Source organism: Drosophila serrata, unplaced genomic scaffold (genome assembly GCF_035046125.1).
Source record: "Drosophila serrata isolate PLE 108 unplaced genomic scaffold, ASM3504612v1 contig_26, whole genome shotgun sequence".
NCBI lineage: Eukaryota > Metazoa > Arthropoda > Insecta > Diptera > Drosophilidae > Drosophila > Drosophila serrata.
The window spans coordinates 3,107-558,264 of NW_028256924.1; the positions used below are offsets into that span (position 1 = coordinate 3,107).

The following is a 555,158-nucleotide window of genomic DNA, read 5'->3' on the forward strand; positions in this document are numbered from 1 at the left end:
TACAGTAATTAACAGGCTCATATTTAAGGTGTTTATCGGATGGATGGACAGCTCCATAATTACACAGAGGCCTCGTATGCACAATGAGGTGGTCAACGCCCCTTGATGATGGTGAGCTCTTCACACCGCCTGCCATTTGGTTTCGGGCCACAAACGAATTGATTTCCATTTGGTTAAGAGGCGGCATTTTAATTAAAACGAGCGCCATTTCATTACCTTCCCACAATGTAATGGTTAGTGCAATTGCATATCTCACTTGGGGAGTGTTTTGATTGAACCATTAAGTCTAGCACGGTGACACCTCCCATTCTCCGAAGAAGATATTAACTTTATAATTGATAATTGAAAGTAGTTCTTGAAGGCAACATAAAAGACCTCAGCCCAACCCTCTGGTTATGTCAGCCAACAGGCTGGCCAGTAGCAATTTATGCCGCTCCTGCTCCTGTTTACCATCCATCGTTCGGTTCCTCTTCGAGATGATTGTGCCCCGAGGGCATTCGATACTGTAACTTGCCGTGGATCTCAGGAACCTGCACTTGCAAATGAGCTGCATTTTGAGACATTAAAGGGCACTTAGCATAATGATTTACAACTTTGATTCACGCAATTAAATTGGAATTTCAGACCAACGGTGGGGCAATATGATAATGAAAGGTTGAATTGCATATACTATTTTGTAGTTTAATATAATAATATTAAGCATGAGCATAAATAAAACTGTACAAATTCTGAAAAGTAAAAGATTGAAATGGTCTGCAGACATGGCATAGTTCTAAAACGTTCTGAAGACTTTTAATACCATATCAAGCCTTGTATTTAAAGGTTTACTTATATACAGATAACCTCTCATAAAACCAAAACATGTCCTTAGTTTAATTCCCAGCATCTGTAGTCCACTGTGGCAGGGCCTGAGCCCTGTTCCTCTACCTGCAGCCTCCACCTTTACCTTCTGCCAGTTCAATGGAGCTGAAAACGCATTCACATCATCAACCAGAACAACGACAACAATCGTGCCCGGAGGCACTCGCTCGGACAATGTTATTGACACCCCAGCGACAAGGTTTCGATTTCAGGCCATCCATCCTTCCACCCATCCATCGGTGTTGCGTCCTCCGAGGTCCGTTCACACCCAGGATTACCGGCAGACGAGCGCATCCTTTGTTGACGCGTCGTCCTGCGCTTGATTGGCACTTTTGCTGAGTGCGTCTGATTGCTGGAGCGGACCGAGAGTCGTCGTCATCGTTGGGGCCAATCAAGTGGAATGTCCGATGTGGGTGCACAGGTGTCATAACTCGCCATGGATGACCCTATCCACGGTATATGGTGGGTGCACACACGCACACACGGAATACTTAATCTAAAGAGCCATTTCATTAGCGAAGCCAAACCCCCGTCGAAGTCCATAAATCAGACCAAGATCAAGTGGCCATCACATTATCGAATCTAAACCGATCGGGGCAACCTGCGGGTCTGCCAACTTCTCACTTCTCGGAGCGATCCAATCCAATCCAATCCAATCCGATTCGATCCGATCCGGTCTCTGGCTGCTGCGGCGGAAATTGATCAATTACAGAGAGCACTTCGTTCGCTTCGCCTTGCGTTTTGCCGTTTTATTCGTGGACCAGTTTTTCCCGCTTCGGCTGGGGGATAATTTGCATAAATGCGTAGCAAAGTTCAGACGCCAGCTCTGAAAATGCCCCAAAAAAAATAAAACAAAATGTGACTCCATCTCCATCGCCATCACCATCTAAGTTTGGCCACCGAGGCTGGTGGATGCCATATCCGAGGCCTTAATCTCGCCGTCGTCGTCGTTGTCCGTCGGTTTGAAAAATGGGCGAAACGCCTTTAGTGTCAATTTTATGTTATCGTTTGATTTATAATAATGCTGATAGACGTCGATATTTTAATTGATTGCGCCCGGTCCGTGGTTTCCATCTATATATATTTTTGGGGAATCCATTCCCGGAGTTCGAACTGGATTTCTACAAATGCATTTCTGAAGCCTCACTGGATTGCATCACTTTCTAAATAAAATAAAAGAAAGCTTGGGGGGAAATCACTTAAAGAAAATTAAAAATTATATTAAGAAAATAATCGAATAATAAATCAAATATTTAGTAATGTTTAGATAATAATCGAACCTGAAAGGTTTGATAAAACATAAGTTCCCTATAACCCCTTCTTCCCAGAACTCCTTAACCATTTGTCATCTTATTATGAGGCTTCCTGAAATTCCAGAAATCCCAGAAATCCCAGAAATTCCTCTTCCCCCCAAGGATTGCCCCCCGGAGATCTTCCTAGACCCTGGACGCTACCTTCTTTCCTATAAAGTGATTCATGGTCAGTGCGCAGTAATGCGAAATAAAAACTCAACACGAGAAGGAGAAGAACCCCCTCCCAGGTATCCCATAGCAAATTGCCGTCTCAATTTCGAGTAGATGGAGGCTCCATTAAGGTAGCACATAAATAAGTCGGCCAGAGTGTCGTCCTCTGTGGCCGACGAATCCATTTAATTTCAGACTAATAATGACAACCATATAAAGTTATTGGTGGCAGCGGCAGGGCCACATTGTTTGTCGCGTGATAACTTCATTTTCATAGTAGTCCGCCTTGCAAATACGCGGAATACTCGCCCAGCGGGAGACCCACTACCTGGATGCCAGGATTCCTGGATGCCTTGATACCTTGATACCTTGATACCTCGATCTGTTCCCCATACCGATCCCGGGCGAGAGTGGCGGCCTACACCAGAGAGTGACTCTGTCAGCGTATATCAGCATAAGCCTGATTAACTATCCGATCGCAGAGAGCGTATGTGTGCCAAAACACTTGGTTCTGGAGAGTATCCCCGATCTTATTCTATCCCCCAAAATGGAATTCCTTAGAAACCTGTAGCTCCGGGGCTCACGCCGAATGTGGAACTGGGGCTGGCTCTCCGAGATGCCCCGAATGCGATAGCGAAAATTTATGACTTCATTAAGGTAACAAGCCAATATGTTTCTCCTTTTTTTTACTCTTCAACTTCGAACTGGGCTGGGCTATTGGAAACGTTTAAGGAGTTTTATGCGCTCGCCCGTAGTCGTTGACCCATTTCAAATGGATTACCCAACATGCATAAATAGCTTAAACGCCTCACATCCTCATCCTCATCCTCATCGGGGATTCGTGGCTGGTTCTGTGGCAAAAAGATTTATGGACTTGTCGTTCAGCTACCTCTGCCTCACCTCCCTCCCTCATCCTGTAGGAGACAAAAAAATTAACTGAGACGAAAGCAAATGAGCTGGAATGACCATATGCAGGCTTTAACCCTTTTTTATGATTGTCTCAGCCGTTAAATGAACTTGTAGCCGCATTTTGAACGTTTACTAAGGGGTTTTCTGGAGTGGGAAAAACGTTAACTTGTTGCAGAGACTCGGAACGTGGCTGAGAAAAATATATGTTAAAATTATGATACAGAAATTAAATATTTCAGTTTATGAACACCTTTTTCTCAAAATAATTGGGATTTCTTAATCCAAATTCATGTTTACTTAATCCAAAACATAATTAACCTACCATTTTTTTGCTTTTATTAAACAAGTCCTGTTTGTGCTTATACTTTTCAAATGAATTCCAAAACTCAATTAAAATATAGCGCATTTTTTTGGGGGAACACACGTAAATCATGCGGGTTGAGCCTGCGGCACAACAGGAGTCTTCCGCTGGCTTCGTTGGTGTGGTTGCCCTCGCTAAAGCCACTTAAAACTGTCAACTTAGCATTGATTAACGAGCTTATGGCATGTTTATTTTGCGATCTTTGTATTTCGGGCTGTTTCCTTCGCGCGCTCGCAATCTTTCGGGCCAAGTGCGCTGACACAAGTCTTTTACGATTCTCGGGCCTTAACGTCTAGGCCACATTGAGAGACCAGAGACCGGAGACCGCTACTAACAAAGTCCATTTAAGGCCGCTTTAAGCCTTCGACGAACACGTTTATTAATAGTCCACGAGCACTTATCGACTTAATGTTATTTTGGTGTAAATTTTAAGCTACTAACACAAAAGTAATTCCGCATTTGGTAACTGCTTGAGAGAATTTATTTGAATTCGTTTGGTAAGAACGCGCCAAGAGCGTGTCGCCCCCTAGCGGGTCTTAGCGCAACTTCTGATAACAACTAAATAAGTTTGCAGCTCTTTTGCTATCGTCACATTCATTTTACACATTCATTTCACATTAAATATGCGTTAATTCAGAAGTACGGTAAACAATTAGAAGGCAATTAAGGTGGAGCCCATATGGAAGGTATCAGGACATTCCACAGCAAGCTGACTTTTATTGGTACCTGCCACTAAATTTCATTTGTTATTATGGTAAGAGCACACGCCCTCTAGAGGGTTTTTATTGCAACTAGAGATAAAAGCTCAATAAGGTGGCAACTCTATTACGATGGTGGAAATATCGGAATCGCTATCGTTATCGTCATCAGCTGACAACGAGAACCAAAACAAAACAAACCTTGTTTTTAGTTAATTTAATTAAGAAATAACCGAAAATATGGCTGTGCTACCACCAGATCCCGTATTCAGCCTGCGTTCCCCAGATATGGGAGCCGTAAACTCGCTGTGTTTTCAAGACAACGATCGTTTGTTGGCAGGAACCCTGAAAGGCAGTGTGTTCCTTTGGGATCTACAGGTAAATATTCCAGAAATTAACTATAGTTCATGATTAAAGACATTCTGGATCAATACATTTAAATTAATTGATAAAACTCCTGTCCTTACCAGACCAATCGCTCTGCTCTGCACTTTGAGGTGGGCTCCGATCCCATAACCAGCCTGCATCACACATCTGATCGCCTGGTGACGCAGGAGAAGGGCGGCACCATCACAATGTTCTCCATTGGCGGCAGCAGCTACGTAAAAGACCGGAGTATACCAGGCAACCACCTGGGCTACTGCCGCTCAGCCCTGCACACGAGCACCAGCAACACCAGCGAGCAGTTGCTCTTCTATCCCTGCGAGGATTCGTCCATCGGAGTGTTGCATGTAACGGATGCATCGGCTCCCACACAGATGCTAGTACCGGAGGATGCTCAGCTGCCCAAACTAGGTAGTGTCACCTGCTTCAAGCCGTTCGAGTGCGCCTCGCAGCTGTTCCTGCTGGCGGGCTACGAATCGGGTCACTTTCTGACCTGGGACCTCACCTCTGGTGTTATTTTGGATGTTTTGGAACTGGCTACCGATGCCATGACTGTCGACTATGACCCGGTGACCAATCGAGGCATTGTGGGAGGAGCCTGTGAGTATATATTAAATTATATATTTTATTTCTTAACTAACTTAATCCTCTTCCCTTTCAGCTGACAAACTTATTACCTTTAGCTACCAGCGACCCGCCATGCAGCTGCAGCGCGGCTCAGAGCTGTGCATCAAGAATCCGGGCGTCAATCGTGTCCGCATCCGTAACGATCAGAAGGTCTTTGCCAGCGGCGGCTGGGATGGACGCATAAGAATCTTCTCGTGGAAGAGCCTCCGACCGCTGGCCGTGCTCACGCAACACAAGCAGGGCGGCGTAATGGATCTGGCCTATTCCAGCAAGGCGGTGGCCATGTGGCAGGCACCCATCATGGCGGCAGCGGGCATGGACAGCCAGATATCGCTGTGGGACCTCTACAACTGAGCAAAGACTGCAACGGTTTGGAAATCCTTTATATAGCTTTACCTTTAAGTAGAACTTCCCCTATGAGAAGCCCCGGACTGCAGTTTCTGTTTCAGAAAAGCGTTACTGAATTTTGATTGGATTTTTATGGCTGAATTTTCCTTGAATAAGGATTATTTTTGAATTAAATGTGAAGTGTTTATTATGGAAAATACGAAGGGTATTTGTATCTTTGCAAAATAAATGATTTGAAAATGAAACCCTTTGCCCTCTCATAAGTTATATACTTTAGTTTATTTCGATTCAATCCAGAGATTTACCTCCGTGCACTTTGTGCCTACTCTTTCTCTTTCTCCTTATTTTCTCTCTGTTTTCCTCTTTCTCACATAAATAGATTCTACAACTAAATAAGGATATATCCTAGGGGTCTAAGTCTACTTTTTAGCTTTAGCATTGCCATTGTTAGTCATATTGCACTCGGCATCCGCCTCTGTCTCCTTGCTGCTGTTCGCCTCACTGTCCTCCAGGTCCTTGGCAGCCATCTTCTGAAAGTCACAGTCAATGATCCTCTTGCGCTTGCGCAGCGGTCGACTGCACTCGGCGGCCGCCTCTTTGGTTTGGATTAGGGTTCGCTTTGTCTGCAGCCGCGTGATCTTCAGCTTGGGCAGTTTCTGGCCGTCCACCTCGGGATCGGAGTGTGGGGAGTCACGCACGATGCAGTGCGTCTCCAGCGAGGAGGACGACGACTCTGGCGAGACGGAAGACGGCGATGCGGGCGTGGTGTCTATATCTGGATTTGTCTTTGGTATGGATTCCTTCTGCTCCTCGTTCTGTTCCTTGTCAGATGACTTGTCTTCTTGGGGCTCCGGTGGGGCCTCCTCTTCCTGCCTGCCCAGCTCCAGCTCCTGTTCGCTCTTTGCCCTGCTACTGCAGTCCAGCGGCTGTGGTTGCTCTGATTCACCCTGGTTTGCCTCCTCTTCTCTCCTGGATGACGCCGCCTGCTCCTCATCGAAACACTTACTTTGCTCGGGTGTCAGGTGGGCCTTGTAGAAGTCAATGATGGGTAGAGGCACGGGTATGGGTATGGGCAAAGGTATGATAATGGGATACGGCACCATCACTGTCACAGGAGGCACACCTCCAAGCAAGGCGCCCAGTTCCGGCATCTGCGGAGGAAGTGGTGGCCCAAAGTGCGGAGCAAATCCCCTGGGCATCATGCCATGCGGCGGTGGAGGCAGGAAATGATGCGGCGGCGGTGGCGGACGACCTACAAAGTGATGGCCACCCATGGGCACGCCGTTCGAGGGCGTGGCAAAGTAGCTGGCCGGGATGGCGGTTGGTCCTCGGGGCAGAGCTTGGGGAGGCGGCACCGCAGGAGGTGCCTGCTGTTGCTGTTGTTGCTGTGGCGATTCCTGCATATTTGGCATGGGCGAGATGGGAGGCAAGGGAACACTGGAGCCGGCAAAGTCAGCGGTTAGGGTTGGAGGTGCCTGTTGTTGTGCCTGCTGCTGCTGCTGCTGTTGTTGCTGGTGCTGCTGCTGTTTCTGCAGCAAACTGGCCACTGTTTCCGAGCCCGACGACGAGGAGAGACCTCGATGCTGACGCTTTCGGCGTCCCAACTTGGAGCCCAACTGTCGCTGGAGCGGTGGTGGCGGCGGCGGGGGAGCCACGGCCGGCACAGGACTTTTCTGGGCCAGCAGTTTGGAGACTGGCGCCACTGAGATCAGGGGTTTGCTGGGATGATGACTAGGCGGCGCAGACGGCGGCGGCGATGAGTCCGGACACCGACTGGAAGAAGCTGCCGGTGGCGGACCCGGCGACACCGACAACGTGGAGGCGGGCGAGGCCGATCGACTCCGGCAGTTGCGCAGCCACAGATCCGGCGTTATCAGACCAGCTTCACTGCCCGGATCCAGGACCTGATCCCGCAGGTGCGGATGCAGGTCTAGGTGTGTCTGGGTTTCGTGACAGAAGATCTGCATCTTGTACTGGTTGAGACACTTCTCCGAGCAGAACTGCAGCTGAGAGGCGCCATCCTGGAAGTCCACATAGCTTACAGCATGACGGACGTGCTTGCACCAGTCGCAGGTCTTGGCCTTCTTGAAGGATGCCCGCCGGCTCTGGGCGAAGCAGGACTCGGAGCAGTAGCGGGGTCCATCGCTGCTGGTCAGGTAATCCGGTGCATTCTCGGCAATGGGACGATGGCACCAGCAGCAGTTGCTGAAGTCTGTGAAGGAGAGGGGAAATAAGAAAAAAGGATGTCTTTAGTACACATGAAAATAGGATAAAAACCAAAACTAGCACAGAAAAGCTATCCGAATTGAAATTCAGGCATTCCAATAGCCATCTCAGTCCAATTTCTTTAATTATTAATAATACTAACAATAATAAATACTTTAAATTGTATTCCCCGCATTAACAAAGGATCCTAAAATGAAAATTGACTCCCTGCCGAAGAGCCATAACATTTTTCCCAGCTGCCGTTCAAATTGAGCTTTGGGATATCCAATCCCTAATATGGCCCCAGCCATTCCTCCTCCTTCACAGCCATTGCCAACACATTTTGCCTGCCAGAATTTTGTAAACCATATTTTGGGTCTTAATGAATCCTGATATTCGATAATGCAGGAGGCATCGGCAAACTCCGGCCGGAGTTTGATGGAAAGTTAGCAAAGTTTCCAACCTGTCTGTACGGCTACAAATGCACGTAATGATTGCCGTGGCTGGAGAGGATGACGTTACGGGGACGCTGTGGGGGAGGGGCTATGCCGGAGCAGAAAAGTCGGGCTTATCGAGTTGCCTTTCACCAAAGGCAAAACACTCGAAAACAAGCGGATGCTTTCATGGGATGAGAGGGATCAAGGGGTTGACTAGTGATTCCTTCATTTGTTTCGTTAGTTCGAGATTTTCGATTTTGACTTTTGCTGTCCATTTTTGCTTGGACTTGAGGTTTAATTACTAATAAATGAAACCCTGTAAATGCAGAGTTGCTGATCAAGAATATATATGATTTAAAGGGTCGGAAAAACTCCTCCACAGCTTCTGAATGAAATTTTAATACCCTGCAAGGGTATAAATTTAGCCTAAAATCCCTTTTTATATTCCTATGTCTAGTTTAGTGCCTCTGTAGCGGTATACGCACCTATTTTCTCCTCCGTATGCGGCAGACCCGCTGTTTTCCCTATGGAGAGGGGACTCTTAGAGTCCTCCTCCCTTGAACTCCGCGTATCATGATCCGAGGGCGTCGTTGTGGTGCTGCTGCAATTTTGCAGGCCTGCCTTCCTGCCATTACCAGATACTCCTCCTCCCACTCCCGCTCCCGCTCCTGGTCCTGCTCCTGCTCCACTGGCTGCTCCTCCTGCTCCATTATTCTTGTTGCTGCTGCTATTGCTGTTGTTATTGTTGAGATAGGCCGCCGCCAGAGCACTCCGGCTGCTGCGAAAGAGACTGCTCCGCTTCCTCTCCAGATGCTGCTGCTGCTCCTGCTGGAGCTGTTGCTGGTGATGATGTTGCTGCTGTTGGTTGGCCACCGCTGCTGCGGCAGCACTCTGCAGCAGGCGGGACGTCTTGGCGGTCAGATCCAGTCTGTCCACATCCACACCCTCGAATCCATACCATCCGAGCAGCTCGTTCATGGTGTTGTGAGCGAATTCCTGGAACCCAAGGGGAAAAGGCGAAAAAACAGAAAGATGAGTACTGGAGAATATATATGTATATATGTGTATAGGAATTGCTGACACAGTTTGATGAGTTCGCATTACGGCAATTGCCCGCCCAAGGGTCATTCAATATTCCCGGAGATCGAATCAGTAGCTTCACACAGTCTAAAAAGTTAATCTAGGATTCTATTACTAACATTCTAAATATATAATACAAAACTTTACGTATGTTTCTTTAATAAAAGTTGAGTTATTTAATTTATTTTAAACAGTAAATATGTATGACCAGTAAATAACTATGACCAGTAAGTATGTATGATCAGTTGCTAACTTTGAACACTAATAAACAATGACTTGCAACTTTTGTAACACAACACATTTCTGAGACTTGGCCGGCAGAAGTCACTTCGTTCCGGGGATGTTAGAACCCGTTGGGAATCATATGCACAGAAGTGCGAGATTAGTTTTAGAACAAAAAAAAAGCTATTTGAATGAAACTATGAAGTTATTCTTCTATATAATTTTACTAGTATATAAGTAGGATCATAGCGGATCGGTGGACTATATATATACATATATATAAGTGATATAGGAACGATCGGACGATATTTAAAACTATAATCATGAATTAACCCTGTTCAGTTATTATCTATGACCAGTAAGTAAGTAACTCTGAACACTAAGTATCTATAAGAAGTAAGTATCTATGACCACTATGATCAGTAAATATCTATGACCAGTAAGTAACTCTGAACAGTAAGTAACTCTGAACACTAAGTATCTATAAGAAGTAAGTATCTATGACCAATAAGTAACTATGATCAGTAAATATCTATGACCAGTAAGTAACTCTGAAGAGTAATTATCTATGGCCAGTAAGTAAATATGATGAGTTAGTAACTATGATCACCAATTAGCTATGACCAGTAAGAAACTATGATCAGTAAATATCCACGAACAATAAGTAACTATGATCAGTAAGTAACTATGACCAGTAAGTATCTAAATTATCTCAAAATATCAGAAAGTTTCTGAGTATGTAAAGGGGACCAAAGCAGTAAGAGAGTAAGGAATTAAATTGGAATATATAGTCTAGATCTAGGTCTGATACCACCAATAGCTTCTTACCGCAGTAAAGGACACGTCATTGTTTACTTCCTTTCAGTGTAGTGACCAAGATAGGGTGACTTCATCCAAATTAGGCTTCTTCCTAGTCACCCAGATGTGTTTTATTGGCCACGTCATATTTTTAAAGTCGAAGGTAGATCACTTGCACTATCACTATTGATGTTAACACTAGGTACCCCTAGGACAGACTGAGGCGCGCGCGACCTCAGCGCCTCTATTTATAGTCCCCGAGCAGAGCAGAGAAGAGCAGAGAAAGTGAGTGTGAGTGCGTGGGAGAGAAGCAGTTGCCTCTAGAGATTAACATAGAGCGATTAACATAGAGTGAGAGGGGGAGAGGCAGAGAGGAGCAGCGAGCTGATATTTAATTTAACTATAAACAATAAGTAACTATGAGCCGGAAGTAACTCTGATCAGTAAGTATCAATGAACATTAAGTAACTCTGACCAGTAAGTATCAATAAAAATGAAATAACTCTGAACAGTAAGTGCCTATGACCAGTAAGTATGTATGATCAGTTACTAACTTTGAACACTAATTAACAATGACTTGCAACTTTTAAAACACAACACATTTCTGAGACTTGGCCGGCAGAAGTCACTTCGTTCCGGGGATGTTAGAACCCGTTGGGAATCATATGCACAGAAGTGCGAGATTAGTTTTGGAACAAAAAAAAAAGCAATTTGAATGAAACTATGAAGTTATTCTTCTATATAATTTTACTAGTATATAAGTAGGATCATAGCGGATCGGTGGACTATATATATACATATATATAAGTGATATAGGAATGATCGGACGATATTTAAAACTATAATCATGAATTAACCCTGTTCAGTTATTATCTATGACCAGTAAGTAAGTAACTCTGAACACTAAGTATCTATAAGAAGTAAGTATCTATGACCACTATGATCAGTAAATATCTATGACCAGTAAGTAACTCTGAACAGTAAGTAACTCTGAACACTAAGTATCTATAAGAAGTAAGTATCTATGACCAATAAGTAACTATGATCAGTAAATATCTATGACCAGTAAGTAACTCTGAAGAGTAATTATCTATGGCCAGTAAGTAAATATGATGAGTTAGTAACTATGATCACCAATTAGCTATGACCAGTAAGAAACTATGATCAGTAAATATCCACGAACAATAAGTAACTATGATCAGTAAGTAACTATGACCAGTAAGTATCTAAATTATCTCAAAATATCAGAAAGTTTCTGAGTATGTAAAGGGGACCAAAGCAGTAAGAGAGTAAGGAATTAAATTGGAATATATAGTCTAGATCTAGGTCTGATACCACCAATAGCTTCTTACCGCAGTAAAGGACACGTCATTGTTTACTTCCTTTCAGTGTAGTGACCAAGATTGGGTGACTTCATCCAAATTAGGATTCTTCCTAGTCATCCAGATGTGTTTTATTGGCCACGTCATATTTTTAAAGTCGAAGGTAGATCACTTGCACTATCACTATTGATGTTAACACTAGGTACCCCTAGGACAGACTGAGGCGCGCGCGACCTCAGCGCCTCTATTTATAGTCCCCGAGCAGAGCAGAGAAGAGCAGAGAAAGTGAGTGTGAGTGCGTGGGAGAGAAGCAGTTGCCTCTAGAGATTAACATAGAGCGATTAACATAGAGTGAGAGGGGGAGAGGCAGAGAGGAGCAGCGAGCTGATATTTAATTTAACTATAAACAATAAGTAACTATGAGCAGTAAGTAACTCTGATCAGTAAGTATCAATGAACATTAAGTAACTCTGAACAGTAAGTGCCTATGACCAGTAAGTATGTATGTTCAGTTACTAACTTTGAACCCTAATAAACAATGACTTGCAACTTTTAAAACACAACACATTTCTGAGACTTGGCCGGCAGAAGCCACTTCGTTCCGGGGATGTTAGAACCAGTTGGGAATCATATGCACAGAAGTGCCAGATTAGTTTTGGAACAAAAAAAAAGCTATTTGAATGAAACTATGAAGTTATTCTTCTATATAATTTTACTAGTATATAAATCGGAGCATGGCGAATCGGTGGACTATATATACATATATATATATAGCTGCCATAGGAACAATGGGAAAATTTTAAAGAATAAAATATAACTTTTCCAGTTTTGAACAGATTTTCATTAAATTTAACATATAACCATTGTAACACTGTAACATTGAAAAATAAAAATCGGACTACCATATCATATATCTGCTTTACAAACGATCGTAAATATAGAGGAAAATGCAAAACTTCGGCGTGCCGACGCTAGCTTATTTTCTTGTTCAACTTTTCTTTTCCAGTGTATTCCCCTCAAGTGGCAGCTGAAACCTGCTGAAATTCACAGCCAGGACAGGACATCACAGGACAGGTGACTTCATTAGGCCATAAAATTGTGGCCAACTACTGGTTTGTGGCTAACTACTGGTTTTTAGCCATCAGAAATGCAGGAATGAGACCTTCTTACGGATACATTAACTGCAACTTTCACTAATTATCCGCTGACCCCTGACCCAAGTTGACCAATTATGCGAGTTCTTATCTAACCATATCAAAAGTCGCCTGCTCACGAAGGGCAGCCCCTGTGTAATCAATAGCTCTGCGATGGGTAAAAGCCAAAGCATTGCAACCAAACAACACACAACACCTCACACACGCACATCCACCCACACCTGGCTTTTTTGACAGACATATCACTGTTCACACACAGGTGGCATTCGAAGGAGGAGGTGCAGGAGCCGGAGCAGGAGCAGTACCATGAGAGCTTCATTTCGGCCAAGTGGGCCGGACAAGTTGGCTCAGAGTCGGAGCTGGTGGGGGTGGCATTTGCATATTTCCTTTGGCCAGAGCTGCAAGTGTCTTTCCCACTAAATCAACACTGGATGATACCCAATACTCCTTCGAGTTTTGTGCCTTCTTTTGCCTTTTAAATTTAAGTCGAAGTCCAAGATGCAACAAAGAGTTTTGCGGCTTTTGAAGTTTTGGCATTCCTATTTTCATTCCCTTTCCGAGGGAGATATATATATCTTTATACAGATATATGTACATATGTATCTTTCTGGACCTGCCAGGCGTTGCACACAAAAATTTCACACAAGACATTGGAGGGGCTGGCACAAAACTGGGTATCAGGTTACATTGAAATACTTGAATTCTTCTCTGTTTTTGCTGCTGCAAGTCTTGGGAAACAGTGGCGGAGGTAAAAGGGTTTGAATTCGAAAAAGTTTACACATATTTTTTGGGTTTCTATAAAATGCTTAAGTACCTATTTAAATAATAGAATATTCCTTTCGATTCCCCCTAATAACCATTTAAATATTCTCTCAGAGCTGCCTTCTGCGGAATGCCCCATTACTCATACGCCATGTGGCCGCGACTTGCTTGACAAATTCGGTGGCTGGCGGCGGTGTCCAATTCAAAGATTCTGGGGAAGCAGTAGTGGCCACAAATCGGATCGCTCCACAATTACCCAACCAACAACGGTGGCCAGATGAATCATCGCCAGTCAGTCAGTCATATTGCATCTATCACGGAGGCACTAGACAAACTGGATATTCCCGGCGATACCCGATACTGTTGGCAAATTAAGCGGTGCTGCCAACTTGCTGACAAATGCAAACCGTCTAATCACTCGCTGTCTCTCTCATAGCCTCGGTCAGTCCCTCTCTTTCTAATATATCTTTTAGAGGCACTTTTTTACACTTGAAGTAATGCCTTGAAAACTATTAAATCAAATAGGAATTCTAGCTAAAACAAATATTTCGAAAAACATAACTTCCATAAGACTAAGAATGGTTTTTGGTTATAGTTTTTTATACCCCTAAATAATTAATATTTATAATTTATTCAGAAGCTTTGAACTATGCTCTTGATCAGCATCAACTGGCGAGTCGATATTTTTTATAAATTAGTAAATACTTTTGTTTTTAGAAGTGCTTTTTTATTAAAAAATCTCTATTATCTTCATCAGTAAAATATTTCAGCCTGAATTTAAAGCCTTCTTTTATGTTGTATTTTCTGTCTACAGTTTTCTATTATTTTTTATATTTTATTATCCCATGTTTTGTATATATATATTTTTTAAGTGCACAAGCACCGCTCACACGCTCGCTTGGTTCATTTTCTCAAGTCGCATATCGGTGACAATCGCATTCAGGTTTGCCGTTGTCTGTCGCTGCGAAAAGAGTATTAAAAATTCGCGCGATAAAATCTACGGACCTCAGCTGCCTCAGCGTATCAATTACACGCCTCAGGTGCGACCTCGTCCAGGTAAGCTGAGGTGAGGTGAGGTGAGCCAAAAGGGGCGGGAGGGGGAGACAGGAGGAGGCCAAGAGGCAGTACGGCGACGCACGCTCGTCTCAAGTTCAGTATTTTGCAGTAACCGGAGAAACGCCTCGAACGCGCTCGTTACCGCTCTCGTTCCGTCTCCCTCATTATCCCATGCGCCGTCTCTTTCGGCAGCTCGGTTTCTTTTCTTTTTTTTTAGTATCATTTGTCTGTTAATTTATGTTCGGTTTTTAATTTCTGATTTGTGCGTTCGTTCAGTTTTTCAGTTTTCTGCTGCCTGACACTGGCTCAACGGGTTGGTTGGCCCGGGGGGATGGCAAGGGGGATGCCGAAAAGGGGGGACGGTGAAGTGGGGACACTGAGACAAAAATATATCATTTACTTAGTAATTAAATATGTAGGCTTTTAGTCTAAGCTTGTGAATATTTTTAAAGATTTTTACTATGATTTCTTTACTTTACGTTAAACTTTAACATAATATATCTCTAAGTTGGTTTTAATAATATGATAAATAACAATTATTAAAATTTAGAAATGGCACTATTAATAAAAAGACTAAGAGAGTTGCATATTCTTCACTTCAAAGGTACTTACAAGGAAATTTCTGATTTAAGTAAGTGGTGGCATAATTTAAAATATACAAAATATAGAAGTAATCTTTAACAATATTGTCACCAAGTATTGTAGTTTTACCTATTATATTATCTGAGATATAATAATTTATATTTATAATAATTTCAATTCATAATGATATAATAATAATATTGTATAGTTGTTGTATTTAAAAACTATATAAATTCAATGCCAAATTGCTATAGTTTTTCCCCCAGTGTATGCTGCGACATTCAAACTCGCGCCCATGCCTGAAATTCAACACCGAAATGCGAATAAAAATCAATTAATTAAAAACTGAAATTGTATGCCGTCTGTTGTTGTTGTGTTGTTGTTGCTGCTGATGGAGTTGGGATCTGAGATCTGATTCTCTCTCTTCGCATTTATATATATATATTTATATTTATATGTACAAAAGTGTGTGTGTTAAGAAATATACAAACACACGAGGATAAGTTTACATTTCCAATTCGAATTTCCTTTTCCCCGCCGCCACCATCGTCGTCGTCGATCTGTATGGATACTTGGTTAGCTTTTCATTTCGCTTTTTCCGTAATTATTGCCCAAGAATCCAACGGATACATATGTATGCCATATACTCGTTCTGTTTCTGACTGTTCAGGTTTATTTTTTATATATATTTTCATTTTGCGAATTCTCATTTTACAAAAACATATCAGATTTTCGTTTTTATTCTGAATCGTAATGAAGTGACTTGACGGGTAAGAGAAGCGGGAACTGAGAACTTGAGGAAGTAGGTTCTTTCTTTGTCTGGCTTTGTGGGAACACTGAGAGAAAATGGGGTTTCAAAAGCAGAAAAGTTGCTTAGAATAAAAGAAATTACTTCTCTTTGGGGAAAAAAAACCAGAAAGAAAACTAACTTCGGGAAGAAGAATCTTATATATCCTTAAAGTTTGAAATGAAGTTATAGGATCGAAATGAAAATCAATCATAACGAAGCTTAAAATATTCGCATTCTTTGAATCGATTTTAATATAATTATTTTGCTATAAATCAAAGTTTAAAAAACTCATAACTAAGCCAAAAATTCATTAATTTTAATTCGGAAATCTTTCCTATATTAGTTTTTATAAGGTTAACAAATCTGCATACTCAGTTTAAAACCTAAAATTTTTGGCAATTTTTGAAAATTTTAATGATGTAACCCCTTATCATTTTCCAAAAAATCGAAAATAATTTAAAAATTTGGTTTTATTTAAAAAATAGCTAGATCGATTCTCCTTTTAATGCTGATCAAGAATATATATGATTTATGGGATCGGAAATGACTCCTTCACTGATTTTTAAGCTTCCGATTAGAAATATAATCCCTGCAAAGGTATAAAAAGTGTTTGAAATGTCCTAAAAAGTGATCCGAAAAAGTATGCTTTAAAATTGTTTTGTAAGCTAAGTAATATCCTTGAATAAAACAAATCGACTAATTTCGAATATTACCAACTATCTTATCGAATTGGATTCGTTTTCCTGACCTACTTTTGGAGTCAATCCAAGGAAGCTTATCCCGCGATGCAGTGGAGCCAGAACCTCCTCCTTCTCCTCGATGTTTGGCAAGTGGGGCGGGCATTAATACGCGTCTATGGTTACCGGCAAGGAAACCTAATAGAATAATGTAAAGTACACGACGATGGCAGTGCCAGAACAACCGAGATGCGGATACCCAGGCCCAGTCCCACTCCCAGTTCCAGTTCCAGTCCCAGACCCAGGCCCAGACTGGGACGGGGTGGGCAGGCAACGGACACCCAATACGCTTATAATAACTCACCCTGAACCCAGTAAACCGAGCTGAGACTAAGGCGAACTAAAGCCGAGCTGCAACGGAGCACCCAGTGCTGGTGTCCGGACCGAACCCAATCCCTGGTTCCACTTCCAAGTCCCCAGCAGCACCGCCACCGCCAGCGCCACCCCAAAAAAGGAAATACTATATACTTTATATACACACATATACATATATAGCGAGTGTTGTCGTCCAATGGCAACAAATTCTAGAATTACGCTAGTTTTCTCAGACATACATATGGGGGTTTGAGTTTGAGTGTGCGAGTGTCGAGAGCACAAAGTCAGTCGGTTTTTAGTTTGCTGTAATCGAATATCGATAGCTCAGGATTGAATGACGCGCGTCCTTCTTTTGAATTCTTACATGACATACTTGGCCTTTGGCGCTCTATCTCTCTCTCTCTCTCTATCTTGCTCACAAAATATTCTATTTCATTCTAATGTACATCGGATATGGCTGGTACATTGTTCAGTCAGAAATATTCTATGTATAAAAGAAAGTAAATAAAGCTTTTAAGGGGTTAAATAACTAAGAGTTAGTTGGGCTTCAAATACTACCAAAGTGTAGCTCTACATTTTAAGCTATATTTATTATAAAGCGTTTTATTCAAGCCTTAATTTATATAAATCGAAAGATAACTAAACAAATTTAAATACCCCGCAAATAAGATCCACAAAATCTATATGATATGATCTATATTTCGCCCATTTGAATATCCTTCACTTTGCCTGCTGGGAGTGTCAACAGAGGACCTTCATCCCCTTGGTCACCCAACCATCCATCCATTCAACCTCCTCCACATAGCCTTTTGGCCACTCTCGGATTCGCTTTCGTAATGCTGGGCCATCAGCAGTGGCTCGAATTAATTTAACGCTATTTTAATTTGAGCTCCTGTGGGGCGGCGGATTGGTAGCACGTTGCATGCTGTTTGGACCTCCGTTGTGGGGGTGGGAGGATGCCATGCCACCTGCCGGTGGCAGGTAGGTAGAGCTCACAGGGTGCCTCATGTTACCTGGGCTCCTTGTTGTGCATTACACAGGCCCTGTCCCTGTCACACCTTTGAGCTCTCCCTCTCTCTCTCCATCTCTCTTGGGGGTTCTCTGGTGTTTTGTGTAGAATTTATCATATTCTATTTTGTTTGTAACCCAATCGTTGGCGCTGTTATTAAAGTTCTGCTGCTGCGGCGACATTTGAGCTAAGCTCTTGCACCCCTATACCAACTTTCAGAACCCCTTCACACCCAGACCCCCTCTGTGGCCCTGAGTGGCTGCCTGGCAGGCCAAAACGCTGTCATTGTGTCATATGGCCCCTCGCAGTCTCCCCCGATCCATGTTTATATATTATATGTATTTATGTATATATTGCCAACCGAGTGTGTGAGTGTAATCTAATCCGGAATGCTCGGAACCCTGGCCATGTTCGTTAGAGTCTGCCATCACTTAAGACCGTTGGCGCGTTGAATATTAGGTGACTCTGCATCAATGGCCAAGGGGTTGGCCCAGAAGGTGTAATAAGTGTAGGGTATAGATGCATTTAATCGGAAATTAGTTAAGGTGATAACTTATAGAATAAATAAAGCTTGAATTTGATTAGATTTAATATTTCAATTACTAATTTCGAAGTGTAAAAGTCAAGATACTGATTAAAAACTTCGTTAAATCAGCACTTAAAAAACAATATATCAAATGCATTAAAAAATGTATAAATATGCCTTATTTAATTTGCATTATTATTTATTTTTTCAGAAATATGTAAATAAGAAATATTTGTATTAAGGGCACACAGGGTATAAAAAGTATTTTAATTTCAGCAAATTTGCAACACAAAAAGAGAAGGAGTCATTTCCGACCCCATAAATCATATATTACATATTCTTTCTTTCTTTGGTTTATAATATAAATATTGATTCAAACAATGCGAACATGATAAGCTTAGTTATGATTAATTTTCGACATGATCCTTTAACTTAATTTCAAACTGCAATTGCAACTTGGGTTAACCAATGTTATTTTACCTTCTTCTTTGCTTTTAAATTAAACACCTATTTTATAATAATTCCTATTCAATTTCATACCAAAAACACCTCAAGAACCTACTACACATTGTTTACACATGTTGTTCTTCACACACACACAGAGTTATTGATTTCAGTTATTGATGATATGGGCTTCCGCACAGTGGTTCACCTCATCCAGCTCTTCAGCCAGATCCTTTCCCGCTCCCGTCTTGGTCCCCTTTCTATCAATTTTCCCAGGATAATGCCCACAATGTAGTGTGTGCCTCAAAGGCAGACATACTTCGCGTATATATGTTTCAGGCACTGGGCCCAGCCTCAGCTTTTGGCTTGACATCGGTCGTTGCAAAGCGGAAAACCTTGAAGGATATCGCCTTACCACAGTCCTATCATATTGCACCCATGGAGAAGAGCTCCTGTTCCCGTTCCCCTTCCTTTTCTCTTATTTTTGTTGTTGTTTAATTACGCTGTGTGTTTTTCGGCTTGCCTTTCGGGGCCATTAAATATAAAAATTTGTCCTGCCTTTTGGGTGTCTGCTCCTGTCTCTGCCTTTGCCTCTTCCTCTGCAGTAAATGCAGCTTGTAATTATGGATAAAAATTATATATATATATACTTTTATATAAACTGAAAAATGAGCCCGAAACTGGGTGAGGTAAGCGTAAGCGAAAAAAACGAAGGTATGAATTACAATGTTTTTAATTGATATTTTTAGTCGGCAAAAGTGTTGCATACTCAAAGGAGGTTGGGCGTTATGGATAGCCTTAATGAAAGAGGTGCTAGGCAAGAGAAGAAAGTAGGTTCGCAAAAGGGATGGTCAGGAATTCATTAAATAAAAAATAAATATTGCATTGAATAGAAATTCATTTACTAAAAGTGAAACAAAATTAACATGGCAAAGGGCATATGAAAATGTAGCTAAGCAAATGTTGCCAGGAACATGTTGAGTGGAATGTTGCCACAAGATACCAAGCCTTAACTCCTTAATAACTCCCTGGTTTTTTTATTTGATTTACCTCTTTTGTTTATTTATTTAACATTATATGCATAACCTTTTTTAAAAAATATTTGTACTAGTTAACCGCTGCCCTCGCATTACAAACTTGCAATCACATTACAAATAGCTCACGACAGACATAAATAACCGTGTACAGATATTCATATATAATCCCACGTTTAGCTAGAAAACCAGTCGACAACCTCAGCGGATACTCGGTTCCCAAGACCCCTTGTCCCACCCAACAAGCTCTCTCATTCATTATTATAATTTTTGGTTTTTGCAGTCGCCTTTGTTTTTGTTTCCACCACCACCGACAATAAGTATCATTGCGCTCAACTGCAAGTCAACGGCTATAATTTCAATTCCCCGATCGGGTTACACGTGCTGCAAAAATGTTGCTGTGGACAATTTATCTGCATGCCGACATCCCTCCGCCTCTTTGGTGGCATTAAATTAATTTCTGCTCATTTGGCGGATCAGGAAAGGAGAGCGAATCGGATTCGCTCACTCGTTAAAATGATTATAAAAATGTATCAATATAAAATTACCGCCAACTTGCCAAGTTGCTTGCTCCACTTACAAACCGAATCCGAATCGGAATTGGAATCGGAATCGGAATTGGCAGCGGAATATCCTCGGCAGCGGATTCCGGATCCGTGGAAACAAAGTTGCCCGGAATTTTTGTTTCGTCCAGCACTTTGCGGGGGAGGTATGTATGTAGGAGCTGTTGCATAAACATTTTCCAAACTAAACTGCAAAAGGGCAAAGCTGCAGAACTGCAAGTTGAAACCTCTTTCGGTTCAGAAGCAGCAGCAAGCAGACATTTCGAATCCGATTCTCTGATTTCAATGCTTAGTTGGAAATGCGCGGTTTTGGCTTGTAAATGGAAACTAATTATGTGCAACATGCGATTCCTGAAATATTTATGTACATATTTCCAAGGGGGTTCGTTAAAGACGAAATCGAATAATACAATTTTAGTTTGCATTACCATTTCGGTCAGCAGGATGCAGGTTCAACGTGAAAGTGATATTTTGCTGGGCATATTAACTACTGCTACTTAACTTGATAAATTCTTGATTGGATATCATTATATTTTACCGCTGACTAGAAATATAATATATTTTTCAAGTGGGTGTTATTCACCTTTTCCTCCTCATATTCTAAACAAGCAAAACAAATAATAATAACTCAACGTATACTTATAAGCAATTTCGCAGCAGCAAAAGTATTTTTGCAAAGAGCGAATATTTTGCTTATTTATAATGCTTAATACTTTGTCTACATCCTTGTAATTGAATACTCGGCGAAATAATATGCAGACAGGGGGTAATTAATTATAAAGACTCAAGAGTGTGAGTGTGTTTTCATTCAAAAGAATCTCGCACTCACCTTTATCTCATCGCTGGGCAGTTCCTTTTTGATCTGAACGGAGGCGGGCACCACACTGGAAGCTCCCATGTTGGCATCTCGCGAGCTTGAAGGTGACGTCTTGGCGGACATTTTGGCTGGTTTTTTGGAGAGGGTTTATTTTCCTCTTTTTTGTGCGTGTGGAAAAATCTGTAACACAAATTGGTAAAATAGAATTACAAGGGTAAAATGGTGTCCTGTCAGGGACATTAGAATTCCAGTCAGAAGCTTCGAAAGCAGGAAGGACTCATTTTCGACCTCATAAATCATATATATTCTTGATCAGCATTAACAGTCGAGTCGATCTAGGTATATTTTAAAGAAAAACAAAATGATCGATTTTTTCAAAAAACCATAAGTTGTTACATCGTTAAAATTTTCAAAATTTGACAAAATGTAGAATTTTTTTAAATTTTAAATTGAGTATGCAGATTTGTTAACCTAATAAAAACTAGCAAAGAACAGTTTACCGATTGGAAATGAATGCATTTTTGCCTTAGTTATATAAAACAAAAGGTATAGAAATTTCGGGTTACCGAAATTAGCTTCCTTTCTTGTTTTAAGCAATTTTGTTTAAAGTTTTATAAATCAATGAGCTTGTTTTTGGAGGAACAAAGATCTAAATATAAATTTAAATCATTTTATTTATTGTTGCGTAAATATTTATTATATATTTATCTAATAAAATATACTGGATATATGAAAAGTTAAATAAGCCAAAACATAGACCTTATTCAGAAGATTCTTTTAAGTAATTTCAGTTTAAAGAACATTGAGCTTTTCATATAAATAGAGAAGGTACAAATATATTTCAACAAGTATATAGTTCATATACTTTATATCTTAAGGTTTCCAATAAAACCATTAAAGAAAACTGATTTAAAAGCCTTATAAACTTGGTATAATTGTTTTTAGGCCACTTCCTAGCTCCCCTTATCTTTAGTTTCTCATTGTATCCAAGAGATACTTTTCTAAGTAGCTCGCTGCTTGTTTTTTTTCGACTCTATATATAGATAACCAAGTCATTGATCTTGCAACTGTAAACAAACTAAACTTTGGCTATATCAATCACTGTATTTTCGGTGGCTTCCACCGAATAATTAATTACAACAGATTACGATTTTCGATACTTTATACGATTATTTTTCTGGTTCTCTGTCTTTAGATTCTTCTCTTCTTTGCTGGCTGTTTCGCATCCATTGGATATGCGGATACGCATGCGAGGAGGAGGAGGATGAGGAGGAGGAGCAGCACGGCGGAGGCGATATATTTATACACCTCGGACCTCGCCTGAGTATCTGTGCTCGCTGCGAGCGTGTTCAGTTTGCTTGGCGCGCACTTTGGTGTCTTGTAATTCAATAGCCCCGCCGCCCCGAGAGCTACCACTAGCACCTAACATATCGCATAACACCAGAGTACAAATTCGAATTCAGATAGCTATATACACAAAATAAAATGTTTTATAAAGAAAACGGAAAGGAACAACCAGTTTTTAAGTGTTCTCTTGTTGAAAAGAGAAGTTATCAAGGTTCTCAAAAGGTATTTCCGCAAAAACGATATTAAAACTATATTATTTTCGAAATCTAGAACCACTCAATCATCACAAAAACCATTCAAGATCATTTTAAGTAGCGCCATTGTTCACATTTAATGCGTTCATTCCTCGTTCCATATCATTCGGGCCATATATCTACGGCCCGATCTTCATCATCATCTCTGATTGCCCATTAAAAACATTTCACTTGGCTTGTTCTTTTGCCTTGATTCCGTTTCGTTTTTCTTTTATACACTTTCTCATTTCATTATGCCTTTGTTTTGTTTGCTGTTTCTCTTTTTTTTTTAAATACAAAATTTCGAAAAACATTTCAATTTCCATTTCGAAAACGAACTGCAACTCAAAAGCAATATATGAAATTTTAGCATTATCATTTCTCGAGGCTTTTCTCGTATGAGGTACAAAATTTTCCAATGCAACGTGTGGGAAAACAAATATATATTATCCAAAAATAGCCAGATATTTTCAACATTATAAGTATATTTTTTACGAGTGTGTGTGTGTTGTGTGTGTGTGTGTTCTCTCACTCACAATATTGGCCTTTCTGCTTTTGCACGCTCTTTCAGCCTCGATTTCTTGCTGCCGCTGTGTATTTTCTTTGGATGGATTTTCAGGGAAACTCATGCACCGTGCTCATTTTCATTCTTTATTGCATTTCGTTTTCACTTTCACACATGCACAGATGCACCGCACACAGCACAGGTTCGAAATAATCCCGATTCGGATTCGGATTCACATATATTTTTCAAAACACTCGCCGGCGCTGAGCGAAGCAACGGAAAACGACGTCCACACGCGTCCGCGTTTCATGAACATTTGAGGCCCAAGTCCGCTGGCATGTGGATTTTACTCGCTTTTCAGCTTGCTTGCTTCGGTGCTCTGCTGCTGCTGTTGCTGCTGCTGTTGCTGTTGCTGTTGCTGCTGCTGCTGTGTTGCCTTCGGTCGTCGTCATCGTTGTGGCGCAGCTGTGGGTCTGATGTCGATGACGTAGTGCCACCACCCCCTCCATACCAACCCAGACATTGCCCACTTGAAGAAAAATTGAGTTTAAATTGTAGATGGAACCGTATAATGTTGTAAATGGAATATTATTTTAGGTTTCACCCTTTTTAAAGTTGGTTGAAATTTTAAAAGAACCCTATAGATTATAAATCTCTATGAAATATGTCAAAAAGTGTTCTAAAAATATTTGTATAAAGCGATTTGGAAAATTTTGAATTTAAAGTGTTACAAAATCCAAAAAAAATTTCAATGCGGATATATACAAAAATTGATTTTAGTATAATTAAATTTAATATTTTTCCAGCTCTTAGGAAATACTTGTTTTCAGACACTTATGAAGTCATTAATGATCATTTAAAATAACAGGGGAAAAAAAATTTCTTTAAAATATAGCTAGATCGATTCGACTTTTAATGCTGATTAAGAATATATATGATTTATGGGGTCGGAAAAGACTCCTCACAGTATTACAAGCTTCTGACTGAAATTAGAATACCCTGCAAGGGTACTGGGCTTTGGTTTCGTTTCAGTAAATTGTGAAACAAATTATGAACAACTAAACACTACAAGAGTTTAATGATTAAGAAAACCTTTGGAACAGCTCCAAGTAATGTAAAAAATATATTAAAAATATAATAAAAGACTTGTAATATTTCTCCCAGTGCAATGACTCAAGAGAGTGGCGCAGACGCTGGCATCTTCTCTGGCGAATGAAAACGAAATCGAAATTGCATTCGACTGCAACGCGCGCGCGATTCTTTTGCATAATTTAAGAAAATATAAAATAAAAAGTACGAGCATTGGCCAGTTAAAAATAAATAAAACCGCTTCACCTGCCTTCGTTTTGGGTTGCTCCCTCTGCCGCCTCGATATCAATGTTATGTCCAATTTTTGTTTTAATTTGCACAAAATACTGTGCCGGCGGAGACAAACGCACTTGGGCCGAGATCAGAGAGACTGCTCGGCGTAATTAATGGGGGGCAACTTAAGTAATGCGAGGAGAAAATGCATTCTGACAGCCAGAAAGGTCGCTTTCAGTGTATATACATTGCAAATAGGGGGAAAATATATTTTCCACATTGATTATCGTATCCTATTAAATGGATTCTGTCGGCGACATTTTAATATCTTGTTTCGAAAAGCATGACCAATAATATTAAGAGTATGAAGGTAAGAAAACTCTTTGTGAGGAATATATGAGATTTGTCTTAGCTTATTGTTTTATATTGAAGGTTTATTAAATTATTGTAAGTGAGCTTTTATAATCCACTTGAATGTAGATTAATATATAATTATTATTTTATATTATAGAATGTTGTTAAGTAGGGTTTATTCCTACAACAATGTAACAGATTTGACAAATTGATTGAATTTATACAATTTTAATTGATTTCGAACAGATGTATTATTTATAAATTGATTTATTCTATGATATTTTTTTAATTCCCTAATTTTTTCTAAAGATATTACTACAGATATGTCTTCCCTGAGAACTTCCTCTTCTTCACCTCAACTGCATTAATGTCTTAACCAATTGAATCACACTTTTTAGGGCCCAACTGTTGGCCAACACAATTATGGGCTACTGGATGAGACCAAAACACTGGCACTGCCATTGGCACCCTCTACCACTCGGAAAAAACAGTTGGCAATCGACGGAGACTTAAAGATATAGACGTTTATCAAATAATACCCGGTACTTGGGGGAGAACTTACCACTAGTTGACGCCGAGTACCAGCAGGAGCTATCAGTAGTTAGTGCCAGTCCCTTCTGCACGTAAATCTAACCTGGGAAATCGCGAAATGGCCGAGAAACAATTGAGTCGCCTAAGTGGAACCTCATAATGACCAGGGGCGATGGCGAGGAGAAGCAGCTGGCGTGTCAATCAAAGCCAAGAGAGGAGGGGGCTGCGGATAAACAAACAATGTACTCATATAGATAAATGTAGCATTTAATGCCCACGAATTTTAATTTAAATTGAACCAGAGCCAGATAAAGATTTAGTGTTGGATGTCAGTCCGTTCGTTCCTTCGTTCCCGCGCGTCTGCATCGGGCGTAGAGAGACCCAGAGAAACATGAGTTTGGTTAAGACATTCGGTACAATTCATTTATTTTATTTGTGAAACTGACTCATTAGTGACAGTTGATGAAAAATGCAATTTAAACATTAATTGCCGTTGACTTTCGGCATCCACTTCCCCGATCAAAATGCTGTATTCTAAGATCATTTATCTATTATCTCTCGCAAGATCAGAAAAAACTATTTACAATATTCTAATCATTGTGGTTTCATCAAGAAAGTTAATGAGCTTTTTAAAAATATTCTAGGTCGTTAAAAATAGATTTTTTAAACGAAGACAATGTAGTAAGGTGACGTCGGGGACATTTATTATTTCAAATACTGTAATGAAATTTTATATAATTTACTATTTTTAAATCTCGCAAGTGTCTCTTTATAATGCAGAATAAATAATACAAGTTTATCTTTTTGTTTAGGAACTATAAAATGTCTACAAATTCCTATTTGTAAATCATAACAATTGCTTCTATATTTTGCACCCGTTTTAGAACTCTGTTATTTAAAATTGATCAACAACTTAAAAAGGATTTATAAATCTATATTTAACTCATTTAAAATATATTTAGAAAAGTATCGTTTTTAAAAAGTAACCGATTTCCTTATCAATCTGTCGCTACCATGAATATCGTCACTAGAAAAATGTGCTCCTCACTAAAAGCTCAACCGCTGGCGAACAGCTGTTCTTGTTTTGGTTTTATTGATTACAAGTCAATTGGAAATGTAAAGAAAACTTTAATAAACAGTGTATTTAATTAATATTATTATAATTTAATAAGCCTAATTTATTTATGGAAAGCTAAGATGTCAAAATTACCAAAGGCAGCTCTTAGCTTAAAGCAGGTAAGTGGGCATAAGGAGTTTCTCTTTATAAATTTTAAGTCTGCTAAAAAATTATAAAAATTATTGTATTTGTGTACATACTCAGTTCATGCTGCGCCAGGAAGTCCTGAAGCTCTACCGGGAGATATTCCGCACGATTCGTCAGGTGCCCGACAAGAACAGCCAGGCTGAGCTCCGTTCCTGGGCTCGCCATGATTTCCAAACGAATCGCAACCAAAGCGACGAGGTGGCCATCAAGATGCTCATCCAGCATGGAAGACGCAGCCTCACCGAGCTCCGAACCAGCCTCCAGCTAAGCGGGGTGAGCGAGGAAAAGTAGAGAGAGATCAACTCCACGTTTAGCTTAATTTTTGATATTATTTTTGAGCTCGACAACCGGTACGAAAAAATAAATACATACGAGTTAAGACTAACGGCTAATCTTTGACTTTGAGGTGCTACAATTCGCTGTGTGTTTTTGTGTTTCTTTTTTGGAGGTGAAATAGCAGTCTAGCATCTTAGCAGGGAGTTGGACTCCCATCCTTCCATCCATCAATCAATCTAAAGCAGCGGTCGCAGAAAGCTAAGCCAGGCCACCTTGAGCAGCGCCAGTCCAAAGAGCAGCGTGCCCACGCTGGTGATGATCACTGAGATGAGGTCCCTTTTCGCATGCTGATCCACACGTCCCACCAGAAAGCTGTGTATCACGTTGCTGGTAATGTGGGCGCCATCGAAGCCAAAGCAGGGAATGGCATTGATCAGGGCCAGACCGATGCTGAAGACCACATTGTACTTGAGCAGCAGAAGCCAGGCATCCGGCCATGCGGCCTTTAGGAAGGAGTGGCGCGGCACAAAGGCCGAGATGCCCACCGTACGGGTCACATCCCAGGGATGGCCCACATAGATCACAGGTGGCAGCTTCTCGCCGTTAAAGTTCTGACGCTTGAACGTCATTATGGCAGTTATATTCCGCATCAGCGGACGCAGGCAAAAACCCTCAGTGCAGACACCCGAAGAGCAGTGTTCCGTGACCTCTTCTAGGGTACGACGAACATTTAGGCAGACGTGTTGGGGCAGCTCCACGGGCACATCGCCATTGGCATCCTCCACAACCTCGAAGCAGCTGACATTCGGATTAAGCTCGTCGCAGCATTGCAGCTGACCGTCGATACTGTGATGCGAAATGGCGCTGCTCTCATCGTTGAGCTGCACAAAGTCTGCACTGACACAGTAGCCTGGTTTGAGCTTCAATGTATTCTGGAGGCAGGCAACCCAGCTTTCCTCGCTCTTTACTGTACAGCCATTTACCTGGGTTATCTGGTCATCCACCTGCAGTCCACGTTCGCCTCGCAATGGCGACTTCCTCGTCAGCTCCGTGACCACGACATGCTCGTTGTAGGCGTACAAAGGTGACATGGTGATGCCCACCGTTGAGATGAGTAGGTAGCACACGCCGGCGAAGACAAAGTTGTGCCAGATGCCAGCGCAGAGGACGCGAAGCTTGCGGAACCAGCGCAGGCCATTTAAGTGGTCATTGGAGAGCTCCGTATAGGCCAAGGGCAGGCAAAAGAAGAACTGGAAGAGACAAGTAGAGGTCATTAAAGATTATAGTTCCCACCCCTTTATTCTTTACCTTAATGCCAAACCCTGTAACGGGCACATCCTCCAATACGGCGGCCAGGGCATGGCCCATCTCGTGAACCACCAAGCACAGTACAAGCGTGGTTATGTAGTATCCAATCTCCTCCAGGGGCAGATTAACGCCTGGCAGCAGAATCTCCAGTTGCACAGGAACACCGCCACCCGAGGGCGAGGACACGCCTGTGCCATCCGCCTCGCCACTGCTGAAGATGGTCACGATGAGCAGGATGAGGCCGATGGGCAGCAGCGAGAAGGTCACCAGCACACCCACATTGAAGCTGGTGAGCATGACGCGGCGGGTGCAGCTATTCCCTGCCGATCCCCACCGGAGCAAGGTCCGGTTAAAGGCGCTGGTGTGCCAGTGAAGACTCATGAAGTTGACGCTCAGCCCGGTGTTCTTGAGGAAGGCATCGTACGGGTAGTGCATGCAGCTCTGCAAGATCAAACCGAATATTATTTTGCGTATACATATGTGTATGTAAATAAAGTATTGCACCCACCTTGAAGAAGCGATCGAAAAAGTACAGAATGCCATAGAACGACGACAACACGACGAAGAACACAACGGGATCCATGCTGGGGTTATGCGATGTTTGGTCTTTACGAGTTCATTGGAGGTACATAGGTTAATCCGGCGTTTTGCTCAGATCCTGATGCTAAATTCCGGCTGCTGAATATTTGGCCGAATTCCGTATTTACTTTTTTGGACGCCTTCCAGCAGCCTAAAGCTTTGGCTTTGACGTTTGCCAGCACTGTTAGCACCGTTTACCAACTTTGCCATCGGCTTATCGATAAGTTGCCGCTCAAGCAATCGATATTCAAAATATAAACTAAAGACAGCTTGCCAAGGTAAAATTGTTATACATATTACACATATATATGTATATAGAAAAGACGGAAAAGTTAATGCTTATTAATGAAACTCCCACATGGCGGATGCCCAGGAATTCAGATACAAGCGCCTGCTGCCCTCGTGCAATGTGGTGGTCACCATTATGGCATGCCTTTCCTTTATGTCGGGACTCTTTGCCGCCTACCTTTTCATGACCATCAAAAAGAAAGTTTCGGAAACAGTGATGATCGTTTGGGCCACCTTAGCGGGGATCTATTCTCTAGTTTCTCTGTTGCTTATTATCGGCGTGTGGAAGGTAGAATCATGTGCTTCTCCTCACGAGGCCTAACACTCCTCCTCCATGCTCCTCCTTGCAGCTCGTCAAGGCCCTGGTGTACCTGTACATGTGCATGCTTATCGTTTCCATTGCCGTTTATACGGAAATCCTTACGTGGCTGTGGAAAAGTCTGGCGGCAGCCGTCTTCGCCGCGGTAGTCATTAGCTTCATATTCCTGGGCCTGGCGCTGAACATATCCAAGAGTATTTCAGAAAAACGGAGGCTGATGGCCCGGGATCGTGGAGATGATTAGATAAGCATATTATCAGAAATTTTCAGTGTATAAACTCATATATAAATGTAACAATAAACCGATATATTATGGAAGATTTTCTCATAACTACTTTGATTTAGAAACCATAATAAAGCCACATGATTTTCTTAATTCTCACCACCGAAAAAAGGTTCATTCATCAGCTGTTTCACCGGGAGAATGGGGAGAAGGTGCTCTTTGTGAAGGCAACAAGCGGCCAAAAATGCTTAGCAAAACAAAACGAATGAAAGCATTCAAAATAGCAGGGAAAAGCGAACCTCTTTCGCTGGCCTTTCCTGACCCCCAGTTCCGAGGGAAAAACTCACCTCTACCACGGCTCGGGTCGTCGTGTTGGTATTTCCCCCTCAACAAACGAAAGGATATAAAAATCGGCAGTTCAGTCGAGAGCCTGAGCAGCAGCTGAACAGACGCCACCGCCAAAAGAAAATCAGGAAAAATATAGTGAAAATTCCTTACGGAAAAAAGGCTTTTGCAGAAAGGGTTTTCCCCCACAACACAAAGACGCCGCTAAGCCAGACATACGCCATAATATCAGCAAGTCCTTAAAGCTTATCAAAGGATCCATAGGCCACGTGGTGTTCGCAATTCCAGATACAAGAGACTTCAGCCAGGATCTCGCCAGTATCGATTTGTTCCAAAAACTGCATATTTCCACACACACTCACACACACACACTCGCGGGCTGACAGTGCGCTTGTGCTGCGAACGGAAAGGGAAACAAGGGACGAGACAAGCGGAAGCGGAAGCGGAAACAGCTGCTGCCTAAACAAAGGGGAACAAAAGACAACAAGGAAGCCAAAAAGCTGAACTATTATCAATGGGCACCATGACGCCACAACAGCAACAGCAGCCAGGATCTCACCCTTGAGCAAAAGCCCCACAAGTTCACAGCAGCTCCAGCAGCATCCTCATCCCTTCTCGCGAGTGCAAAATAAGGAGCTGCGAATTTAAACAAAGACAAACCCCACTTTTTGAAGGGTTTCTAGTGCCAAGTGGAGAAGCGGCTGAGCCGCAGAATTGCTAGGAAAACTGGGCCAACCGGTGAGGGCCCGCGTTCGTCAGCTCTTCAGGATTTCCAGGAGCCAAACCAGAGGCAACCCAATGCATTTGGGTGCTCAACAACAACGCCCCAAGCAACAACAACAACAGCGCGAGCAACAAGAGAAACATCAGAGGCGTTTCACGTTCAGTAAAGGACGCCAATGTCGTCCCTACAGCGTGACTGGCATTTACAGGTGAGTAGAGCCTGGGAGCGCGTAGAGCATCCTCCATTAGGCATCCTTCGGGAAGGTCAAGAAACGCTCTCATACCCCACACTTCTGAGCAGATGATGCTCGCACTTTTTGGGGGGCGGAGTGGGCCAATGGCAAACTTATTGAGGCAGTTTGAGAGGTCCTCTGCCTTCCGTTTTTGGTGAGCATGCGCAGTGATTGCTTTAATCAGAGTTACGAGTAGGTAAACATCGTGAAAGCCATACAAGAATGGGTCAACGTCACACACTGCACATATGGCTGCAACGGCATCATCCATCACAGTCCTTATCAGAAGGCGGACAGGGAAAAGTAAACAAAGACGAAGGCTAACCCTGAATTAATACAGTTTATGTTTATTTAAAAAGAGGGTGGAAATAGAAGAAAAGGTCACTGCCTTGTCAAGAGAAGGAAATTAAATGATTTTTAAACTTGTTTAAGTTATTTTGTATTGTTTTAGCCTTTAAAGAAGTCTGTCTTTTTAATTACCATTTATTTTATCTTCTTAATTTGAAGTTTCCCTAATGAATTAGTGAAAAGTATAGTAAAGAATGCGTGTTCGAGAGGACAAATAAAATCTAGGGATATAATATGTGATATGATATATCATGCAAATTATATTTTATAACTCTTCCCTCAAATACCGATATAACAATATATATATACATATATACAATTTATATTAATTTTTAAATGCTTTCTTTATATTTTAAATAAAGTAACAATCTCTTCCCTTGTCCTGCAACATCCTTAGACATTATTCAATGTCCTGTTGATTACATAAAATTCCACGGCCTACTTTCTGGCGCTGCACACTCGCACACACACACACACAATCGCAATGCATGGGCTCTCTCGCCTGCAATTACTATCGAGTATATATGTACATATATCCTTTTGCTCAACAAGTTGCGAGCCTTGCCACCTCTCACCTTGACCGCTTATCGTTCAGGCTCAGAGCCATGCGACTCCACGAGGCACTAACTCGGCTCCATTTGGCACAGGGACGAAGCGACGGACTTGGGGGACAGGTTTTCCGTTTCATTAAGCTGCCACGAAGGCCTTGAAATGCTTGGGGGGGAAATTGAAAACAAACAGCGATTGAAAAGCTACCCTGCGCTTGCTGACAATTTAAGCCGGATCCCGGCTGACAGCAGGATGCCAGGATATGGCGCAATTACAATGCCTGGCGGCTTGGGACTCTCTTTGGGGCTCTTTGACATTCGACAAGGTCACAAAGGCTTTAGTTTTTTCCTCGTGGGAGGCTGATGCTCTGACTCACGGTCCCGGGTGGGAGTGGAGGAGGTATTAGGAGTATATATGATGCCAAATGCCAAGAGTTTTGGCCAAATTCTCATTAGCTCTGTCAGAGATTTCACTCCCCGCTGATGACGAGGGTGATGATGATGCAGTTGCCTTCGAATGTTTGTTGCATGCCTATTATTTGTCATTCTTCACGGTTATATTCCGCCATCAATATGGGCTGGGAGTCCATTAGCGGCACGTTCACAGAATTCGATACACGCCATAATACACGACACTGAGAGAAATATTATAAAAATCAAAGATTCTTTTATATTTATCCATAGAATAATTAAGGCTGATTTTCATTTAAATAAATATTTTTCGCTTTCACTTCGAGCATGTATAATTATTGGATTTTTTTGAAACTCACTATTATTTTTTTCCCAGTGTACTTCTTATTGGGAGAAAGGGGAAGTTCGAGGGCTAAAAAAAGGGGGCTTGGATTAAGGCACGTCACCTGTGCACGTATAAAAAGTGTATTTGAACTCGGGACTCCCCTTTCCATTTCACATATTGGCTCACGCGTCGTATACTTGATGTGTGCTGTTTAGCGGTATATCATATTACGTATACGACGGGGTGGGCAAATACTAAGAAAAAAGGTGGTGTTAGATAAGAAAACAAAGTTAGAAAATGGAAAGCCATTAGGAAATGAGTTAGGGTTAATTTTTATTTATGTAGGTGGGGTCAGTTTACCGTGGAAATTACTTAGTAATACTTAGTAAGATGCAATTTAGGAAGGTGGCTTTAAAATGAAGATAATATCTGGTAATCATCATCAAAGTTTATACAAAGAAAGCTCTCTTTTGTATCTTATGTAAACCTACTAAATTCACTCCCCTTAAGTCCTTCCCAATTTTGGACATTTTTCAAGGGCTTAGCCAAGTTTACGGGCTTCGCAAAAACGAGAAAACCTTATCACTCGAAATGCTTCCTGCCATCAGCCCTGAGCTCGAACATTGCATTAGCCTTGAGGGCGTCAGCAAATACCCTTCCTTATCGCCAACCAAATCGAATCCCTCCCTTGTCAATATCCGGAAACAAAAAAACAGAGAGTCACCGCAGGGCCCGAACAACACCCACCTTGCACTTGACCCTGAACTGGAAGGAAGTGGAGCGGATCCCGCAGACAAATGGAAATGAAAATGAAAATGAAAATGAAAATGGAAAATTCCCAGACGTCATGCCAACCCCGAAAAGCACAGCATGCACCTGCAGCTCGGCATCGATTTAACAAAATACACATTATAATGGCGGAGGAAATCCGCTGGGTCCGCAGGGAGGTGGATTATGTACTGGATGTTGTTAACTCAATTAAACAAAACGTATAAACGTAATGCATATATTAAGAGCTTAAGCACTGCAACGACATCGTCCTTATTGCGAATCAAAATCGCGTGCGCTCCTCGCATTCGCTTAGCAAGGCAAATTAGGCTAAATTGTTGCTTCCTTGACCCGCCTCCAGTCGATTTGTCAACAGCAGGCAGGCACGGGGCCCGGATTTATGGAAAGTTAACCCATTTTTTAATGGCTCCTCCACTGAGGGAGTTTTCTTTTTTTTTGTGCCAAAGCACGGCAGTAACTTATAATAATTGCCGGTTGACAAATTCTTTGGCAATTAAAGTTTTTTGCCAGGCGGATGGGAATTATTATTTGGGGTTCCATAACAAATCAAGTGGTAAGGAAGGGAATATTTGTATAATATAAGTAGAATAACAATGTTTTAAAGGTTTTAAAAGTTATATAACTTGGCAAGGCTTTTGTTAGGTAGATAAGACTTTTAAGCGGACTTTATCATTTTCTGAGTAATGTTAAGATCTTGAATACTTAAAGACTATAAATATTTCCTAAACAAGAAAAGAAACTAACTTCGGAAAGACAAAGTTTATGAACCCTTTCAGTTTGACTTAAATCGGTAATCAATCATTCGCATTCTTTGAATCAATATTTAATGATATTTGTATATGACTAATTTTTTGCTATAAATCAAAGTTTAAAAAAAACTCATAACTCAGCCAAAAAAGCACTAATTTTTAATCGGAAAGCTGTCCCATGTTAGTTTTTAGCAGGTTAACAAATCTGCATATTCAATAAAAAATGTACGAAAATTCAAATTTTTTGAAATTTTGTTCACGATTTTAACGATGAAAAAATTGAAAAAAAAAATTTAAAAATTTTGTTTTCTTAATAAAATAGCTAGATCGATTCGCCTTTTAATGATGATCAAGAATCTATATGATTTATGGGGTCGGAAATGACTCCTTCACTGCATTTCAAGCTTCTGACTGAAATTGGAATACCATTATTTGAGCAGATATATTTATCAATATATTTTTTATGACAATTTATTTCTACAAATCAAATTTTAAAAATCACATAACTAACTAACTAAATAACCAAAAATGCATTAATTTTAATTCGGTAAGCTTTCCTATGTTAGTTTTTAACAAATCTGCATACTCAGTTTAAAACCTTTAATGTTTTGAAATTTTTGAGATATTCAACGATGTATCGTAAAAAAAAAATCAACAAAAAATTTGTTTCTTTAAAATTTAGCTAGATTGGCTCGCCTTTCAATGCTGATCAAGAATCTATATGATTTATGGGGTCGGAAATGACTTCTTCACTGCATTTCAAGCTTCTTTCTGAAACTATAATACCCTGCAAATAATATACATAATAAGTATTATTATTACAGGGTTCCCGGGGATCGGTTTACTGCGCGAGTGAACCGGACCCAGCTGGTGGAGTCCAGTACGAGTCGGGAGGGTTCCTTCTCGACACAAAGCCAACAGCGCCCGGCGCCGGCGGTGGGGGTGGCGTGGGCGTGGGCGTGGGCGGTGGCAATGGCGGCGGCCTCGAATGCGGCTCCCTGTTCTCAGTGGTCTCCGCTCCGCCGGCTCCACTGCCCGACATCGTTGAGCCGCAGCCGCTGTCCGAGCTGGATGTCAAGCAAATGGAAGCGCTGTGCCTGCCCTCTCCATCCCGATCCCGCTGCTGCTCGCCCTCGCCCTCGCCGATCCGCCGACCCGCCACCCTCAGCCTGGACGCGCCCTGCTGCCCGAGGACGCTGCACGCCAGCCTGCTGGAGCACCAGATCTCGGAGCTGGAGGAGGACGACAATGAGAACCTGCTGACCGTGTCCAGCATCACGGCGCGTCCGCTGATCGCCAAATCGCACGAGCTGCGTAGCAGCCGGAAGTCAAGTTCCGGTACCGGTTTGAATACGGCCCGGAGCAGGTGCGTCCGCCGGGCCAAGGAGCGTGAACGAGAGCGGGATCGTGTGCCTTCCGCCAGTGCGAAGCGTAGCAAGCAGCTGCCCAAGGATCGTGACTCCTCGACGACCACAACGGAAAGCGGCGGCGGCAATGTGGAGCCACCGGACGGTGGCTACGGTTGGTTCATTGTCTTTGGAGCATTTTCCGTGCAGTTTTGGGTGGCGGGATTGGTCAAATCCTATGGCGTGCTGTACGTGGAGATAATGGAAACATTTCCAAGCTCAACCGCCACGGTGGCATCTTGGATACCCGCAATTCTCTCGGCCCTGTGCCTGGTCCTGGCCCCTCTGTCGAGTGCTCTATGTCAGCGATTCTCCTGCCGGGCGGTGGTCTTTGTGGGCGGAATCTTTTGTGCCATGGGCATGATACTCAGCTACTTTGCCACCAGTCTGTTGCACTTGCTCTTCACCTTTGGCATACTCACAGGTGAGTTTGAATTGTAAAGTGATTAAACTGAGACTGATATATTATTTGTGATTTAAAGGAATCGGCGGCGGTCTCTCCACCACACCGGGCATCGTCATTGTCTCCCAATACTTTGATAAGCATCGTGCTCTGGCCAATGGAATCTGTGTTTCCGGCACCGCTGCCGGGAGCTTCATTCTCCCGGTGCTGATAAAGCATCTGGTGGAGAGCTGGGGCTTCCATGGCACCATCCTCATCCTGGGCGGTTGCATGCTGCACGTTTGCGTCTCCGCCACTTTATATCGTCCCATTAGTGCTTATATGGATCAAGATCAGGATCAGGAGCAGGGACAGGAGGAGGAGACAGCGAAACCCCTGAATGAGGATATTAATCCCAGCACCACGGGCATCCTGACCACCTCCACTTACTTGGACACCTGCGAGCTGGGCAGAGGCAATGAGCTAAGCGACAAGTTCATCGAGCATCTGTTCCTGGAAGAGTCCAAGAATCATCTCAATTACTATTCCAGCAAGCCAGGTGAGTTGAGCTCATGGGAAGGTGTTTCTTGAGGAAGTCCACTTGATTATTCTCTATAGCTCAGGACAAATCAGCTCAGGAGAGCGATGATGAGGTGAAGGACATTATCGGGGAGACAACATTCATCAAGCCGATGAAGAAGGTGCGCAGCTCCGGCCTGTTGCACTCTGTCGAGGATCTGAGCACGGATTCCACCTGGGTGTACCGCAAGCACTCTGGCACCGACTCCAATCGAGGTAGTCGCCGGCGTCGCAATGTCTTTGCCAATGACGAGGTAATCTCCAAGATCCAGGCCCACCTGGAGAAGCCCCTTTCGCCGCCGAGTGTGGTCAGTCGTGGTCTGAGCAAAAGCATGGAGATTCCCACGCCGGTCAGCAATCTCAGTGAACTGAAGCAACAGCCGCTGGAGCAGGCGGAGCACAGTGTCCTCACCGATTCCCAGTTGGTGGAGTCTTTGGATGGTGATTGTCGCCGAGGAACTGCTGCCGATGAGGACGATGACGACGATGATGACGAGGAGCAGGGACCACGAACCTGCTGTGAGCGGATCGAGATGTATCTGGACATCAGTCTGCTACAGGAGCCAAGCTTTATCCTGATGTGCCTATCGGTCACCCTGATGTCCGTTGGATGTCCCTACATGCTGTACTACCTGCCCGCCCATGTCATCTCCATAGGTGAGGGGGAGTTGTCCTGTAAATATCAATTATATCAATGATATTTAATATATTCTTACTCCCGCTAGGCTATAATAAAAGCGAGGCGGGCTACCTGGTGGCCATCAGCGCTGTCCTGGACTTGTGTGGCCGCCTGGGTCTCGGCTGGCTATCCGATCTCCAACTATTCGACCGGAAAAAGACATACACACTGTGGTGGGTACTTCTCCTCCTCCTTATATATTGGCTTATAACTTGAGAGATTCTATATTTCTTTGACAGCATTTTGGGAGCCGGCCTGGCCGTGCTCACGATTCCCTTTGCCAAGACCCTCATCCTGGTGGGACTCTCTGCGGCCGTCTATGGCCTGTGCCTGGGTAGCTGGTATGTCCTGATGCCCGTGCTGCTGGCGGATGTCTTTGGAACGGATAGGATCAGCTCTAGCTATGGCCTGGTGCGCATGTTCCAGAGTATTGGGGCCATCTCGGTGCCACCACTGGCGGGTCTGATGAGGGATCTGTCTGGAGACTACGAGATCTGTTTCTACTGCATGGGATCCTGCATGGTCCTGGGCTGTACGCCGCTGATTGTGTGGTCCATCCTGGAGGCACGTAACCATCGGCTATTCGTCCAGCGCGAGGACGAGGACGAGGAGGAGGACTGCGAGGTGGCCTAGGAATTGGATATATAGTTGGTTGCCCCCCATAAAGTTTAATCGTGTTTTAGTAGCAATCAATTACTAGTTGAGTTCCTGAGTTCCTGAGTTTGCAGAGTTCGAATGCCTCACCGATATTGCTGATTCTACCAAATACTATCTATCTACGAATACTATCTGTACGTTCTCATTGGGCCCTCACTCATCACTCGCACCCACCACACACACACACTCGCTGTCTAACTATCCTGTATCCTGTAGCTTGTTATCCTTGCGTTCTACCGAGCATATATGAGGATTTGTGAGAAGAGGAAACCAAACAACAAACCAACAACTGAGCACCACAAGTTGCGCAAAAAGAACTGAGTTTAAAAAGACATGAACTACAAAAAAATACCCGTATATAACTTTATAATATAATAGTTACGATCGTGCTACATAGTATTTCCATGCCCGACTAGCGATGGACATATGCATATATGCAGACTATATAGTTGTAGGTTCGCATGCCCATATCAAAATCCAAAAGAATCGGAATCGGAGGCTTGTCTTCAGAACATTGCATTACATTAATCTAGACGTAAATTAGTTGTTGTGAGACATTTACCCAAAAAGCGAATTACGAAATAAACACCAAATCAAATAAAGGGGAGAGTTTTTCAATAAATAAAATGGGAAAAGTTAAGCTCTTCATTTTGCTATATGCTTGAATATCACTACATTTTCAGCTCGTATGTTAACTCTATGAATGTTTATATTTTGAAAAGTAAAATTTGGATTTCAAATAAGTTTATTTGAAAATTTTGTATTCTTTACAACACTGATTATTGGCGACTGTCAAAGAGTTATCGATAGTTTGCACTCGTTGCTTTTGACAGTGTCATTGCTATTAGAAAAATTTATTTTCTTTCGAGTCCTTGAAGTGGTCAGAACTTTTAGATCTTTCCAAATAAAATGGGTGATTTTTCCATGCAATCGATGAGCCTTAAACGCCGCCTCAACGTGGAGCCTGAAGATGCCGGAGTTGACACTAAACGTGAGAAATTGGCAAGCATCCAGAAACCAGGTGAGAGCTGTATTCAGGATGGGTTCCAAGTACCTAATCTCTTGCTCCCACAGATGAAGATTCGATCGAGGAGACTCCAGACGGCGATTACAAACTGGTCTTGCATTTGGATAGGTAGGGATATTGGGATCTTTGGGATATTGCTAAAATCCCATTTTAACCATTATCCTGGCAGGACTTTCTTCGGCGGACTAGTGGGACCTAGGGGACGCACAAAGCGTTACATGGAAACGTTAACCGATACGGAAATATGCATTCCCCAAAAGAAACAGAAATCCAATGAGGTGGTTATCATGGCCAAGAAACAGGTCCAGGTGTGCCTTGCCCTAGGAGAGGTACGCAAGCGAATTGCCATTATGCGCAGGAAGCTGAGTCCCACACATTTTCTAGCCGTGGCCCTTAATACGGGCGAAGTTTTGGAACGCTTTTTAGAACTAAAGGTAAGCGGCACTAGTTGTGACAGTTTTCAATCAACTTAATCTTTTTGCAGAAAAACATTTTGGAGGCTAAGTTGCCCGGCATTGATAAGGAGCTCTTCGTTCAGGAGAGCACCATACACCTTACGCTGGGTATCTATGTGCTCATCAACGAGAAGGAGCGCCAGATGGCTCTCAAAGAGCTGGAGGTCTGTCGCTCCTTTTTGACGAACTTAAAAACTCCATTTGATATTAAAGTCAAGGGTCTGGCGATCATGAACGACAATCCTAAATTCACACGCATTCTCTTCGCCAAAATCGAATCTCCGGAGCTGCAAAAGTTCGCTGATCAGTGCCTGGCCCACTTTCAGACCACCGGACTGTGCGCCAGGGACAATAACGACATTAAGTCTATAAAGTTACATATGACAGTCATGAACATTCGCTATCACACGGAATTTATGATGAAGCACTCAAAAAGCTTCGATGCCCGGGAAATCCTGAAGCGCTTTGGCGACTTTGACTTCGGATCAGCCCAATGCCAGGTCGTGCACTTGTGCGCCATGCAGTATGAGAATGGTTTCTACAGAATCGACGGCAGTCTAAAGTTCGAGAATGAAGAATCGAAGACTTTAGAAACATCAATGACTTTGCAAGATTCAAAGACTTCAGAAGAATCAAAAACTTCAGAAGAATTGAAGACTTCAAAACAATCAAAGGCTTCAGAAGAATCAAAGGTTTCAAAGGAATCAAAGAATTCAAAAGAATCAAAGGCTTCAAAAGGATCGAAGACAAAAGAATCAAAGACTTCAGAGGAATCAAAGAATTCACAAAAATCAAAGACTTCAAAAGGATCGAAGACAGAAGAATCAAAGGCTTCAAAGAAATCAAAGAATTGACAAGATTCAAAGGATTCAGAGGAATCAAAGACTTAAATGCGTTGTACAATCAAAACATTGTTAAATACCTTACTTTTTAAAATGCAAACTAGTTTTGTAAAACAATAAAACAAAAAAATACCATATAATAAACAATTTTATCAGGAAGTGTTATTAATTATGAAAAAATAAGAACATTTTAATTATGATGTGTAAATAAATGTTACTATTTTTATACCTCTGCACGGTATTATAATTTTAGCAAGAAGCTTGTAATTCAGTAAAGGAATCATTTCCGACCCCATAAACCATATATATTCTTGATCAGCAACGATAGCCAAGTTGATCCAGCTATATCTTAAAGAATTTTTTTTTTCGATTTTTTTCATTTCAAAAAACGTCATCGTTAGAATTTTCAAAATTTGAATTTTTTAACATTTTAAATTGAGTATTGTTAACCTGCTAAGAACTGACATGGAACAGCTTTCCGATTTAAAATTAATGATTTTTTTGGCAGAGTCATGAGTTTTTTAATCTTTGGTTTATAGCAAAAAATTGTCATATAAATATAAAGATAAGTATTGATTCAAAGAATCTGAATATTTTAATCTTAGATATGATCGTTTCCAATTCGATCCCATAATTCAATTACAATCTTCTACAATTTTCTTGTTTAATTTATCTTGAATAAACTAATTATTATTTAAATTTAAAATAAGCCTTTGGAGCATTTTAAATATTTGACAACACTGTTTCATGGAATGGTCACCATATCATCGATGAAAATTTTCGATAGTGGCAAACATCGATGTGCCATCGCTTAAAAGAAACGCGAAATCTGTTTGTAAGCTCACTATATTCTGGGATTTCCCCTTGAATTGACCAGAGCCATCAGATTTTTCCTCTTAAGATGAGCCGCAAAGTACTAGATCCTCCCATACAAACGATGAGCAACAATCGCCGCTACCGCGTTAACGTGGTGCACGAGGATTTCGGAGGCGCAAAGTGGAATGGCCAAAATAAAGGCGGAAAGCCGGCAAACAATGCCTACGAGGAACCAGGTGAGTGCTTCGCTTAGGATGTGACCTGGAGTAGCTTCAATCATTCTCCCCCAAGATCTCTATGGCGAAGACGATGAGGAAGACGATCCGGCCGCCGGTAACATTGAGCAGACTCCAAATGGAGACTTCAAGCTGGCTCTGCACGTGCCCAAGTGAGTAAGATCCGGGAAAATGATTTAAATCACACCTAATCACTGTACACGCAGGTCCTTCTATGGCGGATTGATTGGATTCAAGGGTGCAACGAAGCGCCGCATTGAGGAGGAGACTAAAACGGAGATCTATATTCCGCGCCAGAACGAGAATTCCAGCTTCGTACTGATTAAGGGCAAGCAACGTGACCGGGTTTGCGCTGCTCTGCGACAAATCCGTCACCTCATTGGTTCCCTGCGCAAGAAGATGAAGCCCACGCACTTTCTAGCCGTGGCTCTGAACTCGGGACAGGTCCAGGAACGCTTCGTAGAGCTAAAGGTAAGTAGACATAGACATGAAGGACAATGAGGATGGTAATTCTCTAATTTCTTTATCAGAAATGCATTTTAGAGGCCCAGCTGCCCGGCATCGATGAGGAGCTGTTCATCTCAGAACGTTCCATTCACCTCACGCTGGGCGTCTACGTGCTCCTCGACGACGATGAGCGTCAAAAGGCTCTCAACGAGCTGAAGGCATGTCGTTCCCTGCTGGCAGGCCTAAAGACACCATTTGACTTGACAGTCAAGGGGCTGGAGATAATGAACGATGATCCCAGCTCCACGCGCATTCTCTACGCCCACATCGAGTCATTGGAGCTGCAGAAGTTCGCCGATCAGTGCCTGGCCCACTTCCAGACCACCGGATTGTGCGCCAGGGACAATAACGAGCGTGAGTCCATCAAGCTCCACATGACTGTGATGAACAACCGGTATCGCAAGGAGGTAATGAAGTGCTCCGATAGCTTCGATGCCCGGGAAATCCTGAAGCGCTTTGGTGACTTTGACTTTGGCTTAGCCCAGTGCCAGGCCGTGCACTTGTGCGTCCTGAATTCCCGCGGGGAGGATGACTTCTACAAGATCACCGGCAGTCTGAACTTTGAGAATGGAGAATCGAAGACTGTACAGAAATAACTATTTTGTATTCCCTAATTTACTACAAGATTGGAGAGCCTTCTCTCTCTCTCTTTGTAAATAAATTGAGAGAAAACTAAAGGTACACATATATATATACGATTTATTTGTCGAATATCAATGCCCAAATCGGTTTTTGTATATATCATTTGGATGCAATTGGACTGCATAACACCAAAGTGTGTCTTGTTGTGCCTGTCGCGGCGAAACAAATGTGCGCTGGCTGAAATATCGCATTTGCGATTACAGTGGTTCTGTTCTGCTTTTGTTCTCATATTACAATAAATATAAAAATATATATATATGTATATAGTTCCATATTGGATGAGGATTTGTGGCAAAATCGTTTATTATAGGTTCTAACAAAGAGGAGGGGAGGTTATATAAAGTGAGTGCTTAAGATCTACGGAGTAGGAGGAAGCCACAAGTGGAGGACACCGACATTTACAAAAGAACAAAGAAAACAAAAAAAATTAAAAATAAAAAATGGGGAAGGGTATGCACACATGTAGAGTATATAGTGGAAGCAAGCTGGACAGACACTCTCTCTGTTCCATACAAAATTGGAAATAAATTGAATATCAAAAAACAACACTCGACGGCTTACTAACTAACTTGAACTACACACGATTTGCTTTGCTTTTTGCTTATTACTTTTTTGTCAATAGCTTCAGTCTAACGTTAAGATTTGGTTGACTTTTTATATTTCTTTGTTTTGTTTTCCGCGTTTTTAGCTTGAAGAGGATTTCATTGGTTCTACTTGTCATCGTTCCGTTTTGGGCGGGATTTCAACTACAATAGATAGTAAAGATGCTGGAAAATTGAGTTTAGTTCGCACATAGACTATATGATAAACATTTTAACATATATTCATATATACACATACATATATGCGTGGATGAGTTCTCAATTAAAAGGCGCGAGGAAAACAGAACGTTCCAAAGCTTTATCGGCCAAGTTCTTGGTCTGTTACTGGAGATATATGTATATAAGTTGTATAAAATCATTCACTTCATTTTAGGGATGTACAATCATATATAGCTCTCGAGAAAGTTGTATAGTTTAATACATATATCGAAATGTAAAAGTAAGGTAAGATATTATCCAAAAGAAATATCGAAAATGTATTATTTTGTATATCTACCTGATATATATCAAACAACGTTATAAAAAACATTTTTGACAAGCTCTTTTTATGTGTATCCTCAAAAAAAAAAAAAAGTAGTTGGAATTAAGTTTACACTTTTCTTTGGCAGAGATTTGATAAATCAAATAACGATTTATCTCACATATACTATAGATTTTGGACATATATGTATAGTTTCTGTTTGCCATCCCTAATCTCTCAGTGTTAAAACAGGATATGTATGCCAGATAGCTTTGGAACGCTCTATTCAGGCCTCAAGCCGCGGGGTTTTAACAAACAAACATCTACAAAACGTACATATACATACATATAGTTGATTTCTTTTCTTTTTTTGTTTTTGGGTAACAACAATTAGAGTTTCGGTGCACATTTAGTTAAATTTGAACATAGGTTGGTATTGGCTGCTGACTGTTGTGTGTCGATTACTTATTTATTATTTGGCTAATTCATGTTATTAGACAATTACCTCAGTTACAGTGTACTTCAGGACTAACTACTAGAACCACTTCTCAATTAAAAAAATTTCGTCTGCATCCTAGAGTGTGTGTCTGCGTGTGCTTTCTATTGTGCTTTATAAATCTCTCTCAGTTCAAACTGTTAATCAATCGATCAGGTGTGCCCCCATTCCCTGCCGTGGCATCTGCATCATTATCATCGTTGTTGTTGTTGTTGTTGTTGTTCTTGTTGGTATTAATATTTCTGTTGCTTATCAGTTGCCCCACACTTGCTGCTAATCGCTTCTACTATTTGGCATGACCATTGCTTAGCACCGCCGGCAGAACATTGGCCTGCTGCACCACCGCATTGATAACATCGATCTCCTTCTTCAAAAATGGAGCGGCGCCGTTCTCCTCGAGCTCGGCGGTGGCGGATGAAGCATTCCCGGTTGCATCTGTGCCATTGTCATGGCCAGAGGATATGATGATGTTGCGTTTGCGTAGACCTCCTCCCGATACGGCAGAGTCCAGGGTAGCTCCGATGCCGCCAGCGTTGCTGCCGGGCAACTTCAGCTTTGGGAACTCAATATCGCGCATTAGATCGTTCTTAAACTCCACAATGCCGCTAACGGTCTCGGTTACAGTCTTGTCAATAAATTCCTCAATGTTTTTGGTCTCCGCCTCGAACTTCTCCTTCAGTTTGCTGGACAATTGATCCATCTCGCACTGGTCATGTGGCACGCTGACGGCGTCGCGGGCACTCGTTGGCTTTGACTTCAGCATCGGCATCTTCTCCTGATGTGACTGCTGCTGCTGTGGGTGGCGTTGTCGAAGATTTACATTGTTCGATTGCTCGGTTGGCTGTTGTTGTAGTTGTTGTTCATTTGTTTTTGTGATGTTGTGTGATGAAGCAGCAGCAGCCGCAGCAGCAGCAGCAGCTGGCTGCTGATGTGTTGGCGTGTTGACTTTACATTGATGAGCATGCTTGTCCTCCTCCTCCAACTCCTCATCCTTGTTGAGATCATTGCCAGCGGTCAAGGTTGTAGCTGATGCAATTGAGGCCGTTACGCAACTGGAACTTTCACTTGCCGCCAGGTGTACGGTGGCACCTCCGTTGGCCGCTCCAGCACGAGACCGGCGTTCGCCGCGAATAAACTTGGGTAAAATAAATATGGTCACTAGTGAAATGATGTGAAGGCACAAATAAAATCTCAGGTACAATTTGATGCTGCCCTGTAAAGCGAAAAAGAAAATGAAATCGGTTAAACATTGTTGATCTTTGTGGTGGAAAGTAAAGTAAGATATATCCTGCACTCTCACCATAAATTCAAGCAGAACGAATGGGAATGTGGCGTAGCCCAGGACGACGCGTGTGATCAGGCAGGTGAGAATGTCGTAGAACATCCTGGTGACCTGCGTGCTCTGGAAGCGATGACGGAAGAGTCGCCGTCCGGTGCGCGCTGCTGTCACAACGACGGCCCCAGTGGCGAAGGTTAGGTAGTAGCCCGGATAAAAGCCGTGCCAGACGGCGCTAAGGGCAAAGGTGAGAAGTGTGCCATACTTAAGGGGCACTCGCTCATAGACGAGCGTACGCAGCCAGCGATTGGTGCCGCAGTTCCAGTTGTTAATGGCATCGCGCATGTTTGTTGAAAACTGTAACAAAGAGCCAAACCCTTAGTATCACAAAGTTTATAATAATTATCATTAGATACCTCAAACGACAACACATTAATGTTGGATATCAGGTCCCATTTGGGGTTGCCATCCTTATCGTAACCGGTGAAACCTAAACCTGAGTTGTTGCATATGGCATCCGCTAGGAGCCAGGCATGATAATACTTAAAGCGTATACAGGTGGTAGCCATCATGGCGTACCAGTACTTGTAGACCATGCTGGTATTGTTCAGGAAGTCATCCTCTTTCATGTCTTTCACGGGATATAGTTTGACGAACTTCATGAATATGAAGGCGCACACCAGACTGCCGACAACTTTACGTATCACCGCTTTCGTAGGTGAAGGTTCCAGGACCACTTCCTTCTTGCTATTATCCAGATTGCCCTGGGAAAAAAAGAGATTTTTCAAGTCAGTAATCAAAGAGGAAGAAACGAAATTAAGGCATTTATAGACGAGCTCTTATATTAAAACAAATTACTTTACAACTTTATTTATGGGACTTTAAAACGGGTTTTAAGAATCCTTAATAAACAATGTACCCATAAGAACTTTGAACGTTGAACTTTGCATTAACCTTTCCTTTTACAATCCTACTTTAATTACTTTGTGAAATTATTATTTACAAGTGTCATAACCCAAATATGGTAATGGGCGAACTGCAGTGCACCTTGGCTAATGAAATTACTGCAGTGACCATAAACTTACGTTGCCTGGTGGACTGCTCAACAAATTGTAGCCCTCCACAAAGTCAATGTAGTCCTTGTAAAACACAAGAGGACCGGCCAGGATGCTAGGGAAGTGCCACACATAGGAGAAATATTCCAGGGCAGTGGGCATTTTACGAATGGCATGGTACTGCTGCGCCTTGGTGAGGTCCTGTAAAAAAGAAATGTTAGAACTGGAATATGAAAAAGTGAATCAATGAAATACTCACCTCATCCCGTCGCACAAAGCCATCGTGAATGCTAAAGGCCAAGCTGGTCACCTTCTGTGTAATGATCATTAGAGGCCCGGTGATGTCCAGGGCATAGGATCCATAGTCATAAAGCTGACGCATCAGATGCACGCACAGCAGATAGCTCATGGCCACCAGCAAAACGGCTCTGCGGCAAAAGGTCAGGACAATTAGCGAGTACTCCTTACATAGTCTAGCGTAATTACCTTTGAACGATGCGTGGATCCTGAGTGCGAATGACAATGTAACATATCGCCGGCAATCCGGCGATGTGAATGGCCTGCTGGCCAAAGCAAAAGTAGCCAAAGGCCAGGCCAATCGATAGGGCAAAGATGTGCCTCAAATTGCTGGACACCTTCGAGGGATGCAGCACGGACCGGAAGAGCGAGGCCAGGAAGAGAGCCGATATTTGGCAGAGTAAAAAGTTTACCTAAAAGATGAGAATAGGTATAACAATATATATTAAGTTGCTTTAGTTATAGTTGATTGTGAATGAAACAAAGGAACAATAGAAAATAAGTATGCATTTAAAACGTGTTATTGATTAAAGTCATTGACTCTAGCTGCACACATGTACACTTGTTGGCAATCAAATCGTTAATTAATGAACATGATTACGTATAGCAGATTAAGTGGCCGATTTGATTTTTCTCTGTGCGCTGTGCCAAGTGCTTTATTTTAATAATAGAACAATTTGGTTCAGCAAACAGCTCGTAATTGTGTCGAGTCGCCCTGATAGTCGATGATAAGAGTGACTCGAACCCACAAGCCTTGGCATCCGCTTGGCTTTCAAAGTGTTTGGGTGTCCGCTGGGCAGTGCCAAGTATAGGTGTGGTCCGACTTCTTATCGGCCCCTTATCGGAGACAGTGCTAAATGCGTTTTAAAGAAAGCGTCAAAGCAATTGATATCAATTAACTGCCTGATATCATGCCCTCTAATTTGGGGCCCCATCATGGTATATTCATTGGCAAGGCGCACTCGTTCGTTCGCTCGTGCGAAAAAGGCAAATGAGTGTGGCATAAATTAGCCATTTCACCAATTACCATTCCCATTGCTCTAGTTCTAGCTTCAATGGCAAACAGTGACAGCCGGCAAAGGGCAGGCATGCATGCATATATAATATATTATATATATCGACCGATATTCGCCAAGATCTTCGACTATAACCCGGCATCGCAATAGAAGCCAAGGCCATGCGGGGGTCAGCGTGGCGCACATTGATCACAACGCGTGATCGTGATCACCGATTGCCCATGATCAAGTGCATTGCTCGACAAGCACTTGTGGCCCCGTTTCTCTGAGGGGGATGCTGCTGCTGTTCCCTCAAATTACAATTGCAAATCTAGAGTGACACGTGCCGGCTGCATGTGCTTCGGTTTGGGTCCAAAGATCTAATTGCGAGGTGCTTACACTTACGCAAGATTTAGATATATTCCATAAACAGAAACAGAATGAAATTTAAAATGACTTTTTCTTGTAAATAATATATAGTTGGTAAGAGGAAATAAATTTCTTAATCGAGAATATATGTAACACGCAAAAGGAGGCATCTCTGACCCCATAAATTATATATATTCTAAATCATCACCAGTCGAGTCGATATAGCAATTTTCTTTTGTTCCTCCATGCTTCTCAACATGTTCCTAGCAATATTTGTGTTTATTTGGATGAGGGGCAACATGCTCCTAGCAATATTTGTGTTTATATGGGTGTGGCGCAACATGTTCCTGTCAACAATTGTCTTTGATTTTCAACATTTTCAACTGCCATCTGCCTTGTTTAATTAAAGGTTTTTATTAATTTAAGTATGTTCCTTTGAATTTTACCGAGAATGTATCTCCCAATGGGTCTCACTATATTTAATTACTATATTTAATGACTATTTCTTTAATTATTATTAATATTATTAACTTTGATAGCATATGCTCTAATTATTTACATATTTCTTCTTCTGCAGCTATCTTTGTATATTGTATTTGACATCTTACAAGTTCCTGCGGCTGTCGAATTTAATAATGGGGAATAATGGGAACACTTCACCAGTAGGTCGATAACACGTACTCGTTTTATAGATATACCCGCGTACATTATCTGCCTTTGTGTATCGGGAAATAGCACCCACAAGCGCTCTCACACAAAGGGGCCACGTATCACGCCATAGGTCAGAAATAAAGGCGGCCCTGGAACGATGTGTGATAACCAGAGATAAGTCGAGCCAAAACAATGAGGTCCCGGCGATATACAAGGCTCTCACTCTCCACCAATTTTAAGATTAAAGACTTGGAGGGTGGGGAAATCAAGCTGATTACAAGGTGAATCACTTATTGATGGCCAAAAGAATAGCCATCGAAAGAGCAGTTTTCCCATTCGGACGCATGTTGTAATCATCATTGGAATACTGAAGACCGACCGAATACCTCATGCGCAATAAGTTGCTGCTGTTGGAAACCGGTTATAGCTTGCCTTAGCCAACATCTATATATGGCTAAAATCCAAGCAAAGAGCACAGAGCCAAACGAAAGGAAAATCTTGCTCAAGAATTATGCTTTCAAGTATGGAACAGAGGGGAACTTAACACAAGAAGGGCAACAAGTGGACGAACATGAGCAACTTGTTGGCAATTGGAGTTAAAGAAAAACCTCACTTGCTGAAAAAGTTTATTACAAAAAAGTTAATAGGTCTTGAGATATTACCCATAACTTTTCTAAATACTAATTATTTACGGTCTTAAACAACGCTTTGATAGCATAAACTATATAAAGTACCTATTATTATGTTTAAATGCTTTGTTCTCAAACTTTTCATTCTAAATTATACTCTTTTAGCTTTAATACAAATATTTATTCCAGTGCAGGACATCTTGAGTAAACTACATGATGCGAGTCGAGTATGCGGAAGAAGGGGAAGTCATCTTCCAAGCTTGAGGGCATGGCTGAGGCCTTTGTCCCAAGTCTGAGGCGTGGCAAGGGGTAGGGGCGAATCACATAATAAGTACACAGACATCATACCGAGGGCCTCCGGTGGGGCCTCGAACACACGGCTCATGTGTCCGCGCCCCAAGGTGAAATAATTAAATCGAGCATGAATTCAGGTGCACGACCAATCGAATTTCAGGGCACGCAAACTGACTTAAAGCCACAATGTGAATTCCAATTATGAAATGCTTCCTTGCCCACATCCTGCAGGGCAACACATACATAACACTACTTGTAGTTCCAAGAAACTACTGCAAACATTGTCTATTGGCAGAGCAAACAGTTTAAAGTCAAATGTGGGGATTCCCCAGCCTTGCACTCTCCTCCTGGTGCATTGTGTACGGAAGCTATGTAAGTTATTATGAAGAGATAGCACTGGATGCCAAAGATAAGATGTTGCCATGGTTCCGTTTCCAGCCAGGCAACAATGCAATATGACTTGCATGTGCCGTGCCAGCAATTTGCGTGGGCTCATCTGCCATTGTTCACAGGGATTCCATTCCTTAGCCACCGAGCTGGTCTTGAGTTGTGCGTCTTAGTCCCTATTCGCATGCCAACTTTGTGGTTATTTACCACAAAATGAACTTGTGGAACAATTAAATATAGCATTTCATTATTTGTATAACATGAGATGACGTTCGTGTTATCAATACTAGCTACAAGGTATTGTTATACCTTTAACCTTGATAGGGTATTATAATTTCACTCAAAAGCTTAAAAAGCAATGATGGAATTATTTCCGACCCTATAAATCATACATCAGTAACTATGAGCAGTAAGTAACTCTGAAGAGTAATTATCTATGAGCAGTAAGTAACTATGAGCAGTAAGGAACTCTGAACATTAAGTATCTATGAGCAGTAATTAACTCTGAACAGTAAGTATTTATGACCAATAAGAAACTATGGTCAATAAGTATCAATGAACATTAAGTAACTAAGATCACTAAGTATCTATGACCAGTAAGTATGTATGATCAGTTACTAACTTTGAACACTAATAAACAATGACTTGCAAATTTTGTAACAACACATTCCTGAGACTTGGCCGGCAGAAGTCACTTTGCTCCGGGGATGTTAGAACCAGTTGGGAATCATATGTACAGAGAAAGATTTGTTTTGGAACAAATTTTAGAGCAAGCTATTTGAATGAACCTATGGAGTTATTCTTTATATAATTTACTAGTATATAAGTCGGATCGTAGCGGATCGGTGGACTATATATATACATATATATAACTGCCATAGGAACGATCGGACGATATTTAAAACTATAATCATGAATTAACCATGTTCAGTTATTATCTATGACCAATAAGTAACTCTGAACAGTAAGTAACTCTGAACACTAAGTATGTATAAAAAGTAAGTATCTATGACCAATAAATAACTATGATCAGTAAATATCTATGACCAGTAAGTAATTCTGAAGAGTAATTATCTATGGCCAGTAAGTAAATATGATGAGCTAGTAACTATGATCACCAATTAGCTATGACCAGTAAGAAACTATGATCAGTAAATATCAACGAACAATAAGAAACTATGATCAGTAAGTAACTATGACCAGTAAGTATCTAAAGTATCTAAAAATATCAGAAAGTTTCTGAGTATGTAAAGGGGACCAAAGCAGTAAGAGAGTAAGGAGGATATAGTCTAGACCTAGGTCTGATACCACCAATAGCTTCTTACCGCAGAAAAGGACACGTCATTGTTTACTTCCTTTCAGTGTAGTGACCAAGATTGGGTGACTTCATCCAAAGTAGGCTTCTTCCTAGTCATCCAGATGTGTTTCATTGGCCACGTCATATTTTTAAAGTCGAAGGTTGATCACTTGCACTATCACTATTGATGTTAACCCTAGGTACCCCTAGGACAGACTGAGGCGCGCGCGACCTCAGCGCCTCTATTTATAGTCCCCGAGCAGAGCAGAGAAGAGCAGAGCAGAGAAGAGCAGAGAAAGTGAGTGTGAGTGCGTGGGAGAGAAGCAGTTGCCTCTAGAGATTAACATAGAGCGATTAACATAGAGTGAGAGGGGGAGAGGCAGAGAGGAGCAGCGAGCTGATATTTAAATTAACTATAAACAATAAGTAACTATGAGCAGTAAGTAACTCTGATCAGTAAGTATCAATAAACATTAAGTAACTAAGATCACTAAGTATCTATGACCAGTAAGTATGTATGATCAGTTACTAACTTTGAACACTAATAAACAATAACTTGCAACTTTTGTAACACAACACATTCCTGAGACTTGGCCGGCAGAAGTCACTTCTTTCCGGGGATGTTTAAACCAGTTGAGAATCATATTCACAGGGAGAGATTTGTTTCAGACCAAATTTAAGACTAGGCTATTTGAATGAACCTATGGAGTTATTCTTCTATATAATTTACAAGTACATAAGTCGGATCATAGCATCATAGCATCATCATCGGTGGACTATATATATACATATATATAGCTGCTATAGGAACGATCCGACAATTTTAATAAAAATTATAACTTTTCCAGTGTTTAATAGATTTTCATCAAATTTAATATATATCCATTATATATTAATTTAGAATTTTGCGTACAATTTTAAGAAAATCGGACTACTATAACATATAGCTGCCATACAAAGAATTGTTGAAAATAGAGGAAAATGCAGAACGGAGAATGTAAAACTGTAAAAATAAAATAAATAGGTGAATGAAATGAAAGCAGTCATTACATTATTGTTTTTTAACAAAAAAAATATAAAATTAATATACAAATTATTTATAAAAGATATTTGCAAAGAAATATCAAAGTAAAATATGAAGTTTTGAATTCCTTATTAATTTAAATACCTTAAATATGCATATATAGAAAATATTTAAATTAAAATTAGAATACTATAACTAATATTATTTTGTATATATTTTTCTAGTTGAGTGAATATATAGGACTAATCGCATTTTAATAATACTTAAAGCAAGTGATGCATGAAATGACATTAGCTTATCATTAAATTGTTGCATTTCCTCTAAATATAGTACCTACGGATAGATATCCGATATGTCAAGACCCATCAATCAACTAGGATGTAGGAAATGCAAACAAACATGCGACAATCACAAACATACACATACTGTAATATATATTGGCAATGGAATCAAACCATAAATCATTTGATTAAAGCGCAGCACCCTCCCTCTATTGCCAAATATTGTGCGAAAAAATAAAATAAATAAATATACAAAGAGAGGGGAGAGGCGAAATGGGGGCGGCAATGCGCGTACCAAAAGGTGGCGTGATCACTAAAAATAAAACAGTAAAAGAGCCGGCAAGAGAAATACCCAGCAAAAGGCGAACGAACATACGATAAAAAGCAAAAGTTATAACTGAAAACAAAAAAACAAGAACATGGCAGACAAAGGAGCATTGCGAAATGAGTTAAGAATGCAGAGATATGGAAAATGTTTTCAGAAACAGCCAAGCAAAACAAACCAACCGAAACGAGACGAAAACTAAAAAAACGAAAGTAATTAAACTCGTTTTGTCTCGCTGATGATTAATCCAACAATAAATCATAGCAAATATAAAACTAAAATGCTGCAAAAACATAAAACAGAAGCGAAGGGTATGAAAACAACCGTTAGATGGGCGCCAAACAGCTGTTAAAAGCAGATGAGAAAAAAAAAAACATAAAGCCGAATGGCAAAGCAGACGACATAAACAACAAAAAAAAAAGCAACGGGTTCAAGCAACTGCGACACCCCAAAGCTCAAGGTCACAGAAGCAATGATATCGTTATAATAATCTATGCACATCTATTATATTGCACACCGAGCGTGAGAAAGGGAGAGCGCAACAACTGGAATTTGTTATTGCTGTTTTTCTCTCTCTCTATCTCTTTGTCTATAATTCTCAACTGATATTTAATCCCGATCGTATTGCTTCGATCCGGTTAAAAGACTTCTACGAACATTGAGAAATACGTAGAAATATTATTAAATGTATACACAAGTACAACAGGCACAACAGCGATGAGTTGTTTATTGATGTTTATTAATAAAATACCCGGAGAAAAAAGCACAAGTGTGGTGGAAATACTAGGAGCGAGGTTACTTCGAATTGTATTTAAACAATAAACAAATGGATCTTTACACCCACTTCATGATATTTAATCTGAAAAATATCTGGTTCTAAAAGATATCTTGGAAAGTGAAATATTATATCAATCTATATTATTAAAGATATAATATTTAGTATTAATAATTTAACATTTTGAAAGGCTTTTGATGTAGTTAAAGAAAAAGTAAGATAGTTATTTACTTTTTTTCAGCCATACGAAGCCCGCAAGAAGTCATTTAAACCCCACTTTTAACCCTTTAAAAACATGCTACTATAGTAAACTATATATTTTCCACCCAAGTGTTATTAATTTTTTGACCCCCATTATGTCAAGAAAGTAAAGGAGAAGCTCTGCGTGGGATGAATAGTTCAGATAGCAAAATGAACTAATGAGAATGAACCGCAACCGTCTGACCATTAACGCCACTCGAAAGGCTGCTGCACTCTCTCCCAGATCCCCTGCACAGAGTTCACTATGATAAATACAATATAGATTCAAGTACTATATAGTAGATGCCTTGAACATGAGGCAATTCCACGGAACAATCACCCAATTCACCGGCATTTTGCGCAGTTGCGTGCTACGGCCTTCGTAGCGAATTACCGTAAAAAAAAATAAAAATAAAAAAGCGAATAAAATATCGGGCTCTGCGGTTTTTACAAATAAAGAAAACAGTGTCGTCGCCCACCCAAACAAATAAAACACCTTTTGGAATAAGAGCCACAAAGAGTGTATACTCTTTACATAAATATTTTAAAATCGGAATTAAAACAGGCTCAATTTGCTTTGGATTTTAAATAGGGAAACAGATAATTCAAAGATTATAGACTGAAGGAATAGAACTGCTATCAGGATACCTTATCAGTATTATATAGATCAAAATAATAAAATAGATGATAAAACTGCATGGTATTTTGATTGAAATTAAGCTTTGTTTACCCCTTTAAGTATTGTTTAAGCAAAGTCTTTAACAACTCCCTTTCCCACTTTTGTCCCCCATATCGAGGAAGACCTGTTTTTGGCAACTGACTCATTGGACAACCATCAGCTGAGCGAAAAACAACAAAAAAACAGTGCTCACACTCGCACAGTAGAGCTGTTGCTGCTGATATTTGTTTGCAAACAAAAGAAGCGCTAAAAATTCAATTATCTTTCAGGGAGGGAGCCAGGCAACAGATATTTAGATGAAGAAAAGTCAAATTGGATTTCGAGCAGCTTTTTTGATAAAGACAATTGCCCGATAGCAGCTGGAATTAAGGTGAGTTTTCTTGCGGTGTCTCTCTGGCGCTGAGTGTGTGGGTTTTGCGGCTGCCTTACATTGGATGTTGGTATTAGGTCATCGGAATTGAAAAATATGACTAGTGTGCGCCGCGGTGATTACGTGTGTGTGTGGTGTGTGTGTTTGTCACTTGATTTGGGCCAGAAAATGCCTCCTCTCCGAGTGAATCACAATTCTATCCGGCACCGTCAGCTGCAGTTATGCAAATCACATTGCGGCAAGCTAATGGCTGCATGAGAGGGTCTTTAATATACATATGGCCAAAAGGAGGGGTTATGCGATGTGGCTAAAAGCCAGCTAAGTAACTATATCTGTGTCCTTCTATTAAATGATGCAAAACATTTTTAATTCAACGAAATCAACGATGCGTCAGACCGTCATTTCAAAATTTAACGCTAGAAAAAGCATGCGGCATGGAAAATTCCACTATTTATTCGCATTTGTTCTTGCCAAACTGATAAGCTCTCTTCACATAATTCAAGTTGTCTAAATTTAATTACTATGATGAAACCGCAACTACAACAACGTAAGGGGGGGACAAAGAAAGGCGAGTGCCAAATTCGATTAGCTGCCAAATGTGGCGAAAAAATAACATAAAACACACACAAACAAATTATTACAAATTTCACGGATAAATGTGTTTACTCTATTAAAATAAACAAATAATAAACACCAAGGTTAAATCCAGAGTTTCAGATTATTTTAAACAAACCCGTGATATTCATGTTTTCTTAATAATTTTACTATAAGTTTTAAATATTTGAGTACCGTAATTTTGAGAAAATCAACAATGCAATTATTCAGCCAAAACCTTGCCAGGTATAACTAGTTTTGCATTCAACAATTGGGACAAGAATCCTTTGTTTTCATTTTACCTGGAGGAAACCCCGATTCCCTTCTTTTCAGAGTAAAATCCAGATTTCTACAGCAACACACACACATACACAAGTATATACACAGCACGCACACGTGCACACGCCCGTTCCGGTGCAAAGGAGTCGGGCGGAGTTTGGGGAGGTAAAAGAACAAGGGAGTCTTTGAAATAGTATTGCTTACCAAATCTACGGAGAGCCCCACCATGTCCGCCAGCCAGGTGAAGGTCCGGCTGCCGCCGTACATATCATTCTCGATGAATTTCGGCGGCTCTAGCATTTTGCCTTCTGTTTTCTTTTTCCGTTCTTTTCCGTTGATACTGCGTTGCTGTTGTTGTTGTTGTAGCTGCTGCTGCTGTTGCTCCTTTTATTTAGCGCTTCATTTGAGAAACTTCACGGCTCACGGTCACTACTATATCTGGATCGCCACCGATCGAGGTCCCGCTCTGGAAGCGGAGAGGGGCGCGCGCGGGCGTTCACTAATAATTTTTTAATTTTGCAATAATTTCGGAAGTTTTGTCGCCTGTCTCGCTCGCGTGCTTGTCATATAACTAGTGATGGGGCCGTGCTGTTCGAACTTAATCGATAGCAATACATCGATATCATCCAGAGCTGCAAGTGGTTCTCGTGCCTTTATCGGACCATAATAGTAATCGATCTATCGATACTATCGCAAGGGCTGAAGTAATTTCATCAACTACCATCTCTATTCTGCGCACCTCAGCGAACTTCTGCTTTTCTGGAATTATTTATCAAATAAATCAAATTGCAAAATGTTGGGCCGCAGCAGTGTGATTGTACGCAACTTCTCCCAGTCGATGGTCCGCTTCAGCGGTCATGGCGGTGTTCCCGGCGAGGTGAGTGTGCAGATATCGTAATTTTCCACGGGTTACATAATTCCCGTGACCACATAATCCTGGCGGAAAATCAATCAACTCATTGGAAATCCTTGTTTTTCGTGCAGAACCTGCCCTTTGGTCTCACCAACAAGTACAGGATCACCGCCCTGTTCACCGCCGGCTGTGTTTTGGGCTTCGGAGCCCCCTTCCTGATCGTGAGGCACCAGCTGCTGAAGAAGTAAGCCGATAATAACAACAACAACAACAAATGTAAGGTTAGTTATTTAGAATATCCTCTATGAGCTATTAATTACACTAATTGTTCTTGTTTACAGATGTAGCCTTGCTTGCGGAGGCCATGGCAGTGTGTTACAGCTTAAATTTAAGTGGAAAGTGGAAACGAAATAAAGTTACCCCATAACCGTAGAACCCGAAAAGATGGGATATGTTTTTTTGGACGGGCATAAGGAAGAGCTGTTAGTCAGGAAGAGCAGATGTTTAAAGAGTTCTAAAGGAGCCTTATCTAAGGGGTATAATCACATACTTCTTACATATTTTTAAAGAATACTAAAAGAACAAGCCGTACACATAGCGCGAAGGTTCTTAAAAACAAAAAGGAACGCTGTTTAGCTTTTCTCTCTTATTACAAGAATCATTTCTTTAAACTATGGTTTAGCTTTAATATAAACAGTAGGCTATACATAAATCTCAATAGATTGTCAAAAAGTGAAATACAATTTTCAATGACTTCCCATTTTGTCAGCAAGCAAGTAACAACTCCTGTCTCAAGCTTATATTACAAATTCAATTATGTGGCCTGCACTGCGCAATCCGATTCGTAAGGTTTCCGGACCATTAACTCGCCAGGGACATGGCTACTCAGGCGGTTGTCCTGGAAATGTAAGTACTATTAGCATATAGAGTATTATTTAATCTGTTGACTCACAGAATTTGCCTTTTGGCTTGGACACTCCAATGCGCTTTACATTGTTCTACACTATTGCGGGAATAGTGGGCTTTGGGGCTCCCTTTTTAGTGGTTCGCCACCAAATGCTGCGCAATGTGACTGATGACGAGCCGTGAGTAATAAGAAGAGTGCTTAATCTAGTCTAGTTTAAATACTTTTCTATTACAGCAAGCAAGAATGATTATTGTAATGATTAAAATTAACGCGGCAATAAAATCTTAAATGGAGGGCATTGCACATCAAATTTATTGTCGTATCTAATTGTTAACAATCGGCTTTTGTGGGGTTTTTCTGTTCTTTTAGTAACTTTAGCTAAACATTACTCAGTACGACGATCAGCACTGGCGGTGGCGATCAAGGAAATTCGTTAATTAGACTAGGCTAAGCCTCTGGGCTTCGCTACAGCTCATCCTTTTCATCGAAGTTGTACTCCTCCTGGATGGGCGACTCGTTGCAGTATTTTGCCTGCTCTGAGCAGATCTTAATGTCCAGATCGTTGCCCAGCTCCTCGGCCTGGAAAGCCTTAATGAAGGCTTCGTCATTGTCCTCCAGCACCTCATTGCAGAAGTGGCCCAGGCTCTTATTGAGGTCGCCGTCTTGGACAAAGTCCACCAACGAAGAGTCTGGATTCATCTGTCCATTGACGATCATCTTGAGCAGCGTGAATTTGCCATTGCTCTTGTAGGTTGCCTTCAGGTAATCGTCCATTTTTTCGCCTAAAAAGAAGGGAAGATTTAGTATCAATAGGAAATTCAAGCAAATCTTATCTTACTTCAAAGGTGATAACGAATTGAAGTAAATCATAAATAATATCAAGAATAACAACAAGCTATGCTACTCACATATCTTCTCCATCAGTTCCGTGAGGAACATCTCCGACTTGATGAGGCGCACACGCTTGCTAATCGAATTCCCCTGGGAATCCAGTCGGAAGCCACTCACATCGGCCATCTTATGGGGATCCTCCTTGGCTATCGCCTCCTCCATTTCCCCTACCGTGGCCTTGCATACTGCAAAAGAAGATAGCCTTTAGCTAACAGAGCCAACAAGTGGAACAGCCGCCTGTTGCTGGCAGTAAATTGATTCACTTACCGTGACACTTTACCTCCCGCGAGGTGAAGCTGTAACCCTGGGCCAAGGCCAGTAGACCCAACAGGATTAGAGTCTTGGCCAGCATCGTTTCTATTGATTAATTAACAAATCTAAACTGAACACTAATTAACAATTGCAACCACGTCAGCAACACAGCGCGTTCGGTTTGAAAATGCGGCGTTGATAATGTCGTGAGTTTGTATTTACGGCGACTTAAGAGCGACGTGGTTTTTGTTGCCCATTCCAGAGCGATAAGTATTATTCTAGTTAATTTATTCCGTCGACGGGGTGGCGGCGGGAGAACGGTGGGTCGGGGTCACTTGTCTTCGCAGAAATCCCCAACAAATTTTAGTAAATAAATTCTACGGAACCGTAGCTAGTTATTATCGGTCTATCGATAGCTGTCACCTTTGTGGCAGAAATATTTTTGAAGTGACCATCTTTCAGTATTTAAATTTTGATTTTAAATTTGATGGATTTTTAATACTTTCAGGAACAAGAAACAAATATTGATATTTAAATTATACTAGTCCTTAAAAGCTATCCTTTAAATTTAAATATATTTTACTAAATATTTTAGTATCACCCATCTATTCGATTCACCAAAAAATCGATACTTATCGGCGCGCCAAGTTTAAAATTCGTTAGAGCAGAAGAAAGTAAAACTAGAAGAGTTTTCTGTGTGTGTGTGTGTGTGTAATTCGCACTATATTCTCTGCAGCCTTTCTCTGTGTGCTCTTTCTCATTTTTTATTTAGAGATTATGCTATATAGCTTGCTGATAAGCGAAGACTCAGTGCAAGCGGAGAATTGCTTGCGAGCGGTCTGTTCTTCGCTCGCAATGTGAATGCAATCGAATCGTGTAATTAACCGGCAAAACGCTCGTAAATTGACACAAGCCCACAACTCGGTCGCGTTCGGCGATAATTTCCACATACTCTTATTAACCATTGTAATTGGCGTTAATTAAGTGTCTCGTGTATATATCACTCACTCTCTGACTGTGTATTTCCTCCTTCTAGACGTCTGCGTTTGCTCAGTTAATTGATAAGACTTTGCATTTTTTGTATAGCAAAAAGCTATAGAAATCGGAAATGCAGCGGAAATAGTTGTTATAGGTATAGTTATTTAGTGTCCCCTTTGTTGACCCCGACAAACTTAGAGATTAGAGATAAGAAATCATTCATTGAGCAGAGTCTGAATGAGATTTTATGTAAATTAACGGATTCTGGGATAGATTCTAAGCAAGTTTTGTTTTAAGAAATGCTTAAAATATACAAGACCACCATTTATTTAATTATAATCGATATGGATGTAGTTTGAATCTTAACAATTTTTAAAGATATATGCAAATTTTCAATAGCATTTGCATCGCCCTTTACGGCAAACAGCATCCTTTCCCCTTGTGCCACAATTAGCAGAGCACCGATCGATTGAACAATTGGCACGCTTCCGGCGTCCTAGCTCCTGGAAGGCATGCCCAGTATCCGGTTCCTGTTTCAGGACATGCTCCTGTGCATCCACTTCGTGAAGTGACTCCGCCTGAGTCAGATAGACCGCAGCCAGAGCTAGAGCCAGGATAAGTGTGATCTTCATGTTGGCAAATCAAAGTAAACACTATTCTATTTGTTTGCGGTGACAGTCGTCTTTTATAGTTAATCGATCGGATACCGGTTTATGATAATCTATCTATATACGATATAAGAGTTGAAGATATTCCTGTTTTGATAAATTGTTTTATTTTTAAAGAATTACGGGAAATAAACTATGCAATTGTGGTTTCCGCAAAGTGCATAAATAGACACTACTGACAGGTTGTTATGTGACTTTGTGGGAGAAAGATTTAAAGTTCTAGTTTGTGGTTGGTTTTTAAATGTTATGGAAATGTGCTTTAGAATCTTTACTTTTTAAAGATTTTTCTTTGTCTTAAAGTTAGCTCGTTTTGACTGTTTAAATGTTAATTTAAAGTATAAAAAGCAACAAATAAATATCTTGCTTTGCCAAATAAGATTGTTAAAGGTTTTTGTTTATTTTTAACATATAATTTCCCATCAAAATCATATAGTTTATATCCTCATCTGATCCAAATCAATTTCGGCACACGCAGACGGCTTTGTCATTGCAATATCCACCCTTGTTTCCCCTGGCCACGCAGTGGGCAGCGCAGGCTGTATGGTTCCAGTTCCACTTGGACAGGAGATCACAGGTGGCACGCTTCTGGCGACTGTGCTCTGCCGCCGCCTGGTCAGCAGGCTCCTCCGCCTCGACCAGGAGATGTTCGGGAAGCGCCTCCTCCTTAACGGGCTGAGCCTGAACCAAGCAAGCCACCAAGGCGAGGGTAAGAGCCAGGAACACGATGAACTTCATAATGGAATCTCAGTGGAAATACTGTTGTGACTTGTGGTAGCCTCGCTGGGCTTATATAGCGATCTCGTTGGCAGATCGATTCGCCAAGGGACTCCCCAATTTGTGGATGACTTATTGTCACTATTGTCTTTAATATTCAGGAGCACACACACGTCTCGGGGATTTTATTTTAACCGCACCCCAGACAATGGGAAGAAATCCCCTGTCTAGGGTACTATTTCATTTTGTATTGCGATAAGAGGGAAAATTTATTTTAAAGATCGATATTTGCTCAACTCTGTCTTAATTTACAGACTGAGAACAGATCTTTAAATATAAAGATGGATGGGCAATAAGAAAACTACGTTTTAGTATTTTGTTTTATATATATTTATATATAATCGAACCTCCAAACATTTTGGCAGATTTTTAAATGGATTTCAAATCTATCATGATTTCTCTTTGGCTATGGAGTACGCATTTTTCAAACTTCAGCTTTAATTATCTTTGTAATTGCTACTTATTGTTTTTAGCTTCATTTTTAAGGTTTTCCGGGAAATAAACTATGAATACTGGATTATAAGAAGATGTATTCAAACTAACTATGTATATTTTAGGTTTTAAAGCTTTGATAACACCTCCTTTTATCTGAAGAAATAGCTAAAGCTTAAATTAAAATCCCCAACAGTACTAGGAAAAGAAACCTAGACAAAAATTCATATAAACAAATAAGAATATTTTATAGCCGAATATTTTTTATTGACTCCTCCGTTATAATTGAATTTGCTGATCTGATCAGATCCGGTAATCGTTTCGATTTCTAGCTAACTATTTAATTGTGCCAACAGTTGAAGGGCTGCACACACACTTCGGTTTCTCAGTTACCCAAAGTTACTCAAAGATACTCGGATACAGATACAGATACAGGCAGATACATAAACATCTACACAGGCGACAATAAATAATTTCCACCGAAAAGTCTCTTCATAAAGCCGGACAAATAAACAAACAAGAATCACACAATGATTAGTTGGGCATCGGAGGCGGGTGTACTTGGTGTATGCCCCCCGTATCTGTGCTGTATCTGCGTCAGCCGGCGTATGTGTATCTATATCTATATATCTGTATCTGCATCTGGCCGCGGGCCCAGTTGAGCGCTGCAATCCCGATCGGATAGGATCCCACGACCGTGGCTTTTCAGTTGCTCCTTCGCTGGTTACCCCGTTGCACGTTGCCCGTTGCCTGTTTACCTTTGTTATCGACCAGGTCTTGTCTTGTCTTGCATTTTGGCGTCATACTGTCTGCCAGTCCACTCCACTTGAGTCCAGAACCCCGCCTCCTGGCACCTCAAGAGCTCAAGAGTGTTCCTCGGACAACCATTTATACAGGGAGAAAAACTAGACTATATTTTTTAATGAAGCTGAAGTTTGTTTAACCTTCCAGTTAGCCAAAGCATAGTGGTAATCATTGGCTTTTTTGGCCTTCCTATACTTATAAGAAAACCTTAAATATGTGTATTCTAGATATATTAAATCGATATTTTTATACCCTTGCAGGGTATTATAATTTCAGTCAGAAGTTTGCAACGCAGTGAAGGAGGCACCTCCGACTATATAAAGTATATATATTCTTGATCAGGACCAACAGCCGAGTCGATCTAGCCATGTCCGTCTGTCCGTCTGTCCGTCTGTCCGTCTGTCCGTCTGTCCGTCTGTCCGTCTGTCCGTCTGTCCGTCTGTCCGTTTCTACGCAAACTAGTCTCTCAGTTTTGAAGCTATCTGAATGAAACTTTGCAGTTAGTCTTCTATATACTCTCACTCGTATATATGTCGGAACGGGCCGGATCGGACGACTATATCATATAGCTGCCATAGGAATGATCGGAAAATTTTTACAAAAAAAATTATAACATTTTTAGTTTTCAACAGAATTTGATCAAATTTGAGATATAGCCATTTCATATTATTCTACAATTTTGTGTAAAATTTTATGAAAATCGGACGACTATATCATATAGCTCCCATAGGAACGATCGAGAAATTTGAGAGGAATGAGAATGGCGGTGGCTGTTGTCGGAAGACTGACAATAGCGGTGGCGATAACATTTTTAGTTTTCAACAGAATTTAATCAAATTTGAGATATAGCCATTTCATATTATTCAACAATTTTGTGTAAAATTTTACGAAAATTGGACGACTATATCATATAGCTCCCATAGGAACGATCGAGAAATTAATTCAATTAAAAAGTATAACATTTTCAGTTTTCAACAGATTTTCATCAAATTTGAGATATAGCCGTTTTATATTATTCTACAATTTTGTGTAAAATTTTATGAAAATCGGACGACTATATCATATAGCTCCCATAGGAACGATCGAGAAATTTGAGAGGAATGAGAATGGCGGTGGCTGTTGTCGGAAGACTGACAATAGCGGTGGCGATAACATTTTTAGTTTTCAACAGAATTTAATCAAATTTGAGATATAGCCATTTCATATTATTCAACAATTTTGTGTAAAATTTTATGAAAATCGGACGACTATATCATATAGCTCCCATAGGAACGATCGAGAAATTTGAGAGGAATGAGAATGGCGGTGGCTGTTGTCGGAAGACTGACAATAGCGGTGGCGATAACATTTTTAGTTTTCAACAGAATTTAATCAAATTTGAGATATAGCCATTTCATATTATTCAACAATTTTGTGTAAAATTTTACGAAAATTGGACGACTATATCATATAGCTCCTATAGGAACGATCGAGAAATTAATTCAATTAAAAAGTATAACATTTTCAGTTTTCAACAGATTTTTATCAAATTTGATACATAGCCATTTTATAAGAAATAAAAGAAGTTAATAAAATTAAAGATTATAACTTCTTCAGTTTTCACCAGATTTTCATAAAATATCATTTTATTTTAATCAAAATTTTGTGTAAAGTTATAAAAAAAACCGGACTACTATATAACGAACGATCAAAAAATGAATACAATTAAAAATTATAACGTTTGCAGTTTTCAGCAGATTTTCATTAAATTTGAAATATAGCGTTTTATATCAGTCTTGAATTTTGTTGCAAATTTTATGAAAATCGACTATATCACATAGGTGCCATACAAACGATCGTTAGATGTGGAGCAAAAATGCAAATCTGTGAATGTAAAACTGAAAATATAATATGTATAGGTGAATGAAATGAGAGCAGGTATTACTTTATTGTTTTTTTTAACATTAATATAAATATTTTATATTGTATGGAAGGAATCCAGGAAGTCATCGAAGTTCTATCTGCAAGGGTATATAAACTTCGGCGTGCCGAAGTTTGCTTCCTTTCTTGTTATATGATAATTTTTGGGGAAAATCAAGGTCTTTCAAACATCATAGCTCAGCCAAAAATGCTTTAATTTCAATACGGGAAGCTTTCCTGTGCTAGTTTTGATAAGGTTAACAAATCTGCATATTGAGTTTTCATATATAAAAAATATAATTTTTTGACAAATTTTTCACATTTTAATAATGTAAGAAATTGAATAAAATTTTGAAAAAATTTATTTTCCTCCAAAGATGGCTAGATCGATTTGCCTTTTAATGCTGATCAAGAATATATATGATTTATGGGGTCGGAAATGATTCCTTCACTTAGTTTTAATCATCTGACTGAAATTATAATACTATTTTTAGATACGATATTTATCTATATTTTAATGACAATTTTCTCTCAAAATCAAAGTTTAAATTACTCATAACTAAGTCAAAAATGAATTAATTTTAATTCGGAAAGTTGTTCTGTGTTAGTTTTTATCAGGCTAATAAATCTGCATACTGAATTTGACATTTTAAAAAATTCAAATTTTTGCCAATTTTTTTTGTTTTAATTTTAACGATTTAACCCCTTAAAAAAACTGAAAAAATTACAACATATTTTTTTTCTTCCTAAGACGGCTAGATCGATTTGCCTTTTAATGCTGATCAAGAATATATATGATTTATGGGGTCGGAAATGATTCCTTCACTTAGTTTTAATCATCTGACTGAAATTATAATACTATTTTTAGATACGATATTTATCTATATTTTAATGACAATTTTCTCTCAAAATCAAAGTTTAAATTACTCATAACTAAGTCAAAAATGAATTAATTTTAATTCGGAAAGTTGTTCTGTGTTAGTTTTTATCAGGCTAATAAATCTGCATACTGAATTTGACATTTTAAAAAATTCAAATTTTTGCCAATTTTTTTTGTTTTAATTTTAACGATTTAACCCCTTAAAAAAACTGAAAAAATTACAACATATTTTTTTTCTTCCTAAGACGGCTAGATCGATTTGCCTTTTAATGCTGATCAAGAATATATATGATTTGTAGGGTCGGAAATGATTCCTTCACTTAGTTTTAATCATCTGACTGAAATTATAATACTATTTTTAGATACGATATTTATCTATATTTTAATGACAATTTTCTCTCAAAATCAAAGTTTAAATTACTCATAACTAAGTCAAAAATGAATTAATTTTAATTCGGAAAGTTGTTCTGTGTTAGTTTTTATCAGGCTAATAAATCTGCATACTTAATTTCACATTTTAAAAAATTCAAATTTTCGGCAATGTTTTTTGTTTTAATTTTAACGATTTAACCCCTTAAAAAAATTTGAAAAAAAATAAAAAAAATTTCCTTCTTCCTGAGGTGGCTAGATAGATTCGCCTGATGATGCTGATCAAGAATATATATGATTTATAGGGTCGGAAATGATTCCTTCACTGCGTTTTAAGCTTCCAACTGTTATCACAATACCCTGCAAGGGTATAAATATATTTATAATATATTATATATTGTATTGTATATTATATATATAAAAATCTCTTTAAAAACTAAAAAAAAAATCCAATTTTCCCCAGTGCACATCCAATCGTTGAAGAACACCACAAAACAGAGTGTGGCACAGCCGAAAACAAAAGCAGAACCAGGGGCGGTTGGTTCAAGAGGTTGGGAAGGGGGTGGGGGGGATCTTGCTATAAGGTACCAGGGGTGATCAGGAGCGGTAGGGAGGGGGTGAGGGGTCAGTGGCAGTTATCGCTGCCGTCAGACTGTCTGGCAGGTTTCACACCGAAAACATCGGAGGCAACCGGCAAGGCAACCTCCTACCTCCCTCTCCCTCTCTATCTCTCTCTCTCTTTCTCTCTCTCTCTCGCTCTCTCTTCTACCGCCACCAGGTGAACCTGGGACGCGGGACTCCTTGGTGAGTTGCGGCGGGTCTATAAATCACAGGAGCGAGCGGGGTCTGGGCCCTCGACGGCTCACGTTTTCCCCTGGTTTCCCCTGGTTTTGCCTGCTTCCTCGATTCCCGCTGGCTGGGCCAGCAGCAGCTGGTGCAACTGTTGGCCGCTTTGTTTTAGATGATTTTTTGTTGCTTTTGTTGTTGGTGAGGCAACCTCTTGAGATGCACAAAGGAAGATAAATTTCACACGCACACACAAGTGCTCTCCACACACCGTCTGCGATCTTTTTATGCTGACTACAGTGGGTAGTCGCTAAGGAGGAACGTTAACTTTGTTATTGTACCAGAGAGTTTACTGAAAAGTACTTGGTTTTCTGTATAATATCTTAGGGAGTAAAGTGAATACTTAAGTAGTTATCATAACTTCAGGCTTAGATTAACCTTAACTTCTGTTTGTTACTATTACCAGTTGGGAATTATAAATTCTTTTCTAATTTTATAAGTGGGGATTAGTTATCCCATTTATGTCTTATTTTTGACATGGAATACCGAAGAGCCCCCATCTAGGGTTTATCACAAATAATTGTTTTGAAGAATTCTCTTTAAATTAAATCAATTATAATATCTGGATACTTTTGATATAATATTTCTGTGATAAACTTTAAAATGATCTTCAAATTAAATTAATAATAATACCCTGATACTCTTAATATATCATTTCTGTGATAAACTTTAAAATTATCTTCAAATTAAATTAATTATGATGCCCTGATACTTTTCATATAATATTTCCGTGATAAATTTTAAAATGAACTAAGAAAAAAATGAGATTTTAATAAATTTTTAGTTTTTTTGCCTAACCACCTTAGCTAGTCTCCACTGTAGTGGCTGTCCGGTCTCTCGGAGTCGGAGTCGCAAAGATAAGATATTGGAAGCGACACGCCAGACACTCTGGCGACAGCGGGATCCCGCTTTCTCCGTCGCCGCCGCCACTGCCCTCCGATCTTCGAAGAGAAAAAGAGTGAGAGATAGAGAGAGAGGGAGGGAGAGAGAGAGAGAGAGAGAAGCCCGATTCTCTCTAACCCGCTTCGATCGTGATCTCTCACGGCACGGTGGCACTCGGTTTGGGCCACTGCCACTCCACTCCACACCATATCCAGATCCCAGGCAAGGCGCGGCAACCGCTGGGCGGCCCAGTCGTGTGTGGAACTCGGCGTCGATCGGTTGGACATTTTGCAGTTGGCTCCGGAGCTACATATGTACATACACCCAGAGTGATCCTCGCTTGCTCTTTTTCGAAACGAATCGAAAGAAACCGAAACGAAACTGCGGCAAAATCGCACACATAAAGACACACCGCACCACACACAACACACATATTATATAAACAGAAGATCTACCCAGAACACACCTTACCTTAATGCACACACAAACACCGCCTCACTATAAATAGCCCGCGGAAATCGGTAAATAAATAAAAATCGGAAAATCGGAAAGCGGCAAAGTAAAAGTTCTACGGGGGAAATCTAATTGCGACTTTGCGAAAAAGTTTCATAGTTGCTGCACAAAAATCGGATTATAATGGGAGAGTCACAACGTAATTAACACACACAAACAAACACACACACCTACTACTACGGTATCCACCTGAAAGAACAGTTAATTAACGAAATCAAACTGCAAAGTGAAATGCTGTCGAGATGTGTCTTCTTCGTCACCTGGCTGGCGGCGGTCTTGATAGCGACTGGAAGGAGTGAAGACGATCAGTCGGTAAGTTTAACTTTGAAATATACAAAAATTAATATTATTAAAGTGAAATAACATGAAAATGGAAAGTGGAAGATATTTGGGGGAGTTATTTAACATTGAGGGAGTTGTTTTTGACTTTTACGAATAAAGATCTTATAAGAGAGGCTTTAAAATAAGGTGTAACTACGAAATTTGTCAAAGAAAGAAAAAGATTAGGATATATTGTTAAGGATTTTGACGTTTACAATGTCTTATTTTAACTTTCGAGACCCTTATCGCTTCTAAAGGGGTTTATTCTTATCTTATACCAGGGTTACATTTTCTAATTCCTGTAATTTGATATTTATTTAATATCAAATCCGGTTACGAAAATAAAATCCTACTAAATTTGTTTATATTCCAAACTTTTTAAGAAATATTAAATTCAATAGATCGCAAATCAGATAATTTGTTATAAAGAGATCCAAAGTTAAGCTCTGATAAATTTATAAACCCCAAATATAATGATATCACATATAGAGATCTAAAATAAATCTCTCATAAGAGTATAATCCCCACAAAATAATGATTATACCCTGCAAAACCGCACACACTCAAACACTGATCACTTTGTAAATCCCGGGAAAACACTTGAATATTCCAGGTATCAAAAGGTACCCAAAAAGTCAGACAAAGAGAGTGAAATGAAGAAGAAGAAGCAGAGTAAGAAGAGGCAAGCAAAGAAGCTGCGATTGTGCTGTTCCTCTCCTTCTCTCCCTCCTTCGTTTTCTCCTGAGCTCAGCTTGTGCGCCGCCGCGCAGTCTGCCAAAACTCTAAGAAGAGAGTCTGCCGGCTCTGCCCTTCCCCGCCTCCCACTCTACCACCCCTCTATCCCTCACCTTGATTTTTGTTTTTGTTTCATCTGACCGACGAGGGACGAACGTGTTTTGTGTTCCTGCAGAAAACAGGGAGAAGGAGAAGATGAAAAGTAGGAGGAGAGGTGCAAAAAGGAGAACACAAAATGGTCACAAGTCAAAAGCGATTGCTTTTGCCAGCCGCCTCTTGGTCTTTTCTTTCTTTCTTTTTTTAAGCCTCTTCTTAGGCTGCTTTTTAAGTTTTTATTTTCTTATTTTTTTGCCAATGCCACTAAGCTGGCTGATGATGACAAAGTGTGAAGAAGTATTTAAAGTGTGGAGCTTCCAGCTCCTCCCCATCCCACCCCATCCACCTTCCACCTCTTCGTTGCCTATCACAGCCTCCGCTTTCCCACCTCGTTCGGCGAGCGTGAGAACTGTCAGTCAATAATTTTGTCGTTATCTTGGTAACAATCCTTGAGCTGTCTCCTTTTATAATTTGTAGCTTCTCTCCTGGAGAATCACAAGGAGAAAAAAAAGAGAGGCAGCAACAGGGTGCTCCAGGTGTGAAGGAGATTCTCACTCCAGGCACGTTTTCGGGATAACGCCCTATTTAAAGCTTGGATAATCGCTAGCGAATATGTCATTTGCATTCCCAATTAGAAGAGACATTCCCCGTACAGGGAGGGCTTAAGCTACACATAACAAAATTATTGCCCAACAAATAAAATCTATAACCTATTAAGATTAATATTTCACTTTTGAAATATTTCTTTTTACTGATTAACTGAATTTCTTTAAGAGTATTATACTACTCCCATATTCTTGACTCTTCCCAAGTCTCCAAATAATTATTTCGCCACCCATGATAGTCTCCAATTTCCAAATTTCCAATTGGCCAATGCCAGGGAATCGAGTTCGAGTGCTTAACCAGATGCCCTACGCCCCACTTCTTAGAACAGCCATCCGATCTGCCGATTGCAGCATTATATATAAATAATATACCTATATCTTTATGTGTTTATATATGTACCCCATTGGGGGGAGTCGAAAATCACCTGCGCACTCCGATTTCCAGGCAGCGCGTGCTCGATGCTCACAGAAAATGAAAATGAACTCAAATTGTTTACAGACATTCTACATTATTTGGGTGTATGTACACCCCTTGTGTGTGTGTATATTGTGGCAACATTAAGACAACACTGGGACAGGTATAATTGCTGCTACTCATAATTGTATAACATTTCTTATAGAAGGGGCAGAGAGCTCCCGGTATTTAAAAAGTCAGCAAAAGGGAGCCCACTTTTATTGACTTTCCTGGGGTTTTGTTTACTTTAAGGCCTGAAATTACATCATTTTGATATATATATATAGAGGAATACAAGAATTTATAACTGGTGATATGGTTAAATATTTAGTTTAAAAACGCTCTCACTGACAAGGGAAATAGGAACCAAAAAACATTGTTTGTTCTTAATAATTTCAATAAATCATACAGAAATATAAACTGTTCCCTTGTTCGCTACTGAACAAAACTGATAAGCTATTGTTATTGCTTTGCTTGTACATTGCAGGCAACAGGCAACACTTCGAAGCTAGACAAGTTCAACTTTAGCCAAAAAAAAAAAACGTACTCTCGATTACTTATATATGTTTCTTCATATATAGCATTATAGCAAAGCAAGAGCAGCACCTCAATTAGTATCCTCATATCTTATCCGAAACATGTTTCGGTTATGGGACATTTAGATGGCTTGACGCATTTCACTTTTCAATAAACAGCAAAATCTAATTAATGTCCGAGAGACACGATACATAAATATCCCGTGGGCCGTGGGCTTTGCCCGCAGCAAATTGGCGACAAAAGGCGCTGCTGGCGGCTGCACTGGGCCACCACCTCCTCCTTCTCCTCCTCCTCCTTGTATAAACATACAAATATATATAGATATAGATACAGATATATATCTCCGATTTACATACACGCGCTTATGTGATTTTTTGTGGGCTAAACAAGAATTTGAGCACTCAGCCGGCAGCCAGTTGGTCGCGAAGCTTGCTTAGCTATTTTTTTTGTTTTGTTTGGTTTTGTTTGGTGCGGATTTTGGGGCTGTGTATGGGCCTGACAACTTTGATTTTCGCATTAGCTTGGAAGCCACCCTCCTCCTCCTCCAACACTGTCCCCGTCTGTGTCAATATTCCGAATTCGTATTCCAGTCAGAGCCGAAAGCCCAGACGCTTGGCGGCGACTGGCAGCAGACCTGGCCATAAGTGCAGTAAATCATTTTACGCGTGTTCGCCATACCCGCACCTCACCACAGTCACCTCCATTTGCTCCTCCTTTCTACCACCAGATGAAGCTACCCGCCTGTGCCGCCAAGCAGGGCGAATGCGATGATAACGAGGGTCCCGTCTGCGGCACCGATGGCCAGACCTATCCCACCAGGTGTCACCTGCTGCGGGCGCAGTGCGGTGGCCACCAGGTGAGCCTCAAGTACCACGAGTCCTGCAATGGTAAGAGAAGATTAGCAACAAGAATCTGGGTTAGAACCTTAAAACCTAAATACAAATCTTTCCTTTACAGCCTGTTTGGAGGCGGTGAAATATGCTCGTAGGCAGCAGGCTCGGGATCCAGATTACTTTGTTCCCCGCTGCCGGAAGGATGGTAACTATGCGGCCATGCAATGTTATGGCAAGACAGGACCCTGCTGGTGCAGTGACAGTCAGGGCAGGCCCATTGAGGATACCTCGACGCCAACGCGACGGGGTAAGCCCCGTTGCCGAGCCTATAGGCGCAATCGTCGTCGCCTGGCCTCGCATCAGATGCGCTATAGTCCGGATACCTCTGCTGCCTCCAAGGGCAGCTCAGAGTCGGGAGCTGCTGGTCATCGACCTTGCAGCAAGACGGATCGGTCCATGTTCAATGCCAATCTGATGCGTATGTTCCGCAACGAGGCCCAGAGCTTCCTGCGACAGCCATCGCTTTCGGATGCCGCCATCCTGGAGTGGAAGTTTGCCAAACTGGACACGAATGGGAATCAGTTGCTGGATCGACAGGAGGTGAGGGAGCTCAAGAAGGTCCTGAAGAGGGTGAGTACATAAACTGGTGGTTAGGTGACAATCAACTAAATCATGATCATGATTTTGTTTAGAATATAAAGCCGCGTCGCTGTGGCAGGACCTTTGGCAAATACTGTGATGTCACCAAGGACGAGAACCTCAATGGACTGGAGTGGAGTATATGCTTTACCAATAAGCTGAACAATCGTGAGTAAATAAATAAAGAAAAGAAATGGATAGGGGATTATATATTATAAGTAAACAAAGTAACTAAATATTAGAGATTAAGTCTGAAATACTAACACAATTTGGGATTAACCAACTCTAAAGAACTTCAAGTAAAATGAACTTTTAACTCATAGTGTTCTTCTTATTTAACCCCTAACCCATGACCCATTTTCTCAAGCATTTAATCCATCTCTTACACGTGTGTATGTCTCACCTGTGTATCCAGGTAGTGCCGTTGTTACCCTCCTGGCCAGCAGCAGTGCAGCCACCGCTCCGCCGCAATCCACCCATTACCATGTCCACAGCACCTCCACCAAAGCCAATGGCAATCATCGCGATCATACCAACACCAATATCATTGGGAGTGCCAGCGGTCATCATCCGCACACTTACACCGAGGATGTGAATGGCAGTGAGGATAACGAGGATAACTACGAGGACGCTGGAGCGGGCTATGGCGGCGAGGAGGATGAATCGGATGGAGGGGATCTGCCCAACTCACGTAGCCACATCCCATCATTATATAGTACGTAGATTTTGTGTGTACAAACTAACCAAGATCAAGTTTTGTATATGAAATAAGATCAGATCCTCATTTCATATCATTTCTTTTCGTTGGTTCATGTTCATTTGTCATGCTTCCAAAGGGCAGAATAGAATGTATGTTAACGCGCATATCTTGACAGTGCTGAACTCCAAGCCGGAAACGACGAGCCAGGATACTGAGAGTGAGTCCAACTGCTGGATGGATCAATCTGTGGCTCTGGAAGAGCAAGGGGTAAGTGTTGGCATCTCCATTTTCAATTATATTCCTCTGTAATTATATTTCCCTATATCGCCCCAGCATGGTGGCAAGTTATTTGTACCTCAGTGCCTCCCCGATGGTCGCTATCAGCGTGTCCAGTGTTATACCTCCACATCCTACTGCTGGTGCGTCAACGAGGATACGGGCAAGAGCATTCCAGGGACATCGGTGAAGAATAAGCGACCGCAGTGCGAAGAGGATGTGGTGGTGCGTCCCATGAAGGGTTGCACCGAGCCGCGAAAGACACAGTTCCTCCGTGAGCTAAAGGCCTTTCTCAACACATCACTCCTGCCCAGCAGCACCACAGCGTAGGTTTATACTTTAAATATAAGAAATGAATTATATTTTAAATTGTAATTTATATTCCAGCGCAAATTCCACCTTGTGGAAATCGGAGGATGAAAGGATTGCCACCTTGAGCTTTGTCTATCTGGACAAGAATAAGAACAAGTCCTGGGAGCGACGAGAGTGGAAAGTCTTTCGCGATCTGGTCACAAGTGCCAGGTAAGAGCTTCCCCTTGAGAGATTATATAGAAGACTATTCTTTAAGTTTGTACCTTCCATCCTTTAGCAATCTACGCAGATGTGGCAAGAAGATGCCCAGATACTGTGACATCAATGGCGACAAGAAGATCTCGCTGGCCGAGTGGCTCAACTGCCTCCAGGCGTCACCGCGGGAGAGTGCCACCACTGTCAAGCCGGCGGCACAGTCAAGTGAGAGATTCATCCTTCCTTTCCTAGAGATTTCCATGCTAATCCTGATCTCTCAACTTCCAGATGAGACGGCCAGTCCGAAACGCCAGGGATTTAATCCGCTGGAGCGATATCTGAAAGATTAATTAACCGGGAAATCTGCTGTTTACTCACTTACTCATTAGATGTCGTTGTGCCATGACACACACACCACACACACGCAAACACAACAAAAACTAAGGGTGAATCGATATGCTTTGGACTAGTAAGGATATCAAGGTCCTGGGGCAAGAATTCCTATTCAACTCAAAATTTGTATTTTGTTTGTTTTTTTCAAAAGATCCTCATTAAATTAAATTGTATAATTAGGAACTTGGTAACTTGGTTTCAAAATATAAAAAGAATATCAAATACGGCCAAGTTTAATACAGGTTTCTGTGAAAAGTGCCCTTAGTTTTTCACCAAGCAATCGATTCATCCAACACCCTCACCCAAAAACACAGACACATTCCTAGCATATAGATTCTATGATTTACATGTGTATGTTACTAATTCTTAATTAGTGTTGTAAATATTATCGGACATAAATGTTTAAGCATAGCTTTGGTCAAAAACTCTTACTTCGGCTTGGCGTTAAGTGCCTCCCAGTGGATAAGGCGCAGTGGCAGGGTTAGAATACTCTCCCTCGAATGGGGTTGCAGCAGCAACTTGGCCACCTGGGCAAGGATCAGAATTACCAGTGTGGTCACCTCCATGATGACAAAATGCGATATGGACGAGCCAATGTCCAGCCAAGAGCCCTGATTGCGCACCAAAAACAGGAAGTTCAGGCCCATCACATCACAGATTAGCAGCAAACAGATGTAGATCTGCTCCTCATGCTGACGCACAAACTCACTGTGCGTGTACACCACCGCCATGATGAGGATAACGGGCAGGAGGAGCTTCAGCAGCACCAGACCCATAATCACGAACGGTGCAAAGTGACTGAGGTAGCACCGGGCGATGTTGGGATCAAAGGAACTAATCGAGGCTATGTTCCCTGAACCAAAAAGCGAGTAGAAGGTGTACAGGAGCAGGGTGAAGGCTAGCCTCAACACAGACTTCTCCGCCTGACCACTCTGGGCGCGCAGCGAAAGACTCAGTTCCATGGTCAGCAGCTGAACGAACACCGCCTCGTAGGAGGTGCACAAGGTGGCATACAGGCATCCGAAATTAAAGCCAATCTGTCCCAGGCGCAGCTCCAGCTTTGTCTCCTGGTTCACCACAATGGCAGCGAAGGCATAGGCCAGGTACAACCAGCTGGCCATTTTCATAGGCAGCAGAATATTCGTGCCGCTGTCGTGGAGATAAGCACACACTATGGTATTGAGCAGGATCAGGGCATTGCAGTACTTCATGTGATTCTCAAAACTCAATCTTGCCTTGGCACTCCACAGGCAGTTCACGGGGATTACAATAACACCAGCCAGCAGCATAAACCAGTTCTGATAGCCCACCGAAGGCGGCAGCAAGGGAAAGCCCGCCAGGATCAGGACCAATGCAAACCAGCGGTAGAGTTCCCTGGACTTGGGCTGGAAGTTACTCCAACTATTGTAGCACGCAAAGGCCACAAAGCACAGCGAGATCAAGCGGCGATCGAAGAAGGTGAAGACCATCAGCTCCGCGCAAACGATTATCATCAGGTATTGCCACATTGTAGTCTTCAAGGCCGGAGCACTGTACGCCTTTTCGGGCTGAGCGGCGGATGTAAAACTGCTCCAGGGCTGAGCAGCCTTTAGCCAGACAAAGAGGGGCAGCATCAGATAGAATTGAATGTCCAGCGGTGTTCGTTGTAGCAACAGGAACAACATCAACATAACCACAGAGACAGTTAGACTCGTCCTTAGCAGATTTGCATTCGCTGCAAGCGCCAGCTCCACTTGGCTTCCCCTGTTCTTAGCAAGCAAGCGATACAGATAGAATATCCAGCCCAGGAAAGTGGCAGTGGTGCTCATCAAGAGGGCACTCCGATAATATCCGTGATAGTATTCGATGCCCTGGAGAGCGTGTTGCATCATAACTTGGCTCTTGACCTGGTAGAGCATATGTTCCTCTTGCTTGCGCAGCTTCTTGATATTCTTCTTGTACGTTGTAATGGCCAGCGGAGACAGGGTTTCGAACGCAGGCAAAAGCCCTGCGAATAATCCCCTATTGTGCTGTCCTTGAAGGGTTTCATATTGCTCCAGGAGTTGCAGAGCATTCAAATATGTAGCTATGGCTTCGTACTCCACGCTGACATTCATGTAGCCGATGGGCAGCGTTCCAAAGTTGTTCATTGGCGGCGGCAGGCCAATCAAAGCTGACATAAGCGGCGTTAGCTGGGCCTGCTCCAGTGTGAGCAGCGGCATCTTTGGACCTTGATCGTTGGGCATGAATTTTCTGAGGCCAGGATTAGGCACCTCGCGAGCAACGCCTGCTCCCCATAACATAAAGGGTGTGTTTGTTTCGTGTGCAGTGCCAGCACCATGGGAACCTGAAAATATAAGAGCACGTGTATCAGATAGATTTCTGTGAAGAGCAAGTATAACAAGCACATTACCCGAGTCCGTCATTCCATGATCAGAGGTCAGCAAGTAGGCAGTTCTTTTATCGGGAAACACACGCTCAAATTCCTTGTAAATCTCATGGATGCCACGCTCCGTCTTGTCCAAATTCTTGCGGAATTGTGGCGAACCCGGCTTGTGGACATGCCCCACTGTGTCCAGTCCCAGGAGATGCAGGAAGAAGACCACAGAGCTCGAGTTTTGCAGCTTGTCCCCCTTGCGTTGCAGCAACCACTGGGCCCGCTTGAACACCCACTCATCCTGTTCGTAGCTCTCGTAGCCCGGCGAGAAGTCCAGATCATTGGTGTAGGATTGGAAATGCAATGTGTTCGAATTAACGAGATGCTCAAAGATGCCGATTATGTCGCTTGCACCCCAGGCATAGATGTGGGAGCTCCGATTAAATAACGTATCAAAGTCGACGGGATTCTTCTTCCAGCCGCGCAGCACCGCCGACGGATCCTCGTAGAGGCCAGCGAGCAGAGCGATGTGCCCGGGACGCGTTTCGGTGGGCATACGGGTGCGCGAAACACCGACGAGGCCCTCCCGCATGAAGATCTCTCGCAGATGCGGCACATATCGGCATTTATCCTCGAAAAACGATTCGGCGCGCAAGCCATCGGTCACAAAGAGCACCAAGCGCTTTGCTGGTGGCTCCAAATTGTAGTCCTGCAGCTGTTTCTGCGGTGTCAGGCCCTTGATCACCGGCGAGCGGAAATATATGACGAAGATTGAGCCCAGGAGCAGTACGTGGACCACTAGGGCGAACACCCACATCGCAGCGAGAACTTTGTTTTTGAAAATCAGCTGAGAGTGAGTAAGCCTGCCAGTGTGACCGTATCACGGCATTTTCAAAACGCCAACTTGATTGAAACCCATTGATAGCTAGAATTTCTTGGAAAAAAAGCTAAAAATAAAAAATTAATAATTTTAAATACGTGAAATAGATTTAAAAAAATAACTGAAGCATTTCAAGAGGACGGAAATGATAAGGAAAGCATTTTAAAATATGTGATTTAAATACCTTTTAATATTACCTTCGATAAATTCACAACTGTTCTGTTATCGGTTTGTGCGGCGTAACAAAAAAAAAAAAAAGAAATGTCCGCGGCACGTTTGTACACAGGTTTTCGGTTATTTTCCTCGAATCCCGTTGGCGGCCAGCGCCTGGTCGAGGCCGTAGCGGTGACCAAGAACGGCCGCACCATTGTGGCCTGGCATCCGGAGCAGTCCTTCCCCTACGAGAACACCCAGCCGCTGCCCAAGATTGTCGAGGCACAGAGCTCATCGGTGGTCAAGGAGACGGCGCTGAACTCGGCAATGCGGGCATTCAAGAGCAAACATCCGGAGGTGGCGCGCCAGGAGCTCATGAAGCTGACGCACACCACCAAGCATCGATGGTTTCCGCGTGCCCGCGACAACAAGGCGAAGAAGACGCCGATGGACCGGCCGTACCTGTAAACACCAACCATTTACCGCAGCTTCACCATGTGCATTGCATAACGTCCAAAATAAATTCGTTTACGTTTAATCCAAGCGTTGTCGCTTAATGAATACATTCAGCAGATCGGAGATGGGAATGTCGGCGGGTGGCTGAGCGGGCGGAGCACTGACAGCGGTATTATTGCGGTGCTGCGGGAAAGTGGGCATCATGCGGGGATCACAAGCTGTAATGGGAGCAGGAGAATCTATAGAGGTATTATCTAGGAATCAAGAAAGAGAGCTTACCCTTCGGCGTATCCACAAAGTAATTGCTGTTTAGGCACTCCTCGGCAGTGGCTCTGGTTAGGGGATTGTATATGAACAGGATGTTCAGGAGATTCCTGCCCGACTGTCTGATCGAGTGAAACTTGGTCTTGAGATTATTGTACGGCTGCTGGCTCAGGGTGAAGTTCTGCAGGGCGGGCATGTCGGAGAAACCGGGCCAAATAGACTCGGACGGTGCTCCAAGCAAATCGATAATCATGTTAAGCTGTCCAATCTCCGAGTTCCCGGGGAGCAGAGGTTTCCCCAGCAACAGTTCGCCCAGAATGCAGCCAAATGCCCACATATCCACGGCCGTGGTGTGTGTGCGACAGCCAAGGAGCAGCTCCGGAGCCCGATACCACAAAGTAACCATCTGCGGCGTCATGGGCTTCGGCGGATTGCTAAACATGCGCGCCAGTCCAAAGTCAGCTGGGGATTGGATCGTTATTAGCTAAATTAGATCTTTAAGAGCTCGCTAGACTTGCCAACTTTGATGCAGCCCTTGTCGGTCATCAGGAGATTGGACACCTTCAGATCCCGATGGATTACATAGCGATCGTGGAGGTACTTAAGGGCGTTAAGCACCTGCAGCGTTATACACTTGACCTCGGATTCGGTAAAGGGTTGTGACATGTTGTCTAGTACGGAGGCCAGGTCCTGTTCGCAGAAATCCATTACCAGAAAGATGCTGTCCAGGCTCTTGCCCACGACTACTTCGCGGAGACGGACAATGTTCTCATGCTTGCACTGCTTCAGGATCATTATCTCGCGGAGTCCACTCACAGGCAGGCCATCCTTCTCCTGATCCATTCGCACCTTCTTCAGGGCCACTATCTCATTATTGCGGGTGTCGCGTGCTCGATCTGGAGAATATTTCTGTATGAAATTAGAGGTTTTTAGTGCATTTGGAGCTTAACTTACACACAATCCCATAGCTGCCTTCACCCACGCGATTGAGTTTCTCGAATTCCGAGACGGGGCGGCAGCGTCCATACTGAAATTTAGGCAATTAATCAAAAATTCAGCACGAGACTGGGCATAACTCCAAAGCACTTACCACATTCTGCTCGGGAATGGGCATGGGGGTGCCGCTGTTTAGCGACATGAGGAAACCCTTGCGGGTGATGGGCGCCTGGGGATCCGGCGCCGGATTGCTGTCCAAGTCATTTGATTTTAAGCTAGACATGGTTAAAAAACCGGCATTAACAAAATCAAAGAAATATGTTTACAATTGCCCAATTAGGGATGGCACTGAGCTGATAACCGCCAGTTATACTTATCATCAATCGATAACTCGCTAGAACTTTGAGGTAAGGTCATATCTTGGCGCATTTTACATAACTATTCAAATTTTTGGTTCTCGGAAAGTAATTATTTTTTTGCCACCTGACAATTACCTAAAAGGAAAATAGGCCCAGGTTTCGTAATAGCCACTAATTTAATAAACAAAAGTGGCTAGAAACGCGAGCACGACTTATGAAAGTGAAATTGCACCAGTTTAAAGAAGAAATTTCAAATGCATGTCTTAGGCATTAAACTCCCATCTACGGCCTCTACGCATGTGTGAAAATCTGCGCGCAAAGCCACAACCACCAAACATTCAATCAATTATCACCCCTGAACTTGGAGCAGATCTCTCGAGATGGTATAAAAGCTGGAGACCCGGCTTGGAGCTGCATCATTCAGTTCTGCAGTGACCAACCAAAGGGATACCACCAGCTTTCAGTTTTAAATTATTAACCATCCACAACCATGCACAAGAACACCATTTGGTATGGAGCCGTGCTCTTGGTCCTATACTACACTCTGGTCTTCTGCGAGGAGACGGAGAATGCCGGAGCTCAGCCTGCTGAAGTGGATAACCAAGCGGAGGATACCTGGGAGAATCTTGGACGGGAGCTAATGGAGTTCGAGGGACGCACTCGCCGGCATCGTCATCACATGTTCTGGTGTAAGTAGATCAGTGAAAAGTAAAGAAAACTTTCAAGCTGAGTCCTGTGATAGTGAAAAAGAGATATACAATCGTTTAGATTTAATATAAGTTACTAAGCTTCGGAAAAGGAAATACTTTCCTAGACATTATGCTTCATTCTTTCGAATTTTCTTAAATCTGTTCAATTTTCCTCATCTGTTAATTGGTACTAAAAGTCTTTCCTTTAATTAAATGTCTTAAGGGGTAAACAAAATAGAATTCAACCTGGAAAATGAATAATTTATCCCTCTTTTCAACACTTCAAAGTTATCTAATATCTCCATAATAACATTACTTACACCTTATACCCCGAGATAAGATTAACCAATCCTCAGTTTTTTTTATCAAAACAGCATAATTTACATAACAATTAGCAGGTTGACGGGTTATTGCTATTATTCTGATCACTTTGGGATTACCTACCAAAGCTTGGTCGTGCTCAGCGCCACTTTCTTTGGAAAGTTTTTCCATATGGTTCAAGTTACCAAATTGGCTGATCACGAATCCACTCGCTCAATTAACACTTTTCACTTTCAATCTTTGGGCATAGATATTGTTTAATAAATTGTCGTGGACTTCTGTTTATGAAAATTGTAGAATTTCTAGAGCAGTGAAAGTGTCTGCCCCCTCTGATGCAATGGAAAATTATTTAATCTTTTATCTTCTCTTTACAGATCGCCATCTGTGGCCCATTGCGATTGCCTACTGGATCAAGGTGAAAGTGGTAATTGTCTCCTTCTTTGTGGGCAGCGCCATATACTTGGGTCTGCGCTACTTCTGGCCACATGCCAGATGCAATCAGGAGATTATCCTGGATCATCCGTGAGTTAAATTGGAGTAGGATTTACTTAAATGTTTGCTAATATTTGATATCCTTTAGTCCCTCATCTTACTCCCATCACGATCACATTCCTTATTCCCTGGATCATGATCACTCGGACCATTATGTGTCCGCACCCACTTCCTTTGACTCCAGCTCCAGCTTCGAGCCTTACTCGGGTTATAGCAGCTATGCCGGCTCGGACATTGTCTCCGACATACACAGCGATTACCATGGCGAGTCTCCCTCGGGTCCAGCTGGTCCTAGTGGTCCCTCCGACACGCGTCGTCGTGGCAGGCGTAGCATTGAACAAGATCAGGATCAAGAGGAGGAGGAGCAGCAGCAGGAGGAAGATGAGGGTGAAGCTGAAAATGAGCAAGTAGAGATTGTGGATGAGGAGATAACCGAAAGTGTGGCCCGCCAAATGCCCGCTGAAGAGCAGTGAGTAACCCATATAAACTTACTCCTTTAAATCAATTACAGTTCCTTAATTCTCCTGCAGGATTGCCGACTTTATGTTTGCCTTTTTGGGCCTGGATTCCATTGCCTGTCGCCGTCGCTTTGTCTGCGAAATGGAGTTCCGTTCCAAGCTAAATCCCATGACCAGCATGGCCTTCCGGATTGTGGGTCGTGGCTTCTTTGAGAAGTATACCAATGCCAGGAATCCTCAGTCCAGGGCCACCAACTTTGGTGAGTGTGCGGACGTGAATCCCGAGTGCATATTTGTGGAGAATGGTGAGGGGGAGACGCAACAGGAGGAACAGCAGGCCGAGGAGCAGGCTCAGCAGGCGGAACAGCAGGCTGCAGCCACCGAGGAGGACTCCCAGAACGAGATCAATCTGCAAGCGGAAAGGCGACATGCCAAGCACAAGACTCGCAGGCTCAGCTCCATCGCCGAGCACATCCTGATGCAGTAGAGCTGCCTTAACTTGTATTTATTTATGTTTTATTTATTTATTTTAACTATAAGAGTGGAGAACGAACCTAGAAACACAAAAAATAAACTTGCCTCAATCTATTAATTTATGGAAAATGAAAAAAATATTGGTCTTTCTAAATGCAAATTTTGTAAGTTAAAAAAGGGAATAACAAATTCTCACAATGAAAACAATTCTTAAGGACTGAAATACCTTCCGCAAAATACCTAGAAAATGTGACTAAAATTGTATTAAAGGCGAGACTAAATCAGGTCTATATCTTCTTGGTCTTTTTCTTTTTGATGGCATTTATCTGATCGGCCATCTGCTCGATCTCCCGCTGATTAATGGGTTCGTTCTTGCGCACCTGCTGCGCCTTGCTGCTCTTCTGTCGCTGCGCCAGATCGGCGGCCAGGTCGTTCAGCTTGCCCCACACAAAGCTGAGGAAACTGGTGGCCAGATCCTGCTTGAAGAAGGCAATGGCCACCAGAGCTATGAGCACTAGCGCCGAAATGGAGTTCTGATTGAGATCCGCCTCCGCGGCACGGACTTCTGGCTTGAAATCCAGCTGTAAGAAGACAGATCCCCGATCCGCCACAAACGTGGCCGATGGGAGCTTGTAGGTGTAGGTTTTATCCGACAGCGTGGACTGCAGTTCAACCACATAGCTCTTGCCGTCCAGGGGAATGCGCGGGAAGAAGACCGTAATGCCCGGATTGAGCTTGGCCTTCGGATTCACCGGAGTGCCCACGCGTTGCGAGAAAACAGGAGAGTCGGAGTTGCCCTTGCGGTACATCACAATACGCAGGGACTTGTAGTGTTCGTTCAGCGTGGCTGTCACTCGAGCGGTGATATCCACAATCTTCAGAGGGCTAATGGCCACCAGATTGATGTCACGCACATCCTCATTGGCCACCTTCACCGTGTGCTGGGCGGGAATGGATCGCTCCACGTTGTCCTTATCGGGTACAACGAGAACGGAGTAGGTGCAGCCGGGCTGGAGGCCACGAATGCGATACTGTCCATTGGCCTCGCTGGTGGCCTCCTCCTGCTGCTGCGGACAGCCGTCGAGAGCAACGGCTTGGACATTCACACCAGCAAAGGGATCGCCGTTGAGGGAGGTCACTGAGCCAAAGATGGAGTAAGCAAAGCGCTTGCCACTAGGGAAATGGAAAATGGGAAATTAAAGACAAGATGCTTGACTCTATAGAAGTTATACTTACGTCAAAGTTACAGGCACTGTTTCGCCATCCTTAATCTCAATCATCTTGGAATTTGGCTCAAACTTGTACTCCTTCATCATGGGACGCAGGTAGTATTGCGATGGTGACAGCGAATGGAAGTTAATGGCCCCATTGTCGCCGGTAACAAGGTTCTTGCGATAACTTTCGCCGCCGCTCAATGACAGGAGAACACCGCTGAGCGCTTGACCGGCTTCATCCTTGACCACCACTGTAATTTCGCACAATTTGTGGGCACTAAACGAGGCCGACTGCCGGTTATAGTCGCTGAAAACATACGATTCCTTCTCAGCCTTCAGGTCAAAGTTTAAAGTCTCATCAATGGGTCCGAATTTGAACTCTCCAGTGACAGAGGTGAGCGCTTCCAGGCTCTGCAACTCCGGTTGATCCGGGAAGGAGAGGGTTATCTTGGCATCCTTAATTGCTGGCACCACCTTGCCGCGCAATATCAATCCACGGGTGGCCACAAAATTAAACGCAATATCCACACAATCGCTGCTGCCAATGATTTCCTGTTGTTGCGGCGCAAAGAGCAGGACATCGCTCACTGGCGTCACACGCAGCACTTGCTCCGGTTTCAAATATGTGTCATAGCGATAGGCAAACTTTCCATCCACCTTGTGGGACTCAGCCACGGGCGTGATGACCTCCTGGCCAGAGGATTCCGATTCGAGGATCAGTCTTATGGACTCAGCCGTTGGCTCGGTGGACAGGACACGAATGCCGGTCTTGTGGGCCACTGCGTTGATAATCAGTGTTTGCAATTGGTCAGGTTCTGGGGTGATGAATTTGCTAGGCAGCGAGCTATCATAGGTATGGCATCCCTCAAGCTTAAAGTCATAGCTGCCGTACTTGTTGACGCAGAAGGTGTTCACTCCGGACTGTATCTTCAGGGTTTCCGTAGAGGCCTTGGGCTCCGAAGGTCCCGTCACGTGGGTGTATCTCATCTGTAGGGAGAAAGAGTTAAGAATTTAGCTTACTTTTTCTTCTTAACTCAGCTAGAAACCCACCAAAGCGCGATGACTGGAGATGATGGACACCTCGTAACCTTTGTGCACGAATGGTGGGGCATCCTCCTCAGCAGAAGCCACGTTAAGGAATACTCGCGTCGATTCGTAGCAGAGATTGCCCTGTGGTATGGTCAGTTCATAGGGTCCTGGCAGCATGTCCTTGAAGACATACTTGCCACCTGGGCAAAAGAAGAGAGATAAAGACAAGTGATAAAGAAAATCAAGCTATAAACTAATAAGTAAACAAAGAACCTTAGAGGCCACGTATCTATAACATAAATTTACGATTCTTATCTCAGAAATCCAAGTGGAAAACGTGGTAAATTATAGGAAATCTCCTAGGGATTAGATTTTTTCGGGGATTCTTTTGATTTCCTTTCAATGCTCGTAAATTATTTAAACTTAGACTTCCTTATTTTAATTTTAATGAATCTCAAACCACTTACGATGTGCCCTGGCCTTCCATTTGCTCTCCGTGGGCTGACCGGTGGCATCCAAGGCCTGCAGCGTGACTTCAGCAGATGTGCAAGTTCCTGTAGCATCCGGCAGGCACTGCAATTCTCCACGAATCTTGGCGCGCAGCTGGGAGAAGGTAATACCATTAACGGGAGCATCTCGCACTTCCGCCTGCTGCTGCACGGGGAAGAACTGCACACCGGCGGCCTTGTCAACATCGGTAGTCAGCACCTCGATGGTGTACTTGCCCACCGGGAGGAAGGCACACCAGTTACCAGTCTCTGCCTTGGTCACAGCCGTCGTATGGAAGGTGGAACCGCTCTTGGTCAGACCCACATTATGGGATTTGGGGGACACCACCTTGCCGCACACTTCATAGGCAGATGGCACAATTGTGGGCAAAGATGCAGTGTTGATCTGGGCCTTGACTTGCAGGGGACTGAATTGAAGCTGCGGGGACTCCACTTCGATATTGACGCTTCCAGCCTTGAGGTTTTCCAGTGTGTAACCACCTTGGGCATCAGTTTCGGCCACCTTCTTGCCATTCACCTTGATAACGGCTGACTTCAAGGGAGCTCCACCCGCTGCGGCTAAAACCTGGCCGGAAACCGTGAAGCCGGTGATCTGGAATTCTTCCTTCAACTGGAGAGTATCCTTGCCCACTTCCAGCTCTAAAAAGTCGGGGCTCAAATGCAGCTTAAGCTTTGCATCTATATTGATGGCTTGTAATAGGTATTTTCCAGAGGGAACATTCCTGAAATTGTATTCTCCCGATTTGCTGTCCAGCTTAGAGAAGCAGGCGGCAGATGATTCGTACTCGCTCTTGCCACTATTTGCAGGGACTGAGGCGGATGATTTGTCGCACTTTGGCACTAGAGATTGCTGGGAAAAAGAAAATCATTAGATAAAGAATCCTAGAAAAATCTATATAAATCTCTCAACTTACTCCTTTCTTTTTGTACAGAGCCACGCCCAGATTGCCGGGCAGCTGGGTGCTGGTATCAAAGCGACCAATTACATCGAAACCAGAGACCACAAGGGAGTTGGCCGGCAGCTCCGTATTCCCACTGACCACAACGACTGTGTGCTGCGACTTGGAAAAATGCCAACGGGCATGCGAGGCTGTGACCACATACTGACCGGGAATGATGGGCGTAAAGGAGAAGACACCACTGCCATCGGTCTTGGTACGACGGACTTCACCCTGCTCCGAACGCAGCTCAACGTCCACGTCACGAGCACCGCCACCGGTGGCCAAAGCCACCTGGCCGGTGATGCCGAAGCCCTTGAACACAAAGTTAACGTCGCGACCCTGGCTGCACACATCGGTCTTGCCGTCAAAGTTCAGCTCCACCTGCTGGGGCTCGAAGCTCCAGCCGGGCGGCGGCGAAATGCTGAGCAGATAGTCGCCTTTGTCGTAAATGGGCAGAAAGTAGTAGCCGTTGGACGGCGAACAGTCTGTCTTATCCTTCAGCGAGCCCTGCTTCGTCAGCCTATTGGGAAATTAGGTTAAACATATACGATACGGGTTAATTTATTATTCAATTAGCGGCACGATTAACGTGCGACTGTCTTATCAGGTCATCCAATTTTACAACTACTTACAGTTTGATCTCCACCCGCGAAAAGTCGATCTCGGCGTGACTCTTGATGAAACCGCCACAGCCCACCACTTCCACTTCACCGGCGGAGACATTTTGCAGAAGTTTAATTAATAAAATTAGAAAAACGCCGGAAAAAAACCTCATTTTGACAAAGAAAACGACCGCAGTGTGACCAAGGGGCCGCAAAACACAACCGGTATCGATAGTACGAATGATGGAGAACTCGATTAACCGAAAATAAAACGACCGCTTTACACGACCGGTATCGATAGTACGAATGGTGTACAAATCGATTAATCGATTTCTTTTTATATCGAGGTGTTTAAATTCAAATTACTTAAATGCAATAAAATGAATGTAAATTAATAAACTAACTAGAAAAGATTTAAAAAATAGATAAAGAAATATTTCAATTATCACAGACTATAATTAATCGGTGAAGTTTGATTAGCGTTGACTCAAACCTATTTTAATATTAAATTTAGCAGGGTTTCCTTTGCGTTTGAGTTGTGATTTCGTAACGGTCATTATGGTTTAAAATTTGAGTTTTATTAGAATATTTTTACAAGTTATAATATTTATACAAAATGTAGCTTTTAATTAGTATATATTTGCTATAGATCCCATTTTCAATCCCTACCCGAACCAAAATATTTTCATATTTTCAACAAAAACACAAACATGTTGAACTTTATCTTATAAATATAAACATTGTACGACTTTTTGGTTTTATTCTTGCAATTGAAGCAATGTGATCAACTGATAATGTGGATAACACTATCTGCAGGCAATTGCCATTAGCCGTTCCCTAAAAACACACTGAAAACACTTTATTGAAACAGATAATAGCTTGTCGTATATTAATTATCGGAACGAATTTCCATTACCCCCAAACGAGATAAAGACGAGTATGAGTGTTCGAATCGATTCCGATTGTGAGTAAACCGATCCGAGGCCGAAGATATATATGTACAGAGAAATTCATTTCAAGCATCGTTGCTGCTATTGCGGCGCTTGTCTAATAAATTTCTTCGATCATCGCGCGATAAACTGGCTGGAAAATAAAGAATTCACAATATGGAAGACATACTGAGCTCGCATTTCAGAACCTCGTCTGCGATCCCCAAACAAAGCCCCACAGCTGTGCAGCTCCAACGCAAAAAATATGAGGGAAAATTATTATATATGTATATTGTGTCTGAACAACGTCAATTGCCCCCCTTCTTGGCATTGACTTTGAAAAGTGCGCCTTGAGACGGCCCCAGCTCTTGGGGTGCTCGCTTAAAAAGTTCCAAGCCGAGTCTCATGGCCAAGGGACATACATATATCTTAAAGGGTTCCTTACTAAACATAATACATATATTGTCCTTCAAAAAAAAGTGATTAATTTAAATTGTTTTCCACAATTTTTTAATATCTTTCTGATCTGGAATGTACACTGTATAACGCATGAAGGACTTTCGCTGGGAATCATACAGGAAATCATCCTGGTACAGAACAGAATTATATAGCAATCTCTATGATGAGTTTTAAGTGGAGTGTTCAGGATAGAAGCAGCTCTGATCACTACCTAATAATAATTAATTAGGATTTTAGTTTCAATTAATAGTATCATTATATAGCATGATACTATCCAAAGAAAATTGTTATTCATTAGATAGACTGATTGAAAAATCAAATAAAAACAAGAAAGGAAGCTAACTTCGGCACGCCGAAGTTTATATACCCTTGCAGATAGAAATTCTATGACTAGGAATCCATACCATATAAATTATATATATTTGTGTTAAAAAACAATGAAGTAATACCTGCTTTCATTTCATTCACCTATACATATTATATTTGCAGCTTTTCATTCACAGATTTCCATTTTTCTTCTACATCAAACGATAGTTTGTATGGCACCTATATGATATAGTCGTCCGATTTTCATGAAATTTGACACAAAATTTAAGACTAATATAAAATGGCTACACCTCAAATTTGATGAAAATCTGTTGAAAACTGAAAAAGTTATAATTTTTAATTTTATTAATTTCTCGATCGTTCCTATGGGAGCTATATGATATAGTAGTCCGATTTTCATAAAATTTTATACAAAATTGTAGAGTATAGTAAAATGGCTATATCTCAAATTTGATCCAATTCTATTGAAAACTGAAAATGTTATCGCCACCGCGATTGTCAGTCTTCCGACAACAGCCACCGCCATTCTCATTCCTCTCAAATTTCTCGATCGTTCCTATGGGAGCTATATGATATATTAGTCCGATTTTCATAAAATTTTACACAAAATTGTAGAATAATATGAAATGGCTATATCTCAAATTTGATCAAATTCTGTTGAAAACTAAAAATTTTATAATTTTTTTTGTAAAACTTTTCCGATCATTCCTATGACAGCTATATGATATAGTCGTCCGATCCGGCCCGTTCCGACATATATACGAGTGAGAGTATATAGAAGACTAACTGCAAAGTTTCATTCAGATAGCTTCAAAACCGAGAGACTAGTTTGCGTAGAAACGGACAGACGGACAGACGGACAGACGGACATGGCTAGATCGACTCGGCTGTTGATCCTGATCAAGAATATATATACTTTATATGGTCGGAGGTGCCTCCTTCACTGCGTTGCAAACTTCTGACTGAAATTATAATACCCTGCAAGGGTATAATAATATTGACAGGAATAAAAAATAATACGATACATTTACGAATATATTTATTAATAAACAAATCAGATTCTATTAATTAGTTTAAGTGCCACACTGGAAGCGTGCCACTCTTCGCTCTCCCGCTGATCTTGATCAGTGGTCTACCTGCTGCGGCTACCTGTAGTCACCGTCGATTCAAAACAAATTAGCCGACCAGCGCCGGCATTTGCATCTTGTACAGATTTACAAATAAATATATTGTATGTATAGGTACGGTAATGGTTATGGGTTAGGGGTTTCTCGGACACACAGACAGAGTGTCGCGACGGTAGCAGTAGAGGGTCGGATCGGATCGGATCAGCATTAGGTTTATGGCTTCCCTGCCGTAATTAGAACCCGTACGTAGACAGTGCGCCGATAAGCCGACGACGAAGAGCACACACTAAGTAATAATAAATACGATTTTAATGAAATGCTAAGAGTTCATTCGGCTTATCTTGCGCTTATGTCAGCGATTCCCAGTCTTCTTTGAAATTCAATTAGTTGCGGTGATCGGGGATCGAATTTGGTGGAACGGAAAGCAGGAGTCGAAAAAAAACGCACCCCTAAGACCGGGTGCAGATTTCAAAAAGCAATCAAGCCAACCCCTATTAATAATACCCCATAGGGGGGAGGTTTTAAGCAAGCCAAACAACTGACGGACAAAAGAAATAAAAGAAAACTGCGGACAAACACTGCGCAAAAAGTCAAACACGCTTTCCTACTTACGATCGCCATATGGACATGAGCAATGGCAGTACAGTAGGCATTGCCTAAGGGGAACTTGCACATTGTGATTTTATATATATTTTATTATTATTTATATGTACATTTTAAATTATTTTTTAATAAATTTCTTTTACAGAGAACCCACAAAAAATGCTTTAATTTTGAAATATAGTGATAATATCCATAAAAGTTTGCTACAAAAGGTTGAAACCAAGAAACAATACACATTTTTAATTAAAGTATTTTTTTCATTGCTAAAAATATTTTTGAATCAACTGTAATTTATCAATATCAATATTTATTTGATTTAACAAATTGTTATCCATAAATCAATTTATTAAATATTCGAAATATCCTGTCATTTAACTTAGTGTTAGTTACAAATAATAATTAATAAATAATTAAAAATAGCAGAATATCACCAGCTTTAAAAAAATAGCCCAAGAAACATAAAATTTCCTTTTAGTTTCATTTCAAATTTTCTTTGAAGTATAAATCAATGAAGCCAAAAATATTACGTATACGTAATTCGAAACCTAACATTGTATGTCATGGCGACCCCTTTAGTGTATAAATTATAATTTCTTGTAAATAAATGACCTCTGTAGAAGGTATCACTGTACGGTAGCTACACCACCACCCCCTGCGGGCGACAGCCTGGCCAAAAACAAAAAAAAAACAATTACACAAAGTAAATGGCGCAGGCGCCCTTAAGTATGCCCCGCATCCTCGCCATGCGCCAAAGGGAGACGGGCTGATGCTGAGAGCAAACTCTCCCGCTCTCGCTCTCACTCATTAGGCCGTTGGCAGGAGAGAGAGCAAGTGCCGTTGGTTGTATGCTCTTCGGCTCGATTTATTTCAAATCGGATCGCCGACGTGAACGGACGTGAAAAGCGAAAAGTGGAAAAGCTAAGAAACCGAAAACAGAGAACAAGCGCGTGCGTGCATGCCAAGCGAAAAGTTAACCGTTGTCGCTTTTAACTACCAAGATCGTATTTCGCCATCGGGCAAAATTACTACAAATAAGTGCAAGTTGGCCTGTGTCTGTTTTTTTTTGTTATATTTTTTATCGAAGACAAGAACTACTGATAAAACGAGATAATTGTATCTCGCCAAACTTGTTCTCGCCGGAGCCCGAGCAGGCAGCATCAGCCGCAGATAGCAAGTGCTCTTGTGCAAATTGTCGATTGTGGAAGGGAAAAACACACAAAGAAAATCGGTCCGCTCTGTCGTCTATAAAGAATATCATCATCTCAAAGGGCAGCAGCCGCGGCGAGTGGTTTACCTAGATGTTGTCGCGTCTTATCTCGAACAGTCGGTGAGGGTGTTTTCCAGTGAATCTAAAGTACATAACGGAGTACATAGCATATAGTGTGTCTGTGCCAAAGCTCGTTGTCGAGTCAGCGAACAGCTGTCGAGTGCCCTTGAGTGGGCGGCTGCGTGATCATCTGCTGGGTATAGCAAGTCGGATATAGCTGCTCCGATCCACCGCGAACAGTGTGTCATTACAGCAATTATGACGGCCGAGACCCTCAAGCCGTTCATAACCCCGACAAGTGCCGGCGATGGCTTTCCGGCCATGTCCACGAGTGCGGCAACTGCCCAGCGACGCACACGCCAGCTGATACCCATTGTCTTGGCGGTCATCGGTCTGGTGTTGGTTACCGGCATTCTCAGTTTAACGGTAAGTTATTTACCAGGTTGCAAGATCTACAGAGATCAGCATATCCATTACCAAAACAAATATAAAGTTATATATACAGTTATCTTCAGCAAACAAGCAGAGATTAGACTTGGCAAATAGGTTGCAGATAAAGAGAGGTTTTTTTAATGAAATTATTATAGATTATAATAATAACATACATAGAGATTAATCTGTAACTTATTCTTTTACTTTCTTACTACCTTATATGGCGGAAAAAATCTACTTATTAATTAGTCATTCCGACTGCCTATCAAGAATTCAAACAAAACCAATTACTCAATGAGGTATTTTATCTATGATATGTCTTATATACCAAACCAAAGATAAGAAAAATAGTGAAAATAGAAGATTTACAATTGTCGTATCAATAAATTATGATATTAAAATACTCTTTAAATTTATAATCGTAGTTAACAGTTAATTAATAATGATTTTTGACGTGTATCAGTGATCTATGGGGATTCGTTGAAATTCCCCAGTTATATCAGTTATTACTGTGTGTTTTCCCCGAATCGCGATATGAATGAATCGCGTTATTGGCCAATGTTGTTAAAGAAATGAAATTTTGTATGATAGCTTTATATGATAGCTTTTAGCTAGTTCCAGTAACCATTTCATTAGGAATTCTGAGTATTTCAAGTATGGTGCTCATAAAACTTAATGATATCTTAGTTCCGATTTCCAGAAAGTCTTGACAATCTTTGTGTTTTATTTAAAGATACACACCTCTAACACCCAACGAATATTTAATCTTTTATAACGAAACGAAACCCTCGATAGAGATTCCATTTAAAGATTTAGCCCTGAACCGACTCTATGGACTTTGCAGAGACTCAAATCACAGCCACAACGAATCTTTGGAAATGTTTATTTCAGTAGCAAGAATAAATGGCGAATAAATATAAATGCAAATTGGACTTTAACATACAGATAGAGATAGAGACACCCCCGAAATCGCAATCTAAAAATGAATATTTAACCTCTGGGCACGCTTGTCACCGGAGGATGCCAAGTCTTCTTTTTTTTTGCGGATGAGCCAAATTAAAAACGAAATATGTATACCCGAGATGCATAAATTGAAATGAAAACAGATTTTATGATCCGTGACCCCCGACAGAGCTAGAGATACGTTTAACTATAATTTTTGGCATCAAACTATATTTAGATCGTGGGACGTCGCCGTCTTTTGGTTATGGTTTCTGTCTGATCAAGCGATGTCATCACCGACACGTCTTTAGGCCAAATCGGTTTCTAATGATCCCAGCTAATCCATAAAGAGCGGATGCAGATACACATTCTTTATATATACAAAAGATACTTTCCGTTTTGTTTTGTTATTGTTGAAAACAATTTAGTTGCCTCTCTCTCTCGATAAATCTTTGGCGACGACTTCTACTTGGTTTGATATCTTTGGGAATTGCTCTAGAAACTCGTCGGGGGATTTGCATTGCTAAAGATATAGGCTCCTAGAGCTACCGAGTCTTGTCTTAAGTGAACGGAAATCGTACAATTGTCAATTGACTTGTAAATTTTTGGTGGTGCTTTTCTTTTTTTTTTTTGCTCCCCGTAATAAATCTCTGTTGAGTTTCTTTATTTAATTTTCCCTATCCTGACGTGCCATCAAGAGTGACCTCCTCGCCTGAACTGGAGAGTGGTGACCCTCATCATGAGGGGCCTCTCTCCGTGAAAGTGACAAACTGCAGGCGCTGCGATCGATCTACAGATTGGCCGATAAGCCCTAATGGAAAGTGGTTTACTTGAATCAGAAACAAGTTTCTTGGGTGCCACACAGTGTACTGTCCATAATTTATACAAGAATTCAGTACAAGTTTTTATTTATATTTCTTTTTCTCTTTCGCGTCTGTGTGGCTTAAGCCCATTCTTTGGGTGTTTCTTATTTTTCGGGTGGCAGTCGAAATATGAGAAGTGCGTATAGTATATAAGGCGCGTTTGCTGGTTGCTCGCCCCGAATGTTAATGATCCATTAAGCAGATTATGTGCCTGAGTGGCACAGCGGCGATGTCTGTACCTCGGTGTATTTCTTCATCAAGAATCTCTGTCTCTCCACGCCTCTTTCCCTATCTGCTATTTTTTGTTTAAACTTTTTACGGGTGTCAAAAGTTCGCGCCTATCGGTAGTTTTTTTTACTTTTATGAAGTGATTATTTTGCACCAACTAAATACGTTTAATTGAGTCTTATTAGATTAATTGCCCCAGTGCTAATGATTAGCCAAGTCTCTCAATTAAATTGTATGTGTGTTTTTATTATTTCTAGATCTGGCAGACAATGCGGGTCTCGCATTTGAACAGGGATCTAAAGAGCCTCAGGCGAGTCGTGGACAGTCTCCAGCAGCGTTTGGGCATCAACTATCTGGAGGAGTTCGATGAGTTCCAGAAAGAGGTGAGTAATCCATACATAAATCGAAAAATAGCATCAATATTTGTACTGTCTGTAACATTTGTCTGTGGCAAATATAAGCATCTCACAAATTGTTTACCAAGTCGGAAATAATATTGCTTTCTTTTTTTGTTTCTTTATGAGGCGAGTGTTTATTTTTACTATAGGTGTGTATTTTGGGGTGGTTCTTAAAAAGCAATTCTTTTTGAAATTAGCTTTAAAATGGGTTTAATTTAAATGAATTCATTAGGAGGAATTTATTTGTATTTGAATCTATAAAATGCAAGAGCATTTTTACTTTCCTTTTTTTGAGAGGAATATATTTTTCGAAAAACTCAACTTTGTATACAAGTTTTGATCAGAAAAATCATCATAACTAAGTCAAAAATGCATTAATTTCAAAGCGGTAAGTTTTTCTATGCTAGTTTTTACAAGGCTAAAAAATCTGCATACTGAGTTTTTCAATTTAAAAAATTTAATTTTTTGTAAAATTTTTTTGTGACAATTTTAATGTATAAAATTTAGAAAAAATTAAAAAAAATTTTTTTTTGTCCGCACATGCCTAGATTAACTCAGCTTTTAATGCTGATCAAGAATATATATGATTTATAGGGTCGGAAATGATTCCTTCACTGCGTTTCAAGCTTTTAACTGAAATTATAATACCCTGACAAGGTATAAAAACAAAGTAACTAAATATATTTTCACTACATTTTTTAAAAACATAAACTCTCATAAGAAAGATCTTAAAAATGCTTCTTCAAAAATATTATTTAAACTTCGAAGAGAAACAACTTAGTTGCAAAATCATTTATGATCCGTTTTAAAAAAGCACATTCCTAAGAAATTACAAAAAAAGGCCTAGATATTTGTAGACATTGTGTGTGGGACACACACATATTTATAGAAATATGTTGCTAAAATAAAAATATACAAATAAATGCAAAGAATTTTCAACAGTATTTCCTAGTTTTCTGTTTTTTGACTGGGGAATAGTGATAGATTATTTTAATTATGATATCTATGGCCCCTAGAGAAACACTCAATTAAACTATATATGATATATAATGTATGGATGTGGCGGCGCCAGCCGTTCAAGTAATTTATGAGATACAAATCCCCAAGTGACACAAGGCAAAAGCCACAATAATTTCTAGTATCTCGGAATGGCATATAGGAGAGACGGAAATGTACAAGAGTTTATCGGCCGATATATATCCGTTCAAGGCAAGGCGAACGCCGCTATAACCCAAAAGTGACGATTGATCTGATCTCATCAAAACGGCCTAATGGCCAGAGATCATTTTAAGATTTATTTATATTTTTAATGCCGGGCATCTGTGCACGCAATTCTCCCAAGAGTTTTTCCTACGCCTTGCTTTCATTTATACAAAATAAATTTTTATATATATGTGGTATATATAGATGGATATGGGGGATAGTATGTGGTGTTATGTTTTGTTTTTTCTCCCGAGGCGCCATCAATTAGTGGCAATGACGAAACAGCTTTTTGCGGCGTCCAAAAATATGAGTCTGAAATAAAAAGACGCGGGAGGATTGCACCAGCATTGCTGCAGTCACGTACTTGGCCAAGTGTTCGTTCTGACCCAAAATACTAACTCTCCATAATCATCATCGTCATCATCATGCTCATCATCTCTGTTGCAGTACGAGAATGCCTTCATCGACTATCCTAAAAAGCAGGAAGCCCTCACGGATGCCGACATGAACGAAGACGACGATGATGACGATGTCTTGAGTCCCATTGAAGATGAGGATGAAAATGAGGATGGCACCGTCGACGAGGACGACGATGACGAAAACTATTCCTTTATGGAGGAAGATGGCACAGATTACGAGGACTATACCGACATGCTAAACAAGCTAAACTCCAAGCTGACCACCGAGGAGGAGGAGGCTGCCACCACGCCCACTTCGGATCCCACCGAGGAAACAGCGGCAGATGGAGGAGACTCCAGTAGTGCCTCCAATGATGACAATGTCTTTGATGACTTTACCTCCTATAATGATCGCAAAAAGAAGCAGGAGAGGTAATACTCATAAATTATATAATAAATATATAATAAATAATAATATTGTTATTATTATTTCAGGAAATCTCGCTCTATTGCCGAAGTACGCAATGAGCAGCAGACTGTCCAGGGAAATAACACCACACACACTGGAGAGAAGAAATCCGATGAGGCCGTAACCAAGGAGAGGTGAGAATTTCAGTTTAAACATTAACAGAATGTAAATAAAAACAAATAAAACATATGGTCAAAGACCTGGCGGGAATAAACTATAAATAAGCCTTAAATATTTCATTACTTATTAAAATGTATTGTTTTGTTTAATTTCCAGCTCCACCCTTCATCATCGCCGCAAAATGCTTTCCCGTTCGGGTCGCCATCGCATCCTGCCCCGCAAAGGTGTGTAGCCTCAACCACAATTGGCAATAAATGAAGAAAAATCGAAACCAAAAAACACCTCTCCATTTGCACCTCTGTTAATTTGCAGGTGAATCTCTTATTTCAGCCAGATCCGGTGACTTGTTCGCCGCCGTTGCCTCCAAGCCGGCGGCCCACTTCCATCTGAGTAGCAGGAAGCCGCACCATTGGCCTCCAAGTGAGTACATCATATATAACATATATATTTATACATCAGATCAATGGTATTAATAACTCAATAATTCCCAGGCTACAATGGTGACATATACATTGGCAATGCGCCCGAGGAGAGCAAGCGCTCCTGGCAGGGACACTTCAAGGTGGAGGATGGTGTACTTCAAGTGCTCGAACCGGGCCTATATTACGTATACGCCCAGATCTGCTACCATAATTCGCACGATCAGAACGGCTTTATAGTCTTCCAGGGGCACAAGGCCTTCCTGCAGTGCCTGAACACGGTGCCCACGAATATGTCCCAGAAGGTGCACACCTGCCACACCAGTGGCCTGATAAACCTCGATAAGGATGAGACAATTCATTTGAAGGATATCCACACCGATCGCAATGCCATTTTGCGGGAATCGAATAACCGAAGCTACTTTGGCATCTTCAAGGTGTAGAATCTAGAGACAGATGTGAATGCGTTGCCAGTTTAAGCTTTAGTGAATGCGATTCATCGCCAGCGTGTGGATCCATTAGTTTGTAGTACCCTAGTCTTAGTCACACTCATAATCTAATCTCAATCTAAATCTTAATCAGGCTCACTGCTATCATATTTATTTTGTATATATATTTCTACGAAAAAAAAGAATCAATAAAAATCTAGTATAACTTAAAGGATTTTATTAGAATGAGAAAGTGGGTTAGGGTTCAAAAGGTGAAAGTTAAATGTGATGTATGTATTTTAAATAAAAAGTACCAAAGCAGTTAAAAAAAATGTTATCAAAAATCGAATTCTAGGAAATTTTTTAATAACTCAAGACCTCTATTCAGTTCCCCAAAACATATATTATATGGGGAATATATATTCTCAGAAACCTACTCCCTATTTATACAGAAGAAAGCAATTCCCTAGAAATATGTTTATTAAATTCCAAAGTGCCTCGTTTTTATTGCTATGACCTGCTTTTTTGCAGGTTTCTATTAAAAAGCCTGCTTATGGCTCTCATTATTTATGTTTTTTAATAATAAATAATATAAATAGTATACAGAAAATGCATCATAAATTTATTTCAGGTGCAATGCCTTCTCTTTTTTACTGCTGTGCCAGATACCAAACATGTAGTCATGACAACCGCAGGAGCAGGAGATGCCAACGATTCCAGGATGTTCCCATTCTCTTGAGATAGCCCAATCACCTGGCAACCCATAGACCTGAATTTGGGACATTCAGAGGGAGTTGGGGAAAGAGATTGACGCAAATCGATGGCTGCAGCCGCCAGAAATGGAAATAGACAATGGCCGAAAGTACAGTCGTCAGTACATAAATAAATCAAACATTTGGATGCACATTTTGACCCTATTTGTGTTTTTTGAGATTAAGGTGGTTTCTTACAGAGTGTTTTTATCATTTTTTGAAAATGAATACAAAATAATATTGCATTTTATATGCTTGTTGAAAATCTAAAGTGATATTACTCATACGCAGTGTGGCGTTTAATTAACAAGCTATTTATACGCCGTTTTATTTTATAGTAAATAATATAAATAAACATAAAATTGCATTCGAGCTTGTTTTATTTAATATATTTAGCAAACTTCGATTAAAAAATATGTGTTTACATGGCGTATGCGTAATATGTGGTTAGAGTTTATCAATTGAAACTGTTTTTGTGAAAAGTATATGGAATTTTATTGGCTAAACAACATTTTTATCAGTTTATGGATTTAGTTTTAATATAAAATTAAAACCAAATTTGAAAATAATAATTAAACTTTCAAAGTAAAGATTAGGTCCATTCACTTTCTGTTAGTTAATACAGAAATATGGTTTAGTTTTTATTATTGGGATACAGAAATATCTTAAGTATTCGGAAATATAACCAACTTTAGCTTAAAAATAAAGCTCAATCAAGTAAATTATACAAATTAAATGCCATAAATCTCTATCATTCAAGGTAATGCATTCTAATAAAGGTTTATAAAAGGTTTAAGTGGAAATAATTTAGGTTTACAAATTATTTATAAAGGAGTAAATATAAGCTGTTTTACTACCAATTAAAAGGCAATAATCAATTCCTTTCAAGGCAACATCTCATCGGAAACAGATTTTTAATTACGTCCACCCCAGGCAACAACAGTTGGCCAATATGAGGGCGCAAGTAATTGGCGGAATGGCAATTGCAGGCCATATTTGTCGAACCGGGCAGAGAGTAACAGGTGGGCACTAGCACCAGGCTGAGGCTCAGCAGGCTCCGGCTCAGATCCGGATGGGAGAGGAGCAACAGTTCGTTCCCGGAATCAGTATATGTATAAACGCCAGAACATGTGTACATAATGCCTACCAGCTCCATCAGCCTGGCCATGCGCAGTGTAGCCGGGGGAAGTCGGAAATCAAAGTCGAAGTCGAAGTCGCAGGGGAAATACCAGAGACACAGTAAGCTTTTGCCTATTTACTTGTATAACCTGCTATATTTATCTGCTCTCTGAATGCAACCCACGCCTCGAAGTGCATTTATTTTCATGCGCCAGAGCCAAGCTCAATTGCAGTGCGTTTCGGGCAGTGATGCAGTGAGGTTTGCCTTTGTGAAGCTGCAGGGATTACAGCTTAAAGTGCCTGGAAATGGTGAGTCCTTGAAGGCAGAGTACAGTCTGACAGGTAGTTAAACAAAAAAAAAGCCAACAGGTGGCAATCTATAGGATTGTATACCCAAGGAGGTTCTTTATAAATAGAACTTTATCTAGAAGAAACCATAGTAAACCCTAAAAGCTGATATTTATCCCCTATAAAACACAACCTCCACTTCATAAGTTTAATATTTACATATATATCGATATAGAGTTAAATAAAAATACAAAATTAATAATTTGATTGACTAAATATTCAAGATATTAATCCAAGTAAAATAAATAAGTATATACATGAGAAAAAGCCAATGAGAGCCACTACTTTCTCTGGCCCTCTACCCTACCCTCTCTTCTCGCCCAGCTTGGCTGCGATCTCGTCCAGAGTCTTGCCCTTGGTCTCCGGTAATAGGATCAGGACTAAGATAAAGGCTAAAGCAGCAATGACGGAGAGGATGCCAAAGCACACAGTGGGTCCAATGTAATCGTTTAGCAGCGGAAAAACCATAGTCACAACGAAGGCGAATAACCAATTGGTGGTACCTGATACCGAACCGGCCAGGGCTTTGACATCCTCGGCAAAGAGCTCACCTATCATTAGCCAGGGTATGGGTCCAAATCCCACCGAGAATCCAATGATGAAACAGCAAACATCTATTAAAGCCAGCCAGCCAATGTTAAACGTGTGAAGGTATCCAAAACCCAGGGACATAAGCAGGAGACTGGTGCCCATCAGAAATGCGGAGAACAGGAGCAGGATCTTACGGCCCAAGCGTTCTACCAGAAGGATCGAGGGCACAATGGCCAGCAGCTGCACCACGCCAATCACAATTGTGGAGAACTTCGGTTCTATATGGGTTTTGGCCATGGCAAACATGGATGTAGAATAGAAGATGACCGCATTTATGCCGGTGAATTGCTGAAAGAACATTAGCATGATCGAAAGCAGCAGTCCCTTGATGGTGCTCTTTCGAGAGAGCATCTTCCCAACACTCTCCTTCTCCGTCTGCTGGACACCGGAAATGTCCTTTATCTCATCGCTCCAAGCCGCATTCTCGCCGCGCAGGAACTGAAGGGACTTTTTGGCTCTTTCGATTTTACCCTTTTGCGCCAAAAAGACCGGAGACTCTGGCATCCAAATGAAAAACAGGAAAAATATCACAGGACAGATGGCGCAGGCAATGTTAAAGTAGAAACTGGACACAAAGGCGCCCATTATAAAGGCATACAGTATCCCAAGGACGACCTGCAGTTGGAAGAAGCAACCCATGATGCCGCGTGCAGAGAGCTCTGCAATTTCCGTATTGTACATTGGAGCCGACACGCAATAGGATGCCCCGGAGAAGCCCAACAAGAAGCGTCCCATCACCAGCATGCCCACATGCTGGGCAAAGATGATGAGCAGCCAGCCGATCGTCAACGGTAGCACCATCGACAGCATCGTCACCTTCCGTCCCATCCTGTCTATCAGGATGCCCGTGGGTACACAGGAGCAGGCACCGCCCAGCGTCATTAGGGATCCGATCAGTCCCCATTCCACTATATTTGGCTTAAATTTATAGGCACTGCCATCCTTGATCGATGCCTCCATAGGACCCGACCATCCGATCACAGTGCCCAAACAAAATGCACCCTGAGTGGCCAGAAGGCCTGCAATGTAAGGAATTATTCGGCCCATCCTTAAAGGGTCTCGATACTATATAGTAACTATTATATAAAAATTTAAAAACACAACTTAAACGTGATAAATAACATTTTAAAACTACTGATTTGATGGTGACAGAAAAGCAACTTGATTGCTTGGATGAAACTTTTAAACTTCGGTTAAAATTAACCAGCAGTTAAATTGTTAGGAAGTACAAGTTAGTGTTCTTTTTAAGAGGGAAAAAATGTGTGCCAGAGTTTCTTTCATCAAATGTAGGGATGTACATATATCGAGAGAATAAATAGCATATAACATATATCTAGAAAAAAATTAATATATATACTGAACATTCAGAAAATAGATAATATACTTAACAAATAAGAAAACTTCGGGAAGCCGAAGTTGATATACCCGTGCAGTTTTTATCTAAAAGAAAATTGGTACTTATAAGAAAGAAAGAAAACTTGAGTGTCAAAAGTTGCTAAGAATATGTTGAGCAACATGTTGCTTATGCTAAATCTGGGGGAAGAGTAAATAAATTCAGGTAATATATATAACAAATAATATAAATAAAGGAAATATAAATATATAAGCAAGGTAAAAAACATTGATATAAATCCGGGGAATATATAAAAATAATGGAAATATGAATTTTTATATAATAACAAGAAAAAAAAATATATAAATCTGGAAAAAATATATAAAATTAATATAAATTTAAATATAAAAACAAGGTAAATAAGACTGGGGGGAGATATATATATATATATATATATATATATATATATATATATATAATATAAATCATGTAAATATAAATATAAATATAAAAACAAGGTAAATAAGATTGGGACGAGATGTGCATTCAAATAATATTTCAGAATAAATAAAATTGGGGGCAAATATAAATATAAAATATAAATCATGTAAATATAAATATAAATATAAAATCAAGGTTAATAAGATTGGGACGAGATGTGCATTTAAATAATATTTAAAAATAAATTAATAAAGGGGTTTCATTAATTTTCATATTCCAATTACGGGATCTACTTTCCGTGAGAAATTTTTCGTTTGTTTACATTTCATTTTCAAGGGCAAATATCAGAGACACAAACCCTAAAGAAGAATCGCAACAAATATAAAGGAGGTGGGGATAAGAAAGGTCAAGAAAATGATCTCCACGCAATATTAATAAATAAAATCAATAGAATATATAGAGAAATGAAAGAGATCGTCACTTACCCCCTTATTTCTTGATGAAAGCTTAAAATTCCAATAGTGCTTTTCTTCTGCTTTGCTGAATTTCTCAATTTCCAAAATTTATTTATTTATTTAAATATCGGTTCAATTTCCAAAATATTTCACACAAACATTCACAGAAAAAAATTTAAAAAAATCACAAATAAATACACAGCAAAAAAAATCACCAAAAAAGGAAATTATGTGTATACATCCATATACACATATTCATTTACGTGTTGAATCACCGAAAAAAAAATAAAAAAATTACTTTTCCTTCACTTTTCACTCACTCTTTTAATCGCTTTCCTTTTCTTCCTTCTTGCTTTCCTTGTGTAGGCACACGCCGCATGCAACGGCTTTACCGATCGGTGGAAGGAGAAGCTTTTAAAAGCGACTCGAAAAATAGCGGGACTTAAAGCACTGGCACTATTGGAAATTTTCCATTCCACTTGCACAAAAAAAAACAATAAAAAAATAACGGCAGTACACATCCCGCGCGTAGATATTTAAGGCTTGCACTTTTTCCGAGTTTCACGGCGAATATCACTTTCCACGTTTTCCGCACATTTTAGTTCTTTCATTTGCCTGTCCTTCATTCTCCCGCGCACGTCACGCGACCGAAAAACTGTAAGTTGGAGTCACTCAGACTTTCTGGCTCAGTTCTCGCTCTTCTTCTTCGCTCGCTGCAACCGTTTGATGGCGATCGCTGGCTTTGTTTATGTTTTTAAGGTTATTACCATTAAGTTTTTAGCACTAATTAATCACTTGTGCTACAATAAAGGCCCGCGGAGCTTCTCATTTTGTTTAATTGTTACTGCACTGCATTTATGTACGAATTGTGTACCTCATTTATGTAGCTGCGACCGGCCAATTCCTTTGATCCTAATTGCACAATTAATTTTCGTAGATACACATGGTTTTTGATATCCAATTGGGACATTGGGTTGTTCTTGTTGTTGCACACACTTTTATTTCACAATTGGATCAGTTTTTCACCGGCAAATTGGATTTTTCTTTCCGCAAATTTTCCGTGGCCATTATCAGGTGTTGCCATTCTTTTTCTAATAACATGCTGTTACTTAACATAACGTCTACATAACATTCTCGTTACATACATACATGTTAACAGATACATGGGGTCAAATTCTCTCATTTTGGGGTAGATCTCATGTAGGAAGTAGAACTCCCATGTAGGAAGTCAAATTCCTTGACAGATCTGCTCTCTTCCAGAGAGGAGAGCGTAACTTAACAGCGAGTGAGCGTTACTTAACAGATTTCACTGGCTGTCAGGTGCAAGGCTGTAAAAACTCGATAGTATCGATGCAGCGATGTATCGCTGTTGCTGTTTATCGATATATCGTGCCGTATGTGCAATATTATACAATTATCGAATTTAATGAATATTTCTTAAAGGAATTTATAAATATAATTAAATTATGGAAAAATACCCCACAAAAATTAAATAAAGCCTATTTCTTCTATTAATTTAATTTCACCAATACAACATTTAGAAATAAATAAATAAACAACAAGAAAATATATATAAATTAGAATTATTTAACTATTAAGTATTTTTGTACTATTTTTTATGTTCAGTGTTTAGGGTTTATTTATTTGTACCTATTAAATTAATAACTACTTATGATTTTATTTTGCTTGTGTTAAGACCCCTCTTTTTTTGCGGTGTTGTAACTTCTCCTCGATGGACTTTGTCCAAAGCGAGCTTGACTGCAGCTGAAAGCTCCTCCGGCCGCTGTCCCTCTCTCCTCCCGCTGCCACCGCCCACACGCGAGGCTCTCTCTTACCGAGTCTCCTTCGTGTGCCTCGCGAGTCCTTTCGTCTGCTGTCGGTTCCTGTCGGGCCTCGCGGGTGCTGTATAAAACGCGGAAGCTCGAGAGACTAAGCGTCACTCTGGGCTCCGCTTTGGCTTCGAACTGCAAAAACAGAGAGAGGTGGGTACACAGTGGGTCCTGGCCAACCAAGCGACGAGCGACGGTGGTCCTTTGTGGCGTAGGCGTGACGCCATGTTGTGAAAAGTGTCTGGCAAAAATAAAATCCAACCGAGCAAAAAACAAATAATACAAGTGAAAATTCGCGAACACAAAAACTGCACTCGAACGGCGCGCACTGAAAGTTTGTCCAAAAGCCAAGTGAGTGTTGGGGGAAAATTACGCAAATGCTGCGCCAGGATTTTCTACATTTCCATTGATTTCGCCTCCTGATGTGAGTGTGTTTGTGTGTGTAGGCGTGTGTACGCATACACACATACTATATACATATGTATATTCAAAGAAGTGTGTCCTGGAAGGGGAAAAAATAATTGCGTATAATTTATTTGCAACTCTCTGTTGTCACTAATTGGACAATGGATGTGATGAATTGTTTGCTGGCCTGTTGACAAATACCTCGGGCACACACACATTTCCCTGTAAAAAGGATACACACACAAGCAGGACACAAACTCCACAGAAACGCTAACTTGGCTAACAAGTTAGCTACAAGTTACTTCTTGCCCCAAGGACTCCAGGCTCTTTGCTTGCCTTTAAATATTTTAAGCCAAAAAGCTCCCCTCTAATTAGCTCCAGTTTTTTACCAAGCCAAACAAAGTGCATTCACTTAGTCGGCCGGCACAAAATGCCGGATTCAATTTGGCCCAATTTGGTTGGCCAAAAACAGAGAAGAGGAGTCCTCTTTTTATGGCACACTGGGCAATAAAGCTATATATATATATATATATATATATCGAGGTAGGATCGTGTGCCTGGGTGTATCCTTGGTATCTGCGACAAATTCAATTAGGACGCTAATTTAAATGTCCCGCTGGCTCTGGCAGTCTGATTTTGTGGGGCAAACTAGGACCTGCTCTACGGAAATTCAATAAATTATTAGCACCAAGAGAGTCGAAGAGTCCTTTTAATGTGGGGTAAAAACAGTACGGCAAAGGCACAGGCTATAAATATTAATCATACGCCCTGTAGGACACTTAAAATAGGATAAAGAAGTTACAAACTAATTTAGTTTGTACTCAAGTATTTGAAATATTACTTAAAATAAAATAAAAATCTTATAAATAAAAAATATATAAAGAAGAAAACAATACATTGACCACCTGTTAGCTTTTGTTTTTACCTATAAACTATGTTTATTTCAATAATATAATGTGTAAATGACAAGAGAAAATCTGAATAAGAGTAGAAGTTATATTAAATCTGTTAAAAAATATTAACCTATATTATATCAATTCACAAGATTGGTTATACCTTCAAAACTTACCTATAAAACCCTAGAATTTCCTTACTTTTCACACAATACCCAATTAAAACTATTAGCCCTTTTGAATTTCAACCTGAAAAACTGCATTACTCCAAGCAACAGGCAGACAAACCCTTTTCAAACATTATATATATATATATATAAATGATGCAATTGAAGGAAAATGAAATCTGCTTTGTGCAGCTGCTTTTAATCCAGATTAGAGTCACCAGAAAAAGAGAACGACGAAGACGAGGACAACTGGGGGACTCCACAGACTGCTTTTCCTTAGACAAAAGTCAGCCAAGCAGCAATAATACAATGAAAGGAGCAAAAACAAACCAACAGCTGCAGGCGAGACGCAAATAGGGTCCTTTTACAGGGGCGGCTACAAAAAAAAATATTAAAAACAAGAAAGGAAACTAACTTTTAGAAGCCGTAGTGAATATACCCTTGCCCTAACCCATGGGATCATAAGTTCAAATATAAAATGAATTAGAAATAAGCCAAAGATGCAATAAAGTTAATTTAGAAAGCATTTCTGTCTAGCACACTGTGTTTTTAGACTTTGTTTACCAACAAGAAAGCCTAAAATATGTGTTTTTTAACTATATTAAATTGATATTTTTATATGCTTATTTTTGGGGTAAATCAAAGTTTTTCAAATATCATTACTAAGCCAAAAATGCACCAATTTCAATTTAAATAACTGTTCTGTGCTAGTTTTTATTAGGTTAATAAATCTGCATACTGAGTTTTAGAATTAAAAAATTAAAATTTTTCTTCAAATTTTTACCATTTAATTTATAAAAATTTACCCTAAAAAAATTGGAAAATTTTTGGAAATTTTATTTTTCCACCGGACATGGCTAGATCGACTCGGCTTTCAATGCTGATCAAGAATATATATGGTTTATAGGGTCGGAAATGATTTCTTCACTGTCTTTAATGCTTCTAACTGGAATCATAATACTCTCAAAGGGTAGGTCTGATTCCTCCTATAGCCTCTATATATACAATATAATTGTCATGGTTAAGACTTACCGCAGTAGATAACACTCGATTATTCTTACTTAATTCCTTCCAGTGTTATATTCAGGGTGACTTCCATTAGCCTTGTCATGTTATCATCCAAGTAAGCTTCTTCTTGGTCATCCAGTTGCATTCCAATGGCCAGGTGATCATTTTGATCATTTCGAAGGGTTATCACTATCACTTCCACTATCACTGAAGATGTGAACAGGGAGACGGCCACGTACACACTAAGGGCGGCCGGCCGGCAATGCCTGGTATTTATAGTCTCCGAGCAAAGAGAATAACAGAGAGTAAGAGTGGAGAGCGCCGCGGAGAAAGTGAGAGTTCGGGAGAGTAAGAGCTATCTCTATAGATAAGCAGATACGGATCTCTTGAGAGAGGCACACAGAGAGTTGTACATGCATTCAATGATCGTTTCGATGACAGCTATATGATATAGTCGTCCGATCTTGATCAAATTAAAACCGAAATTATAAAATAATACAAGTATACGTTATATCAAATTAAGTACAAATATTTTGAAAATTGGATAACTTATTATATGATTTCTAAACATTTTTCGATTGTTTATATGTCTATATATGATATAGTCGTTTGATCCTGACTTATATACCAATGAGAATATATAGAAAACTAAGTTAATTCAGATATTCAGTTGTTTGGATAGATGCTAATCAAGAATAAATATAATTTATATAGCTTGAAAAGATTTCTTCACTGCTTTTGCAAACTTCTAACTAAAACTATAATACCCTGCCAGAGTATAAAAACAAAATCTAGAAAAAGCGCAGAGGAACGGCAAAGAAAAGCCAAAGAAAAGCGACGGTTGCCTTGACATTTAATAGCACGGGAGAGAGAGCAGAAAAAATATAAAAATGAAAAGCAAACGTTGCCACAGGTACAAGCTAACATAACTGAAAAAAAACTATAGGTGAAAAAGGATGAGAAAAAGAGACAGACAGAGCTACGTCTCCTATGATTACCATATATTCCTTTTTCCGAGCCATATATTTCCTCAACCAAGAAATTCGTAGCATACTTAAGAGCGTCGCCATAAAACGAAAAGGAAGTACGAGTGGGAGTCAGGACTTGGTTGAGCATTTCAATGGTGAAAGTAGGAGAAAGAGCAGGAGAAGGAGCAGGAGCAGGAGCAGGACCAGTTGGCATCCAAGGCAGCAATTCAACATTCTCATAATTGTCAGCTCTCGGCTTTTGTCAGCGACCAAGAATGCTAAAAGTTTCCTCCCTCCACTAATTTTGTGAAAGATGCTGGGAATTTGCACGCACATTGGAATTTTATTGATTTATATATATACGGGAGAAGGCTCCTTTATATAGCCAGAATTCCCTTCATTAGTTAGTCGGATGCGATGGCCGGATTATTCAAATACCAAATACCTTTTGTTGGCCCCTGAAATTTTTGGGTTACCTGCTTGCCGGCTGCTGCTCGTTTGCATAATTAATATAGAATTTCACACGCCATCAACTGGCCGCGAAAAGATGACACCTACACACACATACTAGCCCCACCTGTACACCTACACACTCACTCACCGGAAGTTACACACAAACATATATAAGACCTTACTTTAGAGTGCAAATGTAATTAAAAGTTTTTTTACGCACCTGCTCGGAAAACGTGTCGGGCATTAAAATCAGGTTTAATGCCTTAACTCGACCGTTCTCTAAGCCAGTTTCTTACCTTTTTTTGCTTAAAAAATGATTTAGAAATGGTTGCAGGCTTCAAAATATATATTAAACAACTTGAAATATGAATAAATCATATAAAGTTGGGTTAGTTATTATGATGAGTGAATTATTTTATACTAAATTTTATTATAAGAGATTATATTAACTTATTTAGCTTTAACATAGAGAGAGTTTTCAGTACGATTTTATTATATATAGTATCTTTAATCTAACCCTATATTTATTCTCTTTTTCAGTTTCAATTTTGAACCCAATTTTTAGTGAGCAGAAGTGGGAGACAGCTGCTAGCTTACAAAAAAAAAATGGCCAGCAGTTATTTGGGATCACAGATCCCCTCCTGGACGATGATGCTGCTCCTTGGAGTGATTATCCAGTGCATCCAGGCGACACCACAACGCACCGCTGCCTATTCCCTTCAGGCGGCTGTGGACGAACTGCATCGACGGGAGGCGGCCAAGTATCCATTGAATGCACCTCCACCGCCGTCCCTCGACGACTGGGACGAAGGTGAGTGATTCGTTTTAATGGGAAAATGGCATCCCTTTGGGGTTAAATTGGAATAGGTGAAGCCTTAACCTTGCCAGGATAACCTAATCAAACAATATTCCACGGCCCCCTTGAGAAATATGAACTTTGATTAACCTTTTAAGTGAAAGCGATAGGCGAGTCCTTAGTCCTTGTATTTGCTTTGTAGTTTGTCAATATTTTGAGCAGCGTATACTTTTATTTATTTGTTTATTAATTACTATTGCTTTTGTTTAGGGAAATTGAAGTTTTGTAGAAGAGAATTTACTGCAGGAGAAATATTTTATTATATAATAATTGAAATTTACATTTTGCAAACAGTTGAGTAAGTTAAAAGGATTTAAGTGAATTAACTTGAATTAGTAAACCTTTAAACAAAATTGTAGTTAAACTTTGAAAAGGAAATTTCCGGAAAATAGCTCTAAATTAACTATTTAAAGTTTATTTAGCTGAAATCAACAGGTGTCTTTATAAATAAAGTAAAGAATAAATAATAATGTCTGTAATAAGAAAACCTGATAAAACTTTAACGTTTTATTTTATTTATATTAAATGCCTGAATTCTTTCAATTTATTTTGAAGAAAATAATTACAATTGTTTAATTAACTATTGTTTGAAGTTTAACCTAAAGTAAACATTATTTTAATCTGAAATAGTTATAGTTAATATAATCCACCCACAAATAGCTAAACGCCCTAGTTAAAACCACAAAGAAATCCCTCATTTTAGACGGGATAACACCTTGTTATCCTTTCAAAATAATAGCGTTTGTGAAATATATCAATTTAGAAATATATGCTCAATATTATTATTAGATTCATGTGGCTGAGATGTAGATGATGTGGCTGTCAACTGCATGCATAGATTTATATAAAGACCCCTCCGTGTCCGAGTTCGAGCCGGAATCTGTAACTGAAACGGATATCCTTCACGGGCAGAGGCATACAAATAATAATAATAGCAACAAAAAAAAAAGAGCAAGCGGATAAGCAAAAGTTGACCCGCATGTAGAGTGCACGTGCCTTTGGAAAACCGAATCCCTCTAAGCACACAGATTTTTCCGGATTTTCACCCCCTCTCCCTCACAAGTCACATTTCTCCGTTTGCTTTTCTCTCTTTTGGACACACCAAACACCCCACACACACCCCACACACACTCCACACACACAGATGGCGATTTATTTGGCAAGAATAGGAATCGGAATCGCCATCGAGTTAACAAGGCACTCGGCAAGTACTTAGAACGCGAGGACGAGGACAACTACGGTCCGGATCACAACCTGGGCCTGGGCATGGGTCTGGGCCTGGGTCTGTCCATGGGACGGGGACTGGGACAGGGCCATGGTGCGGATAGTGCGAATAATAATCTGCTTTTCGCCGATGAGAAGAGAAAGCGCTTCTCTTCTTTTCGGGAACGTGACGAGCAGTTTGGTAAGTAAAGAATCACAAAGCCACCACAGAGAAGCACCTCCAAGCACTAAGAGCACCCAAAAGCACTGAAACCACGCACCAAGAAATTGAGACCCATAGTGGAGGTCAACTCATTAGCACTGCACAAAATAAAATATTCAAAAATATAATAATTAAGGAAGAAAGTTTCATTAGAAAAGTATTATTAAAGCAAATACTTATACACATATAAGGCTAGAAAAATATTTAATATCAATAAAATAATTAGAATATTACATAAAGCCTTTCCAACATTCCCTTGACCTTTAATTACAATTTATTAGCATAGTTCTAGACAACTTTTTAGATGATTAATGTAGCATTATCAATATTCTGACCTATAAGTTTTCCTTTTTTAACAGATTTAAATAGATTAATTTATTTAGTTTTGATATTTCGAAAGGATTTTAAATAGAAATACCTGTAGAAGCTGTATGAATTATATTTTACATGAAAATAGTTACAATAATTATGTAGTTTTAGACCTAAATATAACATAAAACATCTTTTGGCTATGAAGGATACCACAGAAATTGTAGATTTAAAATCTTCTCAAAACTTGTATCCTTTTGAGTTTCCGCTTTAAATTCACACTTTTATGCACATAATTAATTTATTTAAATGTCATTTCTGTGGCATCCTTCCATACAATTTATTTCTAACACAAAAGGAAACTTTCTCAGGGAAGCCGAAGTTGATATACTCTTGTAGCTTGCAAATGAATTATAGGACGGAATCAGAAATTGATCATTAATAAGCTTAACATATTTGGATTCTTTGGATTTTTATTTATTTATCTATATTTTTATATGACAATTTTTTGCGACACTTCAAAGTTTTAAAGAGTCATAACTAAGCCTTAAATGCAATAATTTCGATTCGGAAAACTGTTCTGTGCTAGTTTTTAATAGGTTAACAAATCCTGATACTTTATTTAAAATTTTTAGAATTTACATTTTTTGGTCAAATTTTCGGACAATTTTGACAACAAAATTTGGGAAAAAAAATGTCTAAAAATTTGTTGCTCTCTGACATGGCTAGAAAGATTCGCCTGTTGATTCTGATCAAGAATATATATGATTTATGGGGTCGGAAATGACTCCTTTACATTATTTTAAGCTTCTGAATGAAATTACAGAACCCTGAAAGGGTATAAAAAGGAGTAGAGGTCAAAGAAAAGCTTGATTTAGGATCAAACTAATGGATTTCCCTCCTTTACACCCACCTAAAAAGTGTTGTCCTGTTGAATGCTCATCGTCTAGAATAATTTATGGAGATGCCCCCCCAATAAAAATTCCCAAGTGCTATTATCCTGGCCCAAACTGTGCGTTTTGTGAGCCTCAAAAGCATGTGTCCACTTGAGGCGACCGAATAGTGAGAGAATTGAGTGGATAAGGCCAACACAATGGCCTGGCTAAAACCACTTAGCTCCGATTAACTTGTGAGTGGGCGAGTAGGGATGCCAGGATGCCCAATGCCCGATGCCCGGGATGATGAATGCAATCAGCTGGAATCGGGCCCTATCCAAGTCGACAGATCCTGTCCGCTGGCCGCCTGTCTTCCTGTCATTTGATTTAATGGCCGGGCCAACAACTTGATGCATGTCCCTCCTCACACACACACACACACTTGGAGGGGATTTATAGCCTTCTCTTGGCTGCTCCTCAAGGTCAAAGTTAAGTCATCGGGCAGTCCATCAATGAGGGGAAATGTTCTGCCAATAATAATTGAGTTTTAATTAATTTATTATAATGTAGGGGGGAGAGAGTAAGATCTATTAGTCAAGGATATTGATTTCTTAGAGGAGGAGATGAAAAAGTTATTGATTTGAAAACCTTTAAGAGGAAGTTAAGTTATAGAATACTTTCTAAAAACAATTTTAAATACATTTTAAGATGATAATTATATTTATTGTAAAACCCACTTAAACATTTTCCTATTAACCCCACAAATTATCTTAATTCCATTAACTTAATTACCCTTTTCGAGCTCCAAAACCTAATCCTTTCGCCCCAAATCTCTTCCAGATGGACCCGTGCCATCGGTTTTCCGTGAGCGTGAGAATCAGCCCTTGAATGCCGAACCCGCACACAATGAGCTGACAGAGCAGTTCCTTCGCGAAATCGAGGAGGCCAGGGAACGGGATGCAGTGCGTCAGTGGTGGCGTCATCTGGACCAGGCCAAGAACCGCGAACAGGACCTGGAGCCAGAGTCCTTGCCACAGGATCCGGAGCTCTTCGAGCAAAAGAAGCGGATGCGAGTGCCACCCTACTACCTCTTGATGCAAAAGAAACGCTCCTATCCGGTTCTCCCCTGGCTGCCCTACAACGGTGACAAGCGGAAGCGCTTCCCGGTGGCCAAGCGAAGCACCTCCAGCTCCAATCCAGAGTCTCCGCTGGGCAGAACCGATGAGCGAGTGGCCCAGGAGCTGAGCGAACTATTCGGCAAACCCAGCGAATCGCAGTCACATCCCGAGGAGAAGCGCAAGCGTTCGGCAGATGAGCATGTGTCCAAGGCCACCACCACACATACCCCAGAATCCCCGCCAGCCACGGCCACTGCTCTGGGTGATATGCGTCTGGAGATTAACTTTCAGCGTGTGAATGTGACCAGTGTTACGCCCACATCAGCTCCTTCCACCGGTGCCGGTGAGATGGTCCAGCATGGCGGTCATGGCGGACACCATGGCGGTCATGTGCCTGGCATGTTGCCGGAATATCACCACCGGAAACGCAGTGAGCACAATCATGGCGATAATGCCGAGGAACCGGAAACCGATGAGCATGACGAGGAGGGTGAGGAGAGCTCCGATGAGGATGATCACGATGAGTTCGATGAGGAGGAAGGCGATGGTGACCTCGAGGCCGAGGAAGCTGAGGAGCGGCGGCGAAAGAAGAAACGTGCTGCAGCAGGAATCGGGGAGCACTCCAAGCACTTGCATGCCCCCACTGTGGGCCATTTGATGCTCCGGGCCAAGAAATCCATCGATTGGTCACAATACTTTGGGCTGGATCGCAAGAAGAAGTCCCAGGCTCAGGGAAATGAGTGAGTTTTTCAAAGATTTCTCCTGGTTTGGAATAATATATTCCTCTAATCTTTCCTTATTCCTTCAGACAACTAAAGAAACGCAGCGAGGCGGACACCAGCCACGACGAGGATGAGGACGATGATGATGATACCGAGGATATACCCGAGTCGGAGAAGAAAAAACGCAATAATCTTGATGCCGAGAAGCTGGAGAGCATGGACAAGAAGCTGCAGTCCATCGAAGACTTCATCATTGACGAGACCATCAAGTATACAGGAGCCCATGAGGGTCTCAACAGCCGGGATGATATTCGTCGTATCAAGGATCATGTCCTCTCCCGCCTGGCCACCGCTTACAGTCTGGAAAAGATGCGTCGTGCTTTGGACAAGCTCCGGCGATCGGTGGACACTGATAATCATCTATTGCGGAATGCCATCGAACCGGAATCGGAGGAGAACTCACTGACCTCCAATTATTGGCAGGCCAAGAAGTCGGTGAAGAAGGACCAGGCTGATGAGGAGGACACAGATCGGGAGGAGGCAGTAAGGCATCCCAAGGATATGGAGAAGAAGAAGCGCAGTGGCGGCTATCTACGATATCCGGAGCAGCCAAATACCATGGAGGAGACCCTCAGTCTGGGCAGTGCTCCCTATGAGACCCTCAACGATGCCTATTTGGGCAACAAGAACTACATCATTGGCTCCAATCAGTGTCCCATCATCGAGTCCATGGCGGAGCGCTGCCGAGGAGTTGATCTAATCTCCGGGGACATTAACCAAGAGCTATTGCCCCTTTGTGGTGTCCATCAAATTTGTTATCTTTGTGTAAGTGATAGGTTTTAATAGTTTTTAAATTATTTAAATATTTTAAACGATCACTCTTTCAGGGAGCCTCGCAAGTGGCCTGCGATTACCAGTATCTGGCGGAGGCGGATGGCATCTGTGGCGACAGCAACGAGTGCCAGTCGGCGGCCAGATCCATCCTGATGATCCTGCGGGGATCCCCCGGCCGGCAGCTGGGTCCCAGGGAGTGCTTGAAGAATCCCTGCCTGTACAGGGCGATGCGTGAGATTGGGCTTTAAGCGGCTTTTCCATGCAGACTGCCGCCCAGCGTTTTCCTAACGTCTTTTTGTGTGCGTTTAAAAAGAAAAACCAAAATCGAAACTTTAAAGAGAACAAAACGAAACTAATGCCAGAGAGAGAAGATATAAAAATGAGCCCAAAACAAAAATGATATATACATATATATAAAAAAAAAGGATGAAACCGAAAAGCTGAACTTAGCAAAGATCAAATATTTGATTCAAAACTAAAATATTTTGATGGATTTTCCTGTCTGCCTGTCACCTTTCCGGCGAGGGGCAGCAGCAGCCAACTAGAGTTTACCAGATACCTAAAGAGATCATATATATATATATATATATTATTATATATATGTATACAATTACAATAACGATTCAGTTCAACGCAGTGGATGCCGTTCAGAGCGGCCCGATAATTAGTCTTTATTTTCAAATATTCCATGTGAAACAGAATTTTTCGAAACATATTTGCAAGTTATATATGCATGTTTAAATGTACAAAACGTGATCATAACCGAAACATATAAATGTATATGTATGTGCGTGTAATTAATCCACAAGAAACCGCTTCTTAAGTAACAGTCTTAATTCGCTTGACATTCTGGAAGGAAATGTAAAGCCCAGCTCACATTGGCAGCTAGTCCCCAGAGATCAAACTTGCGAGCAGCTTCGTTTTGGTTTGACTTGGATGTGCAGAGAACATACATACCACATAATATACTATATATATATATATCGATTTTAGCATACAATACACTGGGGAATGATGAATAATAAGCTAGAGCTAAAAGGGGAATCCTATCCAACTCGAACTATCAGGAATCTCTCTCTTTTTTCTTTGCCCCGTGAATGTGTTTCAAAGTGCATACAATAAACAAATGGCATGACTAAGACAAATATTTAATGCTCTTAAAACAAATCTATAGATGTGATTATATAATATATACACGCGACGGGAGTTTAATAAATGTGTAAATCTTTTAGTAATGGCAAACAAAAACAACAACCAGTCTCAGCAACATCCGAGACCTTTCGGTTGCTAAATCAAAATATTATTAATGTGTATTTACATATAAACGAATAAATATATATATATATTTGAACTTGATGTATATGCTACAGTTTGCGAAAACAAAAATGAAAACCAAAACCAAAAGAACATTTGAAAATATTTATTACTATACAGTTATCATAAATGTCGAATATAAATGTGGGATTGGTCCCTAAACAGTGATTGTTTTTTAACTTTGGGAGTTTTCGGGGGAAATTTCCAGAAAGTTGAAATATTAAATTTATTTATTTATTTGATATTAAACAATTCCGTATTGGATCATTATAATCAGTTAATAGCTTCACCACCAACGTCACCGAGTCGGGAAATTCAAAAAGTCGTTAAGCACATTCTGAAAAGTGTATTTAGCCTCTAAAACAGATCAGTTACCCAATTTTACGCCGCCATAAGGTCCTTGCCAATTGTCGACTTAAATTTGAGTTTAACGGAAAATTCCACCAAACTGTAGGTGAGTCGTTATGCCCGACAGCGGTTAGAGTCCTTACTAACAGGTTTCTGTCACCACTAGAAGGAAAATAAACAAATTGCCTAAAAAAAGCCACTTAATAGCCATAATGCGTTTTCAGCTCATACTCTCTGGTCACACTCGCGCAGCAACAAAACACAAATCTGGCGTAATTAATCTTTTTTATAAATAAACCCACAAACTTGGCATAAAAACCCTCAAGTGTATAATTAAACAAGAGCAATAAGAGAGAAGTTAAGTCGCAGTTATTGCATAAACAAGTGCCGCCGACTTCCGTCACATTTTACGGATCACGTACCGAATAACACCACCCTTCCTCTGCTTCTGGTAAGTATATATATGTACGTGTGTATGTATATATTTATATATGGCGAGATAATTCGCATGACTCATCGGACGTGAAACGAGTTTATCAGAGTGTGTTGTTTGCCTTTCCTCTCTTTTTTTCGCTGTAAATCACAGACTGACGTCATTACTTGGGCGCAAAAGCATGAAAACCCCCGTATCCGCTGCTGCTGCTGCTGCTAGCAGTTCGGTTCCAAACACCGTCCAGATCATACCTAAAACGGAACCCGTCGGTGAAGAAGGTGTTGTCGCCGCCCCAATGTCACTGGATTTCCCAACGCCCGGACTAGCCACCTCCACGCCCAACAAACGTCCCGGCTTCCTTGACCTGAATGCAAAGGGTGCCAAGAATAAACGGATTATAGCTCCGCTGGTCATCAACTCACCGGATCTGCAGGCCAAGACCCTGAATACGCCCGATCTGGAGATCATACTGGCCAACAACCTGATTCAGACCCCGCAACCGGGCAAGGTCTTCCCCACCAAAGTGGGTCCCGTCACCGTCGAGCAGGAGGCCTTCGGCAAGGGCTTCGAGGAGGCGCTGCAAAATTTGCACACCAACTCGCAGGCCTTTCCAGCCGGAAGCCAAGCTGCCGCTGCGGCTGCTGCTGCCGCCGCCGCCGTTGCTGCCGTGGGGTCCACAGCCACTGCCGTGAACAACGGCATTAGCGGCGGAACCTTCACCTACGCCAACGAGGCCAACGGTTCGTTCATCATCAAGGACGAGCCACAGAATCCGGTTGGTTCACCCACCGTTAGCCCCATCGACATGGAGACGCAGGAGAAGATCAAGCTGGAGCGGAAGAGGCAGCGGAATCGTGTGGCCGCCTCCAAGTGCCGCAAGCGCAAGCTGGAGCGCATCTCGAAGCTGGAAGACCGCGTCAAGATCCTCAAAGGCGAGAACATTGATCTGGCGGGGATTGTGAAGAACCTCAAGGATCATGTGGCTCAGCTGAAGCAGCAGGTGATGGAGCACATTGCCGCCGGATGCACAGTGCCCTCGAATCCCACGGGCGCTCTGCTTACAGACAAATAACATTTGGACATAGCCGCCGCGGAGCCGTTGGAGTTGTCAGCTGAAGAGGAACTAGACGACGATGACGACGGCGGCGAAGAGGAGGAGGAGGAGGAGCTGCAGCAGGAAGATGTGGCGGCGGCACTGGACAATGAAACTTCATCGAATTGTCAACTATTAGAGCAGTCCATGCCGCTGGAGCTCTTCCTCAGTGCCGCCACAACAAGTGCCTTGGAGCTGGAGGCTTCCGGCGACTCGCCAGAACTCTCCCTTAACGGCAGTGATTTGCTGGAGGAAGAGGATAACGAAAACGATCAGCCACTGGTGCTCTACATCCTCTCTGACGACGGAACCTGATAGGAATGTGCCTTCTTCCTTGACTTCGTACAACGGCTTCTGGTTTTTGGCCTTTAGTTGCAATATATCCGGAATGCTTCTCAAGTGTTTTGCTTACTTAGTTACCTAGATTAAGCTATGATTAATCGAGTATTATCTGTGTTGAACGTAAGATAATATATATATATAGTTTATATATGATAAAAAATATACGTTGTATATATATATTTGCATTACTTTATATATACATACAAAATTAATTCTAAACCTAAAACTAATTTACTCATCATCCTCCTCTTCATCATCGTCATCATCCATAGCTTCAGTGGCTTCTTCTTCCATGGCGCTATCGGCCTGCTCCTCATCATTTACATCATCCTCGACGTGGAGGTGGAATCCTTCGCTCTTGCTCCACGAACACTTCATTGTAAGCCTGAACTTGGCCATAGGCTTGCCCAGCAGCTTCAGGATTCTCGCCTGTTCCGGTGTCAGCACTTTGCCCTCCTCGCAGACGGTGTAATCACTGTAGATGGTCACAATGCCCTTCTCCAGCTTGGTGGGCAGACCCAATGAGCGCAGATGCGGTTCCATGGAATGGGCAAACTCCTCAAGAGGTCCAGCTGGCAGGGTAACAGTCTCCGTGGCCACAAACCCACTGCGTGCGTACTCCACAGCCCAATAGTTTTCGGCCCACTCCAGAACTTCCTTCTTGGACTTGTCGGTGAAGAGCAGACCCACCTGGCCCGTGAGGCGCTTGGAGAGCTGGAAAAATAAGCAAGTATGAGAGATGCCTTTAAACAATTGACGGAGCACCTTACCTTGTGCAAATCCGGCTCAACTTCCTCGCTCTTGGTGCGTCCCAAACCGATTTGCATTACGCGATTCTTGCCAAATATAAACCTGGAATTCTGTTTCCACTCCTGTCGCAGATCCTTTAGCAAGCTGTTTCTCATATTCTGAACCTGGAACACGAATATATTTGGGTATTTTTCCACACAAAAGCGAATGTCGTCCACAATTCGCTGTTTCCATGCCAGACCCTTGCGGTCGGTTTTGGTCAGGGAAACTAACGGAAAATAAATAAATTACTTTTGATAGCTGAAAAGAGTTGAGGAATACTAAAGCTCTTACTTTTCTTATCACGTTTGGAGCGCGGCATGTCTATTTATGTTTTTTTCGACGATTTTTAAAGTTATAAACCAAGAAAATAATTCCCACACAACAATTCAACACGTGCGGTTTGCTAGAGATGATAAAGATTTATCGATTACTACCATCGTGATTTTTGTAACGTTTTTAAATTACAAAAATATTAATTAGTTAACTAAACTTTTATTTCAAAACAGTTTGCGTGGAATAAATACGAATATTAAAAATATTAAAGACAACAGAAAACCCCTTAAATTATATGTTAAAACTAACAAATAATTTCAAATTTCACAATTATTACGTTCTGATTAAGTAAAGTTCCCCACCTAAAGAATACGTTATCGTAAATTCTGCCTTGGACTGGTATGACCAGCTGCCGCGGCGGGAAAATACCACTCAGAAGAGAACAATTTCGGAAGCTTGGATTTTACTTTAGTTGTCGAGGGTCACACTGTCCGTAAGAAGGTGAATTAACTAATTATTAAGTTTGTTGCTCCGTTTTTGTAAACTAATTAAAATAAGAGTGTTAAGTGTTGCAGGAGCATATCGGTCTTCGTATTCCGCCCTTAGAGTTCCAGGCGCAGTGAGTAATTTCACCTTGCGCCGCCATATTGTCGGCGAAACCCGAAATTTTCCCACAAATAACTGCGCCCACACACACATTTATTGATTCCGAGCGGCCGCTAATTGGATGGCCGCCGCCCTGAGGCGTTCAATATGTGTTGCGTGCGGTATTCGCATTGCGAAAATATAACTGCAAACGGAAAAGCCGTTTTTCATTACCACTGGCAAATAGGACGCCGATGACGTAATTTTTCTCCGTCTTGAGCAGTAGTAAAAAGTAGAGATGTGCGCGTGCGAAAAGCTTCACGCACGCCGCAAGCACGAGTCACGAAAGTAAATTCTTTTACTTCAGGCATACGAGATATGAAATTTTAATTTGGAAACAATAACACAAAAATTTCAAATAATATGAAAGAAAGATTTTAAATCTTGTACAATTTAATTAAATTGGCCTAAAAAGGCCAAAATATCACCATTTTATGTCTTTGTTAAAATATAGTAATTAAAAAACTATAAATACTTAAATATAAATACTTTAAAACATTAATATACAAGTTGTGACTAAAAACAATTCCTGTAAATATTGCATTACTTAAATTGTTGCATTCTCACGACACACGCTCATCTCTGGTAGAAAGCATAAGTGGCGCTGATATCTCGCTTTTTATATGTGTGCGCGCCCGAATTCAATGAAATCCAAATTAGAATTAAGGCAATTTACCGCCGCCCCCCTTATCAATGGCATACATCTCCCGATTAGTTTCCTCCTTGCGGAGTAAAGTCAAGATAAACGCGTAATCTGGGTGCTGAGATAAGCGCCCGTTAGTTTCAACAGGTTGGAAAAACTAACTTTGGCAACTTAACGAATATTACTTAACTACAATTTGAAGGGTAAATGCGCAGAAAGAAGAAACAATGAAAGCTTTAGCGTTTGCATACGGTCAATCCAGAGAGTTGCTAATGAGTTTGTTTTGTGGTGGTGGCTCGCTCGTAAATAAAAGTTTAGGTTTTTAAATTTTACCTGCACACGCAGCACACCTGGCAACTTTACTGCCGCCGGCAGGTTGGCAACCCTGAAAAAGTCGCGTTCGCTCTCTCGCGCTCTCCTTGCGGCGGCGCATGTTTGAGCGTGTGTGTGAGTGCGCGAGGCAAAGATACAGATACTTTCCGTCCGTCATTCTCATTCGTTCGTTGGTAGTGTTCGTTCGTTGTCGTTTCAGTTTCAGTTAATCGAGAATGTAAGTAACAGAATTTTGCTGCTGGCCAGATTGTATCTATGCATCTGTGTGTGTGTGTGTGTGTGTGGTACGTGCGTTTGTCAGTGTTGGAATTATAAAACGGAAAATTGCTAAAAATCAAAGGAAAAAACACGTGTGAAGCCGCCCCAATGAGTAATCCCCATTACATGCATCTATACTCGGTTCACAGGGGAAAATCGATCCCAAAACCCCGAAAAAAAGTTCTACGCAAAAAGTCAAAAGTGTGAATTTGTGCAAAAAAAAAAAGGAGAATAGAATGGACAGAAAGAAAGAATAAAAGAACGTTCCCGATTTGACCGAGTATTGGTGCATGTAGTATGTAGGTGATGCGGTGAGATTCGCTTGTAGCTTCGTATTTCCCGTCATCTTCATCAGCTCATCATCGGTTAAGTTGTAGGCGGCAGCCGACTTCTATATATACGTATATATAGCCAGCTCTATATGTGTCTGAATATCTACACACAGTACGCAGTATATTCGTATATACATATATACTTATATATATATATATATAGTTGGACACGCGGTTAGGTGTGTTTCTCACCAGAAACTCACCACACTTGGCGGCCGCCTGTGGTAGATACATTTCCTCTCTCAGCCAGCGGCGTTCTTATGCGAATGTATTTGTGGGAGAGCGGCGCGGCTTTCCCCCTTGCTCTCTTTCTCCTCTTTGCTCCACGATTATTTTTATAATTCTGTAGCGCCGCACTTGGAAACACGATTTGCTGCTGCTGCTGCTGCTGTTGCCCCACCATCACCACCCAGAACGCAATACGCACCCATACTCACGCACACACATACACACACACACTCTCTCGACTAATAAAAGTTAGTAACTTTTTGTCGCCCCGTGTAGAGAAGGCGGTGTACACATGTAGAGGAATTTCTACATCATCGGCTTTTTTTCAGCTACTGCGCATGCTGTGGCCAATTCACCGTTGGTTGGCCGGCACACACACACACTGCCACACACACACACTTGCGCAGCGATAAAGTTTAAAGTTCCGTCATCGTAAAAATTTTGCCCATGGATTTCATAGAGATTACACTACTTACTAGCAGCCGCAGCAGCTCTCTCTAAAATGTATCACAACCTGTGCCCACCTGTGTTGTTGTTGTTGCCCTTTTTCCATTTATTTATCCACTCAAGCAGATGAGCAATGTTGTTTGGGCTTTCTGCGTGGTCGGAACAAGTTTTTTTTTTTTGTGGCAAATTAGAAAAAACTACAAACATTTTTTGCCCATTTTGGGGTGTGTTTTGTTAATTCACGTTACGCCTGGCTTGATGTTTTGGCATTTCCCATAATAACAAAAAAACATGTCAATTGACCTACAAACGCGTTGGCAGTATGCCGCGCCCACCTACCTTGCTCCCCGCCTCCTGCGATCCACCCCTTTGCCAAGCCCCGCCCCCTGCCGCCTTTATTTAAACAAAGGGTCAATGCCTTTTCTATTTTCGGTCGATCGGTTTACAAATATAAGAAATAATAGGTTCTTTTATCACAAGGCATTCCCAAAAACTGGCTTTTAAAGTAAAAACCCCTTTTTTTATTTGGGAATTGGTAGTCTAATTTATTTATATTTCTCTGAGAACTTTCCTTAACCTAAACTTGAAACAATATCATTTTTTAGGTTGCTTTTAAGGTCTTAATTAGTTTCTATTTCATGTGTAAAACTTTAACTTAATATTTCCAGCTTAAATAAGATTGAATTCGTATTTAAAAGTCTCTTTCCTTAAATAAAATTAAGAAATCAGTTTTAACCGATATATAATTCTTACTTTCTTAATATCTGATTATGCTTGATCTCTCTCATTAACTTTAGACTTGACAGAAATAACTAATTACCTCATTAAAACATAATTAAGTGGTTTAAAATAGTAGTCTTCAATTTACTGACTTTTTAAATCCATAACTTGTATTTTTCAATTGTAAATATCAAAGTCTTGTTCTATACATTTTAATATGTTTTAAAAACTCCTTTTTCAATGTAAAAAATATTGCAATTATAACAATATCTTCAAAAATACTTAATTTTAAAATTGATTTATAAAGAGTTATGTGAAAAAATATTAAATTGTATGGGTTATGGTCTTTTCAAGTTATAGTTGCTCGCAGGAGCTTTAGGAATGCCAGAAATTATACTCCTCCAGTTAGAAAAATATGTTTTTCTTGCTCTTTGAATGACACAATTCTTGTGGCATTTAGCCAAGCTACACTGTAAATCCAATTGAACGCGGTATTTGTGGCTGTGGGTTTTTGGGTGGATGTGGATGTGGATGGTACGCGGTGGTGGCTTGTTTCATGACGCGTTGTGTGGCGACGGCGGCAACAGATTTGTTTTTTTCCATTTCAATCATCGCTCGGTGCACTGGCATTTCGAGGTTTCAGCGGGTCGGTTCGGTGGGCTGGCAAACAAAATGTTTCTTGTCCAGCGGAGACCGCCGCAAGTAGTCTAAAAATACCAACAGCACCAGCGCCCACATGCATTTCCACATACACACACACACACACACACATACACTCACGCCTGCCGCTTTTCCCCATTTCCATTCTTTCCTCCCCTCCCCTGCAAAAAATTTCCCTTTCAAGCTCGTTCCAGGTCGGGCGGAAATTAATCGATTTTCCTTCACTTTCCTCTAAAAACAAACAAGAAGAAGAAGAAGAAGAGGAAAAAAGGAAACAGGAAATTGATCCTACATTTGGAAGTTTGGATAGATCCTATCAACCAAAGAGACTCTAATTGGATTACGTGGGAGGTGTAATTTAGGAGGTGGGAGGGATAACTTAACGACTGTCGCTGGTAATAATTACTGCAAGTTTAATCGATAGAGAAGTTCACCGAGTGGGCAAAATAATTTAGTGCGTCACTGTACGGGGGGGACGTACATAAATATATTTATCTATCTTTAACACACACACACACACACACTCTCCTCAGACATCTGACTTTTGCTCCATTTCTCCCTCTCTCGGTCTCTATCTCTCTATTTTCTTCTCACTCTCTTATTCATGATTTATTTTTAACACAGTTTGTCGAACAACATGTATTTATCGAATCTATCTGCTAGATACTCTCAACGTTCGTTTCGTCGGCATCCGATAAGCCATAAACTTGGCTTTAAATGTTGCATAGTTTATTTAGTTAGTTTGACTTTCGCACGTGCGGCCATGTCCACTGTGCCTGGGTTATTTTTTGCATTTTAAATTTAAATTCCGTCAGCGATTAGTCAATAAAGACTTGCTGCTGCGGAGTAGTGACTCATCGGAGCTTTAAATTCAACACTTTCGTCCAGCGGCGGAAGCATGACAACAAACTAAATTTGTACGACAAGTCATACCCAGGAATATTTAAAGCAAGTGCACAGAGGGGTATATTGGTATTGACGGGAGTTTTGGTTTTGAGTAAAAGTTATTTGCAAATGCATCAATTGAAAGTACTGCTCTGTAACCTTTACATATGTTTTAAAGGTACATTTTTGTTCACAAAAGTATTTAAAAACTAGTAAATATAGAAAGACATACTATTTTTATAGCCCAAAGTTGATAAGTTTTAAATTTCACATCAATTTATAGTAAATTTAATATTTTAAATAATGTAAATGAGATTATTATCACCTGGAAACACTTTGTGAATAGAATAAACTTGGATACTCTTTTATTTTACCTTAAGGTTTACTTATCCCAAATTTCAGATCAATTTGTAGTAATTTAATCGTTTTTAAAACTCTTAAATGAGGCTTATGTCCCTTGGAAAAGTATTATCAATAGTATTAGCTAAGGTGTGAAGTTATTATATCTCAAAGATTCCCTCTACCAATTTTAACTTTATTTTATAAGTATATAACTTTGTAAAACCTACAAGTGCTTATATACCCCAAGAACTCTGATATTCCTCACTCCTTTAGCAAATTGAGTAACAAAAATAAACGCAGTGCCTTAACATTGCCTGCAACTGTGTTGTGCAATTTCCGCTTTTGTGGTGGAATTTAAGCTGAATAACACTAGGTAATCCGTCACAGAAGTCTGTTTAGACTGTTGTTGTTAAGTCAGGTGTTCCCATAAGCAGATAGATAACGGCTTAGGGGTTTAGGCCTCATAAACTAACGCCTTGTTTTACTTTCTAATTTATTTGCAGAAAAGAGCCATTTGAAAGCAACTTTTGAGCGGCATTATCGAACTGTGTGTGGCGTATTTTATTAGTTTTGTGAAGTAACCGAAAAAAACAAAAAAACAAACAAAATGTCGACAGTCGATAAGGAAGAACTGGTCCAGAAGGCTAAACTGGCCGAGCAATCAGAGCGGTAAGTTGATAAATTAATAAATAAGATCACTAGGAGATGGTCTTAAGTAGATTTTGTCTCTTTTAATTACAACTTTATAGCAGTGTTCCTGCTTTATAAACAAAGATATCAAGCCAACGTTTTTATTTTTATCTTGAAATGCATTTTTCTCCTCTTAAGATATAACCTTATCTTTATATAGTCTATGATTTATGTATATATTAATGACTAATGGAATTTGTTTTATGACATTGCAGCTACGATGACATGGCCCAGGCCATGAAATCCGTCACAGAGACCGGCGTTGAGCTTTCAAATGAGGAAAGAAATCTGCTCTCCGTTGCCTACAAAAATGTGGTCGGTGCCCGCAGGTGAGTCCTCCCATCTAATTAGACTAAGCGCCATATTTCATACCCTTCCTTCCCCCTTCCCCCCTCCCCCTCTCCACCTGCTCTTCTTTTTGTGTCCGTAAAAAACCAGGTCATCGTGGCGTGTCATCTCCTCCATTGAGCAGAAAACCGAAGCATCCGCTAGAAAACAGCAGCTCGCCCGTGAGTACAGAGAGCGTGTGGAGAAGGAGCTGCGGGAAATCTGCTACGAAGTTTTGGTAAGTGTCTGCGCAAGTCTCTTCTCCATCAGACTCGGAGTCTGATGGATTTATGGGGTTGTAATTGGTCCATCTAATTATTTTTTGATACACACACACAGTGGCTGCCTTTGCCTGGGTTAAGCCTGTCCTGGGAACCTGTCCGTCAGTCAGTCGGTCTTCTAAAAATATATGTTTATGTATATAATATATGAAAGCAACCCCCAGCTCAGATGGGGTTCTGATGGGTTGGGTTTTGGGTGTGAAAAAAAAACCTTGTTTTCTCGCCCACTTTTCCTGAGAAATATAAAATTTGTTACAATCAATAAATCTATTTTTAAAATGAATACGAGAAGAGCATTTCCCATATATTTTCCCCTCCTATACGGAGACAGTATATGGAATTTATTGCCATCAGAGAAAATAGACCACTTCCCAGGGTTGAACTTGGCGACTGAAAGGATATATATTCCTCCCCCTGATCCGCCCTCTGAATGGTGTTCTTATATTAGATTAAACTCAGCTTTTGAGCCTTTGATGGGTTTTTGAAAACGGCGGGGGAAATGTGTGCAGGTGGGCTTACTTGGTTAATTCTTGTGCATAATTGAATGGAAATTAATTGAGATACTTGTTTGGTTTTGGTTACAGGGACTTCTGGACAAATACCTTATTCCAAAAGCCAGCAATCCCGAGAGCAAGGTGTTCTACCTGAAGATGAAGGGTGATTATTACAGGTATTTAGCCGAGGTTGCCACAGGAGATGCACGCAACAGTAAGTATCAGAAGTCACTCAGCAAAACAAAACACATATAAACAAACACCAGCCGATATATGATAACCAATCTTATATATGTATATATAAATCAATCTTGCAACCACAACAGCCGTTGTCGATGACTCGCAAACCGCTTACCAGGATGCATTTGACATTAGCAAGGGTAAAATGCAGCCAACACATCCCATCCGTTTGGGTCTGGCCCTTAATTTCTCTGTTTTCTACTATGAGATTTTGAACTCGCCAGACAAAGCTTGCCAATTGGCTAAACAGGTTAATACCACCACAACGAATCGAAACGAAATGTTTATATATTATGGCAAAGCGGCGAAGGCAGACACCTTCACATTCTCCATTTACCAGATCTATTATTATTACTATAAAGTGTTGATTTGTTTAATTAGTTTCTTTCTAACCTTAATTTTTTGGTATTTGTTTCTTTACTTTCAAAACAAAAAACGTGTGAAAAACGTGTGTGTGTAAAGCCGTCGTTGAGGACTCGAAAAAAGCCTATCAGGAGGCGTTCGATATTGCTAAAACCAAAATGCAGCCAACACATCCAATCAGATTAGGTCTAGCACTCAACTTTTCCGTCTTCTATTACGAAATAATCAATTCACCAGCGAGGGCTTGTCACTTAGCTAAACAGGTTCAGTTCAAACTTATACATATGCCACTCTTTTGCGATGTATACTTAATACACTTAACCCGCTCTCTTAATTCCCTACTAATTCAATTCAAATGTTGTTTTGTGACTAAACCGAGTAAGATTTCCAGAGCGTTTACTAAAAACCAAGTTTGAAAAGTTTTTAAAAGCCTTATTCCTACCTGCTATCACATTTCTCTGTTGATTAATGGTTATTAAAACAATATGAGTTTCCTTGGAAACTTAAGAACTTGAGAACTTTCAGCAAATTCTGAAACTTTCTGAAACGCCTTTACTTAACCTTGCCACCCCGCATGATAAATTAAAACAAATAAAGTTTGCCTGTGAAACAAACTTACCTTTGCGGCCTTTGCTGGTGAAACACTTTATCCATCTTTTTTTTCTTATTTTATTTAGTAGTTATGGTTAAAAAAAAAGAAACCGGAGAGTCACTGAAATTGGCAAGAATATAAAATCATTAAAAAAGGCCAAACAAAAATGCTTTAAAATTGGTTAACTGAATTTAAACAGCCTTCTTAAATGATTTTAAATCGCTTGCTTTATATCGGTGACACTTCTTCTATATTTTATATACACAACACACTGTTTTTCTGCTTTAAAGTTTATAAATTTGTTTTTTTAGTGAAGCCGATACATAAATAATTAATGTACGAATGATGAAACCTAATGCCAAGTTTGAAAATGCTTTTGTTTGCATATTCCGCCTTGCCAAAAAAAAAAAAACATTTCCTTTTGATTTTACCAACCCAAAACCTTATAAGAATATCATTTAATAATGCTTTTATTTATACAATCCGATATGTAGGCATTCGATGATGCGATAGCCGAGCTGGACACACTCAACGAGGACTCCTACAAGGACTCGACACTCATCATGCAACTGTTGAGGGACAACCTGACCCTCTGGACCTCCGATACCCAGGGCGACGGCGATGAGCCACAGGAGGGCGGTGACAACTAACCAAACAACTAAGCAAAAAATGTTTCCTTTTTGACTATGCAAATATTATTCAGTAATACAAAAACAAACAAAACCAGAAACAACAAAGAGAAACAAATATTATAAAAAACAAAAACAAACAACAACAACAAGAAAAAACAAAAGAAACAAACGCAAAACCAGCAAAAGCAAGCAAAAACAATTTGAATTGAAACGATAATCCAGGCGAGCGAAGTGAGCAGAGGTGCAGGCAGATTTGAGATACATTTAGATCGACGAATTCGCGAGGATGATGAGCGGCAGGACTCTGTGCTTCTGTTCATTTGAGGCCGTTCGGCTGGCCACTCTCTCCTCCTCCCGATTCCCCGGATTCGGATGTTCCGGATAGTTTTTTTTTGCTCGCAGCCGAAGGAACTGCTGCTTCCGCTCTTCTCCTCTTTGGAGGAGAGATGTGTCGGCTGATCCGATCCGATTCTGAAAATGTAGCCGCAAAGCTGCAGCAAAACTGCTTGAGATGAAATACAGAGAGAGAAAAACAAAATACAGCATCGCATGAATGTGATGGAACGAGCGCCGATACGGAGTGTCTTGGAGTTTTTTGGCGATGGGATTTTTTTCCGGTTTTTTGAATCAAATTAATCTAGCAGATAATTCGTCGTAATTGTATGTGTGTTTTTCTATCCCCCCAAAAAAAACTCTGGAGAGGCTTCGTCTTGCGCTCGCCCATCGTCTGCCCGATGCCTCGTTGTGGATTTCATCCTTACAGAAACAAAACAAAACAAAATTAAATAATATTCCTAACTGTATACACAAGAAGAAATGAAATGAGATAATTCGGTTTATTATTATATGTTTTTTGCAAAGAGTCCAAATTGATTAATTTAATTGAATTTTTCGTATGGCAAGAACAGAAAGAATAGCAAACAACAACAACAACCAAGCGAACCAAATGAGAAAAAAACAAACAAAAATAAAAACAAAAACTTATGTATTATTTGTAATTCTTTTTCTAAACAAATAAAACCAAAAAAAAACCTAATTTCCAATTCTTTATTATTTTTGAATTCGAATTTATTTCCCCCCCCAGCCCCCACCCACTCACACCACACACACACACACATAGTGACACAGGATTGCATTTGCGGAAATTGATTTAAAAAAAGAAAATCCAAAGAAGCATAAATCACAGCAGCAGGAATCATATATCTGTTACGAGGATCGATCGCGGAGAGAACGGATGATTACAGATACAACAGAAAAATAAATATAATAATTGTTCATTGCTATTTTTTATACATGTCTTACATAAAACAAAAAAGGGTTAAAATCTAACAATTGCAAATTTCTTTGTTGTTTTCTCTTGGTATAAACAATTGTGAAAAGCATAACTCATTATAATACATACATATATACACGCATATTTATATATCCGAAACAAAACTGTGTCTGTCAAAATGAGATTTTTTGTAAATCGAAGAAAGAGTCCGACCGGAAGTCACTGGATTTTTTAATTATTTCCGGATCTGTGCAACATGGCTAATGGCACGAGTTTTATTGTGCGCAAAATGTCTGCACAATTTTTAAAATTATTTTAAAATACATATGTAATTCCCACTTTATCGCCACACTTGTTCCTAAACGTCTGGCATTAGTTTTCTCACATTTAAGCATTTTTTTTAATGACTTTCCCGGCTTGAAATGGATTTTTCTTCGAAGTAATTACGACACTTTGCAACCTGCAGCAAAAATCAGCAATGAAAATACTAACAAAAGGAAAAAAAAACACAAGATTGAATCAAAATACATAAATATTGTGAACTAAAAACTATTCAAATTTTTAATTTATACATACAAGACAACAACTTTGCATGTGTATTTGAAAAACACAAAACAAAATATATACATATATTATTGTCCAACAGAAAACGGTAATCATAACATACAGAGCATATGTATGTATGATAAAAGTAAATGTATATTTTCGCAATTGAATTTATCGCTATATTATGAATGTGAGGAATATAAAACCAAAATAACAAAAAACCAAACAAAAAAATATATATATTTAAATAAATGAAACACTTTTTTGCCGCAACGCTAATAAAGTCGAAATCCCAGAAATATATAAAACTAATAATAATAATAAAATATTGTGAAACTGCAATACACATTCATACAAAAAAAATTAAAAAATAAATTAAAAAACTGAGTAAATGACAAAAAACAGATGAAAAATGAAATCCGGGTGTAGGCGTAAATTGTATGCATATATAACAGAGGCAAAGATTGATGTATGAGTGGAATATTTAAGTTTATTGAAATTACAGTTTCTTAATTACCAACAAAAAAACAAAACAAAAATTAAATAAATAATAAAAAAAAAAACAAGCAAATGTTTCTTTTTGAGGGGGTTTCCCTTGATTTAAAAGTCAATAAAAATCAAAAATTCGAATGTAAGAAATATAGGAATATTGGCACAAAACCAAGCAAAAATGTGCGATATTTAGGATCAAAATTCATATTTGGCATGCATTTAATTAAATTTCAGGTATTCACTAAATTTAAAACCATGTAAGTGGCTTTGATTTCATATAAAGTTTAGTTTTCTGAAAGATTTCTATAGCCGCCTTTTAGAATTAAATGGGCGGTTGGTAATAAAATCGCACAAACTTCATGGAACATTGCCATACCATAAATACTTAACTGGAAACACAAGCCACGGTGTCCTTTTAAAGCCAAAGGTATATATTATATAAATATATAAAATATATATAGTATATATATTTTATTTGCTAGTTTACCCTTATTAGAACTGATCACTCATGGATACGAACTTACACAGGACATAGCACTTTCTTGACCTATGGAATATTCAATCTGTAATTTTTACCCGCTTTATGGAATTTATCTAAATTGATTTCATCTTCAGAAAACAAACTCAATTTCTGATAAACACCAAAAACCAGGAAATATATCAGTTAAGAAGGTGCCACAGTGAAAACTGCAAAAATAACTCTGATAATGACAAACCCATGGCCAATTGTGTTAAGAATCTTAGCCTATATAATATGGCATATATCCATCCAGACATTATTAAGGATCTTAAGAAATGTAGAGGAGTTAACAAGAGAAAATGCGGTGAAACACCTGAAGAGTTGAGAAAATGTTTGAAAACCATGCAGGATATTGTTGATTTTGTGCATCCCATAATTCCTTATGTAAGCTAAGATATTTTTTAATTATTTTATATTTTAATTTAAGCACTTGTCATCTAGCTTTTGTATCTCGATGTTGGATTAAGAACTTTTTTAAATTTAATTTTAAAACCGAATTGTGTTTTTGTTAAAATTAACTTTGATAATTAAGAACTTAAACCTATCTTTGAAATTTTACTAACTTTTGTTTATAAAAAAAGCGCCTTTTATATTTTAAAGATTTTAATTCTGTTTTATACAATATTTATTATTCTTTAAAGAAGAAAATAACTTTTATCTAAACTTTTACTTTTTGTGGAAAAGAGAATAATATTCAAAAACCTTTATTAAATTCAAAGGTCTTAATTTGTAATGTATATTCTTAAATTTCCAATTGTATTTTTTTTATCCAATATTATTTCCGGATTCTGATCTAGCTAATTAATTAAAGAACTAGTAAAGAGCATAATTTCGCTATTTATAATTTACTATTTTCTATTTATTATTAGTTTATATTTATTTTCATTTAAAGAATTTATAAAGTGATTAAAAAATAAAGAAACGGTCAATTTATCGATAACGCACACTCACAATTTCCTCGCCCAACGGTGAAAGCTTTCGAGCTTTTACTCGCCCACCGAGGACCAGCTGATCAACAGCTGATTTCGCTGACACACATACTCGTGAGTGGGTCGAACGTAAACAAACCGAGAGCCAATTGCTTAAACGCCTTTTTCCGCTCGTTCTGACTCGCGCAAAGTGTTTTATAACTGATAATACCTGCCCGCATAATACCCACCTTAAATTACAATAAAAATCGTTGAAGTTTTGTGGCTCTAAGGATTTAAACCACGCAACGGTGGCATTGCATCAGTAACGCACTCTTACATAGCCATAGCGCCCGCGCGTCCCTGTGTGTGCGTGTGTCTGTGTTGTGTATGCGTCTGGCCAAAAGGTCGTTTCAAGGTTACGTCAAAAGCAAAAGCGAAACTTGTGAATACTCGTGAATATATATCGCTAGTAACTGAAAAGCCACGGAACAGAGCGGAAAGGAACATTAGTATTTATAGCCACTTTGGATATAACATTGCCCAGCTCCAGCTGTAGTTCTCGGCTCATTCGGGGAAAATAGTTTGGAAAAACAGGGAAAGCCTGTGTGTGTGCTGAGTGTGTTTGCGCGCGTGTGTGTGCGTTACGTTATATACCGTTAATAACCGAGATACAGATAGCGTAAAAGAAAAGAAAGATACGAGTGCCTAGAAAAGTTAAAAAAAAAAAACCATGAATTCGGAAATTAATCAACGCTTCCTGGCCCGCGGCTCCCAGAAGGACAAGGGCCTGGCCGTCTTCACCAGCGGCGGGGATTCCCAGGGCATGAATGCAGCAGTTCGCGCCTGTGTCCGTATGGCCATTTACCTGGGATGTAAGGTAAGTGAGTGAGTGAGTGAGTGATGACCTCTGTCAAGTACTTTCCACCCAAACAGGCCAAGCCAGCATCTCCCCATTTAACCCCTTTCCATATTAAGTAGCCGGAATTTACTTACTATACGATGTATGTGTATAGTAACTGCCTTATCAGCCGGTCGAACGCAAAAAATAAAAGGTGTTAAGCTAGTTAGATAATCTGCCTCTCTAATCGTTGCCGAAAGAAATGAAAAGAAATAGAAATTTCCCTGCTACGACGAATCAAGAAAATATATGTGTATATGCGCACATTGACATTGGGTTTATTTCGGGCCACCTCCACATGCGATTTCTTCTCAGACTTTTTGGCTAATTTGTTTCGTTTCAAGTTGTTGTCGCTCTTAATTTCTATTTGTATTTTATTTTATATACATCCTTTTGTGAGGGTATTATTTGTTTGATAACAAGGAAAAGGTTTATCTTAAATATTAGAATATTATTTAAAAATATTTTAAAGAAATTGTGTTTGGTTTGAGTCAGTTCTAGTCAGTTTCTTGATTCATTAAGGCTTAACAAAGTTCAAAGACCACACCAGGCGAGTAGATTTAGTCGGGTCCTTTAATTACAGATGAAAGAATATTTTCTTATCGATTTAAATTTCCAATTATGTAAACAAAAGCATAATTGTATTTGTTAATAGTTAATTTCCATTTGTTATACCCTTTAGTCAGTCGGAAGCTTAAAAAACAGTGAAGGAATCATTTGCGACCCCATAAATCATATATATTTTTGATCAGCACAAAATGCCGAATCGATCTAGACATGTTTGGAAGAAAAAAATTTTTCGAAATTTTTTCAACATTTTTTAAGGTTTAAAAATTGTCAAAAAAAAAAATGATGAAAAATTGAATTTTTAAAATTCTAAAACTTAGTATGCAGATTTGTTAGCCTTGGAAAAACTAGCACAGAAAAGTTTTCCGAATTGAATTTAATGCATTTTTGGCTTAATTATGAGATTTTAAAAATTTTGATTTACTTAAAATATGGGCATATAATAAAAATATTGATTTAATTTCTCTAGAAGCTTTTCAAATTGAAATTCATGCATTTTTGATTAGTAATGATCTATTTTAAATGTAAAACCATTATCCTATGGCTAATGGCAAGGGTAAACACACTTCGGCTTTCAAAAGTAACCTTTTCTTTCTTGTATTTTTCATTACATCTCTATTAAGTTCAACTTTTAGGATCCTTTTTTTTGCCCTCAAATATGCAAATATTTAAGCAAGTGTTGTTGATTGAAATTGATTAAAATCTATTTCTTTGAATTCAATTGAGGGTCAATGAAAGTGAAAAATTATGACACGCGACAAAGGCAATTTGTGATAGCCAAACCAAATATATATATACATATATAAACATATATATGCATATAAATATTTTATGTGTTTTAGCAAGACAAATTTCCGATTAAAATTCTGCTGAAACGCTAAGTTATTCAGATCTGCTAACTGCTTGTAGAAATGTTAAAATATTTTATTGATTATTCATTGTTTGGAATTATTTTTAAGTACTACCTTGTAAAATTTTATTAAATAAACTTTGCTAATTTTTAGAAATTGTCCCGCAAATTTTCTAATTTCATTGCCTTTCTTTTCACCATGTGTAATTTTTAAACTTATTTGTTAAATTTTTCACTCTGTTAATTGAATGCCAGAGGTTTATGAGTATGGAAATTAATTAAAATTAGTTTTAACCAGATAAAGCTTGGCCGTAAAATGTGATGATGTCATTTAAATATTTAGACTCTTTAAGTCTTACACAATATTTGAGAAAATTGCAAAACCTTTGTATACTCATAAATATAATATATTGTTTGGATTTGTTGTGTAAGATGTTACTTTATGCTCAGATCTTTGCTTCTTTAATTTAAATTTAATTGTAAATACTAAAATTAAGAAATAAATTAAACATTTATGGTTTTCCATAATGTTTTATAGAATTTTTAACAAATCTTCTAACAGTTTCTTAACTGTCTGTAATTTAAGAAGGGTAAGCCTTCTTAAGGGTTTTAAATATATTTTTCCTTAGCCTTCTTAAAGAGTTTTAGTATAATTTCCTGTAGTTAATGAGTTTTATTATATTTTTATAATTTTATTTACTTATTTTAAGAATTTTTATAGACTTCTAAATGAATTTAAAACACTTGAAAGATCCCTAGCTCATTTATTTATTGATTTAAATAAAATCTTTAATTAATTCCTCTTTAAATATCCTCCTCCCCTCAGGTGTACTTCATCCGCGAGGGCTACCAGGGCATGGTGGATGGCGGCGACTGCATCCAGGAGGCCAACTGGGCCTCTGTGTCGTCCATCATCCATCGCGGTGGCACCATCATTGGCTCTGCTCGCTGCCAGGACTTCCGTGAGCGTCAGGGACGTCTCAAGGCCGCCAATAATCTGATCCAGAGGGGCATCACCAATCTGGTGGTGATCGGAGGCGATGGCTCCCTGACCGGCGCCAATCTGTTCCGTCAGGAGTGGTCCAGTCTGCTGGAGGAGCTGGTGAAGAACAAGACCATTACCACCGAGCAGCAGGAGAAGTTTAATGTCCTGCACATTGTGGGATTGGTAAGAGGGATTTCTTTCCCCTTTGAACTGAATAATTGATATAATTATTTATTAGGTGGGTTCCATTGACAACGATTTCTGTGGCACGGACATGACCATCGGCACGGACACGGCCCTGCATCGCATCATTGAGGCAATTGATGCCATTTCCAGTACGGCGTACTCACATCAGCGCACCTTCATCATGGAGGTCATGGGTCGTCATTGCGGGTAAGTTGGGAGTCTTGCAGGTTAGCCTAAGGACACCTTAAGTGATTAAATGGGGATCTCAGCTAATAAACCTGCACCTGAATATATATAAATATATAAATGCACCCCTAGCTATCTGCCGGTGGTGGCTGGCATTATCTCCGAGGCAGACTACGTCTTTCTGCCCGAGTATCCGCCGCCTCAAGATTGGCCCGATCGACTTGTCCTCAAGTTGGAACAGGCAAGATCCCGAAAGAAAATGGATATATCTGTTGAATGTTCATCGATCTTTAGTGTCCCTAGAATACCCTTTCCCCTCGTCTCCCTTGTCTCCCTCCCTTTTTGACTAATATAAATTGTAATGTGATTTTTTGCAGCTATTTAGCTCTTGTGGGCGGACTGGCGTGCGAGGCGGATTTCATATTCATTCCCGAAATGCCGCCCAAGGTCGACTGGCCAGACAGGCTCTGCTCCCAGCTGGCCCAGGCAAGATGCTGATCTTATAAACAATTTCATGATGCACTGAGATGCAAAGTTTTGAAGTTTTAAAGTAGAGGGATAATATTTTTGAAATTTTAAGGATTTGTTTCTGATTTAAAATGAGGATTAAAAAGATCTAAGCTCTGATTTTTAATAAAAGAATAATTTATTTATCAGTTATTAATTCAAAATAAAGTCATTTAGATTTAAAATCAATTAAAAATGTGTCTAAAAGATGCTAAGAATTAGGAATAACCTGTTTTTCAAGGAGTTTTACCTTTTATAGCATACTTATGAGCGCAATTTCAAAAGATATTAAAAGCAAAGCTATATCTGAGCCTTTTTAAGCACTTTCTGTTCAACTTCTAAATAAATAAAAAATGAATAAGCAAATAAAAGCTATTTTTATAGTTCTTAGCACTAAAAAACTTTAAAATTCCCTTGAAAATATTATCCCCCAGTATAAATAAGACTTCAAAACCCAACTCAGTTTAGCTATTGTGGCTTATATATTTCTAGATAAAAGCATATGTAGTGCATTTTTGGTACTTTTCAGTACTCTTTCTTATGAAAAAGAACACACACACACGTCATACAGAAAAGCTTTTTCCTATTTTCCGCTTTTATCTGCACACACGAATGTATCTCAATCTCTCTTCGAATATGAATACCAATCGAGATTTGGAATGAGAATTGCACTGTTAATGTCCATTTGTCCCAGCATCCCCTTATCATATTGTAACTAATATTAAGTTTACTCCCTATATCCCCCCCCCCCCCCCGATCGAAACATTTGTGAAACATTCATTTATTATTTCTGTTTTGTATTTAATCTTTTGTGTTTTTTTAGTTACTTAGCCATATCGGCTGCCATAGCCACAGAGGCTGATTTTATGTTCATTCCGGAGGAGCCGGTTTCGGTCACATGGCAGGACGAGATTTGTCTCAAGCTGCAGCAGGTCAGGCTTAGAGCGAACTTGGTTACAAAACCAATATACTCTTTCTCACACCCTCTCTTTCTATACTTAATCCTGGTCGAAAAGTTGAAATTTCCTCAATTTTCTATTGCTTTATTTTTCGACTGAAAGTTTTCATGGCGATAAAAACAGCTTCAACAGCTATTTGATTTAATATTTGTTTCTGGGTCTTTGGGTCTATTTTTGTTATCCTTTGTGCTCCTCATGATGTCATCGAGCTCCTTTATTAACTTTCCCAACTCCACTAAACCACTCATCCTCGTTTAATCGACTTGTATATCTCCATCTTCATTTAATTATTTATTTTTCATTGGATTGTGCGAGTGTTTTAGTTATGTGAAGTTTCTTTATTCACAAACCAGTGCGTTTCATAGCTTGAAAATGTTTGGATAAATAAATATATTGGAAGTATTTTACTCTTTTGGGATAGAAATCGATATAAGGTATATATCAATCAAAAGTCAGATATTTTTGAGCAAATACTATAAGCTTTTCTATACCAACATTTTAAATATCGAAAAATATCAAATTTAATTGTAAAATATTTGTAATAACCCCTGAAGTTGGTATTTAAATTCATGTAAAAATTAATATTCATAAGGAATGATAAGAAATATTCATATATTTAGCTTGAAATTCTATATTAAAATCGATATTATACTCATTTTCATATTTCTCATAAAAATATGAATGCCAGCATATGTAAATATACATTACCAATCATAAACCTCTTCATAAATTAATTAAATGTATCTGCAACTAGTTATGAAACGCACTGTACTCATTAGCTTTCTGCCTTAGAGTTTGTCCAACATTATTTAGATATCAACTGACACATTCTATAAAAAAACACATCCTAAAAAAGATGATATCTTCATCTTCATTAGTTATATGTGCTATTGTTGTAGTTCTTGTATCATCCTCACTCTGGATTGTATACTAAAACCATAATTAATTATTAAATTTATTTTAAAAAAATCCCAAAAACAGGAACGCTCGGCTGGCCAGCGTCTAAACATTGTGATTGTGGCCGAGGGAGCCATGGATCGTGAAGGACATCCCATTACCGCCGAGGATGTGAAGAAGGTGATTGATGAGCGTCTCAAGCATGATGCCCGTATCACGGTCTTGGGTCATGTGCAACGTGGTGGAAATCCCAGTGCTTTTGATCGTATTTTGGTGAGTGAACCCCGCATAATCTGATTATATATAAAGCTAAATCCTATAATTCCTTCCAGGCCTGTCGCATGGGCGCCGAGGCCACTCTGGCCCTGATGGAAGCCACCCCGGAGTCCGTGCCGGTGGTCATCTCTTTGGATGGCAACCAGGCAGTGCGTGTGCCTCTAATGGAGTGCGTGGAGCGCACTCAGGCGGTGGCCAAGGCCATGAAGGAGAAACGCTGGGCGGATGCTGTCAAGTTGCGTGGCCGCTCCTTTGAGCGTAATCTGGAGACATACAAGATGCTGACGCGATTGAAGCCACCCAAGGAGTGCTTCGATGCCGATGGCAAGGGCATCGAGGGCTATCGTCTAGCTGTGATGCATATTGGTGCACCAGCCTGTGGCATGAATGCTGCCGTGCGCAGCTTTGTGCGTAATGCCATCTACAGGGGCGATGTGGTCTATGGCATTAACGATGGCGTGGAAGGTCTCATTGCCGGCAATGTGCGAGAGCTGGGATGGTGAGTCTCTAAGACGTGATATAATAAGGAATCTATATTAATCTGGTAATGATTATTTCCAGGTCGGATGTCTCTGGCTGGGTGGGTCAGGGCGGTGCCTACTTGGGCACTAAACGCACCCTGCCCGAGGGCAAGTTCAAGGAGATTGCTGCTCGCCTCAAGGAGTTCAAGATCCAGGGTCTCTTGATCATTGGTGGCTTTGAGAGTTATCATGCCGCAGGACAGATTGCCGATCAGCGGGATAACTATCCCCAGTTCTGCATTCCCATTGTGGTCATCCCATCGACGATTTCGAACAATGTCCCGGGCACTGAGTTCTCGCTGGGCTGTGACACCGGTTTGAATGAGATCACCGAGATTTGTGATCGTATCCGTCAGTCGGCGCAGGGCACCAAGCGTCGTGTGTTTGTCATCGAGACAATGGGCGGTTATTGCGGTTACTTGGCCACCTTGGCCGGGTTGGCCGGTGGCGCCGATGCTGCCTATATCTATGAGGAGAAGTTCTCCATTAAGGATCTCCAGCAGGATGTCTATCACATGGCCTCCAAGATGGCCGAGGGCGTCTCCCGCGGTCTGATTCTGCGCAACGAGAAGGCCAGCGAGAACTACAGCACGGATTTCATTTACCGCCTGTACTCGGAGGAGGGCAAGGGTCTCTTCACCTGCCGCATGAACATCCTGGGACATATGCAACAGGGCGGTTCGCCCACACCCTTCGATCGCAACATGGGCACCAAGATGGCAGCCAAGTGTGTGGACTGGCTGGCCACACAGATCAAGGCCAATGTGGATGCCAATGGTGTGGTTAACTGCAAGGCACCGGACACTGCCACGCTGCTGGGCATTGTTTCCCGGCAATATCGCTTCTCGCCGCTGGTGGATCTCATTGCGGAGACCAACTTTGAGTGAGTAGAGATGGGAGATTCTATAAGAAAATATATATATTAATGGTTATCCCTTCAGTCAGCGCATCCCCAAGAAGCAGTGGTGGCTGCGCCTGCGTCCCCTGCTGCGAATCCTGGCCAAGCATGACTCGGCCTACGAGGAGGAGGGTATGTACATCACCGTCGAGGAGGAGTGTGATACCGATGCCGTCGCCTAAACAGGGGGGAGGGGGGAAGTCCCTCCTTCCGCTTCCTGCTCCACGCTCCACGCTCTCCCCATCGCTGCATCCTCAGGCCCAACGAGTCATCTTTCTCTCTCTGTTTTTGTTCTCCTACTTTTTCGCACCCTCGAATCTTGTCTCAATGTTTGCTTTTTGAGTTGTTTTCTTTGGCACCGCATCTGCGCTATATATCTTTATATATATACACTTGTGTATCCGTATTCCGTATCCTTATTATGGTTTCACGTTTACGAAACAACGAGGAGGTGTTCCATGACAGCAGCAGCAGCAGCACACATACGAAAGTATTTCATCATGATGCATACACACACACACGCACAAAAAATACATAATTTATTTATATATTTGCCGCCAGTCGATTTTCTTATGATTTTCTCGAATTTCTCGAACTCGAACTTTTGAAAAGCCGTTAAAAGCCCGTTAATAGTTGATTCTACATTGCAGGTATGTTATCTCTCGTACAACAACAAAATACAACAAATTAAATGTTAAAAGTATTTAAAAAAAAAAAAACGACAAAAACCGAAAATACGGTTCAATAATTCTCTTATCTGCAAGTGTTTTTCGAGTATTGTTATCGAACGAACTATATTTATATATCGTGACGTGCTAAAAAATACATAATCAAAGGACCTGTAGGCACCAATTTAAGAGACACTTTCGTTTTTCTAGCAAAGGTTCAAGGGAGGGGTTAATTTTCAAATTTCATCTGAAAGATATTTATTTTTGAAAAATTCCTTAAATTAATTTTTGCCCGCCACTCTTGGTGAAAAACTTGGATAAGATGTACCTATATTAAGCAGTTGATTCTCGTCCGCGTGGTTCTTATTGGGACCTAACACAAGCAGTGTCAATCTGGTACCACAAAGACCGATACAATTATATATTTTTAATGTTTCCATAATCAGCCGGTTTAGCTCCTTAGCGCCAAACAAAGTTCTACACGTTCACAGAACAACAGTGTAGAATGTCATAAGGGAATGTTAAGGCATGTTTAAATGGGATAGAATTTTCATGTAGAATAAGATATTTTTAATGTTTCCACAAACTGCCGTGTTTGGCGCCTAAGCACAAAACAAAGTTCTACACGTTTACAGAACAACAGTGTAGAGTGTCCCAGGGGAATGTTAAGGCATGTGTAAGTGGGATAGAATTTCCATGTAGAATGTACGTAAAATGTTTACAGACACTCCAGCGACGGGCTGCATCTGGTAACACTGCAGAGATGGATTTATAATTTTCCCACTTGCAGCCACACTACCGAAAACAAAAACAAACACAAAAAAATTTCGACGCGTTCGGTTGCGGAGCGCGGTTTCTTTGTTTGTTTTCGGCCGCCAACCGCTCGAAATATTCGAAAACTCGTAAAAATCAACTAAACTAAAGTGTGCTAAACTGTGCAAACAACCAGAATGCAAAAATGTGTGCATAAAAGTGACAAATAACGAAATGAAAAACCAAGTTCGCGAGCGGCGTTCCTTGTTTCCGTGTGTTTTGGTTTTTAACTCCCGCAAGCTGCTTAACCAAACGTAGCGGTGTTTCAAAGTAACCCAGTAACAGTGTTTGAAAGCAACCTTATTATAAAGTATGTCTTATTTATTATTATTTTTAGGCATGAAAATGCCACCCTCAACCGCGTCCTTTGCCATTGTGTGCGTGTAACGTGCACTCGCACGCGAGTGTTTGTGTTCGTGTGTGTGTGTGTGTGAGCCTTTGTGCAAACAAAATAGCCGCCAGCTACAACAAATTGTTTATATTGTATTTGCAACGAGAAAATTTCTGCACTAGCTTTACCGTTTACCGTTAGAGCAAGGGTAAGAGCAAGAGAGTGAGAGAGTAAACACATTCAACATGTTGCAGTCACTAAAACTAAAACAAAAGCAAAGCAGCAAAAACAGCAACAACAACAACAACAAGAAGAACACAGTGGATCAGCTCTGCCGCTCACTCACTCGCTCTCACTGCCGCCGCTCTCTCTCTCTCGAGTGTTTTTGTCGTGTTTTGTTTTGATTTTCACAAAAACACACTCTAACTGAGAGAGAGAGAGAGCAGCAGCGGTGGGAAAGAGGCACAGAGAGAGAGGGAGAGCACTGATTTGTTTGTTGTATTTGCAATCTAATAAAATTCTGCTCTGTTTCTTGTTGTTGTTGCAGTTTTTATTCGGATTAAAAGTCAAGCAATTATCAGTGCTAAATAAAAATAAACAACAAAAAATATCGGAATAAAATTGGATTATCGCCGAGGGGAAAGGAACTAAAAGTAAGTAATTTTTACAAAACTTATCGCCCTAATTATGTGGTTTTATTATATATTTATATGCTCAGCGTGGGTGGCTGTTTGCATTTCGAAACCAGTTTTTGTGGTTTCATATATATTTCTGTTATATTTGATAAGACCTTGAGGCTGCGCTGCCTGTAGAACTTCGTTTGATTGATGTCTTTATGCTTGGGGCCTCGTTGGTTTTGTTCTTGTTGTTGTTTCAGCTTGTTTAAGCTCGATTCAAAGCTTGGCTTTGGCTTTAGACTTTAAAAATAGATCAAGACCAGTTTTTGCGCGTCGGCGCTTTGGAGTTGCCAAATAATTTCCTAAGCCGCTGCAGTTTTTGTATTTTGTGTTCTCTTTTATTTTTTACTTTTTGCCTGCATTGCCTAGAAAATGATGGATGTACATTGTACAATGCTGCGATCTCTATGCTCTCTCTCTCCCTCCTTTTCTCCCTCGTTCGCACTCATTATTGGAGTGCCTGCGGCTATCTCGCTTCCTCGCCGAAGTTGTCGGTTGAGTTTTTACGGCCGTGTGTCTCTCCTTTATGTGTGTGTGTGTGCGTGTGTTTTCATTTATTTGCCTTTGTCTTTGGTCTGTTGACTTTGTTTTGGGATTCTTGCTGCTGCTGCTGCTCCTCTTTTGCTTCCACCTTCGATCCTTTGCCTTTGATTTTGATCCTTGTAGGTAGCGAGGGAGAAGGAAAGGACACAGAGAGAGAGAGAGAGAGAGAGAGAGAGAGAGAGCGAGAGAGTGAGTTAGTTGAGGGAGAGTTACCGTTGATTCATTCACTTCCAAATGTATCTCAAAGATACTCGAATCTTCTGCCTCTTCAAAACCAAATTCAATAAGTATTTTCGAGATGAGATTATGTTTAAGGGCAAAGAATTGTACTTTTGACTAATTATGCTGATGCAATTCATTATTCTTTGACTTTTAAGCTATTATTAAATAGAGATAAAAGACATTGTTGGTAAATTTCAAAAGGAATTAAATTAAACAATTTGAAATTTGCCTTTTTATATATGTTTCTACACTTAGAAGTTACATTTTTTAATATTTTTTACAGATTGAGTATTAAAAAATTTCCAAAAATGTCAATTCATAAAAATAGACAATTAGTTAAACGTTTTTTATTTTACAAATAATAGTAAATATATAATTTTTATACTTTTATAGTTTCTAATAAAAAACAAATGATTAAGGTAAAACGAATCTATCTTTGTATCTTTAACAAGCTATTATTCCCAGTATGTTCTGTTCTAAAACCAAATCCTTAATGAGTTCTGTTACAGGGATTATAATTTATTTAATCTTGAAATCAATTGTATTATAAATTTAGCTGTATATCTTAGGAATATTCTTGATATACTTATAATTTCATTAACAAATTTAAACCCAGAAATGCATTCTTCTCACAATGTTAAATGCATTTTCAAAGATACATTCCAATGGAAGGCCACTGATGAAAAGTCTGCTTGTTAGGCAAATGCTATACCCAAGACATTTAAAGTACACTTTTTCTCTTCACTTGATAAACAGTTTTATTTGTCCGGCTTGTCAAATGTCTTTGTTTTTTTTTTTCTTTTTTATTTATTTTTTGTATTTTAATGTTTTTTGCCCTCACCCTCCGTTCTCCGGGCATTTGTTTTGCCCACTATTTCGTCTCTGTCTCCGCTTTTCGCCTCATTCTTCGAGTGGTCTAACATGTAATGTATGCTTTGGTCTTTAGTTTCTTTAGTTCGTCTTCAAGACACCGGAAGTTGTTGCTAGGCTGAAGAAAAAAGTTGTGTTTTTTCCACTATATGCGTGTGTGTGTGTGTGTTGTATGTGTTTTTTGTCAGCGTTCGCAGTCGCCATCGCCATCTCTCTTGGCAGCGCTGTATCGCCGGCAAGTGGCGCGTGTGAATGACCCAATTAAGCCGGAGATAACCCGGCCTAAGCTTCGGCTTCGTAGGTGGCTTTAAACTACTCGAATGGATGGACCGAATGGGTTGGGATGTGGCCAAGGAGAAGAAGGCACCAGAAGCACCAGAACCCGCCAGACGAACACGACACGACACGACAAAATATACAAAAAGAAAAGAAAAAAAGAGTTCACATCGAATATCGAATGTGAAGTTTGAACTGTAAACAGGTTTACTTGGGGCTCTCCTCGCTACGTCTGCTGCAGTTGCACGGTACAGGTGTACTAGCCTAATGCGAATTGAGTGGAAAGAGCAAGAGTTATAGATAAACTTACAGTATTAATTCCTTCCAAGTTGATATAATTTGCAGTAACTTAAATTTGATAAAAGACGAATTTGATATCGATGCTAGTTTTCATATATTATGTATCATTTTATTTATTTCTGTTAATATACCCCTGTTACACAAATATTATAGTATATAGGTTAATATTTTGTTTTGTATCAAATTTATATATTGTGTGCATTTTTTAAATATTTAATTAAAGAATATAATAATAATATTAGAAAGAAAACATACTCCTAATATGTACAGTATGTCAAGAAACTGTTTACACACTGAAGATTTAAAATATTTTTTGACGGTGCATGCAAATATAACGCTTTTAGTAAGATTTTTAATATTTTTTTCAATGGATATCTATTTATTGGATAATTCTTAATGATAATATTCAAAAACATAAACAAAACAATTTAAGATTTAACAAAAAATTAATAAAAAATAACTTTTCACATTTTTGACACTGTCAAGAAACTCTTTACACAATATACAAAACGTACAGCTAAAAGGATATATTTAACAACTTAAACAATAATTTATTAATTTTAGTACTTTGTGTGCTCCCCCTTAGCATTTACTACATGCTGGATGCGTTTTTTCATGGAATTGATTAGCTTTTCGAAGAGAATTCCAATGGAATTCTCTGCCACTCTTCCAGCACTGCAGTTTTGAGGTCTGCTCGATTCCTCGGTTGCCTTTTAGCCACTTTTTTCTTTAAATGAACCCACAAATTTTCAATGGGGTTCATGTCAGGGCTCTGAGGAGGTGTATCTATAACCTTTTGGCAGTTATACAGGAGCCATGGCCGCAAAGTTTGCTCCTTATGTTTGGGGTTATTATCTTGGTAAAATTTGAATTTCGACTTTTCTTCGTCCATTAAGCCAAATTTTTTAGCACTCTGCCTCAAATTTGATTGGAGTATGGAGAGATACTGCTCAGCATTCATAGTGCTTTCTATGAATGCGAGCTCCCTGACTCCCTTGCTGCTTATACACCCCCAAACCATAACCGATAATTTGCCAAATTTTACGGTAGGCACAATGTTGCGCTGGTTTAATGTGATTAACGGCTTACGCCAAACTCTGGAAGGACAATCGTTGTAATACAGCATAATTTAAGTTTCGTTGCAAAAGATGACGTTATCCCAGTAATTTTCCGGCTTGCTGATCATCTCCATAGCGAAAAAATACCGCTTCTGAATGTTTACTACGGATATCAGCGGTTTCTTTTGCGCAACTCTTGATGAGTATTTGTTCCGTAGAATCAATTGGCGCACGGTTTCGTGCGAAACGACTACGCCACATTCTTCCTCCAACTCCTTGGCAAGGGTTCTGATCCAGATTTGGGGGTTATGACGCACCTTACGCGTGATAAGGAGTTCTGCCCGTTTGTCTATCTTCAACTTCCTACCTCCTCCAGACTTTTCTTCCAGCTTTCCTTCAATTTTAGCCCGATTTAAAACATTGTAAATAGTTTTCCGGGATACCCGAAACATGTCGGCCAACTCAGCTGCAGATTTTCCAAGTTGGTGGTTAAGATAAGCCAACTGGACCACGTCAAAGGTCAATCTAGCTCCAGGCATTTTTAAAAATTGATATTGTCGCTTTTTGATGTGTGCTTTGCAAATTTCACAATAAAAAATGAAAAGAATGCATCCATGTCGATGCGAGCAAAAGCATAGGTAACAATAAAGTACCGTTTTTTTCTCAAGAAGGATCAAAACAGAATGGAAAACTAAAGTGTGTAAAGAGTTTCTTGACAGTGCCAAAAATGTGTAAACTCATTTGTTGTTGCTTTGAAGCTGTTCCTTTGGTTGTTTTGTTTTTGTTTTTGTACATACTCATTAAAAATACCCTATTTATTAGTTGTGCATTCAAAAAAAATCAAAAACATTTAAAAAAAGGCGTAATTTTTCCATGCAAAGTCAAAAAATATTTTAAATTGTCAGTGTGTAAACAGTTTCTTGACATACTGTATAATTTAAAGCTTATTTTATTTTTTGTCTTAATGTTTACACTCATTTGCTAATTATTTAATAAAAAAGCAATATATGGCTATATTTAAATGTTAAACATTTATGGAAACTTATTTATTATATTATTATATTACATTTTATTTTATTTTTTTTAACCCAGAGTTACTTTTTTTTGGAAGAATTACCATTACCTTGGGTAGGAATTTTAAAACTTCAGCCAAATTAAAACCTTAAAACTTTAAAATCATTACTTATATTTATATCTACTCAAAACAATTTAATTCGCTGGCACTTAAATTTACACTCAAAACTTAATTGCTTAACCATCATTAGTTTTTTAAGCAATTATTAAGAACATAATTTATGATTTATTGATATATATTTAGGCATTTATATTATTATCCATATTATAGAAGTTCTATATATAGATATACTTATATTATAGATTCTATAACAAACCTTGTGAATATCTCATTTCTCAGAGTATCTTCATTAGTAATTCCTTGTAAACATTTCCTTAGCTTCCATTTAAATTCATAAAACAATTAGATACTTGTTACCTCACAAAGTCAAAGGTGAAACTATTAAAAAAACCACAAAAATATATATTTGAGAACCTGTTTAAATTCCCTATAATTACTCAATTGTAACTTAAATACAGCAAATGTTTATTTATATTGTATGAAATTCATTAGAAAGTCTTATAAATCACTTATAACCCCCAATCTAACCTTATTGTTGGTCTTAGTGAATCCTCACTGTCTCTTGTCTGCTGTGTGTGTGTTGCTTTATTTTGTAAGGCCAAACTCCTTTTCAACATTTTTGTATTAAATATTTCGCACCATGTTCTGCATTTATTCGGATACGAGAGATCTCCCGAGGCTTCAGCTCCACCTCCAGCTCCATCTCCATCTCCATCTCCATCTCCAGCTCCAGCTCCAGCTCCACTCTCGTGTCTCCATCGCCAGCCTTTGGCATATTTTGTCGTTGAGTCAGTTGGGGTCAATGCTGCTGCTGCTCAAGTTAACTCTTTGCTCACTCACTCAAATTCACTTGGCTTGGTGGCCGAAAAAAACAGGTTTCCGCTTTTGCTGAGCTTTTGTTTGCTGGCTTTTTTTTCGGGTTCGGGTTCGGGTTCGAGTTTGAGCCTCACCCACAGTTTTTGTATATTGTATATATATTTTTTTTTTATATTTCGATTTTTGTTGTTGGAATCCCGATCCCAACCCTTGAGAGAAACATCCCTTCCGCCATGAACCGCCCTCGAAAGCGGGCAAAAGGCAACCTGAGACACTGGGAATTGCTGCGAGTGCAGATGGAACTGGGAATCGGTCTGTTATATATATATATATATCTATATATACCCCTCTCCAACTGTCAATGGGAACGGGATGAAGCTCTGGAGTTGGAGCTGGAGCTGGTGCTATCCCGAAGGTGGATGCCCCATTCCAGGTGTTCGTCCGCTGCATTGTAGCAGGCGCTCAGGCACAATCGCCGCGTGACTGCAATTTATGGCCGTGTTGCAAGTTGCTGCTGCTGCACCGCCTGCAACATTCGCGAAAGGTGGAGACGTTGCCATTTCTGCACCGGTTTTCCAGCCATTTTCCCCTTCTCCCCATCCGGATTTTCTCCATTACATTTCGCATTGTTTGTCCATTCGCCTTCGCTTTCTTTCTTATCGCCTGTTTCGCTGCTGCCACAACTTGCTGCTGTTGCCGCTGTAGATGTTGCTGCTGTTGCTGCTGTTGTTGCTGCTGTTGTGTATGTTGCAGCGAATGTTGCATGCACCTTTGCGGTGGCAACAGCAGCTGCACATGTTGTCTGCCCCCAAAAAGATGCGGATATCGAAATTAAGTTAAACATTTCTGACTTCTGGTAAGGCAAGTTGTGATGGGAGAGTGATTTATTAAATTGTAATCACTTTAAACCTATTATTTATAAATACTTTGTTGCTTAATTGAAGCAAAAACATTAAGGTTATGTATGTGTCCTAATAAATGATTGCCTTAGTCAGCATTATATTATTTATTATACACTTTATATAGCTGACTATACTTCTGGGAAAAGCTTTAATTCAAGTACTGATAAGGCATAGATTTTTACATTAAATACTTGAACAGTTCAGACTTAGATTTCCCTCGAAAAAGCTTACTTTCTAAGACTTTGGTTTCTATAAGAACCCTGGAATATTTATAGCATTTTCTGGCAAAGCATAAAATGATTTTAAAAACCTATTTTCTTAGCAATCGAAGCACTTAAGAAACCCGAGAGACTTTTGCCTTAATCAGCAGAAATTTGTATGCGAAATATATGAAACGAAACAAGATCGTTTCAGATCGGCACAGATGTGCCCAAAGTATATATAGAGCCCTGGAACCTTATATAGAGCTATATAGAGCTCCATTTGGAGGCAGTTCGATGTGCGACGAAATGTGTGTGTACATTGCCCAGTGTGTACAGTTTAGGGAGGGGCGGCGGGGCGATACAAAATATAAACAAATAATTAACTGACATATCCGTATGCTTATCGCGCAGCAAACCGCAACAGCAGCAGCTACAGCAGCGGCGGCAGACGCACAGATACAGATACGGATACGGATACAGAGGCACAGATACATACATGCACACATTCGGGGCGACTGAGAGCGACTCTGAAACTGAAATTTGTATCTGACAAAATGCCATAATGAACGTGCTGAGTGGCGTTGCCTCTGCCTCTGCCTCGGCTGTCGCGCGGAACCAGATACTCAGATACTTAGATACAAAAAAAAAAAGAAGCCGATGAGATACTCTCGTACTTGCTGCGAGTGTATCTACAACATCAAATGTGCGTTTTGCCAGGCAGCAAGCGAGATACAATTTTGTTTTCAGATTCTTCTTGCTCGGCCTTTTATTTTCGGGTTAATATAAATCAGTTTTGTTTTGTTTTTTTTTTCTTCGGTTTGTCTGCGATCCCAGAGGTTTCCATTTGCTGCTGCTGCCGGCACGCGCACGCATCTGCCAGATACTTGCGCTCCGCACCACATGAGATACACTTTCTGGCCCGTTGCTTAGGCAATCGTCCGCATCTGGGAAAGCAGCCAGCAGCACCCATTAATTCTAATGTTAATTTGCTAAACTGCCATTCGCTGTCGTTGTCGCAGTTTTAGTTTGTCCATTTTGAGTGCATTTCTAATTAGAGCCCAATACACCAAGTTTAAAACGAAATCGAAAACGTTAGGAAACCAGCAACAGCAGCAGCAGCAGCAGCAGCAGCAGTTGAGCTGTTGCCTTAACCTGTTAACTTGGCTTGTTGCTGTTTCTATTCCCGCTGCTGGGTTGCGGCTAGTGAGACGCGTGGGAATTTTTTTTAGTACACATCTTTAAGATACACTGCAACTAGAGGGGGATTTGTGGTTTTGAAATAGATAATAAAATGAAGGAAAATTAAAAAGAGTAATTATAAGTTAATAGAAAGAGTTAAAAAATTCGTTCTACTTGCTATTAGAAATTTAAATGAGCTGTAAACATCATTAAACTTCTCTAATTATAATATTTTTTAAGGATGTATTTGTTATAAAAATAGATCATATATGTATATCATTTATTACCTTTTAAATAGTTTATTTTAATTGTTTTAAAAACCTTTTTAAGCACAAATTTAACCTACTTTAGTTACTCAATTTCCTTTAACAAATTCCCTTTAAAAAGAGCACTCAATAGTCGCTTATCCCTTCCCTATTGTTTTATATAAAATCAGAGGTCATTTATTAAATTTTAAATTGTTAATTTTAGTTGTCTTAAAGACCTTTTTAAGCACAAATTCAACCTGCTTTAGTTACTCAATTTCCTTTAACTAATTCCCTCTAAAAAAGAGCACTCATTAGTCGCTTATCCCTTCCCTATTGTTTTATATAAAATCAGAGATCTGCGATTATCGGATTCGAATTTCTATATAAAATTTATTTAAATTTTTTATATATTCTCTTTGCCTCAACATTTCCGAATTTCCTGCAAATATGAAGCATATAAATTTATAGATAACATTATGTGCGTACAAAATGTCTACATAGTTATAATATATAAACATTTTTATAGATTTCGAATTGGCTTTGGCAAATAAACTGGTTTAAAACATCTGGTAACAATTGTAGATGCCAAGATACTTTCGATTGTGACGGTGGTTAAGGTGAGAGAGATAGAGAGAGACAGACTTGAGGATTCCTTATATTCATTCATTAACTTTAAACCAAAGCACATGCATAATTATTATCTTTTTTTTGGTCTGGTCTCCCTGTCGCTGAATTAGACTTTCACTTTTATTTTGCTTTTGTTTCAAAAGTAACAATTTGTGTGTGCTTGCTGTGTGTGTTACTGTTGTGTTTTTGTGTGTTGTTTTTGGCCCGATGCCGACGTCGTTGCTGCCGCTTCTCTGATATCGAAATTACGTAAAGATGAATGGCCGCCCATTGTCTGGCCCACGTTGGAATTTTTTTTGGAGCGGGGGTGGCGGGAGAGTTCGTTGATCGGCCAGATATATATATATAAGGGTATATATTATGGCGGGAATCTGTTGCAATATCCCGCTCAACTGGTAATCATCTTCAAGACGAGGCCTCAAAGTCTTGCAATGAGATCCGTGTTTGGGTGGCAATGGTATCTATATAAGTATACAGTATATAACTGTATATATATTCTATATATAACAGAAGTTATTATATAGAATATATTAATTCTGTTTGTTTTATGATTTACTAATTAAAATTAAACTTTTGAGACATAAAACAGTATATTTCCCGAACAAATTTGTATAATAAAGCAATAGATAATCCTATTTTTAGTAACTATTATTACTAATATATAGAATGTATTAATTCTAATATGTTTTTTTAAGGGTTTTCTAATTAAAATCAATCTTTGAAACATTCTAAAAAGGGGAAACTTATATGATTAATCAGCAGTTAAACTTATTTTTAGTAACTATTACCAACCAAGGTCTTCAAAAAGTTGTACTTTATTATGCATAACACATTTATGCAAAAAAATTATTTACCACTTACTAACTAGAAGTGATAATCAATTCATAATTTTTGCAATCAAATAATCTAATATTTATCACTCCACCCACGACTTGTGAATGTTTCCTTTTGTCATGCAAAGTAATGTATATATAAAATGCCAGCATATGGAAAGTAAATCAAACTAGAACTAGAATCTTGAAGCACAGTTTCTGTATTGCCTGCCGAATGTCACATTCGATTAATGTTTGATGATTGCCTTCCGATAGCGTTTCAATTGATGTCAGTTGTCAACATAATTAATTGCGTGTACACCTTTGCAAACACACGAACGAACTCACGCATCTAGGGGATACAAAGAGGGAAAAGATACACGATTGACAGTGGCAAACTGCAAAGGAAATATGTACACTTGGAGAAAAATACCTCAGAGAAAAGCAAGAAAGGAAAAGATAAAGTTTGTTTATTCAAACATAAAATCGGATGGAAAAGCGATCATAACTTGGCTAAAAATTAATTAATTTCAATTCGGAAAGCTTTCCTATTTTAGTTTTCATCAGGTTTATTAATCTGCATACTCAATTTAAAATGCAAACAAAATTAATTTTTTTTTTTTACTTTTTTTATATTTTTAACCCCTTTAAAAATGTTAAAAAAAATTCATACAATTTTTTCTCTAAAATATAGCTAGTTCGATTCCCCTGTTGATGCTGATCAAGAATATATATGATTTATGGGGTCGGAAATGATTCCTTCACTGCGTTTTAAGCTTCTGACTGAAATTATAATACCAATAATTATTTTTATTTTTATATGACAATTTTTTCTGCAAATTAAATTTAAAAAAAACTCATAACTAAGCCAAAAATTCATTAATTTTAATTCGGAAAGCTTTCCTATGTTAGTTTTTAATAGGTTAACAAATCTGCATACTCAATTTAATATTAAAAAAAAAATTATTTTTTTTACAATTTTTTTTGTGATAATTTTACGATTATAACCCCTAAAAAATTTGAAAAAAATTTACACAATTTTTTTTCTTCCTGAGATGGCTAGATAGATTCGCCTGTTGATGCTGATCAAGAATATGTATGATTTATAGGGTCGGAAATGATTCCTTCACTGTGTTGCCACCTTCTAACTAAAATTAAAGTACTCTAAAATGGTAAAATAACAAATAAAAAATATAAATTAATTTTTTAATAATATTTACCACTACTGTTTTTCGCTCTGTGCATCTGCACACACTTTTACCCCCTTAACTTCTCTCTCTCTCGGGCTAACTAAACTCGGTTTCGAATCAATCAAGGCTAAAACCTGGCCACACACACGCACACACATCACCATCCACACAAACACACACACACATCGTTTCAGATTTCATAGGAAAATGTTTTTGGGTGGGAAAAGCAACAACAACAACATCATAAAGATGGAAGAAGGGGATAAGAAAAGACCATAACGAAAATGGAAGTCAATTTATTAACTAAAAAAAACACAAAATAATGAAAAACTGGCCAACAAAAAGAGCCGCTTGTGTGTGTGTGTGTGTTTATGTTAGGGGTGTATGCGTGTGTCGGTAGTTTTTTTTATTCTTGTTGCTGGTTGTCAACGTTAATTAATCAATCATTGTACAAAATCTTGACTCGAGCATTAATCATTTAAAATCAAAAAGTGTTTTTTTTGAATACTTTAAACTGGGATGGATAATGGAAATGCAGGAGGTTTGAGAGGAAACACTCAGCTTTTGCGAAAAACAAATTGCCTGGAAAAGGGGGGCAAGAAAAAGAAGAAGGGGAGAGAGGAAGAAGAAAGAGGAAAAGGCCCAGCAAAGGAATATAAAATTACTAGACAGTGATGGCCTTAACTCTGTTCGACTTTGGTTTATTGTTTAGTATTCTTAACTTGTATTAATTTGGCAATACATGGGGTATATTGTAGTTATTAAATTCCAGCAAAGAAGGGGTGCCCATTTCAAGTACTTTTTGTACAGCTAACAATAAAAAAATGTATCTCAGAGATACATTCCTGTCTTCACTATAAACTTAATTACGTATAAAGTTCTAGATCACTTTTAAACTATATAAAATCAGCAGATACTATAGAAAATAAAGATTCTTCTAATACTTTAGTTAAATAAATGTTTTTATAAATTGAATTTTATACAGTTAAATAATCAAATTATAAGGACCAATCCTCCGAAACCCCTTTTGGTATGCTATGAATAATAACTTAAATTCTAACCGGGTATCCCACAGTCGTGTCTCATCACCTTTAGTGCTTTTTTTCTTGTTTTTTATTTTACTTTTGCCACTCAACACGTTTTCTGGTTCTTTTGGTGTGTGTTAGTGTGTGTTAGTGTGTGTGCTTGAGCATGCGGCCGCACTTGTGCCACGTACAACAAATACAACAACAAGTACAAGTCGCAAGAACAGCGAGGAAAGTTCATTTGAATGCTTTTCTTTTATGCTTTCCACAGAGATACACAAAATAATCATACAAAAAATCATGTTTTTTAGCTCACAACATAAAACAAAAACAAAAAAAAAAATCAACGAATTAATCTGGAATATAACTCCTTGATCTTTTACCGAGATTTCCACTCGGTTTTAATTGGGCCTGTGCTTTTTTTATGGCCTCTTAGGGTGTGGGTGGTAAGAGCCAGTGCAGGCAGCCAAGCCACTTGACTCATTACATATTTATGGCCAGATTCCCTTTAGCCTTTCGTATTTACATTTTTCAAATGAATTCAGCTAAAAGATTGTTGTAGGAAATTTTCATTTGCAAGATTGTCATATTTTCTTTTTTTTTTTTTGTTTTTTTTTGGGTGAGAGGTTATGGCACTTCTTAAGCCGAAAGGGTTGCATGCTTTAATGATACCAAATGTCAATATGCTTTACTTGTTTATTATGTGAATGGAATGGAAAGTTTTACTTATCTTCTTGGGTCATAAAATATGATAATAAAACGGTGTGAAAATCTGGGAATTTAGGATTTATGATGATTATGTTGCGGCTTAATTAATTAATTAAATTAATTAAAGTATGCTCTGGTTTTAGGGATCTGTGGATGGGTATTCTGTGGTCGATACTATTTATTTTTCTCTTTCGTTTTAAAGATTTAAATCTGATTTATCTTAAAATTTCTTGCTTTTCTTGTTTCTACAAAAATATATATTTTTATGGTAAATAATTATTTTTAATTATTTATTTTTATTTTTATTAAAATTAACCTTTTTAAAAGGGTTTTCATTTTTAATTTAAAACATGTATGCATAGTTTAAACCTATTCAAATTTAAGGACATTTTCAAGTCGATTATTAACTTAAGTTCTGAAACAAATACAAATGTATAAAATTATACTATATTATCCTAATATATTAAGTTCTTTTTAAACTCAATTGATCCTTTTTCTCATTTAATACTTATTAATTAATTAATTGTTATTATTAAAAACTAAATATGAAGACCATCTGAAACAAGAGAGAGAGAGACAGAGCATTTCCTTTATCGAAGCATGCAAATAACTGCATAGATCCGCACTCTCTCCCTCTCTCTCCCTCTCTCTCTCTCTCCTTCTCCTACTCACACACACATTGACATTTGCATCTCACATGGATGTGCTTGGCTGGACAGGGGCTGGAAGGGCTGTTTGATAAGTTGGGTGGAATGAGGGGGCGGGGGTTTGGTTTGATGCTGTTGTTATTGCTATTGTTGTTCCTATTATTGCTCTTATTGCTGTTGTTGTTGTTGTTGTTGTTGTCCGAGCGGCCTGCATGTGTCACACTGTACATCGTACATCGCTCTCGTCGTCATGTCTGCATTTGTATGTACATATATGTATGTATGTGTGTGTAGTGCAACGACCTGTGACAAAAAGGCAGCAACAACAACAACACCAGAGCGGCAGCAGCAGCAGCAGAGGAACAACAAAAACAAGACGAGAACAAAAACGTGTGACGCAGGGATGTTGTTACGTGCAGAGAGAGAGAGAGAACTGTAAGTGAGAGAGAGGGTCAACTGCAAACGCAGAGAGGGAGAAAGAGCATTTTGCCAGAGCCTAAGTGAGTGAGAGAGCGCGTATTTTGGGGGTACAGCTGTTAACGAAACTCCCACGCCGCTGTCTCTGCTGCAGCGCTGCAACTGAGCTGTTAGCGTCTCTGCTATGTTGAAAATTTTTATGCGGCTTCTTCTCAAATTGTTGTTGTTGTTGTTTTTATGTGTGGTTGTTATTGTTGTTGGAGCTACAGTGGTACCTCTATGAGCACCCAAAACTGTATAATTTTTTGTACAATCCTCCCCCTCTTTTATTTATTACTTATTTTCGGTAAAGTTAAATACTTTTTGGCTTTCAAATTGTAATTGTAGAATTTACAACACAAAATTCCTATCGATGTCCAGCTTTTAGCGCTATAATTCCCAATATGTTTTATGGCGTCAGTGACCAAACAGAAGAAAGATTAAATTATGATAAAATTTATATTTCACTTCCTGTTTGGCTTACAGAAATAACGAATTCTTCTGTAATTAAAAGGTAGATAGAAATTGTTAAGCCTTCACCTTATTTGAACCGTTTTTTCAGCTTTTTAAAGTTATAATTCCCATTAGGTTTTAGCGTTTCGAAAACTCCTTATAGAAACCAAAGAAAAAACCAATTTTAACTTTGTACAACCTTTAAAGACAAGGCAATCTTACTGTAACTATAAATTACAATTTGATTTTATTTATTGTAAGTAACTTAACTCTCAAAGTCACAAAAGTTCATGTTGCAGAAGCTTGACTGTGCCGCATCATCTTCTGACGCTTAATTTCTTTATTTTTTAGTTTTTGCTGCTCACAAGCCTTAAGCGTTTTTGGTTGCATCTACTACTAAATAACACAGAAAAAAAGTACAGAGAAAAAGGAAAGAAAAATGGGAGAAAAATGTTTTTCCCTGAAATTGCTTTTGTTGTGTGCACGCAAAACCAAAGGGAAAACAGGTTGCTGGAGGGGGGGAAAAAGCAAGGGACAGAGGTTGCAACTAGAAGGAGATAGGGCTATATATGTACCTCAGTAAAATTGATATTTGTGCAAAACTTGATTTTGATATAACGGTTATTCGGATAACTTTATTAATGTTTCGGGTATACAGATTTTTTCTCGTATGCTTTGAGATGTGTTTCTATGCATTTATTTCTTATCTGGTCTTGATCTATGGTCCCGTTAGGATTTTAAAGAAAACAAAGTCATGCGTTTAATAGAAAGTTGATATTTGTGCAAAGTTATGCATTTAGATTTTGAGCTCGACACGTCAACACACCTCCAGCAAAAAGTGATTTATTTTAAGAAATTGTTTATTTCTTAATTAAATAAGCTTTTATTGTTGCAATTTTTGTCCTTTTTCGTGAGATTTCTAACAATATTGTTTAAAAATGCCGCGTGCACTCGAGTTAAGTGAAAAGGATAAGACTCAAATTAAAACAATGGCTGAGTGTGGCGTTAAAGTGGGCGAAATTGCCAAAGAATTAATAGGCATCGCAATACAATTGGAAATTATTTAAAAAACCCTGAGAAATATGCGCAAGCGAACCGCAAAGGAGCCGTTTCGAAAATAGACGCGCGCACTAAACGGCACATTCGAGCCTTGGCAACAGCTAAGACAATGAGTTGTTCACAAATAAAATCGGAATTGCAGTTGCCAATAAGCAGACAAAGAGTGCAACAGATTTGCAAAAGAGATTTGCACCTGCAGTATGATGCAAAGGTGCACAAACCAAAGCTCTTACCAAGACATAAGAAGGCCAGGCTTGCCTTTTATGAAAAGTACAAGTTTTGGGAAAATGAATTTGACAAAGTGATTTTTAGCGATGAGAAAAAGTTTAATTTGGACGGCCCAGACGGTAACCAAAAGTATTGGCGGGATCCTAGGCATCCAAGACAGACTTGCCATAAACGAAACCATGGTGGTGGCTCTCTTATGGTTTGGGCCGCTTTTAGTGCTAAAGGAAAGTCCCCTATATGCTTTGTACCAGGGCGGATAAATGCGCAAGTGTATACGGATCTCCTAGAAAGTGTCCTTATACCATTTGCAGAAGAGTTGCATGGCGAGGACTGGATATTTCAACAGGATAACGCTCCTATACACATCGCGAGGTATACGAAGTCGTTCCTTGATTCAAAAGATATACCCCTACTGCAGTGGCCAGCAATAAGTCCGGACTTGAACCCAATTGAGAACCTTTGGGGCATCCTGTCAGCAAAAGTTTACAAGGGTGGAAGACAGTTTGAGTCCTTGAAGGGCTTAAAGGAAGCCATTGTTAAAGAATGGGATGCCATCGACACAAACACGCTCCAAAACTTGGTGAACTCAATGCCCCGACGTCTGGAATTGGTCGTACAAGTGAACGGAGATACTATACCATATTAAAATAATAATTTTAAGTCATTTTGTTGTAAATAAATTACTTACATTCTTAACATTTTGAGTTTTTTTAACTTTGCACAAATATCAACTTTCGCTGAAGAATTTTCTCAATTAAATTTTCTATGTATTAAACATTTCATAATTTAATAAAAATCATGTTTATCAAATTTCAATACCAACTACCTATTTAAAAAAAATATTGATAAAAAGTCCGCCAAGTAAAAGTTAAAAAATAAACCAAGAAAATATGATGCACAAATATCAATTTTACTGAGGTAGCTGCATGATGGACTCAACTTCATTAATTAGCCTCATGAAATGCGCCTGCTAAACACGCCTTAATTAGTGGGTCAAACATTGTATCTGTGGGAAGTATCTGTATCTGTGTGTGTTTGCATCTTGTATCTGTGTGTGTGTGTGCATTTCCGGGCAGTCGAACATCTCGTTTAGTTCCAATTTGTTCAAATATAAACGCCACTCACAGCATGAATTAATTAACGTTAATCAACTTTCGCGCCCATAAAAACAATCTAAATTGAGAACTAGAATTGTGAATAGTTTCTATGGGCACGAGTCTCTGTCGAAAGTATTTAACACTTGCCAAGTTAAAGTTATAGAAAGTTTAATTATGCAAATAATTTATAACAAAATAACTTGATTATAATTTGTTTGGTATTCTTAGGCATTTTAATTATTAAGAAGAAAGGTGTATTTTGGAAAACCGTAGATTTATACACTTGCAATTTGATCATAAAAATTTAGCATAACTTTGCCAAAAATGGATTAAATTAAAATCGGTAAACTTTGCATTGCTTATTTTTATTAGATTAATAAATTTGCATACTCAATTAAAAATATGAAAATATTAAAAATTTTATAATTTTTTTTTGACAATTTTAGCCTTATAAAATTTTGATAAAAAATTATCAAATTTTTGTTTCTCTAAAATATAGCTAGATCGACTCGGCTTTTCATGCTGATCAAGAATATATAAGATTTATGGAGTCGGAAATGACTCCTTCACTTTGTTTTAAGCTTCTGACTGAACTTATAATACTATAATTTAAGTCGTTATTTATCTTTATTTTTATATGACAATTTTATCTACAAACCAAAGTTTAAAAAACTCATAACAAAGCCAAAAAAGCCTTAATTTTAATTCGGAAAGCTGTTCTTTGTTAGTTTTTATTAGATTTATAAATCTGCATACTCCATTTAAAATTTTAAAAATTTCATAATTTTTTCAATATTTTGCTAAATTTTTTTCAACAAAAAAAGTTCAAAAAAATTATCAAAAAAAAAATTACTCTAAAATATAGCTAGATCGACTCGGCTGTTAATGCTGATCAAGAATATATATGATTTATAGGGTCGGAAATGATTCCTTCACTGTCTGACAAAGTTTTGACTGAAATTATAATACCCTAAGACCTACGGTATAAAAATGTATTCAAATTCCTTAAATTAATTTAATAGTAGAAGAATAATTGGACTACTAGTTGTTTTTATTATTTATTTTAATTTGTTGAATATAGTTACAGACATATGAAATGTAATTAATATAATTTATACCTTTTAAATATTTCTGCTTTGATATTGGACTTCATTTTGTAATCAATTGTTATATCGTTTTACCTATTGATAAGCCACAATTTCATGGCTTTCAGCGCTCGTCACGTGTAGCTCATAAATATTTAAGCGTTATATGAGGGGATATATAAGTGTGTACGGATATATAGGGTGTGGTGGAGGGGTTTTTAGACCGGACCTCGTTTTACTTTTTGTTTTTATAGTTTTCTGCGCGCTGTTTGTTAATTTAGCAAAAAGCATTGCGAAATGGCAGACAATTTAAGACTTCATTAGCGGAGGGGTCAATGGTGGTCGGTGTGGAACCAGAACTGGTAAACGGAAGTAGAGCCTTCTCTTTTTTTTAAATTTATTTTTGAAGGATACGTAAAGTGCCTCTCCCTCTCTTTCTTTCATTTTCTTTTCTCAGCATTCTTAAGGATTACCAGCACCTGCCTCAGGTACATTTACATTTAAGTACATACAGATAAACGTGTGTATTTAGTCCAAAAAGTCCTGAAAGAGGCCTCAAAATATGGCATATCCTTGCTGCGAAAAAAAACGGGATTCTTCATCAAAACAGTGGTCAGAATCTGTACAAATTTGAAATTAAAATTTCAGTATGTAAACTCTATAAATACCTCTCGTTACCACTTCCAAAAAAACACTTAATTTCAAACTATAAACTTGTATTTACACTCACTAACCCCTAAAAACGCTTTGAATAATTTTGAGTGTTTCGAATAATGAAAGAAGTGATACCACGACTCTGGTACTCGTCAATTGGCAATCGGCAGGCATGAAAACAGAAATAGAAAATTAATTAAAGTTGGCAGGCAGTCGACCATTTATTCATTGTCCTATCCCTTTTATGGGTTTTCCTTCCCTTTGCGCCCATGAAAAGTCACCCCTGCGAGGGCTGAAAAGTAGTGGAAAGCAGAAGACTCTTTGCCGGAGTGGTTGGCCCGTTAAAATGTTGTACAACATGGATTAAATATGGGCGCAGCTGTGCGAACACGGGCGAGCACAGTGAGGACTCAATAAGTGACTTTAGAAATTAAAGTAGACAAAAATTAAACCAACCTTTGATGGGTAAGAGTCTATAGATATTACTAAATATTACTTACTAAATGTTTCAATCCAATATTTCACATAAATTCATCTATATTCCGGGAATATTTATTCCCTTTAAAATATGTATAAATTAAATTAATTTTGTATGGAATTCATTTTTAAACTAAATATAAGGCTTTAATATATTGATAACCTTTTTCTTTGGAAGGTTAAGAGATAGTTTGTTATTGATAACAATTTTCGTTTGAATCTCTGTCACAGCTTGCTTTCAATTTTGATAAGCTCTTGCAAAATCGTTCCTCGAAACACTTTATTCCAAAAAATACCAAGAATATATATTTCTAAATATATAATCTTGACTGCGATATTTGCTAGAACTGTGTTTCATTTTAAACTTTATTATAAATGAGGGATTAGCTTTGTTTAGGATTAGTTTATGACGAATTACCAAAATATATAATAATATAACAATGTTTTGCGGATGGAATTTTGTATATTTATTGCTTCTGTGGATATTAATCTTCCTGAATTTATTAATTTGATATTGTTAATAAATATAGCTTTATTTACCTTCTCTCCATATAATCTTTGTAAATAATCTTATTTAAAAAGCTTGTAACAGATTTTGATTAAATAACTGATAAGTAGCAGCAGGTCATTGTGATTAGCTGGCAGATAACCTTTGGTAAATAATATTTTAAATTATTTTACTAAACTTGGTTAGAAGTTTTAAAAGCATTCAACTGATTCGTACTTTTAACTCAAATGTAATGTGAAAAATATATTATACTTTATTACATATAAATATAATATATTTACATTTAATTGCATACAAAATATTTAAGTTTCCAAGGTCTCCCTGTTGTTTTCTTAGACTTGAAACAATATTATAAGGATTAAATCCTAACAATTTTGTAAAATAAACTGAAAGCCTACAAAGTTGTGGTCTTGGGCGATGGGAGCCCAGGAGGAGGAGCCATCCATCCATCCATCCATCCATCCATTTACCAAGTTGACCATCCCTTGGGTCCTCCTCTTTTTCCTCGCCTACTTTCTGTGCTAGTTTTTGATGTTGGAACGGCGAACAACCGGTTCCATTGCCTTGTGTGTGGCTTGTGTTTAGTGTTGTTGTTGCTGTTTTTGCCTTATTGCGAATTTTCCTTGTACACCAAGAGATGTGTGCTTGTGTGTGTGTGTGTTTATCCCGCTTGCCACCTTAGCATTTTACCACTGTACCGGCGAGCTGGAGTTTGCTGAGCGCCGCATCGCTGGTGGCATGGAACAACAACAGTGGCGCCCTCTGCAACTTGCTTATGTTGCAGCAGCATCGTTGTCGCCAATGTTGCATGTTGCAGCTGTTGCAAGATCCAAGTTGCAAGGTCCTCCCCACAACCCCTGCTCCTGGAGTAAAGCAACTAAAACAAAACAAAAATCGCTCAACATCTGTTGGCAGACCTGTTGTTGCTGCTGCTGCTGCTGCTGCTTGATGTTGCTCGTTGCAGAGTTGCTGCTGCTGCTGTTGTTGCTGCTGTTGTTGCTGCTGCTGCTGTGTTGCTGCAGCTGGCCAACAATTTGCATCTACTTGTGGGCTTTCCTTGGAGTTTTATTTATATCTCATTCGTGTTGCGGTTTTTAGCTTTGCGTGTGAACCAAAAATCAGGCAATAAAGTCCTGGGAATATATTTTATTCTTTGGCTTTTTGAATTTAAAATTATTATCAAAATAATATTTTTAAATTTATATTATATAATTAAATTTTTAATATTTATTACATTTTTGGGTGTACAGACTCGTTTTTAGTTGCTTAAAACTAAATAAAGGTTCTAGAATAAAGCTTTTTTGGTTTTAAAAGTTTTAATTATACTTGTAAACTAGGGAAGAAGGATAATACCTCATATATTGGTTATAAAACATAAATAAATAAAATAAAATTTATTTAAATATACAAATTCATTTTACAAATTCTTTTGAAAAATTACAAAGCATGCAAAAACATTTAAAAGCTTCTTTCAATTTCATATAATATATATTAAATTTTAACTTATTTTTTAACTGAGAAGTTAAATACTTTATGTTTTAAACAAACCACTTATATACTCTTAATAATAATAAACCAAACCAAAGTTATTTAAAATGCCATAAATCACTTCACCCCCCAAGGCTATATACATACATCTTTTAAACATATCTTCTATTAGTTATTTAAATATTTATGTTTTTAAGGTTATTCCATTTGTTATAATGAAATTGCAATTGAATATTTTAATGGAATTTCTCAATTTTCTAAGAAAGAACAACAGGAAAACTGAAAACGATTCCAATTCACTTGAAGTTTTCCCCAAGGGCGCATGTGCAGGGACAATCAAGCTAATTGCCAGGAGATGTTGGTGGCCACCCACCTCCCACCCCCGGGGGCAGCCACCTCCTCCTCCTTTTCCTGACCATCTTCTCCAGCATATTCTATGTGGTTTCTGCCTCGAATTTTCCTCGCTTTTCTTTGGCTCTCTCTCTTTCTCTCTCTCCTCCTCTGTCAGTCTGCCGCTTGCCTTTGGCCTGGCCGGTTGGCCTGGCTTTTGGCCGCGGACTTAACCAAAAAAAGGGGAGGCTTCTAGCCGAAAAATGGAGGCGTGGCATTGAGACCAATAACGAGGCGATTTTGTGCGAGCTGCTTGGCTTTTAGTTTCGTAGGTTTTTGGCTCGAAAAGCGGATCTTTCTCGCAATTTGGATTAGGCGCCCAGCTTGGCCAGGCCAAGGAAAGGCGAGCTTTTCCAGGCCACACACACACACACTCACTGGGAGAGTGGAAAGTCAGCTTTTGTTGGCTTTCTTGCTTTCTTGCTGCCTGTTAGTTTCCGATAAAATTGACTTTTTGTCGCCTCGTCGTCGTCGTTTTGTTTGTTTGTCGTCCGTCGTCTGTCGTCTGTCGTTTGGCGGCTTTCGTTGGTAAGTTAGTTAGTTTGTCGCCTTCGTCACTTGACGGCGGCACCATTTTGTTTGGCGACGTCTTTTCCTGGGCCAACAGACGTTACAGCCAGCCGATTTTCCCGGCCATCTACTCGCTTTTCCTCTTGCCACAAATGTTGAGAAGCAACAACAACAACAACAAAAAAAGAGAGTACGAGTATCTCGTTTTTAAAGTGCGCGAAAAATTAATTCAAATTCGCTCGCTCGGTTTTATGACCGATTTATGTTGCATAAAATAAAGTAATACTGCCCTTTGGCTTTAAAATTATATAAGCTGATTTGAGGTGCGCTCAAGCCAATTTAATAATAAGATGCAAATGCCATAAAACCTAAAAGCGATTTCCACTTTTGTAGCTACACAGGAAATATAAAGAAAATCTGAAAATTCTTGATGTTATTTGATATTTATTATAATTTTTATATAATAGGTCTTACAAATTGTTTGTAAAATGTAATATATATTTGTTTATTTGAAAATTAGGCGCCATAAAAAATATGTAAACAATTTAAATATTTTTTTTCTGTAAAGAAATGCCAGAAAAGGTTTCATTTTCTTTAATGAATTTTATAATAATTCATTTTTCCTTTCCGTATGATATAAAATGTATTAAAAAATATATTTCAATAAACCAAAATCATTTAATTTTCTTCAGTGTACTCTCTCACCATAAATACACACAGATACTCACATACACTAACACTCTGACTACAATACAATTGTTCGCTCTCTTCGTATCTGTTCTCTCACTCTCAATTACAAACATTCGCTTGTTGTCTCTCTTGCACTCTCGCTGTCTCTATATGCGGCAGTACCGTTTTCAGCTTTAACAGCAGCAACTGAAAACGCTCGTGAAACGCGCTGCTACTTTTGCTGGTCGCCTGTTCGTTTTCGCGATAGACGCGCGACGTAAGTCGCCGCCGTTTCGTTTCGTTCGCTCCTGATTGGATGCGATTCCCCAATTGGAGCGCCGTGCGCTGCCTTTTCGGGGGCTGCTATGCCAGAAAACGCCGCAATCCACAATCACCGGAATCGCTCCGACGCGTTGGACGCGGTATGGCGCGTTTCTGTCGTCGCCGGCGGTTTTTCAATTCCCGCCGATTTTGCAATGTTTTTTCGTGACGACGACGACGCCGTCGCCGCTGCCGCCGGGCGCTCTCTGTGCGAGTGCGTGGATGAAGTGCGCTCTCTGGCCCGCTTGGGACAAAAATTGAGATCGTAGGGGAAAATATTCCAAAAGGTTAAATTTAAAAAATACCTGGAAAAGCTTTTAAAAATGTATTTTTTATTTTCTTTAATAAATTTTAGTTTTTTATAGATTTTTAATGTCTACCTTTAACATACTGTACTTGTTTTATCGACAGAAGGGTGTTCCCACTGTACCTTGAAGTTTACATTAAGACTCATTAGTTTTTGTTTCCTTTTTAACTGCCTTCTATCTCACTCTGGCGCTGTCTCCTATTTTACTCACTCAGAAAAGTGAGTGAAAAAGCACAATGAAGATGCAAAGGAGACAAGTTTCCTAATCATGAGGTTTCTCTCAATGTTATTGCAAATTCTCTGCCTCTGTCTCCGTCTCTGCCGCATTTGACGTTGCTGCGCTGCCTGTCATGAAGTAACACTTCTTATGCTCGTTTTTACAGTTACTGTTAAAGTAAAATACACTTTTTTTTTAAATTTTATTTTTCTCTTTTTCCCGCCGTCACTGAAGGATTTATATTGCCAGAACTTTTATGGCTCTTATCGATTTGCTTTGAATGAAAAACCGTCCCTCTGTTCGGCGTGCCATTCTCTCGAGAGCTATGGCCCAAAATTAATGATGCCCCCTGAGTGAGCAATTTAATTAAAAATGCCAAGTCCCTCGAAATGATGTGGTGATGTTAGAAGTTAGGAGTTGTCCTTATCAATGGTTTCCTCAGTTATGCTAGCACTTGACGTCACAATTGTGATTGCGGGTGATTAATAAATAATTTTTATCTATGTGATTAATTATTGAAAAGTTTATGCAGTTCAATAGACTTTAAATGCGGGTATTAATGGATTTTAAGTAATAATCGAGATATATTGAGAAACTATAGAAGTTCTTATCTTAAAATATATATTCTTCCAGTTAATTATTCATTTGTTTTATCGATAAATTATAAAATTTTTAAAATACACATTTACAAAATTTTATTACATATTTCAAATATAATTTGCGAATTAAAACTTAACATTAAATGGCCTAATATGTAAATACTTAGCAAAATTGTAGAAAAATATTTGAAAATCTAAGAAGTTGTATGAAATAACAAAAATGTAAACAAAAAACTATTAAAACTACTAAATAAAAACTCAAATTATAATAATAATATTAATACAATTAATACAATATAATAGTTTCTTGAAATCTCTGAAGAACATGTCACACAATATTGTTTTTATCTAGCTCTCGTGAAAAATGATGAATTTTTCATTTCCGCAAACATCTCAGTTCGTGATTACGTGGGGTTTTCAGCGTTTGCAGAGATGTATTTCCGTTCCATTTGACACCGCCTACCTCAATGGGTTAACTAAGTTCTGTTTTCTAATTAAATGCGGCGATAACAATAACAATATTAGCGAAGAACAGCAAACAAATCGCTCGCCTCTAATTTGACCTTTTTTTCAGTTGCTCTCTCTCTCTCACTCTGCTCTCTCCTTTGCTCTCTGACACTCTAGTCACTCACAGTTCAGTTACTAATCACTCAGAGTGCTTAACAGAACGAACTTGCGCTCTCATTCTCACCACTTCCCTCACCCACCTGTGGTGGTGGTGTTGGTGTTGCGCCCGCCGCTGTCTCGCTCATTCGCACTCGCCGCTCACTCACTCGCTCGCTCAGCTCTCCCACCCACTGTTGCTCCCGCTCGCACCTGCTGGCATCGCTGGGCGCCTGTTACTTGGTTCGGCCAAACCGCCGTTCGTTTGTATGCGAACTATGCTTCCTTTTCACTCGAACGACGCGAGTAAAGTCGCGCTGGCGTTTCGTTTCCGAATTGCTCGATTTTCGACTTTGGACAAGCGAGGAAATGACAGAGGCAGCAGATCAAACCTGTTTTCAGTTTCCATTGCAGCTGAGAAGGAGTTTGAGTTTGAGTATGAGTATGAGTATGAATCTGAGTCTGAGTCCGGGTCCCGTCTTGGCTTAGCCATCTCATCTTGTCCGTTGTTTACAGCTTAATTTGCCTGCAAACCGTCCGGTGCGTTCCGCCTTTCCCGAGAGTCCACGTGCCATGTACAGTGGGGCATCCCTAGGGAAAGTCATAAAATAATTACATATTTTGAATAAATTTTAATTGAAATTTAAGTAATTAAAATAAAGGAAATGCCGAGATATTGAGTATTATAGAATCATATTTATTTATTAGTTCATGTTATTTATGTGCTAGATTTATGAAATTAATTTAGTTAAGATCCCTAGTCAAAGGTTTCCCTACTCATTTGTGTCTCTGCAACATCTAAAGTTCGTTGTCGCTTGTCGTCATTCGTTATTCGGATTTTTGAGTACTGAGCGCACTGAGCAGCGATTGCTCCAGCACCTCTCGAACTCAAACTCAAACTCAAACTCCGGTGCGAACGGGCTCCGTCTATCCATCAGTCATTCATTCAACCGCCAGACGCGGCGCAGGCCAGTTGAGTTTGTCAGTCTCTCTCTCTTTCTCTCTGTCTTTGTATTCATACTCCCCCTTTTTTGCCGCCTCCTTCGTTTTATTTTACTGCCTTTGTTTTGTTCTCCGTTCGTCCGTTGCTCCGTTTTGCCATTTCTCGCCTTTCAAAGGCACGCGAATGCGAATATGTGTATAAGAAAACGCGCAACGGCCGCTCGCGTTTTGCCAGCGATTAATGGTTTTAATCAGCTTCGCTTCATACACTGAGCGAAAAAGCGGAAACGGGATTTGCAGGGAATTGTTTTGTAATTCAAAATAATTTTTTAAGATTTTGTAATATATATATCACATTTTGCTAATTTCATTTATATTGGAGCTTCAAAAATAAAAGTAGTATAAAAAAAGATCTAATAAATAAACATTTCAATTAAATATGTTTATAAAATATTCATTGGATTTTATAAACTTTTTAAGATTTATTTCTTGAAGTGTTTCTCATAATATATTGTTTGATTATGTACTTCTTGAAACAAAAATTTATTAAAATTGTTTCTTTTTTTTAAGTGTACGTGCTTATTTTTCTTATCACTGAGATATTTCTTTGAACTCTAAAAATCGCAACATATTTTAAAGCACAAATTTATTGTATGTGTGGATCTTGGAAATGTAATTTGTATTTAATACACAATATAAGATCGATTTTCAGTGTTGTATATTATTAAAAATTACTCTCTTATTAACAGTAAACTATTTGTGATCTAAATCTAATTAAAGCTATTTTCTGAGTAAACAGTTTATTTTGCTCAGTGTTAATACTGTCTAAAAAAAGTATTTCTTGGGGATTTTTTTTTGTATTTCGTCCGGTTGCATTGTTTTTATCAGTTCTTAGAAGAATTATTCGTCGACATATTTTGATTATAATTTGTTGTGGTTTCTTCTACACTCGAAACGTAGTTAAATCTTATTGTATTTGTATGGACATTACTCATACGCTTTCTTTTACAGTGTGTTCTTATCAGTTGTTTCGTATTTAGTTTTGCGTTCAGCAAAAAATCCATAAATCGCCGAATTGCAAATGAGAATTAGAAAGTAGAAATAGAACTAACTGTATGACCTTGAGACAGATAGGAAAGTTAATTTTTCGATTAAGAAGGTGCTGGGGAATTATAAAGTATTAAAACGTAATTAAAAAGTAAAGGTTCTTTTATGAGAATTCTCTTAATCTTACGTCTCAGTTAACTCCATTAATGGAACCTTCTGTTTAGTATAAAATATATCTTGTCTTTGTATTAATTTAACTAATATATCTTTTCCAACCTTCTTAATTTCCAGGACTTGCCACAAGATGTTAACTTGGCCTTTTTGTGGCTACTTCCACCTGCCTGAGCAGCAGCGATATTGCTTCACGTAGACTTAGGAACTTCCGGTTACTTCCAAAAAGAAAACCATCAGCACAAGCAACACTGCCAGATATCAGATATATATCAGATATAGATAAGAGATCGATATATATATAAGCATATATATATATATTCGCCGCCGACGTCGACGCCTTGTTCTTCGCGATTTCGTCGCCGTCAGCGTTCGCCGCCGACTGAGACGAAAGCTGCGAAGCAACGAGCGCCAGCGAAAGCCTCACCACGGACGCATTTATGGATGCGGGCGGCCTGCCAGTCTTCCAGAGCGCCAGCCAAGCAGCCGTCGCCCAGCAGCAGCAGCAGCAGCAACAGCAGCAACACCTGAATCTCCAGTTGCACCAGCAGCACCTGGGACTACACCTGCAACAGCAACAGCAGCTGCAATTGCAACAACAGCAGCAGCAGCAGCAGCAACAGCACAATGTCCAGGCACAGCAGCAGCAGCAAATCCAAGTGCAGCAGCAACAGCAACAGCAGCAGCAGCAGCAGCAGCAACAACACTCGCCCTACAATGCCAATCTGGGAGGAGGAAACGGCATTGCTGGAATCCCTGGCGGCAACGGAACTGGCGGCCCTACAAATCCTGGAGCGTTACCCTCGGCCACCGGCGAGTCCGGTGGAATGCCAGCCAAGAGGCAACCCATCGTTGACAGGCTGCGACGCCGCATGGAAAACTACCGGCGGCGTCAGACGGACTGTGTGCCGCGTTATGAGCAGGCATTTAGCACCGTTTGTGAGCAACAGAATCAGGAGACAACCGCCCTGCAGAAGCGATTCCTTGAGAGCAAGAACAAGCGGGCGGCCAAGAAGACAGACAAGAAGTTGCCGGATCCAAACCAGCAGCAGCAGCAGCAGCAGCAACATCAGCAACACCAGCAGCAGCAGCAGCAACATCAGCAGCAGCAACACCAGCAGCATTTACAGCAGCACCAGACCATGTTAGCCGGACAGCTGCAGAGCAGTGTTCATGTGGTGAGTTCAGATATATTACTCTTATCTACAACAATATTATTTAATTTTTATAAATTAAAATTTAGAGAAAGAGTTAGAAAACTTATATTCTTGCATTGCCATGGCTTCTGTGGCGTCTTAAGCTTGTGAAATCCATTCAAAGACTCACAAAATTGAGTAAGAGTTTTGGAATTATCTCGTCGAATGCAAATCGCATCCAAAAGATACGCGATTGCTGCTGAGGGTAACATGTATCTCATCAATGCACGGGGTTGCCTCACATTAGAGCTGTTGCAGCTTTTTGTGGGCCTCAAAAAGAGCAGGGAAATAAATACAAAGCCAGCAATCCAAGCGGAGAATGCACGTACATACAAAACATATGTACAAACTATACAGATACAGATATATATACACAAAATAATAATGAGGTCAGCGATTTTTTTTCCGTGTGCGCTGTGCTGTATTTATTTTTTGTTAGTGTGTCTTTGGTTTTGAGTTCAGTTTCACGAACTGCGCCGCCGACTTGTATCTACAAGATACAAGATACATTCGCTGTAGCTACAAGCAATTGCTGTACTTAGCTGACTGTTTTTTCTTTGACGTTCCTTTGGCTGCATTTGAAAATACCTAAATACCCACCTTGAACAAAAGCCAAACCGCAAAATATCTATATGTATATAAAGCTATGTATTTTTTTCGCAAATCAAAAGATTTCTTTGCTTTTTTTTTCTGAGTGATGCAAGCCTCGGCGCGAATCTCAACAAAACGGCCTCCGTTCTCTATAGCTTATATAATTGTTGGCTTCGTCAAGCGACTTTTGTAATTACCAGACGCAGAACTCTCGAACTCGAAACTTGGATACTGAAGCTGCACCTGAATCCGGACTAAGAGTTTTCTATTTCTTTTATCTCGGGGAACATATATACACATATATACACAGAGCACTCTTAGAACGTGAGTTATTCCGAGATCGGTTTTGAGTGGAAAAGTTTTTCCGCATCCGCCTAGCATTTGTCGCTTTCCTCCTTTCCCTTCCCCCCATCAGCACGTAATTATTCATTGCCGACTGACTGCCATAGTTGACGATGATTTGTTCCCTTCATTTGAATTCTTTTTGAATGCAAAAAGTTGTCTCAATCCAACCGAGTAGCTAAGGATGAGGATGAGGATGAGGAGTCATAGCTAAGGTCTATTCGATGGTTACAAATAACTTTTTTAAGGAAGTATTCATACAGAATTGTAGTTGCATTTAGTTCAAGGATATAAAGATAATAGGTTTGTTCTATTACAAGTATTTTCTGCTTATTAGAATTATAATCGAAGGTTTCCCAAAGCTAAAAAGTTAATATTACAATGTGTTAATAAATATTTTAGGGGTATTTTAACATAAATCCTTAAACATAGATCCCTTAAATTTCTGCTGATTTAAATCATTTCAAGCATGCAAAGATAAATTGTATAGTCTTTTTTATTTTTTTTTTTTTGGTTTTTTTCTTTCTGAAAATCAATCTATAAATACCATTATAAAGATCTGAAATATTTTATTTTTGATATATTAAAAAAAAGGAGAAGTTGGCAAAGAAATCCTTCAATAATTGATCTTGGTACAATTTTTACAGTAGAAATAGAAATATAAAACATCTTATTTATCAAAGATTATGTCTTTGAAAGTGTCAATTTTATAATTATGATTTAAAATTCTTAAGAAATCTTTATTTACATAAAATCTTACAGTTGATATACCAAATATATGACTTCCTTAAGCTAACTAAAAGTGGGAATTCTAAATCTAATCTTTAGTATTCTTCAAAAAATCTCAAGGTATTTACAATCCTATTTAAGCTTGACTGAATTCGCTATGATATATACCTCAAATTAAACCCAAATCAATTTCCAATTTAACTGCTTTATAAATCTCTGAAAAATAGATATCGAAACTCTTGAAATTACTTTCGAATTTTGCCAATACTGAAGCATCTTTTGATTGTATTTAATAATCAATGCATTGCAATGTGGAGAGGGAGCGGTTAATCTAAGTTCGCTTTTCACTTTTCATTTCTTTTATTTTACTGCTTTTACTGTTTTGGAAAACTTTTACTGATTGTTGTTGTGGTGTGTATGCGTGTGTGTGTGTGTGTGGTGTGCGGTGAAAATCGCTGGAAATTGCGGCCAGCAGCAGTGCAACAACAATTGCCATCCTCGTAGCCGGTGCAACATGCAAAACAAGAAAGCAACATTGCCGGCAACAAACATATTGTTTATAATGCGTTGTTACTTTTTTACTTTTTAGTTTATTTGGGAAAGTCGCGTGTTGCAATTTCTTCTTCTGGCTGCACTTTTTCCCCCAGTTTTATTGGCTTCGTCTTGGTCTTTTTTTTTTTAATAGTTTTTTGTTGTATTTCATTCATTGTTGCCAATTTTCACTTCACTTTGGGTCGTGTGGCATTTTCTGACAGCCGTCAGTCAGTCAGTCAAAGTCTCGAAGCGCAGTCAACAAAACAGAAAGAAAAATAAAAAAATTGCATGAGCGATCTACTCTCCCGCCCTCCCGCTCTCCCTCTCAGGACCCCTGATTTTCCCTGGCTTTCCCAACCACCTCTCACCTCCTCTCCAAGTAGATTGTTGTTTGTTTCAAGTGCTCCTGTTGCTATACCCTGACAGAAGAAGGGTATTAACATTTTAGGTATCAGAGATTTATTAGGGAAGTTTATCTAGATTCCTTGATTTTTTGTGGGATATTTGATCATTGGTATCAGTTTTGGAAAATATATATTAAAAGATTTCAAATAAAATATAATAAATATTACTGATTTGTACCTTTTAATTATGTTATTTTTACTAAAAGTGCTGTAATGCACTGTAACTTGTCTTTGATACATACAATTTATACTGTTATTGCCACTAGAAGTGCTGTTATGTTAATTATAGAGCTGTTATATATACATAAAATGCTGTTAATAACCCTAAAAGTGCTGTTAAGCGCACTAAGTTAAATGTTATCTAGAAGTTAAAAGATTATAGATACTCTTTATGCTGTTATTCGTACTAAAAGTGCTGTAATGATCATTAAAAGAACTCTTATAAGAACAGTTGATGCTGTTAGGCCCTCTAACAGTGCTGTTATGCGCACTAAATGCTATGTTATCCAGAAATTAACTTATTTTTAATGTATGTTAAAGATACAAACCTGTAATAGCAGTTATGCTCCCAAAAGAGCTGTTGTGGGCGCTATTAAGTACCTTGAAAAGTAAATTAATTATCGTTCTTAACTCTAGAAATACTTAAAAATAAGAGAATAAGAGTATTAACCTATCGACTTGTCGGTGTCACCATCTTTTCCTCTTGTTGATGTTTTCGTTGCTGTTGCATCTTGATTGACAAGTGACAACATATTATTGGCGTATCGTTGCAGGCTTAGAGATTGGTTGTTGTTTTCGTTTTCGTTGTCGTTTCGGTTGTTGTGGTTGCACTTTGGCATTGTTTATTGTTTATTGCTTCTGCAGAAGTCGCCTCCCATGTGGGCGTGTCCCAAAAAGTTGACTAAATTACACCTGGAGATGGGGTAATTTATAAATACATATGTATTGGGGTTGTTAAGGTGAAATTTGTTTAACAAACATGTGAAAAGAGAGATCAATTTACGGAGGAGATAATAAAATCCAATATATTAATAGAAAATTTAATTTTGATATCTGAAAAATTAGTAAAATTACTTGAATTTAATGGTGTTAGATACTTTAAAGTATTCATAGGATTTTATTTGCATTTAAAAGATACATGGCAAAGCAAATATTTCTTCTGAGATACATTTTTAAAAAGAATTTAACAAAAATTTTAATGAAAAAAAACAATATAATCTTTTACTCTATATATTCAATATTCTCTGACTTATTTAAACATATTTTTTAATGCTTTTTAACATACATACATACTTTTTTACATACTTCTTTTAAGATCTAATTGGTAATATTTTAATTTGACATCTAATTTAAACTAGTTCTCTTTATCTCTAATCAAAAAATTTAAACAAAAACCTTTAGTTTTCAATACTTTATCCAGTAATTTAAGCTTTAAATTTCTAAACTAATATCCCACCATAAAATCCCATCTTAAAAATATATTTTTATTGCCTTGACTTGGCTCAATGTTTAATTTACCGCGCATTATTTCCAAGACCTCCTTCTCTACCTCCTTTTCCTCCTTACTTCTTTCTCCGGTTCAAACTTGTCGACAATTTATGTATTTTAAACATTTTACACATTTTTGTTAAATGCATCATTTATCTTCCAAGTTTGCCAGAGCGAGAAGCTACGGCAGAGACTGAAAATTGTAACCTACCCGAGGAAAAAAAAAAGGGGGATTCACCTTAACGGCGCCTGTCGCTGCACCCCCCTTTGCGTGGCCTCTGTCTTTTGGGGTTTGAGTGGGCCTGGAAAAAAGCAAAAAGAAAAGGGGGAAAAACAGAGGCGTAGGAAGGGGAGAATGCCGCCCGTCGTTGGCTTCAACAAAATCGATTCCATTTCGACAAATGGGAGAGAAGAAGGCAAAAAACAGCCGAAAAAAGCAAAACAAAGCAAACTGCAGACGGGGAGAACCGAATGCGGCCTGCACTTGACTACAGATGAGCGGGAAGATATATACTATATATCAGAGGATTGATATATGCAGTAAATATATATATACATGTATAGCAAATGATGTGCTGCGGGGCTATATAGCGAATGGAATAAATTATTGCTACGGATTTCTTCAATAATATTGTGGCAAACGAATTGCATGGCATTTCCTCTTACCTTATTTTTGTTAAAATTAAGCCAGATTTTTACTGAAGATATTAGGAAATTTGATAGAGGAATATTTTTAATGAGGTTTCTTAAAAATTTACAAAGTATTTGCCTTGTTTTCTTATTATTGAATTTATTTCTATGTCATCAACAACAGCCGAGTTGATCCAGCTGTATCCTTTTGTCTGTTTGTCCTTTAATATTCTCTTTAAGCTGTTGAGCTATCTAAATTAATCTTAATTAAGAGTTTTCTTATAACTTCCAATTTAAGAAAATTAAGAGTTACCACTTGATATATTTATAAATTATTTTTTGTAAACAGACAATTCAATGTCTACTCTTTTGTATACCCTTGCAGGTTATTATAATTTTAGTCAGAAGCTTAAAAAACACAGATGGAGTCATTTCCGATCCTATAAATCATATATATTCTTGATCAGCATCAACAGAGAAATCTTTCTAGCCAACTCAGGAATAAAATTTTTTTATTTTAATTTTTTCAACATTTTACCATCATAAAAATTGTAAAAAAAATGAACAAAAATTTAAAATTTTTTGAAATTTTAATTGAGTATGCAGATTTATTACCCTCATAAAAACTAACAGAGGACCGCTTTCCGAATTAAAATTAATGCTCTTTTGGCCAAGTTATGATATTTTTTTAGCTTTGATTTTCCCAAAAAATGATCATATAAAAATATAGATTTAAATTCTCTATAACTCACATATTTTAGATCTTTCAAAAGCATATATTTTTGGATTTGTAACATGAAAAATATTGGAAAGAATTAATAGTAAGCAAAAATGGGCTAAATTTTTAACTAATTTTAACAATGTTGATGTTTATTTTTGAAAATTTTAAATTTTGCTATTCTGCTTTAAAAACCTAACTAATTAAATAATTCCCTTATGATCAATTTCTTATTTAATTCTTGTTATTTTTTCTGTCTACAATTTTTGTTACATCTTAAGAATATTTAAGCAGAGTTTTAATATTTTTCATTAATAAATTGTTAAATATTTTTATATATCATTTAGAATGTTTATTCCACTCTTATTACCACTGTACCCCCTGCACAGTGGGCCGCCTAGCTTTGTACGCTACGCATTGCTCATTTTGGGGGTAAATTAAAGAGTTGAATGGAGATACATTTTTCCCATGCTACCCCACACTCTTTACACTTCAAAGGCTTCTTCGTTTTTTTGGTTTATTTTTTTTTGTGCGTGATATCCTTGTGCCTTGCACGGACCGTTGGAGGTAAGACGGAAAAGGTACTACTTGCTGGTACCTGGACAAAATAAAGCGGGTAGAAAGCAAGCACACACACACACCCACCCGTACAGAGTTTTGCATCTTTTATTTATTATGTTTGGCAAATTTCATTGCATATTAAAAATGCAATTTTCCAGAAGAAGAAGAGAGCTTTGGCATCGCCTTCCTGCTATCCTGCTATCCTGCCATCCGGCCATTTATCCTTTTGCCATCCTCGGCACCACAAGCTTTAAGTTTTTTAGGTTCTCCGGCTGGCTTTTGTCAATTGTCTTAAACATTTTAATTGCTTTACGTTTGTCGTTGTTGTCAGGGCAAAAAATAATAAACAAGAGAAAGGCGTAACACACACAGAAAATCCTGTACTGGCAAGTATGAGGTTCCGTGTGCCGAGTGTCCTGTGTGTCCTGTTTGTGTCCTGTTTGTGTGTGGGTGCGGTTTGTCGAGTGGCTGGCAGCCGTAGATTTTAACCCTTAAATAATAATCGTTTGGTAATCGCATTTTTTTTTTTTTGCTGTGTTCTTTTATTTAGGGATTTTCATTCATTTTATTTTGCGAAAAGGAGAAGTGGCATTTTTCAAGCCATCGCCACATCGCACACACATCCTGTGAGTGAGGCGCAGGAGCGAGAGGTCCCTTTTGCTGCTGTTGCTCTTTCGCTTTGCCTTTTTAAAATCGATAAACTCATTTTGAAGTTGTGCAAACACAGATACACATGTTTCCTTTTGGCCACACTACATGTTGCTTACTTTTATTTTCTATGCGTCTACTAAGCGACCCTCGAGTGTTTTCTTTGAAATCCTGAAGGATGCCGAAACTGTGAAGTTTGTAGATATAGCTTGAAGTTTTGGTAATTTCAAGTAATTAAATTTGTTGGAATCCAAGATTCCAAGATGTGTTTTATATATTAATATTTATGAAAAAGTAAAGGGAATTTTTCAAAAAGGAGATTTGAAACTAATTAAATGTATTACCCAAAAGTATGCTACGAAAACATACACTTTGCCTTTTGTAACCAAAATCAAATCAAAGCATACTTCTTTCTGTTTCTAAAAGTGATTTTAAATCCACATTTGCCATCATAAATATTTGGTAAATCTCTCAAGACCCCTTAAAGTTCTTGCCATAAATAAATGCTGTTCGTTGTGAAGGGATTCTGGGTAATTAATTGGATTAAACAAGGGATTGCAGGGACAGAGAGATGCATGGTTTGGTCCAGCATTTATGAAATCTGCACAACTCGAAACTATTTTCACTTAACCACCACAAACTGGCTCGTGTTGATGGGAATAGTTAACCCTTGAATGACGCCAGCCAGGCGCCATTCGGGGCTTCCTTTATGCACTCCACATCGACATCGTTCGTCCACATCCCAAAGGATGTCGAGGTCCCCGGGCATGCATTCAATTTGTGTGTCGATTACATGAAATGAGCTCTTTGGCTGTCCGCTTTCCCGGGAAATGGGAAAATGCTGATGGAAGAGCCGGGTTTTATATGCAAAATTAAACCAAACACTCGGCTCGTGTGTCAAAGGCAAATATGCCATTGATTTGGCCAGGAATAAAAAGGAGTCAAGGGAATGAAAATAGAGATAGTTAATGACTCTCTTTAGTTTTTGGAAAAATAATTATTGTTTGTGGATGATCAGTAAATTGATTTTTAAAACAAATTAAACAATTTATACTTTTTTTTTTGCATATACCTTGCTATAAAAGTTCAAATTTACTTGTACAAGATAATATCCTGTGAGGCATTTATTATTGTTTTTGTTCTTAAAAACCTTAAAAAGGTTTCTATAGAATAAAATACAATTATGTTGCTTTATTTTTAACAGCCTTATTAAGGCTTTTCAAAAACCCAATTGATTTCTAAAACCCACCCCATATAATTTTAAAAATCTCCCCCTAATTGTCACAGAAACCCGAAATTGATTGATTAATTTTTGTAGATCTTTAAATATGGATTTCCATTAAACCATCATAAAGGATAAATGGAATAAACTTGCTTTGCTATTGATACTTGTAGATATACTCTTGATATATGTATATAAACTCTGTGGTACTTATTCCTTCCCCTCTGAAAATCCCTGACATTTATCGCCAGCAATCTTATCGCCCTAATAAAGTCCTGTTCATCCCCAGAAATCTGTATATTACTCTCGGTTTGATTTTATTTCTTTCGTTTTTTTTTTCATCACTGAATCGCAAACTTTCATCATGTTGTGCAAAGCCATCATCATCCCTTTTGGAGGCACAACCAACCCCCGCCACCCGCTGGCTGTCTGGCTGTCTGACTCTCCATACAGTCCTTCCCCATAACCATAACGATTATGTCCGTGCAACATGTGACATCAACAACATAATAACCAAAGCGGCCTTCGTCCATCTTTCCTTTTGAGTTGGAGGCAAAGGCAGTGCAGTACAGTTTTCCTCGCTTTTCCCACCTGCAGTTTTCATCTTTCCTCTGCTCCCCCTCAATTTGCATACGAAAGAGGAGCTGGGAATGGGTTTCTCTAATGCTCTAATGAGCTTTCCACTGAAAACTCCATTCTTTGGTCCACACGGCGTATACTTAATGATGATGATGATATGTGAGAGAGTGTGTGTGCGTGTGTGTGTGGGACAAATGCCTCTCGAAGTGATTAGCGCTTTCGGAATCCTGAAACAATGGAATCCTTGACCAATGCCAACAAGGAGAGAGAGCTTGATGGGATTTATGGAGGATTCCATGGCGGTTTGGGGCGGCACTTTGCTGGGATTTGTACAGCGTGGAGAGGAAGAGAGAGAGAGAGAGAGAGACAGAGAAAGAATAATAAGAGGGAGAGGCAGAGGGATAAAGAGAGGACACAAAAAAAAACATTTTCATTACTTTACTGGAGCGGAAATGGCAAATTAACTGCACAAATACACTGACGGACACACTGACGGTGTGTTTGTATGCTCATTTATTCATTACATTGCCATGCATTGCGCCCTCCCCCCACCGTATGCCACTCAACCACCCAACCACCCATTTTTCCTCCCAATCCAACCCCCTACGACCTTACAGCCTCACCTCCCCTCTTTCATCTATTTGGGGAGCAACCAACTCATTGACTTAAAATGCTTAAAGTTGATTTTTTGAAGCTGGACAAGAAAAGTTTAAAACAGAAATGAACATAAGTATCTAAATAGTTTAAATAATATTATAATATTTGTTAAAATTTATATTTTTGATAGATTTTTCATTGAGAAAATACAAATATTTATTAAATTCATTTTAAATATCACAAAGTATAGAAAGCTTTTTAAATCAAAATAATACAATACAACTTAACTTAATCATTTTCAAAACAAAGAAAGGTGAACAGTCGTCATTAGTTAATGCCTCGGAATATAAGCTTTTTTTTTATTATTTCCAAAGGTCGCACTCATCTCTCAGATAAATTGTAGCTTTCAACATAAACGGAATAACGCATTTAATATTCCCCTCGTCATCAGAGAGACAAAAACTTATCGCTCTCGTTGCGTCATTGAGGCTGCTTTTGTTTGCACTTTTGACGGCAAGTACACTCTGTGTTTTTGTTGTTTTTGTTGTAATTTTTTAAATGTTAAATATAAACGGACAATTTGCAGTGAGTTTTTCAACTGAAGGCTGTAGTTGAAAAGGAGACAACGTCGTCGTCGTCGTCATCAATGTCAGCGGCGATGACGAAATGTTTGCAAATAAACAAAACCTCGCCTTCTCCAACAAATAGAAATGTTAAATGAATCGTGGATGTGAGACAATGAGTCCATCCGACATGTGCAAAAATAAAAAACAGACAAAAAAACACAAAAAACGTTTACGTCTGAGTGGGTTTTTTTTTTGTTGTATCTTTTACCCTTTCCCAAAAGGGTTTTATAGTTTTATAGTTTAATAGCAGTAAAATATAAGAAAACAGTGGCATATACGTAAAAATATATATATTTGGGATCAGTATGAAATGGTAAACTTATAGCTACTCTTTATTCTACTGCATTTTAGAAATATTTTAGGTGATATTTAAATTATTTTATTTTAAATGGCCATTTTATCCTAATATTTTTGTTTTGTTTCGTAAACCTTCGAAAGTCAATCAAAAAACAATACAAATTTATTGTTTTGTAGTGTAAAAATTTATTATTGTGTACTAATATTTTCTTCTGTTACGGAAGACTAAAAATTATGACATTATTATAGGTTTCTAAATTATAAAAAGACACAAATCCAATATAAATAAATAATAATAATGTTATAAATTGTAGAACAGGCAACACTTTAATTGATTTAAAAGTATTCTGATACTTTCCTATTAGTAAAAGTTTTTTAAAATTTCCATATTTTTAAAAATGTACTCGTTTTAGCAGATATAAATTTAACTTAATCGTGCATTTAACAAAGAATGATGTACTTTTAATATTATTATTTTATTATTATAAGTATTATTTCTACTTTACCATTATAAAGTAGACAAAGGGTATAAAAGCTTCGATACGATTATCGTACTTTCTGGGACTGGGTGAAGCCTATACATATATAGTACATACACTGAGAAAAGTGATGTCGCCGCTGCCGGAAGTTCAAAAGGTGACAATGAGACAAAGAGGAAGGCGGCGGCATTGCCCAACATGTGGGTGCACATGGGTGGGGAAAAGGGGGATGCAAAACGGGGAAGAACTGGACAATTGGCGGCAGAATTCACTTGAAGCAATTAAATTTATGAGATTGTTGATTTTGTGCTTTTGCAAACTCTGCTCTGGGCTGTCGGTGCCGATGAAAGGCCAGCCGATGAATGAATGAACTTTTAGCTGAGACAAAAGGCAAAAAGGGTTAAGCGCGCCCTTCCTGTTGTTTTTCACTGTATTTCGTTTTATTCAATTTGGTTTTTCGCTTTTCCGACCAACGGAAAATACATATAAGCACGCCCAGATATACGAGTGGCTATAAAATATCTTTGGTTCACATTTAAATCCGTAATTTCAATTCAACTTGTCGTGTTTACACACACAATGCATAATTTATAGAAATTTGTCTGCAAAGCGCAGCGGCAGCGGCAGCGTTGACGTTGACTGCGACAGAGCGACAGCGGCAGAGGCAAAAGCAGAGCAGCCAACGAAAGAGAGATGGCCATGTGAAATGGAAAGAGATGGAGAGAGAGAGAAAGGGGAGGCCTCATGTAACCTGAAGTCGAGGAACGCGCGGTGGGAGCACAGTGCGGTGTAAAAGTTTACAGACAGGGGAAATTGGGAAAACAAGGGGTTTAAGAGACGAAAATAGAATTAAAGAGACTTCTTTTCATTGTTAAATCAATGATCCTTAAATATAACTCATGATTATTATTAGGTATATTATTATTGTCATAGGAATTCTTATAAATTATAACTAAAGTTTTATAATTAATATAAATAATATTCCCAAGCAAAAGAAATTTAAATTAATTATATTAATATTCTAAACCTGCAAAAGATATCAATATAGCATAATTAAACTATTTAATTTTAAGATTTTCTAATATAAAATAAAATTCATGAAGTTCTGTGTTAACATTCATGTTTTCCTATTGTTTATATGTTAAGTCTTGAAATAATACCACTTGTGCATTTTTTTTTGTATTACATGTCTTTAAATATTTTCTCATCAATTTGCCTTAATTTATTATTTAAACCAATTTAGTTATTTTTAATTGCTTTACTTCTATCACTCACTGTTTGTCCATGGCACGCAGTCTCTTTCAGTCAGTCAGTCAGCAATCAGCCCTCTCTCCTCAGCTCCTTCTCCTCTCCTGCTCCTGCTCCCTTTCCTGCTTTCTCCACACACCCCCTCCCTCACCGTTCTCCATTCTCAAGTGTCGCATATGGCAGCCAACGTGTGCCGCCGCTCTTTCTCTCTCTCGTTCTCCTTGCTCCTCTTTTCTCCTGCCGTTGCTGTTGTTGTTGTTGGTTTGGTTTTGAAGCTCCTGTAATGGGGCGCCTCTGCGGTCCAAGAGAGGTAGTTGGTTCAGGCAGGACAGGAAGAGGGGGGAGGAGGAGGTTAGGGCCCCCATATCACAGTGTGTGCCAGTGTGTGTTTGTGTTAAACTCAACGAAGCTTAAAAGCTTTGTTTGCACCATGAACGACTTCAATATTTGTAGTCTGTATTCTCCACTTGATTTCCCAGCCGATGGTATGTAAACCAGAAAACACTGGCTTTTCTTATTAGCCAATTGGTTGTAAATCGATTTTCAGAAAAGTGTTTAATTGTTAATAAAAGAATTTATAAGAATTCAAGCAGGAAGTCCCTGTTTTATGAGATATCTCTTATCATATATTGGAAAGAAACATACTCACAGTATTTATTTTTTGTAATCTGTGATTATTTACTCATGAAAGTTTGCGTTTAATCTGAATGTAAATATATGATAAAAGACTTTTAATATTTACACCCATGTAGGGTATTATAATTCCAGTCAGAAACTTATTAGACAGTGAAGGAATCATTTCCGACCCTATAAACCATATATATTCTTGATCAGCATCAACAGGCGAATCTATCTAGCCATCTCAGGCAGAAAATAATTTTTCAAAATTTTTTCAATATTTTTTATCGGGTTAAAATGATAACAAAAATTGCAAAAATTTGAATTTTCTCAAATTTTATGCAGTATGTATGCAGTTTTATTAATATAATAAAAACTAACATTGGAAAGCTTTCCGAATTAAAATTAGGGCATTTTTGAATTGTTGGAAAAATTGTCATTTAAAAATATTATTAAATATTGATTCAAGAAAGCTTAGTTATAATCTATTTTTGATTCAATTCTATAATTCGTTTGCAAACAGAAAGGGTATATAAATTTCGGCTTCCCAAAGTAAGTTTCTTTTCTTGTTTTAGACTAAGGGGTTTTAAATAAAATAATATCGTAAAAAGAAAATCTTTAGGAAAACGATTATTCTTAAAAAAAATTCTTTTTCATATTGAGATATTCTTTAAAAGTTATTTTAAAGCCCTATAAATTTGATAACTTGATAAACCACAAATTCGCAATATATTCTAGTGCTCCAAATATTTAATTACATATTTTTAAATTAATTTTAAATAACCCCACTTCAACATTTAATTGCAATAACTTCACTTTTCTCATTAAACTGGCTGAATTTTGAATAGATTTTATTTATGCATTTTGTGAATGCAGCGCAAGGAGGCCTCTCGTTTGGGTCCCCTATCAATGCTAGTGGTTTGTTCCTAGGGGTGTACCCAAACCCCCCTCTTGACTTTCCCTCCCCTGCCCCTTGGAAAACTGTGCCATTCTATTGAGTGGCGCCCCGTCCTCCCCCTTTTCACGCACGCTGCTCCTCCTCCCTGCCGCTTGGCCGAGAAGTGCAAGGAAAGCGAAAACGAGCGAAAATGTGGGGTGAAAACAAAAAATAAAAAAATAGAGAGGAGCAAAAAAAAAAAGATTGTTGAGGCAGCCACATAATCCACTTTTGCCCCCCTTCCCAAAGCCCCTACCCCCCTCCCCGGGGGAAACCCCGACCATGGAGTGTGCCTTTTGTTGCTGCGGAGAAATATAAAAAATAATTGGAAGTCGCTTGCAACGATGTTGTCGCTCTCGTCAGCCTCTCCGTTGACGTTTTGCTTGTTAGCTGCACTGTACTCGCTCCCTGTCTCTTTCCCTCTCTCCTGCCACCTCTCCCCAACCATTTTCCATTTTCCTATGCCGCCCCCCCTGTATGCTTTCCTGTGGTTTCACTCTTTTTCTTTCCATTTCGTTTTCCCCCACTGCAGTCGCCTTTGATTTGACTTTTGTTTGCTGGTGATTAGGAGCCCAAGAAGTGGAAGCTGTTTCCCAGGATTTGTTTAAACAATTTGGGAATGGTTCATTGGAAGGTAGATTGGAGGAAATTTAATAGGTCTAAAAGTTAAAGGATGGTAAAGGGGGTTTAATTTTAAAGGATTTTAAATATTTTCGGGTTTAAAAAATAGGTATTTTTATACATCTCATAGCAAAGTTTAAATCCTTAATCAACTAGGTTAAAACTAAAGTATCTACATAGATTTATAGTAATCAAAGTTAATAATAGGTCTAGAACTTCTGCAAGTCGTTGTTTATATTTTTCTTGCAGTTTCCAATTGAATTATAGGATTGTAGCGGAAATCGATTAAAACTATTAAAATGTTTGATATTTATCGATATTTTTATATGACTTTTTTGTTGACAAATCGAAGTTTAAAAACTCATAACTTAACCAAAAATGCATTAATTTTCATTCATAAAGCTGTCCTTTGTTATTTTTTAATAGCTTAATAAATCTGCATACTCAATTTAAAATGTAAAAAAATTCAAATTTTTTGCAATTTTTCTTACAATTTTAACGATATAAAATATTGAAAAAATTAAAAAACAAAATTTTTTTCCTGAGATGGCTAGAAAGATTCGGCTGTTGATGCTGATCAAGAATATATATGATTTATAGGGTCGGAAATGACTCCTTCACATCATTACAAACTTCTGACTAAAATATAATACCCTGTAATTGTATAATTAAGGATAAAAGTGTACTTCCAGTGTACTTCTAGGTACTGATAAAGATCCTGGGCTTATAAAGAAAATAGATATCCCAAAAATACTTCAAAACCCCAATTATAAACTCAAATTTCATAAGGAAAATATTTAAACAATTCTTAAACCCCTAACACTTTAAAAATCAATTTTAAATTATCAAAAATTCGAAAACTTATAAAATAAGAAGACCTGGACCTATTTGCATCTTTTCCTAATTTGGCTTATGGTTATTCCCAACGTATCAAGAAGGCAATCTCTGAAATCCTTTGACACTTTCGCTTGACCCCCAAAAGAAACCCGTTTGGTGTCCTGTCATCATCAGCAACTTTTCTGAATGTCCTGCAAAATTAATAATTTTGATTGAGCTCCCCTTTGGATCTTAACTTTGCACTCCCCCAACCCCCCTAATCGTTGTGTTATCCGCCGTGTTTTATCAACACTTTTGCATCATCTTGGGGCCATCGTTGTCGTCAGTGTCGTCGTCATCATCATCATAATCATAATCATAACTATTATTATTAACGGCAGAGAAACGAGCCTATTTAGCGTCAACAAGCACAAAATCGCCTGCTACCCCTTAGATATACACACACACCCCACTTCCCTATCCTATCTAACCTATCTTTATATATATATGTATATATATTTCTCCAACTCCTGAAACCTCTAGAGAAACCCTCCCCCAAGGGTTTTCGGCAAGCAAAAGGAAAAAAATGAAGCAAATTTCCCACAAAACTTTAGCAGGCGATAAAAATTTGTCTACATTAGCTGAGAGAAAGAGGCAAATAGGGTTCCCGCCGCACGTTGCACAGTTTTGTGGCATATGCCGCACCATTGTACACGGCAAAAAAAATGGGTGACTTCCTAATTAGAACCTATTAATAATTTATCTATGAAACCAATCTATGAAACAATTTGGTTAAAAAGAGCTTTGAAATTGTGTATAATACTCTATTTTACTCCATTTCTATTAGTTTTCCTTAGATTTATGCTATTTAAAAATCTTCTAATATATGTCTAAATAAATATCATAATGATTAATGATCCATTCATAAATTCTTTATTTTCAAGCTGTCTAAAAAATATTTATGAACTTCTTACAGAAAAGATACATTTCATTGCCTTTATAATGAGTTGAATCTTCACTCTCTTTAAACAAATATTTATAAATTTATTTACTAGCGTAATTAAATTTCTTTTCTCCCTTAATTTCATTTAATTTCAACCTTTTCCAAGTGCACCCCTCTACTTATTAAATCCATCCCTTCCCCTTAGCCTCATCGAAAACTATCGTTTATCTGAAGTTTTGCCATGTTTTTTGGTAACAATCTTAACGTTATTCGTTGGTATTTGGCATTCGAGGCAAATCCTCTTTGGCCACCTTTTGGGCTGCGTGTGTGGGTGCCATTTACAAGAGACAACCGTTGGTCTGCTGTCATCCCCTCCAACCCCCCGCCTTGTTACACCCCTTCGACGGTGCCCCTCTTAAAACCAGGGAACCCGGGGAAACCCCCTTCGAATTCTGTGCAATTTGTGGCCTGGCTTTAAGTTTCTGGCTTAAGTGCGCATGTCCTGGCCATTGGAGATTGCTGTCTGCCCGCTTTCCTTGCTTTCCTTGCTTTCCTTGCTTTCCTTGCTCAATTATTGACGAAATATTTTTGAAATTTCCTTCAAATTCCCTGAAATTCTGTTAATTGCCCTCGGAAAGCAAAACCCTTTCGCATTAAATGATTTTGCAGCCAGTGCGTTTGTCATAAACAAAACAAAAGTTCACACACTAACTGTGGAAGCAGAAAGTAAATAAGTACAAGAGTCATGACGGAAAATTGCATTTCATTTCAGTTCGTTGCTTAATTGAATATCAACGCGTTCAAGCAATAGTAGAGATCTTCGTCGTCTAGCAAATCCCACTTGACGACAGCAAATGCGAGCAGCTAAGACAATCGCAAAAGGCGTGACACCAAACCTATACCTTTCTATATATATATATATATATATATATGTATATATGTATATATATATATGTGAATATATATATATATATATATGGAATAGGGGGCCTTCTCCGTCCGAATCATCATCTCCTGAGCTCTCTTGGCCTGTGCTTTCATTGCATCAAAACAAAATTCAATTAAGTTGATTGCAAATCGTTGCCGTCAAAATGAAGGCGAAATGCGAAACAAAAGGAAATGAAATCGGGGCACAAGTTGCATGGATGGAATAAGCGTTTCAAGACGGAATTGCAAATCAAAAAGATTGGAAAAAAAAATCTATAAAAGAAGCTGGTATTTTTGTATGCAAATTTTGGATGAAGTCTTCCCTAAAAAATAGAATGTTTCTTTAAGGCATAATAGTTTTAATTGTGATATATTATTACATTGTTGCTATAGCAATAAGAATGGTATTAAATAGGCTTAAAAAAATACTGGAGAAATACAATTTTTTCCTAGTATTTTTCTTGGTATTTTGGCTAGGTTTGATATCAAACCATATTTTCTTTGCAAATTTGCAAATTTTTTTAATTTGTAGGTATTAAATGTAATATTTTAATGGGTCAGCATTCTAATCACATTTAATACCGAATATATATAAATATATGTATAACATTACGTATACGTAATATATACACATATATTTATTACATTACGTATACGTAATATTTGCTTTAGATATTGTTATTTGAAACAAGTTTAAAGTCCTCAGTTAGAGCCTATTTTTTTAAAGCATTTTTTTAGGTATTTTTGTTCGGTTTGATATCATACCACATTTGCTATATACATGGCGTATACGTAATACTAGTTTTTTTTAATTTGTAGGTATTTAATGTAAAACTTTAATGGGTTAATGTAACTAAACCATTTTATACTGAATATACACAAATATATGTATTACATTACGTATACGTAATACACATGTATTAAATACATTACGTATACGTAATATTCGCTGTACACATTGTTTATTGAAACAATTTTAAAGTCCTGTCAGCGAGAGCCTATTTTTTATGCCAATCATTTGCTATAGGTATTATTGCATATATTTAAATCATTCCTGGATTTCATGCTTTTTATAAGCTAGTTCTTTTTTTTTTTTTGTTTAATTTCCCATTTGTCCATCCAATTTTATTAACAGTTTTGCACTGTTAATTAAAGCCATCATTTCACTCTTTCGCCCCTAGTTTACTCGTTAACCCTTTACTGCCGCTTCTGTTTTTTTTTTTTTTGTATTTTTTCCTGTAGTTTGTCTGTGGCCTGTTCGTGTCATCTATTGGCCAACTGCTCTCGGCCAAGAGAGAGAGGCTAATTGGTATTGTCAGCACACTGCCAGTGTCATTTAGCCAATATAATATTTCCACCAAAGTTGCATGCATATTTAAGCTCGAAAAAATATGTCAAACTTTATAATTTATTTTTAACGCAAAAAAATGTTGCGTGTATCTTGTTTCTGTTCCTTTTTTTTTTGTCGCTGTCAATGATTTATTTAACTATAGTAGTTGCACTTACGGGTGTAAAATTTAAATATATATATATTAATTAATTTATAAAACATATGCGAGGCTTTTAATATTTGACAGCAAAGAGTAATTTTTGGTGTAGATGCAACACGGCGTATACGTAATTATTTTAATACGCACGATTTACTCGGAACTTGAACAGTTTTTTAAATAATCAAAGATTATCAAGCAGAAAACTTTAGTAAATTTTTACAGACAAATGTTTTTAAATCTAATTGTTTGAAACGTCTGTTTTTTGTGCCCACAAATTGGATAAACTTTTGGGCAATTGTACTTCTCTAATTGCTTTATTACACAGCTTTTAATTGCTCGTTCTAAAACCGCTCGCTGTTAATTTACAGCTGTTATTTAACAGCCCTATCTGTTGGGGGGGGGGGGGGAGAGAGAGGGAGGGAGGAGAGAAATGGGGGGCAACAGCGAGTCACTTAGTCAGTGCGATTGCTTGAGTCGCTTTTGTTTTTGTGATGTTTCCTTTGTTTTGTTTTGATTCGGTCCGTCAGCCCAGCGTCTGTGTGTGTGTGTGTTTGCCTATGTTTTCTTTTCGCTCTCTTCTCTAGCTCCATTCCCGTTTGGTTCACCGTCTCCTCCTCCTCCTGCTGCTTAGTTTCTCCTCTCAGTTGCCGAAACATGGAGAGAAAAGACCCTTTGTAAATTTTAATGGCAAATCTGCTGCCATTTGCGGCACATTTCGCGTACAATTTTCATTTTTGTTATGCCCACATATTTATTTTCATGGCTTGCCCTAGGTGGTTGGGCGGTGCTGTGCAAGGGGTGGTGCGGTGGCGAATGGTAGGCCTGCACACGCTTTTCTAACACACTGAGAAAAAAATAGAGAGAAAAACAATAAAATTCTATACACTTAACTAGCCAAGCGAAAGAACCCCTCAAAAGTAGGCAATAGTTTTTTAGCTAGGTATTTGTAAAGTTTATTTATGTTTAATTTCACACAGCTACCTGTATTTTTTTGCAGTGCTTACAACATTGCTAAAGGGGCGCACTTTACATTTGTTTTGTTTATTTTGGCGTGAGCGTTGCCAGCGTGAGAGTGAGAGAGAGAACATTGGAAGACATGGCCATCGCGAGTGCTGCTATGTCTGCTTACGGTTGCTAGTGTGAGTGGGGAGCCCCATTTTGGGAGCCGGCAAGAGAAGAGAGAGAGAAAGAGCGGGAGAGCGAGAGAGTGATGTGAGAGAATGTCGATGGCTCCACTCTCTGCTTATTGTTGCTGCTTTTGCTGTTGTTGGCATGCCATTTCCCGTTATCAGTGGCAGACTTTCTGCCAACCTGCTGTCGCACGCTGTTGACGTCGGCGTCGCTGTCTCTGCCGCCGCTCAACGGTGACGCCACGAAAGCCTAACAGCACAGTGGGTGTGAGGGGTACCAATTTTTGTACACTATTTGATTATTATTAATATTAAATTTTTTAAGATAAAGCTACCAGAAACTGGTATCATCTAAGCCTTCAATGCTTTTACATTTGTTTTTATTGATAATCGATTTTAAAGCGATTTTGTTCAGCCCCACTGTGCCTCTAAACTCTGTCCCTCATTTTGGATTTCTGTGCGCACGCCATGCCAGCTAATTTTGGATTTTCTAAGCGAGCGGAGTGAAATATTTTTAGCTTTTCGATTGAGACTGCGACGCTGACTGCTAAGCCGACAGCGACAGCGACCCGACGGAGCCCAGCCACATGCAGATTTTTTTGCAATTGTTTGCCTTATTTGGCCGCTGACGTGATTTTGTTGTTGTTTTTATTTGTCGCTGTATTTTTAGCCAGTTGATTTATCATTCTCACTGCGTTTACGCTGCATTTGTGGCTAATCAGTATTTTATCCCTCTCTCTTTTCCTCTCGTTGCAGGTGAGTGTCATCCTCTCTTATACCCTTCCTTATGTGCGAATATGCACACAAAAAGTGCAGATAAAACCGTAAGTTAAGCCAAGCTAAGTTAGTTTAAGTGTCCAAGAAATATCGGAATTATTATGGAATGTCTACTGTTTGCATCATTATTGTTGAGTTATTTCTTGATAAGAGATCCGAATGTTGATGCTGAAGTCAAGATCACGGGTTACGTATACGCAGTGTAGGACAAGCTTTGAGCTCAGAGCGGCAATGTGTGAGTGTAAAAGTGTGTATAACAGTTGATAGCATATTCTTTCTTGTGAAATATATTGTTATATATGCTAAGAAAAAAACTTTGAATCAAAAAACATGTTTTCACTATAATTCTCAAGTAGCTTCTTAGCTTGTCTTGCTCTATAATTCTCAATTAGTTTTGCTGCAGGCTTTTATCTGGAAAAGTTTTGATTTCCTTAGGATTTTCTCATACTTTTTCTATATTTACAATTTCCTTTCCATTAAAGATCTAATATTTTTTTCCCAGTGCTTGGATTTATAATAATTGTGCCATTTGGATTAAACAACAAATCAATTTGTGTGGCGCGTGGTAAGAAGATATTTAAAATGAACTCGCTTCCATTTTCCAATTCCATGCCATTCCAAGTCTCCCCCCTTTTGAAAACTCCATAGATTTTCCCCACTTCCCACTGGCCTCTCTCATTACGCCCTGTGGTTGGTATTTTCTCAGCTTTTCCACCGCTTTTCCGAACGCGCCGCGTCGCCTGGCTTTGAAGTGTTTACATTTTGCGTTTGAATTATCGCTGCTTTATATGCTTCGCTTTGATTTTCTATTCACTTGTTGTTATTATTGCTCCACAGCCAGCGTCTGCTTTTACTTATTTTAAGCTAATTTTAGTATTTAGCTTTCGTTTGCATTTCAATTCAATTTGGAAAATGAAGGAAAAAATGCTGCGGGAATATGCTGCCTTGGTTTGGACTGTACTTTTTATTTTTAATTTCCAATTCAATTTAATTGTTGTTCTTTTTCTTGTACTCCTCCCTCTCTGTTGTTATTTTTGTTTCGCTTTCTGATTTGATTTGTGTATTTGGCTTGGCGCCGTTAGGCCTGCACATAAAAAAGATTGTTTTCAAAGATATCATTTCTGAGGAACATGGAAATTATAATGGCAACATGAGTGTTGAATTTGGAAAATGTCTAAAGCAACGGGAGAATGAATAAGGGGTTATGCTTTCGATATAATTTTTCAGAATTTTCAGAAATTGATTTATTTAACTGTTTTACTTATGAAAAAATTGTTCATTTTAAGGCCTCACATTTTTTTTGAGAATTTGTTTTTTATTTTAAAGGATTCCCCGTTTTTCACCTTTCCTTTCGAGTATTATTTTTGTGGCATTTCTCTGTGGAGACTTTATCGCTTTACTGTGAGAAAGATCCCCTCTTTAACTCTATCTCACTCTTCGAATGTCCCTCTCCTCTCTCTCTCTCTCTCTCTCTCTCTCTCTCTCTCTCTCTCTCTCTCTCTCTTTCTTTCTTTCTCTCACTCTCAGTTCACGCAGTTTGCCTTCAGAGAAGCCGAGTTTTGTTTACTTGTGTTACCTTATTGTTGTTGTTTTTTTAGCTGTCGCAATTGAAGCGCAGTTTCAGCTGTACAATATACAGTTGAGGGAAAAATAATAAACAAATAAGACAATTAAAAAATTAGTTAGTTTATTTTTAAATAGCTTGTCTATACAATTAGTTTTTTAACGAAGAAATACCAACCGTGGATCTAAAATTTTAATATCTCCGCAACTAAACTACTAATACTTTAAAATTTAAATAATGAAATGAAAATATATATTTAAAAAAAATATAATTTACGTACAAAATATTATTAAAATCTAAAATACTTATACCATATCCCATAAATAAATGATCTAAAGATTCTTCAAGATCCAAAAGTCTTTCCAATATCCCCCTTCGTCTGATTTATCTTGAGAGCTATTATCTTGACTGCAACTGTACCCATATTCCTATATCTCTATACCTGTACCCATTGCTATATAGCCGCAATACTGAGCTATGCGAAATCCCTTGAAGCGTTTCAACGTATTACCTTTTGTTGTTGTTGTTCTTATTGTTGTTTTGCTGCGCTTCGGTTTGTTTGATTTGGCTTGCTCACCTTCGGCTCAACAGCCAGTGTGGCCAGCAACAACAACAATATCGAATTCACTGAGACGTCGACTGAGACGCCGACTGAGGCAGCAACGGTGGCTGGTGGAGGGGGGGGGGTTTGGTTCAAACTGAAACTCAAAACGAATCCGAATCCGAATCCGAGGCTCGTGCTGTTTCATTTGAATGAGCACACGACGGAGTTTGAGGCGCATTGAAGACACAGTGAAGCCTTTTCAACAATTTCCTACAGCTTAAGGAGTATTTCCTCATTTTTTCCTCTTAAACAAACCTGTTTGCTATTTGTTATTTTTATACCCTTGCAGGGTATTATAATTTCAGTCAGAAGTTTGCAACGCAGTGAAGGAGACACCTCCGATTATATAAAGTATATATATTCTTGATCAGGATCAACAGCCGAGTCGATCTAGCCATGTCCGTCTGTCCGTCTGTCCGTCTGTCCTTCTGTCCGTCTGTCCGTCTGTCCGTCTGTCCGTCTGTCCGTCTGTCCGTTTCTACGCAAACTAGTCTCTCAGTTTTGAAGCTATCTGAATGAAACTTTGTAGTTAGCCTTCTATATACTCTCACTCATATATATGTCGGAACGGGCCGGATCGGACGACTATATCATATAGCTGCCATAGGAATGATCGGAAAATTTTTACAAAAAAATGTTTAACTTTTTCAGTTTTCAATAGAATTGGATCAAATTTGAGATATAGCCATTTTACTACACTCTACAATTTTGCATAAAATTTTATGAAAATCGGACTACTATATCATATAGCTCCCATAGGAACGATCGAGAAATTAATACAAATAAATTTATAACCTTTTCAGTTTTCAACTGATTTTCATCAAATTTTAGGTATAGGCATTTTATATCAGTCTTAAATTTTGTGTCAAATTTCATGAAAATCGGACTATTATATCATATAGGTGCCATACAAACGATCGTTTGATGTAGAGGAAAAATGCAAGTCTTTGAATGTAAAACTGCAAATATAATATGTATAGGTGAATGAAATGAAAGCAGGTATTACTTCACTGTTTTTTAACACAAATATATATTATTTCTATTGTATGGTTTTTTATTGATAGAAGTTCTATCTGCAAGGGTATATAAACTTCGGCGTGCCGAAGTTAGCTTCCTTTCTTGTTTGGCTTCTATTGGTGTACGAAGCAGGCAATACTTACTAGGGACTTTTGTGAAATATTTTCATATCAATTAAAGCTATTATCTATAACTTTTAGTTTTCCCAAACAAAACTGTTAACTTTTGTTTTTTTGCCTTTTATTGGTGTATTGGAATTGTTGAAATAGCTGTATTGTTGAGCATGTAATACTTCCTAGGGTTCTTGGAAATATTTTCAAACAAGTAAAAGCTACTATCTATACTGAAAGATTTATTTCTCGTTATTTCTTAGCAAACAAGTTAACGTTTGTTATTGCTGAAATGTTGAAATTGGTGTATTGGTGAAACCTAACCAGCGAAACCTATTATATTTGCATAATTTTAGCTATAGCCCATGGAAGCATGGAAATAAACCCTTTTCTTCGCTTACAGACTTACTGCAATTATGATTTCATGTTGTTTTTCGACACAGTTACAGTATTTGCTGTGAGTTTTGCTAGCAAATTTGTTAAACCAACAGCATTAGGGATATTTCCACATATTTTTAGTCACTTAAAATGTAGCTAATACCATGATTGGCAGAAGAGGCTCCATATTCAGTTTACAAAAAATTACACTGTTGTAAAAGCCTTAAATTTCCCTTCGAATACTTTCTATAAATTTCTTTAAATGTTCTTTAAGTTTTTTGAACTTCCTAAATAAGCTTCTATAATAATCTCCATACTTTGGAAAATGAATTGCACATTTTGTTTATATTTCCCCCTCATCGTGTATAAGGTGCCAATGGGGCGGATACTTGTTACCTGTTTAGTCATTTATCACAGGCTTCTTAAGCAAATACATAAAATTCCTATCCAAATTCCCTCCCTATATACACTCTTATATATCCCATAAATATCGTATTTAATATTTGCCATTGAATTTGCCATCAATGTTGGTATTTCGCGTTTACATTAACGCCAAATGTTGTCTGTTTATCTCCGCTAGTTATTGTTCGCTGCCCATAGGTGGTGCGTTGGTGGTGTTGTGTATTGCGCGAGGAGGAGAGGAGGGGGGGATGGTGATGAAGGGGGCGGGTTTTGCGCCTCTGTTTGGTGGTTGCAAACTTTTGTGGCATTGCCAGTTGATTGGATTGCCATGAGATGAACTTGGCGTGAGTGTGTGCGAGTGTGTGTGCGAGTGTGGCAAGTGATTTATGAGTCCCCAGTGCTGATATGGGATATGTGATATGCGATAGATATACAATAGATACAATGTCATTAGCGTCCTTCTCGATACAACCAGGGTTTGTTTGTGAAGATGAAAATGCAATTTCTGTATTTTTTTATATATTTATTTCCTTAATTTTAATTCAATCATGATTAAAAAGTAGCTAGAAACGTCTGGGTATCTTATTTCATAGAAATTGTTTCCTACCCAATCGATATGGAATAAATTAAGGGGGGAACTTGTATTTTACTCAAGAATATCAGGTGGTTACTTTGTTTAAATTACAAACTGAAATTAGAGCATGTGTTTGCCTTTGATAATTTTTATTTAAAAGAGATTTTTGAAGGAGGTTAGCTTCGCTTTCTTCAATATCCTTTATATTAGTTTCTGCAGCATTTTGCACTCAAAAAGCAGGCTTTGCCACAAAGGCAGGAATTTCCCTTAATCCATATGACAAAGTTTAAAGAAATTTGACGAAATTTATAGTAGTGTATCTCTTCTTCCATTCGATTCACACTCCACCACTCGCAGTTCAAAGAGAAGTTAGATGGATTCTCGGACTTGGATGATGATGATGGACCCGATCTTCTCGTGTGGCTTCGAGGTCTTCGGGCGAGTGCAGGGTGTAAAGTTGCGAAAGCAAACCCAGGATTTGGCCACTCTGAACGAGGTCCGAGGCTGGGTGATGAACACCGATGAGGGCTCCGTCAAGGGCGTTCTAGAGGGTACTCTGTCCAAGGTCAACGAGCTCAAATTCTGGCTGCTGAACTTTGGCAGTCCCGGTGCCGTTATCGAGCGGGCCGAGTTCACGCCCACCAAGGAGATCAACTCCCACACCTTTCGACGGTTCTCCATACGCTATCATTCTGGTTCTACCAACAAGAACGTGGTTATTTAGCCAAATTCCTGAGGATCCATCCGGGGTGTGGAATCTATTGTCTGTATTTTGTGTATGTGTTTTGTCCAGTGCCAAAATTCTTACAGTGTTTATTGTAACGTCTTTGCTTCACGGAATGTCCATTTATAAAAACCTCAAATGTGAAAAACAGGAAGGCAGCCACTAATTAAGCTTCACAAAGAAATGCTCAACGCAATTACATGGCACTATATGTGTGTGTGTGTGTGTAAATACACTGGAAATAAAAGTTAGCTGGCCTTAGTATATTTACTATGCATCTTGTTATTATAGTTATATATACTATCTAGGCATTTTGGTGTTCAAATCAAATTTTTAAAAATGCATAACTAAGCCAAAAAAGCATTAATTTTAATTCGGAAAGCTGTCCTATGTTAGTTTTTATTAGGGTAATAAATCTGCATAGTCAATTTAAAATGTAAAAAAATTAAATTTTTTTTATCAAATTTTTGGCATTTTTAACAATGTAAAATTAGAAAAAAAAATTTCAAAATTTTTTTTTTCTTTCTGGCATAGCTAGATAGATTCGCCTGTTGATGCTGATCAAGAATATATATGATATATGGGGTCGGAAATGATTCCTTCACTGATTTTTGAGCTTCTGACTGAAATTATAATTATTAATATTTAATTCTGAGAAACAGTTCTAGTCAAAGATACTATATTTTTTCCTTCTTGTAAAAAGGAAAGCTCTTTATTATAATATTTTTGCTTATATAAATATGTATAAGTATGTTTATATTATATAGTTTATAAATATATATGTATTTATAGGCAAGAGATGTCTCGCTTAGAAAAACACCTGCAGCCTAAGCTCTGTGTTTGTCTCTGTTTCTAGCTCTGACTTTGCCTGTAGCTTCAGTTTCACAGTTTCAGCCTCGTCTTGGCCACATTTCCAGTTGAGCGACGCCCCAAACTGGCAATGAGTTTTTATGAGCCAACAGCCAACGGCTAACAGCCGTGAGGCAAAGCAACAGACTATATGGAATATAGACTACAGGCGGAATAAAATATATATATATTGTATAAATTGTATATATATATTTTTTATGTATATATATTGTATATAGAAAAAGTGGTAACAGAGATTAATTAATTTGGCTAGATATTAGTTCAGTTTAAGAGAAAAGCACTTAAAATATGCTGGTAATTTGTTTCTTTCTTAAATAATAAAACTTATGATCATTTTATTTATAGTAAGAAAACAATCTTTCCTTGCAATTTTCCTTTTCTCCTGGTATAATTATTAGCAATCATTTTAATGATTTTGTGATATAATTTAATAAACGAAACCTAGATTTTATTTACATTGAAAAGATCCAATTTTGTCAAAGCTTTTCGGCCTTTTCTGGCTCTTAATTCTCAAATTCTTTAATTTAATAATTCTTCTCAACTTTTCTGATGCAATTTTCCAATCATTTTCGAACCCAAAATCGAGGTGCCAACAGGCATTCCTTATCACTTTTTGTGAATTGTCCAAAAGTATCTCAACTTTGGACGTTTTCAGTGGAATTGTTGTTGTTGCTGCTGCTCCCAAATGCCCTCCATGGGTCGCTGACTACAGTGACGCCTCTGCTTCTGCTGCCGTTGACTGCTCTGTCAGCGTCAAAGCACTGCGCATAATCACAACAAAATCAAACAAATGAACGGCACTGACACAGCAGCAATTTGAGATGTTTTGACAGTTATTTTCTAGCCAGATTGTTTTGTAATACTGAGGAATGAAGGCTTTTTTTAATGTTTTATTTAATTAATTCATTGAATTTAAATTTTCCTTTAAATAACTGCTTTCTTCTTAAATTAAATTTAATTATGCTAAGCTAAAATGAATTTATTTTTCCCCTCAAATCTTTAAGAAAGCTTTAATTTATTCTTTGTCACAAATTTTAGCTATTATTTGTAAACTTACAGCATTCTCACAAGCAGCAACAGCAACATGACCGCAGCAACAGCTTCGCAGCAGCAGACACACGCTCTGCTGCGAGTGTGCGTGAATTGTGCTGTGTGAGGTTGTGTTGGCAACTTCGTTGCGTGTGTAACAGGCGCCCAGATTTTGGCGAGAGAGAGCTTCAAAGGCATAAGAACATATTTCTCTCTCTCTCTCTGTGTTCTGTGGAGTGGAGTGGATCTGGTGTGTGTGTGTGTGTGTGTGCGCTTGTGCGTGTGTGTTCCCATTTGTGTTGATGTTGCTGTTGTTGTGGTTGCGGAATTTTTATAGGTTAAGCTGCCAGGGAAGGAGCCGGGCGGGGGGTGGTCGCATCGAGGGGGAGGCTGTGGCCAGCAAAGAGGGTTGTTTGCCTGCTGGTGTGGCCTTAACTAGTTTCAGCCGGCCGGTGTCGTTGCCTTTGTAACATAACAGCGAGCGAAAAAGAAAGAAAGAAAAAGAACCAACGAGAAAAAGAGAGTGAGTGCGATGGTCTCACTCAGAAACCTTTTTTTTTTTGAGTGACTCCTGGGATCCCCCTCTTTGAGTGAAAATTCCTTAGCCTCCTCCTGCTTCCGGTTGTCACTTCCTTATTTAGTTGTTTCATGTTATTTGCCGTTTGCCGGGGGTAGCTTTGCCTGCCCCAAGTGTCCTTGTAGGCTCAACCCAATTTAAGAGCCATGAAAAGCCTGGCGGCAGCAACGAATTCAATTTCCCTGAAAGCTTGCGGAGAAACTTGCCCCGCCGCCGACGATCATTAGCCGGATTATTATTAGTCTATTAGTGGTAATAAAATTTATGGCACAAATATACAAATTGAGGGGAAAACTTTGCTGACGCCGAAAAATGGGAAAAATGGAAATTGAAAACGATGGACTTGTGGCAGGTTGTCGCTGCGGCATACATAAATGCAAACACTTTGTGCAAATATTTGTGTCATTAAACAAATGACAAACGAATTGGTTTCAGCACGAAAGAGCGAGAGAGTGAGAGACTGACATGCAACATGCTAACAGCAGCAGGCTTATCAACATGGCCATGTTAGTGCGCTGTTAAGAGCACCCCCGCATTAACATTTACTCGCTCTCTGCTCCCCACCTCTGCCTCACTCGCAAGATACACTCACTCGCAGCAGCAGCAGCAGCAGCAGCGCTGCAACAATGCAAAACGCAAACTTTCTCGCTGCCGGCGTCGACGTCGCTCGTCGGTCGAAGGCGGCTCGTTTGGTTTCGCTGACAGCGGCTCGTGCCAGTACTCAACCGACTACAGCAGCAGCAGCAGCTAAAGCAGCAGCACTAGCAGCAGCAGCAGCAGCAATACCACTAGCAGTAGCAACACAGCAGTAATTGCCGCACGGCAGCAGGCAGCAGCAACAAAAAAAAAAACACAAGCTAAAGAAAAGCTGTGCGTTGGTTTTTTTGTGTTTTTTTAATTTTCGTTTCGTATGCGGTTCGGGCGTAAAAAAAATTGAAACAAAACACAACAGCAACATCAAAACAATGACAGCAACAGCAACAACAACGAACAGCAGCAGCAACATTAAGTGACATTAGCAACACAGTCATAAACAAAAATTACATTTTAAAAGGCCCTTAAACTTAATTAACAAATAAAAAAAGAAGTGAAGTGCTCAAAAATATATTACAAAATGCGAATATACTTAAAAATCAAAATGGAAAAGTGAAAAGTGAGAAGAAAAACAAACAAATAAAAGAAAAAAGGGGGAACCTATAGTTATCAGTGATGTTATACAAATCATTACAACACTTTTATGAATATTTAATGATCAATCAGTATAACAAGATTATAAAACTGTATAACAAAAATATAATAAATAAATATATGCGACTCTTATCACTGCAAATTCCCTTGAAACATGATTAATTAAGTTAAAGAAATGCCCATAAAACCTTGGTGAATTTTTAAGCAACTTCTTTTCGGTTTTCTCTCAATCCTGTTTTTAAGAATTTTGTCTGAGAAATTTCCTCAAGCACATCTTTATTTCCATATTTTTTTATTTTGCTTATTTATTTGACATTTTATTCGGTGAGAAATTATGCATGGCAAATGCAGATTTATTAGGTGCGGCGCAGACTTTTGGTAAGATTCACATAAGATTCACGACGTAAAATGGCCAAAAATTAAAAATCATAAATCAAAAGTGCTAAATAAATCAGAAAAGGAAATTGTATATGTGTTTGTGTCTGTGATTTTCCCACTCTTTCGCTCAATTGAAACCATTAATTACATTGCAGTAATTTTTCCTCTGTTGATTTTTTGTTTTTCATAAATTTGTGCAGCATAAATTATGATTTTAATGATTTTTCTTCTCTGCTAAAATATCAAAGTGAACATTATTTTTGTTTTCTGTTTTTTTTTTTGGCTAAATCCAAAGTGATTTTCTGTTTGATTTCTCTTGGTACTTGTGTGTGTTACGCATTTTGCTTAGACAAGTGGCCAAGAAGTGAGCTGGCAAAAGGGGGAGGGAGAGGGAGAGGGAGGAGGAGGAGCCATTGGTCGTTTGTTATGCCCTCACCGAAAAGTGGGGCATGCTCACAGTGCCATGAAGTAGAACGCGTTTGGAACTGTGCATCTGTGCACTTACATATTCATATTCACACTCATATCCATATCCATATCCATATCCATGGCAGTAGCTATAGCAGATGTGCATATTGCCGCAATGGCGAAACAATTGGGCCGATTAACGGCTTTGAATTATGCTAATTTTTTTTTCGGGGAGGGGGGGGGGGTTAATTAGCGTTAGATATATGCATTTGGTTAATTAGTTTGTTTGCCCCGATTTAAAGTTCTATTATTATTGTGGATTTTATAATGGCAAAGTATGGAGATGTTAAACCACATTTGGCTAGGATTATTTGCATGGTAAAAGTTTTAGAAAATTTATGGATAATAATGATAATAATAATATGGTTTATCATGAGTCTTATAGAAATATGTCTAAAAGCCTTTGGAGAGCCAGTTGTACTATAGATTTTAATCGATAAACTACTGTACAGTGAAATTAAATCTTCATTCGATAGGAAACTTATTTTGTCTTTCAATTAAATATCGAAAATGTGCAAACTTATCTTATATATAAATTTATCGATAATACTCGCTCTATTTTTGAGAGAATAGAATCAATAAAAAATCAATAAAAAAAACCGAATATATACCATCTCGAGAAATACAAGTTATAAAGTCTATTTACTTTCTTTTTACTATACTATTTTCTACTATGAATATGATTTTTTAAACTTGCTGCAAACGCAATAATAAATCACTAACAATTCTACAAAATGTTAATCTCCAAATGAAAATATTCATTTTAATTGATTTACCTTACGATCGATAAATTACATTATGTTATATTTCGATAAATTGAAACCTTTAAATTACATGAGTTTCGACTTATTTACTTAGTCATTATATTTGCCTTTTATTTATAAACAATAGAATCTTTGCTTTATCAATTATATAGAATATACTATTATATAGATTATAAAGAAATTTCGATAATTTCACGCCTCTAATTAGAGACATTCTTGAAAATACGAGATCGATAAATCACTACAAATAGATTCCGATAAACAGAAGCCTTTGAATTACAATGAATTTGATTCTAGAAAAGATATATCTTCCAACAAATATTACAATACAATATATAATATTGAACCTGTTTAACCTCTCACCCAGAGCATTCCCAGAGTTTTCCACCTTCTTTGGCCATTTTCCTCAGGCTTTTGTCTTCTCCCTCTCTCTCTCTCGTATATAATTAAATAGTGAGAGACAACAGCAGGTTGGAATCTTGGAATTCTCTGGCGAGACACACAAGCACTGCCCCGTGGCAGTGGGCAATAGTGTGTAATAGCAACAATTGCCTTGCGAGACGAGCGAGCAACAAGCCAAAACTGAAAACCAAACCGAGAAATCTGGCTTAGCTGTTTGGTGTTGCGGAAATTGATGCTGCTGCCTCTGCCTCTGCTGACGTCGCTGCCACTGCCTCTGCTTCAGCTGGCGTCGCTGTCAGTGGGACTACATTAATCTTACTTTTATTGCTTTTCCTCGGTTGTTACTGTTGTTTAATTAATTTTTGGCAAACATAATTTCCCATTGGGCTCGCCCCAGCTCAGTTAAATGAGTTGAATAATGATTTATAATTCACTTCATATATATATATTTTTTTAACGCGATTTACCACCAGCACCACCCACTTTTTAATAATGTGCAAAAAATTAATAGTATGGAAAATGTAATGCGAGTAAGCGAGCGGCGCTAAACAAGGCCAAAAACATTACGCATACGCCATGTGTTGTCCTTGTCGAGGGGGGAGTGAAATATATTTATATATATATATATATATTATGGGGATAAGGAATGGTTAAAATAGCCAGGAATTAATTGGTGGCACTACGGAGGTACCTGCCACCCCCCACTGACACTTGAGCGGACGTTTTAAGTTACACTTTTAATTAATTGTTGTGCATAAATGATGGGAAGAGTAGAGAAAAAAAGAGCTGAAGCTGGGGAAAAAAATGTGAAAATAAAATTAATTAATTAGAACAAGTCTCTAGATTTTACTGTTGAGAAAAAGAGCTCTATAGAGCGAGTATAAGCTACCATTCAATACCCTGTAATCTTGTTGATTGCTCCTCTTTTACGCACTGGCCTTGTTCCGCATCCCATTTTCATGGAAACTCCTCCTCCTTCTCCTTCTTCTCCTTCTGCTCCTCCATTACCATAATCTTTCAGTTCTCTCCTGTCCCTCAGCTCAACTATATAGTTTATATAGTAGCAACTGGCCAAGCAAACCGAACTAATCAAACAAAACACGAAAGCCAAACCGAAGGCTTTCCACGAAACATTTGATGTGTTTTTCTCTATGTTGCAGTTGTTGTTGTTGTTGGGTATGAGACGATTTCCGTTTTGGGTCGAGCTGCTATATAGCTATGTTTTTTTTGTTGTTTTTGTTGTATTTTCCTGGTGCTGAGCGGCCAAGAGTGTCGGTTTGAATTCGCCGCTAATTCGCATTAATCATACGACGCGTTGGACGCGCGCTACTTTGCTGCTCTCTTTTTGTTTCATGCATTGGAATCATGAAAACGGAATGAAATGAAATTCATACAAAAACACATGAGCGTCGTCAACGTGGAAAGAAAAAAAAAAAAAGAAAGAAACATTTTCCACAATTTTTATTTTTACACGCAGAAAATATTTACTAGCAAAAGTGGAGGTAGAGAGAGAGACAGAGACAGGAGAGCGAGTGCGAGGGAGATGGTGAGGTGGCAATGTCTTCTTACTCACGCTTTTTGTTGCTTATTTTTAATGTGTCAAGGTTCGCGGCATAATTTCAGTTGCTTTATTTCATTTGCGCGTAAAGCAAACAGAAGAAAATGTATCAAAAGAGGGAAGGAAGGAACAGGGGCTTGACGAAGATAGATAGAAAATGAGTCCATAGGCTGTGAAATGTTTGACTTTCTTTTGATTTTTGTTTTTTACAGCATGAAATACATATATAGAACATTAAAATATGGTCACAGAAACGATAAAAGCTTGGAACAAATTATTATTATTAGAAGAGAAATGAAATGGGAAGCTGATAGTAGAAAATAACTTTTTATCGAAAAAGGATCAAGTTTTTTAATTTTTATTTATTAAATTACAAATTACCTTGCAGCACATGTTATTTTGTAATTTTTAATAGAAAGAGAAAAAATCTAACAAGGCTATAATATATTTTATATCAAAATGCAGTGAAGCCAAATTTGTAGCCTACTTTTCAGCAGCATTTTCATGTTTTTGAATCTCTTAGAAATGTCCAACTAATTTATACAACAAATAACAAGTTTTTATTATGATTTTACAATTTTAAAATGTTTTCGACAACCTAAGATTCATAATTCATAGATACATACCAGAAATTAACACTTTTATAATAGTTTTTGGGAATTTATAGAACTTTCTTTGTAGATTGACTCTCCATCTTTGATTCCTTATACTCCTTCCCCACTGTATGACCAGTACTTCATCTTGGTAACCTTCGATTTCGACCAATACCCCTCGCAGACATCAGACCCTTAAGGGGCCAAACCCACCCCCATACCCCCCCCCCAGCTCAACAAAGTTATTAAGCCCCAGTGCCAGGACATCAGGACGTAAAAGCCAAGAAGACGGAGGCCAAGGCAATGGCGAAGATGAGGATGGTTGGCAAAGGCGAAGACGCATCGATAAATGTAAATGCAGTAAATGTGGGAAAATGGCGGGGAATTAGGGGGCGAAAATAGGGGGTAAAGAGGGCCAGAAAAGGGGTTGTTTGGAAGGAGACAGGGTCAGAGGGTACACGGGACTATGCTATAGTTATAGTTATAGGTGAGGGTGGCGGCAAAATACGTAGAGGGAAAAACATTTTTATTACCGCAGTGGAGTCGTAAAAAACTAAATTACTTTTAAGTTTGTAAATTGTGCGAGCTTGCTCTCTCTCCCTGTCTCTGTCTCCGTGTCTATCTCTATCTCTCTCTCCGGCAGGGGTTACATATTTGGGCTTCTCTTTCCCAGCGCTTCTGGTCAACGCAAGTTTGCATTCTTTGTGTCACGTTTCCATCGAAAGATAGCAAAAACACAGATACAGATACAGATACAGATACAGATACAGATACAACTACAGGCAGCGAAAGAGACAGCAGATGCAGATACGCGGGGGGCAAGCGAAAGAGACGACATGATCGATGGTGTGTGTGGTAGCGCAGCGTAGAGGAAGAAAAACAAATTTATGAAACGTCATTTATTCATAATGAGCCAGGGAAAAGTGGGAAAAGTGTTGGCGCGTGTATCGAAACGAACCGAGAAATACAGTGCAAAGAGTAACCTAGAGAAAGAGAGAGATAGAAATGGGGGAACAGAAAGAGATGGCATTGCATTTCGAGTGTTGTAAAGTGCCATAAACTTATTAAACGAATGTGAATGAGAGTGACTGGTATTCACTCTGTTATTCATTAGTTTTTTTTTGGGAGGAATAGTATCTTGGCTATTCGTAATTGTTTAACCCTCCATTGAGTGGCTTAACCCTCTTTTGAGTGGCTATCGATGACTATGAGAGAGTGAACATTGAAGAGGATAATCCTCTGGGAATGATTGGGCTTAGCTTTACGGGCGTGGCCCTTGATTCTGGGGGTATAATATTTATTTATTTAACTTTATTTGTTATGCAAGTTGATACCTTGTAAGTCTTAAGGGTACTTAGGATATTTTTATATAAAAAAGTGGAGCATGTTTGCTAAAATTATGGTATTTTATATAGTCTTTGACTTTCTGAACTTTAATAATTCTTTAGCTATCTATATTTTGAATGTTTTTCTTAAAAAGAAAACATTTGTCTTAGATTTTAGGCATCTCTGAAGCCTATACCCTTTGTTTCTTGTATCTTTTCCAACATAATTTCTACTATAGCAAAGTGAAGCTACCTGAAAAATCTGAGAAAATTGTGGTAAATATTTTTTGCTGGCCAGAAAAGCGTTACTTTGCGGTTGTTCCCAAAAATCACTTCGCAACATTATTTTGCACACTTGCAACCGCATAGAGTCCTCTGCTTCAGCTTTTGCAAAGTGAAGTTTTATATATTCACACACAGATACTCACAACAACTCGCAACTCACTCACGGATTCAGATACACACTCGCACACCTCGCGACCCCACTCACACATGTGTCATTGTGTTGTGTTGGTGGCTGCGCCTATTCGCGGCTATTTTGTATACATTTTGCATTAATTAAAAACAAAATAAACAGCTAAAGTCGCGCGCGCGCTACGCCTGCAAGAAAATAAAAAGAAAAACTGGCGGAGAAAAAAAGAAAAGCAAACACATTCTGATTTAAATGTGATTGTTTTCTTTTTTTATTTTTCTGTTCGCCTTCGTCTTCTTTTCTCTCTCTCTGCTATTCACTTTACAAGCGTGAAGTTAGGGGGAATGCTTTTTCGAGTGGAGTTTTTACGACACCTTAAATAAGTTGAAATCTAGTAATTAGTCTTTAATGGGGGGTAAGATATTGCTGTGGATGAGAAATTATCAAGAAAATATTAAGAAAACTCTGGAAAATGTTCTAAGATATACAAATAAATAGCTAGGGATGCCTAAGATAGGTATATATATAGTTTGACAATAACTAATATCTAGAATTATTACAAAATCTGACTTCATTTTCTAGATCTTAATATAGATCCAAGTATATTCAAATTCAGGGAAAGTTTTCTGAAACTTCGCTTTAATAAATTTAATAAAATGTGATGGTAAATGTTGTTTATCAAAATTTTGTGTTTATCCCAAAAATTATAGTATATAATTCAATAGACTTCTATTGAATAACAGATACTACGTATTGGGATTGAATTCTCCTTTAAATTCTGTTTAATCAGATGTTTAAATAATATTATCTTTAAGATACTTTTCTTGCTAGTCAAGAGTAGATATACCCTCACCTAACTAAAAAAGTAATGGGTATCCCATAAGCGCTGAAGTAAAGCAGAACAGTAAGAAAAACAAAAACAAAAGGCAGAGCCGACGCCAACATAACGCACACTGACTCGAAATAAAAATCGCTCACACAGATACATTCGCTGGTGTTCTGGTTCTCTTTTTCCCAGTCGCAGTCGCAGTCGCTGTCGACGTCGCTGCCACTGATTAGAAGTGTCTTTTGCCTTTTATGTTATTGTTTCTGCTTCTTGCCACCTCTCTGTTGTATATTTTCTGATTTTTTTTATATTTTTATTTTTACTTTTTGTAATATACATTTTTTTATGCCTTTGTGTGCACTTGCCATTTTTTTCATGAAATTTCGCTAAGGCTTTTCAATAATTTGTGCACGTCTTGCAAAGAGTGAATTTCTTTCGATTACTCTTGCCAAGTCAGCGATATTTGCTATTGTTGCTATTGCCATTGTTTTGTTGTCGAGTGTTAATCGAATCGTGCGACTCTTCCATATACACATTATATATTTGTGTACATGTATACATACATCTATAATTTATGTGTAATTTCGTACGAGCAGCTGAACAAATCAAATTACAATCAAAAAAACAGAACAAAAGATCTGCAAAGAACTGTGAAGAAAATCAAAATAAGAAAAGAACAAACTAAAAAAGAAAATAATAAACCAAAACAAAAGCCAAATGCGCCCGCGAAGTAAACGCAACAAAATGCAAAACTGTCGACGCTGCTCAACACTGTCGACGTCGCCTTCCAACACTGGACGGATAAGCTCCCCCTATCGATTCGCAGCCTAAAGTCTCCCCACAATTCTCCGATATCGAAATCGAGTTGCAACTATATAAACTCTGTGTGTTTGTGTCTATATATATCGAAGTGTTTTCCCCAATCTCGTCTCCTTGACTCTTGATGTCTTCTAAACAACTCAAGTAACTCGAAACATAACTTTGCCTAAGCCAGTAAAAGTCATAAAATAATTATCTATGAATATTTGGGTAAGAAAATATGGATAATACGCTATTATTTAAATAATGAATTATCTTAGTATATAGTGATATTTTAAATTATATTAAGTATTTCTATAAAACTTTTTATAATTTTCTTAATACATATATCTTTATCTAATCAAGTTTATATACCCTTGCTGTTTGAAAATCAATCATAAATTAGTTAAAATTTTCGGATTTGAATCAATACATATCAATACTTTTGTAAGACAATATTTTCGACAAATCTAAGTTTACAAAACTCATAACTAAGCCAAAAAAGCATTAAATTTAATTCGGAAAGCTGTCCTATGTTAGTTTTTAAAAGGTTAACAAAACTGCATACCCAGTTTAAAACCTAAAATTTTTGGTCAATTTTTGCAAATTTTAATGATGTAACCCCTTATAATTTTTTCTAAAAATCGACAAAAATTAAAAAATTTTGTTTTCTTTAAAAAATAGCTAGATCGATTCGCCTTTTAATGCTGATCAAGGATATATATTATTTATAGGGTCGGAAATAACTCCTTCACTGCATTACAAGCTTCTGACTGAAATTAGAATACCATTATTATAGCACATGTATTTATCAATATATTTTTTTATGACAAATTATTTCTACAAATTAAAGTTTAAAAATCTCATTACTAATCATCTTACTTCTTTGTTAAAATAAAATAAGCATTAAGAATTTATAGTAGTTCAGTAAATAAAAATAGTTTATATTATATCTATTAAATATAAACTGAAATTTAATTAACATTCCCAAATACAAATATTTCTGTAAATATATATTATTTTTATTACATTTTACTAAATGTTTTCCATTTATTTCTTCCCTTTCCCCCCTCTTATTTTTAGCAACAAAAATTCCTGAAACGACCTGCGGAGGATGTTGACAATGGCGCTGACAACTTTGAGCCGCCGCACAAATTGCCCAATAATAACAACACCAATAATAACAACAATAGCAGCAATAGCAACCAAAATAACAACAATGGCAATCCCAATGCCAACAACAACAACAATGGCAACAACAATACCGGCGGCAACAACAACGCGAACAATGCGAATAGCAACAACAACAACAATGGCAATGGCAATGGCAATACTAACACCAACAACAACAACAACAACAACGGCTCGGAAAATCTAAGCAAATTCTCAGTGGAAATTGTGCAACATTTGGAGTTCACCACATCAGCGGCAAATTCACAGCCGCAACAGATCAGCACGAATGTCACAGTGAAGGCGCTGACCAACACCTCGGTGAAGAGCGAACCAGGAGTTGGAGTTGGAGTTGGAGTTGGAGGAGGCGGAGGTGGTGGTGGCAACGGGAACGGTAACAACGGAGGAGGCGGCGGCGGAGGAGGAGGCGGCGGCGGCGGAGGAGGAGGAGCCAATAATAACGGTGGGGGTGGTGGCAACGGCAACAACGGAGGCAACGGAGGTGATCATCACCAGCAGCAGCAGCAGCAAGGCGGCGGACTGGGAGGCCTCGGCAATAATGGAAGGGGCGGCGGACCCGGTGGCATGGCCACGGGTCCCGGCGTTGGTGGCAATGTTGGCAACCTGGGAGTCGGCGGTAACCTAGGCAACCTGGGTCTGCCACCCAATATGATGTCCGCCCAGCAAAAGTCCGCCCTCGGCAATCTGGCCAATTTGGTGGAATGCAAACGAGAACCGGATCATGATTTCCCGGATCTCGGTTCCCTGGACAAGGATGGCGGCGGTGGGCAGTTCCCTGGCTTTCCGGATCTCCTCGGTGACGACAATTCGGAGAACAACGACACCTTTAAGGATCTCATCAATAACCTGCAGGACTTCAATCCCAGTTTCCTCGATGGCTTCGATGAAAAGCCGCTGCTGGACATCAAGACCGAGGACGGCATCAAGGTGGAGCCACCGAATGCCCAGGATCTGATCAATAGCCTGAATGTGAAGTCGGAGGGTGGATTGGGACATGGCTTCGGTGGCTTTGGCCTGAATCTCGGCGATAATACAGGAATGAAGATGCGTGGCGGCGGCAACCAAGGCGGCGGCGGTGGTGGCTTTCCCAATGGTCCAAACAACGGCGGCGGTGGCGGAGGCAATGTGGCTTCCAATGTTGCCCCCAACTCTGCCGGCAACTCTGGTAATCTCATGTCCGAGCATCCGCTGGCCGCTCAGACACTCAAGCAAATGGCGGAACAGCATCAGCACAAGAATGCCATGGGCGGAATGGGTGGATTCCCGCGTCCACCTCATGGCATGAATCCCCAGCAACAGCAGCAGCAGGCGCAACAGCAGGCGCAGCAGCAGCAGCAGCATGGCCAGATGATGGGGCAAGGTCAGCCGAATCGTTACAATGACTACGGCGGCGGCTTTCCCAATGATTTTGGTCTGGGCCCCAACAACCCCCAGCAGCAGCAGCAGCAGCAACAGCAGCCGCAGCAGCAACATTTGCCGCCTCAGTTCCATCAGAAGGGTCCGGGTCCCGGAGCTGGAATGAATGTGCAGCAAAGTTTCCTGGACATTAAGCAGGAGCTATTTTATTCCTCTCAAAACGACTTCGATCTCAAGCGTCTGCAGCAGCAGCAGGCCATGCAGCAGCAGCAGCAGCAGCAACATCACCAGCAGCAGCAGCAGCAGCCCAAAATGGGAGGTGTGCCCCAGTTCAACAAGCAGCAGCAGCAGCAGCAGCAACAGGTGCCCCAGCAGCAGCAACTGCAACAGCAATACTCGCCCTTCAGCAACCAAAACGCCAATGCAGCGGCCAACTTCCTTCGCGGCCCGAATGGCAATCAGCAGCAGCAGCAGCCAGGCAACCTGCCGCAGCAGCAACAACCCGGCGGCGGACCACAGCAGCAGCAACAGCAACAGCAGCAGCAGCAACGCAATGGCAATGGGCAGCAAAACAATCCGAACAACGGCCCTGGTGGCAATGCCGGCAACACGCCGCAGCAGCAACAGCAGCAGCAGCAACAACAGGCAACAACCACCACGTTGCAGATGAAGCAAACGCAGCAGCTACACATTAGCCAGCAGGGAGGAGGAGCCCATGGCATTCAGGTGAGTTTCAGAAAGAACAATATAAATATCATATTAGTGTTATAAGTGAAGAGAAAGTCTAGGGAAAGTTTGAAAGAAATCTTAATTATGTATACAAGTCCTTAAACTTATATTCAGAGATACCATGGTCGGAATTTTGTATACAAAAATCTATTCTTTCTATAAAGATAATTTCCATATATTAGGCAGAGGTTTTGTATTCGTATCTATAAGGTCATTCCCTAACTTTCTTCATATAATATACATATACAGTTTATGGGAAAACCTTAATTAAATATACCCCTCCATGTAAGAAATACCCCCCAGATAGCTCTATTTAAGGGATATAAAACCCCTTTTGCCGAAAAGGAAAACCTATAAAGCAGAACAGGACTGTTGCCTAGAATGGAGCTTATCCAATAACATAACGCTACTTAATGCCATTGACACGTATGTAAATTTCCATGCATATTTAAGTTATCAGCGTAACGAAGTCAACAGCTTTTCACGAAAATCCTGACAGCAGCAGCAGCAGCAGCAGCAGCAACGACGGAAAAGCTCCTAGGGGGTGGCTTTTCCACACGCATTGAGTGGAACTCAGTTTTGGATTTGCCACTCGAGCATTTCACTCGTTGATACGAATTGCTTGTTTTTCTTTTATTTATCTTTTCTTTTCTCTTTTTTTTTTGGCTTTTTGTGGGGTAAAGGATCATAAATCATGTTGGGCAAACAAGCCCGCTTTTCCCGCTCTCCCTCTCTCGCTCTCTCTTTGTCTTGGGGAGTTTTCCGCGCTCACTCTCTGTTGCGCTCTCTCTCTCTCTCTCTCTCTGTCTTGCTTTGCGTTTAACCCTCGATTTTCCATTTCCCACTCGCCGGCCGAGTTTATCTCTGTCCATTAATTTTACCACACATCTGTTCATAAAATTGCTCGGCGACCTGGCGCTCGGCTTCAGTGAATCCTCGGCAGTCAGCGAGGGTCCTACTGTCCTTCGGCTTCTGCCGCTGCTGCCTCCCCCGCTTTCCACCCACTCAACCCCTCCCCCCTTTGGATTTTCCCCGAGTTCCATGTGCGCCATTTTCATTACGTGAGCGACAACTGAACGGAGCGGAAAAGCGGGGCCAAAGACGTCCACGACCAGCAAAAAGAAGATTGAACATGGATTGCTATTGCTGTATTTTCCCGTCAGGTTTTCTTTTTTATGCCCACAAATGTTCCTGTTAAAGGACACTTTTTTTAGACTTTAACTTAAAGAAGAATGGTTTTTGCAGACAAGGAAAAATTAGAAAAAAGTCAGAAGCCATAAAAATCGTTTTAAATAGCCCAAAAAAAAAAGTAAACGAAACTGGCAAATAAAATTCATGAAGATTGAGTGGCTTTTTATGAGACAGCTTACAATGAATACAAATGGGAATATATTTTACTAATAAAAAATCAAGTTTATATAATTTTCTAATATATGATGGTGTATTCGATCAATAGGAAGCCTTTGCTCAGAGTTTTCTTATCAAAAAACTATTTTTTAATGGAAAACTTTGAAAATACATCTTTGTACAGGCTTAATTCCTTTCAAATTATTTAGAAACGATCACAGTTTTCATTATTTTTCCTTACCAACACCCTTTACTGACCCTTTTTGTTACCAAAAAAGCATATTTCCTTCATTCCTTTGAGCCTTATTTATTGTGCATTCTCGTTTTTTTTCGGCAACCAACCCCCAAGTGCATGGCCCCATGAACATTTCACTGGCTTCTCCGTAATCACTCATTCATATAGTAAATGCATTCATCACTTCATTGCTCCCAAAACCCCTCGATTTTTTTTTGCACCCCCCTGCCTGTCTTTTGGCCTTTTTAGAGGCGGCTTTTCCGGGAATCACTCCCACTCCCTCTCTCTCTGCCTCACAAAAGCAATATTCCCTGGCCACATCCATCCATCCAAACATATATCCCTCAATCCTTTGGCTATATACGAAAAATGCACTAAACCTAACCCATATTCATTATCCGCTCCAAATTGTTTTCCTGTTATTTCGCTGCAACAACATCAAGGGGAGAAGGCAACAACAGCATTTCATTTACAAAATGAAAGTGCAAAACTTTTTAAGTTAAGTTTCATGTCGCTGAGTAGTTTTCATCAGAGAACAGCCAAAAAAGCATAAAGGAGAAGTAGAAAGAGAGAGAGAGGAAGAGGGAGAGGGAGAAAGGAGAAATGGGAGAATCTCCGGTGCTGAGTGGGGAATAGAGAGATAGAAAGAGCGAGTAGACTTTTGGGTTTTTGGGCCTGGTCCGAAAAAAAGGGACACGGCAATGGCATTTTGTTCGCTTTTAGCCAGTTACACAGAGGGAAATTTTGATGTAATATAAAAAAGAAATTAAGTCAAGAAAAAACTTTCTCCAAATTGTAAAATTTCACAAAACAAAAGTAATGTTTAAACAATAATTGCTTAGATAAACTTTCTTTTTCTGTTTAATTAAATAATAATAATAATATTTAATTTATTTAATATTTACTGATCATTAAGATTAAACCTTAGTTTCTTGTATCCTTGACTAGAACCACTTGGGAATTATAGAGCCAATCTTGATATTTCCTATGTATCTTGTGAACTTAATGACCAAATAAGGTATAGATTTCAAAGTACAGTGATTGTTATATCATTATAAAGCATTTTAATATTTAAACTTTATTTTTTGCATAAAAATCTATAATCAATTAAAAATTAGTAGACAAAACTTGATTATTTATCTTATTTAACTAGTACTAACTAGTTATTTCCTTTACGATTTCTCTAGGTGTCCTGGTTCTGGGCACATTCAGTTCAAGTTTTGCCATGAATTTCGTTCATGCATTAACCCTCGACTGCCTGAGACTTTTCCCCCACCCCCCCACCATTCAAGTCGGGAAACCCATTTCCCTCCCACCCTTGTGCATAGGAAAATAGTTGAAGCAGGCGAGGAGAAAAGCCAGGGAAAGCAAGTAAGGAGGGAGAGAAAACAGTTTTTGGAGGAGGTGAAACTTGTTGACGATTGAGATTGAAATTTTTGGGGGTTTATTATAATTTTTTATTCCGACTGCCCACTAGCCACTCAGCTTTTCCGCCACCACCCACCCGAGGGCCTTGGCGTCTAGTTTTCCCACCGCTCCTCTTTCATGGCAGGTTTTCCTCAACGGAAATGTGGATGCTGCTGGTGGCTGTCATAATCAAAGGCGGGCGGCCCCGTCACAATCCTTTGGCTCGCTTATCGGGCCAAGACACAACACGTATACACACTTAAGTCTAACGATATATTTGCATAGGACTCATTAAAAATGCCCCCTTTGAGCTGAGGAGGGTTGGTTGCGAAAAGCCAAAACAACATCGGATTCAACGAGTTTTTCCCCAGCTCAATAATATATTTGAAGGGGAGCAATGGGAAGAAAGTGTGTGTGTGTGTGTGGAAACCCCTTAAGTGCAAGAAATGAGTGGGCAAAGTGTAAAATGTACAATAAATATGACAAAAGAAAGGTCGGTCGACACAAAAAAGGAAGCGAGTGCTGGAATATGTACAATAAATTAAGCGGCCAGCAAAGAAATTGAAAATAATGCAGAGCTAAAGTGGAGGAATGTAAAGAAGCGAATGAAATTACAAAATATATATGACTAATGAGGTTTTCTTTTACTCAAAAGAAAATACAAGGAATAGGAACAGGATTTCTTGGCAATTAACAAGAAAAGGAATTTCGGAAAATTAACAGAAAATAAATTAGTCTGAAATCTGAGAAGTTTTAAAAAACTTGTTAGTTAAATTTTAATGTGATAAAAGCTTGAGAGCATTCTCAAAATTAATTTTTAATGAAAAGAGTGATATTTTTAAACTACTCTCATCAGCATTTTAGAAGAGAGATACTTTCAAAGTTTATCCTTAAGAACATAAAAACCCCAACACTTTCTCAACAAGAATAAAGTAGCTTTTAATACAAATTGAATGACTTTCATCATCAGATACTTATGAAAATAATATTAAACATAATCCAACCTATAACCAAAGCAACCGAGAACAACAAAAACCAGGACTCAAAGTTCAATGAATTCCAATTCCAAAAATGCTGGCCATTTTGCATGTCCTGCTCCCTGCATTAACTCGTTAAAATGCCAGCAATCGCAGGGCCACAATGTGTAGTTCTAGCAACCAGCTAAATTTGTACAAAATACAATAAAAAATGGGGGAGTAGGAGGAGTCCTTGGTGGGTCGAGGAGAACGTCATCAAAATGCCGGGGCGCGCACAACAGTATGCAACGGAAATGTGCAAAACGTGAAAATGTGCGGAAATTATACTCGCCCGCTCGTTCGTTCGCCAGTCCTTCTTGCAGGATAGAGAGAGCGATATATATAGAGACAGCGAGTGATAGAAAGAGAGGCAGAGAGACAGAGGGTCATATCAGATTTTATGACTTGGCCCGGGCGACTTAATGAAGTAACCCGGGAGCAAAGCCCAGCGCCACATGCGACCCAGCCAGGAAGTTCCAGGAACCAAACAAAGCCCTCTCTCTTAACCCTGAACCCTCTTTGATTTTTCCCAGCGAAAGAAAGAAAAACTCCAAAGTCATTTTGTATCAAAAAACAATAAATAATTTATAACCCCGCGGCTGAGATCTCTAGGCAGCATCCAAAGTACATATAATGAAATGGCAAAAGGCAACTGCGCAGGCGTCAAGGTCATAAAAAGTAAATCCAGCGAAAATTCGGGGGTTTTCCTGGACAGTGTTGGTAATTGGTTGTATATTCTTAAAGAGACATATGTATTTTTATTTAATTTGAAAGGAGAAAGAATTTCTGTACCTTAAAGATTGGGGTTTTACATATCAGGTATTTCAAAAAATTGTATTTAATACTTTTAGAGATATTTTTAGGAATAATTTCCGTGGTGTTTTCCTTTTTTTAAGCAACAACTGTCACCGATTTCCATATAGCTCTGATAACTCCTCTCCTAACTCGATTTTACGTGGATTATATATATATATCCTAAGAGTTATGAGACAGATTGTACATCTTTATAACAGGTTTAACCCCTATAAATTCAACTTCCTCACTCTCTCGAAGAAAAGACAAGGCTCTAAGTGAGGGGAGCAACAAACCTATTTATGAGTAAAGAAACTTTTCCGAAAAAGGCCAAAAAGAAGCAACAAAGAAAGCTAAGGAAATTGTTGTTGTTTGCCGGTTGTTTCATAATTCAACGAATTTTCCGCCTGTTGTTGTTTTTTGTTCGTTTCTTTTTTTTTTGGAGGGGCATCCCAATTTTTCGGTTACTAGTGATTTCAGTTTTGTTTTTATGTATGCTTTTCTTTTTGGACCATTATGTAACGCATTTGATGCTCTCAAAGGTCACATTATTTACCTTTTATATTCCCATTCGTGTCAGTTTCAGACGAGGAAAATCGTCCTGCGAGAAGGAGCAATGAAGATGCTTCTCCCTCTCTCTCTGTCTCTTGGGAAAGTTTGGTAATATTTTCATTTGGTTTTCCGGCATCGTCGCCTTCGCGTTTCAATCAATTTTTCGAAGGTGTCGACGGCGGCGTTGAAAGTTGATGAACTTTGGCGTCTGTTTAGGGTTTAAGTGTTTTTCCTAGTCGAGTTTTTGAAGATGTGTGAAAATGACTAAAGAGTTTCCCCGAATTTCACCTGCTTTTCAATTATAGTTCTCAGAGAGAGACTTTGAGGGATTATCTGTTTGGAGCTTATGGCAGCAATATCAATCAGTTTATTCAGACATCCATCCAGCATTTAGCTGGGCTTTTGGCTTATTTTCTATCAGTTTTTCCGCCTTCTCCCCCCCTCGACAAGTGCTGATTGCTACCTTACCGTATGCCCAGCATTTCCCTGCGGCGTTTTTCCCTGTAGCTTTTCCCCTTGCTGCTGGCATAAAATTTAATATTTGCGCGTGTTCTTAGCCCCTTTGCTATCTATATAAATATATATATAGAAGTATATATGTATATATGGGGTTGTCGTGATTATTATGCCATGTAATCCGCTTCATATAACACCGACACCGATACAAGGAAAGACATGGCAGCCAGGAATGCGTAAGCAAGTGGCAAGTGGCAAGTGGCAAGTGCTTTTAATACTTTCACCTCCTTGGGGCATCACAAGGAGATACAGAGAGAAAGGGAGGAAGGGGAGGGATAATATGTATGTATAAATATTTCAGTTTTTAATCTATTTTAATGGAAATTATTATTCGCGAAGAGCGAAAAGTTTGTGCCAGCTACTGGTTTTGCATTTTATTTGCTATAATTTGCTTGTCTCCACTTGCTATTCAGTTTTTCCGCTCTCTCTCTCTCTCCCCTTCTAAGTTTAATTTTTCTAATCTCGAGAAACAAATCCTGCTTGGCGAACCCTGGAAAGTATGCTATGCTCCTTCCTTGCTGTGTATGTGTGTGCTTTAAGCAAACAGCTCACGTCGCATATTTATAGGCTGCCAGGGCATAAAAAGCGTTACCAACTGAAGCCAGGGCTTGCCAAAAAAAAAGAGATTTACAAAATGTTTTTCCGCTTATACATATATATTTGTTGTATATTTTTGTTGCTTCCGTTTTCGTGAAAAACTTTCGTTTTAGGTATCAGTCTAGTCCAAAGTTTGGTTGTTATCAACAAATGCAGTCCTTTTCTCTGTATTCAAATTAGTTTTAAGCCAAGGCAAGGTTGACATATCAGAAAAACAAAGTATTTGCACAATTTGTTTAAATTTTACACACACACTCTCTTGGAGATGTAAAATAATGCAAAATGTTAAAACCAACGAGGAGAAAACGAGGCAAAAGCCGAGCCAAAAACGAGTCCTGGTCAAGTGTAAATTGTAGTTAGAATAGGGGGGATATAGGGATAAGGGGATATATATGGGGATCAGGGACATAAGGCTTAAGGGGGAAACACTGCACATTTGAAATTCCATTAAATTTTGTTGCTCTGGTCACACGCAAAATAATTTTCAGTGACATTTGCCAGTCCGAGAGGGTTTTCCCCCATTCCCTTGCATTTCCTTCCTTTCCTCCTGTTGACAACCAAACTCATTTCATTAACTGCCCAAACAGAACGCACAATCTGTTGCCACTACACACATAGATATATATGTTTATATATATATATATATACCGAAAGGACATATATATTCCCGGTCATAAATATGTCTGCCCTGGTAACAACACCTTGGGCATACCCACATCCTTCATTCTCCTGCCCCAATTCTTTCCCCTTCGAAAAACACCCATTGCAGAAACGTTTTGCCCGGCCACTTTATCAAATTAATTACTTTGCCAACAACAAACCGGGATGAAGGACTCGTTGGTTGGGGGGGTGAGCAGGATGAGATGCAGTGGGTGGGTGGGTGTCCTGCCGGGGTCACCATATCGGGGCAATGCCGGAGAGGTCAAGTGGTCAGAAAAGTGTTGTGTTGTTGTTGTTCACTTACATTTGCCACACTTTTACGGTCATAACACGAAACAACACAGTTGCAAGAAAAAAATAAGAAGAAAATTACAGAAATAGATGATGAAAAATCAAAATGGAATTATGGTATAGGAGAAATAGTAATTAAAGGCAAAACAATATGTTATTTTAATGGGTGTAAATGTACTTAAAAATAGCTTGAAAGGTTTGTAAGATTATGGTAAAATTGTAAAGAGAATCTAAAGCTATTCTTTGACTCCTTGTTTCTTAGATTTAACAGGGTTTTTCCTAGGATCTCTGCACTTAAGTTCTCTATAAGATATACCTTTAAAATAATAGATAACTAAACTTAATGCTAATATATATCATAATATCTCATACTATCGGATACTGATGACAACCTTGTCAACGCCATAAATAACAACATCTTTGTTAACAAGATCTTTGTCACATCAATAAAAATAATAAACATAACCAACACAATTGACGTCAATTAAAATATACTCCCCAGTATCCTTCTGCCAAAAGACAATCATAACTCTTGTTCACTTTGTTCCAAAATGCAACCTCTGAGATACTTGTATTCCTTAAATAGAAAAGCCCCTGCTGACGTCACTTTGAAAACATTTTAAATATAGACCGCATGTAGTCTCCTCCAATGGACGGGGGGAGGGGAAAATCAATATAATGTAGACGCGAATAATACAGGAGGCAACCAGTGTCACGCTAAATAATATAGTAATTTTAGTTTTGTTTCGGGGTTCTCCCACTCTCTCTCTCTCTCTCTCTCTCTCTCTCTGTTTATATGGTAATTTCTACAGCAAGGATATATCCTTTTGCTATTAGTTTTGCATTATTCGCACAAGAATCCTTTGAAGAGTCAAGACTTTTGGGCCCACGTGGCGTATGTGTGATTTTATATTGTCTAAACTCTCGGCATTCATTTGATCTTCCAGGTGGGCGTTGTGGTGGGCGTGGCTGCGGTGCGTGTCTAATGCTCGTCACTTGAAAACTCGCCGAGCCAAAGTAATTGAAAATGTAAATGGTTGAGGTTAGTGGGAAAAGGGGAAAAGTGGGAAAAGTGGAGCTGGAGAGGATGTGGAAATGTGTGGAAAATGTGTGGCAAATGCCAGAGGAATACAAGTGAAATAAAGTTTACTTTTTGGCAAAGCAAGGTTAGACCCTTTTAGTCTAGCCCCACTTAATTACTTTTATAACTAAAACAAATGAATTATTCATTAATATTTTAAATTAACTTGAACAATAAGCAATCGTAGTTAGGCAGGAAAATTTCTATACTTTCATGTTTCATTTGCCATTTCTGATTGTGGCTGAAAAATCAATGCTAAAACGCATCGAATTTAGCTGAAAATGCGTAGCAAATTTCCCCATTTTCCAGGTGATCCTAATAGAGGTGGAAAGTGGGTGGAAAATCGTCCGGAAAATGGACAGAGAAGAGTGGAGGGGCAGGCATCGCCTGGATAATTTTGCCAAATTTGCAGCTTTGCTTTTTTGTTTGTTGTTTGCATTTTCTGTATGTGTGTGTTTGTGTTGTGTCGTCCTCTATTTGCCAAAGTGTGTATAACTGAGTGTGTGTGTGTGTGTGTGTATCTGCGTGACTGTGTGTGTGTGTGTAAATAAAATTAACGAATGTTGAACTTTCTGCTGACAAAGTTCCGGCACATGCATACGCAAATATGTTGCAAAAATTTTTACCAAAGAGCAATTGATTCTCGATTTATCGAAATCGAGAGGAAATCCGGTGAATGTATTCTTCTTTTTAGGTGAAATGTTATTTTTTTTTGGTAAAGGTTTTGCTTTTTTTGGGAAGGGGTTTTTACCAAGAGAGAGATAGAAAGAGCTGTATTTTTGTGAGATTTAAGTGGGAAATATAAGATTAATTAACTATTGAATTTATAGTTAAGCTTTAAATTGTTGATATTAAAAATGAATATTATTATATCCATAATTTGTTGGCATTTTGAAAACCCTAAAAATGTTATCCAAAAGTATGCAATATTATTTTTGGGGTACCGAGAACCCTTGCGATCCTTCTACCATAAAACCTATCTAAAATCTTTTACTTTTTTATAAATTTAAAGAGTTTCTTCTTCGGAATTTTTGATTTTCTGGAAAGAAATCGTCACTCTTCCGTGTTTCAGATTCTTTTTCTTATAATTTTAATACTAAAGAACCTTGTCACGTTCCGTCTTAATTTTGTTGCTGGCTGAGTCAGAAAAGCGCTCTGTTCTTCAGAGAATTTCATTTGCAACTCATAGATGCATTCGCCAGAAAACAAAAATGAAGAGAGAAAAACTGAGAGGAATTGTAGAATTCTTCTCAATGCTATTTTCATGTTTCGATCGTGCGCCGTGCCTTTTGGCTTTGTTCAGCTTGCAGCTGCTTTTATCTATCAGATGCCACCCTAATGAGTCATCGGAAGAAATCTTCTTGATTTTCCGGCTCTGTTCCCTCTCTGTGTCTCTCTTATCGTTCCAAGATAAGCACGAAATTACACACAGAACTACGTTATGATCTCATCCGAGATCTTTTTTTGCAGCTCGTTAAGGCTCGTTAATGCAGGAAGCGATCATGTGATTATGATTGGGGATCAGCTCTCGATCGATCGAGTAATAATGATCGCCCCATTATCCAGAGCAATTACGGGGGGAGAAATCAAATATTGGAAGCAAAATATTTACACTAATTAGTCTCAGACTGAGTGCAGTTTCTCCACGGTTCAGTACACTCCAGTACAAAGCGATTTGGAATTCCCATTAAAGTGGAATTAAAAATGCAATTGCAAATTAAATTTAATTTCAAAATCCATCAAGGCAATGCTGAGTTAGTTGATTTTTTCTGCTATGCTTTTTAATTGATGGGGAAAAAGAAAGAGAATCTGCAGCAAACCATAAATCAAGGTAATGAAATCATTGCCAGATTAGGTTCTCCATATCGATATGTCTCTTCTGCAATTGATGAACATTTTAAAAAGGTTTCTCTCTGGGCAAATAAATTAATTAAATTTTTATTTGATTCATGTTTTGGATGCGAATTTATGTTTTTTTAAAAGCTTGACAGACAGGGATATTAAAAAATTGCTAGTATGTTTTATGGAATGATTAAATAAACTTAGCTTTTGGCTTTTAAAATGATAATAAATTAATTAAAGTAAATTAATGAATGTTTTTAATAAAATTCAATTCATTTTTTATACCTCTTGATACATAGATTTTATAAAACCCTGAAATTGATCTAGTTGTAAAGGTTAAGAAGGTTTCTATGAAAGTTAATGAAAGACTTTATAATAAGACTATCTTGTTTTATTTTTCTCTTAAAGTTCCATGCAAGATTTATTGAACTTTTATCCCAAAACAATGTCATTAACCCTTTAGAAAATTGTATTAAATTCCGAATCAAAATAGGCTTTCGTAGGAAAAAAACACAGAACTGAGCAGCTGAAAGACCCCTTTTTCTCGACCACGTAAACTTTTTGACAGACGATCCATTAAAATGTTTTCATAAATTGTCCACAGGTGTGCCTGAGCCTTGCATGTACCTCCTCCTTTCTCCCCCTATATATATGTTATATAGACATATGTATATACACACCTCCTATATATAAAGTAGGCGGAAACCCCTTTGAAATGGAGCCAACAAATCGAACCAAAGGCATATCCATCGCCAAAGCCCATAGCCCAATAATTTAAGCGAGCCCCACGGCTCCGATTTACCCTGGATTTCAAACCCTTCTCCATTCCACCTCCCAGAACCACCCCGTGTGACCCACATGACATATGCATATAGTGCAGTTCATTTCGGGCACCACCACCACCCAAAACCCCTCGCCACCCACCCAAAAACTACTCCCATTTATATGCATTTGCGGAGGCCTCATGGCCATTTATGCCAAAATTTAATTTATAATTATTGCAAGTTTAATTTATGATCATTGACATAGCTGCAGCAGCCGAAATACGCGCAAACACACACATCCCTTTTTACACTGAAAACTGCTGGGGAAATAGTGGTGAGCAGCTCTATTGCTGGGGAAATTTGTTAAAAAAAATATATGTAAGGTACAAAAAAATAAGGAAAATTTTAAGTGATTAACATTTTTCAACAAATCATAGCTTAAAAATCGCATAACTCAGCCAAAAATGCACTAATTTTAATTCGGAAAGCTTTCCTATGTTCGTTTTTAATAGGTTTACAAATCTGCATACTCAGTTTAAAGCCTAACATTTTTGGCAATTTTATTGATAATTTTTTCTAAAAATCGACAAAAATTACAAAATTATGTTTTCTTTAAAAATTAGCTAGATCGATTCGCCTTTTAATGCTGATCAAGAATATATATTATTTAGGATTATAGGATCGGAGATGAATCCTTCACTTTGTTTTAAGCTTCTGGCTAAAATTATAATACCCTGCAAGGGTATATTTGGAAAGGAAATATTAACTACAACACTTGATTGATTATATAAACTATATACTTACTTACTTTAAATTGCTTTTTCTTATTCATTTATTTTGATATCTATTTATTAAATCGATAACTCACCATAAACTTGTCAGGAGAAGGAAGCTTCTCATGTATTTCTTTATTAGTTTTCCATTGGTATCGGAATGCATTATTTTAATTAATATAGTTTTAGGCTACAAATTCGGTATATCAGCTATATCCGAAATGTATCTGAAAAATCTGGCTAACTGGGCAACCCTACTACTGTACTGAAAAACCAGGGGAAAATGGACAGCGGGTGGCGGTGGGTGTTGGGGCTTTGTCGGCTTTTGTATCTATTCCTCGACTCTCGCTCCACGCTGCAGATTGTTGGGCATTGTGTGCAAACTGCAACTGTTTCAAAAGTTGCCCGCTCCTGTCTCCTTCCTACCCCGGGAAAACTCAGAGACTCGTCCTTTGGGTGGCAGCAGGGAAATATGGGAAAAAGGGGCTGAAAGTTGGCTGATATGTCGGCATCAACAATGATGATGATGATGACGGGAACGTGGATGAGGGAAGGATGGAAAAGGATATGTGGGGATGCCATTGTTTCCCAGAGTGTGTGTGTGTGTGAGGGTGAAAGTTATACTATATCCCTGCCCAGGAGATTTTGCAGAACATTAAGGATATAGCTTGGCCTGCTGCATCTCGGAATTCCAAGTGTGTGTGTGTGTATTTGTGTGTTGCATTCAGGTATTTGCCACCGAAAGTGAGCATAATTATGGCTAATTGAACGGCAAAAGGTCAATTGTGTTTGCCTCATTTGGCTAAGACTTGCTTTTTTGGGAAGATTAAGCCGATAAATAGAGTCACTAAGGGATGGAATATGGAAAATACTTTTGGGAGTAGTTATCTTTTCTTACTTTTCACATTCAATTTCAATCTCTTTTTGGTTTTTAAGCAAAATATATTCTCTACTTTATAACTTAGTTCCGACTAGCTTTAATCCGTTTTAATAAAATTCCTTTTAAATTGCATTTTCCATCTACGAAAATCATATTATTTCTGAGCTGCTGCTTGTCGCCGGCAATTAAAAATCAAATTCGCTTTTCCAAATGAGATTTCTCATCATCCTTTCTCCAGCTGTCGTTGTCATAATTTCGTTAAATAACGCAGAGCGGACACCTCATTGGATTGGATTGGGATTGGGATTGGGATTGGGATTGGGATGGTATAGGTATAGGGATAGGAGTTATAGGAAGAGGAGTTCTCTGCAGAGCAGCAGCTAGTTTATGTCACACAAATATCCAATGACAGACACCCAGCGGGTGGAATTCCCTTGGCTTCATTTTAGGATTTTTTGGCTTCGCTGCCAAAATATACGGAAAAAACAGAACAGAAAACTGAAAATATGGTAAAAGAAACTAAAGCGCAGACTAAATCATGTTTGGGGGGCGTTTTGTAAGTGGGCGTCGCAGTGGGCGTGGCCTCTTTGCTAATTTCATTGACTCTTCAGTCGGGTTTTTCCTTCTTTTTTTTTGGTTCGTTGCCAAAAATGCACTAAGTGGGTGGCTTTTATGGGCTTTATGAGTTACTTTAACCCAAATGCAGTTGCTTTTTCAATTCTTTAAATTGGTTGTAGGTTTATAGAAGATTTTTTGTTACTAAAATATTTAATAAAATAAGAAATAAAGTAAGAAAAGAATATAAATTAAATAAGTAAGGAAGCAAAACTCTATATAGTTTAATGTTTAATAATATAAACCAGGTTAAAGCTCATTAAAATCATATAACAAATGGCTCTAGAAATAAACTTATTCTTGTATAACAAACCCCATTTAAATATAGTTCCCTTCATAAAGAGATTGTTTAACCTTGAGACCACTTTAATTATATAGTTTTGCTTAGAAAAATTGCTGCATCTCATTCTGATTCCTACTTACAATAATAATTAATCAGAAAAACCTTTTGTTGAGATTTTTCGCACCTGCTTTTTGGTGTGGGTTAGTGTGGGTTTTCCTTGGTCTGGCAAGTTTTTCAATTACCTTAAGTGCAGCAGTGCCAGGCAGCAAAAGGTAAGGGCAACAAGTTTGTCTTGGGTTTTTGTGGGTACAGTTGTGCCTGGTCAGCCCAAGTTGGAGATGAAGGCAACCAGGATGTGTGAGGATACAAAATGGGGACCGCAGTTCCTTTGGAGTTTTATGTTCTTCGTTTTGTATCTTTGTTTTTGTCTCTTTGTTTTTCTTTTTTTTCACACACACACACACACACACACACTAGCTAGGATATAGTCACATATATCATTGTCAAGTCTATATGCAAGGCATACCCCATACTCATACTCCCTCACAGGATGTCCCCCAATCCTCTCCTGGCTGGAATATCATTCCCTTGACAGCGCGTGGGGCGTGCGGCAATCTTTTTGGCTTGTCAAATGCGCATTTCCTGCTTAGAGTCCTTGCCGATGCCGATGCCAATGCCTCTGAGTGCACTTGGAAAAATAATCTACTTAAATCTAACTCAATCTTCTTTAAAAATCAATGTATTTCCTAAATAAAAGCTTTTCAAATAGTATATATTATATTGCTTTAAAGGATTTTATAACAACTTATTCTAAAACTAAGACACCCCTTAATTTCTCCCAGTGCCTAGTATGTATCTGCGCTCGTTGCGTGCGTGTGTGTGTGTGTCTGTGTGTGAGTGTAGCTGTATCTGTGTTTGTCTCCAGCGCAATCAATATGGCGGCGCTGGGGTAATAGCTGCAGGATTTACGCGCTCGTGCGGCGTCTCCACAAGCTTCCTTCCCTCACTCCACCATTGAATCCTGCTCCTGTTCCTCCTGCTCCTCCTGCTCCTCCTGCTCCTCCTACTCTCCCACTTACATGACCGCCAAGCCGTCGTCAGCTACGTTCTCGTCCTCGTCCTCGTCCTCGTCAGTTACCTTTAAACTTTTTTTTTTATTGATATTTTATATATTAGTGGGTGTGCGTGGGTTTAGTCTTTTCTTTTTTTTTTATGAAAGCTGCTGTAATGATTTGTTTTATGAACTTGTTCCTGGCTTCAAACCGCCACAGCCAATCGATGTTTAACCAAAGCCCATCGACTTCATTTTGGCCAAGGAATTTATGGGGCAGGCGAAGGGGAAGAGGCAAAAGCCGAAGGTCTCAAAGAGATGCCAAGGCTTATAAAAACCAACAAGTTATTTTGCCAGGCCAAAATAAACAAGTGAAGAGTATACTGCAACTCCTTTAGCTTCAGGTTTATATGAGTTTAACTTGTAAATATTTCTGTAAATTCGATAAAAGAGTATTGGAATTATTTTCTACTTAAAAACCCTTTAAACTCGAGACTTTTATTTCCCAGATAAACCCTCTCTCAGAGCCTTATGTAAGCACACATATCATTCCCAAAAACCATATACCATTTTCCTTTGCTACTCTTTTGTTTTGCACAACTCACCTTTGAATCCTGCGAGGCAGGCTCATGATTTATGGCCAACAGTCGTCGAATGAAAAGGGAAAGAAGAGAGAGAGAGGGGGCTCAGGTTTAGTAGGCAGGTGTTATTTAGTGGGTGGTGGTGTGCTTTGGGAAGGTTACTCCGCCACACACAAGGCCCAATGCCAAAGCCAAGGCACTAAACTTCAATTAGCCCCGGCGAGAGTCCATGACTTTTAATCAGCGTACTTTACGCCACGCTCTCTCACTCACACGCGAACGAGAGACTCGCAGCTGAAAATGAAAATGGAAATGGAAATGAAAATGCGTGGAGCTGCAGAAAACACACAATAAATTAAACCAACAAGCAATTACAGAAACAGCAACAACAGCAGAGCAGGAGCAGGAGCGGGAGCAAAAAGCAGTAGCAATCAAACAAAGGAGCCAATAAGGATAGGTTAGGACATTGAAAATATCCTATGTTTGAATAGAGGAAATACATTTTTTTTAAATTTAAAACATTTTAAAAGCTGAATCTTCTCAGAACGATTTTTTTTTTAATACGAGTCTCTGGCAAACCTTTTTTCTGAAGTATTTTCTTAAATGGTGTTCATTAACGAGACAGATTGTGTGGCTGTATACTCTTTAGGACGTACTTATCCATAGATTGTTATAGTTAAGAATCGTTTTTTATACCCTGTAAGGGTATGATCACAAGGTATTATAATTTTAATCAAAAGCTTAAAACAAAGTGAAGGAGTCATTTCCGACCCTATAAATTATATGAATTCTTGATCAGCATTGAAAGGCGAATTGATCTAGCTATTTTTTGCAGAAAACAAGATTTTTTAATTTTGGTCGATTTTTAGAAAAAATGATAAGGGGTTACATCATTAAAATTTGCAAAAATTTTAAGTTTTAAACTGGGTATGCAGTTTTGTCAACCTATTAAAATCTAACATAGGACAGCTTTCCGAATTAAAATTAGTGCATTTTTAGATTAGTTATGATCAATTTTCATGATTTAAATTTCTTTTTTTTTCAACTTAGTTTCCAGTCTTGTTTATATCTTTATAATTGGAACTTATATGTTAATTTCTGTTGGCTCCAACGTACACTTCTTATTTTGCTCAATTAATGGGTGAACCAAACACAAAGGCAACCGCAAAAGAGTTGCTTAGTTGGTATTGCTTCCTTGCTATTCCTACTGTTGCTCCTGCTCCTTTACCTGCTCCTACTCCTGCTCCTGCTCCTGCTCCTGCTCCTGCTGATGATTCTCCTTCTACTCCTCATCCTATTCCCGCCTATGGTCACACATGACATGGCGACAGACTGCAAAATCCCCACGAAAAAGGAAAAATCAGCGTGGCATTTCCCACCGCGCACAGTGGTGCCAAAACCCCAATGAAAATTACCATCAAAAGGCAGGCTAGTGGCTTCGCACCGAGTTCCGTAACCAGGGTGCTCAGTGTGTTGTCCAGTGCCAAGATTTATTTGCTCGCCATCGGAAGTCGAGGGCATATTGGGTGGGTTTCGTTCAGCCGAAGGATGCGAAGGATGTTTGGCATTGAAGTAACCAGGGTCGATCGGTGTCCTCCGCTCATTTTGCATGTTGCTACCGCCGCTGTTCTCTGGGTGAGAGGTAGGGGGAGGAGGGGTCGCCGGCCCATTACAATAACAAATGAATGGCAAATTTGGCTGCTGAAAGCGGGGGAAACCCCCGAACTCACACAAGAAGCAAGCAGACGCAGCAAAGTAGACTATGAAAAAGTGCCGAAAGATTTATGCCTGCCTCTGGCTTCTCTCCGGGATGGTGTCCTGCGAATGTGTGTGTGTGTGTGTGTGTGTCTGTTTGTGCTTGGCAGTCAATGCGGATTTGAAAGCCATCCTTGGCGATAATAAGCTTGAAAGCCCACCCAAAAGTTGTCTCCCTCAAAAACCACCCACAACACACACACACTCGAGCACACACCCGGGTGTGAGTGTGTGACAACGCACACACATCGAGTTGACAGCAAATGAGACAGCTGCAAATGGAGAAGGTGTTGGTATTGCTTCGCCTGGCTCTTCCCCCCTTGCCAAGCAATGTGTCGGGTATTAGCCTCAAAAATCCTTCGAACTGCCAGGCAAGAGAGAGAGAGAGAGAGAGTCAGGAGCCAGGAGCAAGGAGCAAGTTCTGACAACCATTCGAGTGGCCTGTCGAATGCGTACACACACACACATCCCAGATATAGATCAAAGATCCATAAGATGTCTTTGCTTGGAAGTCATTTGATTGGAGTTTCCTGAAGAAGGAGGATCTAGGGATTGTGAAAATCACTTCATTCTTAAGGTGGAGATTTAGGTAAAAAAAGCTATCTCCTGGGTTGTTTTGAACTAAAAAGTCAAAGGTATATGATTTAGATGATTTATTATCGATGCTTTCATTTATACTTTTCTAAGTATTAATTCTTTATAAAGTAAAATATATTATTTACAAGATAAAGTATTTTAAATACAGGTTAAAATCACTAAGAAATATCTTTCTTACCTAAGAAGTTAACCCATTAAACCTTTTTATCTAAGTCTGTAAAATAAAATTCCTAACTAATACATAACTAAATCAAACTCTTAACCCATTCCAGGTGTCCGCTGGCCAGCATCTTCACCTGAGTGGCGACATGAAGAGCAATGTTTCGGTGGCCGCCCAGCAAGGTGTCTTCTTTAGCCAGCAGCAGGCACAGCAGCAGCAGCAGCAGCCCGGTGGCAACAATGGACCCAATCCCCAGCAGCAGCCGCATGGCGGCAATGCCGCTGGAGGCGTGAATGTGGGTGTTGGAGGCGTGGGCGTGGGCGTGGGAGTGGGCAACGGTGGTCCCAATCCCGGACAGCAGCAGCAGCAGCAACCAAATCAAAACATGAGCAATGCAAATGGTAAGCAAGTCGAATCTTTATTTCTATATACACATAAATTTAATCTCTACAATCCTACAGTTCCCTCCGATGGCTTCTCGCTCTCCCAAAGCCAAAGCATGAACTTCAACCAGCAGCAGCAGCAGCAGCAACAGGCAGCTGCAGCGGCAGCAGCAGCAGCGGCGGCGCAACAGCAGCAGGCAGCCGCCCAGCAGCAGCAGCAGCAGGTGCCTCCAAATATGCGCCAGCGTCAGACGCAGGCCCAGGCAGCGGCTGCAGCAGCGGCGGCAGCAGCAGCGCAGGCGCAGGCGGCGGCCAATGCCAGCGGTCCCAATGTACCGCTCAGCATGCAGCAGCCGCAGGTTGGAGTCGGAGTAGGAGCTGGCCTGGGCCCCGGCCTGGGGGTCAATGGCGGACCTGGAGGACCCGGTGGTCCCAACAACGGTGCAATGAATCAGATGGGCGGACCCATGGGCGGCATGCCGGGCATGCAGATGGGTGGACCCATGAACCCGATGCAAATGAATCCGAATGCCGGCGGACCCAGTGCCCAGCAGATGATGATGGGCGGCGGCAATGGTGTTGGCGGCGTCGGAGGTCCCGGACCCGGACCAGGTCCTGGTGGACCCAATCCCAACCAGGCCAAGTTCCTGCAGCAGCAGCAGATGATGCGCGCCCAGGCGATGCAGCAGCAGCAGCAGCACATGTCCGGTGCCCGTCCACCGCCGCCCGAGTACAATGCCACCAAGGCGCAGCTGATGCAGGCCCAGATGATGCAGCAGACAGTGGGCGGTGGCGGTGTGGGCGTGGGCGTTGGTGTCGGAGTCGGAGGCGTGGGAGGAGTAGGCGTGGGTGGCGCCAACGGTGGGCGCTTTCCCAACAGCGCTGCCCAGGCGGCGGCCATGCGGCGCATGACCCAGCAACCCATCCCGCCTTCCGGGCCCATGATGCGGCCCCAGCATGCGATGTACATGCAGCAGCAGCAGCAGCACGGCGGAGCAGGCGGCGGTCCCCGAGGTGGCGGCATGGGTGGACCCTATGGCGGCGGAGCGGGACCCATGGGCGGCGGTCCACAGCAGCAGCAGCAGCGTCCGCCAAATGTCCAGGTAACGCCCGACGGTATGCCCATGGGCTCGCAGCAGGAGTGGCGGCACATGATGATGTCGCAGCAGCAGCAGAACCAGATGGGCTTCGGCGGACCCGGCGGACCCATGCGACAGGGTCCCGGTGGCTTCAATGGGGGTGAGTTTACCTTCGGATAACATCTTTGTTTGATTTACTAATCTCGTGAATCGTTTCTCTGCAGGCAACTTTATGCCCAATGGCGCTCCCAATGCAGCTGGCAATGGACCCAATGCCGGTGGCATGATGTCCGGCCCGCAAGTGCCACAGATGCAGATGACGCCGGCGCAAATGCAGCAGCAACTGATGCGCCAGCAGCAGCAGCAGCACATGGGCGGACCTGGCGGCGGCAACAACCAGATGCAGATGCAGCAACTCCTGCAGCAGCAGCAGCAGCAGTCTGGAGGCAACAGCATGATGGCCAGCCAGATGCAAATGTCCAGCATGCACATGAGCCAGACCCAGCAGCAGCAGCAGATCACCATGCAGCAGCAGCAGTTTGTGCAGAGCACCACCACCACGACGCACCAGCAGCAGATGCAGATGCAGATGGGTCCCGGTGGCGGCGGTGGAGCGGGCAATGGCGGTGTGCCGGCAAGCAACAATAATGGTGGCGGCGGCGGGGCAGGTGGCTCGGCGGTTGTTGGTGGCGGCGGTGGCGGTGGCAACTCCACAACGACCATTGCCAGTGCCAGCTCCATAAGCCAAACGATCAACTCGGTGGTGGCCAACTCGAATGACTTGTGTCTCGAATTCCTGGACAACCTGCCCGTGGATAGCAACTTCTCCACGCAGGATCTGATCAATTCCCTCGACAATGACAACTTCAATCTGCAGGACTTCAACATGCCGTAGATGCAGCCACTGGCCACCACTAGCACCACTAGCACCACCTCCAACCTCCAACCACCATAACCATAACCACCACGATGTTGCCTCAGTTTTGTTTAGGTTTTATTTTTTGTATTTTGTATTTTTTTGTTGCCACACTGTTGTTGTTACTGACCCCGCCCCGTTCCGGCCTCCCACCCGCGTTCCTGCCAACGAAAGTTATTTTGTTTGTTATATTTGTGTGTGTGTGTCTGAGTGTGTGAGTGTGTGTCTGCATGTGAGTGTGAATTTATTCCTAAGCTAAGTTCGTTCGTCTCTAAATGTACTCCAATTTCCGCGGGCTCCATTGTATTGTATTTCGTAATTGTAATTGTAATTTTATGTATTATTAGCGAGAGATATACATTGCTAGCGAGAGCTGTTCCCAAGGTCCAAAGGCGTTCGCGTGCAGCCTGTGGGCGTGGCAGCAGCAACACATTCCATATATAATGCAACACAAACGGAACGAAAGAAAATTAGGGAAATTCGAAAAGTATTTGCAAGTACTTTAAAAAAAACAAATAAGAAACCGATTTACACAGGCAGACTTCCTTTAACTAAAAAAAGAAAAGAAAAGAAAACACTTAAGCACTTGTACTTAATGCAAATTTTGAGTGCCACGCCCATGGGGATCGCTGTGCCGCCCCTTTTTCGTTTCGATTACTTAAGCAACAGCGAAAGGGAGAAGAAGCATAAAAGGGATAGAAAGCAGAAACGCAAAAAGAACCAACAAAACAAAACAAAAACAAAAAGGAAATCGACAAAAAAAAAAAACAAAACACAAATAGTAGTTGTACATTTTTTATATTGTATTTAATTTAATTTTTTAATTTTTAAAGGAAACGAAAAAGAGCAAACAAAAAAATGGGAAAACTGTCGGAATAAAAAGCAAAAATATATTGGTGATATTTTTAAAAAGCTTGAGGAAAAAAAGAGAAATAAGCGAATCAAAAAAGAGAGGAAACAGAAACAACAAAAACGCAAACTTTTTAAAGAAAAACAACAAACATCAATTTGAGAGAGTTTAAGAGGAGAAACAGTTATTATTATTATTATGATTATTATTCTAATTATAACTATTATTGTACATTAATTTTTATAGGACGACATTCATTTTTAAATGGAATTTTAAACGCGGAGCAAACAGTGCGAGAATTTGCGCAAACAAAAAACATATATATTTAAAAAATATACACTATATATATATATTATGCGTAGTTTTTGGTAGTGAAAAAACGTAATTAGTAGTTTGTTAAATAAATTGATGATATACAACAACCACAACAAAATACATAACATAATATATATAAAGATAACGAATGCAGCAAGAGCAGCGCTAACAATTTACGAGTACATATAGTAATTAGTCCTAAGTCGCCACAAATCGACGTTTGAGGAGATAAGCAGAGATCGAAATTTATATATTTACTACGAATGCGCCTGGCCGCATTACCAAGTGATGCCATGCCAAGCCGAGCCGCGCCCACAGAGACGACGAACAATATATAGAACAGAGAAAATAAACATTAAATTGACAAGCAAGCAAGTTAAATTAAAATAAAAAATACGAGAAGAACGCCAGAGATTCCAGCAATGAAATTATTGTACGACAACTAATTAGAGCAATTCCATAAGTCCGTAAGTTAGAGAGAGGGAGACGTTCAGTTGACGAGGCCATAGAAATTTTTCGAATTGGGCGGCTGCCGCCCGCCACTTCCACAATTATATCGTAACAGACAGCTCACAGCCATTTTTTGCAGAGTTTATACTAAAATTAATTAGGATCGAGGACAGCAGCAAATGCAGCAAGCAACAAAAATCCATAGCACACACGCCTAGCAAAAACTAAATTTATAAAATTATAAATTTAATGCAAGTATTTAAGCCGCAGACAAACAAACAAACAAAACAAAAAAATCTAACAGAAATTTACTATTACAATTATAAAAAAAAATAAAATACGCGAATTGTAGTTTGTAATTAATGCTAAAGATACGAAGTAAAAATTTGTTTATAACTATTATATGAAAACCGCAAATTATATATACACTATTATTAAATACAAATTATATATTATATATATACACACACACACGCATATTATTATTACTATATACAATATGGCGCATATTATTATTACATATATATATATACATACATTTATATATATATATATTTCACCACGAATAAGGCAAACTACGAGCTAAATCGTAAGGTGTGTTCAGATGCCGCTGCCTCGCTAAGCAGTTCCATTGGCCAGGCCGACATCCTGGCTAGAAACAGAGGGAGAATTACTTGAAAACTTGATATATCAATTAACAAGAAAGCAACCAGCTGCCAGCGGCAAACCAAAAAAAACAAACAACTAAATAAAAAGAAAACATTAAATATTTACAAACCCGAAAACAGAAAATGCAAAAGCAATTGCTGCAACAAAAAGTTTACTTTTAACCACAGAAGTGACATCCATTTGGGCCAGTTTTTGATTTTGGTTTTATGTTTGATTAGCCAAAAATTTATTGGTGCGTGAAAAGAGTCTTCTGCTTGCCGTTCTGTTGTTCTCTCCGAGATTGAACGAACAAATGTTGGGAGGCAAAAAACAAACAAAAACATTTGAAGATGTTCTTTTACGATTAAAAAAAAGGAAAGTAACAAAATAAAATAGAAAAATATTACTTTTGTAAATAAAATGCAAGTTGTTTTGATTCAGCAAAGGGCAGCTATGGAAGTAAGGTACAAAATTAAGAAAAACACGAAAGTAAGTAACTTAATTTAAATAACATTCTTTGAGCAGATATGTTTATTTATATTTTTACATGAACATTTTTTTCTACACATCAAAGTTTAGAAATCGCTTAACTCAGCCAAAAATGCACTAATTTTAATTCGGAAAGCTGTTCTATGTTAGTTTTAAATAGCTTAACAAATCCGCATACCCAGTTTAAAACCTAAAATTTTTGCCAATTTTGGCAATTTTCGGAAAAATGTCAAAAATTTATTTCTTGACCGGACAAGGCTAGAACGACTGGGCTGTTGATGCTGATCAAGAATATATATGGTTTATAGGGTCGGAAATGACTCCTTCACTGCGTTTTAATCTTCTGACTGAAGCTTTACTCTGCAAAAAGGTATAAAAACAGACAATTTTCTCAAATAATCGGAGTTTTCCGAACATCATAATTAAGCCAAAATAGCATTAATTTTAATTCGGAAAGCTTTTCTGTGCAGGTTTTTATAGCACTAACAACCCTGCATACTGCGTTTGTTGATGCTGTTATAAGTTTCTGAGTAAAATTATAATAACCTGCAAAAAGGTATAAAAACAGGCAATTTTTCCCAAAAATCATAGTTTAAAAAAACTCATAACTAAGCCAAAAAATCATTAATTTTAATTCGGAAAGCTGTTCTATGCTAGTTTTTAGTAGATTAACAATGCTGCATACTCAGTTTTCAAATTTAAAAAATTCAATTTTTTGTCAAATTTTGGCAATTTTAATGATGTAACCCCTTATAAAATTTTCAATTTTCGGAAAAATGTAAAAAATGTATTTTTTGACCGGACATGGCTAGAACGACTGGGCTGTTGATGCTGATCAAGAATATATATGGTTTATAGGGTCGGAAATGACTCCTTCACTGCGTTTTAATCTTCTGACTGAAGCTTTACTCTGCAAAAAGGTATAAAAACAGACAATTTTCTTAAATAATCGGAGTTTTCCGAACATCATAATTAAGCCAAAATAGCATTAATTTTGATTTGGAAAGCTTTTCTGTGCAGGTTTTTATAGCACTAACAACCCTGCATACTGCGTTTGTTGATGCTGTTATAAGTTTCTGAGTAAAATTATAATAACCTGCAAAAAGGTATAAAAACAGGCAATTTTTCCAAAAAATCATAGTTTAAAAAAACTCATAACTAAGCCAAAAAATCATTAATTTTAATTCGGAAAGCTGTTCTATGCTAGTTTTTAGTATGCTGCATACTCAGTTTTCAAATTTAAAAAATTCAATTTTTTGTCAAATTTTGGCAATTTTAATGATGTAACCCCTTATAAAATTTTCAATTTTCGGAAAAATGTCAAAAATTTATTTCTTGACCGGACATGGCTAGAACGACTGGGCTGTTGATGCTGATCAAGAATATATATGGTTTATAGGGTCGGAAATGACTCCTTCACTGCGTTTTAATCTTCTGACTGAAGCTTTACTCTGCAAAAAGGTATAAAAACAGACAATTTTCTTAAATAATCGGAGTTTTCCGAACATCATAATTATGCCAAAATAGCATTAATTTTGATTCGGAAAGCTTTTCTGTGCAGGTTTTTATAGCACTAACAACCCTGCATACTGCGTTTGTTGATGCTGTTATAAGTTTCTGAGTAAAATTATAATAACCTGCAAAAAGGTATAAAAACAGGCAATTTTTCCAAAAAATCATAGTTTAAAAAAACTCATAACTAAGCCAAAAAATCATTAATTTTAATTCGGAAAGCTGTTCTATGCTAGTTTTTAGTAGATTAACAATGCTGCATACTCAGTTTTCAAATTTAAAAAATTCAATTTTTTGTCAAATTTTTGCAATTTTAATGATGTAACCCCTTATAAAATTTTCAATTTTCGGAAAAATGTCAAAAATTTATTTCTTGACCGGACATGGCTAGAACGACTGGGCTGTTGATGCTGATCAAGAATATATATGGTTTATAGGGTCGGAAATGACTCCTTCACTGCGTTTTAATCTTCTGACTGAAGCTTTACTCTGCAAAAAGGTATAAAAACAGACAATTTTCTTAAATAATCGGAGTTTTCCGAACATCATAATTATGCCAAAATAGCATTAATTTTGATTCGGAAAGCTTTTCTGTGCAGGTTTTTATAGCACTAACAACCCTGCATACTGCGTTTGTTGATGCTGTTATAAGTTTCTGAGTAAAATTATAATAACCTGCAAAAAGGTATAAAAACAGGCAATTTTTCCAAAAAATCATAGTTTAAAAAAACTCATAACTAAGCCAAAAAATCATTAATTTTAATTCGGAAAGCTGTTCTATGCTAGTTTTTAGTAGATTAACAATGCTGCATACTCAGTTTTCAAATTTAAAAAATTCAATTTTTTGTCAAATTTTGGCAATTTTAATGATGTAACCCCTTATAAAATTTTCAATTTTCGGAAAAATGTAAAAAATGTATTTTTTGACCGGACATGGCTAGAACGACTGGGCTGTTGATGCTGATCAAGAATATATATGGTTTATAGGGTCGGAAATGACTCCTTCACTGCGTTTTAATCTTCTGACTGAAGCTTTACTCTGCAAAAAGGTATAAAAACAGACAATTTTCTTAAATAATCGGAGTTTTCCGAACATCATAATTAAGCCAAAATAGCATTAATTTTGATTCGGAAAGCTTTTCTGTGCAGGTTTTTATAGCACTAACAACCCTGCATACTGCGTTTGTTGATGCTGTTATAAGTTTCTGAGTAAAATTATAATAACCTGCAAAAAGGTATAAAAACAGGCAATTTTTCCCAAAAATCATAGTTTTAAAAAACTCATAACTAAGCCAAAAAATTATTAATTTTAATTCGGAAAGCTGTTCTATGCTAGTTTTTAGTAGATTAACAATGCTGCATACTCAGTTTTCAAATTTAAAAAATTCAATTTTTTGTCAAATTTTGGCAATTTTAATGATGTAACCCCTTATAAAATTTTCAATTTTCGGAAAAATGTAAAAAATGTATTTTTTGACCGGACATGGCTAGAACGACTGGGCTGTTGATGCTGATCAAGAATATATATGGTTTATAGGGTCGGAAATGACTCCTTCACTGCGTTTTAATCTTCTGACTGAAGCTTTACTCTGCAAAAAGGTATAAAAACAGACAATTTTCTTAAATAATCGGAGTTTTCCGAACATCATAATTAAGCCAAAATAGCATTAATTTTGATTCGGAAAGCTTTTCTGTGCAGGTTTTTATAGCACTAACAACCCTGCATACTGCGTTTGTTGATGCTGTTATAAGTTTCTGAGTAAAATTATAATAACCTGCAAAAAGGTATAAAAACAGGCAATTTTTCCCAAAAATCATAGTTTAAAAAAACTCATAACTAAGCCAAAAAATCATTAATTTTAATTCGGAAAGCTGTTCTATGCTAGTTTTTAGTAGATTAACAATGCTGCATACGCAGTTTTCAAATTTAAAAAATTCAATTTTTTGTCAAATTTTTGCAATTTTAATGATGTAACCCCTTATAAAATTTTCAATTTTCGGAAAAATGTCAAAAATTTATTTCTTGACCGGACATGGCTAGAACGACTGGGCTGTTGATGCTGATCAAGAATATATATGGTTTATAGGGTCGGAAATGACTCCTTCACTGCGTTTTAATCTTCTGACTGAAGCTTTACTCTGCAAAAAGGTATAAAAACAGACAATTTTCTTAAATAATCGGAGTTTTCCGAACATCATAATTATGCCAAAATAGCATTAATTTTGATTCGGAAAGCTTTTCTGTGCAGGTTTTTATAGCACTAACAACCCTGCATACTGCGTTTGTTGATGCTGTTATAAGTTTCTGAGTAAAATTATAATAACCTGCAAAAAGGTATAAAAACATGCAATTTTTCCAAAAAATCATAGTTTAAAAAAACTCATAACTAAGCCAAAAAATCATTAATTTTAATTCGGAAAGCTGTTCTATGCTAGTTTTTAGTAGATTAACAATGCTGCATACTCAGTTTTCAAATTTAAAAAATTCAATTTTTTGTCAAATTTTGGCAATTTTAATGATGTAACCCCTTATAAAATTTTCAATTTTCGGAAAAATGTAAAAAATGTATTTTTTGACCGGACATGGCTAGAACGACTGGGCTGTTGATGCTGATCAAGAATATATATGGTTTATAGGGTCGGAAATGACTCCTTCACTGCGTTTTAATCTTCTGACTGAAGCTTTACTCTGCAAAAAGGTATAAAAACAGACAATTTTCTTAAATAATCGGAGTTTTCCGAACATCATAATTAAGCCAAAATAGCATTAATTTTGATTCGGAAAGCTTTTCTGTGCAGGTTTTTATAGCACTAACAACCCTGCATACTGCGTTTGTTGATGCTGTTATAAGTTTCTGAGTAAAATTATAATAACCTGCAAAAAGGTATAAAAACAGGCAATTTTTCCCAAAAATCATAGTTTAAAAAAACTCATAACTAAGCCAAAAAATCATTAATTTTAATTCGGAAAGCTGTTCTATGCTAGTTTTTAGTAGATTAACAATGCTGCATACTCAGTTTTCAAATTTAAAAAATTCAATTTTTTGTCAAATTTTGGCAATTTTAATGATGTAACCCCTTATAAAATTTTCAATTTTCGGAAAAATGTAAAAAATGTATTTTTTGACCGGACATGGCTAGAACGACTGGGCTGTTGATGCTGATCAAGAATATATATGGTTTATAGGGTCGGAAATGACTCCTTCACTGCGTTTTAATCTTCTGACTGAAGCTTTACTCTGCAAAAAGGTATAAAAACAGACAATTTTCTTAAATAATCGGAGTTTTCCGAACATCATAATTAAGCCAAAATAGCATTAATTTTGATTCGGAAAGCTTTTCTGTGCAGGTTTTTATAGCACTAACAACCCTGCATACTGCGTTTGTTGATGCTGTTATAAGTTTCTGAGTAAAATTATAATAACCTGCAAAAAGGTATAAAAACAGGCAATTTTTCCCAAAAATCATAGTTTAAAAAAACTCATAACTAAGCCAAAAAATCATTAATTTTAATTCGGAAAGCTGTTCTATGCTAGTTTTTAGTAGATTAACAATGCTGCATACGCAGTTTTCAAATTTAAAAAATTCAATTTTTTGTCAAATTTTTGCAATTTTAATGATGTAACCCCTTATAAAATTTTCAATTTTCGGAAAAATGTAAAAAATGTATTTTTTGACCGGACATGGCTAGAACGACTGGGCTGTTGATGCTGATCAAGAATATATATGGTTTATAGGGTCGGAAATGACTCCTTCACTGCGTTTTAATCTTCTGACTGAAGCTTTACTCTGCAAAAAGGTATAAAAACAGACAATTTTCTTAAATAATCGGAGTTTTCCGAACATCATAATTAAGCCAAAATAGCATTAATTTTGATTCGGAAAGCTTTTCTGTGCAGGTTTTTATAGCACTAACAACCCTGCATACTGCGTTTGTTGTTGCTGTTATAAGTTTCTGAGTAAAATTATAATAACCTGCAAAAAGGTATAAAAACAGGCAATTTTTCCCAAAAATCATAGTTTAAAAAAACTCATAACTAAGCCAAAAAATCATTAATTTTAATTCGGAAAGCTGTTCTATGCTAGTTTTTAGTAGATTAACAATGCTGCATACTCAGTTTTCAAATTTAAAAAATTCAATTTTTTGTCAAATTTTGGCAATTTTAATGATGTAACCCCTTATAAAATTTTCAATTTTCGGAAAAATGTAAAAAATGTATTTTTTGACCGGACATGGCTAGAACGACTGGGCTGTTGATGCTGATCAAGAATATATATGGTTTGTAGGGTCGGAAATGACTCCTTCACTGCGTTTTAATCTTCTGACTGAAGCTTTACTCTGCAAAAAGGTATAAAAACAGACAATTTTCTTAAATAATCGGAGTTTTCCGAACATCATAATTATGCCAAAATAGCATTAATTTTGATTCGGAAAGCTTTTCTGTGCAGGTTTTTATAGCACTAACAGCCCTGCATACTGCGTTTGTTGATGCTGTTATAAGTTTCTGAGTAAAATTATAATAACCTGCAAAAAGGTATAAAAACAGGCAATTTTTCCCAAAAATCATAGTTTAAAAAAACTCATAACTAAGCCAAAAAATCATTAATTTTAATACGGAAAGCTGTTCTATGCTAGTTTTTAGTAGATTAACAATGCTGCATACTCAGTTTTCAAATTTAAAAAATTCAATTTTTTGTCAAATTTTGGCAATTTTAATGATGTAACCCCTTATAAAATTTTCAATTTTCGGAAAAATGTCAAAAATTTATTTCTTGACCGGACATGGCTAGAACGACTGGGCTGTTGATGCTGATCAAGAATATATATGGTTTATAGGGTCGGAAATGACTCCTTCACTGCGTTTTAATCTTCTGACTGAAGCTTTACTCTGCAAAAAGGTATAAAAACAGACAATTTTCTTAAATAATCGGAGTTTTCCGAACATCATAATTATGCCAAAATAGCATTAATTTTGATTCGGAAAGCTTTTCTGTGCAGGTTTTTATAGCACTAACAACCCTGCATACTGCGTTTGTTGATGCTGTTATAAGTTTCTGAGTAAAATTATAATAACCTGCAAAAAGGTATAAAAACAGGCAATTTTTCCCAAAAATCATAGTTTAAAAAAACTCATAACTAAGCCAAAAAATCATTAATTTTAATACGGAAAGCTGTTCTATGCTAGTTTTTAGTAGATTAACAATGCTGCATACTCAGTTTTCAAATTTAAAAAATTCAATTTTTTGTCAAATTTTTGCAATTTTAATGATGTAACCCCTTATAAAATTTTCAATTTTCGGAAAAATGTAAAAAATGTATTTCTTGACCGGACATGGCTAGAACGACTGGGCTGTTGATGCTGATCAAGAATATATATGGTTTATAGGGTCGGAAATGACTCCTTCACTGCGTTTTAATCTTCTGACTGAAGCTTTACTCTGCAAAAAGGTATAAAAACAGACAATTTTCTTAAATAATCGGAGTTTTCCGAACATCATAATTATGCCAAAATAGCATTAATTTTGATTCGGAAAGCTTTTCTGTGCAGGTTTTTATAGCACTAACAACCCTGCATACTGCGTTTGTTGATGCTGTTATAAGTTTCTGAGTAAAATTATAATAACCTGCAAAAAGGTATAAAAACAGGCAATTTTTCCAAAAAATCATAGTTTAAAAAAACTCATAACTAAGCCAAAAAATCATTAATTTTAATTCGGAAAGCTGTTCTATGCTAGTTTTTAGTAGATTAACAATGCTGCATACTCAGTTTTCAAATTTAAAAAATTCAATTTTTTGTCAAATTTTGGCAATTTTAATGATGTAACCCCTTATAAAATTTTCAATTTTCGGAAAAATGTAAAAAATGTATTTTTTGACCGGACATGGCTAGAACGACTGGGCTGTTGATGCTGATCAAGAATATATATGGTTTATAGGGTTATAAGTTTCTGAGTAAAATTATAATAACCTGCAAAAAGGTATAAAAACAGGCAATTTTTCCCAAAAATCATAGTTTAAAAAAACTCATAACTAAGCCAAAAAATCATTAATTTTAATTCGGAAAGCTGTTCTATGCTAGTTTTTAGTAGATTAACAATGCTGCATACTCAGTTTTCAAATTTAAAAAATTCAATTTTTTGTCAAATTTTGGCAATTTTAATGATGTAACCCCTTATAAAATTTTCAATTTTCGGAAAAATGTAAAAAATGTATTTTTTGACCGGACATGGCTAGAACGACTGGGCTGTTGATGCTGATCAAGAATATATATGGTTTATAGGGTCGGAAATGATTCCTTCACTGCGTTTTAATCTTCTGACTGAAGCTTTACTCTGCAAAAAGGTATAAAAACAGACAATTTTCTTAAATAATCGGAGTTTTCCGAACATCATAATTATGCCAAAATAGCATTAATTTTGATTCGGAAAGCTTTTCTGTGCAGGTTTTTATAGCACTAACAACCCTGCATACTGCGTTTGTTGATGCTGTTATAAGTTTCTGAGTAAAATTATAATAACCTGCAAAAAGGTATAAAAACAGGCAATTTTTCCAAAAAATCATAGTTTAAAAAAACTCATAACTAAGCCAAAAAATCATTAATTTTAATTCGGAAAGCTGTTCTATGCTAGTTTTTAGTAGATTAACAATGCTGCATACTCAGTTTTCAAATTTAAAAAATTCAATTTTTTGTCAAATTTTTGCAATTTTAATGATGTAACCCCTTATAAAATTTTCAATTTTCGGAAAAATGTCAAAAATTTATTTCTTGACCGGACATGGCTAGAACGACTGGGCTGTTGATGCTGATCAAGAATATATATGGTTTATAGGGTTATAAGTTTCTGAGTAAAATTATAATAACCTGCAAAAAGGTATAAAAACAGGCAATTTTTCCCAAAAATCATAGTTTAAAAAAACTCATAACTAACCCAAAAAATCATTAATTTTAATTCGGAAAGCTGTTCTATGCTAGTTTTTAGTAGATTAACAATGCTGCATACTCAGTTTTCAAATTTAAAAAATTCAATTTTTTGTCAAATTTTGGCAATTTTAATGATGTAACCCCTTATAAAATTTTCAATTTTCGGAAAAATGTAAAAAATGTATTTTTTGACCGGACATGGCTAGAACGACTGGGCTGTTGATGCTGATCAAGAATATATATGGTTTATAGGGTCGGAAATGACTCCTTCACTGCGTTTTAATCTTCTGACTGAAGCTTTACTCTGCAAAAAGGTATAAAAACAGACAATTTTCTTAAATAATCGGAGTTTTCCGAACATCATAATTATGCCAAAATAGCATTAATTTTGATTCGGAAAGCTTTTCTGTGCAGGTTTTTATAGCACTAACAACCCTGCATACTGCGTTTGTTGATGCTGTTATAAGTTTCTGAGTAAAATTATAATAACCTGCAAAAAGGTATAAAAACAGGCAATTTTTCCAAAAAATCATAGTTTAAAAAAACTCATAACTAAGCCAAAAAATCATTAATTTTAATTCGGAAAGCTGTTCTATGCTAGTTTTTAGTAGATTAACAATGCTGCATACTCAGTTTTCAAATTTAAAAAATTCAATTTTTTGTCAAATTTTTGCAATTTTAATGATGTAACCCCTTATAAAATTTTCAATTTTCGGAAAAATGTCAAAAATTTATTTCTTGACCGGACATGGCTAGAACGACTGGGCTGTTGATGCTGATCAAGAATATATATGGTTTATAGGGTCGGAAATGACTCCTTCACTGCGTTTTAATCTTCTGACTAAAGCTTTACTCTGCAAAAAGGTATAAAAACAGACAATTTTCTTAAATAATCGGAGTTTTCCGAACATCATAATTAAGCCAAAATAGCATTAATTTTGATTCGGAAAGCTTTTCTGTGCAGGTTTTTATAGCACTAACAGCCCTGCATACTGCGTTTGTTGATGCTGTTATAAGTTTCTGAGTAAAATTATAATAACCTGCAAAAAGGTATAAAAACAGGCAATTTTTCCCAAAAATCATAGTTTAAAAAAACTCATAACTAAGCCAAAAAATCATTAATTTTAATGCGGAAAGCTGTTCTATGCTAGTTTTTAGTAGATTAACAATGCTGCATACTCAGTTTTCAAATTTAAAAAAGCTTTACTCTGCAAAAAGGTATAAAAACAGACAATTTTCTTAAATAATCGGAGTTTTCCGAACATCATAATTATGCCAAAATAGCATTAATTTTGATTCGGAAAGCTTTTCTGTGCAGGTTTTTATAGCACTAACAGCCCTGCATACTGCGTTTGTTGATGCTGTTATAAGTTTCTGAGTAAAATTATAATAACCTGCAAAAAGGTATAAAAACAGGCAATTTTTCCCAAAAATCATAGTTTAAAAAAACTCATAACTAAGCCAAAAAATCATTAATTTTAATACGGAAAGCTGTTCTATGCTAGTTTTTAGTAGATTAACAATGCTGCATACTCAGTTTTCAAATTTAAAAAATTCAATTTTTTGTCAAATTTTTGCAATTTTAATGATGTAACCCCTTATAAAATTTTCAATTTTCGGAAAAATGTCAAAAATTTATTTCTTGACCGGACATGGCTAGAACGACTGGGCTGTTGATGCTGATCAAGAATATATATGGTTTATAGGGTCGGAAATGACTCCTTCACTGCGTTTTAATCTTCTGACTGAAGCTTTACTCTGCAAAAAGGTATAAAAACAGACAATTTTCTTAAATAATCGGAGTTTTCCGAACATCATAATTATGCCAAAATAGCATTAATTTTGATTCGGAAAGCTTTTCTGTGCAGGTTTTTATAGCACTAACAACCCTGCATACTGCGTTTGTTGATGCTGTTATAAGTTTCTGAGTAAAATTATAATAACCTGCAAAAAGGTATAAAAACAGGCAATTTTTCCCAAAAATCATAGTTTAAAAAAACTCATAACTAAGCCAAAAAATCATTAATTTTAATACGGAAAGCTGTTCTATGCTAGTTTTTAGTAGATTAACAATGCTGCATACTCAGTTTTCAAATTTAAAAAATTCAATTTTTTGTCAAATTTTGGCAATTTTAATGATGTAACCCCTTATAAAATTTTCAATTTTCGGAAAAATGTAAAAAATGTATTTTTTGACCGGACATGGCTAGAACGACTGGGCTGTTGATGCTGATCAAGAATATATATGGTTTATAGGGTCGGAAATGACTCCTTCACTGCGTTTTAATCTTCTGACTGAAGCTTTACTCTGCAAAAAGGTATAAAAACAGACAATTTTCTTAAATAATCGGAGTTTTCCGAACATCATAATTATGCCAAAATAGCATTAATTTTGATTCGGAAAGCTTTTCTGTGCAGGTTTTTATAGCACTAACAACCCTGCATACTGCGTTTGTTGATGCTGTTATAAGTTTCTGAGTAAAATTATAATAACCTGCAAAAAGGTATAAAAACAGGCAATTTTTCCAAAAAATCATAGTTTAAAAAAACTCATAACTAAGCCAAAAAATCATTAATTTTAATTCGGAAAGCTGTTCTATGCTAGTTTTTAGTAGATTAACAATGCTGCATACTCAGTTTTCAAATTTAAAAAATTCAATTTTTTGTCAAATTTTGGCAATTTTAATGATGTAACCCCTTATAAAATTTTCAATTTTCGGAAAAATGTCAAAAATTTATTTCTTGACCGGACATGGCTAGAACGACTGGGCTGTTGATGCTGATCAAGAATATATATGGTTTATAGGGTCGGAAATGACTCCTTCACTGCGTTTTAATCTTCTGACTAAAGCTTTACTCTGCAAAAAGGTATAAAAACAGACAATTTTCTTAAATAATCGGAGTTTTCCGAACATCATAATTAAGCCAAAATAGCATTAATTTTGATTCGGAAAGCTTTTCTGTGCAGGTTTTTATAGCACTAACAACCCTGCATACTGCGTTTGTTGATGCTGTTATAAGTTTCTGAGTAAAATTATAATAACCTGCAAAAAGGTATAAAAACAGGCAATTTTTCCCAAAAATCATAGTTTAAAAAAACTCATAACTAAGCCAAAAAATCATTAATTTTAATACGGAAAGCTGTTCTATGCTAGTTTTTAGTAGATTAACAATGCTGCATACTCAGTTTTCAAATTTAAAAAATTCAATTTTTTGTCAAATTTTTGCAATTTTAATGATGTAACCCCTTTACCTTTTTGCAGAGTAAAGCTTCAGTCAGAAGATCAAAACGCAGTGAAGGAGTCATTTCCGACCCTATAAACCATATATATTCTTGATCAGCATCAACAGCCCAGTCGTTCTAGCCATGTCCGGTCAAGAAATAAATTTTTTACATTTTTCCGAAAATTGAAAATTTTATAAGGGGTTACATCATTAAAATTGCCAAAATTTGACAAAAAATTGAATTTTTTAAATTTGAAAACTGAGTATGCAGCATTGTTAATCTACTAAAAACTAGCATAGAACAGCTTTCCGAATTAAAATTAATGATTTTTTGGCTTAGTTATGAGTTTTTTTAAACTATGATTTTTGGGAAAAATTGCCTGTTTTTATACCTTTTTGCAGGTTATTATAATTTTACTCAGAAACTTATAACAGCATCAACAAACGCAGTATGCAGGGTTGTTAGTGCTATAAAAACCTGCACAGAAAAGCTTTCCGAATCAAAATTAATGCTATTTTGGCATAATTATGATGTTCGGAAAACTCCGATTATTTAAGAAAATTGTCTGTTTTTATACCTTTTTGCAGAGTAAAGCTTCAGTCAGAAGATTAAAACGCAGTGAAGGAGTCATTTCCGACCCTATAAACCATATATATTCTTGATCAGCATCAACAGCCCAGTCGTTCTAGCCATGTCCGGTCAAGAAATAAATTTTTGACATTTTTCCGAAAATTGAAAATTTTAAAATTGCCAAAATTTGACAAAAAATTGAATTTTTTAAATTTGAAAACTGAGTATGCAGCATTGTTAATCTACTAAAAACTAGCATAGAACAGCTTTCCGAATTAAAATTAATGATTTTTTGGCTTAGTTATGAGTTTTTTTAAACTATGATTTTTTGGAAAAATTGCCTGTTTTTATACCTTTTTGCAGGTTATTATAATTTTACTCAGAAACTTATAACAGCATCAACAAACGCAGTATGCAGGGTTGTTAGTGCTATAAAAACCTGCACAGAAAAGCTTTCCGAATGAAAATTAATGCTATTTTGGCATAATTATGATGTTCGGAAAACTCCGATTATTTAAGAAAATTGTCTGTTTTTATACCTTTTTGCAGAGTAAAGCTTCAGTCAGAAGATTAAAACGCAGTGAAGGAGTCATTTCCGACCCTATAAACCATATATATTCTTGATCAGCATCAACAGCCCAGTCGTTCTAGCCATGTCCGGTCAAGAAATAAATTTTTTACATTTTTCCGAAAATTGAAAATTTTATAAGGGGTTACATCATTAAAATTGCCAAAATTTGACAAAAAATTGAATTTTTTAAATTTGAAAACTGAGTATGCAGCATTGTTAATCTACTAAAAACTAGCATAGAACAGCTTTCCGAATTAAAATTAATAATTTTTTGGCTTAGTTATGAGTTTTTTAAAACTATGATTTTTGGGAAAAATTGCCTGTTTTTATACCTTTTTGCAGGTTATTATAATTTTACTCAGAAACTTATAACAGCATCAACAAACGCAGTATGCAGGGTTGTTAGTGCTATAAAAACCTGCACAGAAAAGCTTTCCGAATCAAAATTAATGCTATTTTGGCTTAATTATGATGTTCGGAAAACTCCGATTATTTAAGAAAATTGTCTGTTTTTATACCTTTTTGCAGAGTAAAGCTTCAGTCAGAAGATTAAAACGCAGTGAAGGAGTCATTTCCGACCCTATAAACCATATATATTCTTGATCAGCATCAACAGCCCATTCGTTCTAGCCATGTCCGGTCAAGAAATAAATTTTTTACATTTTTCCGAAAATTGAAAATTTTATAAGGGGTTACATCATTAAAATTGCCAAAATTTGACAAAAAATTGAATTTTTTAAATTTGAAAACTGAGTATGCAGCATTGTTAATCTACTAAAAACTAGCATAGAGCAGCGTTCCGAATTAAAATTAATGACTTTTTGGCTTAGTTATGAGTTTTTTTAAACTATGATTTTTGGGAAAAATTGCCTGTTTTTATACCTTTTTGCAGGTTATTATAATTTTACTCAGAAACTTATAACAGCATCAACAAACGCAGTATGCAGGGTTGTTAGTGCTATAAAAACCTGCACAGAAAAGCTTTCCGAATCAAAATTAATGCTATTTTGGCATAATTATGATGTTCGGAAAACTCCGATTATTTAAGAAAATTGTCTGTTTTTATACCTTTTTGCAGAGTAAAGCTTCAGTCAGAAGATTAAAACGCAGTGAAGGAGTCATTTCCGACCCTATAAACCATATATATTCTTGATCAGCATCAACAGCCCATTCGTTCTAGCCATGTCCGGTCAAGAAATAAATTTTTTACATTTTTCCGAAAATTGAAAATTTTATAAGGGGTTACATCATTAAAATTGCCAAAATTTGACAAAAAATTGAATTTTTTAAATTTGAAAACTGAGTATGCAGCATTGTTAATCTACTAAAAACTAGCATAGAACAGCTTTCCGAATTAAAATTAATGATTTTTTGGCTTAGTTATGAGTTTTTTAAAACTATGATTTTTGGGAAAAATTGCCTGTTTTTATACCTTTTTGCAGGTTATTATAATTTTACTCAGAAACTTATAACAGCATCAACAAACGCAGTATGCAGGGTTGTTAGTGCTATAAAAACCTGCACAGAAAAGCTTTCCGAATCAAAATTAATGCTATTTTGGCTTAATTATGATGTTCGGAAAACTCCGATTATTTAAGAAAATTGTATGTTTTTATACCTTTTTGCAGAGTAAAGCTTCAGTCAGAAGATTAAAACGCAGTGAAGGAGTCATTTCTTACCCTATAAACCATATATATTCTTGATCAGCATCAACAGCCCATTCGTTCTAGCCATGTCCGGTCAAGAAATAAATTTTTTAAATTTTTCCGAAAATTGAAAATTTTATAAGGGGTTACATCATTAAAATTGCCAAAATTTGACAAAAAATTGAATTTTTTAAATTTGAAAACTGAGTATGCAGCATTGTTAATCTACTAAAAACTAGCATAGAACAGCTTTCCGAATTAAAATTAATAATTTTTTGGCTTAGTTATGAGTTTTTTAAAACTATGATTTTTGGGAAAAATTGCCTGTTTTTATACCTTTTTGCAGGTTATTATAATTTTACTCAGAAACTTATAACAGCATCAACAAACGCAGTATGCAGGGTTGTTAGTGCTATAAAAACCTGCACAGAAAAGCTTTCCGAATCAAAATTAATGCTATTTTGGCATAATTATGATGTTCGGAAAACTCCGATTATTTAAGAAAATTGTCTGTTTTTATACCTTTTTGCAGAGTAAAGCTTCAGTCAGAAGATTAAAACGCAGTGAAGGAGTCATTTCCGACCCTATAAACCATATATATTCTTGATCAGCATCAACAGCCCATTCGTTCTAGCCATGTCCGGTCAAGAAATAAATTTTTTACATTTTTCCGAAAATTGAAAATTTTATAAGGGGTTACATCATTAAAATTGCCAAAATTTGACAAAAAATTGAATTTTTTAAATTTGAAAACTGAGTATGCAGCATTGTTAATCTACTAAAAACTAGCATAGAACAGCGTTCCGAATTAAAATTAATGATTTTTTGGCTTAGTTATGAGTTTTTTAAAACTATGATTTTTGGGAAAAATTGCCTGTTTTTATACCTTTTTGCAGGTTATTATAATTTTACTCAGAAACTTATAACAGCATCAACAAACGCAGTATGCAGGGTTGTTAGTGCTATAAAAACCTGCACAGAAAAGCTTTCCGAATCAAAATTAATGCTATTTTGGCTTAATTATGATGTTCGGAAAACTCCGATTATTTAAGAAAATTGTATGTTTTTATACCTTTTTGCAGAGTAAAGCTTCAGTCAGAAGATTAAAACGCAGTGAAGGAGTCATTTCTTACCCTATAAACCATATATATTCTTGATCAGCATCAACAGCCCATTCGTTCTAGCCATGTCCGGTCAAGAAATAAATTTTTTACATTTTTCCGAAAATTGAAAATTTTATAAGGGGTTACATCATTAAAATTGCCAAAATTTGACAAAAAATTGAATTTTTTAAATTTGAAAACTGAGTATGCAGCATTGTTAATCTACTAAAAACTAGCATAGAACAGCTTTCCGAATTAAAATTAATGATTTTTTGGCTTAGTTATGAGTTTTTTAAAACTATGATTTTTGGGAAAAATTGCCTGTTTTTATACCTTTTTGCAGGTTATTATAATTTTACTCAGAAACTTATAACAGCATCAACAAACGCAGTATGCAGGGTTGTTAGTGCTATAAAAACCTGCACAGAAAAGCTTTTCGAATCAAAATTAATGCTATTTTGGCCTAATTATGATGTTCGGAAAACTCCGATTATTTAAGAAAATTGTCTGTTTTTATACCTTTTTGCAGAGTAAAGCTTCAGTCAGAAGATTAAAACGCAGTGAAGGAGTTATTTCCGACCCTATAAACCATATATATTCTTGATCAGCATAAACAGCCCAGTCGTTCTAGCCATGTCCGGTCAAGAAATAAATTTTTTACATTTTTCCGAAAATTGAAAATTTTATAAGGGGTTACATCATTAAAATTGCCAAAATTTGACAAAAAATTGAATTTTTTAAATTTGAAAACTGAGTATGCAGCATTGTTAATCTACTAAAAACTAGCATAGAACAGCTTTCCGAATTAAAATTAATGATTTTTTGGTTTAGTTATGAGTTTTTTAAACTATGATTTTTGGGAAAAATTGCCTGTTTTTATACCTTTTTGCAGGTTATTATAATTTTACTCAGAAACTTATAACAGCATCAACAAACGCAGTATGCAGGGTTGTTAGTGCTATAAAAACCTGCACAGAAAAGCTTTTCGAATCAAAATAATGCTATTTTGGCTTAATTATGATGTTCGGAAAACTCCGATTATTTAAGAAAATTGTCTGTTTTTATACCTTTTTGCAGAGTAAAGCTTCAGTCAGAAGATTAAAACGCAGTGAAGGAGTTATTTCCGACCCTATAAACCATATATATTCTTGATCAGCATCAACAGCCCAGTCGTTCTAGCCATGTCCGGTCAAGAAATAAATTTTTGACATTTTTCCGAAAATTGAAAATTTTATAAGGGGTTACATCATTAAAATTGCCAAAATTTGACAAAAAATTGAATTTTTTAAATTTGAAAACTGAGTATGCAGCATTGTTAATCTACTAAAAACTAGCATAGAACAGCTTCCCGAATTAAAATTAATGATTTTTTGGTTTAGTTATGAGTTTTTTAAACTATGATTTTTGGGAAAAATTGCCTGTTTTTATACCTTTTTGCAGGTTATTATAATTTTACTCAGAAACTTATAACAGCATCAACAAACGCAGTATGCAGGGTTGTTAGTGCTATAAAAACCTGCACAGAAAAGCTTTCCGAATCAAAATTAATGCTATTTTGGCTTAATTATGATGTTCGGAAAACTCCGATTATTTAAGAAAATTGTCTGTTTTTATACCTTTTTGCAGAGTAAAGCTTCAGTCAGAAGATTAAAACGCCGTGAAGGAGTCATTTCCGACCCTATAAACCATATATATTCTTGATCAGCATCAACAGCCCAGTCGTTCTAGCCATGTCCGGTCAAGAAATAAATTTTTGACATTTTTCCGAAAATTGAAAATTTTATAAGGGGTTACATCATTAAAATTGCCAAAATTTGACAAAAAATTGAATTTTTTAAATTTGAAAACTGAGTATGCAGCATTGTTAATCTACTAAAAACTAGCATAGAACAGCTTCCCGAATTAAAATTAATGATTTTTTGGTTTAGTTATGAGTTTTTTAAACTATGATTTTTGGGAAAAATTGCCTGTTTTTATACCTTTTTGCAGGTTATTATAATTTTACTCAGAAACTTATAACAGCATCAACAAACGCAGTATGCAGGGTTATTAGTGCTATAAAAACCTGCACAGAAAAGCTTTCCGAATCAAAATTAATGCTATTTTGGCTTAATTATGATGTTCGGAAAACTCCGATTATTTAAGAAAATTGTCTGTTTTTATACCTTTTTGCAGAGTAAAGCTTCAGTCAGAAGATTAAAACGCAGTGAAGGAGTCATTTCCGACCCTATAAACCATATATATTCTTGATCAGCATCAACAGCCCAGTCGTTCTAGCCATGTCCGGTCAAGAAATAAATTTTTTACATTTTTCCGAAAATTGAAAATTTTATAAGGGGTTACATCATTAAAATTGCCAAAATTTGACAAAAAATTGAATTTTTTAAATTTGAAAACTGAGTATGCAGCATTGTTAATCTACTAAAAACTAGCATAGAACAGCTTTCCGAATTAAAATTAATGATTTTTTGGCTTAGTTATGAGTTTTTTAAACTATGATTTTTGGGAAAAATTGCCTGTTTTTATACCTTTTTGCAGGTTATTATAATTTTACTCAGAAACTTATAACAGCATCAACAAACGCAGTATGCAGGGTTGTTAGTGCTATAAAAACCTGCACAGAAAAGCTTTCCGAATCAAAATGAATGCTATTTTGGCATAATTATGATGTTCGGAAAACTCCGATTATTTAAGAAAATTGTCTATTTTTATACCTTTTTGCAGAGTAAAGCTTCAGTCAGAAGATTAAAACGCAGTGAAGGAGTCATTTCCGACCCTATAAACCATATATATTCTTGATCAGCATCAACAGCCCAGTCGTTCTATCCATGTCCGGTCAAGAAATAAATTTTTGACATTTTTCCGAAAATTGAAAATTTTATAAGGGGTTACATCATTAAAATTGCCAAAATTTGACAAAAAATTGAATTTTTTAAATTTGAAAACTGAGTATGCAGCATTGTTAATCTACTAAAAACTAGCATAGAACAGCTTTCCGAATTAAAATTAATGATTTTTTGGCTTAGTTATGAGTTTTTTAAACTATGATTTTTGGGAAAAATTGCCTGTTTTTATACCTTTTTGCTGGTTATTATAATTTTACTCAGAAACTTATAACAGCATCAACAAACGCAGTATGCAGGGTTGTTAGTGCTATAAAAACCTGCACAGAAAAGCTTTCCGAATCAAAATTAATGCTATTTTGGCTTAATTATGATGTTCGGAAAACTCCGATTATTTAAGAAAATTGTCTGTTTTTATACCTTTTTGCAGAGTAAAGCTTCAGTCAGAAGATTAAAACGCAGTGAAGGAGTCATTTCCGACCCTATAAACCATATATATTCTTGATCAGCATCAACAGCCCAGTCGTTCTAGCCATGTCCGGTCAAGAAATAAGTTTTTTACATTTTTCCGAAAATTGAAAATTTTATAAGGGGTTACATCATTAAAATTGCCAAAATTGGACAAAAAATTGAATTTTTTAAATTTGAAAACTGAGTATGCAGCATTGTTAATCTACTAAAAACTAGCATAGAACAGCTTTCCGAATTAAAATTAATGATTTTTTGGCTTAGTTATGAGTTTTTTTAAACTATGATTTTTGGGAAAAATTGCCTGTTTTTATACCTTTTTGCAGGTTATTATAATTTTACTCAGAAACTTATAACAGCATCAACAAACGCAGTATGCAGGGTTGTTAGTGCTATAAAAACCTGCACAGAAAAGCTTTTCGAATCAAAATTAATGCTATTTTGGCTTAATTATGATGTTCGGAAAACTCCGATTATTTAAGAAAATTGTCTGTTTTTATACCTTTTTGCAGAGTAAAGCTTCAGTCAGAAGATTAAAACGCAGTGAAGGAGTCATTTCCGACCCTATAAACCATATATATTCTTGATCAGCATCAACAGCCCAGTCGTTCTAGCCATGTCCGGTCAAGAAATAAATTTTTTACATTTTTCCGAAAATTGAAAATTTTATAAGGGGTTACATCATTAAAATTGCCAAAATTTGACAAAAAATTGAATTTTTTAAATTTGAAAACTGAGTATGCAGCATTGTTAATCTACTAAAAACTAGCATAGAACAGCTTTCCGAATTAAAATTAATGATTTTTTGGCTTAGTTATGAGTTTTTTTAAACTATGATTTTTGGGAAAAATTGCCTGTTTTTATACCTTTTTGCAGGTTATTATAATTTTACTCAGAAACTTATAACAGCATCAACAAACGCAGTATGCAGGGTTGTTAGTGCTATAAAAACCTGCACAGAAAAGCTTTCCGAATCAAAATTAATGCTATTTTGGCCTAATTATGATGTTCGGAAAACTCCGATTATTTAAGAAAATTGTCTGTTTTTATACCTTTTTGCAGAGTAAAGCTTCAGTCAGAAGATTAAAACGCAGTGAAGGAGTCATTTCCGACCCTATAAACCATATATATTCTTGATCAGCATCAACAGCCCAGTCGTTCTAGCCATGTCCGGTCAAGAAATAAATTTTTTACATTTTTCCGAAAATTGAAAATTTTATAAGGGGTTACATCATTAAAATTGCCAAAATTTGACAAAAAATTGAATTTTTTAAATTTGAAAACTGAGTATGCAGCATTGTTAATCTACTAAAAACTAGCATAGAACAGCTTTCCGAATTAAAATTAATGATTTTTTGGCTTAGTTATGAGTTTTTTAAACTATGATTTTTGGGAAAAATTTCCTGTTTTTATACCTTTTTGCAGGTTATTATAATTTTACTCAGAAACTTATAACAGCATCAACAAACGCAGTATGCAGGGTTATTAGTGCTATAAAAACCTGCACAGAAAAGCTTTCCGAATCAAAATTAATGCTATTTTGGCTTAATTATGATGTTCGGAAAACTCCGATTATTTAAGAAAATTGTCTGTTTTTATACCTTTTTGCAGAGTAAAGCTTCAGTCAGAAGATTAAAACGCAGTGAAGGAGTCATTTCCGACCCTATAAACCATATATATTCTTGATCAGCATCAACAGCCCAGTCGTTCTAGCCATGTCCGGTCAAGAAATAAATTTTTTACATTTTTCCGAAAATTGAAAATTTTATAAGGGGTTACATCATTAAAATTGCCAAAATTTGACAAAAAATTGAATTTTTTAAATTTGAAAACTGAGTATGCAGCATTGTTAATCTACTAAAAACTAGCATAGAACAGCTTTCCGAATTAAAATTAATGATTTTTTGGCTTAGTTATGAGTTTTTTAAACTATGATTTTTGGGAAAAATTGCCTGTTTTTATACCTTTTTGCAGGTTATTATAATTTTACTCAGAAACTTATAACAGCATCAACAAACGCAGTATGCAGGGTTGTTAGTGCTATAAAAACCTGCACAGAAAAGCTTTCCGAATCAAAATGAATGCTATTTTGGCATAATTATGATGTTCGGAAAACTCCGATTATTTAAGAAAATTGTCTATTTTTATACCTTTTTGCAGAGTAAAGCTTCAGTCAGAAGATTAAAACGCAGTGAAGGAGTCATTTCCGACCCTATAAACCATATATATTCTTGATCAGCATCAACAGCCCAGTCGTTCTATCCATGTCCGGTCAAGAAATAAATTTTTGACATTTTTCCGAAAATTGAAAATTTTATAAGGGGTTACATCATTAAAATTGCCAAAATTTGACAAAAAATTGAATTTTTTAAATTTGAAAACTGAGTATGCAGCATTGTTAATCTACTAAAAACTAGCATAGAACAGCTTTCCGAATTAAAATTAATGATTTTTTGGCTTAGTTATGAGTTTTTTAAACTATGATTTTTGGGAAAAATTGCCTGTTTTTATACCTTTTTGCTGGTTATTATAATTTTACTCAGAAACTTATAACAGCATCAACAAACGCAGTATGCAGGGTTGTTAGTGCTATAAAAACCTGCACAGAAAAGCTTTCCGAATCAAAATTAATGCTATTTTGGCTTAATTATGATGTTCGGAAAACTCCGATTATTTAAGAAAATTGTCTGTTTTTATACCTTTTTGCAGAGTAAAGCTTCAGTCAGAAGATTAAAACGCAGTGAAGGAGTCATTTCCGACCCTATAAACCATATATATTCTTGATCAGCATCAACAGCCCAGTCGTTCTAGCCATGTCCGGTCAAGAAATAAGTTTTTTACATTTTTCCGAAAATTGAAAATTTTATAAGGGGTTACATCATTAAAATTGCCAAAATTGGACAAAAAATTGAATTTTTTAAATTTGAAAACTGAGTATGCAGCATTGTTAATCTACTAAAAACTAGCATAGAACAGCTTTCCGAATTAAAATTAATGATTTTTTGGCTTAGTTATGAGTTTTTTTAAACTATGATTTTTGGGAAAAATTGCCTGTTTTTATACCTTTTTGCAGGTTATTATAATTTTACTCAGAAACTTATAACAGCATCAACAAACGCAGTATGCAGGGTTGTTAGTGCTATAAAAACCTGCACAGAAAAGCTTTTCGAATCAAAATTAATGCTATTTTGGCTTAATTATGATGTTCGGAAAACTCCGATTATTTAAGAAAATTGTCTGTTTTTATACCTTTTTGCAGAGTAAAGCTTCAGTCAGAAGATTAAAACGCAGTGAAGGAGTCATTTCCGACCCTATAAACCATATATATTCTTGATCAGCATCAACAGCCCAGTCGTTCTAGCCATGTCCGGTCAAGAAATAAATTTTTTACATTTTTCCGAAAATTGAAAATTTTATAAGGGGTTACATCATTAAAATTGCCAAAATTTGACAAAAAATTGAATTTTTTAAATTTGAAAACTGAGTATGCAGCATTGTTAATCTACTAAAAACTAGCATAGAACAGCTTTCCGAATTAAAATTAATGATTTTTTGGCTTAGTTATGAGTTTTTTTAAACTATGATTTTTGGGAAAAATTGCCTGTTTTTATACCTTTTTGCAGGTTATTATAATTTTACTCAGAAACTTATAACAGCATCAACAAACGCAGTATGCAGGGTTGTTAGTGCTATAAAAACCTGCACAGAAAAGCTTTCCGAATCAAAATTAATGCTATTTTGGCCTAATTATGATGTTCGGAAAACTCCGATTATTTAAGAAAATTGTCTGTTTTTATACCTTTTTGCAGAGTAAAGCTTCAGTCAGAAGATTAAAACGCAGTGAAGGAGTCATTTCCGACCCTATAAACCATATATATTCTTGATCAGCATCAACAGCCCAGTCGTTCTAGCCATGTCCGGTCAAGAAATAAATTTTTTACATTTTTCCGAAAATTGAAAATTTTATAAGGGGTTACATCATTAAAATTGCCAAAATTTGACAAAAAATTGAATTTTTTAAATTTGAAAACTGAGTATGCAGCATTGTTAATCTACTAAAAACTAGCATAGAACAGCTTTCCGAATTAAAATTAATGATTTTTTGGCTTAGTTATGAGTTTTTTAAACTATGATTTTTGGGAAAAATTGCCTGTTTTTATACCTTTTTGCAGGTTATTATAATTTTACTCAGAAACTTATAACAGCATCAACAAACGCAGTATGCAGGGTTATTAGTGCTATAAAAACCTGCACAGAAAAGCTTTCCGAATCAAAATTAATGCTATTTTGGCTTAATTATGATGTTCGGAAAACTCCGATTATTTAAGAAAATTGTCTGTTTTTATACCTTTTTGCAGAGTAAAGCTTCAGTCAGAAGATTAAAACGCAGTGAAGGAGTCATTTCCGACCCTATAAACCATATATATTCTTGATCAGCATCAACAGCCCAGTCGTTCTAGCCATGTCCGGTCAAGAAATAAATTTTTTACATTTTTCCGAAAATTGAAAATTTTATAAGGGGTTACATCATTAAAATTGCCAAAATTTGACAAAAAATTGAATTTTTTAAATTTGAAAACTGAGTATGCAGCATTGTTAATCTACTAAAAACTAGCATAGAACAGCTTTCCGAATTAAAATTAATGATTTTTTGGCTTAGTTATGAGTTTTTTAAACTATGATTTTTGGGAAAAATTGCCTGTTTTTATACCTTTTTGCAGGTTATTATAATTTTACTCAGAAACTTATAACAGCATCAACAAACGCAGTATGCAGGGTTGTTAGTGCTATAAAAACCTGCACAGAAAAGCTTTCCGAATCAAAATTAATGCTATTTTGGCATAATTATGATGTTCGGAAAACTCCGATTATTTAAGAAAATTGTCTATTTTTATACCTTTTTGCAGAGTAAAGCTTCAGTCAGAAGATTAAAACGCAGTGAAGGAGTCATTTCCGACCCTATAAACCATATATATTCTTGATCAGCATCAACAGCCCAGTCGTTCTAGCCATGTCCGGTCAAGAAATAAATTTTTTACATTTTTCCGAAAATTGAAAATTTTATAAGGGGTTACATCATTAAAATTGCCAAAATTTGACAAAAAATTGAATTTTTTAAATTTGAAAACTGAGTATGCAGCATTGTTAATCTACTAAAAACTAGCATAGAACAGCTTTCCGAATTAAAATTAATGATTTTTTGGCTTAGTTATGAGTTTTTTTAAACTATGATTTTTGGGAAAAATTGCCTGTTTTTATACCTTTTTGCAGGTTATTATAATTTTACTCAGAAACTTATAACAGCATCAACAAACGCAGTATGCAGGGTTGTTAGTGCTATAAAAACCTGCACAGAAAAGCTTTCCGAATCAAAATTAATGCTATTTTGGCCTAATTATGATGTTCGGAAAACTCCGATTATTTAAGAAAATTGTCTGTTTTTATACCTTTTTGCAGAGTAAAGCTTCAGTCAGAAGATTAAAACGCAGTGAAGGAGTCATTTCCGACCCTATAAACCATATATATTCTTGATCAGCATCAACAGCCCAGTCGTTCTAGCCATGTCCGGTCAAGAAATAAATTTTTTACATTTTTCCGAAAATTGAAAATTTTATAAGGGGTTACATCATTAAAATTGCCAAAATTTGACAAAAAATTGAATTTTTTAAATTTGAAAACTGAGTATGCAGCATTGTTAATCTACTAAAAACTAGCATAGAACAGCTTTCCGAATTAAAATTAATGATTTTTTGGCTTAGTTATGAGTTTTTTAAACTATGATTTTTGGGAAAAATTGCCTGTTTTTATACCTTTTTGCAGGTTATTATAATTTTACTCAGAAACTTATAACAGCATCAACAAACGCAGTATGCAGGGTTATTAGTGCTATAAAAACCTGCACAGAAAAGCTTTCCGAATCAAAATTAATGCTATTTTGGCTTAATTATGATGTTCGGAAAACTCCGATTATTTAAGAAAATTGTCTGTTTTTATACCTTTTTGCAGAGTAAAGCTTCAGTCAGAAGATTAAAACGCAGTGAAGGAGTCATTTCCGACCCTATAAACCATATATATTCTTGATCAGCATCAACAGCCCAGTCGTTCTAGCCATGTCCGGTCAAGAAATAAATTTTTTACATTTTTCCGAAAATTGAAAATTTTATAAGGGGTTACATCATTAAAATTGCCAAAATTTGACAAAAAATTGAATTTTTTAAATTTGAAAACTGAGTATGCAGCATTGTTAATCTACTAAAAACTAGCATAGAACAGCTTTCCGAATTAAAATTAATGATTTTTTGGCTTAGTTATGAGTTTTTTAAACTATGATTTTTGGGAAAAATTGCCTGTTTTTATACCTTTTTGCAGGTTATTATAATTTTACTCAGAAACTTATAACAGCATCAACAAACGCAGTATGCAGGGTTGTTAGTGCTATAAAAACCTGCACAGAAAAGCTTTCCGAATCAAAATTAATGCTATTTTGGCTTAATTATGATGTTCGGAAAACTCCGATTATTTAAGAAAATTGTCTGTTTTTATACCTTTTTGCAGAGTAAAGCTTCAGTCAGAAGATTAAAACGCAGTGAAGGAGTCATTTCCGACCCTATAAACCATATATATTCTTGATCAGCATCAACAGCCCAGTCGTTCTAGCCATGTCCGGTCAAGAAATAAATTTTTGACATTTTTCCGAAAATTGAAAATTTTATAAGGGGTTACATCATTAAAATTGCCAAAATTTGACAAAAAATTGAATTTTTTAAATTTGAAAACTGAGTATGCAGCATTGTTAATCTACTAAAAACTAGCATAGAACAGCTTTCCGAATTAAAATTAATGATTTTTTGGCTTAGTTATGAGTTTTTTAAACTATGATTTTTGGGAAAAATTGTGTGTTTTTATACCGTTTTGCAGGTTATTATAATTTTACTCAGAAACTTATAACAGCATCAACAAACGCAGTATGCAGGGTTGTTAGTGCTATAAAAACCTGCACAGAAAAGCTTTCCGAATCAAAATTAATGCTATTTTGGCTTAATTATGATGTTCGGAAAACTCCGATTATTTAAGAAAATTGTCTTTTTTTATACCTTTTTGCAGAGTAAAGCTTCAGTCAGAAGATTAAAACGCAGTGAAGGAGTCATTTCCGACCCTATAAACCATATATATTCTTGATCAGCATCAACAGCCCAGTCGTTCTAGCCATGTCCGGTCAAGAAATAAATTTTTGACATTTTTCCGAAAATTGAAAATTTTATAAGGGGTTACATCATTAAAATTGCCAAAATTTGACAAAAAATTGAATTTTTTAAATTTGAAAACTGAGTATGCAGCATTGTTAATCTACTAAAAACTAGCATAGAACAGCTTTCCGAATTAAAATTAATGATTTTTTGGCTTAGTTATGAGTTTTTTTAAACTATGATTTTTGGGAAAAATTGCCTGTTTTTATACCTTTTTGCAGGTTATTATAATTTTACTCAGAAACTTATAACAGCATCAACAAACGCAGTATGCAGGGTTGTTAGTGCTATAAAAACCTACACAGAAAAGCTTTCCGAATCAAAATTAATGCTATTTTGGCTTAATTATGATGTTCGGAAAACTCCGATTATTTAAGAAAATTGTCTGTTTTTATACCTTTTTGCAGAGTAAAGCTTCAGTCAGAAGATTAAAACGCAGTGAAGGAGTCATTTCCGACCCTATAAACCATATATATTCTTGATCAGCATCAACAGCCCAGTCGTTCTAGCCATGTCCGGTCAAGAAATAAATTTTTGACATTTTTCCGAAAATTGAAAATTTTATAAGGGGTTACATCATTAAAATTGCCAAAATTTGACAAAAAATTGAATTTTTTAAATTTGAAAACTGAGTATGCAGCATTGTTAATCTACTAAAAACTAGCATAGAACAGCTTTCCGAATTAAAATTAATGATTTTTTGGCTTAGTTATGAGTTTTTTTAAACTATGATTTTTGGGAAAAATTGCCTGTTTTTATACCTTTTTGCAGGTTATTATAATTTTACTCAGAAACTTATAACAGCATCAACAAACGCAGTATGCAGGGTTGTTAGTGCTATAAAAACCTGCACAGAAAAGCTTTCCGAATCAAAATTAATGCTATTTTGGCTTAATTATGATGTTCGGAAAACTCCGATTATTTAAGAAAATTGTCTGTTTTTATACCTTTTTGCAGAGTAAAGCTTCAGTCAGAAGATTAAAACGCAGTGAAGGAGTCATTTCCGACCCTATAAACCATATATATTCTTGATCAGCATCAACAGCCCAGTCGTTCTAGCCATGTCCGGTCAAGAAATAAATTTTTGACATTTTTCCGAAAATTGAAAATTTTATAAGGGGTTACATCATTAAAATTGCCAAAATTTGACAAAAAATTGAATTTTTTAAATTTGAAAACTGAGTATGCAGCATTGTTAATCTACTAATAACTAGCATAGAACAGCTTTCCGAATTAAAATTAATGATTTTTTGGCTTAGTTATGAGTTTTTTTAAACTATGATTTTTGGGAAAAATTGCCTGTTTTTATACCTTTTTGCAGGTTATTATAATTTTACTCAGAAACTTATAACAGCATCAACAAACGCAGTATGCAGGGTTGTTAGTGCTATAAAAACCTGCACAGAAAAGCTTTCCGAATCAAAATTAATGCTATTTTGGCTTAATTATGATGTTCGGAAAACTCCGATTATTTAAGAAAATTGTCTGTTTTTATACCTTTTTGCAGAGTAAAGCTTCAGTCAGAAGATTAAAACGCAGTGAAGGAGTCATTTCCGACCCTATAAACCATATATATTCTTGATCAGCATCAACAGCCCAGTCGTTCTAGCCATGTCCGGTCAAGAAATAAATTTTTGACATTTTTCCGAAAATTGAAAATTTTATAAAACGCAGTGAAGGTGGAGGAAATGGCTCCCTTCACTTTGTTTCAAACACTTTTCGATCATAGTTTTCATTCATATTTATTGATTCTTCATACGCATGGTTTTCATAATACATAATTGCATATTTTACGACTTATGTTAAATATTCCATATATTATTCCATTTTTAAATACATGCATTTAAAGTATATGTGTGTGTGGGGGGGGGGGGATGGTGTGTGCTTGTTGCTTAATCGTTTAACATTATCGTGGAGCAATATTCTTTCTATATGCTAGCTTTCGCAATTGCAGGCTATACGTAATCGTGAGCACTCCCAGCTCCGCGCGGGTTTCCTAGGCAGAGTTGAACTTAAAAATTAACAAGCTTGACGATGGCTAATCATATAATATTTGTGTTGGAACTAAAAACAATTTACAAATAATTAGCAACTATTGCGAGAACTAAAAAGTGTGTGTGTGCTAGAACCTAATTAGATGCTAGAATTTCCAATATATTTACTCGTACGCGTTACTGTTTTTGTTATACTCTGTATTAGGGATTTAGTTTTCGGCTTTTGCTAACTTTTCAACACTTAGATGCTAGTGCTAAAGGTGCGATTACATTATAACTCCATCCGATCCGATCCGGCCATATACCTCAAAGAGTGCTTTCCGTTTAAACAATGTTTTGTAAATGCATTAATCGCTTGCTTGGTTAATATAGGAGTTATCCTTCTCGTACTCGTTCTCGTACGCTTTCCACTTTATTTATAACTCATTTTCAGTTTGTGAGAGCGAATGCCTTGTCTGGGTCTTCGTGTTCTGTATGTGTTTCTTTTGTTTTATGCAGTAAAATCAGCCTTAGTTGTATAATAATTGTTACAACGTGAAAACGCATTTATATAAGTTGTTGACGATACAAGCTTGAGAACCTTCTCTACTTCATGTTTCTCCATTGCTCCTGTAATACTCTGGCAAGTTAAAGTTTTTCTCTATAAAAAACAATTATACAAAAGATCTCTTCTTCGGTTAAAAGTAAAAATCTGTAAATTTTACTAGCAAAAAATTTACGTTTTTTTCAATTTTCTGTTGTCCTCGTTTCGGATTATAAAATTTGCCGCCTATTGAAATATTTTCGTTTACGTTAATATTATAAATACTTGGTTTAAAAACATTATATACGTTTTATCCATTTCAGTATTGTTTAGGTTTAGGTTTAGGTTTAGTTTTATATTTAGTTTTAGTTGACTTTGACTTGACTTGGAAATTCGGCTAAATGCTCAAATTCAAATATTATTGTTACTCGGTGCTTTCCCTTCTTCCTTCCCTTTAGGCCTATAAAAACCTACGCTAGTTTGTGTATTTAGATTAAATGTGTTTAGTGTTCCGCTTAAATGTGTGTGTTTTGTGCACTAAATCGAACACGAATGATCAATGGATGGATACTTGAATAAATGAACTTGTCTACGAACTAAGACTGGGCTCGAAAGCAAACTGAAATGAACGAAAATGCGAATAGAACATGCATGCTATTCCTTCGACTGCCTCTCAGTTTGTTTTCAAGAGGCTTCTATGGGGGGTTTTGGGTTTTAACCGTTAGATATTGCTGCTGTTTCGATTACAAAATAGCGCTTAGTTACATAAATTTATATCACACGCAATAAATATATAATAAAAGTAATTAAAAGACTGGGAAATCAAACAAATTGCAGTTCGAACGTGATCCCTTTTTAGCCATTAAATCGGGTGCAGTTTCTTTCTTCGTTGTGAGAGTTGGCAATGACTGTTGTTTGGACTAACAACTAACACTAACTAACAATGTAACACGATTTGGCAAACGATTGATTTGATTTCTGCCTGCTTAGTGCAGCCTGTGGTGGTTCGCCTTGGGCATGGCCCCCACAATGCGAACCCTGCCCAAGGTGCCCACGGAGCCGGGACCAGCGCCACCCGACAGCCGTTGGTGCATCTGCAGTTGCATCTGCTGCTGCTGCTGCTGTTGCAGTTGCTGCTGCAGTTGTTGCTGTTGCTGCAGCTGCTGATGCTGCTGCAGTTGCTGCTGCTGCTGCTGATGTTGCTGTTGCTGCTGCTGCTGTTGTTGCTGCTGCTGCTGCTGGGGATGGTATTGGCTCGTTGGCAGATGCGGCTGCGGCGCGTGCTTGGCATCGTTGCAATCGCAGAACTGCGGCGGCGGCGCCAACACCAGATTGTCGGTGCACAGCTGCTGCAGATTGTTGTTGCCCGGCTGCACCGCAGCCGCTGATCCAACGCCCGGAACGCCAGCAACAACAGCGCCAGAGGCAACAGCCACCAGCTGTCCGCTGGGCAGCATGCCCACAACCATCGGCTGTTGCTGTTGCTGCTGCTGCTGTGGATGTTGCTGCTGCAGTTGCAATTGCTGCAGTTGGAGCTGATGAGCCGGATGGGTCTGACGCTGAAGCGTATGCTGCGACGTCGGCTCGCCATCGCTATCCGCCTCCAGGGGCGGCGGCAGCTGCATCAGGGACACGGCCGAGGTCCTAGTGGCGCCCCTTTGCATGGCAATTGCGGCCGCCTGCTTGCGCGTCAGCGAATTGTGACGCTGGAAGGCCTTGGCCGGCGGCGAGGGACTCAGATCACCATCGTCGTCCTCCACATCGGAGCGCTGCTCCATCTCCGATTCGTGGCCGCCGCTGCTGTTGCTATTGCCCTTGTGCAGCTGCTGCTGGTGTTTGGCCACCAAGGCGGCCGTGTTGCTGGCTCCTCCGGCCGCTGCTGCCTTCGCCTTGAGGATCTGCTGCAGGTGCTGCTGGTGGGCCAGCTGCTGTTGCTGCTGCTGCAGGATCTGCTGCTGGGTGGCGATCAGCTTCTGATTCGGATTCGATTGCTGCTGCTGCTGGTGATGGTGGTTGGGAATGCGACCCAGCACTTGGGGACTCATTACCTTGTTGTTTGCATTGACGTTGACGTTGCTGACGTTGCTTTGGGGCAGCATCTTGGCCACTGTTTGTGGTTGCTTTCCGCCCAGCTGCTGCTGCTGCTGCTGAATGACGGGCGCATGTTGCTGCTGCACCAGCTGCTTCACTGTCAGCGTGGCCGTGGCTCCACCACCGCCTCCGCCACCTATACTGATCGTGGTCTTGGCCATGGGCTTCGTTTGGCTTGGCTGATCCGGTATGGTCTTGGGTTCCTCCACAATGGTTACCGTAGGCTTCTTCTTGATGGTATCGGTGGGCTTGCCAAGTGCCCCAGTCTGTGCCTGGGCCTGCATCTGCTGCTCTTGTTCGCTGCTCACGCCGGAGCTGCTATTGTCGCACTCATCCTCGCCGGGCTGCAAGTGCTGCTGCGGCTGTTGCTGGTGGGATTGCTGCTGGGCTTGCTGTTGCTCCTCCTCTGGCTTCTTGGCAAAGCCATTCGGCGATGACTTGGAGGTCTTGAGATTGCTACGAATGCGCTGGATCTCCTCCACGGAGAGCGAGTGGGAAATGGAGGCGCTGCCCGAGTTGGAGCTGCTGCCACTGTGTGGGATAAAGGAAGGGATTAGTGGAAATTCCATGGATCTATAATGGAGCTCTTACCTGGCCTGACTATTGCCACTGGTCTCGGGCACATCGAACAGGGCAATCTTCTCGTTGAGCTTGGTGTTGCGAGCCACTAGAATGGAGTTCTCGTCCTCGCCGTCCGACTCGCTGCAGCTGTAGTCCGGCTCGGGAATCGGAGGAGCTGATCCGGCGTTTCCATTGCTGTTTCCATTCTGTGCCGGCACTGGCGCTGCCTGTGGCTGTGGTGGCGGTGGTGCTGGCGGAGATTGAGGCGCTGGCTGCACCTGCTGAACCTGCACCTGCACCTGCACTTGAGGAGCAGCGTAGTGGGAGGCCACTGCCGTGGGCTGCTGCTGTTGCTGTTGTGGCGGTCGCATCTGCGTGGGAGCCGCATACTGACTGACCGGCTGCTGGGAGCCCGCGGATGTCTCCTGCTGGGGCTTCTCCTGCGCCTGCCGCAACTTCCAGGCCATCACGTTGCGCAGCTCCTGGGGCGAGGCATAGATCTTGGCATTCGCCGAGGGATTGAAGCTGCTCTGGACGCCATCGATGGCGGCACTGGTCACCGCATCGTTCTCCGTGCGCTTCTTCAGCTTCTGTTGCAAGGAGACGGTGCTCTCGTACTCCGAGACACTGCTGCGCGTCTCTACCTTGACCACCTGGCCCACGGGTGGCGGCGGCGGTGGATGATTCGGTGGTGGGAGCACCGCCTGTCCTGCCAATCCTCCCAGCTTCAGCTCACCCTGGTTGGAGTTCAGGCGCTGCAGGGAGGCATGGAGCGTGGCCACATCGTCCTGCGAGTGGTGACCCTTGCCGGCCGCCTGCCAAATGGATGAGGCCGAGCCATGTAGCTGCGGACCGTGCAGATCGGGCGTCGAGTGGAACCGCTTGAGGTCGCGTCCGCCTCCTGCTCCGCCGCCGGCACCCACCGTTGGCGTGGCCACTGGCTTGCCGCGTAGTGTTCCACTGCCGTGCTTGCTCCTCGCCGTCTTGCGCTTCATCTCGGCCACGCTGCCGTAGACCAGGGGACCGGTCCTCATCGGCGAACCGTTGGAGGCGGGCGGTGTGGCCGCCCCGCTGTCCGTGCCCGACTGGAAGCGCGAGCTGGTCATCATGGTGGCATAGCGACTGGCATTCGCTGCGTTGCCCTCGCCCTGCTGCCGCTGGAAGAGCTCTTCCAGCTCCGCAGCAGTGATCCTGCTGGAAGTGGGTCGCGCCTTGATGCTGGCCGTGCGCAGCTGAACGGGCGTTCCAGGTCCCGTCTGGTTGCCGCCACCACCGCTGCCTCCCGGCGCGGGCATGGCAATGGACTCCACCGAATTGGACTTGGTGTGCGGCAAGTCATCCTCCTTTTCGCCTCCATTCTCGAGGCCAGCCACCATGGACTTGGCTCTGGCCCGGCCCACACTGAGCGTGGTCTTGGGATCTCGGCGTGGTGGCATCGGTGCCATGCGTACGCTTCCTCCGGCCGAGGACCCTCCGCCGCCATTGCTTCCCGGACCCGCCATCTTCCTGGGCAGCGTGGCGCACTGGCGATGTGACGACTGCGGCGTGCTTGGTCCACTGTTCAGGTGCTGGCTGCCAGCACGTGCCCCGCTGGGCAGGTACTGGGCACTGGCCTGCATCTGGTGGGGAAACTGGGGCGAGACCACCGTCATGTTGACCAGAGCGCCCGCCGAGCGGATCATCTCCACCACCTGCTCGTGGGAGGCGGCGCTCACGTCCTCGCCGTTGATCGTGAGGAGGAAATCGCCAGGCCGGAGTCCAGCCATATCTGCCACGCCACCCGGATCCACATCGTCCAGATATTGGAGCGCCGGAAAACGCTCTGAGGGACGCAGCTGCATCAGCTGGGAACTGGCCTTGGCGCCACGCAGGATGAAGCCGAAGCCGCGCTTGGCGCGGTGCAGCACCACCGAACGTGGGGCATTGTAGGCGCTGTGGAGGAGTAACCAAGCTGGGATTAGTAGGGATTTTGAGTACATATCTTAATGGACTTGCCTCTTTTTGATGCGCGGCGCTGTGGCGCTGCTGTACTGTCCCACGGAGTGATTATTGTTGTGATTGCTGCCAACGTTCCCAGACTGAGCAGCAGCTCCTCCACCTCCGCCTCCGTTGGTCTCTCCCGGCTGCTGGCAGGAGCCATTGCTGGCCACCGAGAGCGAGGGCGACTGGTGGGGCTGCTGCAGCAGGGTGCTGGAGCTGCCCGAGTGTCCTCCAAGGCTCAGCTGCGGAGATCCCTGGTAGGAGGCGGCGGAGGATACGGGCGCCTGCTGCTGCAGGTGCTGCTGTTGGTTCTGCTGATGCTGATGCTGCTGCTGCTGCTGCTGTTGCTGCGGCGCCATGCCCGTGCTGGCGGTCATCACATTGGTGATGTGCTTCTGGCGCAGACTCACCTCCTGGACACAGTCGGCGGGGAAGAACCCAGACTGATTGGTGCCACGGACATAGCCCTCGAGCAGGCCGCAGTCGGTGCTGCCCACCACCTCGATGACATCGCCGGGCTGGAGGCGAATGTGGCCGACAGTGTTGCCGGGATAGGGCTCCATGCACACCACCGTGGTGCTGGGATGGCCAATGGAACAGGCCGCCGAATCCGAGTTGGTTCCCACGCCCGAGGAGTCGCTGATGATGTCGCTGGTGTCGCCCAGGGATTTATCTGTTCGAAGGAGGACGAGGAGCAGGATGTTGCGAGAGTGAGTGCAAGTAACATTTCGGATTTTTAATGGTCGGGAATATTCATGTATCGAGACGAGAGGCATGCACATGTCGGGGATTGGAGGGAGAAGCCTCCAGCAGAGTAGAGACCAAGCGGATGCAGTGAACCGACAGACACAGCGATGGCTTATGGTAAAGAGATACAGCACAGACACAATATGAACTGCGAGTTATCTGCGAGTTTATTTAAATAGTAGTAAATATTTATACCCTTGCAGTGTATTAATTTTGTGTTCACAAGCTTAAAAATATGTGAAGGAATCGTTTCCGAGCCCATAAATCATATATATTCTTGATCAGCATTAAAAGGCAAATCGATCTTGATATTTTTTAAAGAAAACTAAATTTTTTTAATTTTTGTCGATTTTTGGAAAAAATGATATCATTAAAATTTGCAAAAAATTGCCAAAATTTTAGGTTTTTAACTGGGTATGCAGATTTGTTAACACAGAAAAGCTTTCCGAATTAAAATTAGTTCATTTTTGGCTGAGTTATGAACGTTTTTAAACTTTAATTTATCGATAAAATTTTAGTATAAATATATAAAGAATGTGATCATTTTAAGCTTAGGTTTGATCAATTTCCGATTAGATGCTATAATTTAATGGTAAATTGCAAGGGTATATAAGCTTCGGCATCCCGAAGTGGATTTCCTTTCTTGTTTTAGGTTATTTAAGTTTTAAACTGATATGAATCTGGGATAGTTCATTTAATGTTCTTAATTATAGGCATTTTTTTTTTTAATCTTGTATTGTATTGTATATGGAATAGTTTTAAAGTTACCCTAGTTGTGTATAGTTTATTACTTAAAAAAAACCAAAATAAAAAATAGAGAAAATAATACGTTAATCGTTTTTCATTTAAATCTACTTTAAGCAGGATATGGCACCGATGTTTACGTTCGGAACATGGTAAAGTATACTACTTTTAGGTCCAAGAGACAGAGCAGCTTCCGGCAAGGAATTCTTGATCTATTCTTTAAATAATGTATTTAATCTGTATCCGCAATTTTCTCTAATATAAACATAGTTCAATGATTTTTAAATGATTTTTTATAGTGCATTATTTATGATGGAAGAAAGCATGCACAATTCAGTAAATTTTCTTTTTTAAAGTCTACCAAAACGCATGCTGACATATATATAGATTTAACATAGTTCAAAAGATACTTATCTGTTTCGTTTTACAATATATATAAATATTGTCTAAGCTTTGCCTCCCCATAACTTATAAAAAACTTAAACATAAACTTAACTAAAATGCAAATAAAGTGGCGAAATCAGGAGAGCAAAATCAAAGCAACATTTGTATATATTCCTCACCTGTCACAATGCTGATGTCATCCTCATGGGATCGGTGGCCAGAGGAGCCCTCGGACAGGCTGGAGCTGGCGGAGCTGTAGGCGCCCAGCATGTGCTCTGAGGGGCAGGGCGATGGGGGGCCATGGAGCTGCAGGGCATGAAGCTGGAGGTGGTGCTGGTGGTGCAGATGATGCTGCTGCTGCTGCTGCTGCTGCTGCTGCTGCTGCTGGTGGTGCCCGGCCAGGAGCTGCTGATGGTTCTGATGGCTGAGCATCAGACCGACACCGCCAGCTCCGCCGTTCCCGATGCCATTCCCATTAAGGTGGCCATTCGCACTGCCATTGGCAACCATTGCACCACCAAAGCCACCGCCAGCCGCCGCCAGGAGAGCGGCACCGGCGGCTCCATTGGCACTGAGCCACCCGATGCCCGAGCGTCGCTTCGGATTGTAGCGCGGCGGTCCGCGGAAGGGAACTGTGTGGTGGATCAAGGATATTCGCTTAGAATGTGTCTTTTGGTTTGGGAAAGGGTTAAGGGATTGGTTGGGATAAGGTTGGGATTTGTTATGGTCAGTGGTCAAGTCCGGCTAACATTCAGAACTCTTTGAGTGCGGGGAAAACGTTGTCCAACTTCAAGAAATATAGCTTCTCATTTGGAAAAACAATTTAAAATTAATTTGGAAAACTATTAATAAAATGAAATATTCATAAGTTACATGAAAATTCAAAACAAAAGATAAAGAATTAAATTTGTATATTTCACGATTATATCAATAGAATCGATAAAGATTTGCTGGAGTTTATTATTTATTGAAGTTTCAATTTATGTAGAATCTTTTTCCCAAAGCCCCAAAAGTCCGCTCTCTACTCAATCTTTTTTCCAAAAATTTTTAAAATTAGAAATTAAAATTAAATAATAATAACTCTAAGGCACTAAGGCCCAGCTTAAACGATTATTTGTATGCCGGGATTACACACCTTACTTACACTTACTTACACTGATCTTTTACCGAAAGGCTAAGCGACTGTGATCGAAATAAGCAAACTATATAGACGAGAAGGACACTCTACAAATGTCCTGCCCGCACACAAACAAAGAAAACTCGCTATTGATGTGAAATGTGGTAGTAAATGTAGGAAAACATTGAACAAAACACACGGAACAAGAACAGCCAAAAAGAGTTTGGAACTATTTGATTTCGAATACATTTATATATTTAGAGCAAAAATCTCAAAAGCAAGCAAATGCAAAATACGAAAAGGTGTTTGTTTTGGGTATATTTATATATAGGTTGCACTTTGTATAGAACTTGAAAGGATTATTAATATATATAAAACGAGTATTGTACATTGATATTGATATTGGGATAAGAGAGACCTAGATGATCAAGTTGGATGATTGATTGATTGATTGATGATGCGGTGTGTTCATAGAGAATGAGATTGAGTGATACACACAAAATGTTTTTTGGGGGAAAAAAACTGTGATTCGAACCAAGTTGTAAAGGAAACTACATATTTTTTGAGATGAATACAGAATTATAATTATATTTTAATAGATTGAGTAGAGCAAACGAACTGAGAAAGGTAATACGAAACAAGGATAAACCAGGAAGATGTTCTTCCCTTTAAATGGGATTTTTGGGGGTTTTGCAGTTTTGAGTTTGAGATGAGTATGAGCTGTTGTTAGTTCTGTCGGTGGTATTTAATGAATGGATCTATTTAAAAAGTCAACCAGCACTTACCAATATCCTCCGATTTGTAGTTCTCAATTATCTCGGCCAGTTCCAAGTTGCCGGCTATGACAGCCACCTAGAGAGGGGGAATCACAAAAACGTATTAAATAACCGGAACCAAAAATCAAGTCATTAAATCAAATAACTTAAATGCTTAACTTAATCACTGTAACTGAACTACAAAGCGTAACTACAGCAGCAGCAGCAGCAGCACAAAAGTACCAGCTTAGAGACTACAAAACTACGAGTTAACAAACGAAATACTTTCAAGAGTTAAGAGTTTTGCACAGAGAAGGAATAGGAAGTAATATCACTCATATAAGCTTGGAAATTATTCCAGAAATGGTATCAGTCTCCTCTATTTTCCTTTCCCTGTACAAATCTCTCAACTCCAGACAGAGAGACTGTGATCTTTACCTGGTAGGGAGTTTGATTGGCAAAGTTCTGGGCACCGCGCTGGGCACCGCGAAAGAGAAGCATACGGGCACAGGCCTCTTGGTTGTTAACGGCGCACACATGCAGCGGACTATTGCCGGAGGCATTGCGCCCGTCCATGTCCGCCCCATAGAACAGCAGGTGTTCCAGGTGCTGGACCAGGCCATGCCGACAGGCCTAAAACCGGAATCGGGAATCACGACGTACGGAGGTAGCCAAGGGATGCAGCAGCCACACCGCGGGTTACAAAGTATTAGCAAGCGAATTTTTGTTTTGTATTGGTTTAGAGTTAGAAATAGATAAGTTAAATAAATAAAGAAGAGAGAGAGAGAGAGAAGAGAATCAATAATTAATTGGCGGTTCAACCAACACAAATCACCGGGAATTGGGTTTGGCTTGGGTTCAAAGCTTGGGTTGCTGTTAGGAATCAGACCGGGTTGCACTCGCTTCAAGGACCGTCACCGACTCACCTGATGCACTTCGTTCCAGCCCTGACTGTCCTGGATTCCGAGTGTGGCATGATCATGCAGCAGACTCTCTGTGATCTTGGCCTCACACTTTCGGGTGATGGAGATGTACAAGGGAGTGATGCCACGTCCATCTCGATAGTTGGGCGAAGCTCCCAGCTCCAGGAGAGTGCTGTAAACCATAGGAAACTATTAGAAAGACTTTCAAATTGGATATCGTAATTGCTCCTCCTACCTGACTGCCTCCAGGGAATCCTGTTCCACAGCTCTGTGCAGTGCCGTGGTCCCATCCTTAGTCCTGTAATCCAACAAGGCTCCTCCGTTGACCAGGGCTATGAGCAACTTGTTCGGCTTCTTGGCCCCCGTGGCCACCGTCAGCGGAGTCTCGCCGCTCTCCGAGCAGTGGAAATTGGGATCCAGACCCTTGGCACACATCTTGGCTATCTTCTCCACATGCCCCCCATTGATGCACTCCAGGAAGCGACGCAGATTGGCCCGTGTGTGCAGAGCCTTGAGCTGGCGTTCGTCCAGGGTCAGCATTTTGTAGACACGTCGTTTGTACTTGAGCTGAAAGTACAATGAGAGAAATATTAAATGAGATAGATTCGTAACTGATTGCAGGGACATACCTCCAAGTAGCCGACGGGTCCATTGAAGGGATAGTCGCCCAGGCGACGCTCTTCGTCCAGGAATTTGCCAGCCTTGCCATTGGCAGGTGGAGCGAACAGGCCGTAGTTGAAGCTCTCCTTGAGTTCCTGGAAAATGGAGAAGGAAAACAGGGAGGTGAGAAACGGGTTGACAAATGGGTGTGTGTGTTTTATTTTTCTGAATCAGGTGCACCCATTGACGTCGTGCTCAAGTCGTGCGAGTGGCACAAAAGACTTCCGGCCTTAGCAATGGCTGAACTTCCTCCCTGTACTTGTGCATATAAATACTATAGGTATAAGCACAGGGAGAAAATGTGTCTTTCAAACTTAACTTAATATATGATATGAGTTTCTAAATACATATTTCTATCTACTTTATTTATTATTGTATAGAAACTTTCTTTTCTGAATTGTAAATATTATTTATTCCTATTATCATTGACTTGCAGTGCATTTTATATGTTTTTCATGTGTTGTCTGCCTTACAATGTCCTCGCTAATGAGCGCGTGACTGCAGCTTCCATATATGTAAGTAGCAGCTGAAAGGACATCCAACTGGGAGAGAGGCCAAAACACAGGCACCCAGGATGCTTGGTATTCATAATTTACCGCCGCCTTTAAGTGGCAATTTCTTGTTTTAATTAAACATAAAAAAAATGCTACAGCACTGCTCTCCTCCTCTCCTCCAACCTTACATTCATCCCGGAAAAGTTTGGTCTATGATGCACAGAGAGAGGACTCTACCGGAAAATGTCTCGAGTGAATAACGGGTTTGACATTGCCAAGCGCTGCATTAATTATGCAAAGTGCGTGTGTGTATGCTGCATGGTGTGTGTGTGTGTGTGTGTGTGTGTGTGGGGAGTGTGTGTTCCCTGTTCTATTTGGCCCATTCCGCACGCCCTTAAGTGCCACTGAAAGGCTGTTGCCATGTTGCCTCATAATGTGCCAAATGTTGCCATTAAAGTGAACAGTTTCTCCTGCCCCCCGCCTCCTCCTCCACATTTTTGTGTGTGTGGAAAATGGTCTTAGATGGCCAGGTGGTTATATGAAAAACGGGGACATAACTTCGTTACCAATTAACCAAAAAATGTATTGTTTTTAAGGTTAATAGTTTCATCGGAAATCGAACATAACTAAGCCAAAGCGGTTCCTTAAAATCTATATTTAAATCTATATTATAATATGATAACTTTTCAAGGTTTAAAATCTCATAACTCAGCCAAAAATGCACTAATTTTAATTCGGAAAGCTGTCCTATGTTAGTTTTTAATAGGTTAACAAATCTGCATACCCAGTTTAAAACCTAAAATTTTTGCAAATTTTAATGATGTAACCCCTTATCATTTTTTCTAAAAATCGACAACAATTAAAAAATTTTGTTTTCTTAAAAAAATTAGCTGGATCAATTCGCCTTTTAATGCTGATCAAGAATATTTATGATTTATGGGGTCGGAAACGAATCCTTCACTGCATTTAGAGCTTCTGACTGAAATTAGAATACCATTATTTTAGCAGATATATTACAGTCGAGTCCCGATAATTCGTAATGGCAAGGGGATCACTTTTTTTACAAATTAGACGGGAATTCGATTTATCGAGATTTCTATTTAACGGGGCTCAAAAATGAAAGAGTCGAATAAACGGGGTTTTTAATTAAAATTAAAATTAAACAAACATTATAAGCATGTACATTCATTTGTACGTTTTTCAAATTAAAGGAAAATAAAACCATAACATCAAATTATAGAACTAAAATTTAAACTATTAAGCATAAACATTAAATTATAAAAAACAAAAATTCAAGCTTTAAAATAATTGGTAATTTTTGATTGCTTGATGTTTTTTTTCTTTTATTTTTTCCATTGCGTTTTCTAAACCTATTAGGTTGTCAAAGATACTTTTTGGCACATCATGGGTCGAAAAATAATGTTTAAGTTGAGAAATTAATGCTCTGGCTTGTAAATTCGATAAAATTTCTTCTCCATCGGCGTCATCATCCTCGTCACTTTCAGAATTGTTGGGCAAAACTTCTTCCAAAATTAGTTTGCATTATAAACTCTTTTTTCTGTAGAATTGATGATATTTATGATGGAGCGATATCGAATTGTTTTGAAATGCTAATGCATAGCGACATAAAGGCGGCATAGCTGTCGCATTACGATTTATAAGAGGTTACGAAACAAAATTACGATTTATAAGAGGTTCAATATTCATTGCGTTGCGCCAAATAATACGAATTAACGAGGGGACCAAAATGTATGGATTTTTTACGAATTAACGAGTTTTTTTCAAGGGGACAGAATTTTTTACGAATTATCGCGATTTTCGATTTAGCGGGGTACGAATTATCGGGATTCGACTGTATATTTTTTAACCGGAGATGTCTAGATTGACTCAGCTGGTTGATGCTGATGAAGAATATGTATATTTTAAGGGGTCGGAAATGACTCCTTCACCTTGTTTTAAGCTTCAACTAAAATTGTAGGACTCTGCACTGTTATATCCAAGTTTTAAGTACCTAATTCCGATACAAATTCCTTAACTTCTCTATAAGCTCTCTCTAGAGATCTTTTTGCTTTCTTGAACTTTAAATAAAATCTACAGCAGTTACACGTTATTTGCATATATGTATAAAACTAAGCAATAACTGAAAACTATTCCGCCTGCATTCTGCCTTTTATTCTCTTTCCAGTCACGTATCCGAGACTTTGTTTATAAAGTTGGAACCCGGATTTAAATGCAGCAGCAGCAGGAGCAGGAGCAGGAGCAGAAGCAGGATTAGGAGCAAGAGTTGAGGCAGACAGCCCTTCTTCATCAAGTTTCCCACCCTTGGTCACCATAAATTTCAACCGCACAAACTAACACGCCCCCAAGTAGCAGTTACACCCATTTCTCCACCTCGGCTTTATCCTGCTCCTCCTCCTGGGAATCCTGCGATTCCCTTTTTCCCCCCCAACTCCTTTGGCAAATACAACAAAACACGTTAACGGTCTGTGCGCCAAATGGATTTTATGGCGCCACCCTCGGTCTATGGTCCCCTGGCCTTTTTGGACCGCTCCCATTCCCAGGGATTTTCCTGCCCCATCCCCTGTCGCTTTTTCCATCCCCCAACTCCTCATCAGCACCCTGGGTCTCAGTTACAGTCTCAGTCATGCACATGCAAATTGCAGACACGTAGCTGCCCTAGACCCCAAAAGAAGAGCAGGGAAACGCGGATGAGATTCCCAAGATCGAAGTAGGAAATACTCTATAGGGATATATATTTTTTTAATTACTAAAAGAATTAATGACAGAAAGACATGTCCTTAAGCTCTTTCTTAATAAGAGAAAAGAGTGCTTCCTTAAATGAACATTAACATTACTAATTCGAAATATTTATTAAAGTCTGTAGTATTATAACCCAACTTTTATAGAACTTAAAATAACTTATACTTAATTTTATTGTCATAAAATAAAGATCATAATGATCTTTCAATAATATAGTTCTGGTAAGGAACCAAATTCCCTACAAATTCCCCACAAATATTCCCCTTAACCTTCAATGACAAACGCCTTGCCCAGCTCATAATACCCTCTCTCCTCGAAAGAGCACAAAAAGTAGCTCAAAAACGATGTAAAAAGGGATTCCCTGGAACTTTTCAGGTTTTTTTTGGGGGTTGGCTCAAAGTCAAGTTGTTTGCGCAAATTGCATTTTTATGAGTTTTGATTTCGATTTTCCAATCCGTAAGACGACAAACTGGCTCTGGGCTCATAAAGAAAGGTTTTTCCAAGGGAACGGAAGCTGCGCTTGCTGTGCGCTGTTGGGAAAAGTAATTTAGAACTTGTGCTCACTTTTTGGCTTTAAAACACTTTTCAAACTGTTTTTGGGGGCTTTTTTTTGCTGCTGTGTGGCAGCCATAAATTCCGTTCGGCTGCAACAAAGTGGGGCAAGCGGAATGTGTATTCGACATATTCGGTTGTATTTTTGCGGCAGCTTGGGATGCGGGGGGTTAGCCCCATAAATCATGGAGGAACTGCAACTGCAGGAGAGCAACTAACATAACCAGCAGGCCCAATGGCTCTCCGAAGGGTATACATAGCAACAAATTGCAATTTGCATGAAATTTACAATATTGCACAGTTTGAGAGACAGCCCAGACGGCATGGTGTGCAGTTTACGAGTCTCGCAGAGGTTAAAGTCCGATTAGTTTTAAAGTCACAAATGGTTGGGAATTACTACAAGGCGAAGATAATCTGTAACTAATTTAATTTATGGAAGGGTTCTTTATAATAAAGTGGAATAAATTGGTTGTATTTACATCGAAATAATTGTAAAACTCGTTGTGAAAAGTTCCAAGTCAATTCAAGGTTTAATAAGCCTTAGAAATACTTTTAAAATAAATATAAAACCTTTTTAAATTGATAAATATATTCGATTTATAAAAAAGAGATTAAATATCCGTTTAAAAGTATTGAAATAATCAAAGTTATCCCTTAAAAATTTGAGAAAGATTTTTACTTACTCTCTTGTTATCAAAACTCTTAGTAACTCTTAAGATTTACTTTAAATAATTACAGAAAATCATGAAATATAATATCTTAAGCTCAGTTAAAGTTAGTAAAATTAAATTCTTATAATTTAAACCCCTCTAAATGACCCTAATAAATTATAAACTTAAACACTTTATCCCCTTAATCCGGAGGCCAAGTGTCAATCACATGAATTTTGCTGCTTAAATTCAAAATGCAAAACCGTTTGAGAGTCACAGCTGGAATAATTCAATTCAATTTGAAGGCAATTGGCAGTGCAACAATTGCAGTTGCAATTCTAATCAGTATAAGTGCCCCCAACTGACGACGACGGTGGCACAGTTGGAGAGCCACTTGCCCCGCGTTGAGTCGAGTGAGTGTCAAGCTCAGAGATGCGAGAGAATCCGAGTAAATGTCAATGCAATGTGCGATGTGCACTTGCTGCCAGCCAGCAAATAAGTGACTTCCTGTTCCAATAAGAAGACCAAGAGAGATGAAAAAAAAACAGACCCCAAGGCGACTCAGCCTGAGGCAGCAGCAACAAAAGACATCATTGATAAATTGTCAAACAGTTGCATAGTATTTTGTATTTGTTGTTGCTGTTATTGTTGTTGCAATTGTCTTCTTGTTGATTGAAAGCTGAAAGGGAAGGCAATAGAGGCTAGAGAGAGAGAGAGAGCGAGCGGACAGGTAGTGCAGCATAAACAGTGCCAGCAAAAAGTAAACAGACAGTCAGCGAGTCCAATGGACCAGACCGGACAGCCTCCAAAAGCCTCCATTGGAAGTGGGTCGCAGTCCGACCATCTGTTGTTATTTTTACACCGATAAAAATATATATCTTTTACAAGGAATACTGATGAGAAAAATGTTGATATCTCCTGAAACAGCTGAGTAACTAAAAGGTTACTCTTTAAAAAACTGTTTAAACAGGATTGAAAATTGCTGCTCGAAAGGTGATCACAATAGAAATAAGCTTAAAGTAAAAATAGAATTTCTTCGATAAGAACTTAGAGCTCTAGTTTGATTAAAATTAAATCGCTCATTTTATATGCACTTTTTTTTGGGTATTTCAATATTTATCAATTATCATAACTAAGCCAAAAATGCCATAATTTCAATTTGGATAGCTTTTCTGTGCTGGTTTTTAAAGGGTTATTAAATCTGTATACTAGGTTTTAAAAATTAGAAAATTCAATTTTTTGGTAAAATTTGACAATTTTAATGATTTATAAAATTTTTGAAACAATTTCGAAAATTTAGTTTTCTACCGGACATGGCTAGATCGCTTCGCCTATTAATGCTGATCAAGAATATATATGATTTATAGGGTCGGAAACGATTCCTTTACATATTTTTAAGCTTTTGACTGAAATTATAATATATTTTTTTAAAGTAACCCCCATTTCTCCCAGTGCTGTTGTAATCTCATTCTATTGCTGCAATTAGAGTCGCAACTAGCTTGAATTTTGTGCAGTTTTTTAGTTTGCCGCTAAAGTCACGGATTTGCTTTGATTTTTATTTATTTATATTGTATTTTTTTCCTTTGGATTTTTCTCCCTGCCTTTGAGGAACTTGGGGGCTTTGTCAAAACATGATGCATTTTTTGTTTTTGTGGTCTCATTAGTGTCTGCAGTTTTCGTAAGCCATTTTGGCATTTTGGCCAGGCAAAGAAACTGTAGAAAATGTGCCCACAGTTGGACAGCCACTGGAGGCGGCAACTCAAGCAGACTCCCACTCGAAATGGTATCGAATAACCCAGGAATAACCAAAGATTCACAGCCAGAGAAGAAGAGTTGACAAAGAGCAGCGGAGTGATAACGGAAATGGCAGTAAAAGGGAATAACCAGAAGATGCTGTACAGTGGGATTAAAACAGAAAATACAAGGCACTCTCCCCACACACAAACAGAAAAGTGTTCTTGAATCCGATTGCTTTCAAAGGTTTCCAATTGCCAAGCAAATATTTACTCAGTGAAATCGGCTTTGCAATTATTATCTATGGAATTCCAGTCCAAGTTTCTACTTTCCAGTAATTCTACCTTGGTTCTGGTTCACAGTTTTTTTCCAGTAAATATTTACACAAATGCGACAATATTTAGCCAAGTAAATATCTTTTAACTGGAGCGTATGGCGTCAGCCTTGAATGAATCATTCAGGTCACTTCCTGCTCATTAGCCCCTTTGGAAATATCATTCTAATGCCGAATTCTGAATTCTAAAAACCCCATTTTTTTAATGGACATTTCGGCGCTTCCTCTGCCATTGTCCCCCAGCACATCGCCGGCACATCTTTGGTTCTTCTATCTTCTTTTTGGACTCTTTGTTCTGGAAGACTCTCCTCCGATTGCGGGGCTTCTCAGGTTGCAGCAGCAGCATCAGCTTCGGAGGAGAGGCATCGGCATCAATTTATGTAATCTGCCAAGCAACACGGAGCCCTCGGTTCTGGACGCCGACATGGACACGGAGCTGGTCTTGGTCTTGGTCTTGGTCTTGGACTTGGACGTGGTCTTGGTCACATCATCTTATAAATTTAGCTCGTTTGCCGAAAGGGAGCAGAGTGGAGCGGAGCAAAGATGGGATGAGATGCCAGTGGTTAACCGCAGAGCCACTTTGAATCGCAGTTTGGAGCCATGAACAATGCCGCCATCGCAAACTTGAACCTTACAGGGAGAGAAATTTCTGGGTAATTGTTCTAAAACAAATGTATAAAGCTATTTAGCATTTAAAAATTGGGATAGTACTTTGAAATACACTCAGATGAATAAGATACATACGAACTATGTATCTTTAGGCTATAGAACCTGTATCTGGATCTATATCAACTCCGGCTCCAAGCACAAAAATGTACAAAATACTTTACAAAAATCTAGAAATTCTCTATCTTTTAATATAAGTACTTAATAATAAAGATTGATGTTTTAACCCACACAAATTCTTTTACATTTTATAGGAAAAATCCAATAAGGCAAGAATGTTGTCATATCATAAATATATTTAAGCTAATAAGTATACCCATTATATTGCTACATAAATAGAATTTTTATTCTACCTTCTCATCTTTCCATTGATTTCAAATTAAACGATTGGAAAAGGATTTATTTCAGTATTTTTTTCAGTAAATGTGTACCTAATTTCTCTGAGTGCCTTGAGTGGTAGATGCGTTCTGAAAACTGGTTTCCCGCCGCGTCTTCTGTTCGACATTCGCATTCCTATCGCCCCTCCAACTCTGAGTTTGAGTTTGAGTTTCGAGTCCAAGTGTTTGGCAATTTTGCGGCGCTGAACTTGGTTGGGTTTTGGGGTTTGGTTTTCGGTTTTCGGTTCTGGATTCTGGGTTCTCGCTTTGCCCTTACACAGATCACCTTCTCCCCTTGATTGGGTCCCCCTCCTGATTTCATCTCAGATGACATTCGGTTAACTCGAAAGCTTAATAATTTATGCGTGCATTGACAACGGATTGCGGTAATTAATTTCAAGATGATTGCATTCTGGGACCCAGTTTCATTTATCAATATTTGTGAGCAATATTTATTTAGAGTTTGTTCATATTTAAGGCACTTTCTTACACGGGAAACATACTTGAATACATTAAAGATATACGAAAAAGTTGTAATAAAATATCTTAGATAAAGTTTTGTTTGCATTTTCTGTTCTCTTGAATTTAATGTAATTTTTCACATTTCCTTTGGGTTTTTCAAAGTGTACAGGCTGCTCCTTTTTGTCCCTCCAGGAGGTCAATGACGTGTCTTCCGCCTGCAGCCATTCGAGCCGCTTCAAAGTCAAAGTCAAAGCCATTCAGCAGCAGTAAGCAACAAACTTTACTTTACAAGCCTCAGTCCCCAGTCACCGAGGACTCATCCCATCTTTACTAAAGCAAACCCATCCCATCCCAGTGGCTGCTGCCTGGAACCCTTAGGTTTGCTCTGTATCTTCTCATTTCCCCGTTCGGTTATCATAAAGTTCAGAGTAGGGACAGGGAGGAACACTAGGAGTAAGAGGAGACTCTGCTCCGAAAACTAGTTTCGTTTGGCTAGATTTTCGTGGGCAAGAGAGCTGCTCCTGCTGGTTGCCTCCTTTTAGGTGTCCGTCCCAAGATGTTTGTCTTGTCATGCCCACCTACAGCATCAGAATCGGGTCTCTTTGCTAGCATTTTAAACACGGCACAAAATTTAAGGAACTTTTCTAGGAAATAAAATTAAAACTAAGTTGATGAGATCTACAAAGCACAACCATTTTCGTATAGTGTTCTCTGAGCAACTTCTTGCTGAAGCCTGAAAGAAAGTGTTGAAGTTGAAGACTTCTTTTGAGGCTCCACATTGGAGCACAACACAACACCCAACCCAAACCCATCCAAATCCAACCCACCGAACCACCGGCATTTATCAGAGTCAAGTGCATTGAACTTGCACTCGCCGACATGAAATTTATTTGCCCCAATGGAGGCGTGTCGGTGCTCCGGACAGGAGAGAACGACGCCCATCAGCCATTCATATTTCTTACACTTGGCTGCACTTGGACAAAAAAATACAAAATACAAATAACTAATAGCAAAGGGAAAGAGGACTCTCTATCTCCATCTCTGGGGACGACAAAAGGACATTGACAGCGGGCGCGCGTCGTCGAAAGGTGAGTTACAACAAATGCAAAATGCAGAATGCAAAATGCAAACTGCAAAAATGGAAAATACTACAAGAATTTGTACAGAAATGTAGTGCCGCGGCAGGCTAAAGGATGTGGACCAGCTCATGATGATGATAATGATGAAACCCAGGTACAGGAGAGAGAGAACGACAGGAGCCACCACGTAAAACTTGTGAATGCAGGTGACAGGCATTTGCAATAAAGCTGCTATCTACAAAATGCCAGAGGATGGGGAGGAACCGGGCAGGAGGCACTGCATCCATCCATCTATCCACCTGGAGGTAGAAGAGAAAGGAGACCTTTCAGAGATTAACCGTTGACAATGTTGCACGGAATGCGAGCTTAAGAGCAGCAGGACAGAACCATGTTGCCAAGTCGGTGGCATGCTGCTGCTACATATATTCACCATCTGTCGGGGCTAAGTACCACGCTTTTCCGCTTTTCCCCGGGGGCAGGGGTGGTGAGGTGGAGAGATTTAGGGAGAGGGAACTGTCCACAAAGATGGCTTAAAAAAAAAACCTAAAAGAAGAGGCAACTTTAGCCACACAGTTTGACAGAAAGTGGAATGCCATCAAGAATTTATAAAAGCAACGCCAATAAAAGTTCAAGTTTTAACATCATTCTTATAAATTTAAACATTTATGGAAGATTGAAATGGGATTAAGATTATAGAATATCTATTTTTGTATTTTTCATCTTTTAATAGTAGTAATTATTCCTCTATAATATTTAACACTTCAAACAAAGTAAAGGAATCATTTCCGACCCCATAAATCATATATATTCTTGATCAGCATTAATAGGAGAATCGATCTAGTTACTTTTTAAAGAAAATAAAATTTTTTAATTTTTGTCGATTTTTAGAAAAAATGATAAGGGGTTACATCATTAAAATTAGCAAAAATTGGCCAAAATTTTAGGTTTTAAACTGAGTATGCAGTTTTGTTAACCTATTAAAAACTAGCATAGGAAAGCTTTATAAATTGAAATTGATGCATTTTTTGCATAGTTATGATCTATGGAAACTGCAAGGGTATTCAAACTTTGGCTTTCTAAATTTCACTGCCTTTATCGTTAATTCTGCATTTACCTTTCCCAAGCTCTGTTTTATTCCTGAATTTAAGTTCTAATTAAAATTGTAATCAAGTTAAAACTACCAAACCATAAATAAGTTTTAACTATGCACTTCTTAAGGTAAACATTTTCCCCAACTTTAAACCAATAATATGGCCTTTGACTATGAAGCATTTTCCCACTCTTTCTCCATGCATCTCCCCCTTTGAATATCGTTTTCACGAAAAACTAATGCAGTTAGCCTAAACAAATTACCAAACGGAGACCAGCAACAGACCAGAGGGGAAAATCAATATTTACATTTACAGACACAAGACCCCAGACAACAACGGCAGCAACAAAACAAACCAACAAACCAGCAACAAAAACAAGCAAAAAAGACAAAAACAAGCCGAGTCAGACATTAAAAAAACAAAAACAGAAAACATGCCTTCCACCTAGGTATATGCAATATATAAATACGTGTGTCTGGCGATTATGACTGTCTAGGAAGAGTTTGTAGTCCGGAGACTGGAGAAGAACGAACCATTCCTTTCTCCCCCTGTGTCTGGGCTAAAGCCTAGAATCTGGTCGGAAACATGCGACAAATTTCTAAAAGGGTCTCTTCCCTTCTCCTTCGAAGGTATTCCTCGTTACGTTTGGGGTTAAAGAACGGTGGAAATGCTTTCAGCATTTTTCATATTTTATCCCCTAGACAAGGGGAGCACAGCCAGATGAGGAGAAATATAAAGGGGAGACAAGCGGCTGGCTTCGCTTGGCGTGGCAAACAAACAAAATATAAATATAAAACGGCTATGTAAACAGAAAACCAAGACGAAGACAGGATACACTTCATGTCACAATGGGGGTCTTAGAAGGTAATACTTATTCTTCTCTAACAGCTTTCAAGATACATTATCAGAGGTAAAGGTAGTAAATAAAATGTTTTCCTAAACCTAACTTCGCTTGAAGTAGTCTAAACCTATTCCATAGTTTATTAAAGTCTTCAGATCACACTTCCTTACCTTTCTGTATAAGTTTTGTAAGTATTTCATACATTTCTTAATGCATCTAATGTCTTAGTAAAGCATCCCTTAACAAGTAATAGCAAAACATAAAAGTATCAAGCATTAAGGGTAGTTGGAAATATGTTTCAGCCAAAGAAAACCCATACAAAGTATTCCCAACTGACTCTAAGAGCAGCACTTGGCATCTGGCACCGCCTGACCGTATCCTTTCCCCAAAGTATCCCCCTGTCCAGTGAAAGGTAAGTACACCAAGCTTTTGAGGTGACTGTTTTGCACCGCACAGCATTTCCATTTCTATGTCAAAGCCATTCCGCTGGACAATGTGGAACAATAAAATGCGCCACTAAACGCTACACGACATACAGCAAACAACAAATGACATACAGCTACAGCACACGACATGACTAGAACGGGGCCCATAATGATGGTAACGATGGTAATGACGGCATGATCGGAGCCGAGTTCTTTCGCTGACCATTTGCTGAACACTCGAATCGCTAATCGATTTGATGCCAAACGTGCTCCCAGCTCCATGCTCCATCCGAACGAGGCGGATCAATGGCTCCGATCCAATCCAATCCAATGCGATCCAATCCAATGCGATCCATCTGGGAGCCAAAGCAATTCAACCATTTGTTCTGGCCACTTTCTTTCGCGGCTTATTTATGTCAGCGATTGGCTTGCTAGAGTTTCCCCTTTCCTTCTGCTCATTACTTGGATTCTTTTCCTTTAAGCAGAAACCTAAACAGTTGTTGGTCATGCATAAGCCGAGTAATTTTCGAACATTAAATTAATTACGGCCAAAAGCCTGTGAAAGTGTAGGGGAAAAACCCACCCACCCAATTCGAGTTCCTTTGGGGGAAAAGGAAAAAACCTAGCCACCCTTGTAGAAAAAGTAAATGAAAATTATACATTTCACTGCGTAAATGGGTAAGGCTTAATCCTGAAGGAATGTGGTTTCTTTCAGGTTTTGGGGATGATTTAAGTAAAGGTTTTCCAAATGGACAAACCTAGAAAAAAGTAAAGGAACAATAGTTAAATCAATATAAATTCAGTACAACTGTTTTTTCAAGTATTAATTAACTTTATTTTATTTTAACACAGAAATCATCTAACAAATAGGCCAAATATTAAAGTTTTTATAATCTCTCCCTTTACTTTTCAGCCTTCCCATTTTGTTTTTGAATTCGAAACCATTGAAGCCACACATTGACCCCATTTTCTGGCTTTAGTACTGGGACTAAAAACGACTCTTTGGTACCCGCTAGCAAAGCTGCCAGCCATTTGCCCAATCAATGCAACACCGAACGGACAAACGGACAAACGGACAGCGGACAGACGGACACACGGACAGCGGCTAACTGCAAACAAGTTGGCAAACAAACTTCCGTCTCAGTGCACTCCAACACTCCAACACACCAACACTCCAACACTGGGGAACTGACTGATGCCGCTCTCTGTGCTGGCAGCTTATTGTGACCCAAATAGACGGACATCGGTCAACTGGCGGCCAAACGCCACAGGAAAGAAAGCTCTGTTAGCTGTTCCCCAGAGAAAGAGACAGAGAGCAGAGAAAAAGAGAGAGACAGGGGAGTTACACAAATAGACAGAGTCCAAGAGAGGGGGGGTACCATTAGCTGAGTGCAACTGCCACGCGTTGCAAGTCAAGCTCCGAATGACAGCTCGGGGGCGAGTCCAAGTCCAAGCCCTTCGAGGCGGCATCAAGTGATCAGCGGAGATTAGAGATCAATAGAAATGAGACCTTCCCAATTGGTGTCGTATTTGCAAAGAGAAAATATAGTAATTCAATAAAAACTATAAGTTTTTCTATAACTGTTGATTCTGAGCCAAGTTTGTCATACAAAATACTTAAACCTTATAATATCTTTTCAATATCTATGGTTTATTAGGTTTCCAACCTCAAAATACCCAACTATGCAACCTTTCCTCCAAACTAAACACCATTTTCCTTTACAGAAATAATCAGTTCATGTCTTGGAGGAGTGTTCCACCAATTATTAAGTATACGCAGCGTGTGCAATCTTTTAGCAAGGCAATTAACACCGCACATGTGTGGCATGCGGCAGTTCATATCGCTTCGCTCCATAAATAAAATTGCAAGAAAAACAAAAAAAAAGAGCTTTGAATTCTCCGCAAACTGCAAATGCAACTGCAGCAGTTTCAGGTGTGAACTAAAAAAAATTCAAACTAAATATTTTTAATAGGAGCACAGGCTCAATGAGTGATAAAAACCAGGTGCCCGACTGGCCAAGTGTGAAACTTCATTAAAACAGCTGGCCGCACTGTCAACGATTAAGATTTTTGTGTATTTTTTCTTTTGAGGGGGTTTTAAGTTCTAGAATCTAGATTTTCTTTGAATTGTACAACAGGGCCCGGACCATGTGTTCCTTTGTGTGTTCCGGATTTCGACTTGAATTTGAATTCCAATTTTTTGTGGGGCCTTAGTGGCAGCAACTTAACGGTAAATGGAGGCAAAAAGGGTGCCCACAAATGGTAAAAGCCACTCGAATGCGAATGCGAATGCGAAAATTTATGCAGCCAGCGAAGCTAAAGTTGCAGCAGCTGAGACACACTGGGGAAAATTAATTCCAGAAGCAATTTTATTGAAATATACAGATAGAAATTTAAATGTTTCAGAGAAATTAATAAAAAAAAAAAGTAACATGAAGGATTTCTGCCTTAAAAGAGTATTATAACTTCAGTTAGAAGCTTGTAATGCAGTGAAGGAATCATTTCCGACCCCTTAAATCATATATATTCTTGATCAGCATTAAAAGGCGAATCGATCTAGCTAATTTTTAAAGAAAACTAAATTTTTTAATTTTTGTCGATTTAAAAAAAAATAATAATAATAAGGGGTTACATCATTAAAATGGGTATGCAGATTTGTTAACCTATTAAAAACTAACATTGGACAGCTTTCCGAATTAAAATTTGTGCATTTTTGGCTGAGTTATGCGATTTTTAAACTGTGATGTGTAGAAACAAATTAGCATATAAAAATATAGATAAATAAATCTGCTCAAAGAATGCTATTTAAGTCATTTTGAGTTTTTACAATTTTTAACTAAGTATGTACATAACAATTGTCATATTAAAATAAAGATACCTATGAAAATAAAGGTTGCGAATATTTTAAGCTTCTTTATGATGGATCCTACAAATAAATTACAAACTCCATTGAATGATTTGTTTGAAACATAAAGAAAGAATATGTGACAGGGGTTTAATAATACTTATCCAGTAAATCTCTAGAAGTATTCTTAATGCAACTTTTTTCAAAATTTTCCCTTCTTTTGGTCACATATTTTGTTCTCAGTGCACGGTGCAGAGTTTTCTTGGCCGCTGGAAAAAACTGACCACAGCCATATTTGACAACGGAACGGAACGTGCTCTGGTCTTGGCCCATTCTTGGTCCCATTCTCGTTCCCATTCCGGTTAGCTTTTGCTCTGGCTCTGAGCTCTCTTAGCTCCAAGCTCTGGGTTTCAAATCAATCTCTGGAGTGGCCAGTGGAGTGGAGTGGAGATTTGCGGCCCTTTATTTACGGTTCAGCATTTTTATAGAGGTGAACGGGACACAAATTGCATCTAATGATGAATTTGCTTCACTCGAATCCAGAGCAAAATGCTCGGGAATGCCATTTCCCTCTATTTCTTCTTGTTTTTGGGGTCAGCAGCAAAGTGCCACTTGTAATTAGGGAACATTGCCGGGTTGGAGTTTTTTGGGCCATAAACATGTGGCCAGTCAGCCATCGAGGCAGCCACTTGGCTATCTGACGGCCATCAGAGGCTGTAAGGATTGGAAGGAGGCAGTCCGCACAGCCAAGTGTTCCAAGTTGCGGCCACAACAAACAAGGCAAAAGTCTTGGAAATGTGGCAAAAAAAGAAATATATATATATATTTGCTGCCAATTGCAATGCAAGAAATCTCACAGCTCGTAAATCGATGGCAGTTCCCTGTGGGAGAAGGGGCTAGGAAAATATACACTGAAAATATACATCTAGAAACGCAACAAGAAAGGCTACAATTTTAGTTAAGAGATACCTACTAGAAAGCATCTTTTAAATATTTTAAGTTTCTCTATTTATTTTACCAACTTAAACTTAGCTTTAAAATCTTCATGATATTTTCCTGCTACTATTATTTTTCCCTGTATATATATATCTTTTTTTTGGGGCGTCGCCTGGCGCGCGAATTATGCCACCAACGAGCAGGCAAGCGAATGCGAAATCTTTTCCTTTTATTTTTCTCGGCTCACTTTGGTTGTTTTCCTCCATAAACTACACTCCCCTCACAACACTTGGGTTACTACATACTATGCCTTCTGCCAAATTGCAGTTGGAACTCTTGGTCTTGGTTTTTGGAGCTCGGAACTGGCAACTGCTGCACGTGCGCCGTATCTGGAAACGAGTTTTGGCTACTTTAATTTGGCCAACCGCATGGCAGCGGCGGCAAACGAAAAAAGAAAAAGATAACTGCTGGAAAAGCTGGAAAAACCCATGCTGAAGGACATTTGGTGTCTATGGCAAATGAGGCGGAAAAACTGCGAGAAAACTGAAATTGCTTTAGACCCAAAAAATGGCTCAAAGGAAAGGTAGAAGCAAGAAAAATACAGGCAGATATGACAAGGAAAATTAAAGAGTAGGAAAGGAAGTAGATTCTTAAAGGTTACAACTAGGGGATACCTTAAGTATAAATATAATATATATTCAGGATTGAGAGACAGAATAACTCTAAGTTCTAAGTATAAAATAACACCAACTTAATCATGTAAGAAGTTGAGAGAATTTCCATAAAGTATATGAGACATTTCCTAAAAATACATAATATTTACAGGAAATTCCATGATTTCACAGGAAAAGCGAAGGCACAGGCAACAACTTAGAAAATTGTATCGAACTATCTGCAGCTTGTTTGAGTTTTACTCGCAGGCTTAGACTCCTTTCCCCTCCTCTAAGTTTCCTCTGTTTTTCCTGCTTTTCCGCTCCTTTAGCCAAAGTCAATTTTACAAGCAATGAACTCGAGATATTCTCTGCGATCCTCGTTTAACGCCGCCTCGTGCTCTCCAGTTGTTGAGTTTTGCTACATTTTTGCTGCTAGCATTTTCTTTTTTTATTCCTTTTTCCGAAGTTTCCACTAGGGCCCAGCCACGCCCACTAAATTGCCAGCATATTTGCTGCTGGGATGTGGCAGAGGCTGTGGCAGATGGAGATGCAGAGAAGAAGGCTTTTCCTTTGGCAACACGTTAAAATAGCTCAAGTGGTTGCAGCCAAGAGATAGGAGAAGAGGGGCATTCAACCTGGTCCAAACACACACACATTCGGTGCCTTTGGCACAGTTCTAAATACACAGAGAGAATTTTTCTCAAAGAAATCCCTATGAACTACGAACTAAATATGAAATTGCGTTAAAGAAAATGTCAATAAATAAATTGATATATTTGCATTGCAATATATGTGAGAAGTGACACATTAAGAAGCTATATTTCTAGTAATTTATTAAATAATTTAGTTGCTCTTTAGCTCATTACTGATTTCCCTCAGTGTTCTGTCCTGCTGTTCTGCTCAAAGACCAAGTCTCCATTTGGACATGAGGAACTTGGGGCACCTCCTCAACTAAAATCAACTCGACTGGATTCGCACCAATTGAGCTGTGATTTAAGTACGCCATAAATGGCTCAAGTGCGAGATTGAGATACTCGAACACTTCTTTGACGCATATACGGGTTTCTTACCTGCAAAAAAAGCACTGTCTATACTAAATACTATATGTTATAGGCACTGCTCAATTTGGATTTGTGCCGCAATAATGGCTAATCGTAAGTAATGGGCTCTATTTATGCTGGTATGTATCCCTCTTCCCAAAACCTCCCCGACCTTCAACATTATTATAATTATAATATCCGTTATGGAGAGACTTGAACTGTTGAATTCTGTTGGGTTCGCCACCCGCTTCAGAGCTTCAATTTAAGTAAACACACATTATATATTTATATATATGTTCTCATGCGTTTTAAAACAAATTGATGCAAACTAATGAACATAATCTAAAAACACATAACACATATACACACATATAGAGGCCGCCGGAAGTGCTTCATTGTTCGGCGTTGGGGCGTCGGAAATTGAAAAGCAACCCAAAACCGACATCAAAATTTAAATTCGCAAATAAAAACAGCAAATAAGTAAAAAACAAAGAGAGAGAGAAAGAACAACATAAAAGTGCCATTAAAAATTTAGTTAGAGGGCAGCTCAAACTCAACATTCTGGCACATGAAGGGGAAATTACATTTATGCCATGTGAGTGGTGTTTTTTTATATTCTTTTTGTTTACCCAAAATAAAATTGAACTTGTGCGGCTCAATTTGATGGCAAACACAGTCGAGTGAGCTTTTTGCACATTTTAAAACGTTTAAATAACTTTCCGGATGCTTGAGAGTCGTTGTTTGGCCGGCACCTCAATTGTTTATTTTCCAAAGGGGATTATTTTATTTATGTTATATTCCATTTTTTTTACTTAAAACGGAATGAAAAACTATCTTCGGTAAGCCCAAGTTTATATATTCTTCCGGTAAGCATTCAATTTAAGGATCAAATTGGAAATTGAACATAACTAAGCTTCAAATATTCGCATTCTTTGAATCAATATTCATATTTAAATTGTTCGACAAATCAAAGTTTAGAAATCACATAACTCAGCCAAAAATGCACTAATTTTAATTCGGAAAGTTTTCCTATGTTAGTTTTTAATAGGTTAACAAATCTGCATACCCAGTTTAAAACCTACAATTTTGGCAAATTTTTGCAAATTTTAATGATGTAACCCCTTATCATTATTTCTAAAAATAGACAAAAATTCAAAATTTTTGTTTTCTTTAAAAAATAGCTAGATCGATTCGCCTTTTAATGCTGATCAAGAATATATATGATTTAAGGGGTCGGAAATGACTCCTTTACTTTGTTTTAAGCTTCTTACTAAAACTCTAATACCCTTCATGAGTGTAAATATCGCATAAACCCAAAGCTCTTTATTTTCAAGGAAACAGTTAACTATAAACCCTTTTAAAAACTCCTCCATTAGGTTGTTTATTTTGTTTTAAAGTAGACATTTTGTTAGCTTTAAAACTTTATATATTTTTTTTCTTACTTTAGACAATTAATTATAATTAATTTAGCATGAATGTATGGTAATAAAAAGTTAAACCTGAAACCTCAAGCGGTTGACCAGACGCCAACGCCAGTGCAATTTTCCAACTGACTTTTAAAACCACTTAACTAGCAATTATTTAGGTTTTTATTTAAGCGAATTTATTGATTTTAGTGACGCATGTACAGTTTTTCATGGATTGTGGCCATTGATTTAATGTAATTACTTTCAGTTTGACAAGCACTTTATTTGTGTTTACTATAGATTTCCCTTTGTGCGGCTCGTTGTCACAACAATTGCCTTTGGCTTTTGTCCCTAACTGTAGCACTCCCCCATGGCTTGGCCACTATTGTTCATGGCAATTACCTATCGCTTTATGCAACTATCAAAGCAATGCGATATACAACATATATAATTTCACAGTCAAGGTCATTTAGAGGGTGAGCTTAGACAGTTTTGATTGGCTTTTTTGGGTAGATTCCACTCATCAAAGTTGGTTGAACCGTTCAAATTGTTAACTAGCAGAAAAAAAGGAGAAAACAAAGCCGCTTTTGTGTTCGCTTTATGTCCCCAAAAAATTAACAATTTAGTGAAAAAAACAACATAACAAATGCTTATTATCAACTAAATTTCGAAATTCGCATACAAATAAATACTTTGCAGGCTACATATTTCCAACGAAATGATATTATTTGTGGTTTTTTATTATTATTATTCATTTTTTGGTTGTCTGAAAAGTTTTGTGAATTATTTTTGTTGAAATATACCCGATAATGTTATCGAGAACTGTCCACAAACAGAAAATAAAGCCACCACTCTCATGGTGGTCATGGATACGATATTTCCCTTACGACATTTCTCCCTCTTTCTAGTATATTATATTTTCTTGCTCCATTTGCTGAATGCCTGAAGCTTTTTTTGTGCCTTTTTTTATGCATTTTAATTGAATTACTAGGGAGGCGGCGGCTGAGTGCTCCAGAGGGGGCGTCGAGGTGCTTGGAAAAACAGTTCCTGGTCGCGTGTATCGGGCATATAGCAACTCCAACCCAACTTTTGGCCATAAATCTGTAACTGTTTGCTGTACTTGACACATTTCGTAGTTGAAACTGAAGTTGCCTCGCGAAAAAAGAGGAAAAACCTATAGTGTTGCAATCAAATATTTGCGTAGGTGTCCGAACACGAGTGTCTCGCTACAGGCTTCGTGTCAATTAAAATTAAACTTTAACTAAGAAATTAATAAATATTTATGGGAGCAAGAAATAAGAGTGTGTTTAGATAAAGAAAATAGAGATAATATAGGGCTAATAAAGCTTCAATAAAGTCCTAGTTTAGGTTACTCAAGTTGCTAATTAATTCTGAACAAGATTTAACTATTTAAACTATTGATTTAACCTCAATTAAAGTATTAATTTCGTCTTACTTGATTCATGATTTAATTTTTACATATGCATTTTAATGGAATATGAAACATATAAAGAGATATGCAAGCGTATATATATTAATAAGCGTAAAGACCAACCTTAAACCAAAAGGCCACCTGAGTCAGTTATTTGCAGAAAAGCGAGCATCGCCAAAAAAAAATCAAGATATGTAAAGCATTGCAGATTGCGGCGTTGTAAATTCAATCCATGTTTATTTATATTTATATTTGTTCATCGATTTAAAGTTACATCCATCCGTGGGCGTTCGTGTCCGTAGATATTTCCATTAACAAAAATTTGTCACAGCATCGCGTTGTTTTTGTTTTAATTTTTAATTTGTTTGGTATTTAATTAAAGTAAGAAAAATAAAGACAGCACGCCAGCGGCAACACCGGAATTAATGAAAGCAAAACATATTTAATTAATAACGAGAAAATCGTGTTTACAGGCCAACGGTGTGTTGTGTGTGTGTTGATGATGATGATGTTGTTTTGTCTCTCTTATGGTAGTTGTTGTTGTTGTTGCTGTCATGCCGCATAACAATGTTCTTGGTTTATGCATGTAAATGTACTTGATATATATATATTTATATATATGTTTAGCCTATATATTTTGTACACATCACGCATACGCCATGTAAGCCCCAGCGAGCAAGGCAAATGTCATAAAACTCTTTTATTCTTATTTTTATGAATTTCATTTAATTTAAGTTTATTTTTTCGGCACACTTTATGAGGACTGCATGTTGTGGTTGAATAAAAACATGAAACACATTTGCATACAGCACAAAAAGAGGGAAATGCTCGAATATTTATTTGCAGTACATGGAATGATAGTACTATATGTTATATAGTATATGATGTGATAACAAGAGATGAGAAAGGCAGCTAATTTGTGACAAGGCAAAGTTGAAATACACTTTCCATGCTTAGAATATTCAAAAACAGCACCTATAGTGGGCTTCATTCTTTCCCTTGACATATAATCAACATATCAAACAACACATTTTTCAGTTAGTAAAATCTAAGAAAACCCCTTTAAAAGCCTGCCTTAAACACATAGTCAACTCATACATTGTTCCCTATGCCATCAAATGGTTATAAAACTTTACCACTTCATTGTGCAGGGACTCCTCCAAGCTCCATTCCCTTCTCCTAGTACAAAATTCAATCTCAGCCGGGGCCTAACCAATCCGAGGAGCAACGAGGAGGGCTCCTTCTATCGGCAGCATCTTTATGGCTGTGAACAATGGGGCTCAGGATGAAGCAGGAAGCTCCAGAGCTCTTCCTAGCTTCGAAAGGGACGAAATTATCCACAAAAGTATGTGACATTCTGGGGAGGGAACTGGGGAAAGTTAAGTTCTCACCCGAATTAACGGCTCAATGGAGGATGAGGACTGGGACACTGAGATGGAGATAGAAACCCGCGCAGATGGGTCCTGGAACTAGGTCTCCGGGCCACTTGAGTCGACGGAAAGTCGCTGAAATGATGTCGTGCGTGCGCAAACTATGCGGCGTCATTAAATCTAACGAGCGCCCGGAGATTTTGTTAAGAGAGAAAGGGGGGATGACTCCTACTACAACTACTTCTACTACCAGGACTTTGATTCTAACTTTGACTCTGTGAATACAAGTGGATTTGTGCCATGTAAAATGTCTACATTTTCGACAATTTCCTAGCAAACTTTTGACTGTTGTGTAGTTATTTCAAACCCCAGGCAAGGAGACGCTTACACATTAACTGGGCTTAATTAAGCAAGGCATTTGGCCATTAACTAGGTCTAACTGTCGCTTCTCTCTTTCTCCCCCAGTTTTAGTTGAAGATTTATTCTGTTTATTTTGTGCCAGAAATTACATCTTCAATTGATTCTAGTTGCGGGGGTCATAAATAAAGGGATTTCAAGGGTCTGCTCTCCTCCTCGCTGCTGCTGACCACACACACATTTCCCTTCCATTTGGCTAAAAGCAATTTCTCTATTCCCTTTTAGCCCACTGGCATCAAGGGGTTATCCTGTCTGTCTGCCAGACTGTCTCTCTCTCTGTCTATTTGGCTATCTCTTGCTGGAAAGTTAAGAGTTAAGAGCATTCGATTAGAAATCCCTTTTGAATTTCGCCTTAGTCGCTGCTGATTTATGGTGGAAATTCCCCTGCACTTTATCCAAGTGCGTTTGCAGTTTTACTTACTGCCAAGTTCTGTGCAGGAAACTAAAGCGAACAAAGTTGACTTTAAGTAAGGAATAAACTTTGTAGAGTTTCTTGCATAAGTAATAGCTCAATAATCTGGTAAGGAATGGTGTTTCAGGTATTTCTCACAGCCAATAAAGCTTAAATATTAAAGTATTTGATACTTTTACATCACTTTTTGATCTCTTTTATACCAAAAACTCTTAAAAATAAACCTCAAATATCCATTACAGGTTGTTTTCTTAATCATAATTCCATTATGAGTGTAGAAATCCAAATGCGGCTAAGCTTTCCATTCTGGTTTCTTATCTCCACAAGCCAAAGTTATTGACTGAACTGAACTTGAGGCCAGAGACAAAGTAAGAAACCGGCAGGTAACGCCCACCCAGAAATCCAATAAGACGCGAATACTGATCAGAAAAAGCTTCAATTTCGATTTGATTAGCAGGCGGAAGTCGAGATGCCAAAGGCCCACACACACACACTACGCAAATGCAAATTGGAGCAGTGTTAGATTGACGGCATGACTGACTGACAGTTCGAATGATGGATGGATGGTTGAAGCTCAGTATGACCCACAATGCTCTCAAAAAGTGAATTCCGCAAGAGTCTAATAATAAATTTATAAGGCCTGACGCCACTGTCAGGTGTCCCGATAAAGGCGACCGACGACCGATAAAATGTCAACTTATTGCCACCTCACACTCACGTTTGTCTTTGGTCTTTAGGATTTACTCAACAATTCTTCAGTTATCAAAGGCCTCGCAAAAAACGTAAAAGAACAATAAAGAATCAAGAGTTAGGGCCTGCAAATATTTACGCTATCGTATTCTTTATGGCAGACCCATATATAGGGTTCTATGTTTGCTTGCCGATAAGATATGCGGTCAATACGCTGATTGATATACAACTGTGGAAGCAGGAAATGTGCCAACAAACTGATATGCTTTCCACTTGAGAAAATCCAGAACCCAGAACGAGCTGGAAAACTTGGCTAATTTATGAGGGATCAATAACCGTTGTATAAAGTATGGAATAATTATGAGACCAGGCTTCCTTGAGGTCAGTTTTTTATATATTTAAAAATTTTACATAGAGAAAGAGATAATTGCTTTGATTAAAATATAAATTAAAGCACCTAAAAGGGAGTAAGCAGCCTCTATGTCCCGAGGTTCATATTACATTGCTTTACACAACATAATAACTCGAATCAAAAGGTAGAGTATTTCTATCATATCAACCGACACCTGGTTCCCACACACTTCAACCAAAATTTACAACATAATTTACTTAGCTCCAAATAAAACCCACAACAAGCCACGCCCCTCAGCAGATACTAACAAGTATAAAACACCGCCCCAAAAAAGCACACCAAAATCCAATTCCCGTCACTTGCCGGCATTATATGACCTAAACCTGAACTGACATCGAATCGGAAATCGGTATTGACCAAATCGAAAACGGAACCAGCCGGCGGCATGCAGCAATTAGCCGGAGGTCATTGCGTTGCCCGGGTCAGGACAGGTCAGCCTCCTCCAAATCGATTGCAGTTCGGTTTCAGTTTCGGCATCGCGTTCAGTTTCCGTTTGCAATTCTGCGGTTTCAATATTGAAAGTGGGCGCGGCATGAAGCGGCAACCCCCGCATTGGACAATTGACAATGTGTGTTTCGACAGCAATTTGTTCAGCAAGCAAAATTGTTATTAAATGTACACTATTGATTGGCCATTTGTTTGGCATTCATTAGCACAAGTAATCAAAGTAAAGTATGGGAAATTATGAGGGTATTACATAGGTAAAATCATTAACTCGCAGGAATGAAAGCAACTTCTTTGCTTCTAACCAATTCTATACCTCTTCTTTGACTATTAGATTTAAATATATATACTTTTATATGGCTTTATTATGGTGAACGAAACCGATAACCATCTTTTGTGAACCTTCCTTCTTGGCCAAGTTCTTTTTTTTGTATTCCTGCCTTGACAGACGACTGCCATTCAATTGTCAAATATCTTTTGGATATTTGCAGCGTCACGATTTCCGTCCAACCGAAGGCTCACGACTTCCCCCAGTTGCACAAAATTGCATTGAACTTCAAAAATTGAAACTTCACGAGGGCGCTTTTGGCCGTTCAACCATTCGAGGGCAGGGGCGTGGCCCAGTCGGCCTCGGCTTCAATGTTCAATAATGCTGGAAGGGCACGTGGCAGCTGGATAAAAATTCAATCAACAGAAAAAAACAACAGCAACAACGGGTGAAAAATTGCATTGCAATTCCAAAGTAATTGGTTTTCTGTGTCGGCTTTTCCCCAAAAAACAAAAACCTATAAGAAAAAAAGACTATGTTTAGTTTAATTGAAATTGTTGCCATTGATAAATTGATTTATTTACCAATACTCTTTAGTTAAATTTGAGATATTTATTTACTTTTAATTAAATCGATGTAAAAAGTAAACAAATATCAACTGGTCTTTGCTTTCGAGGTCACAAAATCCAAATTAATATTGAAATTATGTAATAAACGGATACACTTTCTTTTTGTTGAAGCCATGATTTTCAAGAAATGTTGCTTTTTAATACCGCTAAACTACGGATGTTACATCATCGGTGCCCTGTTCCTGAGCTTCCACGTTGGCGAACTGATAACGCATACGAGCGACACGATCTTCATAAAGAACGTCTCCCAAAAGACCTGGGGGGCCGTGGTCATGGCACCGATCCTGATGGCGGGTACCTTGGTGTCCGTAATGCTGATCTATGGCGCCGCCAAGGTGAGGTATGCCCGTAATGTCCTAATCAATTCAATCGACTCATTGCCCCTTTTCTACTTTTCCTCTTTGCACATTTCGACTGCAGCGGAAGCGAGGATTTGTCCTGCTTTGGGTAATAGTAAATGTAATCACACTCCTGCTGTATATCGCCCTGTATATAGTCTCCTTCATAAAGTCCTCGCCGCAGCCGATAATAATTGCCGTCCAGTCGGCTATCATACGTACGTTATCCCACTGAAATACCCTATCCCTTCCTAATTCTCTGTCCAACAGTTGGTCTGATATACTCAATATTGGTAGTGCATTCATTTTACGGGTACCTGTCGACGGTGGAGCACGAGGACGTCATCTGAGGTCACTGTCATACCATGCCATATGTAACTGTATAGTTTCATAGTTTTCAAATTAAATTATGCCCAGTGACTTCGTAATTCTTCAAATAAATATATGATCTTTTAACCAGATCGATCTAGTATTCTGATTTTACGTTGTCAACAACCAGGAACGGGGCTGATTCTCTCTAACCAAAATCGTAACTGGATGAAGAAACACTACGCATCCAAACGTACATTGAAATTGTATCAACCGAATATATATCAACAAGAATTGTGTAACTTTTGGGTCGCCTAAGAGAAGAAGATTGACCTATCGCCATGGCCTGCCACTGTTGGTATCTCAGACAAATCGTCACCAGATGCTGCCTGTGCTACAAGCTACGCTTTGGGGTTTTACTAATCGGATGCATCTTTCTAACCTGGTTCCTCTATCTGACCTTTGGCACCGGCTTCATGATGGAATGCATCTTCCCCAATGAGTACCAGAAGGCAAATAATCCAGCACCGGCAGCCCTTAAAACCACCATGGTGTTTTCCTTCTTCGGGATCGTAGCAGCTGCCATGCTCTGCATTGGAGTACATAATGTGAGTTTTATAGATCTATTATGATCTACTATTTTATTATAATATTCCTTCACCTCTTTTTCGTAGAACAACGAAATGTTATTCCTGCCCTTTTTGGTCTTTGCGCCCATTTGGATAATTGTTCATATTCTGGTATTGATTGTATACTCCTTTAAATTGGTAATAATCCTACTAACGGTCCTGACCATATGTGAGTTTTTAACATATATTATCCAATATATTAATAGTCTCATGATGTATCCTTATAGTACTTTTAATCTACGCCTGGATAGTGGTATGGTCGTACTACGTTGAACTGCTCTTTGCCTACGAATGTGAACTCCAGCCTGGCTATATGTAGATAACCTTAAGATTTTAATGGCATAACCTACAGTATGGATTTACTTGAATTTTACAAAATTAACATGTAAATTCGGCATAAGCATTCATGAGTTTATTAAAATGTTTTAAAAACTAGCTCAGTTATTCCATAGAGTGGAAACTAGCTATTCTAATCTGATATTCTTAATTGAAAAGTCCCTAATTGTATATTTTCCGTTTAGTAAGTTTCTGGCACATGCTTGGCATGCTCTTTTCGAGCTGCTCTATATAGTATAGTATAATGCACTTAAGAGGGAGAGACAATGATAATCACATCCGCAGAATGTAATGTAATGTAATGATTTTAATGACAGTGACCGACATATGTACATACCTTCGGCAGCGAGGCAAGCACCTGCTGCTTGACATCCCAGACGAGACGCTCCGATGGGAACTGCAGGCACTTGTAGACATTCAGCTCCGGCACATGGATCCGCACCAGCAGCCATCCGTCCCGGGGCTCCGGTGGCGGCTCATCGTCAAACGCACCCGGCCCGGACATGGCGTCCGTGTTGGCCGGGTTCTGTTTGACCTTGGGCGTTGGTGGGTGGTACGTCGTAATTTTGGCGGCTTTCTTTCACCCACAAAAAAGGAAAAAAGGAACGAGCGAAGCCCCTTTTTTAATGTTCCTTCTCAAAGTTTGTGTGTTCCTTTAGGGAACTTATTTTTCTAAAATTTATTATTTGCTTATTCACTTTGTTGTTGTTTTTCTTATTTTTTATTGGCAATTTATTTGATGGGTCGACTGGCTTGAGCCTTCTGATATCCGTTTGGCTTGGACATTTCGCTGAGGATTTTTCGTTGAGTCAGTCGCATGATGGTTCTACAAAAATAAATAATTATAGATTAAGATTAGTAGGGAAATACATAAATATATACCATACATCATTTATTTATCACAACTTGATTTAATGACAAAAAGTTTACCATAAAATATGATAATGGCAACTGAAAGATGCTTCCGGTATGCCATTTAAAATAAGTTTTATGGAATTGTTAATGCTACAGAGCCAATTAAGTCATAAATTTGCACTCTTCCTTTGCATTTGCATGGGAAAATTATTCACACACATGTGCATAATGGACCAAATAAACTCGTTTCCACACAGAGCACTTAGCGTTGGAAAACTTAATTTGCAAATAGGTTAAAAAAAAAAAAAGAAAAACCTCAACTCTAGTCAGTCAATTGGCCACCATGTCTACACATGTCGGAAAACTGAAAACTAAAGACAAGGAGACGTGGAAAACTGCAAGAGACCCTCGTAAAATTCGTCAAAGTGAAAAGAAAACACACAAAAGCCGCAGCAAAACATTCCATCGTCGTTGATTACTGTTTGATATTGACATTTTATGGCTGCACCACATTTGAATTGCAGTTGCAACTGCAATTATGCACAAATTAAATTCACACGAAGGAAATGGGGGGCTGTTTGTGTGCGGCCGGAAAATGTGTGCCAAAGCGACCCGCTGACAGTTGTCGCTTTTTGCCATAAGGTGAGGGGGGGAGGTGGGGGAAAAGCGGCATGGAACGGCTGTGGGCGGAACGGGTTAAACACCAACAAGCAACACTGCAAGTCTGCACTTTGTCGCATTTAATTGCGAGCGTGTTGATTGCATTCAACTAGTTAGTGCTGGCAAACCTGTGGTGGGAGGGGGGAAAACCAGTGGAAAATGGAAACGCTTGCCGGAGAAAGATAAATCCTAATTGAGGACAAAAGTTGCGGGTGCCGCCAATGAAAGATAAAAAGGTTGCGCCAAATGAAAAGCCATTACCAAGACAAGGGTTTGTCCCAGATAAGGGGAAAGAAAGAGGAAAAAGAAACATGTTAACCTAAAAATTGTAGGGAAAAATAAAATTATAATGAAAGATTATACTTGAAATTTATAATATAAGTGTGATTTATATATATCATTTATCATTCAAATCTAGATTAGGTCTTTTGATTATTTGTTATCACTTTGTTTTGATATGCTTTTTAAATACAGCTTCACTTTTTAAACCAAATAACCTTATCTTGAATACCCCAGAAATTAACTTGCAATTATTGCTGACTTATTAATAATTCTCTCTTTCCGATAATGTTGCTTTCCATAAATTATAATTTAATCTCTACACGTATGATTTATTTATATTTTATTTATAGAGTATTACCTCCTCTCTCTTTGTGATACAAAATAGGCTTATGATACAGCTTGTAAAAAATTTGTTTAAACAATAAACTCTGTCATAAATTCAGGCTTATCGCTGGCTTTTCTTTGAAAATTTTTCGCCTGGTTCAGTGCCCCCATTTTCACGCTGAACAAACAAACAAACAAAAGTAATATATGTCACGGTCAGAAAACTTCACCGGAATACATAAATTAAGCACATCAATAAAAGTAAATACGATAAATGAAGATTGCCTTTAAACAAGTGAAACACTCAAAAATACATAGACAAAAGGCCCGTTTTTTACCTTGGCCGTCCACTTGGCTGTCAATCAAACCAACGAATCTCTTCGAAGCTTTTCAAGTGAAATTATCAAAACGCAAGTCGAGTGTCGTCGCCAGACTTCTGTTTGGTGATAAGCGAACCGGGGCCAAGGCATTGGGTATTAATGGCAATGTGATAGTGGCCAAAATAAAGGCCCAAATAAAGGCTGATAAGGCGAGAGAGAGGGAGAGAGTGGCTTTTGGCGCCCCAAGTGGTAAAACGATTCCCTTATAATTACGTATACGCCACGTGGTCGTTCAGCAAAGTCATTCAACTTGAGTTTTGAAGGGAAATGAAAAAAAAACGGGGCAAGCGGGCAGGTAATATCCATTCAATGTGCTTTTTATTAGCCGGATTGAACTTAGCCAGGGAGTCATTGGTTTTAATTGAAAATTTTCATGGATCGAGTTCCGGAGGCACAAAGTTTATTTCGCCTTTTTAATTGGAAAAGTTTTGCGCATAATGGGGCTTTGAAATACTGTTCAGTGGCATATGGAAGGACTGATTTACTGATTCCACTGAATTACGGGGCTGGTCAGTAAAAGTCGGAATCCAATTCCCACCGATTTGCAGCGATTTTTCACTTGAGCTAATAGCAAAATTGTGCTCGACCTTTTGCGAGGGGGAAGCCAACTGTCGGGGCAAATGAATCAAAATTTATGTTTTCGCTTTTATTTTATGTGAGAGCATATGTTCTTTTTTTTGCAGAGCGCCTTTTTTTTATTTTCTTTCTTTTCCAAACAGACAGCTGTCTTGCGGCTGTCAAAGTTACAAGTTTTGGTGCTCCCCTCTGCCGATTGCCATTATCCACCCTCGTTACTCTATATACTATATATATAAATACATATATGTTCCTGTTGTGTTTTTTGGGAATGTCTGTCTAGCCTGTTTGCTGTCTGTCGCTTCTATTGTCTTAGCCCTGACAGCTATTTGGCTCAAACACTCTGGATATAGCCCGTCTAATGCCAACTTAGTTGCTGGAGTCTCTGAGGAAGCATTTATTGCATAAGGTGTAGCCCGGTGTGTGTGTTATCTGGAGTATGTTTTGGGGTAGAACACATTTTTATGGTTCCCTTTTTATAAGGGAATCGATTGTTGACAGCCACGAACAAATTATTGGGTTGGGTAAACATTAATTGGCTAGGCATCAAGGGTCACATAACAGATAGCGATAAATATAAAAGATAGATAGGTGTATAAGTATGTTTTTATGAGCAAAAAAATTTCGAAAAAATTAAATTTTTGTCGGATATAGATAGATTGATTCGCCTTTTAAAGCTAATCAAGAATATATATGATTTATAGGGCCGGAAATGACTGCCACAGAAAATTGTTAAATTAATAGGATCAGAAAATATCTTACAACAGAAAGTAACTATGATCACAAATTAACTATTAATTAAGTATGAGCAGTAAGTAATTTCGAATATTAAGTATCTATGACCGGTAAGTAACTCCGAACAGTAAGTATCTATGAGCAGGAAGTAACTATGATCAGTAAGTATCTATACCAGTTACTAATTTTGAACACTTATAAACAATGACTTGCAACTTTTGTAACACAACACATTTCTGATGCTTGGATGGCAGCAGTCACTTCGTTCCGGGGATGTTAAAACCAGTTGGGAATTATATGTTCACTAGTGCGAAGTTTGTTTTGGAACAAAGAGCAAGCTATTTGAATGAAACTATGGAGTTATTCTTCTATATAATTTAACTAGTGTATATGTCGGAGCATGGCGAATCGGTGGACTATATATATACATATATATAGCTGCCATAGGAACGATCGGACGATTTTTAGAACTATGATCAGTAATTAGCTATGAGCAGTAATTAACTCTGAACAGTGAGTATCTATGACCAGTAAGTAACTCCGAACTGTAAGTACCTATGATCAGAAAGTAACTATGATAAGTAAGTATCTATACCAGTAATTATGCATGATCAGTTACTAACTTTGAACACTTATAAACAATGACTTGCAACTTTTGTAACAACACATTTCTGAGACTTGGCTGGCAGCAGTCACTTCGTTCCGGGGAAGTTTGAACCAGTTGGGAATTATATCACAGAGAGATTTGTATTGGAACAAATCTAAGAGCAAGCTATTTGAATAACACTATGGAGTTATTCTTCTGTATAATTTTACTAGTATATAAGTCAGAGCAATGCGAATCGGCGGACTATATATATACATACATACATATATAGCTGCCATAGGAACAATCGGAAAATTTTAAGAAAAAAATTATAACTTTTATAGTTTTCTACAGACTTTCATTAAATTTGATATATAGCCATTATTTATTTATCTAGAATTTTTTGTAAGATTTTATGAAAATCGGACTACTATATCGAATTAATCTGCAAGGGTATACAAACATCGAGGTGCCGAAGTTAGCTTCTTTTCTTGTATATTTTGATTTATTTATTATTATTAGTGTAATTATGGAATAATTTAGCAAAAATGAGTGCCCAATATTTTAGACGTAATGAAAATTCCTTTTCATCTTTATCACTCTCGCTATTTGGAATTTGGGCACATGACAAATTTTCCTTGCCATATTTCGGTATCTTGTTTTTATTATTTCGAACCTGCCCCACTTGAGCCAGTTTGAGTGCTGTCTCCTTCACTTGTTAGCTCACTCTATGGCCGTCTCCCTCCGTCTCTGGTCTCTTGAAACACCCTGCACCGTGCACCTCCTTGAACTAAGTGCTTGTGACACTTGCCTCTCCAAGGCTTTATGACAGGCGATGAAATTTTATTTGGGCAAAAGTGTGACAAACTGAAAATGACAAAGTGCTCCGCTTCGAACCAGCTGCTTTTGGCCCGGACTTTAAGCCCGAAAGAGAAGGGGTCAGAGCCGGGCTAAAAGGTTAAAGTTTAAGCAGTGGTACAGGCGGGGGGAATAGCAATGTAAATTAAGTTTTAAATATGCCACATCGAATGGGCTTAAGTCGGAATTAGTTACGGCATCGGATGGATCCCTGGAGAGAACGGGCGACTTTACTGGGTCAGTGGAGAGCTCCATTGGGTTTGCTCGAATGCGCAACTAAATGCGACTGGAGTTGCATGTGGCACACACCAATAATAATAAGTGCACTTAAAGAAATGGTGGGAATAACGTTCAAAGCAATTGGATTTTATACTCAGTGACTTTGCTTTCATTGTTTACTTGGTCACACTGCTTTATTATTTAGAGAAATGGGTCACACTGCACTTTACTCGTATAGAACTATAATTTTGCAAAACTAACTTCATATAACTATCACCTTTTTTGCTCTCTGCACAAATATCCGAGAATGGAGAAACATCATCGCTTATGCATAATGGCCCATGCATATTTAAATTGCCTTCGCTGGATGCTGCAGTTGGTGCTGCTTTAAAAGCAAATTACTTTTGTCATTGCAATGGCTTGCCGCTCAATCTTGTGGAGGATTCAGGAGATGGGCTAATGGAGGGAGGATGCCAGAGGAAGGTCCTTGTATAGCCACTTATTGTGGCACACACTCTGTTGTAGATGCTGCAAATAATTTGCCTTGGCAACGGCAACGGCAGCAGAAGCAGCAGCCACTGAATGTAAAATGTAAAATGTAAAATGCAAAATGCAAAATGCAAGCCCCAATCCGCCCACACAAAACTTAATAATGGCAAACTATTATTCTTCCACCACCCAGCAATGGGCACACACAGTGGTGGAAATACGACAAAGGGAGCTCAACTACAAAGGTTGGAATGATTTTTTATCTGCAATAAAATCAGGGTTTGAAAATTATAAAGTTAAGAGCTGGAAAATGCACTAACTTCTACTATTTTAATATAATTTTTTAAATATATAACTCAGTTTTCTATATGTTTTCCGTATAATATTTCATTCCACTGTGTTACCCCGCTAAATCGAAGACGCCATTTTCCTTGTTGACGACTCTCGGTGCATTGTTGCGTGTGCCGGAAACGGAAATGCGCACATAATTCTGTTAGAAAACATGCAACAAAATGGCGCCCAGACCGCAGGCAAGGAAGATGACCGAGCAGACAGTTGAGGAGAAAACTTTAATTAAATAATACTAAATGCAATTTCGCATGGCTCTCCTGCTGAGGCAGCACAAAAACATGTCACAGAGGCATGGCTTATGGCTGAGAGAGCATCTCCTGGCTAATTTATTTTCCTATTTTCTGTTTATTCGAACACCAGAGAATCCGCAGAGGAAGCAGAATTAACCGAAACGAAACGAAACGAAACGGGGCGAGAGAAAAGCGAAACAAGACAAGAAACTTTAACCCCGAAACTTGTTTTCCAGTCACGTTCATTTTCAATCAAGTGGCATCATTATGCTGGCCAAACAAACTCGGGCTTGAGTTGAGGCTGAAGTTGAAATAAAAATCGGGAAAGAGGAGGCCAGGAAGAGCCACCACAATTGGCTAATACAATGGCTAAATTAGCTTGGACTTCAGAGGAGTGTGTGTGTGATGCCCTTAACCCTTTGCTGCCTGTCTGTCTGTCAAGTCAGTCAAGTCCAGCAATCAGTCCTTTGTCTAGGCCCACAAGCCGGCAACAAATTACCTTTCGAACCACCCGAAAAACCACAGAACCCACTTACCTGGGTGGCCATTGACCAGCCCAGCTAGCGACTTCCTGTTCGTCAAGAGAGAGAAACAGAAGTTGAATCTGAATCACATAAATCTTCTGGGAAATCGCACAAAGGAAGGTCAAAACAGAAACCAAAATCGAAATGGTCCAAATGAAGCATTGACATTTTTGGCATTTATTTGATGAAAAATAGTTTGTGGGTTTTCTCTCCCCTCAAATAAATCTCTCTTGAGCTTAGAAAATCATTTCTAGAAACCAATTTAATTGACATGCAATTTAGCAGGTGTTCGGTTACATCTACCCACTGACTTAATTCAGTTCAGCGTTTCTTTTTAACAAATTGTACAGCCAATAAACCAAACTTTAAGTTCAATTAATTAAACAAATAACATATTTCACAAGTCCTGTGACGCTCCAGCCTTTTTGCTAATTTCAGCAGCTCTCGCATTACGTCACAGAGCCATTAAGTCAAAAGTTGTATTTTTGCAATCAATGAATATAAATTAAAGTCTAGAGAGGAGAGGGAGGAAGGGAAACAGAGACAGACAGACACACACCGATTAAAGAGAAAAACAGAACAAAACTTTATGCAAATGCTTCGAGCTCACCGCAAAACCAATCTAACCAGTTTCCGAATGCAGTGCAAAAATCTCAGAAAACCAAAACAACAAATGACAACCGCGACAAGTATACAGATGGACAACACATGAAAACACACACAGCCATAACAGCCACAAGATATTCAAGATATATCTCTGTATATAAACATTAAATGTGAGAAAATTATGGGTTTCGTATTTAGAAGTGAGTAACACAAGTCTCGTATAAGTAAAAAAGGCACAACTTACCCCTAAACTTTCCGCTGTCTTTGTGGCTTAGAACTCTGTGAAGCTCAAACTGTAGGGAACAGACATGAGGTGGCTGAAATGGAGAGAAAATATGATTTAATTAGTTAATAATTTCCATTTTGATAATTAAATTATTATTTTCAAAGTTATATCTGCAAGAAAATGATTCATTTTGATATTTTTGAAGAGAAATATAAGGTTTACAGGTTATTAAAACATACATATTTAAACAAAGATCTATTATATTTCTCATCATAAATGATATGAATTTCAATACTTTTAAAGACAATTTGCAATTTAAATATTAGTAACAAGGTTTATATTATTTCATACACTGTAAATAGCCATTTCAAGCATTCTACAACTAAAGATAGAAGTCTTGTTCTTGTCTTTAATTACATTTAGATTACATTTTAATTTACACCTGCAATTTAATCATCTTTTTCACAGCGCATGTTCAGGACTAAAGCATTTTCTTTGGCTTCGCTTTTCTTGATAAATTTCTATTTAACGTGCAAATATTTTTTCTGTCAATTTCACCAATAAATGCAATTTATATCTTGAGCCAACAGCAGCAGCAGTGCTGGCAGGGCTAATTTCATATTTCACGTCTGCCAAGGAAAACTCCTTTGCCTTTGCCATTTTCTGCTCCTTCGTGCCCGCAGGGCCATCAATCATACGCCATGTAAGCAGCAGACGCACACAATCGAATCAATATCTGAGTGCAACAAGGAGGGGAAGGTGTTGCAGGAAGGTAGGTAGGTGGGTGGTTGAGTGAGTGTGAGTGCAACGCCCACACCCTTTGCCAGAAAGCATAAAAATTGCATTTGCCACAAATCGAAGCATGGCTAGTGGGTAAAAATTAAGCAAAAGTCAGACCGGGGAAACTTAGAATATTTATTAGGCAGTTTGTAAAAGCACTGAAAGCGATATGAATCAACAAGAGGGGAAAATGTACAGAGTGCTTTAACCATAACAAATTCCCCTTAATTCCATTGGAAACGCCGGCCACAGAGCCATAAATAAACAACAGCAATATAAAGTCAACTTTGGCTTATATAAGTTGTGTAAACAAACTGATTTCCAAGAATATTCAAGTGGCTATTGAAAGAGTATCTGCAAAACTGGTTGCCTGTCTGTAATAATCAAACAACTTTATTAAAAAAGAGATCTCAGTTTGGTTTAGCGGGTTACCCGACCTCCCCCCTCTAATAACTTTATTTTTTCCAGCCATTTGAATTTATTGACACATTTCATTTGGCCAGAATTGCAGGCGGCGGCAGAATGAGGTTTCTGCCAAGTAATTAAGCCCGCTGACGAGCCCAAAAATGTCTCGAAACGATTTTGTAACCGCTTGCCTTTCATGGAGAGCTCGAGCTCGAACTCGACTCGACTTAACTTGGCTGACTGGCCACCAGACACCATAACTGGTCGGAGCAAATGATTTTTAATAACTTTGACACTCATTAAACTCAAATTACATGCATTTGATTACGCAGCCACATGGGAGTTGGTAGTAGTAGCCTTTGCATCTGGGGTTTTACCAAAATCCAAAGCCTCTTAAATTTCATCATCATGACAGTAGGCTTATGTTGAAGATGATTAAAGGGGTAGTAGCCTTATAAATGACTTTTAAACTTGTGGAAAATTACTGAAAGTTAAAGTTGTAGGTAAACAAACATAAAAGACCAAACTTCATAGCCCAATAAAACCGCTCAGTGGTAACCAGAATTAAACGGTTAATCAAAAACCTTAAATTAAATTAATTAAATAGCCAAAGAAGCCCCATCAAATCTCGAGTTTAATTAGCCATTAATTAGCTTGGAAGAGCAAGAGCTCATTGAACCGTTTACATAAAGAATTCAATCCCATTAAAAAACTCATTAAATCAAAAGCAAAAATTCTCACAGAGAAGGGAGAGAGATTTGATAGATTAAGACGTCTTGGCCTGCAAATTAATTACTCACTTTGTCTTTGGACTCTGACAGGTAATTCCCGGGCCCTTGGAGTAACCATGAACTTGACATCTATGAACTGTCGCCCTGCCATTTTTTTGCTTTTTACCTCTCTCTCCACCTCAGCCCTCTTAGCTGTCATGTGTTAACTTCTTTTTAATTGCCACCGGTCTTGGCCAAGTCTCGTTCTGAGCTGAACAATCGTTAAGAGCTCTGCCTTTTTTACGACTCGCGAACTCTGCACTTGGAACGTGCTGGACAGGTAAATGCATTTGCAGCTCAACACAGTCTTCACTGTACTCTGTTTTATTTCTTCGACTGCTTTTTTGTTTTGTATTCAGCATGAAGCCCTGCAAGAAAATCACTTTGCTTTGTGACTTTTTTTTAACCGGGCTCACACCAAACTCCGCCATGTTCGGGGGCTTCCAAAGAGTGGCCAAGATCTGTGAAATGGCACGAACTTGCTTTATGGAAAGTGCCCGGCGACAGAAGCTTCATACAAGCTAAGAGTGCTAATGGAAATTCCGGAATGCGGCTGCATAATTCTTTGGTTTTTATTTACCAGAGACACTCTGCTCTATACACGAGAACACTTTTTGAAATGTGTTGGCAAAAGAGTTTTAGTCACAAAAAGCATAGAATTGCGATTAGCAAGAAGCGCAAAACAGATTTATGGCATTATCTGGCAAACACTTTATTAAAAGATAAGCAAGAATGCAATTTTTTTTTAATAATGAGTCACGAATAAGAAGAAAATCAACACAAAATTTGTTGGGTATTGGTTATGTAGAGGTCAGAGCCAGTTGGGAATTATAAAGTTTCAGTGGGGAAAAATGTATTTATTTGTTGTATTTCTGTCAAGGTTGGTAAATTTGTATTTAAATGTGCATTATCTAGTATCTAGTATGAGAAATTTTTTGAAATAGAGGAAATACCAATTATTACTTAAATATTACTTAGACTCTGTAGATGGTAGAACCACTTAAGAATTGTATCGTTTTTGTAGTAAAAATAGGGAATTGAGGATCCTCTCTTACTTGCTCCAAAATCACCATTCTCGAGTCATTTGAAATTCCCACAAAAATTACAAACAAATAAAAGAAAATTTCAAAAATTACCCACGATTATGGGAATTCGCTCTTTAGCCCCCGAAAAAAGATATGGCCTACACGAAGAAAAGCCATCCAATTAAGCCAAATCGACACTTGCCACAGGAGACAGTTACAGACAAAGCTAAAATAATACTGCCAAGAAACAAAAGGAGGGAAAAGGCGAAGAAAAGACGACACCGTTAACGGAATGACATGCAAAGTGCAGCTGCTTTTCGTGTTTTGGGAAAACTCAAGGGGAAATTCGCAAGGGGCGAGGGACGGGGGGATACACTGCACACATATGGGTGACACGAACAAAGAGCGCGGAGGAAAAGCAAGCAGAAGAGATTGATTCTCGCCGCGTCACGTGGGAAATTTTCAAGTTCAAAGCAATTTTCCAAGGAAGCAAAAGCGACACAAGAGGAGGCAACTGTAAAAGCGCAATACGAGTGCACTACCCGATGGCAAGAGGTTGAAATAAAAATAAAACTAAGCACAGCAAAACACAAAGCGTGCACTCACGTGAGACTTGATAATAATCGGATTTGGGAAATCGTGAAACGAAAAAAGAGGGAAAACAGCGGGCCACCAGGAAAATACTTGCCGTACTAAAAATAACAAATACACAGCGGTGGCTCAGCCACTTGTATCGATTACAGAGAGAAGCAGAAACATAAAAAAACAAAACAGGTTGAGGGTTCTCCGTCTCTCTGGGGAAATGCCAGCTATCCATCCAGGTATCCATCCATCCAACGGTCCATCGTTGTCCCAGGTGAGCTGAGCTCAAGATTCTCCTCCACCTGCTCCTCCTCCTCCTCCCTCTTTTCACTTGGTGGCTTAATGGATGGCCTTCGTTTCAAACAGTTAGAATTAATTGACGTTAATAATGTTCCTCCGATATCAAGATTTATGCTCATCAAACGGCTACTGTGCGCAAAATTCCCTGCAAAACCTGTTCCAGCGGTTCCTCTTTTCATTCAGCCACAAAAATCTATCGGCGTTGACAATTTGTCGGAAAATGGCATTTTCCAAGACTCCAAGTCTTTTGCTGCTTAGAATGTTTATAACCCTGAGCGGTGCTAATGATGATTTCCTAGCATTATGTTTCAGCAAGAGTTTGTTTGTGGAGGATTTACCTCAATTCACCTGCAATTTGCTCAATGACAACCAATAAATATTCAATTTAATGAAATTGCATTTACATTCGCAAATCGCAAAAGCCACTTGAACCACTTTCGCCCACTCAACTTTGATTGCAAAACTGCACCCACTGTCGTCTACATCTACATCTTTCTCTTATTTAGGCTTTCATCGACCGAGAAAGCCATTAACTTGGCCATCCATAATTTTTTAATTTACAAAACTCTTGCCAGTGAATGTCTTCTTTTCCTTTGCCAACTGAGTGGGTCGTGAGTGAGTGTCTTGGCTTGACTTGACTTGATTTAAATAACCCAAAGACATCGTTTATCTTGGATATTACATTTCAAATCACAGCCACTTTATTGGTAGGAAAATCTTAAATAATATTTTTGTACCTGCATAAATTCAACCTACAAGTGTGTCATTTGCTACTCCTGGGCAGCTTTTCTAGCTCCTGCATTTAACCAGCATCTGTTGGGATTCAGTGCAATACAGTGAACAAAAATGCTAATTTAAATACAAACTAAGGAACACAAATATAAGAATTATATACATTAAGACTCCCTTTAATATCCAGTCAAGTTTATTGTAAATTCTATTATATTTATTTAAATTTATTTAACTAATATCTTAATGCTTTTTCTCACTGCTGTCATTTAAGCTGCATTTTACTTCTAAAGGCTCTACTTTTTGCCTCTCCTGGGGGGCTTTTGAGTTGGTTCCTCTGGCCAAACTCCTGCGGGCTTCTTTCTGTTCTTTCAGGCTACTCCAAGTCTCACATCCTTATGCATTTTTAAACAATCGCTAACCCAAATAAAGTTTCTTGCTTTCTGCTTTCTGCTTTCATATTTACGGTTTCTCCCAGGAGCCAAGCAAAGAAAAGCTAAATAAAAAAAAGCAGAGCACACCATCAGGCGCTTTGGCCAGAAGCAACAACAACAACAACAACAGCAGCAAGTGGGAAAAGTGGAAAATGTAACCACTTTTTAGGGCAACAAACCAAAAGAACCTTTTTTTTTTAAATTGCCAACACTGACAGTTAATTTATTATCTCGATCCCGACTATCAGCTCCGCCTTGTTCTTGCCGATTTCTGATTGAATGTTGTTCGAACATTCCACCGAATACTGACTATCTGTGTAAATAATAACATGGAATTCCTACTTCCCAGTGGCAACTTCTGTTTATTGCCACCGTGTTGGCGAGTTTGTGTTCCAACACGAGATGAGAAAAAAAGAGAAGCCCGCAAGTCATCTCACTCTTTCCCAGCATCTTTACAAGAACTTAAATTCTAGTTAATGATGCGCTTTCTAGGGGAGTTTGGGTGAATATTAATAGGGTTTGGGTATTGAAATGGGTTTATTTGAGGGGTTTTATTATGATTTAAAGGGAATCTAAAATGTTCATAGAAGATCAAGTAATCATTCCACCTTTAAAACCCTCTAAAATTTGGATTTCTTTACTTTTAGATACAATTTAAAGTATTTTTAAAAACTATTTATAATACCTCAATGTCTATTATTCTTTAAATAATTCCGCAACCCCGATAACTGTCATAAATAGTGTAATAAAGAAACTTTGGTAGAGCTGAAGTTTTAGTCTTTGAGTAATTACTTAATAATAATAACTATAGTTGAAATAAAAACCCTTTACGAGATTTAAACCCAACTTTCTCTAAAATATTTCTTATTTTTTACCATGAATAATATGCAAAAAGGAAGCTGAATAGTATCTTTTAATCACATTTCAATGCCTACATTTTTCCTTCTACAATTATAATTAATAGAGTAACCATGGTTCGTGACAGCTGTATATATAAAACTCTCTTTTGTACCCGCAGCAGTTGGTGTTCTAGTTTATATCTAACCACTTGTATCTTGTACACAACTTTCGCAAACATAGATAGATACACACACTCATATGGCAGCAATTTCCATTGGCAATTGTGTTCTGGCATCTGCGGCTCTTACAGCTTTCAGTCTTGAGTCTTTTCAGCCTCATGTGAAACTTGGCCATTAATTTGAGCGCCGTTTTAAGGATGTATTTCTGTGAAGAGAATGCGATGGCATGGCATTAGGTATTTCTTCTCATATTTTGCATGCTCTCCTACTGCTGCTCATGGCTGGGCTGGCATTTCCTTTTGTCTCCGGCAATTATGCATTATCTTGGATCGTTGTTCGTTGTTCTCCTTCTACTGCGCTTCAAGCTTTTTGCATTTAATTACTGCTCACATTTCTCAAATCTCTCTCCATCTCCATCTCTCTCGCTCAGTCACCTCTCTCAGGTGTCGTCGGTGCTGCAAGGCATTATCATTACCATTATCATCTGCATCTGTAGCTCACTCTGAATCTGGCCTCGTGCAGAGCCAACATTATGCTCATTATGCATTTCACTCGAGGTCGAGGATGCATCTTCTTCGTTTTTCCCTTTTCCTCGCTCTTATGGCGCTGGGAAAGTTCTCTCGGGGCAAGTGGGAAAACTCTCAACCTCCTGCCGAGTGATTTGCTTATTAAAGTAATTAAGATTTTATGTTTGATATTCATGGTTAAATAAATCGTTAAAATATGGCCAATAAAGGGGAAAGGAAACTATCAGAGAAATATATTATAAAGAAACCTCTAGAATAAATCTTTAAAACCATGTAATTAAACAAGACAAAAAAAGGAAAGGAAAGGTTAACTACCTTACAAAAATATCCCCCTCGAGTGGCATCCAATTGCAACTTCTAGTGGCAATTGAGTACTGCCCGCCCAAGGCTAATTAATTTATGCACCCTCAAACTGAAGGAGATGATGTTGCAGCTGCAACAGAATTCTCCTGGAGCGAGATGCCACGGCTGATTGACTGTTGCCAGACGATTTTCCATCCGATTGCTAACTGATTCCTGGCTGGGATCACATGTTGTAACCACTTCTAATTATGCACATTCGCTGGTGGCACTGTTCCTTGTCAGAGCAACACAGCTAAAGAAAATAATAGAAGAGAAAAGACATAGCTGGAGCTGATGCTGCTACTGCTGCAGGTGCAGTTGCAATGGCAATGGAAATTGGTGCAACGTTGCGGTAAAAAGGCAATAAAGTGGCAGGCAAAGCCATGCAAAGCATCTGGCTGCTGCCCCTCTGCTTTTGTGCCTTAATTAATTTTGATTGCACCACACAGGCAGGCTTTCCACGGCGGAAATGCTCATCACACGCGTGTGGCAAGGAGGCAAAAAAGTATAGAAATACGTCCAAGGGAACACTAAGCCAAGCTAATTAATTGAATTGCACAGGTTGAAAGACCGCCAGGCGGCCAGGCGGCCCCGTCATTACCGGCCATTTAGCATTTGTTGGCCATGCAAATTGGCCAAAGTCCGTTCGGAAGATTCGCACAGTCTCCGGCGTCGCCTCTCCAGCTGATGAGATTATTAACTTGGCCGGCAGAGAACCAACCATCTATCCGATTTGATGGGGTAATTGGCAGGCAAGTGTGATCACGACTTTGGCTTCGAACTGGCTCTCATAGCCAACTCATAGCCTTTTTACTTGTTGGCCAGAAATCATTCAGACCGCGAGCCATTGGGCTTGTTTATGGCCATAAAACGCAATTGAAATGATGCCGCCGTCGACCGTTTTTGGCTTCGGGTTAGTTTGCCTTCAGGCCGCCAAACATTTTGTTGACAACGCCCGATGACAGCCTCCCCCGGAAAATGGGGGGAAAATGGAGGGTGGTAAAGGAATAGTTGTACTAGGCAACCCGCGCGATGTCTACGCATAATTCATGTTCATGTCCAGAGACACGACTCCATGCTCCATGCGCACAGTGGGTGTGCTCAACAAAATGAGTAGCATAAACTAGGAATGACAAAGAAATATCGATACCTTGCTTGCTATCAATATAAATGCGATATAATTATCGATATTTTTTATAATCTATACTAAATACTTTACTATAGACTATACTTTATACTTTTATACTTTACAATATATATACAATACTTTCAAGTTTCCAATCATTTTAAATAATTTTAAGTATATTTTTTATCGCATTTTTTCCTAGTTGAAACTCCACCATAGAGCACTGAAAATGTTACCCACATGGCTTATACCATTTGTAAGCTATTTCCTTCACATTATATAACACACATGAATAGTATATTATTGTCAGTATTTTTATTAACCAAAAAAATGCCCAGCTTCAGCCTAGTCATATTAATTAAACAATAGAAATAATCGTTATCGCTTAACCATTTCCTATAGCATGAAATAGACTTTAAAGATCATTAAATCAAATCGATATGGGAGCCGCATTATATTGTAGGTAGTCGAGTGTTCATTTTTACGACTGCACTCTACAAATTAATCCCACTGTAATGCGAGGGGAGTTATTAGCTGCATTACCTCATCTCTTTCCACGAATGTTCGTTCAAAGGCATACAAAATTTATGGCCAAATCAACACCAGCACAATCCATTTGGATATTATTTAACTACCTTCTTCATCATCATCTTCTTCTTCCCAGTTGACCCCGTTCCCTGGCTCATCTTGGGTCAGAGACTGGGCTTATAATTTAATTAGCTTTGCCTTCGCCAGCTCTCTTATCTGGTCCCTGGTCCTGGCCACTTGCATAACATCAAGCCGAGGAAGGAATGAAAGTTCAAAAGTGGTCACAGCAGGTGGCCATTGGAAGCTGGGGATAGTGTTGTGGGCGCTCTAGGGTTAATTGTCTGCCAGTTGAAGTCACGAAGCCAAAATCGGACTATTCATTACCCATTATATTAGCTTAGAGAGAGCTTATTTTCTTGGGAACAATCAGAAGCCTTTCTAACAGGAAATCCGCACGATTGGGGTCACTGTGAGCACTATGATGACCCACTAAATTAATATGAATGACAACATTTCACGGCAACTATTTTGCACCCGGTCAACGTCAAAATGTTTATGCAAATATATCTCCGAAATCTCCACTCGAAATGCAAAATAAACACAAAAAACGAGTCACTTCGAACGTGTTTGTTTTGGGTCGTGATTGCCATCAGCCAGAGATTCAAAGACGACTGCGACAAAAGCCCAGTCAAGCGGCGACCTTGTCAAATTAGTGCCAAAAAATGCCGGTGACAAAAGAGATTGCTGCTTTTTTTGCTTTTGCTTTTTCTGGCGGCTTCATAAATCAGTGCACCGTGAATAGGGCTTGGGAATTAACTAAGCGATCGTTGAACGCTTTAACAAAAAGGTAAAAGCAGCAAAAGTAGCTCAAGCTATTGACAACATCAGCAAAAGTGAACTCACTCTTTTTTTGCAATTTCAATTTCAGCTTTTGTTGATAATTTTATGCAATTTTACTTTTATTTGGCCAGATGCTCTAAATATAGCTTGAAATCCGGTAAGCCCATCAATTCACTTAATGGCTAATAGAACTCAAAGCGTATCAAGTTTATTATAATTCTCACAATCACCATTTAGCTATTGGGCTAATAAAATCAATAAAAAACAATCTTGAAAATGGTCTTTGATAAAATCTATAAATATAAATAACAAGCTTTTAGATATGGCTTCGTTTTAGGAACTGGTTAAGTCAAGCAGTGCTTTTAAAGCCTCATAAATTAAGTGAGTGAAATTAGAATACAAGCTAAATTAAATGGTAATATGATTCCTATAAAATTGATTTATTAAGTAAGCAAAATTCCTCATGTTTGATATGGTATTTGAACTATTTCGAACTGCTAACCTCATAAGCTCTTACATTTCAGTGGAAAATGTAGCATTTCATCTATTTTGGTCACTTAAAACTCACATTATATTCTGGGATTGTGGGATTATTTCTCTTCCTTTCTGTACTACACACTTTTCTTCTAAATATAATTATCACCTTACCAATTTCTCTACATTTTATATAAGAAAAAAAAAACCCCAAATCTCTCATTATCTACAACTTCTTTCCTGTCTTTGAACAAAGTGTTTACCCAATTCTCGGTTAATGCATTCTACGACATGCCCCACAAGCCCCTTAAATAACTCTTGCCCAACTCCCCACGGAGTTGGCCCATTCTGTTGGCCAAGCGGCAGTGTTTCGGTATTTAATTTAACCAGTTTACGCGGGGCACATGCCAAATTTTGGTCACTTTAAAAAGCCATTAGACCCTTGTTGGCCCTGTTTGGAGAGGGGGGGAATCAGCCAAGCAGAAACTGTACAAATTCGTCTTCATTGTTTGGTGGAGATTTCTTGGTTTCCCAAGCCCAAGGAAAATGCTAATTCTAGACTCGAATCAATGTGGCTAAGAGAGAGATGGGGTCTGGTTCTGGTAAGCAGATGTTTCGAGTGTTTACCTGACAACTTAGCACGTTCGTGTCACCTTTCACACTGAATGCTAAATTCTGGATTGAGAAAGGAAGAAGAATCAGAAGATGGACACGTGTCTGACCCCCCCAGACTTAATTATGTCATTAACGCGACGCTGAAGAGTTGGCATCCATTAACTAGAGCAATAGATAATTACCGGGGGCGCATTATCATCATCAGTGAAAGTTGGCAATCGGACTTAATAGTTCTCCCCTTGGTCTGTGAAAAGGTCCGAAAATTGTTGCATGTCAGCCGGGCATTAGGAACAGGAAATGTGCCGAATGTGCTTTTCTTTGGCCTGCGAAAGTGTCGAGTAAAAGTAACACAATGGTCCCGGTCTAGAGTTCATTCGCCCCATCATCACATCAGAAGTCATAACTATTTATAAACTATATAGTATATAGTATAGTATGTCCTAAACAAAAGTGCGTTCTCATGTTTCTCGCAAAAGAATCGGGTGAAATGAAATTTGCAAACAAAGGAGCTCATGATTCTCTTGTTGTCTCTGCCTTTGGCTTTAATTAATGAGCGAATTATTTGCCTTTAGCTTAAGCTTTAGCTTTAGTCTTACCCTAAGCCTTAGCCGCATTTACACTTAGACAAGTCGTTTCCGATTACGTTCCATCATCATTTCGTTTGCTTGAGCTTGGCTTATTTCGCTAAATATGCCATGAAATCGATGAAAAATTACCATTTAATTACCTGCAAAGAGAGAAGCGAATAATGGGTAGAGAAAAACGATTAGTACACAAGTTTTTGCTTACATAAATCACTTGATTTATAATTAGGGTTTAGTGCTAAGTAAACACACAGCTTTAGACTGTTGAATTGCTCAGAAGTGTTCGTGTTATTTATATGAATTATGATAGCCTGCTGATTTGATTGGTATAGTAATTATTTTATCATTAAACCGAGTTCATTGTATTGGCTTCAAGTGCCTATTAATTCTAATTTTAGTTGTATTTTCCGCTTCTCTTGTCTGCATTTTCTATGCAAAAAGGATCCCAGCTCCCTCTGTGTTTTTTACAAGAGTTTCCAGGGTTCCCCGTATAATCCCTAACCTTTGTTTTCCTCTTTTTTTTTTGTAACTGCTGACTGGAAATAACCGTCGCGGCACGTACAACAAACAGTCGCAAGGCGGCGGAGGGGGGAGGGAAAAGGAAAAGTAGGCATAGGCAAACTGCTGGCACCTTGGACCCCAAAAGGGACCTGGTCTCCATCACCTTGCCCCGCCTCCTCCGGAACTTTAGAACTGTAGGAACCCCTCTCTCCCTCTTGGAGCTCAGGGAACCACTGACACCACAGGCACCACCCACAAATGCAGACGCGCTTTGTTGCTCCAGGGTCGCGCCGCTTGTTGTTTTTTTCTCTCTCCTCCTCTGGTTGCACACTCCCCTCTCCTCTCCACAAACTCCAACTGTGTGTGTGCCCCTTCACTGTGCCCCATCTGCATTTGGCTTTGTCTCGTTTACTTTTCATTCTGGCCTCTCCTGTTTGGCGTTTTTTCTCTTCTTTTTTCCTGTTGGGCATGTTAATGACCCTAGAGGCTGCCCCGCAAGGGGTGGGATCCAGAGGGGGGGAGCTCTCACAGTGGCTCTCAAACTGTGGGCTCCCTTCACTGATTTTGCACAGCGGAAAAAAGATGCAAACAATTGATAAATAGAAACAATTTGACAAATATTAACTTGACTAATTCCTTTTAGTTTAATTCTGATCGAATTTGTTAATAAACTTTAATTAAACAGAACGAATGGCAAAAGAAAATGATGAACTAAGTCATGTATTGGTTGCAACATGTTTGAGATACATTCAAATAGTGATACATGTTGCTAGGAACATATCGAGATACAACAATTAATTAACAAAAAACAAGTTACAGTCTAGAGTGACTAATATTAACTTGACTAATTCCTTTTTATTAAATTCTGATCGAATTTGTTAATACACTTTAATTAAACAAGACGAAAGGCAAAAGAAAATGTTGAGCAAGAACATGTATTGGTTGCAACATGTTTGAGATACATCCAAATAGTGATACATGTTGCTAAGAACATTTTGAGATACACCCACAAATGTACAAGTTCAACATATACATCAACTTTGTTGTCTTAAAACTTCCTTATTTATTAACCGATTTAGCTCGAATAAGTACAAAAACTCCCTATTCTTTTACAGCACCATTTCACCTTTTTTTTTGTTAATTTTAATTAATTAACTAAATTTCTCGCAGTGCATAGATAGAACGCCTCGTTGAGTGCCGCTGCTGCTGCATCCCGCTACGCGTCGCTTTCAATTTAGGCGTCTGCGCATAAAATTGCATCGTTTGCACTGCGCTCTGCTCTGTTTTATTTTTCGCCTTATTTTACACATTTTACTTGGGCTTTGCCAGGGGGCAAAATGCAGCATCCACAGCATCACAGCCTCGCAGCATCCATGGCATCCACCTATCTTGCTGCGCTAATTTATATAAATATAAATATTATCTAGCTGCTCAGAGAGACTCGGGTCTTTGAGCTGCAAGTTCTGTTTGATGTTGGCGTTAATATGTATTTTTTTATTAAGTGCCGAACTTGAAATAAAATCAGAGGACAGCTATCTATAGTTTCTATAGGTATAAAGTGCAATCAAGAGCGCACAATCTTTTTAAATGCTTGAGGAATTGTACTACACCATTTTTAATATATACTTTTGTTTTTTTGTTTTTTAAGTCATAAACAACTTTTGCAATTGTCAGACTCCATGTCGACACTTCAGCGACACTTGAGAGCGCTGCAGAGAGGCCACAATGCAATGCACTTCGTGGGCGAAACTCCAATCCCAAGCCAAGTCCCAGGTCCCAATTCCGAATCCCCGCCAGCATTCGAGGCAAAGTTGAGTGAGTTGTAAATGAAGCCCACACATGACTTAACTCGAGCGAGTTGCCTCTGCCCCCTTCTGCCCTCCTTTGCATTGCTCAATTGGAGTCAATGTCTCGGAGGAGATTCATGCAGAGATTTTATGTATCTGTATCTGCATCTGCATCTGCATCTGTAAATGATGAATGTAAATGTAACTGAAGGTCTACGGTACGAGTATCTGCATCCCGCCACAGGCGTTCCGGCAAACTGAAACGCTTTCAACAAGCGTGCGGCGTGTTAATTGCAAAATGTTGCCTTTTTTTGCCTCAGACAATTATTAAGGTGATATGATATATATTTTTCCTCTTTTATAGTACTGATTGGTCTACACTAATGCAAATTTACTAAGATTAGAGAATGGAAATGCCATCAACTAAAGATTTTCTTTAAGCAAATTAAGCTTTTCTTGACTCAGAACACTCTCTAATACCTTCAAAGTCATTTAAAATATTCTTAACCCTTAAAGTGATTAATTACTTAAGGAAATTCATTAAGTTATCGACGCTTAAACACATTTATTTTACCTACATTCAATTTGGAAAGCTTTTTGTCTGAGACAACGGCGGAAGACTTTCCCAAGAACCTGGTGAGAAAACGATGCAATAATGAATCGTTTAGTTTAGTTAGCCTCGCTTGCACTTGGAAAGGTTAAGGGCCTTTGGATATGTCGGAGCTGTCTGTGTGTGAGAGCTGCCCCGCCCCAAATATCATTTATTATTTTTCACATTTTTCTCCCGGGATTTTTCTCATTTCACGCCCATCACAGCGGCCACAGCGGAGGAACCTCTGAGAGATCGCCGCTCCGGCCAGGCACATTCCCTACCTGGTCATGTGTATAATTATTTTCCCCTGAAGCCGAGGCAACTTTTCAAACTTGAAGCTGAAACTTTTCAAGCTGCTCCTATCACACACATATGAGCCTGTCATTTTAACTGAGAGACAACAGACAGACACCAGAAGCGAATAATATTTCGCCTAATTAACATAATTACCCGCAACTCTGGCAATTTTCAATTAATTTGCCAACTTGCACATTTCTGTAACCGGAATAATTTGGTATCTAAAGTAATAAATAATGCAGCCAGCGGTGCATTCAATTAGGATACCATAAACTATTTATTTATTAGGTAATCATATATAAATCCCTATTTAAAGCCTTGCAAGTGACCAACCACAAAACCCAAAAGAGCGCACCTTCAAAGGGTTTTCAGTATTATATATATTATAAACCTCCTTCCCCTTTTTTTTCAGGGCCGCCGCCAATCAGTGACTTGTTTGTTGGCTTATGAAAAGCGCAGTTTGAAAATAAATCAAAACACAAAGGAAAACGCACACGACAGAAAGAAAGAAATAAATGTAAATTCCAATTCCAAATGAAATGAAATGTAAATGCTGCTGAGCCATCAAAAGCATCGAGAGCTGTGGAGTAACAAAAGGCGAATCTGAGATGCTCTTAGGAACGAAATGAAGACGAAAGATTTAATGCCGAAACAAAGTTTATTTCGTTGTCATTTCGCTCGTTTAAACTTATAATCCCCCCTTGGTTAGAGTATTCTTCTTTAGCCACTGAAATTTGAATGCAAAAGCAGGAAAAACTTGGCCAAGCCACCGAAATATGCACAATATGCAAATAAGCCAACAAAAAATAAATATAAACAAGAAATGCACAAAAAAAATATACAAAATACGAAAGTGACAGGTGGCAAAGAGGAGTGGAAAATGTAAAACTCAAGGAAGATGGGTTAGAAACAAATTCAATAAAACCAAAGTGAAAAGAAAAGGCAGACTGATAGTGGGGAAAATTCATGAAAACTTTAGTTGAGCTGCGTGAGAACTGTGTGGGAATAATCCCAGTAAAATGGTAGGAAATAATAATATGAAAATATGAAAAATCAAGGAAAAGACGACAAGAAACAAATATTTATAGTAAAACATGTGTAGGAAAAGCAAATTGTTTACCCTTGAAAAAATGCAATTTATCTAAAAGTTATTTCAACTCCTGAAAATCTGGCAATAAAATACTTCAAACATAGGATGTCCAGCCAGATATTTGCATTGATTTATCACCATTAATTTCATTGTAGTTTAACCTCTAGCAGCAGCAGAAATTCCCACATAAATTATTAAAGCCACAAAAATAAATGTTAAAAATTCCCCAAACATTTATCTTGATTGAACCCAATCGCAGACATTCCCAAGCTCCACTGATTGACATTGATTCAATTAATTTGGCAAACTTTGTGTGGCCCTTTTCCGACGGATTCCCAAATATTATAAAATTTGAGTGCATTTACCAACGACCTTCTTGCGGTTCATTCAACTTTCTTTTCTGTCCTCTTCTGCTGAAAAATTGAATTGAATTTGCCGCCCAAGAAAATTGTTATTGAGTGCTAACGGACACGTAATGTTGGCGCTAAGCGAAAAGCGGTTCCCCTAACCAAACAGAAAGAAACAGAGGCAGAGAGAGAAAGGCTTACAGGGGACAGGGGAGGAGATGGCCAAGAATGTTGGCCCAGAGTTACGGAGACTCGGAAATTCGTTGGCCGAAAACCGGTTACCGACCTTTAGGAAAGTTGATCTCAGCAGCAGCAGCAGCAGCAGCCAGTTTCGTGGCTAACACATTTTTCGTGTTAATTGTTTTGATTAAAGTTCGATTTCCCAAAACCAAAAACTTGCCCTGACACTCCTTGAAAAACATCGTTTTTCGCTCCATGTCAATCCATTCATCATCCATCAACTGTCGTTCCCTGTCCCATCGTTTGTCAATCAATGTTTACCAAAAATAAAATTATGATTATTTCATAATTATATTTATGAAAAATTAATTGTCGGACATTATTTTGATTTGGCAACTCACCAGTCAAATCCCCAAAAACGCGTTTCGTGTGGACGCCTACAAAATGGTCAGAAATCGATAAATGGCCAAAAAGTTGGATGGTCAAAACCGGAGCTTAGATGGTCATGTGGGTCCAATCTGTCCAAAAACAAAAAAATACATACACACACTCAAGAAATTTAAAGTCTCATTGCGGTTGCTACGTTTTCAGAGTTTTGTTTATAACATTTAAACGTAAACAATATTTTCCTCAACCTAAAATCCAATACTTTTAACCAATTTCCAGACTCTTTTAAGTTTTGTTTGCAACTTGAATGACTTGAAGCTCATTTGTTTATCCGATGGCTCAGTTTACATTTCAGTTTCGTTTGAAAATGATTTATTTGTAAGCTAGTTTCGTTTGAAACAGAAGAGAAACCTGAGGCCCTTTGAGGGCATAATTATTATGAATGATTTTTAATTCTGTTTGTTCGTAGGTACAAAAATTTACATACACACCTGTATCTAGCAATCTACCTACCTTCCTATCTACCTGTCGTACCTTTTATTACAGAAAACCGCTTGGCAAATATTTGAGCTACGTTTCGTTCATTGTTTGCTCTCTTCCCCTCCTCCTCCTTCCCCTCCTTCTCGTTGCCACTTCCCTTATCCTATTCACTCATTTTGGCGCTTTTGTTTGATGTGCCACTTGTCGTCGTCGCCGAAAGGTTCTCGTTTTGTCTTCCTTCCTTATTGCGTCTATTATAAAAAATGAATAAAAATGGTTGGACCCACTCTTTTGCGTTCTTTTTTTGGGGTTTTTGTTTAAATTGTTGTGGTGGGAATGTCTAAAATTATATTTTTGGTAGAGGCCCATAATTGCCATAAACATAAGCGGTCGATAAAGAAGCCAAATTTGGGTTCATAAATGGTCTCGTAAAACGTGTAACTGAATTGCACATATGAATTTTTATTGTTTTTGATTAAAGTTTTCAAACAAGGAATCATTTTTGAATTTATTTGGTACCCAATATGGTAAGTTAATAATTGAGAATAAGTTTTTATTCCAACATATTAAAATATAGAATTAAAATATTGCAGATTAAGGTTACATTATATTTATTTTTAAATCTTTAAGGATTTATGTTCTGAAGAAGTCATTTGCGACCCTATAAATCATATATATTCCTGATCAGCACTAAAAACTGAGTCGATCTACACATATCCGGCGGAAAACAAAATTTTCAAATTTTTTCAACATTTTAAAGAGCTTAAAATTGGGAAAAAAGTTGACTAAATTTTGAATTTTTTTACATTTTAAATGGAGTATGCAGTTTTATTAACCTCTTAAAAATTAACATAGGACCGCTTTCCGAATCAAAATTAAGGCTTTTTTGGCTTAGTTATGAATTTTTAAGACTTTGCATTGTATGAAAAATTGTCATAAAAAATATAGATAATTAAGGACTTAAATTAAGGTATTATAAAATCAGTCAGAAGCCTAAATCATGGTGAAGGAGTCATTTCCGACCCTATAAACCATATATATTCTTGATTAGCTCGAAAAGCCGAGTAGATCTAGACATATCCGCCGCAAAACAAAATTTTTAAATTTTTTTATAATTTTATAGGGCTTAAAATTGTAATAAAAGTTGACCAAATTTCGAATTTTTTTACATTTTAAATGGAGTATGCAGATTTATTAACCTCTTAAAAACTAACATAGGACCGCATTCCGAATCAAAATTAAGGCTTTTTTGGCTTAGTTATGAATTTTTAAGACTTTGCATTGCATGAAAAATTGTCATAAAAAATATAGATAATTAAGGACTTAAATTAAGGTATTATAAAATCAGTCAGAAGCCTAAATCATGGTGAAGGAGTCATTTCCGACCCTATAAACCATATATATTCTTGATTAGCTCGAAAAGCCGAGTAGATCTAGACATATCCGCCGCAAAACAAAATTTTTAAATTTTTTTATAATTTTATAGGGCTTAAAATTGTAATAAAAGTTGACCAAATTTCGAATTTTTTTACATTTTAAATGGAGTATGCAGATTTATTAACCTCTTAAAAACTAACATAGGACCGCATTCCGAATCAAAATTAAGGCTTTTTTGGCTTAGTTATGAATTTTTAAGACTTTGCATTGCATGAAAAATTGTCATAAAAAATATAGATAATTTAGGACTTAAATTATGGTATTATAATTTCAGTTAAAAGCCTAAATCATAGTGAAGGAGTCATTTCCGACCCTATAAGCCATATATATTCTTGATCAGCTCAAAAAGCCGAGTCGATCTAGACATATCCGCCGCAAAACAAAATTTTTAAATTTTTTCATAGTTTTATAGGGCTTAAAATTGTAAAAAAAAGTTGACCAAATTTCGAATTTTTTTACATTTTAAATGGAGTATGCAGATTTATTAAGCTTATAAAAACTAACATAAAACCACTTTCCGAATCAAAATTAAGGCTTTTTTGGCTTAGTTATGAATTTTTAAGACTTTGCATTGCATGAAAAATTGTCATAAAAAATATAGATAATTTAGGACTTAAATTATGGTATTATAATTTCAGTTAAAAGCCTAAATCAAAGTGAAGGAGTCATTTCCGATCCTATAAATCATATATATTCTTGATCAGTATTAAAAGCTGAATCGATTTAGACATATCCGGCGAAAAAAAAAAAATGTTCAAATTTTTTCATAATTTTAAAGAGTTAAAATTGTAAAAAAAAAAAGACAAAATTTCGAATTTTTTTACAATTTAAATGGAGTATGTAGGTTTATTAACCTCTTAAAAACTAACATAGGACCGCTTTCCGAATTAAAATTAAGGCATTTTTGGCTTAGTTATGAATATTTTAAACTTTGATTTGTAGAAAAATAAATGTAGACAAATTGTTATCAAAAATACAGATAATTAAAGACTTAAATTATGGTTTCATAATTTCAGCCATAAGCTTGAATCAAAGTAATCTAAATTATATATATTATAAATCAGCATAAATAGGCGAAGGGAAGGAAAAACAAATTTTTAATTTTAAAAATTATTTCCAACACCTTTTCTTTTATTATTTCCCAATAAATATATTTTATTTATACATCTTTTCCAGATCTATAAAGATAAGATTCGCTTTCGGGACATATTCTATACCAACAGGATGTTGTTCACACACCAGAACCACGCCTTGTTCTCATAAAAGAAATCTTTGCCGTCACATAATCAACTTTTTTCCCGGCTCACACACACACACAAAAAAAGGAGAAAAAGAAATGACAGAACAACAAAAACACACACACATCGAGACCAAAAGACACCCACTTGGCTACAAGCGAATGGGCCAAATGTGTTTATGTATCTTGTATCTTAATGTGTACATCTTGTTGTTGGCCATATACGTTGGCTCTTATTGCCAAGGCTATACACACACACACACACACGTCAACGTGATTTGCATTTAAATGCGAAAATATGTACCTCTGTGTAGGTATAGATGAGCATGAGCATGAGGATTCGTTTTCATATTTTATGGAAATCGATTACAACTCCAAATTGTCAAGTCCAGAATGGGCAAATTGTTAAATGAGCTGCCAAAAACGATGACTGCAATCTGACAGAAGCTGCACAGAAAACAAAAATATTTACATTGGATTGGTTGCAAGGTGATTAGAGATTATTAGCCAATAAGAGTTATAAACTATATTTTTTAGCTGGATTTTAGGGTTTACTTAAAGGGTTCTGATTATGTCCAAAGTTATAGGAACTTCAGTGCAAATTTTTTTGAGGAAACAGTTTTTTTATATGTTATTCAAAGTTTCCATAGTTATTTTCCATTTTATAATCAGTCTCTCCCCTTTTGTATCTTTATCTGTACAAATATTCCAAGAAAAATCTAATTTTTTCTATATTTTCAAGGATAATTGAATATTTTTCAATGTGTAATTAATCAATCCAATGAAATTCGCGCATAAATCCCTCTAAAAATCAAATATGTGCATAGCCACGCCCCCAACTGCCGCAGGACCGCCTCCTCATTACGGTTTATTAGCCATGCAGCTGAGGCAAATTACGCAATTTGTTGTTTAATTTTGTGAAAATTGTAAATGCCTGTGCCTAGCGGGCCTATATATTTTTTTTGCGTTTAATTAAGTCAGTCATTCCCCCGTAGTTCTTGTGTCTCTGCGCCCCCCTTTGAGTCCCCCTCTCCACAGTAATTAGCCCGAGTTACTCTGATTGATTACAGTTACCTAACTGTTGCTCAGCAGTTGCTCTTGGTTGTTTTTTGCTATTTTTATGTTTTTCCTACTACTAAGCCCCGCCCTTGTGGGCGTTCTGGGGCTTTGAGTAGGCCCAACCAAGCTTCTCTTCTCTCTCCCGTTAAAATTCTATTAACGTGTATTTTTTCTATGATTACTCTTTTGCCAATGGCAACAAACGGGTTTCCAATCACCGAGCGCGCGAAGCCCCCAAGAGTGGAGGGAAAAAATCTTGAGGAGAACACGGAAGCCCTGTCCAAGGTTTTTTCTTATTAAATTTCTCCGAGTGCTTTGCTTTTCCCAGTCAACTTCTCCATTATCTTTGCATCTATCACCGGTTAGTGGAGGCTATTGATCGATCCATTGATTGATTGATGGGTGGCTGGATGTGCGGAAATGGGTTTCTGAGCCCTCCATAAATAACACTAAGCAACAAGGACTTGATGGATTTGCATGTTCAAATTATAGGGAAACTCTGGTGGAATATAGTGTATAGTGTATTAAGGTGACTTCTAACTATAAAACTTTAAACTTTTTGTAGAGCTTAGAATTTTGATAGCAAGTTACCTTAAGTTTCCTCTTATTTTTTTAAGGCCACCCCAATCTTTTGGTCTAGTGTTGATGGGCTTACTTTTCCCCTTCTCATTTTTTTTTTAAGAGCTTCGTGTGCCAAATATTTTTGACAAATGCCGCTCAGCTTATAAAATATTTAAGCCAATTTTTCACTTCTCCAGCTCTAGCAAATTTCCCCGGTCCTGGCCTCATTAAAAATTAATTATGAATTTTTCTGTGTTCTGGCAGCAAACAAAAAACTCAACAAAAATGAAAAGAAATTGAAGACACACCCAAAATAAAAATAAAAACAATACACAAATTCCTCACTTTCATTTTGTCTCATTGATTTCTATTTGATTTCCATTTCATTTAATTTCTTTTGGCTTTTACGTTTTGGCCATTAAAGTGCTTTTCGGTTCGTTTTTCAGCATTTAATTTAATTTTTTGTTATTTCTGCGGCGACACTTTCTAAACAAAAAACAAAAAGCAAAAAAGAGATTTCCGCGCTGGAAAAGTCACGGCCAGGTCTTATGTAAGGCATAATGGAAGAGTATTACTTACTTCTCTCTCTATATATATATATTTATATTTTCTGTTGTTTTTCTTTTGCACATTTCTTGGCCATTCGGCTGCTTTGTTTTTATGGCTTTTTTCAAGCGCACTCAGTGCTCTCGGCCAGCAGCAATTAGCGTAATTTAGTTGCATTCAAGAAGCGGAAATAAAACTATAAAAATTGCTTTTTTTTTGTTTTTGTTTTTGTGGAGAAAGGCGAGAAGGAAGGGCAGTTCCGATTGCAGAAATTTGTTATTGTTTGCGGCTTTTAATTCGCTGAATTTTTTCCTCTCTTTCTTTTGCTGGATTAATTCATGGGGAAATTTTATTGTGAATTTAATTCATAATTTACTGTTTTGGCAGTCTGTCTCTTTTGCTACGTTCATTTTAATTTGATTGCAGAAATTATTACAAATTAACTGGATTTTGCTTAGAGCCAAACTTTAATTGAATTCACAGCTGAGAAAGTTCTAGCGCAACTTTCTTCGTAAGTCAACTTTCTTTGCCGTTAATCCCCGTGCTCATAATGCCACCTCCCCCTCCACCTCTCTCCCCTTCCAGCCACCTCTTTATTTGTTCAACTTTGGCACGTTCTTGGCTTCCACTCTTCCTATTTGTTGGCCAAACTTATTTATTGCGCTGCCAACACCCCTTGCAACCCCCTTCATTTTCCACCCGCATTAAGCCCCGAATGTCGTGCAGGGCTCACAGCTGAGAGACAAAAGAAAATTCGGCAAGGAAAATGCCATCGTCTGCCAATGAAAATGTTGATTTACCACAAATTGCAGGCAGGCAGGCAGGCTTTCTTCCCTTTTTTAATGGGACAGCCATAAACTTTGGCTTTTTCGTTGCTGTTTCAGTTATGGTAATGCCGATTTGATTTTACTATAATTACGTTAATAATATCACAAATCTCTGAGCTGGCAAGGTTTTTTGGCATTCAAATAAATATGTAAATAATTAGTTGAATTTACTAAGATTTCAAAGAGAAGAAAAAAGTAACAAGCGAAAGTAAAGAAACCCCAATATTCAACTTTACTCTTAGCTCCCGTTTCCAGCTTGTTTTCTTTGTATTTTATTATTGATAAAACCCATATTTACTCTCAATTACCTATTAATTATTCATATTTCACATTGTAACCTTTCTCGAGTTCAAATTCCATTAAAAATTACATCAAAGCGTGGAAAGAAATGGTTTCAGCACAAAATCAAGAACAAAATTTATGCAGGAACAGCAGAAATTAGCATAAAATTCTCCGGGAGAAGCCTTTGATAAACAGAAGCCTGTTTGCACATGTATCCCTTTCCGATGGCCCCCTTTATTTTCTTGGCCATGAACCGAATCAGCTATCGACTTGAACCCCCGCTTTGGTAGTAACCTTGACTCAAAGCCGCGAGTTTCCTCTGCGCGTGGCAGATTATTGCAAAACTTGCACTAATTTATCAGTTGCAAACCTCCCCCACAAATAGAACAAACACAATTATACAATTTGCAAATGAAATAACAAGTTTGCAGTGAATATAATATATGAGCAGTGATAGGAAGTTCCTTGCAGCTTATCGAGGAACACCCACAGAATTGAAATTCCCAGCAGAAATTGAAAAAAAAATTCAATCTAAAAGTGAATCATCATCACAACGCTAAATATTATTCTTTAAGCACTCGAGAGATAATAAATCCCGAATGGTTCTGTAAAGCTTTATCTCTCTGTTTTTGAATTATGTACATAATAGTGATTTGCAAATATATATCATGTGGCTTTTACGAGTTAAGTATGCAAGTTGTGAAATTTATGACTTATTTAATGAGCCATTGTGAAAATAAATTTCTGATTCAATTTATTGACGCCATTAGTCTAATAAAAAATAGGAAGAAAATATTGGTTTTGATTTTTATTTGTGTGTCTATTTCACTTTAATAACCTCTTTTAAAACTGATGTTTATTTTGGGAACTTTGTCGGCTTTTTACCCTTAGAGATAAGCTATTCGAGATTGCCATTTATGATTTCCCATGTTGACTTGTAGATAGTTTTGTATCAACAAATAAAAATAGTTTTGATAAAAAGATGGTGTAATTTTTAAGGCACCAAGAGAATAATTCATTGAAAAAATGTTTATATTTTGGGGCATATTTTCCCACAGGCCCAAACCACACACATACATGTATCTCCTGAATTATTCACTAGGCACACTACTTTCCACTTGAAATATGCTTTGATGATATGTACACCTGATTCACGCCCATCATAATGCGACCCAAATTCCAAAAATGCTGAAAATACAAGAAAAACAGAGAAAAGGTTTTTGCATTTGCGTATTTTTAAGGACATTGTGGTGTGTGCCGCATGTATCCTATCTATAAAATGTGGACCACACTTAGTGCACGTACGTGTAGTTTTATCCTTGTGCCAGATTGATTTTCCTAGCTGACTTTTCCAACATGTTGTTGTTATAGTTGTTGTTCTTGCTGTTGTTTTTATTGTTGCTCATTGCGGTGGCAGATTCTGTTCTTTTTCTTCTACTCCCCATAGCTTTTATTGATTTTTTTGCTTTTGCTCGACTTCCCCTCCTTTTTCTCGTGCGGTAAAAAAGCAAAAGGAAAAACGTTTTTCTGTTCGATGTTGTTGTTTTTGCTTGTTTTAATTGCATTATGCAGTGAAATCACAGAGTGACAAAAGGAGGCGGGGCGAGACGGAGGCCACAAAGTTAATTTCATTTGTGAGTGCGGACAGGATGAGTCCAGGGCTTGGTTCCAACGGATACGGATTGCAGATCCCATTGTTTCCGACCAACTTTGCTTTTAACTGATTTGAGTGGGGAAAAGTGGAAATGCAATTTGGGGTTTTCCAAAACATTTCAGGTTCATTGCTTTGTTTCTGATTGGTTCAAGGATTTGATAACATCTCTTGGAGAAAAGTCCCAATACATTCTCTTTTGTAATAATTCTACCCTTGAACATATAAAGTATATATATTCTTGTAGAGGATCAGTATGTATCTTTCCGCAGTAAGTAACTATGATCAGCAAATAATTATAATCATATAAAATAACTATGATCAAAAATTTACTATGATCAGAATTTAACTATGAGCAGTAAGTAAGTATGACCAGTAAGTAGATCTGAACAATAAGTATCTATGACTAGTAAGTAACTCCCAACAGTAAGTATCTATGACCAGGAAGTACCTATGATCAGTAAATATCTATAACCAGTAATTATGCATGATCAGTTACTAACTTTGAACACTTATAAACAATGACTTGCAACTTTTGTAACACAACACATTTCTGATACTTGGCCGGCAGCAGTCACTTCGTTCCGGGGATGTTTGAACCAGTTGGGAATCATATGCACAGAGAGATTTGTTTTGGAACAAATTGAAGAGCAAGCTATTTGAATGAAACTATGGAGTTATTCTTCTATAAAATTTAACTAGTGTATAAGTCGGAGCATGGCGAATCGGTGGACTATATATAAACATATATATAGCCGCCATAGAAACGATCGGACGATTTATAGAACTATGATCAGTAATTAGCTATGAGCAGTAATTAACTCTGAACAGTGAGTATCTATGACCAGTAAGTAACTATGATCAGTGAGTATCTATGACTAGTAAGTAATTCTGAACAGTAAGTATCTATGACAAGGAAGTAACTATGATCAATAAGTATCTATAACCAGTAATTATGCATGATCAGTTACTAACTTTGAACACTTATAAACAATGACTTGCAACTTTTGTAACACAGCACATTTCTGAGACTTGGCTGGCAGCAGTCACTTCGTTCCGGGGATGTTTGAACCAGTTGGGAATTATATGTTCACTAGTGCGAAGTTTGTTTTGGAACAAAGAGCAAGCTATTTGAATGAAATTATGGGGTTATTCTTCTATATAATTTTAGTAGTATATAAATCGGAGCATGCCGAATCGGTGCACTATATATACATACATATATAGCTGCCATCGGAACGATCGGAAAATTAAAAGCTAACAATTATAACTTTTTCAGTTTTCAACAGATTTTTATCAAATTTGATATGAAGCCATTATATATTGTTCTAGAATTTTGTGCAATATTTTATGAAAATCGGACTGCTATATCATATAACTGCCATAAAAAAAATGTGAATGTAAAACGCTAAATATCAAATGTTTTGGTAAATGAAATGAAAGTAGTCATTACTTTATTGTTTTTTAACATACACATATATAATTTATATTGTATTGATCGAATTTCAACCTGAAAGGGTAAACAAACTTCGGCGTGCCGAATTTGGCTTCCTTTCTTGTTTTCATTTCCATTTTCTTATATAATTTTTAAAGGTTTATTAAAATTACAAATATACCTCAAAATATCATCTAGAATATTGCCCATTAAAAAGACAATAATAGTGCAGAAGAGAACAGCTCGTATTCTTTTATCACTTTTCTGCAGTTTTTCTTCGATTTGCTTCACCCTTTTCCATTTCCTTTTATCTGGTTGGCCATAAATCTACGTGGGGATCATTAATTTGGACCCGCTTAAGGGCTTTTTACCCGGGGACTTCATTTCTGTGTGCCACAATCCGTTGCACGTGTCCCACTTTGCCCCAGCCCCCGCTCTGATTCCCTTTATCACCTTCCCTTATCAGTGCAGTGACAGACAAAGGCGGGCCAGCGCCTGGAAAAATGTCGAGAAAATGCCAACTATTAAGTTTTCCCAGCTTGGCCAGCAAGCAGAAAGGGCAAAAAATATTTTCATTTCGCAATTCGAGGAGACTCTTCCCGGGTATTTCGTCGCAATAAGAGTGGCCGCATAAAAATGCTAATCATTTGCTCATTAAATCCGCATCATCCGCTGCCGGCGTCGCTGCTAGTGTTAATGACAGGACACCAGCCAGCCTGGGAAGGGGGAGGAGCTGCCAAGGGGGGCAATAAAGAGATAGAGAGAGATGTTGGCCCGGGCAGAGCAGCACAGCTGTTTTGGGAGCCTCAAAAGTTCAACGAGAATTTGGCACAAGCCAAATAAATAAAAAACAAAAGCTGAAGCTGCTAGCCAGCAGGCAAAAAGAAGTCGAAGAAGAAGGAGAAAAGGAGATAAAACAAGAGGAGAAAATAAAGTACGGAAGCCCAGAACAGAAGCGAGAAAAGTTTGTGCGAAGGGCAAGTGAGGGGCATAACCATGACAGTGGAACCTCAAGATAAATATACATCCTCCCCAATTGCTAATTACATTTGATTGAATTTTAAACGTAAAATAAATAAACAAAACACTCGATACCCCGTATGCAAGGCTTAAACAGCTTGAAAAATATTATTGTACTTTCTGGACAAACAGCTGACAGTGTGCGGTGCGATATGCGTCAGCCCCACTGTACTGCCCTTGGCTGATAAAATACACCCCATTGTGCAGACATCCCTAACAGCCTGTGAAATATTAGGCCTGGGCCTGGAACCCAGATCTGGGGACTGGATAGGCCACCTACCCAAAGGGGGGAGGACAAAGCACACACTTTGGGGGATACATAAAGCAGGAGGTTCCGGTCGGAAAAGGAGAGAAAATGAGGAAAAACTGCCTTGGCTCTGGGGTGATGCCAAATCATCTGTTTTAAATCGATTTTCTCTGTTTTTGTTGTTGTCTGCTTTTGCTAGGCTCATACTTTTGTTCCTTTCCATATTTCCCTCTTTCTCTCTTTTATGTGTATGCCTTTTTTTTTAGCTTCCTTACACTGAGAACTTATTTTCTAAACGTTCTAAATACTATAACTTCTAAACTTATATAATTAAGCCTTTTTAGCACATAATTTTTATTTGAAAAACTAAATCAGACTCTTTATATATTTTTCGTGCATTTCCATGTTTTACTTGATCCCATCAAACTTTAAAACGTATCTTCAAGCCCTTGGGATTGCGATAGAATGAGAAATTGTGCCTCTAATTCAGGTCTTCCATTTCCTTTCTGCTAAATAAAATCTGAAGCAAAAAAATATACCAGTACGCCCACAGCTAGCGAACTGAGCTAAACTTCCCCCCTTCAACTATCTGTCTTTGCGTATCTGTATCTCAGCTGCCGCGCAACTTAATTGACCCCAAAAATAGCTAGCGAAATTGCTTTAAATTTGTTAAACTTCAACGGCAGCGAACCAATCTGAGATCTACGCCTACGGGCCTAGCAGTCAGAGGGAGAGCGAGATAGAGAGAGAGAGAGAGGTAGCTAAGCATTTTTGCTCATTAAATAAATCAAAAAATTGCCTGGGCCTCAGAGTTCGGGCCATAGAAGTCGAATTTCTCGACTTGGAGCGTTTCAAATCAATCGAATACTCGTCGTAATTTATGCAAATTGGGCGAAATGTTGGCCAAAAACTTGAGCAAAAATGTCACTTTTTGTGGGCCAAGACATAAACAGATAAGTTGAGGGAAAAAAGAAAAGAAAAACTATAAATTTGTTGACCAAAAAATGCAGAGTTGTGGAATTAAGTAAGATCACGCACTTAAAAATATTTAAAGAAAAACACTGGAAGCTGAAGGTATTCAATAAATGTTAAATATTTAAATTAAGGCGTGACAAACTTGAATATTTTGATGTCTTGACCTTATTCTTGAGTTGGCAAACCTGTCTTTAAGTTACAAATAAAATAAGGCATTTTTTGGGTTGTGAAATATATACAGAATAAGAAAGAAATTAAATTTAGATGAAATCTGTACAAAAAAAGCTTGCAAGATCTGTTTAGCGATGCAAACTGGTTAAAAGGCCTTTGGTACATGAACCCTATATAGCCATAATATTCCCTTTTTGTTGAATGTACCCATCAGATGCAGGCTTAGCTTTTGATATCTGATCTTTGAAACAATTAAGTCGCATCCCCATTATTAAGCAACTGCAAACACCAAAAAGGCAACCGCAGCTGACCCAGCAGCTCACGGATCTCAGACCTCGGATCTGGGTTTGTTCTCTACGTGATATAGTGACTCCCCCTCACAGCCTCTCCCCTAAATCCACCCAAAATGAACTCACAAAACACAAACTGTGTTACGTGCCACGAGCGAATAACTATCAGATAAAACATGATCATAACAGCACATATAAAATTTTAACCATTTTCGTGGCGGACCAGTCTCTGAAATTTTATTGTTACGCTTGTGTAACAAAAACACCAAAAAAAAAGAGTAAATAAAAGCAACAACAGCGAAAAACAATAAGCCACAACAAGAACCAGTCACGTTATGAGCAAGCTAAAACAAAAACAAACCAAGATAAGTGCAATTGGTAGGGAAACATTTGAACCTCGGAAAAGGGGTACATACTACGTATGTTCGTATTACTGGAGCAAAAAGAGGAGAGCGTGTGTAGTTTCCCAATCACTCGCAAAAAGAAAACGAAATTTATGAATGCCTCTTTATAACCAGAGAACCACTCAAGTGAAGGTCAATATAATATGATTGGGGGGTTTATAAAAAGGTGCGATAATAAAGGGAAATAAAATCGTTCAGAAGTACGGGAAGCAGACGCGATGCCATAGCGAAATTCATTCCGAATGACTGTGCTTTGTAGAGTCAAAATTCCCGTGTGTCCGATAAAAAAATGCGGTTAATAAACTCTTTTCAGTTAGTGAACCTTTTCCAAAGAAGTTGGGTAATATTAACTGGTTCATGGCAGCAAAGGAAATATTAATTGTCATCTCTTGTAACAATGTTTTTTTCAAATCATTACCAAAGATTACAGTCACTAATGTAATTTGTAAAGAAAAGCTCTTGTAATGATGGGTTAGATAAATGAAAAATAACCGTTTTGTAATTGTTAACTGTTGTTAAACTCTTTAAACAAAAACTAGGAATTAGTAAATTAATTAAAGAAAATATATAAATTAGCAACTCTACTTGACTAATTGGAATTTCTGCACTTTTTTTCCACCATAACAAAGTATTATATTTTCGAATTAGTAAAATCCACAAAACTATAAAAATTGTGACTCAAAAGTTTCCCTTTTTCTTATAGGGTCACTCGTTCACTGCACTAAATGGGCATTTTCACGATCGAGTGACCGTGACCATGCGAGGGCTTTCCAATTAACGGTGATCAAGGCAAAGGGTTAACTACTGCACAAAACTACCAAGTTATTTGGCCAGTACACTACCAATTTGCGAGGGTGTCCAAGGGTGAAGGTCAAATGGGGGACTATTAAGAGGAGCCAGCTTTTTATTCACCCCAGCTAGTCTTTAACTTTAATTTATTCAATTCGTCCGGCAATCAATCAGTTTGTTTTGTTGCTTTGACATCTCTGCAATTTACCGTTACTGACCTTTTTCGTGTTGCAATTTCCCGAAATTCGTTCAGTTCGTCGCAATTTGTTTACTTTTGCAATCTATCGTCGTTTGCTGTTGTTATTGTTTTTCACCGTTTTTCGTCCAGTTATCGTGCTCTTTTTTTGGGTTGGGTATTTTATTTTGAACCCACACAAAAGGACGAATTCTATATTCGGCTCTCTCTCTCTTTCTCTCACCAGTTCTTGTTCTCTTCCTTCTGCTCCTTGCGCGCGCGCTCTCTGCAAATTGATTTTCACTTTTGGCGATTGTCGAAAAAAAACAAGGCAATACAAAAATAATAATAAACGAACAACACAGGAATTTTCACTTGTGCCACTTTTTGCGGCCTCTCTTTTTTTTATTATGTTGTTGTTTTATCCGCAGTTGCAGGGAACAGGTTTACTTTTTGCTTTTTCGGATTTTGTTTCCCTCTTTTCCTTTTCCTACTTTACTGCCTTACGTTTTTCTCCTTCTCGAGATGCCCACACACACACACGGTCGCATTCACTCGCACGCACAGACACACATACACACATACGCACCGGCAGCGCTGCTTTGGCCAAACAACAAAAATTCTTTCGCTGCCTTTGGTTTGATTTTTGTTTTTTTTTTCTTCTTTTTTGGCTTTACCTTGCTGCTGGTGCTGCTGCTGCAGAGACCGGTTTATGTTTTTGTTTTTGCACTTCACTTTGCTCGGTTTTTATATTTCGGATTCGTTAGCTGCAGTTAGCAGTTTCGATTCTAATAATTACAGCGATTAAAACAAATTTCGGGCTTTGATTTCGGATTTGAGATTTTTCCTTGCACCGTTATCCCGCACGCACTCGTCCTCCCGCTCGCACACGTCTTGAACCGGAGGAGAACACCACGAACACGGCGTGTGAAAAAAAGGTGTAAAACTGTTGTACCAATAGTTTCCTTCCCGGCGATGAGTTCCCGATGTGATTTTCACATTTTCCGGATTTTCGAACGCGAACGAAAAGCGCGAGCCGCGGTTGAAAAGGCGAGACGAAAATTTTTGTGTGACGGCACAACCGTTACTTGTTACCACTGCTGCCGGCTTAGCTTTGTTCCGTCTAGATCTGGCTTGCTTGCAGCTTTAAACTAGCTAAAAGCCTTAAAATAGCTAACTTTCAAAGCCCTGAAATCTACAGAGCTGTTAAGGTTAACATATTACATTTAACATGTGCTCCCATGCATTTTACACGTTTACAGATGTATTTGACACGCTTACAGATACTAGGGGTCGCATTCTAACTCTTGGGGTCGAAATCTCATGTAGAAAGTAAAATGAATAACAGAGCTGCATTTAGCAGATGACAAAAAAAAAAAAACAGATTTGACGGGAAAGAAGCGAATCTAGCAGCAGTGGCTGTAAAGAAGAAAAATATAAGAAGAGGAAATTCGCTCTTTGGATGTTAACCAAATGTAATAGCCCAGATTTAATGTATTTAAAAATATATCCGAAATTTAAACTTTGTACTTTGTTAGCGTATAAAAAGAGAGTCGAATAAAGGCAAATTTGTAATTAATAATTGTGAATCAAAATTCTAATTAGTTTATATTAATTCGCGCACTAGACAAGTCAACAACCATGCAAAGAACTAATAAGAACTTAGCTAAGTCTAATACCAGATAAACCTCTTAATTCTCTTTATACGCTCTCTTAATAAACAAAAGGAAAGCAAGAGAAAATTAAGAAGGAATTTATTTTGGGGAAAATTTATGGAGCCTGAACAAAAGTCCCCACTTAACAGCGTCGCAACAGTAATGTTAAGTTCATGTTATTTGCTGGTCACTTTTGTCATTAGATGGAAAACATAAAAAGGGCCGGAAAATCAACCGCCCCCCAAGGCAGCTGCCCCCCATCCCCCGGTCTATCCATCAAAGCTGCCTTGTAGATTTTTCTTGCCCAAGTTCTGGGTCACTTGGGCATTTTTGCTGGCATTTTTCTTAAAGGTTTTCTTGTCGCTCGAATCGTTTTTCATCCATTTTCCTGGGAAATGTGGGGGCCACGTGCGGCTCATCTATTGCTTGAGCTATTGTTGTTGTTTTTGCCGGTCCATTGTTCCCAATTTCCTCGTTTGTTTTGCTGTGGTATTTTGTTGTTATTTTTGTTTGAGTAAAAAGGATTTATTTCCAGAGGCGCCAAAGGAAAAGTTGTTTTTGTTGTCTTTTTATTATGAAAAAGCTGGGATTACAATTTAAATTAATGCCAGAAAAATATTTAAAATTTAACTAATGGTTGCTTTAAAAATATTTGTTATTATCAGTACTTTTAATCAGAGAAAAATATTGTTTACCGAAATGAACAAATTATTTAAAAAATAAATGCATAACTAGCACATCTGATATTAATTAATAAATTAATTATTTAGAATTTTGGTGTTAATATTATTAAAATAAGACGACTATACCATATAGGTGCCATAAAAACATTTTTCGCTCTATTCGCTCTTTTCGCTCTCCCTCTCCCTCGTTAACTCCATCCCTCCCTGTGCATCTATAGAGTTGCCTCTTACTCTCTAACTCTCACTGCCTTTCTCTAGAGATATCCCTTACTCTCGCGCTCTCACTTTCTCTGTTCTCTTGACTCGGGGACTATAAATAGAGGCGCGCAAGTAGCTCTGGCCTCATTTTGTCCGTGAATCCCGCCCCGTCAACATCTCTGGTGAAAGTGATAGTGAGTGCCCTTCGATCCCAAATATATCACCTGGCCAATGCAATATTTCCGGATGATCAGGATGAAGCTTACTTGGATGATTCCTAATTAAAGTCAACAGGAATATAACACTGAAAGGAATTAATGCGGTAAGTCTTGAAATACATTACAAATAATAATGCATAGAACCCTTGCACATACATACATATGTGAGGTAAAAATTACATAATTTTCCCAACGATCAACCGAAACCACAAGCCTGGGCAATCACTCAACTCATTTTCCATTTGCCCAGCGCTTCATTTGATTTGATTTATGCAAAACTCGGTTCCTCCTTCATGGAAGTGGTGGTGGTGGCGGAAAATGAAAATGTTCAGTCAATAAACGTGAGCCAGCCGCAAAATGATGACCCCCAGAGGTCGGCGGGAGAAGTACCCCTATTATAAGAGGCACTGGCTTTGTGATTTTTGGAAAATTTCGGTTCGGGAAAATTGCAATTTCACTGATGCTGCCGTTTTTCGGCTCTAATAATGCCAGTGCTCTTGCATTAGACAGAATTTCCTTTTGCACTTTCTGGCAATTTTCACGCATAATCAAACGGAAGGCTGATTTTCCACCCAAAACCTCCTTTTTAACGGAAAATGTTGGAAAACCTTTGCTTCGGGTTGATATTTTAGATATATATATATTTATTTTATATTTTTTTGCAATAGTTATTATTATTTTAGAGTCAGATTTCCCCTAATTTCCCCATCTTTTATGTGCGTGCTAGCATTACAGTTTGAGAGGCATAGTTGTTATGTTAGTTCTTAAGATGTTGCCAGTCAGTTGCTTCATGTTGCTGAGCGATTTATGAGCCGGCTTCTCCAACGTGGCAACTTTTGCCGCTGGTGCAACATGTAATGTGTACGACACGCCCCCTAAATCCCGCCGCCCACTGCTTTCATAATGTGCAGAGAAGAAAACAAAAGGCAAGGAATTTATTCAAAACTTAATTTCATATTTTATACATCTTTACAAATTAAGTGTTGTCATAAAAAAGAAAACATAAAACTGGGAATAATTTTAATATATTTTTAGGCACCACTTTTAGTTGATATTAATATAAGGGGTTTTTTTCAGTGTGTTTACTGAGTAAATAAAAGTCAGTTGGTTGGAAGAGGAAAATGTGGTAAAAAAAAGATATGGGGGTGCTAAGTGAAGTGCAGCTGCAGGCCAGGTTTTTCACATATCTGAAAGTTGGAGACTGACACAGAACCATATATAAACTATATATAAAGATAAGTGGATTATATCTAAAATCCTTAGAATGATAAAATGGTATATCCTTTCCTCAGGCTTATTAATACTATATGTAAATGGAATATTAATAAAGTTATTCAGTTATAAATTAGAATTAATAATTGGAGTATGAAGTATGTTCTTTAAAATTCTTTTAATATATATATGAAATATACCCATACTGATTAAATATTTGCATAGACATTTGAATCTTTAACATTGTTAATGCTAATATTATTCGAAAACTTATGATCTGTGAATAATTACCATGGCCTTCCGCCTCCCGGCAATGGTGGAAACAATCACCAGAGCTTCACTTTGGCTCAAGGATTGCGGATCAGTTGCTGCAGTTGCTCAGCAGAGCAGAAAAATGGCCAAGAAAATAATAACAAAAAACAGCTCCTCTATAAGTGAAAGTCCAATGTTCGGACGCTTCACATCTCACTAACCTCGTGATTTATATTTACTTGTTTTTATTTTGGCCCAAACCGGCTGCCGGCTGTCTGTGCCCCCTCCTCCCCCTTTAGGAGGCAACTGACAGTTGGACATAGGGGCGTGGCATGCGTTGCCTGCATAATGAAAACGTTTGGACACAACGGCAGCTGAGAAATAAATTTGCATACTTTGGCGAAGAAGCCGAGAAAAGTGAAAATTGCATCGAATTTTCTGTATTTTTCCAGGCCAAAATGAGCGAAAGTGATTGCAAAAACAAAAGGAGCGGAAAAGCGTACAGGAAATGCATTTCAAAGTGTTGGCCAATTCGCAATGCTTGCCAAACTGCAACGATATTTGATATTCAAATTAGTTTACTTTTTCTTCTCTCTTTTTTAGGTATTTATGTAACTGGCTTATGATTGAACTACTTAAAGCAAAGATTATGTAAATTAAAGTTGGGGTGGTGCCATGAAAATATTTTGGTATTTTGCCAGAAAGCTTAAAACTAATAATTAAGTGAGAGTTAAGTGAATAATCCACAGGCTGATTAACGAGTTTGATTTAAAGCTGGTAATTATATTATAATTATACTTGAAATTAGCTGTGGTAAATATTTTTATGGGTATTTATTTTTTAAGGTTAAAAGATTTTTTGAAATGGATTTTAAGTGTGTAATAATAATAGTTGAATAAATTGATTATTAATTGTATTTAAAGTTGTATAGCTGCCTCAATACCCGATTTTAAATTTAGGGAACTTATGTTTTTTGCTTTCCCTTCAAACTGTAATCAGTTAATGAGAATTTTATGCAAAATATTCCTAGACAGAGAGCAGCATCAGCCCGAAAAAGGAGATTAGGCAATAAATTTATGTTAAGCAGCCAACTGAAAGCTGTAAACTGTCATCGCCCGCCGGCCAGGAGATACCTTCTTGGCCCACTCCTGCTCCTGCTCCTTTATTTTTTTGCTATTTCAGCACTTACACGAATTACGCGACCTGGGAAAATTGTAATTCATAATATTCCGGGGCGAGTAATTCCTTGGGGACCTACAGGCAGTCAGGCATCCTTGGATCTGCTTTTGTTATGGCTAAAAATAGCACATGGTGAATGCCTCAAGGTTGGCCAAGGGGGATGATGCTGCCTTTTGCCATACACTTTGTCCCTGTTCTCTTACGTGTCAAAAGTTTTGGCCAAGGCTCCTTGGCTCCCCCAAGACGACAGCCAGGAGGAGATGGAATACTAAGGAATACAGATACACCAAGGGCGGCGGAGACAGGTGAGGCAAAAAAAAAGAACAATACGGTGCAATCAGATTGCTTACAGTTTTCCCAGTGCTTCTGGTGGCATTCCTGGGGATATTCTAAGAAAAAGAAAAAGGAGTTTTATAATTAAAATAAAAGAATCTACAAGAAAATATTAATTTCTTTTTTTCTTAAGGTTTTAAGTCATATTTTCCTCAAAAATTTGGAACCTTTTTATAACCCTGCAGGTTATTCTAATTTTAGTTAAACAGGTGAAGAAGCTTGCTAAACAGTGAAGAAGTCATTTCCGACCCCATAAATCATATATATTCTTCATCAGCATCAACAGGAGAATCGATCTAGCCATGTCAGAAAGAAAACAAAATTTTAACATTTTTTTCATAATTTTTCGGTAAAATTGTGAACAAAAAAATCGGCAAAAATGTTAATTTTTTTACATTTTAAATGGAGTATGCAGATTTATAAACCTCATAAAAACTAACAAAGGACAGCTTTCAGAATCAAAATTAATGTCTTTTTGGCTTAGTTATGAGTTTTTTAAACTTTGGTTTTTAGAAAAAATTGTCAGAAAATATATAGCTAATTAACGACTTAAATTATGGTATTATAATTTCAGTCAGAAGCCTAAATCAAAGTGAAGAAGTCATTTGCGACCCTATAAATCATATATATTCTTGATCAGCACTAAAAGCCGAGTCGATCTAGACATATCCGGCGGAAAACTAAATTTTCAAATTTTTTCATAATTTTAAAGGGCTTAAAATTGTAAAAATAAGTTGACAAAATTTCGAATTTTTTTACATTTTGAATGGAGTATGCAGATTTATAAACCTCATAAAAACTAACATAAGACCGCTTTCCGAATTAAAATTAAGCTTTTTTTGGCTTAGTTATGAACAATGCAAGTTTATAAAATCCACGACTTTCCGCAGTTGGTATATTTATTGTTTTTTATATTAAAATTCAATACATTTAAAAGTAAATTATATTTTTGCAGTATTTTAATTCCGATTTAACTCACATTCTTAGATTTTTTTTCTTGAGCTTTATTTATTACTTGGAAACAATATTTATATAATAATCATACTTGAAATATAAATTGCTTAAGAATATATTCTATATTCCAGATAAAAATTGTTTATATATAATTTTTAATCAATTTTCATTTCCTTTTTTTGTACCAACCTTTTAAAAATGTTTTACTTTCTGTTGTGGGCAACGTCAGGAATGTTCCACTACGTCACATCACATGAAATATTCAAAAGGCAAAACACTTCAGCGAAACTGAACCTGGAAATGGATATCTATAAATGGATATCAAATCCAGATCAGAGGCATTAGCATTTTATGCATCACGTGACTGCGAGGTAGTGGCCAACTCCCGAAACGTTTGTTTTTAAAGGAAATTTTAATAATATAATATTTAGTATACCTCAAAGATCTTAAAGGTATGCTAAGAATTTAAACTGCAAAATAAAATAAAGTTCCACAACTAATAGTATCTCGTCCTTGCCCTTTTTCATAGCCAGGCCCAATCAATTTCGGCATAATCAGATGGTTGCCTGGATGCTTCTGCTCCTCCACATTTTCCAACGAAAGCTTGCCCTGGAAAAATATTGAGAGTGTCAGCCACACATTGAATAAAAAAAGGAGGAAAGATAAAGTGGGGTGGAAAATGCTGGAAAATGCGATGGGTTTGGTGGTGTCAGCTGCAAGCAGGTGGAGCAGAGTCCCGCGGTATTTTGCAATGTAAGTGGCATTCGCTATTTTTCCTGCCCCCCCCCGCCTTTCGCCTTTCGCCACTGCACTTTCACATCATTTGCATGTTATTAAGCGTCATTTGATGAGGGAGGGAAAACGGCGAGGAAAATGCGAGTGGGCGGCGACATTTGTAAAGCAAACTATCAGCGCCTGGCCAATGATTCCCCGCTCTCACTCTCATTTTCCGTTTTCCCAACGGAATGGGTATGCATTGCAAAATCAAAAGTGCCGTGTTTTTCGCTTTTCCCTTCCCTTCTCTTCTTTTTTTCGGACAGCTTTTCGCCTGAATGCTCGCGCTTATTAGTATTTGTGCAAGGGATTTTGTGGCAGAAGAAGGATTTGCGGTCCTTTTTACTAGAATACTAAAATTTTCTAAAGGATGCTAAAAAAAAAGGAAGGAAAAATCGGGGAAAGGGATAGCTGTAATCCTAGAAAGTGACAGAATTTGACGAAAGGATTTACAGGAAGTTTAAGGTAGAATTTTAAGCTTAAAATTACAGTTTTGGAGGGAAGATTTTTTAAAGGTTTTTAGAAGAACAGGAAAATACTTAGCAATTTGTTTTTTTTTCCTGTAAAAATCTTAAAATATTCTAGAATAATATACAATTTAACTGGCATTCAATCCCAACTGATCTCTTATGACCCCAAGGAGTTAACACAAGCCACCAAATGTGCCAAAAAGATAGGCAAAAAATCGCTTACAAAAAATTCAACTAAACACAAAATAATAATAATAAGCCATAAACAAAAACGCACATGGGGCCTATGTTAAATGCTGGTGGTGGTAGCCAACCCAGTGGGTTTCTGGTCCAACAAATTGCCACAAATTAAGACCAGATAGCGAAAAAGGCATAAACAAAATGCACCCGGCAGGTGGTAAGCGAAGCGAAACTGCATCTGCAACTGCAACTGCAACTGCATTTCCATTTGCAACCCGCAGCAGCAGCCAAGCTAAATACATTTTTAAATCAAATTCGATTTGGGTTTCTGGCATTTGTGCGATTTACAGAGTCTGGGAATTGCCCAGGCTTTTCACATTATTTTCCAATTGCGTAAGCCGACGCTTGGGAATTGATCAGGAATTTGTAAAAAATTATATTCAGATTCTGTTGAAGTAGTTTTTTTTAAGATTTTTAATCTGGGTTTATTACCCAAAGTTTAAATAAAAAGTGACCACAGAAATCTACAAAATAGTTAATAATTTTTTAAAATACTTAAACTCCAATTGATCAGTTTATTTGGAATAACTTCAAGCTTCTTTTAAACATGTTAAATGTTTGAATTAAATATTCAGGAGCTCATTAAAAAGGTTTAGAAAATAGTTAAAAGATATATATTTTTTTGTATTTAAATCACCGACTTGATCCTTTATTGAAAACTGATTTATCCTCGCTGATCACTTCACATCACTGAATTTATATCTCTACTCGATCAGTCACTGATCGCGTTTGTCACGTTACTGAAGTCCCAAGACATCGAAAAAGCCTGCATTACCCTTGACGCCTCACAAAATCAGATGTATACATATTTATATTTATATATCTGACACACTGTCAAACTGTACATAAAATGCAATAAAATATATAAGACATGCAAATATCAATATAAGAAACAAAAAACAAAGTCCCGACACAATGTTCTTTGGATTCAGTTGACAATTTGCTGAGTGGCCATAAAGGGTAATTAACCCAAGAAAGACAAGGTTATTTGATAGCTGCACAAATGATTATTATAATTATTATAAATATAACTTTTATTAATATTATTACATTGTAAAATGGGGAATAAGAAACTAGTCAGGGATGCCTAAAGTGCAACTTCGGGGAAAACTCATAACTAAGCCAAAAAAGCCTTAATTTTAATTCGGAAAGCGGTCCTATGTTAGTTTTTATGAGTTTAATAAATCTGCATACTCCATTTAAAATGTAAAAAAAATCAAAATTTTGTCAACTTTTTTTTTACAATTTTAAGCCCTCTAAAATTTTGGAAAAATTTGAAAATTTTGTTTTCCGCCGGATATGTCTAAATCGACTCGGCTTTTAGTGCTGATCAAGAATATATATGATTTATAGGGTCGCAAATGACTCCTTCACTATGATTTAGACTTTTGACTGAAATTATAATACAATAATTTAATCGTTAATTATCTATATTTTTTATGACAATTTTTCAAACAATGCAAAGTTTAAAAAATTCATAACTAAGCCAAAAAAGCCTTAATTTTGATTCGGAAAGTTGTACAATATTATTTTTGATGAGCTTAATAAATCTGCAAATCCAATTAAAATGTAAAAAAATTCGAAATTTTGACAACTTTTTTTTTACAATTTTAAGCCCTATAAAATTATGAAAAAAATTAAAAATTTTGTTTTGCGGCGGATATGTCTAGATCGACTCGGCTTTTCGAGCTGATCAAGAATATATATGATTTATAGGGTCGCAAATGACTCCTTCACTATGATTTAGGCTTTTACTTGAAATTATAATACCCTGCAAGGGTATAAAAATAGAGGGTAATAATAATAACTCATCCATAATATCTGTTTTTCATTATTCAAATGGGTTAATTTGTACTATATAAAATAAAATAAGCCAGTGCATTTACCAGGAAAATGGCAAACCTACAAAATGGCTTTCCATAAAGCGAGCTTCAATGAAATCTTATCTCTTTTCGACAGCTCCTACTGCTAAAATGCAATTCTAAGCAAAATTATGCGCCATCAGCGCCACAGTTTGACAGGCACTGGTCCGTCCTCGAAGTGCAACTGCCGTGTGAACGTCTGCGGTGCTTATATAATCTCCGCTTCACTCTTGGGCAAGCTCCTCCCTTCGAAATCAACGCACTTTGCGGCAGAAAAATCTAGCAAGCTTTCATGGAATTCCAGAAATTGGCTTAGAGGTTTCTCACGCCGCGCTTCCTGTTCTCTGATTGCCATAAATGTAGATATGTACATAAGTATATATGTATAAGATATAAGATATAAGATATACATAATATATATGGATAAAGGTAATACAAAACCGTACCTGAACAGACCTGGAATTCGCAAAAGTGTGCACAAGAAACACCATAATTCCCAGAACTTGCATTTAGCACATTTTCTTAATGAACAAGTCTTAATATAAGAGTTTTTTTATTTTTGTGAAATAAAACTCTGAAATAATTAACGCGTTGATAATTCCAAACTTAATTCTGTTTCACTTAACATATTTACATATATATACCTTAAATAGAATGCGATCTAACCCACATCTAACAATCCTAATCCTACTTCTTGCTCTGCATTGGGCTAGCAGTTGTTGTCGCCTCCACCTTGGTAGCAGTTATTGCCCCCGTTGTGGGCTGCAGTTTGATGACCTTGGAGTCGGGGCCAGTTGGCCCCGCGGCCAGCTTGGATACGGTACCGATGTTGACCACTCGACGCATACCAGCAGCTCCTCCATGTTGAATAGCTGGTGATGATGGCGCTAAGCGATTTGCAAGCATCTGTACTGGCACTTGCTTGAGTCCGGCAGCGGATTTAAAGTATACATTCCTAATCGAAGACTTGCCATCGCCAGAAACTGCAGTAGGCGTGCCCGGTGTGCTACTGTTGATCACTTGAAACTGGGAATAGGCCTTGGTGGTGGTCACCTGACGGATAGTAGCAGCCGTTGGCTTAATTGTATGCACATTTACGGCCTTAACACCGGGCACCAAAGATCCCGTGGCGGGATCCACCACCAGGGGACTACTGGTAGTCACAGCTCCCGTCTTTGGGTTACTCAAAATACGTATGGGCACGCGATGAGCGCCAGTTGCCACCATACTGCCCATGGGTTTCATCGTGTTGCGATTAATGTAGAGCACTTTGTTCTGGCCCGGCACTGGTGTGCCAGATGGCGATGGCGGGGTGGTGGTAAATAACTGATGCATGCCCTTGTTGAGCACAATGTTAGCGCCACCTGGTTTGGTTGCGGTGGTGCCACTGCTATTGACAATTCCCGGTGGCTTGTTGGCCTCCTTAATGATCTTCTGACTGATAATTAGCGGTGCCTTATTTGTGCTTCTTATGGGAGCTGAGGAGGAAAGCAAGGAATAGTCATAGAAGGATCTTCTTAATCAATAGTTTATGAGTTGACACACACCTGGTTTTATGTCCTTATCCAACTGCTGTAGCTGTTGCTGCTGCTGCTGCTGATCTGCGATGTTGCCTTCGTTGTCGGCAAACACAATGGGCATATCTATGATGTTGGACAGATCCACATTTCCCGAAGAACTGCTAGTTGCGGGCTTAGTAAGTTGCAGCATGGTCATGCCGTTGGCGTTCTTAAACACCGTGTACTTCTGCTGTCCCACGGTTGATGATGATGTTGATGTGGAAGAGCTCGAAGGTCCCGCTGTTGTAAATTGTGTCGTTTGGCCCGTTGAAGTTTTCACTGTAAAGATCTGCTGGCCACCGGCTGATGATGGGCCCGGTAGTGATTTTACAATGTTGCCCGCAGAAGTGCTGGTGGGTCCACTTGTTGGCTTGTAGTTGATGAGCTTGCCCTGCGGTCCCAGAGATTTAATCTGGACGAACTGGCTGGAGGGTATCATCTTGATTTTGGTGCCGACTGCCAGATTGACCGGAGGAAGCTGTTTGGACAGCACGCCACCCGGTTTGATAACCTTTGGTAGAAAAGCTCCGCTAGATCCAGGTCCAGCTCCAGCTGCTGCATCCTCGCCGCCCTCGGTGTCATCTAGTATGAATTCAATGGATTGGTTAAGTTCTTCGCTGCTTAAATTTGACTTGTCTTGATGAGGTGCATCTTTCTGGCCACTAAGGCTAACCGCCGAGCCACCAACTTTGGCCAAGGGGCGTGTTCGGGGTCTTCCAACTAAGGGGGTTGGGATGGGGGTAAATCTGTTAGTGGAGTGGATAGCCACAGATGGCTTTAATAACGACTCCCTGCGGCGGAAGACTTTACCCTTTCGCTTAACAGCAAACGGATCAATAAGTCGTGGCGGCTTCGGCTTGTGTGGGCGACCTTGACGCCATAGATTAGTTCGTTTCGGGAATTGTTATTGGTTAGGTGATGGTGGTTATTGGTGAAATTGAATTGCATGCGGGATGGAACAGGTAGGTGATTCAGATGAGTAAAGAAAAAACCCTGATACTTACTGGCCGATACAATCTTCGTCTTGACCGACTGACCCACAAAGTCCTCCTGGCCATCATTGAGCTTTCGCTTCCTCATCTGCTGCACTGCCTTGTTGGCATTTCCATCGGCCAGGACGTGGGTTAATTGCTTCAGCTGACGCTGGTAGCCCGGCTGGTGCATCAGTGATGTTGGCATCCGAGGTCCCGGGGGATTGTTCAAGGTCCGACTAACAAAATCGAAGATTTCCTCCTGGCAAACGGATTAAGCAAATGAATAAAATATTTAAATGACTGAAAATTAAGACACTTACCACCACCATATAGTCCACCATGGCCTGTGTTACGCCCTCGATGCGCCGCTTGCTCTTGGGCACTCTGAGCGCATCATCTGCACTGCCCACCACCACCAACGAGGACTCGGACTGCATACGCTCGCGTAGCCCCTCCATCTCCTCCTGACTAGTACGGGCCGAGTTCTGTCCGATGACGAACAGTATGGGCGCCTTTATGTCCAGCATTCGGTCGTCGGGCAATCCTCGAGGACCGCGTATTGTATTGTACGCAAAACCCATGCAAACCACACAGGCCACACTTTCCGACAGGGCAACTTGCAGGACCAAAGACGCTCCGGCATTAAAGCCGACGAGAATGATACCACGGTTGGGATTGTCAGTGCGCAATTCATGTATCCTGACGCGCGTGAGGGATACAATGGTTTCAGCCACCTGGTCGAGATTTTGATTCGCCATTCTGTTGTCTAAAACCAGAGAGAATTCAGTTAAATCAGAGTATATAGAATATTTATACCTTGAAAAACTCACTCGAGTTGGGCAGCGTGATCTGTACAACCTGGGTGATGGTAGCGAGCGCCTGGTACCATTTCTGCATGCGCTCGGTGACAACGCCACTGGTGGGCATGGTTGGGAGCACAACAATGATGGCGTTGTGCGATAATTGACGTCCCTTGGGCAATATATTTGGTTCCCAGCGTTTCTTCATCACTGGAGCCAGCAGTTCCTGACTATTATTAAGCGGGCGGCTGAATAGCATCTTATCTACCAGTGTGGGCAGCTTTGTTTTCAGCGTCTGCAGAATGTCCAGATAGGAGGCCATGTACGAAGCCGACAGATGCTCCATGAGCAGCGTGTGCAGCCATTGGGTGATCCGAGGTTCCCAGGATACGCCGGCAAGAGCTTTGCGAAGACGGGAGGCAGATTTATCCACGCTTACTCGGCGGTGAATGGCCTCATGCTGACGCTTGTCGTTGGCCAAACGCGCCAACTGATCCTGATCAAGGATGGAGCACACCTTCTCGAACAGGAGCTGCTGCATGGGTGTCCAGCCAAATCTGAGTGAAAAAAATAATAATTTGAGTCATGGTTTTTAGGAAAATTAAGACAAGTACTCACTGATTGACGCGGGCCACCCAATCCTGCTCATCGGAATTGTTGTTCTTCACGTATTTGGCAATGCGAGCGCATTCGTTCATTGCCTCCTTAGCGGCAATCTCGTCGTAGGGCGGCACATGTACCTGCTGCATCTCCGTCGGATCCTCTTGTTGCGGATATGTGTGGCAACTGGGACACTGCGGCGGATGCCGTACCAGTATATTCCTAGCGGGTGCGAGGCCATTGTTAACTTCATTTCGTATAACGGGATCACGGATGTAGCTATGCTCCATTTTCTCGCCAAACGACGATTCACTGGGAGCCGAAATGGTGCTGGACTGTGGGATAAAAACGGAAACAACTGGTTAGTATAGGTATTCAAAATTACAGGATTCGAAATTAGAGATGTGCGATGGAGTGTGTAAATATAAAGATCTTTGGAGCGCATGCAGTGCAGGTTAGTGGGTGAACACGATGATGCGGGCTTATCATTACACTCTCTGTCGGCGGGGACGGCGATGTGATGACCAGCGACGGCGTTTTTGCCGCTGACCCAGCTTTTGGGGGACTGCTGACTTTGATCGAGCCCGTCATGGAGGCTGCACTGCCCAGGGAGCCGGCCTTTACCACAAAATACGACGTCAAACCTCCGCCAGCAGGGGATTTGTTTGTTTTTGTTGTTATGTTCGCCGCCGCCGTCTTCACCGACGTCGCTGTCGTTGCCGTTGCCGTCGCTGCTGCTGCGCTTGCACTGGTGTGAGTGTGGCTGTGTGTGGTGTATGTATTGTCGCCTGGCCCAACGCGGGTGAGGAATTTGCTCGGGCTATAAGTGATTATCGATGCGGATGCCCCGGCGGTGGCAGCCTCCGTAGGCTGCGGCTTGCTGCCGCTTTTTCCGACTATTTGTTTCATCATTTTTTGTTTCTGTCACTTCGTTTTTTACACTAGCTGTCTACAGTTGACTGCTTCTTCTTCTACGTCGTTGTTGTGCACTTGCGGCGCTGGATAAACATCTGAATCCGCCCCAACCCCTTGAGTTCAGGTAATCCCTGTTATTTAACACGCCCCGCTCTGATTTTAAACGATTTTACAAGTGGTTCCAATTGCTCTTCGGTTTTGCTCCGCCACAAAAACCGATTTTCGCAATTGCTGTTGTAAAATATGGCGTGCCTTGCGGCGTTGCCACTTCGTTAGCTGACTGGCATTTTGACTATATGGCAACTATGGAGATAGTTCGTAGGCCCGTAAATAAATATTTTTGGAATTTCACAACAAATAGGCAGATAAATGCGTGTGTCAGAACACCAACCTGTACAGGCAGCATCGCTCCATCAAGGACATGGGACTTACACTCTCGCTGGGCGTGGGACTGCTGGGCTTTGCCAGTTTTGTTTCCGGGACCAGCGGCTGGGGAGCCGCGGTGCTCTGTTCCTCCTGCTGCTCTACATTTTGTCCTACGCTGCTCCCGCTCTGTATGAAGCTGTTGAAGCAGTCGAAAAACGAAGCCATATTTCGGCGGGCACGGACTTAAACCAGAACGAAATGATTAGCACTCTTAAAAACAAAAGATATAAACATCAAAAGGCGAGCGTCAAAACCGAGCAAAGGCAGTGTTGAAACTGTGTGATGTTGCCCAACACTGGCCGTGAAAACAGCTGATTTCGCTTGGCGTGCATTTTGTTTGGAGTTGTGGAAAATCGCGAAATTGAAGAAAACTTGATAAGTTATCACCAAAATCGGACTCTTTGGCGGCATGGAGGAGCTGCAGCAATTGGAGTACCTCTCGCTGGTCTCAAAGATCTGCACAGAGCTAGACAACCATCTGGGCATTAACGACAAAGACCTCGCCGAGTTTATCATCGATTTGGAGAACAAGAACCGCTCGTACGACTCATTTCGCAAAGCCCTACTGGAGAATGGCGCCGAGTTTCCCGACTCCCTGGTCCAGAATCTCCAGCGCATCATCAATCTGATGCGTCCCAGTCGTCCTGGTGGAGCCAGCGAGGAAAAAAGCTTCTCCAGCGGTGGGAAGGAGGACAAGAAGTCACAGCTGATGAAATTATTTCCCGGCCTGGCTTTGCCCAATGATAAGTACAGCAAGAAGGAGGACAGCGACGAGGACGAGAAGGAAACAAAGGAGAAGAAAGATGTTAAAGAGAAGACTGGGACCCACAAGAAGTCCGACATGAGCGACGTGGATGCTGCCATGCTGGAGCTGGAAGCTCTGTGTCCTGGAGAAGGTAAGGCAGAGGTGAAACAGCCAAAGGAAACCAGTTCCAGGGATCGTCACAAGCGCAAAGAACGCAGCAGGAGCAGGGATCGGGAGAGAGACAGAGACACCCGCCATCGCAGCAGATCACGAGAAAATCGGGACAGGGTTCGCCGCCGGAGCAGATCACGTGAAGATCGGGACACGAATCGGCGCCGAAGCAGATCACGAGACAGGGATAGCCGCCGTCGTGAAAATCGACGCAGGAGCAGGTCTCGGGAGGACCTCGATCGCGACAGGGACCGTCGTCGCCGTCGATCAAGTTCCCGTGACCGTCACGAACGTCGACGACGAAGCCGCTCTCGGTCCGGCGGGCGCAGGGATCGTAGAGATCGTTCCCGAGACCAGGATCGTGGCGAAAAGATGCCCCCGCCCGCATCAGCTGCCGCAATGACTGACGACCCCGAGGCTGGAAAGATCTACTCCGGCAAAGTGGCCAACATCGTTCCCTTCGGCTGCTTTGTGCAGCTCTTCGGGCTTCGCAAGCGCTGGGAGGGATTAGTGCACATCTCACAGCTGCGAGCCGAAGGTCGAGTCACCGATGTAACAGAAGTGGTTAGCCGGAATCAAACGGTCAAGGTGAAGGTGATGTCCGTAACTGGGCAGAAGGTATCGCTGTCTATGAAGGAGGCGGATCAAGAGACCGGAAGGGACCTTAATCCGCTGTCACATGCCCCAGAGGATGATGATTCACTGAGGGATCGCAACCCCGATGGACCCTTCAGTAGCAGCACTTCCATGTTAAATCTGCAAGGCAACGGCCTAGATGGTGATGAACACGAGTCCAGGAAGCGTGTGACCAGGATCTCTAGCCCCGAGCGTTGGGAAATCAAACAAATGATTAGCTCTGGTGTGCTGGACAGAAGCGAGATGCCAGATTTCGACGAGGAAACTGGTTTGCTGCCAAAAGATGAGGACGATGAGGCGGATATCGAAATTGAGATTGTGGAAGAGGAGCCGCCCTTCCTCTCTGGCCATGGCAGAGCCCTGCATGACCTGTCGCCAGTCAGAATCGTGAAAAATCCCGACGGTTCCCTTGCCCAAGCAGCCATGATGCAGTCAGCCCTATCCAAGGAGCGTCGTGAGCAGAAGATGCTGCAGCGAGAGCAAGAGATGGAGGCCCTGCCAACCAGCCTTAACAAGAACTGGATAGATCCCCTGCCCGAGGAGGACAGCTCTCGCAGTCTAGCCGCCAATATGCGAGGAATGGGAGCGGCTCCGGCTGAGGTTCCAGAGTGGAAAAAGCATGTGATTGGCGGCAAGAAGTCCTCGTTCGGTAAGAAGACCGATCTCACGCTGGTGGAACAGCGCCAGTCCCTGCCCATTTACAAGCTGCGGGATGATTTGATCAAGGCGGTTACCGACAATCAAATCCTTATCGTTATTGGAGAAACAGGATCCGGCAAGACCACTCAGATAACGCAGTACCTGGGAGAGTGTGGTTTCACGGCCAGAGGAAAGATTGGATGCACTCAGCCCAGGCGAGTGGCAGCCATGTCTGTGGCCAAACGTGTGGCAGAAGAATATGGTTGCCGTCTGGGCCAGGAGGTGGGCTACACCATCCGTTTTGAGGACTGTACCAGCCCCGAGACCATCGTCAAATACATGACGGACGGTATGTTGCTTCGTGAATGCCTGATGGAGGCGGAACTGAAGAGCTATTCGGTGATTATGTTGGACGAAGCCCACGAGCGGACGATCCACACGGATGTCCTGTTTGGTCTGCTGAAAACAGCCGTACAGAAGCGACCGGAATTGAAACTCATTGTTACATCTGCCACGTTGGATGCGGTGAAGTTCTCGCAGTACTTCTTCAAGGCGCCCATTTTCACCATTCCCGGCAGGACATTCCCCGTCGAGGTTTTGTACACAAAGGAGCCGGAGACTGACTATCTGGACGCCTCGCTCATCACCGTCATGCAGATTCATCTGCGTGAGCCACCCGGCGACATTCTGCTGTTCCTTACCGGTCAGGAGGAGATCGATACTGCCTGTGAGATTCTTTATGAGCGCATGAAGAGCTTGGGTCCCGATGTACCAGAGCTAATCATTCTGCCGGTGTACTCTGCCCTGCCCTCCGAGATGCAGACGCGTATCTTTGACCCAGCGCCAGCGGGAAGCCGCAAGGTTGTCATAGCCACCAATATCGCAGAGACTTCCCTCACCATTGATGGCATATTCTATGTGGTAGATCCCGGTTTCGTCAAGCAGAAGGTGTATAACTCAAAGACTGGCATGGACTCATTGGTGGTCACACCAATTTCGCAGGCAGCTGCAAAGCAGAGAGCTGGCAGAGCCGGGCGTACGGGTCCTGGAAAGTGCTATCGTCTCTACACAGAGCGTGCCTATCGGGATGAAATGTTGCCCACGCCAGTGCCGGAGATTCAACGTACCAATTTGGCCACTACAGTGCTGCAGCTTAAGACCATGGGAATTAACGATCTGCTGCACTTTGATTTCATGGACGCGCCTCCAGTTGAGTCACTAGTAATGGCGCTGGAGCAACTACACTCTCTGTCGGCCCTCGACGATGAAGGTCTGCTAACGCGTCTGGGCAGACGAATGGCCGAGTTCCCCCTGGAGCCGAATCTCTCCAAAATGCTGATTATGTCGGTGGCCTTGCAGTGCTCCGATGAGATCCTCACCATCGTGTCGATGCTTAGTGTGCAGAATGTGTTCTACAGGCCCAAGGATAAACAGGCGCTAGCGGATCAAAAGAAGGCCAAGTTTAACCAAGCTGAAGGTAAGTTTGCCTCCTTTAATTCTTGACCACTTTCTAATCTCATCTCTTTATAGGCGATCATCTAACCCTGCTAGCGGTGTACAATAGCTGGAAGAACAACAAATTCTCGAATGCCTGGTGCTACGAGAACTTTGTGCAAATCCGAACCCTCAAGCGGAGCCAGGATGTGAGAAAGCAGCTGCTGGGCATCATGGACAGGCACAAATTGGACGTGGTGTCAGCTGGAAAGAACTCGGTCCGCATTCAGAAGGCCATCTGCTCAGGCTTCTTTAGGAATGCGGCCAAGAAAGATCCTCAGGAGGGTTACCGAACCCTAGTAGACTCACAGGTGGTCTACATCCATCCGTCGAGTGCTCTCTTCAACCGTCAACCGGAGTGGGTCATCTACCATGAACTGGTGCAGACTACCAAGGAGTATATGCGCGAGGTGACCACCATTGATCCCAAATGGCTGGTGGAGTTTGCTCCTTCATTCTTTCGCTTCTCGGATCCTACGAAGCTTAGCAAATTCAAGAAGAACCAGCGCCTCGAGCCGCTGTACAACAAATACGAAGAGCCCAATGCATGGCGTATTTCACGCGTTCGACGGCGTCGCAATTAATGGACGAACAACCCTTTACGATTGTAATTTTTTGTATTTTAAACGCTTAGAAATATATTTTAAGTTTAAACTTCAGTAGCCTTTGCGACCGCGAAAACGCTGCCGGTTGTCCAGCTGAAATGGTGGAGCTTGTAAAATAAATGAATGGGATTGCATATTATAGGTGTACTTACCAAGGAGCGCTTGCACTCGTAGAAGGTATTGCGTAGCACTTGACACTCCGGCGGAACGTTGTTGTCCTGGAGGCACTGACGCGGTGTTTTCCCCATGCGACAACACTCGCTCTCCAGAAGGCACATCTTCAGGTCAGCCCTGACACCCGCACAAGCCGTCTCGTCCGCGAGTCTTTCGTTGCCCTCGTAGCGCATCATTTTTATGTTTTTTGAGCTATTTAAATGTTTATTTCGAATAACTTCGGAATTCAGTTACAAAACCAAAGACATCTGTTAACTGTCTGCCGGGTCAGTGCTGGCAAACGTTCGGATATGCACAAGTTAAACAGCTGAGAGCAAAAAAGAGTGGCGAAAATTTAGAAAACGTACTTTTCTGCCCGTACAACTTTATTGCAAATAATTGTGGAACTAATTAAATTATGTTATATTATTAATTATTCTTTTGATCACATCAGTTTTATTTTATTTTAAAATGCGTACTCTGTCATGGTGCAAGCGGCACTGTGTCACTTTCCAACACTGCTATCGGTGCATTTGTTGATTACCTACCGCACAAAAACATTGTTGCTCGAATTTGTTTAAATGTAGCTTTTACTACAAACAACTTAATCACCCGAAATGGCCTACGACGAACGCAGTAGTGATGGCAGCAGCTCCAGCGAGACGCCGGACACCTACCTGTTGTCCCCGAAAACAGGGCAGTCAACCCAGACGCCGGCTAGTGCAATGCCCAAGCACATTCCCTTTCCGGAACACGCCACCACATCCGAGTGGCTCAGCGAGCTGATTATGTGCGCCTTTACCATGGGCTCTGCTATTGTCCAGTTCATAAACATTTACAGGACCAACTGGTGGCTACCACAGGCTCACACAAGGCATATGGTGGTGTGTTTGGTCTTATTTTTATCTGATTAACTGGCTAGAAACGAATGGAATCTCTTGATTTACAGAACATAGAGCTGATTGACCCGTATCTGCGCTACCTACTGCTCATACTCAACACGCGAAGACTGATTTACTGTTTGCTCCTGGTTAAGATAAGGCGGGGCAACGAGAAGAGCCAGCGGTGGATCCGACTGGGAATCAAGTACGGATTTGGAGGCCTAGTTCAGCTGGGCTTGGGATTTTGTGCCATTAAGTTGTACCAGCAGCACTCCTATATACTACTGCTCTTTCTATCCTATCCGTAAGGAACTTAGTTACTGAATATTCTAAAAAACGCTCTGTTTAATCACAAACTATCTTCCCTAGAGTCGTTATCTACTTGCTGATCTTTGGCTTCCAGCTGGAGCCCTTCCTGCGCACCAGATTCGAGCTGCCCGGCGTTTATATCAACGACCTGCCCGTCCACAGTTGCACCACCAACGCTGTGCATATCCGAGACGAAGTGGAGACGCTGCGACATGATTTTAACAAACGCTTCAAGCAGCTCATCTTCACCTCAATGCTGAATGCATATTACAGTGGTTTGGTGCCCTGCTGCCTGGCTGTCAGTATCCAGTATAATGTACTCCGGGCCGCCCAGCACTGCATCATTGTTTGCCTGGGAGCTTTCAGTCTCTGTGCGGTGTTCCTCTATCCGGCCAAGTACAGCGATACGTTACATCGGGCCACTCTGCATTTGGGCTGCTGGCAGCGTATTGACCGAGAGCCAGCGCCTTCGCAACTTATTGTGGCCGCTAGCGCTTTGTCCTGGTCGAAATATTCATCATATGGCCATGGAACTGTGGTGAAGCACAACGGGGGTCTATACCGAAGTCAGGGAGTAGTCACAGTGGCCACGCCGGGAAATGCCAGTCATGCGCGTTTCTATGTAAGTCTTATGTCTTGTTTTACTCTTCCAACGCTCATATGTAATATCGCCGCTTTTAGAAACTCTTCCACAATCCCACCATCATATACTCCACGCTGGCCACCCTCCAGGCGGCCGTGCTCCTGGTAGAGATCGGTTCGCTAAGCGCGGAGAGCGTAGAGTGGCACTTTGTGCTCTCTATCAGCTTTGTGGCCTTCACTAGCATGGGCGCCTTCTTTAAGCTAGTGCGGGACTATCTCATCACCAAAGATCTGTATAAGACAGAGCACGCCGTGGCGTCCGATCAACCCTTCCGACTACGCATGAGAGATGCATTTATGTAATAAAGTGACAAAAAATAACATTGCTTTTATTCAGCAGAGCTCTTGCTCTTATCATCAGGCGCGGTACAGGACACGGCAAACACCCAGGAGCTGCCCTGCTTGTGGTCCCGCACTTGGATGCCGTGCTGTTGCAGCAGATTTCTCAGCTCATCACAAGCAGCCAGTAACTGAGAGTTCTTGACTTCCCCAGAGGTGGCCTTTTCCCGCATTCTTCCTCGGACAGTTAAGACATCATCCACCAACACAGATGGATCAATGCCGTGCGTCTGGGTTGAAATCTGCTGAAGGGGTTCGCTTTGAATCAGCTCAGAGACTCCAAACGTAACCATGGCGCGGTTGATGAAGTTCCCAGCCGCCATAAGAAGATCCATGCAGAAGGCCGGCTCCTTCTCAGCGTTCACCTGCTGCTCGTTGATGCAGCGGCTGATGCTGCTCATCTGGTCCATCAGAATGCTGATTGCTCGCGCCGTATCGAAGTCATCCCGCAGGCTGCTGTCGAATTCGTTAATTGTGTGGGCCAGTTGAGCCTTCAGTGCACCTTCGTCCAGCAGATGAATCGGCTTGAGAAATTGCGTGTAGGCGCTGAGATCCGCCTGGAAGTTCTTAAAGCGTTGCAGCGTCTGGCGGGCCGTCAGCATTAGCTGCTCACTGTAGGGCATGGCATTTCTGTAGTTTGACAGCAGGCAGGCCATGCGAAACTCGTCGGCGGAATAGTCCTTGAGCATCTCACTAACTGAGATGGTGTTGCCCAGCGACTTGGACATCTTATTCTTGTCTCCGACCATGCTCAGCTGGCCAGTGTGAAGCCAATAGTTGACCCACTGTTCCGTTTTGTAGCGGGCACAGCATTGTGCCTCCTCGTTCTCGTGATGCGGAAAGCGCAAGTCCAGGCCGCCGGCATGGAAGTCCAACTGGCTACCAAAAAAGAGTCCAGCAATGGCGCTGCACTCAATGTGCCAGCCGGGACGCCCCTCCCCGCCCCAAGGAGCCTTCCATGTTGGCTCGTTGCTTGACGCCTGGCGCGACTTCCACAGGGCAAAGTCGGAGCTATTTTTCTTTGCAGGATCCGACTTCTCTTCCTCGCTCTGTCCCAGTTTCTGCAGCTTGCCATAGTGTTGGCTCTTGGACACATCAAAGTATACTGACTTGTCCGACGTAACGTAGGCCATCTCGTCTTGTATTAGATCCTGGATAAACTGCAAAATGCTCGGCATTGTAGTGGTCACATGACAGCGCACATCCGCCGGCTGGACGTTGAGGCGGAGCATGTCCTGCCTGAACTCGGTCTCATAGGCGCGTGCCATTTTGAGCCAGTCGATGCCCGACAGACGTGCTCGGTTGATTATCTTGTCGTCCACGTCCGTGATATTCATAGCCGTCACTAGATTGATCTTAAAGTGATCCCGCAGAATCCGTTGCAGAATATCCACCTTGACATAGGTGCTGGCATGGCCCAGGTGAGCGGAATCGTAGACCGTTGGACCGCAGGTGTACCAAGTGACCATCTGCGGGTTGCGCAGTACCAGCGGTACCTTCTGCCGCATAGCATGGTTGTAGATATTGATGCCGGTGTACTGTCCAAGCGGTTTTCGCCATTTGTAAACCTGGTGGTTCACTGGCTGTTCGTCATCCGAGAAGCTTCGCCGGCAGATCCGAGCGGTTCCAAGCCGTGCACTCCCAAAGAGCCTGAGCGTCTCTTTGCTGTAAGTAAGTGGATGAGATCTTGAGCTTTTGAGGCAGCGGTATACATACAGAACAAGCATAGTCAAAATTCTAAAAATTTGGATGATAATATAACATTATCCTTTGAAATAAAACAATATTATATGAGGGAGATGGCAGAGTTGCCAGACACTTTTTCTTTTGCCAGTATTATTGGGGTGTATCGGTTGTCAGTGAAAATAAATCGTAATAAATAAAACAACAAGACTACTTTATATCAATCAAATTTGTTTCATTAAAAACATATTTTTTATTTGTAAGCGAGTAAATATTAGTTGATATGAATACAAAGAGTTTACAATGTAGCTTAAAAACAGTGTAGCACCCTGATGGCCAGGGCTGCCAAACTTTACAGGGAAACGAAGCCGGCAGAATGCAGTGGCTTAAACCGAAGCTCCGATTTATTTGCTTAATTTTTATTTTAATAAGCTCAGCATGCGGCCAATTAGGACGGGATCCCAACGGCTACCTCACCTACTGTCCCTGCATGGGTAAGTCGGGCTTTACATCCTTTTGGCACACATAAAAACCACACATTTCGGTAGGACGCTTTGGTAACCAGGCCGACCACTTTTTGGGCTCATTAGCTTTTGCCAAGGCTTTAAATCGCACCCTGATCCTACCGCCATGGGTGGAGTATCGCAAGGGAGAGCTGCGCTCGCGCCAAGTGCCCTTCAACACGTACTTTGATGTGGAACCGCTGCAGGAGTATCATCGCGTCATCACCATGGCGGACTTCATGTGGCACTTGGCCGACGACGTCTGGCCGGAATCCGAACGCGTATCCTTCTGCTACATGGAACGCAAGAGCCTACAGATTGAGAAGAACGATCCGGAAAAACCCAATTGCCATGCCAAGGATGGGAATCCGTTCGGCCCATTTTGGGACACTTTTCACATTGATTTCGTGCGATCCGAGTTCTATGGGCCCCTTCACTTCGATGTCCACCACAGTGCCGTCGCCGCCAAGTGGCAGGCGAAGTATCCACCCGAATTGTGGCCCGTTCTGGCCTTTACCGGAGCTCCGGCCAGTTTCCCCGTTCAGTTGGAAAATTGCCAACTGCAGCAGTACATGCACTGGAGCCAGAGGTACAGGGAGGCGGCGAGGGAGTTTATCCGAGAGCAGCTGCCGCGAGGCGCCTTCGTGGGCATTCACCTGCGCAACGGCATCGATTGGGTGCGAGCCTGCGAGCACGTCAAGGATAGCCAACACCTCTTTGCTTCGCCCCAATGCTTAGGATATAAAAACGAGCGGGGTCCCCTCTATCCGGAGCTCTGCATGCCCTCCAAGGAGGCGATTGTACGACAGTTGAAGAGGACCATCAAGAATGTGCGTCAAACTCAGCCCAATAATGAGATCAAGTCCGTTTTCGTGGCGTCGGACTCGAACCACATGGTTGGGGAACTCAGCACGGCGCTCACACGGATGGGGATCAGTGTACACAAGCTGCCAGAGGATGACCCCTACCTGGATTTGGCCATACTCGGACAATCAAACCACTTTATCGGCAACTGCATTTCATCGTACTCAGCATTTGTTAAGCGGGAGCGCGACTCGCATGGTTTTCCCTCATATTTCTGGGGATTTCCTAAGGAGAAGGACCGCCAACCGTCCAAGGCGCATGAGGAGCTGTAAACGATTATCAGTAATTATCTACTTAAATACTCAACTTGGCCATTTTTCGGTTTTCACATTCACAGAAGGATTTTATACTATTTTTATCTTGCCATTTGTATTACCTTTTAAATTGTTCTTTTAAATTTCACTTAAAATTTTGTTAGTACATTGCTGAAGCTTAACTAGAACGTTTTGTTAAACTTATATTGAAAGAAATGAATGAAAACCGAACAGCCTTTGAAGACATTCTTTAGTTGTAAGCTAGAAAAGTATTCCTCGCAATCAACGAGACTTGTCTTTCGATTTTACTTATAAATTTATTCAAGTTATCCACGCACGCTCTCTTGAAAATAATTTAGATCGTAATTCAATTGCCCGAAGCTTGCATTTGTTGTTCCTTATCCTTCAACAGATTGGTTGATGGGCTGTGTGTTTCTAGTGTATTAGCTTCTGGGTGCGGGCCAGATCTAGTTGCGCCGAAGAGACGCTTGTGAGGCCCTCGCGCACTGAGCTGAGGTTCTCCTTCCAGGCCTGCAGCAGATCGCGCAGCTGTTCCCATTGGGGAGCTCCAAAGGTGCGGTGCATGGTGGAAGAGATGTGAACCTTGCGATTGGCCTGATCCAATCGAGCGCGGACCAGCTTCGTCTTCAGCACTTCGATAACGAAGGGTTCCACCTCGTCCTCATTGATCTGCAGCTCCTTCGTCAGTGTTTCGAAGGTCATCTCGGGACTGCTCTCCGCCAGCTGCATGAAGGTCAGCAGACGCATCTTCTTCATGTTCTGTTCATGGTTCAAGCCCTGAGAGGTGACGAACTCCCTGTGGTCCTCATAGAACTGCACATACGCCGGCAGTTTCTCTGAGACGAAGATGGACAGGAGGTCGTGGATGAGGTCGCCTTCCAAGAAACGGACCGGCTTCAACGACAGCAGGGGATCCAGCAGGAATGTATTGGGGTCGGCCAAAGCGGTCACAATGCACTTCATAGCATCCTCCCGGGCGACACAGGCATTATCAGCGGTATAGGTGCCCAGCAGCTCGATCATCACCTTGGAAGACAGTTCGAGGTTGGTGTCCTTGGTCACGTCGTGCAGCAGGCGGTAGAGCTTTTGCATCTGTTCTGACGAGGGCGGGCAGTTGGCAAACTGCGTCTTGAGCTGATCCACGCCGGTGAAGACCTCCAGTACCTGGTCGCACTGCTTGGCCACCTGCACAAGGTGGTAGTAGACGTGATAGCGCAAGGGTGAGGCGGTGTCCAGGTTGTTGAACAAGCGCCACAGAGACTGGAGGCACACCTTGGCCAGCGGCTGATTAGGTGCCTTGGTCATCTTCTCGCAGTAGGCCAGCACAATGTTCTCGCCCCGATCCAAGGGAATCTACAGAAAGAACCATTAGTTAACACCCATTGCTCTGTTAGGCGTCTACTCACCGTGATCATGATGGACACAATGCTGTTGAGGATGCCGTCAATCTGCGGGGGCTCGCCGTCTTTGAAGCAGACGTCGCAGACGCCAATGATCTTGTGCAAATCATCCTCCACGCCCTTGTTGGACTTCTCCGATGAGATTTCGGCGCCCAGCTTCTTGAAATACTTGCGCAGCTCCTGAACCTATTCGGAGAATTCGAAATTTCGCAAAATATTAGTATTGTTTTGCAGGAAGAGGAAGACATAACCTCAATTTTGGTTCAACAGCCGCCTGAAAACATGGTTTACTCTCTGTGGCGCCAGCTTACCTGCTCGTCCAGGGACAGGTCTATGAATACCGGATGCGAAGTCATGGTTTTATAAATGTTATTTCAATTATTTAGGCAAATGCAGTTGAAAATAACACGCACACGTCTTTGGGGCTGACAGCTCGAAAGGAAAGAGAGCGGCAGAGCTGGCGGTCTGGCTTTTTTACTGGCCAGCAGTGGAGATTTTAAATTGATAAATTTCTGTATGTTGAATGCACGCATTTAATTATGGAAAATTACATGGGATTTCTGATGTTATCATGAAAAGTTTATAATTGTTGCAAGCCTCCTTAATATATTGAAATTTATTTAATGTTTTGGCGGTTTTGCAGCCAGAAATAAAGCTAATTAGATGTATCTACTCTTTAGAGTGTCCAGATCCGATTAGTATTTTTCTCTTTACTTTCCATAGTTATGGTCATACTGAAACTAAAGCTGCATTATTCCGCATAATAACGTTTTATTATATTTATTTAACGGGTAGGGGGCACGCCGTGCTTGCTAATTTAAGCAGGAAATTATGAAATACTCGAGAGCAGCACAGCGCGCGGCTTCTTAGAGGCCACAGAGTCCCGCGGCAGGCGGCAAACAGTTTCTAGTCAATATCAGTCCGCTCCTCGGAGAAGCAACTCGTGATTACATCGCACCTACATATGGCCACCTCGGATTTCGTGCTGGGAGGCCTGGCCTCCGTCGGCGCCACCTTCTTCACCAACCCCATCGAGGTGATCAAGACTAGGATCCAGCTGCAGGGCGAGTTGGCAGCCAGGGGAACGTATGTGGAGCCGTACAAGGGTGTAGCTAATGCCTTCTACACGGTGGCCAAAAACGACGGACTGCTGGGCTTGCAGAAGGGCCTTTCGCCCGCGTTGTACTTCCAATTCATCATCAATTCCTTCCGGTAGGTGTTGGCTTTTCCCCTGCAATCCTTGGTATTAAAACTCCTTTGTGTTTTTTACAGTCTCAGCATTTACTCGGAGGCCATGGAGCGGGGTTGGATGCACAACCAGCAGGGCGAGGTATCCTATGGCTTGGGACTGATGTGGGGCGCCATTGGCGGCGTTGTGGGCTCCTATTGCTCTAGTCCATTTTTCCTGGTACGTCTCACGGCTGCGGCCTTGTCAGTAGGGGTTACATAAACAAACAAGCTTATCTATCCGAGCGGAGAAGCCGCATGCTCATCACATTTTTTGGACTTCGTCGAAGATAAGAGACCTCTATTGACAATAGCTCGCCCAAGATATAAAGCGAGAATTTTAATTTGTTTATTAATTGGTAAACAAATTAAGAGTAATGTTAGACAGTCTTATAAATGTCGAGGCTTACAAAGAATTACTTTAAAATCTTGTTAAGTAGGTTTACAAATACATTATTTATTTATTTATTTTTAACAATTTCAGATCAAAACCCAATTGCAGTCGCAGGCCGCCAAGCAAATCGCTGTTGGCTTTCAGCACTCTCACACTTCCATGAGCGACGCCCTCAAGCAGATTTACAATAAAAATGGCATTGCTGGACTCTGGCGCGGATCGGTGGCTGCTTTACCCAGGGCTGCCCTTGGATCGGGTGCCCAGATAGCCACATTTGGAAAGACCAAAGCTATGCTGGTGCACTACGATCTGGTGACGCAGCCCACGTTGAACTCCTTTTCGGCGGGATTAATCGCTGGCTCTATTATGTCGGTGGCCATAACGCCGCCAGATGTGATCACCACGAGATTGTACAATCAGGGCGTCGATGCTGAGGGCCGTGGCCTGCTCTACCGGGGATGGGTCGATTGCTTTGTTAAGATCCTGCGCTCCGAGGGAGTCTATGGTATGTACAAGGGCTTCTGGGCCAATTACCTACGCATTGCCCCCCACTCAACGTTGGTGTTGCTCTTCTTTGACGAGCTGATTGCCCTACGAAACAAGTATGGCCCCCAATAGAGCTGCCGGAGACGTGTCTAGCTTTACTTTAAGTACAAAAGTTGTTTCACTTGTTTGTTTTGTTAGGAAGTAGCTTAGAATTCCTAGATCCAATCTCTTATGCTTAGCATATAGATTACTATAGCCCCCAAAACCAAAATGTGCCTTCAGTAAGCTAAAATTAACTTTAATTCGGAGCTGTTCCTCCTAGCTGGTAACTGTGCAATAAAACCCCGTTCATTTGTTACTTTTTACCCACACCTTGTCTCAGTCTCTCCCTTATCATAAGGAGGTTGTTGGGCTACAGTTAGTGATTGCCAGATTGTGAGTGAGAACGCACGATGGCTACGTCGGATTTTGTGCTGGGCGGTGTGGCTGCCATGGGAGCTGGAGTGTTCACCAATCCGGTAGAAGTGATCAAAACTCGCATCCAACTCCAGGGAGAGCTGGCCGCCCGAGGATCGCATGCCCAGCCCTACAAGAGCGTCTTTCAGGCCTTTGTTACAGTGGCTAAAAATGATGGCATCTTGGGCTTGCAGAAGGGATTGGCGCCAGCTTTATGCTTCCAGTTTGTCATTAACTCCTTCAGGTGAGTTGACCGATATTAAGCCTAAAAGGTCCTTAAATTCTAAACTATTTTATATACAGGTTGAGTATTTACACCCATGCCGTGGAGAAGGGTTGGGTGCACAACAGCAGGGGCGAGATCTCCTTTGCCCGTGGCATGTTCTGGGGCGCCTTGGGTGGCGTTGTTGGCTCCTATTGTGCCAGCCCCTTTTTCTTGGTAAGCGATTATGTAAATCAAACTCCAAAAGTGTCTGCCGCCGCTTGACAATGTCTGGCGAAGATAAGATAAGCTCAAGTTCGCCTGATTGCTGTTAGTAAACTTTTCCGTTTCAGATCAAGACGCAACTTCAAGCACAGGCAGCCAAGCAGATCGCCGTCGGTTATCAGCATCCGCACACCTCGATGAGTGATGCGTTACGACAGATATACAGGAAGAACGGCGTCTTTGGACTTTGGCGGGGTTCCATGGCCAATGTGGGCAGAGCCACAACAGCCTCGGCCTTTCAAATCGCCACTTTCGGGAAGGCAAAGTCGATTTTGAAGGAAAGTGGGCTAATCACTCATCCCACGGGCCTGTCCTTCTGCTCTGGTCTAGCGGCTGGGTCATTTGTGTCGGTGGCCATCACTCCTTTGGACGTGATTACGACGAGGCTGTACAACCAGGGTGTGGATGCTCATGGTCGCGGGCTTTACTACAATGGCTGGCTGGACTGTGTCCTGAAGATCCTCAGATCAGAAGGAGTGCATGGCTTGTACAAAGGCTTCTGGCCTATTTATCTGCGGAGTGCTCCGTATTCCACCCTGGTGCTATTGTTCTTTGATGAACTGATCGCTCTGCGTGAGAGGTATAATCTTTAATAATTATACATCAATCCCACTCTTAGGAGAAACTTGGGTAAGGTTTTGTTTTTCATTGAAGTAGGGAAATCCTTTAAAAGTAAACAAGGTTGATCAATCTTCTAATAAAGTAGCGAACTGATCATTCTATTGAAATTAAAAAAATACCTCCTGTTCGGAAACCGATCAGTTGCTTTTATTTCAAAGTCTTAAGTAGTAACCGCCTTTTTTCAGTTAAAATTATTATTTAACCTAAAAAAATTAAAACATAATTAATAAAAAGGACATTTATTTTATCCAATAATTATTATATATGTACATATGTATTTTTATAGTGCTCCAATTATCTGATATAAACGACAGTTTTGTTTACTAGCTCAAACAAGACAGTACAGACGATGATAACCTAACATCGACAAAATTTAAAGTAGAAGTTGATGCTGATCATGGTCAAGTCGGATCTCCTGCTGGGCGGCTTATCTGCCGTAGGCGCGGTGGTGTTCACCAACCCCATCGACGTAGTTAAGACAAGAATCCAGTTGCAGGGTGAACTAGCCGCTCGCGGAACTTACGTGAAACCCTACAGACATTTGGCGCAAGGCTTGGTGCAGATTGTTCGGAACGAGGGCTTCCTAGCCTTGGAGAAGGGTTTGCTGCCGGCGATGCACTACCAGTTTATTCTGAACGCCATCAGGTAAGTACGACATTCAAAGCACGAAATATAACTCGGGGTGAATTAGCTATCAGCCCTGATAGTGTCACCAGTTTCTCAAAGCCTACATAATAATAACTCTACCCATAATCATTCAATGTCTCCTTGGCAGGCTAAGCGTTTACTCGAATGCTTTGGAATATGGTTACTTGCACAACAAAGATGGACACATTGTCTTCTACCGGGGCATGTTCTTTGGTGCACTGGGCGGAGGAACCGGTACATTTCTGGGCAGTCCTTTCTATATGGTGAGTGAGAGATGTTTAATTAAATACTCCCATATTTATGTTAGTCCCTTGCAGATAAAAGCGCAACAACAAGCCCAGGCTGCCGAGGCGATATCAGTGGGTTTCCAGCACAAGCACACATCGATGATTGACGCCATGCTAAAAATCTACAAGTCGCGCGGGTTTAGGGGATTCTGGCGCGGAGCAACGAGTAGCGTTACCCAGGCTTTGATGGGTTCCAGTTTCCAAATCGGCACCTTCCCCAAGGCAAAGGCCTTCCTTCAGGGCAACGGCTGGGTTACGCACCCAGTGCTCCTCTCCTTTTGCTCCGGCATAATCTCGGGATCCGTTGTGTCCCTTGCCAACACACCATTCGACGTGGTAACAACGCGGATGTATAACCAGCCGGTGGATGCTAATGGACGTGGCCTCGTCTACCGCAGTTTGGTGGACTGCTTTTTAAAGATCTTGCGAAAGGAGGGACTGCATGGAATATACAAGGGCTTCTGGCCCGTATACTGCCGTAGTTTGCCCCACACCACCTTAACCTTTATTTTTTTTGACAAGTTAGTGCAATTGCGCAACCGCTCTGTTAAATTCAAGAAGGCGGTCTAAAATATTACAGATTGTCCCAAACATTTTTATTATAGATTTTTAATAAATACCTTTATATTCGAAAGCCCGCTTCGCCATGCAACCCTATATAAGCCAGCCCTGGTGAAAATTATAGCGAGAACGGTCTTTTTGACCAATTTACTAACTGCTTTTAAAGACTTGATGTCCATATTATCTGCTTACTTTTCATACACCAAAAATTCCTACAAAGCCGACGAATTAAGGAAATCTCAAAAAATCCCGCCCGAAAAACCAATTAGTAATACCCATGGCTGGACAGTGCAAAATGCTAGCTTTTTCTCAGCCACCCTCGCAGTGCGTCTTGGTTTTATTAGTAAAAACAACGTCGGTCACACTGTCGTTGGAATTGGAAATTCTTGAAGTCGGCGTCGCATTTTTTCGGTTGACAACTTACCAAATCACCCATTATGGCCACCCAAATCGCTCAGGTGCAACAGATTTTCAACGGCTACAAGCAGAACGTGGCCAGGTCGCTGCGCGATGCCAACAAGCCCTGGACAAAGGCCTTCGACACCGTGGAGGAGAAGACCGGCGTAGACCGAGTTAATATATTCTTTGGTAAGTTGTCCGCCTGTCCTTGTGGCGACGTCATCTGTCTCGCTCCTGCCTGACCCCTGACTCCCTGAAACGCACACCCATTACGCAGCTGACCCCTGCCGAAGTGGCTGCGTAACTCATCGAGATGCAGTGGAATTTTTCTCGACATTTATAAATAGCAACCTGTTATATATAGTCAGGCGCTGCCTGATGTTGTCCAAGGGGGTTGTTGGGGCTTTCCGCCGCCCGCTGGCCGGTGACCAATTAGGCGGTAATCACTCCGTTTAAGTTGGAATTAAATTCGGTTTGTGTTTTATCGCCAAGCGCGCTCTTGCACACACCAACACATTCCCGGGTGAGATTGAGCATGTGATATGTGCATGTAAGGGAGCCTACGTAGGCAGCTGCCGGTGTGAGTGCGTTTGTGTGCGTTGTGAGCGTTATCCACAAAAGTTTTCGTGTTTTTGTGCTTTTCTTTGTTTACTTTATCGAAAGTACATTTTCTTGGTGCTCGCGGTGAGCGATTCATCGGTCGCTTGTCTAAGCATTCCATTCCGCGATCTCTCCAAAAGTCCAGCGTTGAACGGGTCAAAAGGTTGCCATTGAGACGTGGCGTTTTGACACACACGTGGATAGAAATTAGCTGGGCAGGTGTGAGCGCGTCTGTATGAGTGTGTGTGCTGGCTGCATAGATTAATCCCATAGAAAGCTTTTGGATCCAGCTCCCACGACGGAGTCACCGATGTGGCTCTGGGAGTATATTATGCAAATCAGACAGCGACAGGCGGCGCGACGCAATGTCAGGGTTCCCCTCGTTTACATAGGCACAGGTGAGTGCTCCTGCCGCTGCTGCAGCTTCTCCTCCTCAGAAAAAGTACAATACGTTCATAAGTATAATTAGCCTCGGGTCTAGCGTGAATGACATCACGCATACGTTCGGGGCAACGAGTCCGATCATCTGGGCGGGCAAACTGCAACTGGCCGGGATCAGAAGCAGGTCGAGACAACATCTCAGTGACAACAGCTAAGGGTTTATAATTAGCCGAACCATGGGGCGGTTTAGGAATCCCAGGGATCCCAGAAGGGGCGTCCTTGAAAAGGGCACAGGTAGAGGGTCCCCTAGCAAAGATTTATTTGACTTGAAACTTAAAAAGAAAAAGGAAAATAGCTGCCCTTAGACATGTTTAGGTACCCCAGCGCCTAATAGAACCGCTCCTGCCTGTATACTTTACCATGGGCCCACAGGAAAATCCGGCACAGCCACAGCAGTTGACCAACTAGATGGCAAGCATGGCAGTCGAGGGTTTGGAGAGCAAAATAATCGAGCTTTTCGTTGAGAATGCCCTTCTGCGTTATGGTACAGTTTCGGGAGAGGGCCTAACACAGGTTTAGATTGATAACCAACTTAATTATTGCTAATTTCAGGTGCCGCCGGCTTCTGCGCCCTCTATTTGATCTTTGGCTATGGCGCCCAGCTGCTGTGCAACATCATCGGAGTGCTGTATCCCGCCTACATCTCGATCCATGCGATCGAGTCCAGCACAAAGCAGGACGACACTAAGTGGCTCATCTACTGGGTCACCTTTGGCATCTTCACTGTGATTGAGTTCTTCTCGGGACTGCTGACCTCGGTGATTCCCTTCTACTGGCTGCTTAAGGTAAGTTCTGGACTTCTCTCTCTCAAATGACTTCTTGATTAACAATCTTGCTTTCCGTTTTGCAGTGTGCTTTCCTCATCTGGTGCATGCTGCCCACGGAGCAGAATGGCTCCACCATCATCTACCACAAGCTGGTGCGACCCTACTTCCTAAAACACCACGAATGTGAGTCCCACTAACCTCGTAGCACTTCAGATTTTCTAATTCACTTTCGGTTTTTTTGCAGCCGTCGATAGGATCATTGATGATGGCATGAAGAAGGCCGCTGGAGTGCTGAAGAGCGACTAGGACTAGGGAGCTCCGTCCGTAGCTAAAACTTGCTTCCCCATGCATTTGGATTAGGTCACCACCTCACCTCGTATCGGTTACGTTTTGCAATAAATTTTAAATCTGTACTCATTTTGTTGTTAATAAGAGCACGCCAGTGGTAAGAAAGAAGTCTCCGCTTGTTAAACGTAAAACGAAAACAGTGATTTTTATTAACGACCGAAAGGTCCCATCTTCAAGCGTTTGATGTCGCCTTTTCGGCGCTGGCTTCCTCTTCGGCGGCTGCTCTTCGGTTGCGCCAGGCGGACATATAGGTGCGTGGGTGGATGGGCAGCAGTCCTGCGATTCCTAGTAGCTCCGCCGCAGGTGTGGACAGGTGGGCACCTTTGCCAAGCCAATGACGGATCCTCTCCGTGTTCAGGGCCACCAGGCGCTCGTTGTAATCGTTGGGCAGTGGATCGTAGGAACCTACCTGTTCGATCACGGGTTGGTGCTGGTTTTTTCTCCTCTAAATAAATATAACATAGAGTTAATTTAATTGTTATATGTTTTTTAGGCACACAACCCACCTCCATGACGACAATGTGGTAAAACGGACGATTGGTGCAACCCAGGCGCACGAAGCGAATGATCTTGGCTGATTTTGCGTAGAATCGCCCGATACCACTAGCCGGAGACAGAGGCATGCTTAACTTTTTCGGTTTTAATAAAGCTATTTACTTATTTATGTTTTACTTTGCAGCTGAGGTTACCGCATATGCAGACGAAATATCGCTTCAACGATAGTTTACCAAGAACATAGCAATAATCGCAGAGTTGCCAGATTTGGCGCTTATGTACATATGTACAGTGCCGCCGATAGTCCACAGAACTGGCAACCCTCGGTCGCGCACGCCATCTTGAGTCAGAGAAACGAACACTAAGGAATTTTAGTGGTATAGTGTCTGTGTGAAATATATTGGAAAAAGAGTGTTTTGTTTATAATTTTAATTGCAAAAACTGCACATAGGCACACGGCGCGTGCACACACCAACGCACCGCACCCGCACGCCCCCCTGAGGCCACCACCCGAAAGTGTTATCAGTGGAGCGAACACGGCGCTCCAAACGCCAAAGAAAAAAATGGCGCCCGCAGCAGCAGACTCTGGCTGACTTTCTTTTCGTTCGGAATCTATATAGTCGTTCAGTTCGCCCCAGTCTCGTCGTCGGCGGACGAATGCGGTGATTTTCGTTGGCGTTTTCGTCGCAGTGCGATCCCCTCGAAACATACATTGAAAAGTGCCAATATAACCAAACGAGAGACCAAAACGAAACGAAACAAATCGAAATATTATTGTTGTGTTGTATATTGTTCGGCTCGAACACACAGCCGCAAATTACCATTACCAATTTCCACTTACTACTACTAGAAAGGAGGCTAGTATTTTGTACGTGCTTTAGAATACATACATACATACCTACATATACCACAAGCAAGCGAGAAGTGTGCAATTACATTTGCGTTTGGAAATTTTGCGCTTTTTTCTCTTCCGCCTCCTTCCAACCCTCCACCCCCCAATCTCTCTCTCTCTCTCTGTTCCCCCCGTTTGCCTCTGCACCGCACTGTGCTAAATAATGTGCGCCGCCCAGAATCCGCCGCCCTTCGGCTATACCTGGGGCTTTGCAGACAACGGCAGCCGCAACGCCGAATCTGTCCTGGAGATATCGCCGAACATCAACTACACGGTCAGCGGGGAGTCGGTGAGTAGTCCACGTCTACATTTTATACAGTTTTTATTTTTTTGTAGAGCAGGAGCTGCCTGCTTATTAGCCTTAGCAAGTGCAAGCTGCTAGGATTCTCGCCCCACCCCCCCTACTAAACCTCCTTGGGCTTACGTGCGTGTGTGTGTTGCTGTTGCTTTCCCACACCAAATCGTGTTGTGGCCACCGCATACACACACAAACGCACAGAATACACGCACTCTGTGCTACATACATACATACATACATACAGAAATACACTCGCTCGCTGCTGGGCCTCACCAACACTCGCTGGTTTCGCGGCAACGAACTGTGTATGTATACGGCCCGAGAGGTATTCACGTACGGTATACGTGGAGAACGAGCGGGCCGACGTCATACATCCAAACATAGCTACATGTATGAGACGTATGTACATGCATATACATACGCCACACTTTATGTAACTGCGTTGTCATGCGAATACGGAATGGAGCGAGTGTGTTAGAATTCTTTTACCATACATCCATACAGATTTTTTTCGTTTCCATTTCATTCGTAAACATCATAATTTGGTAGTCGTAATCCCAAATGCGTACACATTCATTCAGCCATCTCTGTGTGTGCGGAGAAATTCCCAAATAAAAACACACGCACCTGGAGGATGGGAAAGGTGGTGGCGGTGCCAAATCGTTGAATAACTGAATATGCAAGTGAGCTAGCGTCTGCCCCACTCGCATTCCCGCCCAATTAATTAGCAGCGGGAAGGTCGTGAAATATTTTAGCAGTCTGGCAGTTGGCGAAGCGGCGGCAATCGATGCTAATCGATATTTTGCTTGATTATGTACATATCGCTAACCCAATTTTGAGTTCTATTAATAATTATATGGCCTTTGCTCTCTGGTCTTGTTCTTGTTATTGTGCCGATGCGAGCTTAGTTTGTTTATTCCCCTCGGGGAAGTGGGAAAAGCAACAATTCTTGTTGTTGTGCAATTGACAGGACAGGCAACCTTGTTTTTGTTGTTTTTTTCTTTCTTTACTTTTGCGCGCACTCACACAAATGCGGACTCTGCGAATTCGCCGCACTTGCGCGCCCGATTCGTTCGCACTTGTGTGCGTCAGTGGCGAATTCGCCGCATTTACTTTGGTGTGTGTGTATACGCACGCATACACGCCCAGAAATGACGTGTGCTCTTCTGGTGTGAGTTGCGTTTTGCGTGCGTGTGTTTTGATTACTTTTGCGTTCCGTTTTGGCGCCCATCACATCACACACAAATACAACAAACGTGCATTCGCCGATGTCCAATTGCACACACACACACACTAAAGAGTGAAAAAGGCGCGCTTTTTTTCTCCCATCCCTCCCTCCCTCCTCCCATCTCTCAACCCCCTTTCCACGGGCTTTATCATCTGTTGCCGCACTGCTGCTTGCGCTGCGCAGGTGTAGCGTGGTTATCAATCAGAGCGAACAAGAAGCAGCAGCAGCATTGGCAACAATAAAAACAAGAGCCAAAACAAAAGCATAATGCGGTTAGAAGCATAAACCGCAACTTTAAGCGGCGCCGCTTGTGGAGAAGCTTAGCATAGCGAGTGGCAACTGTACTAAATGTGGGGTCCATTTTGGAGACCAAATAAGTTACAAAAATAATACATTTTCACCTTTACAAAAAATAAGAGAAAAAATGAATAACAAATAAAAGAAAAACGTTGCGAGAGTTTTACCACTGAAAACAGTCAATAATTAGGTTTAATGTAAACAAAATATAAATTAAAAGCTTAAGACATGAAACTGGTTCAAACCCAAAGTTTATATACCCTATTAGTTTGAAATTAAACAAAATCATAACTAAGCCAAAAATGCATTTTTAATTAGGAACTCTGTCGTATGTTAATTTTTATAGGGTTAATAAATCTGCATAATCTAAAAAAAATTAAATATTACCCCAAATTTTGAGAATTTTAAAATTTAAAAAAAAAAGTTTTTTCCTGAGATGGCTAGATGCTGATCAAGAATATATATGATTTATCGGGCCGTACATGACTCTTTTAAGCATTACAAGCTTCTGAATAAAATTATAATACCATTATTTTTTACGACATTCTAAAGTCAAATTAAAAAAAAAACTCAACTCAATCAAAATTAGTTACAACTGTTTGCCAAAAACATACAAAACAAGCAAACATACAAGAAAGCTACGTTTTGCACTGCCACCTTGCAGATTGAAATTCGATCACTAGGAATTAATACAATACAATATAAATTATATATAGTTATTTATGTTAAAAAACAATAACGTAATACCTGCATTCATTTCATTAACCTATACATTTTATATATACAGTTTTACATTAACCGTTTTGCTTTTTTCTCTTTTTTTTAACGATCGTTTGTATGGCAGCTATATGATATACATAGTAGTCCTATCAAATTTGCTGAAAATTTGTTGAAAACTGAAAAAGTCATTGTTTATTAGTGTTCAAAGTTAGTAACTGATCATACATAATTACTGGTTATAGAAACTTACTGACCATAGGTACTTACTGGTCATAGATATTTACTGTTCGGAGTTACTTACTGGTCATAGATACTTACTGTTCAGAGTTACTTATTGCTCATAGCTACTTACTGCTCATAGTTAATTGCTGGTCATAATTAATTACTGATCATTGTTCTATAAATCGTCCGATCGTTCCTATGGCGGCTATATATATGTTTATATATAGTCCACCTATTCGCCATGGTCCGACTTATATACTAGTAAAATTATATAGATGAATAAATTCATAGTTTCATTTAAATAGCTTGCTCTTAAATTTGTTCCAATACAAATCTCTCTGTGCATATGATTCCCAACTGGTTCAAACATCCCCGGAACGAAGTGACTGCTGCCGGCCAAGTATCAGAAGAGTGTTGTGTTACAAAAGTTGCAAGTGATTGTTTATTAGTGTTCAAAGTTAGTAACTGATCATACATAATTACTGGTTATAGATACTTATTGATCATAGTTACTTCCTGGTCATAGATACTTACTGTTCAGAGATACTTATTGCTCATAGCTACTTACTGCTCATAGTAATTACTGATCATTGTTTTATAAATCGTCCGATCGTTCCTAAGGCGGCTATATATATGTATATATATGGTCCACCGATTCGCCATGCTCCGACTTATGTACTAGTTAAATTATATAGAAGAATAACTCCATAGTTTCATTTAAATAGCTTGCTGTTAAATTTGTTCCAATACAAATCTCTCTGTGCATATGATTCCCAACTGGTTCAAACATCCCCGGAACGAAGTGACTGCTGCCGGCCAAGTATCAGAAGAGTGTTGTGTTACAAAAGTTGCAAGTCATTGTTTATTAGTGTTCAAAGTTAGTAACTGATCATACATAATTACTGGTTATAGATACTTATTGATCATAGTTACTTCCTGGTCATAGATACTTACTGTTCGGAGTTACTTACTGCTCATAGATACTTACTGTTCAGAGTTACTTATTGCTCATAGCTACTTACTGCTCATAGTTAATTACTGATCATTGTTTTATAAATCGTCCGATCGTTCCTAAGGCGGCTATACATATGTATATATATAGTCCACCGATTCGCCATGCTCCGACTTATGTACTAGTTAAATTATATAGAAGAATAACTCCATAGTTTCATTCAAATAGCTTGCTCTTAAATTTGTTCCAATACAAATCTCTCTGTGCATATGATTCCCAACTGGTTCAAACATCCCCGGAACGAAGTGACTGCTGCCGGCCAAGTATCAGAAGAGTGTTGTGTTACAAAAGTTGCAAGTCATTGTTTATTAGTGTTCAAAGTTAGTAACTGATCATACATAATTACTGGTTATAGAAACTTACTGATCATAGGTACTTACTGGTCATAGATACTTACTGTTCGGAGTTACTTACTGGTCATAGAAACTTACTGTTCCGATTTACTTACTGCTAATAGTTCATTCTGATCATAGTAATTTACTGCTCATAGTTATTTTGTGATCATAGTTACTTAATGTTGAAAGATACATACTGATCCACTACATATTACAACCCCTGCTCTGGCAGTTAATTTATATAGTATTCAGATTTTCATAAGACTAAAAACGAATTTCTATAATAATAAAAGATAGCTTTGAATCAAAGTTATAATGATTGTTCTTAAAATTTTCCAATCGTTCCTATGGCAGCTATATGCCGTCCGATCTGACCCGTTCCGACTTATATAAGAGTATATATTACATTTGTTGTATAATCTATAGTATATTAACTAAACCCCTATTAGAAGTTTCCCTCAATAAGCCTTACAACCCCTTCCATTATAGATGCCCTATTTGTTATCCACGGATGGATCGTTGGCAGTTCAAAAGGATGTTAAAGGGCTCACCGGTGCCGGCAATAAGAATGTCGTGCGCCGCATGTTTGTGGTAAACGATGCCTCATTTCCACCAGGGACACAGAGGTGAGTTGTATGGCTAATGTTTGTTTTCCGATTCTATATCTTTATCCACTTGCAGGGTAATTACCGCGGGAGGATCATCGACGGTGGTGAAGAAGCAGGACGCCAATCAGCAGGTGTTGAGCCTGGACAAGAACTGTAAGTGGGAATCGAATCAAAGATCAAGTCGAATCGAATCAGTGTTGCACGCGTTACTGTGTTACTGTGTTTACTGTGTGATTATCTCTATATACTTTTCGGTTTTCTGTTAATCGATTGTTTTTCTCTCTCTACTCCCGTTTATTTAAATGTTAAATATATATTTGACTTATTTTGTTGTCTCTTTTTTTTTTGTTTAATTCTCGCTCGATCTCGCTGCCCTTGAATCCAACCCGAAAACCCGAATACCGAACCCCAAAAACCCCCCAAACTTCTCATTGTGCTTGTGTGTGTTTTGCCCGTAATACTGCTATTGCACCCGAACCCACCATCGATCATCTCTAACTGCACCACACTTATCACACCACAATCGACACCATACACGAACTCATCATCACTACCACACCAAAACCTCATCACTTGGCGGGCGGCGGGCGCGGGCTGATCGATACCAACAACCAAAAATCAAAACGAAAAAAACCTTCAGATCTGCTTGTGGATCCGGCCACGGCAGCAGCAGCTGCAGCGGCAGCGGGTGGCGATCCGTCGGTGGCCCATCATCACCACACACTAGCGAATGGCAGCATTGTCGATGCCAAGACCGGACAGACGGTGCTAACCGCTGGCTCGGCGGCGGCAGCCAAGTCGCACTTCAGCTCCATCGGAGCGCTGCATCTAACGCAAGAGGAGTGCAACGAGATCCTGATCAAGCGCGCCATCGCTGCCGGCCATCATCAGACGCACACGATCACCACTGCCGATGGGACGCACCATCATGCGTCTGGCGGGACACCAAGTAAGCATCTCAAATCTGTGTTTGTTTACCCCAAATCCCAACCGCTCCTCCTCCTCCTGCTCCTGCTCCTGTTCCTACTCCTCCTCAACTCACACACAGCCCACGCCGATTCGATGTGTAGTCCCTCTTGGCATATACTCGTTTAATTGGCACATAATCTCGGTTACGGTTGCTTAAATTACGTTCTTTAGTTTGTAATCCGTAGTTATTGGTTTCGTTTGGCCTCTAACCTTGTTTTAAGTTTTGATTAACCCACCACCGATGATAATTTATTTGCATATTTTTGCGTATATTGCGTTCGTATCTTTGATTTTTTTCCTTTGTTTCTCTTTTCGCCCCCCGTTTTTTTTGTATCTTTTTCTTGAATTCCATTTGGTTTTTGTTCCGTTGGCGGTGCAACAACACTCTTAGGTGACATACTTCCTGGTATTTCAGTTCAAGTACAGAAAGTAATCCAGGGACTCGAGGATAACGAGGACTCGCAGGGCGAAGCACCCAATTTAAAGTTGGAGCCAGGCACTTTGGAGCTGTCCCCGAAGACCGAACTACAGGAATCAATGCATTTCAGCGAAGTGAGTAGAGCCTATCTGTGCATCCAAAGCTCCTTCACTTCAATAATTATGTCAATTACGGGTCTATTCACAGACGGACGCCACCATTAAGAAGGAAAGACCGTACAGTTGTGACGAGTGCGGCAAGTCCTTTCTGCTCAAGCATCATCTGACAACCCACGCACGCGTGCACACAGGTGGTTGTTCTTGTTCCTGGCAGACTACCATTTACCGAAGAGCGGGCCTAATCGTCTCCTCTAATTCGCAGGTGAACGTCCCCACATTTGCACCCATTGCGGCAAGAGCTTCGCGCACAAGCACTGTCTCAACACGCATCTGCTGCTGCACTCGACGGAGCGACCGTATCAGTGCCAGGAGTGCAAGAAGAGCTTCACCCTCAAGCACCATCTGCTGACCCATTCGCGTGTCCATAGCCGGGAGCGACCTTTTGTCTGCCAGGAGTGCGGGCGCGCCTTTCCGCTCAAGCGTCATCTGGTCACGCACAGCAAATTTCACGCCGGCGAGCGACCGTACGTTTGCGAGGAATGCGGTGAGAGCTTTGCCCAGGAGAATCACCTGATTATGCACTCGCGGTAAGCCGTGTGACTATGGTACATAAGTCCCAGTAATGATTAAACCTGACCTTTCATTCGCACACAGCTTTCATGGTTCATTGAATCCATTCGTTTGCGCCGAGTGTGGAGCCTCGTTTCCACGCAAGTTCCAGTTGGTTAACCACGGACGTATTCACGGCAAGATCCCCCATTCGTGCACGGTGTGCGGCAAAGAGTTTCTACAAAAGCGAACGCTAGTTTCCCACATGAGGTGAGCCGCCTCCACTTTGCGATGTAGCATTCCCCAATCCTTACATTTTGTATCCCTCAGACGAGTACACACTGGTGAGCAGGCGCATCCCTGCGTCAGCTGCGGCGAGGGCTTCCTCACCAAGGCCGAACTGCACCAGCATGTGAGGACGGCGCATAATGGCGTCAATCCAAATACGAGCAGTGCCACCATCATAGCCAATCAGCAGGTAAGCTCCTTAATATAAAATCTATAAATATAGACTGACTAGGTTCTTTTTAAATGTGAAATCAAGCAGCTGCAACAGGCCCATCATCATCCCGGACAGCCGCATCCACAGACGATTACTGTGGTAAGCAATCCGGCCAACTCCACGCTGCTGACTGTGTCTACTACGGATGCTAATGGCGTGGCCAGGCCACAATTCGTGTGCCGGTAAGTAATCAACTCAAAATCCTTTAGCAGAAAAGGTATTTATCCTCGTGTTCTTAATTCCGCAGCGAATGCGGCAGCGCCTTCAATAGCCGAGAAGCCTTAGCACTTCACTTGCGCCTTCATACTGGCGACAAGAGTCTAATGACCGATCTGTGCGCTTTGACAGCCGCCTTGCCGGGCCACTTCTTGAGCACGGCCAGCTTGAATCCGGGTACCGTAGTCACGGCCAACCCGAATCTAGTGGGCCAGAGCCCAGTGCCCGTGCAGATTATATCGTCGACCGGACAGGTGATGTCGCAGACCACGCTGGTGCAGGCCGCCAACTCGACCCATCCGCAAGCCGTGGTCACCGCAGTGCCGACCATGCCTGTGCATGGCCAGCAGCAGCACCTGCAGCACGTACAGCAGCAGCAGCAACAGCAGCAACAACAGCAACAGCAGCAGCATGTCGTCTCTGTTGCGCCGGCCAACAAGCCCAAGTCGCATTTCTGCGCCAGTTGCGGCAAAGGATTCGCCGCCAAGCACGGTCTCATGCAGCACAATCGCCGGCATCCGAACGGCGGCTGTACGGTGCGCACTCATGTGTGTGAATGCGGCAAGGCCTTCTTCCAGAAGAACCACCTGATGCTGCACCAGCGCCAGCATCTGGAGACGAAGCCAGCCATATCGCAGCAACAGGTATGCTAGAGACTCCAGTCCCCAGTGTGTCCAGTGCCTCTCCGATATAGCCCGATAATCAGATAAATCAGATATATACACCTGATATCCCGATCCGCTCTGTTCCGTTCTTTATGCTTTTGATTTACAACTAATTAGTTAGTGTTAAGTCTAATTCTAGTTGGGAAAAAGTTAGGCGACGGCCCCTAACGTTAATTGTAAAAAGAAAACACACACTAAGCACCTAAGCAATGTTAATCCAATTCAACAATAAACGATTCTTATTGGCATCAGCAATAGAGGCTTTGTCGGTCGGTCAGTCGGTCAGCGGCATTCTTAGCCTACTCATAAAAGTTAAATGTGTTTCCCCTTTGTTTTGCTTACCCTTCCATCTCTGTCCCATATCTACCTATATATATTAGGGATGTATAATGAGGTGGACAATTAAAATATGATAATATATATCTATATATAAATATATAGCGCTTGATATCATATCGAGTCTATTGTGAATTTTTATGTATGAAACTTGAAACATTAAAGTATATAGCATTTAACGTAAAAATATTCAAAAGAAAAGTTTTTCTGAAAATTTTAATGTCGAAGATTACATTTAACGTGAAGTTACTGATGTCGCTATTAATGTAGATACAGAATAAAACAATTATAATTGAACTTTAATGAAACCAAAAATGATTAGAATATCTTTGCTATTGCATAAAATATAATAAAAATGTATTATTGGTGCGATATATTAAAGAGAACAGATTTATCGCTTATATCACACCAATTTATATAAATCCTGTAGCATCCCTAATATTTATATACATTTCACTGATTCCCAATGAATTCGAATCTTAAAACATAATCGCATTACCTTTTCCAATACTTTGCAGCTTGTTGTACCAACTACTTCTTACTAAGAGTTTAAAACGAATCAGAACAGAGAAAAACAGAAACAAGATCAAGATAAACCACAAATGAACGTTAAAAGCATAAACAAAAAAAAACACAACAACAAGCAGGTTGAGACACACATGTAGCAGCCAGTGTCTTGGGCATCTTTGATCCCAACAGATCTGAGGTGTGTCTACTGCTGCCCCCTGTGAATGTGTGTCTCCTGTGTGTTGCCACAAAAAACAAAAGAAAATCGATATAAAACAACCATAACTCTGCAGTGAATATAAACCCAAAATAATTCGTGTCGAAAAGGCTTCAGTTTGCGCGCGGTTTTAGGTGTGTATGAAATATATCCCAAAATTATCGCTAATATATATATGTATATCACGATGTATTATGTATGTCTTTTGTTGTTATTGTTGTTTGTCGTATGCTTAGAGATCCAAATGTTCCTAATTTGATCCCGCCTGTGTCTCCTGTCTCCTCTGTCTCTCTTTAAATGTATCTCCCTCGTATCTTAATATTTCTTTCTTGCAAGCGTAATCTTTAGTTTAGTTTGTATTATTTGCGCATATCTCTAGTTTAGTCGTCTATTTCGAGAGGCAATAGAGTCTCTTCCTCCTGGCTTGAGCTAAACCTTGTTCCCCCCACTCTTGCAGGAGGCGTCTTCGGCCCAGCAGCAGCAGCAACAACAGGCGGCTGGGTCGGCCAGCGGTGGACAGCAGCCGGCGCAGGTTCAAGTGCAGATATTGCCTGATGGTCAGATTCATGGCAAGGTGATCAAGTACGAGATCTGTCGCAGTGTCCTGCCCGAGGATCAGCAGCAGCAGCAGGCGGACATAGACGGGGAATAACCGAGAGCGACTGTAAATACGTGGCAAGTGCAACCAACAGTGACAGCAGGAACAGCAGGAGCAGCAACTTTAGTAGCATAAACACCAGAAGCAGCAGCAGCACCAGCACACAGGCATTATCCAGATGGATCCCTCCCGGAGAAGAGATAAGCGATTCCCTTAATTGTAATATTTTTTAGTTAGAACCTAGGCTAGCGGCTAAGTAATCGCAGTGTACACATATTGATAGTTAACTAGCATGGGAAAACACCTTATATATATATATACATATATATATTTATATATATATAATATGTATACACAGACATATATATAGGATTACGTAGAAAGTATCTGTTAATTAATTTTGCGATGCGTTGGTCGCATCTAAAAGAACAACCGCCGGTATATGAGTTGCAAAGTTTTAAAGCGTTACGTTCTATTGGTTCTATGGATTACACAAACCCGACTTTTAAAATAACAATAACAACAACACAACTTATAACACACACAAAAACTTATATATTCAAAACTAGATGACAAATATAAATGCTTAATTGTAAAATGTAAACAACTAAAAAAAAATAACACGAAAAAAAGAAGTATATACTAGACGACTTTCGGTTAGGCTCTAGAAACTAGACACTAGCAAGCGTTGCACTTGAATACGTAACCAAACAGCGTAAGAAGCGGCTCCCCCAACCGGACTTGGCGTGGGCAATCCTGCCCAGAACTGCGTGGGCTCTCGCACATTTCGATTGTACATACAGACACGGGAGCCTGCCGCCGATCTGTGAGTTGGGGGCGGATCTGTGGGAGTATGTGGAGTAGCCAACAACAGATATTCAAACACGATCAGCAAAGATATATCTCTGTCTCTAGCCCAAGGGGACTGCAACCTTAAGAATTATTCAATGAAATTAGTGACACACAAGGCGAAGAAGATGAAGAAGCAGCAGTTAAAACAATAACACACATACTTATATATACCCCGAGAAAAATCACCCAATCAATGCACGCTTGGCGACGAATATCACACTGTAAAAAATTCTACCTTAAGTCTTAGGAGTGCAGAAGAACATAATTGGTAAAAGTATATCGTAATCGGATAAAAATGAAACAATAAATAATGAACCTACACACTAAGCATATATTTTAATATGTAAGCCTTAAAAAAAGAAAAGGAATAAATACAAAAGCGGAAAAATATGAATTATAATATAAAAAAAAAAGTATAATTGCAATTAAAGTTGGAAAAGAATGTTCACAAGTGATATCTCTTGCAAAAAAAGTTACCTATTACTATGGGGTCCCGGCTCTTATCTAAACTTTTTGCAAAAACGCACCGATCATTCAATTTATTGATAAGAAAAGTGCCAGATACTGGTAACTAATAGGATTTAATCAGCAGTGGAGTTTAGTCGAAATATGAAAGTGTTTCCTATGGCTGTGAAATGTGTTTTTCATTTCAGCTCGTCGACTTCTTTTACTCAGAATCCTATTATTATTTTAGTCAGAAGCTTATTTCGCTGTGAAGGAGTCATTTCCGACCCTATAAATCATATATATTCTTGATCAGCATCAAAATGCGAATCTTTCTAGATGTCTCCGGAGGAAAACAAAATTTTTCAATTTTTTTAAATTTTATAAGGGGTTACATCGTTAAAATTGTCAAAAAATGGGCTAAATTTTTAAACTTCCTAAAATTTGAAATTTGTTATGCAGTTTTATAAAACTATTAAAAACTATCACAGGACAGTTTTCCGAATTAAAATTAATGCTGTTTTGGCTCAGTTATGCGTTTTTTAAGCATTTATTTGAACAACAATTCTCACATAAAAAATTCTATAAATATTAATTCAAAGAATGCGAATATATATATCTTAGTTATAATCGATTTCCGATTTGATCCTATAATTAAATTGCAAAGAGCAAGGGTATATAAGCATAGGCTTTTCGAAGTTTGTTTCCTTTCTTGTTGTAACATAATTTAGGAGGACTTTTAAGAGGTTTACCAGGAGAATAATTGTGTTTAGAGGTGCAAAAACAAAACCTATAAATTATATAAAATTACAAAAAGGCATTGTACATAAGCTCTTACATCCAATATGGCTAATGGGCTTCAAGCTTGATGTTTCTTACCAAGCTTCGACCCTCAACTTAGCCTAGAACTAAACTTGTGTCACGCAGCGTTCCGCCCAATGAACTTTCTTTTGTCAAAATAAGTGAATGAATAACTTATTTATAGATTTGCTGATTAAACAAACAATAACAAATATTTTTGCCATTCCAATTGTGAGTCAACTCAACTGCAATGGGTTGGCAAGAAAATCGCTTAGACACTTATGGTAATAATTTGAGAGAGGGAAAATATCCAAACTAGAGACAAAGTTTGTATGCAAATTGGTAGAATGCCAAGGCGAAAACAAAAAGCCAGATAAGATAAGAGTTAAACACAAATTTTTGTCTAATTGTTGCTTGAGAGATATTAGGCAAAGCTTTTTTTTTGAGGTTTCAGGTGTGCCTCGAAGTGGAATCATAAAATATTACAGACTTTGTTGGACTTTACGTTGTTTTTTGTTTAGTTCCTTCCTCAATTGATAGGCCCGCGAGCACGTCGCAAGTGTCCAACATGAGCAAGGTAGTCGTTACAATATATGTACATACGGCGCCGTAACTTTTAATTGTTTTTAATTTTTTGTAGAGATGCGAGCGAATAAATAATACATACGCCAAGCTACGTGACTGGGACCTCCATGCCCATATGGGCATAGGCCTGAGCCAGTTGGATAATAATGTCGCTTGCAGCAACCTGTAGCAGGTCTGCCCTAAAAGTGCATTGCAGTAAAAAACAGACACATTTTCGGATATGTTGGCATTTCGGCCAACTGCCAAATAAGGGCTGACACGTTACCTTGATGTGCATTTCGCTTTATTTTGTTGAATTAAAATTAATTGAACTTGAGGCGACAGCCGAAACTTGCGCATAAATTTCGAGAACGCCTCTGTCGTCGTCGCCTCACTTCGATTCAATTTCAATTTCCAAGGAAACACTGTGAGATGAGCAAGAGATGTGATCATCACTCGGGCTCCGTAGAGAGCTGTGCTTCTACTATAGCCTCTAATTAGCTATAGTCTCCCTTGCACCCAGTGCGTTCCAGTTCCCAATTGCCATTTGCTCTGAATTGCAGTGTGTTCTAGTTCCAGTTTGTAGTTTGCGATTTGCTGTTTTATGTCCATTAGTATGCTCGGTGAATTGCTAAGCAGGCTTTACTGTGGCGCTTTTATTTTCCACTTTAATTTTGCATTTGTGGCTTACTTCTCTATTTGCGTGATTTTATTTTTTCGTGTGTGTACCCGGGCCAGCAAACAAGTTTTGATTGCTTTTGGCTTCGCATGAAAATGAGTCTCAGTTGCCGCCGCCGCCGCCGCCGCTCGTTGCTCATACGCCGTGTATGACGTCAGGTTCGAATTAAGCAAGAATTGGTATAGCTTTTCTTTGTAGCTTGACGAGCGAACATTTTGGAGGTCAAGTAGGTCTCGGGATCGGTCTCTCTCTTACATACATTATGCATCTGATCTATTGCAATCTATCCCCGTTTCGGACATAACCACTTGGGCTATGGATTATATATTGCACCCACCCAAAGGCCGTTATAAATCAATTGGGCGGCCATTGAGCTCCAACTGGCAGCATTTTGGCGAATAAATCTTGATCCCAATGGGGCTTACTCACAGCTCCGGCGGAGACGGAGACGGACGCCCACGTAGCGCCCCTGGTAGACATGTGCTGACTAATCAGTGTCAGATGTTATTCAAATTTAATTGTGCATCCAACAGATACAGCCGTTAGTCTGGCCAATTTTGGTCTTTGCCAATTTCAGTTTATGGGCTTTAAGTTAATATTATTTCAAAAAACTGTTTGCTCTAGAGGAAGCTAAGCCGGCGCACGCCCTGGATGATCGTGCTGCTCGGCTTTGTGTACCTGAAACTCAAACAGAAAAGACCGCCCGGCTTCGGACATCGAGCATCAGACATCTGTTTGTTTTTATGTTTTTATTGGCACTTTCACAAAAGACCGATGCGATGCGGTGAGGTGTGCGTGCAGCTTTTATTGGCTTATTGAACTCGGTGGAAGTCGTCGTCGTCGTCGGTGTTTCGTGGCAGCCAAAACTGGGCACATACAGGGAGACGTCCGTAGTTCGGCCTACGCATCCGTCAGATACTCTGGCACGCATACAGGCGAGAGCTGAAACCTACGCTGCTGCCAGGTCTGGCTTTTAGCCGTTTTTGCGAAGGCGCTGGCAAAGTCGAAGTCGCAGGCGTTGTGTGTCCCGCTTCCACTTGCGCCGACAAACCCACAAAACGCTGTTGCTGCTGCTGCGGCTGTTGCTGCTGCTGCTGCTGCTGCTCCGCTGGCAGCGCACAGATAGTCGGTCGCTCGGTCGAAAGCGGTTCCAGAGGCGATCAGTACGTTTTGAGTTGTGCTTCGCGACGGTTGGTGATCTTAACAGTGCTCCGAACGAAAAATACGAATTCGAATTAAAGGTTGTCTCTCGGTTTTTGGCATCTAAGCAGTCGCCGCCTCTAGCTGTATCTGTATCTGTATCTGTATCTGAGTATCTGTATCTCTAACTCACTGCATCCGAGCGATCCCCCGTCTCTGGTGTCTCTCTCTATCTCTCTCTCCAAGGTGTGTGTGTGTGAAGTGAGCGAGAGTGCTAAGCTTTTTTTCTGCTCACACGTCTAACTGTCGTCGTTGTGTGTTTTGGGGCCTCAACTTGAACTATGGCTCCCGTGCTCGTGCGCGTATTATAAATATATTTAAAAATAAGTATTTCGACATTCCGGCGGTGGAAATTATGTGACACACCACAACACAACATACACCAGTCCAGATCCCCAACAACCACGTCCCATTCATACCGCAAATATTTTTTAACCGAGTGCCAAAAAGCAACGAAGCGAGTCAATAATTGTGATTAAAAACAAACAACAACGAAAAAAGCCAAGAGTGATTATTAATTAGCCCGCAAAGAGCCATAGTCCAGCCAGGTGCAATATTCGGTGATTACCTCATCTGTGTCAGCCCGCTCGCTCAAAAAGCAAAATGGTATCAAAAAGCAATAAAAAGAAACAAGTGTCTCAGCAGCAGCAGCAGCAGCAGGCTTCGTCGTCGTCGCAGCCACCAGCAACTTCGAGCACAACCACATCATCGTCGGCCTCGGCCACGAAGCTCACGAAAAAACTGGGTCCCGATGCGTTTGCCACTCTGACCACCAACCAGAGCTCCTCCTCCATGGAGCACGAATCTGTGTCCTATGGCGGGGGCGACATGGAGCCTGTGGCCAGCACCTCTGCAGGTGTTGAAGGTATCGCCTCCTTGCCGGCAGCTGGTGTCCGGAGCTATAGCAGCCGCAGCTCCAAGAGCAAGGCCTCCCAGTCGCACTCCTCCTCAACCTACACAGAGCAATCTCAGCTAACCCACGGACAGAGCAGCAAGATCTCCTCCCGGGATTATGCCAACAACGCCAAGATCATCTCCTCGATTGATCTGTTGGAGAGTGAAAAGAAAGAGCCAGTATTCTCGGTGCCCATTGAGGTGGTGGAGATCACAACGCCCACGCTATCCGTCTCCGCCAGCGGGGGCAGTGTCTCGAAAATGTTCGCCGCCTCCTCGTCGTCGATCTCCACCAGCCAGCAGCAGCAGCACCAGCAGGCCAGCAGCTCGTACTTCGAGACCACAACCAGTTCCAGTCGGAGCGCCAACGAAACGCTTATTGCGAGCGAGAGAGCCGACACGGCTACCGGTATGACATCATCCGAGCCGAGGAAACAGGTTGGCTTCGACACCAAGACAGAGACCAACACCAGCAGCACCAACATGAGTAGCAGCAACATCAGCAGCAGCAACATCAGCAGCAGCAACATCACAAACACAAACATCAGCAGCAACGGCGGGGTTATTAATTTGGGCGAATCTCAGAGTGTGCCAAAGTTGCCGCCAGTCCGCGGAACAGCTGATGGGTCTGCATCCGTGACGTCGCAACCGGTTTCCGCGACGTCTGGCGCGACCACAACAAAGGCAACGGCGTCGACGTCATCCACGCGACGCAACGATAAACTGGAAGTGGAAGCGGCGGGCACAGACACACGCACCGCCACCACAGCTGTTCGTGGAGCTACGTCATCGTCTTCTTCGCTGGTCGACCAGTCGACGCTAAAGTCCAGCAAAGAGGTCAGTGAGAGCACCGTCCTCAAAAGCTCCAGCAGCAGCAAACAGTCCAAGTCGTCGTCCAAGAAGGAGGTCTACGATGTGAAGACCAAGTCCTGGACAGAGTACAGCGATGGCAGCACGGCAAACAAGAGCCGTCCTGCCTTCGAGCGGTATGTGAGCAAGGACACCGATGGCAGCTCCAAGGTGACGTACAAGAAGAAGATATACGACAGACGCAACAATCGGTGGCGGGTCGTGGACGAACGGACGGTGGACAGCAGCGCCGACACGGGCTATCCCGAAATAGTGGATGATGTCATCAACACAACACGGACAACGTACACCACCAAGGTGTATGACACGAAGCTCGGCAGGTGGACGGTTGTCGACGAGAAGTCGTTCACTGATACGAAAGCTTTCGTGCCCAATGACATTGCTCGGGAAATCGAGAAAGATAATACCGATGTTGCAAACATAACGACTACCACGGAGGTAACGAAGGTAAGTCCACATCCATGATAGTGCGTTAGTGCGTGCGTCCCTCAACGGACCGTACCCCGAAAGAATCCAGTCCACGAGCAACTCCCACTGGGTGTGTTTACCGATTTTCGTAATTAAGGAACTTTTCCTTAACAGATTTTCGATGCTAGCATCAACGACTGGCGCGTTCTGGATGAGAAGGTGCACACGGATGTCATTGAGAAGATCGTAGAGGCTCCCAAGAAGACCATTTACGTGGACGAGTTTGTGGAGATTGAGAAGAACACCTCGATATCGGAGAACAATGAGAACATAACCCTGAACCTCAAAGAGACATCGAAACACAAAAATATTACCGAAAATATTTATGATGAAATCGATTATGTGCGCACTGATAAGCAACGCCTAGACGACTCAAGAACCGTTAGTAGATTAGTTAGCAAAGTAAGCTTTAATAAAGTGAAAATTAAATATATTTTGCTTAATTATTTTATAGCGGGGAGTCGCAAAGAACAAGACGACAACACACAGCGAAAGGTGCATTTGTGAAATCTGCACTTGCGGGTAAGGTTTAGTTACCTTTTTCGATAAAATATCATTAAAATCTTAATTGAATTACTATTTTTACAGACGACATCACTGCTCAAACAGCACAGCGAAATCGACAGAGAAAACCATTATTGAAACCGATGGTAAGTTCGAGTGTCCCAATAAACTCAATGTTTGCTAATGAGGTTTAAATTACCGCAGATACCTTAGACGAAACATACACGAGGATACGTACGAATACCTGGTCGAAAAAAGAAAATGGAAACATTCCCAAGCAAAATGAAGACATTCTAGTGGACTACGTAGTCATTAAGAAGCCACAAGATAATTTAAAACCCGAAGGTGACTTTGTTGTTCCGCCAAAAGAGCCCTACAAGCCCGGAGAAAAACGGGAGAAAATTGTGCACACCGACAACCTGCGTACGGAGGGAGAAATGACTTTCGTGGAAAGGGAAGAATATCAGTATACTGTCCGTCCTGGATATGTGAAGCCCACAGATAACCTCAAGCCCGAAGGCGAATTCTACAGTCCGGAAAAGCCAAAGTACCAGCCAGGAGATAGGCCAACTCAAGTGCGGCATCAGGATAACCTGAGATCCGAAGGCGAGTTCTACACCCCCGAGAAGCCTGGTTACACCCCAGCAGAGAAACCAGAAAAAATCGTCCGCACTGATAATTTGCGAACAGAAGGTGAAATGACCTTTGTGGAGAAAGAGGAATATCAATATGTGGTGCGTCCTGGACAAGTTAAGCCCACGGATAACCTGAAGCCAGAGGGTGATTTTTATAGCCCCGCGAAACCGAAATATCGCCCTGGCGAACGTCCCGCTCAAGTCAGGCCAGAAGACAATCTCAAACAAGAGGGAGAATTCTACACTCCAGAGAAGCCAGGATTCCGTCCTGCTGAGAGGCCAGTCCAGAAGAAGCCAGAGGACAATTTAAAGCCGGAAGGAGAATTCTACAGCCCCGAGAAGCCGAAGTACAAACCAGGCGACAGACCATCGCAAGTCAGGCCAGAGGACAATCTCAGACAAGAGGGCGAATTCTACACACCAGAGAAGCCAGGATACAGACCAGCAGAAAGGCCAGTCCAGAAGAAGCCTCAGGATAACCTGAAGCCGGAAGGTGAATTCACAAAGCCTGAAAAACAAGTGTACAAACCTGCTGATAAAACCGAAAGAATTATTCGAAAAGATAATCTGCATACAGAAGGGGAAATGACATTTGTGGAGAGGGAAGAGTATCAGTATGTGGTTCGTCCTGATCAAGTAAGGCCAACTGATAATTTGAAACCAGAGGGAGAGTTTTACAGTCCTGAGAAGCCTAGGTACCGTCCTGGAGAAAGACCTACCCAAGTTAGACCAGAAGACAACCTTAAACCTGAAGGTGACTTTTACACACCAGAAAAGCCAGGATTCAGACCTGCTGAGAGGCCAGTTCAGAAGAAGCCTGAAGATAACCTTAAATCCGAAGGAGAATTCTACAGCCCCGAGAAGCCAAAGTACAGGCCAGGGGAAAGACCTTCTCAAGTCAGGCCAGAGGATAATCTTAGACAAGAGGGAGAATTCTACACTCCTGAGAAGCCAGGATTCCGTCCTGCTGAGAGGCCAGTCCAGAAAAAGCCAGAGGACAATCTGAAGCAGGAAGGTGAATTTTACGCTCCAGAGAAGCCAGGATTCCGTCCTGCTGAGAGGCCAGTCCAAAAGAAGCCTGAAGATAACCTTAAATCCGAAGGAGAATTCTACAGCCCCGAGAAACCCAAGTATAAGCCAGGCGAAAGACCTTCGCAAGTCAGGCCAGAGGATAATCTCAGACAAGAGGGAGAATTCTACACACCAGAGAAGCCAGGATACAGACCAGCAGAAAGGCCAGTCCAGAAGAAGCCTCAGGATAACCTGAAGCCGGAAGGTGAATTCACAAAGCCTGAAAAACAAGTGTACAAACCTGCTGATAAAACCGAAAGAATTATTCGAAAAGATAATCTGCATACAGAAGGGGAAATGACATTTGTGGAGAGGGAAGAGTATCAGTATGTGGTTCGTCCTGATCAAGTAAGGCCAACTGATAATTTGAAACCAGAGGGAGAGTTTTACAGTCCTGAGAAGCCTAAGTACCGTCCTGGAGAAAGACCTACCCAAGTTAGACCAGAAGATAACCTTAAACCTGAAGGTGACTTTTACACACCAGAAAAGCCAGGATTCAGACCTGCTGAGAGGCCAGTTCAGAAGAAGCCTGAAGATAACCTTAAATCCGAAGGAGAATTCTACAGCCCCGAGAAGCCAAAGTACAGGCCAGGGGAAAGACCTTCTCAAGTCAGGCCAGAGGATAATCTCAGACAAGAGGGAGAATTCTACACTCCTGAGAAGCCAGGATTCCGTCCTGCTGAGAGGCCAGTCCAGAAAAAGCCAGAGGACAATCTGAAGCCGGAAGGAGAATTTTACAGCCCTGAAAAGCCTAAATACAGACCTGGAGAAAGACCTTCGCAAGTCAGGCCAGAGGATAATCTCAGACAAGAGGGAGAATTCTACACTCCAGAGAAGCCAGGCTTCCGTCCTGCTGAGAGGCCAGTCCAGAAAAAGCCAGAGGACAATCTGAAGCCGGAAGGAGAATTTTACAGCCCTGAAAAGCCTAAATACAGACCTGGAGAAAGACCTTCTCAAGTCAGGCCAGAAGATAACCTAAAAACAGAGGGAGAATTCTACACTCCAGAGAAGCCAGGATTCCGTCCTGCTGAAAGGCCAGTCCAGAAAAAGCCAGAGGACAATCTGAAACCGGAAGGAGATTTTGTGAAGCCGGAGAAACAAGTCTACAGGCCTGCTGAGAAGACAGAGAAAATCATAAGAAAGGATAACCTTCGCACTGAAGGCGAAATGACTTTTGTTGAAAAGGAAGAGTATCAGTATGTTGTACGTCCTGAACAAGTAAAGCCGATTGATAATCTGAAGCCCGAAGGAGAGTTTTACAGCCCTGAGAAGCCTAAATACAAACCAGGCGAAAGACCTTCTCAAGTCCGGCCGGAGGATAATCTTCGATCTGAGGGAGAATTCTACACTCCAGAGAAGCCAGGATTCCGCCCTGCTGATCGTCCTGATCAAGTACGGCCCACCGATAATCTGAAGCCGGAAGGAGAGTTTTACAGCCCTGAGAAGCCTAAATACAGACCCGGAGAAAGACCTTCCCAAGTCAGGCCAGAAGATAACCTAAAACCAGAGGGAGAATTCTACACTCCAGAGAAGCCAGGATTCCGTCCTGCTGAAAGGCCAGTCCAGAAAAAGCCAGAGGACAATCTGAAACCGGAAGGAGATTTTGTGAAGCCGGAGAAACAAGTCTACAGGCCTGCTGAGAAGACAGAGAAAATCATAAGAAAGGATAACCTTCGCACTGAAGGCGAAATGACTTTTGTTGAAAAGGAAGAGTATCAGTATGTTGTACGTCCTGAACAAGTAAAGCCGATTGATAATCTGAAGCCCGAAGGAGAGTTTTACAGCCCTGAGAAGCCTAAATACAAACCAGGCGAAAGACCTTCTCAAGTCCGGCCGGAGGATAATCTTCGATCTGAGGGAGAATTCTACACTCCAGAGAAGCCAGGATTCCGTCCTGCTGATCGTCCTGATCAAGTACGGCCAACCGATAATCTGAAGCCGGAAGGAGAGTTTTACAGCCCTGAGAAGCCTAAATACAGACCCGGAGAAAGACCTTCCCAAGTCAGGCCAGAAGATAACCTAAAACCAGAGGGAGAATTCTACACTCCAGAGAAGCCAGGATTCCGTCCTGCTGAAAGGCCAGTCCAGAAAAAGCCAGAGGACAATCTGAAGCCGGAAGGAGAATTTTACAGCCCTAAAAAGCCTAAATACAGACCTGGAGAAAGACCTTCTCAAGTCAGGCCAGAAGATAACCTAAAAACAGAGGGAGAATTCTACACTCCAGAGAAGCCAGGATTCCGTCCTGCTGAAAGGCCAGTCCAGAAAAAGCCAGAGGACAATCTGAAACCGGAAGGAGATTTTGTGAAGCCGGAGAAACAAGTCTACAGGCCTGCTGAGAAGACAGAGAAGATCATCAGAAAGGATAACCTTCGCACTGAAGGCGAAATGACTTTTGTTGAAAAGGAAGAGTATCAGTATGTTGTACGTCCTGAACAAGTAAAGCCGATTGATAATCTGAAGCCCGAAGGAGAGTTTTACAGCCCTGAGAAGCCTAAATACAAACCAGGCGAAAGACCTTCTCAAGTCCGGCCGGAGGATAATCTTCGATCTGAGGGAGAATTCTACACTCCAGAGAAGCCAGGATTCCGCCCTGCTGATCGTCCTGATCAAGTACGGCCAACCGATAATCTGAAGCCAGAAGGAGAGTTTTACAGCCCTGAGAAGCCTAAATACAGACCTGGAGAAAGACCTTCCCAAGTCAGGCCAGAAGATAACCTAAAACCAGAGGGAGAATTCTACACTCCAGAGAAGCCAGGATTCCGTCCTGCTGAGAGGCCAGTCCAGAAAAAGCCAGAGGACAATCTGAAGCCGGAAGGAGAATTTTACAGCCCTGAGAAGCCTAAATACAAACCAGGCGAAAGACCTTCTCAAGTCCGGCCGGAGGATAATCTTCGATCTGAGGGAGAATTCTACACTCCAGAGAAGCCAGGATTCCGCCCTGCTGATCGTCCTGATCAAGTACGGCCAACCGATAATCTGAAGCCAGAAGGAGAGTTTTACAGCCCTGAGAAGCCTAAATACAGACCTGGAGAAAGACCTTCCCAAGTCAGGCCAGAAGATAACCTAAAACCAGAGGGAGAATTCTACACTCCAGAGAAGCCAGGATTCCGTCCTGCTGAAAGGCCAGTCCAGAAAAAGCCAGAGGACAATCTGAAACCGGAAGGAGATTTTGTGAAGCCGGAGAAACAAGTCTACAGGCCTGCTGAGAAGACAGAGAAGATCATCAGAAAGGATAACCTTCGCACTGAAGGCGAAATGACTTTTGTTGAAAAGGAAGAGTATCAGTATGTTGTACGTCCTGAACAAGTAAAGCCGATTGATAATCTGAAGCCCGAAGGAGAGTTTTACAGCCCTGAGAAGCCTAAATACAAACCAGGCGAAAGACCTTCTCAAGTCCGGCCGGAGGATAATCTTCGATCTGAGGGAGAATTCTACACTCCAGAGAAGCCAGGATTCCGCCCTGCTGATCGTCCTGATCAAGTACGGCCAACCGATAATCTGAAGCCAGAAGGAGAGTTTTACAGCCCTGAGAAGCCTAAATACAGACCTGGAGAAAGACCTTCCCAAGTCAGGCCAGAAGATAACCTAAAACCAGAGGGAGAATTCTACACTCCAGAGAAGCCAGGATTCCGTCCTGCTGAAAGGCCTGTCCAGAAAAAGCCAGAGGACAATCTGAAACCGGAAGGAGATTTTGTGAAGCCTGAGAAACAAGTCTACAGGCCTGCTGAGAAGACTGAGAAGATCATCAGAAAGGATAACCTTCGCACTGAAGGCGAAATGACATTTGTTGAAAAGGAAGAGTATCAGTATGTTGTACGTCCTGAACAAGTAAAGCCGACCGATAATCTAAAGCCGGAAGGAGAATTCTACAGCCCAGAGAAGCCGAAGTACAAGCCAGGCGGAAGACCTTCTCAGATCAGGCCAGAGGATAATCTCAGACAAGAAGGAGAATTCTATACTCCTGAGAAGCCAGGATTCCGTCCTGCTGAGAGGCCAGTCCAGAAAAAGCCAGAGGACAATCTGAAGCCTGAAGGAGAATTCTACAGCCCCGAGAAGCCCAAGTATAAGCCAGGCGAAAGACCTTCGCAAGTCAGGCCAGAGGACAACCTTAGACAAGAGGGAGAATTCTACGCTCCAGAGAAGCCAGGATTCCGTCCTGCTGATCGTCCTGATCAAGTACGGCCCACCGATAATCTGAAGCCAGAAGGAGAGTTTTACAGCCCTGAGAAGCCTAAATACAGACCTGGAGAAAGACCTTCTCAAGTCAGGCCAGAGGATAATCTAAAACCTGAGGGAGAATTCTACACTCCTGAGAAGCCAGGATTCCGGCCTGCTGAGAGGCCAGTCCAGAAAAAACCAGAGGACAATTTGAAACCGGAAGGAGATTTTGTGAAGCCTGAGAAACAAGTCTACAAACCTGCTGAGAAAACTGAGAAGATCATCAGAAAGGATAACCTTCGCACTGAAGGCGAAATGACATTTGTTGAAAAGGAAGAGTACCAATATGTTGTACGTCCTGAACAAGTAAAACCGACCGATAATTTGAAGCCCGAAGGAGAGTTTTACAGCCCAGAGAAGCCTAGGTACCGACCTGGAGAAAGACCTACTCAAGTTAGACCAGAAGACAATTTGAAACCTGAAGGTGACTTTTACACTCCTGAGAAGCCAGGATTCAGACCTGCTGAGAGGCCAGTTCAGAAGAAGCCTGAAGATAACCTTAAATCCGATGGAGAATTCTACAGCCCCGAGAAGCCGAAGTATAAGCCAGGCGAAAGACCATCTCAAGTCAGGCCAGAGGATAATCTCAGACAAGAAGGAGAATTCTACACTCCAGAGAAGCCAGGATTCCGTCCTGCTGAGAGGCCAGTCCAGAAAAAGCCAGAGGACAATCTGAAGCCGGAGGGAGAATTCTACAGCCCCGAAAAGCCGAAGTACAAGCCAGGCGAGAGACCGACTCAAGTAAGACCAGAGGATAATCTCCGCTCAGAGGGAGAGTTCTACGCGCCGGAAAAGCCGGGATTCCGGCCTGCCGAGAGACCTGTGCAGAAGAAGCCACATGATAACCTGAAACCGGAAGGAGATTTTTACAGTCCAGAAAAGCAACCATTTAGGCCTGGCGAGCGACCATCCCAAGTTCGTCATGAGGATAATCTAAAACCTGAAGGCGATTTTTATGCACCAGAGAGGCCAGGCTATAAGCCAGGTGAGCGACCGGTAGCGAAGAAACCTGTGGATAATCTTAAGCCTGAGGGAGAATTTGTTAAACCTGAGAAGCAAGTCTATAAGCCAGCGGACAAAACTAAAAAGATCATTCAAAAGGACAATTTACGCACTGAAGGCGAGATGACCTTTGTGGAAAAGAAAGAGTATCAATATGTTGTCAGACCTGAGCAAGTAAAGCCAACTGATAACTTGAAGCCCGAGGGCGAATTCTTTAGTCCCGAAAAGCACAAATATCGACCTGGAGAGCGAGTAACCGTTGTAAAGCATAAGGACAACCTGAAGATGGAGGGAGAATTCTATGTTCAAGAAAAAAAGAGCTTCCAGCCTGGTGAGAGACCCAAGCAGAAGAAACCGCAGGACAACTTAAAACCAGAGGGCGAGATAGATATCCCAGATAAGACCAAGTATAGGCCGGCTGACAAGGTGACCCGAGTTGTTCACAAGGATAATCTTCGAACTGAAGGAGAAATGACTTTTACGGAAAAAACTGAATACCAGCATGTTGTAAGACCAAGTCCAGTAAAGCCAGAAGACAATCTGAAGCCTGAAGGCGTTATGTACACTCCTGAAAAGCCAAAATATGAGCCTGGGTCTCGCCCCGAGCAAAAGAGGTACGTCGACAATTTAAAACCCGAGGGTAAGATGCACATCCCCGACAAAGAAGGCTTCCGGCCGGCAGATAGGGTAAAGACTGTAATTCGCAAAGACAATCTGAGAAGTGAGGGTGAAATGACATTCACCCAGAAGGAGGAGTACCACCATGTCAAGCGACCCGAACAGGTGAAGCCAAGCGATAACCTAAAGGTGGAAGGCGAGTTTTACACACCCGATAAGACGGCCTTCAGGCCTGCGGAGCGACCGGTCCAAAAGAAACCCAAGGACAACCTGAAGCCGGAGGGAGAATTTTATAAGAGAACCGATCGAAGCGAGACCGATAGCACGACACTTACTGAGACAATTAAACGAGAAACGCCCAAGCGACCTGTTGACAACTTGAAGCTGGAAGGCTCGATGACAGTTACCAGAAAGGATGATTACAAAACGACGACCAACAAGACAACCGTGGATAAGGTTCAACGCACTCAAAAATACAAGCACAACAGTTCATCCATCACTTTGGGCAGTGATACGGCAATCCTGAAGACTACCAACCAGATGAACTTCGTGTCCGGCAAGGACGCAGTGAAGCAAGTCGATTCCAACAGTCAAAACCCTGTGGACGGTCTCATCGTAGTGTCCACGAAAAAGGTGACCACTGTGATTGGTGGCCGCCACAAGAAGGAACCCGAAACCGAGTATGTCAAGAGGCCAGCGAAGATCAATGTGATCGAGAATGTGGCAAAGAATACGACTACGACAAATATTGAGAACACCCAAAACATTCACAAGGAGACCACGTCTATGCAGAGAAACCATAACCTAGTCCAAACTGATCTATCCACGAGAGCCATCGAAACGAATCAGGGAAATGTCACCAGGCATATCACAGGCGGTGATACTACCTCACGAGTGGTGTCAGGAGGAACCGTAACTGGCGATACATCATCCACTCGCATTGTTTCGGGTAAAAATGTGACCAGCAACGTGTCGGAGGACTCAACTACACGAGTAGTAACCGGCAGAAACGTCTCCAGCAACATAACTGGGGAAACTACATCAACATCCCGTGTGGTTACAGGAAGAAATGCCTCCAGCAATATCATCGGGGGTGATGCGACAAGTCGAGTCACCGACGACTCAGCAACCCGAGTGGTTTCCGGTGGCAACAGGAATTCTAGCCACAACATTGTGACCGGTAGCTCCACCACCTCCAACATGACCAGTTCCAAGCACTTCCATCACCGCAAAAGCGAGTTCTCCTCGGAGGCCGACGTCTCGAATACGATATTTCATCGCAAGAATGTCACCAGCGATTCGAACACAGCCAACGGCAGCCTCACCTCGAACGGGAAGATGATGCGGAAGAGTATTCTGAATCTGCACGAGCAACCCTCCAGCAGTGCCCCCCATGGCGGGGAGCAGCGTCAGAGCTACAGCAGCATTCACCGGCAGAATCGGGACTCCGAGCTAAATACCAGCTTCTCGACCGAGCGTCGAACCTGTAACGTGCACAAGGAGAACGTCAAGAACTCATCATCGTCGTCCTCGATGTCCCGAATAATTTCTGGAGGAGGAGGAGGAGGAGGAGGAGGAGTCACCGGAACAACTGTGACACGCACCCATGTCTCGGGCGGGGGTGGCATCGATTTTCCATCTCAATCTACACACTCCCATACGACGCGTCATCGGGGAAGCCAGCATGTGTCCAGCTCCAGCGGGGGCATCGATTTCCCCTCCTACAGCCATCATGGCCATCACACCGAGCGCATGGTCACCACCACCCGTCGCGGCAATCAGTCCTCGATTAGCCTGGGCAACGACAAGTTCACCGGCGCCAGTCTCTACAAGAGCGAATACATAACTGCCCCGAGCACCACCACCTGTGCGGTGCATAAGATAAACAAAGGTGCATTCCAGCATACCAGGAGTACTCAAGAACACAAGTTCTTCAAGACCTCAAACTAACGCGAAAGCCGAGCTTATCCCTTTGCCTCACTAACAAACAAGACATACATATCCCACAATAACACTAGATGCCTAAGCTTCCATGACAATATACTTTACATTTGTTTTCTATGCAATTATTATACAACCCAATTCGAGAACGAAGATTAACAATAAAGATAAAGTAATATTTTTCAAATTTCGATATACTATCCTTGTGTTATTGGGATCAACTGGAGATGACGTCTTTATTGAGAGTTTAAAAGATGCTAGTGTCGTTTTTAAAGGCTAGTATGTATAGATAACTGTATATTTAAACGTTAAAAAAATCCATTCGACTATAATAAGTATATATAAACAATGGGTTCTATCTATAACATACGAGCACGAGTACATTTCGATTTGTATTTCGTATTTTGTATAATGGTGTACATATGCAGTTTATTGTTTTCCCTTTGTCTCTGTTCAATTTCTCTATTTCTTATATAATGCATGTTAATACAATAAATATTCTCTTTTGTATATACTTAAATTAATTTTTTTTTATATATCGTCATAAATAGTTATTATTATTATTCATGTTTGGAAGACATTTTTTCGCTTGTTTGGAAGACTTGCGTTGCGTTTTTCTTACAGACTAAACATTATTGTTTTCGATTTCGATATTCTTTCTCCTGTATGGTATATATATATATATATAACTGAATCCTTACTCTTTCAGACCTGACCAAATGATGCCAAAGCACCTGGAAGACTTGTCAAGCCAGAATAGAGCAAGGAACCACAAAGAAAATGCAGGACTTAGAAGGGAAGACCAATTTCAAAAGCGTTTATCAGGGCATTTCCGGAATCATAGATTCCAATGACGCCGAAGAGCACGCCGAGCCCAATGATGAGGTAGTCTTTGGCTATTTCCTTCTGGTCGAGCAGATGGCCCTTGATCTTGATGTGGAAATAGCACGGCCAGATAAAGCTGAGCATGGTGCCCGTGAAGCTCCCGATGAAGCCCATCAGAATAGAGAAATGGGGTATGAAGATGGCCATTAGGATGGTGGACACAATGACGCCCACGCGGAAGCCCAGGCCCCAGACCTTCAGCTCTCCATCCAGATTCCAGATGGTGGGAAACCGGGTCTTCGGCGGACCCCGGAAGAAGTTACGCTCGAGCAGCTCGCAGGCGGCATAGTAGGGCAATGGATAGCTAAGGATGGCCTTGATCACCAGGAAGAAGTTCACCATGCCCTTGAAGCCCTGCGAGTGCAGATTGTTGGTGATCACCTGCTGGGTGTCGTTCTGGAAGGTCAGGAAGCATATGTAGCCGAAGCCGGCCTTGAACACGGCGGCCGCGATGTGGGACCAGTCCAGCATCCAGTTAAACTTGGATCGGTCGATCATGTTGCCCTCGAGCGTGGGCAGGAAGATCTGGGAGGTGTACGAGAACACGATCACGCCGAGGGAAATGGGAAAGTTCTCCATGTCGATGCTAAAGCGCACCTTGGACCAGCCCCAGTCTCCGATCTGCAGGAGGCAATAGCCCAGGATCACGGCGTTTATCACGATGTGGGACATGGTGCACCAGAACGACAGGGTCGAGACCATTTTCAGGGACTTCAGGAAGCCCATGGGCAGCAGGAAGATGCCGATGAACAGCATCCAAGAACGCGAATCAAACGAACCCTGCGGATAGGTTCCGGCCAGCAGGTCGCCGCACACCACCACGTACAGGATGCATGTCATCAGAAGCTCGATCAACTGGGCGATACTCACGGCCCGAGCGCCCAACTTGGGTCCAAAACATACCTTGGCAATGGCCACGTAGCTGTCACGCACCCGCACCATCTGTCCCGTGGTGGGATCTGGCTCGTACAGGCACTGCACCAGCACCTTTCCCGTGTAGCAGCAGATGTGCGCAATGCCCACCATGGCCACGATGGCCCAGTAGCCGCCATGGAGCACGGCAAAGGGCAGCGACACAATGAACATGCCCTGGATCGCATTGGTCACATTCCAGGCCGCCTGGAATTCGTCAATCTTGCAGCCGCCGCCACCTTCTCCCTCGCAGACGAAGGAACTGCCCTCGGAGGCAATGCTGCCTTGCCTGCATGAAAATGGATTCAAGGTTAGTTGGGGAATGGTGAGGGTTTTCTAAATGTGTTACACCCACCTGAAGCCGTCTGTTTGCTGATACCTGCCGTCGTACTCATTGAAGGATGTGCTCTGGTACTCGCCCTTGTACTCGCCATCGCCCTCGCCATCGTTCTCGGTCCAGTTGCCAGCATTCCGAAAGGGATTCGAGCTCATCTCTGTGTTCTCCTCCATGCCAGAGGAGGGCTGTGGCTGGTGGGGATGCTGCTGATGGTGCTGCTGTGTGCTGCCCGGCGGTTGCTCGTAGTCCTTGCGCTCTGGAATTGTCTGTCGGGCCGTTTGCACGGCCACGTTCAGTATGTTTCTCAGGGGCGGCAATGGCGTGGCCTTCAATTTGGCTATGAATGACATTTTGGATGCTGGCTACGAACGGCGCTGCTGATGATGGTGGGATGTCGATGTCGATGTCGATGGCGATGGCGATGACGGTGGTATGGTTAGGTGGTGTTCAAGGTGGTTGAATCGGATGGCGGCGGCCGCAAGCGGTGGTGGTGTCAAGAAGTCGTGCGACGCTTGGCTCGAATGTGCTGAGGCTGATTCTGAGGCTTATCGATTTTGTCGATGGCCAGAATTTTGTTGCAGTGACAATTTCAGGACTCGCTGCAGCTTCCGTTTCCGGTTTGCTCAAATTGCGGACGCCGATCTACAGATCTAGAAAATAAAACTGGAATTTTGACTCAGATTTCGTTTGGTGGAATGGATGGTGACTCTTCGTCTTGGCGCCCAGCGTGTGCGTTTCATGCGTTTCTCGGATACTTGCACATCCTGCGCTCACACGTTTCTCGAAATCCAGTCACGAACGAAAGTTGGAGCAGTTGGAGCAGCTGGAGCAGCCAGTGCCAGTTACTGGTAACCAGGAAATTCTTATTTTGGGGGAAAAGTGTGTGCGAAAATTTATGTAACGTGGGAAAAATCTTTTGGCCGTGTGTTCGAATGAGAAAAGAAAAATCTTTGCACTCCACACACAACCTGATGGAACCTGGGCAGTGCGCAGACTCCGGTCGTCGTGTATATATCGGGTGGCTGTGTCATATGGTCACGGCCTGGACCCGCGTTCCACCCCGGGAGTAGCTGTGACTGTCACTGCGAGATGCGTTCCACACCAGAGACACTTTCGATTCGATTCGATTACTTTCTTAGGCTTTACTTTATTTAATTTGTTTATATCTCTTTCTTTTTTTATAAATTTCTAAAACATTTTACAATACAAAGGGTCTTGGGGGGACTGGGAGAAGGCTTAAGACTACCTATAACCACGCTCTCTAAGTTCTCTTTCTCTAAACTAGTTACCAAAATTACAAATGTCTTCGCTTCCGAGTCAGTTGCTGTAGCAGGTCTTCCGCACTCCAGCCAGAATGTTGCTAATCTCATCGTCCTTGCGTTGCTGCTGCTCGAAGAGCATCTCTCCTACGCCCACTCCGACACCGACGCCAACCATGCCGGGTCCGGGACCAAAGTGATGATGGTGATGCTGCTGCATGGCCGCAGATGCAGCCGCTGCTGATGCAGAATTGGAGGTCACAGTCTGGGCAGGAGGAGCCGTCAACACAGGAGGAGCAGAGTGCGAAGATTGCTGCTGCTGCTGCTGATGTTGTTGCTGCTGCTGCTGGTGTTGCTGGGTTTGAGCCTGCGGAATGCTCTCGTAGCCCCCATAGTTGCCATAATGCAGGTAACTGCTCTGCATGGGCTGCCCACCGTAGCCACCTGTGGTGGCCTGCTGGAAGGGCACCGCCAGCTGCAGGGGGAAGGCGGCCAGCGAGGTGGGCGCATAGGGTAGCTGGGTGTAGTAGCTGGCCGCTGTTGCCGGCAGCATGGCGTTGCTGTAGGCTTCCGCCTCGTAGTCGTCGTAGTTCTGATTCGTATCCGGATACTTGAGGCACTTCTGGACTCCACTGGCTACCTCGGGCGAAGGGTCCTTGTGCTCCAATGCCGCCGACGATGAGGTGGAGTAATCCAAATCGTTGGATTGATAGCGCAGGAAGTCTTCGTACTGCATCCCGTAGGCATTGGCGCTGGGCAGATACTCCTGGGCAGACAGCTCGTTCATGCTGAGCCGGAGATTTCCGCAATTATCCGCCATGGAGACCGTGTAGCTGCTCATTTCGCTGGCCGGTATGGGTCCTGAGGAGCTGGAGGATGTTACCGCAGCCAGATTGCAGTGCTGCTGCAGGACACTCACACTGCCTCTCATCGAGGAGCTGCCCTCGTCCTCGGACACGGAAACTGGCGGGTAAAAGGTCCCCTTGACGGAGTGGCCATGGTCGAGGAGACCTCGATTATTGCAGGTCACATACATGCCCCGGGCAGCCACTACGGCCACGGATGTGGGGGCCAGTGGATAAGAGGTGGCGGCATATACACCCTGCTGATGGGCCTGCTGTGCCTGCACCTTGCCCTTGTCCTCGGCCTTGGTGAGCTTATTATCCTGGCGGGACTTGGCCGCTCGCCCACTCGTTGCCTTCGTTAGCTTCTTGAGCAGCAGGGAGCTATCGTAGCTCCCGCCGCCGCCGCCACTCGTGGGCGAAGGCGCACAATTGGCGGCCAGGGATTCGATCTGCTCCGAGCTGTCCGCATTGCTGTAACAGTCCACGGAACTGGGCGAGTACGTTGGCTTCAGTGGCTGCTCATAGAGGCCTCCGCCTCCGGGTGTGACCTGGCTCTGATTCAGATTCTGGTTCGTGGAATTGCAGGTGCTTTCGTCGGTGGTGGGCGTTGTGTAGCTAGAGGATCCAGTGGCCAGGGGAGGCGTGGCCAGCTTAGGATTTGCTTTAGAGACAGCATTGCCCGTGGGATTGGGTGAGCTTTCGCCCTGATCCTTGCCACCGGGCTGCATGGCCCGCAGCTTGGACTGCTTGCGTCGCCGGGGTCGGTACTTGTAGTTGGGATGCTCCGTCATGTGAATCACCCGCAGGCGTTCGGCCTCCTCCACGTAAGGTCTTCGATCTTGAGGTGTCAGGGAGCGCCATTTCTTTCCTGAGAGACGGGAAGGAGAAAAGAGAAGGTGGAGAGAGTCAGACATGAAAAAAAAACACTTTTTAGCTTCCAAAGGTGGAGATTATATCCCCTATTATATTCCCAAAAATCCAAAGCCAACTCACCCAACATCTTGCTGAGATCGGCATTATGCAGGTCGGGATTCTCATCGGCCAGCTTCTTCCGCTCGATCTTGGCCCAGACCATGAATGCGTTCATCGGCCGCCGGATGCGCGATTCTTTGGCACTTTTTGACTGGGTTCCGCCGGGTCGGTACTTGAGGTCCGTGGGCAGCGGCTTGTGCCGCTCCAGATAGCCACAATTGGGGGCACACAGGTCGCCCTTGTAGTCGTAGCTCCACATGGACGAAGGCTCGATGGGCGAGTGAGAGGCACAGTCCTCCATGGGCCCAGATCCTCCTCCGCCTCCTCCTTGGGCTACCATTCCAGCATGCGGATGCGATAGAAATTTATTCAAGACCGAATTACCTCCGCCGCCACTGCCGCTGCCGCTCAATAAGGGAATGTTGCTGTTGATCAGGGAACCTGATGCAGTGCCTCCAGTCATATAGGCACTGGACACCATCGGCATGGGCGAGTGACTGTGGCTGTGCGCCGCCAGCACCGCCTCGTTGAGGGAGTGCTCGTTCTCGTAGCCGGCGCTCTGTATGGCTGGGGAGTGGAGGCTGGGCGAGGAGTGCTCGCTGCCTTGGCGCACATGGTAGATCCCAGCATCACTGGTCGTCTCGTGCATCAGCCGGCCATCTGTGGTGAGGTAGCCGCCATGATCCGGGTAGTCGCTGCCCGTCGAGTGGCTATATTCCGGAGTTCTCGAGACATGCGGATACTTCTTTGAGCTGGAATGAAGCAGATAAAGAGGTGAATATGGTTAGGTGAGATATATTATATATTTTCTGAATGCATTCTATATTCCCGCGATATATTTTAGGATCGAATCGAAAATCAATCATAATTAGGATTAATATATTTGCTTTCTTTGAATCAATACAAATCAATGTTTAAAAAATCTATAACTTAGCCAAAAAAGCCTTAATTTTAATTCGGAAAGCGGTCCTATGTTAGTTTAAATTAGGCTAATAAATCTGCATACTCAATTTCAAATGTTGAAAAATTGAAATTTTTGGCAATTTTAACGATGTAACCCCTTAAAAAATTTAGAAATTTTTGGAAAAAAATTGATTTTTGTCAGACATGCCTAGATCGATTCGCCTATTGATGCTGATTCCTTCACTGCGTTTTAATTATAATTATATAACTATAATACCATTTTTTAGTCGATATTATTTATATTTTTATATGACAATTTTGTCAACAAATCAAATTTTAAAAAATTCATAACTCAGCCAAAAAAGCATAAGATTCAAATCGGAAAGCGGTCCCATGTTAGTTTTTATCAGGTTAACAAATCTGCATACTCAATTTAAAATGTTCAAAAATTCAAATTTTTGGCAATTTTAATGATGTAACCCCTTATAAAATTTAGCAATTTTGAAAAAATGTTGAAAATTTTTATTTTGACCGGACTTGGCTAGATCGATTCCCCTGTTAATTCTGATCAAGAATATATATGATTTATAGGGTCGGAAACGACTCCTTCACGTTATTTTACGCGCCTGACAAAAATTATAATACCATTTTTAAGTCGATATTATTTATATTTTTATATGACAATTTGCTCAACAAATCAAAGTTTAAAAAACTCATAACTAAGCCAAAAAATCATTAATTTTAATTCGAAAAGCTGCCCTATGTTATGGTTTCTTAGGGTAACGAATCTGCATATTCAAATTAAAATGTAAAAAAATCTAAATTTTTGTTAATTTTTGGGAATTTTAATGATACAAAATTTTGAAAAAATTTAAAATTTTTTTGCTCTTCCTTAGATGGCTAGATAGATTCCCCTGTTGATGCTGCAAGGACATAAAGTGCTTAAAAGTGTTTTGTTTTAAAAGAAAGCTAACCTTAAATTCTTAAAAACATATGAGAATCTGCAGACTAATTACCAATTACTAATTAAGAATTACTTATTAAGTTAAGTGGCTCAACGCAAGATGGCATCTATGGCACCCAACAAAGATGGAGTTATACCCCTGTTGCAGTTCCAATTCCAATTCCGAATCCCAATCCCAGCTCCAGTCCCTCCCCAGCCTCGTATCACATTCATGATCGTTGTTAATCGCTCACCCAAGGGGCTACTGCTGGGAATTACGTTCCGCCGGCAAAAATGCACCGCCGCCGTCGCAGTGTTTCTTTATAATGATATTTAAAAGGGCTGCTAAATACGTTGACAATTTTCGCGTTGCCGGCACGCACATGGGTCTGGGCCTCGGGTGAAGGGAGGAGGAGGAGCAGCAGAGCTTTGCATTTATCAGACACCAGAGAGACACAAACTGGATCTCTCGGCCTGGATCGGAACGGATCGGAACGGATAGCTCCCTGGGCCGGCTGCCTGCATCGGTGCGCTCCTTAATGTCAGCGGACATAAATGTAAATTGGGCGCGTGCAGCTATTGTATTATCAAAGGAGGCCGCCCCAACTCCGACAAGCCACCGTCGCGGAGTCGTCCCAGCCGCAGTCGGAGTCGGCGGAGTAAGCAAAGAAGCTGGAGCAGAAGCTGGAATGGAGCCCGATCCCCCAACCCATACCCTCCCAGCCAGAGGCAGACCAGAGGCAGAGGCAGAGCCAGAGCCAGAGCCAGACCCAGATCAGACCCAGGCCGCGATTCGCAAAGGAGACTCGAGACTGAGAATGAGAACGAGCAGTCTGGCTTGCCTTGCCTTTGCCGGACCTTTATGCATAACTTTTAAAACTTGCGACATATCGACACATTTCAAAGTAATTCGCCTTCCAAGAATTCAGGCAGCATTGGGAGCACGGAGCATGGAGCATGGACAAGTTTAAATATTGCCAAAGCTCCCGCTAGTGGATAGCCGAGATCCCGACTGCGATCCTTTGGGGATTCGGCTGCCGCCTGTGCTCCTGCTTCTACTCTGGACCGCCTTCCCTTTCGCTCTTGATACCGTTTGAATTTATTGCTGCCCACTACACTTTTGGTCTATTGTGTTCCTCGTTTTGCCTACCTTAAGTCTGCCCTGGCAACCTGGGCCTAATTGTTTGTCGAGCTTGGAACTGGACTCGCCTCTGGTCTGAGCCAAGTTCTAATTCTTTGGGTGACTCCTGACTTCCAAGAGTCGGCGGAACAGAGACTTGCAGGCTCTAATGACTCTAAGGCAATAGAAAGGCTCACATACCCAAAGGAAGGACCAGAAGACTCTAGGACTAAAAGACTCATGGACTCTACAAATCCAAATTATAGGAGACCTATATACCTAAGTGTCTGAATCTTGGCCTCTTGGCTTTAAATACCCCAGCTTCTAGTTGCAAGATTTCTGAAGCTCCTGACTCCTATTCTCCTCTAACTCTATAGCCTTCTGAATATTTTTCATATAGGAAAACCTAGTTCCTCCATCCAGTTTCAACTCTGTCTCGAGCTAGGCGCTCTAGTTCCGGCGACTTTCTTCCTTGACAATGCCGCCAAAGTTGCAAATTTTAGTTGGCCCAGTACACAGTACCCTTAGCGAACTTGGGTACCAGCTCATCCTCCTCCTTCGCTCTCTTCCCCAATAACCAAGCAACGGCTGGAGCCCGGCAGCCCCGGCTGAAGTCTTGATAATTTATTGAGGGTTTTCGGTGACGTCGTTACGTTTTTGATATTCGGTTGCGGCTGCCGCTGCTAAATACTTCGCCTGGCCAAAAGGGGTACACAAAATTATACCGTCCCGAGTTGGTCTGTCCGTCCGTCTGTCCGCTGTGTCCGCCACTGTCCAACCTGTCCCAACTGTCGGCTGTCTGGTCGCAGTCGGTCTGGCTTTATCCTAAGCGCGCTCACGATCCAAGCTCCGCGCTGCTCCTGCAGATGCGGCTTAGCCAGCTTCAGTCTGAGGCTTTAGCTTTGGCTTTGGTATTGGCTTGGCTCTGGCTTTGGCTGTGGCTTCACTGGATCAGCTTCAGTTTTGTGGCCGCGCGGACTGCTTAGCCATGGCCCTGATTTTAAAATAGGACACATACAGTGGCCGGTAAGTTGGCATTTTTATGCGCGCAAAATGTCAACATCTTTGCAAAATGCCACATATTCCACATTGCGGCCAGCCAGCCGCTGTTACTGCCTGTCCCCAGTCCCCAGTCCTCGTCCTCAGCATCCTCCTTCCTCCGTTTGGTGTCCCCCCTATTCAAGAGTACTCGATGTCCGCCGCCGACTTGGGGACCGTGGAACGTTTTGTTTACGAGCACAGCGACTTCTCTGGTGGTGGCTGCCACAGAGAGTCCAGTGAGAAAAGGTGGAGAGGGTACTGAAGCCGAGGGTACTCCCTCCTGTGGCTGCCACAAAAGTAGGCAACTCCTCCCTTTTAACAAGCCCCGGAGCTCTGAAGCAGCAGCTTCGACTCCAGCTTCATTCAGAAGCCGCCGCATTGATCTGGAGAGTGTCAGGCGCTTTAGCATATTGTGATTCATGTGACGCTCTGCCGCGCTGCTGAAGACAGCCTTTTAAGTTGGTTCCCGAAACCGATCCCGATCCGATCCCCATTTCGGAGACAATTGTCAGAAGTAGAAGTCGGGTAATAAAGAGAACCCCTTTACTCCTCCAATCTATACTATATTTTCCATATTCCTGGCTAATTTTAGAAAGCGTTTCGGGGGCCGCATAACTTTGGCCTGACAACCTGACATTCCAGCAAATAGGACAGTAATTAAGACAGATCCAACCGCTGAACCGCTGCGGTGAGCTGTCAATACCATTGTCTAGCCTCAGTTGACTATTTGGAGGAATGGTCTGGTGGTTAGGGGATTCTCCGAGTTGCAGTTGGACAGGTATGTGACAACGATTGGGCAGATTTGTCTCTCGGCTTCCAAACAATCGCGGTGGCCCCGGCATGCCATTGGGACAATGGTTAGTCAGTGTTTCTGGGTTTTATTTCGATGGATTTGGCAAGTGAAGAAGGCTTTACACGTTACTCAAAGAGGAGAATTTATCAGAGACTTGAAGAAAATGTATTAAATTTGATAATATTCAATTTAATGCTTAATTAGTGATAAGTAGGCACTGGTCTTGATTTCCATATTAACGAGTCGAGTTGGCTAAAACCCTGCCCTATAGTATTGTGCATTGTTCAAGAAAGTATTAAAAATATGTTTATTATTAAAAATTTAAGAAAATCTTTAAAATTAAACACATCCCATATTCCAGTTGGCTTTATCAAATAGTATTTTTTAGCATAATTAAAATTATTGCTTGTCTGGGACATAAGCGAAAGTAAAGCCAAGGGATAACCTCTTCGAAATCATTTACAAAAGTGTATTAAAGTCGAAAAGTAGTTTAAGACTTAGAATATATCAGATAAATAGTTCCCGAGCTATAGATTTGAAAAAATTTATTAAATAATTTGCTACAGTTTCCCATGAAAATAGAACTCTTAATCATACAATTATCCAAGTTGTGTAAAGTTTTAAAAAACCCTCCCGTAGCAAATGCTTACACTGCTTCATATATTAGAAAGCTTCTCCCGCGAGATATGCTAATTAGCAACCTTGATTTATAATTCATATAGAAACTAACACAGAGCTGCATTTAAAACTAATTAGAGTGCACGGATCGGACTCCAGCTCAGCGCCTCCAAAGAGTCAACCAGAAGTTCTGGTCCAGAACGAAACCTGCTGCCTGTCCGCCTGCCTGTTTAGAATGGCAAATCATTTGGCGCCTCGGTGGGGATGCGATGGCATTGGGCCAAGTCAAGGCGAGGTAATAAAAGCCATTTTGGTTTTCGGCTGGCCAAGAGGACGAGACGAGGGGACCAGAGGTGGGTGTGGCCAGCAAAGAGGCATCTTCGGCGGCGGCGGCTCTCCATTTGCTCCATTTGCAGTCTATTGGCTGCCTGCTGTGTGGCTGCAGGCGCCCCAACCCGAGCGAAAACAAGAAAAAACAAAGTTTTCAGAGGCTTACAAGAGGCCGGAAAACGAGTTTGGCCCAAGCAACCCGACGGCACGACCTGGGCCAGTTCCAGTTGCAGCAGCCGGAGCTCTCCGAGCTGTATCTCCGCGGCGGCGGCCCAGGTGTGATGTACTTGAATAACTTAACGACGCAGGCCCCCAGTTGTCGACGGCCGATCGGATCGCATCGCATCGGCCATTTACGCATACATACATATGCATGCCAGCATGTATGTGCATACATATGGCTGCCAGCCATATGTAGATGCCGCCTGACCAATAAGCATAAACAGCCCAGCATCCGGGCCAGCAGAGCCGCCATCTTAGCTTTAATGAACGTGAACGTGAATGCGGACGATGCGGACGCGCTACCTGGGCGAATGAGATCGAAGCGACACGCACAATGGAGGAGGAGATGGCGTACACTGGGGATAATTCAAGGTACTAGGTATTTTAAGATACAACGAGAGGGATATATCACAAAGGGTTCTTAAAGATTGAAATGGAGAAGATCACGACATGCCGAGATTGTACTTAGTTTTCATTTCCGGTTTGTCAAAAGTTAGGAGTTGGGTGATCTATACCTAAATATACCGAAAAATAATGATTTCATCTATCTGCCAATTATTTTATACTTCTTTCTTCCCATTTTGGTATAAATTTTAAAAGAATCACGAGTGACCATCAGCAGAAACCTGTTGACAAATGCCTTAATAGCAAAACGAGTTCCTAAAATGCATACTAATTTTTTCCAGGTGTATTGCTCTTCTCTTTGTGTTGGTAATACCAATATATATGGTATATATACCTGCTATATATAAATGTATATGTACCCAGGGAACATAATTAAACTAATGAAGCAAGCGAAGCATCATCATCATCATCATCATCGCCGTCGCCATCATCACCATCACTCTTCGAGGGCTGAGCCAGCAAAGCTGACTTCGGATTCGTTCGGCTAATGAGGTTTACTGCGGCCTGTCGTCGCCCGATCTCCACCCGGCCACCTCTGGCACCACCATCCGCCTCCATTTTCCGCCGAGAAGAAACAGCGAAGACCCAGTTCTCACACAAGCGATTTTAAGAGCATAAAAAAGATACAAAAACTTAATGGATTTTAGCACGCACATACACATCGACCATACTACGACTCCCTCGCAGGTGGAGAGGGATCCGAGACACGAGACCGGAGACCGGAGACCGGGGACTGGAGACCGGGCCCTAAATTATATGGATTGCATGGAAATGGAGGCAGTACTGCCTCGTACATGCGCGTACCACCAGTAACTAGAGTAATTGCATGTGGAGGATCTCTGTACTTAGCTAGTTGGTTGATTTCGAATTAAAATAAGAGTACAAATTTAAATGGCAGGCAGCCGGACCCAGGGTTTTCGATAATAAGCCCTAGCTAGGGGGAGTTTCGCCACATTTCCAGTAGTCACCAGGCAGTCCTGATTTATAATGGGGTTATAATGGGGTTATAGGGTGCCAACAGATTTGAATGTCTGGAAAACCACTAATTGGGGTTATTAAAATTAATTAACTTGAAACGTTTATATGCCTCATTCTTAAATTTGTGATCTTTAATTGGTCATAACGTCTCCGAGGTTCGGGGAGATACTTTAAAATAAAGGTAAATATTAAACTTGGTGAAAGATAACTAAGAGGAGATTTTCAAGTAGATCCTTGTGAACATATTTAAGATATTAAAATAGACGTTAAATACTTATGATTGGAAATTAGCCAACTTAAGGCAAGTCGAATGAGTTCAAATCATTCTTATAGCATTTACCCCGTTCTCTAATATCGATCAACCATTTCTGAGATACTTTTATTACTATCTCTTAAGATACAGATACATATTTGTTATGAATTATTAAATTAGATAATATTCTATGCATTTTAAATCTTCAATAAGAAGTCGACGCTAACAATCTTTTTTAATTTAATTTAATTTTAGTTTGAGCTCCCTATTTCTTTTATGAATAACTCAACAGTGCTTTACAAGAAACCTATATCTCTGGTTGGGAAAAATTCCTTGATTTCTTATGTGTCTTGAAAAACTTTCCAAACTTCACCTTTTTGCACTTTTTCCTGGCATACCCTGCGCAGATTCATCAATACAATTAACCAATTAAACTGTCGACACGCGATTTATACAAAGATTTACGAAAGATTTATCTCTGGCTCTTCCAAGAAGTTACAGCTGCTTGGAATCTCCTTCTACGTCAATGCCAGGTTTTAGTTCCTGCTTGGAGCTAAAAAGGGGAACTTGTGTTTATATCTATGCATAGTATATTGACCAACCAGGAACTATGGATATTACAGAATTTATTTAAGCCATTAAAGATTTTCTACATCCAGCTTAGTCACCATGAAATCTTAATTAATTGCCAAACTTGATTGGAAATCCACATATACAGATCGCTTGTTTATTGGTCATTGAATTTTATTTTTATGTGGAAAACTATTTAGATTGAAGCCTTGACTTGATTTATGGGGGAAACCATAAAAGATCGAACCGAATGGAGTTGATTTGTGAGCCAAGCCTAGCAGGAAGATTTCGAAATATGTGACGAAAAATGCGACAAGCTTTCGCCCGAAAATGTCTCTAGAGATTCCCCGAAATCCCTTGAATGATATTTTTTTACAAATTTCTTTTTACCGATTTATCATAGCTTTTCCATCTGTACTTAATTCAATTTCATGGCTACATTTCCATTCATAATTTCCAAGCCAATTTGTAGACGGGAATTTCCCGTCGGAAACTATGAAAGCCAGAGGCATAAACTATGGGGGTGTATATAGGTATACTATATAGACGTATATCAAAACCTCATGCGTAGCTATCAAGCTGTTTAGATCTGTTCAGCTAAATCTTTTTAATGGTCAAAACAGCTTGACCTCTGGCCGAAATATATACGGAAATTAAAACCTCTTTTCGGGGCTTTTCTCCTCGCCGCTCGCCCTGTGCTCGTTCCCAGGCTCTCCACCCCCGCCGAGACCGAGACCCGGGTCCGGAGTCTTGGTTTACTTTCCACTTGACCAATTTCGAGCCCCCGTCCAAAGGCGAAAGACGAAGTTCTTAAGTTATTCGCGGCCGTCCATTTACATATTCGGAGGGGAGAGATGGAGGGCTCACACACTGCGGGGCAAGAAGCGGATACGAGCACAAGTGCAAGTGTGTTGTGGGTCTGGAAAAATAAAACCGAAACTGGGGCCACACTAAGGAAAATCTAAGCAAAGTTCCCAGGTACCAGGTACTACTAGTATATGCCCCCGTATATACCCCCATATATACACCCGTTTTTATGGCATCCCCGACGGTGTTTCTCGCTGTCGTGCCAGTATCTTTAGTATCTCTAGTGCGAGTATCTCAGTATTTGTATCTCTGTGTCTCTCTCTCTCTATCTGTGTATCTCTCTCTCCATGTCTCACTGTGACTAAGTCTTGAAAAGTCCCCAGTCATCAGGGGCTATATATACACCCTCTAACTCGGCTTACTCCGGTATATATGTACATACACACGATCTAGAGAATTTCTTCACCACTACACGGACGGCTTTTCCATTTTTCATTATGGTTATTATCTTGAAGATATGTATCTTCGCTTCGCTTGGATATAATTAAACAGCGAGGAAAAAAATTTTTAGCATGGGAAAAATGTAAATATTACTTGTAATTTGTTAGCAGATGATGTGGATGTTCGTGATCATATGAGGGTTCCATTTTTATACGGCAACGGCGGTGTTCGTGGTAACGGTGACGCTGATGTTGATGTTGTTGCTGTTGCTGTTGCTGTTGCAGTTGCAGTGGCTGTTGCAGTTGTCGGTGGCAGGTTGAGATTTTTGTTGTTGTTGTTGTTGTTTGGAGCTTTGCTTTAGCAGGGCCAGCAGCATTTTGCTTAATGTTGCATTATTCCGTTAGGTTTTTCCCTTTGTCGGTGGGGGCAGGTGCGGACTGCTGTTGCTACCACTACTGCATTGCCTTTGCCGGTCCCAACATTTTCGCCCCGTTACAGTTCCAACCATAAATCTATGCACTCTGCATGTGTGAATTTGCGTCCATTTGTTGTCAGATCTTGGTGTTGTTTTTTTTTTTTTTGCTACTGTTGCCGCTGCTAGACCCTAACCCACATTTTTCGGTTACGATTTTGCAATCGGCTAATGATGTGGATACTTTTATTTTGCACTCTATCAGAGGGTTATTCACTTGGTTTTTCTCTACCGATTTACTGATACCTCTTGAAACACACACTCAATGGGGTCTTGGGTCACTTGGCACTTGGATTCGATTGTTGCTTTACGGATTAAAGTTTGTTGGCACTTGGTTTAAGGGGATACTCTTGATGGAGATTCGATGGTAGAGTCCAAAACTTTTCAAAACAGTTCGATAACACTATCATTTCTCAGCTTAGTTTATAGAATATTTTGATACTAGTTTTTTGGGAATTAGTTTGCCAGATTATTTTAAAAATCACTTTTTTCTAGGGTATTACGTTGAATTTTGGTTCCAGGAAAAGCTTTGTTTAAAGGTTTTCGAGATTCACTTAAACTTTATAAACTTTTGAGAAACACTTCTCCTCTTAGGATTGATGCTGGCTCTGGGAAAACACACTTTTCAAAGCAAGATCAATTTTTGTAATGATCGTACTCTAGTTTCCAGAAACTATCTTTAATATAGCTTTGTAGATCTGTTTTAGAGCTATAAGACCACACTGTTTAGAACGTTTCCTAGCTTGGTGTTCCAAGTTAGATTTCCCAACTAGTGACCCGAGCTCTTGGCAAACACTTTTCAGCTCTCAATGAACACGCTTTTCCGATCCGCGAGAGTCTGGACGGACACAACTACTAATGAGCGTATCGACTGCCTAAAATCAAGGGCTTCGACGACATTTCACAAGATACTTTAAGCACAAACCGCTCTAGGGAGCGGACGCTGTGACAGCAGCAACAACACTCTTGGGAAAATGAAAATGCACAGCCAGCAGCCAAGAGACTAACTAAGTAAGTAACTGGGCCTATGCACGGCGGCCAGTCAGTAGTCGGTCGCTGTATGTAGATATATTTATGATTACAACCGGGGACGCAGATGGCGATGTCAATGGAGAGGCAAAGCCAGAGCTGAAGCTAAAGCTAAAGCCCGATATCGAGAGTCCGAGAGACCGAGTCGGAGCCGCATGAACCACGCTGATGACGAACCGCAAGCCAACTGATCGTCGCTCTCCTGGGGCTCGGAGATTGTGAACTGAACCTGAGAGGTGTCTCTGCCTCTGCCAGTGCCTCAGCCTCGGAGACGGAGACCCGATCTGCGATCTATAAGGCCAAAAAGCGAAAAGCACCAGCGAAACCTTTCGCGCAACTCGCAGTCTTGGGCCAGAGCGGCCAGAGGGCGGCAGCTGCTCAGCAAAGCGGAACGAGCAAGTGGCCCAGGTGACTTGGCTCCCAGGCCAGGCCAGCCAGGCCAGGCCAGAGCTGGCCAGGCACCAGCAACCAGGCCGAGACCCCGAGCAGCTAGAGCGGCGGGTTCTTTGAGTCTAATGAAACAAGCCTTATTTAATATTCGTTCTCTCTCACTCTCCCGTTCTCTCGGGCCGCAGAGTCTCACTTTCGGACAGGGAAAACCTGTTCCCCGACTCATTTGTTGTGGGAGAGACGACTTTGCATTTGGTTTGTTTCAATTGGTTGGAGGCCCCAATGTCGCTGGGGTCTACTCACTGTGTGAGTGCCGGGGCCACAAATACACACGAGCACGCTCCGAGCAGGGGGTCTCCACCCATACCAACAGGGCAACAGATCGTATGTAAATATACGCCAAGAGGCATGGTAATGTGTGCGGCGGAACCATCTGGGAAAGGGTGTTATGTGGATCAAATGGGGCACAAAGAGTTGCAGCAGAGATATTCGAAGGGAAATATATGTATTTAAATATAAACAGAAAGGTTTAAGTTAGAAGGTGTTAGAGGGTTTAACCAAGGGTTCCTTAAATAGAAAAGAATCAACAAAGATGATCATAGCAAAATTATATGAGAAACTGATCTATAAACAACTCAGTCTTAGTAATATTAACAATGTCCAATCTACCAAATTATAAGAAACAAGTCATTATTACCTCCATTAAAAGTTCACCCAACTGACCCTTAAGTAATAAAACTCCATGTGATCAATGTATGGTTAATATAATGCTTTATTAATGATTTCCATACAAATTTACTATATACTACTAGTACTATAATATACCTTACAATACAAATCCATTGAACCTATATATAAAGCTTATCTAAAGTCAATTTTAATTGCAAACTAATACTAAAACAGTTAGCAGTACTACATAAGAACTTAATGTATACCGTCAGGATAAATCAATAAATCAAATGGCTTTTCCCATGCCAATTCAATTGCCTTTCAGAAAATCATTCTCCCTCCCCTACATTTTGGCCCCATTACGCATACGCCCCGTGAGGCTGTAAAAAGCTAGGAATATTCAAATAGAGCCATATTTAATTTTTATTTCACTCTCCACCCACCAGTGAGAGGGGCCAAGCTGTGATTGGTATCCAGCGGGAGATAAGCAACCAAATTGCATATTGCAACAACTGCTGGCAGCGGCCAAGAGCAGCCAAGAGCCAAGCCAAGCCCAAAAGATCGGCGAACCTCCCAGAAGACGAGTCAAGTACGTTGGCAGGTAACAGTGCAGGGCATTTAATATACTCATAGTTGTGAGCTTCGGGGGCGCAGGGGACGGGGATCGGAGGTGGAGGAGGAGGAGGAGGAGGCCGCCGACCAAACGGAGTTCATAATTAAGCGCCAGAATGCCGGGAAAGCCTTCGCTTCTTACCTTAGATGCAAAATATTTGTTTATCACATCGCGATAATTGCCGCCGGCGAACTGAAGCCGCAGTCGAAGTCGAAGTCGTGGATGCGGACTTGGATTTATGTGCGGAGGGGCCAAAGTCAGGCAAAAGGTTCCAGCATCGGTCAGACCAAAAGAATGAAAAGCCCAAAAGATACTGCGCAAGCGTGTGCCGACCACAGACCGAAGACGGAAGACTGAAGACTGAAGGCTGAAGAGGACCGAAAGACTGAAAGACCAAAGACTAAAGACCGAGAACGGGGCTGGGATAAGGATTGCGGATGGGAATGGGAACTGGGAACTGGGTATGGGGATCGGATCAAAGCGTGCCTCGGTGGTGGGTACAAGTTTATTGGCGTGGCGTATGTGCAAATAGCCGCTCGCTCGGCTCCATCGACTGCTCCAAAAATGTGGGCGTGTGACACTTGAGCGGCTATCGCCAGCGCATCTCGGTCTAAACGCAGCAAAAGGAATAAAAAAAAACAAATTATTGATAAGCAGATCGGGGGTCTCCCAGCAGCACTGAAAGAAATCAGCCACTGCCCTCGAATCGAACCAGTTTCCACCGCGGCTCTTGCCCGCATTGATTTCTCCCAGTGCCTCGCCAGGTAGGAGGTGCAGTTTGCGAGTCCTTATCGCTGATTGAAGCTCGGCACACGTTGGTCCAGGTCCCGGCTTCATACATTGATGATGGCTGTCTCAGTTTTCTGAGGCTCTCTTGCCGTTCTGTTATGTAAGCAGCCGCCACTGCGGTAGGTACGACTGCCATGGAGGCACTGCTGCGCTGTACATACTTCCCGAAGAGGGTGTGTCCCTGCATTGCACAATGGGGCTAAGGAAATAGTTGACAATGAAGTTATTAGCGGTATAGGATTTGTTTTAATTAAACGGGCTATAGTTATGTTTCTTACTAATTTTAATTGAAGCTGCAAAAGATTTTGAATTTGAAAAAGGGCGGCAAACAGTGTTGCAAGGCATGTGCAATTCAACGCTTTGTAGCACTGTCAGGGTTGCCAGACTTTAAAAATTATTTGTTATTAATTTGATTAATTTATGTATTTTTAGTTTATTTAGTATTTAAGTTTGTTAAGGGTTACGTATAAAATACAAGAGGTAAATATACACTGTAACTTCGACCAGCAACAATTAAATTAGTTGCAGATTTAAAAAATTGTTTATATATAATATAAACAATATATATAAAAGCTTCCCTCTTTCGGCTTTCAAAAACAATCATCTGTTCAATTTAACAAAACATTTGCTATTAGCAAACAAAAAGTTGATAACCGAATCGGGTTTTAAACAAAAATCACATTTAATTGAAACATTCACATCGTTTGTTTCTTTTCTTTTTTATTTAGTTTTGTAAAACCTTAACTCTGCTTGTTTGGAAAAAGATTAGATGCATGGTCATCTAAGATCTTGGGCGTTCCTTCTTCTCCTTGTAGAGAGCCAACAGAGAGACGTTGGCCACCTTGACAACCTTGAAACGGACACCGGGAATATCACCGACGGCGTGGCCCTTGCGACCGAAACCGGCGACCAGAACCTCGTCGTTCTCCTCAATGTAGTTCAAGCTACCGTCACGGGGCACGAAGGCGGTGATCTTCTTGCCGTTCTTGATCAGCTGCACCCTCACGCACTTGCGGATGGCAGAGTTGGGCTGTTTGGCCTCAACGCCCCTGTGGAAGCAGAAAGAATGTATATTAGAAACTGGTCATAACACTGGGACTATTAATTAATTAGGGGTACTTTATGATATATGTGCTGCTGCTGTTGCTGGCACGCTTGTCATCTCACAGTATAATCCTGTGATTTGAGTTTTCAAACACAACAAAACACAAAAGTATACTGCGAGGCGTCGAGACGTGGGATCTGCGGAGAGGAAACACTTTGGGGGGGAAGGTACTAATCCGGGGCAGAGGAACTCTGTACTTACACCTTCTCGAGCACGATCCCCTTGGCGTGGGAAGCACCTCCGAAGGGATTGGCCTTCCATCTGGTTCCCAGATGAGCCTTCTTGTAGTCCTTATCGGCCCAGCGCTGGTCGCGGCGATGGTTCACATGCTTCCTGGCAGTGCGCAGACCTCTTGGCTTGCCTGTAATAAATCAATACAACTCATTAGTTGGAGGAACACTATTTAAACGGCGCAACACAATGTAAACAAATGGCAGCTTGCTTATGCGGCTTCGGTTTTGAGGTTAAATCGAACCAACTCTTGTAAATATCTCCAAATGCGAATTCTCCGCAAATAACACTTTAATATGGTACACATAACAGTCTTGTATGGTTAAAACAAAATATTTTATTGATACACCCGGAGATTAATTCGATTTTCTACGATTTCTGGCCACAAGAAATTCAATGTCTCCGACTTGTCTGCATTTTCGCCACTTTGAGCCCGTTTCGGCATCAATTCACTTACGTCTTCAGCCGAATTGCACTGCTAGCTCCATTTGTTCACTGCTTAGCAAGTGAGTTTGTTTATTTCACGCAAAAATCAATCTTTTTCGCAACTCACCCATGATTTTTCAACTTTCTCGGCAAAAGGCGGAAATAAAAGAAAGAGCGAGATAGCAGTGCTGGCAAAACATCGGGCAATATCGATACTATCGATGGTTGGATAAAGCTATCAAAACATCGATTTGTTGTACCAATGTTTTAAAAATATTGTGTTATTTAACATTTTACATTTTACACGTGTATAGAACGATTTTGCACGTTTACGGATCTCGCTTTCGGGGTAAAATCTTAATATAATTTAATAAGTAAAAATAAACAAATTAAATTATAAATTAAACACTAATAACAGTAATTCTTCAACATAATATATATAAAACATGTGCATAGCTTAAAAAATGTATAGTTTCCATGTCCAATTCTTAAAAACATCGAGATAATTAAATTGTTTTTCTCCCAGCTCTAAGAAAGAGCAAGATGGCCATAGCAGCTGCTGGAATTATAGTTTAGTAAGTTGCGATGACACTCCCGAAAGAACGTATCAAACTACGTAGTGCGCTACGTAGCAAATATGCATCGATATCGCTATCGATAGACCAACAACTATCTACGGTGTGACTAGAGGCAGCAAAAAGGTAAATCCGACAATTTATCCAACCAATTTTAGCCATAAACTACAGTTCCTGCAACTGGTCAGTCGCATCGATAGCACTATCGATAGACTTACAACTATCGACAGTGTGACCAGATAATGTAAATGCGAAAATCCGACAATTTATCCAACCAATTTTAGTCATAAACTACAGTTCCTGCATCTGGTCACTCGGGTTTCTGCACGTGTTTTTCTTTTCGAGATTTCGGCCGCGTGTTTAGCATCGTTCTTCATATTTCCTCGAAAGTTGTGTTAAAAAGTGCAAGTACAGCAACTAAATATGGGCAAGCCAGGTGGGAATACCAAGCAGCTATTAAGTGACATTAAACCGCGCTATTAAATTGTCGATTGAGCGCTAAACTTAACCTATGTAAGGTGCATACTTAAACGTGACATCTTCTTTTTGCAGGTTTTAGTCCACGCGGTGGTGGCGGCGGCGGAGGCGGTGGTGGATTCCGTGGCCGCGGCGGCGGCGGCGACCGCGGAGGTGGCGGTGGATTCCGTGGACGCGGTGGCGGCGACCGTGGTGGAGACCGCGGCGGACGAGGAGGATTTGGAGGACGCGGCGGCGGCGGTGGCCGTGGTGGTGGCGGCGGACGCGGAGGTGGTGGCTTCGGCGGACGAGGCGGCGGTGGCGGACGTGGTCGTGGTGGCGGCGGAGGACGTGGAGGTGGCGGACGTGGAGGCGGCGCCGGAGGCTTCAAGGGCGGCAAAACAGTCACCATTGAAGCGCATCGTCACGAGGGCGTGTTCATTGCCCGCGGCAAGGAGGATGCCCTGGTCACCAGGAACTTTGTGCCCGGATCGGAAGTATACGGCGAGAAGCGCATCTCTGTCGAGGTAAGTGGTTATTCCTTTGTTTATTTACCGCTTTTTCCCTTTGTCTCACCGCTAATGATGAGGTTGTGCAGGGGTACAGAACATGGCATTATGTGGCCATGAGCATCCTCGGCGGCCACCTGTGGCTGTGTGCACTTCAGGTGCACGTGAAGCAGTTGCGGCGGCTCCAAGGTTTGCTTAGATTAATGCACAACTGAGGCGCTATTCCAGAGACTATATTTGAAAAAAGTAAACCATATTATCTCCTAATCACACTTTTGTTCCCTTTGCAGACCAATGGCGAGAAGATTGAGTACCGTGTGTGGAATCCCTTCCGATCCAAGCTGGCCGCTGCCATTCTGGGCGGCGTTGAGCAGATTCATATGCCGCCGGGCTCCAAAGTCCTGTATCTGGGCGGTGCTTCCGGAACGACAGTCTCCCATGTGTCTGACGTTGTGGGCCCCGAGGGTCTCGTCTATGCCGTGGAGTTCTCTCACCGTTCCGGTCGCGATCTGATCAACGTGGCCAAAAAGCGCACCAATATCATACCCATCATTGAGGACGCTCGACATCCCCACAAGTACCGCATGCTGGTCGGCATGGTGGACACGATTTTCGCCGACGTTGCCCAGCCGGATCAGGGACGTATTGTGGCGTTGAATGCCCAGCACTTCCTGAAGAACGGCGGACACTTTGTCATCTCGATCAAGGCCTCCTGCATTGACTCGACGGCGCAACCTGAAGCTGTCTTTGCCGCCGAGGTGAAGAAAATGCAGGCGGACAAGCTGAAGCCGCAGGAGCAGCTCACGCTGGAGCCTTATGAAAGAGACCACGCCGTCGTTGTCGGCGTCTACCGACCACCGCCCAAGCAGTAAGCATCTGTCTGGTGCCGGGTTCTAGTTTTAAGGCTATTGTACCAATACAGACGTGTTGTATTAAGTTTCTTTTTAAATATAAAACCGTAGTTGTAAAGATAAATCAAAATGCAAACTATTTTTGTAGCAAAGACGTACAAAAAATAACCCAGAAACCTAAAGTAATTGAATCGGGGAGTGTTCACAGGTTTTTAATTGTTGCCAAATAAAGGAAATTACTATAATTAAGTTCATTGCCTTAAAGCTTAACTATACTTTCCTTTATTCTTGATTTAACACTTTCCTTATTTTACTGCCATTGAAACTAAGTAGCATTTTATTCAATTAAATTCATCACAGATCAAAATTTGGAACTACAACTTTATAAATAGTAAAAATAAAAACAAATTATAAAAAATTAAATTTAAGAAAGAAAAAAATCTTCGCTGCGGACAGGATTCGAACCTGTGCGGGTAGAACCCAATGGATTTCAAGTCCATCTCCTTAACCACTCGGACACCGCAGCTGGGTATCGCAGTGTGTCCCAAATACCCAATTTAAGATACGTGTATAATTTTCGCAATTATGTGAACCTCCCCAACCTTTTTTAATAATGCTGCAATAAGTATATGAGAGAAAAAAAAGAGCATCATTAGAAAGTGAAGAGAACTTATATAAATAAATGTAATAATTCAACAAGTACAGTTTTGTTTAAAATAAGTTCTTATCTTTCTCACGTATACAAAATATATTTAACTTTCTTTAAAATTAATTTTAAGACTGAAAAAATACTATTTAGTTGACCTAAACTGTAAGAAGATTGTATAAGGTAGAGAGATAGTTATGCATAAACAGCTCAGAACCACGTTCCTGACGCCGCCGACCAAAGCACTTCTACACGCGACGCCCACATCGGAAAAACAAAAGAGAAGAAAACGCCATAGAACTCAGCACGATAAGGAATAATGCTCAGGTTCTACTGGCGCCTTATGGAATATTTGCCGGAGGATGCACAACAGCCGAAATAGCTCAGTTGGGAGAGCGTTAGACTGAAGATCTAAAGGTCCCCGGTTCAATCCCGGGTTTCGGCAAGAGATTCTTTTTTATTCTGCAAGGTAAAACCTTTTTTTTTTTTTATTTATTTTAACTTTCTTATTTAACAATCCGTTTGTGAAAAGTTAAAAGTTACACATTTTGTGTGACTAATTGTTAGTGTTGCCGTTGCTTGTGGTTGCGCAAACCGCCTGACTGAAATGGCACTTCGGACACTGAAACGACATCAGCCGAAATAGCTCAGTTGGGAGAGCGTTAGACTGAAGATCTAAAGGTCCCCGGTTCAATCCCGGGTTTCGGCAATTGCTTTTTTATTTTTATAAAATTCTTTGTTCAACTTTTAAAATTTGTATAATATTATTTAATTGTTCTATGAGTAAAATAACAAAAACACTAGAATTATAATGAAACACAGAAAATAAATTAGGTTAACCGCCAAAATTTGAATTCGAATTCAAAAATAACATACGATAACTCGATAACGATACATTGGTAGAAAAATCGAGCTAGCATGAGGTTTGAGTCTGCGCTAACGTTTAAGACCTTAGGATGGTTCAAAACTGCGCTAAGTAGTTCTGAACTCTTCCAGTAGATGGCGCTTTAGAGCCTGCAAAATTTCATCCTCCATCTACTGACTTCTGTTCGCCTGGTACCTGATATCCAGAAATTGACGAATTTGTACTGAAAATGACCAGATTTCAAGACGTGTTTTTGCCAACAACAACAAAAACCAACAAGAACTCTTGTACAACAACAATTTGCAATTTACAACAACAAAAGAAAAATAAAATATATTAATTTAACCGCCAAATTTGAATTCGAATTTAAACAGACTATGAGTTGCCGCCATATCAGTTGACCGCCAAATTTGAATTAGCATTTGAAACTTCAATTAGTGCAAAGTCTGCCCCCTAGATGGCGCTTCTAGAGTATGCAAATAAATGAATCCTCCATATTCTGCCCTCTGCACGTGGTAAAGAAAACCAAGAACAAACAAAATCCCATTTTCTTCGTATATAATATATTTTTTCATTTATTAGTCTATTTTTCGACATTATTAGTATTATAGCAAGCCGCCAGTACTTTAAATAATACAAAGTATATATGTAGTGTATCTATTTCTTACTTACTCGCTAAGATTAACTAAGAGTGCATGACTATTTAATTTCGGGGCATGCCCCAAAGGTCTATTAATGAACATTTCCTTCAAACGTATACATATTAAGTGTGTAAGGAAGTGTAAGGCATCCGGATATAGCAGCTCCATATATTGGGTGTACGAAGTAGATAGCTTTGATTGGCCACAAGGCCAAGGCCTAGGCTATGGCTGTGGCCAGCGGGCAGTATATACGATAAATTATAGCAGCCTTACAAATACGATACTCTCTCTGCTCCTCGCTCTTTACACTATTAAGTTACAACTCGAGTCGTTCGCAGGTTACTAAAGCTAGTTGGTGCCCTGGCTGGAGGAGGTCTCCGAAGCAGCTCAGAAGTCGGGATCGTAGTCGCGCGAGTAGCGCGTCCTACTCGCATGATTGTTGTAGCTGTACATCTGGTGGGCATCGGCAAAGGCATCCGGATACTGGTGTCCGTACGCCTGCTGATGCTGCTGCGGCTGGTGATGATCCCGCCCACTGTACTGGCCGTGGTTGCTGTGACTTCCGTGATGGTGGTGATGCTGCGGCCTCTTCAGGGAGTCGCCCTTTTGGGAGTACGTCGGCTGTTGGTCATAGAAGTAGTCACCGCTGGTGTGCGGATGGCGAGTGGAGCGCCAGCTGTCATAGATGTTGGAACTGTTGCTGCCGTGCATGGAGTTGGTGAAGCGCTGCAGGAATTTAATTAAATAATTAACAAAGAGGTACAATAATTAGATAGTGATGTTACCTTTGGTTTGATAGGCTGTTTTGTATCATTCCAGGGATCGTCTATGTTGTAGAAGTCATCCACGCCATAGTTATCCACACCGCCCATATGGTTTACCTTGAGCTCGTTCAGCATGTCATTGGTCAAAGGGATCGGAGCCTTCTTGGCCCTCTTTTGGCGGTTCAGCAGCTAAAAAAGATAAAAGATTACACAAAGCTCTACAAGAGGCCCAAGAATTGTGAATCACTCACCACTGTGACGCCAAAGATGATGACAAAGACCAGGGAGCCCACTCCAATAACGATCACCACAATAGCCCATTGGGGTATAAGCAGATCCTCCTCGGGATACTCCACATTGGTGTGCACATTCTTCGCTATGACTGTAAGATAAGATTATACATTAATCACTATAGTTCAGTATTGAAGTTTCCCCGACTCACCACTAAAATCTGTGGCCACCGGATCAATAATGTATTTGCCCATCTGATAACTGGCGGTGACTAAATGCTCCTCCTGCGGTCCCGACACACTGTCCGTCTCATTCTCCTGGGCATCCTTATCCGGCACGGATGGCGTTGCTGGCTTGGTTAGGGCATCATGGAACAGCTGACGTATTTCCAGGGTATCCACATCCTCTGTGATGTTGGCCAGCTCCACGTAATAGTCGACCAGGACGCTGCCCTTGCTGAAGCTATCGATGCGCACCTTCTTGTACCACTTATTCAGCTGCGAAGCTCCCGAGTAGACTTCATTGAGCTGTGCCTCCAGCTCGTGGGCCAGATTCTTCCATTCCAGCGTGTTGTGGTCTAGCAGCTCCGGTTTCCAGGCCACGCCATCGATGATCTTGATGGTGGCCGCCAGATCGCAGTCGGCGGTGCAGTGACCTGGTTTCGTGGGTCGCGGGGTCGTCGTGGTCGTTGTACTCGTCGTCGTGGTGGTGCTGCTACTGGTGCTACTTGTTCCACTGGCGGTCAGCAGATCCTCAAAGTTAATGGTCTGTGCGTTCAGCTTGTCGATGGACAGTGGAGTAGTTGGCGGAGTTGGCCAGCCTGTGAACTCTGTGGTGGCTCTGGTAGGAGGACCCTTCTTGATCACCACTTGCGGTGATCCTTCGTCCTTTTTGGGTTCAGTGGCACCGCCGTCATGAGAGGGATGCGGAGTTGTGATGCGCTGGGCACTCAATCGCTTGTGGAAACCCTTGGGGAACACAACCTTCAGGCCGCTTCCCCCGCTAGTCTCGGTCACAGCGGCTGCCTCAGTGGTGCTGGATGCCGCGGCCTTGGGCTTACCTGTCGTTGTGGTCGTAGAGGCGGGATGAACCTTCTTCGACTTGTAGCCAGGTGGCAGCAGCGAGGCAGGGATCTCATCGCTGGCCTCGCTCTCCGTCTTGCTGGTTTCATTCAGCTTAAATCCTGGCGGCAACAGACTGCTCAAGTCATCAATTTTAATGGGCGTTGCACCCTCCGGCAGCTTTGGTTGCTCCTTCTCCTTGGGAGCCTTATAGCCGGGCGGCAGGAACTTGCTCAAGTCATCGAAGGGCACAGCCACTGGCAGGTTTCGGGGAGTGGTCGAGCTGGGAGTGCTGGCATTCGCCTTGTAGCCCGGCGGCAGGAACTTGGAGATGTCATCCACCACCGAAACCTCCGGCTTGGGAGTACTGCTCAGTTTGTAGTCCTTGGGCAGAAGGGCGGCCAGGCTATCGTCGAACTTCACCTCGCTGAAGAGACTCTCTAGGCCAGAAGAGGGCTTGGCATCCGGTTTTTTCGTTGTCGTAGTCGTGGTAGTAGTTGTCCTGGGCGGCTTATAGCCCTTGGGCAGGAGTCCCGCAAGACCCACGTCCTGCACAGTCACCTGGCCGCTCTTAAAGGACCGACTGATGGTAGAGTTGCGTCCTGGCTTGGGCTTTGCCAGCTCTGCCGGCGGAGCTTCTGTCGTGGACGTGGTTGTTGTAATCTTGCGGTTCTTGTAGCTTGACTTGGGCTTGAAGCCCACTGGCAGGAGTCCCGCCAGCTCGTCCATTTCACCCTCGTCGAAGTGCTGTACCTTGAGTTTGCTGCCACTGCTGGTGGTGCTGGGAGCAGAGGTTGTCCTGGGCTGGAACTTCCTTATGTGGGGCACGAACTTGCCAGAGCCCGATGCAGCGGTGGTGCTGGTCGCCGGAGTCGATGAGTCCATCTGGCTGATGATGGGATACTTGCCAGAAAGCAGGCCGCTGGAGAGCTCTGACTGCACGCGATCCAGCTTATCGATAATGCTCTCGGTGGAGGCAGCCACCGGTGGCTGAACGGATGAGCTGACGACGGGAACCTCTTCACTGCCCTCTGGCTGCTTCTGCTGCTTGGAGTGCACCTTCCGCTCCAGCTCAGATAGGGTCTGCTTGGTCTCCTCCTGCTCGATGGCGGGGAAGGGCAGGAACCTGGCACCATTGATGCTGCGACTGGGCTGAATGGAAGCCACCACGACATAGTTCTCCGTGGCATTGGATCCCTTTTCTTCCGTTTCCAGGGTAATGGGAGTGGTGGTGTCCACCTTCAGCTCGGACAGGGATTCCTCTCCCTCCTCCTCTGTTATGGTGTTGGAACTAGGCGTGACTGGCGCTGGCAGAACGGTGGATCCATTGACCACACTCTTGGTGGTAACAACCGATATGATTTCGCGATCATCCACATGCTCGGCACTGGGAGTGGATGACGGCTTGGAGTCCTGCGCTTCCACCTCTTTGGTTGAGTCTTCGCCGCCTTCCTCATCGTCGTATTCATAGTCCTCCCCTTCGCCTTCATCATCGTACTGGGACTCGGATTGCTCTTCCTGCTTGGATGAGCTGTGGCTTTCCTGCTTGGACGAACTGTGCTCCTCCTGCTTCGTGGATTTGGGCTCCTGTTCTGGTTTCTCCTCCGCCTTTGGGCTCACAACTTCCTCCTGCTCGGAGGTGCTCTCAACGGGTGTCTCAGTGGTCACGGCTTGTTCTTCCCCTTGGAGTTCCTCGGTGGACTGGTTCTCCTGCGGCATAATGGTTGTGGCTTCCTCAGCGATCTCCTCTTCCTGAGCAGAGACCAAGGTGGTGGCCTCCACTTCGGCGTTGGTTACTTCCGAGACATCCGTTTCGCTTTCCTCGGTGCTGGCGGTGCTGCTCTCATTATCAACTTCCGAAATGGTGGTGACCTCGGAGGGCTCCGCAGGTGGAGACGCTTCACTCTTGGCCACTGTTACTGGCGTAACATTCTCTTCCTGAAGGGGCAGTTTCTCCAAGCTGGAAGACTGCGAATGATCCTCCGGTCCCTCATCGGATTCCTGCTCATACTGCTCGTCGCTGTTCTCCTGATCCTCATCGTCCTGATCCTCGTCCAGGGCCTCCTCTTCCTCCTCCTCGGCGCTCTCGGTGGTGCTAGTGGTGCGAGCGGTGGGTCTGGCGGGTAACTTCAGCCTGGCTGCGCTGTAGTTGAAGGGCCTCTTGCTGACCAAGCTCACGGGCTCGTTCACCTCGCGACTGATGAAGACTGGTCGCCGGGGATTCGGGGACTTCCTGCCAAAGCTTGGACGTTCCGATGGAGTGTTCTGCGTAGTCGAGGTGGTGCTGGTGGACTTGACCCGGTTGCTGCCAAAGCGATTGTACCGTTTGCTGGTGACCTCCGCACTGTCCGTGGTCGTTGAGGTGCTGGAAGGAGTGGCACTGCTTCCTGGCTGATACCGATTCCTTGGCCTAAAGGGCGTAGAGGCGGGCGTGGCTGGGTTCTCGGGCAGCGCCGAAACCGGGGCCTGGGTCCGTGTCCGACTGGGTGAGAAGCCACCGCCATTGCCATACGGCCGAGTGTTGGACGGCGTCGCCGGACGCTTGTCGTTCTGCAAGAAGAGATGTGGGGATTAATGAGAGCTCAGTCAGTGCATTGTTTCGGATCACGGGAGCAGCTGCACCATGGCTCCGTTCACAGCCTCGAGAGCGTCGTTGTCGTCATGGGAAACTGTTACAGTTTCGACATGGAACCGCAATCTCTGCGGTTCGCTCGTCGTCGTCTTCTGCTGTCAATTGTATGGCGTGCGAACTCTTCTCAACCGCCGTGCCATTCAAGTGATTCTCAAATTTGTCTAAAGCGTTTTGTGCAAATTTTCCTCAACCAGTAATCCCCATTCCCTTATACCTCCCTCCCAGCCCCATTTATCCATCCGTTCATCTTTAATTTATGCGCTCGTATTTATTTAATTTTTATGTGAAGGCAACCTCGCAACTGTCAAAGTTAGGAGAATCCCCACAGCAGGTTGCCAAATCCCAGTCACAGAGAGAAAAAGGGGTACTTGGTAATTGATTTAAGAGCAGATGATGATGTATTGTTGCAAGTGTGAATTTGTACTCTATAAGTACAAAAAATTAATTTAGTATCTTTCTGTGTTCTATTTAAACCTTCACAAATAGTTGGTCATGGAGCTATGAGAGTGCTTTTCAGTATGGTTTAAAGGTGAATAAATCTATGACTAAATAAACCCTTGAAAGCTGTGAAAGATACTAGATAATAGAAAAATCAACTGCTCTCCTATTTCTTTCCGTGTGCGTTAGTGTTTAGCAGTCATGAAGATGATTGGAGATTGGCAAAGCTTCGGATGGCTGGCTGACTGGATGGAGAATGGGGACGAGAGGATGAATTTGTTAACCGCTAAAAGGCATGATCTCAAAAGTAATGCCAACTAATGAGTTTTCGAGCGCCCACTAGCAATTGTTATTATTATGGCCGATTAATCGTGAACCGATTTGATATTTAAGCCCGGCATCCATCAAGGCAGCACTTTCGCCTGAATGGTCCAACAAATTGCAGCAATTAACTTGAGAAATTTATGTGGGCAAAACGAGAAATGGTAAATGGGAAATGGAGAAAACGGAAAGGGAACTACTACTACCAATCTTCCGCTCTGACATTTCAATTATGAGAGTTCGAAATGTTTTAAATATACGAGAAAATATTTGTGGAGTCAAGAGAAACAGCTTCAAGATTGCCAAAAGTTATGTGCGCAAACACTTGCCTTCCTTACTTCGCACACTTATTTTTATAAATAAACAGAAATTGGTAAGGCGAACATGATTTATGAACGCAACTTGTTGGTGGTTGGCTTTGCCAAAACGTTAAGCAAATAACAATAAAAAATGTGGAGCATGAAATGCAATCGGGTGAAAGGTAAACTATAATTCGATTTGGCCTTTTTCTGCGGTTGTTTTCAAAAAGTAAACTCTTGGAACTGGTTCTGAAGTTTGGCTACTTGAAATGAGGGGAGAGAAAAAAGCGCCTCAAAGCATTTACTGTTTGGGAGTCACGTAAGACTCCAAGAAATATAAAAAAAGAAAGAAAGCTAGCTTAGGCACACCGAAGTTTGTATACTTTTTCAGTTTGGAATTGAAACATAATAAAATCGCAATATTTTTCGGTTGAAATTTGTAATATAATATTGTTGATCTCTACACATATTTGCAGATTTAAATTCTAAATGGATATCCCTTTTACTTTAATAGATTTGATTATGTGGATGTGAATCATTCGAAGTTTCATTTATATAGTTTTAAAACTGAGGGACTAGTTTGTTTAGAAACGGACAGACTGACAGGTAGACGCTGGTTGCTGAAACTAATTAATAGATACCTTCCTTCATTACGTTATAAACTTCTGACCAAATTGATACTACCCTGAAAGGGTATAAAAAGAAAACAAAAAAAACTATTACAGATATTGGCTAAAATCAGAGCAGAGCCAATTGTTTTGTTAACTTGTTATGCAATTGGCGCTGCGAAATTGTTTTTGCCCGTGTTCCGAGCTCTTGAGTTCGACTCCGAGTGCTTCTTGTTATGCCAATTGAAATTGCTTTTCTGCCGCTTTTACTTTCTGGAATCCCCACTCCAGATCTCCGCTTCGATCTCGCTATCGATCTTGATTTCCTTACCCCGGACTCGCTGAAGTGGGCCAGAAATTGCGTCTGCTGGTGGGGCACATTGATGCGCTGCGTCTGCGGCTGGAATCCTCCTCCGTTCAGGCTATTGCCCGCTCCATTCCGTATCGCCTTCGAGCGTGTGAAGCCATTGGTCAGCGATGCACCACTACCCGCTCCGGCTCCCGCTCCCGCTCCAGCTCCAGATACCGCCGATGCCGCTGGCACTCCAAAGGGGCGTGGCGAGATATCGTAATAGTCAGTCTGGCGACTTGGTTTCTACACCCAAAAAAGAGAGGTGGAGATGAGAAAAAAACATCGTGATAGGCTTTTAATGGTGTTATGGCAAAGCAGGTTAATTAGTTTTAGTTTAGCTATTTTCTTTCGCAGACGTGTTTGTCAAATGATATAAAGAGTTTGATAAATAATGAATAATAGATTAAAGCAGAATGGGATTATAATTAAAAGAGTGTTTACGGAGGAAAGATATTAAAGATGGGGTCTTGAATGTGAGATAATATTAATATTTCTTTGATTAACTATTTATGACATATTTTCGAGGTTGTTTTCCATATATTTATACCCCGGCAGGATGAAGTAGTCATTTCCGACCCTATAAACCATATATATTCTTGATCAGCATCAACAGCCCAATCGTTCTAGCCTTGTCTGGTCGAAAAATAAATTTTTGGCATTTTTCCGAAAATTGAAAATTTTATAAGGGGTTACATCATTAAAATTGCCAAAATTTGACAACAAATTGAATTTTTTAAATTTGAAAACTGAGTATGCCGCTTTATTAATCTACCAAAAACTAGCATAGAACAGCTTTCCGAATTAAAATATATGATTTTTTGGCTTAGTTGTGAGTTTTTTAAACTATGATTTTTGGGAAAATTTGTCTGTTTTTATACCTTTTTGCGGGTTTTTATAATTTTAGTCATAAACTTGTTACAGCATCAACAAACGCAGTATGCAGATTTGTTAGTGCTATAAAAACTTGCACAGAAAAGCTTTCCGATTCAAAATTAATGCTATTTTGGCTTAATTATGATGTTTGGAAAACTGAGATTATTTAAGAAAGTTGCCTGTTTTTATACCTTTTTGCAGAATATAGCTTCAGTCCGAAGATTAAAACGCAGTGAAGGAGTCATTTCCGACCCTATAAACCATATATATTCTTGATCAGCATCAACAGCCCAATCGCTCTGGCCTTGTCCGGTCGAAAAATAAATTTTTGGCATTTTTCCAAAAATTGAAAATTTTATAAGGGGTTACATCATTAAAATTGCCAAAAATTGACAAAAAATTGAATTTTTTAAATTTGAAAACTGAGTATGCAGCTTTATTAATCTACTAAAAACTAGCATAGAACAGCTTTCCGAATTAAAATATATGATTTTTTGGCTTAGTTGTGAGTTTTTTAAACTATGATTTTTGGGAAAATTTGTCTGTTTTTATACCTTTTTGCGAGTTTTTATAATTTTAGTCAGAAACTTGTTACAGCATCAACAAACGCAGTATGCAGATTTGTTAGTGCTATAAAAACTTGCACAGAAAAGCTTTCCGATTCAAAATTAATGCTATTTTGGCTTAATTATGATGTTTGGAAAACTGAGATTATTTAAGAAAGTTGCCTGTTTTTATACCTTTTTGCAGAATATAGCTTCAGTCCGAAGATTAAAACGCAGTGAAGGAGTCATTTCCGACCCTATAAACCATATATATTCTTGATCAGCATCAACAGCCCAATCGCTCTGGCCTTGTCCGGTCGAAAAATAAATTTTTGGCATTTTTCCGAAAATTGAAAATTTTATAAGGGGTTACATCATTAAAATTGCCAAAAATTGACAACAAATTGAATTTTTTAAATTTGAAAACTGAGTATGCAGCTTTGTTAATCTACTAAAAACTAGCATAGAACAGCTTTCCGAATTAAAATATATGATTTTTTGGCTTAGTTGTGAGTTTTTTAAACTATGATTTTTGGGAAAAATTGTCTGTTTTTATACCTTTTTGCGGGTTTTTATAATTTTAGTCAGAAACTTGTTACAGCATCAACAAACGCAGTATGCAGATTTGTTAGTGCTATAAAAACTTGCACAGAAAAGCTTTCCGATTCAAAATTAATGCTATTTTGGCTTAATTATGATGTTTGGAAAACTGAGATTATTTAAGAAAGTTGCCTTTTTTATACCTTTTTGCAGATTATAGCTTCAGTCCGAAGATTAAAACGCAGTGAAGGAGTCATTTCCGACCCTATAAACCATATATATTCTTGATCAGCATCAACAGCCCAATCGCTCTGGCCTTGTCCGGTCGAAAAATAAATTTTTGGCATTTTTCCGAAAATTGAAAATTTTATAAGGGGTTACATCATTAAAATTGCCAAAAATTGACAACAAATTGAATTTTTTAAATTTGAAAACTGAGTATGCAGCTTTGTTAATCTACTAAAAACTAGCATAGAACAGCTTTCCGAATTAAAATATATGATTTTTTGGCTTAGTTGTGAGTTTTTTAAACTATGATTTTTGGGAAAAATTGTCTGTTTTTATACCTTTTTGCGGGTTTTTATAATTTTAGTCAGAAACTTGTTACAGCATCAACAAACGCAGTATGCAGATTTGTTAGTGCTATAAAAACTTGCACAGAAAAGCTTTCCGATTCAAAATTAATGCTATTTTGGCTTAATTATGATGTTTGGAAAACTCAGATTATTTAAGAAAATTGTCTGTTTTTATACCTTTTTGCAGATTATAGCTTCAGTCCGAAGATTAAAACGCAGTGAAGGAGTCATTTCCAACCCTATAAACCATATATATTCTTGATCAGCATCAACAGCCCATTCGTTCTAGCCTTGTCCGGTCGAAAAATAAATTTTTGGCACTTTTCCGAAAATTGAAAATTTTATAATTTGTATAATTTTATAAATTTTCAATTTTCGGAAAAATGCCAAAAATTTATTTTTCGACCGGACAAGGCCAGAGCGATTGGGCTGTTGATGCTGATCAAGAATATATATGGTTTATAGGGTCGGAAATGACTCCTTCACTGCGTTTTAATCTTCTGACTGAAGCTATAATCTGCAAAAAGGTATAAAAACAGACAATTTTCTTAAATAATCTGAGTTTTCCAAACATCATAATTAAGCCAAAATAGCATTAATTTTGAATCGGAAAGCTTTTCTGTGCAAGTTTTTATAGCACTAACAAATCTGCATACTGCGTTTGTTGATGCTGTAACAAGTTTCTGACTAAAATTATAAAAACCCGCAAAAAGGTATAAAAACAGACAATTTTTCCCAAAAATCATAGTTTAAAAAACTCACAACTAAGCCAAAAAATCATATATTTTAATTCGTAAAGCTGTTCTATGCTAGTTTTTAGTAGATTAATAAAGCTGCATACTCAGTTTTCAAATTTAAAAAATTCAATTTTTTGTCAATTTTTGGCAATTTTAATGATGTAACCCCTTATAAAATTTTCAATTTTCGGAAAAATGCCAAAAATTTATTTTTCGACCGGACAAGGCCAGAGCGATTGGGCTGTTGATGCTGATCAAGAATATATATGGTTTATAGGGTCGGAAATGACTCCTTCACTGCGTTTTAATCTTCGGACTGAAGCTATAATCTGCAAAAAGGTATAAAAACAGGCAACTTTCTTAAATAATCTCAGTTTTCCAAACATCATAATTAAGCCAAAATAGCATTAATTTTGAATCGGAAAGCTTTTCTGTGCAAGTTTTTATAGCACTAACAAATCTGCATACTGCGTTTGTTGATGCTGTAACAAGTTTCTGACTAAAATTATAAAAACCCGCAAAAAGGTATAAAAACAGACAATTTTTCCCAAAAATCATAGTTTAAAAAACTCACAACTAAGCCAAAAAATCATATATTTTAATTCGGAAAGCTGTTCTATGCTAGTTTTTAGTAGATTAATAAAGCTGCATACTCAGTTTTCAAATTTAAAAAATTCAATTTGTTGTCAAATTTTGGCAAAGTGCCAAAAATTTATTTTTCGACCGGACAAGGCTAGGGTGATTGGGCTGTTGATGCTGATCAAGAATATATATGGTTTATAGGGTCGGAAATGACTCCTTCACTGCGTTTTAATCTTCGGACTGAAGCTATAATCTGCAAAAAGGTATAAAAACAGACAATTTTCTTAAATAATCTGAGTTTTCCAAACATCATATTTAAGCCAAAATAGCATTAATTTTGAATCGGAAAGCTTTTCTGTGCAAGTTTTTATAGCACTAACAAATCTGCATACTGCGTTTGTTGATGCTGTAACAAGTTTCTGACTAAAATTATAAAAACCCGCAAAAAGGTATAAAAACAGACAATTTTTCCCAAAAATCATAGTTTAAAAAACTCACAACTAAGCCAAAAAATCATATATTTTAATTCGGAAAGCTGTTCTATGCTAGTTTTTAGTAGATTAATAAAGCTGCATACTCAGTTTTCAAATTTAAAAAATTCAATTTTTTGTCAATTTTTGGCAATTTTAATGATGTAACCCCTTATAAAATTTTCAATTTTCGGAAAAGTGCCAAAAATTTATATTTCGACCGGACAAGGCTAGGGTGATTGGGCTGTTGATGCTGATCAAGAATATATATGGTTTATAGGGTCGGAAATGACTCCTTCACTGCGTTTTAATCTTCGGACTGAAGCTATAATCTGCAAAAAGGTATAAAAACAGACAATTTTCTTAAATAATCTGAGTTTTCCAAACATCATATTTAAGCCAAAATAGCATTAATTTTGAATCGGAAAGCTTTTCTGTGCAAGTTTTTATAGCACTAACAAATCTGCATACTGCGTTTGTTGATGCTGTAACAAGTTTCTGACTAAAATTATAAAAACCCGCAAAAAGGTATAAAAACAGACAATTTTTCCCAAAAATCATAGTTTAAAAAACTCACAACTAAGCCAAAAAATCATATATTTTAATTCGGAAAGCTGTTCTATGCTAGTTTTTAGTAGATTAATAAAGCTGCATACTCAGTTTTCAAATTTAAAAAATTCAATTTGTTGTCAAATTTTGGCAATTTTAATGATGTAACCCCTTATAAAATTTTCAATTTTCGGAAAAATGCCAAAAATTTATTTTTCGACCGGACAAGGCTAGGGTGATTGGGCTGTTGATGCTGATCAAGAATATATATGGTTTATAGGGTCGGAAATGATTCCTTCACTGCGTTTTAATCTTCGGACTGAAGCTATAATCTGCAAAAAGGTATAAAAACAGACAATTTTCTTAAATAATCTGAGTTTTCCAAACATCATATTTAAGCCAAAATAGCATTAATTTTGAATCGGAAAGCTTTTCTGTGCAAGTTTTTATAGCACTAACAAATCTGCATACTGCGTTTGTTGATGCTGTAACAAGTTTCTGACTAAAATTATAAAAACTCGCAAAAAGGTATAAAAACAGACAAATTTTCCCAAAAATCATAGTTTAAAAAACTCACAACTAAGCCAAAAAATCATATATTTTAATTCGGAAAGCTGTTCTATGCTAGTTTTTAGTAGATTAATAAAGCTGCATACTCAGTTTTCAAATTTAAAAAATTCAATTTTTTGTCAATTTTTGGCAATTTTAATGATGTAACCCCTTATAAAATTTTCAATTTTCGGAAAAATGCCAAAAATTTATTTTTCGACCGGACAAGGCCAGAGCGATTGGGCTGTTGATGCTGATCAAGAATATATATGGTTTATAGGGTCGGAAATGACTCCTTCACTGCGTTTTAATCTTCGGACTGAAGCTATAATCTGCAAAAAGGTATAAAAACAGGCAACTTTCTTAAATAATCTCAGTTTTCCAAACATCATAATTAAGCCAAAATAGCATTAATTTTGAATCGGAAAGCTTTTCTGTGCAAGTTTTTATAGCACTAACAAATCTGCATACTGCGTTTGTTGATGCTGTAACAAGTTTCTGACTAAAATTATAAAAACCCGCAAAAAGGTATAAAAACAGACAATTTTTCCCAAAAATCATAGTTTAAAAAACTCACAACTAAGCCAAAAAATCATATATTTTAATTCGGAAAGCTGTTCTATGCTAGTTTTTAGTAGATTAATAAAGCTGCATACTCAGTTTTCAAATTTAAAAAATTCAATTTGTTGTCAAATTTTGGCAAAGTGCCAAAAATTTATTTTTCGACCGGACAAGGCTAGGGTGATTGGGCTGTTGATGCTGATCAAGAATATATATGGTTTATAGGGTCGGAAATGACTCCTTCACTGCGTTTTAATCTTCGGACTGAAGCTATAATCTGCAAAAAGGTATAAAAACAGACAATTTTCTTAAATAATCTGAGTTTTCCAAACATCATATTTAAGCCAAAATAGCATTAATTTTGAATCGGAAAGCTTTTCTGTGCAAGTTTTTATAGCACTAACAAATCTGCATACTGCGTTTGTTGATGCTGTAACAAGTTTCTGACTAAAATTATAAAAACCCGCAAAAAGGTATAAAAACAGACAATTTTTCCCAAAAATCATAGTTTAAAAAACTCACAACTAAGCCAAAAAATCATATATTTTAATTCGGAAAGCTGTTCTATGCTAGTTTTTAGTAGATTAATAAAGCTGCATACTCAGTTTTCAAATTTAAAAAATTCAATTTTTTGTCAATTTTTGGCAATTTTAATGATGTAACCCCTTATAAAATTTTCAATTTTCGGAAAAGTGCCAAAAATTTATATTTCGACCGGACAAGGCTAGGGTGATTGGGCTGTTGATGCTGATCAAGAATATATATGGTTTATAGGGTCGGAAATGACTCCTTCACTGCGTTTTAATCTTCGGACTGAAGCTATAATCTGCAAAAAGGTATAAAAACAGACAATTTTCTTAAATAATCTTAGTTTTCCAAACATCATATTTAAGCCAAAATAGCATTAATTTTGAATCGGAAAGCTTTTCTGTGCAAGTTTTTATAGCACTAACAAATCTGCATACTGCGTTTGTTGATGCTGTAACAAGTTTCTGACTAAAATTATAAAAACTCGCAAAAAGGTATAAAAACAGACAAATTTTCCCAAAAATCATAGTTTAAAAAACTCACAACTAAGCCAAAAAATCATATATTTTAATTCGGAAAGCTGTTCTATGCTAGTTTTTAGTAGATTAATAAAGCTGCATACTCAGTTTTCAAATTTAAAAAATTCAATTTTTTGTCAATTTTTGGCAATTTTAATGATGTAACCCCTTATAAAATTTTCAATTTTCGGAAAAATGCCAAAAATTTATTTTTCGACCGGACAAGGCCAGAGCGATTGGGCTGTTGATGCTGATCAAGAATATATATGGTTTATAGGGTCGGAAATGACTCCTTCACTGCGTTTTAATCTTCGGACTGAAGCTATAATCTGCAAAAAGGTATAAAAACAGACAATTTTCTTAAATAATCTGAGTTTTCCAAACATCATATTTAAGCCAAAATAGCATTAATTTTGAATCGGAAAGCTTTTCTGTGCAAGTTTTTATAGCACTAACAAATCTGCATACTGCGTTTGTTGATGCTGTAACAAGTTTCTGACTAAAATTATAAAAACCCGCAAAAAGGTATAAAAACAGACAATTTTTCCCAAAAATCATAGTTTAAAAAACTCACAACTAAGCCAAAAAATCATATATTTTAATTCGGAAAGCTGTTCTATGCTAGTTTTTAGTAGATTAATAAAGCTGCATACTCAGTTTTCAAATTTAAAAAATTCAATTTTTTGTCAATTTTTGGCAATTTTAATGATGTAACCCCTTATAAAATTTTCAATTTTCGTAAAAGTGCCAAAAATTTATATTTCGACCGGACAAGGCTAGGGTGATTGGGCTGTTGATGCTGATCAAGAATATATATGGTTTATAGGGTCGGAAATGACTCCTTCACTGCGTTTTAATCTTCGGACTGAAGCTATAATCTGCAAAAAGGTATAAAAACAGACAATTTTCTTAAATAATCTTAGTTTTCCAAACATCATATTTAAGCCAAAATAGCATTAATTTTGAATCGGAAAGCTTTTCTGTGCAAGTTTTTATAGCACTAACAAATCTGCATACTGCGTTTGTTGATGCTGTAACAAGTTTCTGACTAAAATTATAAAAACTCGCAAAAAGGTATAAAAACAGACAAATTTTCCCAAAAATCATAGTTTAAAAAACTCACAACTAAGCCAAAAAATCATATATTTTAATTCGGAAAGCTGTTCTATGCTAGTTTTTAGTAGATTAATAAAGCTGCATACTCAGTTTTCAAATTTAAAAAATTCAATTTTTTGTCAATTTTTGGCAATTTTAATGATGTAACCCCTTATAAAATTTTCAATTTTCGGAAAAATGCCAAAAATTTATTTTTCGACCGGACAAGGCCAGAGCGATTGGGCTGTTGATGCTGATCAAGAATATATATGGTTTATAGGGTCGGAAATGACTCCTTCACTGCGTTTTAATCTTCGGACTGAAGCTATAATCTGCAAAAAGGTATAAAAACAGACAATTTTCTTAAATAATCTGAGTTTTCCAAACATCATATTTAAGCCAAAATAGCATTAATTTTGAATCGGAAAGCTTTTCTGTGCAAGTTTTTATAGCACTAACAAATCTGCATACTGCGTTTGTTGATGCTGTAACAAGTTTCTGACTAAAATTATAAAAACCCGCAAAAAGGTATAAAAACAGACAATTTTTCCCAAAAATCATAGTTTAAAAAACTCACAACTAAGCCAAAAAATCATATATTTTAATTCGGAAAGCTGTTCTATGCTAGTTTTTAGTAGATTAATAAAGCTGCATACTCAGTTTTCAAATTTAAAAAATTCAATTTTTTGTCAATTTTTGGCAATTTTAATGATGTAACCCCTTATAAAATTTTCAATTTTCGTAAAAGTGCCAAAAATTTATATTTCGACCGGACAAGGCTAGGGTGATTGGGCTGTTGATGCTGATCAAGAATATATATGGTTTATAGGGTCGGAAATGACTCCTTCACTGCGTTTTAATCTTCGGACTGAAGCTATAATCTGCAAAAAGGTATAAAAACAGACAATTTTCTTAAATAATCTTAGTTTTCCAAACATCATATTTAAGCCAAAATAGCATTAATTTTGAATCGGAAAGCTTTTCTGTGCAAGTTTTTATAGCACTAACAAATCTGCATACTGCGTTTGTTGATGCTGTAACAAGTTTCTGACTAAAATTATAAAAACTCGCAAAAAGGTATAAAAACAGACAAATTTTCCCAAAAATCATAGTTTAAAAAACTCACAACTAAGCCAAAAAATCATATATTTTAATTCGGAAAGCTGTTCTATGCTAGTTTTTAGTAGATTAATAAAGCTGCATACTCAGTTTTCAAATTTAAAAAATTCAATTTTTTGTCAATTTTTGGCAATTTTAATGATGTAACCCCTTATAAAATTTTCAATTTTCGGAAAAATGCCAAAAATTTATTTTTCGACCGGACAAGGCCAGAGCGATTGGGCTGTTGATGCTGATCAAGAATATATATGGTTTATAGGGTCGGAAATGACTCCTTCACTGCGTTTTAATCTTCGGACTGAAGCTATAATCTGCAAAAAGGTATAAAAACAGACAATTTTCTTAAATAATCTGAGTTTTCCAAACATCATAATTAAGCCAAAATAGCATTAATTTTGAATCGGAAAGCTTTTCTGTGCAAGTTTTTATAGCACTAACAAATCTGCATACTGCGTTTGTTGATGCTGTAACAAGTTTCTGACTAAAATTATAAAAACTCGCAAAAAGGTATAAAAACAGACAAATTTTCCCAAAAATCATAGTTTAAAAAACTCACAACTAAGCCAAAAAATCATATATTTTAATTCGGAAAGCTGTTCTATGCTAGTTTTTAGTAGATTAATAAAGCTGCATACTCAGTTTTCAAATTTAAAAAATTCAATTTTTTGTCAATTTTTGGCAATTTTAATGATGTAACCCCTTATAAAATTTTCAATTTTCGGAAAAATGCCAAAAATTTATTTTTCGACCGGACAAGGCCAGAGCGATTGGGCTGTTGATGCTGATCAAGAATATATATGGTTTATAGGAAAGCTGTTCTATGCTAGTTTTTAGTAGATTAATAAAGCTGCATACTCAGTTTTCAAATTTAAAAAATTCAATTTTTTGTCAATTTTTGGCAATTTTAATGATGTAACCCCTTATAAAATTTTCAATTTTTGGAAAAATGCCAAAAATTTATTTTTCAACCGGACAAGGATAGGGCGATTGGGCTGTTGATGCTGATCAAGAATATATATGGTTTATAGGGTCGGAAATGACTCCTTCACTGCGTTTTAATCTTCGGACTGAAGCTATAATCTGCAAAAAGGTATAAAAACAGACAATTTTCTTAAATAATCTGAGTTTTCCAAACATCATATTTAAGCCAAAATAGCATTAATTTTGAATCGGAAAGCTTTTCTGTGCAAGTTTTTATAGCACTAACAAATCTGCATACTGCGTTTGTTGATGCTGTAACAAGTTTCTGACTAAAATTATAAAAACCCGCAAAAAGGTATAAAAACAGACAATTTTTCCCAAAAATCATAGTTTAAAAAACTCACAACTAAGCCAAAAAATCATATATTTTAATTCGGAAAGCTGTTCTATGCTAGTTTTTAGTAGATTAACAATGCTGCATACTCAGTTTTTAAATTTAAAAAATTCAATTTTTTGTCAATTTTTGGCAATTTTAATGATGTAACCCCTTATAAAATTTTCAATTTTCGGAAAAATGTCAAAAATTTATTTCTTGACCGGACATGGCTAGAACGACTGGGCTGTTGATGCTGATCAAGAATATATATGGTTTATAGGGTCGGAAATGACTCCTTCACTGCGTTTTAATCTTCTGACTGAAGCTTTACTTTGCAAAAAGGTATAAAAACAGACCATTTTCTTAAATAATCGGAGTTTTCCGAACATCATAATTAAGCCAAAATAGCATTAATTTTGATTCGGAAAGCTTTTCTGTGCAGGTTTTTATAGCACTAACAACCCTGCATACTGCGTTTGTTGATGCTGTTATAAGTTTCTGAGTAAAATTATAATAACCTGCAAAAAGGTATAAAAACAGGCAATTTTTCCCAAAAATCATAGTTTAAAAAAACTCATAACTAAGCCAAAAAATCATATATTTTAATTCGGAAAGCTGTTCTATGCTAGTTTTTAGTAGATTAATAAAGCTGCATACTCAGTTTTCAAATTTAAAAAATTCAATTTTTTGTCAATTTTTGGCAATTTTAATGATGTAACCCCTTATAAAATTTTCAATTTTCGGAAAAATGCCAAAAATTTATTTTTCGACCGGACAAGGCCAGAGCGATTGGGCTGTTGATGCTGATCAAGAATATATATGGTTTATAGGGTCGGAAATGACTCCTTCACTGCGTTTTAATCTTCGGACTGAAGCTATAATCTGCAAAAAGGTATAAAAACAGACAATTTTCTTAAATAATCTGAGTTTTCCAAACATCATAATTAAGCCAAAATAGCATTAATTTTGAATCGGAAAGCTTTTCTGTGCAAGTTTTTATAGCACTAACAAATCTGCATACTGCGTTTGTTGATGCTGTAACAAGTTTCTGACTAAAATTATAAAAACTCGCAAAAAGGTATAAAAACAGACAAATTTTCCCAAAAATCATAGTTTAAAAAACTCACAACTAAGCCAAAAAATCATATATTTTAATTCGGAAAGCTGTTCTATGCTAGTTTTTAGTAGATTAATAAAGCTGCATACTCAGTTTTCAAATTTAAAAAATTCAATTTTTTGTCAATTTTTGGCAATTTTAATGATGTAACCCCTTATAAAATTTTCAATTTTCGGAAAAATGCCAAAAATTTATTTTTCGACCGGACAAGGCCAGAGCGATTGGGCTGTTGATGCTGATCAAGAATATATATGGTTTATAGGAAAGCTGTTCTATGCTAGTTTTTAGTAGATTAATAAAGCTGCATACTCAGTTTTCAAATTTAAAAAATTCAATTTTTTGTCAATTTTTGGCAATTTTAATGATGTAACCCCTTATAAAATTTTCAATTTTTGGAAAAATGCCAAAAATTTATTTTTCAACCGGACAAGGATAGGGCGATTGGGCTGTTGATGCTGATCAAGAATATATATGGTTTATAGGGTCGGAAATGACTCCTTCACTGCGTTTTAATCTTCGGACTGAAGCTATAATCTGCAAAAAGGTATAAAAACAGACAATTTTCTTAAATAATCTGAGTTTTCCAAACATCATATTTAAGCCAAAATAGCATTAATTTTGAATCGGAAAGCTTTTCTGTGCAAGTTTTTATAGCACTAACAAATCTGCATACTGCGTTTGTTGATGCTGTAACAAGTTTCTGACTAAAATTATAAAAACCCGCAAAAAGGTATAAAAACAGACAATTTTTCCCAAAAATCATAGTTTAAAAAACTCACAACTAAGCCAAAAAATCATATATTTTAATTCGGAAAGCTGTTCTATGCTAGTTTTTAGTAGATTAACAATGCTGCATACTCAGTTTTTAAATTTAAAAAATTCAATTTTTTGTCAATTTTTGGCAATTTTAATGATGTAACCCCTTATAAAATTTTCAATTTTCGGAAAAATGTCAAAAATTTATTTCTTGACCGGACATGGCTAGAACGACTGGGCTGTTGATGCTGATCAAGAATATATATGGTTTATAGGGTCGGAAATGACTCCTTCACTGCGTTTTAATCTTCTGACTGAAGCTTTACTTTGCAAAAAGGTATAAAAACAGACCATTTTCTTAAATAATCGGAGTTTTCCGAACATCATAATTAAGCCAAAATAGCATTAATTTTGATTCGGAAAGCTTTTCTGTGCAGGTTTTTATAGCACTAACAACCCTGCATACTGCGTTTGTTGATGCTGTTATAAGTTTCTGAGTAAAATTATAATAACCTGCAAAAAGGTATAAAAACAGGCAATTTTTCCCAAAAATCATAGTTTAAAAAAACTCATAACTAAGCCAAAAAATCATATATTTTAATTCGGAAAGCTGTTCTATGCTAGTTTTTAGTAGATTAATAAAGCTGCATACTCAGTTTTCAAATTTAAAAAATTCAATTTTTTGTCAATTTTTGGCAATTTTAATGATGTAACCCCTTATAAAATTTTCAATTTTCGGAAAAATGCCAAAAATTTATTTTTCGACCGGACAAGGCCAGAGCGATTGGGCTGTTGATGCTGATCAAGAATATATATGGTTTATAGGGTCGGAAATGACTCCTTCACTGCGTTTTAATCTTCTGACTGAAGCTTTACTCTGCAAAAAGGTATAAAAACAGACCATTTTCTTAAATAATCGGAGTTTTCCGAACATCATAATTAAGCCAAAATAGCATTAATTTTGATTCGGAAAGCTTTTCTGTGCAGGTTTTTATAGCACTAACAACCCTGCATACTGCGTTTGTTGATGCTGTTATAAGTTTCTGAGTAAAATTATAATAACCTGCAAAAAGGTATAAAAACAGGCAATTTTTCCCAAAAATCATAGTTTAAAAAAACTCATAACTAAGCCAAAAAATCATTAATTTTAATTCGGAAAGCTGTTCTATGCTAGTTTTTAGTAGATTAATAAAGCTGCATACTCAGTTTTCAAATTTAAAAAATTCAATTTGTTGTCAAATTTTGGCAATTTTAATGATGTAACCCCTTATAAAATTTTCAATTTTCGGAAAAATGCCAAAAATTTATTTTTCGACCGGACAAGGCTAGGGTGATTGGGCTGTTGATGCTGATCAAGAATATATATGGTTTATAGGGTCGGAAATGATTCCTTCACTGCGTTTTAATCTTCGGACTGAAGCTATAATCTGCAAAAAGGTATAAAAACCGACAATTTTCTTAAATAATCTGAGTTTTCCAAACATCATAATTAAGCCAAAATAGCATTAATTTTGAATCGGAAAGCTTTTCTGTGCAAGTTTTTATAGCACTAACAAATCTGCATACTGCGTTTGTTGATGCTGCAACAAGTTTCTGACTAAAATTATAAAAACCCGCAAAAAGGTATAAAAACAGACAATTTTTCCCAAAAATCATAGTTTAAAAAACTCACAACTAAGCCAAAAAATCATATATTTTAATTCGGAAAGCTGTTCTATGCTAGTTTTTAGTAGATTAACAATGCTGCATACTCAGTTTTTAAATTTAAAAAATTCAATTTTTTTGTTAATTTTTGGCAATTTTAATGAATTTTCAATTTTCGGAAAAATGTCAAAAATTTATTTCTTGACCGGACATGGCTAGAACGACTTGGCTGTTGATGCTGATCAAGAATATATATGGTTTATAGGGTCGGAAATGACTCCTTCACTGCGTTTTAATCTTCTGACTGAAGCTTTACTCTGCAAAAAGGTATAAAAACAGACAATTTTCTTAAATAATCGGAGTTTTCCGAACATCATAATTATGCCAAAATAGCATTAATTTTGATTCGGAAAGCTTTTCTGTGCAGGTTTTTATAGCACTAACAACCCTGCATACTGCGTTTGTTGATGCTGTTATAAGTTTCTGAGTAAAATTATAATAACCTGCAAAAAGGTATAAAAACAGGCAATTTTTCCCAAAAATCATAGTTTAAAAAAACTCATAACTAAGCCAAAAAATCATATATTTTAATTCGGAAAGCTGTTCTATGCTAGTTTTTAGTAGATTAATAAAGCTGCATACTCAGTTTTCAAATTTAAAAAATTCAATTTTTTGTCAATTTTTGGCAATTTTAATGATGTAACCCCTTATAAAATTTTCAATTTTCGGAAAAATGCCAAAAATTTATTTTTCGACCGGACAAGGCCAGAGCGATTGGGCTGTTGATGCTGATCAAGAATATATATGGTTTATAGGGTCGGAAATGACTCCTTCACTGCGTTTTAATCTTCGGACTGAAGCTATAATCTGCAAAAAGGTATAAAAACAGACAATTTTCTTAAATAATCTGAGTTTTCCAAACATCATAATTAAGCCAAAATAGCATTAATTTTGAATCGGAAAGCTTTTCTGTGCAAGTTTTTATAGCACTAACAAATCTGCATACTGCGTTTGTTGATGCTGTAACAAGTTTCTGACTAAAATTATAAAAACTCGCAAAAAGGTATAAAAACAGACAAATTTTCCCAAAAATCATAGTTTAAAAAACTCACAACTAAGCCAAAAAATCATATATTTTAATTCGGAAAGCTGTTCTATGCTAGTTTTTAGTAGATTAATAAAGCTGCATACTCAGTTTTCAAATTTAAAAAATTCAATTTTTTGTCAATTTTTGGCAATTTTAATGATGTAACCCCTTATAAAATTTTCAATTTTCGGAAAAATGCCAAAAATTTATTTTTCGACCGGACAAGGCCAGAGCGATTGGGCTGTTGATGCTGATCAAGAATATATATGGTTTATAGGAAAGCTGTTCTATGCTAGTTTTTAGTAGATTAATAAAGCTGCATACTCAGTTTTCAAATTTAAAAAATTCAATTTTTTGTCAATTTTTGGCAATTTTAATGATGTAACCCCTTATAAAATTTTCAATTTTTGGAAAAATGCCAAAAATTTATTTTTCAACCGGACAAGGATAGGGCGATTGGGCTGTTGATGCTGATCAAGAATATATATGGTTTATAGGGTCGGAAATGACTCCTTCACTGCGTTTTAATCTTCGGACTGAAGCTATAATCTGCAAAAAGGTATAAAAACAGACAATTTTCTTAAATAATCTGAGTTTTCCAAACATCATATTTAAGCCAAAATAGCATTAATTTTGAATCGGAAAGCTTTTCTGTGCAAGTTTTTATAGCACTAACAAATCTGCATACTGCGTTTGTTGATGCTGTAACAAGTTTCTGACTAAAATTATAAAAACCCGCAAAAAGGTATAAAAACAGACAATTTTTCCCAAAAATCATAGTTTAAAAAACTCACAACTAAGCCAAAAAATCATATATTTTAATTCGGAAAGCTGTTCTATGCTAGTTTTTAGTAGATTAACAATGCTGCATACTCAGTTTTTAAATTTAAAAAATTCAATTTTTTGTCAATTTTTGGCAATTTTAATGATGTAACCCCTTATAAAATTTTCAATTTTCGGAAAAATGTCAAAAATTTATTTCTTGACCGGACATGGCTAGAACGACTGGGCTGTTGATGCTGATCAAGAATATATATGGTTTATAGGGTCGGAAATGACTCCTTCACTGCGTTTTAATCTTCTGACTGAAGCTTTACTCTGCAAAAAGGTATAAAAACAGACCATTTTCTTAAATAATCGGAGTTTTCCGAACATCATAATTAAGCCAAAATAGCATTAATTTTGATTCGGAAAGCTTTTCTGTGCAGGTTTTTATAGCACTAACAACCCTGCATACTGCGTTTGTTGATGCTGTTATAAGTTTCTGAGTAAAATTATAATAACCTGCAAAAAGGTATAAAAACAGGCAATTTTTCCCAAAAATCATAGTTTAAAAAAACTCATAACTAAGCCAAAAAATCATTAATTTTAATTCGGAAAGCTGTTCTATGCTAGTTTTTAGTAGATTAATAAAGCTGCATACTCAGTTTTCAAATTTAAAAAATTCAATTTGTTGTCAAATTTTGGCAATTTTAATGATGTAACCCCTTATAAAATTTTCAATTTTCGGAAAAATGCCAAAAATTTATTTTTCGACCGGACAAGGCTAGGGTGATTGGGCTGTTGATGCTGATCAAGAATATATATGGTTTATAGGGTCGGAAATGATTCCTTCACTGCGTTTTAATCTTCGGACTGAAGCTATAATCTGCAAAAAGGTATAAAAACCGACAATTTTCTTAAATAATCTGAGTTTTCCAAACATCATAATTAAGCCAAAATAGCATTAATTTTGAATCGGAAAGCTTTTCTGTGCAAGTTTTTATAGCACTAACAAATCTGCATACTGCGTTTGTTGATGCTGCAACAAGTTTCTGACTAAAATTATAAAAACCCGCAAAAAGGTATAAAAACAGACAATTTTTCCCAAAAATCATAGTTTAAAAAACTCACAACTAAGCCAAAAAATCATATATTTTAATTCGGAAAGCTGTTCTATGCTAGTTTTTAGTAGATTAACAATGCTGCATACTCAGTTTTTAAATTTAAAAAATTCAATTTTTTTGTTAATTTTTGGCAATTTTAATGAATTTTCAATTTTCGGAAAAATGTCAAAAATTTATTTCTTGACCGGACATGGCTAGAACGACTTGGCTGTTGATGCTGATCAAGAATATATATGGTTTATAGGGTCGGAAATGACTCCTTCACTGCGTTTTAATCTTCTGACTGAAGCTTTACTCTGCAAAAAGGTATAAAAACAGACAATTTTCTTAAATAATCGGAGTTTTCCGAACATCATAATTATGCCAAAATAGCATTAATTTTGATTCGGAAAGCTTTTCTGTGCAGGTTTTTATAGCACTAACAACCCTGCATACTGCGTTTGTTGATGCTGTTATAAGTTTCTGAGTAAAATTATAATAACCTGCAAAAAGGTATAAAATGAGGCAATTTTTACCAAAAATCATAGTTAAAAAAAACTCATAACTAAGCCAAAAAATCATTAATTTTAATTCGGAAAGCTGTTCTATGCTAGTTTTTAGTAGATTAACAATGCTGCATACTCAGTTTTTAAATTTAAAAAATTCAATTTGTTGTCAAATTTTGGCAATTTATAAAATTTTCAATTTTCGGAAAAATGCCAAAAATTTATTTTTCGACCGGACAAGGCCAGAGCGATTGGGCTGTTGATGCTGATCAAGAATATATATGGTTTATAGGGTCGGAAATGACTCCTTCCCTGCGTTTTAATCTTCGGACTGAAGCTATAATCTGCAAAAAGGTATAAAAACAGACAATTTTCTTAAATAATCTGAGTTTTCCAAACATCATAATTAAGCCAAAATAGCATTAATTTTGAATCGGAAAGCTTTTCTGTGCAAGTTTTTATAGCACTAACAAATCTGCATACTGCGTTTGTTGATGCTGCAACAAGTTTCTGACTAAAATTATAAAAACCCGCAAAAAGGTATAAAAACAGACAATTTTTCCCAAAAATCATAGTTTAAAAAACTCACAACTAAGCCAAAAAATCATATATTTTAATTCGGAAAGCTGTTCTATGCTAGTTTTTAGTAGATTAATAAAGCTGCATACTCAGTTTTCAAATTTAAAAAATTCAATTTTTTGTCAATTTTTGGCAATTTTAATGATGTAACCCCTTATAAAATTTTCAATTTTCGGAAAAATGTCAAAAATTTATTTCTTGACCGGACATGGCTAGAACGACTTGGCTGTTGATGCTGATCAAGAATATATATGGTTTATAGGGTCGGAAATGACTCCTTCACTGCGTTTTAATCTTCTGACTGAAGCTTTACTCTGCAAAAAGGTATAAAAACAGACAATTTTCTTAAATAATCGGAGTTTTCCGAACATCATAATTATGCCAAAATAGCATTAATTTTGATTCGGAAAGCTTTTCTGTGCAGGTTTTTATAGCACTAACAACCCTGCATACTGCGTTTGTTGATGCTGTTATAAGTTTCTGAGTAAAATTATAATAACCTGCAAAAAGGTATAAAATGAGGCAATTTTTACCAAAAATCATAGTTAAAAAAAACTCATAACTAAGCCAAAAAATCATTAATTTTAATTCGGAAAGCTGTTCTATGCTAGTTTTTAGTAGATTAACAATGCTGCATACTCAGTTTTTAAATTTAAAAAATTCAATTTGTTGTCAAATTTTGGCAATTTATAAAATTTTCAATTTTCGGAAAAATGCCAAAAATTTATTTTTCGACCGGACAAGGCCAGAGCGATTGGGCTGTTGATGCTGATCAAGAATATATATGGTTTATAGGGTCGGAAATGACTCCTTCCCTGCGTTTTAATCTTCGGACTGAAGCTATAATCTGCAAAAAGGTATAAAAACAGACAATTTTCTTAAATAATCTGAGTTTTCCAAACATCATAATTAAGCCAAAATAGCATTAATTTTGAATCGGAAAGCTTTTCTGTGCAAGTTTTTATAGCACTAACAAATCTGCATACTGCGTTTGTTGATGCTGCAACAAGTTTCTGACTAAAATTATAAAAACCCGCAAAAAGGTATAAAAACAGACAATTTTTCCCAAAAATCATAGTTTAAAAAACTCACAACTAAGCCAAAAAATCATATATTTTAATTCGGAAAGCTGTTCTATGCTAGTTTTTAGTAGATTAATAAAGCTGCATACTCAGTTTTCAAATTTAAAAAATTCAATTTTTTGTCAATTTTTGGCAATTTTAATGATGTAACCCCTTATAAAATTTTCAATTTTCGGAAAACTGTCAAAAATTTATTTCTTGACCGGACATGGCTAGAACGACTGGGCTGTTGATGCTGATCAAGAATATATATGGTTTATAGGGTCGGAAATGACTCCTTCACTGCGTTTTAATCTTCTGACTGAAGCTTTACTCTGCAAAAAGGTATAAAAACAGACAATTTTCTTGAATAATCGGAGTTTTCCGAACATCATAATTAAGCCAAAATAGCATTAATTTTGATTCGGAAAGCTTTTCTGTGCAGGTTTTTATAGCACTAGCAACCCTGCATACTGCGTTTGTTGATGCTGTAACAAGTTTCTGACTAAAATTATAAAAACCCGCAAAAAGGTATAAAAACAGACAATTTTTCCCAAAAATCATAGTTTAAAAAACTCACAACTAAGCCAAAAAATCATATATTTTAATTCGGAAAGCTGTTCTATGCTAGTTTTTAGTAGATTAATAAAGCTGCATACTCAGTTTTCAAATTTAAAAAATTCAATTTTTTGTCAATTTTTGGCAATTTTAATGATGTAACCCCTTATAAAATTTTCAATTTTCGGAAAAATGCCAAAAATTTATTTTTCGACCGGACAAGGCCAGAGCGATTGGGCTGTTGATGCTGATCAAGAATATATATGGTTTATAGGGTCGGAAATGACTCCTTCCCTGCGTTTTAATCTTCGGACTGAAGCTATAATCTGCAAAAAGGTATAAAAACAGACAATTTTCTTAAATAATCTGAGTTTTCCAAACATCATAATTAAGCCAAAATAGCATTAATTTTGAATCGGAAAGCTCTTCTGTGCAAGTTTTTATAGCACTAACAAATCTGCATACTGCGTTTGTTGATGCTGCAACAAGTTTCTGACTAAAATTATAAAAACCCGCAAAAAGGTATAAAAACAGACAATTTTTCCCAAAAATCATAGTTTAAAAAACTCACAACTAAGCCAAAAAATCATATATTTTAATTCGGAAAGCTGTTCTATGCTAGTTTTTAGTAGATTAATAAAGCTGCATACTCAGTTTTCAAATTTAAAAAATTCAATTTGTTGTCAAATTTTGGCAATTTTAATGATATAAAATTTATAAAAATTTCAATTTTCGGAAAAATGTCAAAAATTTATTTCTTGACCGGACATGGCTAGAACGACTGGGCTGTTGATGCTGATCAAGAATATATATGGTTTATAGGGTCGGAAATGACTCCTTCACTGCGTTTTAATCTTCTGACTGAAGCTTTACTCTGCAAAAAGGTATAAAAACAGACAATTTTCTTGAATAATCGGAGTTTTCCGAACATCATAATTAAGCCAAAATAGCATTAATTTTGATTCGGAAAGCTTTTCTGTGCAGGTTTTTATAGCACTAACAACCCTGCATACTGCGTTTGTTGATGCTGTAACAAGTTTCTGACTAAAATTATAAAAACCCGCAAAAAGGTATAAAAACAGACAATTTTTCCCAAAAATTATAGTTTAAAAAACTCACAACTAAGCCAAAAAATCATATATTTTAATTCGGAAAGCTGTTCTATGCTAGTTTTTAGTAGATTAATAAAGCTGCATACTCAGTTTTCAAATTTAAAAAATTCAATTTTTTGTCAATTTTTGGCAATTTTAATGATGTAACCCCTTATAAAATTTTCAATTTTCGGAAAAATGCCAAAAATTTATTTTTCGACCGGACAAGGCCAGAGCGATTGGGCTGTTGATGCTGATCAAGAATATATATGGTTTATAGGGTCGGAAATGACTCCTTCCCTGCGTTTTAATCTTCGGACTGAAGCTATAATCTGCAAAAAGGTATAAAAACAGACAATTTTCTTAAATAATCTGAGTTTTCCAAACATCATAATTAAGCCAAAATAGCATTAATTTTGAATCGGAAAGCTCTTCTGTGCAAGTTTTTATAGCACTAACAAATCTGCATACTGCGTTTGTTGATGCTGCAACAAGTTTCTGACTAAAATTATAAAAACCCGCAAAAAGGTATAAAAACAGACAATTTTTCCCAAAAATCATAGTTTAAAAAACTCACAACTAAGCCAAAAAATCATATATTTTAATTCGGAAAGCTGTTCTATGCTAGTTTTTAGTAGATTAACAATGCTGCATACTCAGTTTTTAAATTTAAAAAATTCAATTTTTTGTCAATTTTTGGCAATTTTAATGATGTAACCCCTTATAAAATTTTCAATTTTCGGAAAAATGTCAAAAATTTATTTCTTGACCGGACATGGCTAGAACGACTTGGCTGTTGATGCTGATCAAGAATATATATGGTTTTAGGGTCGGAAATGACTCCTTCACTGCGTTTTAATCTTCTGACTGAAGCTTTACTCTGCAAAAAGGTATAAAAACAAACAATTTTCTTAAATAATCGGAGTTTTCCGAACATCATAATTAAGCCAAAATAGCATTAATTTTGATTCGGAAAGCTTTTCTGTGCAGGTTTTTATAGCACTAACAACCCTGCATACTGCGTTTGTTGATGCTGTTATAAGTTTCTGAGTAAAATTATAATAACCTGCAAAAAGGTATAAAATGAGGCAATTTTTACCAAAAATCATAGTTAAAAAAAACTCATAACTAAGCCAAAAAATCATTAATTTTAATTCGGAAAGCTGTTCTATGCTAGTTTTTAGTAGATTAACAATGCTGCATACTCAGTTTTTAAATTTAAAAAATTCAATTTGTTGTCAAATTTTGGCAATTTTAATGATGTAACCCCTTATAAAATTTTCAATTTTCGGAAAAATGCCAAAAATTTATTTTTCGACCGGACAAGGCCAGAGCGATTGGGCTGTTGATGCTGATCAAGAATATATATGGTTTATAGGGTCGGAAATGACTCCTTCCCTGCGTTTTAATCTTCGGACTGAAGCTATAATCTGCAAAAAGGTATAAAAACAGACAATTTTCTTAAATAATCTGAGTTTTCCAAACATCATAATTAAGCCAAAATAGCATTAATTTTGAATCGGAAAGCTTTTCTGTGCAAGTTTTTATAGCACTAACAACCCTGCATACTGCGTTTGTTGATGCTGTTATAAGTTTCTGAGTAAAATTATAATAACCTGCAAAAAGGTATAAAATGAGGCAATTTTTACCAAAAATCATAGTTAAAAAAAACTCATAACTAAGCCAAAAAATCATTAATTTTAATTCGGAAAGCTGTTCTATGCTAGTTTTTAGTAGATTAACAATGCTGCATACTCAGTTTTTAAATTTAAAAAATTCAATTTGTTGTCAAATTTTGGCAATTTTAATGATGTAACCCCTTATAAAATTTTCAATTTTCGGAAAAATGCCAAAAATTTATTTTTCGACCGGACAAGGCCAGAGCGATTGGGCTGTTGATGCTGATCAAGAATATATATGGTTTATAGGGTCGGAAATGACTCCTTCCCTGCGTTTTAATCTTCGGACTGAAGCTATAATCTGCAAAAAGGTATAAAAACAGACAATTTTCTTAAATAATCTGAGTTTTCCAAACATCATAATTAAGCCAAAATAGCATTAATTTTGAATCGGAAAGCTTTTCTGTGCAAGTTTTTATAGCACTAACAAATCTGCATACTGCGTTTGTTGATGCTGCAACAAGTTTCTGACTAAAATTATAAAAACCCGCAAAAAGGTATAAAAACAGACAATTTTTCCCAAAAATCATAGTTTAAAAAACTCACAACTAAGCCAAAAAATCATATATTTTAATTCGGAAAGCTGTTCTATGCTAGTTTTTAGTAGATTAATAAAGCTGCATACTCAGTTTTCAAATTTAAAAAATTCAATTTGTTGTCAAATTTTGGCAATTTTAATGATGTAACCCCTTATAAAATTTTCAATTTTCGGAAAAATGCCAAAAATTTATTTTTCGACCGGACAAGGCTAGGGTGATTGGGCTGTTGATGCTGATCAAGAATATATATGGTTTATAGGGTCGGAAATGATTCCTTCACTGCGTTTTAATCTTCGGACTGAAGCTATAATCTGCAAAAAGGTATAAAAACAGACAATTTTCTTAAATAATCTGAGTTTTCCAAACATCATAATTAAGCCAAAATAGCATTAATTTTGAATCGGAAAGCTTTTCTGTGCAAGTTTTTATAGCACTAACAAATCTGCATACTGCGTTTGTTGATGCTGCAACAAGTTTCTGACTAAAATTATAAAAACCCGCAAAAAGGTATAAAAACAGACAATTTTTCCCAAAAATCATAGTTTAAAAAACTCACAACTAAGCCAAAAAATCATATATTTTAATTCGGAAAGCTGTTCTATGCTAGTTTTTAGTAGATTAACAATGCTGCATACTCAGTTTTTAAATTTAAAAAATTCAATTTTTTGTCAATTTTTGGCAATTTTAATGATGTAACCCCTTATAAAATTTTCAATTTTCGGAAAAATGTCAAAAATTTATTTCTTGACCGGACATGGCTAGAACGACTTGGCTGTTGATGCTGATCAAGAATATATATGGTTTATAGGGTCGGAAATGACTCCTTCACTGCGTTTTAATCTTCTGACTGAAGCTTTACTCTGCAAAAAGGTATAAAAACAAACAATTTTCTTAAATAATCGGAGTTTTCCGAACATCATAATTAAGCCAAAATAGCATTAATTTTGATTCGGAAAGCTTTTCTGTGCAGGTTTTTATAGCACTAACAACCCTGCATACTGCGTTTGTTAATGCTGTTATAAGTTTCTGAGTAAAATTATAATAACCTGCAAAAAGGTATAAAATGAGGCAATTTTTACCAAAAATCATAGTTAAAAAAAACTCATAACTAAGCCAAAAAATCATTAATTTTAATTCGGAAAGCTGTTCTATGCTAGTTTTTAGTAGATTAACAATGCTGCATACTCAGTTTTTAAATTTAAAAAATTCAATTTGTTGTCAAATTTTGGCAATTTTAATGATGTAACCCCTTATAAAATTTTCAATTTTCGGAAAAATGCCAAAAATTTATTTTTCGACCGGACAAGGCCAGAGCGATTGGGCTGTTGATGCTGATCAAGAATATATATGGTTTATAGGGTCGGAAATGACTCCTTCCCTGCGTTTTAATCTTCGGACTGAAGCTATAATCTGCAAAAAGGTATAAAAACAGACAATTTTCTTAAATAATCTGAGTTTTCCAAACATCATAATTAAGCCAAAATAGCATTAATTTTGAATCGGAAAGCTTTTCTGTGCAAGTTTTTATAGCACTAACAACCCTGCATACTGCGTTTGTTGATGCTGTTATAAGTTTCTGAGTAAAATTATAATAACCTGCAAAAAGGTATAAAATGAGGCAATTTTTACCAAAAATCATAGTTAAAAAAAACTCATAACTAAGCCAAAAAATCATTAATTTTAATTCGGAAAGCTGTTCTATGCTAGTTTTTAGTAGATTAACAATGCTGCATACTCAGTTTTTAAATTTAAAAAATTCAATTTGTTGTCAAATTTTGGCAATTTTAATGATGTAACCCCTTATAAAATTTTCAATTTTCGGAAAAATGCCAAAAATTTATTTTTCGACCGGACAAGGCCAGAGCGATTGGGCTGTTGATGCTGATCAAGAATATATATGGTTTATAGGGTCGGAAATGACTCCTTCCCTGCGTTTTAATCTTCGGACTGAAGCTATAATCTGCAAAAAGGTATAAAAACAGACAATTTTCTTAAATAATCTGAGTTTTCCAAACATCATAATTAAGCCAAAATAGCATTAATTTTGAATCGGAAAGCTTTTCTGTGCAAGTTTTTATAGCACTAACAACCCTGCATACTGCGTTTGTTGATGCTGTTATAAGTTTCTGAGTAAAATTATAATAACCTGCAAAAAGGTATAAAATGAGGCAATTTTTACCAAAAATCATAGTTAAAAAAAACTCATAACTAAGCCAAAAAATCATTAATTTTAATTCGGAAAGCTGTTCTATGCTAGTTTTTAGTAGATTAACAATGCTGCATACTCAGTTTTTAAATTTAAAAAATTCAATTTGTTGTCAAATTTTGGCAATTTTAATGATGTAACCCCTTATAAAATTTTCAATTTTCGGAAAAATGCCAAAAATTTATTTTTCGACCGGACAAGGCCAGAGCGATTGGGCTGTTGATGCTGATCAAGAATATATATGGTTTATAGGGTCGGAAATGATTCCTTCACTGCGTTTTAATCTTCGGACTGAAGCTATAATCTGCAAAAAGGTATAAAAACAGACAATTTTCTTAAATAATCTGAGTTTTCCAAACATCATAATTAAGCCAAAATAGCATTAATTTTGAATCGGAAAGCTTTTCTGTGCAAGTTTTTATAGCACTAACAACCCTGCATACTGCGTTTGTTGATGCTGTTATAAGTTTCTGAGTAAAATTATAATAACCTGCAAAAAGGTATAAAATGAGGCAATTTTTACCAAAAATCATAGTTAAAAAAAACTCATAACTAAGCCAAAAAATCATTAATTTTAATTCGGAAAGCTGTTCTATGCTAGTTTTTAGTAGATTAACAATGCTGCATACTCAGTTTTTAAATTTAAAAAATTCAATTTGTTGTCAAATTTTGGCAATTTTAATGATGTAACCCCTTATAAAATTTTCAATTTTCGGAAAAATGCCAAAAATTTATTTTTCGACCGGACAAGGCCAGAGCGATTGGGCTGTTGATGCTGATCAAGAATATATATGGTTTATAGGGTCGGAAATGACTCCTTCCCTGCGTTTTAATCTTCGGACTGAAGCTATAATCTGCAAAAAGGTATAAAAACAGACAATTTTCTTAAATAATCTGAGTTTTCCAAACATCATAATTAAGCCAAAATAGCATTAATTTTGAATCGGAAAGCTTTTCTGTGCAAGTTTTTATAGCACTAACAAATCTGCATACTGCGTTTGTTGATGCTGCAACAAGTTTCTGACTAAAATTATAAAAACCCGCAAAAAGGTATAAAAACAGACAATTTTTCCCAAAAATCATAGTTTAAAAAACTCACAACTAAGCCAAAAAATCATATATTTTAATTCGGAAAGCTGTTCTATGCTAGTTTTTAGTAGATTAATAAAGCTGCATACTCAGTTTTCAAATTTAAAAAATTCAATTTGTTGTCAAATTTTGGCAATTTTAATGATGTAACCCCTTATAAAATTTTCAATTTTCGGAAAAATGCCAAAAATTTATTTTTCGACCGGACAAGGCTAGGGTGATTGGGCTGTTGATGCTGATCAAGAATATATATGGTTTATAGGGTCGGAAATGATTCCTTCACTGCGTTTTAATCTTCGGACTGAAGCTATAATCTGCAAAAAGGTATAAAAACAGACAATTTTCTTAAATAATCTGAGTTTTCCAAACATCATAATTAAGCCAAAATAGCATTAATTTTGAATCGGAAAGCTTTTCTGTGCAAGTTTTTATAGCACTAACAAATCTGCATACTGCGTTTGTTGATGCTGCAACAAGTTTCTGACTAAAATTATAAAAACCCGCAAAAAGGTATAAAAACAGACAATTTTTCCCAAAAATCATAGTTTAAAAAACTCACAACTAAGCCAAAAAATCATATATTTTAATTCGGAAAGCTGTTCTATGCTAGTTTTTAGTAGATTAACAATGCTGCATACTCAGTTTTTAAATTTAAAAAATTCAATTTTTTGTCAATTTTTGGCAATTTTAATGATGTAACCCCTTATAAAATTTTCAATTTTCGGAAAAATGTCAAAAATTTATTTCTTGACCGGACATGGCTAGAACGACTTGGCTGTTGATGCTGATCAAGAATATATATGGTTTATAGGGTCGGAAATGACTCCTTCACTGCGTTTTAATCTTCTGACTGAAGCTTTACTCTGCAAAAAGGTATAAAAACAAACAATTTTCTTAAATAATCGGAGTTTTCCGAACATCATAATTAAGCCAAAATAGCATTAATTTTGATTCGGAAAGCTTTTCTGTGCAGGTTTTTATAGCACTAACAACCCTGCATACTGCGTTTGTTAATGCTGTTATAAGTTTCTGAGTAAAATTATAATAACCTGCAAAAAGGTATAAAATGAGGCAATTTTTACCAAAAATCATAGTTAAAAAAAACTCATAACTAAGCCAAAAAATCATTAATTTTAATTCGGAAAGCTGTTCTATGCTAGTTTTTAGTAGATTAACAATGCTGCATACTCAGTTTTTAAATTTAAAAAATTCAATTTGTTGTCAAATTTTGGCAATTTTAATGATGTAACCCCTTATAAAATTTTCAATTTTCGGAAAAATGCCAAAAATTTATTTTTCGACCGGACAAGGCCAGAGCGATTGGGCTGTTGATGCTGATCAAGAATATATATGGTTTATAGGGTCGGAAATGACTCCTTCCCTGCGTTTTAATCTTCGGACTGAAGCTATAATCTGCAAAAAGGTATAAAAACAGACAATTTTCTTAAATAATCTGAGTTTTCCAAACATCATAATTAAGCCAAAATAGCATTAATTTTGAATCGGAAAGCTTTTCTGTGCAAGTTTTTATAGCACTAACAACCCTGCATACTGCGTTTGTTGATGCTGTTATAAGTTTCTGAGTAAAATTATAATAACCTGCAAAAAGGTATAAAATGAGGCAATTTTTACCAAAAATCATAGTTAAAAAAAACTCATAACTAAGCCAAAAAATCATTAATTTTAATTCGGAAAGCTGTTCTATGCTAGTTTTTAGTAGATTAACAATGCTGCATACTCAGTTTTTAAATTTAAAAAATTCAATTTGTTGTCAAATTTTGGCAATTTTAATGATGTAACCCCTTATAAAATTTTCAATTTTCGGAAAAATGCCAAAAATTTATTTTTCGACCGGACAAGGCCAGAGCGATTGGGCTGTTGATGCTGATCAAGAATATATATGGTTTATAGGGTCGGAAATGATTCCTTCACTGCGTTTTAATCTTCGGACTGAAGCTATAATCTGCAAAAAGGTATAAAAACAGACAATTTTCTTAAATAATCTGAGTTTTCCAAACATCATAATTAAGCCAAAATAGCATTAATTTTGAATCGGAAAGCTTTTCTGTGCAAGTTTTTATAGCACTAACAACCCTGCATACTGCGTTTGTTGATGCTGTTATAAGTTTCTGAGTAAAATTATAATAACCTGCAAAAAGGTATAAAATGAGGCAATTTTTACCAAAAATCATAGTTAAAAAAAACTCATAACTAAGCCAAAAAATCATTAATTTTAATTCGGAAAGCTGTTCTATGCTAGTTTTTAGTAGATTAACAATGCTGCATACTCAGTTTTTAAATTTAAAAAATTCAATTTGTTGTCAAATTTTGGCAATTTTAATGATGTAACCCCTTATAAAATTTTCAATTTTCGGAAAAATGCCAAAAATTTATTTTTCGACCGGACAAGGCCAGAGCGATTGGGCTGTTGATGCTGATCAAGAATATATATGGTTTATAGGGTCGGAAATGACTCCTTCCCTGCGTTTTAATCTTCGGACTGAAGCTATAATCTGCAAAAAGGTATAAAAACAGACAATTTTCTTAAATAATCTGAGTTTTCCAAACATCATAATTAAGCCAAAATAGCATTAATTTTGAATCGGAAAGCTTTTCTGTGCAAGTTTTTATAGCACTAACAACCCTGCATACTGCGTTTGTTGATGCTGTTATAAGTTTCTGAGTAAAATTATAATAACCTGCAAAAAGGTATAAAATGAGGCAATTTTTACCAAAAATCATAGTTAAAAAAAACTCATAACTAAGCCAAAAAATCATTAATTTTAATTCGGAAAGCTGTTCTATGCTAGTTTTTAGTAGATTAACAATGCTGCATACTCAGTTTTTAAATTTAAAAAATTCAATTTGTTGTCAAATTTTGGCAATTTTAATGATGTAACCCCTTATAAAATTTTCAATTTTCGGAAAAATGCCAAAAATTTATTTTTCGACCGGACAAGGCCAGAGCGATTGGGCTGTTGATGCTGATCAAGAATATATATGGTTTATAGGGTCGGAAATGATTCCTTCACTGCGTTTTAATCTTCGGACTGAAGCTATAATCTGCAAAAAGGTATAAAAACAGACAATTTTCTTAAATAATCTGAGTTTTCCAAACATCATAATTAAGCCAAAATAGCATTAATTTTGAATCGGAAAGCTTTTCTGTGCAAGTTTTTATAGCACTAACAAATCTGCATACTGCGTTTGTTGATGCTGCAACAAGTTTCTGACTAAAATTATAAAAACCCGCAAAAAGGTATAAAAACAGACAATTTTTCCCAAAAATCATAGTTTAAAAAACTCACAACTAAGCCAAAAAATCATATATTTTAATTCGGAAAGCTGTTCTATGCTAGTTTTTAGTAGATTAATAAAGCTGCATACTCAGTTTTCAAATTTAAAAAATTCAATTTTTTGTCAATTTTTGGCAATTTTAAAAAAAATTATAATTATATTATAAAATTATAAAATTTTCAATTTTCGGAAAAGTGCCAAAAATTTATATTTCGACCGGACAAGGCCAGAGCGATTGGGCTGTTGATGCTGATCAAGAATATATATGGTTTATAGGGTCGGAAATGACTCCTTCACTGCGTTTTAATATTCGGACTGAAGCTATAATTTCCAAAAAGGTATAAAAACAGACAATTTTCTTAAATAATATGAGTTTTCCAAACATCATAATTAAGCCAAAATAGCATTAATTTTGAATCGGAAAGCTTTTCTGTGCAAGTTTTTATAGCACTAACAAATCTGCATACTGCGTTTGTTGATGCTGCAACAAGTTTCTGACTAAAATTATAAAAACCCGCAAAAAGGTATAAAAACAGACAATTTTTCCCAAAAATCATAGTTTAAAAAACTCACAACTAAGCCAAAAAATCATATATTTTAATTCGGAAAGCTGTTCTATGCTAGTTTTTAGTAGATTAATAAAGCTGCATACTCAGTTTTCAAATTTAAAAAATTCAATTTTTTGTCAATTTTTGGCAATTTTAATGATGTAACCCCTTATAAAATTTTCAATTTTCGGAAAAGTGCCAAAAATTTATTTTTCGACCGGACAAGGCTAGAACGATTGGGCTGTTGATGCTGATCAAGAATATATATGGTTTATAGGGTCGGAAATGACTCCTTCACTGCGTTTTAATCTTCTGACTGAAGCTATAATCTGCAAAAAGGTATAAAAACAGGCAACTTTCTTAAATAATCGGAGTTTTCCAAACATCATAATTAAGCCAAAATAGCATTAATTTTGAATCGGAAAGCTTTTCTGTGCAAGTTTTTATAGCACTAACAAATCTGCATACTGCGTTTGTTGATGCTGCAACAAGTTTCTGACTAAAATTATAAAAACCCGCAAAAAGGTATAAAAACAGACAATTTTTCCCAAAAATCATAGTTTAAAAAACTCACAACTAAGCCAAAAAATCATATATTTTAATTCGGAAAGCTGTTCTATGCTAGTTTTTAGTAGATTAATAAAGCTGCATACTCAGTTTTCAAATTTAAAAAATTCAATTTTTTGTCAATTTTTGGCAATTTTAATGATGTAACCCCTTATAAAATTTTCAATTTTCGGAAAAGTGCCAAAAATTTATTTTTCGACCGGACAAGGCTAGAACGATTGGGCTGTTGATGCTGATCAAGAATATATATGGTTTATAGGGTCGGAAATGACTCCTTCACTGCGTTTTAATCTTCTGACTGAAGCTATAATCTGCAAAAAGGTATAAAAACAGGCAACTTTCTTAAATAATCTGAGTTTTCCAAACATCATAATTAAGCCAAAATAGCATTAATTTTGAATCGGAAAGCTTTTCTGTGCAAGTTTTTATAGCACTAACAAATCTGCATACTGCGTTTGTTGATGCTGCAACAAGTTTCTGACTAAAATTATAAAAACCCGCAAAAAGGTATAAAAACAGACAATTTTTCCCAAAAATCATAGTTTAAAAAACTCACAACTAAGCCAAAAAATCATATATTTTAATTCGGAAAGCTGTTCTATGCTAGTTTTTAGTAGATTAATAAAGCTGCATACTCAGTTTTCAAATTTAAAAAATTCAATTTTTTGTCAATTTTTGGCAATTTTAATGGAAAAATGCCAAAAATTTATTTTTCAACCGGACAAGGCTAGGGCGATTGGGCTGTTGATGCTGATCAAGAATATATATGGTTTATAGGGTCGGAAATGACTCCTTCACTGCGTTTTAATCTTCGGACTGAAGCTATAATCTGCAAAAAGGTATAAAAACAGGCAACTTTCTTAAATAATCTGAGTTTTCCAAACATCATAATTAAGCCAAAATAGCATTAATTTTGAATCGGAAAGCTTTTCTGTGCAAGTTTTTATAGCACTAACAAATCTGCATACTGCGTTTGTTGATGCTGTAACAAGTTTCTGACTAAAATTACAAAAACCCGCAAAAAGGTATAAAAACAGACAATTTTTCCCAAAAATCATTGTTTAAAAAACTCATAACTAAGCCAAAAAATCATTAATTTTAATTCGGAAAGCTGTTCTGTGCTAGTTTGTAGTACATTAACCAAGCTGCAATTTAAAATATAAATATTTTCTACATTTAATTTAAAATGTTTATGTTGGTTAAGGATTTAAAGTTTCCGTTTAATAATTTTAGATACTGCGCCTTAAACTTTCTAAATATTAAACTGTATAAATTAAATCACCACTCGACGAAACCTTGATAAATTATGTGTTTAATTTTAATTTAAATACTTTTCTGGGATCTTTTTCCATTCCCCCATGGTCTCCAAAAATAAACATTAATAAATAATGGATCAAGTTCTTAGGCAGCGATCAGCATATAATTAAAAATCAATTTGTCGAAGCTATTAACTTAAAAATGGCGCAGCTTCTGGTTATTGAACTTTCTTAGTTGATGTTATAGAGAAGAGTATTAAATTACAAAGAATAAATAACTGAATCATACTCGAAAATCCCAAATGAATCATTGACTGAGTAGGTTTTTTAATGGTTCAAGTATAAACCCACACTTTTTAGTCACCTCTAAATGCAAAATATTCTGCCAGGTAATTTTTTTGAAATGGTGAAATTTCAAGAGAAAGGGTAATTTTCCAATTAAATTGACAAGCATTTAGATCCTCTAACGTAAGAGTTTCATAAGCTAACGAAAGCTGACTTTAATCGGGGTCTTAAAATGATACTCCAAAAGTGCTCTCAAAGGTGACAGAACTATCGTAAGTCCGACTGAAGCAGGGTCTTATGTTGACAAATTCCATAATCTAGGCCAAACTTCAGGTGGGAAAAATCAAAATCAAAGAGCTCAGACAAGACCAAAGTAATCGAAGAAACCCTTCTCAATCGCCTTCGACGTGCTGCAGACAAAGCCGCAGAGCTCTAGATATCGAAAGCTGCAGCGAGCAGACAATGGAAATCGATTGAAAATGTTTGATTGAAGTGTATCAAGGTCGTTTGGAGGCGATATATGTATACAGCTGGCTCACTAATTATCCGAAATCCAAATTGCCGCCAGTTTCACCTCCAATCCTATCCGATCCAATCCAATCCAAGTACTTGTTATTATTGGTACTTTGTATTGTTTGTTGTTGATTGTGTGTTGGCTGGGTGTTTTTATTTTTTTGCTTTTCTTCTGTTGCTTTCTGAAAGCCTAGTTGTGCTGCATTGGCTGCCAAAAGTTTTGCTCTGTTAAGCAAATTGCATACAAAACGCAAGTTTTGTTGCTAAAAGGCGCATTTCAATGCATTTATTTTTCCGCTTCTTGGCGGAGCTGTTTACGCATCAGAAAATTCACGTTTCCATCTGCCAAAACAACGAACTCTTGGCTTACATTTTCTGGGCTTCGAGATTTTCTCTCCGAAGCCCGGAGAGAAATGCGGTTTGTTGCCCATTGGACTTAGTCTGATTAACCGACATTTAATGGGCGGGGCGGCTGCAGTGCAATCAACACCTTCTCATTGTTACACGGAGAAAAATCCTCATTCCAAATAATTAATAAATAAAATCTTCAATTTTCGTTCTCTAATCAAAATTACTAAATTTTCCCTTTATTTCCCAAGTTTAGTATATGTTTACGTTTTGTGTGATCTGATATGCTCAGAGATTGAAAATTTCACTGCCGCATTGTCAGTTGGCTCTTTGTGTGTTAGTCAGCGAAGAAAGCGATCGCCAGTCGGTGGGGGAAATTAAAAACAAACGTTTCTAAGACATTTGTCAATATGGATAGCATAATGAAACTATGAAAGCTTCGCTCACGTTTTGTGGAAAGCCGCTGAGCTGGGGAGTTATTGCAGTGCCACTTATGCGATGTCATTACGACGCACTTTCCCCTTAGACCAACACACGGCACACACACTCGGACTGGCCAATCAGTCGTCATTCAAACAAATCACAATTTTCCATTATGGTTTATGATAAGCTGTCTCGTAACGAGTGGGCAGGGCAGGGCAGGTGGATCTTTTCAGTAGCTCTGATCCCGAACTGATCCTGCCTGGAGCTGTCTTCATTCATCATCTAAGTCTAAGAGGAGTTGTCTGAAAGGGTTCTGTACAATTGCAGAAATCACTTCAGGAGTTGAGCCAAGTTAATTGAGTTTTTCTTTGAGCCACAAATCTCTCTTATACTGCAGCAAAGACCCCTGGCTGTGCAGCTCTTGGAACCTCCTCTGAGCCACAAAGCGCATTTCAATTAGGGCCACAGAGCTGCCTGCAAAGTGCGTGCTCATCGCCTTTCAGGCTGGCAATAAACAATATGAATTTACACTTTTTTCAATTAAGAAACACAGGCTGGCGAGGCACCTCCCCTCACCCTTTTCTGGCTCTTTTTGAATTTGAATCAACAGTCACGAGTACTCACGCATATATTCGTTGATATGCAGAAGCCTCTGACGATTCGCTTTGTCTGTCTTTTGGTCAAGTGAAAGTCCGAGAGAGAGACTTGCAGTTCCCGGCATTTCTTACACGCATATCGGGGAATATATATATTATATCTATAATTTGATTATAGCTCTCATACATGTGGTGGGTTTTTATTAGTTTTTCTGGTGACTGGTTAGCGTGCAGCCTACGGACATTTTCAAAAGCAAAACTAACAGTTTTTGGCAGTCGCGTGCCAGGGAAATAAAAATTAAGTAGTAAAAGGTAACAGAGATGTTTGAGCCAGGTAAGTCAGGTGAGATGTGAGAGATGAAAGAGAAAGGCTGAAAGTGAAGTTGGTGATATTGAAGTATTATTGATATAGACTTCCTAAAGTAGATAATCCCCATTCCAATCTAAATATAAATATGAGGAATTGCGCTCCTTTTCTGATTTAGTTCAATCTTCCAACATTATATATTTAAAAATGCAAACTTCTTTTGCACCTTTCGAAAATATTGATATTCAATCAAAACTATTTACATCCTGCCCATTTTTCGTGGCACGCCATATGTAGTAACCAACCGAAAGCCAAAGGCAATTTACAAATTTCCGCCCCCCTGTAATTTTTCAAATTTTCTTGTGTACTTGTGGCATGTGGAAATCCTTTTTTGCTTTTGCTGCTTTTTGCATTCGATTTGATTTCGTTTTTGACGTTGATTGACTGGCAAGCCTCGAGCCCGCAAAAAGAGACCAGGCCCAGAGAAAAAACTCCACTTAATTGCCTGAATCAAAACTCTCCGCATAAGGAAATGTAATGTTTTGGAAAATAATTGAATTTCAATTTGAATTTTCGATGTACTTACCCCAAACTGGGAATTGCCACCGCCATATGGAGTACCGCCACCGAAGGGGGAACTGCCCGCTGGCACCGCTGACGATTGCTTGGCGTTCTCATTGGCTATGAAGAGGAGCTGTTCTTGGTAGGAGCCAGGAGCAGCTGGTGAGAATCCGCCAGAGCTGGCTCGGAAGCCATTCAGGGACTGCGGCTGTTGGCGTGGAAAGGTTCCAGATGATGGCACAAAGCGGTTTTGCGAGGGGAAGTAATAGCTTGAAGTATCTGAAGGTCACAGAAAAAATAAATAAAAGTAATTAGTAAAGTGGCGAAAATGTGTCAACAATCAATTAATTTGTACAACACCTTTCGCTGCCTCCGGCAACATTTAACCATGAAACACATGGCAGCGCGGCACCAAAACCTAAAAATCATTGCTCTTAATTGCGCGAAAAGTGTAATAAATAAATATAAATAAATAAAGACTCCGGCTGTGTTGTCGGTATCTCATATATTATATCATTTTTCTCATTTTGGGTCACAAATTTGTCACAGCATGTCGAAAAAATATTTGGCACGCATTTGTCAAGCCAGAAAAGTGAATAATGAAATGCTTAAAGTTTTCCTTTAGTTAATTATCAAAAAAAAAAAAAAAGTCGTGAGGTATTTCCCCACTCAAAACCGATCAGAGACCCCTAAGCTATTCCCCATAAATAACCCATAATCATAGTCTATTACAATATATATTTTGAAGATCCCAGGGAGATGCGATCCCAAGTAGTTAAGCTAATAATAACCCATTAAATTGTTAAGTTTTTAAGTCTGGCTTGTTCCCATTTTTCATGTTTACATGGCAACATCTTTACGGCGGCTTATTTGTGCCCAATTTGCAGTTTTTTATAGTTGATTGAAAATAGAAAAAGTGTAGCAACTGCAAGAGGATATCTTATTATATTATTATTATTATTATTATAATTCGTGGGGAACCCAAATTTACAATGGTTGCATGCGTCACAATCCTGACTCTTTGACCCACAATGTCTTGCCTCAAAAAATGAGCAAACAAGAAAAATAACAAGAAAATGCAGTTGAACCACGCAAACTCTTATTACTTTTTCGTTTTTCCCGTGTGTCGACAGATTTTGGGAGTCGCTAATTGAAAATTGAAATATCATATGGCCGCCGTTTTTTTCTCTTTAAACGAAATTGCAGCCGCGGCAGTGTTTCATTGAACATTTTATCAGACGACGAATTTATGCAAGAGCCTCGAGCTCTGAAGGCTTTGGAGTGGGGACAACGCCTACATGGGGCCTCCGAGTGCGGCACTCTATGCCTTCACACCTTGTTTTTACCTGAATCGCTTTTAACTGCAAATAATTGCCGTTTATTATCGCATCTAAGAACGCGACGAGGCGTCGCACGTCTCGCACATTTGCCGCGAGTTGTCGAAACTGACTGGAGATTAGTTTAGGGTTTTGATTAATGGGCCAAGAGGGATCTTTCTGTCAGATCGAATAAACCCAAAATATTTTGTATGCCAAGGCAGTGGCAGGCAGTGTCGACAGTGTTTATTTAAGGCTTCTTATATACGCCCACTTCCGTTGTATGGCAGTAAAGTTAAGTGCATAACCAATCTTTTTTTGTGAGCTAATTTTAAAATATAATTTTGTTTTATAGTTTAGTATATACTTGAACAAGAAAGGAAACTAACTTCGTGAAGCCAAAATGTGTGCAGTTAGCCAAAGGATAATGGTTTCGAATATGCAATAGTAATATATTTATTACTCATATTATTTTAAACAAATCACAACTTAAAAAACCCATAACTAAGCCAAAAATGCATTACACCCTACAAAAGATTTTCTACATATTTCATACATCTACCCTACACTGCTTGCACACTGCTTTCATCCTCGCTGACCACTGCTTGCCCAAGTGGTTCGCCGTTAAATGCTACCAGAGAGCTGAGGCCGTTCGTGGTTCTCCGCGCTAAGATGCCGCCCCAAACGTGTTCTGTTCTTAGTGGGAAACAATCGCGCGCGAGTTCGACTCCCACCCGAGGTGTGGGATTTTTACCAACAGTTCCGTTTTCCTTCTGCGCTTGGGCAAGGGTGCTTATGCTATTCCAAGCATACTTACTCTAATCCGCAAAAGGTAGATTAAATCGTTCGCTCTCCATTGCCGTTGACGCTGCACTATAGCTCCATATTTAAGTGGGCATTGCAGTTCTAATAGGGGTGAATACACTTAATTTTTACTATATTTTTTTACCCAAAACTTTTCTCATTAGCATGCCGCGTGCACTTGACCCAAAAATCGGGAAACCATCATCGCTGCCGATTCATTGATTTCGTGACACATTTGCCTATTTGTGGCCAGTAGTTTACTAGACGCCGGCAACCTTCGGGCTCTTGTCGCATAAATAAATATGCCTATCGATCGCAAATTGGAATTTATTGTAAGTTTGCTCCGAGGGGATCCGAGAGATGTGGTCAGAATTTATTATTGTTAGAGGAGTATGGGTGCAGACAGAAACGTATCCATATTCCCCTGACCCGAAATCGAAAAAGAGTCTAGATTAAAAAGCTGCATTGTATTATTAACAAGTAAGTAACTTACTTAATTCACTTTCCTAATTTAGATATTTAAGCATTGTCCTCCTAGGTTTCTTTATAACCACCTCCTTCATCTTGCGAGCAGCATTTGAGGACGGAGGATTTGCGAAACCAACTCGTTGTCAGATTCAGATTCACTAGCCGAGTTCCTTTTATATTTTATATCTATTATTATTCCCAGATATATTTCAAGTTTCAGGAGCAGATTTTTTTGGTCTCACTGGATTTGACAATCCTATCCAATCGAAAGCCCATTGTGCAAGGCATGCATGGACAATGGCCGGCAACGATTCAAGTCCGTTTCAACTTAGCCGCCGCCTGTGTCCGGTCGTTCTAACTCGGCCCAAAGGTGGCTCTCAAACTGTCGTCTGAATTTGGCATTTGGCTAAGACGTACAAAAACAGGAAAATGGCCGAAAACAATGGGGCGTTGTGTGGGTTAAGCGGTTCAATGCAATACCATTTTCAGGCAAAGCGGCGATCGGCGATCGCTAATCGGCATCCCCGACCACCAATACGGGGGACTGGTCACGTCAAGTGCTATTCCCACAGCACAGTGGTTAAGTCTTGGGTTCTGGCTCAATTCGTTTTTAAAAAATATTGTATAAATTCCATGGTTTGTTACTTATTTGATATTTTTAAAGAAATTCTAACAAGTCTTTTGATGTTACAAAAACATAGTCACTGAAATTTCTAACTTGCAACAAATTACATGCATTTTGCAACGCACGTGAAAATGGTTACTGCGTTTTTTTGTGTCAGTTTCTTTAATTTTTATAACAATCGTAAGTCTGTATATCCAATTTAAAAACCCCAAATTGAAGAATTTAATCAAATCTCACGAACACGGTGTGTGTGCCTAATCAAGCATCTCCATGGCTTGACATTTACAGTTTTGCATTTAAGAATTTAAATTTGCACGGCATTTATATATAGCTGCTGGTTTCGCACATCTCTCGGCTATATAGATGCGCATATCGGGGTGTTTCGAGGGCTAATTATGCCAGTGACAATAGAGTCTGTCCTCTTCACTGGCACTGGGCTGGGCTGGTGCAACAAATTGCGAAAATAAAAGCATGAAATCTTCTTCAATTGTTTGGGATTTTTTCCTTCTTGTTGCAGTTTTTGTTTGTGCGAAATGTCAAGCCGTGGCGCAAATGCTTCACCAGAAGTGCAACAAAGGCGAAGGGGACAAAAAATAGCAGCGAAAAACACAGCAACAAATGACAGCAGCAGAAACAAGTTGAACTTTACGTTTTTCTTAACTTTAATCAAGTTTCTTGGCTGGCCGCCGCTCTCTGCGATGCGAGGCATTCGCTATTGTTGTTGCTTCTTCGTTTTTATTTTTGTTTTTTGATTGAAGGTCGTCGCTTTTGCCTGCAGTTTTGAATGCATCGCAATATTTTGAAAGTTGAACTGCTTGCAACAGAGTTTTTGAAGGCACTGTTTTCTGAAGAGTTTTCGAAGAAGAGTTCTCGCAGTTATTTTGAATCTTTGCGTATTTTAATTTTTTAGTCGGTGAAGGAGTCATTTCCGACCCTATAAATCGCATATATTCTTGATCAGAATTGACAGGGCAATCGATCTAGTTAAGTCCGGTGGAAATATAAAATTTCAAATTTTTGTTCAAAATTGCTCAATTTTATAAGGGGTCACATCATTAAAATTGCCAAAAACGTGAATTTTTAACATTTTAAATTGAGTATGCAGATTTGTTAACCTGATAAAAACTAACATGGGACTGCTTTCCGATTTGAATTTAATGCATTTTTGGCTGAGTTATGATAAATTTTCAATCTTCGTATTACCAAAGATAGCTTGCTTTCCCTACTAAGAATCTTAATCAATAACTCAACTGAATAAAAGTTTAGCAACAAAGTTTGGAAAGAATAGTCTTGCTAAGGCTCTTCTATCCCAGGGTTCTTGTAATCTACATTTAAATACTTTAAAACAAAGTGAAGCCCATTAGCATCTTAACTATACTGTGGGAATATCTCAATAAATAACTCAATAAAACCGCACATTTTTGTTATATCTCCCCCATCAAAGGGTAATAAAAGTCCGAAATAAAGACACTCCCACCTAACAATTGTTAGATCTAGGCCCAAAGGTATAGACCCATAAATTGTGGGGTGCTTAACCAAGCACAACAACCCACTTCCTAGATCTCTCTGACATCATAAACCCCACACCCAGTTCAGTAAACCCGATATTATTACTTCCATTATGACTTTTTTTTGTGTTCTTTTGACAAAATTTCATTTCATTTACTCACTTTTAATGGACTTGGCGAACTGATCAGAACCGTCGTTGCAAAAGATAACAAAATAATAATCGTAAAAAAAAGAAACCCACAGAACTGAACTGAGAGTGGAGACTGTGGCAAAAGAGAACAATAAGCTTCCGACGCCGGTGGCGATAATATCAAAGACAAATAAACTTGAGAATTCTGTCGAGAAGAGTGGACAGTGGCGTTCTCGCTAATTAGAAAATAATGCCCAGAGGCGGCGGCAAGGTCCAAGGTCAGATTTGTCATCGGTTTGATGAAAGTGACTTCGTAGCGAGTTTGTCGCCTAAGTCTTTTGTTTGACTTTCCTAATACCATAGAATTTGGTCAGCTACTGCGGCTTACATCAGCCGGTTTGCTTAACACCGCATTCCGATTTAGTTTTTAATTATATTTACTAATACTCCACTCCCCACTCGCGGAGGCAGTCGGTTAATTACATATGCAAACTTGTTACACAAAGCAAACCGAAAGCGAGCACCGCCGAGCAGCGAAAACGAAAGCAAAATAACAACTGCAAAAACCAAAATCAAAACAAAGAAAACTGTTGCAAGGCTCAGCTCAGCTCAGCTCAGCTCAAGCTCTCCAGCTGGTTGGCTTTTATTGTTGGCCAAACACACTGAGCACTGGAGCTGGCTAGCTGGCCAAAATGTGTGGCAAGTAGCAGGCAGCAAGTAGCAACTACCAGCAAATGGCAGAATGCGCAGCTCCAAACAGATTGTCAGCAAATAAACAAATTTCACATCTACTACTCATTGTCGGAAATAGGGGGAAATATTTGCCGAGGCAGCCCCACTCAGATGTTTGTGGTCCGATAAGTGGCTTACAAACAAATGTGGCTAAGTAAACAGGGAGTTGTTGCCAAAATCTATAGCGAGTAAGTAATAATAAACAATGGTCAAGAGAGGAAGTTGCTTTTTGTTTAAAGGTTGCTCATAATATTTTTAATATTTATAGGAAGCAGATAATAATAATATGAAGGCCTTCAGAAAATAGTCTCCATTTCCTACTCAGTATCTAAACCAATCCCAGTAAGTTATAATAAATATAAATATTTCTTCTTCCTGGAATATTTTTACCACCTATAATCAGAATTTTTCCCTCTGCATTTGTGACCTTTGCCCAAAGAAATCAATGCACATTCCCCAAGCATAGACCCTCTTACCAGTTGTCGTTAATCATGGCGACTAACATGACAGAACCCTTTAATTGAACAAAGTCTAATAACTAATGGAGGAAGTGGCTCCACGATATGTCAACTGGGGGAATGTGGTCTTTAGATATCGGGGTACAGCTCCACACCCTCAAAGAGTGTCGCTTTGTAATTGCCTTCACCCACTCTCTGCCGCCGCCGGAGTGTGCAGGCAAATTAAATACAATTAAGGCAGAAATAATTGCCAAGTGGCTGCGGCGATTCATAAACAGGTTTCTGGCCGGGATTAGAATGTGGCTCGTTCTGTTCTTTGGGTCTTGGTGCGGGTGTTGGCCGAGGGACAGTCGCATTCTAATAATGCCCATGTCCTTGGCCGGGTGATTGATTGGAATTTTCGCTCTCTCGCATAAACAACACGCGGATATTGTTATTATGTGGAGTCGGAAATATACATAAATCAATTATGAAAACCAGAAAACGAACGGAAAGGCGATCTAAACTGGTTTAAAAACTAGCAAATCACAGTATTTCTTGCTTTTACATTCAGTTTGCAGCTAGTTTGTGGCATTTGCATAAACAGTGCAACTTTGTAGAGTAATTAGACGCAGATTTTGGTCAATGGGCGAACAGGTTGCCGCTTAGAGAAAAACTAAACTTGGCTAAACTGGGTGACTGTAACACAGACTGAAGAGCTAGCTCTAGCTGGCTAGCAGGTGTCTTGGATCATATTCGTGGTTATATAAATTAAGAGTCACCTTCCCCGTGGGAAATGTGCGCCTCATCAAAATACCCGAAATTGAAAGCATTTTTCAGTGGAAACCGCATAAATTTGTAAAGCATTTAGGTTTAAAAACCCTAAGATGCGCCGGCAGCGCCAACTACTGGGCGTGTCTGCCCAAAAAGAAACAAAAACAAAAGCAGATTCGGGCCAAAACCTTTACGTAATGCCTCGGCTGAGGTCAGTTTTCGGGGCGGTGAAATGAATGAAAGGCCGCCGAGGTTGGGCCCCGCGAAACGAAAGTGAAATTTCCATCTCCCTTCGAGCATCGATTGGAGGCAATTTCTCATTGGCTTCGCTTGATTTTGGGGCCCCTGCCTTTATTTCTTAAATTAAATAATCATCGGCAATTTACATCTTTTCTTTTTTGGCTTTTGTATTCAAGCCCAAAGGGTAGGTCGCTTATATTTTTAATAAATTGATTTCGGGGACGGGAAAGATGATTGAGTGATTTGGTACAATCTGAGATCTTTGATGACTCGAGGTAAGCGTGAAAGGGAAAACTTTAAGGAGCAATATTTTCTTTAGAATTGAATTAAAATATCATATTACAAATATTATGGATAAATAATAAAGGCTCTTTTAAATATATATTATTTTCAATTTCAATTTCCATTATTTTTCCCCACTAATTTGCAAGCCAGTTCGATTTCCACAGATTTTTCACATAAAAGGACAATGGCAATATAAATGGCCGAGTTCGCGGCCCGTTGGAAATGGCAAACGAACATGAAAAACTTCTTGGTATGGAAAATTCTTTAGCCGGTTTTGGCCCGGTCACCACTCCCGCCAAAAACTGGTTCAATTCCAGCTCTAAGCTCTAACCAAACTAGCCCGTGTGCGGGTGGCAGGCACTCGGCTGTTCCCTTTCCCCTTTTGGGCCCCCTTTTTGTGAATTCCGCTCACAAAAAGCACGACTTGGCTTTAAGGCAAAACTTCAGACTACCAATTCCAGCTCCAATCCAGAGTTTGGGCCCTTCGGTTTCGGTTTCGGTTTGGGTTTCTTTTTTCGGAGCTCGTGCTGGGTTCAAAGTTGGAGTGTGGGGTGATGTGGAGTCCAAGTTTCTTGGGTGAAAGGCCGCCCGCCGTTGCCGTCGTCGATATTCTATCAATTATTTGATGTTTGATTTGTGCTTCACACTCGAATGTTGATTTTTCGTAGCTCCTCTGTTTTCCCTCTAATTTTTCTTTCTTTTTTTTTGGCTTCGTCAGGCTTTTGCTCGTGCCATGTTTTCGTACCTTACGTTTTTTTTCATCTTTTTTAGAGGTGCGACTGCACTTTGTTTACGTTCATTTTTCCCATGTTGTTTTTGCAGTTAACATTTTTATTTTTGTGCCTCTCTTTGCAAGCTGCTCTTTGGTGGCTTTATGTAATTTGCAAAGCGTGCTCTAATAAAAGCACCAGAAACCAGAAACAAAAATTATATTGCAAATATTAAAACTAAATTACGAGCGCAAATGCAAACGAGTTTTTTTTTTCATTTTGCGATTGCAAATACTCGTGGCAGTGGTCGTGGATTCAAACAAAATAAAGATTGTGAGCTGGGTGCCAAAGTGGTCCGACTTCCTCGGTCCGCTTTTGAACTGGGCTTGGCTTCGAGACTCCATTTGCTTGACTTGACTTGGCTCAGAGTCATAAATCGCATTTAATAAGAGAACAAATCAAACAGAAAAGTGAACAGCAACTAGAACTGTCCCTGAGAAATCAGTTAAGAGGGGAAAAATAACTAAGGAAAGCATTCGATTTGCTTGAATGTTATTTTTTGGTGGGAAGAAAATTAGAGCAGTGTTTTAACTATTCCGAAAAAGAATGAAGGAGTTTTTATATACGGTGCTTATATAGATATAAATTATTATCATATGTATATGTTTTTCTAAAATGGAAATACAATTGGATGATAAACATGGGTGTTATTTAATAAGAAAAGATTCCTTGCAAACTAAACCTAAGCAACTTTAAAGACTTCTATTTATTGGTCAACATGTTTCTGCATTGCACACTCTGCCCTGTTATATTGCAGTGATTCTCTTTCTTTAAATACATTGCAAAAGTTGTTTAACTTTTTGGAAGTAGAAGGTACATTCTTATCTCGCTCGCCATAAAGCATTGTTTAATAACTTGATTGCTTTGGGCTACGAATAACTCTACTTCACAGAAGCCTTTAATCTAACTTGTATCTCCATTTCTGTGTTGTTTTTTTTTTTAAGAATTCTACAAAGACTCCACCGACCGACTCGGTTCAAAATCTCTGGTATTAGCTTCAGGTCTGCTCCAATTCCAGAAAGACACTCGAATTATCATTCCAGCAACGAAGCTAAATTCCTTGCCATTGTCAGCTCTCAATCTTGATCTCCGATCTACCATAGATTTTAAGTTAGTTCTCGAGACAGATCCCAAATACCAAAACCCAGGCACGTAGCCGAAGAAAAAAGCGCCGGTGAGTGGTAAGTGGTTCTATATCAATGGGGCAAGCTCCGAAAACTGTAGCACGTAGAATGTGTGGCAAAGTTGAACTTAGGTGTGAAAAACTCTTGACCGCCTTGGGTTCGCCTCCTTCCACATGAATATATTTTCCCAGTTATTTTTTCTATATACAGTTCCCAATGCGAGCTGCCTTTCTAAGTCGGCTCTGAGCTCTTTTTTAAGCCAAGTCGTGGTGCTGGTGTTGATTGAATGTCTGGAGACCGTCGAGACTGGGTAACCGGAGGATCGTGTGTCTGTTGGGCCCCTGGTTTTTGTGGGTTTCTGGTGGTTTTTGGAGCTTCGTTCGGGTTTTCCTGTGCCACGATGTCGTGCTGCCATTGTTCGCATTAGTGTTGCATATTAAGTAATAGAACTGTTTTTCCTAGCTCCCTATCTGAATCTGGGGTCTGGTCTCACTCCATTCGCATCTCTGTGTCTGCCACCAAGTGGCGCAATGCCTTTATAACTTCGAAATACTAACAGAGTTGTTGCCATTAAAATGCGAAAGGCTGAAGGAATTTATAGTAGTTGTTTGTAAAAAGGGATTGGTTGCGTATTATTCTTAAGTAGAAGTAGGAGTGGTCGAAAGTGGAGTATCAATCACAAGTTCTGGTAAAACAATTCAGGAAATTAAATCATGTAAAAGCTGTCAATACGGAAAAGAGTTAGCTAGAGAATATAGTATATTATATTTTACAATCTACAACTTAAAATAACCCTACATCACAAATCTATTTAATTTTGATACCTTTCCTCTGACTCTCAAAATGTCTCCCATCTAAAGTTTATTGTGTAACCTTAGCCTACACCCAGAAATACATAATTCACGATTAGATCTGTCTCTCAAACGGCACAAATTTCTATGCATTGTAATTTTCCGCATAATTTTGCTCAGCTCTTTGCTGGTTTTCAGTGTTTGTTTTGTTTTCCTTTGGACTGTGGCGAATAATAATAAAGAATGGCCAAACAAAAGACAGACACAACACAGCTTTTTGCCGCACGCTTCAACGACAAAATGGTCAACAGCAAAACAATCTTGGCTTAGTTTTGCCGGCCAGGCTGTCTATTGTTGTGTGGCTATATAGCCAGAGCTATAGCCAAAGCTGTTCTGGTTGTCGTGATTTATTGTGTGAACAACAAGGTTTCTGCGATTCCTCCCTAGCTTATAGCTTGGCTTTTGTTCTGCCTCCGCATTTGCATATTCTCTTCTACATTTTGTTAAGGGTCTAGCGGTGCTACATAGCACCGGGTGCGGGTGCCACTTCAAATCGGGCGTGTCCAGCTATCAGGGAAGCCACAGAAGTAAATCCCAGTCAAAGCTCAGTGGGTGCCCAAGTGATGGGAGCTGAGTACGGTTAGGAAATTGGCCAGAGTTCAATGAACCATCGTTGGGACCTGCAGTTCTCGAGTGTTATTAAAGCAAATAACACTTGAGATGGGTCCGTCAGGTGACCAGCCACCGTCAATCAAGGGTTATCCAGTTATATCCCTAAGTTGAGTGGCACTTCAAGAGTGCCAGGCAACGCCAACGCGCCGATATCCGAAATACTGAGCGAAGGAGCAGCTTCTTTGCAAATTGCCAATTCATTGTTGCTTACACACCAACTCGGAGCTCCAATGGCTTGACATTTTTATTAAAAATGCAGGCCGGACTGCAAATCCGCAATCAGGCGATCAGCCAATGTCTGCGGCACAAAGGGCATATTTTATGCCTGCCGCTCGTTAAGCGGCCGCTTCTTCGTATGTCGCTTCATTTCATTTCGTTTCATTTGTTTGTTTGTTGTTGCAGCCAAATTGGCAGCTTTGTTGGTGCTGCTTTTGGGCATCATTTCCTGCTTAAAAGGCCGCCTCCATTGAGCACTCAGTGGGGACTGCAGCTCCTCCGACACATATATAATGTATATCTGGGAGAGTGGTCTATAGAGGAGCCCTGCCTGATGAACCGTAATCTCAAGGATAACTGCATACCTTTATTACTGGTTTCGTCGTGCCCCGCTATTCAAGAGGAGGCTGCCAGTAGCTGGACCATAATTTTCTGTTACAAAAGGCCACAAAGGAAACGAAAGACTTAAGACACAAACTTGTTTTCCTTGCCGCATATCCGCGCAAAGCAGGCATAGCGACGAGGAGATAAGGCAAACCGACAGATGGAACATGTTATTGTTTTTTATTTAACTGATGAATTTAAGTAATGGACATAATAATCCTTGATTTCCCTAGAAAAATATTTCCTTTTCTGAATATATATTTATTAGTTTACCTAATAAACATTCAATTAATAAACTCCCATAAATCCACCCCCCATAACATTACATAATCTCTTTATTTTGATTTCCTTCCTTCAACAAACAATCACATTTCCCCCCTAACCAAAATGGGTTAATGGGCAGCTTAACCCCATTAAATAACCCCTTTGCCGGAGCTCGTTTAACAGCGGAAAAATGACAAAAATAGCTAAGAAACGTAATCATGGCAAAAAATTAAAAAAGAAACAACAAAAACCGCAACAAATACACCTTGAATATCTCGCCTACAAAATATTATTTCTCTTTCTCCACCGCCATTTAAGGTATGTAATTTTCGGCTCGAAAAGGTTTTTAATGACTGCAAATTGAGCCCAGGCCGGAGTCGAGTTGAGTTTCATTTTGCACTTTGCAACACACAGAGCGGAAATGCCAAAAGACTGGCTCGATGGCCAAGAGAGAACGCACCAAATGGGTCAAGGATTTAAGCCATTTATCCACACTCCATTGGCTTTGCTCAGACCAGAGCAGGGCAGGGCAGGGTAGGGCAGGGCAAGCTCACTCGTTCAAAGTTCAATTCAAAGAATGGACAAGACCAGACACCTGGCCTGCGACTCCAAATATTGGCGCGTTGTTATGTCACTGACTCTGGCAACCATTAGCCAAACATACGGCACAAATGTACGATACATAAATATCAGCATAACCAGCTTCCCAGCGGGAGTCCTAAGACAGAGCCTGGTACGCGGGTGTCTACCCTGTCTGGCTGAGTCAACTGGGTCGGGCTGTGTGGGTCACTGGGTGGCGTGAATCACTGGGTTATTATGCGGGGTCAGAGGCGCCATTGATTGGTTATTAGTCTGCGGTTAATTGAGCGGCATGTGTGTGCGATGCAGTTGGTGGGAAATCCGATATATGCATACATTCAACTGCCTGACTGTGTTATTGATCGCCCTGTTCGATCACCCTTTGGGTTGCATAACAAACCCAGAGCCACTCTTTGAACTCTTTGCTTTGCTTCCCCCTTTGGCTCTGGGCTTTGTGCCTTGTGCTAATCACTCAATTTGCCAAGACTTTCGCCCCTTTGGCGAACACTTCCGTTTAGTGTCAACGCTTTCTTTTCGCCAAAATACGAAAAGAAATATTAATTCGAGTGTCGGTCGCCTATTGTTTGTGATTTATGCGACCTACCGGCTGGCTGCCGTCGAATTGTCAAAAAGCCCTCCGCCTGGCCAGTTCTGCTCGACTGCCCGTTCGCCACCAAAGTGACCACCACTTGGCCTGCTCCGGCCAGGCTGGAAGCCATAAAAACCGAGCGAGACTCGACTGGCACAGTTGCAACAAGTTAAGTTAACTTAGTTGTCGGTGACGCGAAAGTGAAACGAAACGGAGCGAATGCAAAAGCAGGGAAAACGGAGTGCCGCGTCGAGGAAAAGCCAGAGCCAGAGCCAGAGTCAGAGCTTGAGCCAGAGAGCGAGCTGAAAACAGACACCAGAAATCCCAATTAAAAAGAAAAGCGAAAATGTGCATGGAAAATCGAGTGCGGGGCAGCCAGCGAGAAGTAGTAAATGCGTTCAATGCACTTCGATGGGCGGGACTGGCTGTCTTGCCTTACTTTGCTTTGACTTGGCCTGACTCATGGCTCAAGCATCGTCAGGCAAAGCAAATACTTATATAAACATATGTATTTGTATATGTTAGAAATAGGTAAACGCATTTTGTTTAACTTGCGGAAGTCGTAGGTGTAGCTAGTCAATATGAAAACGCCAAAAGGCAGCCCACAAAGCAAACGAAGAAGAGTAAGACGAGTCGTTGATTAATGAGAAATTGCAGAGTGTTACATACTCGGGCAGAAGGAAACTAGAAATAGGTAAGAAAGTAATGGGGGAAATGGGGAAATAAACCCAGGAAGTGGTTTTTAGTTCTTTGGTTGTCCAGAAATTTACAAAATATTTTAAAAAATCCAACGGTATTCAACTGTAAACTGTCTATATTTTTATATGACCATTTGTTCGAAAAATGAAACTTTCAAATACTCATAACTATGCCACAAAATTCATTAATTTCAAATCGGAAATCATTCCTATGCTAGTTTTTATTAGGCTAATAAAACTGCATTTAAAATTTGAAATTTTAAAAAATTAAAATTTTTGACAATTTTAATGATATAAAAATTTTAAAAATTCGAAAAATTTTATTTTCCTCCAGAGATGGCTAGATCGACTCGGCTGTTGATGCTGATCAAGAATATATACGATTTATAGGGTCGGAAATGATTCCTTCACATCGTTACAAGCTTCTGATTGACAAGGGTATACAAAATCGAAATCTTTGAAACACCTAGGCTTACTTTTACAGTGTCTTCAGAATATACCTTCAACAAAATACGTTTTCAATGCAAACTCCTTAAAAACCCACCTCCCTAATAAATTCCTTACATTACAAATGAATTAAACCTTTGAAATACCCACAATTCCACCCACTTTTCAAGCAAGACAACCTCAATTTAAAGAATGCAGTTGAAACTTTGCCAAAATTAACATATAAAGCTCATTTTTATCAATGGAGTACGGGTCTCTCCCTGGTTCGCTCAGAACACACCCCGAAAGAGCAACAAAGGAAATACCAATGCAAGGTAATTGCAGTGAATTTTGTGGGGCGGCGATGCTGGAAATAATTTCAAAAAGTCAAACAAAAATGTCAACAACTTTGCGAGTTGAGGCTACCGACCGAGCGACCGAGACCAGGTTCGATTTTGGTTTACAACCCACTGACATTTAAGCAAGTAATTCAACAAATTCAATGGAAGTTCACTTTGGCGGGGTCTAGAATGATGTATTGATTTTATATTTATAGTTTTTTTCATTTAACAAGAAATTGGTTCGACCTTCGGGCTTGAGTTCCCTTGGTCCAAAGTATCAAATGTTTTTATGCTGATAAATTCTTAAGGTTTTGATTGACATTTTATTTTTAAATTGATATCGAGTTTCCTTTGACTCTTCTTGACACGTACAGGCCACTGCCCGTATACAAAACATAGAAATTTGCTTCTAATTCAAGTTCTTCTGCGAACTATATTTTCATAATTAATGTAACTTTTCAAATAACGCAAAACATTCAAGATAAGGACGTTATATTAGCACACAAAAAGTAGTTAATTCTTTTAACTTGAGTTTATGATCTCAATAAAATAACGCTGACATTTGCATCCAATGCATGTTAATCTGCAAACTATTTTTTGAAAAAATCTGTAACTTTTTAAACAACGCAAACCATTCAAGATAAGGATAAAGATATAAGCAAACAAAAAGTAGTTAATTCTTTCATTTTGAGTTAAAGATCTCAATAAAAATACGTTGACCCTGAACTTCGAGTCGCTTTGTGAGTGGTTCCCGTTGCCCGCAGTTTGTCTTGTTGTTTTCATGTTCGTTATTCGTCTTTTTTTATGATAAATGATGAGAATTTCGGATTTTGGCCAAACATGCTAGTACATACCTGAAAAGAAGCAAACAAAGGGGAAAAAACGATTTGAAAAACACACTCTTTTATGTGGATACATAAACAAATTTAAATGTTGTTGCACTACAAACGCAAAATAAGAGCAGACAGAGGCACACATAAAAGAATATAAACAAAACAAAGGCAAATTTAATTATCTTAACGGGCGTGAAATTAACATTAACATCAAGGGAAGACTGACCGCTCGCTGGGGCAGGTTCTTTGGGGCGTGGTTGAAATAAAAGCGAAACGAAGATAAAAGCTTTAGGGAAAACAAAGCAAGGTCGTTGAAGCTTGGGTATGGATGCACTTTTGTGTGAAAAACTGAACTAGTTTTCAGGTCACACGTGGCCTTAAGGCGGCTATGGAAGGTGTTAGCATATAGAAAGTGAAAAAAAGAGTATGAAAGACAAGATTAATATAAAAGTTAGCTACTTGAACCAATTAGAAAGTAGAAAATACACTGTTTACATGCAAGAACGTGCTCAAACTAATCAGCAAATCTTAATCTTAAGCCTCGTTGAGAACAATACCTAATATTTACGCTTGTGGTATCAGTACCCTTGCTGATTATCAATGAATTAGGTAATTAAACAGCCAGCTTACAAGTTTTATATCAACCCATTACGATTTGTCTGAACCACATGATAAATAACCATCAACAATCAATCAGCATCTTGTAATAGAGGAGCCTATCAGCCATTTGGAAGCCAATATAGCGCCACACTGGGCTTAGCCAAACGTTGGGCAATCTAACCGCATCTCCGGCAGCTGTTGTTACAGCAATTGCAGCCACAAGGGGCCACCTTAACTACATATAATTGCTGTTCCAATAACCCCTAACCCAGAGGCACCCAGCAGCACACAAGAGAGATGCCAGCAAACTGTGACTCGTGCCAACGAACCAACAGATACTATATTAAACTGTCAAACAAAATCATAAATAAGCCAGCACAAATGGTGGAAAACACACACCCACACTTTGGGCAGCTAAAAAGAAAAATAAACAAGCGAGAGGAGCCTAGGAAAATTGCAGGGAAAATGCAAAAGCAAAGAAAGCTAAAGCTCTACACGATGTATATTAAAATATTGTATCTACTGGCTTGTATCTGTATCTATTGCTGTGCTGCCCCTCACAACCTACGCGACCCGAAAATGTTGCTGCTGGCCGCAGAAACACCAAGAAATGCGTTTTCTTGTTGCCTGTTTTTGGTAATAAACGAAGCGTTAAACAAATTGCATTACAACAACAACAAGCAGCACACACACACACATTACAGTTTCTTTCTGATTTGTTGTTTTCCATATGCAAAGCGTCATAAATGAGGTTGCCGCCTGTGTGGATGTTGGTTGCCGCTTGGTGGTACTGTTGCTGCTGCTGCTGCTGCCTTGGGCGTAATTACATCTCGGGCCAAAAATGGTCAAACGAGCGAGAAAATTATCACATATTTTGGTGTTGTTGCTGCAGCCGAAAATTAAATGCAAATTCGGTTTACAATCAAATTGCATAATCAGGAAATACATATGTAAATTCGGTGTCTGGAGCGAGAGTGATGGAAATTTAAATAGCAGCGGATGGATTTGACATATGATAGGCAATTTGAATACTTTTAGGGGCAAGGCAATTAATGAAGGCAACTAATTAAACGATTATTAAAGTTGTGGCGGCTGGAATTTCCCTTTTCTTTCAGCCAACTGCCACTCCTCGAAAGCCAGGGAAAAACATGTTCAAGAAATCATAGCAAATGCCATGGACAGACAGCCGCCACACACATAAATCAATGAACGTCGAACATCGAAGGCAGCCTAGAAATATCAGGAAGGTAAAAACATGAGTAAATTGCACAGCAATAATGAAAAATAATAATAGAGTAAGGGAGTAAACAGCAAACAGCAGTTTGCAAACACGCCTCGCCTGCCAATAGAAACATATTTAATAATGTGGGGGAATTAAAATCTAAAGAAAATCTCTTTTCATTTAGCTGATTTAGGTAGAGCTCTTAAATATTAACTAAATACAGTCAAAGCCTCTGTATAATGATCACTATTTAATCCAAAGTAGGTCATTTTGTTTAAGTTTCCCCCCGAGAGATAGAGAGAGATTTACCGCCATTTAATGGCTGCTCCAAGTCTCGGTCCGACCTTCACAATGGACATTTTAAAACGCCTTAAATTCATTTAAATAAAAAAATTAAATTAGCTGTGTAAGCGACAATAAAACAATTTACAGGCACCTAAACAACTAATTTAAGTAGCCGTAAAACAAGATATGATTTTTATGCACACGGATTTGAGTGCAAATCCAGCAGTGGGCCATAAATCCATGGAACATACTTATGATCTGCTGTGCAAATTGCTAAGAAGTGCAATCATCGGGCATTAAAAGAGCTTACAAATGACATTGGAGTTGCGCAAGCCCCCTGCTAAATGGACACATTAGCTGGCTAGTCCAGCGTGTGCCCCACAATAAAGGTGTGTTCGTGTTCGCCTCTGCGGGGTGTGCGTGTCACCTCAAGTACTTGCTTTTCTGACTGAAGGTTAAGCCATAAAGACAGCGCCTTGCATCTGTAGAGAATCACAATTTGGGAACAACACTAGCTGACTTTATTCTGCGTCAGTCTTCGCGGCAGTTGAATGAACCATGGAGCCTCTCAAAAACGCCCACAACATTTGCGAGGGAGTTTTTGGCCTGGTCTATAGCTTGGTCTGTCGCCGAGTTCAAAGCAGAGCTGTGGCTGTCAACAGATGCGACAGATAAGCCAAATGGAAACGGCAAGACACCGAGAGTCTGGAGCCACATAATTTCTGAGCTGGCTGAGATCGCGAGCAAGAAATCTACAGAATAAGGGAATTGGGGAATAAGTAAGATCGGATAGACGAGCGCCAATTTAAGTCTTATAAAGTCATCCCATTACCCTCCAAATATCCCCATTGCAAGAATTTCTCATAAATCTTGTATGGCACAGTCATAAATCTACCTAAGAACCCTGTTCCAAGTGCAGCCAAGATAAGTACAGGCAAGCAATTTGTCATATGCCTAACATCGAAATTATCGAATGATTTACCACCGAGAAGAGATGGCGGAAAAGTGCAGATACCACTGGCAGGTGCACGTACAGGGAAACAAAACCAAAGCTTGTTGCTTCTCCCAACCACCGGATGATGCTTCGTTTTCGTTTCTGTTTTTCGCTTTTCGATGGCATTTATCTTGACCCGAAGGCAACGTGAAGTTTTCATGGCTCATGGCTCAAATATTGCGAGCGTCGAACTGTAAAGTTATGAAGAAGAAACCTAGCTGAAGCTGAAGCTGAATCTGGCGCGGAGCGGAAGCTTACGTTTAAGGTTATGGGCACAGGGCCGACAGCCAACTCACCAGGTGTGTGTACTGGAGACATGTTTAGGTCGAGGGATCATCGCTGGTCCGCTTCATGTTTTCGAAGTACTGTATTACTTCGGCAGGATATGCCAACTTCAATTCATCCAAGGCCACCACATCGGTCGCTGAAAGGCCCTTCCAGTTGACAAACAGAAAGAGTTTATCGGCCACCTTAAAGTTGTGCACTATTTTGTCCAGCTCCAGACCGCGAGCCAGGCCAAAAGGAGTCTTCCGCAGTGGCATTTTCCAATCAGATTCATCCGCATTCGAATAAGGTTTGTTGTGACGCGTATTTAGTGGCATAAAAGGCGTCTCCGAGTCATCCTTTACCTTCAGGTTCTTCTTTGAGCTTATTGGAGTTTGATCAGTTTGGGACTTCTCTACGAGCTGCTTGGAACATTGAGGACTGCTCGTCTGCGGGCTAACGGACGTAACCATTGGTTGGCTGTGAATCTGTTTTAAATTTTCTTAGTTTTAATTAATGCAAAAGTATTTTATTTTCTTACGCTCATCATGGTCTTTTCGATGGAATCCTCATTACATTTAAACTTCTTGGTTTTTATCGAAGCTGCATCCTTGCGAACCTGCTTTTGTGAATTCAGTGCCGTCGGCCCCTTGACGGCCTTTGACATGGGCAACTCGCTGAGGGACTGCGAGTCGGAGAGTTCTGAGGATCCGCTTAGAATGATTTCTGTATCAATAGTGATGTTGGATGACGGCGACGCATCTGGAGTTGAAGACTTTGGTTGTAATGGCTGTAATGTAGCCTCATCGTCACTGGAGTCGCGCAATAGCAAGAATTTCTTTTTGTAATTAGTATTGGGCATTGGTGTGCTCCCTATGGCACTATTTGTTAAATTTGCCTTGGGTCCCATTGCTTTGCCAATTTCCACTTGGCGTTCCTTGCGAGCATCGACATCATCTGAATGATTTCCAGTCGTTGTGGCCTGCGTAGTACCGGGCAGCTCTCCGTCACTCGTCTTGCTACCGCTGCTGCTCGTCTTGTTCTTTTTGAGCCTTTTTTGGAGCTTCTTACGCTGCCTGCTCCTGAAAAGCTCCTCCTCGAAGTCGCCGAGCAGCACCATGCAGTTGCCTATATTCTCTATGGGCTCCCAGGTGTTCTCCTCTGGTGGATAGCCCTTCCACTTGATCTGCACCTGGGGACGCCCGTTCAAGTAACGTTTTCCTGTGATCTTTTCTACAAGAAACTCCGGCTGCGCCATTGGGTTCATAGAAGGCGTGGCATTTGATGTCGGCTTCCTGGCGATCGCCCCGCCACTTGCTGTGGACTTCTTTGACTTTGGTTGGCCACCCGGGCCTACAGAGACAGCGGCTTTCTTTGAAATACCCCCGCTGGACATTATTTCGGCTTACAATTAAATTTTTCACTCAATGTTGCACAAGAAGTAAAACTGTAATGGCGGTCGGCTTGATCAGCGCTGCCAACTTACGCGAAAATGAGATCCGTTAGAAATGTATCTGGAGATCGCGTGACACATTTGCTGGTCGTGATCAGCTGTGTCAAGAGGAAAAGCTTAATAAACGGGCTCCTTCAACATTATTTTGTGATGAATTGTTATAATGTAAAAAGGAAAAGATAATTTGTAACGTTATAAATTTAAAACTTATTGTTGTTGCAAACTTTACATAAGGCGTTTTGGAAAGGTGTCGTCGTCTGCTAAGATTTCCTCATTTGTTATCGATTTTGGCGGGCAATCAAACTTTCGATAAATTATCAAAGAAGAAATACAAAATGCAGCCCATAAAGAATCGGCATCCCGTTTTATTTAAATTACATTTTAAAATAGGTAATTTAAAAGTAGGCAGTTAAGCGATATTAGAATCCTAAAAAAAGTATATCCAAGTGTAAATAGCCCCCTTTAAAGGATATAATGAAATTGAACCCGCTCTAGCCGCTTTGCAGACATTCAAGGAACTTGATCTCAACTGAATTGTCGCAAAACCAACAACTTTTTGGACCTGGACTGGCCAAAGTATGTTAGCAATGCCTATTAACTATTTGGGAAATTGCTCCTTTTTAAAGCTGACCATTATATAAAAAGCCGCTGCTGGCCACGAGGGGCTGTTGCACCTGTTTTTTGTTTTGACAAAATAAAAACTGGTTTTTGAGTCGAGTGCAGTTAACCTGAGCGGAAATAATGGTTTCGGCTGTCGGAGCTGTGGAAATGCGAATATGTATTTTAATTGGCCATTGGCAAAATCTGCGCTTTTCTTTTCAGGCCACAAAAATCGCACAAAAGTCGCATGTAAATTCGCTTTTCACTGCAGCAATGCCTCCTGTGTAGCGCTTTGGATGGACAAACAACAATGTCATTGGCATCTTTCCCATCATTACGGCGCCACAGAAATGCCAATTTGCATGAGTATGTAAGCCTAGCTGGCAATTATTTCCACAGAGTCTGCATCTCTGGCCAAAAGACTTGGATTTATTCATTGAAAGAAACCCAAAGAAATGCGTCACGTTCGGCCAGTCGGCAAGAGTTAAGGCTGTGTGACAATTCGAAGAAAAGTAAGGAGTTTCGGACCAGAGACTCAAAATCAGATTCGAGTTACAGTCGTAACTTTATAAGCGGGAATATATTAAAAATTTAAGTTTATACACTTATAGGGTCTTGTAATTTCAGTCAGTAGTTTAAAACGCAGTGAAGGAATCATTTCCGACCCTATAAATCATATATATTATTGATTAGCATCAAAAGCCGAGTCGATCTAGCTATGTCTGGAAAAAAAAAAAAATTTTAAAATTTTTCAAAATTTTATAAGGGATAACATCGTTAAAATTGTCCAAATTTTACCAAAAAATTGAATTTTTTTAAACTCAGTATGCAGATTTGTTAACCTAATAAAAACAAGCATAGAAATGCTTTCCGAATTGAAATCAATGCATTTTCGGCTTAGTTATGATATTTGAAAAACTTTGCTTTACCCAAAAAACTAGCATTTTAAACTAACGACTTAATAAACCTAGAATACACATATTTTAGGTTTTCTTGAGGTATACAAGGCCAATGACTGCACTTTCAGGTTCTTAAAAATGTAGGCAAGCAAGTTCAAGTTATAGAAGCAGTACTGTAAAAGTCAGCCAACCTGTTGTCATTACCGTGTTATGATTTCGAGCTCAAAACTTGTGCCGCAACTCTGCTGCCATGTGCACATGCGCGTACTCGCACTCGCACTCTTACATTTCTTTCACTTTCTTTCTGCACAACGAGGAGGCAGTGTGGCGGCGAATTTATTTTAATTCGATAGAGTTAACAGCTCGCTACATGACGGAATAAAAAATAAAAAAGTGAAACCCGACGACAACAAGGGCAGCCAGCTGCTGGAAGGGTCTTATGGGCTTTGGGGCTTTCGTTCGACGAGCGCTTTTCAAAGTCACTCCACTTTCGTTTTCATCGCGGGATATTACAAAATATCAGAGAGACATGTGTATAGCTTCAGTATTTAGTGTTTCATTTGCATAGTGGACCGCCAAGAGACTCTGGAAACTTGTTTTCCCATTCTGCCTGTTTGCTTTTGCTGCTTTTTGGCCGAAACACGCGCGACAAAAATGTTTCTGCATACATAAAATGCTGCCCAGCTTGTGTTTTTATAAGTTGTTTTTCTTGATTTCTGTTTCTTTGGCTGCTCCGAAATGATTTAAGTCAATATGTATATATGGGTGTCCGTAGCCCATAGAAATGCTGCGGTGTGATCATCGCTTCATTAGCAAGTTAATTTTATTAACGCTGCTTTGTCTCTCCTCGCTCGCGCTTTTTATAAGGTCCCCACAAATATTTGGTCTCGAGCTGCGCATCCACTGGACAGTAGAAAGGTTGTGTGTCTGTCTATTGATGGCTTATGCAACAGATTTAGTTTTAATTTGTTTTGTTTACTTTGTTTTTATATCAGCCTTTTGTTGGATATATTCACTGTCTGCTGATTAATTCGGAGATACGTTGTAATTGTGTAAATATTATGTCAAGTTTACGTGACACTCATCATCAGTTCAATGACACGGATTTGAACCTTAAAAGCACTTGTTTTCTGGAGAGGAAATCTCTCCATATGAGTTCCTTACAAAAATCTGTGTTAAGAACTCTTGTAAACCGGGTTCCCCACACAAATCTGTGCCAAGAACCCTTTAACAATCGATTCTCTTCAAACTTTCCAACAGTTAACCCAATATTTAACCGAGAATTCCAGCTAAAAAATTCTTTATTGACACTTGCTGACATTTTAACACAAAATATAAAGTCATTTCAATGCAAAAGAACACACAAAACAAATATGCATTGATTCGAAACCGGATATAACCAGAGGAAAATATAAAATCAAGTTTTAAAGATAATATTTTTATGAGAAAAACATGATTCCGATATGACAAAAGCTATTAAAATGTTTATATTGTGATAAATCAGAGGAAAATAAAATAAAATTATAGCAGTATGGAATTTGAGCCTCAAAAAACAGGTTATCTTAAATTTGACGTATTTTCTCCCCGTGCAGCCATTAAAAGGTTACCAAAAATGGCCAAAACCGTCAACATTTGCCACTCAAAAAGCCGAGTGCCCCCCGAGGGCATTAAAATCAACTGCAGGTGCAACCAAATTTGTGACTGACACTTGGATCAAGCCGAAAGAGTTACCTGTATTGGTTGAACTGCAAATTGGTTGACAGTTAGTTGGCTTTTTCTGTCCGGAAGTTTTCAACGCGTTTTTATTTTTCTTCGGGCTTTATTATTACTGAGCATCCGTTTCGTTGATTGTGACAAATTTTAATTTGGAGATTTTAATTTTGAACACGCATTTACTGTCGTCGTTCTTTTGATTCAGAGACTACCGAGACTCCGAAGACCTTCAGAGAGTTCCGGCTTGTAAGAGACACCGACACCGACAGCGATCCCACGGCTTAAAGAGAGATAAATTAGCGCGAAGTGATTCAGACAGAGATCTTTTTGGGGGTTTTCTGACGGTCGGAATCCGAAAATCTGGGCCCGCAGAATATGACTTAAATTAAGCTTTTTGTCTTGCGGTGCATAAACATCGTAAAATAAAAGAGAGATACGAAATAAAGACCATATGTAAAACTCACTCACCTTGTGCGCTGGCGATGAAGATGAGGCAGCAGCTGGTGACGAAGAAAAAGAAGCTGCGGCTGCCCAAAGGCAGCTTCACTCTGCCAGACATTTTCGTTATTAACCGAAAAGCCTTATTTTGTAATTTGCAATTTTCGTTTTTTTTTTTGACGACTGGTTTCTTATTAATTTTGGTTGTTTTTGTTTTTACCTGGAGCGTTTTGTAAATTAACGTTAAATTATTTGTTGTCCAGTATTTGCATTTTGTTGTGGTTTTTTATTTTTATATATTTTATTGATGGCTTCGCTGGCGAATTTCAAGTCAAGAGCAAGAAATTGCTGTCGGACGGGTTTCTTTCTGGAAGTTATTCAAAACATTTTGGCCAAACAGCTTGCTTTAGGTTACCGTTAAAATACAATTAATAATAATGTGGATTTCTTTCTCTTTGTTGCCTTTTCTGCGACGATGTGTGCCTTAATGGAAAAGTTCAAGGCTAAAACGCCAACGGTGCGTATGATGGCTAACTAGAATTGTGTGTGAGTAGGCTAAGTTCTCTGGGTTTCAAAGATCTAAAGAACTGAAAAATTATCTCATGCCTCGGAAATATCTCTCTCATTAAAAGTTGCATTCAAAAATTCAGGTAAAACTACAAATTCATAAGTAATCAGGGACTCCCCCCCTCTTGAGTAGTCTAGACTGTGTTATTTAGTATTGTTATTTCTCATTAACCAAATTAGACCCTGTTTATTTATTTTGCTTTTTAAATTAATGTTTTACTTAATGGTATTTTATTGGCGTTGATTTCTGGCATCTCCTTCTCTTATTTCACTTGTCCAGCACGCGAACAACCTCTCAATAAATTTTCACTTGTTGCTCTCGAGCTCTCTGTCAAAAAAATAATGGCAACATTCACCTTGAATCTCTGTCTTTGCTATATAAACACGAAAGCATATATATTATATCTTGGCTGGAGGTTTGCTTTTTCTGTTTGTCTTTTGGTTTTTTATATCTCTCTTTTTTGTTTCTTGCAATTATTTATGTGATTTTTTTACGTCTTTCATTAGTTTGTGTCTGTAATTTCTATTTATTTGCAAGAGAGGGAAAACTTCTGGAAAAATATCGCATTTTATCTAACAGCCAATGACCTTGGCTTGCGTGCTGGCAATTAAAAAAATTAATAATTCTTAATTAAGTCTTATGAATGGACTTCAAATGCACAATTCTTATGCATTTATGGCAGTTTCTAATTGGAGGCCAGCCGGGGGGTAAAACTTTATGTTAATTCCACACTCAAGAATCTCAATGCTATATATATAGTGGTAAATGGATGGCTATATAGTCAGGGTTATTAGGAAAACAAGTGCAAGACCAGTAGGTTGAATTGAACACAGAATAAGGTATTTTTCGATTTCACAAAGTTTAAAGACTTTGGTTCGATTAGTTTTTAGTTTTTAGCAAGGTATTTTTCCAGTTTTTTAAAGACACTAAGATTTCTCTTGATAATAGTTAATATTTCATATTTTTATATATTTTTTTTGGCACATTAAGTATTGGATTTTTTCCCGTGTGTATGCAAAAACTAGCTTGCGTCGCAAAGTGAAATTTTCCACAGGTAATCACCGATTGATTAGGAGATCGCGGGAGGCGTTTGTGTGTTTCTTTTTAGAGGGGGCGTGGTCACTTTTTTATGACGCGACGCGACAACGGTAATGCAAAAGTACGCGCTTTGCATACGTAAAAAAAGACAAACTGAAATCGCGAAGACCGAAATTGAAAACCAAACCCGCTTGGCAGCAAATCTCCAATCTGCGGACGCACTTGCTCCGCTCGATCAGCGGGGGAGAGAGCGAACGAGAGCTGCGATCGCACTTACACTTCACCCACTGGAAATGGACGATATTGGATTGTTTTGACTGCAATCGAGTGACATTCACTTGGCCAGCGGAGACAACAGAAGCAGAAACTCAGATCCGGCGACCGGCGGCAGCAACCGAACTTAGACGCGATTCGAAACGAACTGAAGAATGGCACCGAGCTGAACTTCCAAGCCCCGAGCGAGCTTGTGGCCAAAACACGTTTTGGCCAAGACAAGTGCCGACGAGAGCCGCTCCGGCAGAGAGCGAGAGACAGTCGCAGGTAAGCGTGAGCGCGTGGCAGCTGTTGTCTTCTGCATTACGGCCAAGAAGTGAGCAATAGATGTGAGCTGGTGGAATCAGTGGTTCCGTCTATATAAAATTTAAATAATTTACATATTATTAATTAAGAACAAATAATGCTACCCTAAAAGCCGTAGCTATAAAATGTACAAGAATTTAAAGTTGTTTAGATCGCTTAGTCAAATAGTGCTGATCAAGAAATGGTTCATATTTTGGTTTCACTTCTTTGTAAACTTATTTTACAACTTATTTAACTCTTCAAGAATATAATTAAATATATCAACAGGTGAATACATAAATTTAGAATAAACCAAAAAGAACCTTATCTCTGCAAGCCGAACTTTTAAAATTGATCAGATGCCTCAATTTTAAATTGATCATAACTTAGCCAAAAAAAGCATTAATTTTAATTCGGAAAGCTGTCATATGCTTGTTTTTATTAGGCTAATAAATCTGCATACTTTATTTAAAATGTAAAAAAAAATTAAAATTTTTGCCAATTTCAACGATGTAACCCCTTATAGAAATTTGAAAATAAGTGGAAAAAAATTTATTTTTTTCCTTCATGCCCAGAAAGATTCGCCTGTTGATGCTGATCAAGAATATATATGGTTTATAGGGTCGGAAACGACTCCTTCACAGCGTTTTAAGCTTCTGACTAAAATTTTAATATCCCAAAAAGGTATAAAAAAGGGTTGTAGGTCTAATGATCAAATTTAGTCTTTAAGTCTTACATATTATTGTAGTAAAAATAAATACAGTGGCGACCCCAGGCGGAATACTCCCAAGATTACCTACATTTTACCTTTCACTTGACATGTATATTACACTGTATAACTGGGCATTCGACACGATTTTACATTACCTTCAGTGCTACTTACATATAAAGCTAAAAAATACTGTAAACCTTAAGTTTTATTCAGTTCAGACACCAAATAAATATCAAATAAATTCGTTACTTTTAAAAGAAAAAATTAACCAAAGAACTTATGTAGACACAATCTCAAGTTTAACAATAGCTTAAACTATACAACTTAAGCCTAAACTGCCTGCCGTCACATGTTAATTAACTTTTAGGTCTTTGCCTCCATTTCATCTTCAAACTTTACTGATGCTGCCCAGCGAGGACGGGAAAATTAGGTCGATTTCCCCTTATCATATGTCATGGCCCCAAATCGTGCGGTTTTTACCCACTTTAAGTGAAATCTCGAGCATGGCAAATAAATTACAAAGCCAAACAAGCCGGCGGCGGAGAGCGGAGAACTGAGAGCTGAGAAGTATCCTTTGATTGACGACAGCTGCCCCCGTCTCACATACAGCTTTATTGTCGCCAGGCTATGCGGCATGCGGAAGGACTAAGAATGGAAATCGAGGAGCAGGACGGCCTGCAGGGCATCGATTGCATTGGGCATTGAAGCCAACGCTGCGTATGCGTGATATAAGCACAACACCGACCCATCGACTGCAAATATGCAAATGATGTGATGTGACAGTGACAACTCCTCTTCCGCTGGAATATGTAATCGCCCGCGGGAGGGGGGAGTCTTCCGGATAGCTGCCCGTCCACCTGTAGCCGCCCGAAAGTAGAGTAAGCAATGTGCCAAAGTGCCAAGTGCCTAGTCTGTTTGCTCGCTCCCTCTGTCTGTGTTTGCTGCTGCTTTTGATATTTTTTAATCTATTCGCAGATGCCGGCAGCTGCCACTGACAAGACAATTTTCACGCAATTTCACAATTTCCCAGCAAAAATGCTAGCGAATACTTTTGTTCTGACATTATTATGTCAGCTCTGCGCCATGGCTCTTATCAAATCTTATCTCCCCTTTGTTTTGTAGCCGCGACAGGTATTTATTTTATATTTCCACTGAATTAATAATTCGAATATTTCGCAATGTCCTTTTTGGCAACTCCTTGGGATTTCCCCTCCTTTATTTATATATTTATTACTTCTGAACTTTGCCATTTTCCTCGGGAAATATGAAAACCGCTGCGGTGCAGTCGAGCGGAAAAATGATTTTTTAGAGCTGGGCATTGTATATTCTTGTGGTTAGGGGACCTACATAGTTTTACTTTCATTTGGTATTTATTTGGGAACTTCTTAAGCATCTTAAGCTTTAGAAATCGGTTCTGTTCTTAACGTAGTATCATTTTCTTTGATTTTCTCTTCCTTTTTCAAGAGATAAAACCACAAACTATGAATCTATTTTGTCGGACCCAGGGGCTATGCATATTTCAGTGTGCCTTGTTAACATGTCGATAATACGTGATGCGCCTGAAACACATGTGAACCCTTTAAATGTCATAACTTGAGTTTCTGCCAAGGAATGGAGGAGCATGTACTGGGACTGGGAGATGGTTTGCCTGGCCACAGACACGTACTTGGGCCACAATTCAGTTGGCGATTTGTCATTATTTTGCATGCACGCGACCGGAAACGGAAGCCGAAAACAAAAGCAACTGTCATTTTAAAACTTTGTTTTTAACCGGACTGGGTTTGTTGGCTTAAAAAGTTTGCCTGAGGTTTCGTAGAAGTTCCTGCTGGTTCTCGAGGAGTTTTAGGAACCATTATGATGGCGCCTCTCCTCCTCTTTTCAGAATCCTGATATTCCTTGCTCTGCTGACAAATGAGCAGCCCATGATTTGGCCGAAAGTTGTTGTTAGCGCACTTACTGACTGGTTTGGCAACAATGTCAGGACAGCTGCCAAATTCCAAGGAAATAAGAGCAGGAGATGAGGGCAATTGTTGCTACACAACTACATTGACATTTAAAGGTCTCGAAAAAAGAGAAAAGTAATGGGGTTAAAGGGTAAACTTGGTCAGTCAGATGACCCATATTTGACTTTCAGTTTGTGGGTCAGGGTGAGTCAGACTCCCTTTGATAATTGCGTTTAAGGGTTTGAATTAATAAAGAAGAGGTATCTATGATAATAATTGTATAAATAAATTATTAAATACAATAACCACACCCAAGAAAAGCTTTTCAATTACAGAACAAACAAACAATAAACTTTTGCAAACAATTAAATTAATTACAAAATCGTGGCACACAAGACTTCAATCCTGTTTCAATCTACTTTTACATTTCAGTTGATAATCAAATGTTTCCATCACTGGCAGCTCCATAAAACCCCGAAGACCAAAGCCCAGCCCTAGCTATGGTTCGCTTCCTAATCCCATCGAGAGTTTTCATCATCTGCTGCTCGGCACCACTGATGGAATTGCTCCACTGACTATGGCTAATTTGATTGAAAAGGGTTCATGCTCACCAGAATTCCAGCAACAAACAAATAAAATCAACGAAACGAAAAAAGAGAGATTTATTTTTATCAGGACTCAAAGTTTTAGCCATTTGGACGCCTCGTCCTCGACCTCGTCCTCGTTGGTCGACAAAGTTGGCTAGTCTGACCAACGATTCGGGGTCCCGATATCACAACTCAAAATTGAAATGGAAATTAATTAGACAAGTGCCAGTTTTTAGTCACTTTTCGGATGTTTTCAACTGGAAGTACAAGAATTTGTCTAAACAAAAGAATGCTTCAATGAATTTTTGCGATTTATGTTTTAAATAATTGGGAATTTCTGCCATTATTTAAGCCAGGGGACTTGGGATAAACTTTAGGGTGATTTATGCTAGTCTGCAAACTTGTGTAGATTAAAGGAAAAATTCGTTAAGAAATATATTCTCATACTTAGGGCGATTTACATATAAATTTAAAACCAAGACTAGATGAAGAAATTTCAAGATAACCATATGACTACTGTAATGTGCTTAAAAGAGTCTTTAAGATATTTTCTTGTAGAGATTTTAAAAGACCTTTTCCCCGAACTCTTTTTAATTTTTTTGTTATTAATTGACTAATGTCTAAACAAATCCTGCAAACCATTAAACACACTCTAAACACATTTGCGATTGTGATATTTAAAACCTTTTGACCTCTGACGTTCTAAACAAAGGATTGTGTTAGTGGCTCCTTCTTATTTGGCATCTTTGAATAAATTCCCGAGCCCTGTGTCTTTGTTCTGTGCGTGTTGGCATAAATTGAGGACTGTTTAATCTTTTGCGGCTGTCCCCCATTCAGTTAAGCGAACGAATGTGACAATTCGGGCGAATGTCCTTTTTACTATTTGCACAGGCCCAAGGAGATCAGGAGGGATGGGACTCACAGATTCGTGACTCTGGCCGAGTTGAGTGGCCCAACAGCACATGCCACTTGTCCCCCTTGGTTGGGTATCCGTTTATTTTACGCCCTCTAAACTTGGTTTATTCTTCCGCCAGCCATCAACGTCAGCCATTTCGAGTGGGGATAATGGCAATCCTTCGATTGGAACCCCCATCCATGCAAGCATATATACATAAGTGTAAGAGAACACTTCATTTGAATACCTAACCTTGGCAGCTTGGCGGGATCTGGTTGTCGAGATCTCGGGTTGCCAAGTTAATTAAATTTCAGCACAGCCACACGAGGCGTATGCTTAATGTCGCCCCAAAATGCCAGGTGGTGGAGAGCAGCTCCTCCTCTTCTGTTTGCATTAATGATGGAGCCGGAGCCGGAGCCGGATCCGGAGCTTAGTGATGGTGTCGAATTTTTGAAGTTTGCCTCCTGCTTCCTCGGCAATTAGCTGAAGAAAATCACAGCTAGTGCCGAATCCCGAAGCTCTAGGATTACACTCGGTTGCCTTGCCAGGACGGCGGCGTGGGAGGATGGCTCTTGTGGCATTTGTCAACCGCCAACTGTGATTGCCCTCGAAAGGAGCTTAAAGTCAGGCTCTCCTGGGGTCCAGCTCGAGCTCTGGCCAGTGTCCGGCCACTTGACCGTTGGCCATAAAGTTGTAAATGCTTAAAATAGACTCACATCCGAGGTTAAGTGTGCGGGAGGGGAATGCCCGATAATAATGCCAGGCAGGGTTAGGGAGTGGCCAAGAGAGGCTTTGGGGCTTAGGGGACTCGCAAGGAGAGGAGGCTGTAGGTCCTGGCACGCTTGTATAATTCCAACTTAATATAAATCAGCAGGTGGTGATTTTCGGCCTGGCCTTTGGCTTTTGGGTTTCCCGGGCCATAAACTGTGAATAGTAAAATATTTCTAGGAAATATTTAGATCTAGGCAGCTGCTTTTAGAAATATCCCTGGCATAACATATATATACATACATATATGTATGAGTTTGGTTTAATTTATATCTTATATCAATCAACATAAATCATTGGACACATTTAGGTGTGAATTTGGATTATTGATTACCGCTTTTGATTCGTGATTGATTGTTGCTCTCGGCGGACTGACAATGAGATTTATTTCCTAGTACTTCATTTTTCTTGGTTGCACTTGACTTCATATAGTTACTTTAATTTATTTGCTGGGAGTTCTATAACTTGCTTTGATTTAATACAAGATAGTTTTAAGGCAAACAAACTTAAACGTAATGTCTCTGTTGCTGATTCCTTAAAACTTTTAAACATACCAATCTCTTTAAGCCCCATTATATAAATATTTACTGCCATTACTCAGTTTTCCTGTCGCTTGATAAATGTGCAATTATCTACTTATTAACTCCGATTAAATCTTTATTGAAGAGCTTAAAATACCGAGTAGCCCATAATTCAGTTTAATTAAGCCAGCATCCTTTAGGAACCGTTTGACAACAGTAGATCCTTGTGTGTTTACCCATTCGATCGCCTTTTTATGATTATTATTTGTATCGCATTTAGGCATTTAAAATGCAGGAGGCCTCGGGAGCTAGACGATGCCGTCTCAGCGTCGCCAAGGAAGGCCTCCTCCCGGCTACAGGGAAACGCCCACAAGGATAAACATATGTACATGCGTGTCCTTACAGGGGGTGGGACCGTAAAGGAAACGTAGAGGATGTAGAAAAAACGACCCAAAAGTGCCCTCTTGCTTATTGAGTGCCAATTTTTATGCCCCTAATATGTGTGCGAGTGTAGATTAGCACTATATGTATGTATGCCTGGCAATTTACGATTAGTAGGAGCAGGGACAGGAGAAGGGACAGGGACAGGGGCTCTTCGTCACGCCGATTTTCCTCCTCGCATTTTCCCTGCTTTTCACACATGAAATGCCGTTAAGCCGCCGTGCTTTGCACCTTGAGGACTTCTGTGTGTTTACATTTGCCTCTCGCCTGCTCTCTCCCTCTCGGTGAAATCGTTTTATTTATTTACCACGCCAATGCTTCTTCATTTCTCACCTACCAAAAGACCCCCCAAAAGACCCCCCAAAAAACACCCCAAAAACCCCCCCTATAACCACCCCTCATATGTTTTATAAGGCCTTTATTATTGTTATTGCCATTGCCATGTTTGCGTTTGCCTGTTTGTTTTTATTTGCGTGTTACGGTGTTATTGTACTTCTCATTACGACTCGGCATTTGTTTTTGTGTGGTTTTCAAGTGTCAAGGCGCTAGTCTCTAACTTAAATTAATATTAATGGCAGTTTAGCCACGAAGTGCTGAATTAAATCTACATCTTATGGCTGTTTAATTGGCCAAAAAGAAAGAAACTACAAAAGAGTCATTGAGGAAAAAAGTGACATAAGCGAACCAATATTTATTTACACAAGCTTTAACTTGACTTTAATAGTGCATAAAAAGCATTGAATTATTTAAATACCTAATTAGTCCCATTAAAGCTCTGACAAATCAATCTTTAGCTTAAACATATTGCAAATTAATGCACCTTCGACGAATTAACCGCTAGCAATCGTTATGGACGAATGCATTAATTGCTATAGATTTTGATTAGTCAACCTGCTAATTAGACCACAATTTGGTCTGCCAAATAATTGCAATTGCAAACGTAACCAAAATTAAATTTCCGCCAGACTAAATTTATAAAAATAACACAAAAACACACAACAAAAAATGAGCTTGAAATTCGAAACCTCAGAAAGCGCAGAGGGAAAAAGGACAAAAATAAAGTCAAGATGCCGCGGAAAGGACAACGACGAGCAGCACAGAAGCAGAAGGAGCTGCTACAAACACTTTGGACAGTTAATAAAGCCGGGATAAGCACTCGACTTGGCTTGATGACAACTTGACGTGGTCGCTGAAATGCCGCATGAGTACCCCGAAGCCGGTTTATTAAAAATGAGCCACCGCGTATAAACAGAAATAGAGAAATTTGTATACATATATATATATAAATGTATACAACAAGAATAAGTAGAGCTGCCAGGCGAGAGAAAACGCCTGTCACCAGGACTCCCGACATGCAAAAGGAGTCGCAGGGAAATCCTCGGCACGTAGCTCGAAGCCCGCCGACGCGCCCGACATTTTCATGAGTTAATTTAATTTCTGTATCTGTCGAAACTGTCGAATGCCGAAATGCCGAAAGTCCCACGCAAAAAGCCTTCTTCTGAAAATAATGACGCCAATGTGCGTCCGATTTAAGCTGATTGACTTGATGGCACATTTCATCGGCACTTACGGCCGCAAAATCATCATCGGAATGGCCGGAAATTGATTCAGGAAACGAAGAGATGAAAGTGAAGATGAAGATGAAGACCATGTGGCATTATGAGCAGGCATAAATGGGTGGCTTGAACTTTGAGGTCAGTCATTATGGCATTGGACTTGCATAATGTCTTTATAAAATCAAGAACTTTACTAAGGATTCCTCAGATTGATTTCTAATAGTCTTGGTAAGATAACAAACATTAATTAGAAATAAATCCTATTATATTCTTACAATTTTAAATCAAATCCTCAGCTACATTTTGTGCAAGTCCCTTAAAAGTAAACGTACCTTTATTAAGAGTAGGACAAATATAAATATAATTATAAATAGTTTCCATAATTAGCCACACAAGATAAAAAAATAAATAAATCCGTACACATTTCTCGAGAAATGTTTACTAAATTAGAATAAAACCCGCTCCGAAAATGTTAAAAAATTCAACAGCACACAAAGGACGAGTCCCCAAAACACGTTCCATATCTCGATTAAAGATCAATCTAAGCCTGACATATTTCAAAGGGTAGGTTTCCCCACTCAAAAACCATCCAAAATGGTTTTTTAATACTGCAGGCAACTCCCACTCTTGTTTTCCTGCCCAAAAAGCGCAAGATTCGAACCCAAAATCCGGCTCGAAAATGGCGCAGCAATTTGTTTGAAGTGAACGAGATTAAGTTGTGACTCCGATTTCACCTTTTTGTGCCTCCGGTCAAACCAATTAATCTCCCCGAATGTCCCAGGCAGAGCCCACGTCGAACCGCAGGGAGTCGCTTTTCCTTTTTTCCGGGCTTTCCCCCTTCTGTCTTTTCTCAGGTCACGACCGGCCAGCTTTGTTGTTGATGTCTTCGCATGGAGACAAAGTTTTTGCCTTAGCGCCATGCCATGGACTCCTTAAAGTTGTCCACAAGCCGCCACAGATGGATGGTCTCTAAGTAATTTAATTTCCCATAAATTTCCATGACTTGTTCACGCTGCGGGTTTTCGGGTGTCCGAGGCTCGTGTGGTGGCTTTGAGTGACTTTTCCGGGCGGAAAATGGCACAGCGATACAGCGACAGATGGAAACAAAGTTTTCTAACGCACAATTTACATTTATTTTCAACTAGTTTGATGGCACATAAAAATGTATTTACAAAGTTTCTTTAGTGATTAGCTATAAAAGTGGAGTTTTTTTATTTTCCATGTATCCTTTTTCTAATAAAAATATTTCATTTTATACGCATTAAGGTGTTTAGCTTAAAGCCGTGCCACGGCTGCAATACTTTAGTTTGGAACAGACACAGTTAACATTTAGGCTTAAGTTTTAGGACCTAGGAAACATTTAATTTTTATTTACATTCCATAAAGGTTTACTAACATCTGTTCGTTGGTTTTTAGCACAAAATAATAATATTTTAGGGGATGTTTGGATCTTTCCAATGAATAATATAAATATTTTTAAGAATAGGAGGTTTTTGCCTTTACTGATTTTATATTATTCAAAAGCTAGCACAAAGTTGGCTTTAAATTCTGAATAAATTCCCTATTTAAAAAACCTCCGAAGCTTTAACTGCATTTTGATCTTGAAAGAGTGTCTGTCTGTCTCACTGCCCGACTTCCTGTAAACTCCGTTTAAGTCCCGCGTTTTGGTCCTGTAATTTCAATTCAACAAGGACTCCTGAAACTTGGGTGGGTGCGAACGATGGTGCTGCTGACCAAACTCGTTGAGAGTCGCAAATTCATATCCCGGAGGCGGTGCCTCATTGTGTCCCGCGGACGGGACCATGGGCATGGCCAATGGAGCCAGGTCTACGGCCGAGATGGAGGCACCATTCTGATTCCCGCCGTTCGGCAGCATGGTTATCGTTGTCTCCTGCAGGCGACAGCTGTCCATTGTGATGGGAATTCCGGATATTTTTCAGGATCTACTATACGGGAGGAACAAGGCCCTTGGCACTTGGCACTTGGCACTTGGCACTACTCACCTGCGGATGGTGCTCTGGTAGCAGGAGTGACGCGACTGGAAGCGCTTCGAGGCGGTGCTGGTCAGCGAGGTGTCCCGGTGCATGCAGAAGGTGTCGTGCTGGCCGCGCTTCTTGCGCCTTCCACTGGCTCCACGGCAGAACAGATATCTGCCGGAGGAAGGATGAGTTTTGGAAGAGTGACGGGATATTTGGGGGAGAGCGGTGGCGGGGAGCACATTCGCGTTTCATAAAGAATATATTTTATAAAATTCCCTTGTCTATGTGTGTTCTTGTGATGTTTATGTACGTACACAGAGGAAAAATAGTAGTAGTAGTAGTAGTATATTTTTAAAGATTTTTTTTAGCAATTGTAAAATAAGTTCCTCTTATTATTTGCATTATTTATTTCCTTATTTTCAGGATATTAAAAGTACTATCAAATTTAGCACAATCGATACACAATTAACTGCATACTTTCATATAGATTTGTAATTTAATTTACTTGACATTTTATTTAAACAAATTATAATATATTTTATATACCTTTGCAATATTTTTTCTCTGTGTAGTCGTGGTTGTGTACCATTTTGTGAGCTCATGCGGGAGCAACAAACAATTCCAGATTGCAATTTGAGAGCAGAGATGCTCCTCATATCGAAAGGGAAGCTGTGCACTTGGTCATTGTGTGCGATTCAATGAAAGTTGAGAGAAATGTTACGGAAAATCAAACATAGAAATAGAGAAAGTAGGGGATGCACCATACAATTCACTGTTTTCCAAATTTAGTTTAAAAAGTAATTGAATTAAAGCTGAAATACTGCATTTATTTCCTCACTTATTAATTATGCAGTGGTTTCATCAGCTCAACTCCCCCGGCGACCATAAATCAAATTTTTTGTCAAGTGACAACCATTGAAATATTTAAATAAATAAATTCGACACAAAAAGGAGACTTTAAAGAGAGGAATCAAATAAATTCGATTTTTCCTGAACTAGACAAAAAACAAAAACATATCATAGGAAATTTCAGATCACGTTCAAAATGGAAAATTGACAACAAAACTATGGAATGATTTGTTGAAAAACTCTGTGCGGTGCATAGTGAACTTTCAAGTCACGCATGTTTGGCTCAAATGTTTATGTTTTCTTTTTTTCTTGGTTATACGGAAGTTATATGGGTTTTGTTTATAGACAGACATAGAGAGAGAGTGAGTGCGATAAACGGAATGGCAGTTGGCTTACGCTTACAGTTACGGGGCTACAGATTGTTTATTGATTTACCGACCAGCGAGTACCCTGTACCGGGTCGCCTATGCGGCTGGTGGATTGATGTGAACGAACAAATACCTATTGAAATGCTTGCGAAAGGCGCCGCTCACAAAGTACAGGGCCACGGGATTGGCGCAGCTATTGGCGAAGGACATGCAGTAGGCGACGATGCGCAGGACATGCCAGAACGCATTGTAATCCTCCTGGGCGGTGGGCCTGGAACAGGAGAGCAGAAAAAAGAATACGGAATTTAAGTCACAAACAGAGACATAAAATGGGGAGTTATACTGGGGCCACCCATAATGGAGATATCAGCGGGTAAATCGATTGTCCGACGGGTGAACAAGTGTCGGACAAATGGCAACCACATTACTCATACGCAGGACTCTCTCCACCCTCACCGACTCCTTTGAGCCACATGGAGCCATGTGTGTACGCCATATCCTTTGCTGCTGGCAGGTTCCCTTTTATCCGCTTGACAAATTGACTTTCCATCCATTCATTCATGAGCATCAGCAGCAGCAGCAGCACCACCACCACTAAGGACCCCTTCTCTTCCTGTTTAGAAAGCAGAACAGGACGAACACTCACCAGAAGTAGAACCAGAGGAAGAAGACGTGATAGGGGAGAAAGCAAATGCCGAAGATGACAACGAAGGCCAGCACTGTGACGGCCACCTTGCGACGGGCACGAACCTGAAATGAAAACAGAAACGGAAAGTTATGTTAAGTGATGTGAGAAAAGGAGATCCTGTTATTACAGGACACCGGAGATTTCGATGCTCTTTAAAACAATAAATATAACTTTTAAAAGTTTTCAACTTCATTACGATTCTAGGTCTTCGTGTGGTATCTTACAAATAATACAGTCTTCTTTTCCTATCCTAAAGTTTATAGAATTTTTTAAAGCTTCATTATTTAAGTAAAATATATTTGTAAACTTATTAAGACACTCAGACACACCACTTGCTCTTTGAACTTCTGTCTTATTAAGTTTGAAGAGTAATCTTATTTATTTATTAAGCCAAAGTTCATTTTGTGTTCCTGCCAAGCTTATTACACTCTAATAAATAACATCTTTAGCTAAACTTTTGTGGTAAACGAAACTTTTATAAATACAAAGAATTAAATACATAAAGAAACCACAAAGAAAGAAAAACTTCTAACAAGAAGGAAACATAATCCCTCACAATTTCACTCCTGATATATTATACTATTGCGCTGTATTTATTTACAAGAAATTTCTATTGATGGGGAACACATGTTTTTTATGAATTCTTTCCCCTAAAAAAAGTTCCTCAATTTATTTTCCAACCAATTGAGTTGGAATTCCAGAGCGTTGGTCAAGTTAATATGAATATTTTATGCCGCCCAACTGAAAGGGCAAAGTTTTTGCGTACTTTTTATTTTTTCTTTGCTACAGCAGCGAAATAGTTGTGGAAAAACTTTGTAATTCACTTTCATGGAAATTCCTCTTTTTTATAGTTTAGGGTTCAATGATTGATTTAAATTATGGATACTTTTTTAGGGGGCATAAATTGAGTTACGTGCCCTTCTCACCTGACGAACGGCTCCCTGGATCTCGCCCGGGACACTGGCCGAATACATGAGATGGAGGGCAATGAGCACGTAGAAGGCAGCGATTACCACCAGGGGTATGGCATAGTAGACCAGGAAGTGCAGCATCACCATGGTCTTGGGATAGTTGGGACCCCACTCCTCCGGATACGGATAGCAGATGACAATGGACTGCTTGTTAATACCAAAGTTCTGTTGGGAAAAAAGGAAGTAATATAAATCAGGAAAGGAGAGTATAATATCCACCTTGAGGTTACTGCCCAGCAGGGCTGGCAAGCCGCAGAGTATGGCCAGCAGCCAAATGGAGACTGCAGTGGCCAGGGTCATCCTGGTGGCCCGACGACCGCCTCCTGAAATAGTTGAATAAATTTTTAAAATATTTTAAGCTCCTTTAGGCACTCATAACTCTGATAATTTACCCACCATGAGCATGAAACTTCCTCAGGGGATCCACAATGGCAAAGTAACGATCCCCTGACAGAGCTGTCAGCGTGAAGACCGATACTCCAATGGACACATCCTTCATAAACTCCGACAGGCTGCAGAGGAAGCTGCCAAAGGGCCAGTACTCCACGGTGTAGACAGTGGAGGCCAGGGGCACTGTGGTGATGATAACCAGAAGATCCGCCAGTGCCAGTGATAAAATATAGCTGAAAAAGGGGATTTAAAGTCAGGCTCAAACACCCTTCTCATGGATTTATGTCTCATTTTTTGAGATAAGCAGGCTGCCTGCTCATCCTGTCTTGTCCTTGAAGTGTGATAAAAATGTGGCGCCTTTTGCTTGATTTATGTTTGCAAAGTTTTAGGCAAATTTAAAAAATATATATAAGAGCATATAGCGACACTTGCAACAACTGCTGACTCTGGAGGGGTAATACAATGACCATTAAAATTGATTTATCTAGCAGAAGCTATGTTAAGTGGGGTAAGGGAGGCGAGTTTGGTAAGTCTCGAATGATTGAAGAACAAAAATTTAATAAATAGTTATTATGCATAAAGTATACTATTTATACATTTCCTATATTTTCTGAAAGCTAGAAAATAATATTTAAGCACTAGCAAAACTCATTTATTTTCGTTTTAATATAAAAACCCTCCATTACTCCATTACTTTAGGTTTTATATTATAACTTCTCAACTTAATCAAAATCCTTCACACCACCCTCGCATTTTCACAAAGACAAAAGAACGCAAATTTAACTATTTTTGTTTTTGAGCCCTTGGTTGCCTGTGGCACACTTAAGACCACAGTGGCAGCGAATAAATTGCCAACAGTGGCAATTCTGGTCATGATCTCATATAGTAATTTCGCCTTTATCCCAACCTCTCCGCCTCATCCCCCCTCGCTTACCATAAATAAGCTGCATGTGGCACTTTGTTTGCCACGTTCTGGCTTTCAGAGGAAATGCAACACCAAATTACGTTTTTGTGGCTCCCGGGCAAAGCCGATAAGGGTCTCGGTCGTCCTCCGCCTCCGTCCTCCAATCCTCTCGAGAACTTGGCACTTTAAAAGCCAAGTTACCGGAGTAACGAAATGCAATTTCAGCGTAATTTGATCAGTTGACATTCCAGCGGTTAGCCTTTGGTGGTGTTGAGTTTTATGTCTCATTGCAGAATCGGATTCATGCGGGTCCGTGGTCAGCTTTAAGTGGCTAATACATGCGGCTTTAAGTGCCTCCCTATACCAGTTGTGTTGCCAACAATGTGGAATGTTTTAATTGGCCAGAAGCCCCAACGAGCCGCCACAAGGCACAGCATCGCATCTCGTTGCTCTCAGGACGAAGGTCATCGTTTTAATGATGAACTCGTGTCACTAATAAACTTCCTGGTGGAGAGCCAAGCTGTTGCCTCCAAATAGAGTGCTTAAGTTGTTTCACTTTAGTCTTCTGTGCTTGATGCAAGGCCAAGAAAAATAACTGGTAATACGGGTCTTATCTTGCTTACTTAATGAGTTGTATTAAAGGAGAAATCTCTCTCTACAAAAGAATGCTCAAGTATTAATCGAAAATAATGTTTATATTAAATATATTTTTGTGTTATATGATTTAGTTACTTGCTATAAATAAAATGGGCTTATTGTGTCCTTAAGAATTTGTAAAGCCTTGCAAGGATGTTAAATTTGTAATCCTTTTCTCCTTTAAGTCACACACTGCGTATACTTAATTTAAGGGATTTCACATTAAGTATACGCCATGTATGCCCGACAGCTGATCAGGATAACATAACAAGGTTGCTTTAACTGCTTTGAATTTGAAACTGAATCATTTTTTCAACGTGAAAGTACTTGCAAGAAACATTTACAGAACATTTTACTACGATTTTTATACCCTTTGCTGAGTATTCTAATTTCATTCAGAAGCTTAAAAGAAAGCGAAGGAGTCATTTCCGACCCCATGAATCATATATATTCTTGATCAGCATCAACAGGCGAATCTTTCTAGGCATGTAGAAAAGATTTTAAATTTTTGCCAATTTTTTTAAAATTTTTTTTCGTTAAAATTGCCAAAAATTTGAAATTTTTTTACATTTTATATGAAGTATGCAGATTTATTATCCTAATAAAAACTAACAAAGGGCTGCTTTCCGAATTAATATTAATGTTTTTTTGGCTTAGTTATGAGGGTTTTTCGGTTGCTAACTGTGGCTTTTCAAAGTCAGTTTCTTTTCTTGTTATTTTATAAAAAATCAATAGATCTCTGTTTAAGATATTGTATTTAATTAATCATAAAAGAAAGGTATGAGCATTATAATGAAACACCGTGTTATCAAACATCCATTAACAAAAAAAGTCAGTAAAAGTAATATCCTTTAATATAACACATCATTGCCTTGAAATGGCTTCGTCTAGCTTGAAAATTATCCCAGACTTTGGAGGCGTCTTTAATGTTTTGCCTTGGCTTCCCAGCAAGCCTCATCTCCACTCCCCTGCCACATAAGGTGATTGTCTGTCTGAAAATCATATTTATGCCAGCATGTGTGTAATAACTTGATTTATGGCACAAACACACATAATGTATGCAGTACAAAACTCTTCAAGAGACACAACTAATTAGTTGGCCCAGAACCAAGGAAGAACTCAACAGCTGCCAATCGATCTACGTGGGTTCCCAGTGAAAGGGAAATTTTAAGCAATTTCCAGGCGGAGGCGGTAACAGCATTACCATTATCATCGCCGGCTGCTTGCCTCCTGTCCTGGCCTGGATGTCACTTAATTAACTGATGGCTTTCGGGGGCCAAAAGAGGGGAAGAAGGAACAATGTTCAGCCAACTCTGCCGTGTTGGCCAACTCGTGACATTTGCCGTTTGCATGCATAATTTGGCGCACACTCATCGCCATCAGGCATATAATTAAATTCAATTTAAGTTTGCCATAAATCAAAAATACATTTTCTAACGAGCTGGGAGGACGAGGAAATGACTAGCTGATGTCCTGGAAAAATTACAGCAAGTCTTGCTAGGCTACTATCCCTTATAGCCCAATCCACCCTGCTCTTCTCTGGACTGCACAAACTTTTCCCCTGGACACTCACGTGTTTGGAACATTCCGCATCTGGCGCACACTGAGGAAGACCACAATCAGTGTCCCATTGCCCAGGACACCGACGACGAAGATCAGGGCAAACAGGATGGGCACGATGTAGGTTTCCGGCCTTCGGCCATAGGGCACGTAGGGAGTCTCCGTTGAAGCCATTCCGCTGAGGTTGTCGTTTCCCGAGGTGAAGTCCGAGTCCAGGAGGCTCCACTGCGTGGATGTGGCCAGCATGGCCATGTCCCAAATAGCCTGGGTGATGTTGAGGGGATTCGAGAGTAGAGACTTATCCAGGTCTAGGTCTCGGTCCACATTCCCCTCCGCATTCATGTCCAGTTCCGATTCCATGCTCACCAAATTGCCAGCTATCATTGGTGCTCCTACAGCTGAATCCCTTCGCTTCTGTCTCGTTTAATTTTATTTCTTGCCAACAAAATGGAAATTGTTTAAGCCAACATGATTAATTCATCTCCTTCACGGCTCGTTGGATGCTGCTGCTGCTGCTGCATAACTGCATCTGATTCTCTATTGCGACAATGCAGTTGTAACATTAAATTGATTCGAATTGCTTTTGGTTTTGGTTTAATGGATTCATGTGCAGAAATCCAATTATTTTGTATTAAATTCCGTCTGCCCAAATAGCAAATGTATATATATTTCTGATATTTCTGATGCCATTAAATGGTAGATACAGCCCCATATGTTTACTTTTCTGTTTTCGGGGTGGCACCCTGCATATATCTACCATGAAACTCAATTTATTGTTTTTAATTTGAACAGCAAACACAAGTGTGTATTGTTTTACAGGAAACTTGAAAGTTTCTAAAGCTTAGGAAATTGGTAAAAGTAAATTAAAGTTTAATTGCAGTTTGTAGCCAGAGTTTAATTAAGGTTGGACTATGGGCAAGAGTGTGAGGTAATTGTTATTTCAAAGTAATAAAAAAAACAATAAAAATAAATAAATCTAAAATATAGAACTAGAAACTCAACCCACATATGTCTAAAGTATAGATTAAATAATTAAAATCACTAACTATTCCTTTGAAGGATTTGAATATTAAATGCATTTTCCATTCTCATACGAATGCTTAGCTCCTGATTCCTTTAAAATTCATTTGACCAAAACCCTTTATCTTCTCCAATCTAACCTTTGCTCTCCGCTAATTTGTCATTCTGTTTTCTCGATTTCCCCTCAAAAGACACGTGCTAAGTTTCTATTAAATTCAGAGATGTGAAAGGACCCTTAGACTACAACGACGACAAGGAGAAAGAGGGCTTTATGTTACAGATTTATGGCATTAGCGTGGAATTTCTTATCAACTTGATGCTTGCCTTTGCTGCCTTTGCTGGTTGGACTCCTTGGCAGTCCTGCCAGCGCCAACACTTCAAGGAATGCATATCCTGTCATTACATTTCCAGCCATTAACCACATACTCACACACACATACTCTGAGACAGTGACTCATAAAATGTAACTGACGCCCACAAGAAACTTCAATGGACTTGGAAAGTCCACGCGAAAGAAACACTCAACATTTTGTTGTATTTTTTTGTAAAATAAAGATGATTGGAAGCTAGGAGGATAATATAATTATAAGTAATCATATAAATATAATAAAACTCCCTTTTCCAATCTTCTTTTACTTCATTTCTTTCCCAAGAATTTGCCAACTTTAATCACAATTTTATTTCAATTTTTTCTCGAGTGCATCATGAATCGGGTAAGCAGGGAAAACTCTGCGTAATTGAAATCTGTGCGTTCGTTCGGCTTTGCCTTCTTAGCCCGGGCTGTCATTCCTTTGTAATAAAAATATGAATGGTTTGCCGCCATCTTCTGTCGTTTCCTTGGCCAGGTGGAATGTAAACATCCGGACAAATACCCGTCAGCCGACGACCTTTCACCTCCTTGCGCCGGTGTGAGGTGCATAAAGTCCGGATGCCATCGAGAATATTATGAGGAAAGTGTAAAAACAGATGCCTTAAAAATCAAATCCGTATGAATGCATAAACACAATTTGCATAAACCAGAAAATTCAACGCCTCTGATGCCACAAAGTTGCCCGAAGTGCTGGGTTCTTGAAGTGAAAATATGCATGAAAAGTTTACTCCCAGGAGTTACATTATTTAAATGTGTTTTGTTTTGGTTTGAATACAATTTAATTTAATATTCTAAAGTCAATATTCAATATTCGTTCCGAGAAATTGCTGTTGCTTAAAGAGGGAAAAACTAATTAAGATCCCTGTGGCTGCAATCAGTGGAAAACTACAAGTACTACAAGAAACTTTGCCTTGGTCAACTTCAGGTAAGCAAGAAGGCAAAACTTCTCAGTTAGCTGGAAAATAGTTTTCTACACCAGTATTTGTTTATCAATTTGTGAGAATTAATAAGCCATCGCCCATTGTTGTTTTTTTGTTAGCTGCAACTTAATAAAAATTGATTTTTAATGAATTTATGACCACAATTAAGTTGGCCGGCTAATTGCCTGTGACATGAAAACCCATAAAAGTCAGGCATTATTAATAGAGAGTGAAATTCAAACCATTTAGTTATCAGAGAAAAAATATGGTATACATGGCGTATGCGTAATAATTTGGTGAATTTATATTTAAGTTGTCTGGCTTTCAGTTGCTTTCAATTAGTTTTAATTGTAGAGCTTAATTGTTAATTTAATAAACCATTGTGATAACTTTCCTTTTTATAATTGAGGAATACCTTTTCGTTCCCCATTGATTTAATAACAAAAGTAGTTCTTGTTTTCGTTTTCTATTCAGTGGCCATTTCGCTAAGACTTCATGATACAAATTGAATTAATTTCGCTGTTGTTAACCCTTTTTGGAATGGCTTCCCTCGCAATTTGCGAATATTTTCGAAATATAAATGAAGTTCGAGAACAAAGAACGAACTAATTAAGTAATTTCAAGGAGAAGCAGAAAATCGTTGGAATATTTTCAATTGAAAATGTCTGCTGGCTTGGGCTGCTTGATGAGCCTGTTGAAATGTCAACACTGTCCGCATTGTTTGTCCCTCAACTTAATTAATTTGTTGGCAGAATATTAACGCAGAACCAGTGGAGGATGAGGAGGAGGATCACGGATGTGGTGGTCAGGTTTATTTGCCCAACACTTTGCTAATTGAATTTTGACACCGACACTAACTCTGCCCAATGATAAATTATTCCCTTTAAAGCACCCCAACATGCGTAAATGTCACATGTACTTACAAACATTCAATTCGGAGCCATAAATATCCATGATTCGAACGAAAATTGATCTATTTCGGGATCGCACAGCCATTAGCCCGACAAATAAACCTGTTAGCCTATATCAATAACTGGCTTACATCGCTCCACCAACTCCAAAATAAAATAACTAAGGCGAAAAGTGTCGTGATTTATGACATCGAATGGCCGGCAGAAGTCCGCTTATCTGGTGACCATCTGGACGTCAAATATTTCCAGAGAGTGCTTCTCCCCCATTTTCTTTTTAACTTTTATTTTGTACCCTGTAAATGTGTTTTTACAAAAATTGAGAGAGGTCCTTGGAGTAATAACCTAACATAAATGGTGAAGAACGAAGCATAAAAATCAAAATTACTAAGTGTTCTCTGCAAGTAAAATTTATATAAAATACAACAACTTTTTACCAGTCAATATGAGTAATAGTTTCTGAAATTGATCGCACTATAAGGTCTATTTATAACTTTTAAATTACATTACATTCTAGGATACTTTTCATTCTATACATATATTTCAATATAATTACTTGTTATGTACTTTTTTTGTGACTACAAACCCATGAGAGTGCGATTGATAAATCAATGCAATTTATCAGTAGTTCAGCCGCGGACACAACGCCACTTAAAATGCCTCACAACCCACAGATCCCCTGGGAATGGGAACGGGAAAGGGGATAGGACCTCGTCCCATTGGTAGGTGCTAGCCTAACCCACTGGCCAAATTTTTATCGCAGGGCAAACAGCAGTCTGCTCACGTGGCCAAAACGGAGACAGAGAGTGAATGTGGGGAATCGAACCGGGAGTGGGAATAGGAATCTTATCTGTCAGCCTTTGGGGACTTAGTGCGTCTCATAATAAATGCAGCTAAGTCGCCTGTAAATGTTTGGGATTGTTTTTTGGGTACAAAAGGGCGTAGGGCGTAGGGAAACACACGAATGTTTTGAATAAATAACGCGGTTTTTGGACACTCGCACTCCCCCTGGAAAAACATATACATTTATAACCAAAAAGGAAACCCACCATATTTTCCTCTGATTCTTTAGTGTGTTTGTTCGTTCTTCATGAAAAATATGCGTACAAAGCGAGAGACAGGCTTTGGGAAAAGATTTGCGATTGCCCATTTGTTTTGTTGCTTGTAATTGAATACCAAGAGTGCGTGCCTGCCTCTTCTTTATTCGTTTTATTTATTTATGCAAACAAAATGTTCAATCATTTATTCGGTGAGCAGAAAAGCTCTGAATAGCTCTGTAATTTTTAATAAAATATTTTAATTTTAGTACTTGGTACAGGTCTTACATTTTACTTTAAGTAGGCTTCTCCTGTTTAAAATGCCAGACAGGATTATAGATATTTAAGTGTCCCCAAATACCAGCATGTTCGGGCATAAAGCAACCACTAAGGAGCGGTCATAAAAAATCAAATTTAAGCGCTCCATAAGCCATTAAAATACATTGTCATAGTTATATTTAATAATTTTTTTCCCCACTCCCTCCCCCTCACATCAGTTGTTCTCGTGTATTATTTGCTATTTTCTCCCTTTTTATGAAACTCGTTTTGCCACTTCGCACTTAATGCAGAGTTGGCAGGAGGGGGAAAAAAAGTGGATATAGCCATAAACGATGGTGGATCGGCGCGGGAAGCTGAGCAATTTCGATTGTCATTATCTAGATAAATTATTTATGTAATCGCTCGGAACCATTATTATTATATTTTGTGAAATTTCTCTAGGTCCTGCGGCAGAAACAATTTTTGTTCCATCCGCAAAAAAGGAAATCGATAGGGAAAATCCAGGGGCGACAATGTTAACAATTTAGCTGAAAAATGTAATAAAATCTGGGGGCGAAAAATAGGCAAATTGCGGCAGAAACTTTGCATTCCCCTATGCTATATGGCGTGTATCCTGACGTATCCTCTCGCATATCCTTTAATAAGAGGTTGGCTTGCCGACAACGCAATTAGATTTTGTGCCGTCTCCCTTCGGTTCGGAGGGCGCAATTAGAGTGCATTACAATGTCTGAATGTGAACTTTAGTTTGTCGACAAAAACAAAGCATTCGCAATTGTCTGACAACTTTTTGCCATACAAAAAATACACTGAAATTACCATTTTGCATATGAATGTCCTTTTATTCTAAGAACAAAGCCTTTGATTTAGAGATCAAGTAATTATCAATTCCTAATTATTGAGGTATTCCTTTAATTTTCAAACATATTTCAATATTTCTACAACTTTTGTTGGAACTTGGAATGAGCTTTAAATATTAATTTATTCCAGAACAAAGCACTTTTAAATGCTTTTATATTTTACAAACTATTTTTCTAAGAGTGTACCAACCCAACTCAACAAATTTATTTGCATGTGTTCCTCATGTGCTCTTACTCGGGCCATTAGCAGACGTACTAGATATACGTACTATATACATATAAATATATATAGCTATATAATTTGAGAGCCTGCTACAGTTGCCAGCAAATAGAGCAAATTTGCCGCCTCACTCCGAATTTAACTCAATTGGAAAGGTTACATTTTGAGGATTGGCATTTTTAACACAAGTCGAGTATAGGTTGAGTTTAACTTTTAGTTCTGTGGAAGGAAAATCCCTTCAGCTCCCGGAATGTAATGTGTTTTTGGCTCGGAACGTTTAATTAAATCATTTGGCATGTCAGACTCCTGTTTATTGCCTTTTACTTTATACACTCAATCATTTTTGTGCCATTACCGCCATTTACCAGGACTAATTGCCCGCTAAAAAGTGCCAATTTTTCGTCCGCTTTCGCTTCTTCCTTTACATATTATATTTTTTTGGGGGAAAACAGAGCAGGGTCCTTTGCACGTACACATACAAATGAAGTGGAGTGTCCGACACTTGATTTATATACTTGAGTTATGGTTGTCGCACACACATAAAGTCGCTGGACAAAAGCTTTTGCTTTTATTTTGTCCTTGTTGCTGTGGGTGACAATTTAAAATATACACACACACAGAAACAAAGACGAAAAGGAATGTTAAATGGTTTCTACAGGGTGTGGGAAGAACACTAAATACTCTTTAAATAAAATGATTAAATCGTTGGGGTGAATTAGTTTTGTTTGAAAAGAACTTAAAGGTCATATGGTCTTTCCCAAAAAAGGAAAAGTAAAAGGTTAGCAAGAAATAAAAGTTTATATACCCTTGCAAAATCAATTATAACTAAGCCAAAAATGTATTAATATCAATTTGGAAAGGATACCAGAATACTGCCAATTTTAGGGGTAAATCAAAGTTTTTCAAGCACCATAACTAACCAAAAATGCATTAATTTCGAATCGGAAAGCTGTTCTGTGCTAGTTTTAATTAGGTTAATAAATCTGCATACTCAATTTAAAATGTTACGGAATTCAAAATTTTGGCAATTTTTTACAATTTTAATGATGTAACCCCTTATAAAATTGTTGAAAAAATCGAAAAAAATTATTTTCTTGCAAACACGTCCAGATCGACTCGGCTGTTGATTCTGATCAAGAATATATATGATTTATAGGGTCGGAAATTGCTCCTTCATCAAGAAAAACTAAAATATGTCCATTATGGGGACTTTAAATAAATATTTTAGTATAATAATTTTATTGGGAAATTCACACTTTTCCAAATGTCATAACTAAGTCAAAAAAGCATTAATTTATAATCGGAAAGCATTTCTTTGCTTGTTTTTTTTTAGGTTAACAAATCTGTATACCAAGTTTTCAAATATTAAAAACTACATTTTTTGTCAAATTTTATCAATTTTAACTATGTAACCCCTTATAAAAATTTCAAATTATGAAAAAATTTTGAAAATTTATTTTTTGACCAGACATGTCTAAATCAACTCAGTTTTTTATGCTGATCAATTATATATATGATATATAGGGTCGGAAATGAGTCCTTTACTGCGATTCAAGCTTCTGACTATAATTACAACACCCTAAAAAGGTATACAAAAAAAAATGGAACTGTGGGAAAGTGAAAATGTGCTTAAGACCTTTGTTTAATGACAGTGATTTTCCTGGTTAATTACCCTTATTAATTTCTCACACTTTTAATCGTTTGCAAAGACCTTTTATTCTCTAAATGAATTATAAAGCTTTAATTTATTTCCTTGGCTAAGCAAATTAAAATTTACTTGTTAAATTAAAACGCATACTTTAGCTTTAATTTCCCCCATTAAAATTAAAACAAATACAAAGTTCTTGGTTTAGCGAGCGTGGTTCCGCCAGGAATTAAGCACCTTGACTTTACAAACTTTTCAGACTTAATTCAAAAGAGTATCCGCCAAAGGAAGTTTAGCTTCCAATTTGGACTCTTCTTTAACTAATTTGCTTTCCATTTTTCATATGTCTGTGCCATTTGGATTTTTCCTTACATTTTCTGAGCTGTTATCATTAATTTAAATTTTATTTTATTTTCACGCCCGCGACAAACAGAACCTAAATGCCACCAATTTGCATAATTCAACATTCGCGCCTCAAAGTCCTTAATTTCCTCTTGTTTTTTCTCTGCTCCTTTCCAAGCGCGCTTTTCCGCCTAGTTTGTTGACATTTCTTTGATGGGCGTAGCAGCTCTCTAGCAGCTTCATTATTCAGCAACAGCTGGTGGACAGGAGGGATTACCAGGAGGAGGCAGAGAGGCCATGACTCCTCCATGACACATAAATTTGACTGACTGACGGACACGCCGCACTTATGCCTCAATCCATCCTGGAACAAAAAAAAATTACCCCTGGAACCTCCATGCCCCCGTCGACATCAGCGCATATATCATTTTCATTTTGTAATTTGTCTCTCACCCTTGGAGCTTGGAGCTTGGAGCACTTTCGGCCCCGGCTTTCGGCATTTCGCCCCAGTCACGGGCCATTTTGTGCACAATGGCCCCCAGTTAATTGGTTGGGTGTTGCCGTGGGTGTTGCCACCTCTACACCCGGACTAGGATCCTGGCCTGGCCTGGCGAAGGCGCCTCCATATTAAATTACATGACAGCTAACATGAGGTGCTAACTTCCCTGCGTCGAGCTCATTAAATGTGTAAAATAAATGGGCAATGGTGGGGGGCAGGCAGGGGAGGTTTTGCCCTGTCCTCTGTGGGGTGAAAAATGCGGAAAATTCAATTCCGCATATGCAGTTTTAATCATTTTTCCTGCGATTCATTTTCAGCTTGTTGATTTTTACGAGGGAGCGAAGCGATTAAACCACAAAACAAAGTAATTATTTCACATGACAGATTGATGTAATTATGGAAATTTTGCATACTAATTTGAAATGTATTAGAGCAAATTAATATAAATAAGGGTAAGTATGTGTTCTGATACAGATTCAGGTCCAATGTGTAGTACTTCTACCTTATAGTGTTGAGTTAATCCTTACCATAATTATATAACTCGTAGATTTACTTAATTAATTACAAATACCCTTCTCAAAACCCAAATCCAGTCATCTATTTCTGCTTTAAAAGCTTATAATTGTTATGTTAGTAAGCCAAGTTGATAAAACATTAATCTCGGAAACCCTCAGCTCTGCCTTGAAGCGAATCCTCAAATCCCAATTTCCTTAAAACACCAAACAATAAATTAACTCAAGCCAAAGACTAAGACATCGCACACTTTTCATAATAGAAAAGCGGAAAAGTCGCCGGGCATTTAATTAATTCAGAGCGTGCGCGCTATCAGAAATGCTCCTCCCCAGAGCAGCTCCCGGCGATAGTTCGTCCGACTTTTCTTGTATCACTTGTCTGTTTCACTTTCAGTTACTTAATTAATGAGATGTACTACTGCTACTGCCACTGCTGCACTCTCACGAACACAAAAATATTCATAAACTTTAGCATTTCGCAGGCAAAAAGGCAAAAGGGATACAAGTAAAAAGGGGAAATAGGTAAAACCATTTAAAATTCAACATTTGTGCAATGCGGGAATTCGCGGTTTCGTGTTACGCACAACCTAATAATGCTAATTGCATATCGGACTGGCTTTCCAACTTGGCTAAATGGCTGAAATGGCATTGCATTCGGCGAATTGGTCGAGGGAAAATATGCCAAGCCTGGGGGTAAGTGCATTAAGTCATGAGTAAATAAGAAAATAAAATGAAATACTTATGGGAAATTGCTTGGAAAAACCATTGAAAAGTTTATTTGAAATATAGTTCGTTCTTTAAAGTATGGGAGCTTTTACTACGATTTGATTCTTTAAAAATCCCATTAAGGAAAACAAAAATCCTTCCTTCTCTCCAACTATGAAACGGAGAAAGAAAATCATATTTTTCCCCCTAGGAACATAGGCAATTAAATCATTTGCCATTTGCAGATACGAAGCCATCATGCAAATAACTTTTCCTGCAAAAGATTTGAATCGAAAGCGAACAACAGGACTCTGTCCGTGTCCGGTTATCCTGCCAGCAAAACTCGGGCCAAACTCAGGGAAAGTGAGAAAGTGGGTGGGCACAAGAACACTTGAAAAGTTCCACATCATTACTCGGGTGTTTTGTGGTGATTGGCTTTTGTATGATCCCGGCAAACAAGAACTGAGGAAAACTCGAGATGAGGAGTGACAGTTTCGACCCCTCCGATTCGCAGGCACTTGAAGTGTCGGGCAAACAGAATCATTTGCCGACGTGCTCTGTTTAGTTAAGCGAAAGTTTTCCAACTAAAACAAAAGAAGGGAAACTACAACTACAATATCTATCCAACATTTCAATTTAAGTTTCCGTTTGGTTCAAGTTTTTCTCCCAGGGATACCGCGGGTCTTGGTTAGGGTTCCATTTCCACCTAATTAGGTGCAATTGTTTGCTCCTCAACTTTCCAGCTCCGACTGTGACGCAAACCCCCAACGCTGCACACCCGGCGTATGCGCATTATAAAAATTTATGACTCATAGAAATTAAACGACTGTCATTCGTATGTATTAGCCGGCGAAATTAGTTTGTCTTAGCAGATTCTACATCCTGGCAGGAATGGGTGGCTTACACTCCCCTTTGTGGGTGCGGTTTCCGAACAAAAAGCGGAAAATAAATGCGGAAACGAGATGCATATCAATTCGGCGGCAGCATAAATCAAAGGTAACCCAAATACATAAATATCGCGTAATAAACATGTTTATGGGGGTGAACTTTTAATGGGGATGAAAGGCCTTATCTAAAAGAGGAATTTCCCTCGATTTGTTCACTTCTTTCTGTCTCCCCTTAATCCGTTTATATTTAGTACTTTTTTCTATCCTCTAAATAATGCAGAAAACATGAAATTTTTCCCGATAAACAGCCAATAATAAAGGTTTATATTCACATTTAGTAATTTGGGTACTTTTTTGCAGCCTCTAAATTATGTGAAAAACTTTACTTTCTTTTTCATGTTTTGCCTGCAAAGTTTATCTAATATAAAGTTCAAAATTATATCTCTTAAATTCATTTTCATTTCGAATTTTTAGGCTCCTCTAAGCAAATTTACATAAACTTTTCGTCGATAAGAAGTCAATAAATCCAAAAGTTAAAATGTATTTATTTTCCCGCGGCTTTTTCGCTATTTATTTGTGCAAGTTTTGCCAACGAAAACTTGGCAAGGTGAAGCCAAAAGCTATTGTTAAATTTTGTAGACACCTTAAATCAATCCGATCCATACGAGTTTTTGCTACACATGTATATATCCATCGCAAATCGGGCATTCAGGCCTTTGTTTATGGGTGCCAGGCCTCGTCATCGACATCGTTTTTGTTTAATGCTGTCGCGCCTGTTAATTGTAAACAAACTTCTCGATGGACTTGATATTTGGATGGACTCGATGTTTGGATGGATATGGATGGATCGTGTCCAGCAGCACGCCCCGGTTTTATTTTTAGATTGCGGGGGCAGCTATTAGGCTGTATATTTTCCATAAGCCCCTAAGAGATACCTTCCCCCCATCGTTCAGCTTATGTTAATGGCACATTTAAGCCCGGCCAGATAGCTCCTCCTTCGGTTGCCAAAAGCTAATAAATGGCACGCGCATCCGATGCACTTTTGGGGGCTTCCTCTTCCTCTTCCATTTTCATTTCGATTTCCCTCCATCCCCATCCCTGCATATTTTCTGTATTTCTGTATCGGTCCTCGGTGCTGGTATAGTTTTTCTTGTGTTTTCATTAACTTGAAGTTTTTCCAGCTAGTGGCTAAGTGTGTGCAGCATGAAAAGGGTGTTACCCCGAAATCCCCGAATAAAACATGAGCTTGGAATTCCTCTGGTTTCGACTCGAAACCGTAATATATTCCTGCAGATAAATTGAAATGAAATATATGCAGCGTGAATGGTAGGAACATAAAACCGGAAACCTGATAGGAATGACGTCCGTCATTATCCGTTAAATGCTGGGATACTTAGCCACAAAGATATAGTTATAAGTGTCTATAGAAATTACGTAATCCGCGATGGAATTCAATATACAATCAACAGGAAATCCATCAACATGCAAACATGCAAAAACTGCATTAAAATGGAAATTTCGAACCCGAGGTTTGCCTCGTTTTCAAAATGGCCAGGATTTATGGAGTCAGGCCAGAAACAAAGGCAGCAATAGCAAAATATAGCGGAAAGCGGAAGCAAAATAAACAGCACAACAGCAAAGCGGAAACAGAAACAGAACCACCAGAACGAGAATTTGGATGCAAAATGCATATAAAGGCTTTGGTCCCACGCACGATTTACGATGGGCCGTTTAGGGCCCGAAAAACTACATTTTTCACGGGGCCAAGCTCAGATTCAAAATGTCGATAGGTGGAGATGGGAAATTTATTGAGCTGACACCATCAATTGTTCAGGATAATGTGCACACTCGAATGTCAGGATGCCAGGGTGTCAGAGAGCCAGCAGAAGGCGATTACGGGAGATTAAGTGATCAATTTTTAATTTGCCATTTCCGACACCACAAACAAACAGATTTGCATCAATCTGCAATTATTATTTATTATGCTTACATTTACGTTTAAGTCTTTTTATGTGTTTCCGTGATTGGAAGCGATGCCAGGCCCCCTCAGAGATGGGACTTAAACAGGATACGCCAGCGCCAGCGCCAAACGAGAGGAGCACATGAACATGAACATGAACACTTCGCCCTAATTTTGTTTACACACACACAGCACACGCGGGAAGAATTTAAATGAATTTATTGGATTCTTTTTAGCAGGCGAAAGCACTTGAAACGCTATAGCCGGATATTGGCATCAACACACCGCACCAAACATCCGAAAATTTCGTTTTTGAACTTGAACTGTCCGTCCGACCGGAGAGAACGCATGCGACTTGTTGGCGCGCGCGAAATCGTTTGCCGTTTGGTTTTTGTTTTGGCCCGGCCAAGAAGCCCGCAATTGATCCGAAGCAGTGTTGCCAGTTTAGCTTACATCTATGTATGTATATTGGTAACTGAAAAAGGATATATTTGATTTTTACTGGGTGTTACTGTTTCCTTAAAATATTTCTTTAAATTTATTGTTTCGTATAGATTAATGAAGGATTTAATTTACAATATTAAGCTAAACAATAAGAAAATTGTTTACCTATTATTATTATTATGCACAAGTGTTAATGCAATATAAGAATAATATTAAAAGAAATTTCTATTGATGTTGATCTAAAAATTAATCATGTTTTATTTATCCTTTTAGGGTAGTAAAAGCTTGCAACGAAGCGAAGGAATTATTTCCGACCCTATATATCATATATATTATTGATTAGAATTAAGCGGCGAGTCGATTTAGCAATACTTAAAAAAAAAAAAACATTTTTTGTTAATTTTTTCAAAAAAATATAGGGGTTATCGTAAAAATTTTCAAAAACAATTTAAAAATTTAAGATTTTAAACTGAGTATGCAAATTTGTTAGCTTAACAAAAACCAGCATAGGAAAGCTTTCCGAATTAAAATTAATACATTTTTGGCTTAGTTATAAATTTTGAAAAAGTGTGATTTTCTCAAAAAAAAATTATTATATTTAAATATTGATTTAAAGTCTCCATAATGGACATATTTTTAGGTTTCTTGATTAAGGAGCCATTTCCGACCTTATAAAGCATATATATTCTTGATCAGAATCAAAAGCCGGGTCGATCTAGATGTGTTTGAAAGAAAATAATTTTTTTCAATTTTTTTTAAACTTTATAATTTTTTTACATCATCAAAATTGTCAAAATTAAAAAAAAATATTAATTTTAAAACTGATTTTGCAGATTTGTTAACCTTTTAAAAACTTACACAGAAAAGCTTTCCGAATGAAAACTAATGTATTTGGAGTAGTTATGATCGATTAAAGTTTGAATTTATGATCCCATTAGTAACTGCAAGGGTATTCAAACTTCATCCTCTCGTAGTTAGCTTTCTTTGCTTTTATTTACATTTTTATTTGACCAGCAATGTCTGCTAGTTTTTTTTTAATTTGTGCATTTTAAAGTTAAAATGAATTAAGAAAATAATAATGTATACCCTAGTTTTTAGCTTGTTTTATAGCTCAGAATCTAGCTTATACGGTTGGTCAAAACCTGGCAGCACTGATCCGGAGATTGAATGGGGCGCCAAAATGCCGGTAAATAGGGGCGCATGTGCCGCAGCATGTTGCAGGGCGAAATGTTGCAGCCAATGTTTGTCGGTCTGGCAACGCCAAGTGGTGGAACGACCAACATTGCCAGGGTTTTCGGTCTCAAGCGTTTTGGGTGCCATCGATATTTTACAACGTCTGGTCACTCTTTTTGATGTCTTGTGCATTCGACAGCGTTTAGTTTTGCTGTAAAAATAGTAAGTTTTCGTGAAATACTGAGCCCACCCAAGTGAAAACGTCCACAGCGAAGACCGGCGAGCGGATATTTCCAAAGGTCATGGGGGAACCGGCGAGAAACTTGCGAAACTATTTTCGCAAAACGCCATGTTGGCCGAGCGGCCAAACATAACCTCAACCAGGGGCGAGAATTATGTGGCCTAAACTAATAGATTTTAATTCCAGGTGCAGACAAACGGCCGCGTGGAAAGTCAACCAACATGTCGCGCTTTTTTGCCAACGGGTCCGACTCGGAGTCCGAGTCCAGTGAGGAGGAGGTTCAGGCGACGAACTTCAACAAAGCCAGCGCCTTCGTGAGTATCACCGCCTCATTGCTGTGGAGCATCCGGTGTTAATCCCGCTTTCCCCCCATTAGCAATTCAGCGACGATGAGGAGGAGGTCAAGCGCGTGGTGCGCTCCACCAAGGAGAAGCGCTACGAGAACCTCACCAGCATCATCAAGACCATCCGCAACCATAAGAAGATAAAGGATATCCCGAACACGCTGACCAGCTTCGAGGACCTGACGCGCGCGTATCAAAAGGCGCTGCCCGTCATCTCGAAGGAGGAGAACGGCATCACGCCGCGCTTTTATATCCGCTGTCTCGCCGAGCTGGAGGACTTCATTAACGAGGTGTGGGAGGACCGCGAGGGCAGGAAGAACCTGTCCAAGAACAACTCCAAGTCACTGGGTACGCTGCGTCAGAAGGTACGCAAGTATATCAAGGATTTTGAGGACGATTTGTCGCGTTTCCGCGAGGCACCCGACCAGGAAAGCGAGGCGGAGGACGAGGTGGCTGCCCTGGACAGCGACGGCGGTGATGCCGGCGACGACAGCGATGTGGGAGTTAAACGCGAGGCTACCGAAGCCGTACCCAAGGCGGCCAAATCGGCGCCAGTCAAGGCGGCGCCCGCCGACGATGATGATTCCGATGATTCCATTGACTGGGACTCGGATTCAGAGAGCGAAACGGAGTCGTCGGACGATGAGAATCAGTACCAGAACATGCGTGAGCGCTTCCTTAAGCGCACCACAGAGAAGGAGGACAAGGACGACGACAAGAGGAAAGATAAGCGCAAGGAGCAGAAGGTCAAGATCCGCAAGCGTGCTGAGGACGATGAGGACGGCGAGTGGGAAACCGTTGTCAAGGGCCATGTTGTGGAGAAGCCCAAGATGTTCGAGAAGGACGCCGATATCGATGTGCCATTGGTGCTGGCCAAACTGCTGGAGATCATGTCGGCACGCGGCAAGAAGCGGACCGACCGCCGCCTGCAGATCGATCTGCTGTTCGAACTGAGAGACATCTCCGACCAGCACAACCTGGGCACCGCCGTCTCCGTAAAGATCCACTTCAACATCATCTCGGCCATCTTCGACTACAACCAGAAGATCTCCGAGCCCATGAAGCTGGAGCACTGGGCCCTGCTGTTGGAGGTGATGCAGAGCATGATGAAGCTGCTTCTGGCCAATCCGGACATCAATATGAGTGAAAGCGTTGCCGAGGAACACGAGGAGTACTCCGCGGCGCCCTATTTCGTCCGTGGCTGCCCCCTGGCCGCCGTGGAGCGGCTCGACGATGAGTTCACCAAGCTGCTAAAGGAGTGCGATCCCCACTCTAACGACTATGTGTCCCGACTGAAGGACGAGGTGAACGTTGTGAAAACCATCGAGCTGGTGCTGCAGTACTTCGAGCGCTCCGGCACCAACAACGAGCGCTGCCGCATCTATCTGCGCAAGATCGAGCATCTCTACTACAAGTTCGATCCGGAGGTGCTGAAGAAGAAGCGCGGCGAGGTGCCGGCCACGACTCCCACCTCTGTGGAGGTGATGGACAAGCTGTGCAAGTTCATCTACGCCAAGGACGACACGGATCGTATAAGGACGCGGGCCATTCTGGCGCACATCTACCACCATGCCATGCACGACAACTGGTTCCAGGCGCGCGACCTCGTGCTTATGTCTCACCTGCAGGACAACATTGATGCCGCCGATCCTGCCACCCGCATCCTGTACAACCGGATGATGGCCAACCTCGGTCTGTGCGCCTTCCGGCAGGAGAACGTGAAGGACGCTCACCACTGTCTCGTCGATCTAATGGTCACCGGAAAGCCCAAGGAGCTGCTCGCCCAGGGACTGCTGCCCCAGCGCCAGCATGAACGGTCCGCCGAGCAGGAGAAGATCGAAAAGCAGCGTCAGATGCCATTCCACATGCACATCAACCTAGAGCTGCTCGAGTGCGTCTACCTGGTGTCCGCCATGCTGCTGGAGATTCCCTACATTGCCGCCCACGAGTTTGACGCCCGCCGCCGCATGATCAGCAAGACGTTCTACCAGCAACTGCGGTCCTCTGAGCGCCAGTCCCTGGTGGGTCCACCGGAATCGATGCGTGAGCATGTGGTGGCCGCCGCCAAGGCAATGCGCTGCGGCAACTGGCAGGCGTGCGCCAACTTCATTGTCAACAAGAAGATGAATACCAAGGTCTGGGACCTATTCTACGAATCGGACCGAGTGCGTGAGATGCTGACCAAGTTCATCAAGGAGGAGTCGCTGCGCACGTACCTCTTCACCTACTCGAACGTCTACACCTCGATCAGCATTCCCTCGCTGGCCCAGATGTACGAGCTTCCCGTGCAGAAGGTGCACTCGATCATCAGCAAGATGATCATCAACGAGGAGCTGATGGCCAGCCTGGACGATCCCAGCGAAACGGTGGTGATGCATCGCTCCGAGCCGTCGCGCCTCCAGGCCCTGGCCATGCAGTTCGTGGACAAGGTCACAAATCTGGTGGATGTCAACGAGAAGGTGTTCGACATGAAGCAGGGCAACTTCTTCCAGCGCGGCAACATGGGCAACCGAGGTGATCGTGGCTACAACCGCAACCAGAACAACCAGGGCGGCAACTGGGCCGGCCAGCGACGGGGGTCGGGCAATCGCAACCGCAACCAGCAGCGTGGCCATCACAAGAACCAACAGCAGCAGCACCAACAGCAACAAGTCCAGACCATCGACGAGGAGTAGACGTTAGAGCGTGCTGAGCCTCCCTCCTTCCCACATAGGCCTACTCTTCCTCGTCTCCACTTAAAAACAGAACAAATTTGTAGCTCTCGGACTATATTAAAATGGAATGGCCATGGACAACTGTTGGGGCTAAGTGCAGTCAGACCTCCGGTTCGGTTGCACGACTGGATCGGAGGTCTGGTTCCCACCATCGTCCGCTGACCGTTGCCTGTTGCTGTAGCCGCGTCCCAAGTATAAATTTGTTTACGTTAATTGATAAATTACATTTTGTATCAAGTCTAAAACTCAAGAAAAAACCTTAAAAAAGATAAACCTGTTTCCTGGTCGGGGATTACATTTACTTATTCGTGCAAATTTGAAAAAATGTTTGATACACGACTAGTGTGACCAGACACCTGGTTGCTTCAAAGCGTTAAGGCATTCTGATCGGAAAAGGCGGCGGGCACCTTGTTTCGGCGCACTCTTAAATAATCCAACAAATATTTTGTTAAAATTTCTCAGGAATAATGAATAGCATTGGCAAAGACTGTGACGAGCTGAAGAAGCAGTACGATGCCTGCTTCAACAGCTGGTTCTCGGAGCAGTTCCTCAAGGGCCGGACGGATGACTCGGCATGCGCGCCAATCTTCCGGGTTTATCAGGAGTGCGTCAAGGTGAGTCCGCAAGGAGTTTCGCCAAGCACATGGGAACGCAGTATATATAACCCAAACTTTGACCCTCAGCGCGCCATGCTGGAGCAGAAGATAGACCTCAGCAAGATCGGAGCGGAGTACAGTACACGGTCCGAGTACGAAAGCGCTGGCAGCAGTGCTGCCGGTGGCAAGCAGCCGGGCAGCAAGAGTTGACCCCTAACCCCGGTCGGAGATACTACTAATGGCCAGGAACCGGGCCCTGCCAGCGGCCACGACGAGCCCCGGCACAAGCGAGGGGGAACGGTCTAAGAAAGACCACATACCCGTACCAGAAGATGCTTTTGTTACGTTATATGATTCCTAATCAATATCCCTAGACCTTATGTAAATTTCGTAGTGAATGTGCGGTAGTTATCCATTAAGTTCAAGCTAGCACTCTGTGCATAAATGCAATAAAATTTGTTGTATATTTAAATATTTAAATCTTTTGTTGCTCCTTATCGGCTGACGGTAAATCCCAGCTCAAGACAAACAAATCCGAGTACTTCCCACTAGGGAAAGTACTTGTGCTGATAATACAGGAAATCTCGCCTATAAAGAGCAGATCACTCAGATTGATCTGCACACATTTAAGTAGAGCTTCAAACAGAACAGTCAAGATGCAACTGCTGCCCTCAATCCTTGTACTCTTGGCGCTGGTCATCTGCGCCGCCTCCACGAACCACGAAGAGTGGAGAGGACACCGTCCCGGCGATTACGAAACCAGGACGTACTCAAGACAGTTTTGAGTTACCAGGATCTGAAGGGATCACGTCTTGAACAATCTTAATAAAAATAAAAAACTAAGTAATTAACGTTGTATTTGATGATTAAATCAAACTGGGTGGGAAGCCAATGCCCCAGTGGGATAACAATTGGCATTCGCTTCATACGTTGTTCCTTGAAACATGAATAAATGTATTCTGGCCTAAAAACTAAGCTTACTGCCACAGTCGAAACCAAAAACGAAATTGGTTGAAACTGTTTTAGTGGAAAAACTGCGGCAGACGACTGTAAAAACTTATAAACCTAAACAAACTTTTTGCTTAAAGATTAGGTAGGGGATCGTCGGTACGACTTTCACTTGGCGCCGGTGGTGAACTTGGAGAGCTTTTCCAGCAGGCCAATGTACGAAGTGTGTTCATGAGCGGTGGCCAGATCCGACAATTTCTCGGCGAAATCCTGGCTGACGCCCTTCTCCTCCAGCAGGTTGATCAGCAAGTCGTACAAGTAGCCATCGAGCACGTCGCCAGCAACGGCATAGACCTTGTCGTTCCACTCCCCCTCAAAGATGGCCATTTCATCAATGGAGAAGACATCGTCTGGGAGCAAGGAGAAATGTAAATTCATACTGGAATAGTGGGAGACTCTCAATGACTACTTACTGTATTCTCCCTCCTGGGCCTCGCCCTGCAGGAAAGAGCAAGTGAAGGAGAGCGTGGTATTGCCCTTGATGATGTCCACCTCGAACTGGGGCTTGCTCCTCATCTCGCCCAAATTTGGCTTGTCGGCATTCGGATTAATCTCCGGCTCTTCCTCGCTATCGACCGAATGATTCACATTAAGGCTGATCACAACCTTCTCCTTGTCGGTCTGCTTGGTCAGCTCCACATCGGCGCCGGTCAGCTTTACGCTGAATCCATCCAGAGTACTGGGCACCGTCTTGCCCTTCTGCACCTTGCGCTCGGCCACGATCTCCTCGGTGAGGAACTCCACCAGCTCGCGCTCGCCTGGAAATGCAGAAAAGGACTCCATTTCAATGTTTTGTTTTCCATTTCGTCACCCCACTTTGAGGTTATGTAATGTGCGGCGTGCTCCAAACACGTAGGAATAACTTTAATGAGAGAAAGACTCACATTTGGTGTGCACATTGCAGCCGCAGGTGCAGTTAATGCTGGGCTTGTGGACATTCAGGACGGTTACATGATCGGAGCAGCATCCAGAAGAGCCCACCACCGGCTTCTTGGACATGTGCCACAAGCTGCGGGTGAAGTCGCGCTTGCCCAGGGCGCCGGCACTGGAGCTGGCAAGGCTGGCGAAACGCAAAGTAGCTGTCCTCAGGCTGTTCATCTTGATTATATAACCGCGGTGATGGTTTTCTTAATTTAATTGAGAAATGTGCAATACGCCGACTAGATATGTCCAGTGTGACTGTAGTTTCTTATGACTTGAATCCCACTTCCAATTGGGGAGGAAGAAATGATTAAAATTATCGATTATTTAAGGCACCAAAATAAATTTATTTGAATTCTAGTTTCGCAAATAAGCCTTCTATACGGACTTTTTTTGAACACAAAGAAAAGTTAGTTATGAATCGAACCAAGGACGATTAAGATCCAAAAAATCACAATCAAATATGAAAAATGACGATTTTATTAAATTTTCGAATTGCTTATCGGATGTATACAACAATATACACAATACAAGACATACACAATAATAAAAAACTACACTCCACTTGGGGTTTTATGGTTCTCCACGGTTCCTGATCCTCCGAGAACGGAAGACCCTTTCCTACACAATATTATCATGCATGCAATTCAGACTCTCTCTGTTCATATATATCATTGTTTTTCAACCAAAAGGCATATCATTTCATCATTATAAAAATTTCAATAAAATCTATCACAATATGAGAATTTTTTCTTTATGTTAATTTTTCTTTTTTTGTAAGATTTTTAAAAATATTTTGTATGTGTAGCTTTTTTCTTTTCTTAAGATTAGATTATTAGAAAAATATATATATATTAATTACGTTGAAAATTGCATTTTACACGTTTTAAATTTAAAAATTGCCATTGTACATTGTATTTATGCAACTTCCTCATATTCAGCGGGACGGACAACAGCTTAAATGTAACATAAAAATATTAAAATGCCAAGCTCAAGCTTTTTTTTCCGTACGCAAAGCTTACACGTTTAGATTTAAGGCCTAAGGATTCGACACACGATTTTCTACTATTTCATAAGGCTTGATGTTTTTTTATGGGTTTTTGTATATAAATCTTATTCTTGTTTATTTCCGTATTGTGCGTTGTTGGGCTGCGGTGTCAGTTCATATCGAAACAGCCTCATAGAAGTTTTGTTCGTTCCTTAGTCTAGTTCGTACTATTAATTACATTCTAAATTCAATTCCTTATTGAGCTTACTATGTTAGATACAATTTTACGCTTTTGTTAGCTTGGGGCCTTTTAAGACCGTTCGCATTCTGTTAGTTCTCTCGGCCAAAAAACAAACTCGTGTGTAGAAAAAAGTAGTCATTCAGTCTAACAAAATACTTGTTCAATTATTCGATTGAATTTCGAGAGCTGTTCGGATTCGGGTTCGATAACTCGGTGTGTATGATATGTGATATGTGTAAATTTGTACAGCTCTAATATTTGCGCTTACTGAATACACATATATGTATATATATAAGGGGGAAGGGAGGCGACATATTCGATTCCAATTCGGAACGCGGAATGCTTAGATGCCCGCGCACTGTGTTGTCAATAAATTTAACTAAATTTAAACGAAACTTATACAAATTTTACATCAAACTAAAATTACAATACAAGCTAACGTAAAAAAAAGGTGCAACAGGCGATCTTCTCCTCCTCAGCTGCGTTTCAAACGCATCTGCAACACACTGTTGTCTACTTCATTCGCGGGATCGGGTGGGGGTGTTGTACTATAACTAACAGCAACATAAACAACGAAAATATGTTTTTAGAGTATATAGAAATTCGACTAATTTTGCAGGGTGTGGCGCTGCCCCTGCCCACTAGATGTACGTGCGCTTTACTTTCGTCAGCGTGGACGTCTTGCAGGGCAGCTCCTTTTCCAAATGTTCCGTTGAGTTCTTGCACTCGTGACTGCGATCCTTTTCCAGATCCAGATTGGGTGTTTTCTGTGTTGTGGTGTAGGGATTGGACCCCATCAGCAGATTGATATCCTTGCCAGTGTTCTGGTGCTTAAATTGTCTGTGGAGGAAATCATTTAATTAGCGAATTCTTGCAGGTGGGTCCGACTTGAGGGTTAACTCACATTGGCTTGCCAAAATGATTGCGATGACTTTCGTCCATTTGAGCCTCCATTAGACAGTTCCTGGCCTTGACACACATTACGCCCACAGTGCCGCCCACCAGGAAGGTAAAGAAAACGATGACTGTGAGGACCATGAAGCTGAGACTGGAAGCTTGTCGGATTTCATCCACACTGGCTGTTGATTTCTGGGGATCTAATAGAGAATATAGAAAGGGATTTTAGAGAGGGATAAGGTGATATATTGATACTGTATTTAGGAACACTAATATAACCGACTACTAACCATTTAGATTGGGCATAATGTCATCGGGATCCATGGACGTAAGCGTGATCTTGTTAAGGCCAAAGTCATCGCCCCCCGTTGGCTGCTGCTCCAAGCTGGGCTGGCTGCCTGACGACGAAGCTCCCACGTTGGAGTACAAGAGCTTCTGCTCCTCAGTCGGCGTTGGGGCCATGGTAACAAAGCTCACGGTTTCGCCGCCTCCCTGTCCGTCGCGCGGAATATGTGGGCACAGCGATGCCGCAGCCTTCTTTGTGGTGTTCAGGCTCTGCAGGTAGGTCTTGGTTCCGAACTTGTGCTGACTGGTGGCCAGATTTTTGCACTCGTGCGTCTGCAAATCCCAGGCGCAGATCGGATCCTGCAGGCTTAGACATCCCAGGCAGTCCACAATCAGGGTACAGTGGTGAAGGGGCACACTGACAAGGCTGCCATCACTGACCACCACCAGGGTATTCTTCTTGGAGGAGATCACCAATTCCCTGACCGGTGTTCCCAGCGGCAGCACTTGCATTTCCGAGATAACCACTGTCTTCAGGCGATCCACCGTCGAGTTCTGGTGCGTGGTCACAATGTTTATAAACTTGGTCACCTTGCCGTCGTCGGTACCACTGTAAATCACATCGTAGTGGGTGCCGCTCAGCGACTTGATCTGCGGGTCCACTGCAATAGCGGTGAGCCGATGATGCAGATTGACCTTGGTCATCAGCGGACGTCCGTGGGCTGCGGCCACAGAGTCCTCCATCAGCGGATGGGTCTTGATAAAGTTCACCGCGATGCTGCTCTGGGTGCGGGAGTCCTCTACACATTGTCCAGGTCGAGGCTTGGGTACCTGCTCTCGCTCCACCGGCAGCCAATGGGATTGTGAATCCTTTTGGGACTTGAAGTCACCATCGAAGGCGGCCAGGATGTCATCTAGGTTGAACGCGCAGACGGCCGAGCCGGGAATGGCATTCACCGAGGTGGTAAAGACGGCATAGACCAGCGACTTGCTTCCACTCTCAACCACCGGACTAATGGCCTCTACAAAAGTGAAAGAATGTGGATTAATCTTGGTCTTTTTCTTCTCTTCTTTGTAAGTAAAACTTACGGATTTCGTCAAAGTAGAAAGGGAACTCCCCGGGCACTGAGCAGTTGAGGCGTGCCTTTAGGAAGGAAGTCCAGCTCTTGCCGTGGTTGTAGGGTCCGCCTCGATCGTTTTTGCAGACTCTGGCCACCCGGGAGTAGACGGCCTTGCCAAAGTTCATAAACTCCATTGACAGCTCGCGGAAGAAGAACAGAACGTAGCCGTTCTTCTCGATGGCACCGACAAAGTCCGGCTGGTTGAGCTGCTTGAGATCATATTGTTCGGTGCGCAGGCTCTCCCTGTAGATGAGGGGATCGCCGCCAGAGAAGTCCGCCACGGTGGCACTGTACAACTGACCATCGGCAAAGGCGTAGGTGCTATTGTGGGCGGGACTGTAGGGGCACAGGCCCTGGGCCTCCACATCGCGGCTAACTTCGTAGCGCATGGCGTGGGCTTGGGCGTGTCCGCCATCCTCGGCTGACGCTTCCATCGGCGTGTAATGACGACAGCGGGGCTTGTACGAATTGGTGCCACAGATGAGCACCTCGCCATTGGCCCTACGTGCAAACACGCGCAGGTAGTTGTGGCAATCCCGATCCTTCTTCCCCTTCAGCGTGCACAGCTGCTGGTCAGCGTCCGAGCTGCTCCACTCCAAGCGCCCAATCTCCCGCAGGCCGTGCAGGCTCACATTGTAGATGACGTCCCTGCAAAAACAAGATATGGAGAACAATTGAATTAGCACAAGTCGGGAATTAATTCGCTGATGGCGTGTGCCTGCCCAGAATGCCAAAATGGAAGCCCGCCAAGTGCGGCTGACCAGAAATAAAGCCAAAACGACCAAAAAGCATTTTGTATGATGAGGGGGAGAGAGCTGCTTCGTGCCAGGAACACAGAAAATTATAAGCAGTGGCGGTCATAGCAATAGTAACATTATTATAACTCTCCCTTGAATTTACAATTTTATGATATAGGATCTTGTTAGTGATAGTCAACTCCTATATAAATCCTTCACCTACCTGCACTTGATATAATATATAATTATAAAAAAAAAATAAAACTATAAAACCCTTGAAAATTTATTTTCCCTTTTACTATCAGCAATAATCTCCACTGACTCATTTAACAAATTATTTAAAAAAGAGGTGAGGTCTTCAAAAACGGCTAAAAAAAGTAAACATAACGCTTAATAAACATGTTTTACGATTTTTAAACACAACATGTTTTCCATTGGCGCATTCCAAGCCTTGGCTTTTATTTTTATTATTTCTTTATTTGCCATCAGCGGCGTTGTTTCAGCGCTTTTCAAGAGCAGCGCACAAGGTGTGCTATTATTTTGGCCGCAGCTGTCCATACACAATCATACATCTCAAGGTTGCTTTTTGTGCAAATAATTAGAACTTGTATACAATTGTATAATTCTGTGTTTAAAGTGGCTAATTACTGGGGCTGCTAATTTGTTGCACATGTGTGTTTGAATGTTGTTTATGGCACCACCAAGTCTGGTGGCTGGGAAAATATGATAGATCGAAAGCTGGTTCGAATTAGTCGGTCCATTTCAGATCTGCGATAACTGGGCATTAGTCAAAAGGGGCGTTTGCACTCAGCGAGAGTGTATGAATAATTTTCGCAGTGAAATGTTTATTCATGAGCTCTTATCGACACACAATGATGCATTCAAAAAGGCTCATTGCAAATCTATATTATTCTGTGACCATAAATATCCGCCAGACTGTGGGGCAGCGTGATAAAATGCTGAATTAAAGATGGAAAATAATATTATATACATATAGGAACACATCTAGGGAAAAGTTAAATATCTCCGGGGTCTGGTCAATGCCAAATCACGGCAGCTTCCAGGAAAGCGGATGAGAAATGCTGGATTGGCACTTGCCTCTAGCAACAACGTAACGTAATGCCAATGGCGCGTTAATTATTCCGCGAATCGAACATGTTTTTATAAATATTTAAGCGGGATCGTGCCAAGTTTATTTGTGCTGGCAGAGCACAGGTAGCAGCAAACAAACTTTTGTTTTATTGGCCTGGGAGGAATCGTAAAAGGTAACAATGAAATACACTCACTTGGCACCAACTAGCACACTTTCATCGTTGTGGTCCAAAATCTTAAAATAGTCCGTTGTGTTGCCAGTAAAATGGGCCAAAACTTTGTCGGGTTCTGCAAGAGAATTAACAAGAAAACAAAGTGAGAGGTTGAAATGTTAGTTATACAATCTCCGGCTCCCGGGATTCCTCATAATTCAGTATAGTCTTAAGTTCTGTTTAACTCGCTCCAGAGAGGAAACGCCAATTTGCTGCTGGCTTGGCGAAAATTCCGCACGATAAGCAGAGCTTGGAAAAGCAGAGCTTGCCATTGATAAACCAGCAACAAAAAGAGCACAGAAAACGAGTGACACAAATAAATAAATAATTGTTAGATGGAGAAGACTTGGGCCTGGGCCTGGTCTCTTGGTACGTACTTGTTTGCAAATCAGGTCGCACATCGGGCATCCAAGCGTTCGCGATGAGTGGCAGCAAGGTGCAGATCATCATGATATTCAGCAGCAGCAGCAGGTTTATAGGTAAAATCAATCCGATCTGCCTGCGGCTTATTGGGCTCCCCGTTGAGCTCATTTTGTCTGTCGTTTTTTTGCAGATGGAAAACAATTACTCCTCCAAGTTCTGATGATTCAGCAGCTCTCTGGGTTTGCTGCTGGTTTGCTATTGCTATTGGTGGTGCCACTGCGGCTGGGCTGCTGGCTGACTGCTGGCACGGCACTCCAAACTGGCCTGGCTGCTTGGCTGCTTGGCTGCTGGCCTCTCTCCGACTGGTTTTAATCACTGACGCCTTGCATTGCCATGTCTGATGTCTGCCATTGTCGCCACCGATAGTTGTGCTGATTACTGGTGTTATTGCCGCTGCTGCTGTTGCTGTTGCTGCTGCTGTTTCTGCTTCAGCATCTGAGTGTCAGCGACAACGACACAATAATAATTTACAGCCACTACAAGAAACTTGTTGGTTTTATTTTAATGCAATTAGCTGGCGCGGCGGCACTGGCGAAAAGGAAAACGCAAAACCTGCAATCGAAGACGGGTTGTGGAAAGGTGTGTTAGAAATTATATCAATTCTCAAGTGAACCAGTACGGTTCTTGGCTCATAAGTTTATAGTCTATAGTGTATAGCAATCGAACTCGACAAAATGTAAGTTTAGCAAAAGGCATTTATCACACGTAGCACCCGGCAATCAGGTATTTTTTTGACACTTAATAAAGCTAGACCCTGAATATGTATTAATTTGAGGCCATCATTTGCGCACAGCAATCATGTTTTATTTTATTATTATTATTATAATTCGCAGCATCATAAATTTGTTTGCTTTATTTGCGGGTTTCCCCTGCCTTTATTACCGAATCAGATAATTAATTTCCACTTATATAACCGAGTTCGTGGCGGCTACTTGTGAATTCTGCACACTTTCTTCCCTCTTTCCGGCTTAGCCGTGTTTATGTTTTGTATTTCTTGTTGAATTTGGCCAGCGGACCGCGAACCGAACGTGGGCTAGACTCGATGAGCACTAAACACTAAACCATACACAACCGAAATGAGCTCGAAATGCGAATAGCAAACAGCGCAGAGCACCCGCCCACGATTTGATAGCAACTGCTCGACAAACCCTCGCCGACCGACGCCGAGGGAACAATAGCTCTGGCCATTATCCCTAGTTCCGAGCTCTCTCTTCTCTCCTCTCTCTCCCTCTAGCTGCTCTTACAGGAAAACCTCCCTAGGTGGGAACACACATGCAAGAACAGGGAGCACTCAAATTGAGGGGAAAACTCGGTCTTTATCATCGAATCTTCACGCACACTTAACTGCCACAAGAGGTCGAACTTTGAACTTTTAAAGCCGTCGAATTTTGGGGTTCTAAGGTTTTTAGAGAGTCGAAAATGTATATTATAGTGTCTAAAAACAAGTCATAAAACACAAAAAAAAAACAGATACAGAAACGTAAAGTGTAAATTAACAATTTTATTTGCCAAAAACATTCATTCTTTGTGTTCCTACAGATCAAACAGAACCTTGACGTATTGCTTTTAAGCTATTTTTTGCATTTAATGGTTTTTTTTCGTAAGATAAACAAGTATTTTTTCGGGAAAATAAATGGTAGATTCGATATAGACTGTTAAACCTATAAAATTTAACCTTAGAAAACTTGATTCTAAAATTGTAAAGATACAATTCAGTAACTAAACTGTATAGAAAATTAAGAAAGATACTGAAGATAAAACCCATTGTCTGACATGCTAAACTATCTTTACGACGACACCTTTTTTTTATTTTACTTTCACAAAGAGGTGATAATGATAAGGATTGCTAGAAAGGGCCATAAAAGATACACCTTAAGAGTTGTCTTTCAGCGTGCATCTCAAGACTTCCAGATGTTGGTTTTACTGATAGATAGGAACCCGAAACGAAGCCTGACTGTATCCAATCCTCCTTCACGTCCTAACTCTAGGCTCTAACATGTCGTGTTGTTTCGGCCATGACTCATGGGCACGGCCAGCTAGCCTGGTTTTCCTGCCTTTGTTGGGAATCACGTGCGGTATTTTCCGCCAATTTCCCAATGAAATCATTTACCTTTCCGCTACTCCGATTTTCAGGACGTGCCGCGTCCGTCTCCCTCTGACTTTTTATTTCCCCCGCGGCGGCAAACACCGGACATAGGAGCATATACATGCATACATACACACATAGGTGTGTGTTTTCCTCATTCACATACACACGTAATTTCCATGCGGGTTTTCAGGTTTCTGTATTTTTCTCAAGACTTTGTAGAGTTTCTCACGCACCCAAAAAAGTCGGTGGGTTACACATGGACAACTTTTACCTAGTGATCGGATGGGATCTCCGATAAATTGCTTTATTGGCCAATTGAAGGTCGGTGGCAACGGCAACGGCAACGCAACTACTTGTTGTTTCGCTCAATGAAGTCGGCCAGGTCGGTGATTCGTGGTGGTGGGTATGGTATCGTCTTACTCGAACTCGTACGTTTTCCTAAGCGAAGGTTTTTTCACGGCTCAGCCGCCGTCACTGCCGTCACCGCCAGAGTCTCGAGTCACAGGTCAAGTGACCTGCGGCCCATCTCTTGGCTGGTCGCATTAATGCCCTCAAATTATAGGGGTTGGATGGATGGATGGCTAGCCTCAAGAACACGTATGAGAAATGCCATAAAAGTGCATTAATAAATAATATAAATTACATTTGAATACCCTCTTGGAGCGGCACAATTTATCATTCGTTTTTTCGCGGCTTACTAAAGCGGAGAAATCGGCGAATGGTACTGCCCGCCAAGTTGGGTACAAGAGTAGCTGCTTTTAAGGTGTTAAAAGACCAGAAAACCCTCACCAAAAATAGTCAGTCATTCAAAAAATATGGGAAAAACGTAATTAACACCTATTTTCCTGTGTGTGTGTGTGTGTGTGTTTTTAGGCGCCCTAGTTCTATGACCGAATTGGCTTAGTTTGAAAGTAATTAAAGGTGAAGTGCTGGGTAAGATAGGTTCAAAGTCAGATTACTTTACAAATACTCTGTTGAGAAACTAATTGTTTTAGGCTAGAAACAAATCTGACAACCTTAAAATACTAATAGAATATTTCAAACTAAAGCTGTCAACTTGTGTAATATTATATCTCAACCCTGTTGCAATGTCTGGAAATTCAAACAAGGGCATTCGCATTTCGTGGTGGCGAAAATAAAGGCGGCTTTTTCGTAAGTTTTCATTTTTTAGTTGTTGTGTGGTGGTTGTGTGGTGTTCTCATGTTTCACAAGCCACACACACTCTCGGGTTCAATGCCAGGAAGTCCGTTCCGCTTCTGGCAGTCCCATAAAAATACAGATACAATTATTACTACTGGCCGTCTGGCGTCGTTGCGTTAATGAGCTCAAATTTGAGATCAAGTTACCGAATGTGTGTGCCACTATTTTTTGGGAGTCTCTAACGGCTATAGGTTACACCACCCATCCGTTCGCCCGCCCGTCTACCTCTTCTAACGATAACTGATAAGCGGGACAGTCTGGAGAGCCTAGCGATAACAGCCTCACATCGCGATAAGGGTGAAAAGTATGTCACGTTTGACACTTCTACTCAATCTTTTGTGTGTTTTTGGCCTGCGTGTGGGAAGCCCACAAAGAACGTGTTAAATCGAGATACCTTTTCTTTTCGGTTAGGTGAAAGAGAAGAGAGTGAAAAAAACTGGTAGTTTGTCTTACAGCATACGTGATCAAACCGAAATGGATTTAAGCGTGTAGTTATTAGATATACACCGCTTGCAATCATACGCCCACAGCAGGACGCCCTACTGAGTACAGTGGTAACTTAGTTAGTGCTACTACTAAGTATCGAATGCAACTGGTTACTTCTTAAGGTCCTAAATAATCTCTGGTCTTGTTACGAACTCGTGCATATTTCCCATTTACTTTACGAGTCTGAGAGCAAAAGCCCACGTTTATTATTTTAATGAAGTCTCATATTCTGTAAAGCTTTCATTATTGCAGCTCTTTTACTTGCTTGTGAAGAAAATTAGCGAAATTTTCCCAGACAGGCAGACAGGTAGCATGTGAAATTACAACTTTAAACTTGTTTTCAGCGAAATTGCGTGCTCTAAAGGGGAGAAACAATGAACTTTACAATGTTTTTATGACTCTTAAATGGCATGAAATGTCATAAAGAAATAAAGAAATTATATATTGACATTAATTATTGAACTTTTACAGCATTAAAATCGTCTTTAGGGAAATACGCTGTTTTTTAGAGAGTTTAAGATGGGGAAAAATTAAATTAAAACTTCAAACTTGTTTATAATATAGAATTCAAACGAATTAAATGATGTTTATAGTTCTTATTAAATAAATACTATATATTTAACTGTCAAAGTACTTCTAACAACGGTCACTTCAAGCCAAGTGCCACTGTATAACCCGTTTCGGGGTCCGTGGGCGTTTTCATTAAGTCGAAACGAGTGGCAACAGGTGGATTCGAGTGGCGTGGAGTGGATACGCCAATGCTCAAGCCGATGTTGCCTTTTGGAGCCCCACTGGCTGCCACTGATTGAATGGCGACGAAGCTTGGACTCGGACTCCGAACTGATGTAATGGCAATATGCATATTTTTTTGTTTATGAATTTATAATCAATTCTGAATGGGTTCTGCCTTTGTTTTCCTTTCGCTTATCCCCAACGGCGACAACTGAAGCAGAAGCGGTTCATTGCACTGTTCTTATTATTTTCCATACTTATCGAAAAAAAAAAAAAACAATACGAGTTGTGGGCACAAAATAATCACCGGACTTCCGATGTCTTTGGTGATTCATTTGGAGCAACCAGTTCGCTATAGTTTTTGACTGGAAGCGTAGCAAATAGATGATTCAACTGTTTGGTGTTGTGTCTTCTGAACTGTGAAAACTGTAGGTGTTAATATGGCGCGACAAGTTTTTTGGGTTTTCATTCACAAAACACAATGCACAACAAGGCACAAAAATGTGGGAGTAACTCCATTTCGGTGGCTCCACACACTACTCTGTGTTAATCGATGCACAGACACAAATTTCGGACAGGCGGCACTGCAGCGGTGGGGTTTAGTGGGACGCGTTCCACTTTTTCCACACTTGAGCTGGGGGAAAACGCACTTGGAAGCTGCCTGCTTAGGGGAAGACTGGAAAATCGGGAACGCGCGCCGAGTGCTAGCTGGAATATTTAAATGCAACTCCATTTTGGCTTTACCGTTACAGCTCGGTGGTAAATTGATTAGGCTGCTAATTTATTGGATTCTGTTTTCTTTTGGGCATCGAACCCGTTTTTTACTGTTGCTCCAAAGTCTAAACCAACCACCGCCTCGGCTCGCTCGAAAAACAAGTCCGATATTCACCTGTAGCTAGCTACGCGTCACTTCTAAGCTGGCCAACAGCACTCTTTGCCTTATGCTTCTTATTATCCGTCGTCTCTTTCGACTTGCTTGCTTGGCCACCGCCGAGTTGGCTTTACCACTTTACCACTTTGGCTGCTGTTTACAGCATTCACACACACACACACACACTCACTCACGTCGACGATTTATTTTCTTGTATTACTTGTTTCTTATGTTGGCTTGGTTTGTTTATATAGATATGTACGCCACAGTTGTTGTTGTTGTCGCTGCATGAGCATAAATTAAGGAGCGAGCGAGATGGGACTAACACACGTCTGTACACAATGAAAACCTGTTTGTTGCTTTTATATATTCCCTGTGCGTCGCTCTTTGGGTGTGTGTTGTTGTTGCCTGGACGCGAGAGACGCTGTGCGGGGGATCACTTTTAAATCACAGTTTTACTAACTTTTCCACTCGATAATCACAGTTCCTCAACGTTGCACTCTATCAGCTGGCCTTTGACCAACTCCTTGACTCACCAAAACTCATTAAAACATTTAAATAAACGATTAAACTAAGAGCGAAAACACGGAAAAAACACGAAAATGGCCGTCGATGTGTATAGCTGCAAAAACAATGTTGCCGTGGCACACATAAATACCATAAGCCAGAGAAAAACGAGATTTTTCGTCTTTGCGGAAGCTGGTCACACTACCTACTGGTTGATGTATCGATGAAAACATCGATTGCAAAATAAATAAATACTAAACACAAAAGTTGCTCAGACGTGGGTTTTGGTATTTTTAAAAACAGTATTATTGGCGCAAATCTGTTAATGCATTTTACTTTCTACATGAGGATTCGACACCGAGGGCGAGAATTTTACCTCATGTATCTGTAAGCGTGTATAATTGCTATCTAGACGTGTAAGGTGTAAAATTTTAAATATCGTATCGTAGTATCGAAGTATCGATTAATCGATGTTTGCACGAACAGAATATCACGATATAGACTATCGATTTATTGATAGTTTGATATACAACAGCCCTACGCGAAACACGCAAATCACCAAAATGAAAATGAAAATAAATGAAGTGCAGTGAAAATTAAGTGCAATAATTTCCCGACTAGGCCAACGAGCTGACAGTGCAATACACCATGGCTACCAAGTAAGTGCAGCAGTGATAACGCTAGATAGCAATGGAAAAACTTCTTCTTGGGTCATCTGCAAGTGTGTGTGTTTGTGTGGGCGGCGCGTTGTGTATGTGAGGGTATTTTTGTGTTTGTTTTGAGCTGCAGCCTCCGGCCCCTCCTCCCCCTTCGCCCACCAGCTAATTCGCATTCACATACACAATCAGCGTAGGAAGCAGAGCCAGGCGAGGAAAGTATTGATTCCCCGATAAGAGCGGTGAAATTTATCAAATGGCAAGAGTTCAAACGGTAGATGTAACCGGTTAATGGAGAAACTTTAGGCTGTGATTAAGGTTTACCTGGAGATTATAATAGATATAGAAAGACCATTCATAAATCAAAAGTTTTGCTATCAAGACATTACTTTATAACAAATAGTCAATTAATTACAATTTATTAAAGTCAGTTTACCCTGGCTGGGTATTATAGTTTCAGACAGAAGTTTGCAAGACAATGAAGGATTGGTATTTGTGGTATTCATTAGCGGCAATGTATATGTTTTGTTTACTCCTCTTCTATGACCTATAATTAATTCCTGGTTCTAAGGTCAAAAACCTTTGAGTTGTATTCTTTTGAAAGATTCCCCGCATAAAGCTATCTCACGTAGCAACTGTTAAATAATAACTTGGGAACTCCCCGCAGGTGTTTCATTTAATAGCAATCATGACAAGCTTATTTTATAGCATGAATGCATTGAATAGTGAGCATCATGATGTAAATTAATTTGAACCAAGTAAATTGTCAGCTCGAAGGCTGGCAACTGGTTTTCGCTGGGTCTGTCAATTTAATTGTCTTCCCTAACTCAATCCCTGCTTGGGAATTTTTGCACTCATATGTAAAAAGCTCGCCGATTTAGTAGGTGGACTGAAGTGCCATTTTTTTGTACTTTGGTATCTCAACATCGCTTGAGTCAAAACTTGTTTGCTTCTTAATTAAGCCAGCCTTTGTTTTGGGCTCGATGATGAGGCATCGGTCGCGGGCTTAGATAGTTTTCGTTCAACCATAGACAGGTCATCATGTCTCGTTCTCCTCCTGGTTCGCTTGTTTCCGCGGTGAGTGATAGAAATTCGCAAAGAAAGTGCATAAATTATGACCAATTATATACTATGCTCTTAGCTGTTCGCTATTCTCCTTGTTAACTTGGCCTCCGCGGCGCCACAGAACTCGCCCACTTTGGTGCCACACATCCGTACCAATGGCTTCCAGCTGGAGCCCCTCAACCAGGAGTACTTTCTCAGGTAGTTTGAGTCAATCTTCGGTCTGTTTAGATTTCACCTTGAGGAATTATATTTCCGTCGCAGAATCGAGCAGCCGGGTGGAAGCATTCGCCAGGAGACGGTGAAACAGAACGAAGCCGGTCACTTGCAGGTTACTGGAGTGATCAATCAGCCCTACGAGGATCATGGTGCCCATCTTGTGGTCACCTATGAGGCAGGTCCCAATGGTTACGTGGCAAAGTATAGCTATGGCAAGGGACCGCCGACTCCGCCGCCCCAATTTCCTCTGTTTCTTAGTGCAAATGCCCTAAAAACGGCCACTGGATGAGCTTTAGTAGTTTTTATAAAATAAAATAAAATAAAATTTTGAAAAATTTATTATACTTTCTATATGCCTAAAAAGATTTGCCCGTTAATGCTGATCTAGAATATATATATGATTTATAGGGTCGGAAATGACTCCTTTACAGCGTTACAACTGAAATTATTATTCCATTTTTTGAGTCGATATTATTAATATTTGTATATAGCAATTTGGTCAATTAATGAAAGTTTAAAAATTTCATAACTTGGTCAAAAAAGCATTAATTTTAATTCGGAAAGCGTTCCCATATTAGTTTTTATTAGGCTAATAAATCTGCTTACTCAATCAAAAAATTTTAAAATTTAAAATTTTTTGTGAAATTTTTGCCAATTTTAAACCCTTAAAAATTTTTGAAAAAATTGAAAAAAAAAAATAAAAAATATTTTCTTCCAAACACGCCTAGATCGACTCGGATTTTGATTCTGATCAAGAATATATATGATTTATAGGGTCGGAAATGGCTCCTTCATCAAGGATACCCAAAACATGTCCATTATAAGGACTTTAGATCAACATTTTAATATGATAATTTTTTTTGGCAAAATTGTAGTTTTCCAAATCTCATAACTAAGCCAAAAATGCATTGATTTCAATTCGGAAAGCTGTTCTATGCTAGTTTTTATTAGGCTAATAAATCTGCATACTTCATTTAAAATGTAAAAAAATTAACATTTTTGTCAAATTTTTGGCCATTTCAACCCCTTATAAAATTTGGAAAAAATTGGAAAAAATGTATAATCTTTCCTACATGCCTAGAAAGATTCGCCTGTTAATGCCGATAAAGAATATATATGATTTATGGGATTATTAATGACTCCTTCACTACATTTCAAGCTTCTGACTGAAATTATAATACCCTGAAGGGATAATTCATAAACTTGGAAATATGAATTTAAACAATAAGGATATGGTACGAGTAAGCCTTTCCCTAACTTAAGTTTTTATTAAAATTAAACAAAGTAAAGCTACTAGCACTACAGTGTTATAGCTTAATAGATAACAAGGGACTTCTTCCCAATATTCGATAATATTGAATTAATTTACCAATAAGAAATATTCTTCAGCATCGCCCAAATGTCTAGTCAAGGTAATAATCTGGATTTTCTATAAAAGTTTGTTCAGTAAACCAGCAAAAGCTTGGTTGTTTCTTTTTTATGGTTTATTAACGCTTCCAGTTTAAAACTTGTATCGATTAGTGTTTAGCCTTAGCTTCGACTTGAATAGTCTTCTAAAATTTTCAGTCGCCGAGCAGCCTTCGTAAGATCATCATCACAATGTCTGTGAAAATATTTAGCACTGTGAGTTGGCCAGCGTCTCTTTGATGTATTTAAAACAATACCAGCTTTAGGTGCTTTTGATTCTGCTTCTAAATCGGGCAATTTCGGCAGCCACATCTGGTCTCCATGTGCCAAACATTAATGATAATGGTGTTATCTTAGTGCCTTCCGATAATAAATATTACCTCAGGTAAATAAATGTAATAAATAGTGAACAAAAACAGAGAGCAACTCCATATCTTCTAGGATCGATGTAGATGGAACGGGACGTGAGGAGACCGTTGAAGAGATTGCTCCTGGCCAGCTTCTGGTCAGAGGTAGCTTCGGACAACCCTTTCCGGGCTCCAAATACCTGCTGGTCACCTATGAAGCCGGACCCAATGGCTATGTGGCCAAGTATAGCTACTCCGAACAAATTAATCAGGTTCAACATCTACCACCGGCCGTCTTGAAAACTATAGCTGGTTAAAAACTAAAGACCATCAGAAAATATTTCTAATTACGAGAAAAACGTGCTTTATTTTCAACTCAATTGTATGCAATGTTAAAAGTTTTCAATATCATTTCAGACCATAGTACTTCTTACTTATATGTATTTCTTCTGAATTTTAAAGTGTTGAGTTGGTGAAATAATTTGCAAAACAATAATAAACCCTGACTTTAAAAAATTTAAGAAACCAGAATGTTGGTTTATTTGTTTTTATAATAAGTTTTAGCCAGTTTTAGACTCGTTTTTGATTTTTTAGGCATGCGTATCTTGCCAAGATCTATTTCCAGTCTCAAGGCGAATGTCAGCAGATCAACATGTCTGCTCGTAAGTTATTTAGCATGGTATGTTTCATATATATCTATATTCTAAAGCTGTTTCTAACATTTCGGTTGTAGTTATTCCTGATAGTTTTTTTTATGTGAAAGTTGGGCAACCACTTCCGTGCCGGATTCGGTTTTATGGCTAGTGCCGCATCGTCAAACCAAGGGCGTCACTGTAGATTCCTGGTAAATTCATATACAAATTTGTCGAATATAGTGATGCCCTTCCATTACTTCTTAAAGAATAATACTGCCCAAGAAAACCTGTATTTAAAAACGCAATAAATGATAATAATAAAGAATAACTAAAAAACAAAGAAATTTGCCTTTAAACAGCTCTTAAAATGTATGTATAAAGGTCACTAAGCACAACCTTAACTTAACTCTCAAATTGTAATCAATACAATTGACATTGAGTGGCTCCCAGTTTCATGCTTATATTACGTATACGACTCGTAAGCCCGCTCAACCGCAGCGATGGAGAAAACCTCGACGCTTTCTAGCCTTTACTCACCTGCGCTCGTGCTCTCACCTTTGGCGTGAGCAGCATTCTAATCACGTCGCTCGGCACGCTCTCCCATATCACATATTTTAGGTACTACCTACTAAATATATACTTCAGTCAGGCAGCTGGGCCACATCAGACATCAGACAGTTGGCATTGTGTGGCGGTATTGGCTTGTTGACTTATCAGAATCAGCGTTCACTCGTCGGAATGTGATAAGCGGCCACCACGACGATGCACCTCTAAACTCGAAAGCTGTTGGATTTCGGAATCTCTTGTGGAACAATGTTTCGGGACTGGCGGAAGTCCAGACACAAGCGATGGCAGCAGCTGCAACAGAAGCAACAGCAGCCATTACTTCTCAGCGAAAGGTTGATACAGTGAAAATCAGAGGGGCAATTATAATAGATTTCTATGTGAAAGTTACTTGAATCTATCGATTTGTTCTCTCTTAATTTGTTTTCCCATTTTGCCTATTTACAGGGAGACTATGATCGTGTTCGTCTACGACACAGAGTGTCTGCAGGATGAAGCCGATGATCCCATAGCGGCTGTGCTATACTTCCATCCCAGTTGGGTTTCAGACACCCAAAAGGTGGCCTTGTGCGGGCAGCTGATGGGCACTTCGTACTTCCTCAAAGATTGCTTCTTCAAGCCGCGTATCCTGGCTCTGCAGAATGGAAAGTTTGTGCTAAAGGAGTTTGGACGTTTCACTTTGGTAATAACTTTTCTCTATTTATTATTTCAAACTCTATTTAATTTCAAATTTTATTCTTTAAGGCTGTTGGCACTGATCGGAATATAGGCGATGAACTCCTGGAACACCGCGCCGAGCTGCTTAGTTCCCTGCTCAAGTTTTTCCACCGTGATCTGCAAACTCTATACGATCAATATGCCCTGCCACCCGCATTGAATAGTCGGAATCTCAGCGAGAAACTCTACCACATCTTTGAGACATATTTGCCGATGCTGCAAAGGAATGGCAACACATTCCAAAATGTCCCCAGATTGCGCATGCCAAAGGTGAGTGAATCTTCTAGCCTGCTGACTCATAATTAATTAAGTTTCCTCTAACAGACCGCCAGTCACATCTTCTTGGAGGCCATACAGACGCTGCAGAGTTGTCAGCAGACTAAAGGGATACTAGGCGGAGCCATTCTCTATCACAATAAGTGAGTATTCAAATTCAAAAGCTTTAACTTAGTTATTTTTCCCTTTAAACTGCCTTTAGAGTGGTGGCCTCCCAGCTGAGCGACATGGTGACCAAGCAACTGGTCCTCACCGATCCCCGGCATATACGCACGGCCGCCGAGCAGGTGTCCATTCAGCAGCAGCAGCAGTTTCACATTCCCAACGGCGTCCAGATGCTGGTGGTGTACATGGAGCAAAAGCAGTACCGCGAGTTGGCCGGGGAGGCACAGCGCGCCCAAAACTTGCAGCTGATGGGCACGGCTCAGCTACCGCACAGCGGAATGCCTTTTCAGTACGCCAAGCGAAAGATTAAGCGGGATAAATCGCTAATCTTCACGCACATACCAGAGGAGGAGCATGCACCGGAGCACGAGCAGCAGCAACCGGCTACCGTGGAGATGCCCCCAGCTAGACCCAAAGCCATGCGACCCACACACCTTCCGCTGCGCCTGAAGAGCATGCACAGCAAGGACTTGCCCGAGTCCGGAATCGCATCCATCAACTTTGATGAGACAGACTCCTATCCGGAGTTCATTGGACGTACAAGCGTGTGCAACACGCCGATGACCGAGAACAAAGTTCTGCCCGTCGGCAGTGTGATGTCCATTTGCGCCAATCCCGATGATCCCGAGGGCAAGGCAGAGGATGTCCACAACTCCAATGGCAAGGCCCAGTCGCGGCGAAATTCGCTCAAGCTTGACGTGGAGAAGTTCTTCCAGAACTTCATCAGCAATCCCAGCAAGCAGATGACCCGCCGCAAGTCGTCCGCCGATCTACAGGATGCCCTGCGTGCCATTTCCAAGAAACTGAATCACATCACAGGATTTAAAACAGACGTGAATAGAAATGGAAGTGGTAACAGTGACGACTCCTCCTCGGGTTCGCCGGATTTCATAGAGAACGACGAGAAGATCACCTCGCGAACCATCAGCGATCCCACCTATCCGGTATTTAACACTAATGGCCAGCAGATCTCACGCAGCCTGTTCCAGCAATTCCTCGATCAGTACCGTCGGCTCTGGGGCGCAGCCAGCGAGCAAGCACATCAGGATGCGGAGTTAGCTGCCCTGGTAGCCGAGTTTAAAGAATTCAATGCTGAAATCCAAAAGCTGGACGAACACATGCGACAACAGGCCGCGGAGGCGGAGGCGGTATCGGCCGATAGGAATCTCAACAACTCTGCAACAGCAAAAACTCCCTTGGACAAGCGCTCCATGACGCTGCCGCTAAAGTCTGCGGGAGAAGCCACTTTTGGGGAGCGTGCCTCCAGTCGCAGTGTAGCAGGAGGTGTACCCTTGACTCCCCTAATGGCCAAGCTCTCGGTTCTGGCTCTCAGTGAAACCACACCGATTGAGATACAAACGCCGCTGACCAGCAGCAAGGTCTTTCCACGTCGCAGCTCCCTGAAGTGCGAAGATGCGGTGGATGCCTTAGCGGCTATGTCCACTGCTCCTGCTCTGCCGCCAGCTTCCGGTCAATCGGATGGCTTGCAGCGCACAGAACTCTACATTTGTGGTCAACAGAACATGACCCTGTTGCTGCTCATGGAGGAGGGCACCTGCCATCAGCAGAAGGTGGTCCAGAAGATGGTGAGTAGAAGATAGATCCTCATTTTCTGATAATAATATATATTATTCCCTTAATTTAGTTTGACATTTGCGTGGCCAAGTTTCCGCACATGGAATCTCAACTGAATCAGACTCTGAACGTGAATGTGGAGGGCGATAAGCGGGATGGCAGCAACTATAGCTTCATGTGCGTGGATGCCAAGTGGGATGTGCTGCAGCGGAATGGTCCCTGGAATCCCCTAGAGCTTAACATCCTGGAGAGCATGCACTCGATACATTCCAGTGGACACCATCATCTTACGGACTTGATTCTGAGGTGAGTGCTGAATACATCTCTGATATAAAACCAGCCAGTTAAAATGTTGAATGGTGTCCCTACCAGATCCCATGACTCGGTTTACTATGGCCACAAGAGCGGCCGGACCGAGTTCTTTTACAAGGAGCCCACCCATCAGATAAACGGCATACCGCCGCCCTCAGATCCCATTGGGAACATACAGATGCGCGCCAAGTCGCGGCTGGAACGCGATCATTCCTACATGCTGTTCTAGGACGTTGCCTAGATCATTGTCGTCGTATAATTATAAACATATTGAATACTCGCATGCTTAGCCAAAAAGAAAACAGAAAACCAAAAACGTTAACGTTAACGGGGCGTCTCTCCAAGTGCGTTTTGGGAGAGCCCGTAAAAAGCCAACTTAATGCCATCCGCTGCTGTTGTTTACTTTGCGATCTCCAGCTCCCACGCGAGTTGTGTGTGTGTGTTCGGAAAATTATTCCATATCATATACATATATACAAGGGAACTCTATTTTAAAAGATTTATACTCTTGCTTTGACGAATTTTATACGAAAATTTACAAAGAGAAACGCAGCAGTTGTTGAACTTTTCCGATCCCCCCTCGCGTGGGATTCCATTTTGCCTTGTTTTATCCTTTCACTTGATCGATGTAAAGTACAAAAGTGTTTTTATGCTTCGTTTACAATGTCCAGCACTGCACTGTTGTTGTTTAATTTATAAGCTTGTAATCTGTACACTTATTTTAGTTATTATCTTACACTTGCTTTGCTTTACCAAAGGAATTAAGTTGAGGTCGAGCTTTTAATTGTAAATACGATGCAGGAATTAGATTCGTTTAGGTGTAATAATTATTTGTAACTAACTTATAGACACATTCCGTTCTGTCCAAACCTACTCTTAGCCGATCTATTATCATTATCAATTATATTATTATGGTATTATTAAGCGCTTTGTGCCAATTTAAATGCAAAAGACCGTCGAATGCAAAGGAACTTGGGAGCAGGCATGATTTTAAAACTATGAAACCGTTTTAGCAGCACTGTAAATTCTGTGCAAAATGCTATATACATATACATAGAAGACAAACAACTATTTTGAGAGTTTTTGCGTTGACTTAGCTTAAATATACATATTACATAAATACCTATACGTATATATATACATAAATATTCATATATGATACAAAGATCGGTATTGTTTTGTAGATTTTCGAAAATAAACCGACAAAACCGTCGCGTTGTCGTCTGTGTTTGAGAAATACTTTTTTCCGAGCTTGACATTGGGGAAGGCAAAAATTAATAACAATAATATACATTCCGATTATTTCGATCATTTTAAAATGTGATACGAAGTGAAATAGAATATTTCTTATAACGATTTGAACCTTTTCTCCCGGTATCCATCCCAAGTTAAAACTCATTAAAGCTAAGGCATTTTCATCACGATCCAAGGAACTCGTCCGTAATACTTGTAATGATAGTAATCGAAGGCCAGCTTGCCCAGGATGAGAAGGATGAGGCTCGCCAGTACTGCGTTTAGCCAATCAATGGGATGAATCAGCGGTCCACTGTCCACGCTGACATTGCACATATCCTGGCGACTCAAGGTCAGCACCTTGGCCAGCCGCTGCTCATCCTCCTGCATGTAGGTGCAGGACACATTCCAGGCATCCCTCACAATGTCCTTGTACTTGGTGAGCAGCTCGCGCAATCTACTCCCAAACTTGCAGGTGCAATGCCAGGGATTCCGGCTGAGCAGCAAGAGATTGGCATTCTCGTTGTCATTCAGCGCATTGTCCAGGGCGTAGACGTGCAGCTTCCGGAGATTGTTGCCCCGCAAGTTGAGCAGCCGGAAGTTCTGCAGCCAGTAGGTGTCCTCAAGGTCGTCCACATTGGCCACACGATTGTTCTCCAGCTGGATATCCACCACGTGGCGGTAGTGGGGGTTGTCCCGTAGCGGATTAATGTCGCTGATCTGATGAAAACAAATGGAAGTTTTATCTTAAGTAAGATGGGGAAGAAGCTAGTAATCTTACCATATTATCGTTAATGGTCAACGTGGTTGTGTTCTCTGGCAAAAAGGCTGGCAATCGATGGAACTGCAGGTGGGAGCAGTTCACCGTGTATAAGGGAATGTGCGTCTTGGGCAAGATATGATGCATCAGGCAAGTGCAGTTCCTCAAATCCTCATGAGACTGGCATTGCGTTTTCAACTCCTAAAATGATATTTTATTAATAATTAAACCATTATTTATAGAACTGTAAACTCACCAATTTGTAGTGCATGACGAGCAGCATCTGGCGTTCCTTGTACTTGCGATCCGTGCAAATGAGCTCATCCCTGTCCACCACCAGTCTCCCCTTCTCCGGCTGCAGCAGCATCCACTTGAAGTTCCTTGTGCAGTTCCAGGGATTCCCCGCCAGATACAGCTGCTCGAAATTGCGGGGCAGCAACAGCGGTCCATCCAGTTGGATGAGCTGGTTCCAGCGCAGGTCCAGGACCTTGAGGAAATGCACTCGCTTGAAGGTACGTGAGGAAATGTACGAGAGATTCGTCCACGAAATGTTGATGGTCTGCAGGTCGTGCATTTCCGGAAAATCGAACTTGAACTCAGTGAAGCCACTGTACTCGATGGTGAGGGAGCGGAGACGGGGCAGCTTCTGGAGCTCCTTGAGGGGATTGAATCCATCGTGTGGCCAGCCGCAGAGGAGCATTTCCAGCGCTGGCTGATGGCGGCTGAGTTTTCTAAAGGAAAAATGTAAATATAATATATTTGTTCACATAAATTCAATATCTACAGTAAAAATAGAAGCACCATGGAAATATCTAGGGATAAGAATTCAAAAAGCGTAGAAATTCTAAAAAAAATGTAAGTGCCTACAAAAGAATATGCTAAAAATGTTACAGCATCTTTTATGCCCTTTTTAAATTGATTTTAAATTATTAATTCCTGAAGATGAATTTATAAGTTATATGTTTGCAAAATAGTAAAGAAGTCATTCCCGACCCTATAAATCATATATATTCTTGATCAGTATCGAAATCCGAGTCGATCTAGCCGTGTTTGGAAGAAAATAATTTTTTTAAATTTTTTCAATAATTTTTAATGGTTTAAAATTGGCAAAAATTTGACAAAAAAATCGAAATTTTTTAAATTTTTAATTGAGTATGCAGATTTATTAATTTTATAAAAACTAACATGGGAACGCTTTCCGAAGTGAAATCAATGCATTTTTGGCTTAGTTATGGTATTTGGAAAACTATAATTTATTAATTATCATATTAAAATATTGATATTAAGTCCTTATAATGGACATATTTTAGAAATCCTTGACGAAGAACCCATTTCCGACCCTATAAATTATATATATTCTTGATCAGCATAAAAAGACGACTTAATCTGGGCATGTTTAAAGGAATATATATATTTTTTTAATTTTTTCATCGTTAAAGTTGGCAAAAATTGTGAAAAATTTTAAAATTTTTAATATTTTAAATTAAGTGTGCAGATTTATTATTCTTATAAAAACTAATATAGGAAAGCTTTCCGAATTGAAATTAATGCATTTTTAGCTAAGTTGTGATCGATTTAGGAAATGGCTCCCTGCATGGATATACGAGCTTCGGTTACCCCGAAGTTAGCTTATTTTCTTTTTAAAGGAGTTTCAAAAATATGGTAGACTGATAATTAGATATTTACGCCTCTAAGAATATTATATCACCCGAAATACACTTAGTGTACAGACTCTTACGATTTATGGTTTAAATTCTTGTGTTTCCACAGACATCAGCCGGACAAAGAGCGTGTTAAGAGTACTCACGTCAAAGCAGCCAGGTTATTCATCCCGCCATAGCACTTCAGGGTTCCGTTCCGGGTCAATCTGGAACAGTTTCCTCCCGCTGCCTCCGGAGCAGATGTCCAATCATAGCAACCGCTGGTGAAGTCCGGCATCTTCGTGGTTGTGGTGGCCACCATTGTGGTGGTGGTGGTGGTTGCTTCATGGCCATCAGTCTTCTCGACGGCTTGGCTCAGTCTAGGTAGCAGATAATTGGTAAGTCAATAGACTAGACTAGACTAGACAAACTCATAATTCTCGGCTATTTTTGGATCCCAGAACAGCCCTCAAATTGCTGGTGATAATTCCGTCGCAGAGCAACGCTCGTTTAGGGCCAAAACTTGATAAGCAGACGCCAGGTAAGACCTTATTGCTTGGGAAAAACACAGATACGGACGGAATACTAAAAAAACAGATACTGACTATTTAATTAGCTGTGTCTTTCTGGTCCCCAAAATAAGATCCAGGAAACTTGCCACTTCCAGATAAGTCTTTAAAGAAATTCCTGAAAGCATGTTCTATTTTTCGCAACTCGCGTTTAAAAATAGCTGCTAGTCTTTGGTTCTTGGGTGGGTTTTAGGCACTGCAAACTGCTTCTAGCCGACTTGGGGTAAACATATATATACATACATATATAGAGTCACTAATCTGAACGGTAGCACAACTCCGAGCCGTGTGCCTGCGCAGTATGGAAATCTCTTGTTTACTCCGTCTATATGGCGGTTCTATTAGCGCACGGAGGAGAGTACATCACATCACATGATCACGATGCCCACTTAGCACATGTCGAGGTGCCAGATCGCAGGGTGACAGAGATTGTAGGTCCGAAAAGGCTCCCAGAATTTGTACTAAATTATATTACTTAATATACATATAAAGAGAGAGGTAGGTCAGCATCTTCTAGTTTGTTTTCAAACATAATTTTCAGATACACTCATTCCAAAAATAATCTTCGAAAATACATACATCATCTCTTAATATATCCCCGCGCGTTTTCCCAAAGGGTCTAAGTGGGTCTAACAGACAATTAACAAGTTTTCGTAGCATTTCGCTTACGTTCAAGGCGTTAAACTCAACAATACACAATACAAAGTGAAACATTACAATAACAGCGAAAATATTTACTTAATAAATACAGGCAACAAAATTTTTGGAATATGGTAGCAGCTTTGTTTGATTTCAAGTGGTAAAACGACAAATATTTAAATTCGTTTTGGTATTGAGGCCCATACTCTGTCGCATAAAGATCGAAAATCATAGCTGAGAGAATCGACACTCTTTCTGCGAGTGACTTGCTGGCAATTATCACTGATTAGCATGGGTAAAGTTTATTAAATAAACAAAATATACCAAATTTCAGACTTGTATTTTACTCGGAAGATGGAGTTTTACTTATATAAATCGATATATTAATGTTGCGATAATTATTCTGTTTAATTTAAATATAATTTTTTTGTTTTGTTTTAAAATGCAATCAATTTATATTTTTCAAATTATCAAACTACTGTATTTTCAATATATTATCATCCCTAGTTGCGTGTTTTTATTAAATTTTAATTGAAAAGTTTGCCTCAAAACATTTTTCAGTTGACTTTTGTGACCATCGGAGCAATTGGCTTGCTATTTTGATGAAAACAATAAAAACGCGTTGGGTAAGAAACGCTTGCGACATTCTGGGGAATAAACCCCTCTAAGTACTCTAGTTTCACTTGAATTTTTACACAACCAAAAAAAATGCCAGGGTATAATTAAATTTAAGCCAATTTGGGCTTATTGTTCAACCCGTTCTCACTCAAGCACTCAAAACCCGTTTATCAATTCCGCAATGGAAATAAATCTAAATAAATCTACTTATGAATCCCCACCATGACGGCGACTGTCGATTCTCATTGAGATTGCCGGATGATAACTACTGGCCAAGAGCCTAAATGAGATCTGGAGGAGAGATGACAAGAGGAAATATGGGGGAATATATATGGAGACAAGATCTAAGAGCGTTTCGTTTGTGTTATATATACGATTGATAAACAGAACCTTTTTATAGCCAGCCGCCTCCGTTGGTGTGATAAGAATTTTTAAATTGGGGGCCAAAAAACCTGCCCGGTTCCCTTCCTCGCTGCTTGGGGTTGAGCGACAAAGGTATCGTCGCCCTGTTTTGAATGTTGATAATGCTGAGGAAGTGTTTCTGCTACCTTGGCAGTTTACGGCCCCAAATAACCACATATTCTGCGTGTGATCCTCATCACAGTTAGGAATTAAGAGGGGTATATAGTTTACTAGGAGAACAACGGAAAGCCTGGTAAGCCAAGTGCCCATGCCTTGCACCCATTTAGACCATTTATAATAACCATAAAACCAATCAGTTCGGTTTGATTTTGCTGCGGCGATAAGTAACTTTGCGTTTCATATAAAAAGCTTACCACAGACTAACTATATGGCCCACATATGGCCTAACCCAGAATAGGATTTAGTATGTTTATTAATAAATCAACTAGACACAGTCTGTGAGCGTTGTAAAGCCGACTGATAAGAGCTTGTATTACACTATATTACACACACACTCCTCTAGTTATTTTTACCTTATTAAGATCGTGATAAATAGGGAAATATATTTCACAGCACTTCTACTCGCCATGGCGATGATTTTTTGTATATTTTAAATATTTATTTCCAAGACGAAAACTGTTTATCCGAGCGGAGCCGTTTTTCATTCAGAATATTCCATTGTCATCGTTCGCGCACAGGTAGGCTAAATATACGGATGGAATTGTTTTGGCTTTGCCATTTGCTCTCTATGCTAAATACATAATCAAAAAATAGAAGAATTTTGTTTTTGCGCGCCACGCCGCTTAATCGCTCCACGCATCCGCGTATCTATCCGCGCTGTGCTACTTTTCTCGCGTTTGAAGTTCAAATGCGGCGCGAAAGCGAACGCGAACGCGAATCGCTGGTGGCCGCCGCTGGCGCTTCTTCTTGGCATTATTTTTGTGAGATCTCCAGCGTGAAATCAGCTGGCGGCCCCCGCGAGAGGCTCTATGGGTTTATCAATAGCTCTCGCTCTCCGCCTGATTTTGGGGGCTCGTTCCGGCCGGAGCAGCTGTTGTTTTCGGTTTGAAGGGTGTAAGGCTAATGATTTACGATCAGTGTCAGGGTCGAGCCGCGTGGGAGGAACATCTGCTTACTACATACATATATCTTCACATATTCGAAATACTGCTAATGAATCACCCACTCACTACCTGGTTCATTGGCATACAAATTGCCTGTTAATAGTGGTCACACCATTCCGAGCCATCTAATGGCCCCGGTCAGGTGCGGAATCAAAGTAGTTAACATCAAATGCTTTTTAGGTACATCGCTACTATGTATTCTGTATTTTGTACACCGAATTTACATCAATAACTAAGGGATATAGTTAACACAAACCGTTCACTAGAGCGTGTGTATATATAGTATGTTTGACTAAAAATTGCGTGATCTCTATGTTTGATAACAATGAATATTTGGTGCTCTTGTGCCTCCTGAGCTCTGAGCTTCTTTGGACCGGTTGAAAATGCATCGACACTGATATAGATATATATATGTATATATATATGCTATGTTAGAATAAGATATTTCCTATGAAACTTTGTAAGCTTTCGCCGCGAGGCCTTGAAGGTACATTTTGCAGCCTGCATCCTGTTGCCTTAACTATTCTACGTCTTAGTCCACATCGCCAACGGAGGCATCACCCGCCGCCGCAGCCTCGTCGTTGGTTACTGCTCCACTGGTATTGTGGATTTTCTCATTGGTCTCGGCCTGCTTCTGGCGCTCGTAGTCGCGCACATCCTCCAGGGTCATGCCATGCCACTCATCCAACCAGGCAAAGGCCTGCCGGTGGCCCAACAGCAGGATTTCCCGAATGCCGCGCTGGATAAAGTCTTCTACCTTGGTCTGCAGGCCCCAGACCTCGAAGGTGGCATGGACCACTTTATAGGAGCACATAATGGGCTTGTCAGTATCCCGCCAGCCCTCAATAAGGGGGCCGCGATCTGTGCGATAGAAATCAAATTAATGTAGCTCCATATCTTCGATAAATCCAAGACTCTTACTTGTCTTTATTGATTTGTAGAACTTAGGATCTTCTTCCTGCTTGTAATGCTTGGGACTGAGGTCATCAAATGCAATGTCCAAATGATCCACGGTGCGTGTCTTCAGCTCCTCCTCTGACAAGTCCAGACACTATCAATCAAAAGCATTATTAATCACTGTCATAATAACTTTTGGGGACCTTGAACTTTGTACTTACATTCTCGGTGCTGCCGTTGTTGTCCTCGTACTTTGTTTTGATGAGCACATTTAGCTTGGGTATGAAGGAGCACTGTAAATTGAGGATAATTGGTTAGCGAAGGACAACAGAAATAGAAGCCATACCAATTACCGTGTATTCTGGATCAGGGTTTTTCGTTCCAGCCAATTATAGACCCGATTGTGGCGCATGAAATTATAATACAGAAATCCAAAAATAAATCAATAAACTAACCATACTAACCGTACTCATCAAATATAATTCAAGCGTGCCTAATGGGTTATTTTTAGACTAAAAGTGATTAAAAATACGTTAGTTATGGATTAAAAATATCGTTAACATCCATTTGCGTTCTTATGTTATTAAACCTAAGCCAAACATGGACTTTTGGTCTTTGTTTAGAACCTATTTATTATCTTTGATATGATATCTAAAAGCATTTATAAACCAGTATAACTTTTGTTAGTTCTTCAATATGACAAGTTAACTCTTCACTAAGAATTTATCCCTTACATATCTTAATTCAATATACAATACAATTCAAATTGCCAGGATACCATAGGGCTTTGTGAGCTTCAATCAATCGCAACCAAAACAGCTGCTGGTAATGGTAACACTAACACACCTCCACTCAGATAGACAAATAAACCAGCTTGTTGTAATGGATCCCTAGCCTAAAAGTCAACGACCCAAAGCCTAAACACGCAAACAGCGATTCCCTTGAAGTGCATATAGCAACCTTATCGTTAGAGTGCAGTTGGACAGCGTGTAAACAGAATTTATCGGCCAGGAGAAGGCTCTGGGAGTTGCGACAGTTGTGTTAAACAATTGCCGAACGCTGATTTAGGAGCTTGGGCTGGGTCTGTTCCGGTGGTGATACCGATACGGATGACGTATCACAGGTTCGGCAGGTGTGTGTGTTATGGTTAATGGGCCTTTATCGGCAGACGTACCCCCACCACTATGCTGGCCGGTCGGTCGGTTAAATGATAACGCGGAATTCCTGCTGGCCCGCGAAAAGAACACATGATGTGTTCTCGGGGAATGCTGCCATATGGCCGGAAAAGAGCCAAAGACGTTAAGGAATCTCAACCTCCGGAATGCATAATTAAGTGGGTTTAAAAATAGCCTCCCCCTTGGGGGATGAAGTGGCGGGGGATGCGCAGTGGCCACTGCTCAGTGGTGCTCGCTCACCTGTTAGCGTGTAGGGATAGTAGTTCCAGGACTTCTCAATCACGTAGAAAACGCGCGGGCAGATGGCCTGTATCCAGTAGGGGAGCCGGCTGACGTAAATGAAAGGCGAAATGCAAAATCGTGTCTTTAATGAGCTATCCGGAAACTGCGCAGGATCTTCTAAGAAGGGGCTTCCAACCTGGACAAGTGAATGTGCTTTTCCGTGTACTGGCCCTTGCCGTGGACGGGGTCCTCGCACGGACGGTTCTCCACCACCTCGACGCCCTCGCCTTCCTCCGACTGTTCCAGGCTGTGACGCGCAATCATGTAAAGCTGCCCGATCTTGTACTGCAAAAAGATGACATAAAAGCTCAAAGTCGAGTTCTCTCCGGCGGGGCAATGGCTACTCACTTCCTCCACGGTCAGCGGCATGCACACACGATACTCCTTGGTCAGCACCATTGCGTCGGTGGAAGCGGTTCGCGGAGAAAATCAAATATCAAAAGTTACGCAAAGCGAGGCGCACACGAGAAGCGACGGAAAACCAACAACAAGTACACTCAATGGGGCCGTTGGTCGACGCTACAAATAAACCACAAGAACTTGTGGTATTTTTCTGATGATTTTATTGTCCAGGCTGCAGTCACACTATAAATCATCGATAAGACATTTTTGGTTAGCAAAGTTTAGAACCTTTCATCTAAATATTATTTGTTATTCTTTTCTAACATATTAATTTATTTAATACTGCATTATATTATTTATTATACTTTTCTAGGGTTTCTTTTATTTAAACTGCATTCATTCATTACTTTAAAAACTGATTGTAAAAAGGCGGAAATTATCGATGGCACTCAAAGCTATCGATGTTTTGCCAAACTATCATGCACGATGCTATCGGTGTATCGATAGCGTCATCGGTTGTCTTTCACCTCTAGATGACTTGCACGTGCACTCTCATTCTTTCATTTAAAATTTTCTTCTGAAGTGGACGGTTGTGTTTGCCAGTGTTTCAACAATATCAAAAGGTAATATAAAGTTAAATTAACATTTTTAAAGATAGCCGCTTGCTTTCCATGATGCTTATTTAATACCGCCCCAGTCTGAAGAGACGTGTTGATTGGTTTTCAATTCTGATACCCAAAAGCCACGTGTGATCCCGCTGTATTTGGTGATTAAGTTGCAAGCTAACTCATATTGTGCTTCTAAATTGCAGAATACTGTGCTTTATCAATGATTATGGACAATATAATAACATGGAAAGTGAAATCCCCGGTTGATGGGCCGATGTTGGATGAATTCTGTGGGCGACACGTGTCGGAACAAAGTAAGGTTAGTTTCGGTCGGCATTTTCTTTCGAATTTGTTGCTTCTGTGATGCCAAACATATACCGCCCCAGTCGGAATAACTTTGTCGATTGGTTTTATATACTGATGCCTCCATCAAGCAATGGATTTAGAGAGCCTCAGATCGATGTGTTCATTAACCCAAGTTTTTTGAATTGCAGATTCCCTGAAGGAACGTTTAACTCGTGGTCTAACCAAGGAAAACCCGGTTGGTGGCCTTTGAGGTCGTTACAGATGTATTTCCCCAGAAAGGTAAGCATCGTGAAATGGATTTTTTATTATATAAAGTCCTTTGAATGATGAAACATTTACCCAGCTCGCTTTGATATATTATGAAGAAAACTGTTCCATATCCAACGCAAAAAATGAATTGCTGACTTATTTGTTAATTTTCGAAAGTTCTTTGTGTTATTTGCCAATATTAATTATATTTCCTTTCATTTATTTTCAGAAATAATGGATAACTTTTTGCTTACGGAACACAGAAGGTAATTAGTCGAAAATTTTATTATAAAAATCACTATATGTAATATGATGAAACACTTACCCAGCTCGCTTTGATATTTTATGAAGAAAACTGTTCCATATCCAACGCAAAACATGAATTGCTGATTAATTTCTTAAACATATAGTTTTAAGTCTACTCAAGAATATATTTTAAAGTCATTTTCTTTTTTACAGACGTAATAGAGAACCCAAAGCAAAGAGGTTATGAACTAAATGGATTCGGCTCAGTTAGGTGTGTATTTAAATGATTATATAAACAAAAACCCATAACAAAACTTGAATATGATGAACGATTATTATTTGCTACTCTTGAAAAGTTTTGATGACAACCTTCACCTTTAAACTGAAGCATACATCTAAAAATTGAAATGCAACAATAGTTTAGAAACATGCTAATAATTATATTTTTCTTTGCTTTGCAGATTGATTAACAAAACAAGTGGGGAAAATGAGAAGGCTGGTCAATC

The 555,158-nt window shown here is 39.6% G+C and overlaps 64 protein-coding genes, 2 long non-coding RNA genes and 3 other non-coding genes across 210 annotated transcripts in view; 40 read left to right on the forward strand and 29 right to left on the reverse strand.

The window, feature by feature from the left end:
• The first annotated feature begins 4,401 nt into the window (after nt 1–4,401).
• On the forward strand, nt 4,402–5,896 carry LOC110177990 (guanine nucleotide-binding protein subunit beta-like protein 1). Its single transcript, XM_020944989.2, has 3 exons — nt 4,402–4,670; nt 4,763–5,276; nt 5,338–5,896. The coding sequence occupies exons 1-3, from the start codon at nt 4,533–4,535 to the stop codon at nt 5,655–5,657; spliced, it is 972 nt and encodes a 323-aa protein (XP_020800648.2). The 5' UTR covers nt 4,402–4,532; the 3' UTR covers nt 5,658–5,896.
• Nucleotides 5,897–5,911: 15 nt separating this feature from the next.
• Nucleotides 5,912–27,221, reverse strand: Sobp (Sine oculis-binding protein). 4 transcript variants are annotated; one of them, XM_020944986.2, is made up of 5 exons: nt 27,094–27,221; nt 25,808–25,999; nt 21,517–21,684; nt 8,779–9,289; nt 5,912–7,863 (listed from the first exon to the last, which is right to left on the reverse strand). In XM_020944986.2, the coding sequence occupies exons 3-5, from the start codon at nt 21,625–21,627 to the stop codon at nt 6,071–6,073; spliced, it is 2,415 nt and encodes an 804-aa protein (XP_020800645.2). In that variant the 5' UTR covers nt 21,628–21,684; nt 25,808–25,999; nt 27,094–27,221; the 3' UTR covers nt 5,912–6,070. The 4 variants fall into 4 exon arrangements, with proteins under 4 accessions (XP_020800645.2, XP_020800646.2, XP_086687093.1 ...); XM_020944987.2 differs by lacking the exons at nt 25,808–25,999; nt 27,094–27,221 and adding an exon at nt 23,621–24,384; XM_086830967.1 differs by lacking the exons at nt 21,517–21,684; nt 25,808–25,999; nt 27,094–27,221 and adding an exon at nt 11,746–11,841.
• On the forward strand, nt 26,800–27,425 carry LOC110177993 (LYR motif-containing protein 2). The gene is made up of 2 exons (XM_020944991.2): nt 26,800–27,012; nt 27,098–27,425. Exons 1-2 carry the CDS (start codon nt 26,974–26,976, stop codon nt 27,329–27,331), a joined length of 273 nt encoding a protein of 90 aa, XP_020800650.1. The 5' UTR covers nt 26,800–26,973; the 3' UTR covers nt 27,332–27,425.
• On the reverse strand, nt 27,350–29,428 carry S2P (membrane-bound transcription factor site-2 protease). Its single transcript, XM_020944988.2, has 3 exons — nt 29,133–29,428; nt 28,625–29,065; nt 27,350–28,566 (listed from the first exon to the last, which is right to left on the reverse strand). Exons 1-3 carry the CDS (start codon nt 29,205–29,207, stop codon nt 27,553–27,555), a joined length of 1,530 nt encoding a protein of 509 aa, XP_020800647.1. The 5' UTR covers nt 29,208–29,428; the 3' UTR covers nt 27,350–27,552.
• Nucleotides 29,429–29,561: 133 nt separating this feature from the next.
• Nucleotides 29,562–30,128, forward strand: LOC110177992 (uncharacterized). The gene is made up of 2 exons (XM_020944990.2): nt 29,562–29,780; nt 29,842–30,128. Exons 1-2 carry the CDS (start codon nt 29,562–29,564, stop codon nt 30,052–30,054), a joined length of 432 nt encoding a protein of 143 aa, XP_020800649.2. The 3' UTR covers nt 30,055–30,128.
• Nucleotides 30,129–30,452: 324 nt separating this feature from the next.
• On the forward strand, nt 30,453–38,805 carry Sln (monocarboxylic acid transporter silnoon). The gene is made up of 6 exons (XM_020945022.2): nt 30,453–31,310; nt 35,329–36,334; nt 36,393–36,851; nt 36,911–37,528; nt 37,597–37,723; nt 37,790–38,805. Exons 1-6 carry the CDS (start codon nt 31,278–31,280, stop codon nt 38,181–38,183), a joined length of 2,637 nt encoding a protein of 878 aa, XP_020800681.2. The 5' UTR covers nt 30,453–31,277; the 3' UTR covers nt 38,184–38,805.
• A 189-nt stretch (nt 38,806–38,994) lies between these two features.
• Nucleotides 38,995–40,759, forward strand: LOC110178004 (activating signal cointegrator 1 complex subunit 1-like). The gene is made up of 4 exons (XM_020945004.2): nt 38,995–39,228; nt 39,282–39,342; nt 39,404–39,668; nt 39,719–40,759. The coding sequence occupies exons 1-4, from the start codon at nt 39,117–39,119 to the stop codon at nt 40,541–40,543; spliced, it is 1,263 nt and encodes a 420-aa protein (XP_020800663.2). The 5' UTR covers nt 38,995–39,116; the 3' UTR covers nt 40,544–40,759.
• A 535-nt stretch (nt 40,760–41,294) lies between these two features.
• Nucleotides 41,295–42,777, forward strand: LOC110178011 (activating signal cointegrator 1 complex subunit 1-like). The gene is made up of 4 exons (XM_020945025.2): nt 41,295–41,583; nt 41,639–41,735; nt 41,790–42,054; nt 42,114–42,777. Exons 1-4 carry the CDS (start codon nt 41,433–41,435, stop codon nt 42,684–42,686), a joined length of 1,086 nt encoding a protein of 361 aa, XP_020800684.2. The 5' UTR covers nt 41,295–41,432; the 3' UTR covers nt 42,687–42,777.
• On the reverse strand, nt 42,764–56,825 carry oys (lysophospholipid acyltransferase 6). Of its 2 annotated transcripts, XM_020945024.2 has the most exons (8): nt 56,312–56,735; nt 47,108–47,331; nt 46,881–47,049; nt 46,652–46,822; nt 45,983–46,330; nt 45,591–45,923; nt 45,242–45,503; nt 42,764–45,083 (listed from the first exon to the last, which is right to left on the reverse strand). In XM_020945024.2, the coding sequence occupies exons 1-8, from the start codon at nt 56,405–56,407 to the stop codon at nt 45,001–45,003; spliced, it is 1,686 nt and encodes a 561-aa protein (XP_020800683.1). In that variant the 5' UTR covers nt 56,408–56,735; the 3' UTR covers nt 42,764–45,000. The 2 variants fall into 2 exon arrangements, with proteins under 2 accessions (XP_020800683.1, XP_020800682.1); XM_020945023.2 differs by having other exon boundaries at nt 42,764–45,503; nt 56,312–56,825.
• Nucleotides 56,826–56,829: 4 nt separating this feature from the next.
• On the forward strand, nt 56,830–57,403 carry COX7C (Cytochrome c oxidase subunit 7C). The gene is made up of 3 exons (XM_020945028.2): nt 56,830–56,984; nt 57,092–57,241; nt 57,302–57,403. The coding sequence occupies exons 1-2, from the start codon at nt 56,901–56,903 to the stop codon at nt 57,206–57,208; spliced, it is 201 nt and encodes a 66-aa protein (XP_020800687.2). The 5' UTR covers nt 56,830–56,900; the 3' UTR covers nt 57,209–57,241; nt 57,302–57,403.
• On the forward strand, nt 57,090–58,177 carry COX7CL (Cytochrome c oxidase subunit 7C-like). The gene is made up of 4 exons (XM_086831090.1): nt 57,090–57,241; nt 57,302–57,866; nt 57,915–58,045; nt 58,102–58,177. The coding sequence occupies exons 2-4, from the start codon at nt 57,777–57,779 to the stop codon at nt 58,112–58,114; spliced, it is 234 nt and encodes a 77-aa protein (XP_086687216.1). The 5' UTR covers nt 57,090–57,241; nt 57,302–57,776; the 3' UTR covers nt 58,115–58,177.
• On the reverse strand, nt 58,152–60,648 carry sel (canopy family protein seele). Its single transcript, XM_020945026.2, has 3 exons — nt 59,026–60,648; nt 58,776–58,943; nt 58,152–58,649 (listed from the first exon to the last, which is right to left on the reverse strand). Exons 1-3 carry the CDS (start codon nt 59,108–59,110, stop codon nt 58,333–58,335), a joined length of 570 nt encoding a protein of 189 aa, XP_020800685.1. The 5' UTR covers nt 59,111–60,648; the 3' UTR covers nt 58,152–58,332.
• magu (SPARC related modular calcium binding-like protein magu) lies at nt 59,820–74,562 on the forward strand. Of its 14 annotated transcripts, none has more exons than XM_086830973.1 (11): nt 59,820–60,142; nt 67,467–68,367; nt 71,531–71,690; nt 71,761–72,266; nt 72,329–72,443; nt 72,691–72,990; nt 73,112–73,242; nt 73,309–73,577; nt 73,639–73,773; nt 73,841–73,983; nt 74,047–74,562. In XM_086830973.1, the coding sequence occupies exons 2-11, from the start codon at nt 68,287–68,289 to the stop codon at nt 74,106–74,108; spliced, it is 1,902 nt and encodes a 633-aa protein (XP_086687099.1). In that variant the 5' UTR covers nt 59,820–60,142; nt 67,467–68,286; the 3' UTR covers nt 74,109–74,562. The 14 variants fall into 14 exon arrangements, with proteins under 14 accessions (XP_086687099.1, XP_020800656.2, XP_086687114.1 ...); XM_020944997.2 differs by having other exon boundaries at nt 73,151–73,242; XM_086830988.1 differs by having other exon boundaries at nt 68,147–68,367; nt 73,151–73,242.
• On the reverse strand, nt 61,030–61,419 carry Def (Defensin). The gene has a single exon (XM_020944975.2). The coding sequence runs from the start codon at nt 61,389–61,391 to the stop codon at nt 61,113–61,115; it is 279 nt and encodes a 92-aa protein (XP_020800634.2). The 5' UTR covers nt 61,392–61,419; the 3' UTR covers nt 61,030–61,112.
• On the reverse strand, nt 73,969–77,418 carry PIG-N (Phosphatidylinositol glycan anchor biosynthesis class N). 2 transcript variants are annotated; one of them, XM_086830953.1, is made up of 3 exons: nt 76,544–77,418; nt 74,584–76,477; nt 73,969–74,096 (listed from the first exon to the last, which is right to left on the reverse strand). In XM_086830953.1, exons 1-3 carry the CDS (start codon nt 77,322–77,324, stop codon nt 74,036–74,038), a joined length of 2,736 nt encoding a protein of 911 aa, XP_086687079.1. In that variant the 5' UTR covers nt 77,325–77,418; the 3' UTR covers nt 73,969–74,035. The 2 variants fall into 2 exon arrangements, with proteins under 2 accessions (XP_086687079.1, XP_020800654.2); XM_020944995.2 differs by lacking the exon at nt 73,969–74,096 and having other exon boundaries at nt 74,482–76,477.
• Nucleotides 77,419–77,648: 230 nt separating this feature from the next.
• On the forward strand, nt 77,649–78,078 carry mRpL42 (mitochondrial ribosomal protein L42). The gene has a single exon (XM_020945000.2). It carries the CDS (start codon nt 77,649–77,651, stop codon nt 78,006–78,008), a length of 360 nt encoding a protein of 119 aa, XP_020800659.1. The 3' UTR covers nt 78,009–78,078.
• Nucleotides 78,060–79,589, reverse strand: Cdc2rk (cyclin-dependent kinase 10). Its single transcript, XM_020944999.2, has 5 exons — nt 79,351–79,589; nt 79,215–79,287; nt 78,779–79,156; nt 78,276–78,722; nt 78,060–78,214 (listed from the first exon to the last, which is right to left on the reverse strand). The coding sequence occupies exons 1-5, from the start codon at nt 79,477–79,479 to the stop codon at nt 78,075–78,077; spliced, it is 1,167 nt and encodes a 388-aa protein (XP_020800658.1). The 5' UTR covers nt 79,480–79,589; the 3' UTR covers nt 78,060–78,074.
• A 147-nt stretch (nt 79,590–79,736) lies between these two features.
• On the forward strand, nt 79,737–82,715 carry LOC110178003 (uncharacterized). The gene is made up of 4 exons (XM_020945003.2): nt 79,737–80,244; nt 80,940–81,087; nt 81,146–81,526; nt 81,588–82,715. Exons 1-4 carry the CDS (start codon nt 80,046–80,048, stop codon nt 82,000–82,002), a joined length of 1,143 nt encoding a protein of 380 aa, XP_020800662.2. The 5' UTR covers nt 79,737–80,045; the 3' UTR covers nt 82,003–82,715.
• Nucleotides 82,015–87,280, reverse strand: LOC110178002 (BOS complex subunit NOMO3). The gene is made up of 6 exons (XM_020945002.2): nt 86,315–87,280; nt 85,656–86,202; nt 84,700–85,591; nt 84,254–84,432; nt 83,226–84,190; nt 82,015–83,162 (listed from the first exon to the last, which is right to left on the reverse strand). Exons 1-6 carry the CDS (start codon nt 86,455–86,457, stop codon nt 82,277–82,279), a joined length of 3,612 nt encoding a protein of 1,203 aa, XP_020800661.2. The 5' UTR covers nt 86,458–87,280; the 3' UTR covers nt 82,015–82,276.
• A 2,594-nt stretch (nt 87,281–89,874) lies between these two features.
• egr (TNF superfamily member 12 eiger) lies at nt 89,875–97,128 on the forward strand. Of its 4 annotated transcripts, none has more exons than XM_086831126.1 (7): nt 89,875–91,422; nt 93,719–93,844; nt 95,546–95,892; nt 95,956–96,063; nt 96,206–96,273; nt 96,380–96,469; nt 96,541–97,128. In XM_086831126.1, exons 1-7 carry the CDS (start codon nt 91,255–91,257, stop codon nt 96,909–96,911), a joined length of 1,278 nt encoding a protein of 425 aa, XP_086687252.1. In that variant the 5' UTR covers nt 89,875–91,254; the 3' UTR covers nt 96,912–97,128. The 4 variants fall into 4 exon arrangements, with proteins under 4 accessions (XP_086687252.1, XP_020800643.2, XP_020800642.2 ...); XM_020944984.2 differs by having other exon boundaries at nt 90,306–91,422; nt 95,510–95,892; XM_020944983.2 differs by having other exon boundaries at nt 90,589–91,422; nt 95,510–95,892; nt 96,362–96,469.
• Nucleotides 97,129–98,949: 1,821 nt separating this feature from the next.
• Nucleotides 98,950–115,274, forward strand: LOC110177985 (uncharacterized). Of its 8 annotated transcripts, none has more exons than XM_020944979.2 (6): nt 98,950–99,076; nt 108,199–108,469; nt 109,659–109,919; nt 111,965–112,982; nt 113,051–113,789; nt 113,852–115,274. In XM_020944979.2, exons 2-6 carry the CDS (start codon nt 108,265–108,267, stop codon nt 114,044–114,046), a joined length of 2,418 nt encoding a protein of 805 aa, XP_020800638.2. In that variant the 5' UTR covers nt 98,950–99,076; nt 108,199–108,264; the 3' UTR covers nt 114,047–115,274. The 8 variants fall into 8 exon arrangements, with proteins under 8 accessions (XP_020800638.2, XP_086687275.1, XP_020800636.2 ...); XM_020944977.2 differs by lacking the exon at nt 98,950–99,076 and adding an exon at nt 103,797–103,917; XM_086831143.1 differs by lacking the exon at nt 98,950–99,076 and adding an exon at nt 103,871–104,188.
• On the reverse strand, nt 99,318–101,392 carry sut4 (sugar transporter 4). Its single transcript, XM_020944982.2, has one exon. The coding sequence runs from the start codon at nt 100,751–100,753 to the stop codon at nt 99,419–99,421; it is 1,335 nt and encodes a 444-aa protein (XP_020800641.2). The 5' UTR covers nt 100,754–101,392; the 3' UTR covers nt 99,318–99,418.
• Nucleotides 115,275–115,669: 395 nt separating the features above from the next.
• Jra (Jun-related antigen) lies at nt 115,670–117,540 on the forward strand. Its single transcript, XM_086831266.1, has 2 exons — nt 115,670–115,911; nt 116,047–117,540. The coding sequence occupies exon 2, from the start codon at nt 116,075–116,077 to the stop codon at nt 116,963–116,965; it is 891 nt and encodes a 296-aa protein (XP_086687392.1). The 5' UTR covers nt 115,670–115,911; nt 116,047–116,074; the 3' UTR covers nt 116,966–117,540.
• On the forward strand, nt 116,966–117,540 carry LOC147645039 (uncharacterized; the record flags this gene model as incomplete). Its single annotated transcript, XM_086830931.1, has 1 exon — nt 116,966–117,540. A coding segment is annotated over one exon (336 nt), but the record flags the coding sequence as incomplete, so codon positions are not given.
• On the reverse strand, nt 117,477–118,827 carry RpLP0-like (ribosomal protein LP0-like). Its single transcript, XM_020945016.2, has 4 exons — nt 118,731–118,827; nt 118,412–118,523; nt 118,099–118,346; nt 117,477–118,042 (listed from the first exon to the last, which is right to left on the reverse strand). The coding sequence occupies exons 2-4, from the start codon at nt 118,437–118,439 to the stop codon at nt 117,560–117,562; spliced, it is 759 nt and encodes a 252-aa protein (XP_020800675.2). The 5' UTR covers nt 118,440–118,523; nt 118,731–118,827; the 3' UTR covers nt 117,477–117,559.
• Nucleotides 118,828–118,863: 36 nt separating this feature from the next.
• 14-3-3zeta (tyrosine 3-monooxygenase/tryptophan 5-monooxygenase activation protein zeta) lies at nt 118,864–128,541 on the forward strand. 5 transcript variants are annotated; one of them, XR_015271301.1, is made up of 7 exons: nt 118,864–119,012; nt 124,390–124,555; nt 124,792–124,905; nt 125,015–125,141; nt 125,769–125,892; nt 126,005–126,544; nt 127,368–127,688. XR_015271301.1 is itself a non-coding variant. In XM_020945020.2 (7 exons), exons 2-7 carry the CDS (start codon nt 124,494–124,496, stop codon nt 127,521–127,523), a joined length of 747 nt encoding a protein of 248 aa, XP_020800679.1. In that variant the 5' UTR covers nt 118,864–119,012; nt 124,390–124,493; the 3' UTR covers nt 127,524–128,541. The 5 variants fall into 5 exon arrangements, 4 of the variants coding, with proteins under 4 accessions (XP_020800679.1, XP_086687426.1, XP_020800677.1 ...); XM_020945020.2 differs by having other exon boundaries at nt 126,005–126,168; nt 127,368–128,541; XM_086831300.1 differs by having other exon boundaries at nt 126,381–126,544; nt 127,368–128,541.
• Nucleotides 128,542–129,902: 1,361 nt separating this feature from the next.
• On the forward strand, nt 129,903–139,834 carry Pfk (ATP-dependent 6-phosphofructokinase). Of its 12 annotated transcripts, none has more exons than XM_020945008.2 (12): nt 129,905–130,073; nt 130,126–130,243; nt 130,299–130,381; nt 130,432–130,720; nt 132,023–132,124; nt 134,389–134,730; nt 134,786–134,940; nt 135,052–135,160; nt 137,367–137,555; nt 137,615–138,057; nt 138,120–138,962; nt 139,021–139,834. In XM_020945008.2, exons 1-12 carry the CDS (start codon nt 130,030–130,032, stop codon nt 139,157–139,159), a joined length of 2,856 nt encoding a protein of 951 aa, XP_020800667.1. In that variant the 5' UTR covers nt 129,905–130,029; the 3' UTR covers nt 139,160–139,834. The 12 variants fall into 12 exon arrangements, with proteins under 12 accessions (XP_086687381.1, XP_020800667.1, XP_020800665.1 ...); XM_020945006.2 differs by lacking the exon at nt 135,052–135,160 and adding an exon at nt 135,297–135,405; XM_020945007.2 differs by lacking the exon at nt 135,052–135,160 and adding an exon at nt 136,250–136,358.
• Nucleotides 139,835–140,439: 605 nt separating this feature from the next.
• On the forward strand, nt 140,440–231,350 carry mam (neurogenic protein mastermind). 6 transcript variants are annotated; one of them, XM_086831160.1, is made up of 7 exons: nt 140,440–140,768; nt 141,337–141,442; nt 167,629–168,686; nt 206,301–208,490; nt 226,401–226,689; nt 226,750–227,910; nt 227,975–231,350. In XM_086831160.1, the coding sequence occupies exons 3-7, from the start codon at nt 167,949–167,951 to the stop codon at nt 228,643–228,645; spliced, it is 5,049 nt and encodes a 1,682-aa protein (XP_086687286.1). In that variant the 5' UTR covers nt 140,440–140,768; nt 141,337–141,442; nt 167,629–167,948; the 3' UTR covers nt 228,646–231,350. The 6 variants fall into 6 exon arrangements, with proteins under 6 accessions (XP_086687286.1, XP_086687290.1, XP_086687292.1 ...); XM_086831164.1 differs by lacking the exon at nt 141,337–141,442 and having other exon boundaries at nt 140,452–140,768; XM_086831166.1 differs by lacking the exons at nt 140,440–140,768; nt 141,337–141,442 and adding an exon at nt 166,285–166,329.
• Nucleotides 144,807–145,274, reverse strand: LOC147645040 (uncharacterized). The gene has a single exon (XM_086830925.1). It carries the CDS (start codon nt 145,272–145,274, stop codon nt 144,807–144,809), a length of 468 nt encoding a protein of 155 aa, XP_086687051.1.
• LOC110177994 (acylphosphatase-2) lies at nt 190,909–194,293 on the forward strand. The gene has a single exon (XM_020944992.2). The coding sequence runs from the start codon at nt 193,679–193,681 to the stop codon at nt 194,027–194,029; it is 351 nt and encodes a 116-aa protein (XP_020800651.1). The 5' UTR covers nt 190,909–193,678; the 3' UTR covers nt 194,030–194,293.
• Nucleotides 231,351–259,250: 27,900 nt separating the features above from the next.
• Prosap (SH3 and multiple ankyrin repeat domains prosap) lies at nt 259,251–334,949 on the reverse strand. Of its 16 annotated transcripts, none has more exons than XM_086831346.1 (14): nt 334,463–334,938; nt 333,829–334,088; nt 303,957–304,029; nt 296,375–296,863; nt 289,907–289,924; nt 269,976–270,101; nt 269,582–269,913; nt 269,350–269,518; nt 268,862–269,056; nt 268,454–268,520; nt 266,731–267,183; nt 264,692–265,349; nt 262,727–264,628; nt 259,251–262,666 (listed from the first exon to the last, which is right to left on the reverse strand). In XM_086831346.1, the coding sequence occupies exons 4-14, from the start codon at nt 296,540–296,542 to the stop codon at nt 261,031–261,033; spliced, it is 5,724 nt and encodes a 1,907-aa protein (XP_086687472.1). In that variant the 5' UTR covers nt 296,543–296,863; nt 303,957–304,029; nt 333,829–334,088; nt 334,463–334,938; the 3' UTR covers nt 259,251–261,030. The 16 variants fall into 16 exon arrangements, with proteins under 16 accessions (XP_086687472.1, XP_086687462.1, XP_086687482.1 ...); XM_086831336.1 differs by having other exon boundaries at nt 333,829–334,071; nt 334,463–334,929; XM_086831356.1 differs by lacking the exon at nt 333,829–334,088 and adding an exon at nt 315,031–315,161 and having other exon boundaries at nt 334,463–334,906.
• Nucleotides 291,149–295,361, forward strand: LOC110179284 (uncharacterized). 5 transcript variants are annotated; one of them, XM_086831428.1, is made up of 4 exons: nt 291,149–294,760; nt 294,846–294,981; nt 295,034–295,114; nt 295,224–295,361. In XM_086831428.1, exons 1-3 carry the CDS (start codon nt 294,539–294,541, stop codon nt 295,111–295,113), a joined length of 438 nt encoding a protein of 145 aa, XP_086687554.1. In that variant the 5' UTR covers nt 291,149–294,538; the 3' UTR covers nt 295,114; nt 295,224–295,361. The 5 variants fall into 5 exon arrangements, 4 of the variants coding, with proteins under 4 accessions (XP_086687554.1, XP_086687568.1, XP_020802432.2 ...); XM_086831442.1 differs by having other exon boundaries at nt 295,061–295,114; XR_015271319.1 differs by having other exon boundaries at nt 291,149–294,765; nt 295,034–295,224.
• On the forward strand, nt 295,354–296,136 carry LOC110179283 (uncharacterized). The gene is made up of 3 exons (XM_020946771.2): nt 295,354–295,680; nt 295,747–295,870; nt 295,929–296,136. The coding sequence occupies exons 1-3, from the start codon at nt 295,414–295,416 to the stop codon at nt 296,018–296,020; spliced, it is 483 nt and encodes a 160-aa protein (XP_020802430.2). The 5' UTR covers nt 295,354–295,413; the 3' UTR covers nt 296,021–296,136.
• A 9,402-nt stretch (nt 334,950–344,351) lies between the features above and the next one.
• Rcd1 (Reduction in Cnn dots 1) lies at nt 344,352–349,366 on the reverse strand. Of its 10 annotated transcripts, none has more exons than XM_020946727.2 (8): nt 349,096–349,331; nt 347,767–348,083; nt 347,179–347,705; nt 346,669–347,114; nt 346,379–346,607; nt 346,185–346,244; nt 345,363–346,094; nt 344,352–345,293 (listed from the first exon to the last, which is right to left on the reverse strand). In XM_020946727.2, the coding sequence occupies exons 1-8, from the start codon at nt 349,252–349,254 to the stop codon at nt 344,503–344,505; spliced, it is 3,261 nt and encodes a 1,086-aa protein (XP_020802386.2). In that variant the 5' UTR covers nt 349,255–349,331; the 3' UTR covers nt 344,352–344,502. The 10 variants fall into 10 exon arrangements, with proteins under 10 accessions (XP_020802386.2, XP_020802382.2, XP_020802388.2 ...); XM_020946723.2 differs by lacking the exon at nt 349,096–349,331 and adding an exon at nt 348,241–348,939; XM_020946729.2 differs by lacking the exon at nt 346,185–346,244 and having other exon boundaries at nt 345,363–345,956; nt 349,096–349,366.
• Nucleotides 349,334–353,433, forward strand: pea (ATP-dependent RNA helicase pea). Its single transcript, XM_020946721.2, has 2 exons — nt 349,334–352,757; nt 352,811–353,433. The coding sequence occupies exons 1-2, from the start codon at nt 349,499–349,501 to the stop codon at nt 353,356–353,358; spliced, it is 3,807 nt and encodes a 1,268-aa protein (XP_020802380.2). The 5' UTR covers nt 349,334–349,498; the 3' UTR covers nt 353,359–353,433.
• Nucleotides 353,373–353,828, reverse strand: LOC110179272 (cytochrome c oxidase assembly factor 5). Its single transcript, XM_020946735.2, has 2 exons — nt 353,532–353,828; nt 353,373–353,472 (listed from the first exon to the last, which is right to left on the reverse strand). The coding sequence occupies exons 1-2, from the start codon at nt 353,727–353,729 to the stop codon at nt 353,431–353,433; spliced, it is 240 nt and encodes a 79-aa protein (XP_020802394.1). The 5' UTR covers nt 353,730–353,828; the 3' UTR covers nt 353,373–353,430.
• Nucleotides 353,829–353,904: 76 nt separating this feature from the next.
• On the forward strand, nt 353,905–355,685 carry LOC110179269 (transmembrane protein 39A-B). The gene is made up of 4 exons (XM_020946732.2): nt 353,905–354,416; nt 354,482–354,717; nt 354,783–355,344; nt 355,404–355,685. The coding sequence occupies exons 1-4, from the start codon at nt 354,150–354,152 to the stop codon at nt 355,665–355,667; spliced, it is 1,329 nt and encodes a 442-aa protein (XP_020802391.1). The 5' UTR covers nt 353,905–354,149; the 3' UTR covers nt 355,668–355,685.
• On the reverse strand, nt 355,659–357,589 carry CysRS-m (cysteine--tRNA ligase-like protein, mitochondrial). Its single transcript, XM_020946730.2, has 2 exons — nt 357,420–357,589; nt 355,659–357,368 (listed from the first exon to the last, which is right to left on the reverse strand). The coding sequence occupies exons 1-2, from the start codon at nt 357,428–357,430 to the stop codon at nt 355,694–355,696; spliced, it is 1,686 nt and encodes a 561-aa protein (XP_020802389.2). The 5' UTR covers nt 357,431–357,589; the 3' UTR covers nt 355,659–355,693.
• Nucleotides 357,562–359,387, forward strand: O-fut1 (O-fucosyltransferase 1). Its single transcript, XM_020946733.2, has 2 exons — nt 357,562–357,880; nt 357,935–359,387. The coding sequence occupies exons 1-2, from the start codon at nt 357,763–357,765 to the stop codon at nt 359,023–359,025; spliced, it is 1,209 nt and encodes a 402-aa protein (XP_020802392.1). The 5' UTR covers nt 357,562–357,762; the 3' UTR covers nt 359,026–359,387.
• eIF3m (eukaryotic translation initiation factor 3 subunit m) lies at nt 359,305–360,863 on the reverse strand. Its single transcript, XM_020946734.2, has 3 exons — nt 360,740–360,863; nt 360,435–360,614; nt 359,305–360,381 (listed from the first exon to the last, which is right to left on the reverse strand). The coding sequence occupies exons 1-3, from the start codon at nt 360,782–360,784 to the stop codon at nt 359,443–359,445; spliced, it is 1,164 nt and encodes a 387-aa protein (XP_020802393.1). The 5' UTR covers nt 360,785–360,863; the 3' UTR covers nt 359,305–359,442.
• A 258-nt stretch (nt 360,864–361,121) lies between these two features.
• LOC110179275 (solute carrier family 25 member 35) lies at nt 361,122–362,900 on the forward strand. The gene is made up of 3 exons (XM_020946762.2): nt 361,122–361,640; nt 361,701–361,836; nt 362,140–362,900. Exons 1-3 carry the CDS (start codon nt 361,393–361,395, stop codon nt 362,665–362,667), a joined length of 912 nt encoding a protein of 303 aa, XP_020802421.2. The 5' UTR covers nt 361,122–361,392; the 3' UTR covers nt 362,668–362,900.
• On the forward strand, nt 362,413–364,800 carry LOC110179276 (solute carrier family 25 member 35). 2 transcript variants are annotated; one of them, XM_086831715.1, is made up of 5 exons: nt 362,413–362,554; nt 362,918–363,235; nt 363,295–363,430; nt 363,547–364,058; nt 364,386–364,800. In XM_086831715.1, the coding sequence occupies exons 2-5, from the start codon at nt 362,988–362,990 to the stop codon at nt 364,399–364,401; spliced, it is 912 nt and encodes a 303-aa protein (XP_086687841.1). In that variant the 5' UTR covers nt 362,413–362,554; nt 362,918–362,987; the 3' UTR covers nt 364,402–364,800. The 2 variants fall into 2 exon arrangements, with proteins under 2 accessions (XP_086687841.1, XP_020802422.2); XM_020946763.2 differs by lacking the exon at nt 362,413–362,554 and having other exon boundaries at nt 362,904–363,235; nt 364,414–364,664.
• Nucleotides 364,414–365,668, forward strand: LOC110179274 (solute carrier family 25 member 35-like). Its single transcript, XM_020946760.2, has 3 exons — nt 364,414–364,744; nt 364,875–365,010; nt 365,065–365,668. Exons 1-3 carry the CDS (start codon nt 364,488–364,490, stop codon nt 365,602–365,604), a joined length of 933 nt encoding a protein of 310 aa, XP_020802419.1. The 5' UTR covers nt 364,414–364,487; the 3' UTR covers nt 365,605–365,668.
• Nucleotides 365,669–365,882: 214 nt separating this feature from the next.
• Nucleotides 365,883–368,281, forward strand: ReepB (Receptor expression enhancing protein B). 3 transcript variants are annotated; one of them, XM_020946765.2, is made up of 4 exons: nt 365,883–366,183; nt 367,588–367,820; nt 367,886–367,985; nt 368,047–368,281. In XM_020946765.2, exons 1-4 carry the CDS (start codon nt 366,033–366,035, stop codon nt 368,106–368,108), a joined length of 546 nt encoding a protein of 181 aa, XP_020802424.1. In that variant the 5' UTR covers nt 365,883–366,032; the 3' UTR covers nt 368,109–368,281. The 3 variants fall into 3 exon arrangements, with proteins under 3 accessions (XP_020802424.1, XP_020802425.1, XP_086687855.1); XM_020946766.2 differs by lacking the exon at nt 365,883–366,183 and adding an exon at nt 366,202–366,992; XM_086831729.1 differs by lacking the exon at nt 365,883–366,183 and adding an exon at nt 366,289–367,519.
• mRpS16 (mitochondrial ribosomal protein S16) lies at nt 368,270–370,556 on the reverse strand. Its single transcript, XM_020946767.2, has 3 exons — nt 370,463–370,556; nt 368,657–369,031; nt 368,270–368,595 (listed from the first exon to the last, which is right to left on the reverse strand). The coding sequence occupies exons 2-3, from the start codon at nt 368,771–368,773 to the stop codon at nt 368,323–368,325; spliced, it is 390 nt and encodes a 129-aa protein (XP_020802426.1). The 5' UTR covers nt 368,774–369,031; nt 370,463–370,556; the 3' UTR covers nt 368,270–368,322.
• Nucleotides 368,922–380,532, forward strand: cg (zinc finger transcription protein combgap). 50 transcript variants are annotated; one of them, XR_015271348.1, is made up of 14 exons: nt 368,955–369,513; nt 369,716–369,826; nt 374,139–374,275; nt 374,331–374,410; nt 374,898–375,206; nt 375,642–375,778; nt 375,852–375,957; nt 376,026–376,350; nt 376,418–376,582; nt 376,643–376,790; nt 376,857–376,996; nt 377,062–377,674; nt 378,550–378,889; nt 379,213–380,532. XR_015271348.1 is itself a non-coding variant. In XM_086831536.1 (13 exons), exons 3-13 carry the CDS (start codon nt 374,139–374,141, stop codon nt 379,405–379,407), a joined length of 2,355 nt encoding a protein of 784 aa, XP_086687662.1. In that variant the 5' UTR covers nt 368,955–369,513; nt 369,716–369,826; the 3' UTR covers nt 379,408–380,532. The 50 variants fall into 50 exon arrangements, 28 of the variants coding, with proteins under 28 accessions (XP_086687712.1, XP_086687724.1, XP_020802417.1 ...); XR_015271352.1 differs by having other exon boundaries at nt 376,860–376,996; XR_015271350.1 differs by having other exon boundaries at nt 375,852–375,954.
• A 637-nt stretch (nt 380,533–381,169) lies between these two features.
• LOC147645041 (uncharacterized) lies at nt 381,170–382,764 on the reverse strand. Its single transcript, XR_015271400.1, has 2 exons — nt 382,301–382,764; nt 381,170–382,214 (listed from the first exon to the last, which is right to left on the reverse strand). It is a non-coding gene; the product is annotated as an uncharacterized LOC147645041 (long non-coding RNA).
• Nucleotides 382,203–396,301, forward strand: Sdb (SAXO downstream of blistered). The gene is made up of 5 exons (XM_020946769.2): nt 382,203–386,104; nt 386,240–386,506; nt 386,580–386,647; nt 386,714–386,775; nt 386,834–396,301. The coding sequence occupies exons 1-5, from the start codon at nt 384,497–384,499 to the stop codon at nt 396,121–396,123; spliced, it is 11,295 nt and encodes a 3,764-aa protein (XP_020802428.2). The 5' UTR covers nt 382,203–384,496; the 3' UTR covers nt 396,124–396,301.
• A 16-nt stretch (nt 396,302–396,317) lies between these two features.
• VGAT (vesicular GABA transporter) lies at nt 396,318–399,323 on the reverse strand. Of its 2 annotated transcripts, XM_086831688.1 has the most exons (3): nt 399,023–399,246; nt 398,267–398,514; nt 396,318–398,200 (listed from the first exon to the last, which is right to left on the reverse strand). In XM_086831688.1, the coding sequence occupies exons 2-3, from the start codon at nt 398,419–398,421 to the stop codon at nt 396,904–396,906; spliced, it is 1,452 nt and encodes a 483-aa protein (XP_086687814.1). In that variant the 5' UTR covers nt 398,422–398,514; nt 399,023–399,246; the 3' UTR covers nt 396,318–396,903. The 2 variants fall into 2 exon arrangements, with proteins under 2 accessions (XP_086687814.1, XP_020802429.1); XM_020946770.2 differs by having other exon boundaries at nt 398,267–399,323.
• Nucleotides 399,324–399,375: 52 nt separating this feature from the next.
• On the reverse strand, nt 399,376–412,438 carry Sox15 (Sox box 15 transcription factor). Its single transcript, XM_020946768.2, has 3 exons — nt 410,902–412,438; nt 401,346–402,076; nt 399,376–401,220 (listed from the first exon to the last, which is right to left on the reverse strand). Exons 1-3 carry the CDS (start codon nt 410,952–410,954, stop codon nt 399,566–399,568), a joined length of 2,439 nt encoding a protein of 812 aa, XP_020802427.2. The 5' UTR covers nt 410,955–412,438; the 3' UTR covers nt 399,376–399,565.
• A 2,975-nt stretch (nt 412,439–415,413) lies between these two features.
• RpS23 (ribosomal protein S23) lies at nt 415,414–416,644 on the reverse strand. Its single transcript, XM_020946718.2, has 3 exons — nt 416,600–416,644; nt 416,017–416,176; nt 415,414–415,759 (listed from the first exon to the last, which is right to left on the reverse strand). The coding sequence occupies exons 1-3, from the start codon at nt 416,601–416,603 to the stop codon at nt 415,492–415,494; spliced, it is 432 nt and encodes a 143-aa protein (XP_020802377.1). The 5' UTR covers nt 416,604–416,644; the 3' UTR covers nt 415,414–415,491.
• Nucleotides 416,645–417,353: 709 nt separating this feature from the next.
• On the forward strand, nt 417,354–419,112 carry Fib (rRNA 2'-O-methyltransferase fibrillarin). Its single transcript, XM_020946720.2, has 3 exons — nt 417,354–417,483; nt 417,600–418,030; nt 418,303–419,112. Exons 1-3 carry the CDS (start codon nt 417,471–417,473, stop codon nt 418,882–418,884), a joined length of 1,026 nt encoding a protein of 341 aa, XP_020802379.2. The 5' UTR covers nt 417,354–417,470; the 3' UTR covers nt 418,885–419,112.
• A 195-nt stretch (nt 419,113–419,307) lies between these two features.
• TRNAS-UGA (transfer RNA serine (anticodon UGA)) lies at nt 419,308–419,389 on the reverse strand. The gene has a single exon. It is a non-coding gene; the product is annotated as a tRNA-Ser (tRNA).
• Nucleotides 419,390–419,881: 492 nt separating this feature from the next.
• On the forward strand, nt 419,882–419,954 carry TRNAF-GAA (transfer RNA phenylalanine (anticodon GAA)). The gene has a single exon. It is a non-coding gene; the product is annotated as a tRNA-Phe (tRNA).
• Nucleotides 419,955–420,145: 191 nt separating this feature from the next.
• On the forward strand, nt 420,146–420,218 carry TRNAF-GAA (transfer RNA phenylalanine (anticodon GAA)). Its single transcript has one exon. It is a non-coding gene; the product is annotated as a tRNA-Phe (tRNA).
• Nucleotides 420,219–420,920: 702 nt separating this feature from the next.
• On the reverse strand, nt 420,921–488,393 carry LOC110179264 (uncharacterized). 4 transcript variants are annotated; one of them, XM_086831774.1, is made up of 8 exons: nt 488,096–488,393; nt 486,243–486,579; nt 462,763–463,016; nt 427,701–427,964; nt 422,222–425,621; nt 422,031–422,161; nt 421,801–421,968; nt 420,921–421,741 (listed from the first exon to the last, which is right to left on the reverse strand). In XM_086831774.1, the coding sequence occupies exons 2-8, from the start codon at nt 486,331–486,333 to the stop codon at nt 421,403–421,405; spliced, it is 4,647 nt and encodes a 1,548-aa protein (XP_086687900.1). In that variant the 5' UTR covers nt 486,334–486,579; nt 488,096–488,393; the 3' UTR covers nt 420,921–421,402. The 4 variants fall into 4 exon arrangements, with proteins under 4 accessions (XP_086687900.1, XP_086687902.1, XP_086687904.1 ...); XM_086831776.1 differs by having other exon boundaries at nt 487,843–488,248; XM_086831778.1 differs by lacking the exons at nt 486,243–486,579; nt 488,096–488,393 and adding an exon at nt 481,142–481,271.
• LOC110190876 (chromo domain-containing protein rhino-like) lies at nt 462,949–486,159 on the reverse strand. Of its 2 annotated transcripts, none has more exons than XM_086831789.1 (3): nt 481,651–486,159; nt 481,142–481,597; nt 462,949–463,016 (listed from the first exon to the last, which is right to left on the reverse strand). In XM_086831789.1, the coding sequence occupies exons 1-2, from the start codon at nt 482,503–482,505 to the stop codon at nt 481,166–481,168; spliced, it is 1,287 nt and encodes a 428-aa protein (XP_086687915.1). In that variant the 5' UTR covers nt 482,506–486,159; the 3' UTR covers nt 462,949–463,016; nt 481,142–481,165. The 2 variants fall into 2 exon arrangements, with proteins under 2 accessions (XP_086687915.1, XP_020817192.2); XM_020961533.2 differs by lacking the exon at nt 462,949–463,016 and adding an exon at nt 464,396–477,765.
• Nucleotides 488,394–496,908: 8,515 nt separating the features above from the next.
• On the reverse strand, nt 496,909–504,681 carry CCHa1-R (CCHamide-1 receptor). The gene is made up of 8 exons (XM_020961543.2): nt 504,158–504,681; nt 501,051–501,277; nt 500,874–500,977; nt 500,610–500,819; nt 499,642–499,745; nt 499,129–499,266; nt 497,803–497,949; nt 496,909–497,703 (listed from the first exon to the last, which is right to left on the reverse strand). The coding sequence occupies exons 1-8, from the start codon at nt 504,526–504,528 to the stop codon at nt 497,478–497,480; spliced, it is 1,527 nt and encodes a 508-aa protein (XP_020817202.2). The 5' UTR covers nt 504,529–504,681; the 3' UTR covers nt 496,909–497,477.
• A 13,316-nt stretch (nt 504,682–517,997) lies between these two features.
• eIF3c (eukaryotic translation initiation factor 3 subunit c) lies at nt 517,998–521,299 on the forward strand. 2 transcript variants are annotated; one of them, XM_020961704.2, is made up of 3 exons: nt 517,998–518,144; nt 518,350–518,477; nt 518,540–521,299. In XM_020961704.2, exons 2-3 carry the CDS (start codon nt 518,385–518,387, stop codon nt 521,180–521,182), a joined length of 2,736 nt encoding a protein of 911 aa, XP_020817363.2. In that variant the 5' UTR covers nt 517,998–518,144; nt 518,350–518,384; the 3' UTR covers nt 521,183–521,299. The 2 variants fall into 2 exon arrangements, with proteins under 2 accessions (XP_020817363.2, XP_020817364.2); XM_020961705.2 differs by having other exon boundaries at nt 518,079–518,221.
• Nucleotides 521,300–521,567: 268 nt separating this feature from the next.
• Nucleotides 521,568–522,297, forward strand: LOC110191181 (TP53-regulated inhibitor of apoptosis 1-A-like). The gene is made up of 2 exons (XM_020961947.2): nt 521,568–521,835; nt 521,905–522,297. The coding sequence occupies exons 1-2, from the start codon at nt 521,689–521,691 to the stop codon at nt 522,025–522,027; spliced, it is 270 nt and encodes an 89-aa protein (XP_020817606.1). The 5' UTR covers nt 521,568–521,688; the 3' UTR covers nt 522,028–522,297.
• A 163-nt stretch (nt 522,298–522,460) lies between these two features.
• IBIN (Induced by Infection) lies at nt 522,461–522,668 on the forward strand. Its single transcript, XM_086831869.1, has one exon. It carries the CDS (start codon nt 522,474–522,476, stop codon nt 522,600–522,602), a length of 129 nt encoding a protein of 42 aa, XP_086687995.1. The 5' UTR covers nt 522,461–522,473; the 3' UTR covers nt 522,603–522,668.
• P32 (complement C1q binding protein P32) lies at nt 522,658–524,050 on the reverse strand. The gene is made up of 3 exons (XM_020961619.2): nt 523,710–524,050; nt 523,239–523,583; nt 522,658–523,175 (listed from the first exon to the last, which is right to left on the reverse strand). Exons 1-3 carry the CDS (start codon nt 523,921–523,923, stop codon nt 522,934–522,936), a joined length of 801 nt encoding a protein of 266 aa, XP_020817278.2. The 5' UTR covers nt 523,924–524,050; the 3' UTR covers nt 522,658–522,933.
• Nucleotides 524,051–524,208: 158 nt separating this feature from the next.
• On the reverse strand, nt 524,209–535,837 carry Sema1b (Semaphorin 1b). Of its 4 annotated transcripts, none has more exons than XM_020961755.2 (7): nt 535,657–535,837; nt 529,697–530,294; nt 529,302–529,395; nt 527,247–527,926; nt 526,163–527,179; nt 525,880–526,072; nt 524,209–525,815 (listed from the first exon to the last, which is right to left on the reverse strand). In XM_020961755.2, exons 2-7 carry the CDS (start codon nt 529,848–529,850, stop codon nt 525,617–525,619), a joined length of 2,337 nt encoding a protein of 778 aa, XP_020817414.2. In that variant the 5' UTR covers nt 529,851–530,294; nt 535,657–535,837; the 3' UTR covers nt 524,209–525,616. The 4 variants fall into 4 exon arrangements, with proteins under 4 accessions (XP_020817414.2, XP_020817412.2, XP_086687971.1 ...); XM_020961753.2 differs by having other exon boundaries at nt 535,584–535,758; XM_086831845.1 differs by having other exon boundaries at nt 535,139–535,758.
• On the forward strand, nt 532,871–537,899 carry LOC110190929 (uncharacterized). 2 transcript variants are annotated; one of them, XM_086831863.1, is made up of 4 exons: nt 532,871–532,983; nt 537,246–537,360; nt 537,425–537,546; nt 537,610–537,899. In XM_086831863.1, the coding sequence occupies exons 2-4, from the start codon at nt 537,325–537,327 to the stop codon at nt 537,851–537,853; spliced, it is 402 nt and encodes a 133-aa protein (XP_086687989.1). In that variant the 5' UTR covers nt 532,871–532,983; nt 537,246–537,324; the 3' UTR covers nt 537,854–537,899. The 2 variants fall into 2 exon arrangements, with proteins under 2 accessions (XP_086687989.1, XP_086687983.1); XM_086831857.1 differs by lacking the exon at nt 532,871–532,983 and having other exon boundaries at nt 536,357–537,360.
• Nucleotides 536,125–544,801, forward strand: HPS4 (Hermansky-Pudlak syndrome 4 protein). 2 transcript variants are annotated; one of them, XM_020961587.2, is made up of 7 exons: nt 536,125–536,286; nt 540,965–541,199; nt 541,262–541,504; nt 541,559–541,653; nt 541,713–543,261; nt 543,321–543,556; nt 543,623–544,801. In XM_020961587.2, the coding sequence occupies exons 1-7, from the start codon at nt 536,276–536,278 to the stop codon at nt 543,789–543,791; spliced, it is 2,538 nt and encodes an 845-aa protein (XP_020817246.2). In that variant the 5' UTR covers nt 536,125–536,275; the 3' UTR covers nt 543,792–544,801. The 2 variants fall into 2 exon arrangements, with proteins under 2 accessions (XP_020817246.2, XP_020817245.2); XM_020961586.2 differs by lacking the exon at nt 536,125–536,286 and adding an exon at nt 540,572–540,852.
• On the forward strand, nt 538,811–539,843 carry LOC110190930 (uncharacterized). Its single transcript, XM_020961594.2, has 3 exons — nt 538,811–539,187; nt 539,238–539,356; nt 539,413–539,843. The coding sequence occupies exons 1-3, from the start codon at nt 539,164–539,166 to the stop codon at nt 539,633–539,635; spliced, it is 366 nt and encodes a 121-aa protein (XP_020817253.2). The 5' UTR covers nt 538,811–539,163; the 3' UTR covers nt 539,636–539,843.
• On the reverse strand, nt 544,207–550,758 carry swi2 (Protein singed wings 2). 3 transcript variants are annotated; one of them, XM_020961590.2, is made up of 6 exons: nt 550,617–550,758; nt 549,957–550,551; nt 547,363–547,575; nt 545,812–546,286; nt 545,577–545,756; nt 544,207–545,515 (listed from the first exon to the last, which is right to left on the reverse strand). In XM_020961590.2, the coding sequence occupies exons 2-6, from the start codon at nt 550,010–550,012 to the stop codon at nt 544,967–544,969; spliced, it is 1,473 nt and encodes a 490-aa protein (XP_020817249.2). In that variant the 5' UTR covers nt 550,013–550,551; nt 550,617–550,758; the 3' UTR covers nt 544,207–544,966. The 3 variants fall into 3 exon arrangements, with proteins under 3 accessions (XP_020817249.2, XP_020817250.2, XP_086687978.1); XM_020961591.2 differs by lacking the exon at nt 549,957–550,551 and having other exon boundaries at nt 550,617–550,752; XM_086831852.1 differs by lacking the exons at nt 549,957–550,551; nt 550,617–550,758 and adding an exon at nt 547,801–547,931.
• On the reverse strand, nt 550,721–553,459 carry rdgBbeta (cytoplasmic phosphatidylinositol transfer protein 1). The gene is made up of 7 exons (XM_020961592.2): nt 553,250–553,459; nt 553,038–553,186; nt 552,860–552,948; nt 551,798–551,805; nt 551,666–551,737; nt 551,469–551,598; nt 550,721–551,408 (listed from the first exon to the last, which is right to left on the reverse strand). Exons 1-7 carry the CDS (start codon nt 553,298–553,300, stop codon nt 551,080–551,082), a joined length of 828 nt encoding a protein of 275 aa, XP_020817251.1. The 5' UTR covers nt 553,301–553,459; the 3' UTR covers nt 550,721–551,079.
• A 1,041-nt stretch (nt 553,460–554,500) lies between these two features.
• The window catches only part of LOC147645043 (uncharacterized), a 1,399-nt gene continuing 741 nt past the window's right edge, over nt 554,501–555,158 (forward strand). The window contains exons 1-3 of the long non-coding RNA XR_015271418.1: nt 554,501–554,672; nt 554,866–554,923; nt 555,114–555,158. The exon at nt 555,114–555,158 is cut by the window's right edge and continues 2 nt beyond it. This is a non-coding gene — a long non-coding RNA (uncharacterized LOC147645043). The remainder of the gene's footprint in view (nt 554,673–554,865; nt 554,924–555,113) is intronic.

Excerpts from the sequence above, each read along its gene's own strand:
- LOC110177990 (XM_020944989.2), top strand. The coding sequence starts at position 4,533 with ATGGCTGTGCTACCACCAGATCCCGTATTCAGCCTGCGTTCCCCAGAT. Across the intron at positions 4,671-4,762 it reads TGTTCCTTTGGGATCTACAG|ACCAATCGCTCTGCTCTGCA; the intron begins GTAAATATTCCA and ends TGTCCTTACCAG. Across the intron at positions 5,277-5,337 it reads AGGCATTGTGGGAGGAGCCT|CTGACAAACTTATTACCTTT; the intron begins GTGAGTATATAT and ends CTTCCCTTTCAG.
- Sobp (XM_020944986.2), bottom strand. The coding sequence starts at position 21,627 with ATGTCCGCCAAGACGTCACCTTCAAGCTCGCGAGATGCCAACATGGGA. Across the intron at positions 9,290-21,516 it reads TGCCCAGCGATGAGATAAAG|GAATTCGCTCACAACACCAT; the intron begins GTGAGTGCGAGA and ends CTTGGGTTCCAG. Across the intron at positions 7,864-8,778 it reads GCATACGGAGGAGAAAATAG|ACTTCAGCAACTGCTGCTGG; the intron begins GTGCGTATACCG and ends TCTCCTTCACAG.
- LOC110177993 (XM_020944991.2), top strand. The coding sequence starts at position 26,974 with ATGTCAAAATTACCAAAGGCAGCTCTTAGCTTAAAGCAG. Across the intron at positions 27,013-27,097 it reads CAGCTCTTAGCTTAAAGCAG|TTCATGCTGCGCCAGGAAGT; the intron begins GTAAGTGGGCAT and ends GTACATACTCAG.
- S2P (XM_020944988.2), bottom strand. The coding sequence starts at position 29,207 with ATGGATCCCGTTGTGTTCTTCGTCGTGTTGTCGTCGTTCTATGGCATT. Across the intron at positions 29,066-29,132 it reads TTTTCGATCGCTTCTTCAAG|AGCTGCATGCACTACCCGTA; the intron begins GTGGGTGCAATA and ends TTGATCTTGCAG. Across the intron at positions 28,567-28,624 it reads TTACAGGGTTTGGCATTAAG|TTCTTCTTTTGCCTGCCCTT; the intron begins GTAAAGAATAAA and ends TGTCTCTTCCAG.
- LOC110177992 (XM_020944990.2), top strand. The coding sequence starts at position 29,562 with ATGGCGGATGCCCAGGAATTCAGATACAAGCGCCTGCTGCCCTCGTGC. Across the intron at positions 29,781-29,841 it reads TTATTATCGGCGTGTGGAAG|CTCGTCAAGGCCCTGGTGTA; the intron begins GTAGAATCATGT and ends TCCTCCTTGCAG.
- Sln (XM_020945022.2), top strand. The coding sequence starts at position 31,278 with ATGTCGTCCCTACAGCGTGACTGGCATTTACAG. Across the intron at positions 36,335-36,392 it reads CACCTTTGGCATACTCACAG|GAATCGGCGGCGGTCTCTCC; the intron begins GTGAGTTTGAAT and ends TGTGATTTAAAG. Across the intron at positions 37,529-37,596 it reads CGCCCATGTCATCTCCATAG|GCTATAATAAAAGCGAGGCG; the intron begins GTGAGGGGGAGT and ends TACTCCCGCTAG.
- LOC110178004 (XM_020945004.2), top strand. The coding sequence starts at position 39,117 with ATGGGTGATTTTTCCATGCAATCGATGAGCCTTAAACGCCGCCTCAAC. Across the intron at positions 39,229-39,281 it reads GGCAAGCATCCAGAAACCAG|ATGAAGATTCGATCGAGGAG; the intron begins GTGAGAGCTGTA and ends TTGCTCCCACAG. Across the intron at positions 39,343-39,403 it reads CTGGTCTTGCATTTGGATAG|GACTTTCTTCGGCGGACTAG; the intron begins GTAGGGATATTG and ends TTATCCTGGCAG.
- LOC110178011 (XM_020945025.2), top strand. The coding sequence starts at position 41,433 with ATGAGCCGCAAAGTACTAGATCCTCCCATACAAACGATGAGCAACAAT. Across the intron at positions 41,584-41,638 it reads CAATGCCTACGAGGAACCAG|ATCTCTATGGCGAAGACGAT; the intron begins GTGAGTGCTTCG and ends TTCTCCCCCAAG. Across the intron at positions 42,055-42,113 it reads AACGCTTCGTAGAGCTAAAG|AAATGCATTTTAGAGGCCCA; the intron begins GTAAGTAGACAT and ends TTTCTTTATCAG.
- oys (XM_020945023.2), bottom strand. The coding sequence starts at position 56,407 with ATGCTAGAGCCGCCGAAATTCATCGAGAATGATATGTACGGCGGCAGC. Across the intron at positions 47,050-47,107 it reads GATCCACGCATCGTTCAAAG|AGCCGTTTTGCTGGTGGCCA; the intron begins GTAATTACGCTA and ends CTTTTGCCGCAG. Across the intron at positions 45,924-45,982 it reads TTAATGTGTTGTCGTTTGAG|TTTTCAACAAACATGCGCGA; the intron begins GTATCTAATGAT and ends TCTTTGTTACAG.
- COX7C (XM_020945028.2), top strand. The coding sequence starts at position 56,901 with ATGTTGGGCCGCAGCAGTGTGATTGTACGCAACTTCTCCCAGTCGATG. Across the intron at positions 56,985-57,091 it reads ATGGCGGTGTTCCCGGCGAG|AACCTGCCCTTTGGTCTCAC; the intron begins GTGAGTGTGCAG and ends TTTTTCGTGCAG.
- COX7CL (XM_086831090.1), top strand. The coding sequence starts at position 57,777 with ATGTGGCCTGCACTGCGCAATCCGATTCGTAAGGTTTCCGGACCATTA. Across the intron at positions 57,867-57,914 it reads CAGGCGGTTGTCCTGGAAAT|AATTTGCCTTTTGGCTTGGA; the intron begins GTAAGTACTATT and ends GTTGACTCACAG.
- sel (XM_020945026.2), bottom strand. The coding sequence starts at position 59,110 with ATGCTGGCCAAGACTCTAATCCTGTTGGGTCTACTGGCCTTGGCCCAG. Across the intron at positions 58,944-59,025 it reads GCGGGAGGTAAAGTGTCACG|TATGCAAGGCCACGGTAGGG; the intron begins GTAAGTGAATCA and ends CTTCTTTTGCAG. Across the intron at positions 58,650-58,775 it reads GGAACTGATGGAGAAGATAT|GCGAAAAAATGGACGATTAC; the intron begins GTGAGTAGCATA and ends CCTTCTTTTTAG.
- Def (XM_020944975.2), bottom strand. The coding sequence starts at position 61,391 with ATGAAGTTCATCGTGTTCCTGGCTCTTACCCTCGCCTTGGTGGCTTGC.
- magu (XM_086830973.1), top strand. The coding sequence starts at position 68,287 with ATGCTGTCGAGATGTGTCTTCTTCGTCACCTGGCTGGCGGCGGTCTTG. Across the intron at positions 71,691-71,760 it reads GTACCACGAGTCCTGCAATG|CCTGTTTGGAGGCGGTGAAA; the intron begins GTAAGAGAAGAT and ends TTTCCTTTACAG. Across the intron at positions 73,243-73,308 it reads TGGCTCTGGAAGAGCAAGGG|CATGGTGGCAAGTTATTTGT; the intron begins GTAAGTGTTGGC and ends ATATCGCCCCAG.
- PIG-N (XM_086830953.1), bottom strand. The coding sequence starts at position 77,324 with ATGTGGGTGTTCGCCCTAGTGGTCCACGTACTGCTCCTGGGCTCAATC. Across the intron at positions 76,478-76,543 it reads TCATGGAATGACGGACTCGG|GTTCCCATGGTGCTGGCACT; the intron begins GTAATGTGCTTG and ends TTATATTTTCAG. Across the intron at positions 74,097-74,583 it reads GCACTTAACGCCAAGCCGAA|ATATCGCTCCAGCGGATTAA; the intron begins GTAAGAGTTTTT and ends TTAATCTTTCAG.
- mRpL42 (XM_020945000.2), top strand. The coding sequence starts at position 77,649 with ATGTCCGCGGCACGTTTGTACACAGGTTTTCGGTTATTTTCCTCGAAT.
- Cdc2rk (XM_020944999.2), bottom strand. The coding sequence starts at position 79,479 with ATGTCTAGCTTAAAATCAAATGACTTGGACAGCAATCCGGCGCCGGAT. Across the intron at positions 78,723-78,778 it reads CAAGGGCTGCATCAAAGTTG|CTGACTTTGGACTGGCGCGC; the intron begins GCAAGTCTAGCG and ends TCCAATCCCCAG. Across the intron at positions 78,215-78,275 it reads CTTTGTGGATACGCCGAAGG|CTTGTGATCCCCGCATGATG; the intron begins GTAAGCTCTCTT and ends CTCCCATTACAG.
- LOC110178003 (XM_020945003.2), top strand. The coding sequence starts at position 80,046 with ATGCACAAGAACACCATTTGGTATGGAGCCGTGCTCTTGGTCCTATAC. Across the intron at positions 81,088-81,145 it reads GAGATTATCCTGGATCATCC|TCCCTCATCTTACTCCCATC; the intron begins GTGAGTTAAATT and ends GATATCCTTTAG. Across the intron at positions 81,527-81,587 it reads CAAATGCCCGCTGAAGAGCA|GATTGCCGACTTTATGTTTG; the intron begins GTGAGTAACCCA and ends ATTCTCCTGCAG.
- LOC110178002 (XM_020945002.2), bottom strand. The coding sequence starts at position 86,457 with ATGAGGTTTTTTTCCGGCGTTTTTCTAATTTTATTAATTAAACTTCTG. Across the intron at positions 85,592-85,655 it reads CTCTGTACAAAAAGAAAGGA|CAATCTCTAGTGCCAAAGTG; the intron begins GTAAGTTGAGAG and ends TCTTTTTCCCAG. Across the intron at positions 83,163-83,225 it reads ACAGTGCCTGTAACTTTGAC|TGGCAAGCGCTTTGCTTACT; the intron begins GTAAGTATAACT and ends CCATTTCCCTAG.
- egr (XM_020944983.2), top strand. The coding sequence starts at position 91,255 with ATGACGGCCGAGACCCTCAAGCCGTTCATAACCCCGACAAGTGCCGGC. Across the intron at positions 95,893-95,955 it reads CGCAAAAAGAAGCAGGAGAG|GAAATCTCGCTCTATTGCCG; the intron begins GTAATACTCATA and ends TTATTATTTCAG. Across the intron at positions 96,274-96,361 it reads TCGCATCCTGCCCCGCAAAG|GTGAATCTCTTATTTCAGCC; the intron begins GTGTGTAGCCTC and ends GTTAATTTGCAG.
- sut4 (XM_020944982.2), bottom strand. The coding sequence starts at position 100,753 with ATGGGCCGAATAATTCCTTACATTGCAGGCCTTCTGGCCACTCAGGGT.
- LOC110177985 (XM_020944979.2), top strand. The coding sequence starts at position 108,265 with ATGGCCAGCAGTTATTTGGGATCACAGATCCCCTCCTGGACGATGATG. Across the intron at positions 108,470-109,658 it reads CCTCGACGACTGGGACGAAG|ATGGCGATTTATTTGGCAAG; the intron begins GTGAGTGATTCG and ends CCACACACACAG. Across the intron at positions 113,790-113,851 it reads ATCAAATTTGTTATCTTTGT|GGAGCCTCGCAAGTGGCCTG; the intron begins GTAAGTGATAGG and ends TCACTCTTTCAG.
- Jra (XM_086831266.1), top strand. The coding sequence starts at position 116,075 with ATGAAAACCCCCGTATCCGCTGCTGCTGCTGCTGCTAGCAGTTCGGTT.
- RpLP0-like (XM_020945016.2), bottom strand. The coding sequence starts at position 118,439 with ATGCCGCGCTCCAAACGTGATAAGAAAA. Across the intron at positions 118,347-118,411 it reads CTCCAAACGTGATAAGAAAA|TTTCCCTGACCAAAACCGAC; the intron begins GTAAGAGCTTTA and ends ATTTTCCGTTAG. Across the intron at positions 118,043-118,098 it reads TTGAGCCGGATTTGCACAAG|CTCTCCAAGCGCCTCACGGG; the intron begins GTAAGGTGCTCC and ends TTATTTTTCCAG.
- 14-3-3zeta (XM_020945020.2), top strand. The coding sequence starts at position 124,494 with ATGTCGACAGTCGATAAGGAAGAACTGGTCCAGAAGGCTAAACTGGCC. Across the intron at positions 124,906-125,014 it reads AATGTGGTCGGTGCCCGCAG|GTCATCGTGGCGTGTCATCT; the intron begins GTGAGTCCTCCC and ends GTAAAAAACCAG. Across the intron at positions 126,169-127,367 it reads CTTGCCAATTGGCTAAACAG|GCATTCGATGATGCGATAGC; the intron begins GTTAATACCACC and ends TCCGATATGTAG.
- Pfk (XM_020945008.2), top strand. The coding sequence starts at position 130,030 with ATGCATTTAATTAAATTTCAGGTATTCACTAAATTTAAAACCAT. Across the intron at positions 130,074-130,125 it reads TTCACTAAATTTAAAACCAT|CCGCCTTTTAGAATTAAATG; the intron begins GTAAGTGGCTTT and ends AGATTTCTATAG. Across the intron at positions 130,244-130,298 it reads GTGTCCTTTTAAAGCCAAAG|TTTACCCTTATTAGAACTGA; the intron begins GTATATATTATA and ends TTTATTTGCTAG.
- LOC147645040 (XM_086830925.1), bottom strand. The coding sequence starts at position 145,274 with ATGCCTGGAGCTAGATTGACCTTTGACGTGGTCCAGTTGGCTTATCTT.
- mam (XM_086831160.1), top strand. The coding sequence starts at position 167,949 with ATGGATGCGGGCGGCCTGCCAGTCTTCCAGAGCGCCAGCCAAGCAGCC. Across the intron at positions 208,491-226,400 it reads GAGGAGCCCATGGCATTCAG|GTGTCCGCTGGCCAGCATCT; the intron begins GTGAGTTTCAGA and ends AACCCATTCCAG. Across the intron at positions 226,690-226,749 it reads AAACATGAGCAATGCAAATG|TTCCCTCCGATGGCTTCTCG; the intron begins GTAAGCAAGTCG and ends ACAATCCTACAG.
- LOC110177994 (XM_020944992.2), top strand. The coding sequence starts at position 193,679 with ATGGATTCTCGGACTTGGATGATGATGATGGACCCGATCTTCTCGTGT.
- LOC110179284 (XM_086831428.1), top strand. The coding sequence starts at position 294,539 with ATGATTTTCAAGAAATGTTGCTTTTTAATACCGCTAAACTACGGATGT. Across the intron at positions 294,761-294,845 it reads TGATCTATGGCGCCGCCAAG|CGGAAGCGAGGATTTGTCCT; the intron begins GTGAGGTATGCC and ends TTTCGACTGCAG. Across the intron at positions 294,982-295,033 it reads CGTCCAGTCGGCTATCATAC|TTGGTCTGATATACTCAATA; the intron begins GTACGTTATCCC and ends TCTGTCCAACAG.
- LOC110179283 (XM_020946771.2), top strand. The coding sequence starts at position 295,414 with ATGGCCTGCCACTGTTGGTATCTCAGACAAATCGTCACCAGATGCTGC. Across the intron at positions 295,681-295,746 it reads TCTGCATTGGAGTACATAAT|AACAACGAAATGTTATTCCT; the intron begins GTGAGTTTTATA and ends TCTTTTTCGTAG. Across the intron at positions 295,871-295,928 it reads ACTAACGGTCCTGACCATAT|TACTTTTAATCTACGCCTGG; the intron begins GTGAGTTTTTAA and ends GTATCCTTATAG.
- Prosap (XM_086831341.1), bottom strand. The coding sequence starts at position 296,542 with ATGTCCGGGCCGGGTGCGTTTGACGATGAGCCGCCACCGGAGCCCCGG. Across the intron at positions 264,629-264,691 it reads GCGCCGCGCATCAAAAAGAG|CGCCTACAATGCCCCACGTT; the intron begins GCAAGTCCATTA and ends ACTCCTCCACAG. Across the intron at positions 262,667-262,726 it reads AGTGGCAATAGTCAGGCCAG|TGGCAGCAGCTCCAACTCGG; the intron begins GTAAGAGCTCCA and ends TATCCCACACAG.
- Rcd1 (XM_020946722.2), bottom strand. The coding sequence starts at position 348,660 with ATGATGAAACAAATAGTCGGAAAAAGCGGCAGCAAGCCGCAGCCTACG. Across the intron at positions 347,706-347,766 it reads TGGGTGGCCCGCGTCAATCA|ATTTGGCTGGACACCCATGC; the intron begins GTGAGTACTTGT and ends TTTTTCACTCAG. Across the intron at positions 346,245-346,378 it reads GACGAAGATTGTATCGGCCA|GTCGCCCACACAAGCCGAAG; the intron begins GTAAGTATCAGG and ends TATGGCGTCAAG.
- pea (XM_020946721.2), top strand. The coding sequence starts at position 349,499 with ATGGAGGAGCTGCAGCAATTGGAGTACCTCTCGCTGGTCTCAAAGATC. Across the intron at positions 352,758-352,810 it reads CAAGTTTAACCAAGCTGAAG|GCGATCATCTAACCCTGCTA; the intron begins GTAAGTTTGCCT and ends ATCTCTTTATAG.
- LOC110179272 (XM_020946735.2), bottom strand. The coding sequence starts at position 353,729 with ATGATGCGCTACGAGGGCAACGAAAGACTCGCGGACGAGACGGCTTGT. Across the intron at positions 353,473-353,531 it reads ACGAGTGCAAGCGCTCCTTG|CTGGACAACCGGCAGCGTTT; the intron begins GTAAGTACACCT and ends CCACCATTTCAG.
- LOC110179269 (XM_020946732.2), top strand. The coding sequence starts at position 354,150 with ATGGCCTACGACGAACGCAGTAGTGATGGCAGCAGCTCCAGCGAGACG. Across the intron at positions 354,417-354,481 it reads CTCACACAAGGCATATGGTG|AACATAGAGCTGATTGACCC; the intron begins GTGTGTTTGGTC and ends CTTGATTTACAG. Across the intron at positions 354,718-354,782 it reads CTGCTCTTTCTATCCTATCC|AGTCGTTATCTACTTGCTGA; the intron begins GTAAGGAACTTA and ends TATCTTCCCTAG.
- O-fut1 (XM_020946733.2), top strand. The coding sequence starts at position 357,763 with ATGCAGTGGCTTAAACCGAAGCTCCGATTTATTTGCTTAATTTTTATT. Across the intron at positions 357,881-357,934 it reads CACCTACTGTCCCTGCATGG|GACGCTTTGGTAACCAGGCC; the intron begins GTAAGTCGGGCT and ends ACATTTCGGTAG.
- eIF3m (XM_020946734.2), bottom strand. The coding sequence starts at position 360,784 with ATGACTTCGCATCCGGTATTCATAGACCTGTCCCTGGACGAGCAG. Across the intron at positions 360,615-360,739 it reads ACCTGTCCCTGGACGAGCAG|GTTCAGGAGCTGCGCAAGTA; the intron begins GTAAGCTGGCGC and ends TTCTCCGAATAG. Across the intron at positions 360,382-360,434 it reads TTGTGTCCATCATGATCACG|ATTCCCTTGGATCGGGGCGA; the intron begins GTGAGTAGACGC and ends TTCTTTCTGTAG.
- LOC110179275 (XM_020946762.2), top strand. The coding sequence starts at position 361,393 with ATGGCCACCTCGGATTTCGTGCTGGGAGGCCTGGCCTCCGTCGGCGCC. Across the intron at positions 361,641-361,700 it reads TTCATCATCAATTCCTTCCG|TCTCAGCATTTACTCGGAGG; the intron begins GTAGGTGTTGGC and ends TGTTTTTTACAG. Across the intron at positions 361,837-362,139 it reads GCTCTAGTCCATTTTTCCTG|ATCAAAACCCAATTGCAGTC; the intron begins GTACGTCTCACG and ends TAACAATTTCAG.
- LOC110179276 (XM_086831715.1), top strand. The coding sequence starts at position 362,988 with ATGGCTACGTCGGATTTTGTGCTGGGCGGTGTGGCTGCCATGGGAGCT. Across the intron at positions 363,236-363,294 it reads TTTGTCATTAACTCCTTCAG|GTTGAGTATTTACACCCATG; the intron begins GTGAGTTGACCG and ends TTTTATATACAG. Across the intron at positions 363,431-363,546 it reads GTGCCAGCCCCTTTTTCTTG|ATCAAGACGCAACTTCAAGC; the intron begins GTAAGCGATTAT and ends TTTCCGTTTCAG.
- LOC110179274 (XM_020946760.2), top strand. The coding sequence starts at position 364,488 with ATGCTGATCATGGTCAAGTCGGATCTCCTGCTGGGCGGCTTATCTGCC. Across the intron at positions 364,745-364,874 it reads TTTATTCTGAACGCCATCAG|GCTAAGCGTTTACTCGAATG; the intron begins GTAAGTACGACA and ends TCTCCTTGGCAG. Across the intron at positions 365,011-365,064 it reads TGGGCAGTCCTTTCTATATG|ATAAAAGCGCAACAACAAGC; the intron begins GTGAGTGAGAGA and ends AGTCCCTTGCAG.
- ReepB (XM_020946765.2), top strand. The coding sequence starts at position 366,033 with ATGGCCACCCAAATCGCTCAGGTGCAACAGATTTTCAACGGCTACAAG. Across the intron at positions 367,821-367,885 it reads CCTTCTACTGGCTGCTTAAG|TGTGCTTTCCTCATCTGGTG; the intron begins GTAAGTTCTGGA and ends TCCGTTTTGCAG. Across the intron at positions 367,986-368,046 it reads CTTCCTAAAACACCACGAAT|CCGTCGATAGGATCATTGAT; the intron begins GTGAGTCCCACT and ends GTTTTTTTGCAG.
- mRpS16 (XM_020946767.2), bottom strand. The coding sequence starts at position 368,773 with ATGCCTCTGTCTCCGGCTAGTGGTATCGGGCGATTCTACGCAAAATCA. Across the intron at positions 368,596-368,656 it reads ACCACATTGTCGTCATGGAG|AGGAGAAAAAACCAGCACCA; the intron begins GTGGGTTGTGTG and ends ATATTTATTTAG.
- cg (XM_086831511.1), top strand. The coding sequence starts at position 369,701 with ATGTGCGCCGCCCAGAATCCGCCGCCCTTCGGCTATACCTGGGGCTTT. Across the intron at positions 376,351-376,417 it reads CACCTGATTATGCACTCGCG|CTTTCATGGTTCATTGAATC; the intron begins GTAAGCCGTGTG and ends ATTCGCACACAG. Across the intron at positions 376,791-376,856 it reads CCATCATAGCCAATCAGCAG|CAGCTGCAACAGGCCCATCA; the intron begins GTAAGCTCCTTA and ends TGTGAAATCAAG.
- Sdb (XM_020946769.2), top strand. The coding sequence starts at position 384,497 with ATGGTATCAAAAAGCAATAAAAAGAAACAAGTGTCTCAGCAGCAGCAG. Across the intron at positions 386,105-386,239 it reads CTACCACGGAGGTAACGAAG|ATTTTCGATGCTAGCATCAA; the intron begins GTAAGTCCACAT and ends TTTCCTTAACAG. Across the intron at positions 386,507-386,579 it reads GCCTAGACGACTCAAGAACC|CGGGGAGTCGCAAAGAACAA; the intron begins GTTAGTAGATTA and ends ATTATTTTATAG.
- VGAT (XM_020946770.2), bottom strand. The coding sequence starts at position 398,598 with ATGTCATTCATAGCCAAATTGAAGGCCACGCCATTGCCGCCCCTGAGA. Across the intron at positions 398,201-398,266 it reads CAGCAAACAGACGGCTTCAG|GCAAGGCAGCATTGCCTCCG; the intron begins GTGGGTGTAACA and ends ATTTTCATGCAG.
- Sox15 (XM_020946768.2), bottom strand. The coding sequence starts at position 410,954 with ATGGAACCCTCATATGATCACGAACATCCACATCATCTGCTAACAAAT. Across the intron at positions 402,077-410,901 it reads CATCTGCTAACAAATTACAA|CTCAAAGAAGTATCCGCATG; the intron begins GTAATATTTACA and ends GCTTCATTCCAG. Across the intron at positions 401,221-401,345 it reads CGATCTCAGCAAGATGTTGG|GAAAGAAATGGCGCTCCCTG; the intron begins GTGAGTTGGCTT and ends CCCGTCTCTCAG.
- RpS23 (XM_020946718.2), bottom strand. Across the intron at positions 415,760-416,016 it reads GGGATCGTGCTCGAGAAGGT|GGGCGTTGAGGCCAAACAGC; the intron begins GTAAGTACAGAG and ends CTGCTTCCACAG.
- Fib (XM_020946720.2), top strand. Across the intron at positions 418,031-418,302 it reads AGAAGCGCATCTCTGTCGAG|ACCAATGGCGAGAAGATTGA; the intron begins GTAAGTGGTTAT and ends TTCCCTTTGCAG.
- LOC110190876 (XM_086831789.1), bottom strand. The coding sequence starts at position 482,505 with ATGTCCAGCGGGGGTATTTCAAAGAAAGCCGCTGTCTCTGTAGGCCCG. Across the intron at positions 481,598-481,650 it reads TCGAAAAGACCATGATGAGC|ATTCACAGCCAACCAATGGT; the intron begins GTAAGAAAATAA and ends AATTTAAAACAG.
- LOC110179264 (XM_086831774.1), bottom strand. The coding sequence starts at position 486,333 with ATGTCTGGCAGAGTGAAGCTGCCTTTGGGCAGCCGCAGCTTCTTTTTC. Across the intron at positions 425,622-427,700 it reads CCCACTTCAGCGAGTCCGGG|AACGACAAGCGTCCGGCGAC; the intron begins GTAAGGAAATCA and ends CTCTTCTTGCAG. Across the intron at positions 421,742-421,800 it reads AACAGCCTATCAAACCAAAG|CGCTTCACCAACTCCATGCA; the intron begins GTAACATCACTA and ends AAATTCCTGCAG.
- CCHa1-R (XM_020961543.2), bottom strand. The coding sequence starts at position 504,528 with ATGATAGCTGGCAATTTGGTGAGCATGGAATCGGAACTGGACATGAAT. Across the intron at positions 501,278-504,157 it reads ATGCGGAATGTTCCAAACAC|CTATATTTTATCACTGGCAC; the intron begins GTGAGTGTCCAG and ends CCCCTTTTTCAG. Across the intron at positions 499,267-499,641 it reads TTCCTCTGGTTCTACTTCTG|GCCCACCGCCCAGGAGGATT; the intron begins GTGAGTGTTCGT and ends CTCCTGTTCCAG.
- eIF3c (XM_020961704.2), top strand. The coding sequence starts at position 518,385 with ATGTCGCGCTTTTTTGCCAACGGGTCCGACTCGGAGTCCGAGTCCAGT. Across the intron at positions 518,478-518,539 it reads TCAACAAAGCCAGCGCCTTC|CAATTCAGCGACGATGAGGA; the intron begins GTGAGTATCACC and ends TCCCCCCATTAG.
- LOC110191181 (XM_020961947.2), top strand. The coding sequence starts at position 521,689 with ATGAATAGCATTGGCAAAGACTGTGACGAGCTGAAGAAGCAGTACGAT. Across the intron at positions 521,836-521,904 it reads TTTATCAGGAGTGCGTCAAG|CGCGCCATGCTGGAGCAGAA; the intron begins GTGAGTCCGCAA and ends TTTGACCCTCAG.
- IBIN (XM_086831869.1), top strand. The coding sequence starts at position 522,474 with ATGCAACTGCTGCCCTCAATCCTTGTACTCTTGGCGCTGGTCATCTGC.
- P32 (XM_020961619.2), bottom strand. The coding sequence starts at position 523,923 with ATGAACAGCCTGAGGACAGCTACTTTGCGTTTCGCCAGCCTTGCCAGC. Across the intron at positions 523,584-523,709 it reads CTGCAATGTGCACACCAAAT|GCGAGCGCGAGCTGGTGGAG; the intron begins GTGAGTCTTTCT and ends CTGCATTTCCAG. Across the intron at positions 523,176-523,238 it reads GGCCCAGGAGGGAGAATACA|ACGATGTCTTCTCCATTGAT; the intron begins GTAAGTAGTCAT and ends CCTTGCTCCCAG.
- Sema1b (XM_020961755.2), bottom strand. The coding sequence starts at position 529,850 with ATGAGCTCAACGGGGAGCCCAATAAGCCGCAGGCAGATCGGATTGATT. Across the intron at positions 529,396-529,696 it reads GCGACCTGATTTGCAAACAA|AACCCGACAAAGTTTTGGCC; the intron begins GTACGTACCAAG and ends ATTCTCTTGCAG. Across the intron at positions 527,927-529,301 it reads AGTGTGCTAGTTGGTGCCAA|GGACGTCATCTACAATGTGA; the intron begins GTGAGTGTATTT and ends TTGTTTTTGCAG.
- LOC110190929 (XM_086831863.1), top strand. The coding sequence starts at position 537,325 with ATGTCTCGTTCTCCTCCTGGTTCGCTTGTTTCCGCG. Across the intron at positions 537,361-537,424 it reads CTGGTTCGCTTGTTTCCGCG|CTGTTCGCTATTCTCCTTGT; the intron begins GTGAGTGATAGA and ends CTATGCTCTTAG. Across the intron at positions 537,547-537,609 it reads AACCAGGAGTACTTTCTCAG|AATCGAGCAGCCGGGTGGAA; the intron begins GTAGTTTGAGTC and ends TTTCCGTCGCAG.
- LOC110190930 (XM_020961594.2), top strand. The coding sequence starts at position 539,164 with ATGTCTGTGAAAATATTTAGCACT. Across the intron at positions 539,188-539,237 it reads CTGTGAAAATATTTAGCACT|GTGCTTTTGATTCTGCTTCT; the intron begins GTGAGTTGGCCA and ends TACCAGCTTTAG. Across the intron at positions 539,357-539,412 it reads GATAATAAATATTACCTCAG|GATCGATGTAGATGGAACGG; the intron begins GTAAATAAATGT and ends CATATCTTCTAG.
- HPS4 (XM_020961586.2), top strand. The coding sequence starts at position 540,767 with ATGTTTCGGGACTGGCGGAAGTCCAGACACAAGCGATGGCAGCAGCTG. Across the intron at positions 543,262-543,320 it reads AGAAGGTGGTCCAGAAGATG|TTTGACATTTGCGTGGCCAA; the intron begins GTGAGTAGAAGA and ends CCCTTAATTTAG. Across the intron at positions 543,557-543,622 it reads CTTACGGACTTGATTCTGAG|ATCCCATGACTCGGTTTACT; the intron begins GTGAGTGCTGAA and ends TGTCCCTACCAG.
- swi2 (XM_020961590.2), bottom strand. The coding sequence starts at position 550,012 with ATGGCGAGTAGAAGTGCTGTGAAATATATTTCCCTATTTATCACGATC. Across the intron at positions 546,287-547,362 it reads AATAACCTGGCTGCTTTGAC|AAAACTCAGCCGCCATCAGC; the intron begins GTGAGTACTCTT and ends TTTTTCCTTTAG. Across the intron at positions 545,516-545,576 it reads TGACCATTAACGATAATATG|ATCAGCGACATTAATCCGCT; the intron begins GTAAGATTACTA and ends TGTTTTCATCAG.
- rdgBbeta (XM_020961592.2), bottom strand. The coding sequence starts at position 553,300 with ATGGTGCTGACCAAGGAGTATCGTGTGTGCATGCCGCTGACCGTGGAG. Across the intron at positions 552,949-553,037 it reads AAGCACATTCACTTGTCCAG|CCGGCTCCCCTACTGGATAC; the intron begins GTTGGAAGCCCC and ends CATTTACGTCAG. Across the intron at positions 551,409-551,468 it reads CTACAAATCAATAAAGACAA|ATCGCGGCCCCCTTATTGAG; the intron begins GTAAGAGTCTTG and ends TCTATCGCACAG.